The sequence below is a fragment of the Phacochoerus africanus genome, chromosome 10, assembly GCF_016906955.1.
Source record: "Phacochoerus africanus isolate WHEZ1 chromosome 10, ROS_Pafr_v1, whole genome shotgun sequence".
Lineage (NCBI taxonomy): Eukaryota > Metazoa > Chordata > Mammalia > Artiodactyla > Suidae > Phacochoerus > Phacochoerus africanus.
The window spans coordinates 133570210-134146925 of record NC_062553.1 but is presented as its reverse complement, the minus strand read 5'-3'; the positions used below and the strand labels follow the sequence as shown (position 1 = coordinate 134146925).

The 576716-nt window shown below is 43.4% G+C and overlaps 2 protein-coding genes and 1 pseudogene across 7 annotated transcripts; 2 read left to right on the top strand and 1 right to left on the bottom strand.

The window, feature by feature from the left end:
• The first annotated feature begins 64006 nt into the window (after window positions 1–64006).
• CDS1 (CDP-diacylglycerol synthase 1) lies at window positions 64007–142789 on the top strand. The gene is made up of 13 exons (XM_047798783.1): window positions 64007–65080; window positions 84369–84496; window positions 90284–90380; window positions 96674–96771; window positions 100463–100602; window positions 117896–117954; window positions 119931–120013; window positions 122084–122171; window positions 125822–125890; window positions 133247–133399; window positions 134432–134551; window positions 136738–136841; window positions 140263–142789. Exons 1-13 carry the CDS (start codon window positions 64964–64966, stop codon window positions 140390–140392), a joined length of 1386 nt encoding a protein of 461 aa, XP_047654739.1. The 5' UTR covers window positions 64007–64963; the 3' UTR covers window positions 140393–142789.
• Window positions 142790–165011: 22222 nt separating this feature from the next.
• Window positions 165012–407345, bottom strand: WDFY3 (WD repeat and FYVE domain containing 3). Of its 6 annotated transcripts, none has more exons than XM_047798488.1 (66): window positions 407232–407345; window positions 343897–344107; window positions 331045–331168; window positions 322434–322487; window positions 318613–318722; window positions 314115–314276; window positions 309583–309775; window positions 307716–307902; window positions 305837–306003; window positions 297546–298013; window positions 296597–296698; window positions 293516–293709; window positions 289813–290270; window positions 282759–282936; window positions 280965–281179; window positions 278521–278633; window positions 276524–276755; window positions 274234–274334; window positions 273854–274072; window positions 269636–269817; window positions 268396–268627; window positions 266098–266258; window positions 263910–264021; window positions 261488–261678; window positions 260023–260175; window positions 255204–255277; window positions 254958–255119; window positions 252536–252630; window positions 249742–249862; window positions 249308–249525; window positions 244436–244671; window positions 242179–242313; window positions 239670–239849; window positions 237241–237474; window positions 229896–229995; window positions 227869–228029; window positions 226641–226870; window positions 225247–225356; window positions 223688–223870; window positions 222438–222595; window positions 221612–221689; window positions 219467–219694; window positions 213061–213114; window positions 210682–210850; window positions 208065–208228; window positions 205045–205193; window positions 203072–203192; window positions 202200–202285; window positions 200390–200470; window positions 197290–197344; window positions 196901–197020; window positions 194882–194999; window positions 193882–193988; window positions 192297–192450; window positions 186492–186583; window positions 186059–186271; window positions 183384–183531; window positions 182249–182403; window positions 180965–181123; window positions 178134–178313; window positions 174798–174980; window positions 173560–173656; window positions 170655–170978; window positions 169967–170078; window positions 169440–169637; window positions 165012–165735 (listed from the first exon to the last, which is right to left on the bottom strand). In XM_047798488.1, the coding sequence occupies exons 2-66, from the start codon at window positions 344074–344076 to the stop codon at window positions 165612–165614; spliced, it is 10554 nt and encodes a 3517-aa protein (XP_047654444.1). In that variant the 5' UTR covers window positions 344077–344107; window positions 407232–407345; the 3' UTR covers window positions 165012–165611. The 6 variants fall into 6 exon arrangements, with proteins under 6 accessions (XP_047654444.1, XP_047654445.1, XP_047654448.1 ...); XM_047798489.1 differs by having other exon boundaries at window positions 244481–244671; XM_047798492.1 differs by lacking the exon at window positions 174798–174980.
• Window positions 407346–480842: 73497 nt separating this feature from the next.
• Window positions 480843–503075, top strand: LOC125137492 (acyl carrier protein, mitochondrial-like; annotated as a pseudogene).
• The last annotated feature ends 73641 nt before the right edge of the window (window positions 503076–576716 follow it).

Sequence of the window (576716 nt, the reverse complement as noted above, 5' to 3'; positions counted from 1 at the left end):
ATCACATTTCCCCAGGCTTCCTGTGCTCCCCACACCCCAGACGGCTCTGCTTCTTTCTTCTTCACGTCATCAATACGTGACGTGAAGAAGAGATCTAAGGCCCCTTGCCTCAGGGAGAGAGATCTAAGGCTAGCTCTCCTGTCTCCCTCCTTGGCTGCATTGCAAAGAGGTCCGCTCTTTATCAGTATTCAAGGACGAATGAAGACTTCACCATGAGAGAACAGGGGAGTATGAGCAATTCGGCCTTCTACACCTGAGATTCATAAAAGGTAAGCACACCTCCACCTAGTCTTGGGATTGTCTTGTGGGAAGCTGGTGGCAGATCTGAAGGGCAGATCTGATAAACCAAGGGAAATGTGCATTCCGTGTAGCAGTTTGAAGCAACAGGGCACCGTGTTTCTTGAAGGAGTGTATGACAAGAGGTCTGAGAAGCCCCTGATAAAATGTACATCTTACCTTAATTAAAAAAAAATCCATAAAAAATGTTTTTAAAATGCACATCTTCAGAGTTCCTGTCGTGGCTCAGTGGTTAACCAATCCGACTAGGAACCATGAGGTTGCAGGTTTGATCCCTGACCTTGCTCAGTGGGTTAAGGATCCAGGGTGGCCGTGAGCTGTGGTGTAGGTTGCAGATGTGGCTCAGATCCCGCGTGGCTGTGGCTGTGGTGTAGGCTGGCGGCTACAGCTCTGATTGGACCCCCTAGCCTGGGAACCTTCGTATACCTCGGGAGTGGCCCAAGAAATGGCAAAAAGACAAAAAAAAATGCACATCTTCAAGGACATCCTAATACATTTTTATGTTCAAACAAATGAATAGATGAGAAAGTACATATTGAGTTTTTAAGATAAACCACAGAACTTAAAAAAAAAAAAAACCTCACTGCTTTAGGTGCTTAAAGGTTGGTCTGCCACCATCCCTGGCAGATGGCATTTCCTTCCTTGGCCCTTACAGGCAAGTTTCGGATCGTTAGCAAAGCCAGCGGGGATATGCAATGACGTAGGCATTGTTGGTCCTTGGGTACTTTGTGCCTGCCTTTAAAAAAAAAAAAATCAACGCAGCATTTTAATATTTATGTTAGCTGCATTTCTTCCATTTCTTTTATGCGTATGAGGCCTTTCATGCAGAGATCAGGGATGTAGCCATGACCGACCCTCCCAGCTTGGTCCCCAGCAAGGGTCCTCCTGCCCAGGGTCCTTCCAGCCAATCGAACAAGACCAAGTTCAGTTCAGAAGCAAAGCAAAGCTTTACTCTGCAATCAAAGCTTGGAGGGGTTGGAGCTCGTAGTCTCCGCCCCCAGGCAGTGGGCGGGGCTGCTTTATAGGGGCTCCTGCGGGCAGGGGGGGGTTTCGCAGGGCAGGGGCAGCTGTGCCCCTCACGCTCCAGATCAAGGTGCTCATGCAGCGTTTCTGCACCGCGCGGCCTGAGCGGAGGTGTCGGCACAGTCCGCTCACACCAGGAATTCTGCTCTGAAGCGCTGAGTGCAAGGCCTCTGCACGCAGCCCATGTGAGCAAGTGAAACTAGATGGAGCACAAGGGAAGAGGAAAAAACGGTCAGATTTTCGGTTATTTTACCCTAATTCTTTTCTCATTTCCCAGGAATTGTTCATGGGCTTTGCGGGTAACCTCTCCTCTTTGTCTCTCTCCGTCCTCATCCTTGAGGGGCGTTGGGGGCGCAGGGCCGTCTTCTGCAACCGCTTCCTGCTGACGCGGGCGTCGTCCTAACCCCGGGTGGAGGAGCAGAGCGTGTCCCCAGCTGCCTGTAGGTGCTTCATTGTCCCCAGGTCTTGTCCCTGACGGTTCACCTCCCTGAGCGTCCGCCCTTTGTCTGATCTTTTGGAGAAAGGACACAGACCACTGAGCATGCATGGCCCCAATATCAGCAAGAGAACAATGGTCACGTGTAAAGCTTCCTAAAAAATGAAGGTACCCAGGTCTTCTGCCTACAGGGAAGTGTGCCCTGACGTGGAGGCTGGCCCAGGCCTGAGTCTCCATGGTTACACGTTGCTGTTTTTCGGAAGAGAAGCTCCAGGCCAGAGAGGGGTTCGCTGGAGCAGCCATGGGGTCCGTTGCCCCAGGTTGTCTCTTGGAGGCCGGGCCTTGGGGGCCTTCGTCACTGGAGTGTGACGTCCCTGCTGAGAGATGCCTGCAACGTCAGGAGAAATGCATGGTTGGGGTCCCTGAGTGGGATCCGTTCCCCTGAGGAGAGAGCGATCTCGCAGGCTTCTGGCCTTGCAGGTTTTTGCATTCCCCCACCTCCCGGCAGGAGCGAAGGGGTGGGGGGCCAGCTTGGTGGGTGTGGGCAGCCTGTGGTCACCACAGTCCCTGAGAGCTTTCCTGGTGTCTCCTACCCGGAGGGCACACTGACGTGTTCCATCCCGAGGGGTTAAGGTTGCCTTTGCTTGGGGAACGGGCGCCAGTGCTCTTTAACTTGTCCCTTGGGGCTCACTGCTGACAGAGCGGCAGCGCAATGAGACGCAGCTTAATCCAGTTTTCTTGAGGTTCCTGAGGAAGCTTGGCTGAGGCCCATCCCAAGTTCTGATTACTGATGATCAGGCTCTCCAGGCTGAGCAGAAGGTCCATTTTCTTCTCTGCAGTAGCACAGCTCTTTCCTTCCAAATAGCCCACATGCCTGTTCGGTGGCAGAGCCGTGCCAGAAATCTGGGTCAACAGTTGAGGTCTTCTCTGTCCCAAGGTCTAAGGCTCCGAGCTCCGGTGAGGGCTCTCGGCTCTGCCTTTTGGCAGGTCCCTGGGGTGGCCTTCGTGCCTCTATGACTTGGGTCTGGGAGGTCACTGCATTTCCCGCAGGCCTTCTTCCCCTCTCTCACAAAGTTGTTCCCATCTTGACCCCTTCCTCGTCCACGTTTGAAATTTCCTAGAGAGGGGTGACTGGAGTAGACCACGGCCATCAGTTCTATACACTTGGGCTCCAGGAGCCCCACTTCTGTGGGTGGTAAGGTGGCAGGTTTTTCTGGTAGTCACTGAGGTGTTTGAAGGCCTCGCTCGAACTTGAATCGACCTTCTGGGGGTATAACCATTTTGTTCCCTTAGAACTTACTAAACCTGGGGAGTTCCCTTGTGGGGCAGGTTAAGGATCCGACCTTGTCATGGCAGCGGTTTGGGTCACTGCTGTGGAGCGGGTTCAGTCCCTGGCTGGGAATTTTCCATTTACCACAAGCCTGGCCAAAACCAAAAAAACCAAAACCAAACAAACAAGCAAAACCCAAAGAATTTACTAAAGCCTGAACCTGGTGGCAGCCCATAGTGAGACTGGCTGACCAAACATTAGCTTTTCAGCCTCCCTTATCAGAGCGGTGGCAGCGCTGCCATCCTGGGTGAAGAGACCATCCCACAGCGGTTTGATCTAACTGCTCAGAGAAATGAGCAACACCTGAAGAGGGGTCCTGGTTTGGGAGTTAATATCCCAAAGGTGATACCTTCCCTCCTGCACAGAAAGGTCGAGGGCTCAGCTAAACCTGGGAGGGCTGGGCTGTGGGCCTGAAGTAACTGCTGTTTCTGTTCCCTTTTTTTCCTCTCTTTCTTCTAGGTCCCCACCTGTGGCATGTGGAGGTTCCCAGGCTAGGGCTTGAGTCAGAGCTACACCACAGCCACAGTAACACCAGATCTGACCTACACCACAGCTTACGGTAATGCTGGATCCTTAACCCACTGAGCGAGGCCAGGGATCAAACCCACATCCTCCTGGATACTAGGTGGGTTCGCTACTGCAAAGCCACAACGGGAACTCTGCTGTTTCAGTTCCTGGAAGGTCCTTGTGTGTTCCGAATTGCATTGCTTTCCTGTCAACTTTTCATATCGAGGCCTCATTATTAGACCACAGTCGGGGACCCAGATGCGGCAGAACCTGGCCATCTCCAGGAGCCCCCTAAGCTGTCTTCTGATTTTAGGAGAGGCAAGGCTAAAAACGGCTTCTTTCCCGAGGTGGCTTCTCGTACCTTCTGTGAGATTGCAGCCCAGAGAGGTCACCCTCGTTGGTGATATTTGAGACTTTTTCTCCGGAGCCTTATGTCCTTTACCGGCCGGGTGGTTGCAGCACTTTCTTCAGAGGCCTCCTTCCGTTCAGGCTGATGAGCAGAATGGGTTTTCCCCTCCAGATGGAGACCTTTTAGGTCTTTGGCTAAAGTTTCCCCAAAAATGGTGAGGGAGGTTTTGAACCTTGGGGGCAGGCCTGTCCCGCAGTGCTGTTTTTGTTGCTTGTTTGGGTCCAGCCACGTAAAAGCAAAAATTTCTCGGGACTCTGGGGCGATCGAATCCAGGAGGCGTCTTTGAACTCTAACACAGCGTATCCGGTCCTGGCGGAGGGCGGCGTGGCCGGCAAATTGTAGGGCTTAGGGACCCTTGGAGGTAGCTCCTGGCATCACTGATGGCCCTGAGGCCCTGTACCGTCCGGTAGTCCCGAGGGGGCTTCTTTAGGGGAGAACGAAGATATTCCAGGCTCACTGGCCCGGTCTAATAAGGCCCTGGTCAATTAGGCCTGTATAATGGGGCAATGCCCTCTAAGGCCTCCCAGTGGGGAGGGTACTGTTTCCTCTTGGGCCAAGTATGTCAGGTCTTAGATGGCCAATCACAGGACTGGCTCCTACGGTTCATCCCACCTGTCCCTGGGCCTAGACTTCAGGATTGAGTCCACGAAGGTCAGCGGGCTCTGTTGGGGGGAGTTTGTCCTTAGCCATGAACACGGTCGTCTTGTGCCTGTTGTCTAAGGGGCCACTGATCTCCAGTTTGTCTCCCATCAGCTGGATAGTGGCCCCCATTTATGTAAGAGGCCTCTTCCTAGTAGGGCTGCAGAGCCTTGGGGTCATACAGGAAGGATGCGCGAGTGTGTGTCTGTCCTGTTTACACTCTCAGGGCCTTATGAATGCCTGCACTCGGGCCTTCCCTGACACCCTCGTCCTTTTACAGCTCTCGTGACTGAGCTTGCCTGATCTTGTCTTCAAAACCAAGTAAGTAGAACCACTGTGGACTAAGGATTCAACAAACGTCCCCCCATGTCCAGTGTCACCCGGGGCTCCTCGGGGGTCAATTGCAGTGCCGGTTCAGGAGCCCCCAGCCTCCTCATTCTTCATCTATTAGACCCTCTGCCTTCTTCAAGGTCGTGGCTGGGATCTGTCATTTGCACCCCCTGGAGGGCCAGCAAGGGCCGTCTCTTTTCCAGGGTTGTTCTTGTTTACGTGGGGCGCATTGATTGGGCCCAGTTTCCTTGGCTTGTTATTCTTCACTGCACTGCCGAACAAGTGCCCTACCTAAACCACCTGCACTCGAGCCCTAGTCTCAGGCCCTGGGAGGAACCAGGCTGAAATCCCTTCCAACACTCACTGTCACAGAGAAAACTGGACCTGCCTGATGTTTTCATTTCTTCGTGGGTAACTGCTTTTTCTGAGTTCTCAGATTTCTTCTTTTATTGTTAAAGTTTTATCAGAATACATTCAGTTCTATCAGAATACATTCAATTATTTTTCTAATAATTGGCCTGGTACATGGTACTTGCTCTTGATTTTCAGATTGAGAACCTTTCTTTGCATCAAGAAAGTCAACTTCTAAAAATGAAGTATAAGCTTCAGTCACATCCTCTGATGACTGCTGCTGCCGTGATTCTGTCACCCTTTCTGAAATTCTTCTTCTTAAGAGGCTGGATTTCTTCCACCTGTCCCACTTGTAGCTCTCATAATTTTCATCACTTTGCCCTCTTCTCCTGAGTTGTGGACACCCTCTCAAGTTTATCTTCTGTTCAACTAACGAGATTTTTAGCAGTTTTCAGCCTCACGTCTGACTAGCCCTTTGGGGTAATGACATTGCTTAGGTGCCCTGCTCACTCCCGTAGCAGGTGTAGATGACATGCCATATCCTTTTGGACCTAGTGACTCACTTCTCTCCAGTGGAATGCTCTTCAGTGCCCAGGTCTTTGCTTGGAGGGGCCAAGCATCCTGTGAGCTTGCATCCTGGCAGGGTGCAAGGCTATTATTAGGAAAGAGGAAGCAGTAAGTCCCAGCTCAGAGCTCACTGCTCACATTCCCACAGGTTGCTCTCATTTCCAGGCCTCGGAGCTGATGATATTTAACTCACAGTGTGTTTGTAAAGGTTACAAAAATAATGGACATGAAAGCGACTCCTAAACATGAACCTGCCCTCGGTCTAGAATCATCCAGCAGTAAAACCACGAAAACCCTCCAGTTGTGGAGCTTTATGGAATAGCATTGTCATCTCCCCTTATCGATCTGGGAACTGGCAGATCGATTGGCTGAGAGAATTGGGAGCCGCAGTCCCTTTTCCAGGTAGTTTTCTGAATGTCTGGCTCCTTTGTAGGGAGCTGTGCTGAGGGTACCTCCTGCCTGTAACTGACTCAGCACTCTTGTCTCCTTTTTATTTGCACTGGCACTCAAAGTCCCACACATCCTCCTTATTACCAGTGGGCAAAACATAGGGGGGACTAACCCCATACCCATTCTAAGAAGGTATTTGACTCAGTGGAAGCCAATAAATGTGAATCTCTTTCTGCTGGGGTTGGTGACTTGGAGGACATAAACCTGGAGTTATTCACGGCCAGCTTTGCCACCAATGGAAAGACCCTGTCAGAGGACGGGATCAAAGCAGAAGAGCATGGAGTTCTCTGATGGCTCATTGGGTTACGGATCTGGTGTTGTCACTGCTGTGGCTTGGGTTCCTGCTATGGCTTGGATTTGATCTCTGGATCTGGAACTTCTGCATGCCACAGGTATGGCAAAAAAAAAAAAAAAAAAAAAAAGCAAGAGAGAGCAAAACTAAGACATATCAAAAGGCAGATTTCTGTCTAAGCCCTTGGATCCTGCAGCATCTTAGCATCCCTGCACCTTTAATGCCTAAACCTACAAATGCCCGTTTTGGCAAAGCGTATTTGAGTTCATCTTCTGTCATTTCCAAAAGGTCACTAATAGTAAAGGCTACATATAAACTTGGTCCTTGAAGTTTCAAGCTCTCTGCCACAGACAAGGTTGACGTGGTGCTATGGTCCAAATGTTTTTAATCCCCCCAAATTCATATATTGCAAACTAACCCCCAAGGTGATGGTGTTTGGAGGTAAGGCCTTTGGGAGGTGATTAGGTCTTGAAGATGGAATATGCTCATGAATGGGATTCTTGCCCTTAGGAGAGAGGGCCAGAGAAAGTGTTTGCCCTTTCTCCATGTAAGGATACAAGGAGAAATGCTGCAGTCCAGAGAAGGCCCTCCCCTGACCATGCCGGCCACCTCTGTCTCAGACCTCAGCCTCCAGAACGGTGAGACTAAATTTCTGCTGTTTATAAGTCACCCAGTCCAAGGTAGTTTTTTATAGTGGCTTAGACTAAGACACATTGGATACGTCACTTCTAAGCCTTACTCATCTTTAACATGGAAAAAGACCCTACTTACTTCACACATCTCTGCATACCTCAACTGTGGAATGTATTTGCAAGTGCTCTGCGAACTATAGAGCATCAGAAGCAAGTTATTGTTGTCAATTGTGTTATTTGAGCTTATTCGAAGGAAAGATGTGTTGCCTGTTGTTTTGTCATGAAAATTGGTGTTGACTGTTCCTCAAAGTCATTTTGTTTGACACTTTAAGCTTAATTTTTAGCTAAAAATGTCTTTAATTTCCCCCCCCATTGCTTCTAACTAAAATAACGGGAAATATTTATCATCAAAATATGTCCTGAAATAAATGGTGCCATATCTAAGACTGGCACCGTGGGGGAGTGCCAGGGTGATGAATAGAGGTATAGATGCAAGAAAATTGGCTGTGACTTGATAATAATTAAAGCTGGACAACTACATGTATGTTCCTTATTCTGTTTTCTCTGACGTTGTATATGCTTGAAATTTTCTACATAAAAATGTAAAAATTCCCTATAACTCTTAGGTGACAAATCCTTGAGTATACTTACAAACTTGCAGCTCTCTAACTCTTATCATGTGTAGTCACATGTTGAGCCTAGATTTTCTAGGTAAAATCATGCCACTCCGTTTACAGAAATATAGTCATGATAGATAAGCCAGAAAAATACCCTAGAAGAGAAAGGCAGGACCTGACAGTGGTCGTGATGATAAGTGTTTATCACAAATACCAACAGCGTCATCGCCATTATCACCACGGCTGGAATCCCAGTAACTCAGTAGACAGACCCTGCTTTTTAAAATGCTTTATTCCCTGTGTAGCGTTTAACTGTACCTCTTCCTTTTCCTTTTTCTTTTTGATTTTACTGGAGTGTAGTTGACTTACAATGTTGTATTAGTTTCAGGTGCACAGCAAAGGGAATCAGTTATAGATATAAATATATCCAGTCTTTTTTTCCCATATAGGCTATCACTATTGAGTACATCTTCCCTGTGCTACACAGCAAGTTCTCATCAGTCACCTATTTTATACAGAAGTGTGTATGTGTTATTCCCATGCTCCCAGTTCTTCCTCCCCCACATGGTTTCACCTATGGTAACCATAGGATTGGTTTTGAAATCTGTGAGTTTGTTTCTGTTTTAAACTTATTTAACTCAGTAAATAAGTTACTTTGTATCATTTTAATTAGAATTTATATCATATGATTTTTGTCTTTCTGTGACTTACTTCACTCAGTATGGAATATCTAAGTCCATCCATGTTCCTGCAAATGGCATTATTTTGTTCTTTTTATGGCTGAATAATACTCCCTTGTATACATGTGCCGTATCTTCTTTATCCATTCCTCTGTCTATGGACATGTAGGTTGCTTACATGTCTTGGCTATGGTAAAGAGTGCAGCAATGAACATTGGGGTGCATGTATCTTTTTGAATTATGGTTTTCTCCAGATAGATGCCCAGGAATGGGATTGCCGGCTCACGTGGAAGTTCTATAGTTTTTTAAGGAACTTCCATGCTGTCCTCCACAATGGTTGCACCAACTTACATTCTCACCAGTAGTGTAGAAGGGTTCTCTTTTCTCCACACCTCTCCAGTATTGTTTGTAGACTTTTTTTTTGATGATAGCCATTTTGACTGGTGTGAGGTGGTATCTCATTGGAGTCATTGCACTTCTCTAATAATTAGTGATGTTGAGCATCTTTTCATGTGCCTATCGGCCATCCATAGGTCTTCATTGGATAAATGTCTATTTAGATCTTCTGCTCATTTTTCAATTGGGTTGTTTTATGGTTGTTGTTGAATTGTATGAATTGTTTGCATATTTTGGAGCTGCATCATTTCTCCCATCCTGTGGGCTATCTTTTCAATTTTTTATGGTTTCCTTTGCTGTGCAAAAGCTTTTGAGTTTGATTAGATCGCATGTGTTTATTTTTGTTGTTACCATCATTATTCTAGGAAATGAATCACACAAGATATTGCTGTGATTTATGTCAAAGAACGTTCTGCCTGTGTTTTCCTCAGAGCGTTTTATAATATCCAGTCTTACATTTAGGTATTTAATCCATTTTGAGTTTATTTTTGTGTATAGTATTAGTGTTCCAATTTTATTCTTTTACATGTAGCTGTCTAATTTTCCCAGGATAACTTTTTGAAGAGTCTGTATTTCCTGCAATGTATGTTTTGCCGCTGTGTCATAGATCAGTTGACCATAGGTGCTTAGGTTTATTTCTGGGCTTCCTATCCTGTTCCACTGATCTATATTTCTGTTTTTGTGCCAGTACCATACTGTTTTTATTGCTGTAGCTTTGTAGTATAGTGTGAATTCAGGGAGGCTGATTCCTCCAGTTCCATTTTTCTTTTTCAATATTGCTTTGGCTGTTAGGGGTCTTTTGTGTTTCCATGTAATTTAAAAATATTTTGTTCTATTTCTATAAGGAATGTCTTTGGTAATTCAATACAGATTGCAATGAATCTGTAGATTGCCTTGGATAGTATAGTCATTTTGAAAATATTGATTCTTCCAATCCAATGTAGCTTTCCATCTGTTTGTGCCATCTTTGATTTCTTTCATCAGTGTCCTATAGTTTTCAGAGTACAGGTCTTTTGTCTCTTTAGAAAGGTTTATTCCTGGGTGTTTTATTCTTTTTGATCAAATAGTAAATGGGATAGTTTCCCTAATTTCTCTTTCTGAACTTTCACTGTTAGTATATGGAATGCAGTGGATTTCTGTATATTAATTTTGTATCCTGCAATTTTACCAAATTCATTGACGAGCTCTAACAGTTTCCTGGTAGTATCTTTTAGATTTTCTAGGTATAGTATCATGTCATCTACAAACAGTGATTAGTTTTATTTGTTCTTTTCCAATTAGATTCCTTTTATTTATTTTTATTCTCTGATTGCCATAGCCTAGTACTTCAAAAACTATGTTGAGTATTGGTGGTGAAAGTGAACATCCTCGCCTTGTTACTGATCTGAAAGCAGAAGTGCTTTCAGCTTTTCACCATTGAGAATGATGTTAGCTATGGGTTTGTCACATGCGGTTTTTATTATGTTGCGGTGGATTCCCACTAGGCCCATTTTTGGAAGAGTTTTCATCATACATGGGTGTTGGATTTTGTCAAAAGCTTTTTCTGGATCTGTTTAGATGATCATATGGTTTTTATTTTTCAATTGGTTGATGTGGTGTATCATATTGATTGATTTGCAGATATTGAAGAATTCTTGCATCCTTGGGATAAATCCCACTTGATCATGGTGTATGATCCTTTTAATATATACTTGGATTCTGTTTGCTAATATTTTGCGAATTATTTTTGCATCTATGTTCATTAGTGATATTGGCCTGTAATTTTCTTTGAAGTGGTATTTTTGTCCAGTTTTTGTGTCAGGGTGATGTTGACCTCATAGAATGAGCTTGGGAGTGTTCCTTCCTCTGCTCTTTTTTGGAAGAGTTTCAGAAGAATAGGTGTTAACTCTTAATGTTTGGTAGAATTCCCCTATGAAGTTATCTGGCCCTGGACTTGTGTTTTTTGGGAGGTTTTTTTTTTTGGATTTTTGCTATTTCTCAGGATGCTCCCATGGCATATGGAGGTTCCCAGGCTAGGGGTCGAATCAGAGCTGCAGCCACCAGTCTACGCCAGAGCCACAGCAACGCTGGATCCAATCTGCATCTGCAACCTACACCACAGCTCGTGGCAACACCAGATCCTTAACCCACTGAGCAAGGCCAGGGACCAAACCCGCAACCTCATGGTTCCTAGTTGGATTCATTAACCACTGAGCCACAACGGGAACTCCGTGTTTTTTGGAAGTTTTTAAATCACACTTTCAATTTCAGTACTTGTGATTGATCTATTCGTATTTTCTGTTTCTTTCTGGTTCACTCTTGGAAGGTTGTACCTTTGTAAGAGTTTGTCCGTTTCTTCTAGGTTGTCCATTTTATTGGCATGTAGTTGTTTATAGCAGTCTCTGAGGATCCTTTTGTTTCTAATTTCATTGAGTTGAGTCCTCTCCCTTCTTTGTCTTGATGAGTCTGAAATAAAGGTTTATCCATTTTGTTGATCTTTGCAAAGAACCAACTTTTGGTTTCATTAATCTTCTCTATTTGTCTCTGTTTCATTTATTTTTGTTCTGATCTTTATGATCCTTTCCTTTGGGCATTGTATTTTCTTCTCTAGTTGCTTTAGGCGTAAATTTAGGTGGTTTATTTGAGATTTTTCTTGTTTCCTGGGATAAGATTGTATTGCTATCAAAACTTCCCTCTCAGGACTACTTTTACTGTGTCAGACAGGTTTTGGATTGTCTTCATTGTCATTTTTGGACATTTGGACATATCTTCATTATCATTTTTCTCTAAGTATCCCTTGACTTCCTTTGCTATTTCTTCAGTGATCCATTAGTTGTTTAGTAACATGTTGTTTAGCTTCCAGGAGATTGGGGTTTTTTTGTTTGTTTTGTTTGTTTGTTTTGTCATTGATTTCTAGTATCATAGCATTATGGTTGGAGAAAATTACATTCTTGATATAATTTCAATTTTTTAAAAATTTATCAAGGCTTGATCTGTGGCCCAAGATGTGATCTAACCTGAAGAATGTTCCATGTGCACTTGAGAAGAATGTATGCTCTGATGCTTTGGGATGGAATGTTCTGTAAATATCAGTTATGTCTGTCTAGTTAGTCTAGGGTGTCCTTTAAGGTATGTGTTTCCTTGTTGATTTTCTGTCTGGATGATCTATCCATTGATGTAAATGGAGTGTTAAAGTCTCCCACTCATATTTTATTATTGTCAATTTCTCCTTTTATGGCTGTTAGCATTTGCCTTATATATTGAGGTCTTCCTATGTTGGGTGCATATATATTTATAATTATTATATCTTCTTGGACTGATCCTTTGATCATTATGTAGTGTCCTCCTTTGTCTCTTGTGACCTTCTTTATTTTAAAGTCTATTTTGTCTAATATGAGTATTACTACTCTAACCTTTTTTAAATTTCCATTTACATGCAATACATTTTTTTCATCCCCTCACTTTCAGTCTGTATGTGTTCTTAGGTCTGAAGTGGCTCTCTCGTAAACAGCATATACAGAGGTCTTATTTTTGTATCCATTCAGCCAGTCTGTGTCTTTTGGTTGGCACATTTAATCCATTTATATTTAATGTCATTATTGATATGTATGTACTTACGCCATTTTCTTACTTGTTTTGGATTTGTTATTTTAGGTCTTTTTTCTTCCTTTCCTCTCTTGTTCTCCTCTTCTGTGATTTGTTGATTATCTTTAGTGTTGTCTTTTGTTTGTTCTATTCTTAATTTTTTTATTACAGTATATTGACTTACAATGTTCTGTCAATTTCTGCTGTACAGCAAAGTAACCCAGTCATCCATATATATGCATTCTTTTTTCTCATATTATCTTCTGTCATGATCTATCACAAGAGGTTGGATATTGTTCCCTGTGCTCTACAGTAGGACCTCATTGCTTATCCATTCTAAATGTGATAGTTTGCATCTACTAACACCAAACTCCCAGTCCATCCCACTCCCTCCCCCTTGGAAACCACAAGTCTGTTCTCTATGTCTGTGAGTCAGTTTTTGTTCTATAGATAGGTTCATTTGTGTCATAGTTTAGTTTCCACACGAGTGATATGATATTTGTCTTTCTGATTTATCTCACTTAATAATATCTAGTTGCATCCATATTGCTGTAAATGACATTATTTTTATGGCTGAGTAGTATTCTATTATGTATATGTACCACACCTTCTTAATCCATTGACGTATTGGTGGACATTTAGGTTTTTTCCATGTGATAGCTATTGTGAATAGTGCAGGTATGAATATAAGGATGCATGTGTCTTTTAGAATTGCAGTTTTGTCCAGATATACACCCAGGAGTGGGATTGCTGGATCATATGGTAGTTCTATATTTGCTTTCTGAGGAGCCTCCATACTGTTTTCCATAGTGGTCATGCCAATATACATTCCCACCATCTGTGTAGGAGGGTTCCCTTTTCTCCACACCCTCTCCAGCATTTGTTATTTGTAGACGTATTAATGGCGGCCATTCTGAATGGTGTGAGGGGCTACCTCATTGCAGTTTTGGTTTGCATTTGTTTAATAATTAGTGATGTTTTCATGTGCCTGTTGGCCATCAGTGTGTCTTTGGAGAGATGTCTATTTAAGTCTTCTACCCATTTTTCAGTTGGGCTGTTTGTTTGTTGTTGTTGTTGTTGAGTTGTATGAGTTGTTTGTACATTTTGGAGATTCAGCACTTAGTTACATTGTTTACAACTATTTTTTCCCACTGTGTAGGTTGTCTTTTCAGGTTTTTTATTTTTTTCTTGCAGTGCAAAAGTCTTTTAGTTTTATTAGGTCCCATTTGTTTTTCATGTTTGTTTCTTTGTTTTTAAGGCCACACCTACAGCATACAGAAGTTCCTGGGCTAGGGGTTCAATTGGAGCTGCAGCTGCCAGTCTACACCACAGCCACAGAAATGCCATCCAAGCTGCATCTGCAACCTATAGCACAGCTTGCAGCAGTAATGGAAATCTAACCCTGCACAAGGCCAGGATCAAACCTGCATCATTGCAGACACTATGTCAGGTTCTTAACATGCTGAGCCACAATGGGAACTCCCCATTTGTTTATTTTTCTTCTAATTTCTCTTGCCTTGGGAAACTGACCTAAGAAAGCATTTGTATGGTTGATGTCAGAGAATGTTTTGTCTATGTTACCTTCTAGTTTTATGGTATCTTGTCTTATGTTTAAATCTTTAAGTCATTTTGAATTTATTTTTGTACATAGTGTAAGGGTGTGTTCTAGTTTCATTGATTTACATGCAGCTTTCCAGTTTTCCCCACACTGCTTGCTGAAGAGACTGGCTTTTTTTTTTTCTTTTTTCCCATTTTGTATTTTCTCCTCCTTAGTCAGAGATTAATTGACTATAGGTGTCTAGGTTTATTTATGGGTTCTCTATTCTGTTCCGTATCAAAATGACAACAAGTAAATACAGAGAAAAATATTCAAAGCCACAAGGAAGAAGGAACAAATAACATACAGGGGAATCCCATAGGGATAACAGCTGATTTTTCAGCAGGAACTGCAAGCCGGAAGGGAGTGGTAAGATATATTGAAGGTGCTGAGTTTGATTAGTGTGTGTCTTGGCATGTTCCTCTGTGGTTCTCTCCTGTGTGGGATTCGCTGTGTTTCCTTAACTTCAGCAGCGAGTGTTTCCCTTCCCAAACTAGGGGAGTTTTGGACTCATCTCTTGGCATGTTGTCTCTGGCACTCTCACTCTCTCTTCTCCTTCTGCGACCCCTATGATGCAAACGCTGGTGTGTTTACTGCTGTCCCGAGATCTCTTAGGTGCTCCGCAATTTTGTTCTTTCTTCTTTAGCCTTTTCAGTGGTAGTGATTTCCAACACTCCGTCTCCCACCTCATTGATTCATGCTTCTGCCTCCATTACCTTGCTGTTGATTTCTTCGAGGGTATTTTTCATTTCAGATATGGTATTATACATCCTTATTTGCTCGCTCTTCAAATCTTCTAGCTCTTTGTTAAACATCTGTAACTTCTCAATCTGTGTCTCCGTTCTTTTTCTGAGATCTTGGGCCACCCTTGCTATCATTCCTCTGGATTCTCTTTCTGGTACATTGGCCATCTCCTCTTCATTTAGTTGTTTTTGTGGGGTTTATCTGATTCCTTCATGTGAAGCATACTTTTCTGTCATCTCATTTTGTCCAACTTTCTGTTTGTGGTCTTTCCACAGGCTGCAGGATTGTAGCTCCTCTTGCTTCCAGTATCTGCCCCCTGGTGGGTGAAGCTGATCCAGGAGCCTGAATAGGCTTCCTGGTAGGAGAGGCTGGTGTCTGTTCACTGGTGGTTATAACTGAGCTTTGTCTCTCTGATGGTCAGGGCCAGGTCAAGGAGTGTGTTCAGAGGTGTTCAGGATGCCTCTAGGCTGTCTGTATGGGTATAATATTTTTTTGATGCAAGGGCTGTTTCGAATATGGACACCTGCCACCTCTTTCCTCAGTGTGTACTGGCCGTTACCCCCATGGTAGGAGGTGTGACGGATGTTGTCATGGCCAAAGCCTGCACTGGATATTGAGCAGGGTCTGCTTTTTGCTGTGGTTGTCACTATCCTGTCAGCGGGGCAGGATCGTCTCCTTAATTGTTGGCGTAGGAGCCGCTAGATCTGTTTTTGAGCTGTTTCTGCTCTGTGGTGCAAGGTAGGCAGGATTGGGGTGCTCCCACTGGGAGAGAGGCCCCTGCATATTCCTCCTCTAGGGCTATTCACCTGTGAGTGTGCTCTTTTGCATCCCTCTACACCCGCTGAGCAGGTTCTCAAAGTATGCTGTTATTGGCACTGCTATGCTGGCAATGGCCCTGGTTTCTCTCAGGCACTGTTTTCACCAGGGCATCAGTGAGATCCTAAGGGGTCAGGTCCCAGGACTGTGGTAGTCATGCCCTCGTGCCCGCTGTGGGAGCTATGGAGACAGCTTAGACGCTTGCCTGTGTCACCCTACACCTGTTACCTGGTCCAGCCCCCACGTATATGTGCCCACAGAACCCGCAGATGTTAATGCCAGCCCAGCTTAGCTGTGGGAGGACTTGTTGCCTATTGGGATGTTTCACAGGCACTAAATGTACAAAGTCAGCAGCAGAGGTGTGCACAGCAGGGAGGAGAGACTTCCCGGGGTGTGTGGGAACTTTTTCTCCCTCATAGCTCCCTCCCCCGGGGCATAGGACCCCTCCTGCTTCCTCCCCCTACCCCCTTTCCTATTTTTCCTTCCTTTTCCCCTATAGCCTACTTCGCCTTGTGGGGTTTCTTGTCTTTTCAGAAGACTACTGTCAGCATTCAGTAGATGTTCTGTGTGGATTGATCCACTCGTGGGTGTATTTTTGATGTTTTTGTGGGAGGAGGTGAGCTCTGCGTCCTACTCCTCCAACCTCTTCTCTCAGCCCCTTTGTTTCGTTTTTTATTTACCTCAAAATCACTAGTGAAGTCAAACATCTTTTACATTATTAGCTGTTTCCATTTCTTCTCATTGAAATACATATATATGCGTTTTACTCGTTTGCTATGCCTAATTTTTATCGTGGTAAAACATAGCCGAATGTACCGTTTCAGCCATTTCAAAGGGTACAGTTCAAGGGCATTAAGTACTTGCACACTTGGAGCCACATCACCACTGCCCATATTCAGAACCTTTTCATCTTCCCACGTTAAACCTCTGTCCCCTCATCCCTCCTACCCCAGCCCCTGGTGAGTAGCATTCTACTTTCTGCCTCTTTGGCTACTCTGTGTAGCTCCCATAACTAGAATCATAGAATATTTATCCTTTTGTGGCTGGCGTATTTCACTTAGCATAATGTCTTAAAGCTTCATCTATGTCGTAGCGTGTGTCAGAATGTCTTTCCTCTGTAAGGCCAGATGGTATGTCACTGCATGTTTGTCCCACATTTTGCTTATCCATTCAGCTATCAGTAGACACTTGCTGTGCTTCCACCTTTTGGCTATTGTGGATAATGCTGCTATGAACATGCGTGTTCAAATGTCTGTTTTTTTGTTTCTTTGTCTTTTTTGTTGTTGTTGTTGTTGTTGTTGCTATTTCTTGGGCCGCTCCCGCGGCATGTGGAGGTTCCCAGGCTAGGGGTTGAATAGGAGCTGTAGCCACCGGCCTACGCCAGAGCCACAGCAACGCGGGATCCGAGCCGCGTCTGCAACCTACACCACAGCTCACGGCCACGCCGGATCGTTAACCCACTGAGCAAGGCCAGGGACCGAACCCGCAACCTCATGGTTCCTAGTCGGATTCGTTAACCACTGCGCCACAACGGGAACTCCCAAATGTCTGTTTATTCTTTATTGGGGAAAAAAGAGAAATCCATGGAAAATAGTGGCAGGGGGCTAAAGAACATTCTTACAGACTATCAAGACCTCCCCCATCCCCTGCATCCCAAAAGGCCTGCATTCAGGGCCACACGGATGGTCATCCGGCCTGAAGAGTAGGGTGCCGGTAACCATGCAAGGTGAGGGTCATGCGAGAAACAGGAGAGAAGCTGGGATCTGGAGCTAAAAGTGATGGGCTCGACGGTCTGCTCACCTTTCCTGGCTCTTTTTCTCGGGCAAGTCACTTCACCTCCCCGAAGCCTATGCATCTTTCAAATGGAAGTGGCGGTCACCTCCACCTGTGAGGATGAGTGATGTGGCATGAAGAGACGAAAGAGCTTTGTAAGCCGTAGCAGTCTCTTTTTTGACAGTTGTTGCTGCTGCTATTATGATAAGAATATTTTTGTAGTAAAATAGTGAAATGTTTCAAAGTCATGGAATCCTCATGTTCAGAACATTTTTCTTAAAATTTACCCAAATTTCTCCTCTTAAAATTCACTGTTCTTAGTGGAAATGACTGGATCCATTCAACATCACTCACGGAGCATCCTGTCAAAGATCACAGATCCAGGAGTTCCCATTGTGGCTCAGTGGTAATGAACCTGACTGGTATCCATGAGAATGCAGGTTTGATCTCTGGCCCCACTCAGTGGGTTAAGGATCTGGTGTTGCAGGGAGCTGCAGTGTAGGTCGCAGATGTGGCTTAGATCTGACGTTGCTGTGGCTGTGGTGTATGCCAGCAGGAGCAGCTCCTATTTGACCCCTAGCCTGGAAACTTCATATTCGCAGGTGTGGCTCTGAAAAGACCAAAAAAAACAAAAAAACAAAAAAACAAAACCGTCATAGGTCCAATTTCCCTTACGCTGGAAGGGAACTTGCCAATCAGTCCAGCCTTCTTATTTCACACATAAGGAAACTGACACCCTTCAGTTGAGATCATACAGCTGCCTGAACTGAAATCTCAGTCTCTGGACTCCAGGTCAAGATCCACAACATTATACTGTGCAAAAAATACCGTAATCAAGACACCCTGTCTCTGCCTCTTATTGCTCATCATATTGTGATAAATCCTGTGGATCCCTTGGATTGGATATTTCTCCATATGTTAATGCATGTTATAAATAAGAGGGTTCCAGAGCTAAATTTATAACCTGTGGTCATTTTAAGTTAAGCAGGATTTTTACAGACACCTCAAAGCTTCGTACCGATAGACTATCCGATTATACACGAGAAGAGAGCAGAATTTCCCAAAAATATTTAGCCGTAGAACCCTTGTTTTAGCGCCCAGACTCCAGAGCCAGATGGCCTTTGTTCAAATGCTGTCTTTGGAATCTGTCATCTTGGACAAACTAAGCATTTTGTGCCTTTGGATTCTGCTTCTGAAAAGTTGAAATAATACAGGTAACTACTGCTCGGGTTGTTAGGAAGATTCAGAGAGTAACAAATGCAAAGCGTTTGTAACAATATCTGGCTCCTGATAAACACTAGGAAAGTGCCTGCCGTTGTTATACTGTCGTTGTGTTATTGCTGTTATTACTCCAGGGGCGCTTTTAGAGAACTGTGCAGTGATATCTCTGTGACCCAGGTTCCAGCTTTCGGTCAGTGGTTACCCAACACGATGGAAAGACCATACTGCCAGCCCTCCCACCTGAGATTCTGATGCAGTTGCTCTGTGACTGGGGACGAGGAATTCGCACCACTTTTAAAAGCTCTTCAGGTGATTCCGATGAGCCCTCAGATTCGGGCTCTGCTAATCGCAGCAATGCCACGTCTTCGCACTTCTCCCTGAGGGCCTGTATTTCAAAACTCTAGGACATGCCTTCCCCTGAGCTGGTCCAAACTCTGGAGACGTAAGGGGAGAAGGAGCGGCAGCCGAGAAACCGAGCATGTCTGGTGGGCTTGTCTGTGGCGCCACTGAGCCAACCCACCTAATTCACAAACCGCACAGGTTGTGTAGCGGTTTAAGGCACCGCGAAGGAGATGCAGGTGCGGCCTCTGCCGAAAGGGGTCAGTCCTCAAGGTACAGAGCGGCAGAGAGAAGGGCAAAAAAGAGACGACCGCCTTTCACGATTCGGGGATATGGGCAGTTTCCCTGCCAAACCCGTTAGAACGTTTTGCTGTCTGACAGCAGCGTGTCACAGCGCTGGTTTCCCAGCGTCTCACCCACAGGTGGTCAGACCTTGGGATCTTTGCCTGTCAAGGTGAAAGGCGGTGTGTCGGCCGAGTTTTAATTTGCATATTCTCTTCACGGGTATAGGGCCATATATATTTATTTTTCTATAAACTGTACAGCTTTTCATTATGTGTATCCCTTGCTTTTCAAAAGTTTTATGTGGCATTCCCACTGGTACCAAGGGCATCGCTGGAGCGCTAGGACGCAGGTTCAATTCCTGGCTCCGCACATAGGGTTAGGGATGCCAAGTTGCCACAGCTGTGGCATGGGTTGCAGCTGTGGCTCGGATCTGATTGCTGGCCTGGGAACTCCATATGCCATGCTGTGGTTCACGCCGAGAACAGCCGCCAGCCTTTCCTCATCAGTTAGACTGAAACATGGTGTTAAATGCCCTTGTTGGGAGAACTAGGAAATTTGGTCTCCACCTTCAGGAAGTCTCTGTTCTCTGTCATTCTCTTAATCTTAGGTAGAGACAAATAGATTGCCTTGAAAAGGTTATCTTTTTCCACATGTCCCCGAAGCAAAATGTCTAGGAGCTTCAAAAGATTGGTTTTACCCCATGAGAATATTCTATAGGAGTTCCCGTCGTGGTGCAGTGGTTAACGAATCCAACTAGGAACCATGAAGTTGCAGGTTCGATCCCTGGCCTCGCTCAGCGGATTAAGGATCCGGTGTTGGCGTGGCTGTGGCTGTGGTGTAGGCTGGCAGCTGTGGCTCTGATTTGATCCCTACTCTGGGAGCGTCCATATGCCGCAAGTGTGGCCCTAAAAAAAAAAAAGAATTTCCCTTGTTATTAATTATATTTTGTCATTATTTTGCTAATTACATTACCCAACAAAATTAGTACAGTTAAACTTTATGGAGGAGCTTATGTTATTTAAAGCATAACTGGAATTGAACCCAGTGTGGGAGAAGTCACTAGCTTCAGGTGATATATGAAATTATCCTCTCTGGAGCTTACCAACTAAAAAGCACTTGAAAATTATTATATTGATTGTCATGCCATAAATAACTGTATAATAATGGATTTTGTTCCTGAGCACACACATACTTTTTTCTCTTTTATTCCTAATGCACAGTAAGCAGAAAGGACACTTCCATCCCGCTAGTCTGTGTGGGCTTTTATCCAATAAAAGGGACATAGACACTAAAGAATGATCATACAAAACACTAAATATATCATTTCCCATTAGCACAGCACACATCCTATTCCTGGTAGTGGAAATTAGGCCATGCTAATGTGAGAGCCCAATAATGAGAGCATAAAAATTAATACCCAGCTCAAAGATGAGTTTCAAGTTTCCAAGAATCACCCTCATTCTCTTTTTTAATATGCTACCTGGTAGAAGAAGCCAGGAGGCTTTTGGTGAAAGAAGAAAAGTGTGGTGTTAATTTTATGTGTCAACTTGGCTGGTCCATGATACTCAGCTATCTGGTCAAATACTAATTCTGGATGTTTCTGTGAAGGTATTTTTTTAGAAGACATTAACATCTAAATCAGTAGACTTTGATTAAAGCAGATTACTCTCCTCTAATATGGATGGGCCTCATCCAGTCAATTGAAGGCCTTAATAAAAAGACTAACCTTCCCCAAAGTGGGAATTCTGCCAGCAGACCACTTTGGGGCTGGAACTGCTGCATCACCTCCCCAGGTCTCCAGCCAGCAGGCCAACCGCACGTATAATTGTGCTAGCCCCCACAATTACACGAGCCCGTTCCTTTAAGTAAATCTCTCTTTACCTCTCTCTGTACCTGCATATCTAGATCTATCTTATTGATTCTTTCTCTGGAGAACTCTTAACCCAAAGAGCTAGGGGTCTGCAGGTGACAAGTGGAAGCAGAAATGTGGGAGGAGGAAGGAAGGTGCTGAGAAGGAAGCGCTGGCTCACTAAGCAGCTACTGTGTCTGAAATGAGCTGGTCAGCCTCGAGCAGACTACTGAGGCACCCCCTGCCCGTGACACAGGCTTGCCGCTCAGACCAAAGCCCTCACCTACCACACAGCCTGCACACAGTAAGAGGGAGCTCAGGGTGACGCCGTCCTGTTCAAACAACAAAGGTTTGCACGCTCCCGGATGGTTCCTGCTTTGTTTCTAGAGTGCCTCCAAGCGTTGGGGAGGAAAAATAAGTTTCCCTCTACCTTACTAGGTTCTTGGCTGAGGTCTTTCTCCAGAGCTCCACAAAGGTACGAAATGACGAGCACAACAGGGAACGCCTGCCTTTTGGACAAACAATACACTTGTGATGAATTAACAAGACAAAGGCGTTTGGGCTGCGCAGGGGAGGTGGGGGGAAGTGAGATGGTGAAGAAATAACAAGGTTTGTTAGATAAACCTACAGAAGTCTTCTCGGCCCTGAATTCCCTGACTCTGGTGACAAGGGCGTCTTCTCCCCTCCTGGTTCCTTTCCTGTGGGAGATTTAACTCCTGCTGTCAGGGAGAAAAAGGAGGGCCAGAGTGGCCTTCTTGACTGGCTGTTTCTCAAGAACCTTTTATTTAAAATAATCAATATGCCAAAGGGGCATGTTGAGGGGTGACATGTTCTGAGCCCCGACCCAAGTCAGCCTCTGGCTCCATCCCTACCTGCCACCTGACTTCTCACCATCGCCATCATCCCTTCACCCGATGAGAGAACTGGCTTCTTCGGCTTCACCCTGGGCGGCCTTCCATGGATGTGACGCGACCTGTGATCTCTAGCTTTATCCATTCTTGACGTTTCTCCAAACGGGTCCCAACCTCTAGCCCGTAGCTTAGGAGGCTGACCATTCATTCAGGAGAGACTCATACCTGCTCACTTAATCTTAGCAGCAGAGTCTTTCTTCATTTTAGGCTGATGAGGCCCTCTCGGTCCTGGGCTCTCATTTTTTTCTTAAATAATATGTTTAAAGACATTGTAAAGGAAACAATAATATGACTTAGAAAGAGCTAAGCCAACAAGAGTATATTAATAACAACTTACCGGACAGCTAATGTGTATAAAACTAATGAAGTGTAACAGATACGACTATAGCTTATGCTCATTTTATGAGCAATAACACCGAGGCTCACTTTTCTCCAAGTCATTTGCCCACAGTCTCACAGCTGGGTTCTAATTCTGTATCAGCTACCAGATTCCAGAGCTGATATTCTTAACCACTACAGAAAACTCTTTCCTAAGACTCTATGGAAGAATAGGATACAAAAGCCAAGAAACAACTCCAGTTATGTTGGCGAGTTGAAGGAAATTGTTACCCTTATGAATCTTTACGAATGACTCATGAAAGATGTTGTTACCAAATGCATCAGGCCCTGCAGCTCTCCGCTTATAAAATCAAACTTATAAACCTGGGGAAAGGGGAAAGTTGCCTTTCATCACAATGCCGGCCATCTGGGGAGATGTGGGCTCAGTATCCCCAAAGAACCACCTCTGGAGATTCTGTTTGGCCATGACAGGTTTAAAGGGAACTGGAAATAACCTCAGTTAATCGTTGACATGGGGGGGTCCTCACAGGGGGTCTGAGTGCCCTCCCAACGGCTGGGTGCAGGCTTGTGGACTCCTCCTGATCTTCCTCTAGATGTTACTTTGTTCACACGGTTTGGTTACACAGTTTGTTCAAGAGATTACTGAAGGGGAGGCCAGGGAGGAGAGCTGCTCATTGTTAATTGCATATTCTTCTCCATTCCCACCACTTTGATCTACAGAAAGTATGCACAAGTTAGCAAGGTATTGTGTGATTAAGAGATTTGAAAGGTGTATTTGGGCCCGAGATCAGTAGAGCATGGGATTGCCTGGTTAAAAGTTACACTGTAGCTTTGCTGAAGTGACCAGGAAAGGGGCTTCCTGCTCAGGGTGGTTTCCTGCAAAGAGCTGGTTTCATTGTTCAGAATGTGTAAGGTATTTATTAGTAAAGGATAAGACCAGAAAAGCCAAAGGGAGTGCTTCTCTGCAAGGAACTGATGCTGATGATAAGTGTTTAAATGCATTCGGAGTCATGTGATGAGACTATGTGTATCATGTGATTTTGTGCGGTTATTTCCAAAAGTAGGTTCCCAGGAACAGCAATTCTGAGATTCCCCTTTCCAACAGAATTTGCAGGTTAAATACAGTTGGAAAATATTTCATATTCTTGGAGATTCACCATGCATTTCAGGATGCAAGTGATTTTAAGAAGTGTTGTCATAAAGACAGGTTTGTCACTGGTTAACCCAACATATCCCAAATTTATGTAACCATGAAGCACTTTTATAATACTTGTTAACAACCTTTAGGATTCATGTCCGTGAAATACCTTCTGCAAAAAGTCATTTTGGGAGTTCCCTGGTGGCTCAGCAGGTTAAGGACCCAGTATTGTCACTGCTGTGGCTTGGGTCACTGCTGTGGCACGGCCTCCCAAAAACAAAACAAACAAACCAAAAACAACCCAAAATCATTTTATACTAATGAAGGAAACGAAACAACACTCAATGAGCGCTGTTACTCATGTTACTCCATCCTCATAACAACGCCATGGCGGGTGTTACTGGGCTTTGGCCACGCATTTCTGTTTGAGATTTCATTCAACAACCTTAAAATTTTCAACTCATGTAATACATTCACCACGTGAGTGCTATACATCACACCAAAAAGAGCTGTTTATGAAAACATTTGCTTCAACTCCAGTTCTGGTCACTGAATTACCAAAAGGTTTGGAAACTCTGCAGGCAATTCAAAGAAGTTTTACGATGTCTTCAACCAAAGCTAAAGAACAGGAAGTGGAAAACTCAGAGGCTTGAGGTTGAGGTTGATGGGTTTTGTGGGTCATAACAAGTAGATTTTTTCCTTATTTTGTAGAGAGCCTTTGGCTTTCTCATTCTAACAACCCACATTAACCTTTTCTCCTGCAGCTCCAACTCAACCCCTCGCCCAGGAACTTCCATATGCCACAGTTGTGGTCCTAAAAAGAAGGAAAAAAAAAATTTAAAGCAGCTTTTCTCCCCTGGAAGCTTCTACTCTGCCTCCTTTCCTTCAAAATCAAATTTCTTTTTTTCTTTTTCATTTTTTAAAGTTTTATGGAGATGTAGTTGATTTATAGTGGTGTAATAATTTCTGCTGTACAAGGGGTTCACCGAATCAAACTTCTGAAAAAATAATCTTCACTCACTGTCCTTGTTTGGTTATCTTTCCTCCTCAACCCACTGCAGTCTGGCTTCTGCTCTAAAACTCTAGTAAACTTACTCTGAGAAATGTCACCCATAATCTCCCAAAGCATTTTACAGACATTTTAAAGCTTTTCCATGGGAGGAATTTCAAGCATGCATAAAAGAGATGAATTAGGATGGTGTGCTATTTGTCCCATGGACTCATCCCTTAGTTCCAGCAGATACCAGTTCACGGTCAAGGAGGCCTCATCTGTACCTCCATTGCCTCCCCCCTCTTAGAGTATTTTGAAGCAAATCCCAGGAATTAATGGTACTTCGTCCTTCAATAAGTCAGTATCTATTTCTAAAACACTCATAAAGGCGTTGCCACAACACCCATGGCCATTTTCTGTTTCTACTCTCGCTCAGCCTCTCGGCATCGTTTGAAAATACTAACATTTCTTTCTTGCTGAAAAGTGTCCCCCCTCGAATCTTCCTGGTCGGTTCTTTTCTCCTGGTGGTTTTATTTCTCCTGATGCTTCTCCTTCCTCACTAAGAACACTTTCTCTGCCACTGTCACTTCTTTTTCTCTGCCCAGCTTTTGAATAGTCACCTTCCTCTCTGAACACCAGTACTGTTCTGAACGCTTACCTTTAACCCCATGGTAGAATTTCACAAACTTAATGTGCATACAACTCACCTGGGCTCTGTTACTTCCATAGGTCTGTTTTTGAGTTCCCATCGTGGCGCAGCAGAAACAAAGCCGACTAGGAACCATGAGGCTGCGGGTTCGATCCCTGGCCTCGTTCAGTGGGTTAAGGATCTGGCATTGCCGTGAGCTGTGGTGTAGGTCTCAGTTGCGGCTCAGATCTGGTGTTGCTGTGGCTCTGGTGTAGGACAGCAGCTGCAGCTCCAATTAGATGCCTAGCCTGGGAACTTCCATGTGCCTCGGGTGCAGCCCTAAAAAGACAGAAAAAAAAAAAAAAAGTGCTGTGTAGAGACTGAGATTCTGCATTTCAGCAAAGCTTTCAGGTTCCAGCTTCGATGCTGATTGTATGAGGTATCTATGGCTGCATACACATCACTCCAACATGTAGCAGCTCAACACAGCAAACCTGTGACTTCACACAGTTTCTGAAAGGTCAGAAAACCTGGGAGCTGGATTGTTCTTGGCTCAGGGTCTCATGGGAGGCTGTAGGCAAAAGATTGGCAAGGGCTGGAGTCCTCTGAAGTTCAAGTGAGGAATCATTGGCTTCCAGGCTCGCTCACCCGCATGACTGCTGGAAGGAGGCCTCGGTCCCAATCGCTGGGTCATTTCCGTGTGCTCAGGACATTATGGCAGCTGACTTCCCACAGAACCAGTGATTCAAGAGACAGAAGAAAACCACAATAGCCTTTATGACCCAGCCTCAGAGGTCACACTGCCATTTATGTGACATCCTGCTAGTTGTACAAGTCAGCCTTATTCAGAGAGGGAAGGGACGGCCCAAGGTCATGCATCCCTGGAGTGGGGAGGGTGCTGGATGCCATCTTTCACGGGTCTGTGGACCATGCTCAGAGGAGCAAGATTTATGCAATGTCCTGGAATACAGCTTTGTCATCGTTATCCCATAGCATCGAGGGTGTTTATATATGAAGAAGCCCTAAATTTGTCTTTACCACCCTGGTTTTTGTTCCCTGAGTTTCATACCTATTTATCGAACCGCCAAATGGAGCATATGCTGCCATTTGAGAAGTATCTCAAAACTCAACATGATCCAAAATGAACTAATTTCTGGTGTCAGATACGCTCCTTCCTCTGAGTTCTCGTCCTCTCAGGGTGGGATGTGCAGAATCAGCACGTACATAGGTGTTCAAGAAAAGGAACTGAGAATCAGTGACTTCTGTGGCACTTGCATGTATCTAATTAGTTTTCCAAGCTCTGCATCGTTTGCCTTAGAAATATCACCTTTCCTTACTGCTCTCCGTAGAAACAAACCAACTGGCCTTAAAACAGCTTTCCTCGATCTAATTCAACTAATGTTCACATTTGTCTCCTAATCGCCTAAAATTCATTTGAAGCCTTCCATGATAGGCAAACATCAGCCCCTTTAAAGTATTTTCCCATACTTTCTGCACTTTTTTCTCTATTTCACCTGCCATTTAGGCTTGAGAATTTTTTAAAAACACATGTAGATTTAGATGTCCAAGGGCATTCTTCTAATCATTTTATATCATATTAATGCATTTTATGTGCAATATGATGTGAATCTCATTCCAAATATGAAAATAAATCCCCCTAAAACTGAGTTCCTTTACCGAGTTTATGATTAACCTCTCTATCCAAAACAGTATCGCCTTTCTTATCCAGTACCTCTTCCCCTCAAGACTGAGGGGTATCAAAGAAAAGGGGTTTAATCTATCTACTAGCCCCTTTGTCTCTGTCCTTTGAAGTAAAAGAGTTTTGCTGTAGTCTCCCAGGCTCCCCTGAATCTCAAAAGGCTGCCTCATGGAGTTCCCGTCATGGCGCAGTGGAAATGAATCCAACTAGGAACCATGAGGTTGCGGGTTCGATCCCTGGCCTTGCTCAGTGGGTTAAGGATCCCGTGTTGCCGTGGCTGTGGCGTAGGCCGGTGGCTACAGCTCCGATTCCCCTAGCCTGGGAACCTCCATATGCTGCGGGTGAGGCCCTAAAAGGACAAAAGCCAAAAAAAAAAAAGCTGCCACAAGAGTTGATGATTAGGAAATCGTGAAGATGGAGAAACAGCACTTGTTGGACCAGGAAACTGGGCACAATTGAGACTATATGCTAGGTGTATAGGAGAGTCACTAAACTTCCTTCTCCTGAGAGATTTGAGTCAAAGACGGTCGGACTCACATTCCTAAATTCTTTTTACAGCAAGCAGACCCCCAGCAATTGAAAACTGCTGACGGCAAATGCACAGGCCCCAGACAGGTTGAAACCAGAAAATTGCTGCTGTTCAAAACTTCTCCGTGATGCCAACCAATCCAAGAATTGCGCGTGGGCTGCTCATGCACCCTGCAGCTCCCCCCTCCCGACCCCCCCACAATACTACCTAGAAAACTTTTGTTTCCTAGCCGGTAACTTGGAGAATGGCCTTAGGACGTTAGTCCCCTGTCTCCCCGGGTTGCTGGCCTCAACACTCCTTTCATCAGCATTTTCTCTTGAGTATTGGTCTTTCAAGTGGCAAGCATTTGAACCTGGGTTCAGTACCAGCCTTATCCACGTACAGACTTTGGTGAGCCAGCTGGGAGTCATGCCCTTTGCAGTGTCTGGTCTCTGCCTGGCAATTCCCTGAAGTGGAAGAGCTACCTGATTGGTTTCCTAAAACTGTTAACAAAAAGCACTAGTTACACAGGACTGAGTGAAATGATAAATATGGTTATAAGTTTTTCTTTTTTTTAAAGAAGTTTTAAGTCTCTTTTATTTATTTAATGTGTGTGTGGGGGGGGGGGAGGGTTTGGAAGCACCTGGAGCATGTGGAAATTCCAGGGCCAGGGATCTAACCTGTGCCACAACAGGACCCAAGCAGCTGCAGGGACAATGCCGGATCCTTAACCCACTATGCCACCAGGGAACTCCTGGTTATAAGTTTTTAGTTTCTGTCTGAAATATGACTGGCTTTTCATCTGTATTTCCGAGGTATAATAAGGAGACCTCTCCTCTTAAGCTATTGTAACAATGTGGTAAATTATACCTTTGTAAGCAACATTGAAACATTTGTCTTTTCCTTCTACCTGATCCCTCCAGAAATTAGAAACTTATGTTCCTGGCAGTCTTACCAGGTAAATATGAAAGGCTGCCTCCTGGCAAATGGAGGAGTCTCAGTATTTGAGAGATCTCTAGAAGAGAGAAATCCACCCAGGCAGAATCTTATGACAAGCTCTTGGTGTCAGGTTCCTGGCCTTGGGAGGCCTTTTAAAATTTCAGCCTGAGATTCCCTTATGAAAAGGTCCAGCACAGTCAGTTTAAAAGAGCCCGTATGAAAACTCTGATCATACATAAGATTCTCCCTGTGTTTCCGTGGATAGAAAGCTATCCTAGTTTCAAACTCCCTTGTACATGGCAAATGAGAGTGAACTTAATTTTAATAAAAACAAGGAAAATCAAATAAATAAATAAATAAATAATAAAAGAGCCCATATGACCAATTAACCAGACTTATTTTGCAAGCTAGTTAGTCTTAATTTGGATATATTTGGAAAAATTGGGGTGGTTATAGAGAAAAAAGTATCATTTCAATGGATATTAAATTCTAAATCTGTTTTTCCTTGTTCTATTTTAAAAACTTCAAAGACTTTTAGCCATCCCATGATTCCTTCAAATTTTTCACGTAGTGCTTTGCTAAATATGTGATGCTTAAATCTAGTACGTAAAATGATTTCAATGTTCTTGCCTTTTTTAACCATTTTTTTCTGATTGTGTCTACTTTTGCTCACAAAATGGATTTATTTCATAAATTATCACATGCTCTATATTCATTCTTGATTATTTCAGCCTAAAATTCTGAAAGTAAGAGTAGAAAGATATGGATACATCCAGTACAGATTTAGTGTACTCTATTTTTCATACTATGTAAAATCACTGGATTCGGTACTAGACTTGAAAATCTTTATCAATATAAGCAACATCTTTTTTTTTTTTTTTTTCATTTTGGGCCACACCTGAGGCATATGGCAGGTCCCAGGCTAGGGATCGAATCAAGCTATGCTGCAGCTGCAGCGTTTCTGGATTCGTAACCCCCTGCAATAGGCCAGGGATCAAACCTGTGCCTCAGCAGCAACCTGAACCACCTAAGAAACGATACCAGGTCCTTAGCCTGCTGTGCCATAATGGGAACTGCAGAAACATCTTTTAACCTAGCTTTTAAACGAAATTTTCTTTTAAAAAAATAAAAGTAATACAGCTCATTTTTAATTTGAAAAATACAAGTTTTTAAGAATCGGACATAGAGTCAGATTATGAACATCAGAAGCTCTAAGCACTGAAAAGATTGCTTGTCAACTCCCAGTGTAATTCTTTTTTAACCACAAAACTCAAAACTTACATGTATGTGAACATTGAATAGGTTATTTCTAGATTTTTCCAAAGCACTATTTTAAAGCCAAACTTTTCTCCTTCCTCCTCACCCCTCCCTCCCTTCCTCCCTCTCTCTCTCTGACATTATGTGTCCTGTTTTGCTGCTGTCCTAGCTACAGGATCCCTTACCTACTGCAAAACCATCATTTTCCATGGCCCTACTCCTTCTCTTAACAAATACAAATTGAGGGGGATTCCCATCGTGGCTCAGCAGTAAGGAATCTGACTAATATCCATGAAGACGTAGATTCAATCCCTGGCCTCACTCAGTGGGTTAAGGATCCGGTGTTGCTGTGAGCGGCAGTGTAGGTCACAGACATGGCTCAGATCCCGCATTGCTGTGGCTGTGGTATAGACCGGCAACTATAGCTCCAATTTGACCCCTAGCCTGGGAACTTCCGTATGTGGCGGATGAGGTCCTAAAAAGACACACACACACACACACACAAAGATACTTATTGAGCATGTACTATGAGCCAGATGTTGTGTTAGGTGCTAGGAGTACAATGGTGAGCAAAAGAAAACCTGTGCCTGCTCCTGAAGTTTATAGTCAGGCATGGGAGTTAGTTGTCAAGAAAAAAAAAAAATCTATGAAAAAGTAGAAAGTTTCATACTGTGATAAAGGCCTTAAAGGAACAAGGTAGGGTGCATGAGAGTTGATGCCCCTCATTTAAGGGGCCAGGAATCTGTGCTCTCCTGAGAAGGAGACATTTTTGGGCAAAAGTCTGGATCTCAGGTAGGCGTTAACCAGGCAAAGGCAGCGACGGATCGCGGTCCAGCCCAAAGGAATGGTATGTGTGGCAGCTGGAGGCGGCAAAAGGCTTCTGCACCTGATGACCAGGAAGGAGGCTGGTGTGACTGGAGGACAAAGAGGAAGGCGGGCTGGAGAGGCAGGTGAGGCAGCTTTTATGTCTCCAGAAGGGTTTTGGTTTTTATCTTCAGGTAACAAATGAGAAAGCATTGAAGGAGTTTAAGGAGGGAAATAACAAGATTTGTGTTTTTAAAATGTGCCTTGGGGAGTTCCCACCATGGCACAGTGGGTTAAAAATCCGACTGTAGGAGTTTATTGTGGCACGGCGGAAACGAATCATGTAGTATCCATGAGGATGCAGGTTCGATCCCTGGCCTCGGTCAGTGGGTTAAGGATCCAGCATTGCCATGAACTGTGGTGTAGGTTGCAGATGTGGCTCAGATCTCATGTTGCTGTGGCTGTGGTGTAGGCCAGCAGCTGTAGCTCTGATTTGACCCCTACCCTGGGAACTTCCATATGCCACACGTGCAACCCTAAAAAGCAAAAAAAGAGGCATCCCACTGCTGTAGCTTGGGTCACTGCAGAGATGCCGGTTCGATTCCCAGTCCAGTGCCCATCATTACTGCAGCTGTGGTATAGGTCACAGTGGAAGCTCAGATTCAGTCCCTGGCCTGGGAACTTCCTATATATGTATGTGTGTGTGTGTGTGTGTGTGTATAATGTGCCTTGGGCTGCAATGTCACCACTGATTGAAGGGGAGCAAAAGTGAAGCAGAGGAACTGGTGAGGCCCAAACTGACCATATGCAAAGATCACTTGGGCTAGAATGGTGGCCCTGGAAAGGAAGCGTGGTACACTTACTGCATTTGCAGGAGCTACAGTAACACTGGACAGTGTCTCATTGCGTGTGGGGCCAGGAGGAAGGAGGCGTTGAGGCACAGAGTCGTGGCGTGGTCACCTGGAGAACAGAATCTGACAAAGAGTCTGTGTATGTAAACATGACGATAATTTGAGTGTCAAATGTGTGTGAAGCATTTTTCTCAAAACATTTTACAACTTTGAGAAGTATGTGTCATTATCTCGATTTCGTAAGAGAAGAAACAGATGCTCAAGAGTTTTTACGCTCCCAAGGATGGTAGCCGCTAGCCACGTGAAGCTCTTTATTTTCAAATTAAATAAGATAAGGCTAAAGATCAAGTTCTTCATTCCTACGAGTCCCACTGCAAGTGCTCAATCGTCCCGTGTGGACAGTAGCTCCTCTAGCAGATGCTGCCAAATTCCCGAACACCTGCATTACTGCAGAAGGGCCACTGGGCAGCCCGAGCTAAGCAACTCTACCTGATCCCGTTGCTGGTAAGTTACGGAGCAGTGTTTTGAGAGCAGATTTGTTTGACTGCAGAGTCTGCTTGTTCTACGAGCAGGCAAACGGGCACCAAGAATGCTGCTCGATTCTGAGTTAAAGGTGTCCTAGACAAAGGTTCACTGAGGCTGGCCTGACCTGGCCAGAACCGACCTGAGTATGCAAATGAATGAGCCTTAAGGAGCTAAGCAGGTGCTCTGATGCAAAGAGGAGCTGTTATTTTAGGAGGCAAGGAATGACTAATTTGCTGACTTGGTCCCCCCACAATAAGCATATAATTCACAGTCTGCTTCTGAGGGTGAAAGGGAGAGCTATTAACAATTACACAAGACAACGGGCAAAAAGCAGGACTGAACTGAGCATACCTGGTCACCCTGTCAATCAAACCCCATGTGTGGTACAAGCACATTGAAGTCATTTTAAATTTACCTTCCTTTTTTCAATTCTTTTTTTTTCTTTTTCTTTCTGTTACTGTTGATTTACAAGGTTATGTCAATTTCTGCTGCACCGCAAAGGGACTCAGTCATATATATATATATGTATGTATATATATAAATTCTTTTTATATGGTTTTCCATCCTAGTCTATCCCAGAGGATTGGATGTAGTTCCCTGTGCTATACAGTAGGATCTCATTGCTTACATTCTAAATGTAATAGTTTGCATCTGCTAAGTCCAAACCCCCAGTGCATCCCACTCCCTCCCCCTTGGCAACCACAAGTCTGTTCTACTTGTGAGTCTGTTTCTTTTCTGTAGATAGGCTTATTTGTGCCCTATTTTAGTTTGCACATATAAGTCAGAAAGAGAAGGACAAACACCACATGATATCACTTATATGTGGAACCTAAAATATGGCACATTTTTTCAATTCTTATGTAATTTTTCTTTTAGAATAAAGACCATAAGAAAATTGAAAACACACCAGTCCTTCATTGTTCAACAAACAGTGTAACTTTATAAGTCAAAGCTATAGCAAGGGTCTTTTTTTTTAATAATGATTTTTATTTTTCCATTATAGCTGGTTTACAGGGTTCTGTCAACTTTCTACTGCACAGAAAGGTGACCCAGTCACACATACATGTATACGTTCTATTTTCTCACATTATCATGCTCCATCACAAGTGACCAGACATAGTTCCCAGTGCTATACAGCAGGATCCCATTGCTTTTAGCAGGTGTCTTTTTAATATCATGAACCCAAACAAAAATGCCTTCATAAAGGGACCAAGAAAATATGCTGCTGATAGATGATACTAAAATGAGCAGAGAGCACAACTACGAGCTTTACTCAGCAATGCCCCTTGCTTGCTAAGTGTTCTTGGATAACACGCTCAACTTTTCAGTATGTCCGTTTCCTCATCTGTAAAATTAATTTCCTATTGCCGCATAACAAATTACCCTAAAACTTAGATGCAGTTTAGCTGGGTAGATCCGGCCCAGAGTTCCTCCTGAGGTTGCAGTCAAGGTGTCAGCTGCTGCCGTCATCTCAAGCTGAGCTGGGCTGGAGGATCTCTTTTAAGCAGGAGGCTTCAATTCCTCCCTCATGGACCTCTCCGCACGGTAGCTCCTGACATGGCAACGGGCTTCCCCCAGAGCAAGCCACCAAGATGAAAGCCACTGTGCCTTGTATAACCTAACCTGGGAAGTGAGCCACCTCAATCCTGCCAACAAAGGCCAGCTGGCACACTGTGGCAAGGAACCACATGAGAGTGTGAATACCATGAGGCAAGACTCGCGGGCTACCTTAATTTGAGACTGGCACATTTTTGTACTTGGCCTTTTGTTTTGCCCCTAAAGTGTAACAAAAGCAGGAGAATTACCAACTGGTTGACAAGATGATTTTAGATAGACATTTGCATTAGGAGCAAAGAATCCTAATGAATTATACATTGCATTATGCTTCAGAAATCCTAGCGAAAAAAGTCGTTACATGAGAACAAACTGTCCCTGCCACTCAGTCACGAGTCATCCTTGAAGGAACCATTCGAGGGGCAAGAATGAAAGAGGAAGTAAAGTCCTATTAATTGAAAAGGAAAAGAAAAGCGGTCTCCAAAAGAGCTTCATTCAAGGCTGGGCATCTCTTTGCAGTGCCTCCTTCTGAGGGAACACAGAGGCTCATATGATCTGAAAAATACTCTAGTGCTTGTCCCATCCTGTGCCTGAAGACCCAGGGAGTTTATTCAAGTTACAAAACTGGTTTATAGCAGAGGCAAGAGAAATGCATCATCTCCTAATTCCCAATGCAGAGTTTTTCCCCCTCTTAGCAGCAGGGCAGACTTGACACACTTTCTGTCGCTTCAGTGTTCACGTCTACCAAATGGAGACAGTATTAAAACCTACCTTGTCAGGGATGTTTTGAGAATGGAAGTAGCCAAGGCGTGTAAATTAACATTCAAAAAAACACTTCTTCTCATTCTCTTATCCACCACGGCAAATGCAAAATGAGAAAACACGGTCCTTCTTTAACAAGCAAGTATATTTCTGGCTCATTTCAAGGTCTGTCGTCTGCTCCTCTGTCGGGGTTGAGCCCGGCCATTATCTGGGATAGGCACGTAGAGTGGCGGCTTAAGGTCAAACCAGGAAAACAAGCCAATGCAAGTCTTCAGTTGAAAGGTGTCTAAAAGATTATCAGCAGGCCTCCTGGGAGACAAAGAGAAGAGAAGCAGATTCAAGTGGGCAAACATGAGAAAGATTTGTGCTCATCCCTGAGGGGGAATATTACTCTCTAGAACAGTTATTGCATATCCTGATTCATGCTTTTCTGGAAAAGCCAGGTTTTCCTTTTTTTTATTTTATGATTTTTATTTTTTCCATTATAATTGATTTACAATGTTCTGTCAAATGCTACTGTGCAGAAACGTGACCCAGTCATACACACACGCAAATATATTCTTTTTCTCATGTTACCCTCCATCATATTCCATCACAAGTGACTAGATATAGTTCCCAGGACTATACAGCAGGATCTCATTGTTTATCCATTCCAAGGGCAAGAGTTTGCATCTATTAACCCCTGACTCCCAGTCCATCCCACTCCCTCCCCCTCCCCCTTGGAAACCACAAGTCTATTCTCTAAGTCCATGAGTTTATTTTCTGTGGAAAGGTTCATTTGTGCCATATATTAGATTCCACATATCATATGGTTTTTGTCTTTCTCTTTCTGACTGACTTCACTCAGTATGAGAATCTCTAGCTCCATCTATGTTGCTGCAAATGGCATAATTTTGTTCTTTTTTATGGCTGAGTAATATTCCTTTGTGTATATATACCACATCTTCTTAATCCAATCATCTGTTGATGGACATTTGGGTTGTTTCCATGTCTTGGCTATTGTGAATAGTGCTGAAATGAACATGCGGGTGCATGTGTCTTTTTCAAGGAAAGTTTTGTCTGGATATACGCCCAAGAGTGGGATTGCTGGGTCATATGGTAGTTCTATGTATAGTTTTCTAAGGTACCTCCATACTGTTCTCCCTAGTGGCTGTACCAGTTTACATTCCCACCAACAGTGCAGAAGGGTTCCCTTTTCTCCACAGCCCCTCCAGCACTTGTTATTTGTGGACTTGTTAATGATGTGTGTGAGGTGGTACCTCATAGTAGTTTTGATTTGCATTTCTCTAATAATCGGTGATGTTGAGCATTTTTTCATGTGCTTGTTGGCCATCTGTATACCTTCTTTGGAGAAATATCTATTCAGGTTGGGTTTTTCAATTAGGTTGTTGGGTTTTTTGCTATTGAGTTGTATAAGTTGTTTATTTATTTTAGAGATTGAGCTCTTGTCAGTTGCATCATTTGAAACTATTTTCTCCCATTCTGCAAGTTGTCTTTTTTTTTTTTTTTTATGGTTTCCTTTGCTGTGCAAAATCTTGTCAGATTGATTAGGTCCCATTGGTTTATTTTTGCTTTTACTTCTGTTGCCTTGGGAGACCTGAGAAAATATTTGTAGGAGTTTGATGGTGTCTTGTCTTATGTTTAAGTCTTTAAGCTATTTTGGGTTTATCGTGTAATGGTGTGTTCCAGTTTCATTGATTTACATGTGACTGTCCAGTTTTCTCAGAACCACGTACCGAAAAGACTGTCTTTTTCCCATTTTATGTTCTTGCCTCCTTTTTCAAAGACTAATTGACCATAGGTGTCTGGGTTTATTTCTGGGTTCTCTATTCTCTTCCATTGGTCTGTATGTCTGTTTTGGTACCAGTACCACACTCTCTTGATTACTGTAGCTTTGTAATATTTCCTGAAGTCTGGGAGAGTTAGGCCTCCTGCAAGGATTTTGTTCCTCAGGATTGCTGTGGCAATTCTGGGTCTTTTATGGTTCCATGTAAAGTTTTGGGTTGTTTGTTCTAGTTCTGTGAAAAATTTCATGGGTAATTTGATAGGAATTGCATTGAATCTATAGATTGCTTTGGATAGTATGGATTTTTTTTTTTTTTTTTAGGGCCTCACCTGCAGCATAAGGAAGTTCCCAGGCTAGGGGTACAATCGGAGCTACAGCTGCTGGCCTACGCCAGAGCCATAGCAACACTGGATCCGAGCCACATCTGTGACCTATACCACAGCTTACAGAAACGCCTGATCCTTAACCCACTGAGCAAGGTCAGGGATCAAACCCACAACCTCAGGGTTCCAAGTCAGATTCGTTTCTGCCATGCCACGACAGGAACTCCATTTTTATGGTATTAACTTTCCAACCCAGGAGCATGGAATAGCTTTCCATTTCTTTGAATCCTCTTTAATTTCCTTGATTAGTGTTTTATAGTTTTCAGCATCTAAGTCTTTCACCTCCTTGGTCAGGTTTATTCCTTGGTATTTAATTTTGGGGCATGTGATTTTAAAAGGTATTTTCATATTCCTTTTCTAACATTTCATTGTTAGTATACAGAAATGTTAATCTTGTATCCTGCTACCTTGCTGAATTCGTTGATTAGTTCAAGCAGTTTTTGCATGGAGTCCTTAGGGTTTTTTTTATATATAGTATCATGTCATCTGCATACAGTGGCAATTTTACCTTTCTTCCAATTTGGATACCCTTTATTTATTTTGTTTGTCTGATTGCTGTGGCTAGAACTTCCAATACTATGTTGAATAAAAGTGGTGAGACTGGGCATCCTTGTCTTTTTCCATATTTTAGTGGGGAGGCTTTTGGCTCTTCTCCATTGAGTATTATATTGGCTGTGGGCTTGTCATAAATGGCTTTTATTATGTTAAGGTATGTTCCCTCTATGCCCACTTTGGTAAGAGTTTTTATCATGAATGGATGTTGGACTTTGTCAAATGCATCTTTTTCTGCATCTATTGAGATGGTCATGTGGTTTTTGACTTTTCATTTGTATGACATTGATTTGCATTATGTTGAACCATCCTTGTGAACCTGAGATGAATCCCACTTGGTTGTGGTATATGATCTTTTTTATATGTCGTTGGATTCAGTTGGCTAAAATTTTGTTGAGAATTTTTGTGTCTATATTCATCAAAGCTATTGGCCTACAATTTTCTGTTTTGGTGGTATCTTTGTCTGGTTTTGGTATTAGGGTGATGGTGGCTTCATAGAATGTCTTTGGGAGTGTTCCTTCTTGAACCTTTTGGAAAAGTTTAAGAAGGATGGGTATAAGTTCTTTGTATGTTTGGTAGAATTCGCCTGTGAAGCCATCTGGTCCTGGACTTTTGTTTGTAGGGAGTCTTTTTATTACATATTCAATTTCATTTCTGGTGTTCAGTCTGTTCAGTTGATCTACTTCTTTCTTCTTTTTTTTTTGTTTTTGTTTTTAAGGGCCACTGGTGCAGCATATGGAAGTTCCCAGGCTAAGGGTCGAATCAGAGCTACAGCTGCTGGCCGACACCACAGCCACAGCAACGCAAGATCTGAGCTGTGTCTACAACCTACACCACAGCTCACAGCCACAGCATATGCTTAACCCACTGATGGAGGCCAAGGATCAAACCCACAACCTCATGGTTCCTCATCAGATTCTTTTCCATTGTGACACAACAGGAACTCCGATCTATTTCTTCTTGATTCAGTTTTGGTGGGCTGTAAGTCTCCATTTCTTCTAGGTTGTCAAACTTGTTAGCATGTAATTGTTCATAGTGTTCTCTTATGGTTTTTTGTATTTCTGCAACCTCCATTGAGATTTCTCCCTTTCAATTCTTGTTTATTTGGTTATTTTTCTCTTCTCTCCTTGGTGAGTCTGGCCAGAGGTTTGTCAATTTTATTTATCCTTTCAAAGAACCAGCTCTTGGTTTTATTGATTTTTTTTTCTATTGTTTTTTTGAATCTCTGTTTTATTGATTTCCTCTCTGATCTTTATGATTTCTTTCCTTCTGCTGACTTTAGGTTTTGTTTTTTCTCTTTCTAAATCATTTAGGTGGTAGGTTAAGCTGTAGATTTGAGATTTTTCTTCTTTTTCAAGGAAGGCCTGTATCGCTGTGAACTTCCCTTTAAGCACTGCTTTTGTAATATCACATAGATTTTGAATGGTTGTGTCTTCATTATCATTTGTCTGGAGGTCTTTTTCTGGGTTTTTTTGTTTGTTTGTTTGTTTGTTTTTGTCTTTTTTGTCTTTTTGCCATTTCTTGGGCCGCTGCCACGGCATATGGAGGTGCCCAGGCTAGGGGTCTAATCGGAGCTGTAGCCACCGGCCTACACCACAGCCACAGTAACATGGGATCCAAGCCGTGTCTGCGACCCACACCACAGCTCATGGCAACGCCGGATCCTTAACCCACTGAGCAAGGCCAGGGATCGAACCTGAAACTTCATGGTTCCTAGTTGGATTCATTAACCACTGTGCCACAACGGGAACTCCTGGAGGTATTTTTCAATTTCATTTTTTATTTCCTCATTGATGCATTGTTTTTTTAGTAGCATGTTGTTTGGTCTCCATGTAGTCAGTTTTTTCCCGTTTATTTTCCTGTGGTTGATTTCTAGTTTCATGCCATTGCAGTCAGAGAAGATACTTGAAATAATTTCTATACTCTTAAATTTGTTGAGGTTAGTCTTGTTCCCCAATATGTGGTCAGTTCTTGAGAATGTTCCGTGTACACTCGAATGTATATCCTGATTTTTTTTTTTGATGCAGTATCCTGAAAATGTGAGTTAAGTCTAACTTTTCTATTGTGTCATGTAGGATCTCTTTTGCCTTATTGATTTTCTGTCTAGAGGATCTGTCCATTGATGTGAGATGGGTGTTAAAGTCTCCCACTATTATTGTGTTCCCATCAATTTCTCCTTTTATGTCTGTTAGTATTTGTCGTATGTACCTGGGTGCTCCTATATTAGGGACATATATATTGACAATTGTAATATCCTCTTCTTGAATGGATCCTTTTATCCTTTTCTTTATGATCTTCATTTTTAAGTCTATTTTGTCTGATATGAGTATTGCAACTCCTGCTTTCCTGTCTTGTCCATTGACTTGAAGTATCTTTTCCCATCCCCTCACTTTCAATTTATATGCATTCTTTGCCCTAAGGTGAGTCTCTTGTAGACAGCATATTGTAGGTTTTTGCTTTTTTATCCAATCTGCCACTCTGTGTTTTTGACTGGAGCATTCAGTCCATTGACATTTAAGGTGATTATGGATAGATATATATTTATTGCCATTTTAAACCTTGTTTTCCAGTTGATTCTATGTTTCTCCTTTATTCCTTTCTTTCTTTGAACGATTTCCTTTTATGCTCATGTCCTTTTCTTTTTAGTTTTGTGAATGTAATGTTTGCTTTTGATTTGTGGTTGCCCTGTTTTTCAAATATGTTAACCCCTTTCTACATCTGCTTGCTTTAGCCTGATAGCCATACAGGTTCAAACACCTTCTAAAAAGAAGAGTCTCCCTTGCTGTACAGTGGGAAAATAAAAAAAAAAAAATTCCATTGAGAAAAATAAATAAATAAATAAAAATAAAAAGAAGAGTCTAGATTTTCTTACGTTACTCCCGCACATTCTATGATTTTGAAGTCCTTTTTAACCTCTTCATGTTTGTCCTTTTGATGTTCCTTGTGTTTATCATCACTTTTGCAATAGTTTTTTTTTCCTTTTAGATCTGCATACTGGTTTATTTAAGTGATGACTTTCCAATTGTGATTTCCTCCATCCTATTTCTTCTTATGTCTTCTTTATTTAGAGAAACCCTCTCTGTATTTTTTTTAGAATAGGCTTAGTATTCCTTTTAGTTCTTCGTTGGAAAAATTCTTTTTTTTTTTTTTGTCTTTTTGCCATTTTCTTGGGCCGCTCTCGCGGCATGTGGAGGTTCCCAGGCTAGGGGTTGAGTCGGAGCTGTAGCCACCGGCCTACGCCAGAGCCACAGCAACGCGGAATCCGAGCCGCGTCTTCGACCTACACCACAGCTCACGGCCACGCCGGATCGTTAACCCACTGAGCAAGGGCAAGGATCGAACCCGCAACCTCATGGTTCCTAGTCGGGTTCGTTAACCACTGCGCCATGACAGGAACTCCTGGAAAAATTCTTTATTTCTCCTTCTATTTCAAATGATAGTCCTTCTGGGTAAAGTATTCTAGGCTGAAAGTTTTTCCCTTTTAGAACTTTGACTATGTCTTGCTGCTCTCTTCTGGCCTGTAGTGTTTCTGTAGAGAAATCAGCTGATAGCCTTATGGGGGTTCCTTCGTAGTTAACACTTTTTCTCTTGCTGCCTTTAGAATCCTCTCTTTGTCATTAAATTTGGCCATTTTTATTACAGTATGTCGTGGTGTGGGCCTGTTTGTGCTCAGCTTGTTTGGGGCCCTCTGTGCTTTCTGTATCTTGATATCTGTTTCCTTTAGATTTGGGAAGTTTTCAGACATAATTCCCTCAAATATATTTTCAATCCCCTTTTTTCTTCTCCTTCTGGAATCCCTATTCATAGATTGGCCTTCTTTGTATCATCCCATAGATCTCTTGTATTGCTTTCGTGTTTTTTTCATTTGGTTGTCTGTCTGCTGTCCTGATTGGGTGATTTCCATTCTTCTAAGTCACTAAGTCATTCCTCTGCATTATTCATTCTGCTCTTTGGTGCCTTTAACTCAGTTTGCATCTCTGCAAATGAATTTTCTAATTTTCCTTGGCTCCTCCTTATATTTTCTAGTTCCTTTCTAAAGTAATCTGATTACTGTTCCTATCTGCTCTTAATTCCTGCATATTCACCCTTAACTCCCTCAGTATTTTCATTATCTCCCTTTTGAACTCAGTGTCTATTAGACGGCAGAGATCTGTTTCACTGTTTGCTACTTCAGGGGAATTCTCCTGTTCTTTTAACTGGGAATGGTTCCTGAGCTTCTTTATTTCACTTATATTTTTCTTTTTCTCTGAGTCTAGGGAAACCAACTACTGTAGTCTTGGAAGGCTATTTCTATGCAAAAGCACCATTTTGTATTTTGTGGGGGGTTACTACTTCTTTTTGGCATGGGGGTTTGTGTATTTATTGTCTCTTCTTCAGTGTAAGCAGTATATCCCCGGTAGGGTGCTGAGTGTGTTTCCAGGGAGAAGGAAGCAGTGAGCAGGGCTAATAGTCAGTGCCTGGTTGCTGGGCTCTTGACAGTGGCAAGGACCTGCAGGAAGGTGGTGCAGGCTACTCCTAGTTGCAGGGCCCGGGGAAGTGGTAATGAGCCTCAGGCAGATTTAGGCAGTTCCCAGAGCATTTGGCAATGGCAGCGGCAGGGTGTGTGAGTTCCCAGGGTAGGGAGAGCAACAATAGGTGGTGTTTGGTCACAATGCCCTCCTCTGTGGTGCCCTCTGAGGTGATGGGGGCTGCAAATGGTGCCTGTTCACTGACCCCTAGTGGTGTGGGCCATGCCCACCTCTGGAGTCAGAGGTAACTACAGTAGTGTGTCCCCACCACATGTAGACCACACAAGAAGCACCCTGTCACACTTAGCCCACACAGTAGCTGCTGCACAGGCTGCTCCAAGTTGCAGGGTCCTGGGAAGTGACAGTGATCCAGCATGTGTGTGCCCTTGGCAGTGGCAGCAGCAGGGCGGGTGTGTTCCCAGGGGAGTGAGAGCATCTGCCAGTGGTGCTCCGATGCAGTGCCCTCTTTTTTTTTTTGCCTACCTGTGAGGTGACTGGGGCTGCAGGTGGAGCCTATTCACAGACCCCTAGGGGTGGCGGCCCATGCCCCCCTCTGGTTTCTGAGGTGACTGCTGCGCTTTGTCCCCACTGCCTGTAGATCAGGCAAAAGGTGCCACATCTCCCTTAGCCCCCCACTACCCTCAGCCTACCCAAGAGCGCCCACTCTCCCATAGCCCAAGCTAGTGGCCTCTTGCCACATGCAGCCTGCGCCAGAGGCGCCCCACCCTCTGAGAGCCCACAGGTGGGCAGAGAAAGAGATTCCTTTGGCAGTCCGCTCTCCTCCCCTCACCCTCCCCAGCAATGGTTCCTTGCTTCTCCTGAGGGCCCAGACCTCCTCCCGGGTACCCTCGGTTGTGGCATTCTGCTCCCCAACCCATGGCACACCGTCCCCTAGCCCCTCAGGCTGTCTCCACACAGCCGACCCTCGTCCTCTCCCTGGAACGGACCCCCGGAGCCTGAGTCTTAGCGCCCGGCCCCGCCCGAGCGGCTCAGGCTGCGGTGTCCAGTCCGTGGTGCAGGTGATCCGTGCGGCTCTCACTCTGCTTTGCCCTCCTCGGTCCAGCTGCTGACCTTTTCTCAGCAGCTTGGAGGTCCCTCTGTCTTCGCTGACCTCCGCGTTGGTGAGGGGGCTCCCCGGGGTGTGGGTTCCCTCCCCCTTTCACAGCTCCCTCTCAGAGGGCCAGCCCCATCTGGATGCCTTCTCTCTGCTTCTCTCTCTCTCTCTTTCTCTTGTCCTACCCAGGCACGTGGAGGGTGTCTTGCCCTTGTCGGAGGTGTAAGTTCTGCCAGCGTTCAGCGGATGTTCCGTGTGTGTCGCTCCGCAAGTAGCTGTGTGGGGTTTTGATGTGTTTGTGGGAGGAGGCGAGCGGGATGTCTGACTCCTCCACCGTCTTCATCCTCCTCACACATTTTAACATTCTTTTTACTTTACATACATGTCATGTGGCAAGATACTCTCTTACTTTCGAGTCCTGATTTGAAAAAGTGACTTGCAATTTCCAATCGTCCAATGTTCAACGTCAACGCTAGGAAGACGGTAAAAAGATCAGTGATTATCCGGGGTGTAATCGGTGGGGAAAGCCGTGAATGGGCAGAGCACGGAGTTATTTTTGTGGCACTAAATTACTCTGTGTGATATTATAATGGTGGATCTATGACACACGCTTGTTTAAATTCATAGACTGAACCCCAGTAGTGAACCCGAATGTGTGCTCTGAACTTTGGGTGATAATGCTCCGTCAGTGTGAGTCCGTGGGCTGTAACCACGCTGATGTGGGATGTGGGGATTGCAGGGAGGCTGGGCGAGGAGGAGGGGAGAAGGGGGTGCGTGGGAGCTCTCTGTACTTTCCACTCAACTTCACTGTACCTCCAAATGGCTCTAGAAAATGAGGTCTTTTTAAGTGACTTTTCTCCTTGTAAGATTTTATTATGAACTTTTTCAAAAATCCAGAAGCAGAAAGAATGAATCCACCAAGCCAGCCTCGGTAATTATAAACATGGCCATATCTTGTTTAATCTGTACGCCCCTCATTTCCCTCCACCCCCTTCACTGGGTTATTTTGCAACAAATCCCAGACATCAAACCATCTTATCAAGCCAGGCGAATTTCAAGGAGCTGAGAAAGACTGAATCAAGCATAACAGGGTCTCACTGTAACAGAAGATTTCAAAAGTCTTCTCATTATGCAATAATAGCTAAAAATGAGAATTTCAAAATACAATTCCTATTTAGTCACTTAATCTAATTAGGTGAACTAGTTCAAAATGAATTATTGTATTTTGCCTTTTTAAAAAAATTGAAGTGGGAGTTCCCATCGTGGTGCAGCGGAAACAAATCCGACTAGGAAATATGTGGTTATGGATTTGATCCCTGGCCTCGCTCAGTGGGTCAAGGATCCAGTGTTGCCGTGAGTTGTGGTGTAGGTCGCAGAGGTGGCTTGGATCCTGAGTTGCTGTGGCTTTGGTGTAGGCCAGCAGCTGTAGGTCCAATTGGACCCCTAGCCTGGGAACCTGCATGTGCTGCAGGTGCAGCCCTAAAAAGACAAAAAGACAAAAAAAATAAATTGAAGTGTATACATAGTTGAGTTACAGTATTTTATTTTCAGGTGTACTGTGTAGTGATTCAGTATTTTTATAGATTATACTCCATTATGACTTATTACAAGACAATGGTTATAATTCTCTAATTCTCTGTACTACATGAATACTTATCTACTAAAATAGATAAGTCTTGTTGCTTATCTATTTTATACATGGTAGTTTGTATCTATTAATACCTAACTCCTAATTTGGCCCTCCTTTCTTCTCTTTCCCCTTTGGTAACCACACGTTTATTTTCTGTATCTGTAAGTCTGTTTCTGTTTTGCATATATATTCATTTGTTTTATTTTTTGGATTCCAGATAAAAAATCGTAAGTGATATCAAACAGTATTTATCAGAGTGTTCTGCTTGTGTTTTCTCCTAGGACTTTTATGGTTTTGGGTATTACTTTTCGGTCTTAAAACCAGTTTGAGTTTATTTTGTATATGGTGTGAAGGAATGTTCTAATTTCATTCTTTTATGCGTGCGGCTGTTCAGTTTTCCCAGCACTGTTTGTTGAAGAATCTTTTCTCCATTGTATATTCTTGCCTCCTTTGTTATAGATTAACGGACTATAAGCATGTGGGTTTAGTTTTGGGCTATCTATTCTGCTTCGTTTATCTAAGTGTCTGTTTTTGTGCCAGTACTTTAGATGATTCCTTTTATATCTAAATATTTTTGGAGAGTTTTTCCTTAAATTCACAGTATCTCCATCTTTCCCAGTCTCCAAATTTAATTTTTTCCATACCCTCTGAACAGAATCTATTTTTAAAAATTGGAAAATATCGTGACCATCATGCTGACAAAGTGAATAATTGATACAAACTCTACAAGACAAAAAATAGGGGTTCCTGTCGTGGCTCGGCGGAAACAAATCTGACTAGTACCCATAAGGACACAGATTCAATCCCTGGCCTCGCTCAGTGGGTTAAGGACCCGACGTTGCCATGAGCTATGGTGTAGGTCACAGGTGCGCCTCGGATCTGGCATTGCTGTGGCTGTGGCTTAGGCCAGTGGCTACAGCTCCAATTTGACCCCTAGCCTGGGAACCTCCATGTGCCATGGGTGTGGCCCTAAAAAAGACAATAAGTAAATAAATAAATAAGACAAAAACACTGGAGAATAGTGTCTAAGTTTTCTTATGACCCTGTAATATCTTTTAAAAAGTAAAGAAAACCCATGCTTTCATTATTATGTTTTCTTTGGCACCAGGACATCACTTTATGGGCAGGGTTCTCTCTTACCACTTCAATAAGCTATTATGAGACTCAGCTTGGTCAACAGTCCTAGGATGCTTAAGTCAGTGACCTGAGCTTCCTTAGGGACTAGCCGAGTGACTTCAGTGGGACCACTGACAGCAATATCACTTGATGAGTCAGAATGGGACTGGAGATCTTTCCATAAATATTATTATAGGTCATATTGCAACCGGGACCTCCATTTAAATGTGGTATGTTTAATAGCGTGTTTGTCACCACTACCTATCTACCAAGACTCACTAAAGCTAGAGTAAGGGAATTAAAAAGATACAAAGCCAAAATAATAAATAAAAAAGAGAGATGAAAGAAATGAGGAAAGAGCAGATGAAATGTCAACATTTTAGAAACTAGAAAATAGTTAAGGGAGTTCCCGTTACGGCTCAGCATATTAAGAACCCAGCTAGTATCCATGCGGATGCAAGTTAGCTCCCTGGCCTCGCTCAGTGGGTTAAGGATCTGGCCTTGCCACAAGCTGCGGTTTAGGTCACAGATGCAACTCAATCCCAAGTTGCTGTGGCTGTGGCCCAGGTCGGCAGGTGCAGCTCCGATACCACCCTTTACCTAGGAACTTGCATATGCCGAAGGTGCAGCCCTAAAAAGAAAAAAGAAAAAAAAAAGTAGATAGATGATGACTAACTAATAGATGTAGCAAGCTGAAATTGAATTGTCACCAGGTGAAAAGCCAATAAAAACGAAGGTATTTCCCACGACAACGCACCTTCACTTCATACCTTCATATAAAGCAGACCTGTGTTCAAACCTTAGTTTTGGCAATCAATGGCCAGGAAACCATTGACAAATCTCTTATCCTAACCTTCTCTGAAGCTCGGTTTAGAAACCCATAAAATAATGGCACTATCTGGTGTTCTCACTGTAAACAGTGAAAGAGAAGGTAGGGAAAGCTCTGAGTATGGTGCCAGGCCAGGTACCAGCTCTCATTAATTGGTACCCATGTAGGTAGTGACAGCCCTCCCTCGTTTGCCACATGGATGGGAAACCCTAAACCCTAGTGTGGTTTGCCCTGGGGGGTAGGGTGTCTGAGGGAAGTGCAGAAAGGCTGGAATGGGCAGGGGGCTGGCTGGCTGTGCTGTCTCCAAGCAGAGTGTGGATCCCTGGCAGTTACACTCTGGACTGAGGAACCTGAGCATTTTGGAAAAAGAAACTTGGCTGGCACATCCATTTTCCCTTATTCCTAAGCACTCTGGCTACAGAAATGATGGACACCCTAGGAGTTCCCATGATGGCTCAGTGGTAACGAACCTGACTAGTGTCCATGAGGACGCAGGTTCAATCCCTGGCTTCCCTCAGTGGGTTAAGGATCCGGCATTGCCATGAGTTGCAGTGTAGATGGCAGATCCCACATTGCTGTGGCTGTGGTGTAGGCCAGCAGCTACAGCTCTGATTTGACCCCCAGCCTGGGAACTTCCATATGCCACAGTTGTGGCCCTAAAAAGCAGGCAAGCAAGCAAGCAAGCAAGAAAGAAAAGAAAAGAAAGAAAAAAGAAATGGACACCCTAACCAGTGGAGTGGGTAGGCATAGGTGACAGAGAGAGAACTCAATCACTAAGCCATCCAGGCTTGAGGTTGTGTGAGGCTAAGTACCACTTAGGATGGCAAATGCAGTGAATATGCTGGGAAACCAGCACGGAGCAGCACTGCCAGGCTCCGCAACCCAGCCACAGGTGTGACACTGACTGCCACGTCAAACCATCTGTTTGAGGGTCTGCTTCAGAGAGAGGTAGAATCAGGTGTAAAAACTCCCGTGCAATCCAGGCCTTAAAAGTTGTGCTTGGGGAAATGCTTTGGACTAAAACGCAGTGTGTGGAGATGGCTATGGATGTGTGTACACAGCCTTCCTTCAGTATCTCACAGGATGGATTCCAAGGCCCTCTGTGGATACTCACATCCACAGATGACAAGTCCCTTCTATAAAATGATGTGGCATTTGCATATAACCTGTGAACATCCTCCTGTATGCTTAAGTCATCTCCAGGTTACCTACAATATGTAACACAAGGTAGATGCTGTGTAAATAGTTGCCAGGCATGCAGCAAATTCAAGTTTTGCTTTTTGGAACTTTGGAACTTTCTGGAATTTTTTAAAAAATGTTTTCGATCTGTAGTTGTTGGAATTCTTGTATGCAAAACCTGCAGATGAGGGCTGAATATGTGTGTGTGACATAAACTCTCCAAAGAAGGTTGCGATTATGTATATATACGCTCCAAAGAAGACTAGAAAGGAATATGCCACAAAAAAGAGCAATCATTGAAATTTTAAAGCAGGATTTCAGAGGAATTCAAATCCTGGAAAAACAATATCACCATTTTAAAGGGTAAGCGTTAATACACCAACCCAAACTCATAAAATTCACTTCAGTTTTGGCCAAAAAAAAAAAAATCAAAATAATCACCCTAGCAACAATGAAGTACACAACAACCCTTAGGCTGCTGCTGCTCTTTTCCTCTTGGGGCTCAGGGGGCATAGTGATCTTGATGATTATTTCTGGGTGTGACCGAAGAAACCAGCAGTGCAGTGGAATTTGGAGCTCCAAAGCCCTACGATTCCTATTTTTCTTTCTCTGCACAGAAAGCTGATACTCTGGGTTCAGCCTCTTCCTTGAACTGCAGGGCTCCAGCAGGAGAAAACAAAACTTTGAGGATAAACATACTGAAATAAGCTTGGAGAAGTTAGGCTGTCATTAACGTCCTCCTGGAAGGAGACACTGTTGTGCTTAAGGATGTTTCAGAGACGCAAATCATTTTCAACATCGTGAGCAAAAACCTGTGGAAACAGGAATAACATGTCCTGTGATAACATCCCACTAGCTGTAATTAAAATACAAGTCCTTTTTCCTTGTCCCGCTGAGCCGGTGGTATTCAGTAACCAGAGGCCTGAGTAAAATGGCTAAATAGAACACGCACAAGTCTTCAAAACTGGTATAAATAGAACGTGTCATTATTTTATAGCTTTCATGCCAACCTCATGAGGTTTATGGTGTTATTTGTTCAGTTTTGCAGATGAGGAAACAGGCTGATGGAGATTAAATAGCTTGCCTACGGCCACCTGTTGGAAGGAAGAGCCAGCATTCCAAATTAGGGCAGCCTGCCTGGGAAGCCCAGGTTCCTACCCAACGGATGGCATGATCCTGCCATAAGCAACCACACAAGATGACCTAAACGGTCACATCACCCTCCTTCCCCTCTCTTCCTCTCCCAGTGCCCTCCGGTCACCACCTCCAACCACTGCCTGCTACAACCTGACACTGACTTTCCAAGACGAGTCTAGAGCTATTGAAAAGTTTGACTCTCCTGAGGTCAGAAGGCCTGAAGTCAGAAAATAATTTTCTTTAAATGAGGTGTATTTTAGAACAAGATTTTAAATACGCCAGGAAGAACTCGCTCTTTAAAGTTGTCAAAAAAAAAAAAAAAAACCCCTGAAAAGTTGAGACAAGTTTTATTTGGGGTGAAATCAGGACGCACGTAAGCCCTGAGAGACCGCTCCCAGGAGGCGAGGGGGGAGCAGCAAAGGGAAGGTAGGAGGAACAAAAGATAGAGAACCAGAGTCACCGAAGAAGATTCACAGAAAACCAGTTTCTAGGGGAAGACGTGAAGGCCTGGGCTTCCTGGCACCACTGCCGTGCCATGCACCTCAGCTGAGGTCCAGTCTTCTTCCTTTCTTTCCTAAAGTCCCCCAGGGCTCACTGGCGCACCCTTGGGACTGGCTGTCCTCATAAGTGACCGTGACATCTTTTGCTCTGCTCACTCAACTGCCCAGGAGGCAGTATTTTAAAGGATCTGAGGACATAGCCAGATAGAAGTCCTGAAGATGAAGGGGGAGGGCATGCGGCCAGGAACAGTTTTGCCGATGTTTCCTGCTGGTGGCGTGGTTATTACTGCTCGTCACAACCATCGGTTATCACTGAAAGACTCTAGTGTTTTTCTGGTGGATATGAGGAGAGGCCAGAACTGGGCTCATAAAGTCTTCTCCTAAAAATAGCTGACTCTCTGAAGACCCGCTATTCCAGTTTCCCCAGCGCCCAGAGGGCCTCACCCCTGGTCTCCACCCTGAGCCCTGCGCGGGGCTGCTGCACGTCGGCAGCGGCAGTGACTCATGTTTTACTCCGTGTAGAGGGTGATGGCAAGGGACAAGCTTGAGTCCCCAAAGTAGTACCATAAATAAATCATTTCTAAGGCAATAGTTGTGTGTGTGTGTGTGTGTGTGTGTGTGTGTGTGTGTGTGTGTGTGCGTGTGCATGTTTATTGGGACATTTTTGGATTTCCGGATATTCGGTTTGGATTGGTAACCAGAACACACGCCTACAAAATACATCCCAGTAATGAAGAATCAGCAAATACAGAATGAAAACAAGATCCAAGAACCACATTGGATTTATTATGAAATAGGGACTATTTTCTTTCGAAAGCGCGAGCAGGTGGTGAGGAGCAGAACTGATGATACGAAGCGTCAGCGGTCAAGTATATGCTTGGATGCGCCCGGCCCCGGAGGGCGAGAGTCTCCAACGCCTGCGTTGTTCAAGGGGCAGCTGCCTTTGCCTTTTATGAATCAGCGTTGGGTTAGGCACGTGGCGTGTGTGCATTATCGGGAAGGGGCACCGGGAGTCTGGTGAGCTCCGGTGGGGCAGAGCCCAAGGCCTGCTCTGCCCGCAGAGAAGCCGTACACATGAGGCGCCTCGACAGCCAACTGCTTGAGCGTCACCCTGCCCATGAAACGCTCTGGGAGTGTGACTTTGGGCGAGTTATTTCAGCTCTCCTGGCCTGCCAAGACGGGCGACTTTGTAGATGACCCATTTGTAAAAGGAGGAGTGATTATTGAAGAACCTACGCATGAGGAGGGCGATGGTTAAAGGACTGACGTGGCAGTTCCCGTCGTGCTCAGTGGAGACGAATCTGACCCATAACCATGAGAACAGCGTAGGTTTGATTCCTGGCCTCGCTCAGCAGGTTAAGGATCCGGCTTCGCCCCGCGCTGTGGTGTGGGTCACAGATGCGGCTCGGATCCGCGTTGCTGTGGCTGTGGTGTAGGCCGGCAGCTACAGCTCTGACTGGACCCCTAGCCTGGGAAGCTCCATACGCTGAGGGTGCGGCCCTAAAATAAAGACAAATACAATAAAAGACTGACTTGTAGTAAAGTACTTGGCACTGCGTGTGGCGCTGTTAAAAATGGGCTGTGGCTGTAGCCGCTGCTCCATCTCCAGCCAGGCTCAGGTGAACATCCGTTAACCGAATAAATGAATAACAAAGAATCGACTGCCTCTAGTCCCATTTTGGATTTGTCAGTGAGTATCAGCTATCTGGCAGTTCCATAGTACTGATGAACCAAGGCGTTAGATCTGTCAGAGGAAAAGGAGCCTAAATTAGAAAAATCCACATCAACACATAGTCTGTCCATCTTAACGGCCATCATACTTGTTTCTCTCTCTTTTTTAACATTCTGGAATGAGTAACTTTATTCATACCATCATATGTATGATGAGAAATTCAGATTTGTGGTCTCAAGTTTTAAATTCATTAACATGGCATCAGAATGACATTTTATCTCGTTTCGTGTAACTTTTTTTTTTTTTTGTCTTTTTGCCATCTCTTGGGCAGCTCCCACGGCATATGGAGGTTCTCAGGCTAGGGGTCGAATCGGAGCCATAGCCTGCAGCCTACACCACAGCCACAGCAACGCCGGATCCTTAACCCACTGAGCAAGGCCAGGGATTGAACCCGCAACCTCATGGTTCAGATTCGTTAAGCACTGAGCCACGATGGGAACGCCCCATTTATATTTTTAATGAGGTATAGTTGATTTACAATATTATGTTTCACCGTAAGCATAGCAGTTCACAATTTTAAAATTATAATCCATTTAGAGTTATATTAAATACTGATTATATTTTCTGTGCTGTACAATATATGCTTATTGCTTATTTATTTTATAAATAAATGGTACCTTCTACTTCTTGATTCTGTAGTCTTACGTTGCTCCTCTACTCCCTGTCCTCACTGGTAAGCACTAGTTTGTTTTCTATAACTGTGAGTCTTTCTTTTTTGTTGTATTCACTAGTTTTCTTTATTTTGTAGAATCCACGTATAATTGATAGCATGTAACATTTGTCTTTCTCTGTCTGACTTATTCCACTAAGGATTATACCCTCCAGGTCCATCCATGTTGTTGCACAAGGCAAAATTTCATTCTTTTTTCTATAGCTGAGTAGTATTCCATCGTGTGTATGTACCATATCTTTATCCATTCACCTGTTGGTGGACACAGATTGCTTCCATATCTTGGCTATTGTAAATATGCTGCTTTGACCATCAGGGCTCATAGACCTTTTCAAATTAATGTTTTCATCTTCTTCAGATATATACCCAGGGGTGAAATTGGTGGATCATATGGTAGTTCTCTTTTTAGTTTTTTTGGGAATTTCCATACCGTTTCCCCAGTGCCCACATCAATTTCCATTCCTACTGACAGTGTCTAAGTGTTCCCTTTTCTTCATATCCTTGCTAACAGTTGTTACTTGTGGTATTGCTGATGACCCTTCTGACAGGTATGAAGTGACACATTATTGTGGTTTTGATTTGCATTTCTGTCTTGATTAAGCATCCTTCATGTGCCTGCTGCCCGTCTGTAAGCCTTCGGAAAAATGTCTGTTCAGACCTCCTGCCTATTTTTTAATCAGGTTGTTTGTTTTTGCAATACTGAGCTGTGATCTGTTCATATATTTTTGATATTAATCCCTTATCAGTCATAACATTTGCAAATAGTATCTCCCATCCAGAATAAATGAAAGGTCTTTTCATTTTTTTAATGGTTTCCTTTGCTATGCCAAAGCATTTATTTATTTATTTATTTATTTATTTATTTTTAATTTACTTATTTTGGAGTATGGTTAACTTACAATGTTGTGTTAGTTTTGTGTGCGCAGCAAAGTGGCTCAACTATACATGTACACATATCCATTCTTTTTCAGATTCTTTTCCCATATAGGTTCTTAAAGAATATTGAGTATGGTTGCCCATGCTATACAGTAGATCCTTGTTAGTTATCTATTTTATATATCATAGTATGTATATATTAATCCCAAACTCTTAATTTATTCCCCCCCACCTGCACAAAAACTCTTCAGTTTAATTACATCCTATTTGTTTATTTTGCTTTTACATTTAAAGTAATTTAAATTATTGCCATTTTGTTAATTTTTGTTAGAGATCCTGGGGCTGGTGCCCACCCATCCTGGGGCTGGTACCAGCCCACTGGAGGACAGAGCCAGGTCTCGGCATCTGGCTGCAGGGCCCAGAGGTCCCAGACTTGGTGTTGGACCACTGGTGGGTGGTGCCAGTTCCTGGGTACAGGGTCCAGGGTGTCTTGAAACTTATGTTAGCTTGCTGGTTGGTGGGCTGGTCTGCAGACGGTAGGGCTGTTGTTCTGGGGCTGGTGTCTGTCTGCCTATTATGGGTTAGGCTGGTCATGAGGCTAGAACATGCTTGACAGTGGTTCGGACTTGGTATCTGGGAGCAGATACCTGCCCACTGGTGGGTGGAGCTGGGTCACAGGGTCTCTAGCTGCAGGGCCTTGGGGATCCTGGGTCTAGTGCCTATGCATTAGTGTGTGGGGCCAGGTCCTAGACCCTCTGGTGGGGGGCTATGTCCAGGGTCAGCTATGGGCTCAGGGAAATTTATGGCAGTCTGTTTTCTGGGGGGTGGGGAGAGAGCTTTGCACTCGCCTAGTTAGCTTCTTGGCCTGAGGTATCCCAGGACTGTCCCAGGGCCTACAAGCTGGTGGGTGGGAGCGCAGGGCTGGTTCCCAAGATCAATAAGCTAAAGGAAGGATTCCAGAATGCCTCTTGCCAGCAGCAAGCCCCACAGGGTAGAATGAGCTCCTCCAAATGGCTGCTACCAGTGTCCTTGTCTCCAAGGTGAGCTCCAGTTACTTCCTGCCTCTCTAGGAGACTTGCTGAGATCAGCAGGGTGGTCTGACCCAGGCTCTTTTCTAATTACTGCTTCTGCCCTGGGTCCTAGCGCATGTGAGATGTTGTGTGTAGCCTTCAAGAATGGAGCTTCTCTTTCCCACAGCCCTCTGACTCGCCTGAATGTTAGCCCACTGGCCTTCAGAGCCACATATTCTGGGGGCTCGTCCGCTCAGTTGCAGGACCCTCAGCTTGGGGAACTTGATGTGGGGCTAGCATGCCTCACCCCTTGGAGAGAATCTCTGCAGTTGTGACTTCTCCTCTGTTTGTGGGTCCCCCCCCCTGCCCCCGCCGGCAGTATGAGACTCGGCTCCACCCTGACTCCACCCCGCCTACCTGTCTTGTGTTTCCTCCTCTATAGCTTTACATGTAGATGATCTTTTCTGGTAGCTTTTGGTCTTTTTCATTGACGATTTTTATGTAAAGAAGTGTAATTTTGGTGTGCCTCTGAGAGGAGGTGAGCTCAGGGTCTTTCGCTCTGTGGCGACCCTCTCCAGTCACTTTTGTTTGTCATTAGACAGATGTAACAATTTCATCAACCAGAAAAAGGGCCCGGAGTTAGTAGAATATATAGAAAGTGAGAAAGTGGGTAACCCAATAGATAATTAGGTTACCTCAAGACTTAAACCAGATATTTAAAACTAAAAAGGAGAGACTTTGGAGGGATTTCAAATAGTTTCTTGAGGTGAATACATGTGAAAACTGCAGAATGTTCAATTAGATAGATTTAGCCAGTGAATGCTCAAGTTCACTGCGAAACCAGATAGCCACGAGTGACTCAGACCCAAATGACAGCACGAATCAAAGTTCATTCTGTGTTAACCATATCTCCATGCTCCTTTGCCTGGGCAACATGAGCGTCCTTGCCCACAGCGTCAGAGGCTTCAGGAGGCACTTTATAAATATCTCCAGGTGGGTTCAAATGGGACAGAGTCTCGGAGGCAACGTTCTGTACCATTTCTCATTTTGCACCATGAGTTACTGGGTTGAATTCATTTGTAATGCCAAGTCCATAAAAGATGATCTCCATTCATAGTCTGGTAGAGTTGCCCCCCAAAATACAGGATGCCTAATTAAGTTTCAATTGCAAATCTATAGCGAATATTTATTTTTACAATAAGTATGTTCCAAATACTGCATGGGACATACATATATAAAAATGTATTTGTTGTTTACCTGAATTTCAAATTCAAATGGGCATCCTGTAATTTTATTCTCTAAATCTGGCCACCCTACCTTCCACTCGTAATAAGCGCATAAAATTTCATTTTAACCTCTGCTCTCTATCCACTCATGGGTAATGAGAGGCGAGAATACTAGTCCAAGAGGTGGTGGAGAATATTTAATATTTGTCCTGGTTTTGATCAGAGAGGAAGAAAAAAAGAAAATAATCCCTACTACATAATTAACATTTTTGCCACATTAGGGCAGTCAGCTCTTAGCTTCTTGCAACTAAAATCTGCTCAGTTGAGGCTATGGGGCCCTTCAGAAACTTCTGCAAAAGCTGAAAAGAACAGAAAGGAGAAAAGGCAGTGGGACACCATGAAATGGATAATATGTTAGGGTTTTCTGAGAGGCTGAGCTACAAGGAGGATGCAGTGCAGAGAGAGAGGGAGTACAAGAGCCAGCTGACACAGGTTAAGACAGGGGCTTTCAAAGTTTTGTCCCATAGAACATATTTGCAAAGTGAGAAATGCCTTGGTGGGTTTTAACTGCTTAAGTGGAATAATAGCTCGCCCCCCACCTCTTAACCTTATTTTTTTTTGGTATAAACTCTGGAACAGACTTGAGTTCAAAGCCCAACTCCATTACTGAAAAACTATGTGGTTTGGGGTGAATTATGTAACACACCTCTATACTTTGTTTGGGGACAGCAGATATGAGTGTGTGAGAATTCAATAAATATATAAATACATGTAGCAGAGCCTGGCTAAAGAATTAACACGGAGGGAGTTCCTCTTGTGGCTCAGCAAAAACGAACCCGACTGGTACCCCTGAGGATGCAGGTTCAATCCCTGGCCTCCATTAATGGGTTAAGGATCTGGCGTTGTCGTGAGCTGTGGGGTAGGTTGCAGACGGGCTCAGATCTGGGGTTGCTCCGGCTGTGGGGTAAGCCAGCAGCTGTAGCTCTGATTTAACCCCGAGCCTGGGAACTTCCATATGCTGTGGGAGTGGCCCTAAACAAGATCCCCTCCCCCCCAAAAAAATTAGCATGGAAACTCTTGAATTCTCAAATATATCCTACAGAGTAGAGGGTAAGAACTTGGGTTTTTAGGGTCTGCTTACTCTTGATTTGATCACCAGCACTGTGACTTCAGACAAATTATATAAGCTTTGTAAGTCACTTTCTCATTAGTGAGAAGAGGTATGATAACAGTACTTCAATCATATGGTTATTGAGGATTTCAACTGAAATAATGCATGCCATTATTAAAAGCTCATAAATGTTAGCTATTGCTGTCGAATGCTTTTCTTGTTTGGCTTCCATAGTGCTGGAACATTCTGATTCTCTTCTTACCTCTCCATCCTTTGTTTGCTGTTGCTCTGGATTCTTTGCCTTTGCCCTGCCTTACTCACTCAGCCTTTTGCACACATTTTTTATTTTTATTTGTTTACAGCCACACCTATGGCACATGGAAGTTCCCGACCTTTGCCACAGCCACAGCAACACTAGATCTGAGCCACATCTGTGACCTACACCACAGCTCATGGCAACGCTGGATCCTTAACCCACTGAGCAAGGCCAGGGCTTGAACCTAATCCTCCCAGAGACACCTTCAGATCCTTAACCCCATAAGCCACAGCAGGAACACCTGTACACATTCTCGGGGGGCGGGGGGCAGGGGGGGGGGCCGCCTCTCCAGTCTCTCTGCTCTAGCCCCCACCTCCATGCTGGCAATTCCCAAGTCTTTTATCTTCAATCTTTGCTCCTCCACTTACACCACAGTCTTATGCAACTTGCACTAGCGCAACATTTTACTCCAGAGAATTACTATCATCGCAAAACATGCATGTCCAAAATAAAATTCTCAGCTCCCACCCGCTGCTGATTTCCACTGGGGTGGGGGAGGAAGCTTCTTCCGAGTTCTTGCTTTTGGCAAACACAGTCATTCTCTCGTCGTCCCCAGTGTCCAGACCTTGGAGGCATCCTTGACGTGTCCATTTCTAACATCCTTCGTGTCCATCCTTCCTTGCCATCAACCAAATGCCAAGAAAAGAGAAGTAGGAGTTCCCATCATGGCCCAGTGGTTAACGAATCCGACTAGGAACCATGAGGTTGTGGGTTCGATCCCTGGCCTCGCTCAGTGGGTTAAGGATCTGGTGTTGCTGTGAGCTGTGGTGTAGGTCACAGATGCGGCTCGGATCCCGCGTTGCTGTGGCTGTGGCATAGGCCGGCAGCTACAGCTCCAATTAGACCCCTAGCCTGGGAACCTCCATATGCCACGGGAGTGGCCCTAGAAAAGGCAAAAAGATTAAAAAAAAAAAAAAAGAAAGAAAGAAAAAAGAAGTAAAAATCCCTGAAAAACAAAACCAAAACTAACTCACGAAGACACATCTGATAGGAAGACAAAACTGTTATTTCAAATTACCCTCCTGCCCCATGCACACTCCAACCACTCTTCCCAGGAGCATCGACATTGGTTGGTAATTGTAGTATCTTTTGATTTTCATCTTCAGGATAAAGGTTTTTGCATATTTGAGATAGTAGGAGCAGGAAGCACAACTGAGACAGAGCTAAACTGTACTGCATAGGAGTTCCCATTGTGGCTCAGCGGTAACAAATCTGTCTAGTATCCATGACGACATGGGTTCGGTCCCCGGCCTTGCTTGGTGGGTTAAGGATCTGACATTGCTGTGAGCTGTGGTGTGGGTCACAGACGCAGCTTGGATCTGGCATTGCTGTGGCTGTGGGGTAGGCCAGTAGCTACAGCTCTGATTAGACCCCTAGCCTGGGAACCTCCATATGCCACAGGTGCGGCCCTAGAAAGACAAAAAGAAAAACAACAAAAAAAAACCAAATGGGATTTTGTCTTTAAATGATTCATGTTCTCTATCAGACAGAATTCACCTGCACTGCCACGAAGAACCATGTGCGTGATTATCAGTTTGCGAAGAATTACCTTTTATCCCTACAGAGTTTTCAAATAGCCCAACTGATCAAAGACAATTGCCACAGAGTCAATATTTGCATCCCCCCTCCCCCACAAATTCATATGTTGAAACCGTCCTCCCCAGTGTGATAGTATTAGGAGGTGAGGCCTTTGGGAGGTAATTAGGATGAGAAGAGGTCAGTCATGAGGGTGGAGTCCTCATGCATTGGATTAGTGACCTTGTAAGAGTCATGAAAGGAGTTCCCTGGTGGCTCAGCAGGTTAAGCCATGGAGTAGGTTTGATCCCTGGCCCAGGAACTTCTGCATACCAAGGGAACAGCCAAAAAAAAAAAAAGTCATGAGAAAGCTGGTTTCCTCTCTCTCCTCTCTACTCTGTGGGAAGACAGGGAGAAGTCAGGTGTAGACCCCTGAAAAGAGGGCCTCACACTAACTCAACTATCCTGACACCCTGACCTCGGACTTCCAGCCTGCACAACTGTAAGAGATAAATTGCTGTTGTCAACAAGTCATCTGGTCTATGGCATTTCTGTTATGGCACCTTGAGCTGACGAAGGCGACAGTCAAGATGCCTCCATCGTTGGTGTCAGCTCATCCCCGGCAGGACTGCCAGGTAACGCTGAATGCCCACTGCAGGGACAGCCAGGAACGCTTTTGCTCATTTCTGAAACTTGTCCATTTTCCTAACACTGCTGTGTTAGCAATCATTGCTTTCCTCGGTGTTTTGAAACACTTAGAAACCTCTTTCCTAATACATGTCGGTGGCGGCATAGTTGTGAGTCATTTCTTTCATCGTCCTCGATGCAGACTGAGAGTATTCACACAGCCTCAACCAGACTGCCAGCTGACAAGGTTGTCTCAATTCGCTTTGCAATCAAGAGAGTCGAAAGTTTTGCCTTAGAAAAACTTGAGTGTCCTTGCATAAAATGTTTTCCTTGCACCACTAATTTCTCCTCACATCTATACTGGAAATAACTTGGCAGAACTAGGTACTAAGTCTTTTTGGCAACTGTTCCCTAAACAGTTCCATATTTACAGTCTTGAGTGGTATGTTGCCAAAGCCAACTTTGCTGACAAAACCAAAAACATGCACTGCAGTATTAGTCCCTCCCCCCCGCCCCCGTCCCGGTCCGTCTAAAGATACGCTAATAGACTTCTTTCTAGCTGCAAGGAGGCCCAGGAGAGTCAACAGCTCCTTCCCAGTCTCATACCTCCACCCGTCCCAGTTAAACACAAGAAAATGCATCAGAGCCTAAATAATTAAGGCATAAATTATTGCTGAGCCAAGAGGATGGATGAGATTGCTTTAATCTCCATAATCATTTAGGAGAGTAGTATTAATTGGGGAAGCAAATCAATTAAATCTCTCAAAATATAATTACTTTTTTGTAAATCCAACTGTGAGAAAAGAGGGGTAACAGACGATAGGTATTACTAGAAGTACATATAATTTTAAAATCTTTTGTAATATGCAAGAATAAAATAGATTCACTAATGAAATCTTTTAAACATGCCTTATGATAATATTTTCCAAATTAAAAATTCAGCTTCCTATAGTCTAGCAAAAAGCATCTTTTGCTTTTGTTTTATGCTATAAGACTATAAAGACATGGAAACATTTTTTAGATTTTAAAAACGTGAATACCCTTTACTGAAAAAATAAAACAAAAAACATATAATTGGGACAATCTGGAAATAGCCAAGATATGTGATCTTCCCAACCAACAACAGTCTTTAAAGAGCTATACTTTTTTTTTCTTCTTTCTTTTTCTTTTTTTTTGTCTTTTTGCCTTTTCTAGGGCTGCTCCCAGATACTTCCAGATTTCAGCAATTTGTTGAACAGAGACAATTGATATAATTTAAAGCAAATCAGTGATTTGGCCCTTCTAAGGATGGTTACCAATCCCTTCCACTTCTCTAAATGACCATTTCCAAAAAGATAGAAATCCAGCCTTAGTCAACATTAAAAAAAGTTGAACTATGCAGTATCAAAAGCACACATATACCCATTCTTTTAGAATATAATTTACAAAGTTATAGAAGGAATATACTGCCTTTTTTTTTTTTTTTTTTGTCTTTATAGGGCCGCACCTGCAGCATATGGAAGTTCCCAGGCTAGGGGTCCAATTGGAGCTGTAGCCACTGGCCTACGCCACAGCCACAGCAACGCCAGATCCAAGCCTTATCTTCGACCTACACCACAGCTCATGGCAACGCTGGATCCTTAACCCACTGAGCAAGGCCAGGGATCGAATCCACAACCTCATGGTTCCTAGTTGGATTTGTTTCCACTGCGCCATGACAGGAACTCCATATACTGCCTATTTTAAAAAGGAATTAAATTGCCAAAATATAACTTGCTCAGAGTTACCGTGATTCAGTAGTAATTCAGGAGAATTTCGTAGTAATTTAGGAGAAGCTGGAAATGGAAGGGATTCTTCAGTCATCACCATATGCAAGCCACATAGCAGTAATTTATTCCAGTTAATAGAAAATGCCTATTTCATTAATCTTATTACTGCTGAAGGATAAAGCAAAACTTAATTAATTTGATAGACTAATGGTTTCTTTGGACTTATTTGCAGAGTTGCCCTACCCCATTTTATAATTTCTACCCACCTTTCCAAAGCACTGTCTTCATATCCCTTTTTAGTTCAAGGTCTCTTCTGGGGTGTTGCAGTTTCGTGAATTTAGAAGTTGAATATTGCTCTTGAGAAATGCGGCTTCTAACAATATAAATGATAACACTAGGTAACACCTATATAATGCTTAACTAGGACCAGGCACTGTTCTAAGTACTTCATGTGTATTAACCAATTTAATCTTCATAAGAATTCTAGGAGGAAAATATTTCACCCTTATCCTCACATATCGGGACCCTGAGGCACAGAGAAGTTACTTGACTGATGGCACAGACCAGTAGGTGGCAGAGCTAGGACTTGAACTTGGGCAGGTTGGCCTACGTATTCCTGGGCTTAATTGTTACAAGTTACTTGTTTCTGCTGCTACTTCACCTGCAGTACACAGTGGACCTGGCAAAATTTAAAGTACACACACCTAGGTTCCAACTCCAAATTTCCTCGGTAAACCTTGATAGTTTATATTTGGAACCTCAGGGGGGTTTTCCCTTGTACACTAGAAATAATGGAGTTCCCGCTGTGGCTCAGTGGAAGTGAACCTGACTAGTATCCATGAGGATGTGAGTTTCATCCCTGGCCTCGCTCAGTGGGTTAAGGATCCAGCATTGCTGTGTCTGTGGCATAGGCTGCCCACTGTAGTTCCGATTCAACCCCTAGCCTGGGAACTTCCATATGCCTCAGGTGCAGCCCTAAAAAAAAATAAAATAACATTTGTCCTGTCTACTTCATTGGTTGTTCAATAGAATCAATAATGTGTGTGGAAGCGCTTTATAAAGTGTTACGTTAACAGCTATCACTTAAACTTTGGGCATGTCCGTCAGGATGTACCTTCAGCTGGGTGTGCTGAAATGTCCCATAAAGGTAACCGGGTCACAGCTAAAGACGGCAGAGCGATGACTTGAACCCAGAGTTGGGCGTATATAAAACCGTGCTTCTAACTCCACGGCTGCACTTGGATCTGCTCTTCAGTCAGATGCAATGGATGGGGCACCATTGTTTTCCTGTGCCGTTTCATTGAAAATAAGAATGTAAACATCCACCGTCCTTCAGTAATTTACCACCAAATGTTTCTCTGGTTGGCCTAAATCATAAATTCCTATCCCTGACTTACAGACTGAACTGACGGAGGGCAGCAGAGAAAGACAGGTCCAGTGACAAAAGCTACAGCGCAGGTGTCTGAGCTACGGGAAACACTTGGCTGGGGAGGGTGTCTTCTTACCCTGGCAAGTGGGGACATTCCAGCCTGGCGCCTTTGAGCCTCTGATGTGGAGAGCAGCTCAAATTCCCACACGAGATGGGAAGGTTTATCAGTCTGGGAACATTCGGAGGGGCCTCAGGGAAGACAGGGATGAGGGGGTCTCTCCATCTCGTACCCTTAGTACTTTGGGCAAAGTCCCTCTGTCTTTGAGCAAAAGAGGTGATGAAAAAAAAAATCCAACTAAAATAAAGATCACATAAATAGTACTCTTAGCACTCTCTCTTTGCCCTCTAGCAAATGCTTCACTAAGAGTCATAAATCACTTCAATTTCACTAAAGTAGAAAATCTATAAATCTAGTAAGAAATGCTGGCCGAGTGTCTCCTGTGATCAGCCTGTACGTGTTCTTGGAGTTTACACAATGCCCTTCAGCAGATTACATTTTCATAAAACTAATAGGACAGGACTTAGAAACTCCTGCATGCCAGATTTTGTGTCCTCGAACATAAATGTAATAAACTTTGAGAATGTAAGCTCCCTCAATGAAGAAAATTGAAACAGAAAGGAAAAAAGTCACTGAGGAAGTCTGAGCCCATAGAGCCATCAAGGCCAGTTATGCTTGGCGATATTATAATACACCTTAAGTAAAATGTCCCAGTCATTAGTAGAACCTCCTTTCAATATATATTAAAATCAATCTTTCTTTTCTTCAAAAAGGAAAATGAAGCCACGTGAGTACCTTTCTAAGGCTAATACAGACCTTTTTATTAAAAAGAAAATGCAAATACTGCATCTCTTTCCCTGTTTATGCTCTACCTCTGCCATTCATTCACTTCTTCATCCGTTTCTTCAACAAAAGTGTTGGCTGCATGAGGCTGGAGGCCAGGGGCCACTCCTGTGGCAGGGATTGGATTGTGAAGACGTTTACAGAGCGGTTTCTGCTGTCTGGGTTCGGGGTAATCACTTGACAAGTGGCAATGACTACAATGAAGACAGAGAAATGAAATAGAGGAAGGAGGCAGAGCTTAAGGAAAGGAGAGGCGAAGGAGCAAACCACTGTTTGGCAGTCTGTCCCTCGGTCCCACGGTTCCCGGGGCTGGGAACACCGCTCCTTCTGGCACTCACTCTTGGCCTCTGTTGTTCCCTCCTTCTACTTCTCTCACTACCTTTTTTTTTTTTTTTCTCCTGCAGCAAAGGGAGAAGAAAGTCAGTGGAGCTCTTGGGTTGACCAAGGGCAGGGGTAGGGGGCAACAATTCTAGGGCCATGCATGCGATGCCAGGTCCCTTCCGTTTGGTTGGTTTTTTTTGTTGTTGTTGTTGTTGTTTTGCTATTTCTTGGGCCGCCCCTGCGGCATATGGAGGTTCCCAGGCTAGGGGTCCAATCGGAGCTGTAGCCGCCAGCCTATGCCAGAGCCACAGCAACACGGGATCCGAACCGCGTCTGCAACCTACACCACAGCTCACGGCAACGCCGGATCGTTAACCCACTGAGCAAGGGCAGGGACCGAACCCGCAACCTCATGATTCCTAGTCGGATTCGTTAACCACTGCGCCACAACAGGAACTCCTCCCCGTTTGGTTGATTTTGTTTTCAGGCGTGGGAGAAAGGAAGGACCGGATTTGGAAAAAGGGAGGCTTTAGCTGCAGAATCCTGTGTAAGCTGGAAGGGACCCCAGAGACAGCCCTCCTTACTATCCATTTTATAGTCGGCGACACTGAGGCAGAATGACTTACCCAAGGCCACACAGCCAATTCGTGCCATTGGTGGAACTAGAACTCAGGCATCTTAACCCTCAGGAGAGGTAGAATGGACCAGGGGAGCACTTCCTTTTTTTTTTTTTTCTCTTTGAGGGCTGAACCTGTAGCATATGGAGGTTCCCAGGCTAGGGATCAAACCAGAGCTGCAGCTGCTGGCCTACACCACAGCCACAGCAACGTGGGGTCCAAGCCGAGTCTGCAACCTACATCACAGCTCAAGGCAACAGGGATCGAACCCACATCCTCATAGATGCTAGTCGCGTTTGTGACCCCCTGAGCCACAGCGGGAACTCCCCAGTGGAGAGCTTCTAATGCCCCTTTTCCCTGGGCAGGGAGGGAGCCAGAGGTGGGAAACTCCACTACTGCCTGCAGCAGCCTCTTTGACCGCAGGCAGCCCTTCATCTGTGGTCCTCCAAAGAACCGAAGAGCAAATTGATTCGTCACCCCACAGTCTTCGTTCCTTAGGAAAAACCACACCACGACTGTGGCTCAAAGGACGTGCTTTCCTATCGTTTGTCTGTTTTTGTTACTCTTCCCATAAGGCTGAGTTTTCTCTCTATCCCTTTGAAAATATGGCGACCCACTCTGAACCCGGACTTTGAAGATTTGTTTGATGACGGGAAATGTCTTTGTGCTCTGCTTTTCAGTGCATATTCTACTTTGGCGTTTTGTTTGTGCTTGTTATTAAATTTTCACAACAATGTCACTCATTTTCAACGTGTCCGTAATGACCTTGAGAAATTTATATTGCAGATTTATTTCTGTAAGGCTGCTTGTAGAAATAACGTTGAACGTTGTCTTGTTTGTATCACGGCCTGTTTCCTTTCTTCCTCCCATTGATCAGCTTGTCAGTAATGACCAGGTGGTACGAACATGGTAAGAAAACTAATCACCGTCTAAAGGGATTTAGAACGGTATTACTGCGGCTCTCGCGCCCTTCCTGGTCCAGCTTTAGCAGCCCAAGGTCCATGACAGCTCAGAGATTAGCTGGTTGGCAGCTGCACCCCGTGGCACCTCAGCGTCCTCTCCAAACCCTACGCAGTGAATTTTGGGAGATTTACTGCACGCGATCCTTAGAGAGTTTCGGTGTGTGATTGAAACTGGCTGAACCCACCCCGGGACGCCCAGGGAGGCAAACGCATCTTCTCCTTTGAAGGTGACGACACTGGGCCAGAGTGCCAGGAAGTCATCGAGTCCGTCCCGCCAGACAAGTTTCTGCTTCGAGACAGCGCGGAACACCCCACGCGCCCTGGTGTGGCCAGCCGATGCCGCGGGGGAGCCATTTGAAGGGGTAGTGCTGAGAGCTGTCACTACGCACCAGGCGTCTTCGAGTAGTTCGTCCAGCTTCCCAGGGGCTCGCCGACGGGTCCTCGCCGCAACTTCGCGCTCCTCACCTCGGAGCTCGTCGCTCATCACTCGTCCCTGCTCCGCCTCCCTGCTTCTTCCCTAAGCTTCCGCCCGCAGGGCTCCCACCTTTTCTCACAGCCACCACCTGTGGGCTCCTAGAAACCCGGGCGGAGCCTCGGGTCGGGGCCCATGACGTCACCCTCCCGCGATGGAGGCGGGGCGGTGGGAACCGCAGTGCAGCGCAGAGGGGCGGGGCCGGCGGGGCGGGGCCTGCGGCGCGTGACCTGCTGCGGGAGGCAGGACCCCGCAGGAAGGTGTCGGGGGGGACCGGCCGACTCCTGCGTCCGGGGGCGGGGCGGGGAGGGGCAGGGCCCCGGCGGCGGGCGGCCGGCGGAGCGCGAAAGCGGGTCACGCTTCCTCTTTCCCTCCCTGTCCCTTCTCCTCCCACCTGGGCCTCTGCGTGGGGACGCGCACCTGGCAACTGGCGGCCGAGTTCCGCCGCGCCCTCGCCTTCCCCGCTCAGGCCGGGCGCCCCGCGCCTGTCCTGCACCCCGAGCCGGCCCCCTGCGCCCGCCCCTCGCCCGCGGCTGCAGCCGCGTTCGCTGGCGGCGGCCTCGAGCGTTCGCTCGTTGATGCCGTTTTGGGGGTGACCCCGCGTGGCGGTGGCGCGTCCGCGGTGGGGGCGGGTTAGTGGCCGCGGCTTTCCGGGACGTGGGGTGCGCGGCTGCGGGGCGGCAGGGTGGCCAGCTGGCGAGACCCCGCGCGCAGCTCGGGTTTCGGGACTCCGGAGGCGAGTGCCACGGCCGCGCGGGAGCGGGAGATGTGGGAGCTCAGGCACCGGGGAGGCTGCCCCAGCCCCGGGGGAGCGGTGGCGCCGCCACCCCGCGAGGGAGAGGCAGCAGGCGGCGACCACGAAACCGAGAGCACCAGTGACAAAGTAAGTAGAGCCGCGAGAGGCGCACGCCGACTCCCAGGCTGGGTCCTGGTTGGGGCCCGGGCACCTGGGAGCGAGGGTGGGGCCCGGCGGATGGGTGTCAGGTGAGGCCGCCGGCTGCGCAGCCCACGCAGCTGACTTTTATTTTCTCCTTTCACGAATGGTACCCGGCCCCCAGCCACGGCGCGTTTCCCAGGATGATCACAACCGCTTCCAGGATAGTCAAATACTCCACCTTGACTCCAGTTTCTGCTTGTCCCAGCCCCTCTCTCTCTGGGATCTGGACCGGACGCTAGCGTCGGGATGGAACCTGCCATCCTGAGAGCTGTACTTTTCCAGTAGCTGCCACCTCCCACCTCCCCTCGGTAGGGGAGCAAAGTTAGCAGGGACTCAACTTAAGACATGCACCTTCAGTCCTAACATGTCACTGGATCCTGACGCTGGAGGCTTGGCTGCTTGCACTCCATCAGCACTTTCGTTTCCTCTTTTTTTTTTTTCGCTAAAACAGATTTTGGAGGTTTGAGAGTCTCCTGCGCGTGACCCAATTGTAATTCTCTGTTGAGTCCATGGCAGATAGTGCCCTTCTGTCTCCCAGTAAATTTCACTTGACCTGACATGGTAATTCATGAGGACTTTTAAAACTCCCGTTTCGATAGATCACCCTTGCTTCACACTGAAGGATAAGTAGATGTAATACCACTGTTCTTTTTAAAGGTAGAAGAGAGTCAACGTTCAACGTATTCAGGAATACGGTGGTGTAAGTAGGAGTTTGGGGGCGGGGGACGCAGTTCTATGACCTTTTAGACTGGACTGTTTAGGAAACTGGGCCAGACAGTTGTTTGTTTTTATACAATCTTCTGTTTATAAAATTCCACTTTATTTGAGAACCTCAAAGCAATTAAGCTCTGCATAGAAGCATTCTTTTTGGAAGCAGGTATTGCAGTTTGAATTACAGAAGCGAAGTGGATTGCCCAAGGTCAAGTCAATGGCCTTTTGGAACTAGAACCTGTTTCCTGATTCCCTTTCTTCTGGTTTGTACTATTGCTGAGACTCACTCACGGTTCTGATATAGGGAGGGTTCCACCTGCAACTTGAGGAACTTGAGGTTACCCAGGTTATAAAGGAACATATCCCGCAACGACATGAAATAAGAAATTTAATAGTGATTTTAGGAAAGAAACTTTAGAATCAATGGCAAGACAGATCCTTTTTTTTTTTTTTTCCCCCTACCCTGGATAGGCAGGTGGAATAAAATGAGTCTGTGATAGAACATTTGTGTCAAGGAATTACACAAAGTGTAACAGTTTCCAGCTACTGAGGGTTGATGTTAGAAAGCTAAAAACAGTGGGCTGAGAATAGTTTTTGTGAAAACTGCCTTGGAAACTAGACCAAAAATAGAATTAATTAGGTTGGGATTTGTTTTGTTTTAGCCCTGGTATAGTTTAGAATCAAGGAAATACCAGCTTCCCCATGTTCACTGCCTTAACTGGGAGAAAGTACCAAGCTTTTAATAAGAAAAAAAACATGTTCCAGGAAGCCATCCATAAAGTAATTTTGAATTAATTTGTTTCTTAACACGCTAATATATTAAAAATGGAAACTACTTCTCTGGTTTGATTTGACTCATTAGAACTGTTGTCTCTATCTGTGACTGGGTCACCTCGCTGCTTGATTACTTATTTATATATGCTGCCTTGTTGGTTTTCATTAATGCCTACCCAGATGGATTTTGTTTTCTGAGAGTAGATACTGCCATGTGTAACCTGTTCTGCTACAATTTCTTTAGACAAGGATGAGCATTTTTCAAACTACGTCCAAAATGTGGCTTACTTTCAGAGTTTAATCGCAAGTTCCTTGAGTCATTGAACTCTATCCTGTCTGTCCTTTCTTATCAGGGTATATGTTTGAATGCACCTGTGTTTTCAGGTCAAGGGCTATTATAAAATCCAGTTTGCACATCGGAGGCTGGTTAATATTTGGTTTATTTAAACGCTTGTAAGTGCCTTCTCCGTTCAAGTGCAGTAAAGGCAAAACCCTTCTGGAATCAGTAAAAGAAGAGGTGAGGAAGCGTATTCTGCTCTTACAGTACATGCCACTTCGCAGTCTTTTGTAACAGTGTTACTGACCTTCTCATTGTTCAGGACCTGGAGACTTCGACTGAGAGAAGACTGTGCTCCAGAGTCTTAGCACGGGAAGACAGGCCTCTTCCCTACAGGAGGATGTTCCCAGCTGCTAAATGCTGGCGTAGTAATTGAAAGATAACGCGACCCCCACCTCCCCCGGCCAGGAGATGTGTATGAGATTTATTCCAGGTTTGAACCTGGCTGATTGTTAGCACAGAGGGCATAGCTGGACACTACGTGGAGACAATGGGAAAGGCTTTCAAGAGGAGACGAGGGTTGAGCTTGGAACTAAAAGATGTCTGGGAGGAGTTCCCGTCGCAGCACAGTAGAAGCGAATCCAACTAGGAGCCATGAGGTTGTGAGTTCGGTCCCAGGCCTTGCTCAGTGGGTTAAGGATCCGGCGTTGCCCTGAGCTGTGGTGTAAGTTGCAGACACGGCTCGGATCTGGTGTTGCTGGGGTGCAGGCCGGCAGCTGTAGCTCTGATTGGACCCCTAGCCTGGGAACCTCCATATGCCGCCGGCGCGGCCCTCAAAAAGACAAAAAGGCAGGGGGGGAAAAGAAGACGAGTCTGCTGGGAGACGCACTTTGATCCACAACTTAAGAGACTAGCAAAAAACGGGCAGGTTTGCAGATTTTTTGCAGGTTAGGGGTGAAGTGGATGATTTGGGATGAGCAGGTACGGCATTCTCTAACATCGAGAGGTGCTTCAAGGTGGGGAGGGGAACTGAAAGGAAAGGTCAGACCTGGAGACCTTCGATTAGGATGGAGAGGGGAGAGAATCGGAGGCAGCCCTGGGAGGGCCTCGTGTTTAGAGCAGGGCGGGAGATGTGAGGAGGCACTGGGAACATGAGGTCCTGGGAGCTAAAGGAGGAGGAATTGCCTAGAGGAGAGACCACCACTAGCATTTAGAAACGAGGAGGAGGCAGTGGGCATGGAATTTAGCAAAGGATCCTAGAATGCAGAAGCCAAGTCTTAGGTGGAGGAATGTGAGAGGTAAAATATCCGTGGTTACTCTCAGGAAGGGCCAGGGGAAGGGAGAGCGGGAGAGCAGCTGGAGGATCAAGGGAAGATGATACTTACAGAGAGAAGTCAGTTGCGGGTGAAGATGCTGGTGAGGAAAGCAGTCCCTAGAAAAAAAGCAAAGCAGACATGGAGTGCAGAGAACAGATGATTGCGGTATTCAGGGCGAGGAAAGAAGGAATCCAGGGAAGATACAGAGACATTTTGAAAAGCAGAAGAGGAAAGATGGAAGTGCTCGACTGATGCTTTCAATTTTCTTGCTGAAGTAGGGCCTCAGAACCACAGAGCTTCAAGGGATCTTGGAAACAGTTTCGTTCAACCACACTCACACTCATACATGCACATATGTGTGTGTGTGTTTTAAAAATAATAAATTTGCCCTAGAATGTGTGTGTTATTGCCCCAAATGACCTTGAGCAGGTGCAGAGGTAGAACTAGAGCCCGTCTCTGACTGTGCTACCTTTGGAATGTCATTTTAGAGAGCGCGACGCAGGCTGACCAAGAAGCAACTAGCAGAATCCTCAAACTCAGTGAGGATTTGCGTGAACTAAAATCACGCAAATTTGTCGTGTACCAAATTACTCAGTAGCAGTAATCGTCATAATATTTGATGCTCATGGAGTCATGTAGAGAGGACAGTAATTTTGCATCTTACTTTATTTGCTCCTCAGCTGTATGGGTTAGGAATAGCCCCTGTTTAATAGCTGAGAGAATAAGGAAGGCACCTTGCAGCCAGGAATGTCAGGTCCAGGATGCCAGGGGAATGAGCGAGCTGGGGCCCAGGATTGAACTGGCTGACCACAGTTACGATGAGCAGGGAAGGAGGCTGAAGCGCAAAGTGGCTCTTAAAGCTCTGGATGGATTGAGAGAGTTTAAGCAATTGGAAGTGAAGCAAAGACCTGAATGGACGGGAAGTAGGAGAGAAGGGGGTGACCAGCCGTGGCACAGGGGGTGGGGCAGGGAACAGTGTGCTGTCATCCAAGGTTCCCACGTGCTTGAACTTGGGGCTGCTGCTTTGATACAGATTTGGGTTTGTGAAGTTGAGAGTGAAGCAATCTGGAGGTCAGTTAACGTCTGTCCTTCCTCATTTGAGATGTGTTGTGAAAGATGTGTACGTACGGACTTTCGTGAATACTCTAATAGTTTTCAAACAAACTTTAAATTTTGAGACGTGTGTTTCCATAACTTTTTCATTTTGGCACACTTCACCATACGTTGTCCTAGTATCGCTGGCAGGTGTACTGAACATTTTCTGTATTTCTATATTTTTTTTCATCTAAATATGTCCATTAAATATGAATATTTAGATCTGGGCTTCCACAATAAAATGTAGGCTGATATTCCCTCAATTGTTGATCAATTGTTAGCTAATATAACCACCTAAATAATTTTCCATGTTGCCATTTGCAGCATATTCATTTTATTTAAAAGCGTTTTTTCCCCCAGAATTTTCCATTTAATATTTTTTTAAGTTACTCAATGAATTTATTACATTTATACTTGCACAATGATCATCACAACCCACTTTTATAGGATTTCCATCACACAACCCCAGCGCATCCCCCCACCCCCACCCCCCAAACTGTCCCCTTTGGAAACCGTAAGTTTTTCAAAGTCTATGAATCAGTATCTGTTCTGCAAAGAAGTTCATTGTGTCCTTTTTTCAGATTCCACATGTCAGTGAAAGCATGTGACGTTGGTGTCTCATTGTATGGCTGCCTTCACTTAGCATGATAATTTCTAGGTCCATCCATGTTGCTAAAAATGCTGGTATTTTGTTCCTTTTAATGGCTGAGTAATATTCCATTGTGTATATGTACCACATCTTCTTGCTCCACTCCTCTGTCGATGGACATTTAGGTTGTTTCCATGTCTTGGCTATTGAAAATAGTGCTGCAATGAACACTGGAGTACATGTGTCTTTTCGAGTCGTGGTTTTCTCTGGGTAGATGCCCAGGAGTGGGATTGCTGGATCCAATGGTAGTTCTATGTTTAGTTTTCTGAGGCATCTCCATACTGTTTTCCACAGTGGTTGCACCAGTTTACAACCCCACCAACAGTGTACTAGGGTTCCTTTTTCTCCACCCCCTCTCCAGCACTTATTGCTTGTAGACTTTTGGATGATGGCCGTTCTGGCTGGTGTAAGGTGGTACCTCATTGTGGTTTTGATTTGCATTTCTCTAACAATGAGTGATGTTGAACATCTTTTCATGTGTTTTTTGTCCATCTGTATTTATTCTTTGGAGAACTATCTGTTTAGATCTTCTACCCGTTTTTGGATGGGGTTGTTTGTTTTTTTGGTATGGAGCTGCAGAAGGTGTTTATAAATTTTGGAGATGAATCCCTTGTCAGTCCATTCATTTGCAAAGATTTTCTCCGACTCTGTGGGTTGTCTTTTTGTGTTGTTTAGGGTTTCCTTTGCTGTGCAGAAACTTTTAAGTTTAATTAGGTCCCATTTGTAAAAGCAGTTTTTGAATTCTGGCTTCCCAAGAATCACCACCCAGCCAGTTAATAAGACAAAGTTGAGTTTTTGGCGTCCTGCGGTGGGGAAGAACACCGCCTCCACACGGAGCTTTGGCAAAGCCTGGAGGGGGAAGGGCAAGTTGGATTTTATTGAGAATTGGAAGTTTGATTTAAGGCAGGTCTTTCAATGCTGGGCCTTGACGAGGATTGGGTAAGAATCCCAGTGTGACAGTTTGGGATTGGTGGCAACCACCAGGCAAGGGTTTAAAGTCTTAGGAGGAAACTTGTCGGTGCTTCCAGTTAAAGGGTGGAGTCGTTCAGGAGTTCTTGTGATGAGCAGTTAACTCCAGAGCAAGTATCTGGAATAGTAAAGTTACGGTAATGAAGACAGTCGGGTTGGAAGGTGGCGTTAATGGAGGCAGTAAGCTTTGTTGGGAGGGTGGGTGCCGGCTAGTTTCTTTCTTACATCTTTAAAATACAGAAACCACAGTTCCCATTGTCTTGGCTCAGTGGTTAGCAAACCTGACTAGCATCCATGAGGACATGGGTTCGATCCCTGGCCTTGCTCAGTGGGTTAAGGATCCCACGTTGCCATGACTGTTGCATAGGCCGGCGGCTACAGCTCCAATTTACCCCTAGCCTGGGAAACCTCCATATGCCACGGGTGTGGCCCTAAAACAAAACAAAACAAAACAAAACAAAAAAAACCCCCTCAAATACAGAAACCATGAAAAGACAGAGAAAATGGTGGAATCAGAAGAACTATTTAGCTTCAAGATTTTTAGAAGGCCTCCTTTAGGCACAGAGCTCTGTGTCACTTGTGAGTTTCTCTTTGCTCATTTGCAGTTTTCATTCTGTATTGAGCGCAGGGATCCGTGTGAACCTCAGGGGACCTGTAGTGGAGAAGCCGACCCTGGTTGTCCGACGCACTTTTCAGGGGACAAGGTGTAAAAAGGGTGGATGTTGCAGTTGATGTAATTTCTTATCCTTTGTTGCCTTCTGAAGTGCTGCTTCCTTCCTTTAGAGACTTTTCCTTGGAGCCGTCTTTTTTTTTTTTTTTTGAGCCATCATTTTGAATGGACTGGAGTCCACACCTCAGCCTCTTTCCCTGACCCCTGGACCCCTGGTTCCTGTGTGCTCTTCAGGAGTCACCATGAGCTCAGAGTGACATACTCAAAGTTGACCCTGCTTACAGAGTGCAGTTTGATAAGGCTGACATGAGCACGCACTCGTGAAGTTGGCACTGCAGCAAAGAAAACACACCCATCAACACTGAAAGTCTGCTCCTGCCCTTTTATGATTCCCCTCTGACCCCCAGATAATCATTCATCTGCTTTCTGGCACTGCAGCTGAGTGTACATGTTCTGGAATTTTATATAAATGGAATACTATATACACGTATGTGTATGCACATGTGCGTGTGTGTATGTATATATATGTACACACATACATATTCTAGATACCTTTTTCCCTGGCTCCTTTTCACTCAGCACAATTATTTTGACATTCATCCGTATCGTTGCTGCATCAGTAGTTCATCTTTGTTACTGACTAGTATTTCATGGTAAGGTTGTAGCCCGGTTTGTCCTTTTTGACATCTGAGTTGTTTTCGTTGTGAAATAAAATTCATATTTCATGGCAAGACAAGAAAAACTTAAACATGAGACAATTCTTCTCTGCCCTTTGGTTCCCCCTACACCGTGCATCTTCGCTATGCATCCATCAGACCTCCTCCACCGACGGGAATACCTGCTCCGCTGTAAAGAGCAACATTCTAGCATCAGTAAGACAACGCCTTAAAAAAGACAGTGTTCCTCCTTGAGCTTGCAAGGGGTCCCATGACCCACTACGATGCGCTTTAGGTCTGGATTATGTAAACTGTCAATAAAACATTTGATGTAGGAGTTCCCGTCGTGGCGCAGTGGTTAACGGATCCGACTAGGAACCATGAGGTTGTGGGTTTGATCCCTGCCCTTGCTCAGTGGGTTAACCATCCAGCGTTGCCGTGAGCTGTGGTGTGGGTTGCAGACTCGGCTCGGATCCCGCATTGCCGTGGCTCTGGCGTAGGCCGGTGGCTACAGCTCCGATTCTACCCCTAGCGTGGGAACCTCCATATGCCGCGGGAGCGGCCCTAGAAAAGACAAAAAAAAAAAAACATTTAATGTAGAGTCCTGTGTCGCAAAACCTTAAGCAACGGCGTCTTGACTTCTAACAGAACAGTTCTGAGTTTTCTGAGATGCTCTCATATTTGGGATTTCCCATCGTGGCTCAGCAGTAATGAACTCGACAAGTGTCCATAGGATTCGAGTTTGATCCCTGGCCTCACTCAGTGGGTTAAGGATTCTGTGTTGCCGTGAGCTGTGGTGTAGGTCGCAGATGCCGCTCGGATCTGGTGTGGCTGTGGCTGTGGCGTAGGCCAGCAGCTGCAGCTCTGATTCAGTCCCTAGCCTGGAAACTTTCAAATGCTGCAGGGGCGGCCTAAAATGCAGAAAGAAAAAAAAAAGTGAGGCCAATTGTATTTCTTCTTCTCAAAAAGTTTATGAACTACTGGAAAATATAGACAAGTAATAGACAATTTAAATTTAGACTAATAGGTAAACATTAGGAGAGTTACAGAAACACAGCTGAAGAGCAACTAACTGGAGCTAGGAGTCAGGGAAGACACTTTTTTTTCTTTTTAGGCCCACACCTGCAGCACATGGAGGTTCCCAGGCTGGGGGTCCAGTCAGAGCTACAGCCGCTGGCCTACACCACAGCCACAGCAACGCAGGATCTGTGACCTATGCTGCGGCTCACGGCAATGTTGGATCTTTAACCCACTGAGCAAGGCCAGGGATCAAACCCGCAACCTCATGGTTCCTAGTCGGATTCCTTTCTGCTGCACCATGACGGGAACTGCAAGGAAAGACATTTCTCCCATCCAAGTACTAACCAGGCCCGACCCTGTTTAGCTTCTGAGATCAGACGGAGATCGGGCGCGTTCAGGGTGGTATGGCCGTAGACAGGAAAGACATTTCTAAAGGACGTGACCTTGAAAGTGAGATCAGAGGGTGAGTGGGCAGTAGCCAGGTTGGGGAACAGGGAAGGAGGGTTAGAAGCAGGATGTGGGCAAGAGAGACAGTGCACTGTTTGTGCTTTGTACCTAGAACAAGGACCTGGATGCAAGGGAGACAGTGGCTCTGTGTGGAAACTGGGGAGTCATCAGAAGGGGCTGGAAGAGCAGGGTCCAATAATGAAAAAGAGTAACGGCACCATTAAGGTGGTTTGGCGCCGTCCGGGGTGTTTGGGCCTGGGGAGCACTAAGGTCAGCTTTGTGGTCCAGAAAGGTTCCTTCATGTGGACAGTGGGTGGGAGCGGGGGCAGGACGGAGGCAGGGGAAGTGGGCACTGAGAGAGGGTGAGGCTCGGCAAGGGTAGTGGCAGTGGGTGAGGGCGGTGGCGGGGGACTCGGGATTCATGGCAGGCTCGGTGCTGACTCCCTGGAGGTGCTGCTTCAAGGAGATGCACGGGTTAAGTTTCTGACCTTGCAGTTCTGGCGGGGGGGTCCCTCCCTGAGTAGGAAACACAGGAGGGGCGGCAGGTGGCTTCTGCTGAATTTCAGTTGTGGGGAGGAGCGCAGCCAAAGACGGCCTGCTGCTGGGAGTGGGGGATGCGGGCTTACGGGGGTCCCGAGTGTGGAGAGAGATGCGCAGGAGAACGGTGACCACAGTCACCTCGTGGTGTCGGGAGAACCGGGGGCAAGGATGGAAGGTGGGGGGTTGTCATCTTTAAATCATGAGCTTGGGAAGCAGCTCCTGAGTTGGTTCCCTTCATTCAGCACACAATGCCCTGTGGCTCTTGATCATTTAAGGACTGATCTTGTTTTCCTTGTCAGGTCTGGTGTCTTGGTAAGGAGGTCCACCCCAAACATACAGAAACACGAGCGTGTCTGCGACTCATTCCGAGAGTGTGGAGTCACATAGCTCTGAAATGCCGCCGTTTAGGAGTTATCTTTTATTATTCAGTTATTAGAATGAAACTCAATAACCTCGTTAAATCTTAAGTTTTTCATTTTGTGCTTCTCTAAGTTATATTAAAAAAAGAAATCAGGAACTTAAAAATAAAAGCAGGGCAGCTTTCTTGGGGTGTGGAGGGGGCAGGGTTGTGGCAAATCACCTGTTACTGAAGTGGACTTTGAGGTGGCTTGCTGAGAGCGCGAGTGTTTTGAGAAGCACAGTTTGAATCCTAGTTCCTAACTTTTAGAAGAAAGCCAAAGGCAGACTTTCTTTAGGGTTGACTTGCATTTTGTCATACTACTAGTTAGAGTAGAGGGAGAATTAGTGCAGTCAGCCCTCATATCCATGGGTTGCAGATCTGCAGATTTAACCAACTGTGGATCAAAATATTGAAAAGGAAAAGAAAGAAGATTCCAGAAAGTTCCGAAAAGCAAAACTTGAATTTGCTGCATACTCAAAACAGTTTAAATTGTATTTACATGGGGGTTCCTGTTGTGGTGCAGCAGAAAGTAGTATCCATGAAGACACAGGTTTAATCCCTGGCCTCGCTCAGTGGGTTAAGGATCCAGCATTGGTTTAGGTCGCAGACATGGCTCAGATCTGGCATGGCTGTGGCTGGGGCATAGGCCAGCAGCTATAGCTCTGATTCGAACCATAGCCAGGGAATTTCCACATACCCTGGTGTGGCCCTAAAAAGACAAAAAAAAAAAAATGTATTTACAAGTAGTCCCATCGCATTAGGTGTTATAAGTAATCTGGAGATGATTTAAAGTGTGTGGGGGAGGATGTAGGTAGGTTATGTACAAATACCACACCTTCTCTGATTTCGGTACCTGAGGGTGTCTTGGAAGCAATCCCTTGTGTAGACACTGAGTGATGACTGTACTTGCAAATCCTGACTCCTGGTCTGGTGCTCTTTCTGCAACCTGGTGATGTGCCTTTTGAGCCACTTCCCCCGCTACCACCTGCACTACCCCTCATGCCGTGCCTGTACCACTCTGGCTTTCTGATGGTGAAAAAAAAAAAAAAAAAAGAGTAGCAAAGCAGAGGAAAAAGAGTGATGTGTTCCTTTGTTGCGGGCACATCAGGCTAATAGCAGGGTCTCCGGTCTCGTCAGGTGTCCTGTCCGGGGGTTTGTTAACCAGCATCTCCCTTTGTTTAAGCTGCTCTGGGGCCACCTGCCTCTCAGTGTCACAGTGGGAAGGTGACATTTCTCTTTCGCTTGTCATTTTTGGTGAAGTGTCACACTGAATTTCATAGTTGTTTAATGAGAAACTTATAGTTAGTAGGCAAAGGCTTATTATTGCTTTACGAAAACTGATAATACGCCCCACCCCAAGGCCAGCGTTTTGTTTGGTGAGCCACTTACCGAGGAATTGGGTTCGGCAGTAATGACAGCCTTACTGCTTCCTTGACTTAACTGAGTCCTGGGCTTATAGTAAATGTTTCCATTTTGTGGTCAAGAAACAGAGGGGGTGATGTAATGTGCCAAACTGTCGGTGCTGGGAAAGGCTGAGTATGTGTGGAGATTCCCGAGCATTCTAAACACCTAGGCACTGCCATTCCTAGCCTCACTTCTGGGGCACCTTTCTGCTCGGGGCTCCTCTGCTCATGTTCACCTCTTATCCGTGTTCTCCTCCCTCTGACCCAGTGCAGCGCCTCCCCACCCTTGAGAGACCACTTTGCAAAGTAGGTGTACGCAGCGCACACTGCGGGCTGTGGGCTGCGGGCTGCTGGCAGGGTGGGTGTGCGTGGGGGGGGAGACAGATCAAACCCACATCCTCACGGACACTAGTCACTTTGTTTCCACTGCACCACAGTGGGAACTCCCCTGTCTATATACTCTTAGAAGTCAATTTAGATTTTAAATAACTGTAAAAAAGAATCACGCCACCAGAGTAAATGCTTTTGGTTCTAGTTTACCTGTCAGTGAAACAGTAATGATATGTTTGGCCTACTTTACTGGGATTGTCTATCTATACAAAAATTTTGTGTGTGTGTTCCCATCATGGCTCAGTGAAGGTGAATCTGACTAGTAACCATGAGGGAGCAGGTTCGATCCCTGACTTGCTCCATGGGTTAAGGATCCTGCGTTGCCATGAGCTGTGGTGTAGGTTGCAGACATGGCTCGGATCTGGTGTTGCTGTGGCTGTGGTGTAGACTGGCAGCTGCAGCTCTGATTTGACCCCTAGCCTGGGAACCTCCATATGCCGTGGATGTGGCCCTAAAAAGGCAAAAAAAATTTTTTCTGTACAGTATATGCTTGTACCAAATTTTATACGTCATAATTGGTATCTCCTTTTTTTTTTTTTTTTTTTAAGCTTTTTAGGGCTGCTCCTGTGGCATATGGAGGTTCCCAGGCTAGGGGTCAAATTGGAGCTACAGCTGCCAGCCTACACCACAGCCACAGCAACACCAGATGCGAGCCGCATCTTCAACCTACGCCACAGCTCACAGCAACACCAGATCCTTAACCCACTGAGCAAGGCCAGAGATCAAACCCGTGTCCTCATGGATGCCAGTTGGGTTCATGAACCACTGAGCCAAGATGGGAACTCCATAATTGGTACCTCTTAATCCTCTACTCCTATCGTGCCCTCCTTCCTTCCCCTCCTCACTGGTAGTCACTAGCGTCTTCTCTATATCTGAGTCTGTTTCTGTTTTATTGTATTCATTTGTCTTATTTTTTAGATTCCACATATAAATGAGAGCATACACTGTTTGTCTTTCTCTTAACTTATTTTACTAAGTGTAATACCCTCCAAGCCCACCCATGTTGTTGCAAAATAGCAAATTTTTTTTTAAACAGTATAGAATCATTTTTATTTAACTTTTTTTTTTTTTTGTCTTTTTAGGGCCACATCCACGGCATATGGAGGTTCCCAGGGGTCCAGTCGGAGGTGTAGCTGCCAGCCTACATCATAGCCACAGCAACGCAGGATCCGAGCCGTGGCTGCAACCTATACCTCAGCTTACAGCAATGCCAGATCCTTAACCCACTGAGTGAGGCCAGGGATTGAACCCAGGTCCTCATGGATGCTAGTCAGGTTTGTTAACCACTGAGCCACAACGGGAACTCCACATATCATAAATTTTATTCTTTTTTATGGCTGAGTAGTATTCCATTGAGTATATGTACCACAGCTTCTTTATCCATTCATCTGTTGATGAACACAGGTTGTTTTTGTGTCTTGATTATTGTAAATAATGTTGCTGTGAACATTGGGGTGCATTATTATTTTTAAATTACTGTTTTTATTTCCTTCAGATACATACTCAGAAGTAGAATTGCTGGAGTAGTTGGTAGTTCTATTTTTACTTTTTTCAGAAACCTCCATACTGTTTTCCACGATAGCTTCAGCAAGTAACATTTCCACCAACAGTGTACAGGGTCCTGTTTTCTCCCAAAATTTGTTATTTGTGGTCTTTTTTTTTTTCTTCTTCTTTATTCAAATGGCTGCACCAGTAGCATATGGAAGTTCCCATGCCAGAGATTGAAACCAAACTGCAGTTGCAAGCTATGCCACTGCAGTCAGATTCTTAATCCACTGCGGCACAGCAGGAGTTCTTTGTGGTCCTTTTGATGATAGCCTGTCTGACAGGTGTGAGGTGATATGTCATTGCAGGTTTGAGTTGCCTTTCTGTGATAATTAGCAGTGTTGAGCATCTTTTCATTTGTCTGTTGTCTGTCTATATGTCTTCTTTGGAAAAATGTCTATTCAGATCTTCTGATCATTTTTTTTTGATTGGGCTGTTTTTTTGATACTGAGTTTTATGAGCTACTTATATTTTTGGATATTAATTCCTTTTGGTCACATCATTTGCAAAGATTTCTCCTCATTCAGTAGGTTGTCTTTTCATTTTGTCTGTGGTTTCCATTGCTATGCAAAAGCTTTTAAGTTTAATTGGTTTATTTTTGCTTTTATTTCCTTTGCTTTAGGAGACTGACACCCCAAAATTTTGCTGTAATTTATGTCAAAGAGTGTTCTGCCTATGTTTTCATCTAAGAGTTTTATGGTTTCCAGTCTTACATTTAGGTCTTTAATCCATTTTTTTTTTTTTTATGGCTGCACTAGTGGCAAATGGATGTTCCTGGGCCAGGGGTCAAATTGGAACCACAGCTGGAGCCTACCCCACAGTTTGCAGCAATGCAGAATCCTTAATCCACTGAGGAAGTCAGGGATAGAACCCACATTCTCATGCGGACAACATTGGGTCCTTAACCCACTGAGCCACAGAGGGAACTCCAGTCTTTAATCCATGTTGAGTTTATTTTGTGCATAGTGTCAGAAAATATTACACCTTCATTCTTTTGCATGTAACTGTCCAGCTTTCCAACATTACTTATTGAAGAGACTGTCTTTCCTCCATTGTATGTTCTTGCCTCCTTTGTCATAAATTAGTTAACCAGGAGCACATGGGTTTATTTCTGGGCTCTCTATTATGTTTTATTGATCTATGTGTCTATTTTTGTGCCAGAACCCTACTGTTTTGATGGCTGTAGCTTTGTAGTATAGTCTCAGGTCAGGGAATGTGATAATTCCATTTCTCTACTTGAGATTTGTTTTGGCTGTTTGGAGCCTTTCATGATTCCATACAAATTTAAAAAATTTTTGTTCTAGTTTTGTGAAAAATGTTATTGGTATTTTGATAGGCATTGCATCAAGTCTATAGATGGCCTTAGGGTGTATGGACATTTTAATGATATTGATTCTCCTGGTCTATGAACATGGTGTATCTTTCCATCTGTTTATGTCATCTCCAGATTCCTTTATCAGTATCTTATGGTTTCCTGAATTTAGGTCTTTTACTTTGTTAGGAAAGTTTATTCCTAGGTATTTTATTCTTTTCAATGCAACTGTAAATGTGATAGTTTCCTTAATTTCCCTTCCTGATAGTTTGTTAGTGTACAGAAATGCAATAGATTCATGTATATTACTTTTGTATCCTCCAACTTTACCATCATTGATGAGCTCTAGCAGTCTTTTGTTGGTATCCTTAGGGTTTTCTATGTATACTATCATATCTGCAAAGAGTGACAATTTTTCTTTCCAATTTGGATACATTTTATTTCATTTCTTATTTTGTTGCTTTTGCTAGGATTTCCAGTACTGTGTTGAAGAAAAGTAGCAAGAGTGATCTTTCTCATCCTACTCCTGATTTTTCTTAGACAAAAGCTATCTTTGTGGGAGTTCCCATTGTGGCACAGCAGAAATGAATCCGGCAACCATGAGGTTGCAGGTTCTTTCCCTGGCCTCAGTGGGTTAAGGATCTGGTGTTGGCGTGAGCTGTGATGTAGGTCACAGATGCAACTCAGATCTGGCATTGCTATGGCTCTGGAGTAGGCCAGCAGCAGCAGCTCCGATTAACCCCCTACCCTGGGAACCTCCATATGCCACGGGTGTGGGGCTAAAAAACAAACAAAAAAAGTAATAATAATAATTGTCAGCTCTTCACTATTAAGTATCATGTTAACTGCGAGTTTATTGTATACTTATATCACTGTAAACTTCCCCTTAGACTGCTTTTGCTGTGTGGTTTAGATTTTGAATCATTGGTGTTTGGGGTTTTTTGGTTGGTTTGTTTGTTTTGTCTTTTTAGGGCCACATGCATGGTATATGGAGATTTCTAGGCTAGGGGTGAAATCTGTGCTACAGCTGCTGGCCTATACCACAGCCACAGCAATGTGGGATCCAAGCCATGTCTGTGACCTACACCATTGCTCTTGGCAGCACCAGATCCACAACCCACAAAGCGAGGCCAGGGATCAAACCTGCATCCCCATGGATCCTAGTCAGATTCGTTAACCGCTAAGTCATGAAGGGAACTCTGAATCATTGTGTTTTTATTTTCATTTTTCTCCAGGTATTTGTTTCCTCTGATTTCATCAGTGATTCATTGGTTGTTTAGTAGCATATTGTTTAGCCTCCACATGTTTGTAGTTTTTCTTTTTCTCCCTGCTTGTAATTGATTTCTGGTCTCATAGTATTGTCATTAGAAAAAAATACTTCATATAATTTCAGTTTTCTTAAATTTACCAAGACTTGTTTTGTGGCCTAGCATACATAACCTGTGATCTATTCTGGAGAATATTCCATGTGCACTTGAAAAGAATGTGTATTCTGCTGCTTTGAGATGGAATCTTCTATATCTTTTAGGTCCATCTGGCCTAATATGTCATTGAAGATTTTCTGTCTGGATGATCTGTACATTGATGTTAGTGGAGTGCTAAGGTCCCTACTATTACTGTTACTGTCAGTTTCTCCCCTCACGTCTGTTTATATTTGCTTTATGTATTTAGGTGCTCCCATGTTGACTGCCTATATATTTGTAATTATTATATCTTCTTCTTGGACTGATCTCTTGATTATCACCTGATTTACTACTTTGTTTCTTTTTATAGTCTTTATTTTAAAGTCTGAGAATAAGTATTGCCATCCCAGCTATCTTTTGATTTCCATTTGCATGGAGTGCTCTTTTCCATCTCCTCACTATCCGTCTGTGTGTGTCTTTAGATCTGAAGTGAGTCTCTTGGAGGCAGCATTATTTATGGCTCTTGTTTTTGTATTCATTTAGCTACTCTGTGTTTTTTGATTGGAGCATGTAGTCCATTTACATTGAAAGTAAGTATTGATATGTTTGTTCTTTTTTGCCATTTAGTTAATTGTTTGGGGCTTGTTTTTATAGCGCTTTTTTGTTCCTCCTGTTGTTTTCTTCTCTTGGGATTTGATGATTATCTTTAGTATTATGTTTGGATTCTTTTCTCTTTTTTGTGTTTGTGTCTATTGTATAATTTTGGTTTGTGGTTACCTTGTGTTTATATGTATCAGTCTGTATATGTACTTGATTGTCTTAAGTAAGCTGATTAATTTTCAGCTCTAATGTCTTCCAATATGTTCTCTCCCCCACCCCATTCCTTCTGGGACCCCTGTAATGCAAATATTGGTACACTTGATATTGAAGCGGAGTTCTCTTAAACTGTCCTCATTTATTTTATTTTATTTTTTTTTCTGTTTTCTGTTGAACTTCAGTGATTTCCATTACTTTGTCTTCCAGGTCACTGATCTTTTCCTCTGTATCATTTAATCTACTGTTGATTCCTTCTAGTGTATCTTTCATTTATTGTGTTCTTCATCTGTTTGGTTCTTCTTTTTATCTTCTAAGCCTTTGTTGCAAACTTCTAACTTTGGACTTCATTCATCCATTTCTTTGTCAACTTTATGAGCATTACCCTGAATTCTTCTTGGGAAGACTGCCTGTCTGCACTTCACTTAGTCTTCTTCCAGGTTTTTAGCTTGTTTCTTCATTTGGAACATGTCTTCTGTTGCCTCATTCTACCTAATATGCTGTTATAATATATATGTTTGCAGACCTTGGAGAAGTGGTTTTGTAGATGTCTTATGCATCCCAGCAGTGCACTCCTCTCTGGTCATCTGAGGTCTGTGCTGTAGGGTTGCCCTGTGTAGGCTGTGTGGGTCCTTCTCTCATGGAGGGCTGACTACTGTGGTTAGTCTGGTTGGTGCATCTGGCCCCTGGTCCAGTTGATTGCTGGGCTCTGCCTTGAGTAGAGACTGCCAGCCGTTGTTTGGTAGCGCCAGGTCATGAGGTCACTGGTTGTGGAACCCAGGGGGTCCCAGGGCTAGTGCTGTCCCATTGGTGGGCAAACTCAAGTTCTGGGGTGGTGGTTGCAGGCTCAGGCATAAGAGCTGGTGTCAGGCTACTAATTGGGTGGAACTGGTTCCTGACACAGCTGGCTGTGGGGCCCAGGGTGTCTGGAAGCTTGGGTTGACCCACTAGTGAATGGGGCCAGATATCGGGTTAGCTGGCTGAGGGGCCTAAGGTGTCTCCAGGCTGGTGTTGGTCTGCTGGTGTGCAGGGCTGTGGCATGGTTTGTCCTGTGGCTGGTCCCAAGCCTGGGGCGGGGGGGGGGGGGTGGCTCATGTGTGGGATGGGCCTGATCCCATGGGCTTTTGAAGCTGGTAGATGCCCACTGGTGAGTGCAGCTGGGTTCCAGAGTTTCTGGCTGCAGGGTCCTATGGGCTCCAGAGTTTAGTACCTGGGCATGAGGCTGGGTTCTAGGCCCTGTGGTGGACAGAGCCATGTCTGGGGCGCGGTGTGGGGGACTGTGGGCTCAGATTTTCTTAAGGTAGCCTGCCTGCTGGTGGGTGGGATGGAGTCCCTGCTTAGCTAGTTGCTTGCCCTGAGGTGTCCCAATACTGGTGCCTGCCAGCTACTGGGTGGAGAGTGGGTGGGGTCAGATCCCAAGGCTGATAAGCTGGAAGAAGAGTTCCAAAATGGCACTTGCCAGCATCCGTGTCTCTGGTAGAACAAGCTCCCCAAAATGGCCGCCACTGGTGTCTGTGGCCCTGGGGCGAGTCCCAGTTGCCTCCTGTTTCTACGAGAAACTTGGCGACATCAGTAGGTAGATCTGACCCAGGCTCCTTTCCAGTTACTGCTTTTGCCCTGAATCCTAGAGCATGGGAGATTTTCTGTGCACCCTTTAAGAGTGATGCCTACATTTCCCACCGCCTCCAGGTCTCCCAGAAGTAAGTCCCCTGGCTTTCTGAGCCAAATGTTCTAGGAGCTTGTTTTCCCCATGCAAGACCCCCAGGCTGGGACCCCGATGTGGAGCTCAGACCCTTCATTCTTAGGGGAGAACCTCAGTAATTATTCCGCCATCTGTAGGTTGCCCACCTACTTCTACCCCTCTTACTGTCTCCTTGTGTTTCCTCTTTTGTATCTTCAGTGGTAGAAGATCATTTCTGGTAGATTCTATCTGTTAATAGTTGTAAACTTGGGAGTTCCCGTCGTGGCGCAGTGGTTAACGAATCCGACTAGGAACCATGAGGTTGCGGGTTTGGTCCCTGCCCTTGCTCAGTGGGTTAACGATCCGGCGTTGCCGTGAGCTGTGGTGTAGGTTGCAGACGCGGCTCGGATCCCGCGTTGCTGTGGCTCTGGCGTAGGCTGGTGGCTACAGCTCCAATTGGACCCCTAGCCTGGGAACCTCCATATGCCGCGGAAGCGGCCCAAGAAATAGCAGCAACAACAACAACAACAAAAGACAAAAAAAAAATAGTTGTAAACTTGGTGTGCCCATGAGAGGATGTGAGTTTAAGGTCTTCACACTCTGCCATTTGGGCCAGGATTGTCTCTTGAGGGTCTAATAAGATGATGGTAGTTTAAATGCTTTAGAAAATTGTGTGTGTGTGTGTGTGTGTGTGTGTCTACCTACCTACCCACCTACCCATCTCCATCTATGTGTATATGAAGTGCTAGGTCAGTGTAAGATACTACTTTTGTTGCCGATGCCTTGATTGGAAGCAAAGAAAAAGGGACAGTGTGCAGTTAATCAGACTCTACATGGAGTTAACACCACGTTCTCTGATATGTAGAAAAATCATAAATATTCGATTCCGTGGTAGATTTCTGATTTAGATAATATAGGGGTTTTTGTCTCTTCTGTCTAAATCAGTCCTTTATATTGCTAGATTTTAGCAGAGGTAGTCAAACTTTGCTAACTGGGATGCACAGTGGTGCTTGGATGCTCAAGGTAAGGTATAGTTATTTCTTTGTTGTGAGTTACATGAACGAGAGTCGGCACACTGAACAATAAATAAATGCATCGGCAAGCATGCGGGGGTTTTTTTCTTTTATTTTGCAAAGTGACTTTCTTTTTTTCTTTAACTTTAGGAAACAGATATTGATGACAGATATGGAGATTTGGATTCCAGAACAGATTCTGATATTCCAGACATTCCACCATCCTCAGATAGAACCCCTGAGATCCTCAAGAGAGCTCTGTCTGGTTTGTCTTCAAGGTATGAGTTGTCGAAGATGAGTATATTGTGGGTACCCAAGACAAGCTGGATGCTTATCCTGGACCATGTCCGGTGTAATACATTTCCTTTTTTTAAAGTTTTGGAGTTAGAGAGCTTTACACTTTTTCGCTGTCTGTGTGGCACAATGTTAGATGCTTAGTTACATCCTTTCATTAATCCTTCAAATCTTGTTAGGTATGAGAAAACCAAGTTTGAGAGGCTACCTGGGGAAGGTTACGGAGCTAATAAGATGTGGCCCTGGCCTTCCTGCCCCAGTCTGTCAGGTTTCTGAAGCCAGTAATCCATTTGCCACATCAGGTTGCCTTTGCTGGCATTGGAACATCTAATACAGAAAATTCTATGTTCTCTGTTCTCTGTTTCTCAAATGCCGGACAGAAATAGGTATATATATATTTTTTTCTTTTAACTGAGTTTAAAAACCAGTGTCCAAAACTCCACAATCTTTTACCATTTTCCATTTGTGCTTTTCAATCTTTAATCACCACCTGATTTCAGCTAATTTTATATTGCTCTCCATTGTACACTTTGTGATATGAATCATAAAATTTAAGAAGCAAAATAAATATAAAATGTACTCCAGATTAATGTGAAATCTTAAATATTGGTACACATTTCAGCTTCGGTACTTACATATTGGTACAGCATTTTTCCAACTTTTTAATACTGTGACACACAGTAAAGGGTGCATTTTACACAATACCCCCAAGAGACACGAATGCATATTTTAACCGCTGTAAAAATGTTATGAAGCAGTTCTTACCATTCCTTTGTGTGTCATTCAGAACAAGATTTTTCCATAATAGTATATTTTTTCCTGAGGTAAAGTAGCAATAGGAAGTAATAGTAGCTAGTACTTACTGAGTGGTATAAATACTAGTATATATTTGCTAGGTGCTGCTCCAAGCCCTTTATATGTGTTGACTAACTTACTCACACGGCAATCCCGTAACACAGGTGTAGTTATATACCTGTGGTGTAAACGGGGAAGCTGAAGCTCAGAAATGTTATCTCTCAAGGGTCAGGTAGCTGCAGGTGGTAGAGCTACGTTCTGAACCTAGGCCTTGTGCTCTACTTGTGAAAGAATTGGCTTTAAAAACAGAACAGATAACATAGGAGTGTTCTCAGTCTTTTCAAGAAATTTCTCTGTAGGGAGTTCCTGTTGTGGCTCAGTGGGTTAAGAACCCGACTAGTATCCATGAGGACGCAGGTTTGATCCCTGGCCTTGCTCAGAGGGTTAAGGATCCAGAGTTGCCGTGAGCTGTGGTGTAGGTTGCAGACACAGCTTGGATCTGGCGTGGCTGTGGCTGTGGTGTAGGCTGGAAGCTGCGGTTCTGATTTGACCTCTACCCTGGGAATTTCCATATCCCATGGGTACGGCCCTAAAAAGACAAACAAACAAACAAACTGCAAGACATTTCTCTGTAAACACTATAAAGATTAAATGAATGTATCAAAAGCTGTATTTTATACATTTTAGCCTCTTTTTATTTAATACCCCAAATAGTCTGCCTTGCAAAGATTTTGAAGTTGTAGGTGCATAGGATTAAAAATGCTGATTACATAAGAAGTGTACATGGTTTGCAAAAGAAAATCACATAATCCTCTTACCAAGACATTCATATTTAAAAGATGGTGATTTTTATCTTTGAGACTTTTTTCTTTTGCATTGTGTACATGTGTGTGTCTGTGTGTGTAAAGTAAAAATAGTATTATACTGTTCTCTACACAGTTTTCATTTTTATTCCATAGCATTATGACAACATCCTTAAATATATATAAATATTTTAATGGCTGTATAGTATATTCCTTTGTGTGACTATAGTTCAACTTACTTCACTAAATAGGTATGCTGGTGTTGCTGACATTTAGCCGATTTCTAAATTTTCACAATTAAAACCAACTTTGCAGTAAACATATTCCTTTGCAGCTAATTTTTTTTTTTTTTTTTGCCATGTTTGCAGCATGTGCAGTTTCTTGGGCCAGGGATCAAACCTACACCATAGCAGCAACCCAAGCTGCTGCCATAACAATGCCAGATCCTCAACCCCCTGCACCATGAGAGAACTCCTCTTGCCAACTTTTGTTTAGCATCCATAATTATTTTCTTAGGATAAAAATTTTAAAATGAAATTGCTTGGTCAAGATTTATGTTCATTTTTAAGGCTCTAATATATGGCGCCAAAAAGAAATTGAAGGGAAGTTCCTTTTATGGCACAGTGGAAACAAGTCCTACTAGTATCCATGAGGATGTGGGTTCAGTCCCTGGCCTCACTCAGTGGATCAGGGATCCAGCATTGCCGTGGGCTGTGGTGTAGGTCGCAGACGCGGCTCGGATCTGTCCTTGCTGTGGCTGTGGTGTAGGCTGGCAGCTGTAGCTCCCATTCGATCCCTAGCCTGGGAACCTCCATATGCCACGGGTATGGCCCTTAAAAAAAAAAAAAAAAAGGAGAGACATTGAAGGGACCTGGAAAGGTCTTCAGTCACTTGGCAGGTTTTCCCAGTCTATTTCTTGAGCTGTATATAGGTGTGTGGAAATGAATATTCATTAGCCAGTGAAGTCTGGCTCTGCTCTTTAGTGAAGAGCTTCTTCAGCAGGGAGTCTAACTTAGGAGCTCCCTCCAGGGGCAGTGCACTGGGTTTTGTACCTTCCCCTACGCCCTGAACACTTGGCAACATCTGGAAACATTTTAGGTGGTCACAGTAAGGCAGGGTGCTGCTAGCGTCTAGTGGGTAGAGGCCAAGGAATACCCATTCGTAACACAGAACTGCTCTTTGCAACAAAATTATCTGGCCCAGATATTACTAGTGCCAGGTTGAAACACCATGAAAATATCCAGGCATAGCCTCACTGGTGCTCTGGTACAACAATGGTGCCGTCTTCCTTCTCTCTGGGAACTTGCACACTTCCGGTCCCCTCCCTCCCAGGGCTGCAGGTGGACTTTCTCAACACTCCTGCTCTTTGCTAGGCGGCCCACCAAGTTCCCGTTTATTCTTGAGACGTGCCTCTGTGTCCCTCCTTCTTGGCTCAGGTGAACCGCCTTGCCGACCCAGGTCTTTGACGACTCTTGATGCTCATGCCACTAGGAATAAAAATACTTATATTTGATTTTGTCATTACTTGTGACGTAAAAGCCAAGTAAGAGTTGTAGTAATGGTAGGACACGGTGCATCACGTAGCCGATTTGAGCAATAAGGGTGGAATTGCATCACATAATCACTTCTGAGGACACTGCTTACTTAAATACTCTGGAAATTTCATATCCAGCTCATATAGGTCCTGGAGACATGAGACTTGAGTGAAATTGCCCTTTCCTGATTTCGAGTTCCTTTATTTAAAACGATCTGTGAGGTGGTGACCTGGCCTCAAAATTATGGCTTTTCTCTAATGTGATCTCGGTGGCCTTTGGTAGAAGAAATGAGGAATTTCGAATTCAGAACCAGACCAGCCTCTAGTACGTATTTGCACATCCATCCATGCTTGGTTTTGAATTCCATGCTGCTCCTCTGGGAGAGAACTGTTGGTGCAGCTGTATCAATGGGTGTATCTATTCTGTTTAAATATGTGCTTAACATTGTACTGTCTTTTTGGGAGATCTAGGGAGTCATTTATTTTATTTATTTATTTTTTTCCCCACTGTACAGCATAGGGACCAAGTTACACCTACATGTATACATTTTTTTTCCTTGGGGAGTCATTTAAATTAAGGAAATTAAGTCTTTGATCTTGTTGGGGGAGGAGAATTTTCCGGGAAGAGTAGTGTCTATGTAATCCAAGAGAGTAGGTCTCTGTTTAAATCTCCGGTTCTCAGAGAAGGGTTCTCTGAAGTTCAGAGCCAGCCCTCCAACATTAGAGGTACCCATGGACCTTGCAACTCCCAAGAACGGGTTTCTGACACTTAGGCAATGCCCTTACCCTGGAACAGGCTCTCGGTAATTCTGAGTCTTCGGTTATGAAAGAGGGCTGAGTGCATCTCCGAGGTTGATGCAGACAGGACAGGATTATTATCAGGACGCTGGCTTCTGGTCCTTTGTTTACCTCTGACTAGCTTGGCAACCCAGCCATTCAATTCATCCTCAAAGTGTTTGCTCTATAAAACCAGATGGAACCCTTTCAGCCGTAGCGTTTTTGACTGCGCTCATTCCGTCTCAGCCCCAAAGCTTATGGTCTCATGAAAAATTTATGAGTCTGCATTGTGTGTAAAACAGTGGAGGGAAATAAACCCGGGTAAGTACAATTCAACCGCCTCATGAAAACCTCAGAAGCCAGTTAAAGGTGTTTGGACTTAATGTTCTTGACATTTTAGGGCTCGGGTGCAGAAAGGACAGGATCGAACAGGTCTCTGAGGAAGAGTAGTTAGCGGTGTCTGGACGCGGCGGGAGAGTGATCAGAAGCGGGAAGTGTAGTCAGTAGGTGATGGAATCAGCTAATGAGGACCTGTGCTTAGAGCACAGCGGGAGACGTTCCCCAGGGCTGGATCGCAGTTCTTCGCACATCGTTTAGATGCTGTCATTTGGATGAATAGAAGTCAGAAGATTCTTTAAAAACTTTTCCGTGAATGTCACGTAACAAGAATGAGTAAACCCGGAGGGCAGCCTTTTCAGACGGGCAGCACCCTCCTTCTAGGTGGTGTGACGGTACCCTGGGGGGTTGCGCACAGGGGCTGCTGACATTTTTCCCGACAGAGCCGTATGGAGAGGGCACGTGCTTGTGAGGTCCACGGCGGGTGAAGGCTGAGGCTCCTGTGTGGGGGCCCTTCCTGGCAGGTGAGGGTGGAGGGAGGTCAAGTCGCGGCCTCCCAGGTGTGGCAGCAGGGCAGCTCTGCCCCAAGAACCAGCAGAGACCCAAGGAGAAGAGATGGATTTTCGCGGAAGGCCCTGGCCCTCCTGGAGCAGGCAGCACACGCTGAGCCGCAGAAAGGCCTGGGCCTCTGTGACTGACCACCCCGCACCTTCCACAGGCCCCGAGGTCGCTGTGCTCCCCAGTTTCAGTTCTGTATTGACCTTTCTTTACTTTTTCTTTTCCTTTTTTTTTGGTCTTTTTAGGGCCGCATCCGTGGCATGTGGAAGTTCCCAAGGTAGGGGTCGCATGGGGGCTGTAGCTGCCAGCCTACCCCACAGCCACAGTCATGCAGAATCTGAGCCTCGACTGTGACCTACACCACAGCTCATGGAACGCCAGATCCTTAACCCACTGAGCCAGGCCAGGGATCGAACCCTCATCCTCGTGGATACTAGTCAGGTTCATTACCACTGAGTCCCGATGATCAGTCCTCCTTTTTTCTCCCCAAAAGGCTGTGTTCTCTGCTCTGCACCTCCTTGAAACCATTACTGGTTTGAATCACCCACCCTGAGGGCCAGACCTCCTCTGAGAGGGCCGTGTTCCCGGCTCTTCCTTCCCGCCTCAAAGATCCCACAGGTGGGATTTGCACACACCAGTGTGGGCCACCTCACTCCCCAGCCTCGTGATTCATCCTCAGTTATACGGAGGGAAAGCAAGTTTTTTCGCGTGAGTTAGCTTTTACATTTCACGCAGTTCTCAGTGGATGAACGAATGCCATTGGTTTGGTTGGCTGGTTTTTGTGGTTGTTACTGTACGAGGTTGGTACATCTTTTTGTCCCCCCAGTATTGTTGGTGTGGTACGAGGTAAAGTAGGAGATTCCTAAAGTAAAGGGAAATCCGTACGTCTGACAAGTCAGTTCTGAAACAACACACACAAAAATTTAAGAACACATTAAATGCTAACTTTACAAACATTTCCCTTGTAGGTGGAAAAACTGGTGGATTCGTGGAATTCTTACTCTAACTATGATTTCATTGTTTTTCCTGGTCATCTATATGGGATCCTTTATGCTGATGCTTCTTGTAAGTGTTTTACATTTGCCCGAGTGTCTTTTGCTTTGTTTTTCAGCATGGATGCGATTGAAGTAATTTGCGCATGTCATAAAAAAGAAGGTGGTTCAGACTTGGTAACAGCAAAATTGGGTCCTGTAAGCGTCCTCTGATACACGAAATGGCCTGGACCGATCTTTTCCATTTGCAAATGGACCACTGCCTGTGTTCATTCAGCCGAGACCAAATATACGCGGTAGATACACGGCTTTGTCACAGGCGTTGTGCCGAGCATGAGGTAGAAGAGAAACATACATACCTACACATGACTGTGAGCCAGACCCTGGGCTTCAAGGGGCTCAGTCTAGTGGCAGAGGCATGTGAGCATCCATATGAACAAGTGGTGCAGTGAATGCGTAGGATACGTCCCGTGATAGATCTTGTCAGAAGAGCACAGGAAAAAAAATTACCTCTTTCAGTCTGAGGGCGGGATGAGGGGAGAGTTTCAGAAAAGGTGATGCCAGCGTTGACTCCTAAAGAAGCACCATCCGGGGCAGGGGTATAGCAACGAGAGACTCTGGTCCACTGGGGGATTTTCGAGTTACCCATGTGGTGTGGGTCTAGCACCGAGACCAGGGAGGCAAGCAAAAGCCATTCTGGGACTTTGGGATTTCATTGTGTGGGGGAAGCCCAGCAGGTCATGAAGCCACACAAACAGTTTAAGCTTTGAATTCATTCATTTAGCAAATGCTTCTGGATACCTGAGATGCGCCAGGCAGTTCCATGTGCCAGGCAGTTCCCGGGGATAATGCAGTGGTGCTGAGAAAAAGCACCTGTGTCTGCCCGCAGGGAGCTTACTGTCTGCATGTTAAAGAATTCATCAGATATAGAGTCACAAACTGCAATAAGCATTTGAAAAAAAAAAAAAAGAATAGGATGCCATGAGCACAAAGGGGTACCACGAGTTTCCAGACGTCATCCAGTGTCCAGCATGTTCACTGCGATCTGAAGGCTGAATAGGAGTCATCGGGGTGAAGGAGAGACCTTGGGGGAAGAATCATCACAGCAGAGAATCCCCTGTATATAAAAGCCTTATTATCTAAAGAAGTGTCGACCATCTGAAGCCCACAGTGGTAGAAGTAAGAAGGAGAAATACATTTTGTTCAGCCAGTTCACGAAGCACTTCTGGGTGCTGAGTCTAGATTCGCTGTAGAGACTGAGGCTTGCTCTCAGGGATGCTCACCATGTCTCTCTCGTTTAGTTTCCTTCCTCCACGTCAGCTAGTTTGTTTGTTCGGTTGGTTCTGGTTTTGTTTTTGTCTTCTTGCCTTTTCTAGGGCCGCTCCCGCGGCATCTGGAGCTTCCCAGGCCAGGGGTCTAATCAAAGCTGCAGCCGCCGGCCTACACCACAGCCACAGCAACGCCAGATCTGAGCATCACCTGTGACCTACACCACAGCTCAGGGCAACGCCGGATCCTTAGCCCACTGAGCAAGGCCAGGGATCAGACCCACAACCTCATGGTTCCTGGTGGGATTCGTCAACCACTGCGTCACGACAGGAGCTCCCATCTCAGTTAGTTTGGCCTCTTCTTCTGTACTCGTGTCCCTGCTCTCCAGCTGCTCTGGAGCCCTTAGATGTATGTTTCCCTGTCTCACCAGAGTTCCCCACTCCAGGCTCCCTCCTAGTCACAGTCATAAGCCATGAGCAATATGATGGCTTTCCTTTTATTTTTATTAAAAAAGTAAGTTTTCAAGTAAAATTAGACACGATTGAAAAAAGAATTCCTTCAACTCCTGAAACTGCGGAAAGTAGCTCTTAGAAAGCACTGTGAGTCCTTTCACTTTTCTTTTCGTCCTGTCATTCATTTCGTACTTCTTCGGGTAATCAAGGGGAAAAATGAATGCGAAATTACTTTCTCCGCTCTGTTAATTCGCTGACATCCCAAAGGGCTTTTTCTTACAAAGGAAAAAGGGATAATGTGTAGGACCGACTTCATGTGAGGATGCAAAGCCAGCTAGACAGGTGCGAGCGCTGCCCAGGTGTGACACGAGGTCAGCCCAGCCAGTCTCCTAGTCTAAACCCACCGAGGGCTCTCCGTGCTGGCGGCCACCAGCAGCCTCGGGACTGAAACTTGCAGTTTCGGGAGCAAGTGTGCGCCAAGCCCTTCTCGGTGAGTGCTGTGCCTCGAGGGCCGAGCCGGGGGAGGAGGGGATTGGGTGAGAGCAGACAGGAGGAGAGCTTTGAGGGGACCTTGAGCTCCCGTCAGGGTGGTGTGAGTGCTTCGAGCAAAGGTCCCAGGGGCAGGCGTGGCAGGATAGGGCAGGTGAAACCTTTTCCTGGAACACGGCCCCTGACCGTGAAAATATCACTACGGATCAGATCCTGGAGAACCTTGCAATACGTGTGAAGTTTGGAATTGATTTGTGAAGCATCAAGGAGCCATTTAAAAATATTGGGGGAGTTCCCCTTGTGGCTTAGCAGGAGCCATCCTGACTTGTATACACGAGGACACGATCCCTGGCCCTGCTCAGTAGATTAAGGATCAGACCTTTCCGTGAGCTGCAGTGTAGATCTCAGACGAGGCTGGACTCCAGCGCTGCTGTGGCTTTGGCATAGGCCAGCAGCTGCCGGTCCGATACGACCCCTCGCCTGGGAACTTGCATGTGCTGCGGGTGTGGCCCTAAAAAGAAAGAAAATGTATATATTGGGGATCGTTTGAATTTTTATTTTCATTTGAATTGTTGTTACTGTTATTTTATTTGAATTATTATTATTCCTCGTTAGAAGGTAATCTTGTTCTAAGATGTTGCAAAACACCAGTGTCCTAGAGGCACTGAGTCAGGATCATGTGGTGGATTCCCTGTGAGTAAATTACATTGCTCTCTCAGAGTTCCCATCGTGACTCAGTGGTTAACGAATCCGACTAGGAACCATGAGGTTTTGGGTTCCATCCCTGGCCTCGCTCAGTGGTTTAAGGACCTGGCGTTGCTATGAGCTGTGGTGTAGGTCGCAGACGCAGCTCGGAACCCACATTGCTATGGCTGTGGTGTAGGCTGGCAGCTGTACCTCCGATGCAACCCCTAGCCTGGGAACCTCCAAATGCTGCGAATGCAGCCCTAAAAAGACAAAAAATAAAAATAAATAACCATGAGTGTAATTATAATGTGAGTAAAATTTTGTATCCTTTTCAAGCTAAACGTATCCTACCAAATGTTTTGGGCTCCTCCACAGTCTTTATAAGCATCAGCTTTAATACCTTCACCTACTCAACAAGATGGAGTGCATCGTAAGTTATTCAAACCAGTGCATTATTTTCAGACATTCGGGTGATAGTCTGGTTTTTCTTTATTGCGAAGCGCATTGTCCTGAACATGTTAGAAAGGAAAGCTTTTTCACATACAGGATTATTTTCTTCAAATAGATTCCCAAAGTGAAGGTGAGCACTCTTACTTAGATAACCCACAGATGCCGTTGTTCAAACTCAGCATCTCCAAATCTGAATTTCTAATGCCAGCCGTTCTGCACAAATCTGTCTGCTTTCCCAAGCCTTCCCTGGTGTTATTCTGTGTCTCCCCCCCCCCCCCCCCCCGTCTCCCTTCACCCCCAGTGTCCTCAGCCCCCAAATCCGGTCTCTTACTCCTTGCCCTCCCCGCTCCGCCGCGGCTCGTCCACACTCATCTGGATGGTGCTGTCTTGGCGGCCTGCCTGTCTCTACTCTTGCTGCCTCTCCAGTCAGTGCTTTGCACCTGTCTGGCCACATCCTTCCCTGGTCATCGCGGGCTCCTTTGTGCTGTTGCCTGTGATGCTGTGACCAGACTCCTCTCTCTCTGCTTCCCACCCGCAGCCTTGTGTTCCAGCAACTCTGAACTGCCTGTGGTTCCCTGAACATCTTGGTCCTCTGCCATGTACGTGACTCCTTTGTCCCAACTGGCCCGTGCCCGCCCCCACCACAGGTTTTTTGTCTGCCTGTGCTTATATCCGTGTCTTGTCGTTGTGTGTGTTCTTCCTGAAAGACTGTGCTTCTCTGGGAACAGAAACCCTGTATTATTTTTCTGACTCTTCAGGGACTAGCAGAGGAGGCGTTTATGTATCAGTTGTCTTGAACGCCAGCACGTGCACGGGGCCAACAGTCCTGCTCGTGCATTGCTGCCCGTAGTGATGGGGCAGAGTATCAGTTTCTGGGTGATCACCTAGCCCTGGATTCTTCCTCTGGTATTTTGAATCCTCTGCTTTCTGTTTTTTGAGGAGGTCCATGTGAATGCAGCTGGCAAGCTGCAAGTGGCAGTCATATAAATAATATGTGTGACCTTAAAAATACTTTTTTCTCCTCTCAGTGTAATACCGTACATCGTGCTAATGGTTGTTCTCGAACGAATACATTCATTGAAATTGCATCCGTACATTTGATATTTTAAAAGTCCTTGGTTTTATAAATAGCATGGCTTTGCCATTTTCTCATAACATGTAGCATTGCCCCCATTCTGTGATTATTTTTCTTTAAAAAAAAAATGACCTGATGTTATATCCTAAGGTTACTTGAAAGACAGGGTTTACATTTCCTCTTGTCTTTGTGTTATAGCACATTTATGACCTTTCTTAGAAGAATTATTCAAAGTAGTTTGGTGTAATATTTTCTTACTGTGTGGCTGAGGGGCCACGATTACTTTGTCAAGTATGTGCTTGGACATGTAATAGGTACAGTGGGGAAAACAGCTTAAGAATATCCTGAGCAGCAGGATTAGGAAAGCTAAGTTGCGGTGATCTTAAAAAGACGTCCCGAAGTGTATCCTTTGGCAGAGTTTGGTAGTTTTTTCTAAAAAGGACCAGATAGTAATAGATTAGATCTTAAAGAACCAACCACATGGGTCTCTGTTACATAATCTTTGTTATATGTTTTTTTTTTTAATATAAAATCCATTCTTAGCTTCAGGGCTATACAAAAACAAGGCCTTGGGTATATTCTCTAGAGGTTGAAAAAATTAATCCACTGCATTCATAAGGGCTTTAGAGTTCCCTGGTGGTCTAGTGGTTAGGATTTGGCACTTTCACTGCTCTGGCCCTGATTCAGTCCCTGGTCTGGGAACTGAGGTTCCACATCAAGCCACTGCACACCGCAGCCAACAAACAAACAAAAACCCCACCAAAACACAGGAAACAAACTAAAAACATGATGGTTTGAATCCTTAGTTCACGTTGATGAGTGTTCAACTTAACATTTGCTCTTTGAGTCTTGGAGGAACTGACTTAAGCCAAACACTGGATAAGGTGCTACATTCTCAGAAATTACCTTTACCCAGATTGGTGGATGGAGCCGTGTGAAGGCCTGCTACACTGACCATCAAAATGGGATTCATCAGTAGGAATCCATTTATTAGGCATGTATATTGGACACTGTGTAGACAGACTGAATAGACGCATTTGACTGGTCAGTGGAGCTGTGAGTATGGAAGGCGTCTTCTCATTTGTCAAGGACGCACTGCTTGGGTTGATGAGCTGGCTCTGGGAGAGCTGGCATGTTGGGAAGAATGAAGAGCTCGTGCCCAGATCCCTAGGTGACTGGGTCAAGATATTTTAGCCGTTTTTCCTGACAGTATTTTTTTTTCTTTTGTCTTTTTAGGGCCGTCACACCTGCAGCATATAGAGGTTCCCAGGCTAGGGGTCCAGTCGGAGCTGTAGCTACCTGATTACTCCACAGCCACAGCAACCTGGGATTTGAGCCAAGACTGCGACCTGCACCACAGTTCATGGCAGTGCCAGATCCTTGACCCACTGAGTGAGGCCAGGGATCGAACCCACAACTTCATCATTCCTAGTCAGATTCATTAACCACTGAGCCACGACGGGAACGCCTCCTGACAGTGTATTTATCCTTGACAGGAGTATGAGGTTGCATGGTTCTAAATAAGTATCTACAAGCACTTTCACATCTGATCATTTTCCCAGGATAACTCAAGAAACAAAATAGACAGAGATCATCCATCTTGAGATGGACAACCTCAAGAGATGAAGCAGTCATGAGGAATAAAGCCTAGTCAGCTCGGACCAACCAGACGATACCCCTCAAAGCCTAGGCTACAGTGCCACCTCCTATCCCGCCAAGGGTCTCTGAAACTTTGTGAATAATACATGGTTTTACTCACCCCTTTGGGGCATCACTTGACTTTAGACAAGTTGAATATTGAATTTTTGCTGCTGATATTTAGAATAACTAAAAGTGGGTAGGCTGCAGACTTTGTAAGTACATTTGATAAGCTATTTATTAAATGATGAAGCATAAATGTAAATATTGAAAAATGGATGTAAATTTTTTCCCCCTTGGTTTCAGGTTCTAGGCATCCAAGTGAAATGCTTCCATGAAATCATCACTATAGGTTACAGAGTCTACCGTTCTTATGACCTACCTTGGTTTAGAACACTCAGCTGGTAAGTGACATAAAACGGTTGCAGATATGGAAGTCTGATTCTTTTCTAAAAGTTTGTAAGGAAGCATCCTGATCAGTCAGTACCCATGCAGTTGACCTTGTAGAGTGCTTGTATAGATTGATTTTACAGAGAGATGAATAAAAAGAATGACGGGGGAAACCCAAGACCCAAGCTGAGTGTCTCTCTCCATCCTCCTCCCTTTTAATCCCTACCCCTGCAGGCTGGCCCACCCTCTCCAAAGTCCCCTTAGGCCCTGGGGGAGGGGGCAGGGCCCCAGGGATGACCCCACCCTCACCGATCCTGGTTTGGCCTCCAGGCCCTGACCCTGTGACTTGTCACAAGGAGGGCGGGTTGTCAGAGGGAAGAGGAGTGATGGGGACAGTGTGTGAGGCACTCTTGTCAACAGCATCAGCCCCTGAGATAGTGTACATATACAAATGCATGTAAAATTAGTAAAAAAAAAAAAAAAAAAATTTAAAGTTTTAGTTATGTTTTAAAATGTTTCAGGTTTCTTAGTTATCAGGACCTTGACCAGGAAGCATGATAATAATAATTAACCTAACCAGCCATACCTTTGAATGTAGTTGCTTGATTGGTATCAGCCAGAGGGACTAGTGCCCCCCCCTTTTTTTCCTTTTTATGGTCACACCTGTGGCATATGGAGGTTCCCAGGCTAGGCGTCCAATTGGAGCTGCAGCTGTGGTCTACACCACAGCCACTGGATCCAAGCTGCATCTGCAGCCTGCACTGCAACCCGTGGTGGTGCTGCATGCCAGATCCTTAACCCACTGAGTGAGGCCAGGGATGGAACCTCTATCCTCACAGACACTATGTCAGGTTCTTAACCTGCTGAGCCAATGGGAACCCCCACAGTGTCTTATTAAAACAAACGGTTCAGGGAGTTCCCACTGTGGGGCTGTGGGTTAAGGATCTGGAATGCCACAGCTGTGACATAGTTCACGACTGAGGCTAGGATTCAACTCCTGGCCTGGGTGGTGCAGCCAAAAAAAAAAAAAAAGCCAAATGGTTCACCTTTGCAGTTTACAGTAGTTAAAAAAATCGTTTCTTGGTTTTGGTAATAGCTAACTTTTCCTTCTGGAAAGTTTCTTTATGACTGGCAAAGTGGGAGTTCCTGTTGTGGCACAGTGGAAACAAATCCAACTAGTAACCATGGCTTAAGGATCTGTGGGTTAAAGATCTGGTATTGCCACGAGCTGTGGTGTAGGTCGCAGACGTGACTTTGATCTGGCATTGCTGTGGCTGTGGTGTAGGCTGGCAGCTGTAGCTCTGATTCAACCCTTAGCCTGGGAACCTCCATATGCCGTGGGTATGAACCTAAAAAGCAAAAGAAAAAAAATAAGTGAGACCGTTTATGGGTAATGTTAGGTAGATTAAGAAGTTGAATAATAATTAAAAGCTTGATTTTTTGGGATTGAATTTTAGGGTAGTGTAGGTCAGAATGGGCTCCGGTGATGGTAGAGGTTCCACGGAGAAGGTGAGAGAGAAACCATCACTTGGAATAAAGACAAACTGTGGATGGAGAAGAGCATTCGCGTTAGGGTTGCGTTGCTTTCTCGGTCTTGGTCTGCCCCAACGAAGAGCCTGCACGTTACAGGACGTTTATCAAAGCGCAGATGCATTCTCCAAGAAAGAGCGGGCTGCCCTGGGAGTACTGGGAGCAGGGACTGGCCCTGCCACTTGTGACTGGGTGTTCCTTATACCTGCATGCTGCAGACCTGAACGTGGGCCTCTTCCTCCAGCCCCGCCCATGGATTCGTCCCACCTGGCCCACTGCGCATGTGTAAGGGCTGAGCGTTGATTGGTCTCCGGCAGGATGCCTTATTTGCATGGGGACAGGTTGTAAGGAAATTCCCTGGAGAGTCCCCTGATGCTGCGTCTGCAGGCCCAGTTACTGAAGGCGGGGGAAGGGGCAGTACAACGATAAGGGTCTGGAAGTTCTTGTCTTGGCCAGAGGCTGTGGCTTTAATCTCCTTGAAAGGGACTTGGAGCCTAAGGTTCTGGGCTGGGGAAAGCAGCGCCCAGCACATCAAGTTCCAGATGTGGGATAGAAGAGGCATGTGCCACAGATGGTGACACATTCCTGGCCCTCTTGAGAGGAAGGTATATATATACTAAGGAATAGTGGCCAAAATGTTGGCACGGTGGCTAGAGGAAGCCTCGGGAACCTTACAGAGGACTGAACAGTCTCCACTGAAGGGGAAAGAAAAATGGCAATACAGCCGATAAAAAATGTGAAATACTTCCCATAACTTTGGGAACAGTGGGGTCTCATTCCATTCACGAGAACTGGAGGGGAGCCACCCCTCTCCTCCTGTACGGTCCTCCTGGCCCCCTAGGACTCCACCCTTCGAAGGAGGAGGCCCAGGGGAACCCTAAGGCACTGTTTCTCGGCCTATTTTCCTGACTCGCACTTGTGCCCATCATTAAACCCTCATGGCTTCAACCTGTCTCTGGGGGAAGGATATACCAGATCTGGAAGAAAGGGCAGTCCGTTTATGTAGTTTCCAAAAGCTCCTGGGCTTCGTGGCTTTATATCCAGCTGGATCCTGACAGCCTTTTATTAGTGCAACGTGTCCTTTCCTATCTTGAACGAAGCAGGAAGGCCTGAAGGTTGGGGTGGGGGAAGGGCTGAGAGGCAGTTCTGAGAGCCTGCAGCGTCTGCTATGTCTTCACTGTTCAGAACTTGCAACTAAAATATTGAAAGAAACTGATTTTGTGTATATATATATTTCTTTTATTATTATTATTATTTTTTTTGCCTTTTCTAGGGCCGTACCCGCGGCATATGGAGGTTCCCAGGCTAGGGGTCTAATCGCAGCTGTAGCCGCAGCCCTACACCACAGCCACGGCAACGCCGTGGGTCCTTAACCCACTGAGCGAGATCAGGGATCGAACCTGAAGCCTCATGGTTCCTAGTCGGATTCGTTAACCACTGAGCCACGACAGGAACTCCTAAAACTGATTTTAAATGCAAATTAAAGGGCAAATGTTTGCAAGCAGCTGGAACAAAAAAAAAAACCAAAAAAGTTTTATCTGCTGCCAGCTGCTTCACCCACTGCGCAACTAGAGTCCATCTGGAACCTGGAGAAGAGGGGGCAGGACCCCAGTGTGCGCAGGGCAGGGGGTTAGAGGTAGAATTACCTCTTCCTCTTTTTTCCTCTGTTGACCTTCCTTAGAGCAGGTGGCACTTAGGACTATGATCTTGACTGTTAACAAGCATCAGAGCTGTGAGTAATCGGGAGCGAATTTTCTCTATAAATTCAGTAGCACTCTGTGTGTGTGTGTGTGTGTGTGTGTAGTAGTTTCTACATTGTTTCCTAGTTACCTGTCTTTGATTTTTTTTTTTTTTTTTTAGATTTTGAGCCAAATAAGGGCGTGAACTATATTCAGTAAAATTTTGTTTTGTTTGTTAAGTTTGACATTAAGTTTAAAACAGGAAGAAAGCATTTGGTGCAATATAACCTCTCTGGTCCTCTGAACTTGCTTTTGATCTTTGTGTCATCATCAAAATATAGAAAATAGTTTTGGCTGAGTTCGAGGGGGGAAAGTATCAAATATAAAAAAGCTAATTGTTTTTATTTTTATTTTTAAAATTTTTAACATTTTTATTGAAATACAGCTGATTTACAAATGTGTTAATTTCTTCAAAGCGAATTGTTTTAAATTATAGGTATTTTCTACTGTGCGTAAACTACTTTTTCTATGGAGAGACTGTAGCTGATTACTTTGCTACATTTGTTCAAAGAGAAGAGCAGCTTCAGTTCCTCATTCGCTACCACAGATTTATATCCTTTGCCCTCTATCTGGCAGGTAAGTTAAGGAAAATATTCTGTGTTGATATGCAGCTAGTATATATTACATGCTTATTTATATTTAAATTCATAGCATCCTTTGTTTGTTACATTTTAATCCAGCTTCTCTTTTTAAAGGTCTCATGTATAAAGCTGTTTCTTTCATCACGGTCTCAAACAGCAGTTATTCCTAGTGATTTCAAAGAGGCAACAATGAGTGACCGCTTGAAGCGAGATCTTAATTCTCTGCTCAGGAATTGAACCGGGGCAGCCGGGATGAAAACCAGGAATCCTAGCCACTAGACTAGCTAGAGGCTGAAAGTAGAATTGCCTGCTTCTTGCCCCACCCCCACCCCGCAGTGAAAAGCAAGACCGTTTCAAGAGCTCAAAGACTGTGAAAACGGGCATAAAGTTTATTACTAGAGCCACAGTACAACATGTGGGAGAGCCTACAGAGAAGGAGCTTGTTCATTTAAGTCAGAAGCAAAGGAGTAGTGCAGACCCTAAAGAGGAGAGCAGGTGCGGGCGACCCCTGAGTGAGGGAGGGGCGCCCCAGAGGGGATTGAACTCGCTTGGAAAGGACACTTCCACCGGGTCTTTGTTTTCCTTTTGGCCGATTATCTTGTTTTATTTCTCACGCCTGACTGGACACAGGACCCTCCCGAGGACGCGTGCGCATCTTTTGGCGAAGGTGGACTCCAGAGCAGAGGGTGCCAGGACAGGGTCAGGGCTTACTATGGACTGGCTCCCCCTCCCTTTCTGACCCCTAGGAGCTTACTGCGCATGTGTGGTTGGGGAGCTCTCCTTGACCCCCGCAGTGACTGAGGTGGTATCTTCTCTTTCTCCTCCAGCAGAGCTCAGCTCCTGCAGTTAACTTCCTCCTTAAGGTGACAAAGAGAAGCGAGGCCCAATTTACTCAGCCTGAGAGGTCCCAGCCGTTCTCAGCCCAGGGGCCCATCTCCCTCCTCCCTCACCAGTGGTGGTTAAAAATACTTGTTTAATAGTCACTCCATATATTTGAAATTTTTCTTTGCAAGTTGCAGTAAAGGAACCTATAAGTATATGGATTATTTACCAAGTATAAATTAGAAATAGACATATGTATGTGTGTATAGCTTTAATTGTACCTAGGAAATAGTTTTCATACAGAAATAATCAGGGTACTTAGTTTTCCTGACATAGTTTATTGTATATTCATTTGTATATATAATAATGTATACCTTTTTATAGTAGGCTATGCCATAATGCCAAATGTTTTTATGATTTTCAGTTTTAAGAATTAGATACTTAGGATAACATTAGGATTAGCAGATTTGTTTTCTGTAAAAGTTTACTAATCATAAAAGAAATTTATTGCTAAGGAACTGTTTTAGAGATATACTTTTTAAAACTTTTTAAAATTTTTACTGAAGTACAATTGATCGACAATGTGTTAATTTCTGCTGTACGGCAGATGTACTCAGTTATACATACCCTTTTTTCATATTTTTTTCATTATGGGTTATCACAGGATATTGAATGTAATTTTCTGTGCTAAACAGGAGGGCCTTGTTCATCCATTCTGTATGGAGTAGTTTGTATGTGTTAATCCCAAACTCCAAATCCCTCCCTTCCCTGCCATCCCCATGGCAACCACAGGTCTGGTCTCTATATGTGTGGGTTGGTTTCTGTTCATAGATATGTTGATTTGTGCCGTATTTTAGATTCCACATAGAAGTGATATCATATGGTGTTTGTCTTTCTCTTTTTGGCTTACTTCACTTAGAATGAAAATCTCTAGGTCCATCCATGTTGCTGCAGATAGCATTATTTCATTCTTTTAACTGGCTGCATAATATTCCATTGTATATACATACCACATCTTCTTTATCCATTAATCTGTTGATGGACATTATGGCTGTTTCTATGTGTTGGCTACTGTAAACAGTGCTGCAGTGAACATTGGGGTGAGATATGTGCTTTTAAAAGCCAGAATGCCAATGTGGATCCTGGTTCTACCACTTATTAGATGTATAAACTTGAGGAAATTAATGTATCTTTGCCTCAGTTTCTTTGTAAAGCACTTACTACCTGGCACTCTTTATTTATTTATTTATTTTTTTGTCTTTTGTTGTTGTTGTTGTTGCTATTTCTTGGGCCGCTCCCTCAGCATATGGAGGTTCCCAGGCTAGGGGTCGAATCGGAGCTGTAGCCACCGGCCTACGCCAGAGCCACAGCAACGTGGAATCCGAGCCTTGTCTGCAAACTACACCACAGCTCACGGCAACGCCGGATCGTTAACCCACTGAGCAAGGGCAGGGACCGAACCCGCAACCTCATCGTTCCTAGTCGGATTGGTTAACCACTGCGCCACGACGGGAACTCCTTGGCACTCTTTAAATGCTTACTATCATATGAGTTCCTGTCACAGCGCAGCAGAAATGAATCCGACTAGGAACCATGTGGTTTTGGGTTCAATCCCTGGCCTTGCTCAGTGGGTTAAGGATCCCACGTTGCCGTGAGCTGTGGTGTAGGTCGCAGACATGGCTCAGATCTGGCGTGGCTGTGGCATGGGCTAGCAGCAACAGCTCTGATTAGATCCCTAGCCTGGGAATCTCCATATGCCGAGGGTGTGGCCCTAAAAAGGCAGTAAATAAGTAAATAAATAAATCTACATACATACATATATATCATTATTTTCACTTTTAAAAGGAGAAATGAAATGTATTTGTGAGTTTTCACTCTAACTCTTAATAGTTACTGTTTCCGCTCTGAAGAGTTTCTCATCAATAAATTCTTCTCTTGTTAAGGCAGTTTTGGAAAGTGAGTACAATGTAGATGATTCCCTTCCACTTTTCATTAAACAAAAATACACAGAGTGGGAAAATAAAAAAATTATAAAAAAAAATACACAGAGTGTGTGGAGAAGTCCAGTCCTTTGAAAGTATGTCATTTTATTCGGTAATTACGGTGTTCTTCTTTATGGTGCTCCTACTATAATAAATACCCCTTTAGGTCTTGGTCCTTATTTTTGATTCTGGAAAGCCAGAGACTGAAATACAATCTGACATGATCATAGTAATTTTTAAAGAATCATTTTTGGGGAAGGGGGACCTATATTTTCCAAAGAAATTTCCTGTTTTACATTCAGTTTTTTCGTTAAGTCCCGTTTTCTCAGTAAATTACTTGATTTTTTAAAAATTATAAATGATATATCTAAAATAGATTCTTGGACTAGATATTGAATGTAGCTATTGAGTGTAACTATCTTCATTCTTGGAAATAGATATTGAAAAGTATGCTTGTTCTTTCAAGGGCAAAAGAAGTTATTTTTTCTGAAGTAGTCATATCATTTAAAATTCTAATCAGTTTAGAAGAATCAGGATTATAGAGCGATTGTAACTGCTAGCAGCTAAAATTTGGGAGAATAATACACTTGACTGTATGTCCATTAAAGCATATGTGTGACCTTTTTTTTTTTTTTTGATACAAACTTTGGTTTCTCTCACTTATCAAACAAGTCTGATTTATTAAATGTAAGGTAGTCTCTTGGGTGGATTCTTTATACTGTTGCAGGAGAGAAGCCTATGGTACCTTCTCAGTGTATATTTAGACTGGCAAGACTTCTTTCCTGGCATTTTGAGTTTAAAATGTGCTGTTAGCAGAGTTCCCGTTGTGGTGCAGTGGAAATGAATCCCACTAGGAACCATGAGATTTTGGGTTCAATCCCTGGCCTCGCTCAGTGGGTTAAGGATCCGGCGTTGCCGTGGGCTGTGGTGTAGATCACAGACGCGGCTCGGATCCTGCCTTGCTGTGGCTGTGGCCGGCAGCTGTAGCTCCAATTAGACCCCTAGCCTGGGAACCTCCATATGCAGCAGGTGTGGCACTAAAAAGCAAAAAAAAAGAAAAAAGTGCTATTAGCAAGAAAAGTGTCTATAATAATTTCTGCTATTGAAAACAACAATTTTATTTCATATACAATATTATAATTACTTAAAATTATGATTAAAATACAAATCATTCATGTCGTTAATTAGTTTAAGAAATCTGATAACGTCAAGAGACTTACAATGTAAACTACAACTCTGCTCCCCAACACTTGCGGATTTTTTTCATTTTTATAACATTCCTATTTCTTAGTTTATTTTACGCATTATCGTTGACTTCCTGTAATAACCTCTCCCTCTTTTCCATACTCAGTTTTGTTTATGTTTAACATCAATATAAATTTAATAGGTGCCTAAAATATCACTTCCTGTAGAGCCAAATAGTATCTTTGATTACATTTCCATTCTTTTACAACTTTCTCATTTTCCTGAACTTAATAGATTCTCGTCACCTTTCTCTTTTTTGTCTTTTTAGGGCCCCACCTGTGGCATATGGAAGCTCCCAGGCTAGAGGTCGAATCAGAGCTGCAGCTGCTGGCCTGCGCCCCAGCCACAGCAACGCCAGATCCGAGGTGCATCATGGGACCTACGCTGAAGTTTGTGGCAACTCTGGACCCTTAACGCACTGAGCGAGGCCAGGGATCGAACCTGAATCCTTATGGATACTAGTCAGGTTTAACCCCCTGAGTCACAATGGGAGCTCCTCTTTGCCTATTCTCATCCATCCTTATGAATCTCTGTCTAGGAATCCTTGGTTTTCCTTGATTCTATAGCATGTCTGTTGGTTGTTTTTTGAGATGTTCACACAAATCAGAGAGTCGGTCAGCTCTCTTTTCTCCTGAACACCTCTGTCCCAGGAGCTCTGGGGGCCTGTTGCTGTTATCCTGGCTGCCTGTAGACCTGTTGCCTTGCTGTCCCCTCATGATTTGGCTTTTCCTGTGTCTTCCACTTTCTGGGGTAACACCCTCATCCTGCTGAAGTGCAGCCTCTAGTAGTTTCCTATGCAGAGTTCTTAAGAGGGTGGAAGCCCAGGCCTCATCCGTGTCTTCCAATGAGCCTGTCTTGTTCAGCGTTCTCGATGAGATATTTCTAGTTGCCCCTGATTTCTCAGGCCTGCTGAAAGTCATCAAATTGGTTTTCTAGCTTCCAAATTTTGTACCCATTTCCTTGACGTTTCTTCAAGTCCTCTTGCCCTGCAGGCTTTTGCCTTAATTTGTTTTAAAACAATTTAGTGGGCTGCCAGGACAGCATGGAAATAAATGTATGTGATCAAGCAGTCATTTTAAAAGAGAAATCCTCGACTAGTATTTTATTTCTTCCCCCTGGCTTAAAGGGACAATTCATTATTTCTTTCTCCTGATCCTGTGGATGGCCTGGGCTTCCCTGGGCAGTTCTGACCCAGGGCCTCTCCTGCAGTGGAGGTCAGACGGAGGTCGTGCTGGTCGTGTGCCTCCTGAGGGGGCTGGACGTCTGAGGTGGCTCATTGTCCCTGCCACAGGTAGTGGTGGCTGCTGACCTGAGCACTTGTGTGTGGCCTCTCCTTGGGTCCTGGATCTCTCAGAGCACCACGGCTGGCTTCTGAATAGGGACTGTGCCAACCAGCAAGCATTCCAAGAGTCATTGCCTAGGTTTTTTTTGTGTGTGTGTGTCTCTTTTTTTTTTTGCCATTTCTTGGACCCCTCTCTCGGCATATGGAGGTTCCCAGGCTAGGGGTCAAATCGGAGCTGTAGCCACCGGCCTACGCCAGAGCCACAGCAACACGGGATCCTTAACCCACTGAGCAAGGCCAGGGATTGAACCCGCAACCTCATGGTTCCTAGTTGGATTCGTTAACCGCTTTGCCATGATGGGAACTGTTACCTAGGTTTGTTTTTTGTTTTAGTTTTGTTGGTGTTGGTTTTTGCTTTTGTTTTTTTCCCCGAATCCATGGCACATGGAGTTCCCCAGCCAGGGATGGAATACAAGCTGCAGCTGCAACCTATACCACAGGTATGGCAACGCCAGATCCTTAACCTACTGTGCTGGGCCAAGGATCAAACCCATGCCACCACAGACACAATACCAGATCCTTAACCTTCTGTGCCATGGCAGAACTAGGATGGTTTTATAAAATTAATTTTTTTGGTCTTTTTTTTTTTTTAGGGCTGCATCTGCAGCATATGGAGGTTCCCAGGCTAGGGGTCAAATCGGAGCTACAGCTGCTGGCCTACACCACAGCCACAGCATGCCAGATCTGAGCCATGTCTGCGACCTACACCACAGCTCATGACAACAGCGGATCCTTAACCCACTGAGTGAGGCCAGGGATCGAACCTGCAACCTCATGGTTCCTGGTCAGATTCTTTTCTGCAGCGCCACAGCAGGAACTCCTAAAACGAATTTTTAAAAATGAAAACATCATACATTCCCACAGGAAAACTCCTCTCCTACTGAAAAGGAGTATTCCATGCTAGCTCCCTCCTACCTCCGAGCCTTAGTTACTGTCTCCAGGGCTTCCTACACTGTTCCAGACATTTTTTTGCGTATTCTTACATGTTTATATCCTCAAACTTACAAGTTTATATCCTCTTTCCCTCACATTTTTACAAAAATGAGAGCAGACTATTCTGTACCTGTGTGATTTTTCCCCCACCTAATAGAGCTTATAGATGGTTTTATATCAGCAGATCCCGACCTACCTCACCTTTTCCGTATCTGCAGTTACACCTGTACTGATGCACCTACAGCAACATCTGATGGGTAGAATGTCAGAAAACAAAGCGACTGCTTTTCCTTGGCTTCCTTTCCCTTTGCATCTGCTCCGATTTACACTTGAGAAGAACTTCTCAATTTGAAAGGGTAAAGACAATGTAATTTATTTTCTTTCTAGTTTCTTTTTATAACTTTGTATACGTGATAACCTCCCCAGCAACCCTTTTTAAGTCACTGTCTCTTCATCCTCTAAACTTTCTAACTCTCTTTTTATAAAATAAAATCAGGAGTCCTCCTTTTTTCTAACGGACTTCTACCTGTAGACACAGCTTACCTCCTGCTCTTTTATAGAATCACAGAAGCTCAGTGAAAGTCATCAGTGCCATTCTTTCAACAAACATTTGCCTACTTTCCACGTGCCAGTACTGTGCCCCGTGTTGACGGTACAAAGAGAAATAAGGCCAGTCGTGGGCCTTCCAGGGTCTTGCAGCTGCTGAGACATATGTCCGCTCGTTCATTGCCGGAAGGTGAACAGGGACCCCTACAGCATGAGGAAGGGGAAGGAGGGCCTTGCTTTGCTGGGGTGGGAAGACCATAGAAGGGCGTGGAGAAGGGATGACAGGTGTCATGAAAAGCAAAGAACAGGCAGGTGTTTGCCAGGTAGACAGTGGGAGAGGGCATTCCAGGTGGAGAGAACAGCTGTGCCGGCTTGGGAATGAGAGGGGCTGGCCAGTTCGGGACCAGTGGCAGGCACGGATGCTTGCCAAGGTAGGCAGGAACCGTACCTTGTGACGCTTGGTGTATTGTGGAAACGGTTTGGACTTTGCCCCTGGGAAACCATTGGAGGATTTTAAGCTAAGAGGCGATAGAAGCAGATTTACAATTAAACGAAGGATGAGTTGGAAGGTGTTCATAGATGACAAGACAGGAAACCACCGCTATAATTCATACTAAGTATAATGCGGGCCTGAGCCATTTAGGTTTGTATTTACTACTAAGAGGGTTATAAATGTTAAAAAAAAACATAAAATACTGTAAGCTGATCTTAGAAGCCAACTGCTGTTTATGACAGTCTGAAAAACTGCTTTCGTATCCCAAATTATTGTCTTAAAATGTACTTTTTTGTTGAGATAATTGTGTATTTACATGCAGTTGTTGGGAATTGTAGAGGTATCCTTTATACTCTTTGCCTAGTTTCCACCAATGCGACATTTGGTAAAATTGCAGTTCAGATGACGCTCACACCAGGATATGGACATTATTACAGTCTTAGAAATGTACTTTTAAAATGCACCTTTGTCATAAGCTAGTAGCTACTGGGTTAAGTGATGAAACTCCCAATATAAATCATGCATAATATTCTGTTTCTATTAGCATTTTCCATGTGTCCTAAATAGGGTCATATTTTTTTTTTTTGTCTCTCTTAATTGTTTTAATTTCCAGAACTGAGCACAGGGTCTGGCATTTAGGTTCCCAGTGTACGATACTGGATGAATGATCAGGAGCCTGAGAACATGCACGTCCCCACACAGTGCTTTTTATTTTTTTTATTTTAATTTTTTAATTTCTTTTTTCTTTTCTTTTCTAGGGCCTCATCTGCGGCACATAGCGGTTTCCAGGTTAGGGGTCCAATCGGAGCTGTAGCCACCAGCCCACACCACACCCACCGCAACGCGGGATCCAAGCCGCATCTGCAACCTACAACCATAGCTCACGGCAACGCCGGATCCTTAACCCACTGAGTGAGGCCAAGGATTGAACCCACATCCTCATGGATGCTAGTCTGGTTCAGTAACTGCTGAGCCATGATGGGACTCCACACAGTGATTTTTAGAGAGATTTTTTTCAGCATCATCGTTTTGGTTGCTGGGTCCTGAGGCTTTACTGGTGATCTTGAAGTGATAAGCAACATTCATGACTTTAGTCTAGCAAAAGGAGTCAGGTTTTAAAACAGACGTGGAGAAATTGAAAGTAAGTTCTGTTGAGATCTTTGGCCCTTTCTCTCAAGTCGTGCTGTGAATAAACTTTGAAATTCTTCTCATTAAACAACATTCCAAGGGTCCCGTCCACATTTTAGTTCTGCAGCAGTCAAATGAGTTGTTTAGATCTTAGCAGATTTAAAAAGTGGAGAGAGCACAAGCTCTTTCATTGACATTGAATTTCCATTTTGAGTTTATTTTTGTGTATGGTGTTAGGGAGTGTTCTAATCTCATTCTTTTCCATGTGGCTGTCTAGTTTTCCCAGCACCACTTAATGAACAAGCTGTCCTTTTTCCGTTGTATATTCTTGCCTCCTTTGTCATAGATGAGTTGGCTGTGGGTGCGTGGGTTTAATTCTGGGCTTTCTATCCTGTTCCACTGATCTGTATTTCTGGCTTTGTGCCAATACCATATAGTTTTGATGATTGTTGCTTTGTAGTATAGTCTGAAGTCTGGGAGCCTAATTCCTCCAGCTCCATTTTTCTTTTTCAGGATGTCTTTGGCTATGCTGGGTCTTTTGTGCTTCCAAACAAACTTTAAAATATTTTGTTTGAGTTCTGTGAAAAATGTCCTTGGTAATTTGATAGGGATTGCATTGAATCTGTAGATTGCCTTGGGTAGTATAGTCATTTTGATAATATTGACTCTTCCAATCCAAGAGCATGTATGTCTTTCCTTCTATTTGTGTCATTTTTGATTTCTTTCATCAGTGGCTTATAGTTTTCAGAGTACAGGTCTTTTGTCTCTTTAGGTAGGTTTACTCCTAGTATTTTATTCTTTTGCGATGGTAAACAGGATTGCTTCCCTAATGTCTCTTTCTGCTGATAACCTTATTGGGGTTCCCTTGTATGTTACTTGTTTCTTTTCCCTAGCTGCTTTCAAGATTTTCTCTTTGTCTTTAGTTTTGGTCAGTTTGATTAATATGTGTCTCAGTGTATTCCTCCTTTGGTCTATTTTATATGGTACTCAAGCTTCCTGGATTTGAGTGAGTGGTTCCTTTCCCATGTGAGGCAAGTTTTTGGCTATTATCTCTTGGAATATTTTTTCTGTCCCCTTCTGTCTCTCTCCTCCTTCTGGCACCCCTATAATACGGATGTTGGTGCTTTTCATGTTGTCCCAGAGTTCTCTGAGACTCTCTTCATTTCTTTTCAATCTTTTTTCTCTTTTCTGTTCCACATCCATAATTTCTCCTAATCTTTCCTCCACCTCGCTTATTCGTTCTTCTGCCTCCTGTATTCTGCTGTTAGCTGCTTCTAGTGAGTTTTTTATTTCAGTTATTGTATTTTGCATCTCTTCTTGTTTAAGTTTGGTATCTTGTATCTCCTTGGTCAGTGTTTCCTGTAAGTTATCCATCTTTGCCTCCAGTTTATTTCCAATGTCTTGCATCATCTTCAGCATCAACAATCTAAAGTCTTTTTCCTGGAGGCTGAGAATCTCCTAATCGCTTAGCTGATTTTCTGGGGTTTTTGCTTTCTCCCTCATCTGAGTTATAGTTCTCTGTCTTTTCATTTTTATAGGTTTTTGGTGTGATGACCTTCTTACAGATAGTAGAGTTGTAGCCTCTCTTATCTTCTGATGTCTGCCCCCTGTGGCTGAGGTCAGTATGGGGGCTTGGTGTAGGCTTCCTGATGGGAGGGACTGATGCCTGCCCCCTGTTAGGTGGAGCTGATTCTAATTCCTCTGTTGGGTGGGGCTTAGTCTCTGGATGGGATTAGAGGCAGCTGTGTGCCTGGGGGCCTTTAGGCAGCCTGTTTACTGAGGGGCAGGGCTATGATCCCACCTGGGCTGTTGTTTGCCCTGGGGCTTCTCAGCAGCTGACTAATGGGTGGGGCCAGATTTTCCCAAAATGGCCACCTCCAGAGAAAGGCAGCTGCTGAATATTCCTGAGAGTTTTGTCTTCAGTGTCCCTCCCTCCCAACAAGCCACATTCACCCCTGTTTTCCCAGGATGTCCTCCAAGAACTGCAGTCAGGTTTGACCCAGATTCCTATGGAGACATTGCTTTGCCCTGGGACCCAGTGCACATGAAAGTCGGTGTGCGCCTTTTAAGATTGGGGTTTCCGTTTCTCCTGGTCCCATGGGGCTCCTGTGCACAAGCCCCTCTGGCCTTCAATGCCAGCTGCTCCAGGGGCTCTTTCCCCCCAGTGCCAGATCCCCATACTTGGGAGTTTGATGTGGGGCTCAGAACTCTCACTCCTGTTGGTGAGTCTCTGTGAACCAGTTAGTTTCCAGTCTGTGGGGCTTCCCACCCAGGAGGTATGGGGCTGTTTATATTGTGAAATTGCCCCTCCTACCTCTTGATGTGGCCTCCTCTTTTTCTTCTGGAGTAGGGTATGTTTTTTAAGGTTTCCGGTCCATCTGGGTGAAGATTGCTCAGCCTTTAGTTGTGAATTTTGTTGATTTTAGGAGAGAAGTTGAGCTCCAGTCCTTCTATTCCGCCATCTTAATCCCATCTCCTTCTCACCGACATTGAATTTTACTAAAATAAAATGTAGGTATTCCCAGGTCTAACTGCTCCCAAGGCCCATCAGATTAAATAACTTGTTTAATATCATCCTAGATGACTTACTGACTAGAACCCAGAAGTAATCCTGACACTTAGATGATTTTTTTTTTAATTTTATTTTTTGTTTTTAGGACCACACCTGTGACACACAGAAGTTCCCAACCTTGGGGTTAAATAGGAGCTACAGCTGCCGGCCCACACCACAGCCACAGCAACTTGGGATCAGAGCTGTGTCTTCGACCAACACCACAGCTCACGGCGACATCAGATCCTTAACCCACTGAGAGAGGCCAGGGATCGAACCCGCATCCTCACAGATGCTAGTCAGATTCATTTCCACTGAGCCACAATGAGAACTCCCTGTTTTTTTGTATTAAGAACTGTTTGTGTTGAAGTGGTTAATCACCAGTAAGAAATTTTAAAACCTGATTATTGCTTTATGTTGTCTGTCTCTTCAACTTGATTTTGAGCTCCTTGAATGGAATGACTGTCTTATCCATTTTTTGTATCTTGTGTCTGGTGCATCTTAAGGGCTCAATAAATATTCTTCAGTCTTCATTTTTCTGAAATTCTCTCTACCCCATCTTTTGCACTTTACGGTGTCTCCTCCCCGCCTTTACTTCTTCTGACTCCTGTAAAAATCTCATTCATTTTGTTCTTTTTGAATACACCTCTCTGTAGTCTGTTGGGTAGCTGAATCTCCCTCACCACCTGGGGACTCCTTGCTCCTGGGCAGTAGTGTAGACGCATCTTTGCATGGACAGCACCGGGCAGAGTGCTGTGTATATAAAGAGTGGTCATATGTGTAACTAAATACAATGGTATGTTGGAGTTCCCATCGTGGCTCAGTAGTTAGCGAACCTGACTAGCATCCATGAGGATGAGGGTTCGATCCCTGGCCTCACTAAGTGGGTTAAGGATCCAGCGTTGCCATGAGCTGTGGTATAGGTCACAGACGAGGCTCAGATCCTTCGTTGCTGTGGCTGTGGCGTAGGCCAGGGGCTACAGTTTTGATTGGATCCCTAGCCTGGGAACCTCCATATGCTGTGGGTACAGCCCTAAAAAGAAAAAAAAAAGAAAAAAAAGTATATATATATATATATACACACACACATATATATGTATATAATCGTCAAGAACTGTTATGTTAGGAAGCTTTTTCAGTGAATACTTTTATTTCCAATACTGTAACAAATCCTATGATTTTAATAGAAAATATACCCATGCAAATGTTCTTTGTTAATTGGGGGAAACGTAAAACTGTGGGTCCAAATGTACAAAGTTATCCTTGCTGTAGATGTATTGAAATATAGCATGTATGTACTTCTACACATGTAAACATAAAATACACACCTAGTTAGATGCTTATGAATGAAAAATAGATTTATGTGTTTCTTTTTTGGATTTTTTTTCCTTTGACAAGAATATTTAACCTTAGATATGCTAGGAGACTCTTTACACCCTCCTTCCCCAGATTCAGAGAACTGCTTCATCTTCATGTATCTCGGAGTCAGGTAGTTATATCCTCTGTCAGTGCCCCTTAAAAAGCTGCGTGTTACTGGTTGATTTAACAGTAAAATTGAGTCAGGTAAAAATGAGTTGCCAAGACGGTTCCGGATAAATAATCAATAGGAAAATATTGAACACGTCTGCTGGTCATTTTTTTGAAGAAATGCTTAAGGGTGGCAGTATTATATAATTTGGAGAAAGAGAAAAATGGTGCCCGTTGGAGTGGCGTCTGCGATCCCCCTGTTGGAGGTGGGTCGCAGCTCAGGTGCTGAGCATCCTGAGGCTGTGCGGGGAGGACCACAGAGGCCCGTCAGGACCGAAGGGGGAGTCCAGCGGCATCTGTCTTGTCTCTGCTTGGCTCTTGCCTCATCAGCCTCCAAACCAGGTCCCGGCTACAGTCACCTTTATCCGTGGACCAAAGGCATAAAACAGCGTAGAAATGTTACTGTTCCTTGAGCCATAAAATTAATCTACCTGCTACTGAAGAAAAACTTAGAAGCAATGATTTTGAAAGAGGTCTTTTGTGCCACATTGGTACTCTAAATGCTGTGAATTCCATGTTTTAATCTCCCCACCCTGCTTCCTTTCCTTCTCAGGAAAGTGACTTATGCTGCTGGCTGCACCTCTACTCAGGAAATGTTTGCACTGTTTCTTTTGCAGTTCAGCCAGTCAGAGTCTATAGGTGACAAAGAGGAGGTGAGGTAGAATCAGGGAGCCTGTGTGCATTCCTTTTTTTTTTTTTTTAAATCATCCTTTACGTTGACATTTCAAGTCAGTCATCAAAAAATAGTTGAAGGCAGGAGTTCCCATCATGGTGCAGCAGAAAGGAATCTGATTAGGAACCATGAGGTTGCAGGTTCAATCCCTGGCCTCTCTCACTGGGTAAAGGATCTGGCATTGCCGTGAGCTATGGTGTAGTTTGCAGAAGTGGCTCAGATCTGGCGTTGCTGTGGCTCAGGGAACCTCCATATGCCGCTGGTCCGGCCCTAAAAAGACAAAAAGAAAAAAAAAAATAGTTGCAGGCAGCTGATGTTTGATTTTTCGTTCTGGTCAGAGGAGTATCAGCCTTGCTTACTCTAGTGGGTAGAATTGCCTTGGTAAGTACAACTTCGACATACAAAGTCTAGTATTTATTGAATGTGGGATGGGTTAGTGCAAGGTCACTTTCTATCTCAGAGAACTCGCTCTCTAAATATACTGCAGTACGGAATACATGGGTGGCTTATCTGAAATTAAACTTGGCTTTTGCATTTCCAAGTCTACTTTTGTAAAAAAAAAAAAAGATATATCTTTGGAACTTTACTGATACATTGAGCAAAAGGTACTTCATATTGCCTCCCATTATTTAGTGTAAAATTATTAAATTTCACTTAATTAGGTAGAATTTTTATTAAATAAAATTTTACTGTAATAATTTTATAGGATATATACAAACACAGATGTACATCTTGAAATTATTGAGCATTATATTTTACTGCAGTTATTATAAAATGGTTCTGAGATATGTCAAATCACTCTTTTTTTAAAAAAATTTTTTGAGTGTATAGTTGATTTACAGTGCTGTGCCAATTTCTGCTGTATCACAAAGCGACCCAGTCATACACTTATATACATTTCGTTTCTTATATTATCTTCAATCATGGTCTATCCCAAAGACTCAACAGAGTTCCTTGTGCTATACAGTAGGCCCTCATTGCTTATCCATTCAAAATGTAATAGTTTGCATCTATTAACTCCACACTCCCAGTCTATCCCATTCCCTCTCTCCTCCCCCTTGCCAACCACAAGTCTTTTCTCTTATGTCTGTGAGTCTGTTTCCTTTTTTGTAGATAGGTTCGTTTGTAGCATATTTTAGATTCCACATATAAGTGATATTATATGGTATTTGTCTTTCTCTTTCTGACTCACTTCACTTAGTATGAGAATTTCTAGTTGCATCCATGCTGCAGCAAATGGCATTATCTTGTCCTTTTTTTTTTACTTTTTAGGGCACATGGAGGTTCCCAGGCTAGGGGTCTAATCAGAGCTACAGCTGCTGGCCTTCACCACAGCCACAGCAATGCCAGATCCAAGGCGCGTCTGCAGCCTACACCACAGCTCATGGCAATGCCAGATCCTTTAACCCACTGAATGAGGCCAAGGATTGAACCTGCAACCTCATGGTTCCTAGTCAGATTCGTTTCCACTGTGCCACGACAAGAACTCCTATCTTGTCCTTTTTATGGCTGAGTAGTATTCCATTGTGTATATGTACCACATTTTGTAATTCATTCATCTGTCAATGGACATTTAAGTTGATTCCATCATCTTTGCTTTTGTAAACATACAGGTGGATGTATTTTTTTTTTTTTTTTGGTCTTTTTAGGGCTGCACCCATGGCCTATGGAGGTTCCCAGGCTAGGGGCATAGGGGTCAATTTGAAGCTGTAGCTGATGGCCTATGCCATAACCACAGGCACACCAGTTCTTAGCTGTGTCAGCAAGCTGCACCACAGCTCATGGCAACACCAGATCCTTAGCCCACTGAGTGAGGCCAGGGATCAAATCTGCATCCTCATGGATACTAGCCAGATTCGTTACAGCTGAGCTACAATGGGAACTTCAACATATATCTTATTCAATGAAAGTTTTGTCTGGATGTATGCCCAAGAGTGGGATTGCTGGATCATATGGTAGTTCTATATTTGGCTTTTTAAGGAACCTCCATACTGTTTTCCATAGTGGTTATACCAATTGACATTCCCACCAACAGTGTAGGAGTGTTCCCTTTTCTCCACACCCTCTCCAGTACTCGTTATTTGTAGACTAGTATGAGGTGACAGCTCATTGTAGCTTTGATTCGCATTTCTCTAATGATTAGTGTTGGTGAGCATTTTTTCACATGCCTGCTGATCATCCGTGTCTTCTCTGGAGAAACGTCAATTTAAGTCTTCTGCCCATTTTTTGATTGGGTCATTTGTGTTTTTATTGCTGAGTTGTATGAGTTGTTTATATATTTTTGAGATTAAGCCCTTGTCAATTGCATCCTTTGCAGCTGTTTTCTCCCATTCCATAGATTGTCTCTTTGTTTTCTTTAAGGTTTCTCTTTGTTGTGCAAAAGCTTGTTGGTTTGATTAGATCTCATTTGTTTACTTTTGTCTTTATTTCTCTTGCCTTGGGAGACCGACTTAAGAAAACATTTGTGTGGTTTATGTCAGCAAATGTTTTGCCTATGTTCTCTTCTAGGAGTTTTAAGGTGTTTTTTTTTTAATGGCCACACCTGCAGCATATGGAGGGGTGGAATTGAAGCTACAGCTGCCAGCCTACACCACAGCTGCAGCAACATGAGATCCAAGCCATGTCTGCTACCAACACCACAGTTCATGGAAACTCTGGATCCTTAATGCACTGAGCAAGGCCGGGTTCTTAACCCACTGAACCACAACAGGAATTCCATGTCTTATGTTTAAGTCTTTAAGCCATTGTGAGTTTATTTTGGCGTGTGGTGTGAGGGTGTGTTCTAGTTCCATTGATTTCCATGCAGCTGTCCAGTTTTTCCCCCACCACTTGCTGAAGAGACTGTCTTTTTCCTATTTTATACTCTTGCCTCCTTTGTTGAAGATTAATTGATTGTAGGTATTTGGGCTTATTTCTGGGCTCTCCGATCTATTCCATTGGTCTGTACGTCTGTTTTTTTTTTTACCACACTGTCTTGATTACTGTAGCTTTGTAATATTGTTTGAAGTCTGGGAGAGTTATGCCTCCTGCTTGTAGTTTTCCCTCAGGATTGCTTTGGCAATTCTGGGTCGTTTATGGTTCCACATACATTTTTGGATTATGTTCTAGTTCTGTGAAAAAATGTAATGGGTTATTTGGTAGGGACAGCATTAAATCTGTAGATTGCTTTGGGTAGTATGGCCATTTCAAATGATAGCAATTCTTCTAATCCAGGAGCATAGAGTATCTTTCCATTCTTTGAGTCCTCTTTACATTCCTTGAGGAACATTTTATAGTTCTCAGCATATAAGTCTTTCACTTCCTTGGTCAGATTTATTCCTAGGTATTTAATTTTGTGTGTATGCAGTTTTAAAAGGTGTTTTTTAAATATGCCTTTTCTAAGTCAATCCCTCTTTACCTGAGTCTTGCGATAAATGGTTTATGGAACCACATGATTCTTAAGGGTCAATAGGATATAAAGGTTTCAGTTCTTTAAGGTTTAACCTCTAGCACTGTGAGCCTCAGTAAATTAATAAAGCCCTTTGTGTATTTTTCTTCATCTGTAATAGATAATAACAGGTACTCACATCATAGGAATGTTGGGAGGAGTAGCTTAGTACATATAAAATGCTTACATGAGAGCTTGAAGTACAGGGTTCAATAGATGTTAGCTTCCATAATAATTATTAATTTTGTGTTATGTAGACATTGAAACATTCTATACATAATTTGACAGTTGATACAGTAAATAAAGTTTAGTGAACCGAAATTCAAGATCTGTTTTTCCATGTCCAAACATTAGCAGGGGACTAATTCACTTAAATAATGCAAGAGATGTTTATTGAATTTATGCCATGGAATATATTAGGTATTTTGGAGAATGCAGAACGCTTCCCTTGAGAAGCTTTTACCTAAAATGCTTAATATAAGAGTAGGAGAGATGGAATATGAGTGACTGGCTAACGTATAGCTAGATTTGGTACAGAAGTTTGGCTTATATGAGCTCAGTGAATCATAAACTTGGTAGCAAATTATATAACAAACATGTGCGTTTTGTTCTTGAACAGGTTTCTGCATGTTTGTGCTAAGCCTGGTGAAGAAACATTATCGCCTGCAGTTTTATATGGTATGTATTAACCATTATTCTGTAGTCACTATATATCATAAAAACTCTCACCTTTTTTTTTTCCCTGTAGTGTGAGAAGATATAACCAAATTTACTAGTTGCCCAAATGTGAGGAATATTTGAATTTAATTGTATACAGAAGGTTGAAGTTGAAACGTTTTTTGAAGATTTAAACATTTTAATGGATTCCAAAGTTTCCTAAAAACTTTCTCTTTGAATATTCAAAGGCTATAAAATTAAAACCAAGTGTTTGGATTTCCTAAATCTGGAGAAATTTGAAGTGTTTCCATAGTCTCCTGATAGTAAGTCTCAGAAATATCTACCGTATTTTCCTCTGGGAAGTAGCTGTGTTTACTTGCTCTTAGCCTGGGCATAAGGGGAACACAGGTTATATTTTCTTGGTCGCTATGGTGAGTCATACAGTCACCTGATTCTTTTTAGCCAGAGGTATTTCATTTAATGTGTCATTGAACAGAGTTCAGGGTTTTATGAAGTTTATCACTGCAGATGATACATTTTTCTTATTTCTTTAAAAAGCACTAAGTATAAGACTGTAAAGTGTAAAATGTAGCATTTAGATCTGTGGATTCATTGTAATGCCTTTTTTGGGTTTGGGAGGTACTTCCTGTTCATCACGCTTTTCCCCATTAAAACATCCTGCTAAGCACCAGTGCTGGGAAATTGTCATATTCTTATATTTCTAAGTTTGGGGGATTTTGAGAGGAAGGAATAAAAATTTGCTCAGTGGAAATCTCGAAACCATCAAGATGAATTAGAAATAATAGAATCTTGCTATGAAAAAAATTTTCTATTTGATTTATTTATTTATTTTGTCTTTTTAGAGCTGTACCTGCAGCTTATGGAAGTTCCCAGGCTAGGGGTCAAATCAGAGCAATAGCCACTGGCCTATCCCACAGCCATAGCATTGTGGGATCTGAGCCTCATCTGCAGCCTATACCACAGCTCATTCTAACGCTGGTTCCTTGAACCCACTTAGCAAGGCCAGGGATTGAACCCACATCCTCATGGCTGCAAGTTGGGTTCTTTAACGCTGAGCCACAACAGGAACTCCTGCTATGAAAATATGAATGGTATCTGTTGGAAAAAAAATCATTTGTACATTTCAAAGCAACCAGGATATGAAAGAATTGGATCCTTTCCAGCAGATGAAAATAAAACAAAACAACCAGTATCAAAGATTGTTTGCTGAAGTGGAAAACAGGTTTATTATGAATAAGTCAAACCCTAAGAATTTTGAAAAGTCGTTTTATAACTGCCAATAAAAATTATGAGACTAGTGAGTAGGAACATTAGCTTTTTTGGTTCACATTCTACTCATACTAATGATGCTGAAAGTCACTAAAGCGGCATCTCTCAGGCTGGATGGAATTGAGGGGCAAGAGGCCTCTGAAAATTTGAAATTGAATACTGTCATTGAGCAGAGCTCTGAAGATCACCTTTCAGGTATGAAAAGATTGAGTTTAAGGGCAGTTGATCCCTGCTGGTTTGAATCATTTGAAGTTAGAAAGAACTTTTTATGGTAAAATGTTCCCATGCTGAACTCAGAGAAGAATGGTTTTTAGCATTTCTGATAGCTAGAGAATGCAGCCAGAGTAAAATTTTAGTTCCTATCTAAATGTCATAGCAACACCGTAAACCTCTCATTATCATTTTAATCTCATGATTCACAATTATTTATTTTTTAGTATGTCTTTTTAAATTTAGTAGTGAATCTCAGTAATATTAGCATTCCATTTGTGTATAAATTAAGACTACTTTGTTTAATGTTTTCATGGTTTTAAAGCTTCAGCAGGTACCAAAATGATCATAATTTACTAACAGCATTTATTGTGTATGACCTTATGAAATTTGACCGATAATCAGCCTAGAAATTTGTGTTTCAAAATGGCTCTTGCTTCCTGGGCTTCGATGATCGGTTGTGTTCACTAATTGTTATATTGTTGGGCTATTAACAGTTCGCATGGACTCATGTCACTTTACTGATAACAGTTACCCAGTCCCATCTTGTCATCCAAAATCTGTTTGAAGGCATGATATGGTAAGCCGACAGTATTATGCAGCTTTATCCCTATGTCATAGCGCTCTTAAAGCTCTTTTACATTGGACACTGTCTTGCAGATTTCTACTAAAATGTTGTATGTATTGTTCCTCTAGTCCATTAAAATAGCTTAACTGAGTTTCCCTTGTTTACCACCTGACAATTGAAGATACTTTGTTATTATTCAGGTTTCAAATGAAATGTATAAAGTTCTCATAAAAGCTCCAGACAATTATGTTTTCAGGTGTTACTACGCCTTAATAGGACTTTTTTATAAAGAATTGATTTTAAAAAGTCCACATATTTACAAGGAATGCAAAAAGAAGGGGAAAGTTTGCTTGTCAGCAAGCAATGTTCTGGAAATGCATTTTCTTTAAGTGAAAGTTGGCTAAGTTCTCTGCCTTTATATAGCAGTAGGTGTCCAGATTTTGGATATTTGGAGTTACTTGGTATATAAGCAGAGGGTTACAGATTCGGAAAGCATTTTTACTAGTTGAAAATCATCTTAAGTTACAAAAATTATTATTAGTTAGAAATAATAGTGGAGGAAAACAGAAGATGTTAAGAAATCTGACCATACTTTTCCCACATTCTTTTAAAACTTATTAAAAAATCTTTCTCAATTGATGGTTTTAGTCAAGATAAAGTTATTCCCTTGACAGGTTTCTGTTTTTTTAACCAAGATACATAGGTGTGAGGAATTGCCATTGCGGCTCAGCAGGTTGAGAACCCAAAATACTGCCTGTGAGAAAGTGGGTTCGATCCCTGGCCCCACTCAAGTGGGTTAAGGATCTGGCGTTCCCGCCAGCTGTGGTGTAGGTCACAGCTGCGGCTTGGATCTGGCATTGCTGTGACTGTGGCATGGGTGGCACATGCAGCTTGGATCCTATATTGCTGTGGTTGTGGTGCAGGCCGGCAGCTGCACGTCCAATTCAACCCCCAGCCTGGAAACTTCCATACGCCACAGGCATGGGCTAAAAAAATAATAATACATTAATTAAAAATTAAAAATAAATTAAAAAGTTGTGTGTGTGTGAACAGTTGGAATCATTGTAAGATTGTCTTCCTTGTATGCACTTACTTGCTGGAGACAGTTACTGAAATGAATAGGTTCTGTATAGTTAGTGGGGTTCAATGCAACTGCAGCCGAAGACGGAATTAAAATGGATAATTTTCCCTGAGAGAATTTGTACTAAGGGCTTGGTATAGCTTTATCAGATTACACTCTGTTTAAACAAATGATTCATTTCCATTTGGAGGGGCTGCTTTGAAAGAATTCTTGATCCTATCGTAACTTGTTCCCATTAACTCAAAAAAAAATGCAGTGTGAGAATCATGAGTTAAGTTTTATTGAGAGCCAAGTGAGGCCCGTAGCCCGGAGGACAGCCTCGCAGAAGCTCTGAGGAATTGCTCCAAAGAGGCTGGGGCAAGGGGGTTGCCGGAGGTCAGCGTGCAGACCACTCGTGGTGCAACCAGGCACGTGTCCTGGCAGGTGGCTGCTGCTAGTCCCGAGGAGCAGCTGTCTGCACTGATGACTTTAGTGCTTTTCTAGATGTGAGAAGATGCAAGAGACTGGTTCATAAAATCTTGTCCTGAAAAATATCTCTCTGAAGACCTGTTGCACCAGTTTTTCCCAGAACACAAAATGCCTCCTTCCTAATCTCCACCCAGAACTCCTTTCAGGCTGGGTTGAAGGTTAGCCACTGCAGTGGCTAGGGACCTAATCCTTGTAGAGGCAGGTGGCGAGGGACCATTTTTAGTTGGCATTATTCCTGATCAAATTGAAATTTTAAAGTCTAGAGCTATAGAAATTGATTAACATTAAAGTGAAGTTGATTATTTAATATTTTTGTTCACGATATTTGTCTAGTGTGCCTGTAGCTTTTGCCCTGCCTAATTGCTAAATGGGCAGATTTGGTTGATATTTCCTTTTTCTGTTGATGTTTCAGCATATTTGTTGTGTGACTGGGCTGAGTGTAGGCCAAAGGGTTACTGCCCTGGTCTGTTATGAGTCATAAATATTTGCCACTTAATCATGTGGACTTTTTTTCTGCTCCTTTTTTTTTTAAGGTTCCTTGTTCCCATATCAAGTGTTATCTGCAATGACATAACTGCTTACCTTTTCGGATTTTTCTTTGGGAGAACGCCATTAATTAAGGTAACGGAGAAGGATCACAAGCCACCCCCCACCATCACCTGAAAGATGGGCCCCTGGAGAAAATCCCCAACACTTGGGTGCCCTTGCATGTTTTTAATTTCCCGGGTGCTGCGATTTTCCTTAGCTGCCCTGAGCAGCCACAGTGCAGGGGGCAGGGGGCCGCATTTCCCAGTGATTCGGTCCGGGTTCTTCATCAGATATTCCCTTGGCCCCTCAGTCAGTCATCTTCTCCAACGAAGGCTCAGGTCATCTTTCTGCTGGTTTCGTTCCCTTGGCTGCTGTGCTGGTCTTTGCTCCTCTCCCCCAAAACAGGCCTGTCTTTGGCTCTGCTTCCCTCTCGTGTATCTCCTCCTTTATCAGAGCGCTCGCGAGTATCCCTTTTGCCCTGTTCACATGCTGTTATAAGACCTTGACACCCAAGTTCCTGTAAAGCCAGTAAGACCCTGATGAGGTGATGATGAAAGGTGAAGATAAGGGCCAGGACGATGCATCCGAGACCATGTTTCACCTTAGATTTGGTTCTGTTTACGGTCAGCGGAGGCAAAGAAGGAAATGAAGAAAGTGACACAGCTCCCATCTTGGGAAGGAGAGAAACCAGTTCCTCATGGAAAAACAGACCTTTTTCAGAGTTCCCTTGTGGTGGTGTGTGCTAAGGATCTGATGTTGTCCCTGCAGTGGCTCGGGTTGCTGCTGTGGTGCACGTTTGATCCCTGGCCTGGAAATTTCCACATGCCATCGGCACAGCCAAAAGAAGGAAAAAAGAAAAACAAAAACAAAAACAAAAAACAGGAGTTCTCATTCTGGCTCAGTGGAAATGAATCTGACCAAGAACCATGAGGTTGCAGGTTCGATCCCTGGCCTTGCTCAGTGGGTTAAGGATCCGGCATTGCCGTGAGCTATGGTGTAGGTCGAAGACGTGCCTCGGATCCTGAGTTCCTATGGCTGTGGTGTAGGCCGGCAGCTATAGCTCTGATTCGACCCCTAGCCTGGGAACCTCCATGTGCCACAAGTGCGGCTCTGAAAACCAAAAAAAAAGAAAAAAACAGACCTTTGTCTAGAACTGATTTCTTTTTAAAAAAAGAGAGAGAGAAAGCAATAGCTTTTCATGTTGGGGCTTTATATAGGATTCACTCACTTCATATCCTGGGCAAAGGGTTTTATAACACTTGCATAAATATATTAATTGGCTAGGAGTTCCCATCAGGTCGCAGCAGAAATGAGTCTGACTAGAAACCATGAGGTCTCGGGTTCGACCCCTGGCCTTGCTCAGTGGGCGTTGCCGTGGGCTGTGGTGTAGGTCGCAGACGCGGCTCGGATCCCACGTTGCTGTGGCTGTGGTGTAGGCCGGCGGCTACAGCTCCGATGGGACCCCCAGCCTGGGAACCTCCATGCCACGGGTGAGGCCCTACAAAGCAAAAACATTAAAAAAAAAAATTAAATATATTAATTGGCTCTTTTGATGTTCTTATAAGGCATTTTTGGAGGGACCGAGATAGTTGTTCAGATGGAGACGTGTTTGTTGAGAGCAGTGTGAGGGCGGTTGACCACTCCCCAGAGACGGGCGGGGCCGGCCTCTCCTTCAAAAACACCTTCCTTAAATTCCTCCCCAGTGAGGAGTCGGCACACAGCGTCCGGCTGAGCTGAAGGGACACTGGCCCGGAAAATATATATATTTTTAAGTTTCGAGGGCTGCTTCAGCACCAGAGCAGGTGAGGAAGTAGTCATGGCCTTTCTCTCGGCTGAGATGATGTTGGCCTAGGAAGTCCTCAGATGCCGTAGAGGAATCTCACTGTCCGGTTTTGAATATCCATTTCTAATGAATGATCAGGCTGGGTGAGTTGTGTAAGGTACCCGGATGTAATCAAGCAACTTAACCCCCCAAATCATATGGGTCAATTTCATAAGCTATAATTATTTATTCATTAATTTTTTTTTTTTTTATATTTTGTCTTTTTAGGGCTGCACCCACGGCATACGGAGGTTCCCAGGCTAGGGGTCAAATCTGAGCTACAGCTGCCAGCCTACGCCACAGCCACAGCAACGCCAGATCTGAGCCAAATCTGCGACCTACGCTACAGCTCACAGCAATGCCAGCTCACAGCAATGCCAGATCCCTAGCCAGATCAAGGCCAGGGATTGAACCCAAAACCTCATGGTTCCTAGTCGGATTTGTTTCTGCTGTGCCATGATGGGAACTCCTCATAAACTATCTTTAATCAGCAGGCACTTTTGTTGTGAGCCACACAGGAAGTCCTATCAGCAGGCATTTTTTTTGTTTGTTTGTTTTTTTGTCTTTTTGCCTTTTTGCAATGCCGGATCCTCAATCCATTGAGCAAGGCCAGCGGTCAGATTCGTTAACCACTGCGCCACAACAGGCATTTTTGATTTGCATGAATGCCTACTTCATTACAATAGTACAGAATAATCCCATCAGTCCCTTCTCTAAGGACAGGAACTCCTGTAGTTGAGCTTATCACTTGTTTCTATCCGCAGAAACTCCCCTCTGATATTTATTTGGCTTTTGTCCCCACTGATCCACTGATGGGATTATCACAGAGGTTATCACAGTGATCTGATCACAAAAGGCCCCTACTGAGTCCTTATCTTACAGAGCATCTCGGGCATTTGCCCCAGCCACTCCTTTTTTTTTTTTTTTTGTCTTTTTGCCATTTCCTGGGCCACTCCCGCGGCATTTGGAGGTTCCCAGGCTAGGGGTCGAATCACAGCCACAGCAGTGCGGGATCCGAGCCGAGTCTGTGACCTACACCACAGCTCACGGCAACGCCGGCGGATCCTTAACCCGCTGAGCAATGTCAGGGATTGAACCTGCAACCTCATGGTTCCAGGTCGGATTCATTAACCACTGAGCCCTGATGGGAACTCCAGCACCAGCCACTCCTAAAGCTTTTCCTCCTGCCCCTATTTACACCAAGTTCTAGACTTGCCTCCAGATTTTTCTCCCCCGCCCCGCCCGTGCTCCATGGACGAATAAACAATAGCTGGACTCTGAGACAGACAGTATCTATTCTGAGAAGCACAGTGTGTTTCTTTCTTCATGGAGACAAACATGTATTGTGGTCAGAGGGAGTGCATGCTTGTGGGGCAAATATTGTACCTGGGGCTGTGGTGCATTTTGCCATTTCAGCAAGTGGCCTATTGCAAGCATGGCGCTTGGGAATACACGAAAAATCAGGCATGCTTCGGCGTCTGTGCTTCGTTATTTCTTCCACTCGGGTTTTGCTCACTAGCAGGTCGGCACAGACCATGTATGCTTAGGATGCACACACCTCATCCTGTTTCAAGAACTACACCGTTTGGGGGGGTTATATCAGCATGAACATCGTGGGACATAGAGCATTTCAACATGGAGTTTATAGTCCTTTGAGTGAAAAAGCAAATAAATTGGGCTGTTTACAGAAACAAACAGTGTGTCACATGTCTGAGGGCCTAATATATGTTAGACTCTGCTAGAGAGATTCATTCAAATAAATCAGGACCAGGAAGGAAGAAGAGGGCAAAACCCTTCCAACAAGGAAAGCAGTACGGAGAGACGTACAGGGTATTGTGGGAATTCACTGAATAGAATTTGCATGTGTGTGTGTATATTATGATTGCCGTAATGCATTCTAATTTTATTTGGCCTTTTTCAGTTGTCTCCTAAGAAGACTTGGGAAGGATTCATTGGCGGTTTCTTTTCCACAGTTGTGTTTGGATTCATTGTGAGTTTTGTGGGATTTTCATTTTATTTATATTTTGAAAAATTGAAGCAAGTTTATTAGTTAATTCTAACCCTCAAAGAATTAAAACACAAAATGGTACTAACGTAGTAAATGAAACCCACTAAGCAGAATCCACAGGCGCCCCGAGATACAGTGACTCTGGAACCAGGCCACCACCGTAGCGTGTGTGCTGTGATAAAGCACATGGCGCGAATGTTTAGGTTTCCCGGTGTGTATAAAAGTTGTTTACATTATACTGTGGTCTATTAAGCATGTAATAGCACTGTGTCGAAAAAGACCGTGTACATACCCAAATTTAAAAATACTTTATGGGAGTTCCCTGGTGGCCTAGCAGGTTAAGGATCCAGCAGTTGTCACTGTTGTGGCATGGGTTCGATCCCTGGCCTGGGAACTTCCGCATGCAATGGATGCAGTCAAGAAGTAAAAAATAAATAAATGTTTGTGGAGTTCCCATCATGGCACAACAGACACGAATCCAACTAGGAACCATGAGGTTGAGTGTTCCATTCCTGGCCTCACTCAGTGGGTTAAGGATCTGGTGTTGCTGTGAGCTGTGGTGTAGGTCGCAGATATGGCTTGGATCCCATGTGGCTGTGGCTGTGGTGTAGGCCGGCAGCTACAGCTCCGATTCAACCCTTAGCCTGGGAACCTCCATATGCCATGGGTGCAGCCCTGAAAAACAAGTAAATATTTTTAAAATAAAAAAAAGAATTAAAATATTTTATGACCAAAAAAATGCTGACATCCTTTGAGCCTTCAGTGCATCATGATCATTTTGTTGGTGAAGGGTCTTGCCTCAGTATTGATGCTGCTGGAGTTCCCACCGTGCCTCAGTGGTTAACGAACCTGCCTGGCATCCATGAGGATGCGGGTTTGATCCCTGGCCTCACTCAGTGGATTAAGGATCTGGCATTGCCATGAGCTGTGGTGTAGGTTGAAGACACATCTTGGATCCCGTGTGGCTGTGGCTGTGGCCTATGCCACAACCCCTAGCCTGGGAACCTCCTTATGCCACAGGTACAGCCCTAAAAGACAAAAAAAAAAAAAAATGTATTGATGCTGCTGACTGATCAAGGTGGCAGTTACTGAAACTTGGGGGAGCTGAAGAAAATTCTTAAAGTAAGACAGCAATGAAGTCGGCCACACTGACTCTTCCTTTCACAAGTGATTTCTCTGTAGCAATACTTTTTAAAAAGTATAATTGAATGACAACGTTGTGCAAATTTCTGCTCTACAGCAAAGTGACCCATTTATATATATATGTATAACACACACGCACACACACACATACACACACACACGTTCCTTTTCTTCTACTACCTTCCTTCATGGTCTGTCCCAAGTGCCTGGGTAGAGTTCCCTGTGCTACAGAGCCGGACCTCACGGCTTATCCATTCTAAATGCAATGGCTCGCATCCACTTACCCCAACCTCCCAGTGCATCCCATTCCTCCCCACCCCCTCGGCAACACAAGTCTGCTCTCTGTCTGTTTCTGTTTTGTAGATGGGTTCATTTGTGCCATATTTTAGGTGTCACATACAAGTGTAGCTGTACTTTTTGATGACATTTTACCTTTGGTAGAACTTTCAAATGGTCCTGATCTCAGACCTTGTCATTGCTTATTGACAAAGTTTATGTGATGTGCTAAATCCGTTGCTGTCATTCCAGCAGTCTTCACACCGTCTTCACCAGAGTAGAGTTTATCTCAGGAAACCACTTTCTTCGCTCATCCGTAGGAAGCAGTTCCTCATCTGTAGGAAGTAGTTCCTCATCTGTGAAAGTTTGACCCTCAGACGGTGGAAATGTACTCCCACCCTCGGGCTCCACTTCTGATTCGAGCTCTCTCGCTGTTTCCACCACATCTGTAGCTACTTCCTCCACTGAAGTCTTGAACCCCTGAGAGGCGTCCATGAGGGTCGGATCAGGTTCTTCCAGATTCCTGTTAATGTTGAAATTTTGACCTCTGCCCATGTATCCTGACAGTTCTTTATGGCATCTAGAATGGGGAATCCTTTCCAGACGTTTTTCAATTGGCTTTGTCCAGATCCATCAAAAGGATCACTGTCTATGGGAGTTCCCATCATGGCGCAGAGGAAGCGAATCTAACCAGGAACCATGGGGTTGAGGGTTCGATCCCTGGCCTCACTCAGTGGGTTAAGGATCTGGCGTTGCCGTGAGCTGTAGTGTAGGTCACAGACGTGGCTCGGATCTGGTGTTGCTGTGGCTGTGGTGTAGGCCGGCAGCTGTAGTTCTGATTTGACCCCTAGCCTAGGAACCTCCATGTGCCATGGGTGGAACCCACAAAAGCATAAAAAAAAAAAAATCACTCTCTTTGGCAGCTAGAGCCTTAGGAAATGGATTTCTTAATAAGACCGAAAAGTAGAAATAACTCCTACAGACGTGGGCTACAGATTGGATGTTGTGTTAGCTAAAGTTGTGGAAGCAGCATTAATCTCCTTTCTGCCTCTGTCAGTGCTCTTGTGTGACCAGGTGACATTGTCAGTGAGCAGTAATATTTTGAAAGGAATGTTTTTGAGCAGTAGGTCTTATCAGTGGGCTTAATATTGAGCAAACCTTGTACACAGACGTGCTGTCCTCCAGGCTTTGTTATCCTGTTTCTAGAGCCCAGGCAGAGCAGATTTAGCATCATTTCTAAAGGCCCTAGAATTTTCACACGAGCCCCTAAGAGGAGAGTCAGCCTGTCCTTTGAAGCTTTAAAGCCAGGAGCCGCCTCCTCCCCAGCTCTGAACGTCCGAAATGGCATCTTCTTGCAAGAGAGGGGTGTTTCATCCACACTGGAAGTCTGTTGTTTCGTGTGGCCACCTTCATCGGTGACCTTAGCCAGAGCTTCTGGAGAACTGGCCGCGGCGCCCACCTCAGGCCTTCGCCTTGGCCTTTCGTGTTGTGGCGCCGGCTTCTTCCTTTAAGCCTCACGAACCCACCTTTCTCAGCCTTCATAGGATTGAAGAGAGTTAGGGCCTTGCTCTGGATCAGGCTGTGTTTTACAGGAGAATCGGGGCTGGTTCCATCTTCTGTGTGGACCGCTAAGCCCGTCTCCGAGTCAGCGGTCAGAGGGTTGGGCTTTCTTGTTCTCCGCGTGTGCCCCGAGGGGCACACTTTTTAAATGCCGTCAAGAGCTTTTCCTTTGCACGCCCGCCTTGGCTTCGCGGGTGCAAGAGGCCTGGCTCCGGCCCGTCTCAGCTTTCAGCACACCTGCTCACTAAGCTGAATCGCGTCTACCTTCTGATTTAACGTGAGAGCCACTTAGAGGCCACTGCGGAATTCCTAACTGGCCCGATGTTTTGTGTCTCAGGGAAGAGGGAGGCCTGCGGAGGCGGGAGGGACGGGGCGCAGTCAGAACACACACGAGACGTATGGATCAAGCTTGCTGTCTTACCTGGGCGCGGTTCGTGGTTCCCAAACAATTGCATAGGTCAGTGCTCTCTGAGCATAGGTCACCGCAGCAAATAGAACAGTAATAATGAAAAAGACATTTGAGATAGTGGGAGCATTACCAAAATGTGACACTGACACAACATTATCCTGCTGTTGGGAAAATGGCACTAATTTTTTTGTTGTTGTTGTCTTTTTAGGGCCAAGGCATATGGAGTGTCCCAGGCTAGGGGCCCAATCAGAGCTGTAGTCACCAGTCTATGCCACAGCCACAGCAATGCAGGATCTGAGCCGCATCTGTGACCTACACCACAGCTCACAGCAATGCCGGATCCTTAACCCACTGAGCGAGGCCAGGGATCGAACCTCATGGATGCTAGTCAGGTTCATTAACTGCCAAGCCACAATGGGAACTCTAAAATGGCACTAATAGACTTGCTTGAGGCAGGGTTGCCACAAACTTTCAATTTGTTCAAAAAAAAAAAAAAAAGGGTATCTATGAAGCACCCTCAAGCAAGTGCAGTAAGTCGAGGTCTTCCTGTGATCCGTGCCCAGTACGCCCATCCTGGCGTCCTCAGAATCACCCGGGAGCGTATACATCATCTATGTCCCTGCGTCCAGAGCCTTTAACTCCCACAGCTGATTGTGTGTGTGTGTGTGTCTTTTTGTCTTTTTGCCTTTTCTAGGGCTGCACCCACGACATATGGGGGTTCCCAGGCCAGGGGTCGAATCGGAGCTGTAGCTGCCGGCCTACACCACAGCCACAGCAACACCAGATCTGAGCCATGTCTGCGACCTACACCACAGCTCACAGCAAGGCTGGATCCTTAACCCACTAAGCAAGGCCAGGGATCAAACCCACAACCTCATGGTTCCTAATCGGATTCGTTAACCACTGAGCCACAATGGGAACTCCACCCCACAGCTACTTCTACTGTACAGCTAGGCTTGAGACCCTCTGCCATGTGGTCCTGTTTTGGTAGTTTCTAACAGCTGTCTGCCTTGCGGGGGACACAGGTGCTGGGACAGGTGGTGGCTTTGTGTAGAAGCAGAGCATGCCAGTGATGTTGAGCCATTCTGCCCTATTAACACAACGCCAGCTCCTTGGCTTAGCAAGTGTTTACTACTGTGAACCCAACTTGCAGAAAAAGCTTGTTAAAAATAATGGATGTCTACTTTTAGGTGTGAATACGGGATATTGTTAATGTTTTAAAAATTAGTGTACAGTTATGGAACTTAGGTTTTTATTCAGAGGTATCTTATGAGATTCCAAACAGGTACTGGATGTAAGATAAATATGCCTCAAAAATTACTGTTGGGAAGTTTAATTGTTTAAGAGCCTAGTCCCTGACAGCTCTCCGAATCTATTCTGGAGCCAGATACACAGTAACTAATGAAAACATGGAGGTTTGAGAGGGAGCAAGTATACAAACACATGAAATTGAGCCAGGCTCCTGGATGGGAAGAGCCACCATAATTCCTCTGTTTATCAGTTTAGTTCATTCTCCATGAAAATTCTAATAGAATTTTAAAAATTATTCTGGTGTTTCATTGGTAGAATGCCGATGAGGTAATAGTTGATAGAATAATGAAAAGGGATCTGGTCCAGTCTGATGTTTATACATTTCGGAGCATGGATGATTAAAATATTATTAAGTTAATTCTACAAGAGTCTGGCATTATTAAAGACTAATTTAGAAATATCATAGAACAACCTTGTCATTGGAAGAAAATAAAGAGCTATCCTATAAGAATGTAGTACACCATGAAATAAGGAGGGAAATTATATTTTTTAAAAATAAGTGATTTTGGAGTTCCCGTCGTGGCACAGCAGAAATGAATCCAACTAGGAACCATGAGGTTGCAGGTTTGATCCCTGGCCTTGCTCAGTGGGTTAAGGATCCGGCGTTGCCCTGAGCTGTGGTGTAGGTCACAGACATGGCTCGGATCCCGAGTTGCTGTGGCTGTGGTGTAGGCTGGCAGCTACAGCTCTGATTGGACCCCTAGCCTGGGAACCTCCGTATGCTGTAGGTACGGCCCTAGAAAGCAAAAAAAAAAAAAAAAAAAAAAAAGTGATTTTGAGGAAACTGGTTGTTTGGAAGCAAATTTATATCCATTGCTGGTGTCATATCTGCACTTCTAGTAACCATTCTTGAGCAATGTAGTGGCATGGATATGTGTAAAAGAGAATAAAGTATTGTCTAGCAATTTAAATTTATAACAAGAGGTTTCATTTTATGTATCGTCTTCCATGGCCAAGGACAGCTAGTTTTAAAATTTGCAGTGATTTTCAGGGAAAGAATAATTCAGTCGATGTTTTCTGGGTTGGTTAAGAATAATGGTGTTTTTCACCTGTGGTCTTTTCTTAGTAATTTTGAATCACTTTTTTTTTTTTTGCCTTTTCTAGGGCCGCTCCCTCGGCATATGGAGGTTCCCAGGCTAGGGGGTCTAATTGGAGCTGCAGCCGCCGGCCTACACCAGAGCCACAGCAACGCGGGATCCGACCCTCCTCTGCAGCCTACACCACAGCTCAAGGCAATGCTGGATCCTTTACCCACTGAGCAAGGGCAGGGACCGAACCCACAACCTCATGGTTCCTAGTCGGATTCATTAACCACTGAGCCACAACGGGAACGCCCACTTTTGTTTTTTAATTGATGAAATTAATGTAACCTTTATGGGAGAAGCTTTAGTCCTTTACTCTTTCATGCCTTTATAACTCTTGGCTTCTGCTGGTATTAAATATGTATATTTAAAAAAAGAAAAACCTTGCAGTTCCCATCATGGTGCTGCGGAAAGGAATCCAACTAGGAACCATGAGGTTTCGGGTTCGATCCCTGGCCTCGCTTAGTAGGTTAAGGATCCAACGTTGCCGTGAGCTGTGGTGTGGATCAGACTTGGCTCCTATCTCACGTTGCTGTGGCTGTAGTGTAGGCCAGTGGCTACAGCTCCAATGGGACCCTTTGCCTGGGAACTTCCATATGCTGCAGGTGCGGCCCTAGAAGAGACAAAAAAAAAAAAGGGAAAGCTTGCTATAATGCTTATCTAAATGTTGAAATCAACTTCTTTTTCTCTCCCCTTCCCCCTTTTTATTGTGGTCATACAGAGATTATTTTTTTCAATGACTTTTATTTTTTCCATTATAGTTAGTTTACAGTGTTCTGTCAGTTTTCTCTTGTACAGCAAATCGACCCAGTCACACACACATATATACACACATTCTTTTTCTCACATTGTCTTCCATCGTGTCCCATCTCAGGGTGACTAGATACAGTTCCCAGTGCTACACAGCAGGATCTCATTGCTCGTCCATTGCAAAGGCAATCGTTTGCATCTCTTAGCCCCAGACTCCCAGTCCATCCCACTCCCTCCCCCTCAGCAGTCAGGAGTCTATTCTCCATGTCCGTGAGTTTCTTTGCCATACAGAGATTATAATCACACTGATTTCCAAGAACTTTTGTCTCCTAATGGCTTTTCAAAGTCTTATGGCTTCAGTTATGATTATTTCACTTTGAAAATACATAGCAGATTTGGTATTCTGTTTCTGGCCTCTCTGACATATAACACGTGTGTGTGTGTGTATATATATATTTTGTTTGTTTGTTTTTGTCTTTTTGCCTTTTCTAGGACCGCTCCTGCGGCATCCGGAGCTTCCCAGGCTAGGGGTCTAATCAGAGCTGTAGCCACTGGCCTACACCACAGCCACAGCAACGCCGGATCTGAGCAGCACCTGTGACCTACACCACAGCTCAGGGCAACGCCGGATCCTTAACCCACTGAGCAAGGCCAGGGATCGCACCCACAACCTCATGGTTCCTAGTCAGATTCGCTAACCACGGAGCCACGACAGGAACTCCATATAACATGTATCTATTTCTAAAGAAATTTATTTCTATGTGATTTTTCGTTCACTGTTTCATGAATGCTTGCTTTGCGATCTAGGCCGCCTACGTGTTATCCAAATACCAGTACTTTGTCTGCCCAGTGGAATATCGCAGTGACATCAACTCCTTCGTTACAGAATGTGAACCCTCAGAACTTTTCCAGCTTCAGAGCTACTCACTGCCTCCCTCGCTGAAGGCCGTGTTAAGACAGGTAAGATCCAGGGAAAGGAGCCTCCATCCCAGAGACGAAGCTTCATTTAAAAGTAAGACTTAAGATTTTTATGAGAAATTGATTTTTGCAGCATTGGTAACTCTATAAGGCAGAAGTGGTCTCTCTGCTTAGCATCAATCACATTTTCGTCCCCTTTTGATGTCCCTTTCTTAAGCATTAAAGGAATACCACTGTCACAAACCCCTTGTCTATTAGAAACTTACTTGCCTCATGGCTTGAATACTGGCAGGAATTTATCTTTGTCTTGAAAACATTTTTCAATAACCCATAGGTTTCGGCACATTGAATGAGTTATAATACGTTTCATGTCAAAGTGGTACCTATAAATTGACTCAATTTAAAATGATTAAAATTCACCAGCTCAAAAACTCCTTGATTTTTAGGGGACTTTTTGCTAGTACCAAAAGCTTTTTCTAAGAATCAGTTTCCAGAGTTCCTGTCGTGGTGCAAAAAAAAAAGATGAAGTAAGAACTAAGAATTTACAGAACAATTTGACTGCAGAATTCTCACTTTTTCTGAACCCCCCCCCCCCACACTTTTTTTGCTTTATAATCATCTTGCAGATGCTCATTTGGGTATTCTTTTAAAGCATTTTATCTTCCAGTGTTTCCATAGCATTTAACTTAATTTTAAGAGAAAGACCAATTCTCCCTCATTTTGTCATATAAAATTAAAGTGAAATATAAATACAAAATACATTACTTAATTCCCAAAAACAAAGTCCTACTGGTAAAAAAACAATTTCAGAAATCCACTCAGCTGATTCTTGGTAAGCCTACAACTCAAGTGGTGTGGAAGTTTCTAGAAGAACTCTCAGATTTTGGCATGCCAGGCGCTTTCAGTCTGTTTGCAGAGGGAATGGGGTTGCTGGCTCAATAAGCAGAGGTGTCTGAACATTTGAAATTAACAAAAATATGGCACATACTTTGACTTGTTTATATCGTGGTTCTTCGTGGGGCTGGCACGCAACCAGTTTCCATGCAGTTGACCCCCCCTTTTCTTCCTCTTCAGGAAGCTGTGAGCTTGTATCCTTTCCAGATACACAGCATCGCTCTTTCCACGTTTGCATCTTTGATTGGCCCATTTGGAGGCTTCTTTGCCAGCGGCTTCAAAAGAGCTTTCAAAATCAAGGTGTGTATTTAGAGTCTTTGTTACAGCACTGCGGAATGTAAATTACAGAATGGAGCTTAGCTGGAGTTTGGTTCCCTGTTGGTCTGCATTAAGCCTTTGGGCAAAAACTTTTCCATCCTATTTGTTTCAGCCTCACAGAAATGCTTCCTGGCTTATTTGAGTAGGTCCGTTCTTGTTAGGTTTTGGTTGTGCCATGTGATGACATTTTAAAGTGTTGTGCCAGCCTCTTTTCTAGAAATGGCATGTGCCACTGAACGTTGGGACAGATAGAGATTCTTGGTCCTCTAGGTGCTCCCTCAAGAAACCAGCCGGGACTTGTCTTCAGTTTAATGCCCTGTCACAGTCTCATATGGAGGGACGTGTAAGAGAGTCTTTGGGTGTGTAACTGTCCGTTCTACTAGATCAGGGCCAGGTCGTAGGTTAATAGCGGCAATATTGCCAACTACTCAGCCCCCGACTCTTCCACTGCAGTGTCAGAGCCCTGTGGACAATATGTCGGTGAATGGGTCTGGCTGGATTTGAATACAAGTTATAAAAAGCAGGCAGTGGGCTGGATCTGGTCTGTGGGACAACTATGACATATTTGCCCTGTTTCAGCTGTCCTCACGTGGCTTCAGCTAAGATTGAGTGCTGTGCCATTAGGAGTTACAGTGGCTTCCTAAGGTGGGTGATCAGGGCAGGCCTCCCTGAGGAGATGGCATTTGCACAGAGATCTGAGAAAAGGAGGAGAATGAGTCCTGCAGGGAAACTGAAGGAAGGGGGTTCTCGCAAGTGCAAAGGAGTAGAAGAGCTGAGCCAGTGGAAGCGGGACAGGACCAGCGCGGCTCCAGTAGAGAGTAGGAGATCAGACCCCAGAAGGTGTTGGGGCCGGATCATGAAGGGCCCCAGAGGCCAGGGAAGTAAATACACGAACTCAATGAGCCCTTGCCGTGGGGAAGATGCTGCCTTGGGTGGAGCACAGTAAACAGAAACTGTGGTCCCTGTTGTCAGGATGCCTGCCACCTGCCAGGAGAGAGAATACACATCCATCCACAGAGAGAGCTCTAGCCACGGCAAGAGCTGCGAGACGAGAGTCCTGTAAAGGCTGCCAACAGCAGAGCAGGATTCACTTACCAGGACTCTCGTGCTTGCGGGTTAGTAGGAAAGAGAAGGAAGGGAATGTGCTGGGAAAAGTTAAGCAAAGAACTTTTCGATCATTGTTTTAAACAGAGAAGTGTTGTGTTTATTTATTTATTTTTGCCTTTTCTAGGGCCTCACCCTTGGCACGTGGAAGTGTCCAGGCTAGGGGTCCATTCGGAGCTGCAGCCGCCAGCCTGTACCACAGCCACAGCCACGCGGGATCCTTAACCCACTGAGCGAGGCCAGGGATCGAACCCACATCCTCATGGATACTAGTCAGGTTCATTAGTCACCGAGCCATGCTGGGAACGCCGGAAGTGTTCTGTTTAGACTGGGATTTTCTTTCATGGTCTCCCCTCCAGGGTTTCTTGGTTAATGTGAAATTTCCTATCACGCTGAAGTGAAGGTATAACTGCTACAGCCTTTTAGAAATTGCCGGTTGCGGTGTAGACTAGACAAGCAACTAATCCTTTCCATTCCCTGGACACCAAACATGGGGGTCATCTGTACAGGGTCAGTGTGCAGGGGCTCCCTACCCATCCCCTCAGTTGGGCCATTCACTGGACTCCTGTGTCCCAGGTGCACTGTGGATGTTGATTTTCTTTTTCCCCCAAGACTAAAAACAGGAAATATTGATCATAGCAGTGAAATATTTATTTCAGAGTTAAGAACTATTAGGATGAGCATGAGCTAGAACCGGTTGTATGTCTGTCCCCAGCACTAGAAGAGCTCCCCCAAGAGTATCTGATTTAGACAGAAGGGCAGGCTATTCGATTAATAGTAGCTGATGGCATTTTTGATTCAGAAAAAGTTTCATTAACCAAAAGATTATAGGTAATATTTAATTCATGTTATTTCAGAGATGTGGGTCAGTTAATTCAGGAATCATTTACAGTCGTATTCTAAAGATGTGGTTTTAATCTATTGGTCTTATTCCAGTAAGTTTGTACTAAGTGGGAAAATCCAGTGGTAAGGCATTTTCCTTGGCATCCATGATGCCAAGTAGACACTGACAGATAGGAATTTTTTTTGGAAAACTTGCTACTGTGTGTGTTTTTTTCCTGAAGGATTTTGCGAACACCATTCCTGGCCATGGCGGAATAATGGACCGATTTGATTGTCAGTATTTGATGGCGACTTTTGTGCACGTGTACATCACAAGTTTTATACGGTACGTGTTCAGACTTTTAAAAAATGTTCCGTTCGATTTCTTTGAGTTCTCATTTCCATAGATACTAGTTTGAATTAGTTCCTTTTTCTGTCACTGGTCCTCTGTGAAATCCGGGGGAGTGGTGGCTCCTGCAGTTGTGTGGCAGAGGCCTTGAGCAATATGATTAAATGTTCATTAGCTGCCTTACATTTGAACAACTTAAAAAAATAGTATATGTCACAGTCCATGTTATATGTCATCGTCCCTAACAGGGCCGAGTCAAAATTCAGTTCATGTGAGTAATGAGAGGTGCTGGATTGGGGACATCAGGTGGTGTAACTTCTCAGCCGTGGACACTGTGGGGACAGTGAATCCTAAGAGTCCAAAAGGGGGAGGACGTGCTGATCCGCCCAGTCCACCCGTTACTGCTCGCATCCCTGTTACATGTCGGGGAATGTTCTGGGCACAGATAGAGCAGAGCAGAAAACAAACCAAGCCCCTGTCCTCGGAGCTTATGTTCTTACTGGGGAGTTGGAGGGAGAAGGGGCAGAGGTGGGCAATAAACCAAGAAGTATAGCCCGTTCAGTGGTGTAGGCGCCGCGGAGGAAAATGAAGCAGGTCAGGGATTCTGAGAGAGAGAGAGAGAGAGAGAGAGAGAGAGAGAGAGAGAGTGTGTGTGTGTGTGTGTGTGTGTGTGTGTGTGTGTTGGGGGCGGGGGTGGAGAGGTAGGTGCAGCGATGGGAGGGCATTGCTCTTTTACACAGATGGGTAGTCTCCGTATTAAACTCTAACGTTTGGATTTTCCCTAAAATGCCAGTTTGGGGTCTGAGAGTTGACCGCACGTTCCCTGTATTTGCCGTGGTCTCTGGGAGTGCCCGAGCCTAGAAAATATGTAGGTCCTTCCGAGTTATTTGGATTAAAACTCATATTTAAGGTCCCTGAGTATACATGTTGAATATTCACGGTAGAAATGTGAGGATTTTTGTATGGACTTTCATTTTCCTTGGGCAGTCTTGTTAGGGGAGTGTGTCTGTTTCACTTATCTGTTTCAAAGACTCACGTTCTGGCTTTGCTGACTTTCTCTGTTGTGTATTTGCTGCTTCACCGGTGTCCTCTCTCCTCTTTCACTCCTTTATCTTTCTTTAGGTTCGGTGTGCTGTTCCTTCTCGAGCGTTTTGAGATAAAGCTTAGATTATGATCTGCAGCCTTCTCGCCTCGTATATTTCACCTCACACTATACGTTTCCTTTTAACTACTGCTTTTTGAGGGTTCTTTTCAAATACTCTCACCCTACCTGTTTGTTATGTTTGTATTTTTATTATCCAATTACAAATATTTTCTGATTTTCCAGGATTATCCCATCTTGGACATGGGATTATTTGCTTCCAAACAAAGGGAGCTTTTCTCATTCTCCTTCCTCTCTTGATTTTTGTTCTAATTCCACTATGTCAGAAAACATACCCTTTATTATTTGGGTGTTTCATATATGTTGAGACTTGTGCCCCAGCGTATTATCTGTTTAAATGCACATTCTGTGTGCCCATAACACAAATAGATGTTGTGCGTTTCAGGACTGGTGGTGTTCTCTCAGTCAGGTGAAGGTTGGCTAAATTTTCGGTACTGATTTTTTTGGTGGGTGTTTTTCTGTCAGTTTTGAAGAGAGCTTTTTTCAGAATCTCCCACTATGATTTTGAATTCAGCTACTCCTGTTTTCGGTTCTGTCAGTTTTTGGTTGATATGTGTCGAGGCTGTACCAGGGTACACACTTAGGACTCTCGCGACTCCCCATTGAATCACTGCTAATGTCATTATATAATATTATATCATATAATCTTTATATGCCACTTGTTTAAAGCCTATTTTTTTAATGTAAGTATGGCTGTACCAATCTGATTTTGATTAGTATTTGCATCATATTTCTTTTGTCTCTTTTTTTTTTTGGCATTCCTTTTTCCTTATATTTAAAGTGTGCTTCTCTTTTCTCACAGGCATATAGCTAGATTTTGTTTTTTATTAACCCAATTGACAATCTTTGTGTTTTAATTATATATTATCTACTTACTGATATATTCGAATATTAGGAATTAGTGGTCAAATCCGCTTTTCTCTCCGTAGGGAAAAGTCCTGTTGAGCCATATTGTCCTCCATTTGAAAGCAAATATTCAGACTATTAGAAATACAGTGCCAGAGCCAGTGTGCACCTGGGAGCACCTGCTGACATACTTTTGCATTTAGCTGAACTTGCTAGAACAGCCTTTCTTTTCTCTGCGGGCCCCACTCTAGGTTTATATTATGAAGCTGCTGAAGAATCTTGTGATGAAATGTAAGTCAAGATGTGTCCTGACTTGGGTAGACTGTGCCTGTGAGAGACATATGGCTGCCTTTTTTTTGGCCAATGCCTTGAGCCACATGCATGAAGGTGACCCAGGGGATGGCTAATCCACGCTACTGTGCAGTTTTTTAAATCAGAGTTTTTCATTGTGATATCACTCTGTTGCAAACAGTTCTTTTTTTCTTTCTTTTTTTCCTGCCTCGTAGGGCTGCACCTGCGGCATGTGGAGGTTCCCAGGCTGAGGGTCAAATCAGAGCTACTGCTGCCAGCCTACACCACAGGGAGAGCTTCCTGACCCCGAGTGTGCTGTAAGAGGGCGCGGAGGGAAGGGCCTCCCCAGAGGGAGCCGCTAGAGGCCCTGCCCGGGCTGCCGGGACACCTGCTGAGCGCACTGCCACTGCCCAGTGGATGGCGGATACGCACCTGCCATCTGGGCTCTTGTCCTCCGCTCCACTGCTCTGTCCTCCCAAAGCTCGAGCAGAGCCACTTCTCTTCCATCTCCTCTGCTGGGGTTTACCTGAGACCTTCCTCCATCACGCTCTCCCACTGCAAGTCCCGGGTCCCGGCGACAGCGCTGGGCTCAGGACCTGTGTCCTGTCTCTGGCACAGAGGTCCCGAGGGTATTTCCTCAACACAGCCCCTACCATGGTCTGATGTTTCTTTGAAGCTAAAATCATGACATGTCCATGTTCTCCTTGGTTTATCCTCATCCCTGGGACTCTTGCTCCGGCTTGTACAGCATGGTTGTGCGTCTGGTCCCATCTCGGGATGTTACTGCTCCTCACCGCGGACTCAGGTTGCCCTTTGGAGAATTTCTGGGGACTCGGTCTGCACTCCCCACATTGCCTCGCGTTGTTCCTGTCTTCTGTGTTGGTGCATTCTTTCCACGTCTAGACCGCGCGCCTCCCAGCACAGACAATGTGATTTCTTTTCCCCTCCCTTTGCCATGAACACTGAGCATTAAAGTGAACGCTGAGCAAGAGCAGTTTCAGTTCTGTAAAGGTTGCTGCTCTGCACCTAAAGGCCTGGCTTAATTTAAATTACCAGCATATGCTTCCTTTAGCTCACTTCAAATAGTATCAACTTTTGTCTTTTCTGCTCTGTTATCAGGGGTCCAAATCCCAGCAAAGTGCTGCAGCAGTTGTTGGTGCTTCAGCCAGAACAGCAGTTAAATATATATAAAACGCTGAAGATTCATCTCATTGAGAAAGGAATCCTACAGCCAACCTTGAAGGTATAACTGGACCCAGAGAGAGAAGGACTGACAATAAAGAATTGCACAGAAAGGCACTGACAGATGACATTTTGTAGTTGTACAGAAACATGGTTGAAAATGCAATAGATTGAATTTTTACAGACATGAATGTTTCTTCTCTGAAATTACTGTGAATATTTAACACTTACTTGATCTAAGTTATGAAAATAAGTAGCAAATTGCCGGCAAAATATCCTGTACTTTTTCTAAAGTGTATTTTCCAATGTTAACTTCCTTCCCATTACTTGCTAGTTTTCACCACTTAAAAGACTTGTGTTTTAAAGAGTCAGACACTCTAAAGTGAGTACATCGAAGCCCTCTTGAGGCTGCACCTGGCAGGGTGCCCTTTGCACAAATATTTACTTTTATACTTGGAGCTGCTCTTCATTTCAACAAAATGTTTTATGTAAGGCACAACAGGAAGTTCGTTCTCCTGCACTTCCTCCTCTTGCAGGCTGGAGTCTTTTCTGAAGGACTGAGTTGGCTCCAAAAGAGAAAGATTATCCACTTTTTAAAAGAAAGAGGTAGTCCGTTGCCAGGGGAAAAACATTCCACTTTTGGTAGGTTTGAAATTCAAGAGCAAGAGGCAGAAATCTCTACCATCCTTGGTTTGGAGAAAGGGCAGACATCCGAGTCTTCTTTGGAAAAACATGACCTTCGCAGAAACTTTTCAAGAGAAAGGAGAATTCCGCCCCGAGGAACCTGATGGCCAGCCGCCCCCCCCCCCACCCCCGATGCTCTCAGGAGGCAGCGTTGGACGGTGACAGAAGCACAGCCACCTCCCCTCTCCATTGGCTTCTCTGCAGTTGTCTCGCTGTGAGCCGGTTCCCCTGAGTTCTGTGGCCGTGGACGTGTAAGATCAGCATCGAGGGTCGTGGGTACGGGTGGGGGGCAGGTGCTGAGCAAGAGCGCCCCATCCCTGGATGAGGCCCTGCCCGCCTGTGTCCCGGGCCCCTGCCTCCTGCTTCCCGCGCAGCCCTCTGGACAGTCACGGGGGAAGACGCAGGATCTGCCTGGAAGCAAAACCCCGGATGAAACCCATGGTAGCAGTTAATCGTCGTCACTCGCCTCTTTCACATCCTGTCCCCAAGCTGAAGCCGTCCGCTGATACGGCGTTTTTTTCTTCCAATGATGAAAATCAAGCAGAAGTGATTTCCACCAAGAACAAAAAGCACACAAATGCCAGACCTTTCCGTTGGTGGACTGGACCCTGTAACCAGATGAGAATAAATTCCTTGTCAGTGGTTATGAATGAGCTCCTGTTGCCCTGAGCTCTCTGCAGCCGTATTTATTGTACGGAACAGTCAGCCCGAAAACCTTCCAAAATCGCCCAGGGCTCCGTGACTAAATGTTTGGAGAGGAGAAACCGAGATATTTTAAGAATGATTTGCTAATGAAAGGAGTAAATATTTTCATTTAAATCCGAAACAGACTTCAGTTATTTCGTATTTCTGTTCTCCTACTCTATTTAAAATGACAGGATTGCAGCTGTGCCTGGTTCCCCAGATGTCGTCTGTAACCAGTAGCCTGATTGTGGTAGATACAGTGAAACTCCGTCCCAAGAGCCTGATTTCTCGGCTGGCGTAGTTCATCCCCGCTGGGTGTGTTCGGTCAGCGTTACTTCACACTATTCCAAAACCCAGAAGTGGCATTGGAGCTGTTACCACGGAAGGGAGTGATCGCTTTTAAAATCGCACTACATTCAAGTTAATTTTCAACCTCGCTCATTTTTACTCACCTCATTAAAAGCGCCACGTGTCAATCATAAAAGAATCTACTTACCAAAGTTTAAAAAGTAAAATGAAAATTTTCTAGCAGGAACTTATGTGGGAGACTTGGTGATTTGCACAATAAGAACTTCTCAGAGATGTGCAGTTCTCTCTGCATTTTTCTTTAAAGTGGTACAGTGAGGCACTGCAATATAGAATTATGAGAGCATTACTGAATACATGTATTATAAAATCAATAATATAAACAAAATTTGAAGCTAGAACTATTTGGGGCCACCGTAATAGCTATCCTCAAATACACTTTTAGAGTTGGGTGTACATTCTATGTGTAAAAAAGTAAATTCTTCGTTTTAACAGAACTCTGAAGATTGACCTTTTTAGTGTACTTTTATAGCATGTAAATTAAAATAGAATATATTTTGGCAAGAATATACTTTAGCAAAGATTGCCATAAACCCCTTTGATCACTTTTATATTTGCTCTGTGAAGAGGGCTTAAATTTCAGTGTAGCAAGGTGACGGCAGAGGAATGAAAGACTAGGGACTTCCTTTACAGTGACGGTTATTCGTAGTACACTTGTTTTCTCAGTGCTTTTCCCCTGGTGATGGTGTGTGTACATTTACTGTCTGAGAATAAAAAGACCACACCCACACGCTCTTTTGTTTTCATTTACAGTATCTCTTTGTTTATAATTTGGTTTGAACAAAGTATCACTTTGTTCATGGGAAAAGAAGAAGAGATTATAAAAGAAGAGACAGTGTATATATATATATATATATATATATATATATATATATATATATACACACACACACACACACACACACACTGTATGTGTCTAGGAGATGGCTTCTGATATGTGTCAATCAGTTCTCTGAGTCTGTTTCTGAAACTGAGACAGGAAAATAAAAGGGAAACAAATCACATTTCGACTTCGCTGTGTCATTTTCTCTTTGCAGAAGAAATGTTCATTCATTCAACTAGTGTTTACAAGATGATGACAAATACAGAAATATTGTATACTGTATATTCCATCACCAACCTGCAATGACGTCTTCAGGGCTGAGAATAAGTTCTGATGATTACTGAACATGTCTATCTGTCAAGAAGTGATGTCCTCTTGGGAGTTCCCTTGTGGCCCAGTGGGTTAAAGATCTGATGTCACTGCAGTGGCTTGGGTTGCTGCTGTGGTGCAGGTTCAGTCCCTGGCCCAGGACCTTCCATGTGCCAGAGGCACAATCAAAAAAAAAAAAAGAAAGAAAGAAAAAGAAGAAAAAAGAGGTGATATCCTCTTAATAGAATACTGAATCCCTCCAGGACCCTTCAGTTTACTTACTTTTGTGAATCTCTGATCCAGTCGTCACTAGCGCTTTAAGCTACACGGATATGCAGTGGTGTCTGTGTTGATTGGCTGTCATGGTCCCAGTGCCTGGCTCAGTCAGTGCCAGCACTCCCCAGGTCCTCAAACGTCTGAACAAATGAGTGAATGGTTTGGAGGCCGAAGGCTCAGCTGTGCACATTCTCATTCATGTGTTCTAGACAGCCCCTCCACAGTCATCCCAGGGTCCATGTTGTGTGGCTCTAAGATTTTGGTATTCTTAGTTCCTAGGGTTGTTTTAAGTGAAAACTCACATGAATGTCCCTTGAGTTGCGCCCAGCAGAGACGACCTGATTAGCAGAATCCTTCATTTCCTTCCTTATCCCTGTCTGCTCGTCTCCTCTCGCCCATCTCCTGTGGGAAGTAATGGTTTGGTAGGACGGAACAGAAGGGGAACCTCATCTCGGGTCACACTGGATTTAGGCAGCATTAATGGAAGTGTTCCTTGAATGGACACCACCACTCCCATCACCATGGAGGAGCCATCTGTCCTGCAGGGGACACAGCCAGAGCTTGCCACGGGCTCCTGAGACTTAGAGTTTAAAACTCACTCCTTGAGGGGCAGGTTCTCATTGGACACATGCATGTAGAGGCTGCAAATAAACAGATCTAGACAATTCAACCCAAATCAAAAGCCTGTCCTACCTTAATCCCACTGTCTTCTTTTTCCTGTGGAAAAGGGGAGAACATTCTTGAGTCATCAGATTACCAGGAGAGACATTTAGTAAGGGCTGATGAATGGACTGTTATCTGACGATGAAAAAGTAAGTTTCCAAAAGGAGCTGAGACACAGGATCAAGACGGCCGAGGAGTCAGAGTGGTGAGAGCATCGTCTCCCACACACATCAAAAAACAAAACAAATAACCCATCTACATGTAGAATGATTCACATAGAACATCTCCTGAACGCTGGCGAGGACCCTAACCCTCCAAAAAGGGCAAAAAACCTTCCGTATAACCGAGTAGAAGAACAAGAAAGGCATTGGGACAGGACCAGCACTCCTGAGGGGGAAGCTGCGAAAGAGAAGATGAACCCCTGCCCTGGGAAGCTGCCTGATGGGTAGATCAGCTGAGGCAGAGGGACCTCAACGCCTCGGAGAAAAGCACAGAAGCTGGACTGAGGAGGACAAAGCAGAGATCCGTTCAGACCAGCAGCACCACCTCCCAGGACAGCACCTCCTGAGACGTGCAGAAGGGGGCTGGGTGCTGAGACTCGGGCTCAGGAGGTCGGGTCCAGGCAGAGGACTAGGGCTGGCTGCGTGGAGACCGCCTGAGGGGCTCGGGAGTGGTGCCCCACGGCCAGCGGCAGCCAGGAGGAGGTCTGGGCCCCACAGGAGAAGCAAGTGGCCACTGTCAGGAAGGGCAGGAGGAGGGGTGGATCACCACGGCAATATCTTTCTCTCTGCACGTGTGGTCTCTCAGAAGGCAGGGCCAGGAGTTCCCGTCGTGGCTTGGTGGTTAACGAATCCGATTAGGAACCGTGAGGTTGCAGGTTCGATCCCTGGCCTTGCTCAGTGGGTTAAGGATCTGGCTTTGCCATGAGCTGTGGTGTAGGTTGCAGATGTGACTCGGATTTGGTGTTGCTGTGGCTGTGGTGTAGGCCTGTGGCTACAGCTCCAATTAGACCCCTAGCCTGGGAACCTCCATGTGCTGCAGAAGCAGCCTTAGAAATGGCAAAAAGACAAAAAGACAAAAAAAAAAAAGAAGACGAAGAAGAAGGCAGGGTCACAGGCCATGAGGCACCTCTTGCACCGGCTGTGGATGGCAGCACCCCTGGCATGTGCTAAGCACAATGGGATGCCTCTTGTATAGTCCACAGCCTGTGAAGGCAAACCCCCAGTTAGCGCTGACTCTAGAGGTGGGCAGGACCCCCCACCCCAAGGGGTCTGTGTTCAGGCAACACCTAAGGTCTCCGTCCCTCAGAGGGCACCACAGAGGAGGGCACTGCAACCAAGCACCACCCGTTGTTGCGCTCACTCCCCTAGGAATGCACACGCCCTGTCACTGCCACTGCCAGGTGCTCTGGGCACTGCCACTTCCCAGGGCCCTGCAACTAGGAGCAGCCTGCACCACCTTCCCACAGGTCCTTGTCACTGTCAAGGGCCAAGCACCCTGGCACTGGCTACTTTCACTGCCCTTCGCCTCCATCTACCTGGAAGCACACGGAGGACACTATCCAAGGGGATAACAGCCCACACACATTGAGGCATGCAGCAGCAAGCAGCCAGAAAGGCAGCCCTCACCCCCAAATAAGTAGTAAGCCCTCACAAAATACCCAGAGGTGCCCTCGCATTTAAACAGCGCCCCCCAAGACTGCAGTCGTTGTTTTCCCTAAACTCATAGCAGAAGAGAAATACAGGCCAAATGAAAATGCTCAGGAACCTTTCCTAGTTAAAAGGACAGAAGTATTCACCTGAAGGAGCAAACAATGAAACAGACCTCTGCCGTCTAACGGACACCGAGTTCAAAAAGGAGACAGTGGAAATACTGAGCAAATGCGAAGGAGCTAAGAGTGGATGCGAACAGTAAAGCCTATTACTTTAGAAAGGAACTAGAAAACATGAGGAGCCAAGAATAATTAGAAAATTCATTTGCAGAGATGTAAGCTGAGTTAAAGGCACTGAAGAGCAGAAGGAATCATGCAGAGGAAGAAATTAGTGACTTGGAAGGTAGAATAAGGGAAATCACCCAATCAGGACAGCAGGCAGAAAACGAAATGAAAAACTATGAAAACAATATAACAATATAAAGCAGGCTAATCTACGCATGATACGGATCCCAGAAGGAGAAGAAAAAGAAAAGGGGACTGAAAATTGAAGAAATTATATGACTGAAAACTTTACAAATCTAAGGAAGCAGATATCAAGATATAGAAGCACAGAGGGCCCCAAACAAGTTGCACACAAGAAGTGCATACCAAGACATATAATAAAGATGGCAAAAGTTAAAGAGGATTGTAAAGGCAGCAAGAGAAAAAGTGTGAATTATAAAGAAACCCCCATAAGGCTATCAGCTGATTTCTCTACAGCAACACTACAGGCCAGAAGAGGGTGGCAAGATATATTCAGAGTTCTAAAAGGGAAAAATTTGTAGCCTAGAATACTCCACCCAGCAAGAGTATCATTTAAAATATAAGAAATAAAGAATTTCTCCAACAAACAAAAATTAAAAGAGTACAGTAATACTAAACCCATTCCAAAATAAATACTAAAAGTGATCCAGTAAATAAAAAAGAAGAAGGAATAGGATGGAGGATATCACAATTGGAAAATAATCACTTAAATAAGCCAGTATACACATCTAAAAGGAAAGAACAACAGCAAACCCCCCCAAAAAAAAACCCCAACCCTATTGTAAAAGTGACAGTAAACACAACAGCAAAAGGCTAAACATAAAGATGGTTCAGTGGGTTAAGAACCCAGCTGGTATCCATGAGGATGCAAGTTTGATCCCTGACCTTGTTCAGTGGGTTAAGGATCCAGCCTTGCTGTGAGCTGTGGTGTAGGTCACAGATGTGGCTCAGATCTTGTGTTGCTATGGCTATGGTGTAGGCTGTCAGCTCCAATTTGACCCCTAGCTTGGGACCTTCCATATGCTTCATATGTGCTCCCCTCCCAAAAAAAGACATCAAAAATCATAAAATTTGGGGAAGGAAAGTAAGAAAATCTCGACTTTCTTTTTTTTTTTTTTTTTTTTTTTAGAATGTGTTTGAATCTGTATGTCTATCAGGCTAAAGCAAGCAGATATAAGAAGGGGTTAATATACTTGAAAAACTGGGCAACCACCAATCAAAACCAAACAATACATTCGTAAAAACTAAAAAGAGAACATAAAATAAAATGAAATCATCCAACCAAAAAAAGAAAAAAAGGAGAAACAGAATCAACTGGAAAATAAGGTTTAAAATTGTAATAAGTACATATTTATCAATCTTACCTTAAATATCAATGATCTGAAAGCTCCAATCAAAAGACATAGAGGGCATACCAGACAAAAACAAAAAAAAAACCAAAAAAAACAAGAGCTGACAATATGCTGCCTAAAAGAGACTCACCTTAGAGCAAAGGACACATATAAACTGAAAGTGAGGGATGGAAAAATACATTTCATGCCAATGGAAAAGATGGGAAAGCAGGAGTTGCAATACTCGTATCAGACAAAATAGACCTTAAAATGAAAGCCAAAAAGAAAGAAAAAGAGGGACACTATTTAATGATAAAAGGATTAATTTTACAAAGAGAATATTACAATTATTAATACATATGCCCCTAATATAGGAGCAACCAAATACATGAAGAAAATACTAACAGACATAAAAGGAGTTGATGGGAATACAATAATAGTGGGAGACTTTAACACCCCACTCATATCACTGGAAAAGTCCTCTAGACAGAAAATCAGTAAGGCAACCGAGATACTGAATAACACAATAGGAAAATTAGATTTAATTCACATTTTCAGGACATTCAATCTAAAAAAATTGAAAATAGACATTCTTTTCAAGTGTACCTGGAACATTCTCAAGAAGTGACCACATACTGGGGCACAAAAATAACTTCAACAAATTGAAGAGTATAGACACCACTTCCAGTATCTTCTCGGACCACAATGGCATGAAACTAGAAATCAACAACCACAGGAAAAGAAATGAAAAAAAAAATTTGCCTACATGGAAACTAAACAACGTGCTACTGAAAAAACAATGGGTCAGAAAGGAAATCAAAAGGGAAATTAAAAAATCCCTTGAGACAAATGTTAATGAAAACACAACCATTCAAAATCTAGGAGATGCCCCCAAAGCACTTCTTAGAGGGAAGTTCATAGCAACAGAGGCCTTCCTCAGAAAAGAAGAAAAATCTCAGATGAACAACCTAACCTGCCACCTAAAGGAATTAGAAGAAGAACAAACAAAATCTAAAGTCAGCAGAAGGAAAGAAATCATAAAAATCAGAGCGGAAATCAATAAAATAGAGATTCAAAAAACAATAGAAAAAAATAAGTAAAACCAATAGCTGGTTATTTGAAAAGGTAAACAAAACTGACCAACATCTGGCCAGACTCACCAAGGACAGGAGAGAAAACACCCAAATAAAATAGGAGATGAAAAAGGAAAAATCTCAACAGATACTGCAGAAATACAAAAAACCGTAAGAGAATACTATGAACAATTACATGCCGACAAATTTGATCACCTAGAAGAAACGGACAACTTTCTAGAGGCTTATAGCCTGCCAAAAACAGAATCAAGAAGAAACAGATCAACTGAACAGCCCAATCACTAGAAATGCAACTGAATATGTAATAAAAACCCTCCCTACAAATGTCCAGGACCAGATGGCTTCACATTCTACCAAACAGACAAAGAAGAACTTAAACCCATCCTTCTTAAACATTTCCAAAAGTTGAAGAAGGAATAATCCCAAAGACATTCTATGAAGCCACCATCACCCTAATACCAAAACCAGGCAGAGATACTACCCCCCCCAAAAAAAAAAAATTATAGGTCAATATCTTTGAGGAATATAGACACAATAATTCTCAACAAAATTTTAGCCAACCAAATCCAACAGCGTATCGGACAGGTTCCCAGGAGGATGGAGACAGACGGCCTCCCCCGCCGAATGCAGAGACCTGCTGGGGACAGTCCTCTCCAGGACTGTGGATGCTCCGACTGGGCAGCAAGAAGCAATGGCCTGCGGAAAACAACTGCCTGCGTAGATTAACCGTAAAGATCAACTGCCCTCTGTCGTGGGATTCAACCCCCTACCCCTCCCTCAACCTCCCTCCTCCTCCTTCATTGTTCAAGTTCCATGAACCCCATCCGGCCCCAGATCCCCGTCACAGACCCTTTACGAGCCTAGCGCCTTCTCACAGTCAAGGCTGGCACCATCGTGAGCTCAGCCCGTGCCCCTCTGACGCCTTAGTAAGTCTCTCTTGCTTTGCCAACTTGGCCTTGCCCTTTGCTCTCTCACAAACCCAACGTTTGATGCCGAAACCCAAGAAGGAATCGGTAGCCGGTCAGTGGTGCCCCAAACTCCTGGGTCTGCAACCCAGAGAGCAGCAGGCAGGGGCAGCTCATCCTGGGCTAACCTCTGATGCCACCCAGGTTAGGGTCCCTGATCTAGGCACCTCCCCGCCAATCCACCTGAGCCCAGCCAGGGAGGAAAGCCAAACTGGGAAATTCGCCTTCCCCTTACCCACTTCGCATCCAACACTGGCCTCCCAATTCTTGGGTGGGTAATTGCCCCTTTCCGGCTCGTCTGTCAGCAGGGCCACTGGGCCCTGGCTCCTCTGACACATGGGAGCTCGGCCCTCTCAGTCAAGCCCTAGCACTGGGTCAGAAGACCCCACGGCCCCTCAGCCCCGGTTCCTCTGATCTGGGGGATGCCCGCATCAGAGTGCATCCTCCCTCTGTCTGTCTGTCTGTCTGTCTGTCTCTCAGGTCCACTACTCAGACCTTGGGGACGCCCGGCCTGAGTGAAGGCGGTCCCTTCCTTACCTACCCTCTGTCCCCTCTTAGTCCCCTCTTTCCTCCTCATCGTGGGAACACGCCCCCCACTCCTGCAGGAACGCGCCTCTCCGCTGCCTTTTACAAACTTGAGATGCTCTTGGCCTAAGAGGAAATGTTAGGTCCACGCATTTTAAATTTGTAATGCAGCTTGGACGCAATTCTGATTGGATAGTGGCTCCCGATGGCCCCAGACAGCACGTTTGAGGGAACATCTTGCATGACCTCCTTCACCTTTGTCGGCATCACGCACGGCAAGTGGTCCAAGGTTCCCTGGGTTCGGGCCTTCTTTACCCTCCGCTCCCGAGCCGCCCTCTGTTCTTCTTGCTCCGCTTCCCTTCTTCATTCGGAAGAGTCGCAGCTCCCGGCTCTGGTTCCGATGTCTCGTCCTTTGACCTGCAGGGGGTCCTCCCCTCCCGGAGAACCGGCTCGCCCACCAGCTCACAATCCCCCTCTCCCCCGCCTCGGCTTCTTCAGTGTCTCCCAATCCTAATCTGGATCCTGACCCCTCCTTTCTCCCCTCCTCATACACGGTCGGGGACCCCACCTCCTGCCTCCAAAGACCCTCCCAAACGGCTCCTTCGCTCCCGGTAGGGGCTGTTGCGGGAGCGGAAGGGATTGTGCGGGTCCGGGTCCCTGTCCCTGTGTCTGACCCCTCTCAGCCTGGAAAGAGATCAGGCTCCTTCTCATCTGACCCTCCACCTACACGGGGCATTTGAAGAGCTCCCTCGGTCCTGTGACCTGACCTGGCACGAAGTCTAGGTCGTCTTACCCTCCGCCCTCTGCCCTGAGGACAAGGAAGGGGTCAGGTTAGGGGCTCAGGCCCACGCCCAGCCCCTCCACCGGCAAGATAACCACCAGCCGGTCAGGGCAGCAGCCACCCCCAGACAGGCTCCAGACGGGGACTATCAGGTCGGGTCCCCTGACCGCAGACACTGGAGCCACATGGGAACTTGCTTCACAGCAGGACTCGGCAACGCGGCTTACAGAGCTGTCACCTACAAAAAACTAAAAGAAATTAGCCAAGGTACTCATGTGACAGGGTGGAGTCCCTCACTTGCCAGTGAATACCTGCTGACCCATAAACATGCTTTCTTCTAACGTTACTCAAGCTCAATCAGACTCCAGCCAAGGGACATAACTTTGCCAAGTTCTAGTAATTTAAATGTGAAGGCTCCCTTGTGTTGGAACAATTAAACTACCCAGGAATCACCTCTAGCACCTTCTCGCGGTCAGGGCTGGTGCCATCCTGAGCTCAGCCCATGCCCTCCGTTGCCTTAGTAGGTCTCTCTTGCTTTGCCAACTTAGCCTTGCACGTTCCTCTGATCCTCCTTCAACCCACGGCACCAGGCTGGGGATTGAACCCTCACCTCCACAGTGACCCAAGCTGCTGCAGTGGATTCTTTCTTTTTTTTTTGCATTTTAGGGCCATACCTGCAGCATATGGAGGTTCCTGGGCTAGGGTCCTAATCGGAGCTATGGCTGCTGGCCTACACCACAGCCACAGCAATGCGGGATACGAGCCACGTCTTTGACCTGCATACACCACAGCTTACGGCAACGCTAGATCCTTAACCCCACTGAGCAAGGGAGGGCAGGGATCGAACCCAAAACCTCATGGTTCCTAGCTGGATTCGTTTCTGCTGTGCCACAATGGGAACTCCATCAGATTCTTAACCTTCTGTGCAGTAGTAGGAACTCCAAGAAAGTGTTTTTGTTTTGTTTTTGCTTTTTAATTTTTTTCTTTTTAAGGCCACAGCTGCAGCATATGGGCGTTCCCAGGCTAGATTAGAATTAGAGCTGCAGCTGCAGGCCTACACCACAGCCACGGCAGCACTGGATCCAAGCCACATCTGCGACCTACGCCTAAGCTTGCAGCAACACTGGATCCTTTACTCACTGAGTGGGGCTGGGGGTTCGGCCCTCATCCTCACAGAGACAATGTCAGGTCCTTCACCTGCTGAGCCACAATGGGAACACGAAGAAAGTGGTTTTTTGAGATAGAATCTGCTCTGGGTAAAGATGCTTTGTTGAAATGACAACAAAGGATTTAGCATACTACATAAACTTAGTTGGTAAAGCAACGGCACAGTGTGAGAAGACTGAGTCCAATTTTGAAAGAAATTCTGTGGGCAAGATGCTGTCCAACGGCACTGCCACGGGGAATGCGCCCGTGAAAGGAAAAGTCAATCAATGCGGCAAAATACCATGTTTTTTGTTGTTGTTGTTGCTTTTTTAGGGCCGCACGCATGGCATACGGAGGTTCCCAGCTAGGGGTCAAATCAGAGCTACAGATGCCGGCCTGCACCACAGCTCATGGCAATGCCTGATCCTAAACCCACTGAGCGAGGCCAGGGATCGAACCCGCATCCTCATAGACGCTAGTCGCATTTGTTAACTGCTGATCCACGACAGGAACTCCCCTTGTCGTTTTAAGGAATTGCCGCAAGCACCCAGCCTTTAGCAACTAACACCCTCATCTGTTAGTCAGCAGCCAGGAACACTGAGGCCAAAAGATTACAACTCACTGAAGGCTCGGGTAGTGTTTGTTCATCTAGTATTTGTAATTCCGATAAAGTATTTTTTTAGGCACAATGCTGTTGCATGCTTAATAGACTATAGTATAATACAAACACAACGTTTTATTTTTGCTTTTTAGGGCCACATGTGTGCACATGCAAGTCCCCAGGCTAGGGGTCAAATTGGATCTGTAGCTATTGGTCTATACCACAGTCACAGCAATGCAGGATCCGAGCAGCATCTGTGACCCACACCACAGCTCACAACAAAGGTGGCTCCTTAACCCACTGAGCGAGGCCAGGGATTGAACCCACATCCTCATGGGTATTAGTTGGGTTTGTTACCTCTGAGCCCACAACAGGAGCTCCCAAACATACACAAGGAAACAAAAAATTCATGTGACTCACTCTGTTGCCGTGTTTGCTTTATTGGGTGGAACGGAACACCAAGCATCTCCAAGTTATGTCTGTATTCATTTTACAGTTTTCCTCATAGAAATGTTACACATATTTTCTTTTTTTTCTTTTCTTTTTTTTTTTTTTGTTCTTTTTGTGTTTTTCTTGAGCCGCTCCCACAGCATATGGAGGTTCCCAGGCTAGGGGTCGAATCGGAGCCATAGCCACCAGCCTATGCCACAGCCTCAGCAACGCGAGATCCGAGCCAAGTCTACAACCTACACCACAGCTCACGGCAACGCCGGATCGTTAACCCACTGAGCAAGGGCAGGGACCGAACCCGCGACCTCATGGTTCCTAGTCGGATTCGTTAACCACTGAGCCACGACCCAGGAACTCCTACACATATTTTCTCAATTATACCCAAGTATTTTATTTTGGGGAGCGCTGACGTAAATGGCATTGTGTCTTTAATTTCAAATTCCACTTGTTCATTTGTGGCTGACTGTTTAATATTATCCCTCTATTCTGCAAACTTTCTCTAACTGCTTATTAGATCGAGGTGTTTTGGGTCAAATTTTTGGGAGGGGGTTTTCGACATATGAGCCTGTCATCTGCTAACAAAAACAGTTTTGTATTTTTTTGCCCAGCTGTTTCCTTCTCCTTTGCCTTGTCTTATCGCATGAGGCAGAAGTTCCAGTATGACGCGGAGGAGTCGTAAGAGACATCCTTGGTTTGTAGGTGATTTTAGTGGTAAAGCTTTGAGTTTCTCACCACTTAAAATTTTTGGAAAGTTGTCTTTTCATTTTCATTTAGCTCAAAATATTTTTAAATTTCTCCTCGGACTTCTTCTTTGGCAGATGTGTATACAAGTATGGCGTTATTTAGAAATCCCACGTATTGGGGGATTTCTGGTTTCTCTGTTGTCTGAGGGCAGACGTTATATGATTTCTTTTCTTTTAATTGAAGATAGATGTATTTTATGGCCCAGAATGTGGTCTCTTTTGCTGAATTCCGGTGGGACCCCGGGAAGAATATGTATTCTGCTGTCTTAGGTGTCTATGGATGTACGTTTCATCCCGCTGATTGATGGCGCTGTTGAGTTCAACTGTGTCCTTGCTGGATTTCTGTCTGTGGCATCTGTCCATTTCTGACAGGTGTCGAGAGCTCCAAGTATGAGGGTGTGTTCATGCTTGAAGCTGTATCTCGTCATTCAACCGCCTGTGCTGGTGCAGAGTGTTGGCTATCAGCTACTTCCTTCCTTGAAAAAGTATCTTGGAAATTGGCCTGTCTCTAAATCAAAGAGACATTTTCATGAAGGCGCGTAGGTGAAATAAAGAAGCAGGTAAGAGTTGGTTGGTGCTGTTCCCTGAGAATAAAAACCAGTGACGCATTGCTGGAGGGCATGTCACATGGTACAGCTGCTTGGAAGACATGTGGCAGCTCCTCGACCTCCAGAGAGTCACCGTCTGACGCAGCAGTTCCACTCTTGGGCACATACCCCGGAGACAGGGAAACGTCCATCCACAAGAGAGCCCGCACCTGAATGTCTACAGCAGTATCGCTTGCAAGAGTGAGAGGTGGAAGCAAAGGACGTGTCCATTCAGGGGCGAATGGACAGATATGCGCGGTATAGGCATAGGAAAGACCAAACTACTTGGCAACAAAAAGAAGAAAGTTCTAAGACACGCTACAATATGCCTTTTTTTGAGGAGGGGGGGCTCCACCCATGACATATGGAGGTTCCCAGGCTAGGGGTCCAATCAGAGCTATGGCTGCCTGCCTACACCACAGCCACAGCAACACCAGATCCGAGCCACGTCTGCAACCTACACCACAGCTCATGGCAATGTCAGATCCTTAACCCATGGAGTGAGGCAGGGATTGAACCCACAACCTCATGGTTCCTAGTTGGATTCCTTTCCACTATGCCACGACAGGAACTCCACATGCTACAATATGAATGAATTTCCAAGAGATTGTGTTCACTGAAATCTTAAGACTACATATTGTACAGTTTCATGATACCAAATGTCCAGAATGGCAAATCAATAAATGGAGAGTAGTTAGTGGCTGGCAGGGGGTGGGGATAAGAACAGGCAGTGACTGCAAACAGCGTGGTTTCTTTTGGGGGTGATGCTATGCTCCAGAATTACACCATGGTGATAGTTGCACAGTTTGACACGTACTAAAACCTACTGATGGGAGTTCCCATCGTGGCACAGTGGTTACCGAATCCGACTAGGAACCATGGGGTTGTGGGTTTGATCCCTGCCCTTGCTCAGTGAGTTAAGGACCCGGCGTTGCGGGTTGAAGACTCAGCTCGGATCCCACATTGCTGTGGCTGTACCTAGGCCTGCGGCTACAGTTCCAATTAAACCCCTAGCCTGCGAACCTCCATATGCCGTGGGAAGCGGCCCTAGAAAAGGCAAAAAACAAAAAACAAAACAAAACAAAACCTACTGATGAATTTTGTAGTATGTGAATTCTATCTGATAAAGTTGTTTATAAATTGGACTAGAGAATCTGTAATGATAGGGTCTATAGGAGAAAGTTTTCTGGGGCTGGGGAGGGGCAGGGAAGGGCTGCTGGCTGACCCCCCAATTTGTTCGGCTCCTCCTCCTTGCTGCCTGATGGGCAGTGTTGGGGGAGGGGGCTAAATACTGCAGGTGCTCAGGAGAGGCCTCCCTTGGAAGCAGGTGAGGGAGGGAGCAGAGCAGAGTGGGCACAGGGAAGAGGTGGGGAGCCCTGGAGGGGGTGAAGCAGGGCCCAACAGGACCTAGCATCTTAGCAGGCTCGCTGTTGTTGCTGAATTGAGAATGGATCACAGCAGGCAAAGGCAGACCTACAAAAATCCCACAGCCAGTCCCCAAAGGATGCTGAGAATTCACTCACACTATTTGTCAGCATAAATACAGAGTCTGGGCTGCAGTATCCACATTTAAAAGGAGGAAGATGCAAACAAATGCTGTGATACGTCTACCAAACAAAGGCAGGCAGGCAAGAAGACAGGAAGTATTCACAAAAGATCAAGAACCCTGTCTGGGCAGAAAACCACCCTAAAAGAAGAGAATTTTCTGGGGAGGCTTTGTATTATGCAATTTAGTGAAAATATAAATTCAATAAAGGATTAAGGAAGAGAAGATTGAATAACAGAATGAGATGAAAATGAAGACTGGGAGTTCCCATCATGGCTCAGTGGTTAATGAACCTGACTACTAACCGTGAGGTTGTGGGTTTGATCCCTGGCCTCGCTCAGTGGGTTAAGGATCCGGTGCTGCCATGAGCTGTGGTGTAGGTTGCAGATGCGGCTCGGATCTGGCCTGGCTGTGGCTGTGACTCTGGTGTAGGCTGGCAGCTACAGCTCCAATTTGACCCCTAACCTGGGAATTGCCACATGCTGCAGGTACGACCCTAAAAAGAAAAAAGACAAAAGAGAAAAAAAAAAAAAAGGAAAGTGCAGATTGCAGAGATAGGAAAACCAATTGTGACGAGTGTCATTCTTACTGAATTCGAAACAGTAAAAGTTGGAAAAGACTTACTGAAAATTCAATTACAGATACTATACCCACATGAAAGCAAGCCTCTCATTAAAAGGCTAGAAAGTGGTTTTTGTGGGTTTTTTTTATTTTTGTCTTTTGTCCTTTTTTAGGGCCACACCCGTGGTGTATGGTGGTTCCCAGGCTAGGGATGGAATTGGAGCCGTAGCCACCGGCCTACGCCAGGGCCACAGCAGCACCAGATCCGAGCCGTGTCTGGGACCTACAACACAGCTCACGGCAACGCTGGATCCTTCACCCACGGAGCGAGGCCAGGGATCGAACCTGCAACCTCATGGTTCCTAGTCGGATTCACTTCCGCTGCGTCACGACGGGAACTCCAAAGCTAAGAAAGTTGTTGAAGAAGGTAGCTGTGTCATTTTTCATTTTCCTCAAGGCCCCGTGGTGTATGTAGCCACATGGACATAGAAAATGCGTTAGGAGAAAGAAAAATAAACCTACGTGGGTGGGCCCCCCTTTGAAGGGCAAGCATATCCCTGCCAACACCGCCTGGGCAGAGCTTGATTTTCTTCCTCTTGGCCGAGTGGGTCGGCGGCCGACTGTGATGACCTCCTCCGTTTACGGTCGCAGGCTCCTTAGGTTGGCCTTCGCTCCATGTTTTTTCTCCCTCTCATCAGGGTGTGAAGGGGTGGCTTGCTTTTATGCGTAGAAAGGGTGCTTTGAGGGTACAGCTTTTGCTTGAAATGTGTAGCACTGCTTGAAGGCCAGATCCAGAAGGATTGTCTTCTTGGAGTTTCTGCTCTGGCACAGTGAGTTAAGGACCCAGAATCGCCCCAGCTGGGGCATAGATTGAAGCTGCAGCTCAGATTTCAATCCCCAGCCCAGCAATTTCCCTATGCCAAAAAAAGGATTTTTTTTTTTTTCTTTAAACAGCTGCCCTGTGCTCTGGAATGCGGGCTGCTCGCAGCTTTGTCTTTGTTGAGCAGGAAGTGTGACAGCTGGCGACTAACGCTGATGTTCCAGCCTCGACGAAGCAGAGCAGGATGGTGGGGACATCATGTCCCAAGTGCACTTTCATTGTAGTCAATGCCCCCCACGTCCCCCCGAAAACATGTAAAACAAGGGGACAATGGGGCCTGGGAGTTGGGAAGGTGAGGGGTAGAGCAGGGAATGAAACTTAAAAAGCAGCAGGGCTTTGGGAATGTCAGACATCGCCCTGAGTTCCTTCTTGGGCTAAACGGGGGCGGCGATGGCATGATTTCCAAGGGCTCTTGCTGCACGAACGTTCTGCCGGTGGGTACCTGACTGAAGACGCACGCCCCTTCACAGCTTTAAATATTCAGGCTTTAGCACATGTTGGAATGCACCGTCCTTCTGCGTTCCTATTTCCAAATTAATGCAACAGTCTACTGAGAATCTACTGCTCAAGCGTGATACGCCAGAGACGTATCATCTGATCTAAACCTTGTCACAGTTCTCTGGGGGCAACAAGCATCACAACACAAAATTGACTTCGGAGGAAGCTCGGATGTGGACAAGTGGCCCGATACCAAGGTGCCCTAGCAAGGGGTAGAAGAGAGCTTTAACCCTAGGCTGACTCTGGGTCACCAAGCTCCTGACCAGGGCACCACATGAGGTCGAACAGGAGCTAGTAGGAAAGGCTCTCGGTTTCTTTATCGATAGTTTGGAGTCTGGATTGGAAGGATGTGACTGAAAAAAAAGACCTCCCTAGAAATCCCCACATTTTCAGAGAGGTGCCTTTGGTTTGTGCCCTGAGGCATGGAGATGGTGTGCCACCAGATGGCTGCGGCCCCAACAGCGAGCCGGTGGGGCAGGGCCTGGTCTTGCACCTTGGCAGGTTTCCACGGGGGTCCGTTGAACATCCTGGGCCTACAATTAGGGACATTGTTCCCAAGTGAGATTCGGACCTGCTGCTCTACAATTTAGGGAGCATCTCAGGTCCTCTTCTCCTTGGAGCAGCGCTTCTCAAAGCCTCATTCCCAGACCCCCAGGAGACCTGAGGACCCTTTCATGGGGCCTGTAGATGAAGACATTTTCACGGCGATGCTGCAACGTTCCTTGTTGTGTTTCACTGCAGTGATACTTGTATCTAAGAACTAAGGCGCAAAAGCAGTGGTGAGTAAAACTGCTGGAATTGAGGCAGGAAAGCAGGTGGTGGCGCCAGCCTGTTACCAGTCGTGGGGTTCCTCACCAGGCACCCACAAGGAAAAGAAAGTACCTGCAAGCCCTTTAGTTGATCATGGTGGTTCACGGTTCCTGGCCTTTTCAAAATTGAGGAACCCTTTTAATTAAAAATTCCCAGGTAGTGTAAGTTAATTGTTTAGTCATAAACATTAATTGATGAGAAAAGCACAAAATGACAGCAAGCCCTAGAAATTTAATACTACTTTAATTTGCATCAAGAAAGCAAAATAAATTAAAAAAAAATTTTATGATAAACTTTTTTTAGGGCTGCACCTGTGGCATAGGGAAGCTCCCGGGCTAGGGGTCAAATCAGAGCTGCAGTTGCCAGCCTACGCCACAGGCATAGCAATGAGGGATCCGAGCCACATGTGACCTACATCACAGCTCATGGCAACACCGGATCCTTAACCCACTGAGCGAGGCCAGGAATTGAACCCACATCCTCATGGATACTAGTCAGCTTTTTAACCCACTGAGCCACAACAGGAACTCCTGTGATAAACTTTTATATGACTGTAGGGATATGCTATAAATTTTGAGGTTATTTCTTGTAATATTTTGTACATTGCACATTTTTAGTTTCTTTTTTTTTTTCTTTTTTTATGGAGAAAACTGTTAAATGACATTGACCTTTCCAGTTTGGAACATAACGTTGGGACATTGTATCTGATAAATACATTAGACCCTGACTTAAAAAAAAAAAAACTACATGGCAGTAAAACAGATGATTTCTTAATAAAACCATAGGTAGGATAATAGTCACCCAGAGAATTAAATATAATACAGCTCACATCTTTATGGGTTCAACTTAATGGTTACACCTCATTATTTTAGGGATCCAAAATGAAGCTATAGATTTGAAACTTAGCAGATATAAAAACATAACCTGTATGTGCACAGAGGTTGATATTTATAACCTCTCAAAGTTCATCGTACATAAACCAGTGAAAGACATCCCAATGAGTTATTATCAGTCAGGCAGGCCCTGTGACCCTGTCGAATTGGCTCAATCATATGAAATAAACTCCAATCTATTAAAAAAAAAAAGTTTCACTTAATAGTGTCCGTAGAGAAGCAGTAAAAGTTACTGCTGTAATTAAACCTGAACCTTAAGTGATATGACACAAAAGGAGAGGTACCCTTAAGGCACCTGCATCCTGAAGTACAACATTCATCTCCAAGAAAAGCACCTGTGCAGCGGAGCTGTGGCTGACGGCTCCTTTCCTCGCGGCCGCCACGCCGTTCCTACCTGAAAGAACAGCTGGCCAACCACGGTTCTTCGGCAGAAAAATCCTCGAAGTGAACAAGGTGAGTCTCTTGCTTCAAAGAAAACAGCAAACAGGGTTTATTGTCCATGAAAAAGTGTTAGGTTTTAAGCAAAAGGCCTAGTAATTTGGGAAAACTTGTGACAGTCATCACTGGGAGTTAGACTTTCCTAAGCCTGCTGGAGACACTTTGCTCTGGTGCGCTTTTGTGTATGTGTCATAGAATCAAGTATGTCTTGGAAGATGTCCACAGGCTACAGGAACAGTGACGTCATTCAAACAGCCACTGGGGGCTATGACACCGTTCACAGGCAAAAGATTCACAGTGCAAGACGGACTGATGGGTTTGGGGTGATAGAGTATGAAAAGTTGCTTGATGTAGTTTCAAATGCCACATGGTCATTGATCTTTAAGAAACTTAAAGCCATTCAGAAACAATGACCTGAATAGGCTATTAAAACACTTCCCCCATCCCTCTTTAACCACATACCTGTGTGAGGCTGGGTTTTCCTCCTATGCTTCAAAACAGAGTGTCACAAAAGACAACGTAGAAGCAGACACGAGACTCCACCTGTGTTCAGTTAAGCCAGACATTAAAGAGATTTGCAAAAAGTAAAACCATCTCACTCTTGTCACTAATTTTTTTTGGGGGGGTGGTATTTGTAAAAGTTTTTTTTTTCTTCTCCCTGTACAAGTGTGTAATTAACGTTAATACATAATAGTTTCATCATCGCTATTTTTCTTTTCTTAATGGCCGTACCTGTGGCATATGGCAGTTCCCAGGTCAGTGACTGAATCTGAGCCACAGCTTCGGTAACGCTGGCTTCTTTAACCCACTGTGCCGGCCCAGGGAGCAAACGTGTGACTCTACAATGATTCAAGCTGCTGCAGTTGGGTTAACTCACCGTGCCACAGTGGGAACTCCATCATTGCTATTTCTAAATAAATTAATATGCATATTTTAAAATCTCAGTTTTGCTAATTCAACGTCTACTAATAGATGCAGCTCATATAAAAGCAGTTGGGGTCCTTAATAGTTTTTAAGGACTATTTGAGGCAGTGCCGTCTTAGACTCACAATTAGTACTGACACAGGGATACCTGGTGCACCAAGAGGGCTTCAATGAGGGTTTTCAGAAACTCGCAAGCTGGGAAGCATGGCAGTCTCTGTCTCTTGAATCCTCCCAACACCACGCTACCCCTGAGCTTGGCAGCTTGGCATGGTGCCATATCCAGCACAAGTCCCAAGGGACAATAAATAATTAAAAAGGAGCTTTGCCATGGGTGGGGGGAAATGAGAACATTGATAAATAAAGCAAAAAAGACTAAGCTAATGCTAAAGCAATTCCACTGGCCTGCTTCTCCTTAGATGCTTTAAATGGGCCGCAATGAGGAAATTTTATGGAAGAGGAGAAACAAAAGGCAACAAAAGAGACTCACTGAAAACTGAGCTGCATGTTTGCCCTTTAAACCTTAATAGAATTTTTGCAAAAGTCCACTCTTGACAGCAGCTCTCGTTAGGGCATTAGAATTATGAGTAGCATTGCAGTAACACACCGAGAACTGCCCTCGGGTTTCTCTCTTACCACCGCTTAATCTGGAAGAAATAGCTCTTCTCTTAGAAGTCCTAGGTGTGCCTCTCTCTTCTGTCTCTAAAGCGGAGTTGCATCGGGGTGGAACTTCTAATAAGCACAATAGCCTCGAATTTGAGATTGCTGTTCATACTTAAAATGAACGAATTTTGTTGTTAGTATCTTTAGGAAAAAGTCACTAAAGCAGCCTAACTAAACTTGGAAAGTGTTTTCTCCACTTCCTGGGAAGTTAGTTTTAAAACCCAGTAAGTAAGTTAGTAACTGTACATGTGAGTTGCTAACACCCTCAGATCACAGACTGAAGTGGAAAGCCTAGCTAATGACCATGGGCGCTAACCTTCCAGAAAGGGGGCAGGACGCCAGAATATTCCCGCTGTGAATATGGTAAGGGTAGGCGATGGACGGATGTATGATTTACCGTTGCTTACTTTTCACAGCATGATGGATAGAGAAGAAGGCTCAGGGAAAAGGAGCCCAAACCATGCGACACAGTCCTTTTCCGCAGGTCCATTCAAGTCAGAGGGTCATGTATCCAAGAAGCCACCTGCCTTTCCCCGAGGCCATCTACACGGTCAGCCCTGGGAGTCCAGTGCAACTGAGAAGCTCCTAATGCAGAAGTCTGGTTTTTAATGATGGATCCAACTGGAACTTGAACCAGACCCTAAATAGCCAACATCTCTGCAAGGAGAGGCTTTGAGCAGGTGCTTCTGAAAGGTATAGTCACAACTAGAAAAGAACTACACAGTTTTATTAGACCTCAGTTTTGTTTTGTTTTTCCTTCCCTAAAGAACTGGCTTAAAAACATCTGGGGGTGGGGGGTCAATAGTAGGTATTTATTTGAAATGAAAAGAAAAAGTACCTGGACTACTGCATTTAATCATGTATTGTAATTGTGTTACTCTACCTTTTTGCATCAGAGACAGATATACAATGAACATTCAGTTATCACAGATTGCACACTAGATAGTAATTCTTCAGGCCTTTTACATTAACCACCAAAGAACAGGTATTGGATTCTGCAGTAAAGTACAAAAGTCCACAATCGATCCAGTCTTAGCCAGTGTCTTCAATTTACTTCTGTTGCTGTACAAATAATTGGCCATTACGAGGGCTTACAAGTTAATAACAGGACCAAAAAAATATACATTGCACTGACACAAAAAGTCAGCTGTGTTAAGAGTCATGCAACAAGTAACCAAACTTGCTGAAATTAAAAATACTCTCTAAAAACAGTTTTAATGGCATAAATATTTTATACACAGTCCATTTACCAAAACAAAATGTATTTAAATGATACAAAGCAAAAATAAGTTTCTACCCATTTTATACATAAGAAAGTGCAAAATAACTTATCTAGAGTGTTTGCTATTGTCCAGACGGATGGCTGCTACGGGCAGCTATTCTCTTCTTCGAAAGCATGACATGACAGCTGCACAGCACACACGCATGTTAGAAGACACGGGTGGATACATGGATGGATGGATGGATGGATGGATGGGCGGATGGGCGGACAGACAAACTACTACAGAGATCAGGCAGAAGCCCTGCGAGGTACTCTCAGAGAAAGGATGCGGACCACGCAAAGGTGGAGGTACACGCTGAGAATACACGCTGCTCGACAAATCTACACGGAACACAGGAAGACAGCCAGAGAACCATCAGTTTAGGTACGTGAGTGTATGTGTATGTGTGAGTTCCGCATTAGAAGCAAAAAGAAAAGAAACCCCACTGAACAAAACAGCTGCCCACAGCGCCAGCTGCCAGAGGAGATACTGTCGTGAGGGTTTTAGTTGCCACCTTCCAGCCACGGAAGTTGTGTCGGACGTTTAAAAGGGTTCATCCCAAATAACTTCACATCACGTGGAGGAGTAACCTCTAAGTAACTACATACAGACACGCACATATTCAAGTCTTTAAGGAACACCTCTGCCACTGGGCTGGGGGGGACCACGTTTCATGGACACGAGGAGGACGCCTCTTTTAAAAAGCGTAGAATAACACTGCTACGACTCATCCAGCGGGCCGGACAGGGGCAAAGCCCGAGACTACCACTGCGTGAGAGCACGATTCCTGCAACTGGTGAACATCCAGCCTTATTTATGAGAATTGACGGAAGGAGGGGAGGGCCCGGGGCGGGGGGTGGGGGGGCGGGGGGGGGGAGGAAGACACAGAAAGGAAAACAGAACACAACTTCTCTTCAAGTTGAAGTATTAATGCCAATAATCCTTTTATTAACAGGTATATTTGAACTTTTAGAAATGGAAGTGTCTTCATCAATTTTGATATGTAATCATCAACTGTAGGCTCCACCCTAGGTAAATAAAGGTTTAAATTTAGTAAGCATAAGGCACTAAAGCAGCCTTTATATTTTCTCTTGGAGACCTAGTTATCAGGAAGAACAAGTTTGTTCTTAAGCTGGTTTCAGCCCATTAGGTACAAGATTGCTATTGTACCAATGCCTGTTTTTTGAATGCATGTGCATCTTAGTGCATAAGTGTGCCTGTCACCAGGGCTGACGATGGAGAACCGGGAAAGCCAAAGCCGCTGCCCTTCCTGCGATGCTCCGTGAGGTGTGGAGGCCTGTCCTTCCTTTCTTGGGCCATAGATGCGTCTACACTTTTCAAATCACAGGGCTTTTAGAATTGTTCGTAATATTATCACTAAATATCTGAAAATGTTAAAATCTAGATTAATTGTTTCATTTGTTTTATATATATATACACATATATATGTACATAACACACAGTTTTAAAAAATCCCACCACCAAAGCCTTTTTTCTGTAAACTAAACTCTTCTCTTAGCCCCCACCAGCTTTAGTCTCCCTGGATTTGTGTGTTCTGTATCCAACTAGTAGAACAAATTAAATAACTAAATATTAAAATACTGTAATTATATTCATAGCAAAAACAAAAAAATAGACATCGATACAGTATAAATCTCACTGTTTTCAGGTAGATGGCCTTAAATGGTAAAGGTTAATCAGAAGCAGTTCCGACATGATCCAGTTTTACAACAAGGCTTATATGTTGATTCTGTACACTTTTTTTCTTTTTTAAACCCTTTTCTTGAAAATAAGCTACAGTCGAACATGAGTGTCACCAAAGACACACACTTCTTACGCTCTATGCAGGAGAAGCTAATTTGGGTTGCATGCAAATATACTTCCACCAGTGGATCGATGGCCCGGCCACCGCCCAGCAGCGCTAGGAAGGGTGCCCTGACCGGAGGACAGTCCAAAGAGAAGCTTACAAGGGGCCTTGGGACAGAAGAAGAACAACACTGAGGTGGTGCGCAGCCAGGTGCCAGGCGCCCCAGGATTCCGGGGGACGCCCCGCTGGGCTCTTCTTCTCCCACGCTGCTCCCTAAGGAAGGGCCGCGTCACCTCGTTTTGGTTATTAGCCTAAGTCCGGGGGAGGAACTGTGGGCGACTCGCAAAGAAGGACGCGGGGCACGGGGGCTGGGCTTGCAAAGGGGGTGGGGGTGGGGGGATAAAAAGACCACAGATGATGTCTTCGAGGATTTAAAAAAACATATTTATAATTAATTGGTGAGCGATGGCAGACAAACCATAGGAGTTCATTGAGTTAGTGGTGTAGTTTGCAGTCTCATGTTACAGGCAGTTAAGTCCTTATTTAGAAAAAAGGCCTTTGTACCTATTTACAATATACACAGTTACTTGCAAAGAAGTCAGATTTACAACCATTTTCTAAAAGCCTTTTTTTTTGTTTTTTTGTTTTTTTTGGGGGGAGGCGTTGGTTTTTCCAAATAAGGATGAGTAGCTCTACAGAAATGAGAGGTGCGGGCAGGACAGTTAACAGAGCGGATCCTCTGGGCGCCGGCGGCTGCAGAGGAACCGGGACCAGATCCGGACCTGGACCCGGACCGCCGCCTGGACCCCGCTCACGCTGTGCGCGCGCTGCTCACCCGGACGCCCCGGGGCTGCAGGCACGCCCGCTGGTTCACTGATCCCTCTGGATCCCAGACTTCAGACGCGGGCTGGGAAGAGCTGTGTAAACGGAGACGGGGTCGGTGCCCCCCGAGCCGCGAGCCGTGCGGGGGATGGGAGGGGGGGAGTTTACAGACCGTGGTCTCCAACCGGCTCGCGGAGTCTTCAACAGTTTCGAGGCGCATCTTCTGAACCCCTCTCGTGCTGCAAATTGTAGTAGCAGTTCTGACAAACGCGGACCGGGGATGAGATTTTCAAGCGTTTGATTTCGGACTGAAATCGGCTGCACCTGAAGCAAAGGCAAAAGCGAAGCAGTTAAGGGTCTTGTCCGTGTTGGACCACTCGGCGCAGAGACGGAGTTAAAAGCTGAAGGGAGGACTTCCCGGAGTGGCTCAGTGGCTAACGAATCCGAGTAGGAACCACGAGGCTGCCGGTTCAATCCCTGGCCTCACTCAGTGGGTTAGGGATCCCGGGTTGCCCTGAGCTGTGGTGTAGGTCACAGATGCAGCTCGGATCCCGTATGGCTGTGGCTGTGGTGTAGACCTGCCGCTACAGTTCCAATTAAACCCCTGGCCTGGGAACCTCCACATGCAAAGGAGGGGCCCTAAAACGACAAAAAAAAAAAGCTGACGGGAAAGCAGCATGCGCAGACCATGCTGTGCCAGGAGAGGCTGACGGCCGTGCTGCTCTGGGTGGTCTGGTTTGACCAAGGGCCAAAAGGAAAGCTGTCTTACTTGTTTCAGTCTATGAAGCAAAATACAAAGCAAGGCGAGCCATTTATATGACTGCAGAGGACTGAAACAAAAAACAAGATTTTCCTAGAGAATGAAGCTCTCCTGCTCTATTAACCTGCCAGGTGCGCCAGCATCTTTAGCTGGAGCCTAACTTTTTTTCTCTTGGCAAGAAAGGACTTATCACCCATCTTAAAAGACACTCTGGGCTTTTAGACACTGATTCACTCCTCGGTCATTTCTTAAACAGGCGTTGGGCTTTTCCGTCTGGTCCAAATGTTCTCATTTTCTGTTTATCTGGAGAGAGGTCCCTGAAGCAGACTATAGGTAGAGATGCTCACACTCTTTATAAAAAGTGTTCCTAGGAGTTCCTGTCATGGCGCAGCAGAAATGAATCCGACCAGGAACCACGAGGTTGCGGGTTCAATCTCTGGCCTCACTCAGTGGGTTCAGGATCCGGTGTTGCCATGAGCTGTGGTGTAGGTTGCAGATGAGGCTTGGATCCTGCGTTGCTGTGGCTGTGGCGTAGGCTGGCAGCTGTAGCTCCAATTAGACCCCTAGCCTGGGAACCTCCATATGCTGAGGGTATGGCCCTAAAAGGGACAAAAAGACAAAAAAAAAATTGCATTCCTATTCCTGACATAAAGCAGGTATGACCTTGGACGTGGCACTTGATCACCGTGAGCTTGGCTTTTCATGAGACTGACATAGAGAATTTTATTTCCTCCATTCATCTACCACAGTGTGCAGGGAATAAAGGAAGTGCTGCCAAGCCAAGGTGTTTAGAGGACTGGACTCTGAGGAGACCCCTAGGAATGCCGATGAGCTCCCTCAGCAGCCGAAGGGCACAGGCATCAGGGGCAGGGCAACGCCGGGGGCAGCTCTTCCTTCTGAACCTGCTCCATCAGAATCACTTGTTTGGTTGGTTTCTCCAATAAAGCCTCCATCTGACATTTGACAGCAATGGATAATTTAAAGACCTACCTACATTTAAACAATACTCCAAAGAACAGAAGTAGATGCCAACATACACACAGAGGTGCTGGCTATCAGAAATTACGAGATTGCTGGGCTTTATAGAGCAGGTCTCTCAGAGCACAGGACAGGAATCTTCTGCCACACCCTTAGAAATTCCCACAAGAAACAGGTGGCAGCAACAGTCTGGCTGCCTCATCGTGAATCAGACTTCCCAGGGGAAAAGGTTTAAGACATTTGAAAAAAAAATGAATAATCATCATAACACTTCTTACTGCACACCTATACTGCCAGACTTTGCACCTGGCGCTTTACAAAACCCACAGAGGATTTCACTTAATTTCCTCAACACCTCAAGGGGAGGTGTAATTATCCACAGCCTACAGATGAAGAAGCTCAGAGAGGGTCAGTAACATGCCTGAGATGACAGGATGGAGGGCAGCCCAGGGAGCCTTTGGTCCATGTAAATCCCCGACTACACCCTTTCCAATAAGCCAGTGCCCCTCGACCACTGGCCCAGAGGCAGTGACACAGCTTGTGTTTTCCATGAGAGCGTCTCTCTAGTAAGGCCATGTCAGCTCCAGAGGGCCTGCTCGTGGGATCTTTTCTGTGGCCTGTCATGGAAATAAGGACTGTTTATGCACACGTGGGACCCAGCATCTGGCAGGGATGACATCCAGATCGGTGGGGACGCTTCTTATGTGGAAAATATAAAAGATCCCCGTCCCACGGGGACCTTGGACCTGAAGACCTAAATGTAAAAAACAGAATTTGAGACTTGCGAAAGAAAATAAACAAGGCCATCTTTATGACCTCAGGACAGGGAAAGATCTTTTTTAAAACCAAAACAAGCAAAAAAAAAAATCATAAAATGCAATACATGTGACTATATGAAAATGAAAAAGTTGTGGGACAGAAAAACATACATAAAGTTACAACACAAAGGATGAGAGCCCAGCTTACATAAATGACTCCTCAAGAGGGGAAAAAGAAACAAAAACCGAAAAACAAGAAGAGCAAGCCCAAAAGGAAAATGGACCAAGTTACCAGAGAGGAAACTCAAGCTGGCAATGAGCACATGAAAACATGGTCAAGCTCAGAAGCACCGCAAGTTAAAAGAACAAAGTACTTACTGGCTATCAGATTGGCAGCAGTGGAAAAGTCTGGCAATACCACTTGTAAGAACTGGGAGAACTTGTATAACCTGCTGGAGGTAAACTAGCACTGCTGTTTTGGAGGGTAATTGGGCAATAACTAGCTAAGCTCCAGAGTATGTCTCTCTGTTTGTGATTCTATCCATTCCGTTTCTGGGGTGTCTCCTCTGGGGAAACTCCAGCCCGCGTGTCAGGAGGGCGTTCGTAAGGGTGTGTGCACTACAGCTCTGCAGTGTTGATACAGTGAAGGAAAACCCTTGAGAGCCCATCAAAAGGGGAGGAGATATATTCTATTTGTACAAAACAGTAGGTGACAGCAGTTAAAATGAAATTATTAGAATTGTCATGAGAATGGGTGTCAGCACCCAGCTAGTACCCACGAGGACGTGGGGCCAGTCCCTGGCCTCGCTCAGGAGGTCAAAGGACCTGGTGTTGCCACAGGTGCAGTGTAGGTCGTGAATGCGGCTTGGATCTGGAGTGGCTGTGGCGCAGGTCGACCCCTGGCCTGGGAACCTCCATGTGCCTCGGGAACAGCCCTAGAAAAGGCAAAAAGACCAAAAAAAAAAAAAAAAAAGCTAGTTACAGAGGGGTACAGACTGTATGCTCTATTTACGTAAAACGGAACACACAATAAATAACCATGTTGTCTAGGCACACAGCATACGCCGTGGAGTACAAGCACCTGGAGAAGAGGGAGTGCGGGGTGAGGGTGAAGGGACGACTTGAACCAGTTAAAAAAAAAAATCGGTTTTGGCTCCGCTGGCGGCCTGCAGGCGTTCCCAGGCCAGGGACTGAACTGAGCCACTGCAGCGACATCGCCGGGTCCTTCACCCACGAGGCCACCTGGGAACTCCCAGATCTGTACTGCTTTCTGTGCGGACATGATCAGACTTCGGTGCCTCCCACCCTGCGTCGGGGCGACCGCTACCTGTGAGGACTACTGCTGTGTTTTCCGACGTGACAGAAATACCCCACAGTGGTGATAAAGGACAGCGGGGGAAATGCAGGCTGGTTTCGACCATCACATGCGCGAGACGGGGGACAGCGGGCAGCTGAGAACCCAAGCGCTCGGCCCAAGGAACATCCTCAGAGCTCAACCCACAGAGACGCAGACAGCGCGTATCTCATCTTACTTCTGGCAGAAGAGCTGACCGCAGTTCCTGCAATGGTGCCGCCTCTCTGTGAGAGAGAACCGCACTGAGCAGCCCGAGCAGCTGTCCCCTCCTTCGTCCTTCACCCAATGGTCGGCGGCAGAGCGGCCCGGCTGGTCACTCACAGACCAGCTGAAGACCCGGCCTCGACTGTCACCCACGAGGATCCGACTGTGGTCCCTGCAGGAGACAGGACTCAGCGTCAGCTCTGGGCTGGGGGCTGTGTGTGCAAAGGAACCAAACCAGAACTGAGCCCGAATCTACTTCTGCCTCTACACGCCTTGCGGCAAAGCCGGCCGTGTCTCTGAAGAACAGAGAGGGCACAGCGTTTTGCTTTGTTCCATTTGGAAGTGAAATCCACACACTGGCAGCCTTCTTCTTTGGATCCACCTGTTGCAGCTGCACGGCCGAATGCAGTGACATCTGCGCTCCCTGAGACCACGGGGCGCCTGGCCGGGCCCAGCAAGCGAGCCCGTGGGGAAGGGCGGCCCGAGAGGCCTGGCACTTACTTGGAGACGCCCAGGGCGGTGATCTCGGCCGGGTGTGCATTGTCCTTCCGGTCAAAGGCCGTGTGCATGGTCAGCTTGCTCCTGAACACCAGCTGCCGTTCCCACCGGTACCCTGCGGAGAGGAAGCGCGGCGGGTGACTCACGAGACTGGGGGGCCCCACTCTGGGCCGGTGCACCCTGACTGGGGCCCTCAGAGGCCAGGTTACAGCCCCACACAGCTTTCTGGTTCCGGGTTCTGTGCCTCAGGTGAGGGCACAGCAGTCTAGGCTGACCCTGACGGTGGACCAGGCCAGAGGCTGCCTCCTTCCCAAAGACCCACACAGAGAGGGGACATCCTCAGTGCAAGACACCACTTCTCCAGCCGAGGGCTGCACCTTTACCTCTTCCTGGGCAAGGTTACCTGTGCATACAGCCCTGTCTGCAATCAATCACTTGCCTATTTTCAAAGGCTCTCATGAAATGTGAATGGATGAAATTTCTGGTTTTTCTTTAAAAAATGCCTAACATATTGCCAACGCCACTGGAGGATGGAATGTCAAAAGGCCTCTTAGGTTTGCTTCCCACAGAAAGAAACTGAGGCCCTCCCTGTGGGGACTTCAGTCGCAGGGATGGGGCCAGGGAGAGCTCAGCCCCCTGCCTCCGCCCCCCCGGCCCTCACGCCCCCCACAGACGCCAGACCTCAAGTTACCAGGCTTCAATCTGTTGTAGTTCCGCACTTCGGCAGGGCTGGGGTGGGGGTGGTTAAGGGGGGGCTGCAGATGGGCCCGGGCCCGGCCCTCCGAATAGTTCACAAGTATGAAGCCGTCCTTCTCATCGAGGCTCAGCTGGTCGGACCAGCGCCTGGAGTCGTCGGAGCCGCTGTCATTGCACCAGGGGGCCGTGGCTCGGCAGGAGGCCGCCCGGGGCCTGTGGCTGGTGCTGCTGGGCTGGCTGGGTGTGTCCTTGGGGTCCTGGCTGATGCTCTGCTCCTCCGCCTCGGAATCGCTGCTGTCCTCGTCCTGGGCTTCTTGCCCTGCGGCGACAGTGCATTGTGAGGGTCAGAGAGCAGGTGCGCGCGGTACCGTCAGACCCAGCTCTGTCCCACCGGGCTTTTACTTCTAGTAGGTAAGAAGCAACAGACCTGGTATTTTAAGGTCAGGATAAAAATCAAACGAACTGCCAGACTTTTCAGCCAGGTGCATGTAAGCAAACTGGTAGAACGTGAGTCCACAGGATGCGCCAGCCCAAATCCTCAGCGTGGCGCTCTCTCGTTCACAGCCTGGCCCAAACCTGCCTTTGCGATGCGTTTCCCACGCCCTGCCTCACGTCCCTACCACGGTTCGGCCGGATGGTGCCAATTCCGCTCGCCACTCGGCCCTGCGCCTGCTCAGCTAAGGCTGCACACGCGGCTGGCCCCACCCAGGCCCATCTTCCGATCCCCACGCGTTCCGACGTTCCTGTCTTTCCAGGCACAGCTCATATGCTTCCTTCTCTAAAATCTTACCTGGTTCCTGCAACACAAAGTAACTCTCTCTCCTCGACTCCTTTAACCGGAGTATGCCTCTCACTGTAGTTAAAATTCGTACCCCTAACTACTACCTTGGGACTTTTTTTTCCTACAGGACAGGGTCAGCTGGAGAGCAGTGGCTCCAAGCACAGTGCCCTCCGTGCAGCCGTCCATGTAAAGACGACAGACACGCACAAACGACTGATGACAGCTCTGATTCAGAATTGGGCTTTTCTTCTTCTTTCCATCATTACACTGCTTCTCTTCATCTCAACTCCCTTGCAATAAAGTCTACTGGAGGGAAAATTTCTGGCAAATAAATAGAGGTAACTGGAAAAAAGGAGAGAGCAAGAGCACATGTACCAGCACCAGCTCATTACACATATTTTTTAGCAAGACAAATAAATACGTCATTCGCCTCCTTTCTAGTGACATTCATAGTCTAGTTGATTAATTTCAGCGTTTTTTTCTTTTTGTTTTTTTTTGCCCAGTGGCTTATGGATCGTGAGTTTTAAGGTTTTTGAAACAGCTCTGATTTTCAGTGAACCACTAGTGTGTGTTGTCGTTCACCCAGGCCGCCAAGTCCCTGCCACCTGACACTGTCCCGTCACTCCTGCTTGTGGGCTGCCATCCCCCAACACTTCTACCAAATGCCATTCCCAGGAGGCATACGTAGGGAGGGTGAGGACACAGAGAAGTCTCTCCCCGCTGGATCTGACTCTGTCTTTCTTATTCATCTTCTGCTATTAGTCACTCGTGAGCTCTCTTAAAGGAAAGTGATCTACTTCTCACTGGGTCCTAAGCCAGTGACTGACACACAGCAGTTATCAACCCGCAAATACTGAACTGAACTCAGTTTGATGCCTCCAAACATCCAGAGGACTTTCTTAGTAAAGAAATCACTTTAATGCATGTACATAAAACTTTACACGCATTCCAGTAATAAAAGCATTAAAATATCCTGTCCATCGGTTCTGGCAAAGAAAGGAAAAACTACTTTCAGCTTATAAGGGGAGGCAAGGTGTGTTTTTCTGGGAAGAAGCCTTTTCCCTTAGCAACTCCCTCATGTTGTCACACTGAGTTCTCAGTGCACAAGAATTAACCACAGAGAGAGAATCGAAAGGTTGAATGGAAAACCCTGTCCCACCTGTGAAGTATCTTGCGCCGACCGTTCTGAATTGATGGGGGACCCTTCGTAGGAGAGTCAGTAACCCAAAGCACATCTTAGCCTGACTTTTGTGGCACTGTCCCCAGTCATCCTGCATAAAGACCATCTATCTCCAGAGTTGACTGGCAAAGTTTAAAGTGCTTCCCAAAGCGCAGACCTCAGGCACGGAGCACCAGGTTTCTGCTTAAACGAATGTCCTTCTTGAGCAGGGCCATGGCGCGGGCTTTGGTCTGCCTCAGTGAAGAGTTTACACACGTGATGCCACCCTGTCACTCGCCCCGAGCCATCCAAGCGGTGGGTGGGACAGATGTGGGACTGAGAAGTGGCACTTCGACCTGACCAACACTGCACCTTCTGGATCTGCTTTGTGTTTTTCAGAACTGAGAGCCGGGAGTCTGGTACTCCAGGAAGCTTGAACTGAATTTATCACAGGATATGGACGCTGACCACAAGACACTACCCCACGGGAGCCGCCTGGCGACCCAGAGGGAACTCTGTGCCTGCCCAGCTGCCTTGCCTTACACACTAGCTGGTGATCTTGCTTCTTTCCTTTTCTTATTTTTACTTTTATTTTTTTATGGATGCACCTGCAGCATATGGAAGTTCCCAGGCTAGGGGTCAAATGGGAGTTGCAGCTGCCAGCCTACGCCACAGCCATGGCAACACGGGATCTGAGCTACAACTGTGACCAACACCCCAGCTTGCAGCAACGCCGGATCCTTAACCCACAGAGCGAGGCCAGGGATCGAACCTGCGTCCTCACAGAGACAATGTTGGGTTCTTAACCCACTGAGCCACAATGGAACTCCTGATCCCACTTCATGAGAGCAACACCCAACCTCAGGCCCTTGCTTCTGTTGTTTGAGTTTGATCATAATAACTTTAAAAAAAAAAAAAAAAAGGAAACTGCGGAATAACTCTTTAGAAAGTATTGAATACCTATTTGTGCCTCTGGACAGTCTTCCTGCATTTCTAGCACTTCAACAGGCTCAGGAGCTGGTGTTTCAGGAACTTGCAAAAATTCCATTCTCCAAAACTGCATTTAAATAAGCATGAAAATTAAAAACACAACAACAGCAGTTGAACAGACCACAGAAACAATCTACTTGGTACCAGATGAAGATGGGGGTTTCAGGGTTTTAAAGAGATCACTTAATTTCTATTATTGCATAGAGTTAGATTTTTCCTGTATCTTGAAAAACGTGGCAGGGCCTGCCTGTGAACAAACGGTTCTTCCCAAACTATGTTTCATGAGAGGTTCATGGGTGTTTCACGGTGGGGAGAAGGGCTGGGGTCAAAGACATCTGAAACCTTGGCTCAACTACGAGTGCGTCTTTGTTTCCTATAACCTGCCCGCCCCCGCCCCTCACCAGCTGGGAACTTGCATACACCAATCTGTACTCTGGTCTTCCAGAAGGTATACAGGAAGCCAGATCCCCAGACACATTTGGCTACGGAGCGCGGCACAATGCCTCGCAGTCCCCCGACTGCGGGGTTCTCTGCCGCTGCTCTCAGGCAATGACTTAGGGGTGCGCCTGGCGTCTGAGGCGCAGAGCGTGGCCTGGGAGTGCCTGATGGCCTCACCGCTGCTGGGCATGTGACGGTGATGACAAGGCAGCGTGCAGTTAAAGAGGCAAGACCCACAGGAAAACCTCTGGAGAGAATAAAATCCCAGCATTAGAACCGAGCACAGAGGTGAAGATGCCGTGGCCTCCATCTCCGGCAGAGGCCCAGCACTCGGACGCCTGGGAAGGGGATAAGCCGTCTAGGATTCCGGTTGGAACCACCCAGGACCCTAGACAGGGGAAGAACGGATGGCCCGAGGCCCCTGGAAGCATTGGTGGCTTTGGGCTTCTCCAGTCCTGACAGTCCCTGATTTACCCGAGAAGCCATCTGACAGCCTGAGAGGCCACTGCTCATGCCGACGGTATTTGCAGCAATCCCAGCACGATGTGGAAACCGCGTCCACACGACCTCCTTGGGGCAAGCTGTCAGGGGCTCTAACAGATCTACTTCACGGGAAGAAAAGGGGTGGAGTCCCGGGTGTCCTCCATGTCGAGTACCACAGTCGCCAAGGTCTGCACGGCTCTGGGTGAGCGTCTGCCCAGCAGCACCACGGCCTCCGGGCATCCTCCAGCCGCGGCTGGACCCGGCGGCGGACACCCCGGCCGACTTACCCGGACCACTCCGTCCGAGTGCCCCGTGACGATGACGTTCTGTGTGTCCCACTCGTTCATCTCCGACACGCAGCAGCACACGATCTGCTGGCTCCGGCCCGTGAACGTGTTCACACTCACCACGGGGCTCCCGTTGATGCTCCACACGTGGACGTGCGTGCCGGCGCAGGACACGATGTCCCCCTGGGGGGAAGGCACGGAAACCCCGCTCACCTCGGGCGCGGGCTAAAGCCCTGGCTCCCGTGCGGGGACGCTCGCGGTCCTCCGACTAGGGACTGAGGAATTTGGAGGCAGCCTGGGATCCAGTGCTGGCTGGCTGAAAACAACACCCCGACGCAGGCCTCTCCAAGAACTTGGGGCTGCGTGGAGGCTGCCTGCAGCTCATGCCCCGCACACGGCTGGGCCCCGGCCAGAGCTACCTGCAATCCGAGGAGGGGCCGGACTACGCCTCTTCCTCCCGCTGTTCACAACTGCTATTTCTACCTTTCATTTAGAGGTAGGAGTCCAGCTGTTATAAAAAAAGCTCAATTACCCAGATCAAACTCTTTCAGCCCCTAAACAGCTGTATATGTAAAAAGATATCTTGGTAACTCTGTAACATCCTACTTAAAAACTGGTATTCATAAGAGGGGTTGGGCCACGAGGAAAAAGAAGAAAATGTGTATACAGGTCATTTCTTGGAAAACCGAATAAACCCTGAGACTCCCTAAGCTGGCACTCAAGTGTTCCTAAGTTTCAACGATGGGGGAAAAAACCAAAAAACCAACCCAGCTGTTCCTTCGAATTCTACCAGGACGGACTCTACCCAATCTGGTGAGAACACAACCCACTTCTGTTAAAAGAGTTAAGACGCTCCTGAGTCAGTGTGGTGGGCACCTCAGACACCCCAAAGCTGGTACCCCAGCCCATGCTCCCTCTCCATCCCCGAGTGAGCCTGCCCGGCACGAAGCCAGGGACTGCCTTCAGAAACAGTCTGGCCAATTTCGCTGCAGGCAGCGGGCACGTGAGCCACCCAGTCACTGGAAGGTGGACAGCAAGGGCAGAGGGGAGCCAGAAACAGACCCGCACTATCAGTGGAAGAAAGCAGGCCGGGGAGGCAGAGGTGGCATGCGAAGGGGGCCGGGAGCCTTTTCCAGCCACGTCTGCACTGGTCTTGCCACTGCTCTCTCACTCTCTCCCTCCCTCCTCTCCTCCCTCTGCTCTTAGGCTACCGAGGGGCCAGGAATCACATCAAACCCAAACAAAAATAATACTTAGCAAAGCACTGCTGCGTCAACCTCTGCATCAGACACTGAACCACCTCTGACAGTGCGTGTCAGCAGCCGAGATTTAATTAATGGCCTCGGCCTCTGCAGGAGACAGGAGGCAGCCGTTCCTGGCCGCGTGGGGCAGGACCCGCGTCAATTACCCCAGGGCACCTCAATGAGAGATGCATGAGCACCCTCTGTGGTTCTGAGAGCAACAAGAACTGAAGGGCAGCTGGCAAGGTAGCTTAGGTCCAAAAAGCAGACTGGACAGCTGCTGCAAAAACTGAAAAGAAACAGCAATCTTCTCATGAGTTACTAAAAGATTACAAAAGCACCTTAAAAGGGAAAAGTCAGACACTTCTGTAGTGTCGGCAGCAACTACTGCAACACAGGGGGTGTGTGCTGGCTCAAATAACAACTGTTAAGAAAATTCTCAGTGTTTAGGAGTTCCTGTCATGGCACAGTGGTTAACGAATCCAACTAGGAACCATGAGGTTGTGGGTTCGATCCCTGGCCTTGCTCAGTGGGTTAAGGATCCGGTGTTGCCGTGAGCTGTGGTGTAGGTCACAGACAGGGCTCGGATCCCGAGTAGCTGTGGCGGTGGTGTAGGCCAGTGGCTACAGCTCCGATTTGACCCCTAGCCTGGGAATCTCCATATGCCGTGGGAGCGGCCCTAGAAAAGGCAAAAAGACAAAAAAAAAAAAAAAGAAAAAAGAAAGAAAATTCTCAGTGTTTAAGTGAGGAGTCACCCCAAAACAGAGTGCCTGAAAGAGTACCATCAAGCGTCTGACTCAGAGCAACACGGCGGAGTTGAGAGCAGTTGTACTGCACTGGCGTTTCCATAAAACTCTTAGGTGTGCTTGCAGGACCAACCCAAGGTGCTGTCCTAAAAACACTTTAAGCCTTTCGAATATATCCAAACAAATCAGATGCCTCATCCCCACTCACTCCCACTCACTCCCAACTCATTACTCTTGCTCATATGAGAATCTAAGTGCCATTAACTAGAACGGAGTCACTTCCCTTTTCCTTTGACTAAATGCACAGTACTGAGTATTTTCTGGTAGAAATGAAAGACGCAGCCTCCCCGAAGAGGAGAGCTGCCCGTGGGTGATGCCATGACCTGGCTAGAACTACGCTGTGTGTCTTGTAGGGAGGCCCCGGGCGGGGCCAAGGTCACGGTGGGACTGGACGCGCAGAGCTGAGAGGTGCTGGCTCGGGGGCCTGGCTGGTTGGCACACAGCGGCTTCGCCATCATCCAGGTGTGCCGACATGGCCCTTGGATGCGGAGACCTCAGTCTTTCTAAACCTACCCTTGGCTCCTCTGTTTACCAACACACTCAGCCATGACTCCCCCTCCCCACCAGTCTAGGTGGGGGGCTCCGACGTCAGTGCACTTATTTGCTTTTGATCCACCGTATTTTTGAGGAGAGAGAATGTTCTGGGACGACTCTGGGATCTATTCACATAAACGGCTGTGCAAGAAGTTCTTCTCGTTTGGATACCCAAACGTTACTCTTTTCATTAAACATAATAAACACGTTGGGAGTTCCCGTTGTGGCGCAGCGGAGACGAATCCACCTAGGAACCATGAGATTGCAGGTTCGATCCCTGGCCTTGCTCAGTGGGTTAAGGATTGGGCATTGCCGTGAGATGTGGTGTAGGTCGCAGACCTGGCTGGGATCTGGCGTTGCTGTGGCTCTGGCGTAGGCCGGCGGCTATAGCTCCAATTCGACCCTTAGCCTGGGAAGCTCCATATGCCAAGGGTATGGCCGTCAAAAGATAAAAAGACAAAATAAATAAATAAATAAATAAATAAATACTTGTAATATATTTTATAAAAAATTCTATAGAATTTTAACTAATCCCACAAATTCCTTGCTTTTATTCTACAATGTTTTATTTTGAACCCAATCTTGCTCTTTAAAGTTTGCTGTACTGACTGGTTTTTAAGACATAACTGCTCTGTGGGTTACAACTTTCATATTCATTTGCTTTTTCAAGCAGTGCATTAATCAAATAAGCGGCTTTTATAAAATGAATGCTGGTCAGAGCTACCTGGTTTCCCACACATAGACCGACCACTTACTGTTAATTCATTGATACAAAGAGCAGAAACGGGAGCCCGGTGGCCTCGGAGCTGGGTCAGGAACGACAGTTTATTCAGATCCCAAATGATGCAGGTTCGGTCGCGGGATCCACTGACAATTATGTGATAGGCTAATGATGCGGTGGCACAGGTGACAGTATCCGTGTGGCCAAGCAAGGCCTAAAAGAAGAACAGATAAAACCGGGCTGACACAGCGGCGGGCTCCGACGTGACTCCAGATCTGCGCCACGGGGAGCTGACAGCGTGGGAGCTGGAAGCGAGTGCCCCGCACAGCAGTGCTGGCAAGTCTTCACTCTTGCTGTCCCCGTCCCCGCCACATCCCCCCCCGGGGAAGGTGGGAGGATCTGGAGGCTCTCATCTCCAGTTTTATGTTATCTCCTTGCCGACGCGGGCCTCTGTCTTAGGAGGAAGGAGAATGGCAACCGCACCCCAGCTCGGGTCTCTTCACACCGTCTCTCTGTGGAGATGTCCTGATGACAAGCCCCAAGTCCAGAACGTAAACCCGGAATCTTCTCCCTTATGCCAATCACTTCTGCTAAGTCCACGCTAAGGAACTGCGACTGGGTGGATTTTTAGGGTACAAACTCTGCAAAGCGCATGGCTGGAGTACGGGGTCCAAGAGGGACATAAGGACAACGTGGTCCTGCTGTGCCTGCTGAGCACCTGTCACTGAACTGGAGACACCCGGACATGCCCTGCGCCCGACAGGGACCCCTTCTTCCAAAGAGAATGAGAGCCTCTCTCTCTTGCTGGCGAGTGGAGAGAAACAGGATCCAGGAAGAGGGCAATGTGAGAAAACAAATATTTTGAAGAAAAAGATTCAGATTCCTGTTAGGGATTTCTGAGTAGTCACTGTGTCACCGCTGAGCTGGCATAAGCTTCTGGTCCCGCAGCCATCCTTCCTACATACACTTAGCAAAGCCCAGAGGCTGTTTTAAGTAAGAAGCAGGTCCTACCGAGGGGTTACAGGCACGCTATCTTCAAAGCCCATTTTCTAAAGTGAAAATACGGTGAGCAGGAGAGTCTGTATCAGCAAACTGCACTGTGGGCCTTGGATCTGCTCACGTCTCTTAGTGGCTCCCCTTCGGACTCAGCAACCAGGGACGTTTCTGGACTATATAGACAGTCGCTGGTCCAAGTGCCAGGGGCCGAATTCTTTCCAAACGTATTTTAAACACACTGTTTGTTTGAGTCTGGCTTTAAAACTGCTTTGGAGTCACATGGAACTGAGTTTGCATCCTGGCTTTATCACCAAGTGTGATGTGGGCAGGTCTCTTAACCTCTCTAAGGCGTGGGTTTTTTCAGGTGTAAACAGAGCTAGTGACCACCGCGTAGAATCGTCAGGATTGAAGTTTTACATTTTTTAAAAACCCTGGGAGTTCCCGTTGTGGCGCAGTGGTTAACGAATCCGACTAGGAACCACGAGGTTGTGGGTTCAGTCCCTGCCCTTGCTCAGTGGGTTAACGACCCGGCATTGCCGTGAGCTGTGGTGTAGGTGGCAGACTCAGCTCGGATCCCGAGTTGCTGTGGCTCTGGCGTAGGCTGGTGGCTACAGCTCCGATTGGACCCCTAGCCTAGGAACATCCCATATGCCGCGGGAGCAGCCCAAGAAATGGCAAAAAGACAAAAAAGACAAAAAAAAAAAGAAAAACCCTAACACAGTGCCCCCCACAGGGCAGGTGCTCGATTAATGGAAGATATTATTATGACACTCCTTTTCAATTTTGTATTATAAAAAAAAAATCTAGATTTATAAGTTCCATTAAAGAGAAAGTTAAATTCACTTAAAAATCAAATATAAAAAAATGGCTTAATTATGAAAGGATCTGTGCTCTAATTAAAAATTTATAATAGAATCAGTACATAACAAGTGATCGAAAATGCTTATTAATAAAGTCATTGATGGTTCTACTGAATACATTCATGAGTTTGTCATGTTCTTAAGAATATGATAAATGAGGAGTTCCCATTGTGGCTCAGGGGTTAAGGAATCTGACTAGCATCCACGAGGACGCAGGTTCACTCCCTGGCCCTGAGCTGTGGTTAGGTTGCAGATGCGGCTTGGATCCTGAGTTGCTGTGGCTGTCGTAGGCCGGCAGCAACAGCTCCAATTTGACCCCTAACCTGGTAACCTCCGTATGTCGTGGGTACGAAAGGGCAAAATAAAATAAAAAAGAATGCGATGAATGAAGAAGCAGAAAAACAAAAGGGGGAGTTCCTGTGTGGCGCAGCAGAAAGGAACCTGACTAGTATCCACGAGGACACAGGTTTGATCCCTGGCCTCGCTCAGTGGGTTAAGGATCCGGCGTTGCTGTGGCTGTGGCGTAGGTCAGTCCTACAGGTCTGATTTGACCCCTAGCCTGGGAACTTCCATAAGCGGCGAGTGCGGCCCTTAAAAAAAAAAAAGTAAAACAAAAGAATCAAAGATTTAATGGTCTAGATAAATAAAAGTCATCTGGAAAAGAAGTAATATGAATCAATAGCCAGTATAACTTGGTTTGCAAAAATTTATACCTAGATATAACTTCTGAGAAGCATTTATATTACTTAAATATGTTACACACAGTATCACCCAAAGACAGGCTGCTTCAGATTTTAAAAAAGTGCCAGCTTAGATCATTGTTAGAAACAGCATCTTCTGATTTCATTTCCTTTTTTAAAGCCTCATTTCCAGCACAAGAACACACACTTTCTTTTGGTCTTGGCCATCATATCCGAAGCACCTTGGGATCAAGGAAGTTTTTAAGTTTCCGAGCGCGTGGGCAGCTGAGATGGAACGGGCCGGGCCCCCCTTCTGCCCCTCCCGTTACCTGTTTGAGGGTGAGCGTCCTGGCCTTTTCCTTGGAGGTGCCCATCTCCCACACACACACGACTGTGCTTGTTCCGCCCGTGATGACCAGCTTGGGGTTGGGGCAGATGGCACAGAGGATCTGGCCCCACTCAGACAAACACTCATACACGGTCACTGCCTGCAAAACACAACAGATGGGAGACATGCAAACCAGCCAGCACCACGAACTTCTGAAACAGAACAAGCGGAGAAGAATCTCTGTAGGTCCCTCGCAGGCAAATACCCGAGGGAGGTGCTGGGCTGGTTTCAATCGATCCACAGCTCCAGGGAAGCTCTACTCTGAGCTCCTCCCACCGCCTCCTGACACCTGCTGCTATTGCAGACCGCAGGCAAAAGGACTCTGCTGGGAATGGGGGTCTCCAGGTTCCCCAGTCTGGGAAAGCCATGGTGAGACTGTGTGATGCTGTGTAAGAGGCAGGGGGTGAAAGGATGCTTCTGCTGCAGCCGGAGGGAAAAGCAAAGCACGAGCCTGCAGTTCAGTGGGTATGCGGACAGAACCGCGTTACACACCCTGGCCCTCGCACGTGTCCAGGAGAGGACTGTCAGAGGGTGAACACGGGGGCCCCGGGCACGACACCCCGCCTTTCCCAGAGACGCCTCTGGGACTCGGAACAGGAGCTATGGCTCCTTGAGGGGTGGGGGGGCAGCGGGGGCGGGGGGGCGGCGGAGGTTTTCTGCCAGCCCTTCAAGTGCTGAAATGGGAGTTCCTGCCATGGTTCAGCGGAAACAAATCTGACGAGCATTCATAAGGATGCAGGTTCGATCCCTGACCCCAGTGGGTTAAGGATCCCGCATTGCCATGAGCTGTGGTGTGGGCCATCCCCTACAGTTCTGATTTGACCCCTAGCCTGGGAACCTCCACATGCCTCGGGTGTGGCTCTAAAAAGCAAAAAAAAAAAAAAAAAAAAAAAGTGCTGAAATAGTAAGTCGGCCAGATACTGACTCAAAAGGAACCTTTCCTGGTTGGTAGAAATACTGAAGACCTGGTTGGCTGGGACCTCCTGGAGGAAAATCTCTGAGTCGGGGGGGAAACGGCTAGTCCCTGGTACACAGCTTTGCAAGAGAGGCTTTTCTGCAGAAAACATGACCTGTCCACTGGCTCCTGCACCCTAACCTGAGGCCATGAAGCTCTCCCTTCCTCTGGGCTGTGGAGCAGAGCTGAGAAGCTCCCCCTCCCCATTCAGCAGCATACCCAGACCACAGAAGAGTGAGATGAAATGAGTGAGCAAGAAACCAGGCAAACCTTGTCTGACTCGTATGTTCCCAGCCTGCAGCTGAGGTCTGCGTAGCCCCAGGCAAAAGTCTTGTTCCAAGTTGGTGGGATGAGAACCTTATTCTGCTCCACGGCAAGGATGCCTTTATCCGTACACACTATTTGTCCCACGGGCTCTTTGAGTTCTGTAGAGGACAAATCAGCCCCCGTTAGAACAGGGACAGGGAATGAACTTCGTTATCTCCTCGAGGATGGTAAACGGTCTCAAACATCATGCGAATCAAGCATCTTGACACCTGCATTAGGACCAAATGACCTTAGAAAGAGGCCTTGGTTTTGGAGTCTGCTGCTGACGTGCTGGGCGGATGCTGACCCTGGCTGGTGCTCTGCCGACTTCCCTCCGGGCTTCCTTTCTCTGCACATGTTCTCGGGGTTGGCTCCTAGCCTCAGGCCTGCCTTCTTGATCCCCAGGGCTGCCCCACTGATCTGGGCCGTGACCCCGAATGCCAGCAGACCTTTGACCAGGCTAGTAGCCCTCAGCGCCTCCCCGCCCAGGACTTCCTGAAAGACGACCCTGACATTCCCCGAGAAGCCTGGCTCTGCCAACCACACCAGCGCTCCAGAACCATCTCTGGGTGGTGGCCGGAGGTGGCAAAGGGCAGAGTCTGTGTAATGAGGCAAATGGCAGAGACTTTGATGCTCCCATCTTGGAATTTATGTGACAACTTTAAGGCTTGGCAAAACACTTTTTTCATTCTAAGGGAAAAGAATCTACTTGGGAGAGTAATTTTAAATAACATTAGATAAAAGAGGCTTTTAGTTGGCCCAGGGAAGACAGTCTCCTTCCTGCTATTTTTGATTTAGGAGGACATGTGTCAGTGAAGATGACACAAGGTTTTCTATACGCATAATATAAAGCTCAACTACGAGACTGGGTACATTAGAGTTTTCACTATCTTAGCAGAGAGAAGAAACCTTTTGGATTCTTTCCGATGCAAAACCCAACAGGCCAAAAGAAGAGAAGAGAAAAGGAAAAGGTATCTGACGAGGCAGCACTTCTTACAGACGGCATGTGGGCTGAAAAGCAAATCGCTTATTGCCAAACCAGGATGACTCAACAACCCCCCAGAATCCTGAACCGCCAGCCGGTTTCCTGTCATTTCACCTTTTACAGGTGTGAGAGAAGGCCTCAAGTTGTCTAGATGATGAAAAAAGATCTTGTCACTCGTACATCCTGGTGGGACCGAGATGCCCGCGTTGTCTCCGTTGAGTCGACTCCTCACGCGCTTGGGCGGATGAGGTTTTTTAAACAGCTGGTGTGAGAAAGAGGACACGTTTTATCGCGAAAGCTAACATTTTTTATGCCCCTTTATATGCCAGGTATTCTGCTGAGCTTTCACATACACGTCACGACAACCACTAGGCATCACATGACCACATGTTACGTTTGAGGAAAGAAAGGTAAGGGAGCTTGGGAGGGAGACAGCACTCGGGCCCCAGGCAGTGGGGCAGGACTAGGATCCCACAGCGTGGGTGGCCAGCAGGCTCTGCCACACTGAGTCCACGACAGCTTTTCAAAAGGAAATGAATCCACTCAAAGGACAGCGGCTGGACAATTCTCTTGCAGTGATGCTCAAAACGCAGCCGATGCTTCACAGCCCGGGGCCACCGAGGGCCGCCGCCCTTCTCTCTAAAAGCAGGCGGCTTCTGGCTCCCCGGCGGCTGGCAGTGTGGGGCTACTAATTCGCTGACCGTGCCCGCACGGCTGCCCTTCCTTCCCTTTGTGACGCTCGTAAGGGGTCTGCGGCATTTCCGCTCCGCGTTTCTACCAGACTGGGCGGTGACCACGTGCACCGAGGATGGTCATGCTTCAAATACCGCAGATCCTGGAAACGGGCAGACTCGTTTGTCGGGAGACGAGTCGTTGACAAAGCCATCCGGCAAACCCCACGTGAAACGAGATTCACGATGACTGCCACGCCCTCTCGCTGTGTGAATCTGACATTCTGCGCTTCCAGGAGGAAAAACAATATATATATATATAAAATACTTTGTATACAGGAAGATGTATATTTTAGGCTCCCAAACCTTTAGACACGTAATTTGTGCTTTATCTACAGGCAGGGCTTAGGATCAGGGTTCTGTTCACTTCCTATAAATGTTAATAATGAGACAAGACTCTGAAATCATACAAAAAGACCCACATACGTTTGAGCATGTTCATGAATGAACATTTACTGAAGAACTTTCTCTGAGGACCTGCGGACAGAACGAGCCAGGGCAGGGCACACAGAGACAGACCAATATGGCGAGCACACAGCTTAGATGCTTCTAGGGTGGGTGTAGCTGGAAGCACTTTCTCTTAGTTTCTGGAATGTCCTAGAAATATGTTAGTATCTAAACTCTATCGCCCAGACTGTTAGCCTCTTAAATGCAAAAGAGGGACAAGACTCCTAGAGCAGTGCCTGCGTTTTAATTTCTTCATTCAGAGCATTTGTTTCCCAGAGGATATGAAACATGCTCCCTGAACTTGTGACCCTCCGTAAAGGGAAAGACTCAGCTAGGGTTCTTTGGGAATGACCGGGGTTTATTAACAAGCAGTGCACTTTAAGAGTGAACGTGGTTCTTGCACTGGGGCCCAGGGGGGATGGAGTGGAGCGGCTACAGGCTGTCCCGCTGTGTCCACTGTGACTTTTCCCAATACAGACACTTACCGTGGTTGTGTTCCCCAGGTCAACCCTGGAAACCTCAAAGCTGGTTAACCTACAAAAAGGGAATCCAGGCGAGATGTCTGAAGCAGGACCAGAGGAGGAGAGCCAGGGCCATGGTGCAGAGGCCAGGGCTCCTGGGAGAAAGGCTGGGGGTCTGAACAGCTGGCAATGTGAGCCTTCTCCACAGTGCTGTGGCCTCCGCCGGTGGCCCAGCCCTCCCGTGTGCCCTAGACAACGGGGGTGGGGAAGCGAGCGAGTCCCTTGATGGAGGTCTGCTCATGGCCGAAGGTGAGAGGTCTACGCCTCTGGGTGCCGAGCTACAGCATCTGGGTGCTGAGAGGCTAAGCTCTGGGTCTTCCTCTTGTGGTTGCAGGTAGTGGCTGGAGCAGCTGGTGCAGGGCTGGGCCCGGGCCTTTCCGTGCCATGTCCTCTCACCCACAGCACTTGGCAGACCTACACTAATGATCAGATCCAAAGCACCACTATCTGTTCTCAGAGCCACTATGAGGCTTTCTGCTGCTCATCTGTCTTTTTTTTCTTAAGGGCCGCACTTATGGCATATGGAGGTTCCCAGGCTAGGGGCTGAGTCGGAGCTGTAGCAGCTGGCCTACACCACAGCCACAGCAATGTCAGATCCTAAACCCACTGAGCAAGGGCAGGGATCAAACCTGCATCCTCATGGACGCTGGTCAGATTCGTGTCTGCTGAGCCATGAAGGGAACTCCTCTGCTCCTCATTCGGTTCATTCTAAATATGACTTCATAGGACAATGTTTAAAGTCAGCATTGGTTCTCTACTGGCGTGGGGCGAACCCCACCTCTGTGTATACTGGGGCCCCCAAGGCCCCATCTGCTTCCCTGACCAAGATGTGCACAGGTACAGGAAAGCAGGCCCTGCGCTACTAGCCTGCAGGAGAAAATCCTCTTTGACCAAGAAACTCTCTTTATCTGGCCTGTACAAGGGAGGAAGGACGAATACTCTAGGAACCTACGGAAACTACTGAGTGACGCTCCTGGTTCGCCATTAAAAACTCAGTCTAAGCTCAATGATCCCATGGTCACCTACCTTCTGGAGAAATGTTGCAGAGCTTAAAAAAATGAAGCGGATGACACGAAAAAACCACCCATACCTGTTTAGGGATCTGGCCAAAGTTGTTGATGAAGCCTATGGTGGCCGTCTCCTTCAGCGGGTCATTTATGTTGTAGATGTCCACCTGCCCCTCGTAGAAAAGATGGTGGAAGACGTTGACAGCCTCCACGGCAGCGGGGCCTTGCTGCTTGTAGCCGAAGATGAGGTCGATCCACTCATGCAGATGGCCACTCACGTAATCACATTCCAGAGCCTGCAACGTCCAAACACAGCTCGGTCACCGGCTGACTTTGGTCGCGCCCTCAGAGGGTCAAAGGACTGGCCAGCGGTCGGCAGAAAGGAAGGTAACTAACAACCCCACAAATGACATTAGTGACTTAAACACACGGGGCTACACTGCTCGAGGTCCTCTCTTTGCACTGTGGTCAGTGACAACGACACCTCGGTTCAACCGCAAAGCGTCCTGCTGTTACCTCTCGGTGCACTCGGATGAACTCTCGTGGGTCCCCTTTCGCCCAGGGTGGAAGGATGACATCTCCAAGCTTGGTGCCATTCTGTTTACAGCCTGTGTGACCAGATACATGAAAAAGAAAAGGAAAGCGTGAGATAAAGAGTCACTTCACATTAAAGGATCGGAGAAACAGGGGGTTGGATCCATTACCAGAACTATCAAATTTTATGACCAGAGAGGCCCTCAGAGATCCTCCCCAAGTCCACTCATCCTCCTGCCAGGAGGGGCCCTCAGCGCATCATCCTCAGAGTCTGGTATTTCCCCAAGACTGCTCCCGAGAGCACTCCCGGGAGAGGCCCACCGCTGGCCAAGCTGAGGGGCCCTCGTGCTCAAGCGACTCCAGGAAAGGCTGAGCTACACCACACAAGTCCACTCAATCTCTTTCTTGACACTTCTCATTTGGGAGACCACTGACGATTTCCCTTAAACATTTGCTTAGGCTTTTCCAGAATGCTAGAAGCCTGGCGAGTCAACAGCAATGAACTAGTACTGAATTTCTTGTTGTTGACGTTGTGACAAAATTCTGCCATTCACACGGCAGAGGAACCCAGCTCCTCGGCCACTTTCAGTCTGAATGCTTCCTTGGCTTAAAAGGAAATACAAGTGCCTCAGTCTTCTAGAAATACCTGCAATACATGTGGTTTCTCACAGACCTGATTCTGAAATTCTTGATAGAATCCTGCAGAACTCACACGTATTTGCTGCAAGAATTCTCGTTTACAAAAAATAAAATCTGAAAAAGATCCCTTTTTGCTATTATATCATTTAACAGAGAAAACATCTGGAAAGAGTATGGGGCTCTCTGGCAGAAACAAAAACATCAGGTGGTGATAATTCATAACCAAATAGTACTTTGTCCACAAAAATGATTATTTACGTCCTAGCCACATAATGTCTAAAATAGTAAAAAAACTACTGCGGAATCCATGGACAACAAAACACATTATATGGGACTGACGCTTAAAAAAAAGTCAGGAAGTTAACATTCTCTTCCAGAGGTTTTCCAAGTACACACCAGACAATCATTGCAAAAAAATGATTCTATATATGATGTTAACTCATCAGCTTAACAGCAGCTGGTTAGATAAATAGCTGTATTAGAAATTTTCATAAAGAAGTATTATAATTGCCCAAATTTTGGAACACAAAGACAGTTCCGAGTAAGGGCCAATAAAAACGTTTCCCTTAGAAACAATCTTGTTTTCATCAATGTAGTTTGATGACTTCCTTATATTGACTTTTTTTTTTGTCTTTTGTCTTTTGTCTTTTTAAGGCCGTGTTCCGCAGCACACGGAGGTTCCCAGGCTAGGGGTCGAATCGGAGCTGAAGCCACCAGGCTACACCACAGCCACAGCAATACCAGATCCAAGCAGCGTCTGCAACTGACACCCCAGCACCATGGCAACACCAGATACTTAACCCACTGAGCGAGGCCAGGGATTGAACTCACGTCCTCACGGATGCTAGTCGGGTTGGTTAACTGCTGAGCCACAGAGGAACTCCTAGGCCTAATTTTTTGATATTAAGAAGCTAGTAATAACCCCCAGGCTACCTGAGAATATAATCTATTTTTCAAAATTTTGCCTATTTGCTGAATACCCTGTGATATAGTTTTATTTCCTCAGCACTACCTGCAGTTTTCAAATGTCATTTAAAGGGAACAGTCTGTAGAAAGCTCTTGGTCTGATTCTGCTGCACTGCAATTCCCCTGCATGTAGAGCCCAGGGTGTAAAGATAAGACCAGCGGTTGAAGGGAACTCATCCCAGAGTCAGAGAAAACAACCTACGTGCCCTTTCTTTTGCACCATTTACTATCTTTTCTGGGTGAAGAGACAGTATTGTTTGGTTTTCATTATTTTTATGTAAAATTCACACAACATAAAATTTATCATTTTAAAGTGAACAATTCAGTGCCATTTTGTGCATTAACAATATTGTGCAACTACAACCTCTATCTAGCTCCAAAATACTTTCATCACCCCCAAAAGAAATCTTAAACCCATTACGCAGCTGCTCCCCATTCCTCTCACCCCGACAGCCAATCCCCCAGCCACTGGCAACCACCCATCTGTGTTCTGTCTCTATGGAATTTCCTAGTCTGGACATTCCATGTACCTGAAATCACACACAGGACCTTTGGTGTCTGGCTTCTTTCACTTGGTATCAAGTGTTTGAGGTTCATCCATGTTGTAGCATTTATACATTTTCATGGTTGAATACTATGCCATTGTATGCATATTCCACCATTTGTTTATCCATTGATGGAAGGGGGGCTGGGCTCTTCCTACCATCTGGCTACAGTGAGTAATGCTGCTACAATGTGCACGTACAGGTCTTTGTTAAATCCCTGTTTTCAGTTCTTTTGGATAATTATAGGAGTGGAATTGCTTGGTCACGTGGCAATTCAACGTTTACCTTTTTGAGGCACCATCAACCTTGCTTCCCATAGTGCTGAACCATTCTGTTCAGCAACATGCGAAGCGTCTACCTTTCCCACATACTCATCAGTTTCCATTTATGTGGGTTTTTCACTGCAGCCACCCTCGTGGATGTGAAGTGGCTCTGACCTGCATCCCTGATGACTAGTGATGCAGATCACCTTCTCCTAAGCTTACTGGTCATCCGTGTGGCTTCTCTGGAGACATGTCTGTGCAGGCCCTCTGCTCCGTCACTTGGGGTGCTTATCTTATTACTGTTGAGTTGTAGTTCTTTACATTCTGATACTAGATCCTTACAAGACAGAACATTTGCAAATATGTTCTTCCCGTCGCTAAGGTTTTCTCGCCACTTTCTTCATAAAAACCTCGGAGGCAGATGTTTTAAAGTTTAATAAAATCCAATTTATCCTTTTTTGTTATTTTTGCTCGCTCTGTTCATTCACACCCAAGACCATGAAGATGACCCTGTGTTTTCTAGTTTTCCCGCTTTAGCTCCTACATGAAGTGTTTCTTAAGTGATTTCATGGAGGGGAGATGATTTGTTATGAAGGTGAGCATGAAAAAGATGCAAGACCTTTCTTTTATTTACTTATTTAAAAGAGGATAATTAGGTGAGGGTTGTAAGTGGTCTGGCTAGGACGTTTTTGCATCATAACTTATGATAACTGTCTCTGGAATACTGGAGGATTTCCGTCTTTTGGCACCTCTCTGTGTTTGTGTCTTTGAAAGCGGAGTCCCTGGGAAGGTGAATAGTAAGTGAACATAGTAAGAGATTAATGGGCATCCAGGTTCAAGTGCTGTGTACACATTCGTTGTTTTTCCCTTTTCACCATCACTCTCTTCCTCTGAGGAATCACCACTCCCTCCAAGTCCTAGAACAGGTGTTTTCGCTGCTCAAGGGTAAGCTTCAGGCCCAATCAGAGGTAATGAAACTCAATTTCAGGACTTTTGCTGGGGCTATTGACAGATTCCTATCCTTCGCATTGGATCTGGAGCTATAATTTCACAAGGTTTGAGATGCTAATGGAAAATTACATAAATAAAAATTATATTAAAAAAAAAATCGAGTTCCCGTTGTGGTGCCATGGAAACGAAGCCGACTAGTATCCACGAGGGTGAGGGTTTGATCCCTGAGTGGGTCGGGGACCAGAGGGTCAGGGATCTCACGCCGTGAGCTGGGGTGTAGGTCGCAGATGCAGCTCAGATCTTGCGTTGTTGTGGCAGTGGCCGGCAGCAGCAGCTCCAATTCGACCCCTACCCCAGGAACTTCCGTATGCCGCAGGTACAGCCCTAAAAAAGCAAAATAAAAAGAAAAAAAGAAAAATCACTCATCATATCCAATATATTGGATGTGAATATTCCCTGTGTTTTCTATTAAGTTTTTTGAGGTAGCAAAGCAATGGTTTATAATGTTGACTCTTAAATACGGTTGTGATACAAGGGCATGAAAAAAGTATGAAAAACAGAATACTATCTGGCACGAATAATCCGAAGTAGAAACAACGGCATTTTGATATGCTGTAAAATAAATATTCAGAAACAAATCAGCAAACTGTGTTCCAAGAAACTGTAGCCAGATTCAAATCTACTTCCTGCAACCACTGGACAATATAACGAGGGTGGAGTACTAAGGAAATTTCTTTTTATTGTAAATGTCGATTGGCTTCTGTTTTTCTAGAAAATAGTACCCTAACAGAATGCATAAAAGGGATCTACTTAAAGTTGTTCTGAAATTCTAAGTTTCAAAACTTACTAGCATATAAGCTGAGAGTGCCTCAGGCAATACCAAAGATTTAAACGATATGTGAAAAATCTGGATATGCCCCTCTTGGCTATTATAGTTTCAACCATATTAATTTTCAAATAAAACTTCACCTCACAATCGTTTTCAATGAACCGATGATACTCAGACCATTAGATATAATTTGTGCTTATTTTAATTTTATTTACTTATTTATTTATTTTTGTCTTTTTAGGGCCACAACACATGGCATATGGAGGTTCCCGGGCTAGGGGTCTAATCGGAGCTGCAGTAACAGCCTACGCCAGAGCCACAGCAACACGACATCCGAGTCGCGTCCGCAACTTACACCACAGCTCACGGCAGTGACAGATCCTTAACCCACTGAGCAAGACCAGGGACTGAACCTGCGTCCTCATGGATCCTAGGCAGATTTGCTAACCACTCAGCTACAATGGGAACTCCCTGTGTGTTAATTTTTAAAATTTCCCAAGACTCCAGGTTTCAAAGAGCTATTTGGACGCAATGAGTCTCTTTTTCTTTGCTGTGTTTACGCTCACACACCCAGCTGTAATTATCAGCCGCTGAAGCCACAAGGAAATAGAAACTGAGCAGGAACCTTCCCAAGGACAACCTCTCCCACCGCCAACCACACCCCGTGTCCCCTGCCTCTTATTTGTAGAAAGGCTTTTTTTGTCCCCTAGGCCTCCCCCAAGTTCCAAAGAGGAAATTTAATCAGAGAAGTGAGGAAATGCAGAAATAAAGGAAAATAGTCAGATAAGGCAAAATAATAATAGCTTAGCCATAAAACAAAGTTAAGGACCTAAGGAGTTCCCCTCGTGGCTCAGCGGAAAAGAATCTGACTAGCATCCATGAGGATGCAGGTTGGATCCCTGGCCTCGTTCAGTGGGTTAAGGATCAGGGTTGCCGTGAGCCGTGGTGCAGGTTGCAGAGGCGGCTCGGATCCCACGTTGCTGTGGCTGATTGGACCCCTAGCCTGGGAACCTCCATATGCCGCAGGTGCAGCCCTAAAAAGACAAAAGACAAAAAAAGAAAGAAAGAAAATTAAGGCACTTTAGTTTCTCCTCAAGGCGAGAGACAACACCCTGTAACACATCCTTGAGTTGTTTTACAGACAACTAAGACCCCCAGCAGGTGGGAGAAGGTAACTGCATGCTCTCACCACCAGACCCCCGACCAACTGGAACCAGAAGGCTGAGGGCCGAGATGCCTGAAATACCACCCTGGTACCTCCCCATCCGCCAGTCACAGACCCTGTGACCCTCTCCTCACACAGGCTTGTTTTTAAACCCCCTTCTCTGAAAGCCACCACGGCGCAGCCGGAGTCTTCTGAGCAGGAGCTGCCCAGCCCCCTGGTCGGCCCTACAGTCAACGCTGCACTTCCCTTCACCACGACGCAGTGTCAGCAGACTAGCTCTACTGCATCGGGGGAGCGGATCCACATTTGCTCTGGTAACGAGACCTTTTGTCGTCAGTATGTACTGCAGACAACGGTCAGAAGAGCGGCTTATTTCCACTGGGCTTCTCTGGGCCAGCGTTCTTAAGACAGTGCTGTGGTGCCACGTACCTAGATCAAAGTTGTTGGAATTGAACAGGAATTCTGGTAAGTAAAAAAATTCTGGGATCAGTTCCTTCACGTCTGCCATGTTGTGCTTGGATGCTGAGTACCAGGCCTCTCGGACACTGTGAAACATCCGGTCAGCCAGGTCAAAGTGGCCTCCCTGCGGGCAGAACGAGAAGGCACCTCTCTGTTAGACAACAGCACCCACCTCACAGCTTCCAGCTCAAAGGCTGGAACACCCTAAATAAATGTTTGGTGACAACTCAATGTCCCATCATCTACATCGAATACACAAAATTTTAAAGAATCACACAAAGAAAATTAGCTCTTTTCAGAGCACTCCTTACAAAGGGGGGGATCTTGTTTGGCATTAAAGTGAAATCCAGATACAAACGTTTTTAAAAAGCTATTTAAAAAAAAGATTAGTTTTTAGAGAGAGGGCAAGACTGTAGGGAAAGCAGCAGTTCTTCCATTGTCCTGAAACAAAGAACCTAACGTAGCCGCCTGCGGTTGGAACGACTTCAAGTGATGTATGTATTTGACTAATTCTCTAAATTAACATGACGTTTGCGTTCTCACACCAGTGAGAATCAGGTGGAGAACTAGCAAGGTGATCCAAAAGCTACAGGCCGATAAAACAAATGCAGACTGAAAAAGGACGTCCTTGGCTCACACGGTCTCACAGCGTCTCCACTCCCCTCCTCAGACCCTCGGCGGTGTGGGTGCTCACCGTGGGAAACGCCGAGGCCCCTGGCACCGGCTGCCCCTCAGCCCTCATCCCCCCGCATCACTTTCCCCCGCAGTCACGCGGCTCCAGACATACTGGCTTCCTCGCAGGTCCTCAAACATCAACCGGGCCCCTCCCCGCCTGGAACACAGGTCCTCCAGGCGTCTGCACGGGGAACTCCCTCCCCTCCTTCCAGATTCTGTCCAGACCTCACCGCTTCAAGGAGACCTGCGCACTGACCACTTTATTTAAAACTCTGCCGTGTGCTCCCCGCACGCCTGTGCCGCCCGTCCTCCTTCCATGCTCTAGATGTTTCTGCAGCATCTACCGCGTTCTAACGCATTTTACAGTATATTTATTGGTTATGTGTGTCTCCCTCAACCAAAACATCCAAGTTCTACACAGCAGGGCTTCGGTCTTTATCCACTGTGTCCTCTAAGCACACAGAGCACCGCCTGACCTAGAGCAGGTATTCCATCTACACGTGCTAATACATGAAAGACAATGTGGAGAAAAGCAATTACAGTAAGGAGGACAGCAGATGAGCTACTGCATGACTCTTCTTTTTAATGTTTGTTGAGTTCCACCAGTTAAGGCTGAGTTCCATGTACCCGGCTGGAAAGCACATGCTACTTGCTTATTTGACTAAAGAACCCCGACACTAGTTTACTGCGAACAACTTCTAGTTTATTTAGCAATTTCGGGTCAGTGAAATTCCACTTTTATTCTGTCTTGACTACTTTGGTGACTACGACGTCACAGGGCTTCTTGTAACGCAAGACAACAATATTAAAAAAAAAAGAGCAACAACTTTGAAAAGAAGCCTTGAATACCACGCAAACCTTCTAAACGCAAGAGTTTTACCTGGAGCCTTAGGAATATCTGTGTGAAGGGCTCCATCCGTACTAGGTACGAAGCCACAATCATGGCAGACGAATAGTGGGTCCCGTAGTGGTAGGCTGGAGTTTCTCCTGGCCAAGAAAATTAAAGCATGATTGAAAAAGAAAAGAGTAAATACGAACAAAAAAATTGGCACCAATCAATAGACTTGAAAATGCTACTGGCATCTGCGGCATAAAAAACTCTACAGTGACACCCAAATCCCTCACGTACATATTTGGCAGTCATCCACTTTGGTATAATTCTGAGCCTTTCCCCCAAACTGAGCACATGGAGCAATTCATGTTTTGAGGCTTCTTGAATAGATAACTTTTCATAATGAATGCCAAACAAAGCAGGATATTGACACATAGCGACCTTTTATTACGTCAGTGTACAGACTTCTCTACACTGTTGTCTATGAATATGAGCAACTTTTATTACAGGCATGGGGGAAAAAAGAGTTCCTGCAGGGAATACGGCTAAGCTTAGGCTTTGCTTTTTTCTCCTTGGTTTGCTTTGCCTCTTTGAAGGGGACACATGATAAACATTAAACATAATAAATCATAAGTAGAAAACTTATTATAGAAGGTAGTCAATCCTAATTTTTTTTTTTTAATGCAAAGGTGTTTTAAAAGTGCCTCAATAAAATTAAAAGAGAGCCAATAAAGGAAAGCACAGTTCCTGGTCTAAACATGATGAGAGAGAGAGGCATAATATGATGGGAAACTTCTACCCTGTACACACCAGACATACCTAGTTTTCTGTCAGTACCTGACAAACTGCTTAAAACACTCCTTCTAAGCATGACCATCAACTGACACACAAAGCCTGATTTTTCTACTCTGAAAGTGTATGCATGCATATGTAATACATATAATGATGCACAAGCAAAATGGGGAAAGACGCAAAGGTGTCCGACTCAAAAGGGTGGCCCCCTTTTGCAACTTGGATATGAAGTCCCAGGGCAAGAGACGCTACTTACCATTAGGATCTTCCCAGTCTTTATACCGCTTCTTATACTGAGCTAGTCGTTCATCTGTCTGTGCGCCCATTGGCTTTGCCAGGTTTCTAAATGTCTTGGGATTAGTAAGATCTACCTCCTAAAACACAAAATGAAACCCAATTCCAAATGACTATACACCCTCTATTCTCACCAACACAGACACAACGGCTAGGCGATGACGACTTAGGAACGTGCTCGTGTCGATGGAGTCACACGGGCAGAAACGGACGCCGAGACAACGCCGCCACGCGTCTGGTGGGGATCCGGTTATCCGTATTTTACACACAGGCGTGCGACAGGTTGTTGACTGACTCAATTTGAGGACAGCTGTGCTGGAAGCTCTGTGTTCACAGAAGAAGACCCTCAGGATCCAAGTTTGGAGACGAACAGGAGGGAAAGCCCTTCCCAGTCTTGGCCAGGGCACAGCAGGGACCGTGGACACGAAAGCTCCAAGTCATCTTCACCCTCCATCAGCCACATAACCGGAGGATAAAGTCTCCTTTCTGTTCTCTTCCCTGGCTCCCTCTTTCATTCCAACCTCACTTCTGAGCATCTTCTTCTCAGAGGTGAGCAGGAAGTGAAATAAACCAAAGTGCTCAAAAAACCGTTCAGCTCCAAAAGACATCATACCAGACCAAGTGACTTCCAGATGAGATGGGGTCCTTCAGTCTACCAGATGTTACTTTATTTTTTTTAATTAAAATTTTTTTATTGTAGTTGATTCACAATGTTCTGTCAATTTCCGCTGTACGGCAAAGTGACCCCGTCATATACAGGTATACATTCTTTTCTTCACATTACCTTCCATCATGTTCCATCACATTTTATCATTCCCCGTGCTACAGAGCAGGACCTCACTGCTTATCCACTCTAAATGCAAGAGTCTGTATCCATCAACCCCAAACGCCCAGTCCATCCACTCCCTCCCCATCCCCCTCGGTAAAATCTCAAGTCCCTTCTCTACACACATTATTTTAAAAGCTTATCTCTAGCTGACCTAATTCATATACTTAAAAAGAAGCCAAAATTTACCTCCTAAGGATTTTAAAAGTAGGAATTGGCAGTAAGGACCTGTGAGATACCTAATGTGTGTCCTTTTCATGGGGCATCGTGGCCCACCAATTTTGCCAACTTACATTCTAAAAGTCTTGGGTAGGAGAAACTGATCCGCATTTACCCATGTAAGTCAAGTTAGTACTTGTCCTCTGGAAATTTACATGCAAAATACTTCATTTCTACTTTTTGCTTATTTCAACAAAGGTGAAGAGTATATTAAGTACCAGGCATTGCTCTAGAGGTTGGGACCTGAGAGCTGCAGAGGCCAGTCTTTGCGTCCCAGGACCTCACAGGTGAGTGGGTCGGACAAAAACCACGACCACAACATACGCTGTAAAAGAAAGTGGCAAGAGACACAGCTACAGCCTGTGTGGGGCTGAGGGAGGAGGAGGAGACAAAAGACAGAGGGCTCCCTGCAGGTGTGCCTGAGTGTGTCCTCCAGGATGACATACAGCCGGCCGGAGGGACCCGCTGACCCGCTGACCCGCTGAGGAGAGGGAGGATGCGCGTGGGTGAGGAGAGTCCAGGCTGGGAGAGGAGCAGGTGCAGAGCTGCTGAGAGGTGGCGAGAGAGAGAGCGAATGGGGGAGCCCAGAAGAGCAGTGCTGGGAGTACAGCAGGGATGTACCAAGGTTGAGAAATTCTCTGTGTGACTCAACTGCACTTGTTTCTTCTGAAAGTGGCTGCTGCGTAGAGGACAGGGACATCCTCCAGCGGATACAAATTTACTAGCACTTTGGAAAATCGAACAGACCGCATGCATTTAATGTCTCAGAGGCTGGTCAAGCTTACAGACTGTACAAGCCCAAGTTAAGGCTCTGCTCATCTTGGGGTGTCTGTGAAAACGTTAAACTACGAAGCAAAGAAATCCTCTGAGCGACTGCAGTATCTCTTAGTTACTTTTGAAAACAGTTCCACTTACACAAAATGATTTGACATTTACCTCTGAGTCATAATCTGCAAGGATCCAGGGGAAGACAGGGTACTGCATGAGATCATTGTAGGATCTGCCGGCCAAAGTGTTCAAGTGCATCAAATACTGAAAGTTGCTGATTTCACCTCTCTTGGGAAAGATAAACAAAGATTCATTTTAAAGCAATCAATTATTTCTACGAGGTTTACATTTATAAAATTTATATGCAAAACGAGGTGAAGGACAGTTTCTTGCAGATTTCAAAAAACAAGAAAACATTTGTTTCCCTTAAAAATAACAAAACCAAAATATGTCTTCTATGGTAAATATTTTACAAATTATTAAAGTGCTTTTAACTGTACGACTTAGACCTTCTAACTATAAAGTGCAAAGGAAGCTCACATTTTCAATGAACTTACCTCCCATCTCTGAGTCACAGATTTCTCTCCAACCAGAGTGCTAAGCAATCCAGATCTAAAACCAATAAGTAATTAAATAAATTGTAGGCAATGTAATTTTAAATCTCAGTTATTACAAAGTTGAAAATTTTAATTTCAGTGGATCCAAGACCTTTCCAAACTATGGAGGACAACCTATTTGTGGGTCAGGAAATCTGTTTAGTGGGTTGTAATCAGCATTATTTGTGTGTGTGTGGCTGCGCCCATGGTATGTTAAGTTCCCAGGCTGGGGAACAAACCAGCACCCCAGCAGAGACCCAAGCCACTACAGGGGCTCTTTAATCTGCTGTGTCACAAGAGAACTCCTGTGATCAGCATTCCGAAGTATGAAGTAACAGAATCGAATGGAAGAACATAGAGAATGTCAGAAGGCATTGACACAGTAAGGAAAAGTATTTTCTGTGAATTTTAGTATTTATAAGCAAGTCTGTGTGTCTTGGGATGCAATGTAGTGTACTTTCTTTTTTACTATGGGTCATGACAAATGAGTCTAAAAAACTTTGATCTAGTTCAACTTTCTACCTTTTATAGCAAAATCTCTTTATAAACTGATTTAATGACACGAAATTGGAATAACTGATATAGGACATATTACTGTTGAAAAAGAGAATGAAAATTGAATAGTTTATGACTATTCAATTTTAGGAAGTCATTGCCAGTTAGAAAACTATTCACTTTTTTCTATAGCAGATTTTCCTAGAATGCTATAAAATCCTGAAGGCTTAACAGCTTTATAACACTGATAATTAATAATATGAAGACTGGAGTTCCCGTTGTGGCGCAGTGGTTAACGAATCTGACTAGGAACCATGAGGTTGCGGGTTCGGTCCCTGCCCTTGCTCAGTGGGTTAACGACCGATCCGGCGTTGCCGTGAGCTGTGGTGTAGGTTGCAGACGAGGCTCGGATCCCGCGTTGCTGTGGCTCTGGCGTGGGCCGGTGGCTACAGCTCCGATTCAACCCCTAGCCTGGGAACCTCCATATGCCGCGGGAGCGGCCCAAGAAATAGCAACAACAACAACAACAACAACAAAAAAGACAATAATAATAATAATAATAATAATAATATGAAGACTGCAAACTGGTCACTGAGTCAGTAGGAAAGCACATGAGTATTCATTTTATTGTCTGAAAGGAAATTAAGAGCTTTATAAACCTTAGTTTATAAGCATATCTAGCTCAAGAGTATAGGTTCTACTTTTCACTTCTAGATAAATTCTTCCCTTCAGGCAAATTGAATATATAGGATACTCTTCCCGGAAAAAGAGCTGTGATCATTCCTCAACGTTGTAAGAAAGGGGACAACTGCAAAGAAGACTGAGGTTGGAAATGCATTTCTGCTTCTTGCCTTTGAGCTTCGGACAGTTCTTTAAGAATGGCCAACGCAGCACAGAAAGTGGTAAGAGCAGTGAAATGGCAAGCGGACGATTACCTAGGCAGGCAGAAGTGCTAGCCATTTGCTTACAAGGAGAAAAAGGGCTCAATGCTTTAAGGGGGACTTTCACTTCCTGTATTTATCTTAACAAAAACACCAATGATTAGGAAGGAATAGAACATGTTTCTGAGATTAACAAAAGCATATGTGCAGCACTTGTATTTGCTAAATCTCAGCTAGCGAAAAATAAAAGCAGTAACTTAAAGAGAAATATACAAATTCAAGATATTTAGATGCATACAAGTAAGAATAAAATTTTATTTCCAAATTACAGAATCCCCAGTAAAGTTTTAAATTCTTTTCCTACATGCTGTAATAATTAATTTGTAGCCCCAAAGCACTGCTTCTTTATAAAGGGCTACCAGCTCCTGAGTGACTATAAATGAAGCTGGGTATATGGATTCTTGGAACAGCTGTATCATCTGAAAGATTAAAAGCAGTTGAAAGGAGCACAAAAGAACCACTGATAGATCTGAACAAACAAAAATAGAAGTTTAAATTTAAATGTAAAAAAAAAAAAAAGAAAAAAAAACGAACTTGAAAAAACATGGCAATGTGCACATGACAAGCAAAAGAGTAAAATGCTGTTACAGAAGAAAAGTCCCACACGCGATGATGATGAGAATCAGAGGGGATGTCAACTGGACGTACTGAGGTGGTCACGTCACAATACACACAAATACTGAATTATCACACTGTACACCTGAAACTAACACAATGTAAATTATTTCTCAAAAAAAAAAAAAAAACAACACCCAAACTATCACCACCACCACCAAGAAAGAACTTGGCGGAAAAAAAATGGGCAAACATTAAGTAATTCACAAATGATAACTTTAAATGGCTAAAAATACATATGCTTAACTCGATTACTAATATGAAAAGAAATGCAGATTAAAAATGAAGTGTTTCGTAACATCGGTAAAGATTACAAAGTAAATCTAACAAGCTGGCAAGCATCTATCGAGCTAAGCAAACTTATCCACTAACGGTGGAATGCAGATGTGTATACATCTTACAGAAATCTAGTTGGTCTTGCGTATTAAGAGTCTTAAAATTGGTACAATTTTACTAAGGGGATTTTATCCTACAAAATAGAGGGCCATACATGCATTATCATAACGAGGAAACCTGATAAAGATGAGTAAGAATGGTTTATGCATGTGATGAATGGCTGGCAAATAAAAGCAATGTTTCTAAAGAATTTTTTAAAAACGAGAGGAAACGTTGACATATAATACTGAATAGAAGACAGAGAAAAAAATTCTGTACTTGTTTATAGTATGGACTCGATTACACACAGGAATATATGCATGCGTAAACGATAAGAAAAGAATTGATCAAAATGCGAGCCCTGATTTGACATGAGGGATCACTGCATACATTTTCTTTTTTTCTTCTAGTTTCCAGTATTTAAAAACGTTTCTGCACACCACCAGGGGTAGGGTGAGGCAGAACACTCATTAAAAATAATATTGTCCTCTGTACGGTAGAAAAATATATATATATATATAAATAAATGATTAAAAAAACCCACAGTTTTTGATGGAAAAAAATTAATACTGTCCAGATATAAATGATTCTGACTTTACTACTAAACTGTAATGTACAAGAAGCAAACAACATACCCCTGTTCCACGCTTGTGTTTGGTCGTTGCCCAGATACAGACTCTGAACTGTCAGTTAGAGATGGCACTACAGCCAAAAACCTGGAAAATTTAAAAATAGCATTAAACTGGAGTTTCCGTTGTGGCTCTGCGGTAACAAACCTGACTAGTATCCATGAGGACGTGGGTTTGATCCCTGGTCTCGCTCAGTGGGTTAAGGATCTGGTGTTGCTGTCAGCTGTGGTGTAGGCCGGCAGCTGCAGCTCCAATTCAACCCCTAGTCTGGGAACTTCCAAATGCTGTGGGTGTGCCCTAACAAGCAAAAAAAAGAAAAAGCATTAAATTGGAAATGACCTTTCAGTCCAGATCTAATGGGAGGCCTTAATTGCAGCAGCATTTACTGCTCCACTACTTAGTAAATAGCAGGGAAAAGGAATATACAGTGAGGAGAATGCTCTGTTACAAAAAAGAGTAAGATGATGGTTTCCAAAGCCAAATATAAAGGTTTATAGCAAGGCTTCTGTCATTTTGGATTTTTATATATGTGGCCACATTCCTGGAAGAAAAAAAAGCCTCGCCACTCTGCTTCACAGGAATTCAGTCAACTTAATCATTTCCTAAGGAGTAATTAACAGCTAAATATTCACATGACAGCAAGTGGTGCTAACAGCTCAACACATGCCAGCACAAAGACACTGCTAACAAATGAAAATACATACAGGGTAAGAACCTTTATGTGACAGTGTTACAACTACTTTCAGAGTTGCTCATAATGTCAACACAATTTTTTTCTTAACCCAATTTTTTTTAAAGGCAAAAAAGAGCTGTGGGAAAATTCTCGGAATGAATGCAAACTCTGAACATGGCACACATACAGAGATGCCTCAGAGAAAGACTAACTCCTCTCCTTTTAACAGCTTGTCGTCAGGAAGAGCAGATAATTTACTAATATTGAACACAATATCGCCTTTAGAAATTAGTAAGAAAGACCAAAATTTCAGTCATTTGCTCGGCTCTTCCCAAACCTCTCCAGGCACTTCTGAGAAGACCCTCCCTCGTTTCTCACGTGCCCTCGGGTATTATTACTGAACCGCAACGACAAGCAAGGTTGTGTGGTCTTGGTCATTCCTCACGGAAGTCATTTGAAGAACAAGACTTCGCTAAAAGAGGGACTGCCGGCATGCATACTACTCTTCAAAGAATAAGGGGGCTCATGTGACACTGCGATCAGTTCCTAACAGCCTGTTGTTCGCACATCCAACAGAAGTGTTTTCAAGCTCCATGGACATACACTGGTTTTCTTTTCTACGATAAAATGCAAACAGATGTGACCAAAAATGAAATATGGTTGGATTACACCAAGTGCTTTGTTTGGCTATGCTGTTTTTTCAAGGATGAAGATATCCAACTTCCCTTCCAAGGTCAGAGAAAGTCTCACATAAATTCTCATAAACTCTAAGGGAATTCAGGCTCTGCATTCAACAGCAAAGTATGGCAGACACTGCCTTCGTTTTGGTAAATATGAAAGAAGCCTATTTTGAACATTTAGCATTATTTTTTAAAGCCACAGTTTCATCATCCCGTTACTCTTAGAGGCATGGGACTTAGTGATAAAAGTAGCCTCTGATGCTATCTACTCTAAGTTACCAGAAGGAAAAATGCTATTTCGAAATAGAACAGAATCAAAAGAATCTATTTCAAGAGGCTGGCAAAAGTGTAATGAACATTTCCTTCAAAAAAGTTAATTCATGGATCTAACAGAGTTTTAAAAACTAGCTTTAGCTCCCACTGCTGCACAAACAGCATATAAAGTATCCCCCATCAATAATACCTTTGATAGACTTTGTTTCTAATTCCTTTCTGAAATGCAAGGAGGTAATTCCGTCCATCTCCAGAGAAGACTTCCACAGCAATGGGCTGAAGTGATCGGAGAGAAAAAACATTAAGGAAATAAAAAAAGCAAATTAGGTTACAGGTTAACTTTTCCACTGCGAATTTCCACAATATTGAAGAAATTAACTTGTTCACTTAAGACATTTTTAGTCATGAACTTCCAGCAGCAAATTAAATTCCAAAATAAAGGAGTTCCTGTCATGGCTCAGCGGTTAACGAACCCAACTAGTAGCCATGAGGACGTGGGTTTGATCCCTGGCCTCACTCAGTGGGTTAAGGATCCAGCATTGCCGTGAGCAGACACGGCTCGGTGGCAGGTGCGGATCAGACCTGGTGTTGCTCTGGCTGTGGTGTAGGCCGGCAGCTAAAGCTCCGACTGGACCCCTAGCCTGGGAACCTCCATATGCCCTGGGTGTGGCCCTAAAAAGCCAAGAAAAAAAAAAAAAGAAAAGAAATTACAAAATAAACAGAGCCAATTTGTTCTGCTCAATTTGTTTCTAAAATCTTTAACAGGAAAATAGTAAAATAATTATAAAATCATAATTTTATACATTTACAGGAAGGATGCAATTTTTATATTAAAAGTATGATATAAATTTGAATAGCTATCGGGAAAGATGGATAACAAAGATTCCACTCAAAGTTTGAGGCTGCGATTTGAAAAAAAGGGAGAGATTATGTATCATATACACCAATGCATCCATGTGACACGAGTCTGCCTGGTATACACCCAATCTCAGGAGTACGCTAAGAAATACCGTCTGAATAAAGAAAGATGACAAAGCGCTGATCACTACTCAGCCAGCCCACCTGCAGCAGATAACGCCGCTTATGCACTTCTTTGATGTCTTCATACGCAAAAATGCTGCACGTTCTCTTGAGCTGACTGGGGCCCTGCCTGGCTCCTCTGGGGATGATCGGCTCATGCATACTACAGGCAGCAGAGAGAGAAAGGAGACAACAAAACACAGCAAGAGCTAAATCACTGTTCAACCGAAACATCTGTTATTTTCACAGGTGATATGGAACAATATATCAGGAAACTTCGTTCAAAAAAAAAAAAATCTTCATGAGAATAATTTGTTTGCTACTCAACATACTAGAAACCCTCTCTGGTGACTATAACTTAAAAAGCAATATTCTTGCGGTCAGGGCTAATCTGTCAGGCACAGGTCTATATACTATCAGTGCCTAGGCCTACATACTTTTAGGGGTCTAAGAAATTTTTTTTTTTTTCCTTAGGGCCTCACCTGCAGCATATACAAATTCCCAGGCTAGGGGTCGAATCAGAGCTGCAGCTTGTGGCCTACACCACAGCCAAAGCAATTCAGGACTGAGCCGTATCTGTAACCTACATCACAGCTCACGGCAATGCCAGGACCCTGACCCACTGAATGAGGACAGGGATCAAACCCCACATCCTCATGGATGCTAGTTGGATTTGCTACTGCTGTGCCATAACGGGAACTCCCAGGGGCCAGGAAAATGTTTTAATACATCATATGGATATATTCATCTTTAAACCAACACAGTCACAAAACATAGCTTAAATTTTTTTTTGGTGGAGGAAGAAGCCCACAGAAGTCATAGTACGGCCCTGGCTGCTGCTGAAAGTAATTATCTGAAATATCTCCTAGGAGTCCCGTGGAGGCTCAGTGGTTAATGAGTGTGACTAGTATCCATGAGGATGCAGGTTCCATTCCGGGCCTTGCTCAGTGGGTTAAGGGTGTGGGGTTGCCCTGAGCTGTGGTGTAGGTGGCAGGTGCGGATCAGACCTGGTGTTGCTCTGGCTGTGGTGGAGGCTGGCAGCTGCAGCTCCAACCGGACCCCTAGCCTGGGAACCTCCATGTGCCTCAGGGGCAGCCCTAGAAAAGACAAAAAAGAATTCCCTCCTAGGAATGCACTACAGAGACCATGTCCACATTCAAACTGTACGGTAGATTTTCAAAATGCTAAAGGGAGAAAAGAGCAGGCTGATTTTCTGAGCCTTGAGCTTTTCATCTTCCTTTGAGCTTTGTCTGCCTCTGGGCTTTCCTTTACCCACTATCATGTCCGCCACGAGACTGGCAGAAGCCAAGGCAGGCGGATAAACTCAGTTAATTCCTGCCTGAGCTTCAGTCACGGCGCTTCTGGGGCACTCAGAGGATGTGGTCACTGACATGTGATATTGTACAGCTGCCTGCATTTCTCTACAACTGTGTTTGTACTGAAATTGGAAAAAAGTAAACAATAATTCAGAATAACTTCATAAAGATTATAAAACAAAGAACTTGAGGTCTAGTGCTATGAATGCATAGCAGTAAATTTTATTTAACTTTCATTTTGATAAATAAGGTAGATTTTCCCCTTACACCTTGAAATAACTATTACTCTTGTGACTAGCTAATGATGGATACACCCAAACTGGGCGATAACCTTAATGAAAACACAATTTTTGCATTTAAGAAAAAATTACATAAGTACATTGTTTTCTAAAAATAGCTGTATTGGAGTTCCTGTTGTGGCTCAGCGGAAACGAATCTGACTAGTATCCATGAGGACACAGCTTCGATCCCTGGCATCATTCAGTGGGTTAAGGATCCAGCATTGCCATGAGCTGTGGTGTAGGTTGCAGATGCGGCTCAGATCCTGAGTTGCTGTGGCTGTGGTGTAGGCCAGGGGCTACAGTTCTGATTCAACCCCTAGCCTGGGAACCTCCATATGCCATAGGTGTGGCCCTAAAAAGACAAAAAATAAAAAAATAAAAATAGCTGTATTCTGAGTCTCTTCATTTATTTACTTACTTTGGAGGTAAGGTTTCAATATCTCTTATTTCCCTGGTTGCCGTCATTGTAAATCCATCGATCACATAAAAATGCTCTTTACCAAACAGAAGCAGCCCCTCACTGGTATCCAGGCCCTGGACTCGAGCACAGCGGTACATGTGTTGGATCTGTAAAGAAAACCATAAACATTTACTAATATCATTTTAAAAATGGCAAGCAATTTTTTATATAAATGAAGCAAAATGTTTTTCAACATGGATTTTATGGGCAAATAAGATTTTACCAAGGTGTCAGCCTGTGATGGCATCCCTTGAGCAAAGCATATTAAAAAGAATAGCCAAGAGAGTTCCCGTTGTGGCTCAGGGGGTTAAGAACCCGACATAGTGTCCATGAGGATGCGGGTTCAATCCCTGGCCTCACTCAGTGGGTTAAGGATCAGGCGTTGCTGCAAACTGTGTCACAGGTCACAGCTGTGGCTCAAATCCTGTGTTGCTGTGGTTGCGGCATAGGCTGGCAGCTATAGCTCCAATTTGACCCCTGCCCGAGGAACTTCCATATGCCGCAGGGGCGGCCATAAAAAGAAAAAAAAAAAAAAAAAGAATAGCCCAGATTCCATTCTGATTTGAAGTTGACTTCAGAAAAAGGAAGCAACTCATATCCATCCACCCCATCCATTTCTCCTAGTAGTCACTGAGTACTCAGTCTGGGCCAGGCATGTGTGTACTGGGCTCTACAGTCAATGAACAAGTTAGATAGGGAAACAGACAGACAAACAAGCTTTGCAGGAAAGGGAGCTGAGGCACGCCTGAGGAGTGTGCCCTTGGCCAGGCGGGGCGGTACGGAGTGCAAAGGGACTGCAGAGCCTGACAGTCCTGAGTGAATTCTCAGCTCTGTCACTTAACTAGAGACCTGGTCACATTTCTTAATGGCTCTGGGCTCCCATGGCTTCATGTAAATTTCAAATCTACTTCATTGGCTTATTGTGAGAATGCGTGATATCGTGAGAATAATGTACAAAATCAGGTTAGGAACTGCTGGCTGTCTTCTCTTGCACATGGCTTACTTTCTTCTTTTTCCATAACAACCTCTGGAAACTGGAGCTGGGGACTTTGTCTCTATTCCCTGCCTGCTGGATCCTGCCTGCCCAGCAGACTGCTGTGCCACTGTAAAAAGCCAAACTTGGCAGAGGTTGTGTTTTCCTCATACACGGAAGGAGTCGCTAAATCGCTCAATGTCAGCACTGTTTTCTTTCCAACAGGCAGGAGGCTAGTTCTTAGTAAAAATTCTTTCTTGCTTACACTCGGTTCAACATGAGTCAAGGAAAAAATATCAGCAACTAGATCAGAGTCAAACAAAATGTCAAATAAATGTCAGTCTCAATACATTTCCTGCACTATTCAAACTTAGAGCAATTAGAGGAAAAACTGTACTCATGAAATTAAAAGTTTAAAAAAGGACAGCATTAGAAAATGAATTGTCTAAAATATGCATAGATAAGTGAATTTTCATCACATCTGAACTACTTCAATAATAAAAATGTAACTATAATGGAAAAGACAAAAATCATAAAATAAAAAAATAATGAAAATGTAGACTGTTACATACTTTTAAAATAACTCTATTTTAAGTATAATTTACATACAGAAAAAAACTTTGTAAGTGCACAGCTTGATGAATTTTCAAATGCTTAAAATTGATGCAACCAGCACTCAGATCAAGAAACGGGACAATCCTAACACCCCAGAAGCCTCTCTTTTACTTCCTTCATATCTAATGTACTTTTAATAGTTATACGATTTTTTAACGTTTTTATTCAAGATTAGACAGGCCACATATTTGAACAAACTGAAAAAACCTAAACCCCAGGAGTTCCCATCGTGGCTCAGCAGTAACGAATCCAACTAGCATCCATGACGATGTGGGTTTGATCCCTGGCCTCACTCAGTGGGTTAAGGATCCGGTGTTGCCGTGAGCTGTGGTGTAGGTCACAGATGCGGCTCGGATCCCGAGTTGCTGTGGCTGTGGTGTAGGCCGGCGGTTGCAGCTCGGATTAGACCCCTGGCCTGGGAATCTCCACATGCTGCAGGTGTGGCCCTAAAAGGAACCACCACCACAAAATGAAACCCTAATTTCTAGTTACTATTTCTTAGTGGGTAAGATTTCAAGGGCTACACCAAGATCTAATATGAGGCAAAAACAACCTTTAGCAAAGTGACACTCACGACGCGTTCAATGCCTTCATTCCTTTATCCCTTTATTTATTCAACTAGTCACGCCTTCATTTGAGATTTACTGGGTGGCTGAAACTGTGTAAGGCCCTGAGACCGGAACAAGAAACAGTGCCTGCCTATGAAAGCTCCCCGGGAGAAGAGACAGACACGGGAATAAATAATTATAACATGATAAAATGAGTGATCACGTAAGGCTTTACGAACATCCGTCCAGAGGAGGGTTCTAGCTAAGTCTGAGCTGGCAAGACAGCGAAGGAGGCCCTGTGTGTGAGTGCGGAGGCCAGCCAGACACATGAGGCTGTGGGTGGGCATCGCGGGGACAGACGTCAGGCCAAGGAGGGAGAGAGGAGCATCTGGGCAGAGACACCCTGAGGGCGGCGCGGAGGGAGTGGCAGGCAGGGCGCACAGGGCTGCGGGGGCGCGGGTCGGGAAAGAGGGAGGAGAGGCCGCAGAGGGCGGTGCAGCCCCGGCGGAGGCCGCTCGGGCCAGTCCGGGAATGACGGAGGCGGAGCGAGAAGCACAAGCGCACCGGCCTGCACGGGCTCTGGACACGGGTTTGGAACAGAAATAGGACAAGAGCGGCAGCCGGACAAAGGGCGCCGACGGCTCGTGCAGGATCCGACGGACGCTCACGCTGTTCAGCGCGCTCAGAGGGCAGGAAGCGCTGCCCACAAGGGACCCGAGCACGGACCCCGCAGGCACCGGGCTCCAGCACTTACCTCTGGCCATCGGAGGAGCACCCTTCGTCCAGTCTCGTAAAAGGGCAACCAAGCCCTTCGCCCAACCCTCCCGCCCGCAGGCCCGCACCTTCTCCCCGTCCTCGAGCAGGCGCAGCAGCGTGGCGTTGTCCGTCTTCTCCTCCTCCTCTATGGAGCTGCCCTCGGCCACCTGGTCCTGGAGCTGCTCCTGCGTCTCCTCGTCGCCCCCGTCAGGCGCAGAGCGAGACCGTTTGAGAGGCGGCTTCACCAGTCCTGCAGGGGAGGAGCCAAGAGGGCCATGCGGTTTCGTGGGAGCCTTTGGGGGACCAGGTTCCCCTCCAATGAAGGCCTGAGGAGGCAGCACAGGCTCCAGAGGACCAGCCGCGACCCCGGAGTATTACTGCTGCCTCTGAACCTCGTTTCTTACCTAGGAAACCGGGACAAGGACACGACCGACCTGGGTAGAGGGGAAGATTGCTGGAGGACTAAATGAGGGCACTCATGTAGAGTGCTTAGCATCACGCATAATGATTCTGATTTCTCAGTCGGTGTCGAGATGATGATGAATAAATGGAGAGCTCAGCAGAATGAATGGTAAGGGGGGTTGGTGCCGATGGACAGGGGTCCTTGAGGGGATACCGTGGACACAAGGTCCATCATTATCAGCAACAAACATAAGGACAGCAAGTTACACACATGGTTCTAAGAGATCTCACTTGCCTGGAGGCCCACCAGGACTTGCCAAGACTCATTTTACAAATGGCATATGAATGAATTTGATTAAAGTATCAGGTCATAAAGAATGAGAACACAATTCTTTTTAATACAGGGCCAGGCAATTTAATTTGCCAAATAAGTTAACATTTTATTGCCTATGTTTTGATAATTTTATTACTAAACAAAGAAGGCGAAATGAAAATCAGCTGATGAGAGTAACCACTGACATCCCAAAGTGTAGGAAGCACTCCCAAGAAACTCCAACACTCCCATGTGCTGTAACAGTCTTCACTGGCACCCACAAAGTATTGCCACAGCTACCATACAGTTGCTCTAGGAGTTTTGGGAAAAACTTTTAGTCACCTTGTTAGGACCCTATCCTTTGAACACAAGTTATCAAAGGGTCTGCTTTGCCTTGGGAAGGACCTCATTTTGCCCTGTGAAAGAGTATACTAAATAAGCAAGAAAAATCAAGTCTTGCTGAGAACAACCACAAGGGAAGGGCTTATAGCTACTTTATTTTTAGTGCGATGAACCAAAGCCTCCAACTCTCCATCTAGCCTAACACCTTGTATATCAGAGCAGTAACACCAGTATTTGTGGTTTTAGCTCTGTTAGAGAGGAGGAACATGAGGCCAGGAAAAGTCAAATGCCCGTGACCCAAACACAACTCATCACAAACTCTGTGAACTGTGTACCTTGGTTATAGCCGGTAAACACAGCTTTGGACCCATGTCCATAACTCTGCTGGTGCAGGGTCAAGAAATGAGAAGCGTGAAAACTCTTTTCTATTACTAAACATCTCAGGAATTCTATGAACACGTCAGATCGATTATGAAGTGTTTCGTCATTCATAGTCGTCGCGAGAGGGAACAGGGGTGATGGCAGAAACTGATCAAACTCGTAGAGGAGTGTTTTTGTTGACATGGTCACACACTATTAGGTTTTCAGTCACAGGATCTGAAAATAATCTTTAATTTACACTTCTTAATTTACATTCTAGGGCTTTATCTATGGAATAGGGCCAAGACTTCTGAATTTGTGGTAAGTTAGAGGCTTAAAAAATTAAAACAATGGATTGATTTACTTATTCAATAGTGAATGAATCCTCATTTTGTGCTAGGCATGTGCCAAAATCTATAAAGGGAGAAGAGAAATCATCTCTGCCTCTGAGAAACTTAGAATTTAAGGGGGAAAAATGCAGTGAAAGGAATCACTGAACTGCTGTAAGAGACATAAGCCAAGTGCTATTGGTGGACAGGGGAGCTGGACAAGGCCTCAGAGGACTGTCTGGTATCTTCAAGACTGGGCAGCTCCAGATCATGGAGAAACTGGAGGAAGGGGGCTGAGGGAATACACAGGGAGCAAGGGAACAAAAATTGGAATTTGCGTCCAATTCGCCATCGTAAGCATGTTTCACTAAGCTCCTAGCGTACAGCTTTGGGCCAATCTGTCTTAACTCACAAGAAGAAAGACCATTATTTCTTAGTGATGTTATCCATCGATAACATGCACTAATGACACATTTAACGGGTCTTTTAATTTTGCAAATATTTATCAGAAAGGACCTTAACTTAAAATCTAAGGCGCCCCTCAGAATCCTGCAAGATACAGTTAAAAAACCATCAAGCCAATGGGCGCATTACACTCTGCTGTGTAAAGGAATGAAAGAAAAGCCAGTCTCTTTAGTTCTGATATAGAATCAACCTCTAAGAAGGTAAGATGGTAAATATGCCTGGTTTCTTTTAAGGTTGATTCTTACAGTTGCTAATCTTTCCATATAAATTCAAGTTGAAGGACTACTCCTAATGGTTTTTATCTTTTTAATTTTAATTTTTAAAAAATTTAAACTTTTACTTAGGGCTGCACCTATGGTATATGGAAGTTCCTTGGGCCAGGAGTTGAACTGGAGCTGCAGCTGAGGCCTACGCCACAGCCACAGCAACGCTGGATCTGAGGTGCATCCGCGACGGATGGTTTTTTCATTAAACTCAGAGAGGAAGGCTGACCTTTGACTTTGGCAATCGTATCTTCGCCATGCTCTGGTTCTTGCTGGGTAGCTTCACCTTCGGAACTCTCGACAATGGCATCTTGGACAATGGCTGGGTTGCCGGAGGCTAGTCGCATGTAGTATTCTTTACTGTCATAACTTATGGCTCTTCTGTACCGAGCAGGTTTCTAAGAAACAGCAAAAGCAAAGAATTCAGATACTTTTAACTTCAAGAACTCATAGACTGTACTTACACACAGTTAAGTCCACAGAGTTTGGGGTTAAGCTTCTCTACTTTTAAACTGCACTGATTTTTAAAAGACATATATAAAACAACAATATTAGCGGTTTTGTTCTTCCTGAAAAAAGAAGTAAACCACCTTTAGTCAACATTTTCGTGTTAGTACCGTAGAGCGTCACTGGTGTAAGAGGACAGTAGAGAGAACGCGCAGGGTCAGAAAGCATCAAGTTGCAAGGCGCTGTCTAGTTTGGGAAGAGCCTGGAACTCTGCTCCTGCCTCAAGGAAAGTAAACAGGTGTCTCGTTTGGGAAGAGCCTGGAACTCTGCTCCTCTCCCAAAGGGCCATCCATCCAGGTGGAATTACCCATGCGAGTTATTTGGAAGCAGAGACCCAGAACGGCCCTGTTCCTGCCCATATTCCCGGGCCTCCCTGGAACTCTGGAAATGGCCTAAACCTTTGAGTCCTGATCCAACACGGAATCAACCAGCTTCAGGCCAGATAACACTGTTGGGCAGGCCTGCTACTCCGAGCTGGTGTTTCTGACTGGCTATAACATATTCTTGTTATTTGTTGTGTAAACGAATATGACCTAAAAACTTACTGAGGATATAGAGAACATATATATAAGCCCATTTTGAAGAAGAAATTAATTACCTAGAAATATTAGAAGAGACTTAACTTCATGGTCTACAAAAGCATTTCCTTTTTAGAATAATTAATATTTACCCTAAAACCAGGTTGATTCTCCAAAGGACTCAAACCCTTTTCTTCTTAAAACCATAGACAATGAAAAATTAAGGTCTAAAATTTCCTACAAAAATGTAAAACACCACAGGGAAAAGTTTCTACGTATACAAGTCCCTTGACAAGAATTAGATCCAGACCTTGAATTAACAATTAGAAAAAGACAAGTGCCTGAAACACTTTAAAGCCTTCCCTTTCTAAACATTATCTTAACTCTCCTTTCTTGTGAATAACGATATCTAATTGAAAATACTCCATCAGCCTAACCTAAGAAGTTAATATGTTTTGTCTACAATAATGCTTATTTTGAATAAGATTTAAAAAAAATATTTTTCAACTAAAGTGGAAACAAGTGTCCAACTGGTTGAAATGTTTAAACCAAAATACTGAACCAATTTTGAGATGAAAAGATGCCTAACTCAAGCCAACATTACCCCTCCTTTAACTTTCGGTACAGAGTCAGGGAGTGAAGAATGATGTGCAGCAGAAGAAACAGACTGTACAACCTAGAGATGGGCTGAAATGACGTAGAATGATGTTACAGTTACGAAAGGGCCAGTCTGATGGGCACATACCGATACTGCGATACGTTTGAAATGAAAGCAAGGTAGTAACTTTTGTATTGTAACAAGTCTCCCCATGAGGTATAAAAATGATCAACTCAAGATTGTTCATTTTTTAAAAACATGAAAGCATGGTTAGTGATGGGCAAGACGATAATTAATAGATGTGGACCAACATCTACTGCTGATTGTGCAACCAACTTAAATTTGGAACTGTGGGCATTTTCCCTTGAACATTTTGAGGTATAGGGCTGTGTTCTAGAGAACCACATTTTTAAACTGAATTATGTACTGAATCTTTCTGGGAAAAGTAAACAATCACAACAACTTAAACTAATTAAAATAAATTACAGTTGTGTTTTAAAAAGTGATGATACACTCACTCTCAGTTTCCATTTAGCGCCTTCTGATTGGAAAAAGTAATTTTAAAAGAGGACATGTTTGCATTCGCCAAATATACCGACTGTCTAGAGGAGTCAAAGGAGTAATTGAAAAACACGTTCATGATGTCTGGCTGCCCATTACCAGCATGCCTTGGGACTTGTTAGTTTGCGTGTGAAGCGGTGTGCTTTCCTGGGAGAGTGAACCCTCAGCCTGTTAGTGAGCAGCATACAGGTGCCAGACAGACGGCTATCAGAACCAAGCTGAGACTAGGGCGGCTCTCAGCGTGAAGGCGACTAACCTTTCAACTCTAAGGACTTACACAAACAACAAATTCAACGTCCATCCTTTGGGTTAGTCTAGCCTACCATGCACTAAAACCAAACCAAGACAAAACAAACAAACAAAAAATTTTAAAAAAACATAACTGCAAGTATTTGGCATTCTGTTACGGTAATTTGTGTTTTACCTTTTGAGGAATGATATCATCGGGTGTCTCAGGCTGTTTACTTGGGACCTCAGACTGAAAACAGGGTATTAAGTATAGACACATCAGAAAAAAAACAACAAACAACACAAAAATAAAATATTCTTGAGGACTGTATGAAATATGGAGAATTCACACTACTTGAAATCATCACCTAGCATCCTGGGATTATTTTCTCAATGATCAAAAGTAGTTTTCAAGTAAAATTTAACTACACTAAAATTGTCAAGGCTACCAGGCAGGACGAACTTAAAAATCAGACAGAATTTCAGCCCAGGCTGCCAGTGGCATGGATGATTTACAGGCGTCTCTCTATACAGATTCGAAATACAAAAACAAAAACAAAAAACCAGAAAAGCGGCTAGAAGCTAAGGCTAGCTGTTATAGTCCACCTACCTTTTACTGTATTTATCCCTAGATCTGGTTTGTAACAGAAGCAACTGGTTTAAGCGATTACCTACAATATCCCCCACTGCTGAAATCACTAAGGGCTGGTCAGTGAAAAGGCATCTTCCCCTAAAAGCCCAAGGACCCATCTCCTTTGCCGCCTTCACAGCTATGACCCTTGAGAGGCTAAAAGCAGAAGGGAGCCTGGACCGTCAGCCTCCAAACCCAAAGTTTTTGGAAAAAAGTCCTTTCAAAGTATTAGGTAGTGGCTCTCTGTTTTATTTTCAGAATAAAACCTGATTAACAAGAAGGCAGTTTCTGCTGAGCAGGACGGTGGGGCTTATGCATGTAAACACACAGACGGCTAGAGAGAGGCTACAGTAGACGCAAGAGGCGTTCCAATTTTCCTCCTTCTAATGGTTCATACCTGGAGATGACTTCTGGTCCTCTTCCCCTACACCAAACGTGCGCAGGCAAAATGCCTTCACACATGTTCGCTTCCTCTGGCAAGACTAACGCTGAACGACTGGGCATACTTTCACATGCTTCCCATGGTCTTAGTAAACCTCCCCCCTTAAAAGATGCTTTTAAGAGCATACTTGGTGTACTGAAAGATAATCTGGAAAATATACAACCATGTTCTCAATCTTGGTAAAGGTTTGGATTACACGAGTATATGTTACATGTGGGGTTGAAGCTCACTGAATGGTACATTTCAGATCTATATATTTCAACGCACGTAACATTTACAACAAGAGAGAATTATGAACAGGTATGTTTAGGGGTGAACGGTCTGGATTCTGCAACTTACTCTGAAATTAATTAAAAAAACAAGATGGATCACTGGGTAGAAATGTGATAAACCAATAAGGCAGATGGATCAAATACTGTTTTCAAACCCAATTCTGCTATGCACCATGCACCCCCGTGAGAATGGGGGTGGGGTGACAGGCACATGCTTGCGGTTTCCTTGTGGCATCTGGCATCAGCGCTGGTTTAATACATGTTTGCTCACTGAGCCACTGACTGACTGAGGTTCTTATTTTATTAAAAGGCACAGCATTCAATAGCAAAGATAAATGTTATACTAATAATTTTAGTACTGTCACAGCTCTCTCTAAAAACTTTTATAACTGAATTATTATAATGTTTATAGAGAAGTTTAAAAATTTTCAAAGTCAGAATTTCTAGAAAATAATTTTATAGTTCCTTTACTACCAATTTTTCTATACTGCTGGCAGTGGAATTTCCTGAATTATATAAAAATATATGTGGAGGCAGCCACATTGGACTTCCTTAACTAGAAAAGGAATTTCATGTTAAGCTGTTGACCCTTCTGCCCCAAGCAGCTCAACATTAACAGGGAAACAGCGAGGTTTTTACAATGATATTTGCAAAGAACAGTAAATATGTTTGAGATTATGATTTTGTGAAAATAAGGGGATTACAGAATGAAAACCTAGTGTTAGTACTTAAATGTCATTTTTTAAAAGGAGAAATACGGAATTTTATTGTCTTTCCTAAGAATCAGAGTAGTGCGTCAACTGCTTAAAAACGATTAGACTTTGTATTTTCATCATATTCCAGGTTCACATCTTAATATGTGTAATTCATATCACCACATAAAATACAGAATTACGGTGCAATGCAGTAGAGCTATTCTAGCTTTGAAAATTATCTGCCAAGGAAAGTCATTGTGCAAAAAGGATACATTATTTTTATGTGGGAAGAGAGAATTTTCCACATATGCACAACTTTTCTTGAGACAAAAATAATTACTACTGTTATTCTCATTCAAATACTTTTTTTTTTTTCGTCTTTTGTCTTTTTTGTTGCTGTTGTTATTGTTGCTATTTCTTGGGCCGCTCCCACGGCATATGGAGGTTCCCAGGCTAGGGGTTGAATTGGAGCTGTAGCCACCAGCCTACGCCAGAGCCACAGCAACGCAGGATCCGAGCCGCTTCTGCAACCTACACCACAGCTCACGGCAACGCCGGATCGTTAACCCACTGAGCAAGGGCAGGGACCGAACCCGCAACCTCATGGTTCCTAGTCGGATTCGTTAACCACTGCGCCACAATGGGAACTCCTCATTCAAATACTTTTAGCTGATAAACTTTCAAAGTTTTTAAGTCTGTGACAAGTGAACACTTAAGTATGTTCTACATTTTACAGACATCTAATTTAAAAATCCAAAAATAAAGTTCAAAGCATAATAATAGGTAAGTTACTTTTTGATACAGTACGCAGCTTTATCCAGGTTTAAGAAACAAAACTTTAATGACCAAAGAAATAATCACTTGCTTCATTTCTAATACATCAAAGATTTTAAATAAGAAAAAAAAAAAGAAAAATATATATATTTTGTCATTTCTAGGGCCACTCCCTCGGCATATGGAGGTTCCCAGGCTAGGGGTCCAATCGGAGCTATAGCCGCCAGCCTACGCCAGAGCCACAGCAGTGCGGGATCCGAGCCGCGTCTGCAACCTACACCACAGCTCACGGCAACGCTGGATCCTTGACCCACGGAGCAAGACCAGTGATCGAACCCGCAACCTCAAGGTTCCTAGTCGGATTTGTTAACCACTGCACCACGATGGGAACTCCAAGAAAATAATTTTTAAATCATCACTGTATTTGTTCAGCTCAAGGAACTGGACTAAAAATTTAAATGTTACTTAAAACAATAATTGTTCTTAATAAGGCAAAGGTCAAATCGTTTGTCTCTACTCGGGGAAAACCTGTTTTACCTTTCAAGAGACTTCAAATGCAATTTGTAGGTTGCACCTGTTAAACCTGACGTGCCAGTTATATCACAGAAAGTACTGTGCACATGGGTGGGTTTATGGAGCTGAATGGGAGGTTCGGACTCTAACTCTGGGAGGCAATATTTAATACAGTTCAAAGCAGAGGAGGGTTTACTGTGCAGTTAATGAAACTTACGGCTCAATACCCTCACCTCCCATCCTTTTAAAAGCTTGGCAGAGGGGCCCTAGTAATCTTGTATTCATAATTTTATATTCTTTTTCGTACAGAGTCTTCTTCAAGTTATATACACTTCACGCCCTATAAAACAAGACTCTGGTTCTTTTAGGTAGAAAAATAACTAGGAACATTTGGTAAGAATGCTGAAGGAGAGGCACTGGATAACCTCTAACGTAGGAAGAAAAGTATTGGAACGTCCATTTGGTCAACATTCATTAAGTTCTAGATACTCTTTAACCTTAGAGAGACAAAACCTGGTATATTGCTTTCTGTCTGGAAGAATTTCAGTTTATGGAAAATGTCTCCAAACTACCAGAGATGGAAGCCTTTTCTTTTGCAAGAGTCTGAGGAGCTGTCAGCCTAAACTCATTGTATCTCACTCCACCAGCTGTGACCTCAAAGGGCTTCCTTAACTTTTCTAGGCTTCTATGCCTCATCTGTGAAACGGGGAAAATGATAAAATTACGCTTCAGAGGGCTGGTGTGAGGCATGAGCGAAACTGCAAGGAAACAGCTCTGCAGAGCACCGAGCTCACTGTGCTTTATGAGGATCTGTTCTTCTTTTTAAATATCCAAACAGAAGTTAGAGGGACGGCAGTAGCTTCTCCTCTTTGGAATTTTCTTGGCTGTCAACATTGCCAGCCTGCATATTTCATAAAATAAAAGTGGACGTTTAGTGGCATTTCAAATTTTCCAAAGATTTTGAGCTAGAACACCAAAATCATTATTCATTCAGAAAACGTCCATTACTCCCTGACTTCTGTGTGAACTAAGCAGCATGAATTCTACAATGTGCACCTGTCTCCCCTTCCCACATGCTTTTTCCTTTTTTGTAAAGGTATCTCCAACGTTTCTTGACTGCCTTGTATTTCCCAATATGCAACCCATCTGGTACATACTTCCATATGGTGCAGACTTATTTCTGAGACTATCTGTTTAGATTTCACAGGCTGGTGAACTCCTTTGCTCAGGTAAAATGCCAGTGATACTAAGGTAGTAAGTGTGAACTCCAAATAGGTTATTTTGTTTTTATCTGTTACAGAACTTCAAATATACTTTGTAAAACAAGCGACACTGTTACAAAGAAGGAAAGGAGTAAATACCATGAAAAAAAATACTATGGTTATGTAACTCAAAAAGTATATGCCTTAGTTAAAAATAGTGAATGGTCACATATCCAGGAGGGCATATTCATTTTTTTTTTCCATATTTTTTGAAGGGATTCATTTTGAATGAGCATTGACTCAATAAGAAATAGTTTACCAAACTGCTACAGGCTTAAATTCTCATTTAGTTATTTATTTGGGGAAAACAGATGAAGAATTAGAGATTGCTGGTTTGTGCTAACAAGCACAGGTGCTATTAAAAGGCTTAAAAATACAAGCAGATTTTTTTCCCCCACATTGTGTGCTAGTATTAGAAATTATAGCGCTTTAAGTTACAACTTTACCAAATATGGCATTCTATTTTTTTCTTTTTTCTTTTTATGACCACACCTGTAGCATATGGAAGTTCCCAGGCTAGGGCTTGAATCAGAGCTGCAGCTGCCCGCCTACACCACAGCCATGGCAACACCAGGTCCAAGCTGCATCTGTGACCTATGCCATAAATGCGGCATCGATGGATCCTTAAGCCACTGAGTGAGGCCAGGGATCGAACCCACATCCTCACACAGACAATGCCGGGTCCTTAATCTGCTGAGCCACAACAGGAACTCCAAACATGGCATTCTTAACAGAATGGAATAGCTTTGAGAAATGCAAGCTTTAGGAAGCTCTCTTTAAAAATCTTAAATGACTATCTATTAGCATATCTAAGATCTGTATTCTAAGTAGCATCGGGACAAATGTGGAGTCAGTTAGAAATGTGGAGCCAGGGTTCTGGCAGAGAGAAAAAGAGGCACTGGAACAGTTCACACTGTCTCATGTTATATGATCTGAACTACTTATGAGAAGACCCAAGGGCCACGTCTTCTTTTCAAATCTATCTACAATTGTCGAGGGAGTCATCCTGAAGACAAGAATGTGAAAGCATCTGAACCATAAAGAGCTTCCCTTCTTAAATCTGTAATGACTTTATTGAGGAAAACTGTATTTTCTCAAATGTAAAAAACATGATTCCTGGAGTTCCCGTCAAGGCGCAGTGGAAACGAATCCGACTAGGAACCATGAGGTTGCGGGTTCGATCCTTGGCCTCGCTCACTGGGTTAAGGATCCAGCGTTGCCACAAGCTGTGGGGTAGGTCGCAGACGCGGCTCGGATCCTGCGTTGCTGTGGCTCTGGCGTCGGCTGGTGGCCACAGCTACGAGTCGACCCCTAGCCTGGGAAGCTCCATATGCTGCAGGTGCGGCCCTAAAAAGACAAAAGACAAACAAACAAACAAACAAAACCTGATTCCTGGATTAGTATCAGCTTAGACAAAATTTTCCTGGTCATGTGCAAAAATCTGAATGCAGGCTCTGGGAATAAAAAGGAACTTAAGGGCATTTGTTTTTTTTTTAAACCCATGGGACCAGGGATGGAGTTTCTCCACAAAGTTGGGACGACCCGGACCCTCAGCCTGTGATTCTTACTTCTCTTTAGCCGGGCTCTCTATCTCTTTCTCTATCTCTTCAAAGAATATGCGGGGGGCGAATATTTTACGTACACAGTATTTATTTTGTGCCAGACACTACTAATTTTAATTCATCCTCCTGCTAGCTTCGGAGAGGGGACTGTTCTCTTCTCCGTTTTAGTCATAAAGGAACCCGGACCTGAAGAAGTTCCAGTGGCCGTGCTGGGGAAGGGGCCGGGGAAGCTTTCGAACCTGGCAGCCTGGCCCCGGGGAGGGGATCTAAACCACTTCCCTACGACGCCTCCCTGCGGCAGCTCCTCACTCCGCCGCCCCTACCTGGACATCATCCGCTTGACACAGTTCACGGAATCTTCTCAATCGCAACTGACCTGATAAAAGGGAACCCACAAAAAAGAAGGGCACCTTGGCAGCGCCGTGACAAACACGAAGTTTTGGGCACTCACCGCCACGTTGGTCTCCTGCTCCGTTTCTGGCACGTAAGGGTAATGGTTATAAAACATGTCATTTCGCACCATTTTCTTCCTCATTCTGCAGGGCCCTTCTGTCATCTCCAACATCCATTTGTCCAGATGCGAACCGATGGGGGGGCCCCACAAGCCCCGCTCCCGCAGCAGCTCATACTCGATCTGGCACCACTCCTCCGTCACGTACTTCAGGGCGTTTTGCTGACGCTAAGGGGAGGGGGGCCAGGGTGGTTTTCAAGCAAAAGCAGGAGCCACGGTTAAAAGTCCACAAAAAACTTAAAACTACGTTAATATTTGGAAAGAAAAACCAGTCTGTATCATTTCAATCCATCTTATAAAAGCAAAATTATACTTATTTGTGGTTAAAGTAAGCTGCTGATTTTGTGAGAAGGTGGGGCTTCAGTGATGGCCCAAGGGGATTATTTTAGCACCAAGTACATGGAAGATGTGTACAGACCGGAGCGTTGAGAGAACCTATAACGCAGACTTAGGAAGGAGGGCACTATTTCTCATGAAAATACACTGAAATGATCACTCTGGTGTGAGCTAATAAACAGAGTAGCTTAAGGATGACCCCACCCCCCGAAACTGTACAACAGCTACTAGAACATGCATAAAAGAAGACCTAGAAAGCCAGATCAAGAAATACTGCCAGCACACTAGATTCCTGGTAATCTTTGTAATCTTCCAATAATTTTAGGTAAAGAACATAAACATGAAGCTCTGATAGGAAACTCAACATTCATATGCAAATAAAAATCATTTTTAATCGGCTGCCAGGAGACATCTAAACCACTTTACTTCAACGGAAATTTATGACTTGGAATAACTTGCTTTGTCAAATGTCAAAATATGTAACATTCAATAGTAGATGCTTATAAGTAGCTTATCTAATGATTCATAGAATACAAATATACAAGGGTTTTCTTATGTCTTTTTAGGGCTGCGCTGGCAGCATATGGAGGTTCCCAGGCTAGGGGTCAAATCGGAGCTACAGCTGCCAGCCTACACCACAGCCACAGCAACCGGGTATCCAAGCCGTGTCTGCGACCTACACCACAGCTCAAGGCAATGCTGGATCCTTAACCCACTGAGCAAGGCCAGGGATCGAACCCACATCCTCATGGATACTGGCTGGGCCGCAATGGGAACGTCGCAAATAGAGAATGTAAGTCTAAGAAAAAAGATCTCTTTATGCAACGAACACTAATGACTACTGAAGCAGTAATCTTGCTATTAACATGATACCATAATAATAGCACATCTGTGTTCCTGGAGGATGGAATTCCCTGTCACAACTAAGTATCTAGTATTATGCCATAAATATCAGCAGCTGATCCTTCAGCAATCTTTAATAGAGCTAACCCAGCTGCCCTGGAAATAAAATATCTAGGATAAATTGTTGAGTAATCATGAATTCACCAAGGGGATTCTACGGAATTTATTTCTTAGTGACAAAATCACCAAGTACTTGTAATAAATAATAACTTTATCTTTCAATTTTTTAGAATTTTAAGAGACTTCTTAAGACTTTTCACAGCCTCCTTGTTAAGTCTGAGAAGGCGCTTCCTGATAGTTTGATTTTTATTGACAGTGAAAGTCACGAGGTTCAGTGGTGCTGCTCTCTGGTCCGTCACCTTTTTTTTGTCTTTTCTAGGGCCTCTAGGAAAGTCTCATTTTTCTACCTTAAAACCAAGGGCCAAAGTAGCTGCCAGCAGGGATAATTAAGAACATCCCCTGACGCTGAACGCAGCTCAGCCCCTGGTCCTTTTGTCTTTTTGCTATTTCTTTGGGCCGCTCCCACGGCATATCGAGGTTCCCAGGCTAGGGGTCCAATCGGAGCTGTAGCCACCAGCCTACGCCAGAGCCACAGCCATGCTGGATCCGAGCCGCTTCTGCAACCTACACCACAGCTCACGGCAACGCCGGACCGTTAACCCACTGAGCAAGGGCAGGGACCGAACCCGCAACCTCATGGTTCCTAGTCGGATTCGTTAACCACTGCGCCACGACGGGAACTCCAGCCCCTGGTCCTTAAAAGCGGAAGGAAGACAGACAGCGGGGAAAGTGGCTTTTCTTACTCAGGAATGCAACACAAACCGTCACTATGGTTATGAGTCTTACCTCCTGATATTCCTTATACTGTGTGTCTACTAAGTCACGAACAACTGCGATGTGTGTAAACATCCACTGAGAAATCTCCTAACAATGGGTGGAAAAAGAGGCTTAATATTTCATGGATTCCCTGGAAAAAACGTTAACTAGCCTTAAAATAATGCCCAACCGTTAGTTAAAATTCTACTAAAGGCATCACGACAATGACCAAAAAAACAAACACCCTGCATTACACGCTGCATCTGATGGGGCTTATGTGATGGACAGAGATCCATATACCCCCTCCCCTGGGGCCCACTTCGAGGAAGGGCTCACTGCCACAGCTGCCGGGGTGCTGTTCGCACTATGGGACCACCTCGGTGGCAGAGAGCTGCCGGGCACCACGTACCCCACACCACATGGGGCACGAGCAGACTCAGGCACTGCGCCTTGGAAAAGGTCAACTCTGGTGGGTCATTTTAGCCCTGAAGCTCCACTTGGGCCAGCTGGGCCTGTCGCGAGGCCTGCACTGTAGCCTGACCCTTGCCCGGGACCAGTCCTACTTCCTTCGTCTCTGTCCACAAATGTCAAGGGCACCCCTCAAAAACACGCTCAGAGGGTGCTTCCTGGAGACCTGGCCCAGGAACGACTCATACCCATGGTTCTCTCCCAGACCCTCTGCTGCCACTAAGATTCTGGGAGGACAAAGACAGCATGAAGAGGAAGATTAATGCTGGAGGCAGACGAGTTAAAAAAAAAAAAAAAAAATCAGTCACAGGTATAGATGACAAAAAAACAAAAGCCATGTTGTCTGCTATTGCTTTAAAATTTATACATATATATATATTCAACGCACCTGGGTGGAAAGGCTGTGCTTGTGAAGCCCACTTTCCTTCCGATTCCTTCTTGATCCGGTTAACTTGGAAAGACCAAAGCCACTGCTGACACGGGACAATTTGGACTGTGTGGTAGGCGCTAAAGCTTCTCCTCGACTTATACATTTCTTCTCATGGGCTACAAAGTTAAAATTAGAGTCTTTCATGATTTCTCTGTTTTTATCAGTCCTGCTTTTAATACGTTTGCATCATGGTGACAAACCACAGTTCTGGAGTTATCAAAAGCAGCTTACATTACAGGTGCAGATGCTCTTTCAGACCCGGCCTGTACTTCCCGGTGACCCTGTCTAAGGACAGCTGCTTGGAATTAACTAGTTGAACTTACGTTTGCTTGAAACCTCGCAGCTCAGCCATAATAGGCAAATTTATTTGAACTGTGATCAGTTTCTCGGTTAATAATAATTCATACTCCCTCTCCTGAAAATCTCTGGTGTTCTGGGTACTTTGCAATTTAGAATGTATTAAATTTTAAAAAGGTGATATGGCAGATACTGCATAGAATACCACCAGGGGTTGAGGGCAATAAACCATTATTATTAATATGATAATTCATATTTCTGCAGCAAAATGGGTGAATTTTCTTTTGTTTTGTTTCGCTTTTTAGGGTTGCGCCTGTGGCATATGGAAGCTCCCAGGTTAGGGGTCTAACCAGAGCTGCAGCTGCCGGGCTACACCACAGCCACAGCAACGCCAGATCCGAGCCACGTCTGCGACCTGCACCACAGCTCACGGCAACACCAGATCCAGGTATTGAACCCACATCCTCATGGATACTTCAGGTACATAACAGCTGTGCCACAAAGGGAGCTCCCTGAATATTCATACCTAGTAGAATAAATGAAAGTAGGTTACGTTTTGCTGCCAAACACCACCTTGGCTTTTCGGGGCTTTTTGAATTTTCTAATTACAGAAAAGGGGCATGGACTCATGGCCAAGATGGTGACCCTACTAAAACTGTGCGCAATGTAATATTTTCCAAGCTCATGGATGCAGGATGTGTAAGACAACTGATATTGTTTCTTTATAAATCTAAGAAAGAAGCCCAGTCTCAGCGTAACTGTTCTAGAATGGGCTATAGGATATTGATTTTCATGTCTACTGCTATCACACCATCCTTTGGGGAGAGTTTTAACTTCCGGTCTAAAGTGCACCCACATATGACAGCCACGTGTACATCTCTCGGCCACGTGATCTCTACAGACTTTCTTACCCAGATGATTCTGCCAGCACTTCAGACTAGCTTCTTCAATGAGCGGCCTTGCTATAGCTATGTCCACATGGCCTCTCTCGTTCACAGGGAGAGTGACTTTGAAAAGCTCCTCCAAGACTTGCTTCTTACTATGAATCAATTCAGTCCAAACTCTGTTGACAGCTTTTATGAGAAGTTGACGCCCTAGGAAATGAAAAAAAAAAAAGCAGCCAAGCAAAAAGGATATAAAGGTAGTTAGCACTGTTTTTTCCTATTTTACATCTAAGAATTTCAATTCAGATAGTACTTAATTGTCCAAAAAATGCTTCATCTCATATCCAGCTCAGTTAAGACAAAAAAAGCATTATTCAGATAACTAAAAATGTGGTTGGCAAATTTAAAAATCTTTACTTTCAAGCAAGAAGACTGCATCTTTATAAAACCGGAAGTTACATACACATTCCATTGTCTACCTTCTTCTATGTGAGGGAAGACCTTACTCCACATGTAAAAGCAAATCTTAGACCTAAATATCTAGGGTAGCATCACCTGATCTTAGCCAAAAGTCCGAGAGGAGATTTGAGGCTACATTCACCCTTAAGTTGGTTGTTGCCGAATAATAATAATAATGATGTGCCAAAAGGAAAGAAAGAAGTATTTTTAGAGTTTTTACTGTTAAATTCCATCTTGCTTTGGACTCCTTGAGAATTTTCCTGACTCCTGCTCTAGACCAGTCCATCTTTAGCAAACATTAGAATAACAGATTGCTGGACTTGACCGCTGCCCCCTCCCACCGAGGGTCGGAGTGGGTCTGAGGGGGCCAGAGAATCTGCCCTTCTAACAAGTTTCCCAATGATGCTGATGTTACTAGTCTGAGCACCTCACTTTGAGAACCGAAATTTTAGACTGTTCGTTCTTCAGGGGCTGAAAATAATCACTGTGTCCTCAATGTCTGGAGTTCAGGAAGTGTTAGAGAAAAGAGAGAGCAAATTAACACTTAAATGAATGAAAGGACAAGTGCTGGACCTATGAAGGATAAAGTCCTATGCAAAACTACTCTACTACACTGCTGGAGAGACAAACCTTACTGCAGTGATCAAATATCTTCTACTGAATAATGATGGAAACGAGAAGTCCATCCGCTCAAAGACTTTACTGCACAACACTTACAAAATTAGTGGGAAAACTAGACTGAAGAAGAAGAAAAGAGAGTAAAATGGCAGCGCCGACACCCTGTCTCCAGCGCTACCTGCCTCTGCTGTGACTGGCCTACCCCGACCAAGAGGCAGCTCTTTCCTGCACTCCTGCTCCTCGCACAAAGTGTCATCGAGCCTCCTGGTGTTTCGTTGTGAGGTCGCATCGAGGGCAAGCACTGTCCGTGGCGAGGGGGTTTACCCATCCCGACACGGGGGATGTACGGCTAGCACATCGGCATATACTGCTGGGCACACTGGTCGTGAGGTGTGCCCGACAGGGCGATGGGTCGCTCAACTCTGGCACTTTCTGAAGTCAGTTTTTTTGGCTGTATCGTAAAAAGCGGAAACGAGGGGGGCGAAAGGGGACCACGTGGACCTAAGTACCTTCGCTGACGTCCTGGCTGTAGGCGCCGTCCGGCTCGATGTCGGAGGGGATCATGATGTGCCAGGTGGTCATGCGGGCTTCTGCTTCCAGGCCAAACCCATCCACGTTGCTGAAAAATCCCAGTCAGTTTTAAGCGACAGGAAGGAAATGACTGCCGCTGAAAACCGCGAGGACTAGGTAGGGGCTACGCTGCCGACACCAGGGAGTGCTGGCTCTACCGGAAAGTTCCAAGAGTGGCAGGCAGGCATTTGGCAGCCGCACAAAACAGACCTTCTAATTTATCAGGACAATGCCGTTCTAAGGGGTGATTCCACAAACCCACTTGGCGAAATGTAATTAAACTCAACCACAGCCTTAGGATGAGCATCTTACTCTTTAAAACGCTTTTTGAGCGCAATCAACATTCTCACTTAAAAAACAGAAAAGGTCCATTGACGAACGTTTTCTTCCTGTGCCTGTGCCCCTCCCCGCTTCTCTCCACCCTCTGCTCCGCTGCAGTGAAACACTTGCTTGTCCCATGTGTGCCACACTCCTTGGGCCCTCTGGGCAGCCGCGAGGAGGACCCTTCCTTCCCCCTTTCTCTTTGGAGGATTAGCCTCCTCCTTGGCCAGGGCCAAGGCACCGTGTTTCTGGCCAAGCGCTTAGCAGCCCCGACTGGGCTTGGCTTCGCTGCAGGCCCTCCCTGAGATGGCTTGTTCTGAGACTTGCCACCGGGTCTTTCCTGCTCAGTCCCCCCCAGTCCCTAATTCAATGCCTGGCCCCCGGCAGACACCAAAGGCATACGTGGCAAAGCAATCCATGGAAAAATACTGAGTCTACCCACGTGACATATACCGTTGCATTTTATTTATCACACTCTTATCTTTTTACCCCCTTAACCTCTAACGATGTGTACTGAATTTACTTTTGAAGAAATTCTCTTTTTAAAATTATAGATGTGACATGTGATTAACAAAAATTTGGAGTCCCCGTTGCGGCGCAGCAGGACCAAATCTGACTAGGAACCTGAGGTTGTGGGTTTGATCCCTGGCCTCATTCAGTGGGTTAGAGATGTGGCATTGCCGTGAGCTGTGGTATAGGTCCCAGAGGCGGCTCGGATCCTGCGTGGCTATGGCTGTGGCACAGGCTGCAGCTGTAGCTCCAATGTGACCCCTAGCCTGGAAACTTCCATCTGCCGTGGATGCAGCCCTAAGAAGCAAAACATTTTAAAGACAGAGAAAAGCAAAGGAAAAATCATTATTATACTGCTAAAACGTCCTTCACCTTCTCATGACGTTTTAAACAGAACTGAGATGAAAGGAAAAAGAAAGGGTACAACTAAAAAAAGTAGAATAAAGAGAAAAAAAATCTTAAAGACAAATTCAAGGTGGCACGTTGAACCTGAAAGCGTTACCTTCCAACGTGCAGGTTAATGAGGCAGTGAGCCAGACAGCTAATGAACTCCTGGTCGTGGTTCCCCGGGCCCAGGATCAAGTTCCGGTTTACAGTCAGGACCCTGAGCGAGTCCAGGAGGGCTACTTGCTGTGGCACGGTTTTGTGTGCCCGCGAGAACTGGTACAGGATGGTCCTGTTGAGGCAGTGATACACCGCGTCCAGTGACAGTCCCTGCGATCTTCTTTTTGACTAGAGACACGAGAGACACTTTGTTTAGGAAAATGGACCAAGGAGAAGAAAAGAGATCTGCCTGTCGTTCACACATGACCATTTATTAGTTTCACTAGGCAGCAGAGGCCACGCTAAGCACCGAGGTGCTCAGTTGAAACACGAAGCTCTTGCTCCTGTGAGGTTCCGAACCCAAGAGACACCTACATGTCGAGCAAGGGCAGGGGCAGAGCAGCCCCCCGAGAACACGAGCAAGGCCACCAGGGTGGGCCCCGCCCCCGCGAGTTTCGCTCGGGTGTTGGTCCCTGCTCACAAGTGCGTCCAAAGACCTACCCAAAATGCTCTAAACAAAACAAACAAAAAACTCCTGACATTCTTGCTTCGTCTCCTCACTTGAGAACTTTTCTCTTTGGCTTAAATACAAATTTAGCCTTAAAACATTCTTGGGTAACACGAAAGAGCCTCTGTACCATATGCTAACTACACGCAGTAGCGAGCTTCCTATTTCTACTTCGTGTTAAGATGAATCACTTGCGCCAAACCAGGCAAAGGTACCACAAACATGCACTGAGATGACATCTTCAAAGGAACGAGAACTACCATGACTTGGTAAGGACGCAAGGACGAGACGAGGCCATTCTTGGGATATCTGTTCTTCATGCTCTGCAAACCTTTACACGCGGGTGCCTGGTACCGAAAACCCTGTCGACACCTAGGAACTTAAGGTCTTTAAGCCAAAAGGAAGCACTGCAGCTATGTGGGCAGCAAAGAGCAGTACCAGTGGGCAGGGCCGTGAGCGCCCACAGCCAGAATGGGGAGCTTTCTGCGCTGGACACCCTGGCAGAGGCACGGGTGAGGCTGCAGGCCTACACGTCTTACTTCTCACGCAGTGAGCTTTGTATTAAAGGTCAACACTCATTTTCGTTTTAGTTACACTTATTTCCAATAATTTGGACACCTCAGGCAACGTTTTTCAACAGGAAAACATGTACGCTACAACCAATAAGACAATGGATTACCTGTGCGATTAGTTGAATTATAAAATCTATAAGAAGTTTAGATTCTTTGTTGAACATGCCTTGCCAAAGCTTGTCCACCACGCGTTGCGTGAAATAAAACACATTGTTCACCAGTACCTGGTAGCTTCCTCCACTGGTGATGGGCAGAGAGGCATCTTCCCCTAAATTCCAGCAGGAAAAAAAGTATCTAAGAAAACTGACAGCAACCAGCCCAAGACCAGGCCCAGGCAAAATGAACACAATTTCTACAATTAGAAATAAGAGCATTAGCTCTTAGGTGCCACTTTAAGCCAAATGCTGTCTATGGCCAGAGGTCTTGATTCATGTTGGAAGAAATCATTTCTGAAGCACAACAGTGTTAGGGATTGAGACTGTGCAGTCTCTTGTTGACTTAAGATAGTCAGTATGAGCAAACAGTTCTTCGGCTTTAACTGTCACTGACAGATGATGTCCCTTTGACAAGAGAAATGAAGTCAGTTTATTAGCTGTAAACTGATTCTGTGTAACGGATAAAGGGCAAAACAAACCATCAAGCAAAAGTCTCTATTTTGGAGCACCATGAATAGTTAACTGTCTATTTAAGAACAACGAATACAGGCAGAAGAAGGGTTCGGAAGAACTGTGAAAAATAAAGTACAATCGGGGTGGTGGTCCCAAGGGGGACCTCTTGCCTCCCATGAGCCCCGTTTCTCTTCCGCCCGCTGCCCCAGCGTCTTGGGCGAGCCTGCGCCGTATCCTCTGCCCCAAGACTGATCCTCCTGGCTCCTCCTCCAACGGAGGAGGCCGCCTCTGAGCCCCTCCTTTCTGGAAGTCAGAGGCTGTCACTGCTTCGAATTATCAGTCCCACCTAACTATAAATCACTCCATGAAGCAAAACCCTTCACTCTGCGTCTTTATATGTAGTTAAGACGGATACTATGTAAAATTCCCGAGGGAAAAACAAATACAAAATTTGACTTGACACCATGCTTTGAGAGTTGCATGCAATCAAGCTATTAGTTGCAGTAACAGTTTCTTGGCAAATTTATTTTATGATTACCAGGAATTCAAGTAGCAAATATGATAAATCATTACTTTCCCTTCTTCTTTAAATGTTATCATTGTTTTGCCTATAATTCTAGCTCCACAGTAAGTGTATCAATTTTTGTACTTTCATTGTAACTAGATACATACAGAAGAAAACATTTTAATGTGCTTGAGTTTGTGTCCTGGAAGCCTTTCTAAAGAATAACATATGCTCAACAGGTGTGTACAGCTATTACACATGTAGGTGGCCCATATGAATAGCAGCTTCATTTGTCTGCATCTAAAAACTGCCAAATGTTCATCTACAGCAAAACGGATAAATTTATATATTCACATAATAGGACACGGCATAGAGGTGAAAATAAATGGACTCCTAGTACCTGCAACAATGTGGATCAATCTCACAAATAAAATGTTGAGTGTAAAAAGCTAGACTAAAAACAATATATAGAAGAATATACTGTATGCAAGGTTCAAAAGCAGGCGAAATGAATCTGCTTTTCTAGAGGCTGAGACAGTGTGGCTCAATGAGTAACTGGGTCTGAGCACGAGGGGAGTTTGTAAGGGCGCTGGTTAAGCCCGTCCATCTGAGCGGTCTTAGGCACGTTGTCTGGGTGCGAATTCATGGAGCGCTAGACTCATAATGTGCTTATTTGTAAGTAGGTCATAGCAAGTTAATTTTTCTTTAAAACATTAGATAATTCATTAAAATACAGCCTGTTGCTACAATGTGGTCATAAAAACATTTTTTTTTTCTCTTTCCTTGTCCTCTTCTTGCCACCTCCACATGTGCAAATGCGGACAAGCAGCTTAAGTGCTCCCTGTGGTTGATCCTTTAGGGAGATTCAAAGAAAAGAGCTGGGTGGGTCTTTTCCTCATTACAGAAAAATAACAATGGGGGGGGGGGAGAACGCACAGAAAAGAAGGAAAAAGATGACGGGAGAAAAGAGGCATATTTGGGGTTTAGATAGAGATGGAGCGAAAGCAAAACACAGCATTACCCAATAGAACGTCGGCTGCCAGCAAATGATCCATCACACTATCCAAAATGTAAGTCTGAAATTCTTTTTGCTGAGTTCTTGTCGATCTTTCAGGGGAAGCCTAATCAATACAATTTAGAATTAGAACCAAAGAAACAATGATAAAGCTTAACCACAGTTACATTCCCATAGTTATACAGTCACATTAAAAACAAACAAACAAACAAACCCTACTGGTAAGTAATAAAATATGTCCTGATGGATGGTATGTATTTTCTGCTCACAGATTTTTAAAAGAGTTTGAAGGTGAAACAACAGTTTTGTTGGAATCCATTCCTCCAAAAATAATATTTTAAACATTAAGTATTTAATATGTACCCAATATCTATTCTTATACCTCACTTCAGAAAGAGATACAGCAGTTTCAAAGGAAATACACATAAAATAAAGCACAGAGTTATTAAAAACACACACACACACACACACACACACACAAAAGCTTAGGAGTCTAGTAACCAAGACGGTAAAGCCAATGGGGAAGGGGGTATTTCTCACAAAGAATTAATTAAGCACACAATTTAGCTTTGAGATTCCTCAGGTCAAGAAGGAGAAAAAGAAAGATAATATGGTTTACAATGCTTTTTATTATCTATAAAAGGAAGCATACTAGAAAGTCACCAAGGATGTTTTACTAAAGTTGTTCTGAGAAGAACGTCCCCTGGGCGTTTTTATAGAGGACAATGAACAGCCCAATAGGCGACAGACACCTTTGGCAGTGGTTTTAGCGCACAGATGGAGGACTTTTAACTTTGTCATGAATAGTCACTTAGGGCACAAATTTAAGCTATGGTCCTGGGGCGGCATTTCTTTTGGTAATTAGGGTGATATAATCCAGGTGCTTAACTTTCAAGGCTCTAACCTGAGGGATGGCAAAGCACTGGGAACCCAGGGATGAAAGGCAGGAAAGACACTTTTGCCATCCTCCTCAGATGCCAGTCATGTTAGCTGGCTTGGGCTAGGAGCTGATATCGAGCAATTCAATAAACGGACACAAAGTCGTTTCTTAAAAAGAGATCTGGATGCTGTACCAATCGTACTGACAGCAGGGTACTGATGCTTTGCAAGTGAAATTAAAGAATCTATTTCTTCTCGCCCAGACTGGTCCAGGACTATGTTTCCTTATGACACAAGTGGGCTGATCAACACTGTTCTGCTTTATGCATTTATAGTTAAAATCCAGGAGTTCCCGTCGTGGTGCAGCGGAAACAAATCTGACCAGGAACCATGAGGTTGCAGGTTTGACCCCTGGCCTTGCTCAGTGGGTTCAGGATTCGGCATTGCCGTGAGCTGTGGTGCAGGTTGAAGACATGGCTTGGATCTGTCATTGCTGTGGCTGTGGCGTAGGCTGGCAGCTGTAGCTCTGATTAGACCCCTGGCCTGGGAACCTCCATATGCCGCAGGTGCAGCCCTAAAAAGCAAAATAAATAAATACATAAATAAAATCTACTGGGGAAAACCATTTCTTTCTATCCTGATTTTCAAGGTGGTACTGATAAAGGTTTTTAAAAAGCATTTAAAATGGAAATTTATATTCAGATCAAAGACACTAATTCTAATATTAATTCAAAAACCACAACAGTCATAATGAACTTTTCTCTGTTTTGCTGCTAAGGCATTTGTTTTGTTTTAAAATGATAAAATACGGGCCTAGTAACAGTTGAAGAATGTATCAGTGCTTAGGAGTCTGGTTTGGCATCAGAGTAATTTGGGGAAAAGTGAAGGCCATGCCATGTGGTTTTCATCTGCATACATTTTCCGGTGCAGCCGAAGAGGTTAACGCAATGGTCAGCAAGAGAGCTGCAGCCTCGGCCTGCCGATTCCTCATGCTGACTGCCCGGGAGGGACAGCGAAGACGTCTAAGTGACAAGCAGCAGACTGACTTCCTTGTCATCAGAGCAGAGACCATTTTATCAGAGAGCTTGAGGGAGCAGAATCTGCTAAGGAGTTAGGCTCTGCTCACAGGAGGATGCAGCACCACAGCCAACTCAACGGGACTGACGGCACACGTAACAACTAGGACGCTTTTTCAAATCTGAACTAGACAAAGTTTTGGAGTCTGTAAAACAGGGAACACAGAACTTAGATCCTCTGATGCCTCTCACTGAGGCCGTTCCTTGAATGATCCTGACCCAGAATTAAGTTTGTTACTGGCTCTAACTGCCAAGTTCAAATGTTCTTGCTGAGCTTTTTAACAGACTAACTTTTAAAGGACTTAAGACTTTACGCATGCATGCATATCTGTTTCTGGTGTTTTTTAAAAAACAATTCACTGCATTACAATTATGTACCAGACAGACGCAATGCTTAGTTCTCTACATTATCTAATTCTCTAAAATATCCCTTTCAGGCAGATGCTAACATCTCCACTGCAGAGAAATGGTAATTGAGACTGAGAGAGCTTGAGACTCTCGGTCAAGTCACAACTCGGATTCAAACCTCTCTCTTTTTTTTTCTTTTTAGGACTGTACCTGCGAGGCATCTGGAAGTTCCCCGTCTAGGGGTTGAGTCAGAGCTGCAGCTGCTAGGCTACACCGCAGCCACAGCATTGCCAGATCCAAGTCACACTGTGACCTAGGCTGCAGCTTGCAGCAACACCGGTTCCTGAACCCGCTGAGCGAGGCCAGGGATGGAACCTGCAACCTCAAGGATACTAGTCAGGTTCTTAACCAGCTGAGCTGTGACAAGAACTGCCCCAACCTCACTTTCTTTGAAGCCAAAGTTTACTGTCTCACCTACCAACCGACAGTCTGCCAGCCCTAAAATCTCCGTCTCAAAGTTTAAAAATGCACAAGAGCAATTCTGCCACAAACTCATTACCTTTTAGAAAAACCTGGTTGGTCCACCAGACAACCAGGGTGAATCCAGGGCAGTGGCCTCTGGCTGTCAGATCTGCCTTCCCAGAGAAGACAGTGAAGTCAGCTGACATCGGTCATCAGACAGTCAAAGCCTCCTCTTTGAGGCCTGGGGACCCCCTGCAGAACCTTGGTGTGCACAGGCCAGACGGCCCACATGCGTCTGCTGCCCTGGCTGAGAGCGCCGTGGCTTGGGGGGAGGCGGTGTCAGCAGTCAGCGGTCTCTACAACCAGCTACAGCCTTTATTTATTTTTACCTTTTTTTTTTTGCCATTTCTTGGGCCGCTCCCATGGCATATGGAGGTTCCCAGGCTAGGGGTCTAATTGGAGCTGTAGCCACCGGCCTACACCACAGCCACAGCAACGCGGGATCTGAGCCCTGTCTGCAACCTATACCACAGTTCATGGCAACGCCAGATCCTGAACCCACCGAGCAAGGTCAGGGATCGAACCTGCAACCTCATGGTTCCTAGTCGGATTCGTTAACCACTGCGCCACGACGGGAACTCCAGCTACAGCCTTTAAAGAAGAGGCCCTGGAGCTCTGCCCCGCTGGCTGCGGAATTCCTCCTGACTGGGTCTTTCCTCTCTGTTGTCTCACAGCGCGCTCTCTGCCCACTTTGGCCACTTTATCGGTTGGTTGCTCTGCAGTCACGGGGCGGGGGGCGGCGGGGGGGCATGCTGATGTGCATGGGGAGGTCCTGAGAAGACGGCTGGGGTAGAAGGCAGGGAACTCGGACGACGCGAAACAGCATCAGATGAGCACCCTCTCCCCGGCAGCCTTAGTTTCATCATATATACCAACACGTTCGGATCTGTTCTCAGGTGCTTTCCTTCCGGTCGAGATGCCTGGTGGTGACACTGAGGGAGGGGGGCCGGGGGGAGAGTCACGGGATGCTCTTGTAGAAGCCAACACAGGCCGCTTAACTTTTGAGAAAGTCTGATGTGCCAGGCATGTGTTATAAATCTGAAGTGCAGTATCTTATTTAATTCTCACAGCCCTCAGAGACAGGCTCTATTCTTCTACCATTTTAAAGACGGGCAACCTGTACGGGGGGAAGAGAACTGAGCGGGCCAAGTCACACAGCTGGGAGCCGCGCACGTCTAATTTCTCAAGAGTTTTGCTGGGTGATGGACAGACATTTAACTCTCACCACAATCGTGCAGGGGGGCAAAACGGAACATCACTCTCCAGAGAGCGAATCTCGCGCAGTTGAGATTAAAAAGCTTACACAGGGGTCCCTGTCGCGGTTAGTAAATCCGACTAGGGACCATGAGGTTGCGGGTTCGGTCCCTGCCCTTGCTCAGTGGGTTAAGGATCCCGTGTTGCCGTGAGCTGTGGTGTAGGTTGCAGACGCGGCTCGGATCCCGCGTTGCTGTGGCTGTGGCGTAGGCCGGCGGCTCCAGCTCCGATTCGACCCCTAGCCTGGGAACCTCCATATGGCGTGGGTGCGGCCCTAGAAAAGGCAAAAGGACCAAAAAAAAGCTTATGCAATAAACAACAGGGACAGACTTCAAAACCAGGTCTTGCTATGACACCACACTGCCTCCCTTGTATTTGGCCTGCCTCGCACTCAAGCCAGTTTATATTAATGGGGATCTTTTATTTTTATGGATCACGAAGAAAGATCACTTCACATGTCGTGTTGCAGATATAACCAAGTAAGCCATCCATCCTAAGACTGAAAATGGCCTGGCTTGAGCATGTCAGACTGAAAATCAGTGGGTTCAAATCCCTTTCTTCATGTAGGCAAATGGCAAATTATTTTCTTGAATTTCTTCAGAGATAAAGACTTCATAACATTCACAGTCATGCTCTGGTGAATTATGTTTTTATACCACAGGGAGACATGAAGTGCAGCAGCACTTTCCCCAAGTCTTTTTGGTATGTGTGCTCTGTGAGTGATAAGATTTGAAGTTCCTCAAAGCATTACTTTTTTTTTTTTTTTTGTCTTTTTGCCATTTCTAGGGCTGCTCCCGCGGCATGTGGAGGTTCCCAAGCTAAGGGTCTAATCGAAGCTGTAGCCACCAGCCTACACCAGAGCCACGGCAACGCTGGATCCTCAACCCACTGAGCAAGGCCAGGGATGGAACCCGCAACCTCATGGTTCCTAGTCGGATTCGTTAACCCCTGCGCCACGACGGGAACTCCTCAAAGCATTACTTTTTTAAGCTAATTTATATCTTACTGTTTGGGAACTGCCAAGGATGGAGTTATAGTTAAATGCTTCAAAAAAAACTTTAAGAACACACCGAGGCACTGAGTTAATTTTATGAGAGATAAAGGGGCCCACGGAAGTTGGTCTCTAACTGGAAGGCGTTAACAATCGACTTAGGGAACTCAATCTTGGTATTTCCTGGTTCTTCCTTTTTTTGGGCCACAGAGTGCAGTGGCTTGATGTGGATCTCAGTTCCCAGACCAGAGACTGAGCCCGGACCTCAGCAGTGAAAGCCCTGAGTCCTAATCCCTAGACCACGAGGAACTCCTCCCTCATTTTTCCTAAAAAAAAAAAAAAAAATCACCCTACCATCCTTGACTCCCTAGGACAATCAGATACAATTTCACTGTAGGGTAAATTAGTGTCCCCAATAATATGCATGCTACCTCAAGGTTAATTCATATCATATCAAACTATCTCTGCTGAAAAATACAGAAAATGAAAATAAGACATGATTATATAATTTACCCACTGCCAGTTAATTAGCTATGTGGACACCTACAAGACTGAATCGTATCAGTCTTCACCTCATTTCTCCTACATATGTGTATTTAATTTTTTGGCTCAGTTACACTAACATACATCTCTTCTGAACTTTATTAATTCTCTGAAAACTATTTTATTTGGCATAGAATGCTTCAAATTCTGACTCCATGCACTAAAATACTAGTTACTTCTCTTCTTATTTTTAAAATTTCCAGAGAGGACAAGCTCTACTAGGCATACTTTTAAATTCTACCTAGGAATTTACCCAAGAAATCTATGACTTACTGAAAAAAATCAATTATTTTCCTGCCAACATTAAACACTGTGGTCCTGGTTAAAATGTTTAGCACGATCAGTGATTTCTTCTAATTGATCTAACTTAGATCTTTTCACATGAATAAGATGAAACATCCACTGGGGTTTTATGGTTTCAAATAAAAAGTTAACTGTTTCAGCCACTAGAGGGAGCAGAGAAAGTGCAGGTTTAGTTGTCAAACTGCTAAGCAGCTTGTAGGAACTTCCTCAGAGAGAAGAGCAATTCGTCTTTTGCTAACTTTGCTAACAGTATTTTCAGAGCGTTGGCACCTACTCCTTGACCCTATTTCTATGAACTGGCCAAAAGAGTGAAGTATATATCAGACGCATTTCTGCGATCTTTTACTTTTTCTTGAGATTTTGGTAGAGCTAGCAGAGTGGCCACTTAGGGTTTGTTTCTGATGCACCAGGTGATTCTCACCACTTATCGGGAGAATGAGCAAGTGCAAGTGACTAAATGTTTTTGTCCTTTTTCCAAAATTCCTAAGTTAAGCCCTAGCCCTCGATGTGAGGCTATTAAAAGGTGGAGCTTTCTGGAGGGCATTCAGTTTGGAGGAGGTCATGAGGGGAAGCCCCCAGGAGGCGATTCACACTCTTACAAGAAGAGGAAGGACCACCCAAGCTCTCTGCCATGCGGGGGCAAGGCAGCCATCCGTAAGCCAGGATGAGAGGCCTTGCCAGATCCAGACCGAGCTGGCCTCCCGACGCCAGACTTCTCAGCCTCCAGAACTGTGAGAAATTGTCTGCTACTGAAGCCCCCCTGTGGATTTTGCGACAGCGGCCGGAGCGAAGACACCAAGCAATCTACAAGTTTGCTGCCTTGGGGAGGATTCTGTAAGGGCCTCCTGAGCAGCCCCTATGTGCAAGGCACCAGGTCTCTGGCCCCAAGGACGCTGGAAATGATCCTAAGGGGACTGAGGTCGGGCGCTATAAGCTGAGGGGACACTGCTGCTACAGGTGACAGTGGAAGGAGTTGGGACACCTTCGCCCACGGGCCAGATCCTGCCCAGGTCTGTTTTTGTAAATAACGTGTTACTGGAACACACCCACTCGTTTACGTATTGTTCGTGGCTGCTTCCTAACCACGGCTGCAGCGTGGCGTCGTCGTGAGAGGCGGTACAGCCCACAAAGCCTAAAATATTCACTATTTGGCCCTTTATAGACAAAGGTTGCCAATTCCTGCCCTAGGGAAAGGGCGATAAAGGACTGAATTCAGGACATGACAAGAGGAGGAGAAAGAAGAGAAACACATCGACGGGGCATGTATTAGCACACTGGGGGTGAAAAAACTGCCCAGAGCCCAGGAGATGTTCGGCCTTTCTACCCCAAAGAGTTAGAAACCTGAAAGGCACTTGGCATAAAACCTGCTGGCTTATTACTGTTCTGGCTAGAGAAACAATTTAAAAGAGCTGTCAGTGCATTTCGTCGTCTCTACCTCCAACAGAAGATCGATGAGTGGAGTCTGCTTGCTGGCAGGTGTAAGGCAGAGGTTGTCTATGATCAGGACTCGCATGAAGTCAAAAACGAACTTCTTAGCTGGGTGATTGGTCAGATACGTCTTGACCCCTACGTTGCAGTACTCTGACTGGCTCCTGTTCATGCCTGTGTCTGCTGCAAATGCTTTAAATTCTTCCGCAGGAGATCCCACTTCATCATCGAGATCAGTCACCTAACAAAACCAAGTGGACACACATGCTAGTCACATTCAATTTTATTTGATAGTTTTACTCCCATGTTGCCTAAAAAGCAAATTATAAAATATGGAACTACCATACGACCCAGCAATCCCACTCTGGGGCATATATCTGGTCAAAACTTCCCTTGAAAAAGGCACATGCACCCGTATGTTCCCTGCAGCACTATTCGCAATAGCCAAGACATGGAAACAACCTAAATGTCCATCAACAGAAGATTGGATTAAGAAGATGTGGTACGTATACACAATGGAATACTACTTAGCCATAAAAAAGAACAAAACAACGCCACTTGCAGCAACAGGGATGGAACTAGAGACTCTCATACTAAGTGAAGTAAGTCAGAAAAAAACAAATACTATATGATAGCACTTATATCCAGAATCTAATGTACGGCACAAATCTTTCCACAGGAAAGAAACTCCTGGACTTGGAGAACAGACTAGTGGTTGCCAACGGGGAGGGGGAGGGAGTGGGATGGACGGGGAGTCTGGGGCTAAGAGATGCAAACTATTGCCTTTGCAATGGACGAGCAATGAGATCCTGCTGTGTGGCACGGGGAGCCACATCTAGTCACTTGTGGTGGAGCGTGAGGAGGACAACGTGAGACAAAGAATGTACACGTGTATGAGGGACCGTGTCGCTCTGCCGTGCAGGAGAAAACTGACAGAACACTGTGAGCCAACTATGAGGGAGAGAATGAAAATCATTAAAAAAAACTATGGCAGCAACAGTATTTTCCCTCAACCGTTAGCTCCTATTAAGCTTTACAAGGTGCAGTTCGCTTTGCTTCGCTTCCGCCCTCCCTTTTCAGGGTGCTAACCGGGCACCAAGCGTCACGATTCCTCAACACGTGCACTTTCTAACATTAACCTACTGACTGGCTCCGAGTCATATAAATGCTTTATGTTGATTTTGTTTTTGTCTTGGCCACACCCACGGTATACAGAAGTTCCTGGGCCAGGGATCAAGCCTGAGCTACAGCAGGGACCCAAGCCACGGAAGTGTAAATGCCGAGTCCTTAACTGCTAGGCCATTAGGGAACTCAGAGATGACTGCACTTGAAATAAATAAATAACAAAATGAGAAGGACTGTACTTGCATGTTTCAAACATACCCCTTGAAGTCAAGTGTCATAGGATTTCACATAAAGATCAGGCATAATGGTTGCACCTAAGGGCTGATCCATTTTTGTATATTTAAAGAGAAAAAAGCCCAACTAAATAATCAAAACAAAACAACAAAACTAGTGCCAATTTTGAGCCAGTAGAGAAACGAAAGAAGGACGGGAAGACAGATTCCAAGATACTGACAAGGAAAAAACAGAGATATTACTAAAAGCCTATTATTACCAAAAATGTGGATTTTGCAATTATAAATAACCCATGGTATTAAGGTCATGTGCTATACGTGTCTTTCTCCTAAAGGTCCCCACAACTGTAGAATGTGTATTTTACCTTCGAACATGAGGAAAAATTAGGAGGAAGAACGTACTTTATTCTAGGCTCTAGAGGAAGTGGTAGAAATAAGAAGAAACATAATGAAATTCTGAAGTACTACAGAGGAATAACTGGCCTTGGGTCTGTTTCAAAGGACGAAAGATGTATCTATACCATATATGATTACAATCTAGTAACTTCTTAATTAAGTTGGCACAAAATATGAAAAATACCAGCTGAACAAAATACAAAAAACTAAATAGGACAAATATACATTTCATGCCTTATAAAGATAACCAGTCCTGTAATTAACTTATAAAGGCTCAATCCAGGACCTGGCTCATTGCTGGGACAAATGAAGCGTAAATCAATTCGGTCTAACTTGATTTCTGTAACCAAGCCGCGTAACTGCATAGCTTTCATCACACATCGTAAGAACCGGATCAGCAACTACATGGGGAGGGAAGTCACCAACGAGGGACTCAGAAGAGGGCAGTAAATGAAAACAGGAAACCGAACGAGTTCACTGTTATTTCGGGGACAGCAGAGGGAGAGTGTGGGGAGTCAGACACCAGATAATGGTGTAAGGGGTGAAGCAGAAAGCTATGAACCTGTAACTTGGTCAGAAGCTTAAAAGATGGGCCACACAAAACAAAACAAAACAAAACAAAATCTGCTAACCCTCAGCGCGGACTAATTCCAGTTTTGACACCTTCCTCCCCGTTTCCTACCATCTCTGAGTAAGGGCGGATGTTGGAGGGGAAGACGGTGGCCGCTAATGCACACAGGAAGTCTGGACTCATCCACATGGAGGCCAGGTCTGGGACGTTGTGATACAAGTATCTGAAGAACTGCATCAGGGTCACGGGGTATTCTCGCAGCCAAGATCCCTCCTCTTCTGACTGCCAAGGCTGCGCGGGGACAAGGGGGAAATGACGCGTTAGAGAAGCGGACACGGCTGCCAGGTACCCACTGCTCTCCTACACCAGACACGATGCTGGTCCAGAGCGCTCACAGGCCACACGCGGGAGCAAACACGCGGGCCAGCAAATTTAGGAGGAAGCTAAAACAAAGGCGATGCCCCAGAAACTGAGAGGAAGTTTGTCTAGCACCTCGAGTGCTCGCAGCTCAGGAACTGGAGGGAGTGGTTTTGATGACGCATCATTATCCACAAGAACAGGGCTGGTGCCAGCAGGGGCTGTCTTACCCTCAAAGCTCCCCCACTGCTCATGGTGCCAGAGAGTAAGGAGTAAAATAAAAACGGGGAAATTACTTCCCCTTGCTGAACCTCACACGGTAATACGCAGAATGATGAGAAAAATACTCTTACTAGCTATGCAACTGTGATGCTGCGACTCCCAATGAGGAACATATATTTAAGCCTCTGTCCCATTGCTGGCACAGAGGGCCTAAAACCTCTGGCATTTCCTAAGCGGTAAGAGCCGCGAATGTCTCTTTGCTGATCGTAACAAGGGCCTTTCAACCACACCTGAGTTTATGTTGACGAGGTGACTTCTGAAAAGTATCTAAGAATGGAGACTGGCTGGGGGAACCAATCCTGGGGCCAGAAGGTTGGCAGTTAACCTCACCTGCTCGCCCACAAGCTCCAGGGAGGAAAGAGTTCAATCACCAGTGACCAAGGATTTCATCGGTCATGCCTCGGGCGTGAAGCCGCCGTAAAAATCAGAGCACAGGGTTGAGAGGGCTTCTGGACTGGTGGACACGTGGCCGTGCTGGGAGGTTGGCGGGACAGGGTGGGCATGGAAGCCCCAGGCCCCTTCTCACCCTGCCCTCTGCCTCTCTCCCATCTGGCTGTTCCTGAGCAACATCCTTTTATAATAAACTGGTCATCTAGGAAGTAAAACCTCTTCCTGAGTCACAGGAACCTCCAGTTTATAACTGAAGGATCCGAACCTCAGGTGACCACGTGGACTTGTGACTGACATCTGAAGGCAGGGTGGCGGGTTGGGGGGTGGTTTGTGTGACTGAGCCCTTAATCTATGGAAGGAGATGCCATTTCCAGGTAGACAGCGGCAGAACTGAATTGAATTTGGAACACCCAGCTACTGTGCCAAAACCTCCCACATACGTGGTGACCAGAAGTGTCAGAAGTAGGGCAGTGTTACAGTAGAATATTGAATAAAGGAGACACACAGGAGCTGTGTTTCCTTAAAAACAATTCAGGGAGTTCCCATCGTGGCGCAGTGGAAACAAATCTGACTAGAATCCATGAGAATCCAGGTTCGATCCCTGGCCTCGCTCAGTGGGTTTAAGGATCTGCAGCTGCCGTGAGCTGTGGTGTAAGTCGCAGATGAGGCTTAGATCCTGATTTGCTGTGGCTGTGGCGTAGGCCAGTGGCTTCAGCTCGGATTAGACCCCTAGCCTGGGAACCTCCATATGCCACAGGTCCAGCCAAAAAGATAAAAACGAAAACAAAAAAACAAAACAAACAAACCCCAATTCAATAACGATGATAAAACAAGTAAGAAAAAAAAAAAATGTATATATATATCTGAACAGTACTTGCTCAGAAAAAGAGAGTGGCTTTTCTTCAGCTTAGATTTTTATAATTATTTATGAATAAAAAGCAAAAAAAAATTTCTAGAGCATTCTAAATCAATACATGTAATAGTCACGCTCTTTTCTTAGACGGCATACCAACAGCTGGGAGTAAATCGTACTTGTCAGGTACTCGTAAGCCAAAGAATCTAGTTAATGATTCCTCTTACAATGTGATCCTAAATTGCGTGACCAGACTAAGCCATTATTCATGGTATTCCTGTAAGAGAGAATACCCTTTCAATTTTTCCTATCTAAGTTAGAAATAATTAACATAGAAAACAAAGAAACAAATACAAAATAAAACTTCCACAGATAACATCTGAAACCTCGAGATCCACTTACTCTATACCAGGCACTATTGTTAAGTGCTTTGTGTCTATACCAATGCATGAATCTGGACCACAGTCCTAAGAGATACATTCTATTTATTATCCCCCGCAGTTTATACATGAGAACACTGAGGCCCACGGAGATTCTCATGTCTGAAGTACCAGGGCTGGGACCTGCACCCAACTCCCGAGACCAGGGTCCCAAGAAGGGCTCGGTCTCTGCCCTCACACAACAGGTGACAGAACAGCGGCGGAGGCTCCAGGCAGAGGGCGGTAAACAGACTTGCGTTACCAAAGGGACCAAAGGACCCCTCCGTCCCAGGCGGGAGGACGAACGGAGGACACTCACTGAGTGCAGCATGCTGCGGAGCATCCCCAGCAGTAGAAAGGCAGCTTCTGTGCAGACGCTGTGGATGGACGAGACCACGGTGCCACTGGAGGCGGGAACTCCAAAGATAAACGTCCAAATGGAATCTAAGTCGAACTGCAGGGGGTGGAAAGGAAAGATGAGCCATGGGCCACTGTTTTCAGGAGAGAAGCTCCTAAGGGCTAACAGGCTAACTTTTCTTTGAAACTGATTTGTTTTTTTCAAAGTGAGCAACGACGAAGAGAGACCCAGCGCTCGCCCCGCCTACGTTTTAAAACTCATTTTTACGTTTGTAAGAAAAAATAAATGTTAGGGTTCACTCTATTTTAGGTACCTATGTTAAACACATCATTTTCTTTTTTCCTCTAAAGACAACACAAGTAAAACACATGCTAATTAGCCAGGTGATGAAATTAAAGGGCTGATGATTTCAAGCAGGACCTTTTCAAAAAGCACGCTGAACTTACTTTTTCTCCCGACTCTCTCAGCAATGTTTTAGATTACATACAGATTAAGATTTGACAAAATAAAAACCAGTTTGAGGAGATTTATTCATAACTGTTTTATACAATACTTTATGACTGCAGTGTCACGCTTATTTTGCAACTCATATCAAACCAAACTCTGCTAAGAAGGAATCTGGATCTTGATATTTAATGTAAGGGTATGGACGTAGTGTTTTCCATTTAACAGGCTGTCAATTACTAGAGCTGATCTGAATAGCATTTTGGCATTACTGTGGAAGTGTAACGGAGCCTAAAGTAACTTCCTCCGTCTTTGCAGTGCTGGAAACATAAGTGAAATAGAGATATCCACGACACTCTCAGATGACTAGGAATCAGGTAAAAAAGTCTTACTGTTTTCCTAACGTGGATACTGTCACTAAGAATTAAAAAAACATTTTTCTGGGAATTCCTGCTGTGGCACAATGAGATCGGTGGCATCTTGGGAGTGCTGGGACACAGGTTCAATCCCGGGCCCAGCATAGTGAGTTAGGAATCCGGCATTGTCGCAGCTGAGGCTTAGGTAGCGACTGTGGCTCAGATCTGATCCCTGGCCTGGGAACTCCACATGCGGTTGGGTGGCCGAAAAAGGAAAAAAAAGAAAAGAAAAGAAAGAAGAAAAATTTTAATGGAATGATTGGCCAATGGGGACCTGCTGTACAGCAGAGAACTCTACCCGGCATTCTCTGATCATCTATGTGGAAAAAGAATCTGAGAGAGAATGGCTGTGTGTATATGTATGACCGGGTCACTTTGTTGTACAGCAGAAATTATCACAGCCTCGTAAACTAACCATACTCTGCAAGGTTCCATTGTGGCTCGGCGGTAACGAACCTGACTAGTACCCAACAGGATGTGGGTTCGATCCCTGGCCTCGCTCAGTGGGTTAAGGATCCGGCATTGCCGGGAGCTGTGGTGTAGGTTGAAGATGCGGCTTGGATCCCATGTTGCTGTGGCTGTAGTATAGGCCGACCGCTACAGATCTAATGCAACCCCTGGCCTGGGAACTTCCATATGCCTTGGGTGTGGCCCTAAAAAGACCAAAAAAAAAAAAAAAAATCTATACTTCAATAAGACTTAAAAAAAAATTTAAAAACATTTTTCTAATCAGAACTTGTGTTAAGAATCCTTGCTTACCCACCCAATTAATTTATGGTACATAAATTCTTTTTTTTTTTTTTAATGGCTGCACCTGCAGCATATGGAAGTTCCTAACCTAGGGTTCAAATTGGAGCTGCAGCTGCTGGCCTACACCACAGCCACAGCAACACCGGATCCGAGGTGCATCTGCAACCTAAGCCTCAGCTTGGGGCAATGCTGGATCCTTAATCTACTGAGTGAAGCTAGGGATTGAACCTGCATCCTTACGAACACTATATGTTCTTAATCTGCTGAGCCACAATGGGGACTCTTACTCCCCTCGTTTTTAATTCTACAGAAACGAAATTAGACTGCTAGATAAAATTAACATTGCTCAAAAGAATTCTTTCGATAACTATTAAAATATTATCCAAAGTCTTCACATAGAGTAACCAAAATGAGAAAAAGACCAAACAGGGACAAAGGACTTCCTTGGGGGAAAATTTTTGATGCTATTTTCCGACTTATATGTTCCAAACCAAATCCCAAATGTGATAAAGGGGGAGAACCAGGTGGTTTTACTGTGATTAACCCCTCCCCCTCTGGTGACTTTTTGGCAAGCGTAATTGAGCTTCCACCTACTAGATAATTCCTACCTGGAAACCCTGCTTACATCGGCTGCTGATGACAGGCACACTGACCTGCAGGTTCTCGGGCAGCTCACTAACGGGCTGCTGCAGAAACAAGGCCATGAGGAGGAAATAGAGGGCAGGGACATTAGTGTGTTTAGGAAGGAATGACTGAAGAACCGGAAAACCAGGAAAATGACAGGCATCCCGGTTAATCTCCCTGACCGTAGATCGCCCGCCGGCACTCCTGCCCACGTTGAAACCTAAGGGAAGAGGAAACACAACGATCAGGACGGAAGTAGCAACTGGTGACCACGCTGCACTGATACAGAAAGGAGCGACTCAGTGTATGTGACACTGCCTCCTGGAACATTCATGTTAACACAGGCAATTAACCACTCAACTGGTGAAACACTCTTTCAGTCACAAGTCTTACTTTCCTGTCTCTGTGACTTTGGCAAGCCCATCTATTGGGACCCAGGTCTTGAAACACAGCTGAGGCAACAAGATCCCGGAGGTAACATGAATTCTACTCATTAAAAGAATGAGCTTTAACATTCCCTAAGGGGAGAGTAAGATTCAAAACACAGCCAGAATTTAGGATGCTACAAGAAATGTAACTTAAAAATATGATTTCCATAATATAGTTAATACATTTCATTTTCCCTGAAAACCATGATACACTAATTAACCTTAAATAATCTATGAATTGAGATATAAGACAAAATGAATATGCAAAATAATCTTTCCTCACAGCTTGAACTGTAATTCTGTTGGAGAGCTGTCTGGCCATGGGATAGCAACTCTGAGTTCACGGTGCCTGGGTATCTGAATATCCAAAGTCTGTTCTAGGAATTCCCGTCATGGCTCAGCAGAAATGAATCTGACTAGTAACTTTGAGGACGCAGGTTCGATCCCTGGCCTCACTCTGTGGGTTAAGGATTCAGCGTTGCTGTGAGCTGTGGTACAGATTGCAGACACAGCTTGGATCTGGCTGTGGCCGGGGCTGTGGTGCAGGCCAGTGGCTACAGCTCCAATTTGACCCCTAGCCTGGAAACCTCCACATGCCACAGGTACGGTAGGAAGACAAAAAACAAAGTCCGTTCTAGAACCAGAGTTCTCCCAGGAGACGATCACTGCTTACTGATGCAGCTTATGGTAACTAATTTTGGGACACAACACAAACATTTCATTCTTTTGCCACCCCAAATCTAGTGCAGTGCTCAGTATAGCAGGAATGGCAGTGAGAATACCAACGGAAAACTTTTGCAAACAGCACCTAAAAGATGAAAGGTTGATTTTTTTTTTTTTGGTCTTTTATCTTTTTAGGGCCTCACCCATGGCACATGGAGGTTCCCAGGCTAGGGGCCGAACTGGAGCTACAGCTGCCGGCCTACACCACAGCCACAGCAACTCGGGATCCCGAGCCACGCCTGCGACCTACACCACAGCTCACGGCAACGCCGGATCCTTAACCCGCCGAGCGAGGCCAGGGATCGAACCTGAAACCTCATGGTTCCTAGTCGGATTCGTTTCTGCTGCGTCACAACGGGAACTCCAAGATTGACTTTTTTACTCTGAAATGATTTTTATTTCGAAGGAATGTTCACAATTTTTTCCAACTTCTTTTCTCTAGGATGAAGTAAAGCATGTCCTTGCTACTACTTAAGGTAATAACATAAGAGAAATCCGTATCTAGGTGGCTTTTTAAATAGTTCATCCAAATCAGCTGCTCAGTATGATATGAATTAATCATCTGAAGTATGCTCTTCTAATTAACTGAAAATTGTACAGCAATTTACCAACCTTTTATATAACACCTCATTTCTTAAATACAATACGCGTGTGAGTTAGAAATAGCTATTATCCTTTTTATAAGGTAGAAAATACGCAGTTTGTTCAAAGCCATGAAGTGAATGACAATGATAACATCTATGAGGCGCCAGGGCTTGGAGCCTGATGTCCCGTCTTCCAGCCTGTGAAGTTACGCCGCCTCCCCCGGCCTTCCTAATGACATGACCACCATTTCTGGAAAACTGGCTGCAACAGAACACTGGGTAATTCTTGTCGACAATAAATTCTAAATGAAATCATGAATATAAAAGAACGGATGGACTTCTCATCGTTACAAACCCAACCAGTATCCATGAAGATGCAGGTTCGATCCCTGGCCTTGCTCAGTGGGTTAAGGATCTGGCGTTGACTGCCGTGAGCTGTATTGTAGGTTGCAGTCATGGTTCAGATCTGGTGCTGCTGTGGCTGTGGTGTAGGCTGACAGCTACAGCTCTGATTTTACCCCTCGCCTGGGAACTTTCATATCCCGTGGGTATGGCCCTTAGAATAAAAAAAAAAAAAGACTGAGCCTCAAGAAATCAAAAAACATAAAGTGGTATTTAATACATTAAGACAATGAATTTTGAATAAACCATGGGTCCTATGTGAAAATCAATACTAGCATTCATTTTCCTTTCAAAATTCTCACATGCTATTTCTCCCTAGAATTAATCTTAAGGAATAATTAACATACTATTAGCAATTAAGCATTAATTTAGATTCTAGTTATAGAGCTACACGGAAGGTATTTTTATACAGAAGAATTTGATAAAAACAAAAAAAATGAATATTTAGTTCTGCAAACCAAAGTGCTAGGTGAAACTCAGGTGTTAATTTTGGTCTTCAATGAGAAGGAGTGCTGTCAACTAGCACTTGAAACTTACATTCTACAGAACTCATACTGAATTGGGCCTTTCATTGTTTATTCTCTCAGGAGCTGCTATTAAGGCCAATGAGCTAAATTTCTTCCTACCAAACTATTAATAATATTTGTACGCTATATCTTTCCCCCAGGGTCAATGCAAAATATAGTGACCGAATTTTCAGATGATAAAATGATGGAGATATATATATATAATATATTGACAATGACAACATTTATGTGCATATTCTACAAGAAGAGCAATTTAAATGCACACTTCAAAGTGGACAAATTTCTTGAGAAATCATTTCACAGCGAGTTTCTGCATCACATACAAAGTTTCTTCAGATATTCTGTACATGTGAAATCACAATAAAATAACCTTATGGTATAAGCTCTGTCTTCCTACCATTTGCCTTAATATTTGACAAAGCAGGGCAGGTTGTACCTAGGTATTAACACTTTAACATTTTTTTGGCAGATATATTACACTTTAAGTTATGATCCGTAATTGTTCCATCTTACAAGTGGTAAATAGTTATTCTTTTTCTTTCTCTCTCTCTTTTTTACATCTTTTTAGGGCCGCACCCACACCACATGGAGGTCCCCAGGCTAGGGGTCGTATCAGAGCGGCAGCTGCCGGCCTGTGCCACAGACACAGCAAGACAGGGACCGAGCAGAGTCTGCAACGTACACCACAGCTCACGGCAACACCGGATCCTTAACCCACTGAGCGAGGCCAGGGATCAAACCCATGTCCTTGTGGATATTAGTCCAGTTCGTTACCACTAAGCCATGACAGAAACTCACATAAACAGTTATTCTTAATGCTTACTACAAGATACAATTATATATGATTTTAAAATATGATGTTATAAAGATAAATGTATTTTTAAAATACATTAAGAACTGAATGACTATAATTTTCAATAAAAGCATTACATTAAATATGTATTTTTCCCAAATAAGATAACTAACATAAATAAAAACATACACCAGTCCAAATGAATCTAACATAGTAAAGTGTAATTTTCTAGTATTATTTAAATGTTCAGTTCTGTGTTGAAAACAGCACAGAACTAGTGAGCAGAAAATAAGGAACTTTGAAACTTCGATGAGCTTACATCCTTGAGTGGTAAATATATCATAATTTTTAAAAGCATGGGCTTTAGGGAATTCCCACTGTGGCTCAGCGGTTAGCGAACCCGACTAGAAACCATGAGTTCGTGGGTTCGATCCCGGGCCTCGCTCAGTGGGTTAAGGATCCGTAGTTGCCGAGAGCTGTGGTGTAGGTTGAAGATGTGGCTCGGGATCCCACATTGCTGTGGCTGTGGTGTAGGCCGGTGGCTGCGGCTCCAATTAGACCCCTAGCCTGGGAACCTCCATATGCCACGGGAGCGGCCCTAAAAGACAAAAACAAAGAAATAAATAAGAGCATGGGCTTTAGATGAGTGACTTGGATCCAAATTTTCACACCTCCTAGCTGAAACATTACTTCACCCCATACCTTGACTTCTCATCTGTGAAATGGCTTATGAAAATATTTATACCTCAAAGGGTTATTGGTGAAAATAAAATAGGTTATTGTGTGGGAGTTCCTGTCACTGCACAGTGGTTAACGAATCCGACTAGGAACCATGGGGTTGCAGGTTCGATCCCTGGCCTTGCTAAGTGGGTTAAGGACCCGGCGTTGCTATGAGCTGTGGTGTAGGTCGCAGACGCGGCTCGGATCCTGCGTTGCTGTGGTTCTGGTGCAGGCCTCGGCTTACAGCTCCGATTCAACCCCTAGCCAGGGAACCTCCATATGCTGCGGGATTGGCCCACGAAATTGCAAAAAGACAAAAAATAAAAATAAAAAATGAAATAGGTTATTGTGAAAATAAAGTGCTTGTAGCTGGTCCTAGAATAAACACTCAAAATATCTATTATTACTTCAGTTCTGATACTTTGCAAATTATTCACTTATAGATCTGAAAGGGAACTAGCCAACAAAAAGAAATTGTAAGAAATTTGAGTTTTCATATCCTAATACCCTAGCTCTGACTTCAGTTGGATTTGCAAATAAAGATGCTAAATTTGCAAGTTTAATTAATGATAAAAAGCATAAAAATGAGTGATGGCTGTTAGATAAGCTTACCTAAGACTGAGACACAAGACAAAACGCAACAGCTGGTTTCCAAGCAGCTGACTGGAAAAGCCCATACCTAACACGGTTCCGATCTTGTTGGTTAAGACGGAGTCCGTCTGCTCCAGCCAGCCCCCGCCACTGAGGCCTTCTTTAAACTTGACGAGGATGGACGGACTGCTCAGCAGGGCCACCAGGATCCTCAGGGCCGCGGTGACGGTGCTGGGGTGCAGGTGCTCCTCCATAAACATCACCACCCAGTCAAAGCCCAGCGTCCTGACCAGCTCCTCACAGGCTCTGTGCAAAGACAGACGGGCGCACAACACAAAACCGCTCAGGGATCGGAGCTTCGAATTAAAGGGAAAACGAGACTTGGTTGTGCTCCTTAGGCTACTCTAACTTTCAGAGTCTTTAAACATCGATTAAAAGTCAGCAGCAAGTCTTTCTTTCACCTGCTAGGAGGTAACTAGTAACAGCAACTATTAGCAGCAATTCTAGAAAGATTTTACGTACTGCAAATTAATGCTTGTCTTTTCTTTAGAGGTGTAAATCAGTTTTAGTAAGATATCTAGGAGTCTGTTCCTCAAAAGTATAAGATTCGCAGATACCAGTCCACCAAAGTCGTCTTCAGTTCCTACAACGGAAAGAAATCCATGAGATTGTCCTAGGGAAAAACCAGGATAAAATATCCACCGCTTCTAGAAAACTTCACTCAAACAAATCTTCCAGAAAACATTTTCTCTGGGAGTACGTGCCACTAAAGTGAACAAAAACTGTCCACCTAGACTTCGGACACTATCTAAACAAGTGACAATAAAGGCCGTGACCCCTTTGTAAGGTTAACACTTCCTTCTCCGACCAATAGGTAATCAAGGGAGGACCACACCCAGAAAAACAACGTCAATCTTTAGTTTCTAGTTTCTTTTTGAAGGACGTAGTTATGTTTTCTTGATGTAAAAATGAAAAGAGGAAGCATAAACCACTTCAACTCTAATCCATAGAGGAAAGTTGGAACTAAAAGGCACGGGTGAGCGGGAAGGCACAGCCACGCACAGGAGAGGTTGGCAGAGAAAGGGAGGAAGACACAAAGCTTATGGTTCTCAATAGCTCACCCTGGAAGCTCAGGGCACGGGGGTCAGGGGCCCCGTGTCCTGGGGCCAGCTCTGCCCGATGAGTCACAAGCCACTTGCTTGCTTTCCTTTATTGCAGAATTGAAGCTCAGGCTCAAATATAATGATCATGGCTATACGCTTTTATTTGTTTGGGCAAAAGACTGTTTTTACCTTTAAACACTGTCTTTGAAAATGCAAAGTGAGTGCCTTAATCATTGGGAAAGGCGCGTCAAGCTTACCACGGGGAACTCAAGATGCCTCCCCCTTCTAACAGGCATAGGACCAGTAATTTACAGGCGGCTTTGGTGAAGGCACACCATCCAACTTAAACTGACAGAGGAATTGCTTCCTTTCAATAAAATGACAATCCACAGAGAAGCTAAGAATGCTCCTTAATTTTATTCCTAGTTTTATCATTGCCAGTTATGATTCCCAAATTCTCAAATATAGTTTAAAACAGTGAACTGTGAGAGAAATTTCCAGGTTAACGTCTCCCCACTCAAAGTCATGCTTTACTGCACACTTTCATGCTTTTTATCTTGCAGTAATGATTATATCACTGTTCGGCATTATTCATGCCATTTTCATTTGGCAGGTACATCCTGAACACTGTGTAAATGACTTGAAAGAAAAATCTCCTGGTTTTAATTTTTCGGAATGTCATATTATGTTTAGTCCAGTCCATAAACAATAAACGTCATATATTAAACAACACCGGCAAGGTGCTTCTGCCTTTCTCTATGCTTTCCAATGGCAAAGAACCGATGAGTTCAAATGCAGCGGTTATGATCTCAGGTAAGTCTCTTTTACTTAATCTTTCTGGGCCTCAGCCTCCTCCCTTTTTGTAAAACTGTGAGAACAACAGGACCCATTTCAGGGGGTTGTTACAAGAATAGACAGAGTGCTTGACCAGGGCCTGGCAAATATTAAGCACTAAATAGGAGTTATCCACAGATTTGATCTTTATGCTGTAGCCACTGCTAATTTCCTTCACCAATGAAATGTCACCGTTGTTTCAAATGAGGAGGACGTTCAGTGGTCACCAGACTGAAGTTCTGCTCTATGATCTGCAGGAAATGAGTCTCACAAATCCATTTCTCCATTGAAAAACCTAAGTACAGGACTTCCTTTTCTTATTCATGAAGCCCTGGAGAGGCTGTGCTCTGAATGATGCAGCCAACATGGGAGAGAACGCCCAGAGAGACAGGGCTGGAAGAGTTTTAAAGGAAATCATTTGTGTGACATGATTTTGGGATAATGTAACAGGATAATAATGTAAATAATGCTGAACAAATATAAAATATTGCGAATTTAATGATCAGTTCATCTAAAGGGTCCCTTCAATGCTTTGCAAGCAAATCTCTGGATCTAAAATATACAACAGGAAAAATACATTTGAACAGCAGGAGAAATACATGCTTCAAAGGAAAAACGTAGTAAAAAAAAGTGATTGTCATGGGCCTAGGAACTACAATTTAAAAACATTTGATTCTGCATTTACATAAAATGATTCTAGTAAATGTTCTTTAACTTCAATGACTTAAATACTTAATGGGGACAGAAAGTTACAATAATATAGATACGATTGACTTTACCAAGAATCTGCGCTTCTGAGGAAATGCATATAAATTTAAAAAAATGACAAATAATGTTCAAAAATTACCCTGGGAGCGTTTACTATCTAAAGGAACATTGCTATGCGTCCTCTAAAAATAGGAAAGATGTTATTTTTATTTTTTTTCATTTTTTACTTTATTTTTTTTTGTCTTTTGTCTTTTTAAGGCCACACTCTCGGCATATGGAGGTTCCCAGGCTAGGGGTCTAATTGGAGCTGTAGCCGCCGGCCTACACCTCAGCTCATAGCAACACCGGATCCTTCAGCCACTGAGCAAGGCCAGGGATCGAACCTGAGACCTCATGGATGCTAGTCAGATTCGCTAACCACTGAGCCACGACAGGAACTCCAGGAAAGATGTTATTTTTAAAGTTTAACGCACACCCTATTAAATCTGTAGGTAACCCTGTGCTTCTGCGTATTGTAGAGGCTGGTTCTAAGACAAATCCATCTGCGCAAGACCAGAAAAAGGAATGTGAGGAGCAAAGTGATACGGCAGGATCCTCTAGAATTCAGGCCTAACTTGTGCCAGGAGAGAATGGGCAAAGTACTCAGGTTCCAAGCTCCAGAAATGACTCACCAGTGTCAGGCTTCTCTTCGTGGTTTATTTCCATAACTACAAATTTCTCACACACGGCAAAGGTTGGTAAAGTAGAAGAAATAAACTGGCCAAACCTTTAAATACAAGAAAAAAGAGGTTATCGATTTTATTTTCCTCCTCTCTTCAAAACAAACAACAAATACTGAGAAACATAAAACAAAGAAATGAAAACCAAGATACCACTTTTTATTTTAACTAACCTTTACAGCTCTCATGGGGTATATTTCATTTGCTTCCCCTAGAACTGTAACAATTAACATTATGTGCTGTAAAGTTTTAAAACAAAGGGAAAAATACACTTTACCAGAAATATGAGTCCTTTAATGCAATAATTCAAATGATTTCAAAAAACAAAGCATGATCTAAATTAAAATGTTAATTATCTACATGGAGCCACTGCCGCCTAGCAGTTAAGCACTTGGATTTTGGAAACAGGTAAGATTAAAATCCTAGTTCTATCAGTTTTTAGTGGTGTTATCAAGAAGCTTAACTTCTCTGGGATTTAATTACTTCCTCCCTCCCTCCTTCCCTCCCTCCTCTCCCTCTCTCTCCAAAGAAGTTCCTAGGCTAGGGGTTGGATTGGAGCTACAGCTGCTGGCCTACACCACAGCCACAGCAATGCTGGATCCAAGGTGCACTGGTAACCTACACTGCAGCTTGTGTCAATGCTGGATCCTTAATCCACTGAGTGAGGCCTCACTCAACAGAGTGGGACTGAACCCGAATCTTCATGGACACTATGTTGGGTTCTTAACCTGCTGAGCCACAGGGGAAACGCCAGGATTTAATTTCTTAATTTGTAATGTAGAGAAAAATAAAGACCTTAAAAGAGGAGTTCCCTTCGTGGCTCAGTGGTTAACAAACCCAACTAGGATCCATGAGGATGTGGGTTCGATCCCTGGCCTCGCTCAGTGGGTTAAGAATCCGGTGTTGCTGTGAGCTGTGGTAATAGGTTGCAGACGTGTCTGGGATCCCGCATTGCTTTGGCTGTGGTATAGAACGGCAGCTATAGCTTGGATTGGGCCCCCAGCCTGGGAACCTCCACGTGCTGCAGGAGAGGCTTGAAAAAGCAAAAATAAGGAGTTCCCGTCGTGGCGCAGTGGTTAACGAATCCAACTAAGAACCATGAGGTTGTGGGTTTGGTCCCTGGCCTTGTTCAGTGGGTTAAGGATCTGGCGTTACCATGAGCTGTGGTGTAGGTCACAGACACACGCGGCTCAGATCCTGGGTTGCTGTGGCTGTGGTGTAGACCGGCAGCTACAGCTCTGATTAGACCCCTCCCCAGCCTGAGAACCTCCATATGAAACGGGAGCAGCCCTAGAAAGGCAAAAAGACAAAAAAAAAAAGACCTTAAAAGGTTTCAATGGTAACTTCTGCAAAGTGATCATCACAGAACCAGGATAAGAACCAAACAAATGTTGCCAATAATAATAATCTCCAAAATAATTTTTAAACTCAATTTTTTTTAAAAATTTCAATTTTAATTTTTTTTTGCTTTTAGGGCAACACCCATGGCATATGGATTTAGAAACACATAGAATTACACTGGATCCTCAACCCACTGAGCAAGGCCAGGGATCAAACGGCAACCTCATGGTTACTAGTTGGATTCGTTTCCGCTGCACCACAACCGGAACTCCAAAACTCCAATTTTAAATCTGTCACCAAGTTACAAAAAAAAAACGCTTTTAGGATAACTGCATATAAAATGAGTGATGACATGCTATATCAATTAGAGATTAGTTTACTAGGATTACTCTAATAATCACATATGATTTCACCTGCGATACCTGAGAAATAACATGACAGATGGTGATTGTCTAGCTGAAGCAATTCTCGAGTTGAAAAATACCTTAGGTAGCCTTTTCCTTCCATTTTCAGTCAAGATAAGAATTATCGTGAGCCTATTAGCATAGTCCTACAGACACTGCATAAATATGCCTTGTCATATTTCACACTGGCAGCAAAATAATACTCATGTCAGAGAAAAGGTCTGGATATACAAAATAAAATACGATCATCAGTTTGGGCAGCGGAGAACAAACATAAAAGACATGACACGTCTGCTACGGCTACACATGCACGTGAGCAGGTGCTGCTGCACATACACTCGAGAAGTAGCAAGACTTGGGGACCAAGAGTTCCTACACTGAACTTTTACTTCCAGGCTAATCTGGCTCACTGGCCTAATTCTAACACTTTTCCTCGCCAAAATGCTATCATTGGCCAGGGGCAAAAATTGGCTTTGTAAGACACAAAGCAGGTTTTCTCTAACTTACAAATGTCTTGGATAGTATGAACTTCTCAGTGCTCTTCAGGCATAGGAACCAACTGCATTCATCTCAAGCATCTGAACCTCAGTGGTTCGTTTGGTTAACAGACAGAGAGACGTTTCCACTACCTGAGGAGGTCATTGCTGTTGGGAAAGCCCTGCAGTAAGAAGCTCAGCACGTTACTAATGGCAGCAATGGTAGGTTGGGATAAAGACATGTCTCGAAGAGTCAGGAGCAGCTTCGGGATCAGCTGGAACTCCCTCATTAACTTGGCGTTCTTTGAAGCTTCACTATAAGAGAAAAAAGGTTTCACACGCAGTTAGTGGCATCCCTTCTCTAACCGAACAACTAATTTTTTAGGTACTAACAAATACCTGGACTCTGTGAGCAGTTCAATAAAGTGCTCAAACAAGGAAAGATGAAGTTCATATGGGGCGTGGAGCCAGACCTACAAGAAAAAGAGAGAAGAGTTGTATATTTAGGGTTAAAAGATACTCAAAATCCCAACCCAACAGACACAAATGCAGCACATACAACTTTCATTCTTTAGTTAAATGAATATAACCACTTTATTAATTTTTATTTGTTGTAGCCCTACCTAATTGTATATAGGACTTATGGTTCTGTTCATAAAGGGTAACTGCTATGGAAGTTACCCTTCTAGCGTAAACAACCAGAAAGGCAAGATCTACAGGAAACTTCTCTGAAATCCATGCCTGAACACTCTTACTGAATATTGAACACAATATACTGAATAGAATGAATACCGAATGCTACGTACCGAACATAAAAACTGGATAACAGGAATCTTGGGTAGGTCCAAAACTGGAAATAATCACTGCCAAGGAGGACAACAAACTATTCCTAAAACTCACAGAGGATGAGACTAGTTTGCACACTCACTAACCAGTTTGAGACATCGTGATACATGTGACGATCGGAATAGAGGTCTCAGAAGTGTGATACCGTAGCAGTGCAGCTACAAAAGATTAATCAAGTCCACCCTAACGAGGCTTAAAAACATGTCTCAAAAGAATCAAGATAACTGCAACAAGGTAAGAGCAAAGTTTAATACTCTTTAAAAGAATTTAAAAAATAATTAGCACTCAACAAGGTAAAATTTAACATCCAATCAAAAATTACCAAGTCGAGGGAGTTCCCGATGTGGTGCAGCAGAAACGAACCCGATTAGTAACCATGAGAACGCAGGTGTGACCCCTGGCCTCGCTCAGTGGGTGGAGGATCCCTGCCGTGAGCTGTCGCGTAGGTCGCAGACGCGGCTTGGATCCTGCGTGGCTGTGGCTGTGGCTGTGGCCAGTAGCTGTAGATCCAATTTGACCCCTAGCCTGGGAACTTCCATATGCCATGGTTTTGGCCTAATAAAAAAGAAAACAAAAACAAAAACAAAAACCAAGTATACGAAAAAAGGAAGGGAAAATATGAGCCATAAGTAGAAAAAAAACTAATCATCCGGTTGGTTATAAATAATAAGCCCTTAAATGACAGAGATGATAGAATTATTGAGACCTTAAAAAAGCTATTACATATGCCCCATATGCCACAGAATGGGAGAGAAATTATGAAAGTGATGAGAAGAGAAATAGAAGAGAACCAAGATCCAAAACGAACTTCTGTAGATGAGAAATAAAACACCCCAAATTAAAAAAATACACTGCATGGGAAAAGCAGAGGATTAGACACAGCCGAAAAAAAATTCAGTAAACTTAAAGACGTAATAGAAACTTTTCAAAAATGAAGTATGAGGGGGAAAAAATACTAGATGGAAATAGCTAGATAGAGCATAAGTGACTTGTGGGACAATATCAAACAGTCTAACTGGAGCTCCCCAAAAAACCAGGGAAAACAGTTGAAGAAATACTGGCTAAAATTTTTCCATTTTGATGAGAATGACAAACTCACAAACTTAAAAAAGTCAACAAACCCCAGGCAGAAGAAACATAAAGACAACAGGTTCTTGAAAGTATGCAAAGGATAAAAATCATCAACTAGAATTCCAATGTTATGCAAAGATAACCCCCCCCAAAAAAGGAAAAATAAATACTTTTTCAAACAGGAGAATTTAGCCTCAGCAGACCTGCACTACAAGAAATGTCAGAGCAAGCTTTGCAGGCAGACGCATTACTCCCTCCACGATGGAGATCGGGATGCACACGAAGGCACAAAGACTGCCATAAATTCTACGGATGTGGGAAAATATAATTTTTAATGCCTTAAAAAGGAAATAGACTATTTAAGGGCAAAACCATGCCAAGCACTGCGGGGATGAGAAACACACAGAAGTGAAATGTATGACAACAACAGCACGAAGGACAGGAAGGGCGAAAGGGAGGGTGCTGGCGCAGGGTTTTCCACGACAGGTGACGTGCTACGACGTACTCTGAAGACAGAATTAATTGTTACATGTGTACACGGCAAATCCCAGAACAGCCACTAAAAAAGAAAACGCTTGGATGCTATTACAATTGTTTTACTTATGCTTGCCAATGGCTGTGGCAGAAACAGGGTAAATGAAGTATGCCCTGACTACCACGGCTTGAGGTTATTAGGAACGCTGTATGAGGCCATAAAGCGGGCAGGGTATTACAAAAGGAAAGCGCAATTTGTGGAGCAAGTACATTTCTGATGTTGGCATACTGAATTTTAGCCAGATCTACAGCCAGACCACCCTGAACCGGCCCGATTTCATCTGAATTTTAGCAGAAGTCTGAAATTAAAGATAAGGTGTCAATTACCAGAGGAAAACAAAGCTAGGGTTACTAAGTAGGTCTCCCTAGTACTCTCACAATTCTTTCTGCACACCTTTACCTCTTTTTCATAAGGTCTATTTTCATACTGTCTAGTTGCTTTTCTCATCGAATGCCCTTTTCTTCATACTATTTTTCTTCATTCTATTTGCTTTTCTCGTCTAAGGCAATAAATGCCTGAGGCATGAAGTCTCTTTTATTTTCACATCCTCAGCTCTTAATACAGTGCTTGGCTCAAACATATTCACTAATTATTTTCTAAAGGAATGCGAGGTTTATGTCTTAGAACTTTGACTATCAGGTTAAGAAATGTGTACTCTATTGTGTAGGCAAGAGAAATCAAAGTTTGTAAGTAAGTGATAGGACTGTGTCTTGGGATGAGATGAAAAAATATATAGACTCAACCAAGGCAAGGGAGAAACAAGTGTTTGACTGTCACCTTCCTAAGTCGGAGGAGAATCGATGAGGGCTTGGGCCAGATACAGCAGGAGAAATAGGAAACAGACGACGTGGAATGTGGAAGCAGAATCTAAACGACTGCAGATGACTGTCTAAAAACGGTGAGGCAGGAGGAACAGGGGAACGGTGGTGTTAGCAGGAACCGAAGTTAAAAGGAAGAACTCACTGGGGAAAGGATGTGAGGTTCAGTTTACGTGTCGCGGGGACATGTAAATGGAAATGCTGAGGAAGAAGTTAGAAATGAGTCTGGAATTCAGATGTCAAGCCAAAGATTTAGATGTGAGAGTCACCTGTGTCCAGGTGAGGCTGTGGGCCTGGGTGAAAATCTAGAGCAAACAACAGATAAAGGAAAAGACAAAGAAAGGAAGACAGACACTTTGACATCAAGTCATGAAAATTCCAGAACCAGAAAATCATGGGGAAAGAAAATGTGAAATAGTGAGCTGGAGCCAGGAATAGAGAAAGCCTGTGATAAATGTCAATGCTCGGCTCGGGCCTGAATTCACTGTCTTGTTTATTCACTCCATCCCGTGTGTGTGTGTGTGTGTGTGTGTGTGTGTGTGTGTGTGAGATATTTTATTTATTTTACTCAGAGTTTTTAACTCAATGAATTTTATTACAGCTGTAGCTGTACAAGGATCATCCCAAATTCACTGTCTTGTTTATTCACTCCATCCCGTGTGTGTTTGTGTGTGTGTGTGTGTGTGTGATGTTTTATTTATTTTACTCGGAGTTTTTAACTCAATGAATTTTATTACAGCTGTAGCTGTACAAGGATCATCCCAACCCACTTTTACAGCATTTCCATCCCCCACCCCCAACCAACCTGGCTCCTTGGGAAACCCTAAGTTTTTCCAAGCCTGTGAAACGCCATCTCACTCTTGATGCAGTTTTAAAACACATCCCTAAACTCTTTAACACCCTTCCCATTGTTGGAGGAATCTGTTTTCTCAGCCCTTGAATCCGGGCAAGGCTGTGCCTACTTTGACCAACATAACATGCTCTGTGACTTCCAAAGCTAGGTCATTTAAAAAAAAAAAGTAGTGAGAAAGATACAAGAACCACGAGCGATACCTGAAAGCCAGTAAAATAACTCGGAGAGACAAGAAGAGGGAAACAGACCGCATCGAGTGGTACTGAGAGCTGGGGGTACTGAGAACTGAGTAGAAGCCATGGATTTTTATTGGGAAGAGGACTGCTAATAAGCTTTCGAATAAAGTTTCAGCAAGGTACTTAGGGCACACAGTCTGTTCGTTAGGGATTAAAAACAACTGACAAGACAGAGCAGAGCAAACTGCTAAGGAAGGAGCGTTAGGGCCAGACACCAGAGCAAACCTGAGGGCTGGGCCCCATTCCGGCTGGAGGAATACAAGGAGGGAGGGAGAGAAAGACGGGACCTCTGCTCACAGAGCCTCCGGTCTCAAACGGGAGAACTGACATCGGGACGAGTGTGCAAAGTGCTGCGAACGAGAAATTCAAGGAAGAAAGGATGTGCAAGATCAAGTGGTGCCTTGAGAGGACGGAGTGGAGGCTGTTACGGTACTAAGACGGCAGAAGTAAAAACCCTGCGATTTTGGTGAAAGCATATTTAACTATGCTGCTACTGTAACCAAGATTTCAGGTCCAGCTCATATTCATGGAGGAAAAGTTTCTATCAGAACTATTTCATGAAAATATGCTTGCCTCTCTTATGCAGTGCCAAATGACAGCAAATATGCTATAGTTAGGTATATGGACCGTACACGCTCACTTTTGTATTATTTGCAAAATGGACTACCTTTGGGAAAAAAGAATCCATCACTCCCCTATTTCGTCTTATTTACTAATGACATTTACATGAGCATAATAAAAACACAGAACATACACAAATCCTCGAGACAAAACTGTTTAGTAGTTAACTCGGCCAATATACAGAATACGAAACTGGTTTGTTGATTATGGAGTGTCAGCTCAGTGTTTGTGTACATACATCAAAATCACAAAGCAGGTCCTGGAAAGCAGCTGAGTTTGGAATAATGGACGTCTCGTGTCCACTGTCAACCGTTCCCACCAAGGAAAATGTGAGATGCAGGATGTGGCTGTTAAGAAGGGAGCGTTTCTTCTTAAGCAGCATCGCCAGCAACTGAAAGAAAGCAACACCGAATGCCGGCTGATCATCACATACACCCCCCCACGAACCCTGGAGAGCCCTTCGGAGCAACTCCCGAGACGTCTGCACTGTGATGCTTTTATCACAACAATACGGTATTAAAGAAAACCTGAGAAGCAGGGAAATCCCATCATTCTATCATGAAAAATACCCACTTTTATGTAAATTCTATTCGCACGTAAATTTTTAAATTGACGTTGCTCTCATGGGCATACGGTTTTCTACTCTTTTTCTCTACATAACCATTTTATCAGAAGGATGTTTTTCTTTTGCAACAGTCTCCACAATTACACTTTTTAAACGGTTGAATGATATATGAAATGGTTATAGGATTATTAGCCATTCTCCTACTACTGGAACAGTTAGACTATTCCTATTTTTTCGTGATCAACTTTTCAAATAATCATTTTGAAAAGTTTCCGAAACAAGACATCCAAATAGTGTAATTAAATCTACAGAAAACACTCCATAGTAAGCGGTTTATCTACCAATGAACTATCTGCTGGAGTTAGAGAAGGCATTTATATATACTGCATCCAGTCTAGAGGAATTTCATTGTGCTCCAAATGCTTGTTTCTCTTCTGACAAGTAACTTTCAAGCTAAACCTGGTGGAGACGGTAGGTGCATGAGCACTGCCTATTTTTAATGCCCATGCGTGTTTAGGACTAGCAATGGCCCACAGAATACGCAGCAGCTCTGACAACCTCCAGGTAAGTAAGGGGGTTCAAAGCTGACTGGGTGTGGAGGGAGAGACAAGGAAAACGGGGAGAACACGGAATCCATCACTGACTTGGCAGTCTCCAGAAGAGAACTGTGGCCTTATTTTATTTCATTCCTATTTCCATAGAGCAAAGTAACTCCAAACTGACAACAGCTCATATTCTCACTTGAAATACATTAGTTTTAATAATTACTTCCAATGTTTAAAGTTGACCTAGACAACAGAATTCTTTGAGAGTTTGAAAAAATACGGTTAATAATGAAAACTAAAGGTTTTTTTTTTTTTTTCTTTTTAGGGCTCCCCCCATGGCATATGGAAGTGGAATCAGAGCTGCAGCTACCAGCCTACGCCACAGTCACAGCAACACCAGATCCAAGCCGTATCTGCAACCTACACTGCAGCTCACAGTTACACCGGATCCTTAACCCACTGCCAGGGAGCAAACCCCCATCCTCACAGACACTATGTCAGGTTCCTAACCTGCTGAGCCACAATGGGAACTCTGAAAATTAGAATATTTTTGATGCAAAATCAAGTGAAGACCAAGCTTTCTGGTTACAAACCTGGTAGCCCTTGATTCTTTCCATTTCTTTGCTGGCTAGTGGGTTGCTCTTGACCACACAAACCAGGGCCTTGACCGCTGCATACAGCCCTTCCACATCAGAAGCCATGGCCACCAGGCCCAGGATGGCTGCAGCTCCACCAATGTACTGCAAAGTAGTGGCAACAGGCTTAGGGACAAATGTTCTTACTCCTGATTAAAAGACAGTGAAAAATAATTACAATAAATTCCCGCTATAAATAAGAACTCAATATATCATCTTAAGAAATACAGATAAATTACAAATTACACTTCAAAACAAAAAACCCTCCTATCCTAAAATAAAACTTCTCAAAAAACACAAGGGAGAATTTGTGAGGAGACAATAAATGCTGATGTATGTACTTTCAGAGAGGAGCTGGGAGGGAGGGAGGGAGGGAGGAGGGCCGGGTTTGAGAGCGAGTGCAAATGTCGCCACCAAGCAGTGTCGGGCAAGATGAAGGCGCAGAAGCACCAAGGCCCGGGGAACGTATTTCGGAGATAAGGAATGATGCCTTACGAGGTGCTGTTGGAGAAGAACCCTACGGACAGCAAAAGCCCTTCAGCTCTCTGAACGGGCGAACGGGATGGAGAAGGATGAAGTAGTCCTACAGAAAAGCCAAACAAAGCAGACTCCTGACCGCTGCCCAGAGATCCTCTTGGTTCTGTAACCTGAGTAACAGGACGTCAGTGACCCTGGAAGAGCACACGTATGTGGAAACAGTACTGGAACTACCTCTGTTGTTCAAAAAAAATTTTTTTTTCTGCATCTACACTCCTAACCTGTTTTTTTTTTTTTCCCTTGGTCTTTTTTGCCATTTCTTGGGCCACTCCCGCAGCACATGGAGGTTCCCAGGCTAGGGGTCCAATCGGAGCTGTAGCCACCGGCCCACACCAGAGCCACAACAACGCGGGATCTGAGCTGTGACTGCGACCTACACCACAGCTCACGGCAACGCTGGATCCCTAACCCACTGAGCAAGGGCAGGGACCGAACCCACAACCTCATGGTTCCTAGTCGGATTCATCAACCACTGAATCTCAAGGGGAGCTCCCTAACCTGGTTTTTTTTTAAAAAGGCATTGTTTGACCATCACTTGGCTGCTGATCAAGACTGAGTTTGCTAAAAATAAAGCTAATATGCATTGTCTATATCCACGTGCCGGGCAGAATTCACAATACTTCGGTATATACGACTGCACCGGATTTTGAAAACTACTTTCTAAGGTCCTTAGGACCAGTATTACCAACCTACAGATGAGAATACTGGCATCCACGGAGTTCAAAAGCCTGGCCTAAGTCCCCGTGGTGGCAGAACAGGGATTAGAATCTAAAGCTCTGAACTCTTCACTGACTGCGCTTTCTGCTGTGACCACAGTGCTGCTGTATCTCTAAATGTTCGGTATATGTCTGCAAATAAAGAAACACTACCATATGCCTTAGGCTAAAGGAGCCATTTATCAATGCAATATGCCCCCCCCCCCCAAAAAAGAAAAGAAAAACAGAATTAAGAGATATACATTTCCCTGGGACAATAAAAACTGCCAAGGACCTGTAAACATGCAGGGTGCTGACCAGCACAACACCTTCTGCCAATTTTAAAAGGAACCAATACTGGAGTTCCCGTCGTGGCGCAGTGGAATCGAATCCAACTAGGAACCATGAGGGTGTGGGTTCGATCCCTGGCCTCGCACAGTGGGTTAAGAATCTGGCATGAGTTGTGGTGCAGCTCGGATCTGGCATTGCTGTGGCTTTGGTGTAGGCCGGCAGCAATGGCTATGATTGGACCCCCAACCTGGGAACCTCCATATGCCACAGGGGCAGCAAAAAAAAAGGGAACCAATATCATGTACTGACTCACACACTAAAACGCATACTGTTAGTTTTGGATTTTAGATGGGCAGATCGGGTTATGTCTCAAAATTCTATCTATCCCAAACAGTTTTTTTTAAAGCAGGCATGAGGTTTGAGGCTCTCAAGTTCTGACTTACAGTTGGGTTCACAGGGCTCAGACTCTGAGGTTCTTATTTTCTAGCTCATTTCCAAATAACAGAAGCATCAAGAGTGTCACCCCTGCAGCACCAAACCATGTAACCATATCAATCACCAATATTCCTGAGTCTTTACATTTGTATCTAAATGAAACTTACCTTGAAATTATACAGAGGTATACAGTCAGTGCTCATCAGTGCTGACCAACAAGGGGCAAGGTAATCATTTTGTAAAAGGTTATAATTTTTAATGTTGGCTGGAGTTTGGGGTTGACATTGCTCGCTACCCAGTTTAAGAACATTACAGGTCAGCACTGCAGAACGTGAACTTACATCGCCCTCGAGGGGAGAAAGTGAATACAGACTTGAAGGCAAAGAAAGCAGTTTTAAAAGGACAAAGACAACCTGACTCACCCAAGTATCCAATCAGAGTCGCCCCGATTGTCCGTGCGGGTCCGTTAAGATGTCCTGCTGAGTTGTGTACCAGCTTCACAGGCGTGGCATTCTCGTGGGAGGAAATGCCTAACTGAAGAACAGCAAAGGGAAGGAATGTAACTACGGAGGAACGGGCCTGGACGTTTTGACGGGAAAACAAAGAAAGAATGTGATGGACATGTCTTTCCGCTCTCTTCCTAGAAGAATGATAGAAACACGCATACTTGTTTTTTCTTAAAAGTCCCAATTAATTTCAGGAGTGCCCGTCATGGCGCAGTGGAATCGAATCCGACTAGGAACCATGAGGTTGCGGGTCTGATCCCTGGCCTTGCTCAGGGGGTTAAGGATCCGGCGTTGCCGTGAGCTGTGGTGTAGGCCAGCAGCTGCAGCTCTGATTCGATCCCTAGCCTGGGAACCTCCATATGCCGCCAATGCAGCCCTAAAAAGACTAAAGATGAAAAAAATAAAACATAAAATTAGATCAAATTTTAAAAAGTCCCAATAATTTCAAAGACATGGAAGCTCATAGCAAGCAGGTTAAATACAGTCTACGGAGAGAAAGATGGCAAGGGGTCTTGGGAGGCAGCTTCAGGCGTCCTCCTGCAGGAAACTGCGGTGGTTCAAAGGGCTTCGTCCCGCACTGCCTCCCTGTGTTCCTGATCCGTGAACTGCTGGCTTTACTCCAGATTCAAGTACATGTCATGCACATTATCCCAGGTCATGGATGAATCATGCCTCCATAAAAGGAACGTTAAATTTTGCGCGCGCACACACACATACACAATGGGCTTTAAAACAAACAGAATTCACAGACTTTAATTCTGTTATTAGCTGCAGACTCCGTTTATATAGTTTGCGCTCCTTAGAAGGTGATATATACTCAAGGACCCACCGCTGCACAAGAACGTGTCCATCCTGCACTGTTTCCCAATGACGTTCCTTCCAGCCTCTTGACGTCCTTCCCCTCGGCGGCTGCCCCGGCCCCACCAGCCAAAGCGGCTCGGCCGGCTCACGGATGCCGTCCACCCGCCTAAGCACACGGGCAGTGCTCAGCCTTCGCCTGTCTCGGCCGCCCCCACACGGCCGCCACGGAGCACCCGTGATTTCTGGGACGCCAGACGCTCCTAGACGGTCCCCTTTCCCTTCCTGAGTCGTCTCTGCAGTTTCTTCATCTCCCAACCGCACAAGCCTGCCGGGCTCCAGCTCCGTCCGGGACCCTCCCTTCTTCTCCATCCGCGCGGCGCTGCGGTCAGGGCACCTCGGCCGGCGGCTTTAAACGCCACCCATGAACGGCCGTGACATTCACAGCTCCCCTGGCCCGCCCGACGCAGATTTCCCCCCACTGGCTTTGACGTCGCCCCGAAGAGGTCTGATCTGCATCTGAAATGTTTCCAAAACATCATCGAAACTCCTCCCCGGCCCCCGACTAACTCTTCTTAGGGTTTTCTTCAAGTGGGGGAGAGGGACTCCATCTGCGTCCGGCCTCCGCCCAGGCTCTCGGGTTCTGTTCCAGCCACGCGCCTCTGGGGCAGGCACGCACCGGTTGGGCCTCAGCACCTGCTTCCCGGGATGCCACCCCAGCCCCACCCCACACACGCGGCCGTCGCCGCGACCTCACGGTTCTCTGCCTCATCTCGCACCTTCCCAGCCAGGCCTCCCGTGACCATCTGCTTCTCTAGCCCCTTTGCTGTTTCTCCGTGGCATTCTTCCCCTTCCAACATACTCGACCATCAGGTTCCTTCTGGCGTTATTACTGTCTGTCTCTTCCACTACGACGTCAGACCCTTCGTAACGTCGGGAGTTGTCCCCTTACCTACTGCAGGGACCACAGTGGTGCCCGGCACTTAGTAGGTTCTCCAGAAAAAAGTTAAGGCACAACCTTAAAAGGAGCGATTGTCTTCTTTCGTTTCCAAAAGTTCATTTCTTAATTGCCAATCAAAATCTAACAATTAATATAAACCATGCCTTTGGAAGGAAATGCGCACTCCAAATTAAACTCAATATCTAAATACGTTTTGGCTTACATTCAAACCGAAATAAACCGAAACAATGTGTGAAAGGCACTGTTTTCAGCCACCACTCATACTTGGGTGGTGCCCCAAAGAAAGCGAAGGGACATGCTTCCGGTGAGAATCAGCACAGCCTGCGGGGAAATCATTGCGCTCACCTGCTTAGCGATGGCTTTGCTGTCCAACTTGTTGCACACCTTCCGGATTCTTGCCACCGTGAGGGCGGACACGGACAGCGCATAGAGGCCAAAGGACACCTTTTCCTCAGGTACTAGTGACACAGGAGATGGGACCACACCTTCAGATTTTGCATCTTTACCTTCAAAAGAATAATCACCTTCTATAAAATCCAGTTGTTCTCCTCTTCGTAACACAACTTTTTAACTCATTATCATTTTTCTTCCTTTTCTTTCTTTTTTTTCTTTTCACAGCGGCAGCTGTGGCATGTGGAAGTTCCCAGCCAGGGGTCGAAATGGAGCTGCAGCTGCAGCCTATGCCATAGCCACGGCAACACCAGATTTAAGCCACAACTGCAAACTATGTCACATCTTGTGGCAACGCTGGACCGTTAACCCACTGAGCAAGGCCAGGAGTTAACCCACATCCTCACAATATCGGGTCCTTAACCCACTGAGCCATAATGGGAACTCCCTGATTATTATTTTTATTGATTGATTGATTTTGCATTTCAGGGCCAAACCTGCAGCATATGGAGGTTCCCAGGCTAGTTGAATGAGAGCTGTAGCTGCTGGCCTGCGCCAGAGCCACAGCAACACAGGATCTAAGCAGCGTCTGTGACCTACGCCACAGCTCATGGCAACACCGGATCCTTAACCCACTGAGCAAGGCCAGGGATTGAACCTGCAACCTCATGGTTACCAGTCAGATTTGTTTCTGCTGCGCCACAGAGGGAACTCTTGATTATTATTTTTAAATGGTAGACTTGAAAATCTTTTAAAGTGGAATGAGGGAGCTAAGTTTAAAAACTGTTTAATTTTCAGTTCTTCATTTAATTAGAAAATAAGGACAATTATTGTCATAAAGCTTTTGCATTCTAAGTTTTACTCTTAAAATATGCTTAATATACAACCTAATGTAAAGAAAAAGGAAGAGCTTTAACTGTTAGCAAGCAAATCACAAAACACTTCCCCTTGGTTGCAAGGAACAAGGGACTGCAAATAAGTGGAAAGCCTGTGAGCTCCGCAGCCCTAGGTCTCCTCCCCAGCGACAGCCCCCACGTGCACCTCTCTTTAGGCTAGACAACAGGGCGGAGGAGTTCTCAAGTAAGATGGCCTGAGTCTGGACCTCTGCTTGGTCACTCAAAAGCTGTGCGCCCTATACCTGTCTGTCTCCTCGTCTGGAAAACGGGGGTGATGACAACAGTCTCCAAGCCCAACATTTTGAGGAGATGACAGTCCTTGTGAAGGGCTCGGATCGGCCATGTCCTTCCCGGGTGTTAACGTCCCCAGCCCACGATGGGCACCCCATCGGCATCAGCCATTCTTAGACACTATCCAGATCAAGAACCTGAGTGAAAGAGCGATTACCTAGCCCTGAGATTCCCACCACTTACAACACACCTTTCCCAGCTCTCCCTAGAACTTTGGGAGAATGAGAACGAGCGAGTGGGAGGCATCATGTGGAGAGAGTTTGACAAAGGAGCTGGAGCTTAGTGCCAACTCTCTGACTCTAAATTCCTCTTGAGAGCAAGGACAACAAGAGGGGGCTGCGGGAATAAAGAGAGGAGGAAAACTGAGGTTACTGGTCTCCCCTAAAGAAAACATATGGGTGTTTTCTAGACTCATCCTTCTTTCCTTGAACCAGAGTAGATACACTTTCAACTGCTTCAAGAGGGAGTTCTCTTGAACTGTCGTGGCGCAGTGGAAATGAATCCGACTCGTATCCACAAGGATTCAGGTTCGATCCCTGGCCCTGCTCAGTGGGTCGGGGATCCGGCGTTGCCGTGAGCTGTGGTATAGGTCACAGATGCGGCTCGGATCTGGTGTTGCTGTGGCTCTGGCGTAGGCCGGCAGCTGTAGCTCCGATTGGACCCCTAGCCTGAGAACCTCCATATGCGGTGGGATCGGCCCTAAAAAGCAAATTAATAAATAGATAGATAAATAAATAAACTGCTTCATGTAAAAGGAGAAAGGAGAGAGAGAAGAAGGTAGGGGTTAGACTGGTAGACAGTGCATGCCTACCACGTGGAACCAACAAGAGAAGCTGGCAAACTCGTGACCAGGAATAAAGACAAGAAACAAGAGGGGTCAGCCGCATGGGTGGCGGAGAGCGTCTTGCACAGGAGCGCGTGGTCAAGAGTATGCTGCAGAAAAGCCGGGAAAGCTCTTCTTGTAGATAAAGTGTGCGACCTTGTCTGCACACACGTACCCATTTGTGCATCCACCCCGCGAAAGGTAAGTTTTAGACAACTTGAAGAACAAAGAATAAGTACTCACATGGCAGGCACACGGCTTGAAAGCTTCCAACATAATTTGGTCCTAGTTCAAAAATGGTAGTTACATTTGCAGGAGGTAAAACTTCTTCCAGGAAGTGCGTGGGTCCCAGGCGCCAAACCAGGGAAGCGATTTGGCGCTGGGCAGGTGGAGTGCCCATGTATGCATAGACGGTGCTAACCACCGGCGGATTGGCAGAGCCCGAGCCCCCGGGAGTACTGTGAACGTAGTGAAGCTACGAAGAAAACAAGGCAAACGTGAGAGATTCTACCCCAGCCACTTTCACCAGGAAAGTAGCTCCTTGTGTGTGTTCATCATCTCAAGGCCGTGCAACTTTATGAATGTACAGAGGCGGTTAAGCTGAGAAACAGGAGGGCAGGCCAAGATTCTAGAACCTGATGTGCATTTTGGAAATTAGCAATCAGCTCTGCAACACAGGTAAACTCTCTAATGCTAGGAAGGGCAACTGTCAAATACAGGGACACTGCAACTGTCTGGGTGGTCTGTATACTAAATTGACAATGTGGTATGAAATTTTCAGGTTGATAAGAAGACAGAGTTTTCCAACTCTGGTATTCAGCTAGTCCTGAAATTAGTTTTGTTACCTTCAGTGTGAGTTTGTTAGATAAAATTATACATGGAAAGTGTTTTATAATGGATAAGGGCTATAAAAATACTGGACAAATGAAGAGTCTATTATATGCTATAATTTACACATATACACTTTAAGTGACAAATATATCCTCAGATTTGAAATTGCACTACTGTTTACTGACAAGATGCTTAAATTATCATTCAGTTCATTACAGTAAATGTATAATTAGCGTTTAAGAGGTAAGGAGATCAAGTGGCTTCCTGTGACGTAGGCAGCTGTCATCACTCGACGGAGTGAGGAGCATTTCGGCGGCTTGTTCTGTCGTAACCTCGTCCCAGTTTATTCCACATATTAAAGAGCAACGTTTTAATGATGCTCATGACCGGAGCAGGAAGACCAACACATGGCCTAAAGCTGGTCTCAGCACCGTGACTGCTCACACGCAGTCATGACAGCAATGTAAAATGGATCGATAATAAACCTCCCAGCTCACAAACCCAGAAGCTGGAGAACACCATACACAAAAATAAAACGCAAATGGATTCAAGACCTCAACATAGGACACCGCTGCAAACACACACACGGCCACCCCCACCCCTGCGCTACCTTGCCCGGCGGGTTGAGACCTGCAGGCACGCGTATGCTCACCTTCACGGTGCTGACGAGCTGCCCATCGATGTAGAGCGCCGCGGTGCTGTTCTTCAGCATCCCTTTGCTCATCACCAGGACCAGGTGATGCCACTGGCCCTCCACTATCAGTTCTCCACATCGGAAGCGAGCACAGCATGGCAGAATCTCGTAAAAAGAGGACTCCTCACTGAAATCGTCAACTAAAATGAAGAGGGGAAGCCACTTCAAACCCAGCAGCATCCTCACTCTAACAACTATTCCCGTCCAGACGTTGGCGCTAGGTTCAAATGGCATGACAATGCTGCAAATGAAAACACCCTATTCCTTCAATAAGCTCATCTGCAGTAAAAAGTGAAATCTGGGGTATGTATTGCTTTGTTCTGCCCAAGACACATATAGTTATAATCAAATAACGTTGTAATAACCAATGAAATAAAAAATAAACATAACAGAAAGGAAAATAAAATTAGGATAGACAATGAAAAGAGACTAGCTGATTACTACCTGTCATTGCTCTGTTATACAAAGTATTTCAAAATTCTAGGTTGACACTCATTTGACTATAGCACTGGTTAGAAAAAGAACCAATTGAAAAGACAATTTAAAATTTTACTCTTGCCTCTTGGCTTCATGCACTGGTCAATGACCCAAGGGGGCAACTATTTCTCAGTTTGTGGCCGGAATGCCCTGATCCTTTTCTGACAATAGCTGGTAGCAAGGAAGCGATTTATGGAGTGGAAAGGTATTTGTTGATCCAAGTTTCCTGCTTCACCTGACAACTATGACGATTTGCTAACATTCTGCAGCCACTTCTTGTCTCTGTCTACTTTCTGCTACCCAGTATGTTGCCAAATCATGCTAGGAAATAATGGATGAGGTATTAATTTAATCTTAGTGTTAAGATAGCTGGAAATTAATTTACCTTTTGTATGTATTAAAGGGGAGGTGGGACAGCAGCAGAAAGGTTAAACACCTGTTCCTCTCCCTAGCCCAAGAAAAACTTTAAAAAAAGAGATCCCCTTACCTAGGTAACTTAAAGCAGACCCACTATTTTTCAGTACGAGCACATATCATACACTGAAAGTTAGAAGTTCAACTTATTTGAAGACAGAACTACAAATAAAACATTCTACTTCTGGAATCTGAAACTATTTGTGTGTACTAAAATGCCAAGGAGTTCCCGTCGTGGCGCAGCGGTTAACGAATCCGACTAGGAACCATGAGGTTGCGGGTTTGGTCCCTGCCCTTGCTCAGTGGGTTAAGGATCAGGTGTTGCCATGAGCTGTGGTGTAGGTTGCAGACGAGGCTCGGATCCCGAGTTGCTGTGGCTCTGGCGTAGGCCGGTGGTTACAGCTCCGATTCAACCCCTAGCCTGGGAATCTCCATATGCCGCGGGAGCGGCCCAAGAAATAGCAACAACAACAACAAAAGACCAAAAAAAAAAAAAAAAAAAATGCCAAGACTGTATTTTTAAACGGAAATGCAGAACACACACCTCCTGATGAGTGAAGATCCCTCAAGGGCAGTACCTGATCCACAGGTGATGTAATTAGGAAGAGACCTGAATAAACTCGGCCAAAAGCAGGGTAAGACAGCTTTGAAAGGTCTAGGGTTATGGACCAAGGGATGCGAAAGAAGAGATAAAAGGTGTAAGTGAAACCAAGAACTGTTGTCTTTCCCTTCCCTGGTTAATAGACTGAATCTTCTCGAGACCTGGAGAGGGCATCCCCTATAAACATTTCTGAGCGTTTCACACTCTGACTCAGGCTTCATCTAAGATGTAGCCAGCATTCGGCGGTGTGTCAGGAGAAGCGACGTGGTGGGCCAGCTGCACTCTGACAGCTCGCATCATCCAGGCATCGTAACGGACTACAGCTGCTCCGAGGATGGATTCCCGCAGCAGCAATGCCGTTTACATCAGCAATTAGATGTTACCATCATTTCTAATGATACATGGACTCCAGTAGTCCTGCAATTACATTTTGTGAAAATGAGAGTTTAGAAAACATTTTTTTCTTTCTTTCTTTTCAGGGCCACACCTGCAGCACATGGAGGTTCCCAGACTAGGGGTCCAATCGGAGCTACAGCTGCCGGCCAACACCACAACCACAGCAACACAGGATCTGAGCCGCATCTACGACCTACACCACAGCTCACGGCAATGCTAGATCCTTAACACACTGAGCGAGCCGAGGGATCAAACCCAAAACCTCATGGTTCCCAGTCAGATTCATTTCCGCCGAACCATGATGGGAACGCCTAGAAAACATTTTTTACTCAAATATCCCTAGATCTAATCCTTAATTTTCCAATTAAATTCTATCCTCTTTCCAAATTCTCCACCACTATTCACTTTTCTCATTGTTTTCAAGTCATCTATATTTCTTTTATCTTTCCTTCTCACTCATTTATATTCTTAAATATTTGTGGGCCTAATATACACTAGACACTGTTTTAGGTGACAGGGTTGCCTAGGTTACAAAGCTAATAACATCGTGTATGGGAACTGAGGAGTGCTACTAATGCAGACACAAAACAAAATAAAGAACTAAAATCTATGAAGTACAGAGAAGGGACAAAGAATGCTAAGCAAAGGCTATGGCAATGGCCATCGGGAGGAAGGGAAGATTCAGGATATATTAAGGAGGCATAACACAGTGAGACTTAGGAGAAAGGGCGGAATTTTCAAGGAGGACGTGAGGTTTCTACAAGGACTAACTGCTAGTGAGGGTGTCATTTACCAAGACAGGAAAATGGAAGGAGATGCAGGTTTGAGGGACAAACATTACAGGCTGAGTTCTTTACAGGAAGATTATTTATATTAGGATGTCTAATATACTCGGTGGAAATATCAGGACAATGCCTGGGACACAGACAAATTTTTTAACTTCAGAGTCACTGGAGGTAAAAAGACCTACTGCTAACAGAAACCGATGAGCAGCTTGAGTGCAAGGATTAAACGTAAAAGCGTGAGGAATACTAATCTTCAGGGGAAGATGGGAGAGAGAGCTGTTGCAGGAAATTGAGAGAGAGGGCAAAGAAACGGTGGAAGAACAGAGAGTGGGCGTCTCAAATCGCAAGATTGGAGACATTTTTAGTCAGGAAGAAAACATCAATAAATAGGGTGAACACATCAAATGCCACAAAAGGGGCAAATGAGGTGTCCTAACTAGGATTTTATTTTATTTTTTTGCTTTTCTTCTAGAGCTGCTCCTGCAGCATATGGAGCTTCCCAGGCTAGGGGTCTAACCGGAGCTACAGCCACTGGCCTACACCACAGCCACAGCAACTTGGGATCCAAGCTGCATCTGCGACCTACACCGAGTCTTAAGCCTCTGAGGGAGGCCAGGGATCGAACCCGCAACCTCATGGTTCCCAGTCAGATTCATTTCCACTGCGCCATGATGGGAACTCCCTAACTAGGATTTTAAAGCACAATATACTGATACCTAACTCTGTGCTGATCATGATAAAGATTCCTACATAAGACAAGAAGCCTTCCCATCTAAACGAGGAGCTGACACTCATAGTCGATGAATGCATGAATACCAACGACGAGTGAAGCAACATGTGCCACTATTTTATATAATCAGGTAGAAGACAAAATTAGACGATAAAAGAGGTATATTTATATACAAATACTTATATTCAGAGCAAAGAAAACTCGGTAAACTGAGACTGATGTCTTGTTATTTACGTCCTTGAGGAAGAGCCTCATGAATGCCTTGAGTTTGAAGTTCTGCTGTAAAGCAACGTAACATTACGGCCTATTAGAGGGAATCAGGCAACCAGGATTATTAAACGGGATGTGTAAGTCTTGAAGGTAAGCGATGAATAAAGCAATTAAAATGTTATTGTGTCTAGCACAGAGGGGCACATATGGCAGGCAGGAGCTCAATGAATATTCCTTCGTTAAGCAGAATTCACAGCCAATGAAAATCCTTACTAAAATACATTAAACAAGCAACCTGCTTTCCTAGCAAAAGCTGTAATTTCTTGGCAAGGAGAGAGAAACCCTTCTTTGAGGAATTCTCGCCACTGTTTTCTAAGTCTCTTCTGAAAGTGCCTTAAATGTCACTGGTGAACAGTATTAAAGATTTCATATAACCTGTTCTATTCTATTAACAGTTTAAATTAGAAAAGAGTTATCAGTTGGACCTTAAAACTGACCATTAAAATGAAGTTTATTCCTTTAATATTAAATCACAAGGAGCAAAGGGAAAGCCAGGCACTGACCATAGTTTTGCAGTAGCTCCTCCTTGGTGGAAACAATCAGAGACCGGTCTTTTGCTGACAGAACGACGGCAAGGCACACGTAGTGCTGCTCAGAAGAACTTGCTCGACGCACAATAGTAAGGAGCCTGACAGGGTGATTATTCGGAGGAGAACTAAAATGTTCAATGCAGAACCAGCTCGAGTAGCTTAAGCCCGACGGAGGGGGGAAGAATCGTTCACCTAAAGTTAAAAGGGAAAAATAATAATGAGTTTTTATTGACTCGTTTTTATATTTTTAAAAGACCCCCCCCCAAAACCAAATCTCCAAAGAAAATATAATTTACTGAAACGGGGGGCGGGGGGGGGGGGGGAATCTCACGAGCAGAGAAAGCAATATTTACCGGAACCAATGCCGCTGACCACGGCTCCATCAGTAAGACCTGTGGTGACAGCGTTGTTTGTGGGGGCATTGTGAGGGGCCAAACTGGGCAGGAACAGGCATCTATTAAAGGGAGGACAACGCACACATTAGAGATGAACTCCTCTCTGCTCTTACTACTGTGTACTTATCATGGAGAAATAAACGACCGTTATTTAAGGGTCACTAGAAATATGAGATCATCAGATAAACCTGAATGCCTAACAGACGCCTTCTCTTCTTTTAATTGGGTGAGAATATCAAAAGATAAATTTTTAAAAATTGAGAAAGAATCGTAGTATAATTTGCATTCAGTAAAACGCACCAATGTTTAACCCTGTCCAGGACATTGGAGCAATCTCATCGCCACAGAAAATTCCCTGTGCCCCTTTCTAGTGAGTTGTGCTCCTCGGCTACCACCCTTCCCATCGGTTTTGCCTAATCCCAAACATGTGGGGGTTTTTTCTGTCTTTTTAGGGCCACACCCGCGGCACATGCAGGTTCCCAGGTTAGGGGTCTAATCAGAGCTGTAGCCACCAGCCTACACCACAGCCACAGCAACCCCAGATCCGAGCCGTGTCTGTGACCTACACCACAGCTCACAGCAATGCTGGATCCTGAGCGAGGCCAGGGATCGAACCTGCAACCTCACGGTTCCTAGTCATGCTCGTTAACCACTTCGCGACAACAGGAACTCCCCCAGATATGTTTGAATTCATTGTTTGATAATAACCCACAACAATGTTGTTGAAATACAATTTATAGTTTTAGATCAATGTATACGAATTCCACAAACTAGTACAGACATAGATTTGTATTAGCATTTGTGTCCATTCTGAGGCTGATGGATTTTATACTCTTCCAGATTCTCCAAAGATTCTTTCCTGTTACTTCTGCGACTGTAGCTTTTTCTGCCATTTGAAAGTATTTACTCATGTAAAGTGATAATACTTACAATGTATAAGAATACTTAAAATGTGGAGTTCCCGCTGTGGCACACCAGAAATGAATCTAACTAGTACCCATGAGGATGCGGGTTGGATCCCTGGCCTCCTCAGTAGTCAGGGATCTGGTGTTGCCATAAGCTATGGTATAGGTTGCAGATGTGGCTCGGACCCTGAATTGCTGTAGCTGTGGTATATAGGTCAGCAGCTGCAGCTCCGATTTGACCCCTACCCTAGGAACTTTCATGTGCCATGAGTGCAGCCCTAAAAAGAAAGAAAGAAAGAAAAAAAAAAAATACTTATAATGTGTGAGATCCTAAGCTAGGAAATTCCCACTGTGGCTCAGTGGGTTAAGAACCCAACCTGTGTCCATAAGGATGCAGGTTTGAGCCCTGGCCTCACTCAGTGTATTAAGGATCTGGCATTGCCACGAGCTGTGGTGTAGGTTGCAGACATGGCTCAGATCTGGTGTTGCTGTGGCTGTGAAGTAGGCCAGCAGCTGTAGCTCCAATTTGACCCCTAGCCTGGGAGCCTTCATATGCCACAAGCATAGCCCTAAAAAGACAGAGGAAAAAAAAAAAAAGTTACTAAGCTAGGTAATTTGAGGGGGGAAAAAATGATGATTAAAAACCCAAAGGGGAAAAAAAAAAAACCCAAAGAGCTTTTAACCTAATTTTAATTTGCATATTATCTGTAAATTTATTTTACAAAATCAGTGGTTGGCAAATATTTTCTAGAGAAGACCAGAGTATAAATATTTCATGCTTTGCAGACCAGATCGTCTTTATTATGAATTCTCAACTTGGCCACTCTAGCATGAAAGCAGTCAGAGACAACACATACATACATGAATATGGTTGTGTTACAATGAAACTTTATGTTTCAATGTTGTGTTGTATTACAATGAAACTTCGTTTACGAAAAAAAATTACAAAACCTCAGATTTGGACTTAAGATTGCTGACTCCTAAACCATGTCAATTTATTTAGTATAATACATAATTTAAAATAATTAAATCCAAAAATCTTAAGATAAAAAGGAACTCAATCAATTGAAAATACACAGCATATACTATATTTTATTTAGTTATTTTAGTAGTTTTTTGGCCATGATATACAGTGGCTTGCTGTGGGATCTCAGCTTCCAGACCAAGGATAAGTCTGGGTTATGGTGGCGAAAGTGCCAAATCCTAACCACTAGGCCACCAGGGAACTCCTGCATATACTATATTTTAATCAAGTAGATTCAAAACCAAAGATCTATTTCTTAAAGCCAAGACTGAAGCATAAAATAACATAACAAGGTTTGGCTACCTTGCAAATTCCTTACCCAAACCCTTCAAGGGACGTGTCGAATTCAACAAAGGCTGGAGTAACTGATGACCCGTGAAGTCTGATGTCATGCGGGGTTGTCATGGAGACCAGACACTTCACCCTGGTTAGGGGTACAGTACTTCCTTCTGCTGATTTCACTAGGCTCTTGCTTATCCGGTAATGGTTATCTTCATGCAAGCTGAAAACATTATCAGAACCCAGACCTTCCATGGATGTGATCATACTACCTGCAAGTCAAAGGAAATCTCTTGGGAAAAACGCCATACAGATTTCTAAAGTAATGACTTTAACAAGGCTGTTTTATTTTTAAAGACTACTCTTCAGTTTCAATATATTCAGTAATTTTATTTTTAAACCCCAACATTATTATCCAGTTTTTACATAATTTACATTCATTTTAAAACTTAGTGGTTTTTTTTTTTTTTCACTTATTACTGAAGTAATAAATGCACTGCAGAAGTGTTGGAAACTTCAAAGTACAAGCAAGGATCAAACAGAAAAAGAATAAAAATCATCGATAACCACTATCCGGAGTTCCCGTCATGGCTAAGCAGAAATGAATCTGACTAGCATCCGTGAGGACGCAGGTTCACTTCCTGGCCTCGCTCAGTAGGTTAAGGATCCAGTGTTGCCGTGAGCCGTGATGTAGATTGCAGATGCGGCTCGGATCTGGTGTTGCTGTGGCTGTGGGGTAGGCTGACATCTGTAGCTCCAGTTCCAGCCCTAGCCTGGAACCTCCATATGCCTCGGGTATGGCCCTAAAAAGACAAACAAAATCCCCCAAAACCCCCACTATCCAAGCCACTCTTACAGTATAATCTAATTATAAACTACAATTAATGATGTTTATAAAAACCAGATTATACTTTTATTTTACAAAGTTATTTATTATTTCTCCTTGAGAAGAAAATAAAATACTTGAGAAGTATTAAAATGGAAAAAAACAGGTCATCTTTCATACCAGAAAAACCCCCCAAAAACAGAGATAAATAGTTGAAACTTGCTTCTCCACCACCTATTCTCGCTGTCATTTCACTGTCACCTCTTCTCTGCACTAACTCTTGCCAGTGAACTGGGCATGCCAAGGTCCACACGGACAACCCACCCCGCTCTTCAGGCGCCTCTGTGACTACTTTTCCTCCAAAGAGCATCGTCTCTACTTCATTCCAGAGCCACAGGTTGGGCTTTGCTTGTCTTGTCTTTCTTTGCTTGTCTCCCTGCTGGAATTAATTTTTTTTTTTTTTTTTTTTTTTTTTTTGCCAAGTTCATAGCACGTGGACGTTTACGGGCCAGGGATGGAATCCTTGCCACAGCAGTGACAATGCTGGATCCTTAACCCAATGGGCCACCAGGGAACTCCACACTGCTCCAGTTTTGACTGCCATTATCCAACCTCACTCCTCCAGTTCTCCCATTCTGTTCTCTCGCCTCGTTCGCGTTTTTGGCCTAGCCACTCTTCTCCAGCCCAGGGAGCCATCCCTCTCTCCCAGCCTGCCCCCAGCTGCCTCACTTCCTCCTCTCTCCACCCTAGACTCCTTGGCATATCTCTCCAACTACTTGTATTCGTATTTAGATGTCCTGCCCTCCATGTCCTCCCTACAGCAGCTGCCCTGCTACTTGCCAGCCTGCTAATAATCCAGTCACCTGCTCTTCAGGCCAAGCAGCAAACACTACCTAAAAAAGCAAGGAGATTATGGATCCTCTGAGAAAGGTTTTTCCCGCTTCTAAGCCAAGGACTCTGCTGCATAGTTCTTGTCTCCCCAGGATCTTGCTTCTATTACAGATTCTTTCCCCATCCCCATCTGCCCGCTTCTTAAGTCAATCGAGATCTTACGTTTCTCCCTTTAAAAAAACAGTAAGTGAAAAAAACAACACACGCTTCTCTTTCATTTCTTTCACAGTTGAACGGCTAAATAATATTCACCCTGCCCCCCCACAGGATTTTCATTTATAAGGTAAACCAAAAAAGGGAACTTTTACAGGTCAACTTACTTCGCATCTCTGGCTCATAACTCAGTGAACTTGGTTTGTGGACCCTATATTGTTTTAGTAGTTTTTTGTCCCAGGCACCACAATTTAATGGACTTGCCAAACGTAAAAACTCCCTAAAGCAGAGACAAAGCAAAGTTTTTCCTTGAATGAGAACATTAATATAATTCATAAACTAAACACATGAAAATGTGATTTGATGAATTGTAACAGATGAATTAAAATATTAAAGAGCAATCCAGTTATGATAATATACAATGTTAACTTCATATTTTAATCACCAGGCACTGGCAAGAACACTGAATATTGTGAAAAGTTAGACAATGAAATCTGAGGAGCATATTCTCCTGGAATATGATTGGCAGAAATACTATAAATTGTCAAGAGGTTACACAGAGAGGAGACCTTTATATCCAGTCATTTATGGCATCACGTAAAAGGAAACAAATAAAGAAAACTCTGAACTTTTGATTCCCTACAGTGGGAAAAAAAAAATAGTAAAATTCGGGTACCTTTTGCCAGTTTTTCACATTAGGTATGATATACGATTAGCTTACCACCTATGGCTTATCGAAGCTTAACCTATGGCTTAACCAAGCTTAATCTTTGGCTTAGGTGCTTGTACAATCTCGGGACTTTTTCTCCTCCTTCATTGTGAAAACTGAGCATGTCCAAATGGCTGGTTTCTAGGGCTTACTATTTATCTAAGTCGGCAGTCTAAGTTAATTAACAAAATACACGTATTAGGTCTGAGACATTATCGCAGTCTCCCTCCCTCCCTCTGCTTTTCAAATAGCAGATTACTTAAAAGGACTGGGGAAAATCTCCATGCTGTTTTCAAGACTTGAGGTCTCTGAATACACCTGTAACATGATGGTCAATGAGCAGCGACCGCCTCATTCATCTTGGTATTACCAAGGGCGAGCACACCGCACAGAGGTTTTTCTTAATCCACCTTTACTTTGGAATCAATTAAGAAACAGAAATTACAGGAGTTCCTGTCATGGCTCAGCAGAAACAAATCTGACTAGTATCTGTGAGGATGCAGGTTCGATTCCTAGTCTCGCTCAGTGAGTTAAGGATCCAGTGTTGCCGTGAGCTGTGGTGTAGGTCATAGACGCGGCTTGGATCCTGTGTTGCTGTGGCTGTCGTACAGACCACAAGCTACAGGTCCGATTGGACCCCTAGCCCGTGAACCTCCAAATGTTGCAGATGAGAAGAGATATATGTATCTGTTTACACACACACACACACACACACACACACACACATATATATAATTACAAATGGAGTCCTTCCATGTTTAAGAAACCTCCAAAAGTTTTATGAATAAGGAGTACTTTAACAGCAGAAAAAAATTATAAAGAGAGCAGCTGAAATTCTGAAAGTGACAAGACATGAGAGTGTATTTTTTTTTAGAAGAGAGACCAGATGATTTAGACACTAAATTTGTCTGGCTAGGTAATTTCAAGGAAAATATCTTTTTTAAGGTTCTTTTGTCCCTAAAACCCAAAGCACTGTTTCTCTTGGATTGAAGAAAAAAAAAAAAAAAAAGGTTATTCAAATATACCTATTTCTTGAATGGCTAAGGTATATCCATAGCATGGAATACAATTCAGCAAGAGAAACACATTCTTGATGTGTAACAATTAAGATGCATCTCAAAGGTACTAATGTTAAGTGAAAGGAAAATAAAAAAAAACTCATCACTAAAGGTCATATACTGTATGATTTAATTTATATAACATTTTCCAAGTGACAAAATTACAGAGATGAAGAACAGAGAGGTGGTTTCTAGGGGTTAAGGATGGTGGGGTTAGGGAAGTGAAGGTGACAATCAAGGGTGGCACTGGGGAGATCTTTGTGCCATCTCATCAGTGTGATGCTTACATCAACCTGACACAAGGATACACAACAGGGAGCTACAGCACCATGGATACATTGTACCCACGCCAGTCTCCTGGTTTTGATGTTGTACTGCGGTGACGGTGACGCAAGATGTAACCTTCGGAGGAAAGTGTGGGAGGAGGACACAGAACCCCTCTGATCCATCTTTACACCTTCCTCTGAATCGCTAATTATTTTAAAATTGGAAGGCTAAAAAAGCGTTTCTTGAAAACAGTTCTTGCCCATAAAATGTCCTTAAACGTAAAGGAGACGCACGGCACGTCAGTGACACACGCGACTGTTTTGAAAGGAACGTGAGGGCCTGCCGGGCGCAAGGAGGAGAGGTGACCCAGAGGTGAAACAGCCTCTGTTCACCAGCAACTGGCCTTCTCGGTCTCCCAGCGCTGCGCCTTGAGCATTGCGCCCATTGGGGGTGCTCTGGCTTCACCCACAGATAGCCGGATGTATCTTACTAAGGCAAGAACTCTTGATGGACAGATTCTAGAAACGGCCCTGACTGGCCGCGGCTTGTGCGCCTGGGCAGGCGGCAACGTACTGACCTCAGCACCATGGGCTCCAGGGCCTGAGAGGCTAGTCGCTCGAACATCCGCTGGAGGGGCGGGTGCAGCGCGTGGTCCTCGTCGGCCAGGGCGGCGCTGCACCGCTGCAGCAGTCGTGCATGGAGGCCAGCTTCACACATGACTTGCTGGTTTCTTTCTGTGTGCACCAGTGATTGTAAAATATTGGCCACGGCAAGTTGAAGGTCCAAAGCATGCTGAAGTTAAAGAAACCCACGCCACCAGGGCACTCTTAGTAAGACAGGTGAGAGTTCTCTCCTTTCAAAGGTGAAGCACACCTTTTCACATGAGGTCTCTACACGCCCCCAATTACATTCAGAGGAATTAAGGAGCTGGCTTAGAGGGACAGGGCAACGCCAGGACAGGGCTGGGGGAATATTTCTTGTCTTCATCTCACTCAGCTGGACTCCATCCTCTCCCAGGTCTTTTGTATACATGACTACATATAACTAACCGGATTTTTATAGAAAGAGTAGGTATGAAGTCTTTGTCATGGTAGGCAAATAATCAGTTTAAAGGAAATCCCATGGGTAACATTTGTGACATTTCAGGCTTTAGAGGCCATATAACATTTTAACAAAGTCACCCAAACTCCAGTTCACTCAAACTCTTGGTTGCTGCAAGTGAAAATAAGTAGCCTCAGCAATGAGATCCTGCTGTGTAGCACGGAGACCCATGTCCAGTCACTTACGACGGAGCATGATAACGGGAGAAAAAAGAATGTATACATGTATGTGTAACTGGGTCCCCATGCTCCACAGTAGAAAAAAACTGTATTGGGGAAATAACAATAAAGAAGAAATTACCAACCTAAAAATAGATAAATAAATTTTTGCCAAGAGAAGAAAAAGAAAAACAAATAGCCTCACAGTAGTATCTTCATTTTTCTTTCTGTATTATTTGTTAACAATTTCCTGGAGTTCCTGTGGCTCAGTGGTTAATGAACCCGACCAGCATCCATGAGGATGCGGGTTCAATCCCTGGTCTCGCTCAGTGGGTTAAGGATCCAGAGTTGCCATGAGCTGTGGTGTAGGTGGCAGACAAGGATTGGATCCCACGTTGCTGTGGCTGTGGTGTAGGCTGGCGGCTACAGCTCCGATTCGACCCCTAGCCTGGGAACCTCCATATGATGCGGGAGTGGCCCTAAAAAGACAAAAGACAAAAAAAACAAAACAAAACAAAACAAAAAAAACCAATTTCCCACTGCTAAGTGGAATTTAGAAGGAGAAACAGAATGATTTTGGCACCAGAAGTAACTGTCTTGGTTGCATTTTAACAAATGAGTTGCATTCTAAAACATATGTTTCTATTGTTCATTAAGCAAGTAAAGGCTCAGGGGCAGGAGGCGGGAGTGGGGTGGTTGGGAGCCTGGGGTTAAACAGATGCAGGCTATTGCCTTTGGACTGGATTAGCAATGAGATCCTGCTGTGTAGCACTGGGAACTATGTCTAGTCACTTATGATGGAGCCTGATAATGTGAGAAAAAAGAATGTGTACATGTATGTGTAACTGGGTCACCATGCTGTATACAGTAGGAAAAGAAACTATATTGACGAAATAACAATTAAAATAAATAAATAAATAAATTATAATCATGTTTCCCAAAAAAAAGAAAGTAAAGGCTCAAACAGAAAGAAATCCTATTTTTTCCTTCACTTACTTCAGTATGGGACATAGAAAGTTCCATATGGCTCTCTCGGCCCCACTCCCTTGCTCACTGCAACCCACACCTTTCACTCACTAAAGACGGGAAGGAACTAATATACCCAAGCTTACTTCTGGCTGTGTCACTGACCCAACAGAGGCCAGGAGGTCCAGCATAGCAAGCATGGCTCCTGGATGGATGATGACGGCATCAGAACTCTGGAGAGATGAAGCTGCCACATGCAGTTTCAGGTCAGCAACATTTTTAGGAGGGTAAATGGGGGGAGTCGAAACCGAATGATATGCATGTCTATAAAAAAGAAAGAAAGGTAATTTGGTATTTAAATTCAATCACATTCTTTTTTCATTTTCTTCCGTCTTCTGTTACCCTTCTCCACTGATAAACAAAAAGCCTTATAATACGGGGTTGGGTTATGACACACGTTAAAGTGGGAAAATTAAAAAAAAAAAACAAACTTCAAATTCCTAATGACTCACATATAGACAATTTAACTGGCAATTCTTCTAGGCTGTTATGTGTGCCTTTTTTTTTTTTTTTTTTTTTTACCATTTACTATCTGGATTGTTTCATTAAAGAATAATAGCACATGGTGACTAGTTAACACTGCTCTCTGTATATTCGAAAGCTTTTAAAGAGTAGATCCCAAACGTTCTCAGCACAAGGAATAAAAACATTTCTTCCTTTTTTCCCCTTGAATCTATATAAGATGATGGAAGTTTCCTAAACTTACTGGGTAGTCACTTTGCAATAACATGTACGTTAAGTCGTCATAACTTTCACTTTAAACTTATACAGTGAAGTATGTCAATTGCATCTCTGTAAAACTGAAAGAAAGGAAAAAGAATGGCAACCGAACCAGATGGTATAAAGAAAAGGTGAAATTATAATGATGGAAAGATTATGACGGTTCTGATCATTTCTGATGAAAGTAAAAGTTACTTAAATCCCTCCCCTGAGCAGTTCACTGGTGGCACAGCGGGCTAAGGATCGCGCTGTCACTGCAGGGGCTTGGGTCACGGCTGTGACACGGGTTTGACCCCTGACCCGGGAACGTCCACATGCAGTGGGTGTGGCCAAAAAGAAAAGACAAAATCCCTCACTGAGATTGTGCCCTTCTGAAATTACCTATGTGTTTTTTAGCTTTTCCTTACGCCACGGGTGACATCATCAAGAACTGACAAGATCAGAGTGGCCTCCTCTGTAACCGGTTCAACTGAATCAGAGTTGGCTTGGAATCCTAGCCAATCAACAATAAATGCTATGAAGCATCAAGGAAGTTCTCCTTTAGTTTTATCTGGAACTACATTCACCCTCTTTGGCATTAGCCTCCCTACAACTGAGACCGTTCATCGCAATTTTTTTTTTTAAATTTCAAGGGGGGATATTTTATATAACGAGGTCTCATGAGTTAGGAGGCCGAGGTATGTGTGCTAAACACGTCACATTTCTTCTCACCAATGAGCTCCACTTTCTACTTCATATCCTTCTACATTTCATGACGTTTGCACATTCTGTATCTCGGCACAAGGAAACAGATGCTTGTGGCTGCAACCTATGGGGGCTCTTTGTTCCAATGAATCGGTTTCAGCAAGATCTGTCTAATGCTGAGCTCTGTCACAGAGCAGTTCAGTTCCAGCTCCCTGGCACAAGAGCAGCTTGGGAAACAGATGCTTCAAGTCACTGACTTAGTAGCAAAGAACTGGCACTGCCATACACACATATATATTTTTTTCAAGTAGCATTCTCTTTTTAACCGAGATTCTAGGAAAGTAGTCAGCTTCACTTACAAAAACACCCACATGTGCTCTCCTAGTTTATTTAAAGCCAGCATATCTCCCACCTACTCATTTTTTCACTCGCTGTTTTTCTTTTCTGTTTTTGTGCACAAAAATTTAAGTTCTAAACTTGCTAAGATATATTTCTAAATGCTTATTGCCAATAGGTATCCTCCTTTCTTACTCTTTAAAATATTTTGACCTTTTTAGGAAAAAAAAAAAAGATTCATAATTCCTCTATAGAATTAACAGGAACTCCAAACCATTAAAAAATTTCACAAAAATTATTTTCATTACTCACAAAAAGTAACTCAACATTGAGAAAAAAAAAACTGATTCTAATTCTAGTTACAGGCCTTCTCAAATTACTTCTGACTTGCCAGATTTAATATAAATTTGAAATTAAATTATTGATATATATGTCCAGGAAGAAGTCCTTTGTGTCTTTGGAAACTGAAGTCTCTACCAGTATGTAAATATTATAGTAGTAAAGTTTTAAATCTCACATAAAAATATTCTAACGTAGGAATTACATTTATTCTTCTCAAATTAGGAAAATACTGCCAACACTGTAGAAATCTAAAACATGGTATTTATTAAATAAAATTTGGTCTATTTTAACAGATATTATAACCACACTAATTCTTACGAAGTCACTGAGGTAGTACCACGGGTAGTGCCGCTTTTCAAATTGAGAGACTGCAGTAAGATTTTAAATGAACAATTACCAAGCAACACCTACCCATTTGCAAAGATAGAATAAAATGATATTGCAAAATTTATTTTTAAGTTGCAGATACTTTTAAAGCTTACAGAAATTGCTACCTAATATGTCCATCTAAATTCTCATATATACTTAAGACCTAGCTACCTCTTTGGGGACTATACACTTAAATTGTGAGTTGCATTAGCTCAATCATCATCAAGTGTACAGGCACTAAGTAAGTAACAGAGACCACGTCTGAGTGATAACTAGAACTCACCACCTTTTTTGCTATTATAGATACATTCTGAGGGGTTTGGTTACTATTTCGTATTTTGTTTTCACTTCTAGCTCTGACTGAATATTGTTCAGCTCTGTTTCTGTGCCATTCTTCCTTCTGAATAAGGAAAAAATTGTAAGTTTTAGTTTTCTGAAGTAAAGTTCCCTAGGGAGTTCTCTTGTGGTTTAGCTGGTTAAGAATCTGGCATTGTCAGTGCAGTGGGCTTGTGCTGCTACTGTGGCATGGGCTCAGTCCCTGGTCTGAGAACTGCCACATGCTGTGGGGGCGGCCAAAAATTTTTTTGAAAAAAATTAATAAGTAAATAAGGTTTCTGAGTTTTTTCCCCTCCAATTCTTCAACTACAGAAAAATCTCCAAGATTTTAAGGCCAAGCAAGTACCACAAGTTCAAAATTTCTTTAATATCTTAATCTCCACAAGCGATAAAACTAACACAGTGGTGGTTTCTCCTTTTGCCAAAAAAGCCACGCTACGCCACAGCGAAAAGATGCTCATAAGCCGACATAACCTGAGATGTTCTTGAGATAGTCTATGTTCGGAAGATACTCTAGCTTCAAGTTACTACACTGAGCAATAAACACACTGTTTTCTTTATTAGCTTATGGCTCTTATCACTGAGCAAAATATATATAACCTGACCAGAATGGCAACTTGAAAATGTCAACGCTGACATAACTGTATGAATAGCTTCAGCAGATCCCTTGGGGCACGTCAACTTGTAAATCTAGTAAGAACTCCCACGGATAAGATACACTCAACCAAACTGTTGATTCAGTGAGCTTCCCCTTAGGTCAGACATGTAGCATCCTTACATGGAGCTATGCTGCAAAGGATGACAAAATATTTTTTATCTAAGCCTTAAATAATTCTATGCCATGGAATAAAATGCTGTTTTCCCCCTGTCGAATTACTATTTAAATAAATAGTAAGTTCTGATAGATTTTAAAATATATCTTCCTTTAATCTGTGCATTTCTATTGAAAAGTATTTTGCAGTTTTTGGTTAATACTTAATGAGTTAAATGTATTTAAACATAGCAATTTTAAAGCCTTTAACATGTATGATAGAATCATAAGTGTGATTTTTTAGAAATACTTAAAACTATTTAGTCAACTGAAATTTTTTGTCATATCCAGTAGTTCTCTGGGATAGTGAGGACACATGAATCTTCCAACACAAAGTATACCTTATTCATTTTAGCAACAGAAACGTATACAAGGTCAACTAAAATTGATTTTACAATTTCTTTTCTTTTCTTTTTTGGCCACCTGTGGCATACAGAATTCCTGGGCCAGGAATGGATCCAAGCCACAGTTGTGACCTATGCCGGATCTTAACTCACTGTGCCAGGCCACCAATCCCACTGTGCCACAGCAGGAACTCTGATTTTTTAATTTCTTGAATCAGGAACTGCTTGTAAAAAAACAAAAAAGAAATAGTAGTTTTTAACTACAAATACATTGAAAAACACTAAATTTGCTTAAGACTATTCTGAACTATGTGATCATTTACTAGAAGAAAATGAGTTGTAAGTCCCAGTGTAAATTTAAGAGAAAAAGGAAAATATAACCCCTATACCTAATGAATATTACTATTGAAATGTACTGAAATACTGAATTTGTAACAAATACTCTAACTTTAATACTAAATTAACTCCAACTAGATTCAAGTTTCAAAATCTGAACAACAGAAATAAAGTTAGGGAGTTCCCGTGGTGGAGCAGTGGACACAATCTGACTAGGAACCATGAGGCTTTGGGTTCCATCCCTGACCTCATTCAGTGGGCTGAGGATCCGGCGTTGCCCTGAGCTGTGGTGTAGGTCACAGACATGGCTCGGATCCTGCGTTGCTGTGGCTGCGGCTGTGGCTGGCGCTACAGGTCTGATTCGACCCCTGGCCTGGGAACCTACATATGCCACAGGTATGGCCCTAAAAAGCAAAAAAAAAAGAAGGAAAGAAAGAAAGAAAGAGAGTTAAACAAGAACATAGCAGAACCTCAGCATTCATTTTAAAAAGCCACAATGGAATAATATCAATACATGACTTAAAGCTTGTACTTGACTCAGAGGAAAGCGGGAAGGAAGAGTATTTGGTGCCAAGTGCACAGACTGTGATCACTCTAAGTACACGTTGCAAGTGGAATCTCAAATGGGTCTTAATTATACTCTTGTCAATCAACGGCTGGTTCTTTATATTCATTCATAAGCTTTACACATGAAGTAGTCTAGATCCAATTTCAAAGGGGTTTACACACAACTGATGAAAGCAAAGAGCTAGGGTAGGTTGCCTTTTTTTTTTTTCCCCTTCACTTTTTCAAAGGTTAGCATGCAAAGTCTTGTAACAGAATCACATTTCAACTGGTTGAACCTGACTGAAAAAACAGACCTTTCCTTAGCCAATGCTGGGGTGCTTATTTTGGAGTAATACGAAAAACCAAGGAATGACCCCAAGCACAGCTAAAAGAAAAAGAAAAAACTGGAAAGTACTCTACTTAAAAAGGCATTACGTCCTCATTTCTGCATTACTTTTCATAAACTATGTGCCTGCTCGAATATGCTGGAGAACAAAAATTCTACCAGTGCTTCCTATCTTCATAGCACCAACACAGTTGACTTTCAGAAATACACTCAGTAGACACTGACCGTTTAAAAAACAAAATCAAATCAAATAGAAAGCAAAACAAAAACAAAAGCCTCACGTTACAAAGCACAAAAGCCACGTTAACACATAACTGAGCCCAGAAGAAACGACCCACGCAAATACAGATTGACTTCTGAGATGGGACCAGTACCTTTTCCTGGACAAAGCTGGTGTGCCCCAAGGAGAGGGGAGAGAAGATTCACTTGTCAGGCAAGGAGGGATCTGTTCTGCACGACTACAGACAACAAAACAGACAGGGCGGTGCGAGGAGGTTAGAAGAGAACACAGGTGGGCAGCTGGTTAGTTGCACAAAGAGCTACCGGTACAAGTTCAAAAGGGAGGGAGGCCCTCCAAACTCAGCAGGAACAAGGAGCGAGGCCGCAGCCCACGCGCCCGGGGAGGCAGACGGCGTGTGTACGGCAGAGCCTCGTTCGACATCGTTAACGGTTACCACATTTGCTCAACACAGTGCTGGAGGCCTCGTTTTCTGACAAAGCAAACTAAAAATAAGGTGAACTAACTAGGTTCAGTCAGAAAACAGGCGGACAAGATTGAATCCACATACGCGGGTTTTAATTTTAAAAAACATCTTACTCCCAGAGCACTACACCAACCCGTCTGTCCTCTAAGTTAACACACGTGCAATTTGATTTTCAAGACGGAAAATGTCTGAAAACTTAGTTTGATGTTCCCTGTATTTTCTTATCTAAATACTAAGGCCTAAGAAATAGTAAGAAACAGGGCCCACCCATCTCCGTAGGTATTTCAAAGCTGTAGGAAATACCTAGGATAGCTGTAGGATTATTCTACAGTTAAGGGTATAAAAGCTATTCGCTCTACCCGACAGAGCTACTTGCTGTCCTTACAGGGACATTATAGAAACAATTCATTGCTTTTATGAAGTAAAACTACGGAAGCTGGAAAAGTGATGATGCTTTTGGGGCAAATGAGCAGCATGATCACCCTTAGCATTACTTTCAGAGTGAAACCTTAACTGAAAAAACATGCGTCCGCAAGGAAGTAATCTGGGTACAGCAACGGAGCTGTGGAGCAGAGTTCAAGGGTCTTGGAACTCTGGATCGCCCTCATCATGTGTTTTACCGTGATATACTGGAACCGCTTTTTTTAAAAAGCGTCTGTATTTACGGTAAAGGATGGCCATGGTCAAAGCAGCCTAGGGCTGAGCTCAACGCGCAGTGCCCGGCGCCATGACGTGGCACATGCACAGGTCTCTGGAGGAAGGAAGGGTTCCAAGGAAGGAGTGAGCAAATTAATCTGCTGGACTCCTGAACCACCAGTGACTCCCGGGGGGCTCCACCATTTTTTGAAGCCTGTACAATGTGGAGGTGACCGTGAGTGTTGAGACGGCATCATCCGTCTGAAAATACACATAATCATAACCATGTTTTCCTGAGGACAACTAGTATCAAGCACCCAAATTCCCCAGGAAAAAGGAGGAAAAAAAGAGCACGAGGAAGTAAACAGGAAAGTAAACTGCGTAGACCTTCTTCCCTCAGGGGCATCAAAAGCTTAACTCTAACCCTGGTTTTAGAAGTAACATGCAGACGTCCATGCTGCAAAACTTCGCATCAAAGGAAGAGGAACATTCACCAATAAAGTGAGAGATGAGGGAAGAAGAGAGATTCCTTCAGTCCCATTTTCCTTTAGGTTGTAACTAGAATTCGAGCCGTCATGCGGAGGCACACCCAGCATGCTCTCTAACTCAGAGCACAGAACAGAGCCGTACCTGTCAAAAGAATCGGTGGCTACTTTGTAGAGATAAATAAAGAGTTTGCTGCAGTGCCGCAAAGTGGGCGACACGGCGTCCAGCAGGGCCGCGTCTTCCTCCAGAAGTCTTTGAAACGGCTGTGTATTTGAGGGGAAGACATTCACGGGGCTTATTTTTCTCAGGTCTGAGAAGCAGCCAAGAAATCGAACGGCGTCTGCCAACTTCTCATACTGAATCTCCGTTTTGAAGAAATGGGAGTTGGCGGGCTCATAGCGCATCGCGGCCGTCAGGGTGCAGAACACCGTGTGGAGCAGTTCAAACACTTGGTGCTGGTTCACTTTCTCCCAGCCGTTCTTGGGTGGCGAGCTCAAGGATCGCTCCATGGCAACAAGCAAGGACGTGATGTACACAAACCCTCCAACCTTCCGAAAGACTGTTCTTGAACGGTGGCTCTCTCGAAGGACGGACAAGAGGGCCTACGGGAAAAAGACACGAACAAAGCCAAACTTCAGATTCAAACTAAAAAATAACTGCAAATGAATGTCACAGGGGACTATCATTCTGTGAAGATCTGACGAGAGCACTTTGGTCGTTTCCTCAACAAGCAGTCCTAGGAAGCAGGTCGACCGTTTTGCTGGCTAAAACATGGCACATTAAAAGCAGAAGATACTTTCCGGAGACATCATCACACATTTCTTTTGATAGAATAAGGGTTATATCCAAATCCTGGCTGAAAAGCTTCTCCTATCTATTTGATGGATAATGACATCAAGGAAGTGACTGATTTTTTACAAAGTAATTTTATTAAATAAGTAAAGTACACATTCCAGTGTAAGTTTACACAATCATGAAAACTTAAAGGTGTGCATGTGTACGAAATGATTTACTCTAGAAAGGATTAGAGAGGTGGTCAGGGCAGCCAAGTCCTGAAGTATTTCGATTCACATAAAGTGGCTACAGCCTGATGCGTTGGAAAGAGAAGTCCCTTGAGGGGACTCAACACATGCTCTCTCTTGCAAAGTGAACGGAAGGCTGAAAGCTCTTTCCCAGAATGGCTCTAAGCACTAAGAAATAAAATCTGAAGGCCAAACAGGTAAAACAATGTTTTATGGCTATCAGTTATTTTTTGAAGGGCCATCGTTTTAACGTAGCTATTAAAAATAACACATTATAAATTTACCTAACATTTTCTGGGGCACTTACTACGTACCAGGTACTTCTTTCAGTGCTTTATTATTACCTTATTTAATCCTCTCAATAATCCTATGCCTTGGGCACTTCTATTATTTGCACTATATAGATGAAAAATTGAGGCTCCGTATGACTAAATAATTTGCCAAGACTGTACAGCTTATAACGATGGCAAACCTAGGATTTAAACCCAGGAGGTCTGATTCCCCTACTCATGTACTTAATCATGAAACTATACTGCCCCAAACAGCAATCCGAAACCTGTTTGCAAATACACAGGCTCCTCTCCCATTTCAGCAGCTGAAATCCTGTGAGAACCTAACATTCCCTAAGACCCAATGTGCAGCCTTCCCAGTCACTACATTTGAAAAGGGCATTTTATTAAAATGTCACACACATTTCTAATGGTATTTGAGAAGGGAAAGGCTAAATATTAACATGTATATTTATTACCTTTTTGAAATACACGACTTTAGAAATTATGAAGATCACTGTACATACCTATGGTTTAATTTAGTATTTTAAAAGTCAGGAAACACGCAATCTATAAATAAAATTTAGAAATACAGGGTATTCCTTCAATTATTCTGCACCCAATACATTTCCATTTTGTTTCTATGTCTTCTCAAATTTAATGAAGAGTACTTACACTTGTAATATAATTACATTAACACAAGACTTCTAACGTTTGGATTTTTAAGCATCTTATAACCTAGCCTGTAGGTTAAATGCAAGGGCTAGAGTCAGAACATGTGGGTGGTAATTCTGACTCCAACATTAAACGACGGTCAGATTCTTAACCTTTCCGCGCCAGAGTTTCACCTCTTATGTAAAAAAGCCGAAGAAAACAATAGTAAGTGACTTCACAGGGAATACATGTCAAGCTCTTAGCAAGGCACCCAGCCTAGAAGCCCTTCACCATCATCGCCTTGCAAACACACCGGAGAAAAAGAGGACAAGTAGTATTTTAAATCTGTGGAAGGGCAAGGAAAGAGCTAAATGTGCACAAGAACACACTGCTGGTTAGAACGAGGAAAAGGGTTAGAAGAACAGTGCTTATTGGTCCGAAAGTACTCTACAGTGTGCGCTGCTGGATAAGCCCACTTCCTACTGCCTCGACACTGGTGCTCTAGGAGTTCCCTTGTGGAGCAGTGAGTTAAGGGCCCAGTATTGTCACTGCTGTGACTTGGGTCGCTGCTGTGGCACAGGTTCAATCCCTGGCCCAGGAACTGTCACATGCTGCGGGCAAGGCCAAAAAACAAACAAATGAAAAAAACCGGCACTTGGTTGGCACTTTGGCATTATCTCAGCATAATCTTAAAACTAAATAAACTATTTTAAAAACAAAGGCAGCACGTACTCAAAACTCATTACTTAGTTATTTTCTGTATTTTACGACTATTTGTGCTCTTGAGATACTGGACCCTGGGATGCTACTGTACCTCTCTTCCCAATCCGCATTCAGTGACACATCAGCTGCCTGAAGCAGGTCACCGTGGGAGCACGGACCCCATGGAAATCAGGAAATGCAACCATCAGACTCCCCTCTTGCCTCTTCCAGTCTGAGAGTTGGTTCCTGCCATTTACCAGAACAACGCTGCCTTAAAATCACCAGGTGCCCAACTGCCTCTTGTTGGCTACATCTACCAAAGATTTTACAAGTCCAATTACAAAAGTACCAAGAAAGAAGTATGATGTACGTTTATCTTATTTATTTATTTGCCTTTTTTTTTAGGGCCACACCTGCGGCATGTGGAGGTTCCCAGGCTAGGGGTCGTATCAGACCTGTAGCTGCCAGGCTACACCAGAGCCACAGCCATGCTGGATGCCAGCCACATCTGCGACCCACACCACAGCTCACGGCAATGCTGGATCCTTAACCCACTGAGCGAGGTCAGGGATTGAACCTGTGTCCTCATGGATACTAGTCAGATTCGTTTCCACCGAGCCACAATGGGAACTCCAGATACATCTTTTAAAAGTTGGCCACCTTAACAGCTTTTGAAGGCACTTGTTTTTTCCCTGACAATTCCTGCAAATATACAAGTGTCCCCCAATATTGATATGCATGTAGATTTCCTTCTTGTCTAAGAGATAAACTGTGGTCAGAGTAATCTTGTTTTTAAATTAACATGCATATTCAAAACTGTCACTATACTCAAAACAGGAGAAATATACAGTAGCCTAAGGAAAAAAAAATGCAAACTTCTCATTGATGAGAAATGAACCTGAATAAAGCAAAAGTAAACAAAAGAAATATGCAATTCAGAAGGCAGCTCTACTTCCCGTCATGTCTGTGGCAAGAATGGGGTGAGGGTCCTGGGAGGGGGAGTCAGAGGGAAAAGAGACGGCAGGCATCAGGTGGGCCCCTGGAGGCCAGGTTAAAGACACTGGCTTTCCTTCAGCTGTTTTTATTTTGACATAAATTTTAGACTTGAAGAAAATCTGCAAGAATAGTTCATAATAGTTTTAAGTCATTCAAAAATAGCCACAGGTTTTACTAGTAAGAATAACAACTTATCAAACTTACTCTTAGAATGTCAGTCTTCAGCTGTAACTCTGTGGGTGGGGCTGAATGCATCAGCCCCAGGAGAGTGCCCATGTCATCGTCCCCATTGGGAGAGAGCACCAGCTGCTGGATAATCATCAGGGCGTGCTGCCGGCACTGCGGGTACCTCACTATATTATGGGCACACCTGGCACCTCCAAATTCTCGAAAAATTCCTTGAAGGGGGGAGAAAAAAATACCATGGGCTCACTTAAAACAGTCTAAGCTAGATGAATTAAAATCTGATCTTTCTGTAGAAAGAGTCATTCAAAAGAATGCACATAAAACCTACCCGACTATTTCACCTTTTAAGTTACCATAGGAAATCACCCTTTAAATTTACAATCACAATACAAGACAACAGAAAACTGTAGCGGCAAATGCATACACAAATTTTCTCTAGAATTCCTTAATGTGATAGTGTCCTGGTATGTTCAACACGTCCAACTTCTCCAAATCCAGAGCATGCAGAAACTTCATAGGTAGACCTCAAAGACACCAACTTTATTTATTTATTTGTCTTCTGAGGGCCACACCTGCAGCTGCAGGCCTATGCCGCAGCCACGGCAACGGTTAATCCTTAACCCGCTGAGCAAGGCCAGGGATCTAACCTGTATCCTCACGGACACTATGTTAAGTTCTTGACCTGCTGAGCCAGAGTGGGAACTCCAAGGCCAACATTTTTATGTAGAAGCTTTACTGAACAATACCTGAAATCAGTTTAATAAGAGGGTTTTAGAACAATATCCCAAATCAATGAGATTTAAACTGAACAAAGCTTCCAAAATAACAGCAAGCAAAGAATGGAATGAGGTATTCTATAATGAGAAAAATTACAAGGAACCAAATGTTTAGTTGACAGAGTACACGAACAGAAAAAGACAAACTGTGATAGAAAAGCAGGAGTCACTGCACTGCCTCACGGGCTCTATGCAGAGTGACTGATTCCACCCTCACCCCCGGCTGTACAGCACACGAGACAAGCAGAGGTCGAGGAACGCGGCCAGTGTCGGTCGGACAGCCGTCAAGCAGGATTCATGCCTCTACAGCCCTGTGCTCTAGCCTGTGCTCCTGACCATGAAAGATACTCTTCGTATACTAAATACCACCTTCGAGTATAAAAACATGGACCAAGTGATCTCAATCACCCCCCAGCACTCCCTCCAAAGTAATCCTTCCACCCTTTATGCTTTTAGAGTACCCTGTATATGGCACTACTGTAATCGTTTAAAGCAAAGAGTCTCAGGGTTATTTGCTTATATGCTTAGTTCCCCATTAAAATTTGACTTCCTTCTGGTTTGTGTTTCAATAAACGTTTCCTGAATGAATAAATGTCAGTGTATTCTGTGGCAGTGGCCACTGTCCTCTTGATTCAGTGACTTTCCATTTGCTAACTTTCTGAGAATTATATAATCTTGAAGTAAGCATAAGCCACGTGTTGAGACCTAGCACGTGGAAGGCCATGCGGACACACTTCCTGGTTGCCAGGCAGTGCCCATTAGATAATTATAAGGGCTAGTACTTGTTGAATCCTTGATCTGAACAAAACACTATCTGCAGTGCCCGAGATCACACAGCTAGAAACATCTTTCCTACCCAGGAAAAGAGATCACTGATAAGCACGTGGTGAAAACGGCTGGCATTCTGGGAGACGGATGAAGCGACTTTTGTTCTTATAGAGTTGAAGCCCTCCGTTCCCCTTCGTTAACAGAGCTGTTCGTCCTCTTCCTGTGTCATCCTGGTCATGGCAACAAAAGCTGATTTTTCGAATAAATTTTTATAAGTGTATCTTTATTATGTTTCTGACTATCTCAGCCAACTAAAACTAGCTAGTGGAAATAAGGAGATTATGATACCGTAGACAAACTGTTAGTATTGTACCCATTAAACCTCATTATACTTACTGTTTGAATTATCCACTAAATTTATTCAACTCTACATTGGCATTTGCCAAAACTGTATTTAAATAATTACTTACACAACTATGTGTTTACATCTTTCTTCATCAGGTTGTAATTCCTTTGGGGCAAGAATTATCTTATTTTTGCATCTTGAACACCTACCAAGTATGTTGCATACTGAGTTTCTCGGCATTCAGGCAAATATGCAGGCATTTGTGCATTTCATTTATTCGTTCATTTATTCATTCACGGCTTCCTATAACACTTAAAATATAATTCAAGTTCCTCAGCATGGCCTAAAAAGCTCCGTGTGATCTGGGACCAGCCCACTCATCCGAACTCGCCTCATCGCTTACTCCCGTCTGGTAGTACTGAACTGCTGCTTGACACGTTTTTGACATTGGCTAAAATTTTAAGCAATCTCTTCTAAAAGCAAGAGTGATATTTCATAAATATAGTTGAACCATTTATTAATAACCAGTAGGGAAAGACTGAAGGAAAGTTGAGATCAAAGATAAAGAAAAGATGGACTAAATCCATTTTAACCTGGGAGAGGCAAGTTTTATTAGACAAGCATTTTTTAGCATTTCCCTAAGGTTGTAACATTATGATACTCTAACCTGAATTGCTAAATCATCAAAAAAAATCACCATGTAAAGCAGATGTTTCAGAAAACGTTTAGGTAAGCAAACTTATTTGAGAAAGAGTCTGTACTAAATAAGCAAAAAAAAAAACCACCCCAAAACCAGAAAAAGAGAGTTCTCTGGTGGCTCAGCAGGTTAAGGATCCAACATTGTCACCGTTGTGGCTTGAGGAACTGCTGTGGTATGGGTTGGATCCCTGGCCTGGGCACTTCCACATGCTGCAGGTACAACCAAAAAAGAAAGAAAGAAAGAATACTTCAAACACAAAGCATACTAGAAAAAGTAATAAAACGAAGTAATAATACTGTTATACATTGTGTCATTCATGAACTTAGAAAAGTGAAAAATATTCCATTCCTAGAGATACGACAGTACCATCACTGAATCAATAGTTTTTTTTTTTTTTCTCTAAGTAACAGGAACATTTCAGCAACAAGAATCATTAGAGAAGACATAAGCAGAGGTAATGCTAGAAAATGCTTTCTTCTAAAGCATCTGTGGGACGCTTTCCTAATTACCTGCATTTGTGTTTGACCCTTGAAGAAGCACTGTCAAGGTCTCCATGACCAACAAAGCCAGGTGCTTTTGATCTTCAAATGAACTATTATTTCTTGCATCCCCTAGGAAAAAGAGTCAAAGGTCCAAATCATAAAAGCGATGTGTTTACTTTTGCTAGATTCAGTTTTGTTTTAAAAATTTAAAAAACCATTCTTAACACTCTTACCACTAACACAACTGATACAACACAACCTTTCCAAATGATACCCGTCTACCAGCCACCAAACATAAAGTCAAAATCATTTACAGATTTTATTTTGGTGTGGCCGCAAAGCTATAATTATCGAGCAAATATTAAAGAGGAAAATGCCCATCAAAGCAAAAGGTATTCTTCTCTCAGGGGCTTTCCTGATCAAGGAGATCAACAGAAGAATGCTAGACTTTAATGCACCAAAGAGAAAGAAAAGTTTACGAATAACGCTGTCTGTTCAACTTGTATTAATCTTTCAACACATTTAATCCTAGGGGCCAGATACTACTATGCTTTTTATCAGATTTACCAGAAAAACATCAAATTTACGGTAGCTAATGATAAAACATGTGTATACATAATATCACTAAGAAGATATACTTATTTGCTCTCTATAATAAAAGCAATCTGAGGCACCTAACATCCCAACTGTTTCTAGAAGCTTTTACTGTCTCTTAGGAAAAGAAAACAGGAGACAATGTTGTGCAGATCGAATATGCCTTCCTCAGCTTTTACCTTCCACTCTCTTCCACCACGACCTATTTCTGCCCTAACCCTTGTCTTCTGCCTCCTCCCAATTCCCTAACAGAGGCGGAAGGCTGTCCCAATAACGCACCTTGGGAATTCCAATCAATAAGCAAATGAAAGGAAAAACATGAAAAAACACCCTGCCCAAAGCCCTCTGTCAAATAAAAACAAAATTAGGGAAAATGCTTTACCTTGTTCATTTAATGCCTGAGTTGGATCCTTCAAAAGGGCAGCATATTTGTGCAAAAGGTTTACCATGACTTCCAGAAGGCCCACCTCCCTGAACACATCTTTAAATATATAGTCATGTCGTGTAAACTTAAGAAGTGTCTTCATTGCGATAATGCTACAGTGGTAAGAAGAGCTAGATTTTAAGAGGATGCTAACACTAATAAGTTCTTTACAAGGGATATAATTTAAGCTAAAAACGACAAATTCCAGCATCTCGAAGTATTTGTTTTGAACTTCTGGGAGTTTAGAAATCTTTTCTGCAAACTGTGACAGTGTGTGCTGTGACTCTAGGATGAAATAATTGGCATTGTCAGCCATGTAAATGTTTGTGATGGCATCAAGAATGATTTGGGCAAGGAAGTTCGTTTTTGCTTTTAAAAATGCGTTTTGAAGAACTGCAAAGGCCTGGATGTTTCTTACACTGTGACCTAAAACAGAAAACAAGAACACAAAAGTAGGTACGATGTGATATTTTCACGACGGCAAATTAGTCTTGAAACATATCATGAATTGCATCATTTATCAATTATTCATGAAGAATATATCCTGTTTTCACAAAAGGTCTTATTTTTCTTCATCAGGTCCAGTCATTGAATTAAAAAGAAATACAAATACTGATTAAGCTTTTAATGCAACATTATGAATATTGTTTCCAGAACAGTATATATATTAAATATTAGAATGTTTTAGAAAGAATAAAGCAAACTATATAGGTCTTGGCTTCAAAGTTTAGAAATGTGCAGAAGTGTCACTTTTTATTATCTGCAAGATTGACTGTAACAATTACCTCTCAATCTGAAAAGACTTTCAGGCTGAAGAGGTAACAGGCATGAGAACAGCAAGAATGGAAGCAGGAAAACAGGAGGAGAAAAACATTTCTCCAAGTTCTAGTTTTCCATTTTTAATTACAATACCAAAACATTCATGAAATTTAGAAATTTGTTTTCAAGGTAGAAGTGCATTATCAATTGTCATCATAAAGGAGTTAAAAAGAGCTGAATTTATGGAGTTCCCGTCGTGGCGCAGTGGTTAACGAATCCGACTAGGAACCGTGAGGTTGCAGGTTCCATCTCTGCCCTTGCTCAGTGGGTTAATGATCCGGTATTGCTGTGAGCTATGGTGTAGGTTGCAGACGTGGCTCGGATCTGGCATTGCTGTGGCTCTGGCGTAGGCTGGTGGCTGCAGCTCTAATCAGACCCCTAGCCTGGGAACCTCCATATACTGTGGGAGCGGCTCAAGAAATGGCAAAAAAAAAAAAAAAAAAAAAAAAGAGCTGACTTTAGGGTAATATGGGAAAATCTGGATTTTTCCAAGTTTCTTTTTTTTTTTTTCCTTTCTTTTAAGGACTGCACCTGGGACATACGGAAGTTCCCAGGCTGAGAGTCAAATTCGGAGCTGCTGCTCTCGGCCTACATCACAGCCACAGGAATGCTGGATCCGAGCTGAGTGAAACCTACACCACAACTCATGGCAAGGCCGGATTCTGAACCCACTGAGCAAGGCCAGGGACTGAACCTGCGTCCTCATGGATACTAGTCAGGTGGGTCACTGCTGAGCCACAAGGGAACTCCCCCAAGTTTGAGTCTCGTTATCTGGTTTTAAGTGATGTCAGTGACAAAAGATGAGCATGTCAATAACCAAGCCCAAGAACAAACCACCCACCACAAAGAGCCGAACTGAACGAAATGTGTGCAAAGACACACAAGTTAAAGTCAAATGCAAAACGTGGTAATCCCTGCACACAAGGACAACACTAGAGGAGTTTCCATTGTGGCTCAGGGGGTTAAGAATCAGATGAGCAACCGTTAGGAGGAGAGTTTGATCCTGGCCTTGCTCAGTGAAAGGACCTGGCACTGCCCCAAAAGCTGTGGCCTGGACCTACGATTGCTGTGGCTGTGGTGCAGGCCGGCAGCTGTAGCTCTGATTAGACCCCTAGCCTGGGGACCTCCATATGCCGCAGGTGCAGCCCTAAAAAGCAAAAAAAAAAAAAAAAAAAGGATAACACTAGAAATGTGGTAGTCAACGGAACATTTAGCTCTTTATAATTTGTTTTTACTTACAGTAATTAATCTGCTTTGATTCATCCTTAATCCCCCTTACTATTCAATTCACCCAGGGGCCATGGTGAGTATTTAAAATAGGCTGATCACAGTAAATGACTAAGAAACACAAAACACTAACTGGTCTCCAAGACTAGCTTCAGAGCAGACACTTTACTCTGGTGAATAACCAATCAGTCTTACACTACATGTAAAACTAAATCATTCCTATGACTAATCCAGAAAAAGATTTTGGATTATTTCCAAATTTAGTACATCTTATATACAATAAAACTCAACAGAATCTAATAATTTGGCTTTCTATCAGGCAAAAGTATCTAAAGGAATGGCTGAATTTTATTTTATTTTTGCCTTTTAGGGCTGCACCTGTGGCATATAAGTTCTTAGGCTGGGGATCGAATCAGAGCTACAGCTGCCAGCCTGTGCCATAGCCATAGCAATGCCAAATCCGAGGCGAGTCTGTGACCTACACCACAGTTCACGGTGATTGAAACCACTGAGTGAGGCCAGGGATCGAACCCACTTCCTCATGGGTCCTAGTCGGGTTAGTAACCTGCTGAGCCACAACAGGAACTCCAGGAATGGCTGAATTTTAGTATCAAAATTAGTGACATACATATTTGAAGTGTACTTTAAACACTGATGTTGTCAGGAGCAGTTAGAACTATCATAGCCCTTAAATTACTGCAATATTCAACTGGCAAGGAGAATAATAATTGAATCTAAAAAAATAATTAAAAGATTGTTTTATATGAGGCAGGAATATCCCTTAATGTTGACACATAAATGCTCTAATATTTTAACTAATCAGATGTATCCTACAAAGTTTCAAAATTTGCATTAACTGACGTTATTCTGTTTAGCACACAAATAACTAAAAGAAGTAAAAGTGAGAAAATCATTCTAAAAGATGATAATTATCACCTCATTACTGTCAGCCCTATATAAGCAGAAACAAAAGAATTATTCTAAGGTTCAGAAGAAGAAGTACACATCCCATAAAGAACGGAGCTTGTGGAATTCCGGTTGTGGCTCAGTGGAAATGAATCCGACTAGGAGCCATGAGGTTGTGGGTTCAATCCCTGGTCTCGCTCAGTAGGTTAAGGATCCGGCGTTGCCGTGAGCTGTGGTGTAGGTCGCAGGTGCAGCTCCGATCTGGCGTTGCTGTGGCTGTAGTGTAGGCCAGCAGCTGTAGCTCCGACTCAACCCCTAGCTTGGGAACCTCCATGTGCCATGGGTTTGGCCCTAAAAATCAAAAAAGAAAAGAAAAGAGCTTTCCTACTTTCAGAATCTAATGAAAAATATAAGTTAATGTTTGAAAAAAGAGCTTAAATGATACAAACATTAGTAAAACTTAAAATAAGAATAAAGGAGTGCCCACTGCAGCTCAATAGGATGAGGGGTGTCTCTGCAACACGGGGATGCACGTTTGATCCCAGGCTGGGCACAGCATGTTAAAAAAGATCTGGTGTTGCCACAGCTGTGGCACAGGTGCAACTGTGTGGCTCGGATCTGATCCCCTGGTCTGGGAACTCCACATGCCATGGGATGGCCAAAAAAGAAAAAAAAAAAGAAAGAAAGAAAGAAGAATAAAGGTGTAAGTAAAGAAATGCACAAGCGCTCATTCAGTAAATAGAGAGTGAATGCTATGTGGCTTTGTTTATTTATTTATTCTGTCTTTTTAGGGCTGCACCCATGGCACATGGAGGTTCCCAGGCTAGGGGGCAAATTGGAGCTACAGCTGCCAGCCTACACCACAGCCACAGCAACGGGGATCCGAGCCGTGTCTGCAACCTACACCACAGCGCACAGCAACGCCGGATCCTTAACCCACTGAGTGAGGCCAGGGATCGAGCCCACATCCTCATGGACACTAGTCGGGTTCGTTACTGCCGAGCCACAATGGGAACTCCTGTTTTGTTTCTGTTTTTCTAGACTCTAAGTCACCAGAGTTAGATTCCAGGCAACACTGCAGAGAATGGTTCTCTGGCGTAGAGACGAACTTCTGTGAATTGCTAATAATGCAGGTGCATGATCTACAGAGCCTCAATTAAGGTAGTGGCTGTAGGGCTGGTAAAGAAGGGAGGAAATCAATAAGTGTCTAGGAAGTCTAAGACAGAAAATAACACACAAATCACACAGCAGTTCCCAGTCAGAATGGAGGCTGGCTAGAAACAATCTGCAGGTTACGCTCCGGGCCACACTTGCGTCCAGAACAAAGTGAACCAGAATGGATACGATGCTCTTCAAAGAAACCCATGATGAACAGAGCAAGGCGCTTTGGTTACTAGAGTGAACTAAAATACGAAAATGGAAAAATACATCATTCTTTTATGTTGGTTAACATGTTATGAGTATTAACGCGTTATGAGAAAACATTTCAAAAGTTAAAGACACAGAAGAGTTCTGAAAAAGACAGGTGTGGTCTTTTTTAACGAGGAGATGTGTTCTCTATTAAAAATACATTAAAGGGAGTTCCCGTCGTGGCGCAGTGGTTAACGAATCCGACTAGGAACCATGAGGTTGCGGGTTCGGTCCCTGCCCTTGCTCAGTGGGTTGACGATCCGGCGTTGCCGTGAGCTGTGGTGTAGGTTGCAGACGCGGCTCGGATCCCGCGTTGCTGTGGCTCTGGCATAGGCTGGTGGCTACAGCTCCGATTTGACCCCTAGCCTGGGAACCTCCATATGCCGCGGGAGCGGCCCAAGAAATAGCAACAACAACAACAAAAAATACATTAAAAAACACTGGCTGTGTTTAGGGAACAAATCTGGAGGCTATGGAGAGCTATGAATTATAGAGGACAACGCTGCAAAGATGTGTCTAGAATAGTTAAGATTAAAAAAACCCACCATGGAACTATTATTACCCAGAAGGACTGCTACAGTTTTCTTTCATTTCCTTCTTTAGAAAGGTCTCTGCTGGTGAGGACACAAAGTTGTGTAAGAGCTCTGGCCACACCACACACAGAAACAGAGGTCATTTTCCAGCTTCAACACACGCAAACATACGAAACCACGGCACTAGTAAGCCAGTTTACCTTTTCTTTTAAATTTTCTTTTTCTGCTGTTTCACTTGATCTAAAATCAGCAATAAAAATAAAGTAGGCAAACTACGTATAGAGCAACCAAAGTGGATATATTCATGCTTTCCCTTTTCCATGTAACTACCAATGAATGGGTAAAAATTCCTTGGAAACAGATGATGAAAGGAAAATGAGTGAAATCAAAGAAAATATTCCCTCAAGTACCCCGAACAAATAACTGACCAATCGGAGTTCCCGTCGTGGCGCAGTGGTTAACGAATCCGACTAGGAACCATGAGGTTGCGGGTTCGATCCCTGGCCTTGCTCAGTGGGTTAAGGAGCTGGCGTTGCCATGAGCTGTGGTGTAGGTTGCAGATGTGCCTTGGATCTGTCGTTGCTGTGGCTCTGGCATAGGCTGGAGGCTATAGCTGCGATTCAACCCCTAGCCTGGGAACCTCCATATGCCGTGGGAGCGGCCCAAAAAATGGCAAAAAAAAAAAAAAAAAAAGATACTGCAATCAAGGACCACGTAGTATTGGCTTAAGGATAGACACACTAATTAAAGGAGGAGAACTGAGAAAGAGCCCCAGATGTATGGTTATATATGGTCTTTTCAACAAAGGGTCCTAGCACGTGTAGATATCCATAAAGGGGAGAAAAACCCCAAACAAACCTTCATTTCTACCATAAACAAAAATTAACTTTAAATGCTTCATAGACCTTAATGTAGAATTGAAATAGGAAATTCCCAGGAGAAAACAGAACATCTTAGGGAATTTGGGTTAAATGAGATTTCTTCAATACGAGGCAAAAAACACAAAATATTTTAAAAGTGATAAATTGGGCTTCATCAAAATTAAAAACTTCCGTTCTTCAAGAGATACTACCAAGAAAAGTAAAGGCATGTCAAGACTAGGAGAATAAACTCACGAAATGTATATATCTTATAAAAGACTTATCTAATATATCTAAAAAACTCTTAAAATCCCAATAAAACAAACAATCCTACCAAACATTGGACATGGAGATCTGAAGCAAAGGAGAGATACAGAAGGCAAATAAACTCTTGAAAAGATGCCTGAAATAATTTAGAAAAAGGCAAAAAAAAACAAAACAAAACCCAATAATTAGATACAATTACACACTCATATGAATTATCTAAAATTAAGATGAACACCACCAACTGTTGCTGAGAATGTAAAGCAAACTTTCATAAGTTAAACATACATTTACCATATGATTCCACTGCTTGGAATTTACCACAAAGAAGTGAAAACATACATCCACACAAAAACTTGTTTTACATGAAAGTTCCTAGTAACTTTATTCATGAGACTTAAAAAAATGCCATCAACTGGAGAATGGATAAACTAATTGCAAGATATATTAACTTATCCCAAAGTAAGCCATGGGAAATAGATAATTTTGAGTTATAAATGAAACTCAAAATGATCTAGCTTGATTCATTCATTTCACAGAATATTACATTAATATTTTTGAAGAAGACACTGCTATTTAGAAAGGTTAGGTCACTCATGGTCACCTGAGTTCTGACTCTTAGGGCAATGTCCTTGAACTTTGCTTTCCTAGACTTTATGTCACCGGCGTCTCAAAATAACCACTGGAGGTGCTAGGGAATATATGTACTTCCTCTGTTACAGAAGAGACAAAAGCAGGCAGACATAGGAGGAAGCTTAATTTAGCTGGATTAATTCTCTCATTACAAAATTACATGACCGTTAACTAAATATTATGCCAGTGTCATAATCAGATTGATTAATCAAATAAAACAATGAAATCTAAAATAGGAAGTATACTGCTGAGCTATTCTTAGATGAATAAATAGAGTTAATTGAGGAAATATTCAAGCTAGAGCCTATTAAATTAGAAGAGTTAGTTTAACATTTTCCCTTAATATTAAATAAAACAATGCCTTGAACTACTCAGTAAGACATTCCTGGATTTTACTTACTTAAAAAGGTCTGTATAACCTATAACCGAGGGTACGTCTTAAGGAAGGAAGTAAGTTTGACAACTTTAATCTAAGTCATGAACTTCCAGTATAATTTTCTCTACTAAATTAAATTTAGGATATTCTTGTCTATCTATTCTCACTGACTTAAAAACTTGTAACTGCTGACATCTATGTCATAAAATACATTATGTACTGTGAAATTTAAGTAACTAGACATTACTTTTTCTGGCTAGTTAAATTTTACATGCAAATATCATAACTGCATTGAATATTTAGTAACAATAATGTGAAAGAAACTATTAGAGGGCTCTGGGCTCAGAGTCTTTCAGAATGGTTATTATGCATTTAAAAGAATTAAATAAAGAGTAAAACCAGGAGTTCCTGTCATGACGCAGCAAAAACAAATCTGACTAGGAACCATGAGGTTGGGGGTTCGATCCCTGACCTCGCTCAGTGAGTTAGGGATCCAGTGTTGCCATGAGCTGTGGTGTAGGCCCCAGATGCAGCTCGGATCCCAAGTTGCTGTGGCTGTCCCGTAGGCCAGCAGCTACAGCTCCGATTGGACCCCTAGCCGAGGAACCTCCATATGCCACAGGTGCAGCCAAAAAGACAAAAGAAAAAACACCATAAAACCAGCTTGTGCTCTTATAGAGTTAAGTGTTACTAGTTACACAGTAAGTTTTCTTAGCAAAAGATCACTAAAGGAAGAGCCAAAGTTAGAAAATCTGAACTATAAACTTTATTCTCTGACTCGAAAGTATGTGACATCTCTATACCTAGGTGTGTTTAGTCTTAAATAAAACATAAGCATTTGCACCTGTGCTTCCTATAAACGTCTCAGTCAGAGACACGCATCGAGATCAGAGTGTGAATCAAGTTCCAGCCACATACAGTGTGTGAGGTGCCAACATTCCAAGGAGGCATGTTTGGATTCTTGAACCGTCTGATTATTGACATGAAATACTAAGTCATAAATTTCACTGTTTGAGCTTATGATATTTTCACATTATTTTCAAATATTTGATTTGTTAAAGACTGTCACTTAAGAAATTACCCCATAAAAGCACCAATTTTAGTAAAAAAGTGTACTGCCTTTATACAAATAACATAAATAAAGAATAATCGAAGTCAGACTGATTCATTCCTCTCTCCTTGAGTGGCTGAGAATGGGAAAAAAAGAGAAAAAAGCCTCACCTTTGCCTGCAGGCTGAGGTACTGCAAATCCAGGCAGTAAAAAGGGCGCTCCTGTGCTAACACCAGCTGGTTTTAGGTCACTGACACCATATGTCGTCAGGGAAGTTATCAGATTAACCAGATCTTTCAAAGCATCTTTGGATTCTGCCTCTTTTGCTTGTTCCAATCTAGGAAAAATATGATTTAGCAAATATGTTTTCTCTTGTGTTGCATCTTCAAATTTAATACAGAAAGAAAATACCAATTTTATATGCAATAAATAAATGTATGGAGTATAACAGGAAGCTGCTGCTCGCAGTCTTTCTATACAAAAACATAACACTTTTATAAATCCACAAATTTTACGACACCGTGTATTTGAAAGAAATTATACCAATAGTCAGAAGACCTGATAAATGTTTATTTTGCCACTAACAGTGTCATTTTATATGATTCACTAATCTTCCGTAGACAACCTCTGTAATATAAAAGGATTAGCTTATCTCTCCTTAGGTTCCCTAAGGCTCTGATGTTATGTAAGTTTTACTGTTTACAACCCAAACTCGTATTAACCATTTCTTTACTAAGGAATTCTCTCAGTTGATAATTTTAAAAAGTGAATTCCCTGGGAAGACCTGTAAGACTTCAGTCTGTATTTTATTAGTTCAGATACTGACTAGAGTACATGTAGATTTCCAAAGGTTTTCTTCCCATTTTTGAAAACCTTAATTTCTTTAAACTTGTCTTCTTTTAATGTGAAAAATTTTGTTTTAATACTAGTTATTTTCATACCATATACAGCATGTCGTAGCCTATGTTTTTTCCATTTTCGAGTGTTACGCCCTTGCCTCTCCACAGACATGATTCTCACGGCCATGGACAGCCGACCACAGAGCCGGCAACTGGAGAGCAGGTCAGCTCGTCGAAATCAGAACACAGGAGCACTAATACACACACAACTTTGTCTCCCTCTGGAGTTGTTATATCTTCACAATAAATAATTCTAAGTAAAATTATTGTGCCAAAGAGTATCAGCGTCTTTAAGGCTTTTGATGACATCCAGTCAAGCCTGCACTGCAAAGGCCTGTACCAGCGAGTACTGTAACATGGCTCTTTCTTCAACGTTCACAGGTCCTCATTTATAAATCAGGATAGACAGGCGAAGCTATACTCTTGCGGGTTGCCTCGTATTAAGTAATGGCAACGAAGTCAAACTGGTGTCAGAGCAAGACGTTTAAAACATAATGCTTGTTCACAGCAGATCAAATGATTTTAAAATAACTAATGGCCCAGGAACAAATAGTGAGACACAAGTATCTTCTTCTGAAATAAACTCACTAACCAGCCATTTTCCCCACGTAAGTACAAAACACGTGGGATGAAAAAGAAGGCTAGTAAAAGAGTTTGGGATGGGCTAATTCGTTTTACATATACATTTATAAGGTTTCATTCAATCTCCACAATTATTCTTGCTATCAACTACACCAATAATAACACTAGAATGGAGACCAAAAATGTAATTAACCCAGAAGAGTTTAAGGAAGATGCTAATTAGTTCATTTAAACTCTTCACCCTTAGCTACGAGTGAAGAGCAGATTTATTCTTCATATCTAACCACTGGCTCCACGTTTGCAGCCTGCCTTTTCTAATCTAACTCTAAATTCACCCTCCATACTTTCTTGACAGAACAGGAACAAAAAGACATGATTAAAGCTAAGAGGATAGAGTATGCATTAACTAAGTAATGCATGAATTCAGATCCCCTGATTAGAGTACATTTAGAGTTCTTTTGTTTCTTCGCGAATTTATCTTTTCCTATAACCCCAAACTACATTGTTTCTTTTGATGAGAAGATGAAATAGACATTTAAAACTATATGCTTCAATTGCGCTGTTTTACCTAAGCAAGAGATCACAAAGGAAGTTATATCCCTGCCATATCCGAAAATCATCCAAAAGAGTCTGGGAAACGTCACTGGAATCCTTGAGGAAACAAGAAAGCCCGGCAAACATTTCGACAATTTCTAGGGGAGACAGGTCATCTGATTGCTGCATATTCTGAACACACGTAGATAAACATTCTTTTTCTGTAAAAATAAAGAATTAAATAAGCGTATATATGCCATTTATATCAAATGCTTAAGAAAATTTTCCTCATTCTTAACTGGTGTTTAAAGAAGCATTAAAGTTTAATGTATTTTTACTGCAACATAAATGCTATAGATTCTAAAAGTAAATACAGATTCAAATTCACTGAGAAAGTTCTGCCTCTAAGTAGTAAACACAGGATAGTAGAGGAAGTGTTCGAAGCTAGTTGACATTCTAATTTTTACATTATACTTACACGTTTTATTATTAAACAAAATGACTGCCACTGCCACATGATATTTTTTATCTTTTTATTAATATAGTAGAGGGAAAAAACCCAAACAACTGCCTTCTAGGTTTAAGAAAAAACTACTAATTAGTTAAAAGTTCAAATTAGAATAAAATATAGACTATGAGACACAGAAATACTTCAGTAAATGAAATCTGAAAAATTATGTTTGTACTCCATATTACTAGTTTAAAATACAGTTACACGCCACACTAAATTTGGGGACTGGAGGCATTTCAAAGAAGACTGTTTCTTATTTTTAATAAAATGTGTCTGAAGAAACCCAGTGTCATATAACCAAAGCTAAGAAGATTTAAGACAGGGACAGAGGCAAGAAACATTTAATGACTGACTTTGTTCAGGTAAGCGAACAAAGAGTGGTATTAAACCTTATTCTGAGGAGTTCCTTCCCTGGTGGCACAGCGATTAAGGATCCCTTGTCGTCACTGCTGTGGCTTATGTAGCAGCTGTAGCATGGTTTTGATCCCTGGTCCAGGAACTTCCACATGCTGCAGGCATAGCCCACAAAAATTATTTGGAAAGACTTCCTTGCCTCATTTATATATACATGTGCACACACACCCTATTTGAGATGCTACAACTGTCTCCTATTTAGACATTGTAAGGGATAGTTGAGCCTTATATATGAGCTAAGAAAATGGACAATTTTTCCCTCAAGGCTGACTTTTTTTTTTTTTTGGTCTTTTTGCCTTTTCTAGGGCCGCTCCCCCGGAATGTGGAGGTTCCCAGGCTAGAGGTCTAATTACGGAGCTGTAGCTGCCAGCCTACACCACAGCCAAAGCAATTCGGAATCCGAGACGCGTCTGTGACCTACACCACAGCTCACGGCAACACCGGATCCTTAACCTGCTGAGCAAGGCCAGGGATCGAACCCGAAACCCCATGGTTCCTCTTCAGTTTTGTTAACCACTGTGCCACGACGGGAACTCTAAGGCTGACAATTAATCCCCCTAATTTAATGTATGCTGCATCAGATAGATTATTATCTGTCTAAAAAAATAATTTTTTTTCATAGAGACTTTTAACTAGAGCACCTCAAAAAAAAAAACTTCTCTCATTTTTTTTCAGTAAGAGGAGGGAAGCATGGGCTATGACATAGAACGTACATTACAGTCTGATTAGTAATTCACAGAACGATGCCATTATTTTAACTCCTGTAGACAGTCATCATTTTGAACATGAGAATGTCTTACCTTTGAAATGCCTCACCAATACAACAGAAAATTTTTTCTCCTGGCAAATATGTGTTTTAATTTAAAAGAGAATCTTTGGAGAATGGAGAGGTGAAGACAGATCCGCCATCACACGAGGCAGGGAAAAGGGGAAGCAGCTCCGAGCAGGGAAAATGAACAGGCTAAGAGAGACTCGCCGTGAATATACTTCACCACGTTGACGCTGAGGCCGTGGCGAGAGATGGTCATGAGGACTTCTCCAGCACTCTTCCTCCAGAGCAGGTTGTAGGGGGGGCACCAAGAGGTTATTGCACTGAATAAAAGCTGGAGATCGTCCTTCTGGGCCAGCTCCTCAGCTGGAGAGACAAAACTGCACAGTTTCACTAAGATCTGAAAGACAGACAAGCAGAACGTGCATACAAATAAATGAACGGCTAGGAAAAGGAAGGAGCTGGGAAAGGACTAGATCTGATGATTAAAAACGCTGACCGTTCAGGGTTAGCCCGGACTGCGATCACAAAGCCACAATGATGAGGCTCTAACTTAGGCAGCAATAAAAAGGCATCTATAATTTAGAAGTGTGTTATGGTGAGACAGTTAACCACCCCTGCTTTTATCGGCTTCCCCCCTCCCCGCGCCCCACCAAAAAAAACCATTGCGTGTTTACAATCCTCTCTTCACCATGGCATTTTGCACACCCTACCCTGAAATGGAACGAATCAACAGGAACGTTCGTGACCAACATTTTAGTTTTCTAATTTGGTTCTTCAATTCTGAGACTGTCATAGGTGGAAGGTAATTTTATTTTCTAAAAAAGACAGTTTTAGGGGTTCCCGTCGTGGCTCAGTGGTTAGCGAATCCGTGGTTAGGAACCATGAGGTTGCAGGTTCGATCCCTGGCCTCGCTCAGTGGGTTAAGGATCTGCCATTGCCGTGAGCTGTGGTGTAGGTTGCAGACGTGTCTCGGAGTCCGAGTTGCTGTGGCTCTGGCGTAGGCCAGTGTCTACACCTCTGATTCGACCCCCTAGCCTGGGAATCTCCATATGCCGCAGGAGCGGCCCTAGAAAAGATTAAAAAAATAAAATAAAATAAAATAAAATAAAATGGACAGTTTTAGGGAGACAAAGTAAAAACAGGTCTTTAAAAGTTAAAAGTAATTTGTTCTAAATTTTATAAAACTAGAAGGAAAAATTACAATAAAAAAATCTAAATTCAGAAGTGTCTTTTAATTACGTCCAATAATCAAAATTCTTCTAAAGAATGACTTTCAAAGAAGATGCAATGTTCCTTAAACTCTGGCATGAGAACTTATTCCTTACCTGAGATTTGCAAAATACACACTACACAAGTGTTTATAGGACTAAGGGCCTTTTACGTGGGGAATTCAGCTGCTCGCAATGCGGTTTTTTCTTCTAATCTCAATTCAATGTCAAGAAAACTCTGTGCTAAATTTTCTCATCCAAATATTTTTAGAAATATATAAAATGAATAAAATAGCAATAATTTATGAAATCACTTTATTCTCTTGAAAGAAAAGTGTTTCATGAAATTTCATGAGTATTTTAAAATCTGTGGAGAAATTGCTAGATAAAAAAAAGTATTTGGGGAGCTCCTTGTGGTGCAGCACGTTAAGGAACCAGCGCTGTCACTGCAGTGGCTTGGGTCACTGCTGTGGTGCAGGTTCAATCCCTGACTCAGGAACTTCTGCATGTTGCATGTGTGGCAAAAAAAAAGAAAAGGTATTTGGAATGTCATGTTTTGTCTGAGAAAGTTAGGTCTTGCTTTTTCTGTTTCCTTCAACACAAAAGTTTATTTAAATATAAGAAAGAAATTTATAACTCATACATGCCAAATACCAGAAAAGATTAAGAATTCAGAGAAACAACAAAATGTTTATTAAATCAGTAAGTCCAGGCATTTCCCCCAACAACAACAATAACAAATGCCTGGAGAAACTGTTGGATACCAAATTTCCACTAGTGCATACAATGTGTATATCTTTTCTCTTATGTGTCAAATGCAACAAAAAAGACATATGAATAAAGGATGGTCAATTAGAGCAAAAAAATACCTGCTCAGAAGGGTGTACTGCTGAGTATAGTTTTTTGTGGTTTTTTTTTTTTTTTTTTGCCATTTCTTGAGCCGCTCCCGCAGTATATGGAGGTTCCAAGACTAGGGGTCTGATTGGAGCTGCAGCCACCAGCCTACGCCAGAGCCACAGCAACGCAGGATCCGAGCCGCGTCTGCAGCCTACACCACAGCTCACGGCAACGCCGGATCGTTAACCCACTGAGCAAGGGCAGGGACCGAACCCGCAACCTCATGGTTCCTAGTCGGACTCGTCAACCACTGCGCCACGACGGGAACTCCTGAGTATAGTTTTTGTTGGCTCTCATGCTGCCCTTACGTGACTAGAGGGACAGATGCCATTCCTCTTATTTGCAGCATAAAAACAAACCTGAAGAAAAAAATTTTTTCGCCAAAGCAAATCTTTGTCCTGAAAAATAAGCTGGATTTAATTCCTTGATGTCGACTTTTGAGAAAACTAGCTCTTCCCCTCCAAAGGCGAAAGGATGACACCTAATCCAGTACAGTCCTTCCACGTTAGGAATAGAAAACTGAAGATGTCCACATCGCATCCCTCTCCTGCCCCTACACGAACCACTTCTATTTGTGGGGATTCTGTTACAAAATCCAGCCAAGTGTCATAGGGCAGAAACTGGCCACATCAACACAAATGACCAAACTAAGTAAATAGATGCCTACATGAAGCCGTACCAACTGCCAAGACCCCAGGAAGCCATCTGTCACAGAATATAAACATACGGCTTTCACCTACCATCAACACTGTGTTCTGAAACCAGTGAATAAGTTTGTCTCCACTGGCTGTTCTACACAAACTGAGGAAAACAACGCTCAGACTGTGATGAGGAGCCAAAAAAGGTTAAGGGCTGCAGTAAAGGAGCTCGGGACTAGGAGGTGGCAAAGCTGAGAGCAAATAACTGCCACGCCTGTGCTGTGGGTTACAGCCACGACCAGCAGTTGCCACAATGTAAATGAAGAGTTCCATTTAAATTCTCCGTGACAAAGAAAAAGGAGTTCCTGTTGTGGCAGCAGCAGAAACGAATCTGACGAGGAACCATGAGGTTTCAGGTTTGATCCCTGGCCTCGCTCAGCGGATTAAGGATCCTGGCATTGCCTGAGCTGTGGTGTAGGTCACAGACGTGGCTCGGATCCCGCGTTGCTGTGGCTCTGGTGTAGGCTGACAGCTATGCTCCGATCAGACCCCTCGCCTGGGAATTTCCATATGCTGCAGGAACAGCCCTAGAAAAGACAAAAAGACACACACATTAATTAATTAATAAATAAATAAATATTTGTATTTCATTTCTACTACGTCTGAAGCAGAGAACCATAGCTTTGGGTATTATGTCTTTTAATCTTTCCCTAAATCCTTCGGCTAGGTATCATTATTTTCATTTTAGCGATGAGAAATCTGGGTCTTACTTCAGTGAGATGGATTCAAACAGATATGGGTTTTTTACGCTTTACATTTTTTTGTGGGGGGGGGGTTTCAAATGGAGGCATAAAAACACATACCCGAAAATTTAACCATCTTAGGAAATCATTTCTAAGTACAGAGTACAGTCGTGTTAACTCCACGCCCACTGCTGTGCAACACATCTCTAGAACATTTTCATCTTTCAAAACTGAAACTCTGGCAGTTCTGGCTGTAGCTCAGCGGTAACGAACCCGACTAGCATCCATGAGGATGAGGGTTTGAGCCCTGGCCTCGCTCCGTGGGTCAGGGATCCGGCGCTGCCGTGAGCTGTGGTGTAGGTCGCAGACGTGGCTCGGATCCCGTGTTGCTGTGGCTGTGGCGCAGGCCGGCAGCTGCAGCTCCGATTCAACACCTAGCCTGGGAACCTCCATATGCCGATTGTGTGGCCCTAAAAAGCAAAACAAAACAAAAACACCTGAAGCTCTGTACCTACTGAACAACAACTGCCTTTTCCGCACCCTTCAGCCCCTGGCAACCAATACTCTACTCTTACAAGTTTGACTGCTTTAATTGAAACCATGCAGTATTTATCTTTATGTGTCAAACACTTATTTTTAAATACTGTATTTCCCGTGGGCAGATTAGACTCTAAATGTTTGTAGTTTGCTTGTTTTGAAATTTTTCTCCCAAAAAAAGATATCAAAATGATGGAATATTTCCAGACGAGCTACCAAAGGTTTATTTCATCCGCTAATGCTCTTAAAAGAAGAGCAGAAACAGTGGGAAAGAAGGGCTTTATAGGCAGGGAGCAGAAGCGGTAGCATCAGCCAGTAAAATAAATGGTCTTTTTCTAAGCTAAATATTTACAGGCGAAGGACTTTCTGTATATAGAAAACAGGCAAACAGAGTATCTTGACATTAGAAGAAATCTTACCCCAAACTTAGGAGGACTGTCAAGAAAGGTTTTCCTTGCTTATTAGTTCACTTTAGTGGCGTTTTTGCTCTATCAAAGGTAACTTTAATGATTAGATCGGTTTCGGGAAACAAACTCATTAATCCTTCACTCAAAGAGTCCCCAAAGGACACAGACAGATTGAAGAAATAGGACAGAGAAGATAAAAGTGAATTTACAGCAAACCCCATGAAATGCTACAGAAAACCGAATAGGCATCTACTTAAGGAGTGTCCCTCTTGGTACAAACGGCCAGGCAAGCAGCACCCTCCATACCTGCACAAAAACTTTCTGGAGTAGTCCACGACGTTCTGCTAGAGGTAGCTCATTCTGGGCACCCCCAACTGCCTCAGGCACATGCGGGAGGTCAAAAAACAGATATAAGCATTTAACCAGGGTGGAAGGCACTGACATCGTTGTCATGCAGTCCACGGTTTTCTGGAAAACAAACCAGTAAATAAGTGAATAGACAGACACACAGACAGACATACCTGTACTTGGTACAGCTAAGTGAGCTCATGAGTTTAAGCCAGAAGATTATACATCAAAATAACTTTTTTTTTTTTTGGTCTTTTTTTTAGGGCTGCCCCACAACATATGTAAGTTCCCAGGCTAGGGGTTGAAATGGAGCTGTTGCTTCCCCACAGCCAAAGCAGATCTAAGCCACATCTGTGACCTACACCACAGCTCATGGCAACACGGGATCCTTAACCCACTGAATAAGGCCAGGGATTGAACCCGCATTCTCATGGATACTAGTTAAGTTCTTAACACACTGAGCCACAATAGCAACTACTCAAAATAACTTTTCAAATGCCTGAAAAAAATTAAAACTACTCCATGCTGAAAAATACTCATTTCCTATTTGGACAAATTTGGTTTAATTGGCTATTGAGAAGTTTGTTCCTTATTAAGGTATTTATTAAGTTGACTATTATGAGGAAACATGTTTCAAAGAACATAAGCTTTAGGATTTGGGGGAAAAAAAAGAATTTAGCCATGAACTTGGGCAAACTCATCTTGCTAGACCTCACCTTTTTCTCCTATAAAATGGATGTAAGGATAGATATCTCTTACGGTTAATATGAGGGCTAGATAACAAATGCAAAGACATAAGTATTAAACTATACATTAGCAGTTGTTTTACTATCACTTTTATTTTATTCTCATTGTAGATTCTTAGAGTTGAAAGGGCATTTGAAGGATATAGCCCATCACTGACACACAAAAAATTTCTACGTTATTTTCAAAGAAAACTAAAGGAAAAAAATCTCAGATATTTTTATGACAAACATTTCAGTATTGCTAAGAAGTATGTTTTATTAGCTATGAAAATATTCCTATGGCACAGTCTGGAATAAAAAGTTTCTCCCTGCTAGAGACCAACAGGCTGGAATCATCTGCTGACTCGTTTTTCGGTTTTCCGGGATCATCTCTTGAGTGCCTAGGGGATGGCAGTCAGTGTGCTGGGAGCCGGGCATGCAGTGACGCGGGCTCCCTGCCCTGCAGGAGATGGCGATCTACCAGCAGAAGAGGGCGTCGATAACTGGGACTGACTCTCCTGAGTGTGACAAGGGCGGAAGGTTCAGGCGAACACAACGGGCACTGATGGACACCGCCAGGAGTGGAATGGAATGTGCGGGGCTTAGGATGGGCGGGGACGGTCACCTGGCAGACACACAGGAGGTTAGGCCATATGGTACAGTGTGTTCCAGGAACCCGAGTCCAGAACGGAGGATGCCTGAAGAGCCACAATAATAATGTCTCACCTTTAAAGGGGGGGTAGTGCATACAGGCACAAGGGTAAGCGCCTTAAATACACGCTCTCATCTATTGCTCAAGTCAGCCCGACAAGGAGGAACATATGACTGTATGTTCCTCACTTTACAAAGGAAGCAACTGAGGTTCATCACTTATATACCTTGCCTTGGGTCAGAGAGCTGGTCAAGCGGTCCGCAGGTGTATATATGCACACGTGTGTTTACATATACGTGTGTGTGTACACACTCAGGTGTATACACGCGTGTGTGTATACATATACGTGTGTGTGTGTACACACACTCAAGTGTATATATGCAGGTGTGTGTATACATATACATGTGTATGTGTGTATATACACACTCAGGTGTATACATGCACGTGTGTGTATACATATACATATACGTGTGTGTGTGTGTATACACACCCGCATCCATACATATATACTCAATGCCCCTGCATGTGGTCTCCCACCGTAGCTTTACTTTTATTTTGCTGGCACTGGAGACCCAGTGACGTGTAAACCACAGAGGAAAAAAGCCCTATTTCAGAAGATTAGCTGGTGGAAGCACAGAACACAGACTCCAGAACAGGAAGGCTGGAGCAATCAGGAAGCTAGTAGGGAAAACCCTGAGAGAGATGGGCCGTGGCCAGGGCCGGAAGGAGAGGGAGCCGAAGCAAGAACCCTTCCCGACATGCGGCCCCTTTCCACACACGCACTGTCAGGTCCCTCCTGTGACACTCAGAAGCCCCCTGCAGTTCTCACCGATGACCTACATCCAGACACCCCCTGTCTCCACCTAACTCTCAGTTTAAACGTCTGTTCACACCTGAAACTTAATTCCTCAGCTTTCCTCCTACTCTCACCTCCCACATGTTGATACCGCCTACACTCCTCTCTCCACAGTGTTACATACAGCTCGTTGCTGCATTTGGTAGTATGAGCTCCATCTCTGTCGCCTGCATGCTGACCACGTGTCAATCACCTCTGTATCTTACTGCTGCCGACAGACAACAGCACACAAACAACAGAGTCGGCTCAAAACCTAACCCTGAATTTTCTTTTTCCCGTTAGATTATTACCAGCTGTCCCTTCCGCTTAAGCAAAGTGACATGATTTTTCACTTCCATCTTAGTAACTGAGAGATTAAAAGCACAACTTGGTATCCACACTGGCAACTGGCAACATTCGTAATTTTTAAGTGATTCTTTTCTCCTGGTTCTTTGTGACACTTTTAAATTGGTCTGTCCATTTGTGCACATTTAAGTTAATACACAGTTACTGGCTTTCTACCATGTGTTAGGTGTTAGGGTAAGACAGTATCAAATCACAATTGAGAAAGAAAAAGTGCTTCTACAGAAAATATGAATAAAACAGAAATATTCCAATCAAACATTATTGTTTTACATGTTACTCTAAACCAAACCAAATTTTGGTACCATATGTGGGCATTTATAGCTACTAGCAGCAGCAGGCAGAACTGGTATTTAGATAGTCACCTGATGTGGTCACAGATATCTGAAAACAGTGGTCCAATTTAGGACTCTTATGTGAAAGTTACTCAATACTTGGGGTGAATAAACATCCTTATGTGCCCAGAACTAGGGCATTTCTGGGAGGTGGAAATGCTAAAACTTAGAGAGTCCCAGGTAAATCAAGTTGGTCTGATTTCTTCTCTGATTTATTTATTTATACCTTTTCTCTCCCCCCCCCCCCTTTTTTTTAGGGCTGCACTTGCAGCATATACAAGTTCCCAGGCTAAGGGGTCAAATCGGAGCTGCAGCTGCCAGTCTACACCACAGCCACAGCAATGCCAGATCCAAGCTGTGTCTGGGACCTACATCTCAGCTCACAGCAACGTTGAATCCTTGACCCACTGAGGAAGGCCAGGGATCGAACCCACATCCTCATGGATACTGGTCGGATTCTTGACCTGCTGAGCCACAACAGGAACTCCCTCTCCTCTGATTTAAAAAACAAACAAACAAAAGCAAAAAAATAAAAAAGGCCATTCTAAAGAAAAAAATTTCAAGTGCTGTTTACTTTGGGTAGTAACTGGTTTCAGGAGAAACATACATTGTTTCTGCTGTGGCCTGTCTGGCAGCACGATGGGCGTCACAGTTACTTTTGTAAATTCTGTGAGGTGTGTGGAAGCCCATTATAATTTACACAATAGCCATTCTCAAGACTGGTATGGACTTTGATAGGTAATTCTCCTCTGGATTTTAGAAGGTTGAATAAATTTTCTTCATTCCCAAAACATCGCAGGTCAAAAATCAGGTATTCAAATAGCCCAGGAGTGACTACATGCAATATGTTACATGACACATGCTTAAAGCTGATTTAAAGAGGGAAAAAAGCAATCTCCAGAATAAGTCATGTAGGAAGGTAATATATATTATTCTGAAAATGACAATATTTCCTTGTTTTCCATAAAAATTAGAACAATTTTCAAGTATTTGTCCATGTTCTTCCTTTTTTTTTTTTTTTTTTTTGGCCACAGCACTCAGAAATTCCCAGCCAGGGATGGAATCTGCGCCAGAGCAGTGACAGCACCAGAACCAGAATCTGCCAGACCACAGGAGGACTCCATCCATGCCGTTCACTCTGTATTAGCTAAATGGCCTTAGATAAATCTTAGATCATTTTTCTAGGCCAAAGTTTCCCTAACAAGGGGTCAGAAGTGCTGGGCCAGTTCCTGGGCCACATTCCTCTAGCCACAGGCAGCCCATCATTTTGCCCAGCATGCCCTACAAAGAAACTATGCTCTATGTGCATTACGGTGTGAAAAAGATGAAAAACTGTTGCAAGTTAGGCATTTCCTCATGTGCAAAGTGGAAACACCAACCTCCTGACAGAGGTGTTGTGATAGGCATGAAATAACGTTTAAGAAGAATTAGAAGAATATAGTGTTTATCATAAAAGCTTCTTTGGATATGATAATAAATTTAACTTCACGAAATCCCAAGAGGATTAAAATAAAAGAAGTTTCACAAATGAAAACCAAGGACTCACCTGACCAGAAGATGCTAACAAGTTAATTGTTGTCAGAAGCATCCACCCTCTACTGGCTTCTTCACTCTGATGAATTTCCAAGAACTGGACGATGGCCCGACTTGCAGCCTCTACGAAATCAGAGGCAAGTTATCAGGAGGAAAGAAATCACATACAAAAATTCAAGAAAGCAATAATTTAGTGAGATCTCTATCTATCTATTATCTATATATAGATGTATATATATCATCATATCAGCACAGAAATGAAAAAGCCAACCTACATATCTCAGGAAAAGGCATGTCATAAACTAGTCAAAAAAGAGTTCTGGAAGAGGGGAAACTGAAGCTAAACCTGCCTGGAAAACAAGTATATGTCTGTCCACAACGTGGGAGGCAGGGAAACAGAGCGATTAAGAATATACTGTATTTAAAAAAGCATGGCTAGAGGAATGAGCTCAATATGTACATACAGATCAAGATGAGAACTGTAACAACACAGGGTTCATAGTCTAGAAGAGCTGATGTTGAGAATTAGAGTCTAATATATCAATGGGGATGATTTAAAAAAAAATGCCTGGTTATGAAGGAAAGTAAGCTAAGGGCATCTGTATTTGACTCTTTGGGCAAGAAGAAGCAAATGCAGTTTCCTGAGCAAAGGAGAGAATGACAGGATTATTTTTAAGATTACTAACTTAGAGTGACGTGTATGACAAACTGCAGGGGCAAAGAGACTGATGGGGGAACAATGAGGAGGTTGGCTCAGTGACAACATGGGGGGGTGTGTGTGAGCAGCTGACGTTAGGAAAGGGGAAACAGTGAGAGTCACTCTGAGAAGTCGAGTATCTCTGAATCTTTGAAAGGCATTTTAATTGATTATGTTTTTAAAGATAAGGGAAAATGGAGAAATCCTTAACCACGCACTTAATTCTATCAGCACAGAGTTCATCAACTTTTATATTGAAACAGGAGATGAATTAAAGTCAGAAAATAAGCCCAATCTGTTCACCTTAAACAAACACGTTACGTTACCAATAGAACCAATACAATTTAGTAACTTATAGAGGTACATTTTTCTTCCGTCTAAAACAATCAAGATAAAAGTGTTGTGTTCAGTAAGTGAATGATGCTGTGCGGGGCATGTTTCGTCTTTATAAACTTCCATTTGAAGGAACATTTTAATGGGACAAACACTTGAGATATAGCTTATTTTTACTGAACCTTAGCTGTATAACAAATGCTGCTGTAAGTGCTGGTAGACGTAACTCGTTTAATCTTTCTAAGAGCTCTATGACTTAGTTTCTAGCCTTACACCGCTAACAGAAATTGAGAAACAGAGAGGGTAAGTCATTTGCCTAGAGACAGGGACGGGACTTCTATTCAAATCCAGGCTGTCTAGCCGATTAGAGACTAAGATAATGATAAAAAATTTTTACTGGAAAAGAGAGAAGTCAATATACGCAGTATCTTGTAAGTGCTGAAATGACTGTACTCATATCCTCCCGGATTTATCCTCTCGCACACCCCTCTAGAAAATAAACACCCTGGGAGCAGACTCCTGGTCTGCCTTGTTCAGTGTGGAGCACATCACTGGCACTACGTGGATGCTTACCAAACACCTGTTACATGAATGAATAAATCAACCCAGGGAGGACACGCTGAACTCAGCTTCTCCTGAACATCATGTGGTCTGGATTTATTACGGATAACAGAGAGCCTTGAGAGTTTAAAAGGGAGTCATATAAAGAAAGCAATGCTTAAAGCTGATTAAATAGAGGAAGGAAAAAAATAAAATAATACCACTGAGAAACCATCTTTTAGCAATCACGGTTTAAGATCATTGGTAGAAAATAACCTGCATTTGCTACCTAACATGAGCTATTGATAGGAATTAAATGCTCATGTAAGCAAGACAGCTCCTGCCCAGTTGGCTAAATTTTCAATCAAAGGCTGACATGCTATGCTTTCGTTTCCTAGGCTTCTTCATAACTACGCAACTTTGGTTTTAAGTTGTGCATTTTCAATTTCTTAACATCTTGAAAAACAATACGTACAGTCTTCAAATTGGTTTATTTGACAATTAAACCAATGTAATAAAGTTCTACTTGATTTAAAAAAAAAAAAACCCCGAAACATACCGACTGGTAAATTAACTAGTCAGTATCTCCTACGCCTTTCACAGAGGGGGAAAAAGATTTAAGAACTACATCTACTTCATAAAAGAAATAAAGTTATCTTCCTGGTACAGAATCTATAAACATATAGAAAAGACGTATTTTGAGTGACTCTGGATGTTACCCTTATTACTTAACATTATTAACTTTTAAAGAAGATTGGACAATCAATAAACTGTCAGTTATGAACAATGAATGTCATGCTTCTTTTGAGAAGCAAAGCACCAAAAATGTACTCTTAGTTTGAAACAGTTCTGGTTATACATTCAATGGCATTTATCTGAGTGTGTGGTTTCTTCTGTTTTAGCTGAAAGTGAACATTAAGATATTCCTCAAGGTAAGAAAAGACACTGTATTTTTGAAATATTCCATTTGCTATTAAACAGTGCAACAGTTCAGTAGGCTGCTGAGCTAATTGAGATAATACATGTGAAAATAAACCTTGAAAAGGATCAAGACAGTATAATTATTTACTTACAGTGTCCCTTTAACAATTTTTTCCCAACTTAATACTTAAATCCTCTGTTTGAGAAGAAGGTGGAGAAGACCTCAGTTACAGGAGTAATAACGTACAATACAAAATGAATCTATTCAGAAAAACTGTTTCATTTTCACCTACTACCTTCGGTATGCTGCCATACAAAACATCTTTTTTTTTTTGCTTTTTCAGGGCTGCACCTGTGGCATATGGAAGTTCCCAGGCTAGGGGTCGAATCGGAACTACAGCTGCCGGCCTACACCACAGCCACAGAAGCGCTGGATCCGAGCAGCATCTGCGACCTGCACCACAGCTCAGGGCAATGCCAGATCGCCCACCCACTGAGGGAGGCCAGGGATCGAACCCGCATCCTCATGGCTACTAGTCAGATTCGTTTTCCACTGCTCCACCATGGGAACTCTGGCCCATCTTTTATTTTGAACGAGTCAAGAAGCTCATAATACAAGTACATAACATTTACTGCCGTTTTTAAAAAAACTGCAGAGACTAGCTAGAATGTAATTTTAAATTAAATCTTAATAACCACAGAATTTCTTAAAACTTTAAAAGAAAAACACTCCTGGTCAATAAAAACTTGCATTACGATTTTTTATTGTCACTGATTTTTAACAAACATAAATTTAAACGATGACTTAAGATTATAAGAGTTAATGAAAGGAACATATTAATATTAGCCCATCTCAAGAGTTGCTAATCATTTGATTTAAGCTTTAGTTTTCATGCTGCAGTTCGATACATATTATTAGGCTAAAAAAATATAGATACAGAGTTAGTAGAGCTTGTTATTAGACATTAAATAAGAACAGAATGTGGACAGTTTTAAAAGAAATGTAAGTTCCCCGTCTCCACTGTAAAAGTAAATTCAGTTAGGCAACATTCAAACAAACAAAACACAAAACCTGTTAGTAAGTGTAACACGACAATTTTTCTTTGGCAAAAGTCTATTTAATGCGCAGCCACTTTCAAACTTATGCTTCAGAATAACGTGAGACATATCAGTAGTACTATTACACTTACTAATGAAGAAAACATGCCCTAAATACTCTTTCCCATTCCCTTCTCCCCAAATAAATTACTTCTACGTTAGTCAAAAAAACAGTATTAGAACTCAAAGCTTCCATGCTTCTTTCCACTTGATACTACATAACCACACCTTGGGAATGAAATTACCTGAAGGTGTTGTGGCTTTGAAATCCTTGGAGGACACCGGGGCACACTGTTTTTCTGTTTAAAAAAAAAGGCTGGGTTGTCTAATTGGGGATGCACTCTGTTACGCTAATCCCGCCACAAGATGCTGCATGCGATGCCAGCTGTGGCCAGCATCACCTGGCTTCTCCAGCACAGGCCGCTGCCCAGTGGGGATTGCACCACTGGGCTTAGCAATGGCAATGAGCATGCAGCAAAGTCATTAATAATAAACCGAAGGTACTATTTTTACACAGGTGGGAATTTTCTGTTTCAATGACGTGAATCAACCATGTGCCCTTAGAATGCACAGTGCACGGCTGAACTTAACAAATAACTAGACGAGATGGAGAACAGGCTTACGCCATATCCTGCACACAATATGGCCAGGAAATTACATATTTTCTCAAATTAGCTGAGAGTCACTACATAATTTTAATAAAACCACCGGAGGCAAGAACCAAAACAGAATAAAGGGAGACAGAGCTAAGGTGTTACCAATCAGTCCCTGCACTCATTCGGCATGTTGGTCTACCTAAAACTTCCTATTTTTATTAACTACTGGTGGATAGATTTAAACAACAGAACTGCAGATAAGCGGGTTTCCTCATTTCCTACTGAGGTGTCTACACTACATATCAGAAGAGATCTGGTAAAAGACTTAATGTGTGACTGGTGATTAGGTAACAAACAAGTTAACAAGTTCTTCACACCAAATTCAGAGGAATCCTGGAAAACTTATCTTGCTCTGATGTGCAACAAAGCCAATTTTCAAACGACTAATAGAGAGCTCATTCCACATGTTTTTTGGGGGGAGCAGAAAAATTATGTCCATATAAATTATAACAAATTACTTTCAGTGATAACTTCCTGTAAAAAAGGTAATGTCAGGAGTTCCGGTGGTGGCCCAGCAGAAACGAATCTGACCAGAAACCATGAGGTTGCGGGTTTGATCCCTGGCCTTGCTCAGTGGGTTAAAGATTCGGCGTTACTATGACTGTGGTGTAGGTCGAAGACGCGGCTTGGATCTGGCATTGCTGTGGCTGTGGTGTAGGCTGGCAGCTGTAGCTCCGATTCGACCCCTAGCCTGAGAACCTCCATATGCCACGGGTGCAGCCCTCAAAAGACAAAAAAAAAAAAAAGGTAATGTGAGGTATCGAAAGCAGCCAGACTCATAGAAGCACAAAGTAGAATAGTGGTTGCCAAGGGCTGGGACGATGAAGAAATGGTTAGCTATTAATAAGTGTGTGTGAAGTTACAGTTACGCAAAATGAAAAAGTTCTAGAGACCCGCTGTACAACACTGTACTTACAATTTACTGTACACACAAAAATTTGTTAAGAGAGCAGCTCTCACATTATGTGTTTTTATCACAACGAAAATCAGCTGATCAATCAGAAAATCAGAATGCAATCATGCAAGAAGAAAGATGATTCAGGATGTACCTAGATCCTCAAAATCTAGAATTTTTTACTAGGAAAATCAAAAGATACAAAAAATCTCCAAGAGGAGTTTCCTGGTAGCCTAGTGGTTAAAGAGGATGCAGTGTTGTCACTACTGTGTCCCAGGTTTGATCCCTGGCTTGGCAGTTTTGCGTGATGTGGACACGGTAAAAAAAACAAAAAACAAAAAACAAAACAAAAAAAAACCCTCCATGAAGTACCATGAAGTACTTTTCATAACAACATTAACTAAAAGAAATTTCCAATATTCAAGACTAAGAATGAGAGAACAGGATGCCAAAAGCCAGAGTTCTTGAAGGCCTGGCTGAGGAGATGCTCTAAAACCATACTTTTTTCTCTTCAACACCAGGAATGTGGCTTTTCTAACATTCTTCCAATTCTCGAAGCATTATGGGGGGAAGAGGGGGTTGAGGAGACAGAGAAATCCTACGTGAAAATCAGTAAGAAAAAAAAAGTACTGAGCTCCTAGTCTGAGACAGGCATTCCTTCGGGTGAGACAGGGGTGAGCACGACAGACAATGAAATTAAATAAGTAAAGAAACAAGATGCTTTCAGAAGATGACAAAGCTCTAAAGACAGTACTTAAGGTAACTGAATAAATACTAACTGGGGTTGGAGGATAAAATTCCATCAAGTGGAGACAGAGGATAAAGATCTATTTGAGGCAGGGCGACTAGAAAAGGTTTCTCTTGTGCAGGTAAAACCTATACAAGTTGAACTGAATCTCACTGGATTCTAAAGTTAATGAATTTCAAAAATGTGAAACCAAAACTTACATGGAATCGTACGATGTGAGACAATGTCCCTAAAGTACCTGGCAGACAAGGTGTCATCAATGGAGGACGGTGGATCAAGGAAGGGCACAAGGGGATCTAGGCACAGGGCTGCAGCTTCCTGTGCCTGCAGGACTATTTCAAGACAGAAACTTCAACACAAAACAAAATGAACCGTGTAACTGCTCCTGCTGTAATTAACCATGAGACACCGTCTCCATTTAAGATACTTCTCATTATTCCTCCAAAATTGTCCTATGGATATGAAATTGTGAAGATATTTTAGAAAACAAAGCTCCAATGTAGAAAAATGTTTTTCTACGACATGCAGATTTGGTATTCATAAAGACAGCAACAGAGAGGAGATTACAAATGAGATTTGGAATTTTTTTCTTTTTTAATCTAGAGATATCACTCAAGAAGAAAATGCAATGCCAGGAGTCCGAACATGACAAAGAACTCTCCCTTCACACCACCTACAAGGCATAAAGCACAGAAGATGACCGTTTAAGACGAACTTCTCACGTCCATAGGAGTAAGTGAAATCAATATAGATAAAAAGGATGCAATCCCGTTTTGAGTGGAGAAGGGAAACGATGGTTAAACGATTTTAACTACCTTTCACTGGACTTGCTTCATACTGAAAATATAATCAAAACGTTAAAAACATCTCTCTTTAAAATCCAAACATCAGTTGATACTGCTTCTGATTAAGAGATTTTGTACTCAACCGAAAAATTCTTTAACGGCTGCCACTCCAAAGACTCCATGACGGGCCCCCATTAAAGATGGAGGCTGGAGTTCCCATCGTAGCTCAGTGGAAACGAATCTGACTGGCATCCATGAGGATGCAGGTTCGATCCCCAGCATTGCTGTGAGCTGTGGTAAAGGTTGCAGACACGGCCTGGCTACCATGTTGCTGTGGCTGTGGTGTAGGCTGGTGGCTACAGCTCCGATTCAACCCCTAGCCTGGGAGCCTCCATATGCCATGGGTGCAGCTCCAAAAAGAAAAAAAGAAAAAAAATATGGAGGCTGAACACATGCATTGATCTTGTCTCTCTCCTGAAATCTCACTGCTGCAAAATGAGATGTGCCCCCCCCCCAGAATTCATATTTGAAGCTTTAACCTCTAATATGTTGGTATGTGGAGATGGAGCCCTTGGGAGGTAACTGGGTTTGGACGAGGTTATAGCGTGGGGCTCTCATGTGGGATGAATGCCTGTATAAGACACTAGAGAGCTCTCTTTCTCTCCTCTAGTTGAGGCCCCATTGAGAAGGCGCCGTCTGCAAGCAGGGAAGAGAGATTTCACCAGAAACCAATCGTGCTGGCACCCTGATCCTGGACTTTCAGCCTCCAGAACTGTGAAGGAAAATTTCTGTAGTTTAAGCCACTGGTCCATGGTATTTTGTTATGACAGCCGAAGCAGACTAATACACCCACTAAAACTGTTGTTTAAAAGGGTTTTTAAAAAAGCATAAACCCATAAGAACAAAGAAAATAGGCAAGGTGAACGCAACAACATTTTGGATACTAAAACAGCAGAGAAGTTAGTGGTCACTGATTTAGCGGACTCTAGAATATTAATTTAAAGCATTTCAAGGAAAAATGGAAAAGCAACAAACTACAATAAACTCTCCAGGAGGCGCAGGAAGCCATGGCCCTTGGTTCCTCTGGAAGCAGACGTACCTGTGGGACCGGACACAGAAGGACCGGTGAAGCACACGCCCACTACCATGTGGCTAGACCCTCAGATGCCCACTACTATGTGGCTACTAGACTGGAGGTGTGGTCTCTAAAACAGGAGAGAGAGATTCGGATGGGGGTGGAGGGGGGACAATGACAACACACCAGGCACAGCTGCGGGCTCGGCATGAAGATAAAGCAGAAGTTCACACACTAAATGCGGAGGGTCCTCAGACCTTTCTCCTACTTGGCTTCTAAAAGGTGCTGTCCAAGCGAAGGCCAGCCGTTCTTCTGTGGGCACTCCGTCTAGTTCAAGGAAATATGGGCAACAGAGTGGCCAGCGAGATGACCCTGGGCTGCAAGCTCCAGCCACAATGACACAGCCACCCAGCAGCTTCCCGAGGTTCTGTTCTTACATAGCAGCAGAGGTTGGGACATTGGGGACATTCGCTCGCGTAAAAGACAGACACAACAACAACTTAACAAATAAGACAACCTGAAAGAAACCAACGTCTCAGGGAGGTAAAGATCTGAGAGAGGGGAAAAATGAAAAAACGAAAACAAACAAAAAGAACTTCAGAAAGTTAAGACAAGCCATTAAAAAAAAAAAAAAAAGAACTCTTACAAATTAAAATTATAATGCAAATGAAAAAAAAACAGAAGGGATAATGGTAAAACTGAAAGGCTCTCTTAGCACGCAGAGTTTAAAAAAAACAAAGAAAACAGAGAGGAAAGATAGGAAAACGAGAGGGACAGTCTTAAGAGGTACATTTGAGGAGAAAGAGGAAACGGGGGAGGATATTATATATAAACAGTTCATAAAATTTTCTCAAAATTAAAGGATATGAATTCCTAGACTAAGCAGGTCCAATGAGTACTTGGTATAAAGTATAAAAACAGGTCCCCTTGAAAGCGTATTTATCATGAAATTTTAGAACAGCAAGGCCAAGGAGAGAATTTTAAATGCCTCTACTAACAAAACAAAACAAACAAAGGACACAGGGAAAGAAGCAAGAACCTAGGTAGCTGCAGATTTCTAAACAGCAATACATTACTCTAGAATATGACGGGAAAAGTGTTTCTGAATTCTGAGATAGAATGATTTCCAATCCAGAATGTGACACCCACTGAACGGAGGATAGATGCAGAGCAAGCAGTGAGATTCTCCACGATGGCCCTGAGCGCTCACCCTGCACTGCCTGGACAAGGACGAGCTAGGATGCCCACCAGACTCTGTCCCTAGAAGGGCTGCATCCAAGTTCAAAGTCCTAGGACACCTACAGCTCCCACTCCCGGTAGGAGGGCCAGTTAACTTCCCTTGGACCTTAACCTTAAATCTCTGGAACTAAAGAGCACGCATTCCTTTTTTTTTTTCTTTTTGTCTTTTTAGGGCCTTACAGCAGCATAGAAGGTTCCCAGGCTAGGGGTCGAATCGGAGCTGTAGCTGCCGGCCTATGCCACAGCCACAGCAACACCAGATCTGAGCCGTCTGTGACCTACACCACAACTCACTGAAATGCTGGATCCTTAACCCACAGAGCAAGGCCAGGGATCGAACCCACATCCTCATGGATGCTAGTCGGGTTTGTTAACTGCTGAGCCACGACGGGAACTCCAACAGCAGGCGTACTTAAGTAACTTTCATAAACATCCAATAAGAACTCAGATCTAATAATCAAAGAGCTGAGATCACGAGCAGACAGTTTGCGTTTCTTCATTGTAAGAGTGCATTCGGGGGCAGGGGCAACAGGCCAAGCACACTTCTCTGGGAGATGATGAGGGTGGTGGACCTGCGCTTTCTCTTCTCTTATGGAAACCTGGCTTTATACGTGTCCCCTTTTGGAATAAAGTTATCCCCTACGACATGGAGTCTGTTCTAAGCCCTCCCACTGGAAAGCTTGACAGCCTAAATGTCTCACCTTTGTGGTTTAAGGGGCAGGAACTTAATTTACATAACAAAGAGTCAAAGAAAGGAATTTCTTTTTTCCTTTTTCTCACAGCCACACACAAAGCATAAGGAAGTTCCTGGGCTAGGAGTTGAATTGGAGTTGCAGCTGCCAGCTCACACAATAGCCACAGCACCACAGCAACACGGGATCTGAGCCGCATCTGTGATCTACACCATAGCTGGCGACAGCAGTGGATCCTTAACCCACCAAGTGACGCCAGAGATTGAATCTGCATTCTCACGGAGACAACGCTGGGTCCTTAACCCACTGAGCCACAATGAGAACTGCCATCACTCAAGGGAGTTCTAAAAATAATAACAAAACCCAAAAACCAAAAATGATAACTCCCCTGTATCCCTCCTCAGGAAGCTTCTGGAAAAGATAGTAAAAAAGAGAGAGAAAAGGAGTTCCCGTTGTGGCACAGTGGTTAATGAATCTGACTAGGAACCATGAGGTTGCAGTTTCGATCCCGGGCCTTGCTCAGTGGCTTAAGGATCTGGCGTTGCCTTGAGCTGTGGTGTAGGTCGCAGACACAGCTTGGATCCAGAGTTGCTGTGGTTGTGGCTGGTGGCTGCAACTCTGATTCAACTCCTAGCCTGGGAACCTCCATACGCCTCGGGTGTGGCCCTAGAAAAGGCAAAAAGACAAAAACAAAAAAACAAAAAAAAAAGGAAAGATATTTTACCGAACGGAGCAAGTTAGTTTGAGAAAACACAACGATGTGAGATTCAGGAAACAGAGGTTTTATCCCTAAGAAGTAGAAAGGCATCCCAGGATAACACAAGCGAAGATGGAAAAACGGCAGCTGTCCAGCTGGTCTCAAGCGCAACCACTGCAGATGAAAGCGTGCCAGGAAGAAGAGCTATTTGCAAGATGAAACTGATGGAGGAATATCGGGTGGCTTCAGACATAGGAAGGGAAGATTCAGAAAAACAGAGGCGTGTGGGAAGAAGGTTATGATGAAAATGTAAAAAACTAGTTTTTTTGTTTTTTTTTTAAAGGCAATTATTAATTCTGAGAGAGATGGAGAAAATTTCAAGGAAGGAAGAGTAACCAGAGAATACTGTATGGCTTATCTTCATATAGTGTTTTCAATTACAGTATAATAAATACTGATCTAACCAAATGATGACAGCATGATACAGGGGCTACAGAAGGGTACATCTGTGGAGCAGCAGTGGTGAGCTTAAGAGAGTAAAGTCTCTCTTTCTGTCGAGGGAGGTCTGAAGATGCTATGTATGAAAAATCAAGGGCACACACTATAACTGCATCAGCTGGGCACACAGAGATAAACACCAAAAAAAAAAAAAAGAGATAAAAAGTGAAGAATGGGGATGAACCGAGATGGTGGAAGGGAAATGCTGGGGGTTTTTTGTCTTTTTTTTTGTCTTTTCAGAGCCACCCCCGCAGCACATGGAAGTTCCCAGGGTAGGGGTCGAATCGGAGCTGCAGCTGCTGACCAACACCACAACCACAGATGCGCTGGATCTGAGCCACAGCTGCAATCTACACCACAGCTCACGGCAATGCCGGATCCTTAGCTCACTGAGCAAGGCCAGGGACTGAACCTGCATCCTCCTGGATACTAGTGAGATTCATTTCTGCTGAGCCACAACGGGAATGCTGGGAAATGCTGTTTTTAATAAACCTTTTAATTATTTGATCCTTAAAACCATGTGCCTAAATATTTTTAAAACTAAAAACTAAATAAAAAATAAGATTATATGACAAAGGTATTACTTTTACTATTGGAAAAATAATAAATTAATGAATGGAAAAGAGAAGTGATTTTCCAAAGCGACAAGAGAAACAAAACTTAAGTTAGTGATTTCTTGGTCTAATGAATCAATAAGAAAGGTATCACTCCAACAATCATTACAAAACCAAAACAACAAGATACAAATTAATGTAAAAGCCCTCAAACCTACTGCTAATTTAGAAAATGACTAACGGTCATGAAAATCAAAAAAGCTTATTTTAATCTTGATTAAAAAGGGATGATACTTTAGGAAGGTTCAAATTAGCTAATTATGAGGAAGAACAGTCATTTGGGCAGCATTTTAAAAAGGCCTCCTGCGTAAAGCACCGTGGGAAAGACCAGGTTATAGAAAGACCCGTCAACGGTGTACGGTCTAGGACGACGACACAAAACCATCTGTGAGGCTGAGCAGTTAAGAGGAGAACATTTTTTTCCTTGATGAAAGGAATCAAAAAACATTCTATCTAGGACGTGTGACTTAATCCAAACTGAGAGGATTTAGACGTATTGAGATGGGGAAAGAGTTTCCCTGGGTGAAGCATCACGAGTAAAGGGCAGAAAAACGAGCAGACATTTTTGGGACTCGGTTTCACTGAAACATAGAAAAAGGAAATAATAAAGAAGTAATAAAGGGCAGGCAAAAAGTACGTGTGTGTACAGATACATATAGTTCCAAATCCGAAGTCTGTGTTGACTGTCACGCTAGGAATTTGGATTCTCTTTGGAAGGAAACAGCTGTTAGGCAGGGATGTCAGGGGCCCAAGGCAAGCGGCCTTGACTAGAGCTGTTCAACCCGACAGCAGAAGGTGCTGACACCAGAGAAGACTGTGGCCTGCGACCGTAAGAACGGGGATGGGGGCTGGCGCTGAAAGCCATGAGCTTGGAAGCGGGTCCATGCTCTGCTCAATGTCAACAGCATTTCTGCCAAACTCTCCATTCAAATAAATTGCTGGTTCCTGTAAAAATACCTGTGGATTTGTTGGATGCTCGCCTTCGGATTTCTGTCACCATCAGTCGTGAGACTTGCGTTGTGAACTGCAGAAGATCGGAAAATTTTTCTGTCATTGTATTCGGCGGAGCATTTCCAAAGACCTGCGGATGAGAAGAAAAACACTTTTAATAACGCCACTGTCGACTTTTCGGTTTAGTACTTTTCAAAGCGTGGTATACTTGAAAATCAAGTAAAAGAAGTGTATTTGCATGGTTACTTCGGACCTGAAGAAGTTTAAAATGCAATTCTTTCACTAAGTCACACCTAGCCACATTTCCTTATACATGCAAAATAGTCTGCTGAATGAATAATTAAATAAATGCAATCTAAAAGTCAAAGACCAATTATCTGTAAAAATTAAATCAATCTTATTAATAAACCTTTAAAATGTTTCCCCAAAGAAATCTAAATGAAGAATTTAGAGAAAAGTGTTAAGTCCCTTTGATGATGAAAAGACACATTAGATGTTAAAAAGCAGGGATTTATCTATTGCTAAGTCCTAGGCTGAACACAGAATTCATTAAACTCATGATCCAGAATTTCTAAATTCTAACCACAATTATTCCCAAAACAAGACTGTTAGCAAAAGATCAGAATAAAGAAAATGAATGAGAAGGTCATGAAATATACTTGTTTTCACAAAAATCTAAAATAAATGAATTTTAGAATAAATAATTCTTAGACCGGTGTGAGTTCAACAGCAAATTGAACAAGAAAGGCGTTGACTTCATGGCACAGCGGAAATGAATCCGACTAGTATCCATGAGGATGTGGGTTCAATCCCTGGCTTCACTCAGTGGGTCAGGATCCGGCGTTGCCATGAGCTGTGGTATAGATTGCAGACGAAGCTTGGATCCTGCGTGGCTGTGGCTGTGGTGTAGGCCGGCAGCTGTAGCTCTGATCCCTGGCCTGCGAACTTCCACATGCCATAGGTGAGGCCTTTTACAGCCAAAAAAAAAAAAGAGAAAGAGAAAGAACAAGAAAATAAAACTTAGATTGACTGTCATAGAAAAATAAATAGTATTACATTAGCTATATACCTGGATGCATCCTGGAATATTGTTTAAAAAATGTTCTTTGTGACTAAAAGGAAATTCTGTGTCTCCTAAAACTACTGTGGCAGCTCCTCTAAAATAACACCCATTAGGCCATATTTTGTATTCTTATTATCTGTTCAAATATCACCACAAAGAGAGGAAACATCTGACTCGTCATGGTAAGCTAGCACCCTGCTTTTTAGAGGGACGTTCCCTAAATACGGTCGTTCGTTTATGTGCTGCCTGTCCCACCACCAAATTCTAGAAAATGTTTAGGGAGCATGCATGGAAGGAAAGACAAGCTGTAAAATGAGAATATACACAAAGTGCAACAAAGAAAAGAAAAACAAACAAATACAAAACTAAAGTTAGGCAGATAGAGTGGAAGAAAGACCTGTACATTTGCCAGATTTTAGTCATGAATTTTGGCTCAAACATAGAGGAGAGAAAACCTAGTCAATGACATGATTCGCAATGTCCTCAGGTAAGAAAAACACGTATTTAAGGAAGTAATCCATTCTTCATGCTAAAATACAAAAATTTTCTTCCAAAGATCCTAAAACAAGGATATAACTTAGAATATCCTGCGATAGAAATGTCTCTTACATTCTACTAAGAGCCACTATGTTAAGTTGCGCTAAAAGCAGAGTTCTCTTGTGGTGTGGCACTGTCACTGCAGTGGCTTGGGTTGCTGCTATGGCCAGGTTCGATGCCTGGCCTGGGAACTTCCACGTGCCATGGGCACGCCAAGAAAAAAACAAACAAACAAAAAAAACCTGAACTGAACATGCTGAACAAACATTAATTCAATTCTACAGGGTACACTTTTGTCCAGGTCTAAGTCTGTTTGTTAATTTGACACAGGAATGATTTTAAATTATCTCAACGAACAAATAAACTGTTCTTTTCAGAAGCTCAACAGATTGCTTTTTTTCTGCTGAGATTGTGATAAATATGTGCTTATAGTTAACCTGTGTCGCTAGTTAAGTCAGACCCATCTTCTTTAACAAATTGGAGACAGATTAGAACCTGAGTCACCCAACAATGCCACGTGCTTCAACACATCCTACCTTTCCCTAAGGAAGCCGTTCCTGAAACAACTGTCTGTTTTGCTCAGGAAATTATTAAGCCTTTTGTCAAACTGATTTAGATTTAAAGCAGGTAAGTGTTCCTGTTATTCAGAATAAACTGATGTCAATTTTGCTCCTAAGAATGATTACGCACTATTTTATTCCTAGGGGTAAGACAACTTCACAAAGCAAATAGCTCATTTCTTGGACAGCATAAGCATACGGTTATTCAAGCAGTTTTCATGCTGGGTGTTAACGCAACTAACTTTTCATACAAATCCTGATATTTACGGCTTTATTTCCATAGGGACATTTTTTTCAAAAGGTACGTCTTGCTTGAATTGACCAAGCTGAGGCAATGTTACAGAAAAGGACTCTGTCCGATTTGCTAATCTGAAAGGAACGCTTGCTTCTGTGACATAGAAAGTCTTTAGTGAGCCAACACTGCTGACTGATTTGCTTTCATTTATTCGCTTATAAATATTTATTGGTCTCCTATATATGTCAGGTAATATTTGGGGTCATGAATACAAGATGAATAAAGAATTGGGAATATAAAGGCAAATAAAGCAAATATGATTCCGGTGTTCACGGAATGCTCATTGATACTGGAGACAAATGTTAAGTCAATTTAAAAATGAAAATCATGGAGTTCACACCATGGCTCAGCAGAAACGAATCTGACTAGCATCCATGAGGGCGGAGGTTCGATTCCTGGCTTCACTCAGTGGCTTAAGGATCCAGCGTTGCGTGAGCTGTGGTGTAGGCTGCAGTCATGGCTTGGATCCTTAGTGGCTGTGGCTCTGGTGTGGGCTGGAGGCTACAGGTCTGATTGGACCCCTAGCCTGGGAATGCCCATATGCCATGAGCGCGGCCCTAAAAAGACAAAAAAATAAATGATATTGGATAATGATGTGCTATAAAGGAAGTAAAGAGCATAACTGAAAGGGAAGCCTGGAGTTGGAAAGAGCTCCCAGAAAACTCTGAGACGACACTGACATGGCAGGATGACGCCAAATAATGAACAAAGGGCACGATTCAAAGAGCCGAGGAAAGAAGGCGCTGGGCAGTGAGAAGAGCCGCACTAAGACCCCCGTGCGGGTAGGAGGCTGGGCAGGCGAGGAACAAGAGGTGATGGAGCTGGAGTGTTTCAAACGGGAGGAAGCAGCAGCAGAGCAGGCTGGCGAAGCACAGGGTTAGGTGGAAACCGGGTTCTGACATGTGAGATTACTGGCTGTGTCAGGTAGCAAAGCAAAGAGGTTTCCTGGGACTGACTGCAACAATCCGTGTAACACTCTCAGGTAAGGGGTTTCCGCTGTGGCTCAGCAGGTGAAGGACCCAGAGTTGTCTCCTTGCGGATGTGAGTTCATCCTGGGCCGCACTCACCGGCTTAAGGATTCGGTTGCCATAAGCTGCAGCATAGGTGGAAGATGTGGCTGGGATCCACGTTGCCGGGGCCGTGGCGTAGGCCTCAGCTGCCACTTCAATTCAGCCCCTGGCCCAGGAACTTCCATATGCCACAGGTATGGCTGTAAAAATAAAAAATTAAAATATTAGGTACGTATTCCCTACAAATAGTAGGAAAGAGACAATTCTTTAATCATGCACTTAAATGTATGCCACATAGGATGGAGCCCAGAGCTGTGGGTCAGGAAGCTTGGATTCTCGTCCTCACCCTCAGGGATCTTGATCAAAATTTTCTGGATCATAGTTTCCTCGTCTGTCAAAGGGAGAGTTGAGTAAGAGAACCGGTTGATAATACATTCGACTCAGAGGGATGTTTCTATAAAAGGCACAGGGCATCCATAACCCTGATTAACAAAAACCATACTGAGGAATAAAAAGCCTCCCAGCAAACAATAAAAGCAATAATTATTATATATTACATGAGTGTTTACACACTGCCTACCAGTATTTAAATACTTGACATGTACTGTCATTCAAATCTCATTAGATCCTAAACATTACCCCCATTTCACAGGTAAGGAAATTAAGGGTTACGGAAGGTGAACACTGGGAGGTGGTGGACAGTAAAGCAAAACTCGGTCTGTCTGCTTCCAGGCTGTGCTCTCCGACACTCGGTGCTGTACTGTCTCAATTAAACATCGCACGAACCCTATCACTCTAACTTCGCACAGGATTCACCTACAGGGGAATTAGCATGGTTTGACTTGTTTTTAGAAGCATCACTTTTTTTTTTTTTTTTCCTGGCTTTTTAGGGCCAAACCCTCAACATATGGAGGTTCCCAGGCTAGAGGTCTAATTGGAGCTGCAGCTGCTGGCCTACATCACAACCACAGCAATGCAGGATCTGAGCCTCATCTGCGACCTACACCACCGCTTACGGCAATGCTGGATCCTTAATCCACTGAGCGGGGCCAGGGATCGAACCCGTAACCTCATGGTTACTAGTTGGATTTGTTTTCTGCTGCGCCACAATGGGAACTCCAGAACTGTCACTTTTAATATCCATCTAAATAAATTTTAGAAAATTCCCAGCCGTCCCTCAACTAAGTATTTTCAGTATACTCTGGGAATGAATGGTGTCATATAATGGCATATGCAGAAAGCAGAGGCTCAGCATACATGTGTTACAGAATGAAGCTATTCTTTACAATATTATTACATATTCATAAATGAGGCTGGAATTTTTACAAATATTTCCAAAATGGCATCTTTCTTTTTTTTTTTTTTTTGCTACAGCTTGCAGCATCTTTTTTTTTTTTTTTTGTCTTTTTGCTATTTCTTGGGCCGCTCCCTCAGCATATGGAGGTTCCCAGGCTAGGGGTCGAATCAGAGCTGTAGCTGCCGGCCTATGCCAGAGCCACAGCAACACGGGGTCCGAGCCACGTCTGCAACCTACACTGCAGCTCGCGGCAATGCTGGATCCTTAACCCACTGAGCAAGGGCAGAGACCGAACCCGCAACCTGATGGTTCCTAGTCAGATTCGTTCACCACTGCGCCACAACGGGAACTCCCCAAAATGGTATCTTTCTTCCCCTAAACCTAAACCTAAGTTACAGAGTACTGACCATCATTAGTTCTTAAACCATCTGCTCTATAGAACAGATTTCAAAAACTGACAACGAAGACGTAACTGCATTACTGCGTGCTGTAAATGACTTCGATTTCTTATCAATTAACATAAATCATTAGGTTAACACAGTGATTTATATTCAATCTTCGAAGGACCACCAGCGGACAGGAGCAGAAGATGAGAAGGTGGAAGTCAGTCTCTCTCTCCTTCCAGGCCATGCCTGTCGCAAGAGAGCAGCCACTCTCATCTGCTCTGGGTGGCTTGTCCAGTTTTGCCCAGTGAACTTAACCAAACTGGGGTGAAATCAGCAAGTCCTTTGTTGCACAGACCTAAGGTCCATTCTCCCATATCAACAGCACTGGTATTATGTAATAAGCAATAAGGCTACGTATTTGTAAATATAAGCTGCACATAAGTAAATAGTTCATCTGTTTGACTTTTTCTTTTTGGGGGGGAGGGGGGCATGCCCACAGCATGTGGAAGTTCCAGGGCCCCACCACAGCTGTAACTAGAGCCACAGCAATGACAACGCCAGTTCCTTAACTGGCTGAGCCACCTGACATCTTTTTACCTGTCTGACTCCATCCATCTCTCATTTAGTTCTCAACTTGAGAACCCTTCCTCCAAAGCCAATAATTTGAAAAGTAAAAGCCCACTGTAAATCAACTATATTCCGTTATGAAATAAAAATAAAACTAAAAAAAAAAAAAAAACCAAATGTTCCCTTATGAGGGATATAAAAAGATACTGGATTCGACCTAGATATTTCCTGAATATACATTAGAAGTAAATTAAAAGAATAAAAGAAGTTTTGAAAAGAAGGTCTGGTTAGTAAAGATTATATTTTAATATACACAATGCAGTATGATAACACTGAGCAAAGTAATTAACAATGACAGTTAATTTTTTAGCTGCCTAAAATGCTAAGCTTAGCATTTTTGAATACGTTTAAACCACGTATTTTCTCTGTAAGCTTTTTCTTTTGGGGAATAAAGGTTAACGTTATTTTTAAGAATGCTGGTTAAACATTGTCCAGCTATTCTCGGGCTGCACCATAATCCTTCAGTTCGAGACAGTCAGTGAGGGGAGGATACAGCAGTGTCCTTGCAGGACTGTGATGACGACGGCAGGAGGCAGCTGAGGAGCCCAGCACGAGCCCTGGCCCAGAAAAAGGACTCAACACATGCCATTTCTCAACCTGCGTGTATCTTCAAAGGCCAAAATCACACACTCAAATGACACTATGGCGCACACTTTAAAAATGATTCCGTAGGAGTTCCCGTCGTGGCGCAGTGGTTAACGAATCCGACTAGGAACCATGAGGTTGCGGGTTCGGTCCCTGCCCTTGCTCAGTGGGTTAACGATCCGGCGTTGCCGTGAGCTGTGGTGTAGGTTGCAGACGCGGCTCGGATCCCACGTTGCTGTGGCTCTGGCGTAGGCCGGTGGCTACAGCTCCGATTTGACCCCTAGCCTGGGAACCTCCATATGCCGAGGGAGCGGCCCAAGAAATAGCAAAAAGACAAAAAAACAAAAATAAAAATAAAAAATAAAAATGATTCCGTAGATAGATGTCCATGTCTAACAGTAATCTGGTTTATCTGCCATTTAGCATGACTCAAGCAATGCCTCAAAAATCAAGAGTACAGTTCATTTTTGGCAATTGTGGCAGGAAGTCTGGAGCCCTCCTGAGGCTACTCATTCATCCAGGCTATATCTTACTAGTGGAAAATGTCCATGCATAAATTGTCAAACATTAAATAAATATGGCTATCTATTTCAAAATGTAAAGGATGTGATGTCTTATCTAAGGACAATTTTAGTTTGTTAATGATAAGCCAATGAATTAAAATTTATACATTTTCAAAACTAGTCACAAAGGTACAGAAATAACTTTCTATCTTTCACTAGTTAAAAGCTGAATTAACCTTTATGATATTTAAATTGTTCATTGTATTAGAAGTTTATGGCAAGGCATATATATATACACGCTTTTTTTTTTTTTTTTTTTTGCTTTTTAGGGCCACACCTGCAGTATATGGAAGTTCCTAGGCTAGGGGGTGAATCGGAGCTGTAACTGCCGGCCTACCCCACAGCCACAGCAATGCCAGATCTAAGCTGCATCTGCAACCTACACCACAGCTCATGGCTACAGTGGATCCTTAACCCACTGAGTGAGGCCAGGGATTGAACTCGCGTCCTTATGGATACTGGTTGGGTTCGTTATCGCTGAGCCACAATGGGAACTCCTATATGTGCTTTTAATCAGCCAACTAAAAACTTCTGACTTGAAAGAATAGAGACTCTGTGGCAACGGAGAACATAAGGCAAGTCAGTCGAACAGTCTAAATAAGCAACAGAGAATAATCACTAAAGCATCTCGAATCTACTTTAAAAAAAACCAAAAAACCTCAAGTATTTCTTTGATTCTTCTAGCCTGTTAAGATCCACTTGAGTTGACTGTGGAAGCCTAACTTATGAAATACACGGGACACATGCAGGATATTACTTATTAACTTATGTTAATAGCTGAGAATAATAATTTCCCTAATTACCCTTTACATTATCGTCGCCTGGTTGATGTTTACACGTCTGAGAAGGAAATTACCTCAACTCCTTAGCAGCCAGCAGTACCTTGTGACACTGAAGTAAAACAAATACAAACACATAAAAAGAAACACAACAAAAAAAAGCCAACTTCCCAGAACCGGTTCCAATAAAAATGAATGATTCTTACCTCAACAGAGTTTGAAAAAATGGCTTGTCCATAAGCAGTTCTGTTTCCCATTCTCCAAATCGCTGTCTTACACCTTTCCCCCCCTTATACTCCGGCTCCACCACCCCCTTCCTCCATCACTCTCAGCCCCCAACGTCACAGACGGAGAACGTCCTCCGAATGTGTTCCTGCCTCCATCCTCTGCTCCTCTTCTATCCCACTGGACCCCCCGGCGGATACGCGATCCAGTCTTTCGCTTCCTATGCCCTGTCCTTCTAATCCGGTCCTGCCTTAACCGCCCAGCAAAACCTCAGTCAGTCCCAAGAGAACACACCTACCGGCCCCTCTCTACGTCCACACACACTGCTTTGCGACTGCAGGAGAAAAGTCCCACCCCTGCGTGCCTGAATTCACTATCACAGTATAAATTCACAGTATAAATTCCAGTATAAACACGATTACAGTATAAATTACAGTATACATGTACCACTGCCAACCTTCATCGGGCGCTCAAGACTCTCTGAAGTCTTTCCTTGTCTCTTTTCAACTGTCCTTTTCAATTCCGTTTCGTTAATATTCCAAACCATCACAACTCCCTAGGTCCCCTTCTGTCGCTACTCACTCAACCCTCTTAACAGAACACATCTGCACTGAGAGCTGCAGGAACGGAGGTCACCAGGCGAGGTCTTATTTGACTTTCCACTACGGTCACAACAGACCTGTCCACACCCACACAACATGCTCTCGTGCAGGACGCCGGGTGTCTCTGGGCGGGGCTCACCCACCCACCTGTGATGTGACTCTCTGTTCTCTTCCCTCCGTTTCACGCTCCTAGAAATTTCCAAATTTCCCCCTGCTGGTTTCCTCCTTGCTCTTCATGAGCATGCCCAACTCTCTCCCACTTTAAAAGCAAAGCAAAACGCTGTACATATACAAATACACAGCCTCCTATAGCCGAGGTCGCCTCCGTCCATCTCTCTTGTCCTGTCCTCACTCCGTTTCCGCAAAGGCTGAGTCCACACTGTCTCTTCGCACGCCCATCACCGTTCAACTCACTGCTCTCTGGTGCCACTGTTCCAGGAACTTTCAAACTGGCGAACCTCAGGGCATCTTTCAGTCTCCGTCTTCCTGGGTCCCTTTGTTACAGGACAGCGTGCACTGCTCTCCTCCTCCTCGCACCTTTTCTCTCTTGAGCTCCATCATCAGCGGCTCCTGATCCTCTCCGTGCTGCTACCGACCCGTTCCTGTCCTGCATCCTTTCGGGGTTCCTCTTCTTCCATTAAACATTCATATTCTCCGTGGTTCATTCTCAGCGTGTGGCTCAGGTGGCAGGAGGAGCCACCAGTATCTCTGACTCCCTCCGAGGGCCCCAGCGAACACATCTCTGCAGCAGTCCTCCAAAGATGCACCCAGAAACTTCCCCCACCGGAGCCTCCAACTGCCTACGGGGCAGCTCCACCCAAGAAGCTCACTCATAGTTTAGACCAACACCCCAGACGGAATCCATCCTCTACATGTCCCTTCCTCAGCGACTAGGAAGCACCTCCACCAAGTTTCCCAAATTGGCGAGCGAGGAGTCGGCCTTGCTTTGGCCCCTTCTCCTCTCCGACCCCAGCGCCTGGAGCGCGTCACGGGTGCGGCAGGCCTCCAAGAAAAAGGAGGAGCTCTTCCTAGGACAGAAAACCCGTCACGATGTGCCTCTTACGCATCTTGAGTCTTATCTACTTTTTTGCCCCTCTCTGATATAAACTCATACTCTTGAACTATCTATAGACACTTGTACACATCAAAATGTTTGTGGCTTTTATGGTGACCCATGCTTTAATTTCATTTTTTTAAAAAGATGTATTTTCCTTTATTTATTTATTTGTTGGCTGCACCCATGGCATGAGGAAATTCCTGGATCAGGGATGGAACCCAAGCCACAGCAATGATAACACTGAATCCTTAATCAACCGTTAGGCCAGCAGGAAACTCCTCATGGCTTAACTTCTCACTCTAACTAACTACCTCCTTGGTTAATTTAGCTCAGTTAGTTCCCATCTGGCTATTTACCTTTGAAGGACTCAAGAATCACATCACATTGTCAAGGGACACTTCCCTTCCCTGATCCCCACATACCCTTTTTTTTTTTCCCCTCCTTTTTAGGGCCGCACCCTCAGCATATGGAGGGTCCCAGGCTAGGGGTCGAATCGGAGCTACAGCTGCGGGCCTACGCCAGAGCCACAGCAACGCGGGATCTGAGCCGCGTCTGCAACCTACACCACAGCTCACGGCAACGCCGGATCCTTAACCCACTGAGCAAGGCCAGGGATCGAACCCGAAACCTCGTGGTTCCTAGTCAGATTCGTTTCCACTGCACCACGACGGGAACTCCAAGTTCCCCACACACTTAGACAACTCTATTTTCATGGGGCCATAAAACCCTCCTGTGTCTCTAATATTCCATTTCTTTGGTATTACACTATCTGTCCATGTATTTGATGTTTCTCCATCAGAATTACATGTTTATCTTCCTCCTGACGCTTCTGATTCACAGGGCTGGACTGTATCTTATCTCAGAAACACCAACGTACAGTACAATGTATAGCACAATGCCTATTTATTTGACCCAAACTGACTGAATGAGTCAGGAGTGCACAATCAGAGAATAAATGAAGGGACAAGCCAACAAACACAGACTATACTGGGGGGGGGGGGCCCTGCCGACTGTCCAATTAGCCTTTAGCTTGGTGTGAATTAACACATAAACAATGTAATTCAGCACATACTCAACATGAAATTATTTCAGCATAAATGGTTTATAATCTTTGCTTTATCTTGCCATGTCTTTATTTTTAATGCACTAACAACAATAAGAGACACAAAATTCCCTAGGAAAAACAATCGCTAAGCACTTTATCTTACTTATTACTCTTCACACCAGCTCCACATGGATATTCTCAGTTTACAGCCCAGAAATTGAAGGTGACTATCCCTCTCAAGGGCAACAGCCACCTAGAGGTCTAACCTCCTACCTAAGAACAACACACTGAGAAGTGCAAGCTGGCGAAGAAGTGCACGGCCACCTCCTGCACATGAGACATCGGCCTTGGTTCTCAACTGAGCGTTAAGAAAATACCACGAGATGTATACGCTCCAGGCAAGAGACTGGAAAATAGCCCCTCCTAGAATAACAACACAGCCTTGGCGGAAAGGTCTCTCCACTTTGTTCAGCCAGGTCAGCTTACCACTGGAAAAGACTCACACAGAATTCCCAGGCAGTGTTTCAGTACCTCATTCTTAAATAGCAGTGTAGAGATAAGTATCACCAGACATCTGACGACTACTACGCTGATATGAAAGAAAAGAATAGAAACAGTAATTTGGAGCAGATAACAGTGAAAGAAGCCTAAGAAAATTTGAACAAAGTTTAATTTAATATTTTTAGAGGGATGAGGAGATACTGCACAAGAAAGAATTCAAGGAAATTAAAAATATGACAGCACAAAGTTAACCAGACAAATTAATATCTGATAGACAGAGATGCAGAAAAAGGGAATATATAAAACAAAGGGGACAATATTAACAAATAAATATTTCAAAATATTTTCCCAGAATTGAAAAACACAAATTTACAAATCGGGAAGGTTCATCACGAAGCCTTAGGAAGCTTTCAAAATTTTACTGACGAGAAAAAAAAGAACCTAGAAAACTTCAGACAGAGACAGACTGACAGAGACCAAACAACAAAAAGATCTAGTGCGTTTGGGAGGGAGACAGTGCGTCACAGATGCAGGGGAAAGAGAAAAGCCCAGGACCCGGAGAAACGGGAGAAGAGAAAGGGGGGAGAGAGACCGAGAGAGAGGAAGAGGGACAAGGAGAGAGAGATGGGGGACAGTGGGGGGGAGAGAGAGAGAGAGAGAGAGAGAGAGAGAGAGAGAGAGAGGAAGGGAAGGGGAAAGAGAGAAGAAGAGAGATAGGTCAAGGCAGAGAGAGCGGGATGGGGGGGTGGAAAGGAGGAGACACAAGGAAAGGCAGAAACTGAGATGTTTACGTTACAAAGTCTGGGGAAAAGGGGGTTCTAGACAAGAATGGGAAAATGGTGGCGGTTTACCCTAAGGCTCGTCTATGGATAATATTTACACCAGGGTCAGAAGAGTGTAAGCACTGACTCCTGTTTGAACAAATGCTGTGTTTCTATGAAAGGATGAAGAAGAGGGCAGCATGGATGAGTGAATCTTCGAACGCTGGGTTTGGAGGGATGGGGAATAATTCTCCCACTTCTCAGAAAAAAGTCAATTAAAATCGCATCATCAAGAAACAGCAGGAAAAGTATGTTCCATGAAAGCTGAAGAGCTAAGTGGCAGCACCAATTAGCAGTGCAGAGCAGTAGGGCACCTCTAAGCCCACGGAACTACTTACCTTTCTAAACTAGGTACATGCACATCTTCCATAAAAATTTAAAAACTATTTTTTAAAATCCCCACAAAGATTGCTACACGTAATCAATTCGACAAGATGCATTAAAACATTAACTCTATTTTGACTCTCTAGAGCCTACAATTATCCTCCTGCAAGGCCTCTTACAGAAAATCCACCAGACAACAAAGCGAGCTGGGATGATTCTTCTAAATGTACAGGGCACTTGGGCAATTCCACCATCTGCTGCCAGAAACCATCACTTCCAAGGATAACAGAAATAACCTCAGCGGTCACTTACAATCTCTCCTCCTTCCAAGTATCAGCCATCAGAGGAACATTTTACAAAAGGCTCAGCATCTTCCTTCCATCTGTCAGAACGAAGGGGAGTTCATTCTGTCTGGATCACCCATCAAGTCACACGAGAGCAAATTGAAAGGGGGGAATGAAAAACATCAAGCTGCTTAAACACTGACTTATCATTTTCTCCTGACCGGGGACTTCTGACAACCTCGAGGTTCCCGCAGCACCAGCCGGTCCCAGGAGGCAGGTGCTGGCAGCCGGACTCACCCTGTTAAACACTGGCAGCATCATGTACAGCTTCTCCTCCTGCTCCTTCTGAGTCATGTGCCGGGGAGGGTGGCACAACTCGGTGAAGAGACGGCGCAGGTGCATCAGGCCCAGGGCGTTGTCTTGCGGGCTGCACTCCTCCTGCCGCGGCCGCCCCATGATCCTCTTCACCATGTTCATCTTGGCTGGTTGGGGATAAACACGCCGACTCCTGCAGGAAGACCACAGACAGGCAGGATGTCATCGTCTTGACCAGGTCGAGGATGCCTGGGAGAACTTATTAAGAGTCTGAAAAGTAAAAAATTCTGTCTACACTATTTTCTCTACTTCTTTCAACAGAAAAGGTAGAAAGGCAAAGCTAATTTTGATAAATCACCTTACATGACAAATGGTGACTATGCCACTCAATGTTCCTACTACCTCTGCCACAATTTGTATAAAATATAAAACATTAAATGTAAAAAATTAACTAGACAAGCAACAAGCATTTTTAATTAAGTTGGGTATCAACTTCAATAAAGGGATCACAAACCTTATAATTAATATGCTGCTTAACAGTGGACCAGATGTAAAAAGAAAAAAAAAAAGAATAGAAAGTTCACCTTTACCTCAAAACGTCCAAAACAATGGGAAACAAAACCCCACAAAGCTTTCTATTTTTTAGTAGTAGTAGTATTTATTTATTTATTTATTTATTTATTTATTATTATATTTTTTTAGGGCCACACCTGCAGCATATGCAAGTTCCCAGGCTAGGGTTGAATCGGAGCTACAGCTGCCAGCCTGCACCACGGCCACAGCAATGCCAGACCCTAGCCACATCTGTGACCTACACCACAGCTCTCGGTAACGCCAGATCCCCAACCCACAGAGTGAGGCCAGGGATTAAACCCACATCTTCATGGACACTAGTTGGATTCATTTCCACTGCACCACAATGGGAACTCCCTACTTTTAATTATTTAACTTTTCTGTAGATGGAGGATTACAGTTGGGGTACCTGCTGAAGCGCTTATGTTATAGTTTGAAACATACAAATTAAATGATACACCCAATACATTGTAAATCATACGAAAAAAATGAAAATTATGTAACTGAAGACCATTTTTTCAAACTATAGTTTGAAACCCTTTGGCAGGTCATGCTAACTCATTTAGTAGATTGTGACAAGCAATTAAAAATAAAAATAAATAGACTATAATATCATAAATCAACTATATTTCAATAAAAATGTTTTAAATAAAATAGAAGATACTGGAATACATGTAATAAGGGTAATTATTATTTCATGAAACTTACTTTAGCTAAGAGTATATTTGTGTATTGAATCACGATGTAAATGTATCCCTGGCTAGAGCTGCAGTTAAGAAATAAACAAACCAACCACTGGGTTAGAACATACACCAGAATCAATAACACTAAGCTTTCAGAGAGCATCGCCAGCCCTTTTCAACTGCCACTAACGGTGCCAGCAATTAGCTAATTTCAGACACAAAAGCAGGATATCGCACACAAGGAACCAGGAAGGCTGGGCGGACAATATGGATACACAGAACGTGGGTAAAAGGCAATTTGCTTTTTAATCTATAGAAAAGCAGGAATAACCTGAAGATTAATTTTTAATTTTGCAACATAAGCCCAGTAATGCCATTTCTAAAGAAATGAGACTATTGCAAGGCTAGAGCTTTATTTACTAAACATGTGTCTACTGATGTTTTAAAAACCATAAGAAGAACCAGCATCTTAAACATGCTTGTCCTTGAGAATTTGGAGTGGATTCCCCGTTTGGCTGCAGGCGTATTTTATGCATTCATTCCACCTGTGCCTCACCGCAGGTGAGGGTCGGGAAGACACACTCTGCCTGGGGCTCTGCCGGTGGCTGCTCGGTGCCACGTGATGACCTGTTTAAGGAGCACTCGATACCTCGAAGGTATCCAGTCACAGGAAGAGGGCTCAGACCGCAGGCAGGGGCAGGCAGAGCCTCTGAACTACAAGAGGCAAGCAGCGAACATCGGTCTGGTTCAAAGTTGTTTACTAAATTCATTTTTTAAAAATATATTTCATTCTTTTAAAATGTGTAAGTTCTCCAAGTATATAAAGAAAACGATTTCAACAAACCCATTTCAACAGCCTACTATGTGCTGGCATATTTCGTCCTGGAAGCCTCCAGGACAAAAGTAAAATTTGAAGTGAACTATAAAACTTGTGTAAATGTGCCATCATTTTAGATTAAGCACAGACTCTCTTTGTCCTTAACTTATAGCTTCAGTTCAAAAACCTAAAGTGTGTGGATATGAGTTATGGAATTCAGGATCCCCTCACACTTCAAAAAACGTTTTCAAGAGATCGCCAGCCTTCAGAAGGGTCTATGTCACTAAAACGTCAAACATCATTCATTATTCAGAGAGCTTCAGAGCATTTTCAGACCATTTATTCCTTTGCTTCTCATTCCAACATAAGCAAGTAGGCCAAGGAGAGGATTAATTCTACCTTGAAGCGAGGCCTAAGCCAGAACAACTTGCCCAAAATCTCATAATGAAAAAGAACTGAATGAGAATCTAGCAATCCCATCTTCTGGTCCTGTCCTTCCTGCTCACTCATATTCATAGGACTTTTGTAAATTACAGAATTTTTGGCAACTGTGGCTCTAGAATATTTCTTCAGCATCAAGCAGCAATTAGAAAGCAAAAGAAACCTTTTTCTGAAGCTATACTAATCAACTTTTGTATCAGTAACCACACAGACACATAATCACACAATGAAATATAATTAAACTATTGTACCATCATTATTTAATATTTATCAGATACAAAGAGATATATATATCAATCACCTAAATGGATTTACTGGTATTTTTCAATTACTCAGTCTCAGAGATGGAAGAAAAAAAAAAATCAGATTCTTCCTTTTCTTCTAATTTACCAAAAACACTTATGCATATCAGATGGCTGGCTCACTGCATTGTCTGCATGTCAATGTTTATAATTTAAAGTACAATTCAGACCAAGAATGTTTAAATTACTTTTCAGCAGTGAAAAAGCAGAAAAGAATAGGCATTTTTGGTCAAATATGTACCAACACGACCACATAAAACAGGTCATTTTAGGGGAAAGGTTCTAAATTCCCTCCAATCTTGGGTTTCTCGCACCTGTAAAATCTTTCCTCAAAGTCTTTTTTGGGGCAGGGGGGTTGGTCTTTTTTTGCCATTTTTTTAAGAGCCACTCCCTCGGCATATGGAGGTTCCCAGGCTAGGGGTCAAATCTGAGCCGGAGCCACCAGCCCTCACCAGAGCCACAGCAACGAGGGATCCGAGCCTCGTCTGCAACCCACACCACAGCTCATGGCAACGCTGGATCTCAACCCACTGAGCAAGGTCAGGGATTGAACCCACAACCTCATGATTCATAGTTGGATTCGTTAACCGCTCAGCCACGACAGGAACTCCCCCTCAAAGTCCTTTTGTAATGCACACATAAAACAAAGTCACTTCTGTAAAGCGCTAAGCACATTATTATCAGTAAATTTTTAAAATTACTTTTCTTCCATCAGCTTGATCATGAAACAATACTTTTACATCGACAATTTTAGTTATTTAAGCAAGTAAGGAAAGGAAACAGCCATAGACCCTTACAAAATTATGTTTTAGAGACATACAAAACAATAAGCAAAAAATGAAGGCAACATGTCTTTCTTAGTTAGATGCTCAGTAAGAGGTTTAAAGAGCAATACAGAAGAGATAGGCAAAATACAGCAACCCGAAGGACAAATCACAGAATGACTGTTTTGGCGTAATATTATTAGGGGTTTTCAAAATATTTACAAAGATGATTGTGCATAAGAACTAGTTTTCTAATACAAACTCTATTTTGTTTCACAAGAGAAAAGTGTTTGCACTGCCAACAGGGGGTTATTTAAATAGCGATGAGATAATTACCGCAATGAGCCCAGACAGTATTTCTTATTCTAATCTCATGTGTTCATGCTTGAAAATCCTTTGGAAATGCCTGAAAAACTGTTTTAATCCTTTAAATAGTTTGTCATTATTTAAATTATAGAAGGGTATAGAATAAGTAAATAGCCTAAATTTGTAAAAATATATTTGTCAAGTAATTAATGGCCTTTGAGTAGCTCAGCTCAAAACCTGAAGTAGCTTTTCTAAGTAACTCCTTAATTCCACAAAAAATAAACTTCTCACATGACCGGGAAAATCTTACAGTTTCATCAAAGAATCAGAAGTCATTCTTCAGGTTTTTAATTTTTTCTTCACCTTTCTGGGGGGAAATCTTGTTTTTTTCTTACAGTGTGAAGAACCAAGGCAAAACTTCTTACATTTTTGAAGAGTGAAGGCGAAACGGAGAGGCTCCCAACGACTGTGTCTATAACCCAGCGATCCAACCCACAGGTTGAAAAAGAACTGTAAATGCAGTCCCGAATGAGCACTTAAAATTTCTACCTGCTGCGACATTAAGCTGTTCGCCTTCAGGAACAGTCCCATCAGATGTCAGCCCACCTGTGAGACACTCTAAGATCAGAGCAGCCACCCCAGTTACATGGCAAAGACCTTTTCCCAACATCCCCGCATCATCATCTCCTACCCATATACTGCACTGGACCATTTCTCAAAACAGCTTGTCTTCTTCTTTTTTTTTTTGGGGGGAGGCTTTTTAGGGCCACACCAGCAGCACAACGTGGGATCCGAGCCACGTCTGCGACCTACACCGCAGCTCACGGCAACGCCGGATCCTTAACCCGCTGAGCAAAGCCAGGGATCAAACCCATATCCTCATGGATCCTCGTCAGGTTCCACTGAGCCACGACGGGAACTTCCCAAAACACCTTTTCAATGTGCTTGATTTTCTCTCCTCATAGACAAAAGGATATTCCAAAGCCCAGAGCAACCGGCCTCCGTTTAAGGAGACCGCTTCACTTGGGCGATTTTCAGTTCTGAGCAGCCACTGCTGACATCTCCCTGACACTTTATTGAACCCCTCCTGCCAGGACGCCCGCTGCTGTTTCGGGAGCCCCAGAGGCACATTTACCCCAAGAGTTAAGCGACAGTTAAGTTATCTGATAGGATTAATACAGTATAATTAAATCATATTATAGAGTAAACTTTGCAGGCTGGCGTGAGATTCCCCAGCATTCTCTGGAAGTATATCTTTATAAGGAAATGTATGCAAAATTTGTATAAAAGAGCTGTCAAAGAATTTTTGTGGCACAATGCCTCTGTGCATTGTGACTGATTAGTACCAACATATTTTGCATTAAATGTATTTCCCTATCGTAGCTCCGCATCTCCACTAACCTCCAGCTCGAGTCATTGTGCTCTGGGATCAGGGATCAGTGGATGGACGGCACAGGGCAGGGGGACTGGCCTCAGGAGTGAGGTGCACGTTGGTCGGCCTAAACCTTGCCAAGGCCCGGCACCAACAGGGGTTTCTCCGTTGTGGAAATTCCAAGTTCAGAAGTCTTACCCTGAGGTTGTCACTTTCAGCCCACCCACCTTGCTCACTCCCTAAATCTGTGGTCTTCTCTGGAAATGCTCATTCTTCTTGACTCTGCTCAGTTCTCCTATCCTTCAGCAGAGACCAGACCACACGTCCTCTCTTTGAGGGCCTTCACAACTGTACCTTCAGCTCTCTTGGGCTCCCAGCCGCTACACACTTCCGTCCATGCTGGATGGATTCAACCACACAATTCCTTCGTTTCTAACTGTGGCTTGCTGGATACTGTGGAGAAAATTCTTAAATCTGCAGATTGCTTACAACATAAACTTATGATTTTCTAAAATTATTATTTACATAAATAAAGATGAATAATTCCAGAGTTCCTGTCGTGGCTCATCAGTAACGAACCCAACCAGTGTCCCTGATGACACGGGTCTGATCCCTGGCCTCGCTCAGTGGGTTAAGGATCCAGCGTTGCGTGCGCTGTAGTGTAGGTTGCAGATGCAGCTCGAATCCTGCATTGCTGTGGCTGTGGTGTAGGCCAGCAGCTATAGGTCTGATTCAACCCCTAGCCTGGGAACTTTCATATTCCTCGAGTGAGGTCCTAAGAAGACAAAAATAATAATAATAATAATTACTAATTCCAAATGGATTAAAGATCTAAACAAATAAAATATTGGAAGCAAATCTAAAAGGAAATACTTATAACAGGGTAAAAACTCTTCTCAAAACGGAAAAAAGATTTATACCTAAAAATACCACAAAGTTAAGAAAACAAGCAACAAAAAGGCAAAAATAATAGCAAGCCTATAACAAAGTATTGTCCAATAATAACTAGACTCTCCATGGAACTTCTAAAATCAACAACCCAATAACAAAATAAGAATGGACTAGAATTAGACTAGCTGCAGTAAAAATACTATGCATATGAAATGTGATACAACAGACACATGAAAGGACACTTAAAATCACTAATAACCAGAGAAATGCAAATCAAAACAAGTACCACTGTTTGCTCAGTGAGGCAAAAACAGGATTTACAAAAGACATACATAGTAAGAATAGAAAAAATGGAAGTGTATACCTTGTCGACCGAGAATATAAACTAGCAACATTTTTAGGGCAATCTCACAGTATCAACACACCTACTCTTTCATGTAGTAATATCTTTTCAAGGAAGCTGTCCTAGCACAACTGATTATAATACAAAAAGTCAGAAAGAGCCTAGTCCTTTACTGGATGAACAGGGAACTCATGGAACATCGGCATTATGCAAGAGTACAGTTCATAAACATTAGGAGGAAAAAAAGAAGCCAAATTATAAACAATCAGAGTTTTAGCACCAGAATGTAAGGAGCTTAGAAGTCATTGCTCCTGTACTTACACAAGAAACAGCTGAATAAACTGGAAACCAAGGACTTTTCTGGAACCCTCAGAGAACTGCGGATACAGAGCCAAGTAATCCCTGAAATCTGGAGCGACAAGCCAAACCAGAAAGTCACAGAAGATATATGCTTATCTGGAACAGCAATCCTGGAGCCAGAAACGGTGGGAAGATTTAAATGCGAAGTGTGAGAACTGCTGCAGGTTAAAGACGGGCGACACTGAGAGGGAGAAACTCCTTGGGGCCACACCTTTCAGGCCCCCAACGCAACTCTCCCTGGGGTGCAATTCTGGGAACCCTACCAGATTCTTTTTCCGCAGAGAAGACCTGGGAAAGATCCCCTCCTGGCTCTGGCAGAAGAGCAATCACCGTGAAGTTCCCAGAGCGGACTCCACGCATAGGCCTGCTCTCCAGAGGCAAAGACCGCATCTTGGCCTGGTCTCACTTTAGGGCAGGGCGCGGCTCGCCCCCCACCCCCCCCGCAAGCCCTCCGGTCTCACTTAGGGCAGGTGGAGGGTAGCTCAAGGAAGAAAGCGCCCAGGGGAAATACTTGCGAAGGTCACAGCCCAGAGGCACAGGCCCATGAAAGCGGGGAAAATTAATCATAGGATTATAGAACTGTTCCCGCTTTCCACACTTTACAACCACGGACTATGCTCTATGAAAGAATCAAAAGGAAAGGCTAGAAATCAAAAGTATTGTCACAGGATTTTCTGCTCTGGAGCAGCAGCTTATGGATCTGGCTTTGTCTCTGCAGCGGCTCAGGTTGCTGCTATGGCACAGGTTTGATCCCTGGCCCAGCGCAGAGGGTTAAGGATCTGGCATTGCCCCAGTTGCAGTGGTAAGTTACAGCTATGGCTCAGACTCAAGCCCTGGCCTGAGAACTCCCATATCTCGCAGGTGCGGCCAAAAAAAAAAAAAAAAAAAGTACTATAACAGACATGAAGAATGCTTTGATGACCTCAAAGGATATGGTCAAGGAAAGAAACAGTGACTCTGGAAATAAATCCATAGAAGCTTCCAGAAGGAGAAAAATAAAGAAGGGAGGTAACAGTATATTTGAAACAATAATGTCTAAGAACTTGGCAACATTAGTGACAGATACAAGCTACAGATAAAGAAAGCTCAGAGAATATCAAGCCAGATTCAACACCTAAAAGGACCACATTTAGGCACATGGTATTCAAACTACAGAAGGTCAAAGATAAGGAGAGAAGCCTGAAGGGAGGGGGGGGGCAGGGAGAGTAGGAACACTACCTGTAAAAGAGCAAGAGGGGACAATGCAATGGGCTTCTCAGCCAAAGCATGCAAAAGCAAGAGGAGAAAGGAGGGAAAGAGTGACAGTGTGGGAAGAAAAACCTACCAGCTTAGAATTCTAAAGCCAACGAAATTATCCTTCAAACGTGGAGGAAAAGAATTTCTAAGACAATCAAAATGCGAAATTTACTGTGAGGGGACCTGTCATGCTAGAAATTGTAAGTTTTTCAGGGAGGAAAAAAAATGCTGTAGGTCAGAAAACTGTATAGGAACACGCTGTGTTTTCCTGTGCTTCACAGGTTGTAGGTATGTATTTTTCACAAACTGAAGGTCTGTGGCAACCCTGTGGTGTCAGATGATAGTCAGCATCTTTTAGGAATAAAATATGTCTTTATTAAGGCAGGCACGTTATTTTTTTAGATACGCTATTACTGCACATTTGACAGACCGTGGTAAAGTGTGAACACAACTATGCTGTGCACTAGGGGCCCCCAAAATTGGCCTGACTTGCTGTATTGTGACAGCGATGGTCCCTTTGTTGAGGCGGTCTGGAATATCTCCAGGGGATGCCTTCTTTACATAACAGAAGGCTGTCAGAGAAGGAATAAATGAAAGGAATTTTTTTTTACTATCCTTAACTGATCTAAACGATTGTTTTTAAATAATAGCAATAATGAACGGGGTGATTATAGTTTATGAATTAATGAGACGAATAACGGCAATGCCAGAAGGAATTGGGAATACCTTCATAAGATACTCATACTATATCTCAGTAATAAAGTGTTATTTGAAGGCAGATGAATATAAGGAAAAAAATGAACCCTCTAGGGCAACCACTAGAATTTTTTTTTTTAAGGTTTAATTGAAACACAAAGGGAGGAGATACAAGGAAATCATGTAAAATGCTCAGTTAAAATCAGAGAAGACAGAGGGAAATAGAAGGAATCAAATAATAAATCCAACAAATAGGAAAGTTATAAAGAGGACAGACGTCAATCCAACCATATCAATAATCACTTTAAATGTGAACGGTTCCTTTGCGCCCTATTTTAGATTTCACGTATAAGTGATCTCCTATGGTACTGGTCTTTCTGACTACCTAAAATAAGGCGCAGATGAACCTATCTACGAAACAGAAAGAGATTCACAGACGTGGCGAACAGACTTGTGGTTGCCAAGAGGGAGTGGGATGGAGTGGGAGTCTGGGGTTAGTGGACGGAAACAATCAGTGAGACTGGAGAAGCAGTGAGGTCCTGCCGTCCAGCGCAGGGAACTATATCCAGTCTCTGGGGATAGACCACGATGCAAGAGAATATAAGAAAGGGAATGTGTGTGTGTGTGTGTGTGTGTGTGTGTGTGTGTGTGTGTGTGTGTGTGTGTGTGTGTGTGTGTGTGTATGACCAGGTCACTTTGCTGTGGAGCAGAAATTGGCACAACATTGTAAATCAACTATAATTTTTGAAAAAGAGAAAAATGTGAACAGTCTAAATCTACCAATTAAAAGACAGAATGTCAGAATGGATTAAAAAAACACATCACAACTATACATATGGCACCTACAAGAAAGCCACCTTAAGCATAAATCATCAGATAGGTTGAGAGTAAAGAGACAGAGGAAGCGACACTACGCTAACTCCAGAAAAGGAAAGCAAGCTGCAGTAGCTCTATTACTTTCAGACGGTGCCTTCTTTAGAACAGGGGGAAATCAGGGATAGCTAAAGGTATTACATGCTGACAAAGGGGTCAATTCTCTAAGAGGACTTAACCATCCTTAATGTGTATAAACCGAACATGAAAATTCGACATGAATTATTTACGTATTTATTTATTTATTTTTGCTTTTCAGGGCTACACCCATGCTATATGGAAGTTCCCAGACTAGGGGTCAAATCGGAGCTACAACTACCGGCCTTCACCGCAGCAATGTGGGATCCAAGCCGTGTCTGCGATTTACACCACAGCTCACAGCAACGCCGGATCCTTAACCCACGGAGCAAGGCCAGAAATCGAACCTGTGTCCTCATGGATACCACTGAGCCATGACGGGAACGCCCGAAAATTCCACATGAATAGAACTGATTGAAGGGAGAAAAAAAAAGTCCACTATGGGAACTGGAGACATCAACAGCCCTCACGCAATAATTGATAGATCAAGTGTGCTGGAAATCAGTACAGAGTTTACTGTACTGTCAATCAGCTAGAACGACAGTGATGTCTACAAAACATTCCATCCAACGACAGCAGAATACACATTCTTCTTAAACTCATATGGAACACTCACCAAGACAGATCACACACTTAACACTCTCCAACAAATTCAAAAGAAATCATGAAAAATATGCTCTCAGATCACAATGGAATTAAAGAGAAGATTAGTAACAAGATAGCTGGAAAAGCCCCAAAGATTTGGAAATTCAACAACATGCATCTAAATAATATGAGTCAAATAAGAGTCAAGAGGAATCTTAAAACAGCTTATTTATTCATTAACAAAAATTCTTTTTTTCTTTCTACATCCATACCTGCATCACATGGAAGTTCTCGTGCCAGGGGTCAAATGGGAGCTGCAGCTACAGGCCTATGCCACGGCCACAGCAATGCCGGGTCCAAGCAGCATCTATGACCTAATACTACAGCTTACAGCAATGCCAGATCCTTAATCCACTGAGTGAGGCTAGGGATTGAACCCAGATCCCCTTGGACACTATGTCAGGACCTTAACCTGCTGAGCCACAAGGGGGACTGCCAAAATATTTTCAACTAAATGAAAATATAACTTATCAAAATATATAAAATGCAGTGAACGATGCTTTTAGAGGGAAATTTGTAGCACTAAACACATATATTACAAAAGAATAAAGACATAAAAATAGCCTAATCTTCTACCTGAGGAAACTGGAAAAATCAGAGCAATTTAAGCTTAAATGAAGCAAAAGGAAAGAAATGACAAATTAAGGCAACAAATCAACCAAGGTGAAAACACGAGAAGAGAGAAAAACCAAGAAAACCAAAGCCAGGTTCTTGAAAGGATGGATTAGTCAGTCACACTACATATGTCTTGAGTGCGTTTTCCCTAGAGCTCATCAGTTTTCTTTAGAAAAACAAAGCAGATACCACTTCTCTGATTTAAAACCTCTGCGGATTCACTATTGCCTGAGAATAAACCAAAGCACCTTAATCGAGCATCTAAATTCTTAGACACTCTGGCCCCTTTTATATTTCTAGCCTCCTCTCTCACTCAGCCACCTGCCCGCAATTCTGCTGCACTGAAAGCATCTCCCAGCCTCAGTGGGTTCTTTAGCCCTCTGTGTATCCGTGTGGGGTGTTCTCTCTGCCAAGGACCCCCCTCTTCCACTTCTCCTCGCAGCTAAGGTCTAAGGTCCTGTTTTCAGAGACGTCTTTCCCAAACCTCCAGGCAGAATCTATTGCTTTCTCTGACCATGGTCCTTTACCGGCATAAAATATTCATCAGTGAGACAGACAATACAGCAGAGTGGTTACACAGGCGCTTCGATTAATTGCCCGGATTCAAATCGAAGCTGTCCCAGCTGTGTCACTTGATCAGAGCAGTCCTCATCCTTGTGCACCAAATTCCTCACATGGGAGAAGCGTACCGAACAGAACCCACCCCAGAGCGGCTTGCAGCATAGTTCACCACATGGGCACCACACAGAAAGCCCTTCAGGGTTACGTCTGGCACGAGTGCTCGGTGACCGACAGCTACTACGACTGCTATCCTAGTAAAAAACATACACCAACTAGTGGCTATTTCCTCCCGTAAACGTGTAATTTCTTCAGTGGTGGGAACCAAATCTTATTTAACGTTGTATCCCTAGTTTTTAGTTGGTGGTGGGTGAATAAATGTTAAAAGACTTACCCAGGGTCATACACCCAGGATATGCTACCATCCCATTCATGGGCAGACATTCTGAATTCCGGATGTGGCAGTTTTACTATTCCTCACAAAAAATTACATTACACATACAACTTTTAAAAGCTTACACTTTGTATATCCTAGTTCTCACTGTAAGGAAATTCTTCAGAGCTAATTAACACTGACATTCTGGAACATCTCCAGAAAAAAATTACATTTACAGGGAGTTCCTGTCATGGCTCAGGGGAAATGAAGCTGACTAGCATCCATGAGAACACAGGTTTGATCCCTGGCCTCGCTCAGCAGGTTAAGGATCTGGCGTTGCCATGAGCTGTGGCGTAGGTCACAGACGTGGCATGGATCCTGCGTTGCTGTGGCTGCAGTGCGGGCCGGCAGCTGCAGCTCTGATTGGACCCCTCGCCTGGGAACCTCCATATGCTGCAGGTGCGGCCCTAAGAAAAAAAATAATTTAATTAACAACCATTTACCCTTCATTGAAAAGTTATCAAATTGCTTAAATAAAGATCAGTTTGGAGTTCCTGTCGTGGCTCAGTGCTTAACGAATCCAAATGGGAACCATGAGGTTGTGGGCTCGATCCCTGGCCTCGCTCAGTGGCTTAAGGATCTGGCGTTGCCGTGAGCTGTGGTGTAGGTTGCAGACGTGGCTCAGATCCTGTGTTGCTGTGGCTGTGGTGTAGGCCACCAGCTGTAGCTCCAATTAGGCCCCAGCCTGGGAGCCTCCATATGCCGCAGTTGCAGCTCTAGAAAAGACAAAAGACCAAAAAAAAAAAAAAAAAATTCTCTCTGCTTAATTATCAATACCTCTCATTAAATTATGAATTCCCTGAAAGCAGCTGTACTCTCCAAATCCTTGACAACTAGCCGAGGACTTAGCACAAAGTAGAAATGAACACGTGAACGTGGCAGCAACTCCCACGGCTCCAAGGCCAAGTCCACCCTTCAGAGCTCTTCACCAGCTGTTCCCTCCTCCTCCCACTCACACTGGTCTCCTGCAGGTCTCCTTGCTGTGCCTCCAGAGTTCCGTCCCCACACATACCCTGCACCCTCTCTCGGGGACAGGGGATCCCCCTCAGCTCGTCTACATTCAGCTAATTACTAATCCTCCTTCAAATCTCGGCTCCGCTGTCCCAGCCTCTCTCTTCTGAGAAGCAATTCCTGATCCCTCAATTTGATAAAGACGGTTCCTTCTTTGTTCCCATACTATCCTGCCCAAATCGTTGTCATTGCACAGTTAAAGACATGTCTTTAACAAATGAGTACAAAGTGATCAAAAAAATTTAGATAATACATGAATAAGTTAAGGTTAATAACAAGCCAGTGAGAAGAAGAATTTTCTCTAAATTCCTTACATTTATTTTAAAACTAGAAGGCTTAGAAGACAACTTTGTTCTTTTTGGCTCCAGTTCAATTGTGTTACTTGAAAAAAATAATAAGCTATTACTACATGACCATTTTTGTTGAGGGGTATTAAGTATCCCATAGCGTATTTTTTAAAAGTACTCAGGGAAAACTGGTGTACATTCAGAAAGTAAGAACCAGGAATGTGAATGCAGGGCCAGAAACAGACAAAATCACTACTAATAGTTAGGTTTGGTTGGTAAGCAGACGATGACAAAACAAAAGGCAATAAGCGGACTCCTCCACAGGGAATTGGTGCATCAAGCACAAACTGAGAATGAGGAATATCCAGAAGACGGCGGCTCCAAGGACCAATATCACATCATCAGTGAGTGAGCTGCAGTGGCTGCTGCGGTCTGAAAGCAAGGCAAGGAAAACGACAAGTGGAAACGACGGCGCAGATGCGTATCAGTAAAACCCCACAGATGAAGAGGGAACAAAACAAGATCAACAAAAACAGCAATGGTAAATACTCGCTCCTGCACAGACCCATTATACAGTCGCAGGGTTTAAACTATGAATTCCTACACTTTCATTTTTCTAAAAACATCAACATTGATACATGCAGGTAAGTTTGGCCCTACCAATTAGTTATCTTAGAAGGCTACGTCCACATCGTAAGGCTGACATGGCTTAAAGTACTCTAGACATTGCTTTCAAGGCATTTTACAAGCTAAAAATCAATGTCATCATACACCATGTTTTGCCAAAATAGAATTAACCTACCTTACTCACTTGCCTTAGTTTCCAAACTTCCCCCAAATAACTTTTGCAGATTACTGAATATCAAATCCTTTCAAAAAGATTGAAAATTCACCACTCATAAAGTAAATACATTACAGACTCTGCGGCTGATTGGGGAGGGGGGGATTCTATATAGCTTCCGAGCAACAGCTTTGTTGAAATTTCATTTCAGTGTCTCCCTTCCAAATGCAAGTCACTGTGGGAGTACCAACTCCAGTTTTTACCCCCTCCGGGGTGTAGCTACATTTTTTCTAAAATTCCAAATACATCAGCATACAACCTTCCTTAAAAGTGACACGACTGCCTGCAATGAGATGATTAAAACCCTTTGCAAGCTATGAAAATCAAAACCTATTGTGTACCTAATTCTGAAGCTTTCTTCTTCTTTTTTTTTTTTTTTTTTGTCTTTTTGCTATTTCTTTGGGCCGCTCCCGCGGCATATGCAGGTTCCCAGGCTAGGGGTCTAATTGGAGCTGCAGCCACCGGCCTACGCCAGAGCCACAGCAACTCGGGATCCGAGCCGCGTCTGCAACCTACACCACAGCTCACAGCAATGCCAGATTGTTAACCCACTGAGCAAGTCCAGGGATTGAACCCGCAACCTCATGGTTCCTAGTCGGATTCGTTAACCACTGCGCCACGACGGGAACTCCTGAAGCTCTCTTCTGCAATAACTCACCTCTCAGTCTCTGCTCACGTCGCATCACCTAACTCCTGTCCCCTGAATAAGCCACACAAGTTTAAACTCTTGATGCTTTTCCCACCTGGTCTTCCCTTTCCCTGAAATGACTTTCTCAGATTTTTTTTTTTTTTAACTGCCTGGCAACCTATCATGGACAGTTCATGACCTTACTTAATCCCCAAACAGTTTAAACCTAACTCCATAGTAACAACCTGACCACTGATTCAGAGAAATCATTATCAAGGCACTCCCACTCCACCTGAATCTCGCTGCTCCAGCTCCTTAGCTCTGCCTTCAGTAATGTATATTCACCATGTCCTTGTCATCAAGGCAATTAAGACCTTAATTTGAAAAACAGATCTTTAAAAAATATTCAGATGAAAATATCTTTATAACCTCAGGGTAAGGAAGAATGTCTTAAAAAAAAAAAAAACGACACACACACACAAACACTTGATCTTCTCAAAACTGAAAAACTTTTGTATATGAAAAATCAATAGAAAACACAATCCACAAATTGGGAACAAAATATTTGAAATACCAATAAGAACAAAAGAACATTAGATCCAAAATATGTAAAGAATGGCTATAAATCAATGAAGCAAACCACTCCCTAACAGAAAAATGGACAAAAGACAAATAGGCATTTCTCAAAAAAGAAAACATGTGACCACAAATCTATCGAAGGATGCATAATCTTATCAGTAATAAAGAAACAGAGATTAATACATAGTTTTCTGTCTGTCCTTTGCTCCTTGTTGTAAGAATGCTTGTTCATTTACCCTGTGTGTGTGTCTGTGCCATTCCTATCATCCATCTACCCCAAATCCACAAATACTCATTCACCTAGAAAAGCAGGCATTCAGCGTCCACATCAAGCCTCTCCATGAGGGTTGCACTAACAGTCAGTAGCTGATAGCCCAGTCGGATCCCATCTGAGGCTTTTCCTCAACCCACCCCACCCAGGTAGAGTACAACTACCTTAGGAGTTATGAGGGGTGTCCACCGCATTCCCTGAAATGAACCGAGTGTGAGATGTAGTGCTTGCCGCAGTACCTGAAGCATCGAAGATAACTAATAAATGTATTATGGATGGTTGAATGAAGAGCTGGATGGATGGGGTGAGGCAGGAGATCTTCCTGCTGATACCTTACTTATTAACTTTTCCATAAAATCCTCTATCAAAGCTATTTTAAATACTCTTTATTCACTTAATAGAGGTATATGAATGAAAACAATTAGGAGACTTATGAAGTCCTTAGAGAAGTATACTTTAAAATATCAAAGGTGGTACTTCTGTAAGTCTTCAGGACAAAAAAAATTACTCTTTACTGGATAAAGCTCTTTGCTAATCAGAGCACTGCTGTTTCCCTATAATTTTGGCAATAGACCTTCACTAAGTGAAACACAAAAATGTCTCCTGGATGAGGGTACAGGCACATTCTCACTAAACGGGTTGAGGGACAGGGGTTGAAGAGTGAAGGGGTTGAAAAGAGGGGAAAATAATGAGAAAGCTACATTTTTCTATTCTCCCACCAGAGCAAAACATAAGAACGATTACTACAAATAGCCATGTCCTAATTAACATCATTTCACTGTTGATCACATGTAGCCTATTTTTAAAAGTGCCTTTGGGGAAGAATGAGAGGAGAAATTCTATTCCTACCAGTTTGCTATTTAACGCATTTTATAATTCCATCTGAAATACTAACACCAATATTTAGAATATACTGCCTCTTATCTCTGGGAAGTTAACTAAAGTGAAATACTCTGCAGAGGGCAATCCAGTTTACCATATTTTTCTTAGAGCAGTCTCATCCTCCTCTTAGAGGAAACGCCATGTAGAGAAATCCATAAAATACGACCTTGAATAAACTGACCCCCTGACACTGGGCAGCCAGCTATTTACCAGGTCTATTTATTTATTTTAAACATTCCGTAATAAAGCCTGACTCTCATTATTTTGTGGAACAGGCTTAAAAAGCACTCATTTTTATTTCAGGACGGGAGAATCAAGCACATCGAGGAGCTATTATTCTCATGCTGCTACTTTTGCATTTTATAATTAACCTCTCAACTAGAGCTGGGGGACAACAGGAAAGGAAGGCCCTACAACTAAAATCTCCCAGAGCAATTATTTGTTACTAGAATAGCATGGTTAAATAAAGTTAAATAAAAACCTAGTTATCTTATCTCAAATGTCTAAGCTTATGAATTCAATCGCTTAAATAGAAAATATAAGCTATACAAAATAAAATTTTCTATAAATGAAGGGTATAAAGTTTCTTTTTGTTAACTGCCTTCCCCCTACAAGTTCCGAGGAGTATTACGCACAGTTTTCTAGGCAGAGAACAGCATCATGCGAAGATGTGGGATTCAAGAAAAGGGCGATTATTGTTCAGCTTTATTTTTTGTTTTGAAATTATATTCAGGAAAGTTATTGTATGGTCAGAACTGAGTGATTCCAAGATGTTTCACTGAATTTTGGTTTATGCATATATGTGTTCCTAGTAGTACAGAAAGTCATTCGAAAACACTAAGAGTGACACCAGTTTTGATTACTTGAACTATCTGGACTGGTTTTTCAAAGTAACTATTCCTACAATGAAACTTGCTGTTACTTATCCAGGTTTTTAAAAAACTAAGCTTACCTTTTTAATTTTTGAATAATTAATGCTACTTAATATACTCTCAAACTTCAGACAAAACAACTCATTTAATTTCAAATCCAAATTTCTCCTAAAAAGCAAAATTTAACACTTTAAACAAAATGGAGACACACGAAACAATTTTATTTAACCACATTTTTAAATGGGTTTCAACTTAGCTTTTTTATTCTTCTGACATTAAAAAATTCTCCTGAAGGAAACTTGATATGCACCATAAGTAACAAAAAAACAAAAACAAACTTGTAACAGTAGGAGCATTTGGCTGAAAGCTTTTTTTCTTAAACATGTGTGACTGTTAGAGCGACAAACAAGCAGAGTGCGGACAGACAGCTTCATCCTCTTGAAGAGGAGGGACGACTCCGCCCGAGAGGAGACCTACCGCGTGGAACGAACTGTGAGGAAACGGCACCTGGCTCAGAGAGTGAAGCGCCAAGCCAGTCAGCTTTGGGTTCCAGGATCGGAGGGAAAAGGGGAAATAAAGCAGGGTTCTTCACTATGTCAGTAAATAATTGTGCAGCTTTTAATAACAAAGTAAATCCGAGCTTCTTCCCATCCTCTGACAAGCCTACCTGCGGTCTCCATCAGCAGAAAATCACACTGGAAATACTACGATGGTTCTGTAGTATTCAGGAGGTTAGAGTTGGCTTTAATAAAAGAGAGCAATTTTCAATGAGTATTTTGGAGTTATTACAACCCTGATATCATGTACCATTCCTTCCATGGAATTATGGTTCAGGATGATGACTTTTGCACTATAATATTCAATTTTTTCTTCTTTTGCTTTTTTAGGGCCGCCCCCGTGGCATATGGAAGTTCCCAGGCTAGGGGTCGAACTGGAGCTGCAGCTGCCAGCCTACACCACAGCCACAGCCACAGCCACAGCAATGGGAGATCCGAACAGCATTTGCAACCTAACGCCGCACCTTGCAGCAACGCCAAACTCTTAACCCACCGAGCGGGGCCAGGGATCAAACCCACATCCTCATGGACACTAGTCAGGCTCTTAACCTGCTGAGCCACAATGGGAACTCCATATATAATATTCGGAATCAAGGCTAAATTATGAAAAGAAGAAAAGTACATTATAAAACTGTCAGCCACTGTTGTTCTAGGTGGATCCTTGGGATACAGTGGTGAACGCCAGCAACAACGAGCACGTGTGGCATTTGTTAGGAAGTGACAGTTCTTTCAGGAGATGTGATTTCGTGGCGCTTAGAGTCTGCGATGATACAGGGGTTGCATGCTATACCACGGAAGCACAAGACTCTGGGGAAAAGCACAGCAGAGAAACCTAATCCAGCTGCAGGGGGCAGGGCTGTGGGGAGGAGCAGTGTCAGGAAAGATTGCGGACAAGATTTTTCAACAACAGAAGACAACACATGGGCTTCAATGGCCCATCCACAGGCGATTCTAGCCCGTCAGGTTTTTGTAGCTTTGTTTTCTGCATGTTCATTCTTCACACACGAACCCTCTGCACATGGTTTGTAATCAGTTTTTCCAAGTGGAAAACACCAGCCGTTCTGCCCTTGAATCACTTTAAGAGTCTAAAGGGACAGGACCAGCAATTAGCAGCCAGGGCTGGAGTTGATCCCTAAGGAACTCCTGTTTCCTGCCTCTGCGTCAGTTTTTGTCTGGGAAATAACAGCTGAGCTCCATAACAAAGTACGATGCTGGGCATTTTCACAGAAATGTGTTCACCGATTTCTCACCGCAAGTGGTACAATGTCTACTTTACCGGTAAAGAAACCGCAGTTCACAGAGCTTAAAGCAACCTGACTTGCCCAGAAGACCCAATAACTAACATCAGGTGAAATGTGAATTTGAGACACTTGACTCCAAGACCAGGGCTCTTCCTACAAGGTGGAAGGTGTCTCTTCATCTTTACGAAATATTTATATATGTGAAAGCATCTGTGACTTGATTTTCTACTAACAAATGATAGTACTATTTGTTCTTCTCTAAAAACATTTGGGCAAAATTATCCCAAGTATTTTTGTCCCCGAGAAGTTACAAAAACACACAAAACCCATGTTTACTCTGCGTATCTTCCACCAAGGGCGTAACCAGACTGGCAGCAACAAACAGGATTCATGAGTAATGTCTTGGCTGAGAGTTCCAGCATCTTGAACTAAGCGTCTAACATCTGACGGAGCAGGGAAATGTCACACACAGCGAAGGACGCTTTCTTGGCCTTGAGTTTCCTGCCCCTTTGGTGCAGGTCTCCCCCCATCCGTACACCACGGACTCAACCCAAATACGGACTAGTGTTCGGAACATTAAGGAGATCACTTCCTGGCAGAATTCATTGAAGTAAATTACAAATAAAAACATGACTAGAAATTAAATACCGTAAGGCATTATGTAATGTAACATGTTCTGAGCAATTTTTTGATTACAGAAAAATGAGATAATAACCTTAGAAAAAATTTACCCCAACATCACAAGAAACTATTCATCGTCGTCTTCTGTGGATAAAATAATACGCTTTTATACAATTTTTGCAAAATGATTACTTTCTGATTTAAAGGAAAATTCAGGTTTCATGGACTATTTCCCCTGTATTTTCACGATAAATGTACATGCCAACTATTTCTGCCCTGTCTAGGGTTCCTTACTTTGTTCTCAGGCTAAGCCAAGGGGTAACGGTAGGTTCATTTCACACCGGCTCATGAGAGCTGGTTGTCAAATTATTGACAGCCTGAAACCAGCCACGGCGAGAACATTTACACCAAAGAAATCAACAAATACAAAAAAAAAAAAAAAAGGAAAAAAACCTATGGCAGTAAGCTGGGTTTCCCCCCCTAAGAGCCTGTTGTTAAACATCCGTCAGCAAAGCACCGTGCTCTGGCCCCGCCAGCACTTTAGAAGCTCACCTTTTGTTGACTTCATTGTGTCTCTTCTTTTTCTCTTTCAACTCTGATTTTGTGCTTTTACTTATTTTTTCCCCAAAGCCTACCCTTGAAAATATTGAGACTTAACTTCAAAGAGTTACAGTATCATGACTAAGGATCTAAAGTAAACACATTCTTCCACCAAAATATTCTCACAGGAAACGTCTCCCTGCTTTCTCATCCGAATGGTCTGCTTTAGCACATGCTCTGCGACTTTCCAAGCAGGCTCTTCCTTGTGCGGCTGCTGAGGGTAGATTTTTAGTCCCCGATACGAATATTTTGCTTGAAGCTTGTACATGTGTTCCTCATAAAACATTAATGTATGTAATAGCAATAGAAAAATGTCCAGTCTATGGCCCTAAGAAAGTAATAAATTATACAGTGTTATGTACCACAGACCTTCTGCATCAAGTAGGGATCAACATTACACACGTAAGAAAGACGACAAAGTCTATCAGTGCGCTTTTACTGAAGAAGAGACACAGGGAAGAGACTGGAACTTCTGTAAAGGCACCGAGAACTCAATTAGGCAGAAGGTTTTCTTCCAAGAGCAGGGTTTCCACAGACTCCTAGGCAAATAAAACAGGCTCTTGCTGCAGTTTAGGTTCAGCCAATCACACCTACTTGCCCGAGTTCCGAAAGGCAGAAGTGAAGCAGGAACCACACTCTTGCTGACATGCATGGTTTCAAGCTAGTGTTAGCAGAGGCTTCCGTATCCAGTAATTACCCTCCGGGTTGCTGGGAGATGGGCAGTGACACACACATCTAGCTGGCCACACCACCGTGTGTGTTCTAGAGCAACTTAAAGGAAAAGTTGGCAAACTTTTCCTTCAAGGGCTAGACAATAAATACCATGTGGTTTCTGCTGTCATTGTCATGTGAAAGTTAACGACAGATGAGAAGTCAGTTGAAACCTATGGCTGTATGCTGAGGAAACCTTACGTATGGGTACTGAAGTTTGAAATTCATAAAATGTGTAGGTGCCACAAAACAGTATTCAACCCTTTGCACTGCTGGTGGGAATATAAGTTGGTGTAACCACCACGGAAAACAGTACAGGGGTTCCTCAGAATATTAAAAATAGAACTGCCACACGAATCAGCCATTTCACTCCTGGATATTTACTGAAGAAAATTAAAACACTAACTTGAAAAGATAATGGACCCCCACGTTCACTGCAGCACTATATACAGCAGCCAGTATATCAAAACACCCTGAGTGAGTGTCTGCTGACAAATGAACGGACGCAGTGGGAGATTACTCAGCCAAAAAAGAAGGAAATCTTGCCATTTGTGACAACACAGGTGGGCTTTAAGGACATGTGCTAAGTCAAATAAGTCAGACAGAGATAAACGTTATATGATAAATAAATCAGACAAAGACAAATGTTACATGATGTTATATGCTCTCACCCATATGCAGAATCTTCAAAAAAAAAAAATCAGGAGTTCCCATCGTGGCTCAGTGGTTAACAAATCTGACTAGGAACCATGAGGTTGCGGGTTTGATCCCTGGCCTCGCTCAGTGGGTTAAGGATCCGGCCTTGCCGCAAGCTGTGGTGTAGGTCGCAGATGCGGCTCAGATCTGGTGTTGCTGTGACCGTGGTGTAGGCCAGAGGCTACAGCTCCGACTGAACCCCCAGCCTGGGAACCTCCATATACCATGGGTGTGACCTTAGAAAAGACAAAAAATAATAAGAAAAAAAAAATCAAGCCTAAGGGTACAGAACAGACTGGTGGCTGCCAGGGGCCGGGGGTAGGGAATGGGCCAATGGGTGAAGGGCGTCAAAAGGTACAAACCTCCAGTTGGAAAATGAGGACGTCCGGGGGTGTGACACCCAGCATGGTAAGTACAGTTAATGATACCACAGTATGTATGTGAAAGCGGCTAGGAAAGTCAAATCTTTAAAGTTCTCATAACGAGGAAAGCAGCATAGTTATACGTGCGGCGACGGACATTAAGGAAACCACCGTGGTCGTCGAGGGCGTGATCGAAGTCCCCCAGGACTCACTCCTTTTTCAACTGGAGGTGTTTACCTAAAATAACGTTTAAAAAAAAAAGGCAAAAACCAGAGTTCCCGCTCTGCTGCAGTGGGTTAAGAATCCAACTGCCACAGCTCAGGTCGCTGCAATGGTGCAGGTTCAATCCCCAGCCCAGTGCAGTGGGTTGAAGAATCCAGTGTTGCTGCAGCTGTGGAGTAGGTTGCAGCTGTGGCTCAGATGCAATCCCCAGCCCAGGAAATTCCAAACACTGTAGGTACAACCATAAAAAATAGATTAAAAAATAAAATTGCAAAAATCATTTTTAACTGGAGAGACACATAAATCATTTAAGCCAGATTTTGCCTGATGGCTATAGCTTGCTAACTCCTATAACCGTATCCTGATCCACAGAGAAAGTAGGAACTCCTTTTTTTTTTTCTCCCCTTTCCCAGCCACACCCATGCCATATGGAAGTTGCCTGGCCAGGGATATATCATCTGAGCCACAACTGTGACTTACACCACAGCTGTGGCCACACCGGATCCTTAACCAACTGCACCAGGCCAGGGACTGAACCAGCAATACCACAGAGTCAAGCCGGATCTTTCACCCACTGCGCCACAGTGGGAACTCCAGCAGCAGCTCCTCTGAGGGCCTAACTCCGTAGTACAGCCCTAGGAGATGTTTGCAGAAGGTCAACCGTGAGCCTCAAATCTGCTTCTTCCGCCCTGTCTATCCTTCCATAAGCCACAAATACCCTGTAGCAAGTAGCTTCCTGCTAAAATGGCTGGAACGGAGTCTGCTCTCTGCCACTAAATCCTGACCAATTCATAGTGCTACTATATAGTCTTTAAAATCAAACAGCCAGTGTTTAAACATTCGATTGTGTTATAAATGTCATTATTACAGAGTTATTTTATAGGAATTAGGATCAAACGAATAAGGGCCGATTACTGTGACTGGCTGACGATGCCCCTCAGGCTCTCGACACGGATTTCTCAGTCTGTACAGGGTACGTGCTGTTGCCTACGGCAAGGCCTGTGCATCCGCTATGCCGCCTCTAGGTTCCAAGCAGTGTTCCAAGTGCCTGGGGGAACAGAGGCCTACTGTTAAGTATGTGTCCTGTGGGAGCTCAGATTCTAGGGAAGGAGAGAAAAAAAAAAAATCAATATATAAGTCTGGTGGTGCTGGCTGTGAAGAAAAATTAAGTAAGCCTTGAAAACAGAAAGTTCCAGGTTGCTGTTTTGAGTCTGCACAGTCAAGGAAGGCTTTTCTAAAGGAGTTGACACTAGAACAGAAAGCTGAATGAATGAGGGGATAATCCCTAAGAATTCCTAGGGGAAGAATTTTTCCAGGCTGTGCGACAAGCAAAATCAAAGGCTGGAGGAAGGCCGTGCTTAGCGTGGCTGAAGCATCGTGATGAAGGCTGGCGCAGGGGAGGGTGTTAAGCTGCCCATTGTCTGCGCTGTGGTTCAGTGTTCACTTCTCTTTGGCTGCTTTGAATCAACTGATACCAAGGCGACAGCTCCGCACGCTCCCCCTCCACTCGGCTTCTTGCCAGTGTCTTCTGCCTAAAAAGTGCATCTGGGTCTATTCCTGCAGCCTCACCTGCCCTGCCACTCCTACAGTCCCTGTGGCACCTACACGGGAGAGCTCCGTGCCCTGTGGCAGACTTCCTAAAGCTCTAACGTGTGCAGCCTGCTGGCAGTCTGAGGCAGGGCACTGTGGCTTTCTCATCTCCCTGAAATTAAAAGATTTCTTCCCTGTTCGTCACAAAGGTATGTCCAGTGAGCATTAGGAAGAAGAACAGAATACAAATGCTTTTAGTCAGTTATCTTTAAATGGAAATCCTGGATCTTACCTAAATTTACCCATTAAGAGCAGTACATCTACAGATGAGTAGAACTTAAATTTCTCAATCCATACATTGTCTTTCAAAAAGATTTTCCTCTTTGAAATTGTGAGAAACTATAAAGCACTGACATCTATAAACTAATAACACCTACTTTAAAAAAATTAGTACAGAATCAGTTTTAAATCTATATTAAAATACCTAAAAGGAATATAAAATTGTGAACTACAGTAAATTTCTACCACGATACTTTTATTCAAGTTAAGAAGCTATAAAATGCAAATAAATGAGTATTAATATCCAAATGGATACGCCGTGAAGAGAGAAAAAGGAAACATCCAAACAATGTGTTGGGTAAATTTGACTTTATTACTTTGAAGAACATAAGCTCTGGTTATGTTAATAGAGACTCCCTTTGGTTTCTGATTAAATAATTGTCAAAATGTCTTATACTTACCATAAACTGATTTGCACAAAAAGTGCAAGTATTCTTCTGAATCATCTAAAGGTAGTTTTAAAATGTCAGCTCTTTTAAATAGTAAATATCTTTCTCAATCTCAGTTATACAACTTAGAAAATAAATCCTTTCTTCATAAATGTAAGGTTTACCTCTTACTAAATTATCAAAACCACTGAATTAATGAGTTCAAGTGATTATAAAGAGTACACAATTTTGTATGCATTAACATTTATTTCTTTGCCCATTTCTTCTTTTTTTTTTTTTGTCTTTTCTAGGGTCGCACCCATGGCATATGGAGATTCCCAGGCTAGGGGTCCAATTGGAGCTACAGCTGCCAGTCTATGTCAGAGTCACAGCAACTTGGTATCTGAGCCATGTCCGTGACCTACACCACAGCTCATGGCAACAAGGGATCCTTAACCCACTGAGTGAGGCCAGGGATCGAACCTGCAAGCTTGTGGCTCCTAGTCCAATTTGTTAACCACTGCACCATGACGGGAACTCCTGTTTTGCCCATTTCTAATACTTCTTACATCCAGTATTCTAAGTGTTACTAATAGAAAGATCACGTTCTACCACCCAGGGACTCACAGTTAAACTAAAGGATATTACAGAAGAAATGTGATAAGGGCTATAATAAACAATAAAGAAGCAAACAAGATGCTATGAGAACACAAAGGAAGAAGCACTTAACAGTCAGGAGAGAAGACGACATTTGAACTAAGTCTTGGAAGCTGAATAGGAGTTCATCCAGGTGATAAATTTTAGGCCCAACCTTATTTCTAGCTAACAAACCGCCCACATGCTTCTGAAGGGAAGGCAAACGACCTGCTTCTGTGTCCGTCCAGCAGGACAGCAGAGTCGGAGCACAGGGTAACATGGGCGAAAGCTGGAGATGAGGTTTGCACAGACTACACAGACATGAGCAGGTCAGAAAAGGCCTCTCATCCAAGGATAATAATAAATACCTATTATGCAGGAGAGCAATACATGCTGAGAAAGTATTTCTAAGTAGTATGAAGTATGAAATGGGTATTTTAATGATCCCTCAGTGAGCAGAGCAGGACCAGCGGAGGCAGCTTAAGAAGCAACATATGGGAAAATGTCACCAACACAGGATTAACAACATGGGAAGGAGGTGTCTCTCAGGATTAAAGGGAAGAGATGAAAAAGAAAAAGATTTCCAGCCAGGACTGGAAGAATAGTGTGTCATTACCTAAATTAGGAAACAGAGTAAAGGAATAAGAATAGGAACGATTAAGAATTCATCGTCTCTTTTCAGAGACTGGAGTTCCCGTAGCGACTCAGTGGTAACAAATCTGACTGGTATCCATGAGGACTCAGGTTCGATCCCAGGCCTCGCTCAGTGGGTTAAGGATTCGGCGTGGAGGTGAGCGTGTAGGTCGCAGACGCATCTTGGATCCCGAGTCCCCGAGTCGCTGTGGCTCTGGCGGAGGCTGGCGGCTACAGCTCCAATTTGACCCCAAGCCTGGGAACTTTCCATATGCTGTGGCTGCGGCCCTAAAAGACCAAAAAAACAAAAACAACAACAAAAGAAAACAAAAAACTAGGGGGAGACAAATTTGGCTATGGTGAGAGACAAGAGCCATGAGAAAATGTAAAGCAAAATAAAAACCCAGGACATGGGCTCAGGAGAGAAAAACAGTTTATTTACCTAAAAAACACATCTGAAACAGAGGTAATGTACCAAATTATAAGGAGAGATCTTTAATTTCTATGATTGTGATATTATTTTCTATTTTCCAAATATAAGCATATTTGCAAAACACTAAAAAATTTTTAGCTATTGAAAAGGATTTTTTGAAATCTGATATATGAGCAGTGTTTAAAAAAAATACTGCCAAGAAGATATGGGAAAAGTAACTATCGCACCACTGGGCCCCCAGCTGGCCTTCCCGGGGTCAATCACTGTTTTTAATTTCTTGAATATCTTTGCAAAGCTACGTTATATGTGTATGAGCATAAAAAAGTACGTATAATATGCATGCTCCTTTACACAGCCTATCAAAAAAAATAATAATATGAGAAGAAACATTTGTATTTCCTAAACATATCATAGTCATCAAATTTATAATGGCAGCACTAAAAATCTTGTCAATTAAAAAAGGCACTTCTACTCACATGTAATGTGCATCTTAATTTAGCAATAAACTTAATAGTAGTAAAAATTAGAAACAGAACCCCACTAATTTCTCTTCCCACACACTGACCTTTAGGGGATTCCTTGAATGGGTGAGCACAGTAGGGCCCCCTCCCCTGACAGTGCTTTTACTTAAGACATGAGTATAAAATCTGGGCTCCAACAAGAAAGAGGGGAGGGGAAATACAATGAATTAGTCTTCAGTTCAGAATATTTTACTGAATGTGGCTAGCCTGGGTCCACTAATTGCCCACACATGAGGGATTTTCAACCCTGACTGGACATCACAATCGACTAGAGGCCTTGAAAAAGAGTCTGGTGCCCAGGACCCACCCACTCAAATCAAAATCTCTGGGACTGGAACCCAGGCATTGCTCTCACAGGCTCCCCAGTTGATTCTGCAGTGTAACCAGGGTTGAGAACCACTGCCATATAACCTTAAGGTCAAATTTTACAGAGTGCATCCTTAACCTTTTTACCTTGCTATTAAATAATGTCCAATATGGGAAATGTACTTTCAACACTCTTGGGCGACGGGGACAAAGTGACAAGGCAAATCTCAGGGAGCAGCACTCAGGGGAGCTTCACCTCTGGATAAGCCTCCCCCAGGACAAGCCTGCTCCGGATAACTGCATCATGTAAGAAACAGCATCAAGGGGTGAAAATGCTTTTAAATCTCGCTGATTCACAAAGAAGTTCACATTTAGAGACAACGGAACTTGTATTAAAATTTCCTAACTGAACAGCCAGAGAGAATGACTCCTGCCTGACTGCAAAGAAATCAGAAGCAAAGAGAACAAATTAAACTTCCAAGAAGCGGCATCCTCAACAGCTCCCCGCCCCATCTTTTTTTGGCTGCCCCCGGCATTTGGAGTTCCTGGGCCAGGCATCAGATCCGAGCTGCAGGCTCGACCTAGCCCGCAGGTGCAGCAACACTGGATCCTTAACCCACTATGTCCGGCAGGGGACTGAACCCATGTCCCAGCTGCCAGTCCCATGGCCCCATAGCAGAAACTCCCTCAACAGCTCTTTTATAGGGCTTCCAACCCAGGGAACATGGAAGAACTTCAGCCGGTGATGTCTGATACGGCGACCACCAGCTGTACTTTATAATCAGTACCTCCTACAAACAGCATTATACAAACAGCAGCGCTTCCCACCCACAGACGTGACCTCTCAACCATCGCAGAAGACACGTAGGACTACGATTAGTACAAAATGTTCTTCCACCTGCTTGATGTTGCCATGGTCCTGGGGCTTCACTGCTTTTTCAGAAAAGCATAACTAACTGTAAACCATAACCAGAAAGATACATTTCCTTTCTTTGTTCACTGTCTCCAATTTCAAGATTTCTTTGCCTTCTTTTTAATGCCCCACCCCTGCTTCTGTGGCAATGGGAACCACAACAAAATACTAATGGAAACACAATTCTGCATCCCACAAACAAAGAGAAGTAACAGCGGTCCAGCAGCAACTACAGAATGCTGCTCCTTAGAAAAACCCCAAGAACATGACTACAAATCTAAGATTTAACCCCTAACTTGTCGTCAGGAACATATGAACATAAAATCAGTGATCTCCCAGATGAGCTCCCACTATGGAGAAACAGTTTAGGTTTGATATTGAAAAAATGAACAATACACATTTCTAAAGAGACCCTCATGGTGAGACGGCTGCCTATCCAGTCACACTCAACCTCTAGGGAAAAAAATCAACTGTTTGATTGATTTGAGAATCTAGCTGCTCTCACTGTGATTCTCTGGTGTTAATATATGGCTGGTGGGGCTGACGGAGGGGAACCTCCCTGAAATGTCCCATCATATCTTAAGTCAAATAAAAATTATTGAAATTAGAGTATGTACTTTATCTGGGGAAAAAAGATCCACCCAGGCAAAAGATGTGACACAAATACGAGTAAGAGAAGGTAAAATAGATAGAGCCTCAGTGTAAGACGAGACCAAAGCCTGTCTTACCATGTGTTATGTAGACCTGACATGTAAACTATAAGGTCTGAGTGCATTAAAATTCCATATTTCAATAATTTAAACTAAGTATTTAAAAAAATCAATAAGCTGGCAATTTTTGATCAAGTTAAATATATTTAACTGGCAAACCTGTTCTTAGACATTTACCATAGAACGGGGGTTAGAAAAGTAAGGCCATGTGCTATACCTGGCCTGTCTAGTTCCTCACAGAAAAAGTCTGCTGATGTGTATACTAGAGAAATGATAACTTTTTTTTTGTCTTTTTGCCTTTTCTAGGGCTGCTTCCTGCGGCATATGGAGGTTCCCAGGCTAGGGGTCGAATCGGAGCTGTAGCCGCCGGCCTTCGCCAGAGCCACAGCAACATGGGATCTGAGCTGCGGCTGTGACCTACACCACAGCTCACAGCAACACTGGATCCTTAACCCACTGAGCAAGGCCAGGGATCAAACCTGCAACCTCATGGTTCCTAGTCGGATTCGTTAACCACTGCGCCACGACGGGAACTCCGAGAAATGATAACTTTTGATCACCCAAAACCTACACATAAAATTTAAAGCAGCTCTATTCATTAAGGCCAGAGAACGGAAATAATACAAACAGCCTACAAGGAGTTAATGGATATATACAATCTGACATACATAACAACAACAGTAAAGGTAAATAAACACTTGACACACAGGATAACGTGGATGATTCTCAAAAGCATTTTGATGAATGAAAGAAAACAGTCTCAAAAGGTTACACATTGTATGTTTCCATTTATAGCGCATTCTTTTTTGTTTGTTTTTGTCCATGTTTGTGATTTGCGGCAGTGTCTGCATCACAGCAGTGACAATGCCAGATCCTGAACCTGCTGAGCCACCAGCAGCTCCTTGAGGACGTTCTTAAAAAGTAAACACTATCCTGATGGAAGACAGATTAGTGGTTTCCAGGGACTGGAGGTGGAGAGAAAGTGTTTAAGGGGATGATGGGCCCAGAGTTTTAGAGGTGATGAAACTGTTCTGGGTCCATATTGTGGTGGAGCTTACACTAAGCTGTGTATCTATTAAAGTTCATAGAGCTGCATACCAAAGGAAGATAAATTTTATTCTGTAATAATTGGAAAAAATAAAATTTTATGAAACAGTATGGTAGGTTAAAAATAAACAATAAACTAATAAATTAGCAGTCTCAAGATAAATTTTATTCTGTAATAATTGGAAAAAATAAAATTTTATGAAACAGTATGGTAGGTTAAAAATAAACAATAAACTAATAAATTAGCAGTCTCCAAAAAGTCAAGCCAAAGAATGAGTGTTTTCCAAGGAAGATCAGATCAGAAAGTGCAGCCTATTAGGTGACTATACGCTTGGGATTTTTTTTTTTTTTTTTTGGCCGCCCTGCAGCATATGGAGTTCCCAGGCCAGGGATCAGATCTGAGCCATAGCTGTGACCAGAGCTGCGGTGACACCAGATCCTTTAACCCTCTGTGCCCAGCCAGGGATCAGAACCTGCATCCTGGTGCTGCAGAGACACCACCAATCCTGTTGCACCACAGTGGGAACTTCTACTCTTGGATTTTTTTTGGGGGGGGGGGGTCTGATTTTTATCACTGATATTCACTATAAGGCATTAAATCACAGAGAGCATTTCTCTGTGATTTTTGTGCACACAGTTTGACAGATGATATCCAAGGGTGAACATAAAACCCTCAATGCAAGAGTCTTCCTGTCGAATATGACATACCACATGAAGAATCCTGCAATCCAAGCTATCTCAGAATAGCCCCATTCTGCTCTCCAGATTAGCCACGTATATAAACATACGGGTACGGTTTCTATCATAGTTGTCAGCCACTTTCCACACTTAACACCTCCAAACTGTCTAGAAATTCTGGAAATCTTACTCCAAATACCCATGGAGATCTTAATTCTGTACGAGGTCTCTAATTTTCTTTTCGATAGTCAGACCTGCAGCCATGCGACCTGAGCAGCATGGTGTGTCACCGAGATTTAATCAAAAGATTAACTTGGCAAATACAAAATACTTTTCAAGGAAAACAGGAAGTACGGTAATTAGTTCTTTCACAGGCTCAATGATTAAAAACAACCTATAATTTAGTGATATATTTTATAAATCCAATAAGACAGGTTAAAAAAAAAACAAACACAAAGTTCCCTGGTGGCTCAGCGGGTTCAGGATCTGGGGTTGTCACTGCTGTGGCTCAGGTTTAATCCCTGGCCCAGGAACTTCCACTTGCAGCAGGCACAGCAAAAAAATAAATAAGTAATAAAAAAAATAAAAAATCAAACACTAAAAACTGGGAGATTTAGATCCTCGTACCAGTAAGAATATTCAGACTAATCGCTTCCATTGTTTATAATAAATCAACCATGTCTCAAGTTAAAATCTGGAAGACATCAAAAAGAAGAAAAAAAAATTTTTTTTTTTGGTCTTTTTGCTATTTCTTGGGCCGCACCCGCGGCATATGGAGGTTCCCAGGCTAGGGGTCGAATCAGAGCTGTAGCCACCAGCCTACGCCAGAGCCACAGCAACGCGGGATCCGAGCCGCGTCTGCAACCTACACCACAGCTCAAGGCAACGCCGGATCGTTAACCCACTGAGCAAGGGCAGGGACCGAACCCGCAACCTCATGGTTCCTAGTCGGATTCGTTCACCACTGCGCCAAGACAGGAACTCCAGAAGAAAAAAATTTTAAGGGCAAAATAAATTTTTCATGTTACAGAAAATCTCCAAGTCTCGAGCTATTTGTGGTGACTTTAAAACGTGAACAGGAGTTCCCATCCTGGCATGGCGAAAACAAATCCGACTAGGAACCATGAGGAGGCAGGTTCGATCCCTGGCCTTGCTTAGTGGATTAAGGATCCACTAAGCATGGTAGTAGATTGCAGACATGGCTCGGATCCGACGTTGCTGTGGCTGTGGTGTAGGCCAGTGGCTACAGCTCCGATTCGACCCTTAGCCTGGGAACCTCCATATGCCGCGGGAGCAGCCCTAGAAAAGGCAAAAAGACAAAAAAATATATAAAATAAAATAAAGGTGAAAAAAGTGTAGTATGTTATTAAGTGAATGAAAGACACCAATTGCTGAAATCAAATGGAACCACAAGAAAATAAGATTTTAGAAAAAAAAATCTTGCTTTCTACTAGGCGGAATCAAACAAAACACCACTTTTGTCAGGTCAGAAAGGGTAGCGTGTCAGCAATTTTGTTAAACCTAGTGAAGTTATGAAAGGATGCGTAGGTGAGCAGAGAACCTTATGGAAGAGGCATGTTCTTATTACTAAAAACTGAAATAAATGTGTATCTCACAAATTATGGCAGGATAGGAAACACTGAGGCCAAGGCTGATACACAATGAACTACTCAGTTTCTTTCACAGCCATTTTAACACGTCAGTTATTAACCCAGCCTATTCTGAGATCAAACCAAAGTTAAATATACATGTACATAGTCACAGCACTCTCTTTGAGAAGTAGCACTCAGAAACCTCACAATTGAGGTAAATAATGGCTTACAAAAATGCCTCAAGAACAATTCACAGATCATTTTAGTTTATGGTGAAATATAAAACGTTTTTCAATGAGCAATAGATTACTTTCTCCAAATCAGATGAAAGATGGTCTTACAAAAGTTAGGAAAATACCTAGAAAATTAGCACTTTGAATCAAAAATACACATTCCCTGGAGATCCTGCTGTGGCGTGACAAGAATCAGCAGCCTCTCTGGAGCACTGGGACGCTGATTCAATCCCTGGCCGAGCATATGGGGTTAAGGTTCCAGCGTTGCCACAGCTGCAGCATAGGTCACAAGTGCAGTCTGGATTTGATGCCTGGCCATTCACATGCCTCGGGGGCAGTGAAAAAAGAAAAAAAAAAGAAAAAGGAAAAACCAGAAAACAAAAAACAAATTCCCATTCAACTAAATTGACATTCACCAAGAATCAGAATTCCATTCTGGCACAGAAGGTTAAAGATCTGGTGTTGTCACTGCAGGGCCCCAGGTCCCTGCCATGGCGTGGGTTTGTTCCCTGGCCTGGGAACCTTCCACATGTCATGGGTACGAGCAAAAACACAAATAAATAACTTTTTTAAAAAACTGACATTCAGGAGTTCCCTTCGTGGCGCAGTGGTTAACGAATCCGACTAGGAACCATGAGGTTGCGGGTTCGGTCCCTGCCCTTGCTCAGGGGGTTAACGACCTGGCGTTGCCGTGAGCTGTGGTGTAGGTTGCAGACGCGGCTCGGATCCCGCGTTGCTGTGGCTCTGGCGTAGGCCGGCGGCTACAGCTCCAATTCAACCCCTAGCCTGGGAACCTCCATATGTCACGGGAGCGGCCCAAGAAATACCAACAACAACAACAACAACAACAACAAAAGACAAAAGACAAAAAAAAAAAAACTGACATTCACTGAGAACCAGATACGGATGTTGCCGAGGGGTAAACACGGAGAAAACACTAGCAGCTTGACTGTGTCCAAGGTGGAGCTCCCACTGCGGTGCAGTGGAGACGAATTCTCCTAGTAACCCTGGCCACACTCAGCGAGTGGGTGAACGATCCGGCATTGCCGTGGACTGGGTTACAGGCTGCAGAGGCGGCTGGATCCTGCCGTTGCTGAGGCTGCGGTGTAGGCCGGCAGCTACAGCTCCCATTCGACCCCTCGCCTGGGCACCTCCATATGCCCCAGGTGCGGCCCTAAAAAGCCAACAATAAACAAACAAACAAACAAATAAATATGTCCAAGGTACAAAGCAGAAAATGCGACTCATCAAGAGCTTCCTTTTCTTTATCGTGGCAACTATTCGAACTTTAACAGCAATGGAATTATTCCTAAATATCACTTATCTTGCACTTGAAATCCTATTTGTACTTATTTATGATCCTGAAGACAAGTGCAAAGCACTCAATTAGTATTCAAAACAACCCTATGAGAGAAGTACTATTATTATCCACATTTTACAGAAGAGGAAATTTGAGGCATAGAGAGTTTACATAACTAGCCCAAGGTCACAAGACTAGTAGGTGGTAGAGTCTAGATTTAATCCAGCTGTCTGGCTCCGGGGTTAGCGCTCTTAATGGCTTCATTACGCTGCCTCTCCATGTTCAACTTCATTATGTTATATCTCTCCCACTCACTTTTATTAGCTCAACCATCCAAATGCAGCCAAATTTCTGGTGCCAACTCCATCAATCAAGGCAAAGAAGTGAATTAAAGTAAACAAACTATTATTCTCAGGCACAGTACTTAAAAATCTATGACATTAGTCTATTAATAACTATGCACTGATCTAGCTTATCTATGGAGTAACAAACCAACTATCAACTGACAAATCATTTGTTTGTTAATCTGAACCAAACATCATTTCCATGGAGAAAGACAAAGTATCGACGGGTTCATGAAATTAAGTATGATGACGTTGAGTCATGCATGCACAGATCAAGCAACTGACAGAAACAAAAACAAAATTTTAAGGATGGAATACATAGACAATGCGGAGTTCCCATTGTGGCGTGGCGGAAACAAATCCTAGTAACCATGAGGTTTCAGGTTTGATCCCTGGCCTCGCTCAGTGGGTTAAGGATCCAAGCGTTGCTGTGGTGGTGGTGTAGGCTGGCAGCTGTAGCTCTGATTAGACCCTTCGCCTGGGAACCTCCATATGCCACGGGTGCAGCCCTAAAAAGAAAAAAAAAAAAAGAATACATAAGCAATGGCTCAAAGGTGATGCAGAATAAGTACTCTGGGAATGAATGTTTGAGAAGTGACTGTGATCATTAGAATACTCTACTACGGACTGGCAAACTATAGCTCATGGGCCAAATTTGGCCTGCAGCCTGTTTTTGTAAATAAAGTCTTATGAGAACAAAACTATGCTCATTTTGTATTTTCTAAGACTGCTTTTCTTGAAAAGCAGAGTTGAATAGCTGCACCAGAAATTGTTTGGCCCACAAAGCCTAATATATTACCTTGCTGACCTCTGTCACACCTACCACCACCAAGTAGAAGACAAACGGAAAACCCATAGTCTGATCTTGAAAAACTGACTCTCACTTTACATAAGCATTAACTAATGCCAAATGTACTCTCTGGCGAGAGATGTGCAGGTGAAGGGCCACCAAATTTCATCAAATCCAAGTGACCATCAATTGTAAGACCATTATTATTTTAGGTATCACCAAGAAAAAAACCACTGCCAATTACAAAAATAACACCTAACTTCCTATTATACCTACTGCAAGATGATTTTAGTTTCGAAATTCTGCAAATGAGAAAGAAGCCTTAGAACTGATGAAAACATACTATATCATTTCATTATACAATGATACAAATTCCTAAGTGAAATGTAATAGGTTATGACAAATCTGCTAAATGGGATTTTCTACTGGATCACAAGGTACCTGAAGGGACAAGGAGCTTTTCTGTAATACTTTGCCAATATTTATAAGAATCAAGAAATATGGGAGTTCCCATTGTGGCGCAGTGGTTAACGAATCTGACTAGGAACCATGAGGTCACAGGGTCAATCCCTGGCCCTGCTCAGTGGGTTAAGGGTCCGGCATTGCCATGAGCTGTGGTGTAGGTCGCAGATGTGGCTCGGATCTGGTGTTGCTGTGGCTGAGGTGTAGGCCAGCAGCTACAGCTCCGATTTGACCCCTAGCCTGGGAACCACCATATGCCTCGGGAGCGGCCCTAAAAAAGGCAAAAAGACAAAAAATAAAATAAAATAGAATCAAGAAATATGTTTAGAGGAGAAGACAGAGGTCTTGCAGGCTATCCCACATGTAAGGCACTAGCTAAGGAGGCAAACTCTAAGCCCCACTGTACAAGGCCTGACAGTCTTTCCAAAGCACTGGTAGATGCACTGGGTACGTTTATGCGACAGAAAAGTGAAGTAATACACATGGAATAAAGGTTTTCCCTTAGCTGTTAAACATATGATCACACATTTCAAAGTAATGGAACACCTGTAGAGCATCTTTCCACAGCACAGCATTCGTGAAGAGAGTTTGTCAGAGTCGCTGCTTTTATTTGGAGGGAGGGAGGAAGAGAAAGGGAAGAAAGGGGGGAGGAAAGGAGAGGACCAGTTAGAAGGAGACCGCGTAGATTCAGACTGAACACTGTGTCTTTGCCTCCAAAGTATCAGACGTTCCAATTTTAATCGAACAAGGAACAATTTAATATACAATTGAGAATTCTGTAGTAATAATTACAAAGCTTTAATACGTAAGAGTAGAAATTTTATAATACTGTTTTCATTCATTTTCCTACTCATTCGACTTCAAACATATTTCAAAACAAATCTTTATCTTAGTGTTTCATTATTTAGAGATAATCTTTTTTTCTTTTCTTTTTTTTAGGGTCGCACCCATGGCACATGGAGGTTCCCAGGCTAGGGGTCGGATTGGAGCAGTAGCTGCTGGCCTGCACCACAGCCACAGCAACATGGGATCAGAGCTCATGGCAATGCCAGATCCTTAAGCCACTGAGCAGGGCCAGAGATCAAACTCGAGTCCTCAGGGATACTAGGTGGGGGTTCGTTACTGCTGAGCCACAATAGGAACTCCCTTAATAACCTTCTTTGAAGGCAGCAGAGTTATGACAGTCTTAGAAAAGCAGGGCAAAACAATGTATGAACATTTAGCAAAGAATAGTTTCTAGATTTTAAGAAACTATGCTACACATTCATATATTTCTATGTTACATGCCTGTATCTCTCTCTATCTTTCTAATGCTGATGAGAACGGGGGCATAGCATGAAGTTGAACACCTGTTTGGGAGTGGCTCTCCTGCTCACAGGCATACATATAAATAAAGAGCAAGGAAAGGGAAATAAAAGATTACTGATCATTCACTATGTACCAGACACTGCCCTAGGCCCTTCAGCTAAATTAATTTATTTACGTCTTCAAACAGCTTTCCTCTCACTCCTTTTAGCAGAGAAGGAAACTGAAGCTCAGAGAGGTAAAATTCCAAAGTCACACAGCTAGTAAGTGGCTCAGTTATTCACTAAGCAAGCGGCGCTGGAGATTTAAACTTCTTTCTCATACACCACACTATCATCAAATTGAGAAGAAAAAAGCATACATGTCTTTAATACATATCAGATAGAAATAAACAAAATTTTCTGTGCGGCAGGGCTTTGTTTGTTCGTTTTTGCTTTTTAGAGCTGCGCTTGTGGCTTATGGAAGTTCTCAGGCTAGGGGTCAGATCGGAGCTGCAGCTGCTGGCCTGCACCACAGCCACAGCAACGCAGGCACTGAGCTTCATCTACAACATACACTACAACTCATGGCAACGCAGGATCCTTAACCCACTGAGCAGGGCCAGGGATCGAACCTGCATTCTCATGGATGCTAGTCAGATTCGTTTCAGCTGAGCCACAATGGGAACTCCCCTGCTGCAGTTTTGTTTTGTTTTGTCTTTTTTTCCACAAAGTAAAGCAAGAAAGTTGTGCACACAGGTAAATTCTAAAAGCTGGAGTTCCTAAGACACTCCCTCTCTAGAAAGGATCCCATCCATTCTACAACTTTAAATTCCCTCTGTGTATCTCCTCTTAAATCTCTGAGCTCCAGGATTGCCTAACGGGCATGTGACATGTCCACTAAATGACTTGCAGACAGCACACAATTAACATTGTCAAAAATAAACTTGATTCCCCTTCTCACTGAGCTCTCATCTCATCTAAAGATATTCCCATTCACTGTTCTGCTCAGGCCAGAAATCTGAGTATTGTCCTAACTCTCCTTCTCTCTCACACTTCATGCTAAGTCCCATTGGTTCTACCTACAAACTACACCTGCAATCCATCCTGTTCCCTCCCATCATTCTAGAACAAGGCTCCATCACTGTTCATGTGAACTACTAAAATCACCTCCTTACCATTTTCCCTTGCAGGCAAAACGTTTTTTATTTTTTATATTTGTCTTTTTGGGGCTGCACCCACGGCATATGGAGGTTCCCAGGCTAGGGGTCCAATCGGAGCTGTAGCCACCGGGCTGCACCACAGCCACAGCAACACCAGATCTGAGCCACTCTTCGACTTACACCACAGCTCACGGCAAAGCCGGATCCTTAACCCACTGAGCGAGGCTAGGAATGGAACCTGTGTCCTCAAGGATGCTAGTCAGATTCGTTTCCAAGGAGCCACAACAGGCACACCCCGTTTTTTTGTTGTTGTTGTTGTTAGTACAAATTTTAACTTCAAAATCCTTCAATGGTTTTCAACACGCTGAATAAAATCCATTCTTCGTATCATGGCCTCTAATCGAGACAATATGACCTCTTTCTGCCTCTCAAACTTCACTGCACTCTCCCCCTGGACTTCGCCAGGCATCCTTTCAAGTCCTCATATACCAACTGCTCACACTGCAGGGCGTTCCCTCTTCCTGTAAGCCCCTGGCAGGGATGACGCCTTCGGCTTTCAGCTTCAAGGTCACCTCCCCTGAGGAGCATTTTCTAACCTTTTTCTAACAATGTGCAAGTTTATCTGTCTTCCCAAGGTCCTCTGTCGCTTCACTTTCTTCATTTCCTCCCGATATATTTATCTTTCTGTGTGTCATCTGCTCTCCATTAGACAAACTCCAAGTTGCAAACATATGCCTAATCTATTCACCAACACATAACCAGCCTGTAACATCTGACCTGGTAAAATGCCTGGCACGTACCAGGGATTCCGGTTTTCCTTGAATGAGCAAGTTACATAAAGGGCTAAAAACACTCATTTTTGTACAATTAAACTGTTCTAGGAGTTCCCGTCGTGGCGCAGTGGTTAACGAATCCGACTGGGAACCATGAGGTTGCGGGTTCGGTCCCTGCCCTTGCTCAGTGGGTTGACGATCCGGCGTTGCCGTGAGCTGTGGTGTAGGTTGCAGACGCGGCTCGGATCCCGAGTTGCTGTGGCTCTGGCGTAGGCTGGTGGCTGCAGCTCCGATTGGACCCCTAGCCTGGGAACCTCCATATGCCGCAGGAGCGGCCCAAGAAATGGCAAAAAGACAAAAAAAAAAAACTGTTCTAAGCTACAAGTTTACAAGATGACCATCTTCTCTTAAAAATATGTAAATCCAGCTCACAGATAAGAACTGTTTAATTTTTTGTAGACCTGCAATAAGCCTAAAAGCAGTAAATTCTGTGTCACATTCATTTGACAGACCATACAAAACTTAAATTATTTTCTTCTCCCTTTTTTGCTGTCTGCCCCACAGCGTGTAGGGTTCCCGGGCCACGGATCAGAAAATGCCCGTCAAAACCACCGTGAGATACTACTTCCCATCCACTAGGGTGGTTCCAGAGTTGGCAAAGGGGGAGAAACTGGGAACTTGGCACAGTGCTGGTGACACTGTGCAAAGGTGCAGTCCCCGTGGGAAACACCACGGCAGTTCCTCAAAAAGGTGACCAGAGAGCTGCCGCACGACTCAGAAATTCCACATCCAGAAGAATTAAAAGCAGAGACTCTAAGAGGTACCTGTACCTCGATGTTCACAGCAGCAGATTCCATAGCAGCAAACATTAGAAATAACCAAAGTATCAACAGATTAATGAATACACAAAATGTGGAATATGCATACAGTCGAATATTAAGCCATAAGAGAAATAAAGTTCTGGAGTTCCCACTGTGGCGCAGTGGAAACAAATCTGACTAGTATCCATGAGGACACGGGTTCGATCCCTAGCCTCGCTCAGTGGGTTGAGGATTCGGCGTTGCCTCGAGCTGTGGAATATAGCAAACGTGGCTCAGAGCTGGTGTTGCTGTGGCTGTGGTGTAGACCGGCAGCTGTAGCTCTGATCCAACCCCTAGCCTAGGAACTTCCATATGCCATGGGTACAGCACTAAAAAGAAAAAAAGAAAAAAGAAAAAAAAAAGGAATAAAGTTCTGACATACCCTATAACATGGATGGAACCTTGAAAACATACCATGTGAAATTAGTCAGACACAAAAGGACGAATCTTACATGATCCCATATACATGAAATACCTAGACTAGGAGCAATTACAGAGACAGAAACAGAGGTTTTCAGGGGCCAGGAGGAAAGGAGAATGGAAAATGATTGCTTAATGGGTACAGAGTTTCTGTTTAGGCTGATGAAAAACTTCTAGAAATAGACAGTGGTGATGGTTACACAACATTTGGAATATATATAATGTCACTGAATTATACACTTAAAATGGTAACTTTTAACCACAATTTTAAAAAATAAAAGCATTTAGGATTCAATATTATTCCTGAAACATAGAATCTAATTAGGCATAAAGCCTACTGAAATAAAAATATCAAAATAATACAGATTTATACGGTGCTACCTACCTTCAAGGTACACAGCCAACATTAATATCAAGCATCCAACCCCACTGGCCATACTTAAAAAAGAAGCTTATAAATTAACCCAAATGAAAGTATTTTTGTCTTTGTAGAAGGAACTTGGCATTCAAGACAAGCTAAACTCAGAAAGAGTGCATGGAAATAGGAGCCAAGTTCATTGCAGGCTTGAAGTCTTTAGTTGTCTATTTTTACTTTGTCTCTATTTCCATATCTAGAACTGTCTCTTTGAACTTGTTTAAAAATGGAACTCCCAAGAAAAAATAAGTGCCTTTATATTTTTAATTATCAAATCTGTAGAACTTCTTGGTAGTAGAAACTTTAAGTGTGCAAACCTCAATGAACAGAAACCAGGAGGAAAGGGCTTACACACTTCTGGCAAGCGGCACAGAGCCAGTCACTTACCATGCTGTTTTCTAATCAGGAATGCTATTTTCCAAAAACTCTACTTCATAATAAAGAATCTTTGTTTTATAATAAACTTAATCTTGAAATTACACTTGATGTTTTTAATTCACAAAAGCAGATCTTTGGGGTAAGATTTATCATCATACTGTGTAAGAAAAATCATCTTTTTGTGAACAAGCTCTAATTTTAGAAGAGGAATGAATATCATAAACTAAAGCGAAACAGAAAGACACAAAAACGACATAGTCAAGAAACGCAAAATACAAGCAGAAGATAACACTTAGTCCAGGGAGGCACGTTCACAAAGACGGGCAGAGAAAAACAGTGAGCACAGGGCTACACGGCAACAACTCCCTGTGGTCAACCCAGCCCTTTGCATCCACTTGCCACCAGCACGACCAGCTATCCTCAGTGAAAAAAAGAAACCAAATGTTTACTTATACACGTTATTTATAATCATTAGATGAAGAATTCACCGATTTTCCTTCTTTCCTCTGTTAAAATGTTTTGAAAAGAATACTGATATTCCCATTATACGGTTACTGGTAAGTGACTGCTTGGCTTTCACCTGAGGAGGAGGGAGAGCTATTCTAAAACTCGAATAATGTACCTCAGCTGGGAACGGGGTTTCAATACATCAAGGACACTTTTCCAAATAGAATACAGGCCCTTAAAATAAAATAAAATGAAGACATCCCAGAGTTTTTGTGATCTCTAGTCATTCTTTCAAACTAATCATAGCCCCTTGATAAAGTGAAAATACTGAATTAATAAAACAATTTCCATGGAGGCTATCAAATGAAAGCAGTCTAATTTCAGTTTTAAATAACTGCTGTACAAATAAAATTCCATTGAGCAAATCAGAATTAGTAAATAGTAGGGGGGAGGGGTTGGCTACACCCACGGCAACTGGAAATTCCCTGGCCAGGGACCAAACCCACACCACAACAGCAACCCCAGCCACTGCGGCGACAACGTCAGATCCTTGATCCACCGAACCACAAGAGAATGCTCAGGAAATGGTGCTTTCTACTTCAGCCTAAAATAAGAGATAGGCCTTAATGCTTCAATCAACCAGATCTCTTCGAAGTCGCTTCACTGGTCATCACTCTCTGACCTGCTACCTTTCTCATCTTTCTTCTATCTCTTTCAGATTTGCGGAGATGGTCGAGTTACAGAAACCTGAAAGAGGTCAAGTCTGGTGTCAAGATCATTGAAAAAAGGCCAGCGAGCTGGGGAGGCCAGCTGGCCAAAGCCGACTAGGCTGGTCCTAACTTTGCTCTTTACAAAGAAAATGCGCAATAACTGAAAAATCTGTAAATCTAGGTCACTTGGCACAGTGGCTTTAAAACCTACACTGAAGCTCTGTGATAGGTATGTGAGTGTTCATTTTATGGATATTTGAAATTTTCTGTAACAGAAAGTTAAAAGTGAACACACAGATGGGCATTTTCTACGTATGAAATAGCAGATGATTACAGTTTAGGCGTTAAAATGTAAAACTGTGGGTCAGGGAGAAAGCGCACAGAACCATCTCCACTTCTCTCCTCTAGACGACTCGCTCCCCCCTTCACCGCTCAATGCAGCACATTCAGTTCGAAGGCATTGTTCTCTGTCATTCAAAATGCTACGGTAATAACAGAAATTAATAAATTTGAGTACATAAAATTTTAAAAATCTTTGGATGGCAAAAAAATCATGAGCAAAGTTAAAAGATAAATGAAAACATTGGGAGAATATATTCCAGGTATATATTTCAGATAAAGAGCTAATATTCCTAATACACAAAGACCTTAGTGACTGAAGGGGAAAAAAGACCAAAAATCCTAGAGAAAAATGAAAAAGACATGTACAGATATCCCCACCAATCCACCACACACACACACACACACCCCCCTATATGTATGGCTCTTAAAGATCTGAAAGACACTAACTCAACTCACAGGAAAGAGAGACATTACACTACACTGAGATACTACTTCTTTGCTCATCAGACTGGCAAAAACTCTGAAGTCTGACTCTATACTCTCCTGGAAGGCTATGGAAAAACTGACACGCTTATACTTCGCTGCTGGGAATACAAAACACTACAGCACCAGTGAAAGGGAGTGTGGGGACATCCAGCAAACCCAGCAAACCGACACAGCCATTTACCCTCTGACCCAGCAGGCCCACTCCTACAGAAAATCTGAAAGACACACCTCCAAGAGCAGAAAAAGACACAGGCACAGGGTCATTCCCGGCAGCTCTCTGAAACCGCCACGTGTCACCTGGACGACACTCAAAGGTGGACACACACACACGAAGAACGACGGCAAAATCCCCACGAACGGACAGGGATGATTTCCACAGTATATTTTTCACTGAAAATGGCCAAGTGTCCCAAGTCCTTACACAGACAGTCTGCTAACTTTTATGTTAGAAAAAAGTAAAGAAAGCATACATACACCGCTCATCACAACAAAAAGAAAAGTCAGAAGGATAAACAAGAGACCGACGATGCCAGTTATCTACAAAACTGGGCTGTTGTTTTGCTTTCGTATTTTGTTTGCCTGCCTTTTCTAGGGCCGAACCTGCAGCATATGGAGGTTCCCAGGCTAGGGGTCGAATCGGAGCTGTAGCCGCCGGCCTACACCACAGCCACAGCAACGCAGGATCCAAGCCACGTCTGCGACCTGTTGCACGGCTCATGGTAATGCTGGATCCTTAACCCAATGAGCGAGGCCAGGGATCGAACCCGCAACCTCATGGTTCCTAGTCAGATTCGCTAACCACCGAGCTACGACGGGAACTCCTGTTTTGCTTTTGTTTTTGTAGTGGTTCAGATGAAGCAATTCTGCAACTATTTTAGCTGATACACATTTATAGCCAATGAGTAAGAATGTTGGTAGCATTAGCTCACGTTTTCACTACAGACAAAAAAAGAATTAGAGAAATCAGTGTGACCTCATATTCTAAAATATACATTCAGGTTCAAACATAATTAATGTTACATGAGCATATACATGCAAAAATATACATATATGTGTACATATAAAGACACATCGGTTTTCTAGCTTTGTCTCCTCATGGGGCTCAGAAGAAAAGAGACCAAGATCCTGTCTCTACCATCATTCCTCCCTCGCCTGGGTGCCTAGGAGAAACGACGACTCTGTCTGGGCAGAGAGGGTCGCCATGAGTTTTATGACAAAAAATGAAAATAGGAGTTCCCGTCCTGGTGCAGCAAATGAATCCGACTAGGAGCCACAAGGTTTCAGGTTCGATCCCTAGCCTCACTCAGTGGGTTAAGGAGCCGTGGTGCAGGTCGCAGACATGGCTCGGATCTGGTATGGCTATGGCTGTGGTGTAGACCGGCGGCTACAGATCCAATTAGACCCGCTAGCTTGGGAACTTCCATGTGCTGCAGGTGCGGCCCCCAAAAAAGAAAATAATAAAATGCTTTTAAAAAAGTAATGGGGGCATGAAAAAGGATCCAGAAGCCAGCATGAAGGAAAAGGATCCCATTGGTAAGATCTGAGACAATTTGCGGATGGAAATGTTTAAGAACAGGTATGAACTGTTAATCATCAGGGAAAAAATGGAAATCCATGAGTTTAATAATCAATAAAACAACGGGAGTTCCCGTCGTGGCGCAGTGGTTAACGAATCCGACTAGGAACCATGAGATTGCGGGTTTGATCCCTGGCCTCACTCAGTGGGTTAAGGATCCAGTGTTGCCATGAGCTGTGGTGTAGGTCGCAGACGCGGCTCAGATCTGGCGTTGCTCTGGCTGTGGTGTAGGCAGATGGCTACAGCTCTGATTAGACCCCTAGCCTGGGAACCTCCATATGCCTCGGGAGCAGCCCAAGAAATGGCAAAAATACAGAAGAATTTTAAAATAAATAAATAAATAAATAAAACAATATTTATAGGTAGATAAATAAAAGGACTCCTATTACAGTAGAATGGATGATGATTGGCAAAAGTAGAAGGAATGCTGGTGCTAGGAAAAAAAATCATTTTAGAACCGTAACAGTAAAGACTGGTTCAAGCAAGCTGTCATCTACAGATCCTACATAAAGAGAGTGAAATTTTGATGAAAAGCAGGATATTTCATTTGTCTTAAAAGTATTTCCTCATAGAGTGTTTATTAGCTGTAAAGGGAGGACAGGAACTACACAGTGGAGAAATCAGACAAGGAAAGAGGTGGTCAGAATTTGTATCACGAAGGAAGAGCAGGTGGATACCATGCGCCTCCAGATAAGCTCTGCTTTAGGTAATATTCCATCTTGGAAGGCGCAACTTGAATCTTATCAAGAGGAAACATCAGGTAGACCAAAGATAAGCAATACACTGTTAAAAAAGAGAGGAAGAAAAGGAATGATTGTATCTTTTCCTATGCCAGTGTCATAAATGACGGAGAAGGGCTGAAGAACCAGTCTCGATTAAAAGATACGAAAGACATGACATTTAAATGTAAATAGGATCACAGACTAAACTCTGTGTATTACATCAATCTGTGTATTACAGAACTAGAAAATGACCAACAGATAAAAGATAAAAGTAACGTAATCATGTTAAATCTACTGAGGTTTTTAGGTTTTCATGTAAGAGCTTAGACTTAGTCTTGGGGAAATCACACTTAGATGTTTAGGACTAAAGGGCTATGATATATATATAATTCTTAAATAGTCCAACAAGAAGAATACACATATATGTGCATATGTGGATTTATAAAAATATACACAGAAACATTCATTTGCAAAGAGAATAATAAAGTATTTGGGGACAAATGGTTAATAAAAGGTGAATCTGGAGAGAGGGTACATGGAGGTTCTTACATTATTATTGCAACTTTTCTGCTAGTTTGAAATTATTTCCCCCAAAAATCATTACATTCGAAATCCAGTACATTATTTTTCTCCCTAAATTCTATTTTTCTGCTATAATATAGCTGAACGGAACCAGTGTCAGTCAACCAGTCATCCAGCTAGAAACTTGGCGGTTAACCTAGACTCCCCAAAGGTTTCAACTCATTTTCGTCCTTTCTTTCAACACTCACAGCCAAAGGGACAAATCCTAAAGGAATGTCTTATGTATTTACCCTATTTTCTCCAGTCGTACCAAATGGGTTCAGAACCTAATCATTTGGCATCTCTCGCCATCTCCTAAGGACCACCCTTCCTGCAGCCTTGGCTCTATAACCCTCTCTATCCTCTGCTGTGGAGCGCCCATCCCCAAATGAAGTCTGATCACATCACTCTGTTTCTCAACTGGCCCTGAAGAACGGGAGGAAAAAACATACTGGATGAACTCAAAAATCCCAATACTGGTAAACTATATTGCTTTGGATCTTGAGACGCAAATAAGCAAAAAAGTGTTAACCAAACCTAGAAGAGCTAGTCTAGCCTAACCGTAAACTTAGTCATGGAGCAACATCAAAAGCCTTCTTGGACCCAACTGTAAAGCTACTGCTACTGAGCAATATACTGAGTGCCTCTTACACAAATAACATGGGATGGGACCTTTTGAAAAAGAGGTCCTTAAAAGGGAGGAATGGAAGGAAAAGTTAGGGAGGAAGGAGAGAGTACTGAAAAGTAAGGAGTAAAGAAGCAGAGAAGGGAAGAAAACCAAGCCTATTCTCCAGGATCTTATCCAGGATCTCTGGATAAGACAGAGATCTGTCTTGGAGTAAAACATCAGCCTTTTGAGAATTAACCAGCCCTTGTAATTGCTCCTAATGGAACAATCCCTTTATTAAATTCTATGTTCTTTGGACATTTTATCAGCAGTTACTTGAGAAAAGCATTATTTATAATCAAAGTATATTCTATGAATATGGAAAAGTATATGCAAGCATGGAATCATGTTTCTACTGCCTTCATTCTGTAGACTCTCTTTTCATTTCTCAGTTCAAAGCATCAATATAGGTTTTGTATATTATATAAAACTACAAGGCGTTCCCTTGGTGGCGCAGTGGAAACAAATCCCGCTAGGAACTATGAGGACGTGGGTTCAATTCCTGGCCTTGCTCAGTGGGTTAAGGATCCAGCATTGCCATGAGCTGTGGTGTAGGCCGGCAGCTGTAGCTCTGATTATACCTCTAGCCTAGGAACCTCCATATGCCACAGGTACGCCCTAAAAAAAGACAAAAGACAAACAAAAAAACCTACATACATACAACATATACATATATAAGAAGCTATAAAATATATACTTTCGTGCCCATATTGTAGATTTTAGATATTAGTAATAGATTCAAGTAACTTTCATGTTACACTTTAAGTGGCAAAATAAATACAGCATTTTATTTTCTAAACATAAATATTTCTTGATATTTTGTACGAAGAATATAAAATACAACAAATTAAGGAGTTCACTAAATAATTTAGTTCCTCAGGGCAAAAAACTTACTTCTTATAGCTCTTTTCCAATTTATAGAAATTATCATCCTTTTTTTTTTGGCTTTTTGGTTTTTTGGGGCCACATATGTGGCATATGGAGGTTCCCAGGCTAGGGGTCTAATCGGAGCTGTAGCTGCCGGCCTACACCACAGCCACAGCAACGCGGGATCCGAGCCGCGACTGCGACCTACACCACAGCTCATGGCAACGCCGGATCCTCAACCCACTGAGTGAGGCCAGGGATCGAACCCGCAACCTCACGGTTCCTAGTGGATTCATTTCCACTGCGCCACAACGGGAACTCCAGAACTGAAAATTTCTATGACCCTGTTCTTTTAGGCAGTAAAAACAAAATTAAGATGGAAGAAAACAAACTAAACAGTAGTACTGAAGACTAAATAAGTCTCAGCATGGTCTGTTCTCCCCACAAAAGGTTTTGTTTTCATCACCAAATTTAGTCTTTTTATATCAGGGAACATTTGTCCTTCAACCTTTAATAAAATCTCACCCCTGTCTGTGGGGGTGCGTGTGAGGGAGACAGAAGGCGGCTGTGCGGGAAGAGAGTATCCGAGATCAAGGCAGGTTACAGGGGGGCTCTTGCTGGATCTCTCTAGGTCCGGGCGTGTCACCCAGGGCCGACGGCACACTGAGAACTTTTACAGGCGGCGCGGTTCCTCTCCATACATGCTGCCCATACATGCTGCCCATACATGCCCGTACATGCTACCGAAAGAATTAAATGATAGCCGAACATGGAAGTGCTGGACTTCTACTCCCCTGGGAAACGTGCTCAGAGATCGCTCGGCTTAAAAAGGCAGTTTGTGGAGTTCCCGTCATGGCGCAGTGGTTATCGAATCCGGGGTTAGGAACCATGAGGTTGCGGGTTCAATCCCTGGCCTTGCTCAGTGGATTAAGGATCTGGCGTTGCTGTGAGCTGTGGTGTAGGTTGCAGACAGAGCTCAGATCCCGCGTTGCTGTGGCTGTGGCGTAGGCCGGCGGCTGCAGCTCCGATTAGACCCCTAGCCTGGGAACTTCCATATGCCCCAGGAGCAGCCCTAGAAAAAGGCAAAAAGACAAAATAAATAAATAAATAAGTAAAAAATAAAAATAAAAAAACAAAAAGGCAGTTTGTGCACCGCTTCAGATTTTATAAATAATGGGGCAAGGGAAAAATCGGCTTAGCCTTTTGGGGAAAAGATAATCAGATTCTTAGTGAAGTCCTTACCAATCTGTAATGCTAATGATAGACATTCTTAGTGGTTGATTCTATAAACCATTCCCCAATCTATCAAAAAAAAAATCCAATTGGGTAACAGATTAATATCCCTTTAACTCTATGAGTCAGATATTTTTCCTACTGTCAAACTGTTTAATCAGCTTATTTTTGCTCTTTTATTAAAAAAATCTTTTTTTAATAAAGCAAATTCCTACAAGCTACATCAAAACCAAAAGCATTTAGGCTATACTCACCTAACCCCATTCTTTTTAACTCAGAGCTCTGAGCAATCAGCAAATCGTTTTACAATATACACAAGCATAAATTTTTACACTTACTCAATTTACTTAAAAAGCAGACTCCTTTACTGTTATAACATTTACAGAATATTTCCTAGGAAAACCAGCATCACAGAGACTTCTTCACTGTAAAATAAATGGAAATAACTCAATGCCATATCCTATTCTATTTCCTAGCACTAAGTGCCCTGTATAGGACTTAATTCTGCACAAAAGAATTGCTATTTATCTGACCGTTAAACAGGATCCTCACAATAACCCCGTGGGAAGAAAAGCAACGTGTATCAATACTTAGCATATGCCAGGCTCTACATTCAGCATTTTACATGAATTATCTATTTAATTCTAACAACACACATATGAAATTGATATTATTAATCCCATTTCTACAGAAGAGAACCCGGAGAATAAGAGAAATAGCCCAAGGTCACATGCTAATAACTGGAAGAACTCGGCTGCTTGAGATACAGGTCTGCCCAGCTCCAAAGGCTCTGTTCTTTCCTTTACATTATTATGCTGCTTCATCATCGCAAAGGAGGAAACAATACCTGGGAGTAAACCTGACCAAGGAGGTGAAAGACTTACATGCTGAGAACTATGAAACATTCATCAAGGAAATTAAAGAGGATGCAAAGAAATGGAAAGATAATCATGCTCCTAGGTTGGAAAAATTAATATCGTAAAAATGGCCATACTACCCAAAGCAATCTACAGATTCAATGCAATCCCTATCAAATTACCCAGAACATTTTTCACTGAACTAGAACAAACAACCCAAAAATTTATATGGAACCACAAAAAACCCAGAATTGCCAAAGCAATCCTGAGGAACAAAAACCAAGCAGGAGGTCTAACTCTCCCAGACTTCAGGCAATGTTACAAAGCCACAGTCATTAGGCAGTGGTACTGGTACCAAAACAGACAGACCAACGGAACAGAATAGAGAACCCAGAAACAAACCCTGACACCTACAGTCAATTAATCTTTGACAAAAGAAGGCAAGAATAGGAGTTCCCGTAGTGGCACAGTGGTAACGAATCTGACTAAGAATCATGAGGTTGCAGGTTTGATCTCTGGCCTTACTCAGGTGGTTAAGGATCTGGCATTTCTGTGAGTTGTGGTGTAGATCGCAGACGCAGCTCGGATCCCACATTGCTGTGGCTGTGGTGTAGGCCAGTGGCTACAGCTTTGATTAGACCCCTAGCCTGGGAACCTCCATATGCGGCTGGAGAGGCCCTAGAAAAGGCAGAAAGACAAAAAAAAAAAAAAAAAGCCAAGAATATATAATGGGAAAAAGACATTCTTTTCAGCAAGTATTGCTGGGAAAACTGGACAGCCACATGTAAATCAATGAAACAGGAACCCACCTTCACACCAGGCACAAAAATAAACTCAAAATGGCTTAAAGACTTCAACGTAAGACAAGACACCATCAAATTCCTAGAACAGAATATAGGCAAAACATTCTCTGACATCAACCCTACAAATGTTTTCTTAGGCCAGGCTCCCAAGGAAACAGAAATAAAAGCAAAAATAAACCAATGGGACCTAATCAAACTGACAAGCTTTTGCACAGCAAAGGAAAACATAAAAAAAAACACAAAAAGACAACTTACAGAATGGGAGAAATTAGTTTCAAATGATGTAACGGACAAGGGCTTAATCTCTAAAATATACAAATAACTTATACAACTCAAAAGCAAAAGAAAAAAAAAAACAACCCAATTGAAAAATGGGCAAAAGACCTGAATAGACATTTCTCCAAGAAAGATACAAGGATGGCCAACAAGCACATGAAGAAATGCTCAACATCTATAAGAGACATGCAAATCAAAACTGCCACAAGATACCACCTCACACAAGTCAGAATGTCCATCATTAAATAAGTCCACAAATAACAAATGCTGGACGGGGTGTGGAGAAAAGGGTATCCTACTGCACTGTTGATGGGAATGTAAATTGGCATAAGCACTATGGAAAACAGTATAGAGGTACCTCAGAAATCTAAATATAGAACTACCATATGACCCAGCAATCCCACTCTTGGGCATCTATCCAGACAAAACTTTCCTTGAAAAAGATACATGCACCCGTATGTTCATTGCAGCACTATTCACAATAGCCAAAACATGGAAACAACCTAAATGCCCATTGACAGATGAATGGATTAAGAAGATGTGGTATATACACACGATAGAATACTACTCAGCCATAAAAAAGAAGAAAATAATGAATGCCATTTGCAGCAACTAGAGACCCTCATAATATTAAGTGAAGAAAGTCAGAAAGAGAAAGACAAATACCATATGATATCACTCATATCTGGAATCTAACATGTGGCACAAAATGAACCTTTCCACAGAAAAGAAACTCATGGACTTGGAGAACAGACTTGTGGTTGCCAAGGGGGCGGGGGATGGAGTGGGATGGACTGCGAATCAAGGGTTAATAGATGCAAACTGGTGCATTTGGAATGGATAAGCAAAGAGATCCTGCGGTAGAGCACAGGGAACTATATACAATTGCTTGTGATGGAACACGATGGAGGATAATGTGAGAAAAAGAATGTATGTATGTATATATATATATATATATATATGTGTGTATGTATGGGTGACTGGGTCACTTTGTGTACAGTAGAAAATTGACCAACTATAATGGAAAAAAATCAAAATCATTAAAAAACAAAAACAAAGGAGGAAGCAGTCAGAGGCTAAGGTACGCCAACAAGACAGCTTAGCTAGTATGGGGCAAAAACAAGAGTTCAACCTAGGATTTCTGATTCTGAAACGCTTCCCACTGCAGTACCTATACAGTCATGCCAATGCACAGAGATACAGCCAGAGGGGGAAATCAAGGCTCCAAAGTTTCCGCTGAGAATCTGCAGAGAAGCCGCATGCGTTAACACGACACCTGCACTCCCACAGAAAACCTTCTCACGTACTGGAAGTCTACGGCACCCAACCGTGCTTGCTGCTCCAATAGCAGTCAAGCTCCCCTGGGCTCACGGTGTCTCCCTCCAGTCAGTGCAGGGAATTCAAAGACGTCTTCATTTGTCCAGCCACTCAACCCAGAACTGAAGGCCTAGGCCTCTCCTCCCCAAGCCGCTCCTCCCGTTAGCAAGTTGCCCTGATACCATCTGTCACCCCAGTGTCCCAGGCACTCCTTTAACATCTTTCTTCTCCCAACTCTGGCTCCACTGACCTGAAGGAAATCTTTCCCAATTAATCTCATTTGTTAACCTCAACCCAGTAATAACGATGTCCAGTCCCTATTTAATTTCCCCGCAAATTTTTCTTCCGTATCTCACGCAGCTTCCTGCTCCTGGGACACAAACTATTTTCCAATGTCACTGGGCACGTCCAAGGAGAAACAAATGCAGAACATGGATTTCTGTAGGAACTTTGTTCTGGACTCTCTTCAAAAGGTCATTATCATTTAAAAAGAATTTAAAAAAAAAAAACAGAAAAAGAGGAAAAGGTTAGGAGAAATTAATACAGATGTTGAAAGAATAAAGAGACACAAGCACATGTAATGCATAGACCTTAACGAGGCTGTTGTTTGCAAAAAGCTACAAAAGACCCTTGGGGACAACTGGAGAATTTGGATATGTCCCAGATTTAACACTGACAGTATGGAATTAGTATTATTTTCTAGTATATGGTAATGATAGAGTAGTCACAGAGGAGAATGTCCCTATTTCTAGGAGGTGCCTGTTGAAGTGCTTACAAGGGAAGTGTCACAGTGGCTCAAATTTCCTTCGAATGATTCAGCAATGCCACACCTCCTCCCTGAAATGTCTACAGACACAATGAAAATGCACACAGCAAAACATGAGTAACTGTTGAATCAAAGCTGAAGGTATTTGGATGTACACTGTATTATTCAGTAAGCTTTTCTGCACGTTTGAAATTTTCAAAATGCAAAGTTTGGCTTAAAAGGAGGGGGGGGGGTAAAATCAATTGGGCAGTCCCCACTTGTTTTTAGGTTTCTAGCATTTTTTGTTAGAGCAGAAATAAGAAACTTCCCACTGGTCTGCAAGGGGCTAATAGCTTAATCTGAGAATGGGCTACTGCTCTAGCCAGGCTGTATGTAAGTGAGGAGGATACACAAAATTACAACTCTTTTTCCTCTAAAAATGTATTTTATATCACAATACTTTACACATAAGACCATGTATTTTTCCTTTGTTACCAAAAAGGAAACTGTATGGTTATATGGCTCAAATCTGTCCTTAAACCATGGAGTTTACAGGCTCCATTAGAATGTCTATCTTATTCCGAGGTAAACAAACACAAGTTTCATAAAACCTGTGAGTTATTTACACACACCTTACACAATCTCATAGATGTTCTTCTCCTTTCTGTTAATTCTGAGACAGACAATCTTTTATTGCTAAAAGGCCCAACCACTCTCAGAGGTCCAGCTCTCAGGCAAATCATGCAGAAAGGAGTCTAACAGGCATAAAGCAAATGTATAATGAATGACTAATGCCAACACTTTTTTTGTGTGTGCTGGAATACAGGTCACAGAGAACACTGTTTAAAAAATGTTTTAAAGACCTATGCTTCTTCAGAATTCAGTTTTATGACTGAAAATGCATTCGTTTCATTAACATGACCACTTTGCACTATTAAACTTAAAATTCCCCATTCCAGACCCATAAAATGTGAGCTGGGGAAACTAAGTTTGCCACAAAATCCCTACACTTAACAAAGGTAAGAAAAAGCCAACAGTGTATCAGAACTTAAAATCTCAAAAAAAATTTTTCCATGGATAATGGTTTGCTTCAGTTACGATACAAAAAGATAGTTATTTTCTTCCTACACACAAGTTCTTAGAGAATGTGCCCTTTCCCCACTCAGCGAAAGGCAACAGTCTTGCGAACACATAACTGGGTCCTTCCCACAACCACTGACGGGCAGTACCGACGGGCTTCATAACTTGAGACCGTTGGATCCCCTCACCTAGCAAGTCGGAATCTGGAGTATGATAACCAAGGTTATTAGCTCTGGGGAAACCACAACCAACCACTGTGCACTGATTCAGAAAGCAGAGAAAACCATCTGGCAAAAGAAACAGAAACAAGAATATGAGCAACTCCAGAAAAAGAAATAGAGAATAAACACCTAAAAACACTCAGTTCCCTGGAAGCTTAGCTGTACTTCCTGGACTTGAGGTCTATGATATCTGGTACTAGGATAACAGTTCTCAAAACAATTTTTTTAGGAAAGGTAAATATAGACCTCTATGTAGGTACAGAACTTCCAAAGGAAATAAACGAGTTAAATGAGCATACTAAATATCACAAATATGGTTAGAGCATACCAAAGTCTAGGATTCAATTACTAACAAATCAATAGATTCTATTTTCTTCCACAAAATAGAATATTAACTTTATACAAGGGAAGAGGATATAAATCACTCTGCTCCAAACATTTTTTTCTCAGTATGTATTTTCTTACTTTTCTCAGCAATAGAATAAAATATTTGAGGCCCCCGTTTGATATAACAGACACCCACAGGCTACTGTCCTCCAATACAAATTTAAATATAGTATGAATGCTCCACATTCTTTTAGGAAAAAGAAATGGGTGATGTCTTCCTTCATGCCTAAGAGAGGCAGGATGGCAGAGCAGGTAAGTACTTGAGCCCTGGAGCCAGACTCCTGCTTCTGCTTCGGAGCTTTGCCTTTGCCTAATCCTGTGACTCTGGGCAAGTCACTTCTTCTGCCTGTTTCAACCATACAAAATTGGGATTATAAGAACAGAACCAGTCTCATAGGATTGCTATGAAGAATAAATAATGCAACACATGCAAAAAACCTAAGAAAGAGTAAATGTTCATATTAATTTATTTTTATTATTATTCAGGGAAGGGGAGTATTTCACAAATCTGTGACGTATAAAGCTGAATTCCTTGAACAAGGCCATGCTTTAGCATGAAGGAAATGAAAAGCAGAGAAATGGATGATTCAAAAAACAGGGGAGATAAAGATAACTCCCCCCCCTTTTTTTTTGCTTTTTAGGGCCACACCTGCACCACATGGAGGTTCCCAGGCTAGGGGTCAAATCGGAGCTGCAGCTGCCGGCCTACACCATAGCCACAGCCTCAGCCACCGCAACTCCGGATCTGAGCTGCATCTGCGACCTACACCACAGATCATGGCAACACGGATCCTTAACCCACTGAGCAGGGCCCGCTATCAAACCTGCATCCTCATGGATTTCATTCGGATTCATTTCTGCTGCACCACAACGGGAACTCCAAGCCCACATTTTTCAAAACCCTATGATCTCTTGAGCAGGGCCTCTGCAACAATAAACTAGGTTATTCTTCCAGGAGGGACAGAGCTCGCCTTCTGATAAAATTTCATGAAAGCTTTCCCTCAACAACTTCTGACCCTAACAGGAAGCCCTTTTTCCTAAACACCCACTTAGATATAGCGAAGCACAGGATAAAAATCTTTAACAAATCTTTTTTAATTGTGAAGGATTTTAAAAAATAAGCCAAATTTGAACTCTGATCTCATAAAGCATGAATTTTCATTGGTTCATATGTAACCGCAAAAATTCATTCCTAATGGGGGTTTTTGGATGAAGCAATTACACAGTTAAGAAGGAGCTAGGGACACCACAAGGAAAAAAACCCAATTCTTGCATCATGAACACACAATGCATGATTTGCTCTCTACAAAACATGCAGTAAGACCAAATGTAAAAGAGCCGACTGAAAGGTCAAACAGCCCACGGACAGAAACAAGGAAGGGAAGGGAGAGCAGGTGGGAGACAGAGCAAGAGAAGACTTACAAATAATGTCAGCTATCTGGAAGCGCAAAGAACCCAAACATCCTAACGTGTATTTAAAAAACAAAATGATTAGGCAAAAAATTAAAGCTCAAAAAATGAAATAAAAACAAACTGTATTTCCTTCCCTATACATGTGGAAATGAAATAATTCTTGAACTCACATTCTACTTCATCATAGAGGCATATTCACAACAATCCTTCATTCAGTTAAGAAACAGCCAATCTTTACTTTCAAAAGACGATTCTAGGTTAGGCTTTTTAAAGTTCCTCCAGTGCTACACAAAAAGAAGATAATAAAACAGCTTGAGAGCTTACATTTCAGACACCCCTCCCACCCCTCTCCTCCTATATATCATTTATGCTGTGGAACACTTGCAATTTATAAGCTCTGAAGGGGAGCAGCAGCCTTCTGAGTTGTCATTTATATAAAGCACACACACACACACACACACACACACAAAATGTGCTCAGGCAAAGGTACAGCTAATGCATGACCAAATTAGGAGCAAGCGTACCTGAGCAGGAGACTTCTTCCTAAATTCCTTATTTCCCCCAACTTAGGCAAATATCCTTTTCCTAAATGGGAGGTTCGCTTTCTTAGGATGCTAAGTGTCCACAGTCATCTCACACCCGGATGAAGACACTTAAAGATGCCTTTTAGGGCATTCTCTTGTGGTGTGGCCAGGTAAAAATCCACCATTGTCACTGTAGCAGGGTGCTTCACTGCTGTGGTGGGGGTTCGATCCCTGGCCTGGGAACTTCCAGATGCAGTGGGCCCAGAGACTCCGCCGCCGCCCCCCCCACCCCCAAATTGTCTGATTCTTCTAAATTTAAAAAAAGAAAAGATGCTTTTTATGTCTCCATTTAACAGAGGCATAAGGGGCATTCCTATCATGGAGAACGCAAGATCAAGAGGATATGTCCTTTGTAAGACAAGAAAGACAACAAGTATAGATTTGCCCACTCCTTTCCACATCAACACAAAACAAAAAACAGAACAGAGTGGCTAGCACTTTAAGTGTAAAAAGAAAATGAAAATGTAAAGTTGATATCCTTGTGTTCCCAACTTTAAAAAAAAAAAAAATGTATTTAGTGATTACAAAATCTCTCCTTAGCTCGACAGCAAAAACGGCATCTCCTTCATTCCTTTTTCCTCCCCTTTCTAAGTCAATAATTTCAATGACAGCTCTAAACTCATAACCTTTTATTTACACTCTATTCCACTTTTCAAAAATAAAGTCTATGTGCTAATAAAATATGTAGCCAATCAACGGAATACTAAGAGTTATATATTATCATTAACAGGACATCATTTTGCATGTGTGCTAAGTGTCAACAGCAGAAGTAAAAATGACTTAAAGCCGATACTTGTAACAAGAAACGGGAGCTAATGAGAATTTAGCTTGCACTTGCTATGTGCCAGGCAGTGTTACACACTTTCCAAGCATCTTCTCATTTAATCCTGAGGAACCTCCACTAAATACTATTAACAAGCCCATTTTACAGATGAGGAAACAAGAGAAATTAAGAAATTTATGCTAGGGCAAATAGCTTTAAGCAATGACACCATGCTTTAGAATATAAGACTAAGTTTGGGACATTGATATACACTGCACACTGCAGTTTTCCATTCTCATATCAGCTCTGTGTAAAATGATGCATAATTTGACCTCAAAACAAGAGCCAAAGGATATTCAGAGTCAAAATCAACTCAATGAAATAGTCTTCGAAACCTCAAGCTCTAGTCAATAAGCCAAAAGTGTATAGAAAAAAAAAAGTTTTACAACACAGGTTAAAGTGTGATTGAAATCACTTGCATTTCTAAGTCCCAAACTTTATTTTTTTTTAATTTTTATTTTATTATTATTTATTTTATTTTATTTTGTCTTTTTGCCATTTCTAGGGCCGCTCCCTCGGCATATGGAGGTTCCCAGGCTAGGGGTCTAATCGGAGCTGTAGCCTCCCGCCTACGCTAGAGTCACAGCAACGCGGGATCCGAGCCGCATCTGCAACCTACACCACAGCTCACGGCAACGCCGGATCGTTAACCCACTGAGCAAGGGCAGGGATCAAATCCGCAACCTCATGGTTCCTAGTCGGATTCGTTAACCGCTGCGCCACGACGGGAACTCCTAAGTCCCAAACTTTAAGTATTAGTCCTTAAAATAAAGAAAAAGTGAATTAAACTTCTAAATCCCAACACACTAATTCACGACTTCACTTTTCAACTTACTTTTTCCAATTATAAAAACCTTTTAAATCTTATAATTTGTTTGACATTAAGTATATTTGCACTTTTTTCTTTTTTAACTTTATGGCTACACCTGTGGCATATGTAAGTTCCCTGGCCAAGGATCAAATCCAAGCCACAGCTGTGACCTACACCGCAGCTGCAGCAACGCAGATTCTTTAATCCACTGCACCAGGCTGGGCATCAAACCTGCACCTTGCGTCATCCGAATGACCCAAGCCTCTGCAGTCAGCCTCTTAACCCACTGTGCTGCAGCAGGAACTCCCACTTGCACTTTTTATATTGCACTGAGTTCCCCTCCTTGAACTTTTAAACTTCTCAATATATGTGTCTAGAAAGGATACATTCCACAGACTCTCATTTTTGGATAATGCTTTTTTAAACCATAAACCACACAACACTATTTTCCTCATAGAGTCTAAAGCCCCAAATCTGGCCATAAATCTATCCCCAGAAGTTTTCAAAATAAAAAAGTGGCAAATTAGAAACAAAACTTAGTTCAATATCATCATACTGCAGAATCCTAAAGCTTAAGTTTAAAACTTCCTCTTGGTCATAATCAATGCAACAAAACTTTTTTTCCTAAGAAAAAACATTACCATTTGTTCAAATATAAGAATGCATCCATCGGAGTTCCCATCGTGGCTCAGTGGTTAACGGATCCGACTAGGAACCATGAGGTTGCGGGTTTGATCCCTCGCCTGGCTCAGTGGGTTAAGGATCCGGCGTTGCCGTGAGCTGTGGTGTAGATCACAGGTGTGGCTCGGATCCCGCGTTGCTGTGGCTCTGGCGTAGGCCAGTGGCTACAGCTCCGATTCGACCCCCAGCCTGGGAACCTCCATATGCCAAGGGGCGGCCCTAGAAATGGCAAAAAGACAAAAAAAAAAAAAAGAATGCATCCACCAGTCCACTTTATGCATATGAAAACAAAGTTTTACATTGAAAAATTTGTATGTTTTCTATTAAACTACATCTTGCTAACAAGGAAAAAGGGATATCACACAGAAATCCTATTGAATTCATATTCTTTACAGTATGACTTCAACCTCCAAACCTACTGAGACTTAAATATCTCATCATTTCTAATAACTAAAATGTATGATCCATATTTATAGTAATTCACAAATAATTACAATTAAATAACTCGTAAAATTCAGTCACGTAAAGTCAGATGCTTTAGAAGGACATGCTCAAACTACTCTAAGGGAGTTAAGACAGGCTTTTCTCAATAAATGTGAGATTTTCTTAGACTAAGTTTATTAAAGCAATGTCACTCCATGTACACAATCACACCCACACACACACCCACACCCCCCACACTCCTGCTCCAGATTAACTCATATAGATAATGCCAACTAGGTCAAATCTTGCTTCCACAAACTCAATTATACTGCCTTCCAAAGCAAAGATTACGAAAATGAGCCAATAATAACACTTTCCAATTATTTCTCCATCAGTATAAATAATGAGAACCGCTAGCTGGTATCTGCAGTATATATGACTATGTCACTACATTCTGTGAAAGTAACTGTAATTGGGCATTTCCCTTAGCAACTGGCTATATTAAATAGTCTCACAAATATCTGATAATTTCTCCCACTTTATAACTTAATTGTAGAAAGTAGCCACAGAAAAGCTGATAAAATTAAAGTAATCTTAATAACCTATGACCTTTTACTCTTAAATATTTTAGGGAAATGAGGGTAGGCCTCTGGGTATTTTATGAGAAATAGCAGGCTAATAACAACTCAGCAAAGTGAAAAAAGCCAGGTCCCACTTGAATTCTACATAGTACCAAAAAATAACAAATTTGATGAAAGGAAACAAAATTAACTCCTCTTTGCTTTTAAAAAAAAAAAAAAGGAAATGATAAAAGTTACATTTCTCCTTTTTTTTTTAGGAGATAAGGGAGTATTTTCTGATTACAAAGCTACATGGCACAGAAGTGATACATTTCTGCTTAGAGTTTAAGACGAACGCTTCTTGAATAATATTAAATAATTTACATATTTTTCCATTTAGCTCTTTTCTTCGCTCTTAGATACTGTGGGGAGGACCCAAACGGCTTCCAAGGACGCCAGCCCCTGGGACACACAGCAGGCAAAAGTGATGGGGTGCCGTTTCCAGGATTTTATGACAAAAACAAAAGGCTCACATGGGAAGAACTAAAGTAGGCTGCTGGCCGAGAGCCAACATGAGGAACTGAGACCTTTGGCCCAAGAACCCTGAGGAAGTGCTGCCAAGAACCACGTGAGTGAAGTGGAGGCAGGGTCTCCCCTAGGACTTTTGGGTGAGACCGCAGCGCTGGTGGACATGTCGGGGTGCAGTTTGGTAGGATAAGAGGCCCTGAGCCAGAGGAACCGCTCGGATTCTTGATTACAAAACTTCTGAAATAAGGGTTTTGTTTGACGTCACTAAGTTTTGGGATAAACTGTGCGGCAGTGCTACGGCTTCAACTGTGTTCTCCTCCCAATTCCTATGTTGAAGTCCTAACCCCCAGCCCCGCAGAATGTGCCCTTATTTGGAGACATGCTCTTTACAGAGGTAATCGAGTTATTGGGGGGGAGGGGAGATGTTGTCTTTTTAGGGCCACCCCCACAGCATACCAAAGTTCCCAGGCTAGGGGTTGAAATGTAGCTGCTGGCCTACACCACAGCCACAGCAAGGCCAGATTCTTAACCCACCGGAAAGGCCAGGGATCGAACCTGTGTCCTCAGGGATACTAGTCAGGTTCATTTCCGCTAAGCCACAATGGGAACCACCAGAGGTAATCAAGTTAAACTGAGGTGATTAGGTTGCACCCTAATCCAGTATGGCTGGTACCTTTACAAAACGGGGAAATGTGAACAAAGAGACAGACACAGAGGGACGGCGACAAGAAGAGCCACGGAGGACAGACGGCCATGCACAGCCAAGTGGCCTGGGCAGATCCTCCTCACAGATCCCAGGAGCAACCAATCCTGCAGACACCTCAGCTTCCGACTTCGGACCTGCAGGCTCTGAGACAATAAATTTCTGTTGTCTAAGCCACTCAGTCTGTGGTAATCTGTTAGGGCCCCCTTGACAAATCAACACACGTAGCAACAGAGAACTAATACATACATTGAACTCAAAATAAGTTTTATTGGCAGTACCAAAATTAGCCTCGATGCAGGAGAGCAGATGGTCACAGCTTTACGACTTCATTCTGAAAAAATGTTCATATCAGAAAATCTTAGACCACAGAGCCACAGATTTTTTTTTTTAAGTAAGCTGGGACTCTTCCACTCATATAACCTAATAGGCGCATTTCGAAAATTGGTGCAGCTGCTGATGTGCCACGGACTGTTCTGAACAGACTAAACATGTTAATTCCTCACCAGAAATCTCTGAGCTACCACTATCAACTCCTCTTTGAAGATGAAGAAGCGGATGTCCCGGAGTTAAGGTCCTGCAGCTGGTAAGCAGACAGGATTCAGCGAATTGAGGTCCACAGAAAGTGACTTACCCAAAATCATGGTTAGAAGCTGAGATGGGACCAAATCGAATGGCTCTTTCTCCTACCTTCAAATCTTTTCTCAAAAGTTAAGTAGAAAGGCTTTTCTTTTACTTGCTAGAGTCAATCTCTGTAACACTTCCAACTATATATTGCCCTCCTCCTCTAACTACACAAACGGTTACTCACTTCCTTCCACTCCCTGCCTTTTAATTCCTACTGCTTTTCTTGCATCTATGTGCATCATTTTTACATACTGGAACACAAGATTTCACTACGGCACAGTTTGGAAATACAGCTTTAGCTTAACAATTGATCCAATTAAAATACAGATACACCGGGATGGAGTCGTTCTATTATTAGCTGCCCGCATTCTAACGGGAATAAGTCAGATCCTTTTCAGGGATAGGCTTTGAAACAGAGGGCAAGATGGCCAATGCCAGGTTTTAGGATGATCTTGTCCTAAGCTGCAGCTCGTCCAGGGAATCAGAGTCTTTTCAGGAATACTGGGGATTCGGTACCTAGGAGTAAGCCTCTCTCTAGGAGTCTGAATTACTCGGTATCAAGTGTGGGTGATGGTGGCCACCTTGCTTCCCAAAACAAAAAATGGAACCGTGACGAGAGCCAAGCCCAGAGAGTGAGGCAGATGTGCAGGAGAGGCTGAGAGAAAGCTGACCGCGTTTGGTTCCTGGGCTCTCCTGGCACAGCCCAGCTGCATTTCTGTCCCTTGGATCCTTAGGTGTGCCCGAGGCACACCCAAAAGTCTGATAACTTCCCCTTTCTGTTTAAGCTAATGTGCACTGAATCACATGCAATCAACAGAGAAAGAGGGTCAAAAAGGTGCCTGCTCTAACGCTAAGGAACATTATGCAAAGACTAGTAACCTCACGTAAAAAAAATTTTAAAAAAAACGAGGCAAACAGATCAGTCCACGTAGTACTACGACTACAAATAAAAGAACTGGTTGGCAGAAGCCAAGCTTTAAACAGCTACTAGGAAGATTTTCCAGATAGTGGTGGAATAGGAAAAAATTGCAATTTGAAAAGACTGTACCCTTTATCTTCCATGTGGGATTTTTTTTAGTTCTCCTAGTTAAAAATATCTCATCAGGAGTTCCCGTCGTGGCGCAGTGGTTAACGAATCCGACTAGGAACCATGAGGTTGAGGGTTCGGTCCCTGCCCTTGCTCAGTGGGTTAACGATCCGGCGTTGCCGTGAGCTGTGGTGTAGGTTGCAGACGCGGCTCGGATCCCGCGTTGCTGTGGCTCTGGCGTAGGCCGGTGGCTACAGCTCCGATTCAACCCCTAGCCTGGGAACCTCCATATGCCCGCGGGAGCGGCCCAAGAAATAGCAACAACAACAACAACAACAACAAAGACAAAAAAGACAAAAAAAAAATCTCATCAGCTATACACTTGTTAATGGGTATGATGTAAATTCTTACAACCACTTCGGAGATCAATTTGGAAATACCTAGAAAAGGTGCAGTTGCAGATTTCATACCGTCTAGAAATTTTACCACGAGGTGGCTATTATGGACCAAATTATGTCTCCCCAGAGTTCACGGTTGAAGCCTTGAGCCCTAATATGACTGTATCTGCAGTCAGGGTCTTTAGTAGGTAATTAAGGTTAAATGAGGTCATAACAGGGAGGCCCTAAAATGATAAGAAGAGGTAAAGAGCTATTTCTCTCTCTGTCTTCTCTCTCTCCTGTCTGTCTTGTGAGTCCATAGCTAGAAGGTGACCATCTACAGGTCAGGAACAGAGCTTGCACCAGAATCCAACCACAATGACACCCTGTCTTGGGCTTCCAGCCTCTAGAACAGTGAGAAAATAAATTTTTGTTGTGTACAAAAAATAAAATTAAAAAATAAACTTTTCAGTAACAGTACAGCAAAGTAAACCACTAAAACCAAGGCCCCCCAGGTACTGATAGTATTCTCAAATGCCTCGCAATGTAGTTCACATTCAAACTAGTCCCTCCAAGTAACTACAATATAATAAAAGTTCCAAAGAAAAGGCTTGCAACTAGATTTTTCCAGGGAAAAAGTATACAGATGTTTTAAAAACATGATTTTCACTCTATGTAGGTATTTACAATAAAAGTATAATGCTTTATGGCCAGAAGTGAAGTCAAATATAATTTATTCCAATCTCTCTCTCTCTCTCTTTTTTTTTTGGGGGGGGGGTGCAAAAAAGTAAAGACATCCGGGAAACAAGACTTGCCTGAGTGGACTCAGCCAACAGTGGTAAAGAAGCACCCAGCCCTTTCGAGTCACAGTCCAGTGCTCTTGCTGCACTGCAGTGATGTGGCAAAGACTACTCTGATTCTGCTCCTGGCTCCCTGTTCAGCAGATGAAACACGCCTAGAATTTACCTGATTCTGCGTTCTGGGCTGGCATGAACCTGCGTAGAAACAATAAGAGTAGCAGGCACTTTCTTCCTGAAGCAGATGTGGAGAAGTATTACACCTGTGATGAAAGAAAGAAAAAGAAAGTATAGTTTATTTTCAGAATGTCTTATCACGACGAGCTCTCTTCCTCCTGATGCCCTATGGCGTTATTGCTCGCCAGTGATTACTACTGAAACACCTGATGCATTTCATTTAAGACAGATAAAACTTGCTGTTCAAAATCCAAAGAATAGAGTCACTTAAAGCTGGTCTCTATGGATCAGCTCCTTCAGCTTCTTCATTTTACTGGTGAGAAAACCTAAGACCTGGAAAAGTTATGCAAAGAATCAGTGACAACACAGTTACTTAGTGGCTGAGCCAGGTCCTGAATCTAATTCTTCCCACTTCAGTCCAATATTCATGTGCACATCACGAATCACTCTGTCTCTTTCCGGAGGACCAAATGTGAGCAAAGAAAACAACAACAACAAAACAAAAACCTATGTTATTCCTCATTTTTGAATAAAGGGCTTTGGAACTGAATATCTGTCGACACGTGAAGATAAATGTGGTGAACCGAGCTGAACTGATATGTTCTAAATTAAAATTAAAAAACATTGCTTCCTCACTCAATGGTTATACCCCAAGCTTGAGTTATTTAGCACGCCTCCTAAAGGATATTTAAATGTTTCTTTTCTTTGCCATTCAATATTTCAATACAAAAACACTCGCATGTGAATGGTGAGTCTGGGTCCTGGGCTTTCTGATCTTTGTTCTCACCAAGTTCTACAATCTTAATCAATTACTTCGTAAATTCCAAAGCCCTTTATTCAAAAACGAGGAGCTTAGATTAATTCCTACGGGCCTTCTAAACTCTAAAAAGTTATGCCGGAGTTCCCGTCGTGGCGCAGTGGTTAACGAATCCAACTAGGAACCATGGGGTTCAGTCCCTGCCCTTGCTCAGGGGGTTAACGATCAGGCGTTGCTGTGAGCTGTGGTATAGGTTGCAGACGAGGCTCGGATCCCATATGCCGCGGGAGCGGCCCAAAGAAATAGCAAAAAGACAAAAAAATTAAAAATAAAAATAAAAAGTTATGCCTAAGGATAGCTTTATCTTTTCACAACGGTCCGCTGTTTTACTTGCTTTGGCCGTACACTCATTTGTGAATCTCCTTGATCACACTAGTGCAAGAGTTTAAACATCAGCAACAGTGCCCTCAAACACCCAGCTCGTCATCATCGAAGATCTTACTTAACAGTCGCCTAGGGTTGCTATTTCACTTAGTTGATAGGAACCCAGCTAAAAGGGGAAGAAAAAGCCGTTTTAAACATCTACTTCGGTGGTTTCTAAGAAAAATCCTTAATTATTTTCCCAAATTATTCACATAGTCATTCATCCAAGTTGTTACCCAGTGGCTTGCCAAACAGCAGACACAGGTTTCATCAGAAGACTTTACAACAAGATGCCTCTAGTGAAATACTGAGTGACGTCAGGGATTCAAGCAGGCAGCAGCGGTGACACGTCTCCTAAACCGTCATGCCAGAATGTGCCTTTACTGGGTTGTTGGTTTTTTTAAAATATATTAATTACCCCCTTACATCAAATGTGTTACATGTAACACGCTTTAAGTTGAAAAGCAAAATAATAGAATGAACACCCAGGTACTTGCCACCCAGTAAGTTGCTGGTAATGTTTTACTGATTTGCTCCTGGGTGTCCCGGCCCCGTGTCTCTCACCCCTTCAGTCCGGGAAGGGGTGTCCCACACTTTGTGTTAATCACGCCTCTGCTTTTTAGAAAGCGCATCCCATGCGTACATGTCCCTCAACAACGCTGTGCTTCGTTTTCTCATTCAACCTTTTTTTTGAAGATGATTCACGACGCTGCCTGTAGTTGCAGTTCACCCGTTTCAAGGCAGGATAATTCTACGTCGTGTGCATCACACCAGGACGTCTGATTTTCTCTCCAGAGTTTGCTTTTTTTCCCTCTCATGAACATTACTGTTATGAAAGTTCTCACACGTCTGTTCGACATGTGCCAAAGTTTCTCTTAAGTATTTGCCTCGGAGGAAAGGAATGCGCGTGTTTTCAACTTTTCACGAGGTTGGTAATTTCTATTTTCCCTGTGTTTTGAGCAGCGTATAAATCTCATCAGCACCAGGCAGTTCCCACTGATCCACACGCTCTCCAACATTCAGCAATGACACCTTCTTAATCTGAGGCGTGTAAAACCGAACTGTGGCCTTAACTTGCATTTCCTTGTTGATTAATGATACTGAGCGTTTTCTTCAGGGTTACTGGCTAAGTTACGGTTCCTCTTTTACGAAATGCCTATTTATTTATTTATTTTATTTTGCTTTTTAGGCCCGCACCCGAGGCATATGGAGCTTCCCAGGCTAGGGGTCGAATTGGAGCTGTAGCCGCCGGCCTACACCACAATCATAGCAAGGCGGGATCTGAGCCATATCTGCAACCTACACCACAGCTCAAGGCAACACAGGATCCTTAACTCGCTGAGCAAGGCCAGGGATCGAACCTGCATCCACATGGATCCTAGTTGGGTTTGTTAACCACTGAATCAGGAAGGGAACTCCTGAAATGCCTATTTATTTCTACTGCCCACTTCCTCCTCAGTTTTTGCCCTTTATTTGTGTGTTTTGGGGTTTTTTTGACCCACCCATGGCATGTGGAAGTTCCTGGGCCAGGGATCAAACCTGTGCTCAGAAATGACCCAAGCAGAGTTCCCATCGTGGCGCAGTGGAAACGAATCCAACTAAGAACCATCAGGCTGAGGGTACAATCCCTGGCTTCGCTCAGTGGGTTGAGGATCCAGTGTTGCCGTGAGCTGTGGTGTAGGTCGTAGACACAGCTCAGATCTGGTGTTGCTGCGGCTGTGGTGTAGGCTGGCAACTACAGCTCCGGTTAGACCCCGAGCCTGGGAACTTCCATATGCTGAGGGTGCAGCCCTAGAAAAGACAAAAAAAAAAAAAAAGAAAGAAAGAAATGACCCAGGCCACTGCACTGACAATGCCAGATACTTAACTCACTGAGCCACATGGGAACTCCTGTCCTTTATTATTTCATAGCAATTATGTACGTATTTTGGATGCTGATTATTTGGTTTTGCCCTTTTTGAATTACTGGGTACAGGTAAGCTCTGAGATAAAGAAGTAGAAACAGCAGGAGACTAGACAGAACTGGAAATAGTAAGCTAGAGTATCAATGCTTTTCTCAACACATTTTTCTATTTTTTTCTTCTTTTTATGGCCAACCAGCAGCATATGGAAGCTCTAAGGTCAGGGATCAAATCGGAGCTGCAGCTGCCAGCCTACACCACAACCAGAGCAATGCCAGATCCGATCCACATCTGTGACCTACGCCACAGCTTGCAGCAATGCCGGATCCATAACCCACCAAGTGAGGCCAGGGATCAAACCCACACGCTCACGGGTACTAGTCAGGTTCTTAACCCACTGAGCCACAGTGGGAACGCCACATTTTTGTACGTTGATGTAGTCTACAGATGTCTTCAAGTATCAGATGTCTAAAATGGTGGGTAATCTTTTTTAATAGCTTTTATTTTTATTTATTTTTGCTTTCTAGGGCCACACCCATGGAATAAGGATGTTCCCAGGCTAGGGCGTGGAACTGGAGCTGCAGCTGCCAGCCTACACCACAGCTCACAGCAACACCAGATCCTTAACCCACTGAGCGAGGCCAGGGATGGAACCTGCATCCTCATGGATGCTAGGTGGATTCATTTCCACTGTGCCACAACCGGAACTGTCTGTTTTATAACATTTCGATATAAATTCAGCCAAGGGCAAATGCTTTGATGTGATTTCAGTGCATTCTAATTACAATATGCAATCTAATTCAGGTATCCACTTTACACACAGCACAATTTAAATCACATTTTAGGCAGAGTTCTCATGTTGATCTGGACATTTTAAGTGTTTTTATTTCATGCTTTGGTTACCTCCAATTTAGAACAAGTTAGTTACACTGTAAAGGGTTGAGTTTAAATGTATATGCACATACGTAAAAAAAAAATTCAATTTTGGAAGTTCCCTGTGGCACAGCAAGTTAAAAATCCAGTGTTGCCACAGCTGTGGCAGGGGCCACAACTGCGAGGCAAGCCACAACAGGGAGTTCCTGCTGTGGCGCAGTGGAAACCAATCCAACTAGTATCCATGAGGACGCAGGTTCGATCCCTGGCCTCACTCAGTGAGTTAAGGACCCAGCGTTGCCGTGAGCTGTGGTGTAGGGTCGCAGATGCGGCTCTGACACCATGCTGCTGTGGCTCTGGTGTAGGCCGGCAGCTGCAGCTCTGATTTGACCCCTAGCCTGGCAACTTTTTAGGGTGGGTGTGGCCCTAAAAAAGCAAAAACAAAAAAAACAAAACTAAATTACATTAACTAGAACACCAGAGACCTATATACCAGACACAGCTAGACAAGTAGCTGTACCTCCTTGGCCTTTAAGTTGGTTTTCTCATACCTAATGTGAAAATTGTGCTGGTAAATTCCAAGGACCTTTGAATCATCATCTTTGGCTTGAAGATCAATGAGAAAAAATTTTCTCCAGATAGCCCCAAATGAGTTTTGGGAATCTCTTCCCAGGTGTGAAATAAACTGGACAGAGTAGCAAAAAGCTAAGTATCCGAAAAAAATTTTTAACAAGCAGGGCCAGAGCCCTCCTAAGGCCTCCCAGGACTCCTGGCAGATCACCTGACGATGGGCAGCAGCATACCGGAAAACAAGCAAAAGCCACATACGATCCCAATCGCTCTGCCGGGCTGCCCTTGCGTCCTACATAGCGACCCGCAGGGAACTGCCGGAACCACATCCCCCACATGCCTGCATCTGAACTGCGCTTGAACTTCCCGAAGCCACATCAGGTCTCACTCTTCCATTCTGATACTAGACGTTATGCCTCTACTATTCAAGGACATTGCTTCAGTAAGTCCGACTTCTCTTTCTTACATCATCAATTTCTTAATTTCCTGTTCCTAATCCAGTAAAGCAAAACTCTCTCTCTCTCTCTCCAGTCACCAGAAAACAAACATCAGCAGCAAACCTCTGGACCCGACATACCCCTCTAGGTTATGGCCAATTTCTTTGATTCTCTTTCTAGTGAAAGGTCAGGAAAGAGTTGTCCTTAACTCTCTCTGGCTTCAAGTATCTTTGGGTATTTTTTTTTCCCTTTCAGGGCTGCACATGGAACCTATGGCAGTTGCCAGGCTAGGGGTCGAATCAGAGTTACGGCTGCTGGCCTACACCACAGCCGCAGCCAATCCCAGCCACATCTGTGACCTACCCCCCAGCTTGCGGCAATGCCTGCCCCCTAACTCACCGAGCGAGGCCAGGGACTGGACCCACATCCTCATGAAGACCAGTCAGATTCTCGACCTGCTGAGCCACAACAGGAACTCCTTAATTCACCCTGAACACACTCGAAGACTCTTCTTCCCAACACACCACTGAAACTCTGAAGTCGCCAGTTACATGTACATGGTAAGATGCAAAAGCCAGGCACATGTCCTCTCTCCCGACCCATCTACAGCAACCGGCGTGACGCATCAAGCCCTGGCACATTTCTTCACCTGCTGGCCTCCGAAGCCTCTCCTAGTTTCTCCTGGTGGCGTCCCACCTCAAGGGCCAGGCCTCACCTCCTTCGCTTATTTCTCCTTTTCTCCAGGATCACGGACGTTCAAGTTCCTACTCTCTCTCTCAGCCGTCCGCAAATACCACCGGCTCTATCCACCCAACATACCCAGAATCTGAGCACTTCTCCTCACCTACATAGAGACTTAGTGTAGTAGTAGCTCTCATTTCTCAGATTTTTTCCATAGTTTAGTAACTGGCCGCCCAACTTCTACCCCTGCCCTGTGTCCTTTTTCGTCAAAGCAGCCAGGGTGATCCCGATCATCTTCACGCAGATCAGACAACGCAACATCTGTGGCCCCAACGTCCCGATAGCTTCTCATCTCAGAGTAAACGCCAAAACTCTTCAAAACAGCAAAAAAGAACCTACACAATTTAGCCCCCATTACCTCTGACCTCCTTTCCGACCGACCCCTTGCCACTCCTGACACAGGCTTGGCATCCTCCTGCCGCAGGGCCTTTACCCTGGCTGTTCTCTCTACCTCAGTGCTGTTCCCAGAGATAATTACCTCTACATGCCTCACTCCCTGGCTACTTTCAGATCTTTGCTCAAATGTCTCCTGGGTTAACGCTTTCCTATTCATTTAAAACTAACAATTCCGCTCTCCGCACCCACACACCTCCCTCCTGGGTTAACTCTTTCCTATTCATTTATTTAAAACTAACAATTCCGGAGTTCCCGTCGTGGTGCAGTGGTTAACGAATCCGACTAGGAACCATGAGGTTGCGGGTTCGGTCCCTACCCTTGCTCAGTGGGTTAACGATCCGGCGTTGTCGTGAGCTGTGGTGTAGGCTGCAGACGCGGCTTGGATCCCACGTTGCTGTGGCTCTGGCGTAGGCCGGTGGCTACAGCTCCTATTCAACCCCTAGCCTGGGAACCTCCATATGCCGCGGGAGCGGCCCAAGAAATAGCAACAACAACAACAACAAAGACAAAAAACAAAAACAAAAACAAAAACAAAAAACTAACAATTCCGCTCTCTGCACCCACACACTTCCCTCCTGGGTTAACTCTTTCCTATTCATTTATTTAAAACTAACAACTCCGCTCTCCGCACCCACACACTTCCCTGATGTATTCTCTGCCACTGTCACTAACGTTCATTTCACTCCTGTGGCTGCGTGTGTATATCCCCCCACAAACAGCAAGTGCATGAGGGCAAGAGCTTTGTTCTGTTTGGTGCTCCATCTTTAATGCCTGGGAAGGGGTCTGGCACATAGTAGGGATTCAGTTAACATTTTCTGAATGAAGAAATGCATAATTACCCTCTTAGGCTAACCACGACAATCTTGCTGAGATTATAAAACAGAACACTCTAAATGATCAGGGGGCAACAGCTAGATTCTGAGGTAAAGGAATTAGTCTAATGTTTCTTCCACAGAGAAGGGATAACAATAACTCAAGGACTTCAGGAGATGCTGTATCTGTTACTTCCATAAACTTTAACCAATACAGTAGAGTCCCCCTTCCCCCCCCGCCCCCAAACAAGGCTGTAGACTCTGGCTGTCCACAGGGGGACATTTATTTCCCACTCGCTGCCATCATATTCAACAATGGTTAGTCTGCAGAGCCACAACACCAACACATAGGAAAATATTATAAAAATGTTCCTTCCAAACTTGTTCCAGACAAAGAACTGAGCTCTTTATAAATAAGGAAATTCTAAAAATAAAGGACAGATATTTTTAAGTGTGTTAAGTATTTTGTTTGGAAATAATTTCAAACTTAACAGAACAGTTGCAAATATAAGAATACAAAAAGCACCCTTATACTCGTCATAAAATGTTAATGCTACCTTCTTTGCAGTGACATTTGTGCCCATAAATTTCTTGCATTTTCTTTCCCTCCACTTAGACATACACACTTGAGCTGGCTTTTTCCCCCCCAAACCAACGGAAGATAAATCATAGATATCACGGCCCTTTGCGCCTTTGCTTCAGAGCACACTTCCTACCAAGCGAGATGCTCTCTTCCGGGACCACAGTACAGTTACTGGCAACAATGTGACCACCGCGACGGTGTTTGTGTTCAGGAGCCATACTCCACCTAATTGCAACGGAGCCAATGACAGATACCCCCCTCTCCCCACCCAGTACAGGATCCAGTCTAGGATCAGCTATTACAGTTAGTGCTTCTCTCTCTTAAGCCTCCTGCAGTGTGGAACACCTCCACCTTTGTCTTTTATGACACTGGGTTTTTTTTTGAAGGACACAACCTCATCCCCTTCTTACCAACTAGAGTAGCCTCACCTGGGGCTTGTCTAATATTTCCTGCAGATCCAGATTATGCAGTCCTGGCCAGAATATGGCATAAATGGCCATGGGTCCCCTGGCGGCATCATAGTGAGAGCCACACAGTGTCCACCTACCCCACGTTGCTGTTGGATCTCACCAACGCACAATCCCTATTTGATACCTTGCAAATACACGCAGTCTGTGGGGAGACATCACACTGCAGAAATACCCTGTTCCTCAGCAATATTTCCTCCCTTGATTTTGCTATGATTCTTGCCTGATCTTACCTTTACTGTAAGGGCTGCAAAATGATGATCTCCCAATTCTAAAACTCAGAATTCTTCTCTAAGCAAGAGACCTCCCTTCCCTATTTATTCACTTATCAGTTTATTACCGTTATGGGTAATGAATTCCCGTTTTTAATAGTTCATAATTCATTAGTATACATGTTTCACGAACAGGCTGCTGATGTCCAACTGACAGGACCCCGGACAAGTTTATCACATGTTCCCACTTTTTTCAAAAACATTTTCTTATTTTCCAGCATTGAAAGAAAAAGAAAGAAAGAAAGATACAGATTGATCTGGTAAGTACCCTGCCCAGACGTGCAATGAGCCGTTTCTCTAAGGAACGCCAGTTCTTTTGAGTTGGGCATAGTGTTAAGACACCAAGATTTGGTAATTGGTGTGCCGACCACTCTTTGCCTTTTTCTTGGACAGAACGACTAGGAAATACATGCATGCAAATACACAGTTGCATATAAATGTATGCACGTATACGTTTGTTTATACATACATTTACACATGCTTTCAGAAATAATGAATTCACACAGACACCTTCAATTCCAGCCCATCCCCACAAGACTCATTCTTCCCTTCTCCCATGCCACACGGGATGTCCTTCCTTCCTCAGGCTGCGGCTTCAACAACCGGAAAACTTCTAGCCAATCCACGCTATGCCTATAAATGACCTGGGGCTCTCTGTCCAAATCACTACAAAAAAATGTATATCCTAGAGGAAAGAGTTCAGAATTTGTTTGCAACCCTCTCTCTTACCTCCACCCAAGCTGAGGGTAAACAATCAACAAATTATTATGTTAAAAAATTACTTAGATTCACTCTTTTTTCCCCTTCAATGTAAATGTAGTACTGATTTAAAATATAATAGGACTTATTCGTTTTTTTGGTGGTTTAAGATTTTCCCCATTCCCATCTTTATTCTCCCTATGGACAATAACAGGCTTTGAAAAGTCAAAACTACCTAAAAAGGTTTATTAGGAAGTGTCATTCCCTCCCATAAACCTTGGTTCTAGCTATCTCTACCGCCCCTACTTTTGCAAAGTGAAGCAGATACCAGTGTGTTTTATCCCTCTACCTGCCCCACCCCGTGTCTTTACACAAAAGATAGCAAACTAAATCTGTGTGTTTACACTAAATATGTGTTTACTCAGTCCAGACCGGAGGAAGCTCGTCCCAAAGAAATTATATAAGACCAGCAAAATCTTAATACCAAAACTAGACATGGACATGAAAGAAAATAACACAAGAAATTCAGTCTCTTCTGGGTTCGCAGATGCAAAATTTTTTAACAAAACATTAGTAATATGTCAAAGGGATATTACATCACAACCAAGTGGAGTTTATCCTGGAAATATGACAGTTCAACACTTGAAAATTAAACCATATAATTCACTATATCACAGAATAAAGAAGAATCATATGATCATCTCAAGAGACAGAAATAGCACTTTGCAAAACTCAACATTCATTCATGATTGTAAAAAGTCTTAGTAGACAAGGACTAGAATGGGACTTAAGCTTATAAATGGCATCTTTAAAACAAATGCAACTAATACTATACGTAATGGTGAAAGGCTGAGTACTTTCTGACTTTAATATCATGATGGAAGTCCTAGCCAAGGTTATATGGTATGAAAAGGAAATAAAAAGTATACACTACAACAGAAGAAATGACTGTCTTTACTCCCAGCAACATGACTGTATATATAGAGAGAAAATCCCTAAAATCTAACAAAAACCAAAAAACAAACAAAAAAAGAAAAAACCCGACAGAAACTACGAGGTATAATAAAGGAATTTAGCAAGGTTGTAGTACACAAAGTTTAATATACAAAGATCAGTCATGTTTCCACATATCAACAATGAAACCACTGAAAATTACATATTTATATACTGCCCATTTATAACAGCATCCAAAAAACATGAAACGCTTAGGGATAAATCTAACAAAAAATATGCAAAATTTGTATTCAGAAAACTATAAAACACTAATGAGGTAAATCAAAGATGAGTAAATGAGGAGATACACCATATTCAAGGATTGGGAGACTCAACATAGGTAAGATATCACTACCGGCCAAACTACAGACTCAATATAATCCCAATCAAAATTCTAGTGGATTTGGGGGTGGTGTGCTATCAGAGTGATTCTAAAATTTACACAGAAAAGCCAGGAGACGAGAAGAGTCACAACAATTTCAAAACCAAACAAAACTGTAACATTCATAGTAAATGACCGCAGGTTTTATTACAAAGTCACGGTAAACATGACGGTATGGCAGTGGTGAGAGGAGAGAAACCCACATCAGTGGAAAGAATAGAGCTTTCAGAAATAGACGCAGATATCCATGATCTAGTGGTGTTTGATAAGCGGTCAAACAACTGAATGAAAACAGGACAAACTTTTCACCACCTGGTGCCAGAGCAAACGACATCCACATGCAAACATCTGAAACAAAAGAATCTCAATCAACTCACGCACCACATCACATCCAGTGTTTACCCAAAATGGATCACAGACCTAAATGTAAAACCTTAAATTATAAAACTTCTAGACTAACACAGTGCTAAATAATTGAGACTCTGACTTAGGCAAAAAATTCTGATAGATATGAAGTATAAACGGTTTAAAGAAAAAAACTGACAAACTGGATTTCATCACAATTAACTTCTGCTCTTCAAAAGACACTTTTAAAAATGAAGTCATAAACTGAGAGAAAGTATCTGTAAGACAAATACAAGATAAAAGACAGGTATTTTTCAAAATACATAAAGAATTCTTATAACTCAATAAAAATAAAATAAGCAGCCTAGTTATTTTTCTTTTTCTTTTTAAGGCCACACCTGTGACATATGGAAGTTCTCAGGCCAGGGGATGAATTGGAGCTGCAGCTGCAAGCCTACACCACAGCCATAGCAATGCCAGATCTACACCACAGCTGCGGCAATGCTGGATCCTTAACCCACTGAACAAGGCCAGGGATTGAATGAACCTACATCCTCATGGATACCAGTTGGGTTCTTAACCCGCTGAGCCACAATGGCAATGCCAGCCTAATTTTTAAAAGAGCCAAAAATGTCAATACTACTTTAAAAAAGAGAGAGAGAGAGAGAAAAGACAAGAAAGAAAAGAGATAGCAAACAAGCACATGAAAGGATGTAATGTCACAAATTATGTGTGAAAAGCAAAAGCACTGAAAAATGTTGCTATAAACATTAATTTTTTTTGTAGACATAGGCTTTCACTTCTCTTGGATTATACCTAGAGATGGAACTTACAGCTCATAGGGAATAGGTTTAACTTTATAAGAAACTGGCCAACTATTTGCTCAAGTGGCTCCATCATTTTACCAGCAACTCGTACGAGAAGAAACCTCTGGTGGTACCATCGTCACACTTGATTCTTAACCATGCTGGTGCATGTGCAGTGGTTTCACCACATGGTTTTAATTCACATTTCCTTGATGAGCAGGGATGCTGAGAATCTCCTATGTACTCGCACCTTTCTATGTCGCATTTATTGGCCATTCATATACTATGGTCAATATCTGCACAAATCCTTTAACCATTTTTTCGACAGGGTTCCTTGTCTTATTATTATGAGAGTTCTTAAGATATTCTGGTTCAAATCCTTTGCTGGATATATGTTTTGCAAATATTTTCCCCAACCTTTGGCTGGCCTCTTCATTTTCATTTCTTTTCTCCCAATGGCAGAGCATGTTCATTTAAAGAAAACCCATGGCGTTCCCGTCGTGGCGCAGAAGTTAACGAGTCCGACTAGGAACCATGAGGTTGTGGGTTCGATCACTGGCCTTGCTCAGTGGGTTAAGGATCTGGCGTTGCCATGAGCTGTGGTGTAGCAGATACGGCTCGGATCCCGCGTTGCTGTGGCTCTAGTGTAGGCTGGTAGCTACAGCTCCAATTCAACCCCTAGCCTGGGAACCTCCATATACTGCGAGAGCATCCCAAGAAATGGCAAATAGACAAAAAAATAAAATAAAATAAGGAAAACTCATTACAATCTACACTTAAATTTTTTCATTGTTCTTTACATGTATACTTAAAGGAATAGGTTTATTTAAAAACAGAGGGGGGAGTTCCTGTTGTGGCTCAGGGGGTAACGAACCTGACTAGTATCCATGAGGATGTGGGTTCTATCGCTGGCCTCACCTAGTGGGTTAAGGGTCCACAGTGCTGTGGCTGTGGTATAGGCCAGCAGCTGCAGCTCTGATTCGACCCCTGGCCATATGCCGCAGAGGCAGCCCTAAAAAAAGAGAGAGAGAAAGAGAGAATGGTTGGCTCTTTGGAAGGTGACAAAATTACTGTCAACTGGTACACAGTCTGAAGATTATGCAACCTGGCCTGCACATACTACAAACTGGGAAATACATATCCACATACTCTGGTTGGGCGCCCTTCATGACCTTAAGGTCCCGTCAGAGGCGCAGACACGGAACCTAAAAGAGCGAAGGAGGACAGCATGTGCTGAAGGCCGCTCTCCCGTGATTCCTTATTACAGCTCGACCCCTGAATTCTAGATTCAGATGAGGATACTAAGTGGAAACTTTATGTTGACAGGAAAAGCAGAGAGATCAAACTTTAGCGTAATTACAGCAAAAACTAACCCATGCAATGACTTTCAGTTAACATCTGTCAAATACACATGCTAAAAATTTTTTTCAGAGGTCCCGTCGTGGTGCAGCAGAAATGAATCCGACTATGAACCATGAGGTTGCGGGTTCGATCCCTGGCCTCGAACAGTGGGTTAAAGATCCGGTGTGAGCTGCGGTGCAGGTCGCAGATGCGGCTCAGATCTGGCGTTGCTGTGGCTGTGGTGCAGGCCAGCGGCTACAGCTCCGATTAGACCCCAGCCTGGGAACCTCCATATGCTGAGGGTGTGGCCCTAAAAAGACAAACAAATACCCAAAACCATATGCTGGCATTTTTCATATGCTGAACATACATACTTAGGAGAATATAAAATGTCAAGCAGAACATATTTTTTGGAAGCAAAACAATATAACTGCCCTGCTTTCCACTGCAACACAAACTCTTCCTCTCTTGCCCTAGCCCACCCCCCAAAGATACTCATTAACAGTCTGGTATGCACCTTGCAGACATTTTCTCGTCTCAAATGAGTACAGGGGCACGCGTGCACACACACACACACACACACACACACTCACGCCTTCCCAAACACAAGACATGGGGCATTTTAGAATCCTGTTAACCAAAATTTTAAAAAGTGTTTAAATGAGGCCTTTATGACCGAGGAACCGTAAAACATGAAATCAAAAGGGAAAGATCTGAGTCAGGTAAGAGAAAAGAAAGCCAAAACTTAAATACAGTCATTGCACGTGACTAGAAATCTTCAGCCTTGAGACTTGCAGAATTATTATTTCCATTGTCAACACTTCTTATAGTGGCTGGGAGCCTACAATCCTTCCCTTTCTCTGCCATAATCAATGGCCTTGAAGAAAAATATCAGACAAAAAACTAACAGGGAGATTTAGGGAATGGCCATTTGAGAAACAATAGGGCCACAGCCTAAAAAAAATTCCTCACCAGAATCCTGCCTTTGCCAAAGCAAACACATCAAAATATAAAGCCTCTTAAGGAGTTCCCTTTGCCGCAGCGGAAAGCGATCCGACTAGGAAGCATGAGGTTTCCGGTTCGATCCCAGGCCTCGCTCAGTGGGTTAAAGACCTGGTGTTGCCGTGAGCTGTGGTGCAGGCCGCAGATGCAGCTTAGATCCCCCATCACTGTGGCTCTGGCGTAGGCCAGCAGCTACAGCTCCAATTCGACCCCTGGCCTGGGAACTTCTGTATGCCGCAGGTGAGGCTCTAAAGGGACAAAACAAAACAACAAAAACCCCTCTTAATAACTGAGTAGATAAGATGACCCCCACATATGCCAAGTCAAACTCCCTCTCCAGCCAGCCTCGTCCTTGCTCAGTGGTTTCATGAAAAGGAGTCAGTTACTGACCCAAAAGGCTGACCTCACTGCCACAGGGGTGGAGAAGCCATTTGCCTGAGGTCCCCCACAGGCACTACCTCTTAGCAGACGAATTACATCAAGCCCCTTGGGTTACAGAAATGGTGATGGCCAATCCTTGCTGTACCAGACACCCGTTCTCCATGTGCCTCTGCCAGAACCACGAGGCAGGACGAACTGAGGGCTTCCTATAAGTCACGTACCCTCGGATCCAGGAACTCACTTCAAATGGCAACTGCTGACGCCTCATTCGTCTTAGGGAACCGACTCTTATGCAGACACAGCTGTCCCCATGTCAGGAGGCAATGACTACACCTTGAAACTGAATAGCAGCGTTGCTGCCACAGCTAAAAACTTCTCAATTTGGGGGGCTGTCCTGAGGGATGCAAACTGGGCTCTGAACCATGAACCAGTGCAGACTGCCTCCCATCTCTGAATATACTGGATAAGAGAACCAGACGGAAATGGTGAAGTGGTGTCTTTTCTCCTCTCAAAAGTTTTGCTTCTTGTCTCGTGAACTCTGGAATCTGCTGATCTAGATGTTTTAGTACCAAAAAAAGAAATACTTCTACCGGGAGACGAAATAACTGTTTCACTCTCCTGAAAGCTGGGCTTATGTTCAGTTTGATTTTCTCATGACAGTAGAAAAACAAGCAAAAATGGAGCTCCAGAGTGGGTTGAGAGTGACCGCCCAGGACTATCAAGGGGAGGAGAGGTTGCGGCTCTGCCTCTGGGGGCTAGAAGACCAGGAGAGGAACCCGGGGAATGCAGGGGAGCATGCTCTGGCCGTGGTGCAGAGTGTTCAGTGCGAGCCCATCACAACCCCACACAGTTCCAACTATCAGGAGATCAGACCCTCTCGGGAACAGAGGCCTGGGTCTGCCTGTAAGGAGCAGAACCCTGGGAAGCCAGGATGCTAGCAGAGGTAAGAAATCTGACGTGAAACAGGCCAGGGTGTGTGCACGGATGCAATACTAAGGATTGTAGCCATGCTTAATTTCCTTACCCGTCACTGGTGTGTGCTAAGAAACCCCATCTTTCCCTTTCAATACAATTCCTTTTTATTTCCTTTTCCTGTCCCCCACTCGTGCAGACAGCACGTTAGCAGGAATGGAATCTTACTTGTAAAACATCCAGAAAGAATGACAATGGAACCAGGGGCCGCACCATATCCCCCAGAACCAGCAGCACTGTGGCACTGCCTCTGGATGTGGCGCTTCGGCTTTGCCTTTGGACCTGCTCCCGCTAGAAGAGTGGCCTCAACAGATGGGATGTAGCAGGGTTATATCTCCATCGTCGTGCCGGTGGGGAAAGAAGAGAAGGGAAGGAAACCCCCACAGGGGGAGACGGTCTAGACGCCCCCCAGCAGGGCTGTCCAGCTTGGGACTTCCCCTCTGGTGGGGACGGCCCCCAGCACACAGGGCAGACTCCCGGGGCTCTGATTATGCTTCACATCCCGGGGCCTCCTCTGGGAAACTGATACCTCATCTGAATAGGGGCAATCTAACCCTTTCTTGTTGAAATACAAAAATCGAAAAGGCATGACAGAGACTAAATCTTACAGCGAAGACACATTAACAGCAGGGGTCTGGAAAGAAGGTATAAAAACCCTGGCTGATGAGCTCCCGAGAGCTCCTCTGGTTTCCTCTGTTGAAGCCTCAATCAATTCATCATTCAATTTCCAGCATGGGTTCCAAAAATGCCTTTTGTTTCCCCTTAAGCGGGTAAGTATCAGCTGATTGCAACCCAAAAGTGCTTCTAGGACTTCTTCTAGGAAGCAAAAAGGTGCGGAAGGTTCTCATTTTAACGTCAAATGATCACAATCACACATCTTCCTGGCTTCCTCTTACCCGGCTCAAAACTCAACCAGCATAGTGCACTTTTGCCTTCAGAACTGTGGCATCAGAACGCTCATGCCTAGCATGCTTTTTCATATCCTCCTATTTTGCAAGAAAGCACATTTACCCCAAAGCTCCAGTCTGTTCATTGTAGCACCAGTTCCCTGTTAAGACATCACTCGGAAGTGTCAGCAGTTCTCTGCATCTCGTGATCCCACACCAGTGCCAACGAAGCAAAGTGAATGATTACTGATTAACAATGGAAATGCATTCTGTCCTTAAAAGACAATAGTACATAAAATAATTTCAAGACTGGCCTGTTTCGGCTCCCCATGTGCCTGGATCCTCGTGTCACTTAAATCTTAGATCACCAATATGGGCTTCTGACAGGAGATGCTGAAGCAGTTCCAGCCCTCGTCTCCGATGGTGGATCAAGACACCATTGAGATTGATTCCCTCTGCTTTTACACCCCAGCCGAGAGGACTAGGGCTCCCAGCTTGTCCTGACACCCACTGTATCTGCTCTCACCCTCTCTGCTCTTCTAGCCTTGTTTATACCTCAGTTATTGTGCCTAGGCTTCTGTTCTGATCCTTCTGGAGGCTCCCAGTCTGGTCCCTGCCTCATCGTCTCTTCCTATGATGGGGACGCCTACTTGCGACTACCAGTCCCAAGCCCGAGGACCGGTATCAGGCCATTCATTATCTAGAGCCCAGTACCCACAGACAGAATTCTCTGGCCGGCATTCATAAATAAATGTACACATGTATGAACTCATTCATTCTCCCCCCTTCTCCCTCCCCTCTCCCTTCCCCGCCCCCTCCACGATTCCATGTGCTTCTTCATCCTGAATTCCCACTCACAGCAGGTTGTGTAGGTTTGCTCTCAGGCTGTTCTATGCTGACATGGGGTACCAGAGAACCTTTTCTGCCACCTGTAGTTTAGGTGAGATTGGCTCTAATACGCAGCACCATTTCATGTGTGGACTCATTTTAGCCTGTTCCATATAACAGCAGAGAGTTCAGCCCTACTCTAAAACTTGGCGATGCTCTGTCACATCTCAAATACACAAAACTCTACCAAATCTTGAGATATGACAAAAGTATACAAACTTAACGGAATTTAGAAACAAAGCAAATAAGCAGATAAACAAAAGGAAAATTTTCTAAATGGTATGAATTGGAATCTATGTCATACAATGCTATTAAAATAACATAATATGATTCCTGGATATTTACATGCCAAATCTTTATTATTATTATTTTTTAATAGTTATTCCCCCAATACAATTCTTTTTCTACTGTACCGCATGGTGACCCGGTTACACATAGATGTACATATTCTATTTTCTCCCATTATCAGGCTCAACGTAAGTGACTAGATATAGTTCCCAGTGCTACACAGCAGGACCTCATTGCTCATCCATTCCAAAGGCAATAGTTTGAATCTATGAACCCCAAGCTCCCCAACCACCCCACTCCCTCTGAAATTCTTTTAAATCACTAGATTATAATTTTTAAAAGCAGAGAAAAAAACAACTTTAAAAATATATTCGACTATAGCATATAGGAATGGCCATTTCATTCTCTAGAGTTCAAAAAATAATTTCTTGACACTAAATAGACAATGGACATCAAAGCATTAAAACACTGTGTCTATATGTAGTCAAATACATCAGTATCTCTTTTGATCAATGCTGAATTCTTGAAGAAACATAATTAAATTTCTAACTCCATTTAGTGCCCAAAACATGGGGTTCCCATCACCGTCTCCGAAGTCTAGCTGGTATTAATACTATGCCCTCGTTAGAGTTGCTTCTTCTCCTGACTCTCTCTACCTTGGTTCTAACTCAGGATCAAGTCCTGAGTGGGATCACCAAGGACATAAGGGAAAACGGCAGCATAGCCCAAGATGCAAGGGAAAAAAAAAAAGGATAAGCCAAGAGAGCTGCAGTAAGAACGAATGCGATGGGCAACGAGGGCCTCCAAACACCGCGGCCGGGAAGGAGAGCCAGGACAACCGCAAAGCCCACGCGGCCACCGCATTCTTCAGCAGTTGCCTGGTCATGAACCAAACTAGTTTACTAGCTCTCTGTATGGAGCAACAGTACCTTATCCTCTTCATACGTTCAGTACACAGTTGCTGTCGAGCAGATAGCTAATAAACTCTTACTGAAGGAAAAAAGGGGGAAAAAAAAAAAACCCCAACAAAACAAACCAAGGACTCGAATGGCCAGTAAAAGAGGGTCAAATGTACTTATAGCGCCATTCAGTCTCTGTGGGATGACAACTGCCAGGCAGGACCTTACTCTAAGAAAACCACCTCTGGGAGTTCCCGTCGTGGTGCTGTGGTTAACGAATCCGACTAGGAACCATGAGGTTTTGGGTTCGATCCCTGGCCTTGCTCCATGGATGAAGGATCTGGCGTTGCCGTGAGCTATGCTATAGGTTGCAGACAGGGCTCAGATCCCGCATTGCTGTGGCTGTGGTGTAGGCCGGTGGCTACAGCTCCGATTGGACCCCTAGCCTGGGAATCTCCATACGCCACGGAGAGAAAGGCAAAAAGACAAAAGAAAAAAAAAAAAGAAAAGAAAACCTACTCTGACATGGGTCCTAAGTCCAATCTCCCCCAAACTGCACCCCCGCCCCCAGCTAAATGGCAAGGCAACACACACCTCACATGATGGCTTAATTTCATTTGCTCTTAACCTTTCACCAGGCAATTCCTCCCTGCATGCTAGCTTTACATCCCCACAACCCTTCCCTCAGTCTAACACTATGCTTAATACTTATCTTTTAAAAACTCACTTTGCCGCTTGTGTGGGTCAGTAGGACTTCACTATTTCAGGCATCTGGCCAATTTATTTATCTTCCAAATTACTGTTCAGACATTTCATAATGAGTTCAAGTCCCACGAGGAAAATAATAATGAAATTTCGTTTTAGCTGTCACTCCAATAAGCCATAGTCATCTCTTTGCCCTCTTCAAATCTGTTTTTATAAAAACAGGACTTTTTAAAATTGATCTCTTCATGATAACAGATGACAAAATGCAAACGTATAACTTGAAAGCTGTGCATGGTACCCACGTTTGCCATTCCGAAAAATGAGACAAAACTCTTTACATACAAGTCAATGTCACCACTGCGCTGCATCAGAGCATTTCTCAACTTTAACGACATGCAGAAAGGCACACCCAGATGTGCTCACTGTCCACAATGCACGCTCGCTGCTAGCACCAAGACCAAAGTAGCAATTAAGTGCTGGAATGCACCCGGTCCTCCTCCAGTAAAACAGCACCTGCTGAACACCACTGGGCTGGAATGATGCTCCGTCACATGACATTAGGATACGCAATCAACTCCGCACTGGAGTGGGTGTCAACAAGCAGGGCGGGAAGAAGGCAGGCTAGAAATGAGCATCCTTTTAAAGATTTCTCAACACTGGCAAGCAGCAGTCCGGTAATGGCTCAAGTCTGATGAATGTATTTGTCAGGCTGGGAAGAATCAATGCGAACGAAAATCCATAAAGAGAAAAGAAAGAATAAGCTTTCTAAGAAAGATATCCCACTCCTATAGCTCTGAACAGCGATCGCCAGTGCTGTCCACATCTCACAAAGGCTCTACTCAACACATTTTCCTCCTGCCCTGTTCCGACCCCACAAGTGCCATGTTAGTGGCTCCTGGTGGCCTTTTCCGCAGCTGCCATGTCTTGTCAGGCTTCCCCATGCCCTGCGGAAAGTCTCGCCGCCATGCCCATGCATGGGGTGGTTATGCAACCTGACACGAGCCGGGAAGCGTGGAACACCCACTCCGGTGACTCAGACTGAAATCTAGGTCTCTGGAAAAGGAGGTGGGGGCAACGCGAAGGCAGGTTACGACAGCATTTGTCCTTAATATTTACTGTATAACGAAAGCAAATTCAACATCGACATTTTCTGCTCTTGTCTAAGTCTGACGGAGAAAACCAGCTTTCAGAAACGCTCTGGGTTTGACCAGGTACAGGTCCGCATCGGCTGGACTGCAGGACCCGAGGCAGAGCAAGTCCCCTCTCCAGGCAGCTCGTCATTCTCATTCATTCATTCTCATTCTCATTCTCTCTCTCTCTCTCTCTCTCTCTCTCTCTCTCTCTCTCTCTCTCTCTCTTTCTCTCTCTCTCCACCCCCCCTCTCTCCCTCTCTCCCTCTCTCTCTCCCCCTCCCCTCTCTCCTCCTCTCTCGCCCTGGTCCCTCGTGGTGCCCTGGTCCCTCGTGGTGTCCCCGCTCTGCCACACCGCCCTCTCTCCCTCCCTCCTCCAGACCTTCCGTGAAGGCCGCCCCCAGGAGCTGCCGCTCAGCAATGCTGAACTTGACAATGTCAGCCTCAGACGTTCAGGGCTATTTTGCGCCAAGATAATAGAAATACTTGAACACTGGTCAGACTTTAGAAATAATAAAAGAGCAATAAATCAGTTTTCATCTTGACCAAAGAGATAACTCATCTAATTTATTTCTGGACTTAGCAAGTGACATGAAATATATAAAGCACATCTGTCATCAATCCAACAGGTCAAATTATCTTTAAAAAGAAGACATGCTAGGGAAGTCAGAGTTGGCGCAACTTTCTTGCTGACCTAGTTGTAAAATGCTTCAGCATCGAAACGAATGTCTTCATGCGAAAAATACATTTTCTTCTAAGTGTTTTCCTTTATTTCTAATCCTCATCCTCATTACTTAAATGATGAACTCAGACCTGTTTTTTACCCAAGACCTTATCTGATTCATTGACGGTAAAATCAATTGACTTTAGAAGTTTCTATAATTCTGATATAAGTCAATCCCATAGTTTTCACCCAGGAAATTCTACCAATCCCTCTGGTACTCAGATCAAACCTCATCTTAGGGTGACCCTAATCTCTTCAACTAAAAATAATCTTCTCCTCACTATGTGTCCATAGAACTTCTGTTCTTCTCAGAGAGACTAATCACATAACGCTCAATTATTTATGCATCTATCTTCTCTTCACTGCATTATAGTTATTTAGAGCAGAACTATTCATGTCTTAAGTACTCATGTCGCTTCCAGAGAACCACGACAGCAAGCAGTAAGACATACGATAAAGAATAAGGGAAAAATTACAGAATTATTGAAATAGACTACACCGTTACCTGAGAATCTATTTACAGTGTATTATCATTTCGGGAAATAAAAACTTGTTCCCGGAGCAAGCTGAGTTCCTTATATTTGGTCTAATTTAGACATAAGTCATTACACAAATAAATCAGGTTAACTAGAAAAGTATTAGGCAATCGATACAGCGTGATATTTCTAAAAATAACCGACAGTCTATTTTCATTTCATACTTGTTTACTTAACGGTGGCATTTATCATCTAAATCACCTAATACTGTGTTTTAATGACCGGTGTGCCAGAGGAAAAGAACTTGGGTGTTAAGAGTCAGAGGGCCTCAGGCTTTCATCCAGGAGATCTGATTATGCGGGGTTCCCACTGTGGCTCAGTGGTAATGAACTCAACTAGTATCCATGAGGATGTGGGTCTGGTCTCTGGCACCACCCATGGGCTCAGGATCCAGGGCTGCCATGAGCGGTGGTGTAGGTTGCAGATGCAGCTCGCTTCTGGTGTGGCTGTGGCTGTGGCAGGAGGTCACTGGCTGCATCTCTGATTTGACCCCGGGCCTGGGAACGTCCCCCAAAAAGATCAGATTTATGACAATTACGAATTTACTGAGGGATTTCTAGGACACAGAATCAAACAGATTATCATTCTTCCCCTTGGTACTGAACAGCCTTAGACTCCTAGGAGCGACGGTAAGCATCTCTCTTTCCTCGCGCTGGCGTGGCTTCCTCCCAACATGCGTGTTAGCTACGACCGCAGTCCCCCCCGCGGTGCTCGCTGAAGGCCAACCCCAGGCCTCTGTGAGCGGATCCGGACAGAGCGTGAGAGGTGCTGAAATGTCTCACCCAACCCGCAGTCGAGGTCCGCAGCTGCTGATCCCGAGACACCACCACCCGCCTCTGCTCCTCTGAGGCCTCCGCCACACCCACGGCGCCGCGGCGGGTCCCGGGTCAACGCCCTCCCCTGACGCTCCGCCGTGTCTCCTTCTTCACACCCTGCTCCGCGTTAAGAAGCAGCAAACCTCGCAGTGACTAAATAGAAGAGCCCCGGAAAAAGGCAACCAAGCAGAACGCCAGGTGACTGAGTTGTACCGGACTAGTGCAGGGCTGTAAATACCCAACCTGGGAGAAAAGAGGCACCTGCTTGGTTGCCTGGTGCCCTTTTTATAGGAGATGCAGGGAAGAAACAGACCCTTGGTCTGCTGCCCATGGAAACAGAGCATAGAATCTACCCTCTTCACCCTCTGAGAAGAACAAAAACATCCACGTTCCTGTATTCGTCGATATTTTTCAGAATGAACAAGATCTTTACGTTTTTTAGTAATAAAATGCCAATCAGCGCTGAAGTACAGTCCTACGAGATGTTACCCCTGGCGAAGAGTCCCAGGCGAAGGGTACGTGAGACGATGTTATTTTTGCAACTTCCTCCTGAGTTTATAATTTCTTCAAAATTTTAAAAAACATCTCAGTAAGGTAATGCTGTTTGAATAAATGTTAGGGAAACTGAAACAAATAAATACGTTGCTTTTCTAAACTCAAACACTCAAAATGTACTAAGAGATTTGGATATCTTGAGAAGACACTTTTGGGTTCTTTTTAAAGTGTTGAGACCTATTTACAACGTAATAATTATAAGTTATATAATTTATAAAGCAAAACTTATGTGTGGATGCTTTACTTAGAGTAAGGCAATAAACCCACAAGATTCTGTGCAGATCAACACAGAATTAGAGGTCCACCTTGAAGAAAACAAGAGCAAGTAATAATACAAAAATAATTTTGGCCTGACTTTCTAATATCTGTGTATCAGATTCCTCTTTTTCTTAGGCTAATATGAAATTAATTGGCCTCCCTGAAGTCCATACTGGCTGGAGAACAGAGGCATACAGGCTAGGACAAAACACTATACAGGAAGAGGAAGCTGCACCTGGCAGAGATTCATCCAGTGTTGAAGACAGACCTACTACACTTGGCAAAAACCAAGCTGTAGCATGGTACTTCTCACAGCATAGGTCCCAAGGGCTTAAGAAACGGAGGAAAGTTAAAAGAATACTTTAAAGGGATTAAGCCACACACAAAAGAAGCAAACAACAATCATTAGCTGATTTTTTAAAAAAATGCTCATTCAGTAATCTTTTAAACTTTACTAGAGAAATAAAACCAAGGCCTTACACACACATACCCATTAAAAGAGCCACAAAAAAGTCTGAACCCAGAACAAACCCTTGGCACTTAGTGAAATCACAGTGAAGTTGTCAAAATACAAATAGTATCCACACTAAGTGGGCTAAGATATACAAAGTCTCTCACGTACCAAAAAACTGCAGGGCAGATCACCCCGGCCTTGTCACGACACTCTGGACGTCGGTCACCCAGTACTTGGGGTCTACTATCCACAAGACAATCTACTACGCACAGTGCTTTCCCCTTAAAAACGGAGGAGCAGTGAGTCGCATCACTAAAGACACTGCTTTAAAACATTCTGCCTCCAGCCTTCCAGCTTCTCTGGACACAATACTTAGCTAGCATTTCCCAATGTCCTTCTCCTGCAGGTTCAAACACCTGCAGGTACTGGGGGAGCAGAGAGAGAGCGAGGAAAAAGCCTGAGGTCTAAGGACAGAGGGCAGGGATTGGGAGCTACTGTTAACAATTCCAGGAGTTCCCGTCGTGGCGCAGTGGCTAACGAATCCGACTAGGAACCATGAGGTTGCGGGTTCGATCCCGGGCCTTGCTCAGTGGGTTAAGGATCCAGCCTTGCTGTGAGCTGTGGTGTAAGTTGCAGACGCAGCTCGGATCCCGAGTTGCTGTGGCTGTGGTGTAGGCCCGCGGCTACAGCTCCTATTCGACCCCTAGCCTGGGAACCTCCATATGCCGAGAGAGAGTGGCCCAAGAAATTGCAAAAAGACAAAAACACAAAAACAATTCCAGGCTTAAGATAATAATCCAGATGTTCAGGGTTGAGGGTGTCTGTGCTGGAGCCTGACATTTCTATAAACTCAGTGACGAGCGCAAAACTCCGAAGCTCTGCACCCACAGAGTCGGGTAAATACAGCAAATGTAACTGCCATTCAACCAAATAAAAAACACTACAAAATATCAACTTGATTTCTGGTACTGGACTTTTCACACTCTGCACGGCTCCTGCTTCAGTTGTTTACAGAAGTGATATCCTAGCCCTATTAGTGTCTTGTTTATTAAAGATTCAGGGGCCTGGTAATAAAATAATCTCAAAAAATTCCCACTAAACTGGGAACTGTGTCTAGTCACTTACAATGGAGCCTGATAATGTGCGAAAATAGAATGTGTACATGTATGTGTAACTGGGTCACCATGCTGTACAGTAGGAAAAAAAATTGTATTGGGGAAACAACTATTTAAAAAATAAGAAGAAAAAAAAATTCCCACTAAAGAAAGGAAAAGAGATGTGCCAGTGAATCAAGACATTGTGCAATGAAGCCAATCTGTTCAGCTTGGGAGGAAATTATCTACATTTCTTCTTCATTACATTTGTTTAGAATGAACGAGTGAGTGAATTTCCCAAGTATTTGACATTTCTGGAGCATGCGGTTAGGAGGAGGATAAGGCCGTAGGGAAACAGGTTAAGGGGGTCGGGGGAAGCTTGTCCTTGGGTTCAAGGGAAGCAGAGGAAGGGTGAGCAGAGGCCGGGGCGTGGATGTGCACCCAGTCACTCACCAAGTATTTATCGAGCACCTAGTGTGCCCAGCTCACTGCCCCAGCACTAAAAGTACAGTGGGCAGCAAAAGAGACGGAATCCACATCCACCTGGGCAATAGCTGTGCATCTCCTACCCAGCTTTCAATGATTCACCTCGTTTGCAGCAATGCCATAATTCAACCGATTTTCATTCAGTGAAATAGGAATTCAGAGGATTAAAAGGGAATCTAGGACCTGCATCTGGGGGCAGGAGACAGAAAGATAAACAGCTGTTATGTAGAGATATGACAAAGATGCCAGGGGAACACAGGGGAAGAACCATCGAACACGATCCCCGGTAGAAGGACAGGCTTATGGGGAGGGCGGTGTACTTCAGCAGCTTCAAGTAGGAGACAGTAGTTGAGTCTGTGCAGAGGACACACTCCAGCCTCAAACTCACTGAGAGCAGAAGTCAAAGTCCCCCTGATGGCCTGCGGCATCTGCAGGCCTCCAGCACCCCGACCTCAGATCTCACCTCCGTCCAGCCAACCTCTTGCGCATCTCTAGAGACTTCAAGCGCCCTGCTGCTGCAGGGCCTCAGCACCTGCTCCACTCAGGTCTAGAGTTCGCACTCCCTTAAATGCTTCAAGTCTCTGCTCAAACGTCACGGTAACGGAGGGGAACATGTGTCATAATATTACATGAAAATCAGCTTGCTTTCTTTTTGTCTTTTCTGGCTGTACCCGAGGCATGTGGAAGCTCTCAGGGTAGGGGTCCCATCAGAGCTGCAGCCACAAGACTACACCACAGCCACAGCAACGCCAGATCTGAGTCGCATCTGCAACATACACCACAGCTCACAGCAAGGCCGGATCCTTAACCCATTGAGTGGGGGCCAGGGATCGAATCCTCATTCTCACGGACACTAAGTTTGTTACTACTGAGCCACAATGGGAACTCCAAAAATTTAGCTTTCTTAATATTGAAAAGTAATGCTACAATCATGTACAGATTACTGCGCCTTATAAGATCCCGGAGGACTCAAAGACCATACGAATGAGTTACTTCAATTCATTAGTTTCCCCTTTAAGCCCAAGTAAAAACTGAAGAAATGCTTTATAATTTTTGAAAATTTTTTTCTCTTTAGGGCCACACCTGTGGCATATGGAAGTTCCCAGGCCAGGGGTCAAATCAGAGCTGCAGCTCCAGGTGAATATCACAGCCACAGCAATGCCAGATCCTTAACCCACAGAGTGAGGCCAGGGAATGAATCTGCATCCTCATGAATACTAGCTGCACTTGTAACCTGCTGAGCCACGATAGGAACTCCTGAAAATTTTTTTAATTCTAAATTGTTCTTAAACAAATAAAACTTTGGAGTTCCCACTGTGGCGCAGCAGAAACGAATCCGACAAGGAACCATGAGGTTGTGGGTTCGATCCCTGGCCTTGCTCAGTCGGTTAAGGATCTGGCATTGCTGTGAGCTGTGATGTAGGTCGAAGATGTGGCTTGGATCCCACGTTGCTGTGGCTGTGGCACAGGCCAGCAGCAGTAGCTCCGATTTGAGCCCTAGCCTGGGAACCTCCATATGCCACGGGTACGGCCCTAGAAAAAGACCAAAAAAAAAGAAAGAAAACTTTTCCTAGCTTTTTAAAAATCCACATTTAAAAATAAAAGTTAAGTATTAGAATTCTCTAATGATGATTTCTTTCATAAAAACAATGCTAATAACATGAAAGCCAACTGCACAATAAAAAAACTCAAAGCAACATCCTTTAGGTGCTATTGCCTTCATATTGAGATCATGACTCAAGATCAAGACAAAAAAGATTATTTAGCAATAAATAAACATCACAAACATGCTATGTTGGTTCAAACACTACTGAAAAGAAGAATGAGAAGTCAAAAACATCAAAGAAGACCGCTACCCAAGTAACAGCTAAAATTTTATAACTGACAATCCTAAGTGCTTACAAGGATACAGAGCAACCGATATTCTGCAGATAAGAATGCAAGATGGTAGAGTCATTTTGGAAAACAGTCTGGCAGTTCAATATAAAGTTACTGATATTGACAAACATATACTTTTCACAGGACCCAATAATCCCACTCGTAGGTACCACTCAAGAAAACTGAAAACATTACGTCCTGCATGTGGACCTGTACAGAACTGTTTACAGCATATAACTGTCCCTGGGAACAACTCAAACGCCCAATTCATGAATGAATGAACAAACCGTGGTACCCTGGCATAATGGAATGCTACTCAACAAGGCAAAGGAACACACTCCGTGGTGTGCTAGGGATGACAGGGACAGCGTAGGAGGCCCACCGTTAAATTTGCAGGAGTTTTGCAAGATGGTTTAGGGAGCTTAATTTGGGTCATGATGACAGTATTTACCATGCAAGTAAGTAGCAGATGCTACCCATCAGGGATTTTTTTTTCCTTTGGAGAGCAGGTTGTTACAATGTTTATCTGCATGCCACCCAACAAACTATCCACACGTGCAATAACTTAATGGATAGCAAAAGCATTATGATCAGTGAAAAAAAGACACTGCAGACTACATACCCTATGATTTCCTTTATGTGATATTCTAGAGAGACTAAACAATGGGGACATTAATTAGATTAACAGTTGGTGGGGGCGGGAGGTACAGGGAGCAAAACCACTGCAAAGGGCCATGGGAGACCTTTTTGGAGTGACAGACATATTTCAAACGTTGGCTGTGGTGGTGATTAACCAATTATATACATTTTTTAAAACAAATTATAGTCAATAAACCTGACAACAACAAAAAATTATAGAGGAGGAGTCATTTATCTCAATTGTTTTATGGATGACAAATGCATCATACACACAAAAGGGGAACTGGAATTTATCAGTGGAAATATCCAGAAGGCAGATTTTAACTCACATAAATAGAAAAAGATTAAACTTGTAAAAACAAAAAAAGTACTTACAAGAAGCATAAAAAACAGGGGCTGGATAACCGGCCAAGGATGCTGTAGAAAGGGCCCTACTTTGAGTGTCATTTCAGACTAGTATCATGAAGAGAAGTTAGTATCACTAAAAATCTCTTCCTACTCAGAGTCAGTGGCTCTAAAATCTCAGTATCTTGTGTATAATGTCAGATCCACTTTTGAATTGTATCAAAACATCAATTACTCATTGTAGCATCAAGCAAATGCTATCCTGACTTAGAGCCCAGTGCAGCCTCGTTGTTAGGTGCGCTGGCTCTGGCTTTAGTCATTCTGGGCTCAAATGTTGGCCCACCAATGGCTGCGTGCCTTTGAACAAATATCTCTATTTCCCCATCTATAAAATGGGATTAACATTTTCCTGAGGTTTCAAGAATGCATGAAAAATGATTTCTATGTGCTAGACGTTTCCTAGACAGAATTGGAAGTGACAGAAATTATCGAAATCTAATCCTAAGAATTTTAATTTTCCAAATAATCCTATAGATTTTGAATTTTCCAAATAATATATGGATTTATTCTCTTATATATCCAATGGTTCATAATTTTCTGCAGAGCCAGATCTTTTTGAGAATATGATGACTCCATGGGCTCTTTACCCAGAAAAAAATGCAAATATATGCTGCATTCTGCATATGATTTCCAAGGATTCAAACACCTTCTGAAGCACATGCATAAAATTTAAAAATGCCTGATATATACACTCTTAAAATTGCAAAGTTGAGCAGTGGAATTTAAGAATCGTCAAAGTTGGAGTTCCCGTTGTGGTGCAGCGGTTAACGAATCCGACTAGGAACCATGAGGTTGCGGGTTCGGTCCCTGGCCTTGCTCAGTGGGTTAAGGATCTGGCGTTGCCGTGAGCTGTGGTGTGGGTCACAGATGTGGCTTAGATCTCGCATAGCTGTGGCTCTGGTGTAGGTTGGTGGCTAGGTGGCTACAGCTTCGATTCGACCCCTAGCCTGGGAAACTCCATACGCCATGGGAGCGGCCCAAGAAATGGCAAAAAGATAAAAAAAAAAAAAAGAAAGAATCGTCAAAGTAGAGAATCCAAGTAATATTGCAATTATTACCCTGCCATTTACTCCTTTTAAAAACAGATTTTGCAAGTAGGACCAGAATCATGTTTCTAACTCATATCTCCTTTTCGCACAAATTTTAAATTAGAAACATTTTTTTACATGAATTGATTTCAACTCTGAAAAACACACTCCTAGGAGAAAACTATATTTCTACCAACCTGAGAATGAAGGTTCAGGGTGTAACATGCACCACTAATGCTCAAATATCATAAGAGTCTTCAAGTAGCTCCAGCGCAATATGTATTTTTAAATATATTTTTAAAAAAAAACATACCAAACTAATTCCTATGCTTAGAGTTTATTAAAGTTTTATTTTTCTTTTTAAGCAAGACATATTTTTCTAAACCTATGCACTACTACCATATCTAGTTGCTGGGTTTTTTTTAATCAACATATTACCGGTTCTGTCTTGTGTTATTACACCGTCTGATGGTGGAAACTGTTCCAAACCTGCTATCAAAGAATTCCAACCTGCAAATATTCTGCTATCTAAACGCAAAATGTTTTCTCTATTTTAATTGTTTGGTTTTCAGACTACAATAACCACTCGGCACTAACCAACTCAAGCCGTTACGGAAAAAAAAAAACACAAAACAGTTTTTTGTAAAAGCATTAACACCATTTTCCCACAGGAAACAATCATTTTTTAAGGCACTGGAAGTCGAAGCAAGGGTTCCCATACAAAGTAAACATCCTTTCAATTGGTTTTATCAGATAATTTCCGTGAAAGGGAGACCTTATGAGAAATCTCACAATTCGATAGTAAAAAAAAAAAAAAATCAAGAAGCGCTACACCTGAGGATCAAACCCCGGACCGAATGGCTTTTGGTCGGAAAGGTCACATCTGCTGTTTACACCCCCCCCCCCCCGTAACCGTGAATGCTTGCGAGGCCACCACATCCTCGTGCAACGGAATAAAAGAGCAAACACTCTCCGCAGGAGCATCTCCGGGTTGCTTCCACAAACCCAGGTTTCCAGCACAGGGCGTGGGGCGGGGGGGGGGGGGCGGGAAGCAGGGCTCAGGAATCAGCCAGGGGAGGCCCGCAGCCGCGGAGACAGCGCCCGAGGGATGGAGGCCTCGCTCGGCTGCGCCGCGGGCGGGGGGCTCTGGGACCCGAGACCCCGCGGGGTCTGGCGGAGGGGCCCGCACGGGACCCTGATGCCCGGATCGCCTGGTTACGCCCCCCCACTGCTCGCAGCAGGAGGGAGCGTCCGACCCTCCGCTCCCCCACCCCGCTTAACACCCCAGCGTCGCTCCCCATCGCCCGCAGCCCTTGACCCTGACCCCGACCCGACCGCGACAGCGCCCTCTCCAGGCCGCGGTGGAGGACACAGGCCAGGCCGCCCTCCCCGGAGGCGGCGGCGGCTCCCGGGCAGCGCGGTCCCGGGGGAGGACGGCAGCTGGGCCTCGGCCTGTCCCCAGGGGCAGCGGGGCGCAGGGCCGCGAGTGGGCAGCGCCTCCGCCCTGCCCGAACAAAGCGGCCGCGGCGCGCCGGGCGCGGGGCTGGCCGGGGGGGGGCCGGGGACCGGGGCGCGCGGGCCGGGGGCACTCACCGGAGGGCGGGGGGGCGCGGGCGGGCCTGGCCGGGAGGGCGGACCGCGGCCGGCCGGGCTCCACGCCGGGGGCGCGCTGGCCTCGGGGAGGGGGCGGCGGGCGCGGCGTCCACGGCGGGGCCCGGGAGCCCCGCTGCGGGGGCCCGGGCTTCGGGCCGGGGTCGATGCTGCGGCCGCGGGGTGCGGGAGCCGGTCGGCCGGGGCCCGGCCGCGGCGCTAGGCGGCCGGAGCAGCGACGCCGCCGCCTCTCCCTTCTCCGGCCCGGCTCCCTGCTCGCCCGCGTCCTCCTCCTCGCTGGGTCCCCGCCGCCGCCGCCGCCGCCTCAGCCTCGGCGCTGCTCGGGCCTCTGCTCTCCATCAAGGCCGGGCCGCCCCGCGGGCAGCATCCCGGCCAGTGCGGGGCTGCCGCCGTCTCCCGCAGCTGTCGGTGGCCATCTTTAATCCTCCTCCTGCTCCGGCTGCTGCTGCTCCTCCCGCTTTCTCCTCCTCCCGCGGGCTGCCTGACTGACTGGCTCTGGATCCTCCTCTTTCCCCGCCTGCTCCTCCTACCGCGCCGGCCGCAGAAATTGCAGCCGCTCTTCCTCTTAACCCTCCGGCCTTTCCTTCCTCTTTCCCGACTTCCTTCCCTGCCCTCGGCTTCCCGCTTTCCCCTCCGTCCTACCAGCCGGTTCACCCCCTTTTGCAGGCAGCGGGCGCTCGATCCTCTGAGCCAGAGGCGAGCCCCCCGCGCCCTCTGGTCCCTGGCCCGCTTCCCTGCCCGAGGCACACGCCCCGGCTTCCTTCCTTCTGCTGGTCCTGCCCTCAGCTGCTCCCGTTTTCCTCTCGTCCCGCGGTGCTGGGTTCCACTGTCTCCGAAGACTCAGCTGGGAGAGGACACCTGCGTTCCGCCCTCCTTAACCCGCGCCCATTTGCGGGAGGGTCAGACCGCGGTGGAGGGAGCAGGGCTGCTTCAAGTTGCTCCTCCGGCTGGTACAGAAGGACTGTACCAGCTCGCGGTTGTGCTGCGCACCTTTGAAACTCCTGGATGGTGTCGCGTTTGGCTCTGACCCGACAAAGAACCGAGGGGTTGAAGAGCCCAGTCTCGCTTGCCTTCTCTCCGTGACCTTGAACTGGCCGCTTTTTTTTTTTTCCTCCTTCATGTAAATGGCATTATTTATACCTTGGCAGTCCTAACTCACACAGTATCTAGACCCAGTTAGCACGCTTTGGTAACCTAGAACTGCTCAGTGATCCCCAGTTTGCCCCTCTGGTGTTCGTTCCTAATCAACCCAGCGGACAATCGGGAGCATGCTTTTAGTTCTGGCAATGGAGGCAAACTGAGTCAGCAGTTACGAGGTGGACTCCCTTAAACAGGCTTAGAGTGGGGAAGTGGTAATATCATCATTCTAATGACAAACATGTTTTCCCTAACGCTGCAATCTACAGAGGTCTGTGGATTTCCTCTAATAAAGATGAAGCAAGCTAGACTTGTTGTTTGCTCCTTTTTAGCCACTTGGTCTTTGGCAAAGGGACCCATTTGTAAGGATTCGCTCATGGAGTGTTTCAAGAGTCAATACACAGGGCACATTATATGTGATCACTTTGGGGGAAGGATCACAGTTTCCGCCCCTTTGGCACAGTGGCTATTAAAAAAAAAGGCACCTTGTCCTTTCAGAATAAGATGGCTAGATGTGTTCAATGGTTATTCCTTTCAATAGGCCAAATCTGGGGAGAAATGTCTTAAAATGTAGTTTTATACTCTACTTCAGAGTGAGTAATTTTTTTAAGTTCAAATGTAAAATTAGGTTATAAAAATGTAACGGTTTCAAGTTGTTTGAAAAGAATATGTCAAAGCAAACCTAAAGTATATTTTAATAAAAAAAAAATACTGGTATGCTTTAGGGGGCAGGGAGGTAGGGTTCTAATCTTTCTCTTTGATCCTCACACAGTAACCTGTACCCAGTTAGGTTCCAGATTTGAGTTCCCGTCTTTCAATACCAGTAGTTCTTGCCTTTGAAATCAACAACCTGTATCAACATCTAAAACTCTTTTAAACCCAAATAAAGTCTTTGAGATAGCTTTGTATAATACATTTTAGAATGCATTATGGAAAACAAAGAACCTACAAGGTATGAGGGTGTGTGTGTTTGTATCTGCATGTGTCCGCCTGTGTGCTGGTTTTCTTTTCTGCCTCTTTGGTGTTTAGCCTTTACTTAGATTTTGTGTTTTCCAGTCTATTATTAGAAGAAATTGCCACAAAATTCTTGATTCTTAAGTATTTCTTTATAAAAGTGAATATTTGCAGAGAAAATAAAATTGGATAACATGAATACAGAGTAAGAAAATTAGTGAGAAGCACTAAGGCTGGTGTGCATTTTAAAAGAAGGGTTTTCAGTTAAATATGAAGTTTCAGGAAACATCACTCTGATGTAACTTACACTGAAGATAGAAGAGTTCTACATCTTAAAATCCATTAATACTTTAAAGATTTTTCTGTTAAAGAAAATATACTACAATAAAGTGCATGGATAGATCTGTACACAAATGCAGCCCTTTCCTGTTAGTGACTTACAAACTAAAAATCTCTCAAAGGTTTTTCAGTGATAGAAAATAAATATTGACCAACGACAAAGTATCGATTTTAAAAAGTGATAAAACTGTAGCAAGGCTTTCCTTGTTCCCTGCAGCTAGAGACACATAAGCACTGTTGCAGGGGACAGTGCCCAGAAAACTCAGACCCTTCCCAATTGCTTTTTCGCAGCTCTGCTTCAGATCTGTCATCCTTACAATCCTTACTTTTAGTCTTTGTTGCTGGCTAAGTGTAGGTTCTCTGTCATCTTAGGGTTTGGGAATTTTTTAAAAAGAAGGTCAGATCAGATTCTCCTGCAACATGGTTATTGTTTCATACGTATTCACTCTCAGATAAACTCAAGGTCTTCTATAAAACAAAGCATTGTGTTAAAGTCAGGGAAATGCTTTGTGCAGAGGCCAGATGGAAAAGGATCAGGGCATGTGCCGCAAACTCCTCTGGGAATAGAGAGGCAAACATGAAGGGCTAATTTCTAAGCAGAGCCTGGTCCCCAACTTACAACTCATGAATAAGGTGATTGTGGAGAATAACAATCCGGAGGATATCTGTGACAATACACAAAACCCATATTTGTTTTTAACATGATTGAAAATTCTGCGACATGGATAAGCAGAGCATAACTTTAAATGATGGAAGGTGGAGATAAAAGGCTCATGCAAAACATCGAAAAGTCAGAGGAAGAAAATTAAAAAATGGTAGAAAGTAGCAATTTTCGAAAAATTTTTATGATATGACTTATACTGACAATTTGCTATTTAAACAATTACTTTAATTTACATTTAAAACCACATAAGCATTCATTTAGACTTGAGCAGGTAGAATTATCCCAGAGATAAGCATCTGTAAATTATAGATTTTGATATTTATTACCAGAATACAGAACGCTAAATTATGCTGGAACACAAAAGAAATTGAAGCTTCAATCAACATATTTTTAAATTACAGAAGTACTGTTTTAAAAATATGTATCCATGTTCCCAGGCTATTAGGAACAACAATAGAAATGCCATATTGTTTTCCCTTGTTTGACAGAGCCAGATGGAAAATAAACTGGGCAAGCAAATGAAAGTCCCTGGGGATCATGGGAACTGAATGACTATAAAAAACATACTCCAGACAAGAATATAGTCTTGGGTAAATGTTCAGTTTTATTCTCATAATCTCTGTTCCTTTAGAAAAGACATTTAATAATATTTCTACTTCCCTCTTCCTCTTTAGATGGACTGTCTAAAATATCAAGTGAATAATGACAAGCCATATTTATCTCCACTGATTGAGATTTAGTATCATTCTTCACTCCTCAATTTAGAGAACTCCTTATAATTAACTGATGAGCTGTCCTCGAGACAGTGCCATTTAGAGTCATTATTGCACTGTAATTGGGGAGCAATGCTTTTAGAAAGTTCTAATTAGAGACTTTTTCTGTTCTTATAAATACATTCAAAGGAGGTACTAAAGCATTTGTTGTGTGTGTATGTGTGTTGAGCGGGGGTTAGCTTGTAGCCTGGTGTATTGCTTTTGCGTTTTAAGTAATCCAAGGTAAAACTTCTTTAAATTTTGAAAGATAACACGACCACTTAAGGAAACTGAAGAGTAACAGTTTTTGCTTTTGCTTATCATAATGATCATGATTCTAATAGAAATAAGGTTTTTCGAACACTTCATTATTAATGAATCCTATTTCTGCTTAAAGTTTGAAGGCATTCTTGATTTTTAATTCCTTATATTTATAAAAAGTTTAGGCTTTTAAAACAATATCTTGACAATGTTTTTACAAGTTAAATATAATACTATGTAGACCAGATTTATTTCATTCACTAAAAAAAAAAAATTGGCAAAAATTCAAATGGCTTATTATAGGTCATTCAGTGTATATTTGGTGGCACTCTGAATAAAACCAAGATCTCCTGACTCATTCTCAAGTTAAAAAACTGCAGAGTTGAAAAGACTAATCTTACAGGTGAAGCCCAATGGAAATTTTAACTGTTACATTATTTAGTTTAAATGTGATTAAAAATATATAATTTAAAGTTTAATATAATTTAAACTTTATTTGCAGAAGTACTGTTCAATATTGACCTTTCTCAGAAATAAAGCCAAAGACCAAAATAAAATAAACTGAGTTTTCCTGCTGTTTACAAAAATGAGAACAATTACTTGGAATACACCAAGTGAAAAACAAAAAATTTAAGAAAGTTCAAGTAGACTAAAAAAATGTGAATTATTTTTTTATCCAACCCATCCTCATCATATAATATTTATTTTTAGATTAAGAAGGATAAAGTTAACTCTCAAAAATACTGTGTAATGTAATAGGTTGAGCCTAAATTGTAAGTCTTACAGACTCAGGAAGGAGAGACACCTCTATTAGCTAAATAAAGTAAAATAGTGCCATCTGCTGGCCAGAATGAAAAACACCATTGTAAAAAATAGGAGTTCTAGAAATCGCTATTAATTTTTTCCACATTTTTTAATCATGCTAAAAAGTACTATGTGGTGAGGTAAAATTAATCAGCCTCCTACACAGAAATTTCAGATTATATTCTATACTAGCTCGTGATTGTTGTTATTATTATTACTGAAAGCCAGCCAATAGCTAAATTTGATCATCTCGGTAATGTGGCCACATTTGGCTAAAACCACATTTTGTTTTATGGATAAAGTGCAAATGAGTAAATGAAGTTATTAAATTGTAATTTTTAATTCGGTAAATTTTGTATAAATATTTTTATTCCTAAGTGTATAATCACACTAACAATAATTTTGAAAATAGAAAATTTTAAAGTTTGATTCTTGACCTAATTATTTCATTTTGCAAATGTTGTGAGGGACTCCAAGACCAGAAGCTTAATTGCCTGCAGGAGATAGAAATAAGACCTAGAATATGCCCTTGGGTAGTTAATAGTCTGCTGAAGGAGAAATTACAATGTCCTAAGAACTGCAACAGAGCATATACAGGTTGGTACGGAAGCACCTCATTCTGCTCCAGTGGGGCACTCACACTATTGTTACCAATTTGTATACATTGAAGTCTGATAAGCATTTGCTCCTCTCCCCAACTGCTAAGTATAATCCTTGGATGTGTGCAAGAACTGTCATTTTAAAACTCTCTCCGAGTGGTGTTTTTGATCAATTGCTCTACTCGGAAACCTCAAAAGGCAACATCCTTAGAACGTAAATTTCTCTCATTTTTGCATCAAGTCTACTGCCAGGTACTGGCAGTTTTACTCCCTAAGTATCTCTCAAACATTAACCTTTTTTCCATTTTCTCTGACACTACCCTAGTCTCACTTGCACAACTGCAATAACCTCTTATCTGGAAAACCCATATTAACTTGGATCCTTTCCAATCCATTGATCGCACTTAAAATTTTCAGTGCCTCTCAGGACCCGGCATGGTGGTTCACCACACACCTCTCTACCATCAGCTCATACCATGATTTCTTGCACTTTTTCATGATGATGCTGTCATCCTGGCCTGCTTTGAGTTCCTGTCTCGGTATGTTCCTTTGGCCACAGGGCGTTTGAACAGTCTGTTCCTTATTTCCCCCCCCCCCCCCCTGCCCTGTTCTTCACTTACCTTATTTTATTTTTATTTTTTTTGCCTTTTCTAGGGTGGCTCCCATGGCATATGAAGGTTCCCAGGCTAGGGGTCGAATTGGAGCCGTAGCCACCAGCCTACGCCAGAGCCACAGCAACGTGGGATCCGAGCCATGTCTGCGACCTACACCACAGCCCACAGCAACGCCGGATCCTTAACCCACTAAGCAAGGCCAGGGATCGAACCCTCAACCTCATGGTTTCTAGTCAGATTCATTAACCACTGCGCCAGGACGGGAACTCCCTTCACTTACCATAAATAAGCCTTCACTGAACAACCCAAGTCACAAAATCCCACCATTAAAAACATTCATGGAATCCACCTGCCTTCATAGCACTCATCATAGATGCAATTTTACAGTTTCATATCTTATTAGTGACTTATGCTTCTAAATTCAATGAAGACAATGACTGTTCTGGTTCTTTATTGTTCCAATTTTAGCAACATAATTTTTCTTTCTTCCTTTTTTTTTTTTTTTTGGTCTTTTTGGGGCCACACCCGCAGCACATGGACGTCCCCAGACTAGGGGTCAAATACAAATGCAATTGCCAACCTAGGCCACAGTCATGGCAACTCGGGATCCGAGCCATGTCTGTGACCTACACCGTAGCTCAGGGCAACACCAGGTCCTTAACCCACTGAGTGGAGCCAAGAACCAAATTTGAGTCCTCATGGGTACTAGTTGGGTTCGTTACCACTGAGCCACAACAGAAACTCCACAACTTCATTACAAAAAGTTTCCAATTCATATAGAAAAGTTTTGAATCAAGCAGTTAAGAACTATCATAACTTAATAAAGTATACTAATAAAAAGATGAATAAAGTAATCTGATTATTGATGATTCTAAGCACACACTATTTTCTCTTATTGAAACACTAATTTATTATTTTTTCCTGCTTCTTTCCTATATGTCACAATAAGACGAGAAAATATATTTGTTTTAAGATTGCCTACTGAGTTTAATTATCTCAGTCAAAATGCTTGCTTATTTGGGGGTGCACTCTCTTCAAGACAATATTATATTTGGGGAGGAACTACAAATAGTTAAGCCTGGACCTAATTTTTTTTCTAGATCTTACCCATCACTGAAATGTTTTGTGCTTCCTCTTTTGTCCTGACATTTCTGCCATCACTATGTGCCTTTAAAAATCAAGTTCCTTTTTTACTGTACTTTTGAAATTGCCAGCCAATGGGATGTGAGGAGAAGGATGCAATAACAAACAAATGAACCAAAACGCAACCCACAGCTTCTTTGTTTTATTTTTTAAAATTTCTCAATAGCTTAGATTTTCAGATAGAACTGGTCACTAATAAGTAGATTTCTATTTTTTTTCCTTGTCAAGAAGTTAAACCATTCTGAATTCAGACATATTATATAAGATCAATTGCATTATACATGCAATGAGAAATATTAATTTTTTCTTGAAGTTAACTGAAATTAATTTAAGGACATACTGATGGCTGATTTTATGTGTCAACTTGACTGGACCACGGGGTACCCAGATATTTGGGTAAACATGCTTGGTGTGTCTGTGAGGCTGTTTCTGGATGTTATTCTGATGACACTTGAATAGGTAGGCTGAGTAAAGCAGAGCGCCCTCCCCCATGCAGGTGAGCCTCATCCCACCTGCAGAAGACCTGAAAAGAATTAAAAGGTAGAGTAAGGGAGGATTTGCTGTCTGTGTGACTGTCTTCAAGCTGAGACCTTGGTCTTCTCTTGCCTTTGGACTTGAACTTGTACCATTGTCTCTCCTGGGTCTCCAGCTTGCTGACTGAAAATGGTGGGACTTCTCAGCCTCTATAACTGTGTGAATCAATCCCTTATAATGAATCTCTTCATTCTTATCTATAGATTATATTTATACATATCCTATTGGTCTTGTTAGTATAGCCTGGAAGACGCTTACTAATATACATACCATGGCGTTTAAGACTGACCATAGGTTCATGGGTTTTGTACATTTTTTTTTTCTGTTTTTACAGTCACACCTGTGGCATATGGAAGTTCCCTGGCTAGGGGTTGAACTGGAGCTACAGATGCAGGCCTACGCCACAACAAGGGATCCGAGCCGCATCTGCAACCTGTGCTGCGGTAGAACCTTAACCCACTGAGCAAGACCACATCCTCACAGACACCACGTCAAGTTCTTACCCTCGGAGTTCCCGTCGTGGCGCAGTGGTTAACGAATCCGACTAGGAACCATGAGGTTGCAGGTTCGGTCCCTGCCCTTGCTCAGTGGGTTAAGGATCCGGCGTTGCCGTGAGCTGTGGTGTAGGTTGCAGACGCGGCTCAGATCCCGCGTTGCTGTGGCTCTGGCGTAGGCCGGTGGCTACAGCTCCGATTCGACCCCTGGCCTGGGAACCTCCATATGCCGCGGAAGCGGCCCAAGAAATAGCAACAACAACAACAAAAGACAAAAGACAAAAAAATAAATAAATAAATAAAGTTATGTTAATTGATTTTCACTTTAAATTCTATGCAATTTTGGAGTTGCCACTGTGGCTTAGTAGGTTAAAAACCTGACATAGTTCCAGGAGGATGCAGGTCTGATCCCTGGCTTCACTCAGTGGATTAAGGATGCCCTGCAAGCTGTGGAGCAGTCGCAGATGCAGCTCGGATCCCACATTGCCGTGGCTGTGGTATAGGCTGTCAGCTGAAGCTCCTATTTGACCGCTAGCCTGGGAGCTTCTGTATGCCACAGCTGTGGCCCTAAAAGTGTAAAATAAAATAAATTCTATGTAATTTTATCTTGCATATCCATGTATTTATGAGACCGAATACACACACACACACACACACACACACACACAGGATCCTTCATCCTTTAAACCCTTCCTAGTCTCTTCATTGTTCAAATGGGGGTAGGGGAGAAATCTGCCAATCTCCTTTTTTTCCCCTTCAAATTTTTCAAAAGAGTAGCCTATTTATATTCCCTTTATACTCAATTTCTCCATTCAAATCCCTAATAGTCATTCAATTGCCTGTTACTTTACACTCTGTTGGAAATGTTCTCTCCAAAATCACCAGTGATCTCCTAATGCAACATTGAATGATTTCCTTTTTTTTTTTTTTTGCTTTTTGGGGCCGCACCCATGGCATAAGGAGGTTCCCAGGCTAGGGGTTGAATCGGAGCTACTGCTGTTGGCCTGCACCACAGCCACAGCAGCTTGGGATCCGAACCACATCTACGATCTACACCACAACTCACAGCAATGTCAGATCCTTAACCCACTGAGCGAGGCCAGGCATCGAACCTGCGTCCTCATGGATGATAGTCAGATTGGTTAACGGCTAAGTCATGATGGGAACTTCTGATTTCCATTTTAAACTAGAGGTCTCTAGCCTTATTTTGAAAATGCTGATACTTTCTCTCCCTGATACTCTCTTCCTTTGTTTACATGACACAGCTTCTTCTGAGTTCCTTGAAAATTATCTACCCACTTTCTGTTTCCTTTACCTAATCTGTTTCTTCTGCGTAATCCTTACAGTTATGGCTTTCCAAGGTGACACTACCATTCCACTGCTCCTTTCAGTAATTCCTATGAGTTTAATTCCTTACATTGATTACCTAACTTGATATCCCCAACCTAGACCAAGCTCCCATACTTTTAGCCTCATATCCAGCCTCTTGTTGGATACTTTATACTCAGTGTCTAAAACTGAAATTATCTTCCCCTAAACCTATTTCTGTCCCTATTTCCTACATCTCAGTTGGAATAGTCTTCATTTGACCTTTAAAAAAAAATGAAAATGCCAGCCTAGTGGAGCAATATCTGCGACATACGTAGCATATAGTAAATTGCATGATTGTTTACAAGTATTTGGTGCCCCTGTGGGACATTTGTACTTTCTTGTCTTATTGACAGTAGATTTGATCATGTGACTCGCTCTGGCCAATAAAATACAAGCCTAATGACTGTGTCATTTCCCAGCAGATGCTTAAAAACCAAACATAGCCATGCTCTTTTCACCCTGTGCAAGGACAAGCCACAACATTCTAGATGCTTCATCAGCTTAAGTGCTGGCATGAAGGGGAAGTCATACTGGCATGACTGAGAATAAAGTTTGAAGATTCTAGTCACTGAAATTTGGGGTCATTTGTTAACATAATACATCCTAACCTACACTGATCATTCTAGGACTGGATAAATTTTAACCAATGAATTTTATAGTCATTCATGTAATTAAAAATGTATAAAAGCAACAGAAAGATGTTCTCAGATATGTAAGTCCTAACAGATATGATTTTTAAGAATAAGTGCATTAAATATTTCTCTAACTGAAATATGAAGCAAAATTATGATCCAATGGGAAATGAGGATTTGAGGTGACTGAAAGCAATGAAACGAGGTAAAAGAGTGGTATCTGAAAGAAATGGTTGCAAATCTGTTTATAAATTGAATACAAACATCATAAATAATTCTTAAAAAGAAAGAGATATAAAATATTAAGATAGTAACACCTTGGATCTAAACTCCATATTTTATCAACAAAGACTGATAAGTTGAAAGAGAGAAAATTTTACTAAATTCATTGTATTAAAAAGAGATTATTAAAATATATTATTTTAGGAGTTCCTGTTGTGGCACAGCAGAAACGAATCCAACTAGTAACCATAAGGTTGTGGGTTCGATCTCTGGCCTTGCTCAGTGGTTAAGGATCCAGTGTTGCCATGAAGTGTGGTGTAGGTCGCAGACACAGCTCGGATCCTGCATTGCTGTGGCTACAGCCTGTGGTGTAGACCAGTGGTTACAGCTCCGACTTGACCCCTAGCCTGGGAACCTCCATATGCTGTGGGTTCAGCCCTGAAAAAAAAGCAAAAAAATAAAATAAAATAAAATAAAATAAAGAAAATATATTATTTTACTCTGAACTCTGAATATTAAGGTTAAATCATTATGTTAAAATTCTTAAAGATAATTTAGTAGAAGCTTTTAGCTAAAGATAGCAAAATAAAGCCATTTTTATTTCATTCTCCTCCTTGATATCTGCTAACAAGCAAAAAAAAAAGCTGACAAAAAACACAGCAGGAGAAAACATCCCTCATTTTCAATGAAACAAGGAAACGACACAACCCTAATTACAAAATAGGAAGCACGTTTACCAAGAAATGAAGTGAAATGAGGGGAGAGAGAGGCCAAGTGCTGAGAACCAAAGCAGGCCTTCTCTGAGCTTGAGCAGAAAGCGGAATTCTCCCCAAGCAAGAGGCTCAGTCCTGAAGGGCTGACCTGAATAGCAAGATCTGGGCCTGGAGGAGCCTCGGGGAAGGTGGCATGTCTAGTCGAAGGGGTGGTGGAACTAAAGCAGACACCAGGCCGCATGCCACCTTTGCAGCCTGCAGCCTGTTCTCTGAACCAAGACAACTGCGGGAGCTAAAGCAGAAGGAGGAAAGCAGGAGGGGAGTCAGCCATCTCATATCACGCCCCACCTCTACACAGAGCTTTGCCAGCAACTCACTGACGAGTACTGTGTGTCCTGGCAACCACTAGCTCTAAGGAGGGCAGGGAAACACACAACGATTACTGCGTCTCTGGCAGAGACAGGCAAGGGAGAAGGTGCGCAGCAGGTCTGCAATGCCTGCCAGGGCAACCAAAAAAAAGAAGGAAGAAAGAAAAAGAGAGAACCAGGGTGGAACACAGAAATAAGAAAACTGAAAAGAAGATAAATGAACTACGAAAGAGAGGGAGAGACAGCTGGGGAGGGAGGAAGGGAGAGAGAAAGCAAATAGTACAAGAAAAGTTACCTAAGAGCTACACCAATATGAAAATATATATTTCTTCATAGTCTCTGTAGTGGGTTGAATAGTGTTCCCCCCAACCCACCCAAATTCATGTCTATATGGAACCTCAGAATGTGACCTTGTTAGGGAATAAGTTTCTGCAGATGTAATTAGTTCAGATGAGGTCATGCTGGATTAGAGTAAGCCCTCAATCAAATGGCTGATATCCTTATAGTGACAGAAGAGGACAAAGCGGAAAGAAGGTCGCGTGACAGCAGAGGCAGAGGTTGGAGGGATGACCTAGAAGAATGCCAAGAATTTCAGGGAGCCACCAGAAGGTAAGAGGAGGCCAGGAAGGATTTCTAGATCCTTCAGAGGGCGCATAGCCCTGCTGACACTTTGTTTTCAGACTTTGGCCTCTAAAGTAGGAATCCAGACATTTCTGTTGCTTCGGGCCATCCAGTTTGTGGTACTTTGTTATGGCAGCCCTAGGAAGCGGATCCACTCGCTAGGAAATTGCGTACAGCCCGAGTGTGGTGGACAGACTCCGGAGTGGCCCTCACGATTTCTGCCTCTTGGTGTTTCTGCCCTCAGTTGGGGCTGCTGCCTCATCTGAAGCTTGACTGGCGCTTGCTTCTCTCCTGGAGTGAAAGTAGGACCTATGATTTGCTTCTAACCAACTGAATTCGGTAAATGGGAAAGGACATTCAGGATGATGATATTACATCACATCACATCCCACTGTAAACCATCTTGTCAGGAGACTGTCTTTTGTGGGCTTTAAATACAATTTTTTTTATTAAAGTATAGTTGATTTACAATGGTGTGTCCATTTCTGCTGTATAGCAAAGTGACCAGCCATGTGTATATATGAGAACTATAGACAGATACATATTATATACATATATTCTTTTTCTCAAATCATGTTCCATCAGGAGAGATTGGATACAGTTTCCGATGCCACACAGCAGTCTTCGCAGGCTTTGAAAAAGCAAGATACCATGTTATGAGCTCCATGTCACATGGGAAGAGCCACCAGACAGAGTTCTTCTCGTGGCTCGGCGCATTAAGAACCCAATTAGCATCCGTGAGGGTGGGCGTTCGATCCTGGCCTTGCTCAGTGGGTTAAGGATTGCTATGAGCTGTGGTGTAGGTCGAAGGCTTAGCTTGGATCTGGCGTTTCTGTGGTGGTGTAGGCCAGCAGCTGCAGCTCCAATTCGACTCCTATCCTGGGAACTTCCATATGCTGCTAGTGCAGCCCTAAAAAGCAAGAGCCACAGAACAACGAAGTAGGAGTACATTAGCAAGACAGTGAGGTCCTCAGTCCAGCAGCCGGCAAGAAACTGAATTCTGCAAACAACCGTGTTGAATGGGAAAGCCTCATCTGCAGCCTGACTAGAAAAGCGACATTACGCTAACTCAAGCGTAGTGGTAGCTATTTGGGGGCAATAAGATTTGGGATCAATCCTGCATATTTTCTTTGCATTTTTGTGAATTGCTTATTTAGACTATTAAAATGACAAACATGCATCACTTCTATAAAACTAGCTTTTCTTTTTTCATTTTTAAAGTTCTCTTGAAGTGTAGTTGACTTACAATGTTCTGATAATTTCTGCTGTATAACAAAGTGATTCAGTTATACATGCACACATATCCATTCTTTCTCAGATCCTTCTCCCACATAGGTTATAACAGAACATTGACTGGGGTCCCCTGTGCGCCACCTGCCCCATTTGGTAACTATAAGCTTATTTTCAGTCTGTGAGTCTGTTTCTGCTTTGTAAATCAGTTCATTTATATCTTTTTTTTTTTTTTTTTTTTTTAGGGCTGCACCTGTGGCATATGGAGGTTCCCAGGCTAGGGGCCGAATTGGAGCTGTAGCCGCCAGCCTACACCACAGCCACAGCAATGTGGGATCCCAGCCGTGTCTGCAACCTACACCACAGATCATGGCAATGCCAGATCCTTATCCACTGAGGAAGGCCAGGAATCAAACCTTCATCCTTATATGGATGCTAGTAAGATTTGTTTCCACTGAGCCATGATGGGAACTCCCTATATCATTTTTTAGATTCTAAATATAAGTGATGTCATATGCTGTTTGTCTTTCTCTGACTTACTTTGCTTAGTATGATAATCTACTAAACAAAGTTTAGTGGTGGCTATTTTAGGGCAACAAGGTTTGGGATCAATCTTGCATATTTTGTGAATTGCTTATTTACATTAGTAAAGTGATAAATATGCATCACTTCTATAAAACTAGCTTTTCTTATAAATAAATCTTTTTTATTACTAACAGTTAAAAGCATAATACAGATACCAAATAAAAAGAGTATACAAGTAACGATGGAATAAAAGTCTACATTGAAAATTCATGTTTATACTGTGTATGAAGAAATACATATGGAACGAAATGAGGTAATAAGTCTCTAGAATACTGTGTAACAGAATACTAAGCAAATACAAGTCATAAGACAGCATAATTACTATAAGAAATGAATACATTGGAGAAAAAAAAGTCATCCACATTAAACTAAATTTATTTTTCAAAAAAGAGACAATTCACGGAGTTCCCACTGTGGGGCAGCAGAAGTGAAACTGACTAGGAACCATGACAAGGAGGGTTCGATTCCTGGCTTCGCTCAGTGGGTTAAGGATCCAGCATTGCCGTGAGCTGTAGTGTAGGTCACAGATGAGGCTTGGATATCGTGTTGCTGTGGCTGTGGCGTAGGCTGACAGCTACAGCTCTGATTCAACCCCTATCCTGGGAACTTCCATATGATGCTGGTGTGGCCCTAAAAAGCAAAAAAAAAAAAGAAAGAAAAAAGGGACAATTCACAATGAAAATGTAACTTAATGACACTTCACATATATTATGTTCGGTAAAAGCTCTTTGAATAAAAGAAGACACTGGCAGAAATACAAATGAGAGAATTTAATTTAGAGTAGGAAAAAAGAGTTTAAAATATACAAAATATATTAAGATTAATTTGTACCCTACAAAGATTGTCATTTTTCAGTGCAAAGAACATCTATAAAATTTGATTGTATATTAAGTGAAAAATATTTACTGAATTCTGAAATTTACAGTTTCTGAAAGATAGAGGGCCATATTCACTGACCATATTTCAATAACACTAGACAGAAAATAAGTAGCAAAAAAAAAAAAGGGAGTGGGGGGAGAAAAAGAAAGAAAGAGGGACAAGTCAATTCTTGTAAATAATATTTTGGTGAAAAGTGGAAATGAAACTTGCAATTGTGTATTAGTTAGATATTAACAATAGTATGACATATCAAAATACGGGTTGAACGCAAAGCTGTTCTCAGAGAAAAATGTATACCGTTTAATGTGTTTACTTTAAAAAAAAAAAGAAATAAAGGAAGAAAATAAGAAAGGGGAGTTCCCGTCGTGGCGCAGAGGTTGCGGGTTCGGTCCCTGCACTTGCTCAGTGGGTTAACGATCCGGCGTTGCCGTGAGCTGTGGTGTAGGTCACAGATGCGGCTCGGATCCCAAGTTGCTGTGGCTCTGGTCTAGGCCGGTGGCTACAGCTCCGATTCGACCCCTAGCCTGGGAACCTCCATATGCCGCGGGAGCGGCCCAAAGAAATAGCAAAAAAAAAAAAAAAAAAAAAAAAGAAAGCATTGAGCGAGACAGGGAGGGAGGAAGGGAAAGAAAGAAATATATCTAAGAACCAAGAAAAACCACAATAGACAACTAAACAGGGAACTGGAATGAGTAAAGATAACCAGATATTAATGAATTAGAAAATAGTAGGACTATTAGCAATAATTACATTTAGGAAATAGAAACCCCTCTCTCTTCAGTAGAAATTTAATACAGTAAATTTGGCACTTGCCACATAATTGGTAGGGCTGGAGGACCAAGCTTTCATCTGGGCTTCCAGGGATTGCTGAAAAAGATTGCTGAAGGGCACTGCCAATTTCAACCTCGCCACATCAAGAAGATGGATATTGAGGAGGCTACAACTGGAATGACTGAATGCAAGAACCTGCTATCTGAGATTTCATACAGGAATTGGGAATCTTGGTTCAGAAGCGACCCCTGCTATCTCTGTGGTTTCTTCTTTGCTATTCATAACTGAGTTTGGGCTCTTGCAGAAAAACCCAGTATCTCTACGATCGGGACAGGCAGCAGCAGCACCTAGATCTGATGGGACCTCATTTTTACCCAGATGTCTGCCTCAAATAGATCTGGAGACTGTGGTTTTCAGATACTACAGTACTGAATGTGACATGTGAAATAGGTTGGAATGGGTGCTGGATACCAGTTTCTCGTATCTCTCACACTTGCTGTTATTTCCTGAGCAGTCATGCCAGGGACTCTTCTAAGCGTTATACATATATGAATTGATTTAGTCGACATGATATCCCTATAAGTTTGGTACAGCTATTAACCTCTAGTCTACAGGCAAAAAAAAAAAAAAAGCATGTACAAATCAAGTAACTCACTCCAGGTCTCATGATAAGGGACTGAGCCGGGATTTAGATACAGTTGGTCTCTGGCTCTGGAACTTGCACTTCGCGACAATCACTATCTGTTCTTCTGTTCTTTTTAAAATAAAGATCAATATTTAAAACTTTCATCAAAGTTAATGGAGGAGAAAATAGTAAGAAAAGGAACGTATACCATTAGGAATGAGAGATTCTACCACTGAGCAGAGGAGATGACAGATGTCCCACAGTGGTGCCAGTGACACACTGACGGTGATACATTTGTCAATCGCCATGAAATGGATATCTCTAAGAAAACATAATAGTCCAAAACGGATGCATAAATGAATCTGGAAACTGGACTGTACAATAACCATGGTGGAAGATAGCCGCCTCCCCCCAAAAGCATAAGACTTGCTTCAAGAAACCCCTACCGCAAAATCCTCGAAGGAGCAGGTAAGTCTATACCATGGCATTTGCAAAATATTTGAGCCATGTTATCAGGACGAGGGGAAACATTACACTGTTTTTCTGTAGTTTAACTTAACCACATTATTTCAGGGCCCCCATTACAGTGGAAATTTTCAAGTAGACCTAACTCCCTTCACTGTTTCCCTTCCTCTCCCTCTCCCTGGCACAGCATTTCCCTCCACAGGCCTTACGTATGGTCCCAGTAGGGCAGTGTGAGCTGTCTCCAGTCCCCAGGTTGGCATCTGCCTGAGGGTTTAATGCCCAGTTGTGGCAGTCTCTCCTTTTGTCATCTGCTGGGTCCTGCTTGGCCTTGTCTGGTTTCCTGTCACATAATTCTATTACTGTCTTCTGCCCAATTCCCTCTCTCACCTGTGAGACCTCTCCCGTCTCTACGGCATTCAAACTACCAGGAAGAAAGACATTTGGCTGCTCTCTTCTTCCTTCTTGGGGTAGAAAGTGCTCAGGCCTCCTAGACATTGGGCAGAGGTCTTACCCGACTATCTCATACTGTGTCCTAAGAGGAACCTTTGTGCTCAGCGTCTTTCAGGTGCAACGTGACTGAAGCTGAGCACAGATTTCTTGTGGTCTCAAATCCCCAATCTTTCCTGGGAGATTTTCATTATCCCCTCTGTCCATTAGGAACTTAAGGGTAAGGGGTGGGGGGCCCGCCTGGAAGGGAGTATTTGGCTCTTTCTCGGAGGTCGTACCCCTGGCTACACCTTGTTCCCCCTATCTGTGTAAAAGACAGAGAGAGGATGGGGAGAGGCTTTGCCCTGATGGGAAACTACTCAGAAGCTTGGAGCCAGGAACGTGGTGGTAGGCAGACTCATTGTGCTTATTACATATATGCCCTGTCAAAATATTTCTTTCTTAAACCTAGACTTGGACTTTCCGCCTTCAAAACTGAAAACCTGGAGTTCCCATTGTGGCTCAGCAGGTTAAGAACCTGACCAGGATCCGTGAGGATGTGGATTCCATCCCTGGCCTTGCTCCGTGGGTTAAGGAGCCAGCAATGCCATGAGCTGTGGTGCAGGTCGCAAGCGCAGCTCAGATCTGGCGTTGCCTTGAGCTGTGGTGCAGGCCAGCAGCTGTCACTCCGATTTGACCCCTGGCCCAGAAACTTCCACATGCCATAGGTGCAGCCCTAAAAAAAACGCAAAACAACAACGACAACAAAAAACAAAACTAAAAACCTAATGCTCTTGATTTTCTGCTTCCACTGTGATAGGAAACTGAGAAGGGAAGGTGTTTGCCTCACTTGAAGGTTAATAACCACCATCAACACAATTTCAACTTTTCTAGAAAATAAAAACGAAAAATTGGAAAGTTCCATTTTTACCAGTTTGTCATTATCATGAATACAGATAATACGCAAAAAAATCTAAAAAAAATAGTAGCATATCTCTCCTGATAATTTATTTATCTATCCTGATAAAAGTAACAGACCAGGTTGTATTCTAGGAATGCAAGATACATATTTGTGACTTGCCTATATTTTTGTGTAATTTTTTCTGTATTTAGCAAGAAAATAACGGTCAAGCCACTTTGTGAGGGGATGTGGTACCTAAAATAGTGTTACATGACACATGTGGCACAGATCTCAAGGATCTTAAAATTTGGTTGGAGAGTCACATGGGGCTAATTCATCGTATGTATAAGAAATACTTCAAAATAGTACATTCGTTTTTTTCAATGACTTATATAAATACGCTCGAGGTGTTCATAGAATGTCAGATGACTGTAGAGTAGTAGGGGAGAAATTTACAAAGAGGGGTAATAGGATTTCAGTTTTGAAAGATAAGGTGGGCTTGTATGGAGCGAGGATATTTTAGGCAGGCAATACAACAGGTAAAATTATGAAGGAAGGAAAGCTCATATACATGTTCGGTATCGAGGGAGTGAAATTTCTGCTAAAGGTTTAGAGACACTGTGAGTTAAATTTTACTCCTAAGGTTATTCCTGATTTAAAAGACACGTTGGGTGTTCTTCTGCTTACTCAGCTGGTGAAACGCTGTGGAGTAGCTCAGTGCTCATCAGGAGCGCTCCTGTCGTGTGTGACTAGCAGGATGTATTGATGGCTCGGTGCCCCCTTCCTTCACAGGCTTGCCACCCAAGTGCCGCTTAAGCTCCCAACTTGCTTTCTCTCACGTGTGTCTCCCTCAAGACTTGGCGTCAACAGATGTCAGCTCTCCTGCTATCCGCTTTACCTCCACATTCTATGCCAGTCCCTGGATTCTTTTTTTTGTTGTTGTTATTCTCATCAGATAGGATCCTCATCATTCAATCGAAAATGCAGATGGAATTGTGACTAAAATTTTTCAGAGGTAAAGATATTAAAACTTTCATACAATGAACTTGAAACAGAGGAAGAACAACGGTGCTGCATTGAAAGATTTTTTTTGCTGTTGACTTCTCACCTGAGTATGAGCAGTTTTTCTGCCTGGGCTGTGGATTCCTTGGGACTCAAAGACTAAATATTCACAGTTCTTTGTGTGCACTGTATGGTTAATGGGAGCTCGGACCACATCTCTAGAGACAGTTACTAAGCTGGTTTAGATGGAAACACAGAGCAACTTTATTTCTCTACACAGGGGCTAGTGACGACACCTACGTTCAGAATGTGCTGGCCACACTCCTCACCTTGCACCTCTCTCTCCTGCTGCCACGTGGTTGTATATTCTTCCCTCTGCTTTTGATCCTGCGACGTCTCTGTTCCAACTGCACTCACCTCTCACTTACACAGATCTGTGTCTAGCTCTTGAATCCAAACCGAGCTTGCCTTTTCAAGGTCCGCTCCACTTTGCCTCCCGAGGCCGAGGCCGTTGTAAAAACATCTGCTCCTCCTCTGCCTCTCCTTCACCTCTCTCATCCTTTCCTCATCTCCAATTTCCGCCTTTGTTGTTATTCCCAACATACTGCACTTACTCTCTAAATATGTGTCGATTGATTGGTTGGTTCTGCATAATACAAAAGGGTTACTGACTCTATTTAAAAAATAATGAGAATTGTGACTTCCCGCAAGCAAGCCTGAGGAAGGAACAGATAAACTCTTGCAGGACAAATTGAGAAAATAAATACTTTATCTTATTAGATTGCTTCCACTGAGATGCAAATGAAGCAAGTGATAGATCCTACCATCACTAAATTACAAACACTGCTTGGGTTTACAACCATTATTATATCTGCAATCCATCTTGTTTGTTTTAAAGAATTAGTATCTTGTAGTTCCCGTTGTGGCTCAGCAGTAACGAACCCAGTTAGTATCCATGAAGATTAGGGTTCGATCCCTGGCCTCACTCAGTGAGTTAAAGACCTGGCATTGCTGGGACCTGTGGTGTAGGTTACAGATGCAGCTCGAATCTGGCATTGCTGTGGCTGTGATGTAGGCCGGCAACTGCAGTTCCGATTTGATCCCTAGCCTGGGAACTTCCATATAGCTCAGATGTGGCCCTAAAAAGAAGAAAAAAATTAGTATCTCGGTCAAAGTAAGCATGAAAAAGCGTTGGGCCAACAATGTGTTCTTTTAACCTGAACCCAACTCCTAACAGTGGTTGCAAATATGTTAGAGGTTGGTCAGTGCAGGGCTCCCATGAGGGCACAAGGGGTCAAGGCCAGCATAAAGAGTAACAGTCACAACATAGCTGCCCTGTCTTGTATCCCATTTGCTCTTCCATTAGCAGATAGGCAATGGACTCTCAAATATTTGAAACGTGAAGATCTAGATTTTGTACTAATTTTAATCATTTAGTTTTTTTTTAAGCTATGGTAGACTGACTTCACTTATTCCCTTCCTCAGTTATATTTCCCATCCTTACATGGCTTCATGGAGGGTAAAGTGGACTCCCACCTTAAAAATCTGAAGCTTTCCACTCAAATTGCAGAATTAGAATGAAATGGACTGGGTAGCTAATTTTATCTGAGTATCATTCATTTGTCTATACCTTCATTGTAGGATTATTACGTTAGATTAAAAAGTGAGGGACCATGGCTTGTTCGCCCCTTACATAGTCTGGAACACTGGTGATGCTCAGGACATATGTGATTAATTTAATGAATAAATGAGGTCCTATGGATGGAAAAACTGGGCACAGAGGATGAGAAAAGGCATTTTCATCAGTTTAAGTGTGACAAAAGAGAGGCAGGAAAAAGCAACATATATATATATATATATATATATATATATATATATGTATATATATATATATATTTTTTTTTTTTTGTCTTTTGCTATTTCTTGGGCCACTCCCACGGCATATGGAGATTCCCAGGCTAGGGGTCGAATCGGAGCTGTAGCCACCAGCCTACGCCAGAGCCACAGCAACATGGGATCCGAGCCGCGTCTGCAACCTACACCATAGCTCACGGCAACGCCGGATCGTTAACCCACTGAGCAAGGGCAGGGACCGAACCCGCAACCTCATGGTTCCTAGTCGGATTCGTTAACCACTGTGCCACGAAGAGAACTCCAGCAATATATATTTAGAATAAAGATGTTTCTTCCATTTGAGAGTTGTAATAGTTATATTAGGAAAGGTTGACTGTGGTCCAATTTGAATCCCAGACTGAATGCCAGATTTAGGGGGTTGGGTCTTTATTTTACACATAGGAGGAAGTGAGAACCATTTGTAACAGAAGGATGATACGGAGGAAACAGTTCTTTCGGAGGATTCATCTATCTGCAGAATGCAAGAAGGACTGTGTTGGGGAGGGGCTGCAGTGTGGGAGGTGAGTGAAGATGCTTCAACGTAAAGGAAATTGAGGCCTGCCCTGGAGTAGTAGCCACAGAATAGCAAGGTAGGGATGATAGAAGACAAGTTTTAAAGCAAAAATCCTCAGGAGTTTTGTTACATTTGCATTTGGAGAACAAAAGAGAACTATGTGAAAGAGGATTTTTTTTTAATTTATTTTTTATTACTCAATGAATTTATCAATCTGTAGTTGTATAATGATCATCACAATCCAATTTTATAGGATTTCCATCCCACAACCCCAGCGCATTCCCCCCACCCCGCATACTGTCTCCTTTGGAAACTGTAAGTTTTTCAAAGTCTGTGAGTCAGTTATCTGTTCTGAAAGAAGTTCCATCTGTCCTTTTTTCAGATTCCACGTGTCAGTGAAAGCATTGGATGTTGGTGTCTCATTGTCTGACTGACTTCACTTAGCATGATGGTTTCTAGGTCCATCCATGTTGCTAAAAATGCCGGTATTTCTTTCCTTTTAACGGCCGAGTAATATTCCATTGTGTATATGTACCACATCTTCTGGATCCACTCCTCTGTCGATGGACATTCAGGTTGTTTCCATGTCTTGGCTATTGAAAATAGTGCTGCAATGAACATCGGAGTACATGTGTCTTTGCAAGTCATGGTTTTCTCTGGATAGATGCCCAGGAGTGGGATTGCTGGATCAAATGGTAATTCTATTTTGAGTTTTCTGAGGCATCTCCATACTGTTTTCCACAGTGGCTGCACCCATTTACAATCCCACCAACAGTGTAATAGGGTTCCTTTTTCTCCACGCCCTCTCTCGCACTTACTGTTTGTAGACTTTTGGATGATGGCCATTCTGGCTGGTGTCAGGTGGTCCCTCATAGTGGTTTTGATTTGCATGTCTCTAATAATGAGTGATGTTGAACATCTTTTCATGTGTTTTTTGGCCATCTGTATGTCTTCTTTAGAGATTTGTCTGTTTAGATCTTCTGCCCATTTTTCGATGGGGTTGTTTGTTTGTTTTTTTTTTGGTAGAAAGAGGATTTTTTTTGATTCAGGGTCAGGATAATAAAACACCATCAGTTCCATTGCTAATAACAGAGGAGTCTCATGCCAACTGGGAGGAAGAAGGCATTGGAAAGCGAGTTTAGAAACTTTAATTTTAGGAGGATGGGAAATATAAATATCCCACACACAGTTTAAAATCAGGGAGTAAAATTCTGAAAAGAAAACTGCATCAAAAAATATACATTTGGGAGTTCCCGTCGTGGTGCAGTGGTTGACGAATCTGACTAGGAACCATGAGGTTGCGGGTTCGGTCCCTGCCCTTGCTCAGTGGGTTAACGATCCGGCGTTGCCGTGAGCTGTGGTGTAGGTCACAGACGCGGCTCGGATCCCATGTTGCTGTGGCTCTGGCGTAGGCCGGTGGCTGCAGCTCCGATTCAACCCCTAGCCTGGGAACCTCCATATGCTGCAGGAAGTGGCCCTAGAAAAGGCAAAAAACAAACAAACAAAAAATAGACATTTGACAGAGTGCCCTGGTGGTTCAGTGGGTTAAGGACCCCACGTTCTCACTGCGGTGGTGTGGATTTGATCCCTGTCTGGGGAACTGCCACATGCCATGGCAGGGCCAAAAAGAAACAAAAACTTTGGGATCATGTATGTTAAATTTGTTTCTTTGGGGCAATGCATATGGAAAAATAGATGATCAAATTACTGTTTACAATGATTTCCCACATTACCACACAATAAATTTTGTTGAAACTTTATTTGGTTGATTGGTTTGCTATTTACGTTTTTTTTTTAATATTATAGTAGAGGTACAGTGTTGTGTCGATTTCTGCTGTAAAGCAAAGCGACCCGGTCATACCTTTTTTTTTTTTTTGTCTTTTTGCCATTTCTTGGGCCGCTCCTGTGGCATATGGGAGGTTCCCAGGCTAGGGGTCTAATCGGAGCCGTAGCCACCAGCCTACACACACCACAGCCACAGCAACGCGGGATCCGACCACAGCTCACGGCAACGCCGGATCATCAACCCACTGAGCAAGGGCAGGGACCGAACCCGCAACCTCATGGTTCCTAGTCGGATTCATTAACCACTGTGCCACGACAGGAACTCCCGGTCATACCTTAAGACACACTCTCTTCTTCTCCCATTATCTTCCAGCGTGGTCCATCACAAGTCATTGGATAGCGTTCCCTGTGCTACACAGCAGGACCTCACTGCTTACCCACTCTAAATGTCATAGTTTCCATCTATTAACCCCAGACTCCCAGTCCATCCCCTTGGTGTGTTATGTTATTGAGTTATAATTACAGAGAGTAGTGTTTTTTTTCAGAAGTATAATATAGTAATTTGATATTTTATAAGTTAAAATTATCACAGTAAGTCTAGTTACTGTCGGTCACCAAAGCTGCTAAAATATTATTGACTGTAGGCCATATATGTGCATTACATCTCAGCAACTTATTTATATTATAGCTGGAAGATTGTACCTCAACCCACTCCATCCTATTTGTCTCCCACTCCCCACCAAGATTGCTCTGGCACTTGGGGTCTTTTGTGGTTTCCAAAAATTCTAGGATTATTTGTCCTAGTTCCGTGAAAAACTGCCACCGGTATTTTGATAGAGGTTGCGTTGAATCTGTAGATTGGTTTGGATGGTATGGACACCTTAGTGGTGGATGAGTCTTCCGATCCATAAACACAGTGTGTCTTTCCATTTATTTGTGTCATCTTCAGTTTGTTTCCTCAGTGTCTTACAGTGTTCAGAAACACAAATCTTTCACCTTCTTGGTTAAATTTATTCCTAGGTATTTTATTCTTTTCGTGGGATGGTTTTCTTCATTTCTCGTTCTGGTAGTTCATTATTAGTGTATAGAAATGCAACAGATTTCTGTATATTGATTTTATGTTCTGCAACTTTGGTGAATTTATTATTTATAACAGGTTTTGGGTGGACTATTTGGGATTTTCTATGTATAGTATTATGTCATCTGCAAATAGTCATAGTTTTACTTCTTCCTTTCCAGTTTGGATGTCTTTTGTTTCTTTTTCTTGCCTATTTGCTGTGGCTAGGACTTCCAATACTGTGCTGAATAAAAGCGGTGGAGGGGGCATCCTTGTCTTAATTCTGATCTTAGAAGAAAAGCTTTCAAGTTTTCACCATGGAGTATGGTGTTAGTCGTGGGTTTATCGTACATGGCCTTTGTCATGTTGAGGGATGTTCTCCACACATCCACTCTCTCGAGAGGCGTCCTTCCTTCCTTCCTTCCTTTCTTTCTCGTATCTTCCTATGCTTCAGCGGGAATGAAGGGGAGGGAGGGCGGGAGGGAGAGGAGGGAGGGATGGAGGGAAGGGAGGGAGGGAGGGAGGGAGGGAGTGAGGGAGGGAGGGGAGGAAGGACGTACGGAAGGAAGGGAAGGCATTGACGGAAGGGAGAGAGAGGTAAAGAGAGTACGGGATGCCCTTAGCGGTCGTTCCGTTCCATCTAGGGGAGGTGCTGTGGATTGAGGTATGGCGTGGCTGGCGGTAGGTCGGACTGAGGACGGCCGGCGGAAGGAAGGAAGGAAGGAAGGGAGAGATAGGTGCCTCGAGTGCTTTCTTTCCCTAGCTGTCTTTCCCTCTCTGTCTTTTCTTTCTTTCTTTCTTCTTCTTTTTTTTCCTTCCTTCCTTCCTTCTTACTTCTTCCTTCCTTCTTCTTTCTCTTCCTGTCTTATTCTGTCCCTCTCTCCTTTCTTTCTTTTCCTTCCGTTTCTTTCTTTGTAAGGCAATTATTTATTTATTTATTTATTTATTTATTTAGGTCCTTTTGCCCCTTCTTGAGCCGCTCCCAAGGCAAATGGAGGTTCCCAGGCTAGGGGTCAAATTAGAGCTGTAGCCGCTGGCCTACACCACAGCCACAGCAACGTGGGATCCGAGCTGCATCTTCAACCCACACCGCAGCTCACGGCAATGCCAGATCCTTAACCCACTGAGCAAGGCCAGGGATCGAACCCGTAACCCCATGGTCCCTAGTTGGATTCGTTAACCACTGCGCCACGACAGGAACTCCCTAAGGTAATTTTTCAAAATCCTTAAAAAAAAAATTGAAGCATAGTAAATTTGCAATGTCGTGTTGGCCTCAGGTGTACTTTGTTAAGAATTTTTAAACATAAATGGATGTTGAATTTTGTCAAATGCTTTTCCTGCACCTATTAAGATAATATGTGATTTTTATCTTTAATTTTGTTGATATGGTGTATCACATAGATTGATTTACAAATGTTAAACCATCTTTGCATTCCTGGAATGCCATGGTAATGGTATACTATTCTTTTAATGCATTATTTGATTTGAGTCTGCTAATATTTTGCTGGGAATTATTCAGTCTATGTTCATCAGAGATACTGGCCTATCATTTTCTCTTTTTTTGTGTGTGTGATATCTTTGGTTTTGATATCAGGGTAATGCTGGCCTAATAAGATAGTCAAGAAGTTTTCTCCCAAGAAACAGCAAAAAGACAAAAAAAAAACAAACAAAAAAAACGGAAGTTTTCCTTCCTCTTCATTTTGGGTGAATAATTTGAGAAGAATAAGTATTCTCTTTAGATGTTTGGTATAAGTAACCTGTGAAGCCATTTGGAACTGGACTTTTGTTTTCCAGGAGTTTTTTGACTACTGAGTCAATTTTGTTATTACTAATTGGTCTATTCAGGTTTTCTATTTCTCCTGATTCAGTCTCGTAAGACTGTGCACTTCTAGAACGTATTCATTTCTTCTAGGTAGTCTAGTTTGTTGGCGTATAATTATTCTTAGTGTTCTCCTATGCCCCTTTGTGTTTCTGTAGTGTCAGTTGTAATTTCTCCTCTCTCATTTCTGACATCGTTTATTTGGGGCGCTCTCTTTTTTCTTGATGAGTCTGACAAAAGGTTTGTCATTCTGTTTTTTTTTCCACAGAACCAACTCTTAGGAGTTCCCTGATAGCTTACTGGTCAAAGATATAGCATTGTCATTGCTGTGGCTTGGGTTTGATCCTTGGCCCGGGAACTATGCATGCTGCAGGGGTAGCAAAAAAAAAAAAAGAACCAACTCTTAGTTTAATTAATATTTTCTATTATTCTTTTAATGTCTGTTTTGTTTCTTTACACTCTGATATTTATTATTTACTTCTTTTACTAACTTTGGGTTTCTTCTTTTTCTTCTTCCTTTAAATACATATTTAGTTTTTGTTGTCTTTTTAGTCCCACACCTGAGGCATATGGAAGTTCTCAGGCTTGGGGTATTATCGGAGCCACAGTAACACCAGGTCCGAACTGTCTGCAACCTATACCACAGCTCACAGTAATGCTGGATCCTAACCCACTGAGCGAGGCCAGGAATCAAACCCGTGTCCTCATGGATATTAGTTGGATTCATTATCGCCGACCCACAATGGGAACTTGTGGACTGTTTTTTTGAGATTTTTCTTGTTTTTTGAGGTAGGAGTGTATCCTATGAATGTCCTTCTTAGAACTACTTTTGCTGCATCCCATATATTTTGGACAGTTGTATTTCCATTTTCATTCATCTCCAGGTATTTTTAAAAAATTTCCTCTTTGATTCATTCATTGACTCAATAATAATAAATTGATTGTTTAGCAGCATGTTGTTTAGTCTCCACATGTTTGTACTTTTTCCAGCTTTCTTCTTGTAGTTGATTTCTAGTTTAATACCATTGTACTCAGAGATGTTGCCAGATATGATTTCAGTCTTTTTAAATTTCTTGAGACTAGTTTTGTAGCTTAACAGGTGATTGATCCCAGAGAATATTCCATGTGCACTTGAGAAGAATGTGTATTCTACTGTTTTTTAGGTGGAATGTTCTCTATATATCTATTAAGTCTATCTGGTCTAAAATGTCATTTAAGGGGTGTCTCCATATTTATTTTCTTACCTGGTGATCTATCTATGGATGCAAGTGGCTTATTAAAGTCCCCTACTATTAATGTGTTGTGGTCTGTTTCTCCCTCTATTTCTGTTAATATCTGTTTTACATATTTGGATGCTCCTATATTAGGTACATAAATGTCTACAAATGTTGTATCCTTTGTTGAACTGACCTTTTTATCATTATGTAATGCCCTTCTTTTCTTTTGTTACAGTCTTTGTTTTAAAGTCTATTTTGTGTGATCTGAATATTGCTACCCAGCTTTCTTTCCTTTTCCTCTTGCAATGAATATAATTTTCCATTCTTTCTCTCTCGGTCTACGTGTCTTTAGATCTGAGGTGAGACCTTGTAGGAGACATATAGCTGGATCTTCTTCTTCTTCTTTTCAAATCCATTCAACCACCCTATGCCTTTTGTAGCATTTAGTCCATTTACATTTAAAGTAATTTATTGATAATATGTATTTATTGCCATTTTGTTAATTGTTTTCTGGTTGTTGTTGTAGTTCCCTTTTCTGTCTTTTTCTCTTGTTTTTTTCCTCTTGTGTTTTGATGCATTCTTTCAGTGTTTTGTTTAGATTCTTTATTTTCTGTGTGTTTTTGGAGGTTTTTAATTTTAGATTATCATGGGGTTCACATATATTGACCTGTATACATAGTCATCTGTTTTAAGCCGATGGTCATGTAGGTTTGAAGACATTCTGAAAGCACTCCATTCACTCTATCCACCCCATTTTATGCTTTTGTTGTTATATTTTATATCTTTTCATTTTTTGCATTCCTTAAATTCTTATTGTAGTTATAGTTGATTGCTTCCTGCTTTTGTCTTTTAACTTTCATCCTAGCTTTTTAAGTGGCTGATTCACTGCCTTCATTATATATTTGTCTTTACCAATGAGATTCTTTTCTTTCATATATATTTTTTTATTTCCAGTTGTAACTTTTATTTTTTACTTAAAGAAGACTCTTTTTTTTCTTTTCGGTCTTTTTAGGGCCACACCCGCAGCATATGGAGTTCCCAGGCTAGGGGTGGAATCAGAGCTGTAGCCTCGGGCCTGCATCACAGCCATAGCAACACAGGATCTGAGCTGCATCTGCAACCTATACCACAACTCATGGCAATGCCGGATCCTTAACCCACTGAGCAGGCCGGGGATTGAACCTGTGTCCTCATCGATGCTAGTCGGGTTCATTAACTGCTGAGCCATGACAGGAACTCCAAAAGAAGACTCTTTAACATTTCTTGTAAACCTGGTTTAGAGTTGATGAACTCCTTTAGTTTTTGCTCTCTGGGAAACTCTTTACCTCTCCTTCAATTCTGAAAGGTAACCTTGCTGGATTGAGTATTCTCAATTTTAAGTTTTTTCCTTTCAGTACTTTAATTTTATTGTGCCACTCCTGTCTGGCCTTAAAGTTTCTGCTGAGATATTAGTTGTTAATCTTATGTGGTTTCCCTTTTATGTGGTTAGTTGTTTTTGCCTTGCTGCCTCTAAGAGTCTCTCTTTATCTTTAACTTTTGCCATTTTAAGTATAATATATTTTGATGTGAATATCTTTGGGTCCCTCTTGTTTGGGATTTTCTGTGCCTCATGAACTTAAATGTTTATTCTTTTCCCCAGGTTTGGGAAATTTTTAGTCACTATTTTTTCTAATGAATTTTCTGCCTTTACCTTTCTCTTCTCCCTCTGGAACCCCTAAAATGTCAATGTTAGTACATCTGATACTGCCTGAGAGGTCCTTTAAGCTCTCTTCATTAAAAAAATTTTTTTTTCTATTCTGATTGGGTTATTTCCTCCTATCGTCCAGATTGCTTGTCCATTCTTCTGTATTATCTAAAATGTTCTTGATTCTTTTTAGTTTTTTTTTTTTGTCTTTTTGTCTTTTTGCCATTTTCTTGGGCCGCTCTTGCGGCATATGGAGGTTCCCAGGCTAGGGATCGAATAGGAGCTGTAGCCGCTGGCCTACGCCACAGCCACAGCAACGCGGATCCAAGCCGCATCTGCAACCTACACCACAGCTCATGGCCACGCCAGATCCTTAACCCACTGAGCAAGGCCAGGGATCGAACCCGCAACCTCATGGTTCCTAGTCAGATTCGTCAACCACTGCGCCACGACGGGAACTCCCAGTGTATTTTTTTTTTAATTCGGTTCCTGTATTCTTCAACTCTGACTGATTCTCTTTTATGTTCTCTAAATCTGTGTTGACATTAAACTGAATTCTTCTCTCCTTCTCCTGAGTTTGTTGAGCATCCTTACGACCCTTTCTTTGAACACTTCATCAGGTAAATTACTTATCTCCATTTCATTAGGGTTTGTTTTCGGGGTTTTATTTTGTTCTTTTGTTGGGAACATGTTTGTTTCAGTTTCCTCATTTTATTAGATTTTTATATCTTTTTATTATTATATTTCCCCAATACAATTTTTTTCTACTGTACAGCATGGTGATCCAGTTACACATACATGTATACATTCTTTTTTCTCACATGATCAGGCTCCATCATAAGTGACTAGACATAGTTCCCAGTGCTACACAGCAGGATCTCATTGCTCATCCATTCCAAAGGCAATAGTCTGTGTCTATTAACCCCAAGCTCCCCATCCATCTCACTTCCTCCCTCTTGGCAACTACAGGTCTATTCTCCAAGTCCATGATTTTCTTTTCTGTGGAAAAGTTCATTTTTATTGTATATTAGATTCCAGATATAAGTGATATCATATGGTATTTGGCTTTCTCTTTCTGACTTACTTCACTCAGTATGAGAGCCTCTAGTTCCATCCATGTTGCTGCAAATGGCATGATTTTGTTCTTTTTTCTGGCTGAGTAGTATTCCATTGTGTATCTACACCACATCTTCCTAATCCAGTCGTCTGTTGATGGACATTTGGGTTGTTTCCATGTCTTGGCTGTTGTGAATAGAGCTGCAGTGAACATGTGGTGCATGTGAGGATCTTTGTGTTTGGTTTCCATGAACTAGGTGAAACAGTTACTTCTCCTGGTCTTGAAAAAGTGGCCTTGTGAGAGAGTGTCCCCTAAGTAGATCACTTATACCTGGCAACTATGGCAGGTTGGCTGAAGAAAGTGTGGGCTGGGGGCCATCCCTGAGGCCACACTGGCAGGATGGCTGGAGCAGGCATGGGCCTGGTGGGGGGGGTCCTTGTGGGAGGTCAAGCAATGGTGTTTGCTAGCACCTCTTACCCTGGAGACCCTGCCAGCAGCTCCCTGCCCATTTGGCAGAAAATACAGTGTTAATAAATGGATTTCCTTCCCATCTTGTCTAGGTGCCCTTTAAACTGCTGCTCCCCCCCCCCACCCCGTCCCAGGTGTCTCTGTCCTGGGCCCCTCAGCATAATCCTCCCTGCTGCAGGTCACCATGAGGAGTGGTGTTCACATGGATACTGTGTTTCTCTCTTTCCCACCTGCTGCCGTGTGGTCCTTCCATGTGCAGTCGTTATTCCAGCAGCCCTCAGGTCTTCTTCAGGAAGAATGGCTCTGTATGTGTAGATTCAGTGTGTCTATAGGAGGACTTCCTATGTCACCATCCTGCACTCCTCATAACCTCTTGAAATAAATGTCTTAAATTGACTTACGGTAAACTGATGAAACTTAGGAAGATTGAAGGCACTTCATCCATCCTTCACAGCTTTCCAAGGGGGAGATATTTTGAATCTTAGAGATAGATGGTATTATTATTTATCATTTAATTCTATTCCTATGCATATCTTTTATATGAGAAGTTTTATACATATTTTCTTAGAGAAGATTTACTATTTGCCAGTTCTTGGCATTCTGTGATATTATAATATCACAACATCTTTTTGCTTCTAGTTTTATTGCAGTAATAGGACACCTTAATGTCAATTTTCAAAAAGTCTTAGAAATAGTTAAATTTTTATACAAATAACTTATGTAAATTGTCTCATGTAATTCTTGTACTCATCTTCTGTTTCAACACCCTGTGGGCTTCTACCTCCCACTGAAATATTTATTTGTATAAACTAATGGTTATACAATGTTTCAAAATGGACTTTTATATAATATTCACTTTGATGTTCACAGAAAATCTCTCGGAGTGTTATTATTATTGTTACCATCTTAAAGATGAATAAGATGAAGCTTGTGAGGTTAACGGGCTCCAGCAGTCTCTAATCCATGGAACCAAGGCGTGCACAACGTGCGCAAAAACAATCCACAATGATCACTTCTATATTTTACATCTAAACTAGGATAGAAGTTAAATGTTACTGGAGTCACTCTGTGGCTTAGCAGGGTAAGGGTCTGGTGTTGTTCCTGTGGCGGCTTGGGTGCTTGCTGAGGCACAGGTTCAAGTCTCTGGCTCAGGAATGTCTACGTGCCATGGGCACCCCTCCCCCCCAAAAAAGTTAAATCTTACTGATATTTTATATACAGACTCTCATGTCAAACAGTCTGTATGTCAGGTGGTCATGCTCCCTGCCTCTGGGTCCTGGGGGTGTCCAGGGGTAAGTGTAGGAGCTCTGGACGAGCACTTCACAGAGGGCTGTTTCCTTGTTTGCTCACTCAGTGTATCATGTCACAGAGCAGCTTGGCTGTGTCCAGTTGAGAAGATTCACGGATTATCTGACCCATTTTGGGCTAATCTCATCTTCATAAAATGCGGAAATAACATACAGAGATTGCTATAGAGAAAATACCAGTTGGAAGACTAACAATGCTTAAGCAAACAAATAAGAAAATGACAAATGCCACTTCTCTTACTCCTAATGTGAGATTTTAATAAGCCACATTATAAGATAAAATAATGATCTGAAGAACAGTTGGCTAAAACTTTTTGAAAACAATCAAGAATACTATTGAAAATATGGATTTATATCCACTCTCATTATTCATGAATATCACATGAGGTGTGTATTTCTCCTTGAGGCATTGAGACATTGGATAATGGTTAGTATAACTTACTAACTTGTTTGTTTGCTTTTGGCTTCACCTGTGGCACATGCAAGTTCCAGGTCTAGGAGCTGAACTGGAGCTGCAGCTGTTGGCTTTCACCACAGTCACAGCAACAGTGGATCTGTGCCACATCTGTGACTGATGCTACAGCTTATGGCAATGCCAGATCCTTAACCTACTGAGCAAGGCCTGGGATAGAACCCAAATCCTCATGGACATTGTGTTGGGTTCTTAACCCACTGAGCTGCAACGGGAACTCCAGCAAGTCATTTTAACACTAAATATCTAAAACATGAACACAGATTCTATAACTCTTCAGTAAAGTTTGAAGTTACACTCATTCCAGAACTTTATAAAATTTTGCTAAAAGTTAATAAAAATATTGAGAGCCTCCTTTAAAATTTCTTATTTAATTGCAAAGGCAATAAGCAGTTGTTCACTCTGTTATAGCAAAATGCCTGAAATAATACACCAAACCAACAGGCACTCCTTTTATAGCAGAGAGTTATCAGAAGATGCATAGTGAACATTGCCGAGGATATGAAAAATGTTACTCGTAACAAATTTCACAGTAAAGGAGGACATGATATATAGTAGAGTACTACTGATGTTTTTCCAAAATTTAAGCTTGTGGTATTTGCTAGATTCTATTTCAAAAAGTAAGCCCACAAAAAAAGCTCTACTTTTTGTGTAAGTCGCTAAAGAATATGAACCAGAAAAGATCTTTCTCAATGGTAACTTCTCAATAGCAACTGTTTTCTACAAACTTTATGTATATAACCAAGCTTCACTGCCTGGAATTGTAAAAAGTATTCCTAGGTTACAGATGAGTTTCAGAGATGGCAAATTCAGTCCCTCTATCATTCACAAACACTTAAAGTGAAATTAAAGTCACACATGCACAGTGGGTGTTATCAACATGATTAATTTAATACAAATAAATTTAAACCTATAATAAAAGCTCTAAACATTACAATCACAGGCAGCATGATTATGGAAGTTTTTTGTACTACAGTGAGATGGGTCGGTTATCTTGTACTAAAGACTTTAAGAGAGTTGAACTTATAGATGAGTATACATTTTTCTTTTTTTTTGTCTTTTTTTAGGGCTGCACCCGTGGCATATAGAGGTTCCCAGGCTAGGGGTCTAATCAGAGCTGTAGCCTCTGGCCTATGCCACAGCGACAGCAATGCCAGATCCAAGCCTCACGACAATGCTGGATCCTTAACCCACCACTGAGTGAGGCCAGGGATCGAACCTGTATCCTCATGGATGATAGTCGGGTTTGTTAACTGCTGAGTCATGATGGGAACTCCTGTTTTTTTTTTTTATCATTTTTCTTAAAAAAATGTAAAAACGCCTTTTCTGATATGACAAGCATGGCTATTACTACACTATTTCACTACCTGCTACCTAGCAGGTGAAAATAATTTTAGAATTTCACTTAATCTGCCCCTTCTAGGTAAATGTGACATTTTAACAAGAAAGGAAAGTAGTATTTTTTTTTTTTTTGGAAGGAAGGAAGTTGTATTATGAACAGAACACTTAGAAATAACGGATGTTTGGAAACAGTTCTATCTTCTGCGATGTAGGCACATGGGAGATACTGAGATGAGATCCAAGAAGGAGCTGCCGCCCAGCTGTGAGGATGGAGGTCAGCCGACTGTCTCCTGCTGAGCTGCCTTAAGGCCAGCCTGGGCCACAGGCCACCCCTCCTGGGGCACGTGATGACTGGATGATGTGGGAGTTTAAAGCCTCCGCCTTTTTTTTTTTTCTGCAAAGGTGCAGGACACACTTGTTCCGGACTTTCGTGTTAAAAAGATAGTCTAGGCATTGTCGGCTCCATGGACGTTCTACTTCTTTCTCTGCCTCATTGAGCTCTTTCCCTGCCTCTCTTCTCTATACATGTTTTGGTCTCTGAAAAACATCTTGTTTTCTTTTCTTTTTTTTTTTATTTTAATCTTTTCTATTGTTATTTCCCCCAACACATTTTTTCCCCACTGTATAGCATCCGGACCCAGTTACACATACATGTATACATATTTTTTTCTCCTATTGTTGTATTCCGTTGTAAGTATCTAGACATAGTTCTCAGTGCTACACAGCAGGATCGCATTGCTAATCCATTCCAAAAGCAATAGTTTGCATCTATTAACCCCAAGCTCCCAATCCATCCCATTCGCTCCTCCTATCCCTGGGAAACCACAAGTCTGTTCTCCAAGTTCATGAGTTTCTTTTCTGTGGAAAGGTTCATTTGTGCCATATATTAAGTTCCAGATATGTGATATCATATGGTATTTGGCTTTCTCTTTCTGACTTACTTCACGTAGTATGTGAGTCTCTAGTTCCATCCATATTGCTGCAAATGGCATGATTTCATTCTTTTTTTATGGCTGAGTAGAATTCCATTGTGTATATATACCACATCTTCCTAATCCAATCATCTGTCGATGGACATTTGGGTTGTTTCCATGTTTTGGCTATTGTGAATAGTGCTGCAATGAACATGCGGGTGCCTGTGTCTTTTTTTTTAAGGAAAGTTTTGTCCGGATATATGCCCAAGAGTGGGATTGCTGGGTCATATGGTAGTTCTACGTATAGTTTTCTAAGGTACCTCCATACTGATCTCCATAGTGGTTGTACCAGCTTACATTCCCATCAACAGTGAAGGAGGGTTCCTTTTTCTCCACACCCCCTCCATCATTTGTTATTTGTGGACTTATTAATGATGGCCATTCTGACTGGTGTGAGGTGGTACCCCATGGTAACAGTGTGCTTTCTGAGAACCTAAACTGCAACATGTATCACCTGGTTAACCCTTTATGTACACCTGAAAATTTGGAAACAGATTTTCTCAACCTGTTTAAAAATCTTCCATATGAAGAGCTCTAATGGTTTTGAACCTATTAACTAAAAATACAAAAGTCAGCTTAATGGATTTTGTAAGATGTTATTTATTGAAATCATGGAAGATCAAAATTTACCCTTCAAATTTACCCTTCAAACTATTTGCTGGAATGCCTGTTGTGGCTCAGTGAGTTAAGAACCTGTCACAGTGTCCCTGAGGATGTGGGCTTTATTCCTGGGGTCGCTCAGTGGGTTAAGGTGCAGCTGCAGCTCTGATTCGACCCCTAGCCTGGGAACTTCCACATGCTGCAGGTGTGGCCCTAAAAAGAAAAAAAAAGAAAAAAGAAAAATAAATAAAACTTTGCCTAATCAGTAGACTGAATAAAAAAATTATTTTTTATTTCTGTGTGTCAACTTTCCCGGGCTAAGGGATACCCAGATATTTGGTCAACCATTTTTCTAGGCGTCTGTGAGTTGTTTCTGGATGAGACCAGCATCTGAATCAGTAGGCTGCAGTAAAGCAGATTACCCTCCCTAATATGGTTGGACTTCTTTGCATCAGTTGAAGACCTGAATAGAAAAAAGAGGCTGAGTAAGGGGGAACTTGGTTGAGCTGCAACATAGGTCTTCTGCCCTTGAACTGAAACACGTACCATCAGCTCTCATGGGTTTCCAGCTTGCTGCTCATAGATCTTGGAACTTCTCAGCCTCCATAATCACGTGAGCAAATTTCTTATAATATCTATCTATCTATCTATCTACATCGACTTATCTATAGTGGAGATTGTCTATAATTAGATGGGTAGATAATTATTCTGTCTTCATAATTATTCTGTCTTCCTCCACTACTCTCTTTTCACAACACTCTAACCTCTGCAGGATAAAGCATAAGGAAGTGGAGGGAAATTTTCCACATGAGGTTGAACTCTTTGCTCTTTGGCCGGAGAGGCCTTTAATTCTACACTCTTGGAAATTCTTGGCATTGAAAATACTTTAACACCCACCCTTATTTAGTGGGGAATTGAGATATACTGGGCACCTTATTACCTATATCAAACTTCAACAGACTCAATTTAAGTATCAGAAAAGGAAAAAAGAATGTACACTTTTCCAAGTTATTCTAAAGTGGAGCAAGTTGGAGAATGAACCATATTTCCATTGCCAGACTGAATAATTATCAATAATTGCCATCCTTGTTTTAGCTATCAGTTTGTTTTTTCCTTCCTTGTTCTTTTTTTTTCTGCGTTACGTTTAAGATTAATTCCTGACACCAGGTAATTTTATCCATAAATCCTGTAATATATACCACTAAAAAATAAGGATGTGTTTATGACATAAATACACCGCTAACATCATGTTAAATTTAATTAAATGACATAAACACACTGCTAACATCATATTAAATTTAATTAACACATTTTCTTAATATCATATAATGTCTAGTCCATATTTAGGTTTCCCCAATTGCATCAAAAATCTCTTTTCAGGAGTTCCCATTGCGGTGCAGCAGAAACGAATCCAACTAGGAAGCATGAGGTTGCGGGTTCAATCCCTGGCCTCACTCAGTGGGTTAAGGATCTGGTGTGAGCTGTGGTGAAGGTCACAGATATGGCTTGGATCCCGTGTTACTGTGGCTGTGGTGTAGGCTGGCAGCTACAGCTCCGATTCAACCCCTAGCCTGGGAACCTCCATATGCTGAAAGTGCAGCCCTAAAAAACAAACAAACAAAAAAAGCAAAAAAAAAAAAAACTCTTCATGATTTATTTATTTATTTATTTATTTATTTATTTATTTTGTCTTTTTTAGGGCCGCACCTGTGGCATATGGAGGTTCCTAGGCTTAGGGTCAAATCGGAACTATAGCCACAGCTACAGCAACGCCAGATCTGAGCTGAGTCTGTGATCTGTGCCACAGCTCACTGCAATGCCGCATCCTTAACCCACTGAGCAAGGCCAGGGATCGAGCCTGTGCCCTCATGGATACCAGTCAGATTCATTTCAGCTGAGCCACGACAGGAACTCCATGGTTGATTTATTTGATTCAAAAGCACATAAGATCCCAGTTTTATCACACTTACTGTATTATTTGCTCCATTTTAAACTAGAACTGTCTCACCTTTTTTCCGTCCTCTCTATTGATTTATTGGAAAAACTGGGTTATTTGTCTTCAGTCTTAAGGAATGATTAGCATTCTGCATTTGTCTGCTTATTTCCTAGTGGTATTGCTTCCTTGTGATATTGTTCAACTTGTCGCTATCGCCTACATTTCTTAAACTAGAAGTTGGATTGAAATCATGAATTAGATTCAGATTGAATTTTTTTGTCCTGTGTACTCCATATTGCATCATACCCAAGCCTCATGGTAAGTGGTTGCCCAGCTTTTAATGATGTGTAAGTTTGACCACTGGTTTTTCTGGTGGCAGATTGATCCTCCCATTGTTAACGTTTCCCATCAGTTTCTTCTCCTAAAAGGCTTTTCTCATTCTGTCATTTCTTTTCTATCTACGCACTGTAATTTTTATCTAAGTAAGTTTCCTTCATCAGCTAGGTCTATTTTAAATATATTACGCAGGATTGATGGGGTAAAAACGTCTTTCTTTCTTTTTAATTGCCATTTTCAAACTAAGAAGTCAGTGCTCTAACTCAAGGGATTTCTGATGAGTTCTTGCTAATTTTTTTGTTTTTGCTCAGTTCTTGTTAATTGTTTGTTTTTGGTCAAAAATGTCATTATAATCCATACATTTTTATAAAATTATTTTCAGTGAATTGAAGTTATTGTTTTTATGCTCAAATTATTCCTTCTTTGACCAAGCTCACTCTTATGTCCTCTTGACAGAAGAGTTGGGTGGCTTTGTTTTTTGCCACAAGATCTAGGGCTCATCTTATAAATTTCATGACCCGAACTTGAATCTGGCCATTTCTATAAGAACCTCTAGTTTTTGTATTGGTTAATGATTTTTAGAGCTCACATTCTGACAGTGGGTGTTGTCACTGATTTTAGACCTTTTCAGTAGACAGAGCTAACTTTTTATCAAAGAAAAATTAAACATTCTGAAAAGCTAAGAGAGTAGCATGATAAATCCCTCATGTGCCATCATCCTGTTTCAACAGAGATTGGTATTTGCTCATTTGTTTTATCTAGTTCACACACATTCCATAAAAAGCTCTTGAACATCTATGATAGAAAAATGACCAAGGGACAGAAAGTAGAACTCTATAAATGAAGACCACAAATGGGAATCAAAAATAAACAATGGGACTACCTCAAACTAAAAAGCTTTGGAAGACTATAATTTCTGGGATTATTTCTGTAGTTTGTTACCAGAGAAGTTTCTCTGAACATCTAAAAAGCTTTTGTACAGCAAAGGAAATCATCAACAAAATGAAAAGGCAACCTATTGAATGGGAGAAGATGTGTGTAAATGGTATATCCAATAAGGGATTAATATCCAAATTATATAAATAACTCATACAACTCAATATTAAAAAAACCAATCTGATTAAAAATTGGGCAGAGAAACTGAACAGACACTTCTCCAGAGAAGACATTCACGTGGTCTGCAGACACACGAAAAGATGCTCAGCATCACTAATCATCGGGTAAATGCATCTCAAAACCACAGTGAGATACTGCTGCATACGTGTCAGAGCGGCTGTCATCAAAGAGACCACCAATAACAAGTGCTGGTGAAAATGTGGAGAGCAGGGAACCCTCGTGCTCTACTGGAAAACGGTATGGAGGTTCCTTAGAAACTTAAAAATAGAACCGCTACATGATGCCATGATACAGCAATTCTAGTTCTAGGCATTTTCCAAAAGAAAACAGATACTCGTTCAGAAAGATATATGCACCTTTATGTTCATTGCAGTACTACTTACAACAGCCAAGATATGAAAGCAACCTAAGTGTACTTCATCAGATAAATGGATAAAGTGGATATGAAGTATGTGTGTGTGTGTGTATAAAAGTGTATGTATACATACACACACACACACACATATATAAAGGAAGATAGACATTCTATTGTTTGTGGAATATGTACATACACACACACACATACATACAACGTATATTGTAACATTCCATTCTATATTCCATATACAATGGAATATTATTCAACCATAAAAAAGAATGAAATCTTGCTATTTGGGACAACACAGATGGACCTAGAAGGTATTATGCTAAGTGAAATAAGTCAGACAGAGAAAGACAAATACTACATAATTTCAGTTATATGTGGAATCTAAAAAATAAACTAAATGGGAGTTCCCATCGTTCGCTCAGTGGAAATGAACCTCACTAGTACCCAAGAGGATGCAGGTTTGATTCCTGGCCTCACTCAGTGGCTAAGGATCTGGCATTGCCATGAGCTGCGCGTAGGTCACTGATGCGGCTCAGATCTGGCAGTGAGTGCTGTGGCTGTGGTGTAGGCCGGCAGCAACAGCTCTGATTTGACCCCTAGCCTGAGAACCTCCATATGCGGTGGGTACAGCCCCCCAAAAATAAATAAATAAAGCAAGTGAACAAACAAAACAGAACAGTAATAGATGCAGAGAGCAAACTGGTGACTACCAGGGTTGGGGGGTGGGTAGGGTTTGAGTGAGGGGATGAGAGGTACAAACTTCCAGTTATAAAATAATTTATGGGACCCACAGAATGGGAGACAATCTTTGCAAATGAATCAGCCGATAAGGGATTAATCTCCAAAATTTATAAACACCTTCTGCAGCTCTATACCAAAAAACCAAACAACTCCATCAAAAAACGGGAGAAGATCTAAACAGACAATTCTCCAAAGAAGACATACAGATGGCCAAAAAACACATGAAAAGATGTTCAACATCACTCATTATTAGAGAAATGAGAATCAAAACCACTATGAGGAACCACCTGACACCAGCCAGAATGGCCATCATCCAAAAGTCTACAAACAGTAAGTGCGAGAGAGGGCGTGGAGAAAAAGGAACCCTATTACACTGTTGGTGGGATTGTAAATGGGTGCAGCCACTGTGGAAAACAGTATGGAGATGCCTCAGAAAAATGAAAAATAGAATTACCATTTGATCCAACAATCCCACTCCTGGGCATCTATCCAGAGAAAACCATGACTCCCAACGACACATACACTCCAATGTTCATTGCAGCACTATTTGCAATAGCCAAGACATGGAAACAACCTGAATGTCCATTGACAGAGGAGTGGATCCAGAAGATGTGGTACATATACACAATGGAATATTACTCGGCCGTTAAAAGGAAAGAAATACCGGCATTTTTAGCAACATGGATGGACCTAGAAACCATCATGCTAAGTGAAGTCAGTCAGACAATGAGACACCAACATCCAATGCTTTCACTGACATGTGGAATCTGAAAAAAGGACAGACGGAACTTCTTTGCAGAACAGATAACTGACTCACAGACTTTGAAAAACTTACGGTTTCCAAAGGAGACAGTTTGCAGGGTGGGGGGGATGTGCTTGGGTTATGTGATGGAAATCCTGTAAAATTGGATTGTGATGATCATTATACAACTACAGATGTGATAAATTCATCGAATAATAATAAAATAAAATAATTTATGGGGAAATAACTATTAAAAACAATAATAAAATATGAAAAAAATAATTTAGTCACAGGGATGTAATACACAGCATAAGGGACATAGTCAATAATGCTGTAATAATTTTGTATGATGACATGGTTATTAGATATACTGGTGATCACTTTGTAATGTATTTCAATGTTGAGTAACTACGTTGAACACCTGAAAGTAACATAATATCGTACATCAGCTACACCTGGATAAAAGAGAGGATGCATTACCATATAGGAAATTATAGGCTCTGTATTTTATGGATTTATTGGAAACATTAATATATTGGTTATAAATTTTAATCTAATTTGTTTTTATAACCCTGAGTGTGAGATTCAGGAATAAGGAGAATTGGATAAAATGTGCGATTGGTGTTGAAATCATTCATCAAGTTAGCATTTGTGCTTCTAATACATACAGGGGAAAATTCTCAAAGAGTGAGACTTGTCATGAGAAGGCTTCAAACCTGATTACCATATGCACAAAACGCACACATTGTTTTGCCTAATCTGCATGAAACTTCCAACAATGGTAATTATAGGAGCCTCTCAATTGAAATGGCATGTTATATTTTTGGCAAAGAAACAGTAAGACTGAAAAAAAAAATCAATTAGAATAAGAATTATGATATAGAAAAGCCACTTTAAAAATAGCCATAACATTTTGCAATTTCAGTAGCAATTCTGCTTGTGATACAATATAAATCATGTATTAGACTTTCAGCCTCTGCAGTGAATTCTTTATCAGCATCACAAATTTAGAAAATATAAAAATATCAGCACAATTATCCCACGTTACCACTTCATGACTGTGGTTCTGTAAAAACACCAGAACAAATTAACAATGTTGTTTAATAGAAAACTTTATGAAAGTTTAAAATATATTTTGTTAGAGAATAATAATCTGTTTGCAGACTTTCAATTTGGGATGGCCCAATTTGTCTAAAATCACCTTCCCTTACTATTTCCTTTTGTCATTGTCATTTTCCTCTTTCTATTATTTAGGTTTAACATATCTACACCATCTCTGATTTGTTCCAGTGGTTTTATTTATTATTTATTTATTATTTTTTTTGGTCTTTTTTCCTTTTAGGGCCACACCCATGACATATGGAGTTTCCCAGGCTAGGGGTCTAATTGGAGCTGTTGCTGCTTGCCTGAACCACAGCCACAGCGACGCCAGATCCGAGCCGCGTCTGCGACCTACACCACAGCTCACGGCAATGCTGGATCCTTAACCCACTGAGCAAAGCCAGGGATCGAACCCACAACCTCAGGGTTCCTAGTCGGTTTCATTTCCACTGAGCCACGACGGAAACTCCTGTTCCAGTGTTTTTAAATGTCTACAATTTGCAGGGTTTTGGCTAGGCAATGGAAGAGATACAGATAAGATATTTTTCTGCCCTCAAGGGGTTTGTAATGTAGATACAGAACAATTGCCAAAATGTAAGTAACTAAAACTTTTGGAAACAATGTAACTGACTAATCATTTAGAAATTATCCATCAACATTTTTCTAGTTCATTAGATTTGTAATTTTAATGTAAATGTTGAGACTTTACCCTTGTCATGATGTAAAAGCATGTTCTCTTACTCTAATCTCTAGAAAAAGCATCACAAATTATTCATTATAAGACAAATCCGTGATAGTTGAATAAAACGTTTAAAGTTTATTAACTTTTTAAATGAAATCAAAATTATAATTCAATGAGCTTTGGAAAGCACTAACTCTTGTTTGATTTGTTATTTAACTTAATTTCATTTATGTAATTAATTAATTTATTTTTGGATGCACCTGCTGCATGTGAATGTTCCCAGAGCTGGGGGTGGAACCGTGCCTCAGCAATGACCCAAGCCACTGCAGTGACAACACCAGATCCTTAACCCTCTATGACACAAGAGAACTCCTGATTCGTTATTTTAATTGAGAATCTACAGCAACCATTGCACTTTTGTATTCGAAATTCATAGCCATTCTCTCACGACACACCGTAGAAGCACAGAGACTGTTCCTCAACATCTTTTGCAGAAACCATGACCCTGCTAATTCCAAAGGGCGAGACTGGTAATGACCAGCGGGCAGAGGTGCAGGAAGTCAGACTGCCCTCTAGGTGAACAGCCCCTCTCCTCTGACCATTGTACTGTGTTCCGTGGTGGGGGAGGAGGTCAGCAGGAGGACGTGACTGCCAGTTGACCCGGGCACTGGACCCGGGCAGTCAGAGGCGCCTCGACCGCTCCCCTTGAGATGAGCTTTCTGCCCACCGTTCCCCCAATGGGTGCAAATTTCAAGCTCTGTAGCCTTGTGAGAGCAAGGTGCTGCTGAGACCTGAACAGAGTAAGCAACTGAACCCTGGGAAGGCCGCTATATAAGCTCTTTAGATTCTGGCGGGATGTACTGGTCTTGCAGCCGCCCAGGACAGGCCTCGTATGGAATTCCCTTGCTTATTAAGCCTGCCACCTACCTGCCACCTACCTGGTGTGGCTGCCTCTTTCTTCCGCCTATCTGTCCCCCACCTGACTTCCGAGTTCCTGGCCAGTTCAGAATTTCACCTGGGAGAAGCCCTGAGGTTGTGAACCAGCACACGGTAAGTCAGTTTTGTTCTGCTTTGTTTCTTTTTCTTTTTTGTCTTTTGAGGGCTGCACCCTCGGTATATGGAGGTTCCCAGGCTAGGGGTCTAATCGGAGCTGTAGCTGCCCGCCTACATCACAGCCACAGCCACACAGGATCTGAGCTGTGTCTGGGACCTACACTACAGCTCATGGCAACGCCGGATCCTTAACCCACTGAGCGAGGCCAGGGATCGAACCAGCAACCTCATGGTTCCTAGTCACATTCCTTAACCACTGAGCCATGATGGAAACTCCTGTTTCTTTCTTTTTTAACTGCGATGTTTTATCCTAAAGCAGCATAAAATTGCAAGGTGGGAGTTTTACTTATAGTTGAATTTGCTCCTGTGTTTCTCAGAAGAGTGATGAAGCTGCGTTCTAAGACCTGTTCTCACCCTGATTCCCTTTGCTCTCCTCTCACTGTCTCCTGCCCTCAGTCCCCTCATCAAGTACGCCCCTTTCTTGGGTCCTGAGCACTCCCTGGGGAGACTCCAACTCTGTCCATAGAATGGGAGAATCTTAAGGGCATCCTGGTCCCAGGACTTTTCATGTCTCTTATTAGCTCCTGGGTGGCACACTTCAGTTTCCAAGAGCCTTACTTCTGCTGAGAGTCTCCTGGCCTGAGGGGTAGAAGGGCTCTGCTCTTCAGAGCTGGAGTGAGTTGGTGGATGTTTGCCTTTGCGTCATTCTCTCTACTCTTTTCTTCCAGAATTTATCTAAGTTCAAACATACCTTCTGTATCTCAGTTTTCTCCTGAAATTGGATTCTGTTTTTGTCTTTTTAGGGCTGCACCTGCAGCACATGGAAGTTCCCAGGCTGGGGGCTGAATTGGAGCTGCAGCTGCCAGCTTATACCACAGCCACAGCAACACCAGATCTGAGCTGCATCTGCGACCTACACCACAACTTACAGCAAAGCTGGATCCTAGTCTTTTTTTTTTTAATGGGCCTCACCCATAGCACATGGAAGTTCCCAGCCTAGGGGTCGAATCAGAGCCATAGCTGCCGGCCTTTACCACAGCCACAGCAACACAGGATCAGAACCATGTCTGTGACCTACACCAAAGCTCAGGGCAGCACTGGAATCTTAACCCACTGAGCGACACCAGGGATCAAACCCACATCTTCATGGATACTATTCAGGTTCTTAGCTGCTGAGCCACAAGAGGAACATGCAATTTATTCTTAATGTGAAGAATTTAGATTCTTCCTATTAATACTAAGATTTAGGAGGGAGTTGTGTTAAGTAATTAACGAGGAGGCCATGAGACCAAGGTGGCTCCAATGTCTGGGCAGCCTGTGCAAACACCAAACCAAAACCTAGGCCAGGGTCAATTCCTGCAAATGCCTCAGTCAAGGTCGAGAAACAGAATCCTGAGGACAACCAATCACAAGGAGCCAACGAGGCTTTCCCAAATAAGACAGCCACCTAAGCCATAACCAATCAAATAATTTCCTTGCATTGTCTCTTCATCTGTTCTATAAAAGCCTTTTTTTCTGGTTCCTTCTGGGGAGCATCCCTAGTCATTTTCAGTTTGGTACTGCCCAGTTTAAATCACTGTATGTGCAAATAATCTTTTCAAAATTATAATCTACCTTATTTTATGTTTTACCAGTTGTGTATTATTATTACTAATTGTGTGCTATTATTATTGCGCTAAGGGAACACAAAGATGATGTGTTATTTACGTAGGTATTTAATAATGTTGGATTAGGTCAGCAATAACACGAATGCTTTAAGCCTGGATGCAGTTTTCCACCCCGTAACATGTGATGCATTTCAGTTCGTCTTGCCCCCAAAATATTAACCTCATGCAACACATACGATATGTTCCCAAGATAGAAACCTGGGAGTCAAGGCACTCTCTTCTTGTCAAGTCTAATTTGCTATCATGCCCGGTTAATCCTATTGCATGGTTATCTCTTGCCTCTGTTTTCTTTTTCCCAACCCCTTTTTTTCACTAAAGGACCTACAGGATAAATTCTAAACGTTGTGGTACTTAAAAAACAAGGCACTTTATCATCTGACTCTTGCCTTTCTACTTTGCACCTCATTTGTAGCTTCTCCCCATTTGTGGTGTGAAAATGCAGCACTCAAGTTACCTCTTGCAGGAAGCATAATGGACTGATGGCCAGGTGCTGTCCTTCTAGATTCACTTTTGTGTTCACATAAAGGCTGTGTTTACTGCAAGCTTCTCTCAGCCAAAGTCGGAGTAGCACTATGATTCATTCTAATGCAGGCTCATTCTTAGGCATTACAGGATTCCTTGGTGCCTTTGGCTGGAGGACTCCCCTGACTCTGCCTGGCTGAGACTTTCTTAGAACTGTGCCACATTTGAGACCTTTCCCATACAATCCTCCTCCATCCTTGGCTCTCTCACAGCGGGCATATCTGCATCACGGTCTGAAGGCTTTCCTCACCTCCTCCGGCTCCTCCTCCTCCTTCAAAGGAGATTCCCCCAATAAATCTTTTGCACGTCTCATCACACATCTTGGCGTTTTCTTTGTGGAGGACTCAAACTAACAAAAGTGGTGCAAGGGATGATTTGAAGAAACAATAGGAACGATTGGGGATTTATAGCCAAGGATCAGGGCGGGGTTCAGTGTATGGAAAATTACTAAGAAGAAACATCAGGGTTAAGGGAGGATGCTGGCCAAAGTGACTTGCCAGGATTCTTGTTGAAGACAGGCTAGGCTGATGAGATACCATCTGGAGGACGGTAAGAAATGAGGGATTTGATCCGATACAGAGGGTGGGAGATTCTCTCTAAACTGATGTAGTGGATTCTTGCTGAACTGGGCAATGCAGGCCCAGCCAGGATGGACACTGAAGCCCAAGGTCAAAGCCTAATTGAGGAGTTCCTGTCGTGGCGCAGTGGTTAATGAATCTGACTAGGAACCATGAGGTTGCGAGTTCATCCCTGCCCTTGCTCAGTGGGTTAACGATCCGGCATTGCTGTGAGCTGTGGTGTAGGTTGCAGACGCGGCTCGGATCCTGCGTTGCTGTGGCTCTGGCGTAGGCTGGCAGCTATAGCTCCGATTGGATCCCTAGCCTGGGAACCTCCATATGCCGCGGGAGTGGCCCAAGAAATGGCAAAAAGACAGACAAAAAAAAAAAAAAAGCCTAATTGAGAAGAGGGCTTAGAGGAGCCTGGCTAAAGTTTGGCTTAATAGTTATTGTCAAACAGGAAGAAACAATCACATAAGCACTGCTACCTTTTTGCTGCTTACATGAGTAGGAAGTATTTATCTTGTGCTGACTGCAGTGCCCAGGGAAAATCACACTATGATTTTATTCAGAGGCAATAGCATTAAGTGGATATAAAGAGCCATCTTAAGGGGAAAAGAAAATGTTACAGGAAATCCACAGGCGTTTTTTCAAAGGAGGTATAAAAAGGAAAAGCAATAAACCAGTTATATCTTCAATATAACTGGTTTGTCGTTTTGCCATTTCTTGGGCCGCTCCCGTGGCACATGGAGGTTCCCAGGCTAGGGGTCAAATCGGAGCTGTAGCTGCCAGCCTACGCCAGAGCCACAGCAACGCGGAATCCGAGCTGCGTCTGTGACCTACACCACAGCTCACGGCAACGCCAGATTGTTAACCCACTGAGCAAGGGCAGGGATGAACTCACAACCTCATGGTTCCTAGTCGGATTCGATAACCACTGCGCCACGACGGGAACTCCACATATCTTCAATACCTTAATGACCAGGGAAGCAGTGGATAAGTATTTTCAGAACAGGTGAAAACCACTCCATTTTATTCTAGGAGAATGAATTAGGGTGTATTCACAACCCTTGCACAACTCTATCCATGTCCCCTCACCCCCATGTCCATAGTGTATGTGAAAAAGATGAGCCAAAACAGTCATATTTTATACCATCTGACCTACCCCCTTGGCTCTAGGTATGGGTTAGGAGCACTTGATCTAATGGCAGCCAGTGCACAGATCTGTCTATAACTTATGACAGGCATGCCTTAGCATGAAATGATCTGGGCCAATCATACCCTTACTCCCATTTACATGACTGAGAAAAGAGATAATTAGGCAGTTAACAGTGGGTTTGAAACCAAAGATGCATAGGAAGAAGCCCTTGAGATAGACTTGGAGCTAAATATGAGGGTCTAGGAAAAACCAGGACATGCTGAGTTATAAGCATAAGCTATCAGTTGGAGAAAAGTTCCAGAATACAGAGAGAAAAAAATAGGCTAGTGGATATAGTAGATTAAAGATGGTTGCAAATTCTTTGACTCTTTGTCAAAGGTAGGACAGTCTTCCTTTTTTTTTTTTTTTTTTTGCTATTTCTTGGGCCGCTCCCACGGCATATGGAGGTTCCCAGGCTAGGGGTCGAATCGGAGCTGTAGCCACCAGCCTACGCCAGAGCCACAGCAACGCGGGATCCGAGCCGTGTCTGCGACCCACACCACAGCTCACGGCAACGCCGGATCGTTTAACCCACTGAGCAAGGCCAGGGACCGAACCCGCAACCTCATGGTTCCTAGTCGGATTCGTTAACCACTGCGCCACGATGGGAACTCCCCTTTTTTTTTTTTTTTTTTGACTGCTTGACCTATGCTTAAAATACAGTAGGAGTGATCCTGTGCCATGTTGGACTCATTAGCTTCCAATTCCCATTTCTTCCAAAGCTTACTCTAGGTATTAAGGAACATGCTATGCCACCAAAAGGACCATGGAGAAACCCATGTGGAGAACCAAAGCCCCTGGTCAATAGCCGGGGGTGTGCTCCCAGCCAACAGCAGCACCAATTTGCCCGGTGTGTGAGTAAGCTGTCATGGTAGTGGATCCTCCAGATGTAGTAGAGCTGCCCCTGCTGACATCACAAGGAACCGGTAGAGCCATCCCCAACCAGGTCTGCTCAGGTTGTGGATTCATGAGGAAATTAAATGACTGATGTTGGTATTTTTACTTTTTATTATTTCTATATCTGGTGAAATACACATTATATAAAAATTATCATCTTAATCATTTTTAAGCATACAACTCCATGCCATGACATATATTCATATTGTTGTGCAACCATAATCACCACTCATCTGCAGAACTCTCTTCACTTTGCAGAACCGAAACACAATATACTCACTGAGCAACAACTCCCCATTCTTCTCTGCCCCAAGCCATGGCCACCACCATTCTGCTTTCTCGCTCTATTCATTTGACTGCCCTCATATAAGTGGAATCACACAGTATCTGTCTTTTTGTGACTGGCTTATTTTACTTAGCATAATGTCCACCAGGTTCATCTATGTTGTAGCAAGTGTTAGAATTTCCTTCATTTTAAATGCTGTATAATATTCCATTGCATATTTATAACACATTTTTTTTTCATTCATCTGTTGATAGACACTTGGATTGATTTCACCTTCACCTATTTGAGCCTCTGCTTTCATTTACTTTAGATATATACTCAGAAGTGGAATTGTTCACTGCCATTTTGTTTCTGAAAAGTGAGAATAAATTTAATTAAGGTATACCATTCTACTTGTTATGAGTGAATAAAACAGTTCAAAAGAAAGGAATCCTTTTAGTATAGGATGCATAGCAAAGGAATCACTAAACATACAAATAAAAATTTTCTAGATAAAAAATTTGACAAGGTATGGCAAATTAAATATTTTTATGGGATATTATCATGCCTTGTTGCATAAATTAAAGTTCTTATTCAATAAGTGTGGTCAAAATAAGACAACTGTTTCCAAAGTCATTCAAAATTTACTGAATGCCTACAAGTACAGAGGTTCCAGAGCTTTATAACACATGCTAACAATGAGTTTATTTTTAGATCATTTACCACTTAAAGAGACACACTTTATTTTGTCTCTGACTTGTATTAGCCTTTGGATTTTTATGTTATTGTCCTAAGAGTCACAGGTTAATAGAATCATTGATTTCAACCTTTAGCTTCAAGCTCCTTTTTTTATCCAACCTCTCATCAATAGTAAAATCTGCTACCTCTCATTTGCCTATATCCTACATCGATAAACTCTCTGAAAGGGGAAATGAAGAACATTGAAAAAACTAGAAGATAGAGAAGATCTCCAGCATTAAGACAGAAATTGTCTTACAGTGGTATATTACTCAGCCATAAAAAGGAATGAAATAATGCCATTTGCAACCACATGGATGGACTTAGAGATTATTATACTAAGTCAGTCAGGCAGAGAAGGACAAATACCATATAACATCACTTTTATATGGAATCTAAAATATTAACACAAATGATGTATTTACAAAACAGAAACGGACTCACAAACTTGGAAAACAAACTTACAGTTAGCAAAAGGGAAAGGGGTGGGGAGGGATGAAGTAGGAATTTGGGACTGGCGTATGCACACTACTGTAGACACAACGGATGATCACTGGGGACTTGCTGTAGAGCACAGGGAACTCTACTCAATATTCTGTGATAACCTATATGGAAAAAGAATCTGAAAAAGAGTGAACATGTGTGTATGCATAACTGGATCACTTTGCTGTACAGCAGAAATTAACAGAACACTGTAAATCAACTACACTTCAATAAATTTTAAAAAATGAAAAAAAGATAGAAAATAGTCGTAGCTGACCATTTCCTAAATATCTGAGTTGGAAAAGTGGAAGACTATGAAAGTGCTGCTTGTGAAGGGGTTTAACGTGCCTGGATGTTATATGCGTTTTTGTGCATCACCTAGACTGCTCAAGCCCAGAGCGGTAGTTCTTGACCTCAGCTGGGGAGAACCTGGGGAGTTCGCCTCACCTGGGGATATTTTAAGAAGTCCCACCCCAGGAGCTCCTGCTGTGGCTCAGCAGGTTAAGAACCCAACTAGTATCCATGAGGATGTGGGTTCGATCCCTGGCTTTGTTCAGTGGGTTAAGGATCTGGCGTTGCCGTGAGCTGTAGTGTAGGTCGCAGATGTGGCACAGATCCCGCGGTGCTGTGGTTGTGGTGTAGGCCAGCAACTGCATCTCTGATTCGACCTCTAGCCTGGGAGCCTCCATATGTCACAGATGCGCCTCTTAAAAAAGAAAGAAAGAAAGGAAGGATGGAAGGAAGAGTGCCTCCCCCGAAGCACCACGTCAGACTATCTGGGGGTGGGATTTTATCAAGATATTTTTTGAAGTTCTCTAGATGATTCTAACGAGCACGCAGAGTAGAGAATCAGCGGACGTGAGAGTGGAAACTATGTGTGTGCATCTTGGACACTTTGCCCAAGGCCAACCACACTTTGAGTGCTCACGGAGCATTAAGGATTTCTCTACTGGACGAGGTCTTTTCGTAACAGATGAGGCTTCACTTAGAGAGCTAGCCACTCTATTCTATAGTGCTTTTAGTTTTCAAGTTCACACAGATAAGATGAACAGTATCCATGACAACAGCAGATGTGATTCATCCATTCCCTAGCTTTCTATTTCCTTCGGGACATTCTGTTCCCTCAGATGACATCTGGGGCAGCTCATAGACTCTAACAGCCATCTGGCATAGCTGGTGATTTGAATGCTTCCCCATCGATATCTTTTTAATTGTATAATCCTAAGGCTAGGTCTAACATATGATGTCAGTTCACATGTGCTTTAAAAAATGCCACCGTATTTTCACGTTATGCTCCAGGATACTGATTGATTAATGTGTATTCTTGAAGCATTTTCTGAAGACGCATCTTACGGTCCATACTTAGAGGTCGATCCTTACCCTCGAGAATCTTATATTCGAAGGGATGATGTTGGTGCTGTATTTCCCACCATCGAATCGATTTTATGATTTAGGGTCTCAAACTTGTATATGGTACTGTATTAATCAAGGTTCTCCAGGGAAACAGAGCCAACACGATGTGCATATATAACGAGATTCATTATCAGGAACGGGTGCACAGGATTATAGAAGCTAGCCGGTCAAAATCTGCAGTGTGGACCAGCCGGCAGAGACCCAGGAGAGCTGATGGTGCAGGGGAAGTCTAACATCTAAATCTGGAGAATTCCTGGTTGCTCGGGGAGGCAGGCCTTCGTCGGATTGAATGTAGTCTAATTGGAGGGCAATCCGTTTACTCGAAGTTCACGGATCTAAAAGCTGGTATTCTTCAAAACCACCCTCCTAATGGACACATAAAATCAGCCATCACATGTGCTTGGAGCTGGTGATAATGGTGGTGGTGGGTGCACTATATTGAGGGCGTAGCATGTGCCAGGCACCGTGCTACTCAGGGTACACCCTTTAATCCTCGCCTCAACCCTCTGAGGGGTTTCTGCTACTGCTGTCATCGTGCAGATGAGGAAAAGGAGACGTATGATAGGTAAATGATTTGCCCAAGCCACACTCTGTAAGGCTTGGTTCTCTAATTTAATCTCCCTGATTCACAGCCCTTGCCCTTCACGACCACAAAGCTTCACCAAGACCTGATCGGAAGTTTCCTTTTTTCTATCCTCCAGAGTATACTGTTAAGGAGGAATGACATTTCGCTGTACCTTACAGGGTTTTTCATTATTTGCCAAGTTTTGTTCAATCCTAACTTGAAATACCACAGGCAAAGCATTCTAATGTGTCAAATTCAGAGTGAAGACCTACCACTTGCCACTGGAAAATTTTGATTACAATTAAGTGTGCCTCTGCTTCTTGCTATTAAAATGGAGAGGGCGTACTTCCCACTCAAGGTTTATAAAGTGCCACGAGATTGTCAAGTGTGAAATACTTTGAGGGGAGGTGTTGCTATGCTGAGTTCAATAATTGCGTCAATTAACTTCATTTCCTCTGATCAATGTAAAATGTTAATACAGCTTCTTGGCTCCTCTGATTTAATTGCATAAGTCATATTATGAGCTTAAAAGTAATGTCAGGAGAGGCGTACTGAAAATATGTTAGAATGGGAATCATGATTTTACCCTTCATAAGAATGGAGAAAATTAGTTGAGTCACACAAATTATCCATCGGTTTAGTATCTTTCATGTCCCTGGTTCACACAGCATTGATTTTACCTAATTCTTTAGTTAACTAAACAATTATTCTTTAGTTAACTAATAATTATGCCTTCAAAAAACTTTTATTAAGTGCTTCTAATGCAACTGGTGGCTAACATCTATTGAGACCTTATAAAACAGCTTTTCACACGTCTTGTTTTTCCATGCCCCGTTCCAAGATAGAGAATATTAGTTCTTTTCCCTAGGTACTTATTAGGCTTACCATATTTCTACTCCTTTTTAAAAGTTAATTTTGTTTTAATACAATTTTACTGAAGCTGAAGATCTAGGCTCCCTTCAGAGACAAGTTTATAAATTGCTCATGTCTAAAGTGCATGGTTGGAGTTCTCCTCGTGCTCAGTAGAAACGAATTCGACTAGCATCCATGAGGAGGCGGGTTCGATCCCTGGCCTCGCTCAGTGTGTTAAGGATCTGGCTTTGCCATGAGCTGTGGTGCAGGTTGCAGACGTGGCTCGGACCCCGAGTTGCTGTGGCTCTGGCGTAGGCTGGCAGCTGTAGCTCTGATTAGACCCCTAGCCTGGGAACCTCCATATGCGGTGGGTGCGGCCCTAAAAGCCACCCCCCCAAAAAAGGTGCTTGGTTTTCACTGAAATCTTCCTGCTTGGCCTTCCTATTTCAGTTAGTTTTTACCATCTGTAATTCTTTTTTTTTTCCTTTTTTCTTTCTTTTTGGCCACATCCACGGCACATGGAATTTCCCATGTCAGGGAACAAACCCATGCCACAGCAGTGACCTGAGCTATTGCAGTGACAATGCCAGATCTTTAACCTGCTGAGCCACCAGGCAACTCCTATCTATAATTCCTTAGTTGAAAGAATCAATAGTATATTTGTTTTTGTCATTTCTTTCAGAAAGTATCAATTATCAGATCCAAGGGTCAAATTTTTGGAATACTATTTTTGAGAAAATGCTATGTGATGAGAAGAAAAACCTTATTAAGCTTTAAGTTGGTATTTAAATGAAGTGTTAGACATAAGAAGATCATATTGTAAAGGCATGTGAGAGCAGTTGGAAAAGGAATTAAAATCTGACTAGTCAATGCTTGCCTAGTCTGGGCCCAGTGTGTTGCAAAAATAATGGTAGCTGGGGAGTTCTTGTCGTGGCTCAGTGGCTAACGAACCCAATTAGTATGCATGAGGACGCGGGTTTGATCTCTGGCCTCGATCTGTGGGTTAAGGATCTGGTGTTGCAATGAGCTGTGGCATAGGTCGCAGACTCGGCTTGGATCCCGCATTGCCGTGGCTGTGGTGTAGGCTGGCGGCTACAGCTCTGATTCAACTCCTAGCCTGGGAACCTCCATATGCTGTGGGCGCAGCCCTCAAAAGACAAAAAGACAAGAAAAAAATAAATAAAGGTAGCTGGAAATGTCTATGATAGGTATAATGCCCCTTTCTGAACTGGCTTTTCCTCTCTTTATTTTATTTATTTATTTATTTATTTATTTATTTATTTATTTATTTATTTTCTTTTTAGGGCCGCACCCACAGCATATGGAGGTTCCTGGGCTAGGGGTCCAATCAGAGCTGTAGCCACTGGCCTATGGCACAGCTACAACAATGCTGGATCCGAGCCGTGTTTGCTCATGGCAAGGATGGGTGCTTAATCCACTGAGCGAGGCCAGGGACCGAACCTGCGTCCTCATGGTTGCTGGTTGGGTTTGCTAAATGCTGAGCCATGACGGGAACTCCTCCTGTCCTCTTTAAAAATAAATATTATAATCCCCTTTCCCACCAACCATACTATGCTTTGCTTTGGAAAAGGCTGTCAGTTTACTGTGGAATCACTTCTAACATGCTGGACTATGGATTACGCATTAGCAGTCATGTGGTGGTTACAGCAATGGATATAGAAAGTGTGCAGTTAGTTCTGCTCTCTAGTAAGATGACCGCATTTTTATGGATACTTAACATCAACGTTCCTGGAGCCCTGAGTTTCGCTGTCTGTTTTAGGATATATAGAGATATTTGTCTTTCCATATTTTTCTGGCAAATGCAATGGTCATAAGCACATGAAAACTAATTCACATGAGCTAAAGGCTTGCAGATCCTTATAGTTTTATTTTATTAAACACTTTAAAGTTAATGAGGTGAGTGCTGGTTGTGGCTCGGCGGTAAGAAACCTGACTAGTATCCATGAGGATGCAGTTTCAATCCCTGGCCTCGCTCAGTGGGTTAAGCATCCCGCATTGCCATGAGCTGTGGTGTAGGTTGAAGATGAGGCTCCAATCTGGCATTGCTGTGGCTGTGGCGTAGGCCAGCCGTTACAGTTCCAATTTGACCCCTAGCCTGGGAACTTCCATATGCCGCACGTGTGGCCGCAAAAATAAGAAATAAGAAATAAATAAATAAGTTAATGAGAAAACCTCTTGCTGACCTTTTGGGGAAATTTGATATTTCCCCCAGTTCCCACCTGCCTCCCTGCTCTACTCTGCTCCGATGAGGGAGGGTTGCGTGGGATTCATTGAAACATTACCGAAGCCACAGGCCTAGAGTGGAGCCTAAGCAGGCGGGGTGTGAGTGGATGGCACGCTACTGTCTTCCTCTCCTCAGCTTTCTGTATAAAACTGACAACACAGGCTCTGCGACTTGAACTTGGCTTTGGAGTGGGGCACAGCTTTCTCTGGAGTGTTGTGCTCCAGAACCAGCCTTCCGATTTGCTAGCTATTCTGCCTCTTTTATATACACATGTCAGTATGGTGTAATTTTTCTAGTTTAAGTATCTGGTTCTGTTGTGAAAATGTTGTTATGCTGGTCAAATGCCCTCCCAAAGACTGGCATTCCAATTACATGCTATCCATTAGGATTCTTTGTAAGTATGGTACTATTTAGATGCAAACTATTGTGAAAAATAATTAAAATTCTTTTTTTTTCCCTACTGAGAAAAAAATCTCTATGGTTTTCCTACATAAATGTCTGTACAAAACTATCATTCTCTGTGATTTCTCTGTATATTTTTTTCCCTGGAGTACACAGTAATTCTCAGATATTAGCATTTTATTTAATTTAAATCAGAAATAGAACCAATCTTGAATATAAGATCTCGTTATCTTTAGAGCTTGAATATGAGATTAAAGCTTAAAGTCTTTCATTAACTCAATTTGGAAAATAGTTCTCTATGGCTGGAATAGAGAGCCCAAGAGTGTGTATAGAAATAAAGCTGTGGCTGAAAAGGTAGATGGGGCCCGTTGTAATATGGCCCCCATGCAAGTGTCATTGGAATAGTGTTGCTTTCAGCTGTTGGAACACCCCACACTTGGGAATTAGTTTGCACTAGGCACAGTACCTGGCACATAGTAGGTGCTCATTAACCTTCGAAGGGAAACCAACCCTGGCAGGACAGCACAGTCTTTTTTTTTTCCAGTTGCAATTGCGGCATATGGAAGTTCCCAGGTCAGGGATTGAATCTGAACCAGAGCTGCGACGTATGCCATAGCTGCAGCAACGCTGGATCCTTAACCACTGTGCCAGGTAGGGGACAGAACCTCCACAGAGACAAGCTGAATCATTAACCCACTGTACCACAGAGGGAACTCCTTTATTTTTATTTTTTATTTTTTTTTTTGCCTAGCATAGTCTTAATAGAACCTAATTAACAATCACAGCTGGATTAATGTCTTTTTTTTTTTTTTTTTGGCTGCACTTATAGCATGCAGAAGTTCCTGGGCTAGGGATCAAAACTTTGCCATAGGAGTGACCTGAGCCAAAGCAGTGACAATGCTGGATAGATCAGTGTCTCAATATTCTTATTTTTAGTGGCAAAACTAGTTTGGGGAAGAGAACATAAAGGAGATTGGAGAATGACTACCTTTAAATTAGATAATACTATGAGGAAGAACAAGATTTCTGGAGTAACATTTAATGCCATGCCTACTGCACAGGGAGAGGCTCGAGAAATACTGAATAATTAATGAAAGACTGAATACAAAGTATAGTGTGTGTGTGTGTGTGTGTGTGTGTGTGTGTATGCATGCAGGCTCACCAATCATACTAGCAAATGATAAATAGATTTCAAAAAATGAAAGTTTAATGTATTCAAATATATTCATCTAAAACTCAAAGTTCAACTTTGGAAAAACCAAATGGGAAGCCACATTCAAGAAAGCTTATTTTCTATTTTTATCCATTGCTGTTAAGCCTTTTTACAGCTTCCTTAAAATCTCAAGTTCCCCAGTGTAATACTATAATAATTTAGAAAAGAAAATCTGATGTCAGAGAATCATTAGCATTTAACTGTCTGTGAATGTAGGCATGAGACAACATCCCAGGCATAGCAGATAGGAGAGAGACTTAACGAAGAAGAGAAAAGCAATGATGAACAAAACAACAAAAGACACCAGTTTTCAGACTTCAGGTTCTAATGGCTTTGAAAAACCACTGAAGGTTTCAGTAACAGAGTGGCTTGTAGGATACCGGAACACTGCTGCTTAATTGGTTTGGTTTTGAGAAATTTAAAAGGAATCATGCATCTACAGAGCAAGTGTGGCCTTGTAAACAGTAATTTTAAACCATTCCATCCTGCCTCTCCTTCCTTCATGGTCACAGGATCTCATTCTATCTGAATTCCTCCCTACGTGTGCGTCTCAAGCCAGTCAACGTTAGAGGCTGAGTCTAAAGTTGAATCTCAAATGGGTAGAATTTTGTAGAGTCATTAGGAGCATGTCAGAGTTTGCTTTTGTTTGAAAACTAAAATGGGAGTTCTCTTGTAGCGCTGTGGGTTAAGGATCTGGTGTCGTCACTGGGGAGACTTGGGTCACCGCTGTGGTGTGGGTTTCAGCCCTGGCTTGAAAAGTTCCCTGTGCTGCAGGCGACCACCCCCCAAGCAAGAAAATTAAAAAAAAGAGAGAAGGAAACAAAACAAAACAAAAAGAAGGCAACATTTTAATTTTGCTAAGTCATTGATCTAGTTTAAAAATGACACCATCTTTGGTTGGGTGGGGATACACAAAATTCTAATCTCCAGCTTTGATCTTTTGTGAATATTCCAGGGCCATAACTTTTGCATCTACACCTGACTTTTCTTTCTTTCTTTCTTTCTTTCTTTCTTTCTTTCTTTCTTTCTTTCTTTCTTTCTTTCTTTCTTTCTTTTCTTTCTTTCTTTCTTTCTTTCTTTCTCTTCCTTTCTTTCTTTCCTTCTTTCTTTCTTTTGTCTTCTGTCTTTTTAGGACCACACCTGCGGCGTATGGAGGTTCCCAGGCTAGGGGTCCAATCGGAGGCTGTTGCCACTGGCCTTCACCAGAGCCATAGCAATGCCAGATCTGAACCGTGTCTGCGACCTACACCACAGCTCAGAGCAACACCAGATCCTTAATCCACTGAGTAAGGCCAGGGATCGAACTGGCAACCTCACGGTTCCTAGTCGGATTCGTTTCCGCTTTGCCATGATGGGAACTCCAAAATTTAATATTTAAATACATCCACTCATTGCTGTAGTCTGAATTGACCTCACTAATTAATTATTTATACAAAATAGTCTTAAGGAAAATGAAAGTAATAACAGGTTATTGCAAATGTTAAATGAAATAATGTATGCAGGTGTATGCAGCAGAGAGTAGATTCTTAGAAATGACATTTACTAATATGTTTTCCTGTTCAAAATTTTCATTGTTTCCTTGCCTCCAGGATAAAATCTAGAAATTCAGACTGCTATTCAAGATCATGAACGTTTGGCTCTAACTACCTGTATCAAATTATTTTCCAGGAATCTCTAATTATTTTTTAATTACACAAATCTCTCTATGCCACAACAGGCCCTATGCATTTCAACATCTCTGTCAACATTTCTGTTCTTTATTCTTGGCGAAGAAGCATATGTTTCTCGTTCATCTTCTTTAATCATATGCTCCTAGTATCAGCTCCAGTTTTGCCACATCTACAGAACTTCCTTTAACTGTTCTAGGTGTAGAGGATACAGAACAAAGTAGACAGTATCTCTGCCCTCACGAAGCTTACAGTCTAGCAGAGGAACAGAGAGCCAGAGCCATGAACAAAATGCAGCATATACGTACAATGAAATATCACTCAGCCTTACCAAGGAAAGAAATTCTGCAATACGCCACAGTGTGGATAAACCTTGATAACATTATGCGAAGGAAAATAAGTTAATTAAACACAAAAAGACAACTGCTGTCTGATTCCACTTATACCAGCTACCTAAAGGTGTTGAATTCATAGAAATAGAAAATAGAAGGGTGGTTTCCAGGGGCTGGGGGATGGAGAAGAAGGAAGCTGTTGTTCAGTGGGTCTAGAGCCTCCGTTCCTCAAGGTGAAACTCGCTTTCTCACTGATGGGCTGGACAACAATGTGCACGGAGTTAACATGACTACTGAGCACTTGGAAATGGCTAAGACGGTAAACTTTACGCTTTGTATTTCTTACCACAGTATGAAAGAGAAGTGATTGAGATAATCACAGCAAATTATAAGTATTATTAAGAAAATAAAGCAGGATCCCAGGCTAGAGCGTTCCTGAGACTGTAGAAAGCCACTGGGAGGGAGTGCCTTTTGGGCTGAGCCCTGAGTGATGGCACACGCCAGCCACGAGCCTCAGAAAGAGTGGTAAGTGCCAAGGTCAGGAGGCCAAAACAGACTTGCCCTATTCCAGGAAGAGGAGGAAGGCAGCATTCAGAGTGCATGCAGTGAATCTGTTGAGGAAGGCAGATGCTAGATTCTCTGGGGACTGTGGGCTGTGCAGGGAAGATCAAATCTCATGTAAATGCAATAGAAATTCATTGGAGAGTTTTGAGCAGAGGATGATACGGTCTGACTTACAATTTTTAAGAAGCCAGCTAGCTGTAGTGAGGAAACAGACTCATAGAGGTAAATATAGAAGCTGGAACACCGGTGAGAATGCACTTACCCTGGCATACAGATGACAACGCCTTGGACTAGAGCTGAGAAGGAACGGCGTCTTCAGAACTGGGGTCTGTTTTGAGGGGAGGGCAACTGGACTTGTGGCTGGACTGGATGTGGGGACACATGAAGAAGAATCAAGGAGGACGCCTATGCCTTAGCTTGGACACCTAGGGGAAAACCGTGAGAGAAATAGGTTTGGGTTGGAGGGAGTAAGCAGTGAAGTGTTCAGTTTTAACCCTAAGGTCTCTTTCAACAACAACTTACTGAGATATAATTCACATTTCCATATAATTCACACATTTGAAGTGCACAATTCAAGGACTTTTTGGCATATTCTTAGAGCCATGCAACCATCATCACGATCTAAGTTTAAACATTTTATCACTTCCAAAAAAACACTGTACCTATTCTCCTGCCCCCAGGCAACCACTAACCTACTTTCTGTCTTTAGAGATTTCTCCAATCTTGGCATTTCATATTAAAGAATGCTTCACTATGGGCGCCTTTTACAACAGTTTTTTGTTGTTTTTTTTTGTCTTTTTTTGTCTTACTAGGGCCACACCTGCAGCATATAGAGGTTCCCGGGCTAGGGGTCTAATCAGAGCTGTAGCTGCCGGCCTACAACAGAGCCACAGCGATGTCAGATCCGAGCCGCATCTGACCTACAGCACAGCTCCCAGCAATGCCGGATCCTTAACTCACTGAGCGAGGCCAGAGATCGAACCCGCATCCTCATGGATGCTAGTCCGGTTCGTTAACCGCTGAGCCATGACGGGAACTCCACAACTGGATTTTTTCCATTTAACTTAATGTTTTCAAGGTTGGTCCATGCTGTCGCAAGTATCAATCAATCAGTACTTCCGTCCTTTTTGTGGCTGAGTAATATTCTATCCTAGAGATGGACTAAATTTGATTTACCTCTGCAGTTTTTGGACATCTGTGTCTCTGCTTTGAGGTTACTATGAATAATGCTGCAATGAATGTTCGTGTACAAGTTTTTTTGTTTGACATACGATGTCATTTCTCTTCAGTAAATAATTGAGAGTGGAGTTGCTAGGTTATGTAGTAACTTTATGATTGGTACTTTGAGAAACTGCCAAACTATTTTCTAAAGTGTCTGCACTATTTTTCATTCCCACCAAGAAGGAATAAGTGTCCTAATTCCTCCACATTCTTGCCAACACTTGTCATTGTCTGTATTTTTCATTGTAACCAACCTAGCGGGTACGAAGTAGTATGTTACTGTGGTTTTGATTTGCATCTCCCTAATTACTCATGATGCTGAGTATTTTTTCACATGCTTATTGGCCATTTGTGTGTCTTCTTTTGAGTAAATATGTATTCAAATCCTTTGTGCATTTTAAAATTGAGGGTTTTTTTTTTAAATTGGTGAATTGTATACATTCATTACATATTCTGGATCCAAGCCTCTTGTCAGACATGATTTGCAAATATTTTCTCCTGTTATTTGGGTTGGATTTTCATTTTTATGGTGGTATTGTTTGCAGCATAAATTTTAAAATTTTAGTGTAGTCTAATTTATCTAATTTTTCTTTTGTCATTTTTGCTGTTAGTGTCATACCTAAGAAATGGCTAGGTTACATTTTAGTTACACATGAGATATCCAAATGGAGATTGTAAACAGGCAGTTGCAAATGAGTCTGGACTTCAAAGGAGAGGTCAGTTGGATGGAGACTGGGGAGCAATTAGTGTACAGATAGTATTTGAAATCCTTAGACTTTATGGAACCACAGAGAGAGCGAGCGAGCGAGCAGAAGTAGACAAGTCTGGAAGGATCCACTTTATAATCATTGCACGTAGCATGGTTCAGTGTGTGCCCAGAGTTCTGGGGTAAACACTAACAGCGAGGAGAATCTAAGGTCTGAGTGAACAGTAAGACTGCTCAGGTAGAGGTATGCAGCTATCTCCCTGGAAGGGTTTACGAAGTGGTTTATACTTTGTGGCCACTAGAGTAAAACTGCCTTTTCTAAATAAACCCGATTACTTTCCCACATGTTCTTAACTTTCCAAAAACCCGACCAACCCCCTGTATAAGATGTCCAGACTGGTCAACACGGCAGATGGAATCCATTCCTGCTTGTGTACACCAACGAAGAATTTTGTAGAGAACATCCGATAGCTCAAAGAATCCTCGGCAGGGCTGAAGAAATGGGTACCAGGTCTAATTCCCAGCAGCCTCGTCCAGAACCAATCACACAGGGGCCAGATGAGCGTATTGTTGCACCTGCCTCTGACCCCTAGGAACACAGCTCAGAACTTCCACAGTCGATGCTACCGTGGCCCACACTCTAGATGCCAGGAACTCAGCGTCTCTCAAGTGGCTACAGATATCTCTAAAACTGCTTTGGATGCGAGGTCCTCAACTGTATTGCAGCTTCTACTGCTACCCTTTAAGGCAAGCTACTCAGCTGCCACCAGCATTAGGGAGTCTATTCCAACATTTAGCTTATTTCCTCTTGTTACCAACTGAAACTTCCTGTGGGTGACCCTGGTTGGTGGAACCCGGGTCATCTTCTTGCATCCTAGATCCCTAGGGTAGTGGAAAAATAGGTTTTCTGAATTTTATCTTGGGAAGGCAAAACTCACAATAAAGAGGCTATTACAAAGACGATGGGAGGCCATGTGTGGGACGTCTCTGCTCTAATGTGTCACATACTCGTACCAATTAACAGCTCACTGTTACCTGCAGGCATTCTTAGGCAGATATCATCTAACTGATAAAGCTCACTGTTAAAGTTCCTCCATTTAGAAGTGGCAATTTCTCCATCTAAATATAACCTAAGGTGAACTATATTTGTGAATTCACAAGTTTATCAGCTATTTGCTTTTCTTTTATAATAGACCTCAGAACTGGATGGTAAGTTATTATACACATGGAATATTATACACATTTTAATATATATGGGGAACTCAGTGATCTTACATTATTGAACATTAATAATTTCATAAAGAAATTTTATGGTATAAAAGTCACCATAAAGATACAAAACTCATGGAGCTCCTGTGGTGGCTCAGCAGAAACGAATCCGACTAGGAACCATGAGGTTGCAGGCCTCGCTCAGTGGGTTAAGGCTCTGGCCTTGCCGTGAGCTGTGGTGTAGGTCACAGGCGTGGCGCAGATCCCACGTTGCTGTGACTGTGGTGTAGGCCGGCAGCTGTAGCTCCAATTAGACCCCTAGCCTGGGAACCTCCACATAACGAGGGTGTGGACCTAACAATGACAAAAAAAAATATAGAACTCACCATTAATTTATCATAAAAATCTTCAAAAAAGCAATTTAATGGGGCTTGACTAAAATAAGAATTTTGCTTGGCTTAGTCACTGACTTTTTTGTACTCAATTTCATTGAGGTACAATTTACATAAAAATAAACCCTGTTTCAAGTGTGATAAATTTTGATAAATATAACCACCCCAATAATCATCAGCTACAATCAAAGTACAGAACCTTTCGAGAACCTCCCCAAATTCCTTTACACTCGTGTGCATCAGCCTCATGAAAACACCACTCTAGCTTCTGCCGTTACTGATATTAATTTTTCTTCAAATTACTGAGGCATAATTTACATCCACGTATTCATTTTGAGTGTGTAGTTGGCTATAGCCATTGATTCTTAGTAAAATCCCTCTCTTTAGGAGTTCTTTTGCGGGGCAGCAGGTTAAGGATCTGGCATTGTCACTGTAGCATGTTGGGTCACTGCTGTGGCGGGGGTTTGATCCTTGGCCTGGGAGCACTTTCAGAGGCCAAGGGTACAGCCAAAAAAAAATTACTCTGGCGTTCTTGAATTGACAACTGTCCTTATTAAATTTAAAAAAATACCAATCATTTGGTTATATAGGAAAGCATGAAATGAGTGCTTTGTTTTCTCCACGTGCAGACTCACATAGAGTACCTCCATGTCCCGCACACACGCCGAGGGATCTCACAATATCCTTGATCCATAAACTCTTCCTGAAAATTGCCAGTGAAAGCAGACATAAAACTAAGCTACTGATTTTTTGGTTTGTTTGTTTTTGTTTTTGTCTCTTTGCCTTTTCTAGGGCCGCTCTCGTGGCACTGGCATATGGAGGTTCCCAGGCTCGGGGTCTAATCAGAGCTGTAGCTGCCAGCCTACGCCAGAGCCACACTAAGCTACTGATTTTAAACCAAGCTACTATTAGCTACTGCCTCACACCCATGAGTCATAAGGTCCCTGAAATGTGGATATTAATGGTATCCCTAGCTAATCAATCCTATAGAGTTATGCTAAGGAAGGTAGAGTATAAATCTTAAGTAAACAAATGAATAAATAAACATACGTAGTTGGTGATTTAACGTCTGATGTGTGTGGGGAGGATGGACAGAGTACTTGTTATTCAGTGACGTCCACTAATGGCATAATCCTGAAAAAGCTTATTTGAAGCTATTAGCATGTTTTATGAGGTGTTGATTTCTAAATGTCTTCTTCCCAGTTTAACAAGAGAATCAGATCTTAGAGGACCATACCAGCTAATATTTTTTTTATCAGGTAGGCTGCAAAATGGTTTAAGGGTAACCCAGCTCCCTGAATGTGCAATGAATAGAATGAGTTCCCAGAGTGGTATCCCAATTTACTTGCGAGTCACCGTAAGAATTGCTGGGAGCAGATTATTATAACCTAGAAATTTGGAGCCCCTGAGAAAATTTTGAAAGAAGGGGCACCTGAACCAATGAAAATTCACAAAATAAAGAAGAATAACACTCATATACTCAGTCAAGAGCTACTGTACAATTAACCTATCATTTCTTAACAGACATGTATGGCGAATGTATTATACATGAAATACCGCTTACGGCCATAGTGATACACAAATGAAGGAGGGCCTCTGCTCTCAGGTTCCCACTTTATTTTTTTTTAATTTTTTAAAATTAAATTTTTTTTTGTCTTTTTGCCTTTTCTAGGGCCGCTCCCGCGGCATATGGAGGTTCCCAGGCTAGGGGTCTAATCAGAGCCGTAGCCACCGGTCTACGCCAGAGCCACAGCAACGCGGGATCTGAGCTGTGTCTGTGACCTACACCACAGCTCACGGCAACACTGGATCCTTGACCCACGGAGCAAGGCCAGGGATCGAACCTGCAACCTCATGGTTCCTAGTCAGATTCGTTAACCTCTGCACCACCATGGGAACTCCAGGTTCCCGCTTTAAATAGGCAGGAGAGAAAGGACATCAAATTAACAACTGCCGCATAGAGTGCCCGGTTCACTTAGACACGTGCCCAGGGTGTGGTGGGAGCAGGGATGGAGAACACTGGACTTGGGCCAAGAGAATAGGAGAAGAGCTTGCTAAAGGTGATGATGTTTTTGCTAAGTCAAGGAGGACCAGCCGAAATTAGGCAGAGAGAGACAGTAGAGTCTGGCTGCCTTTCTAAGAAGCCTCTTGTCATTAAAAGTCACATTATAATTCCAATGCAAAAAGATAAGTAAGACGCTGGAGAACTTCAAGACTGTAACAGTAATTTTTTTTCTCCTGCAGAAATTTCAATAATAAAGGTATCTCCCTTGTTATGAGGGTAATTTTATATCATAAGAAACAACAATACCTCAAAATGGGCAAAATCAAAACTAAATTTCTATTTACTCTTTGGTCTCTGCGGCCTCCAATCCTTTCCTGACTTCGGACGTCACAGTTGTGCTTGCTCCTTTTATCACAGCCGCCAACTTAAGGACAGGAACCTGCTCGGTAGAGCCGTGGCGGCTGGTGTCCTTTGCGCCGGTGGCTGCCACCTGCCCGCGGCCTGCGTGCCGCCGCCCAGGCTTCCCGCGCCGGCAGCCGCCGGGCCACTCAGCATCACCCTGTTCTCTACGGGGGCCCAGTCGAGGCCTGGGGCTCGGCAGCCGGGCTCGGTGCTCGCGCTGGTTCCAGGCGGGGTTACACAGCTGTGTAGCCAGCATAGCGACGCGTCCACTTGTACATCAGAGAGCATCGCGGACCGAGCTCTTTATGTCTTGAAACTTGGACAAGATGCACCCAGAAAAGCTCTCGGTAAATTCTCGTTTTATGAAAGACCTGGGCTGAGGCAGTTTTGACCAAGGGGAGACGATCATGGCCACAGGGGACGAATTCGGGTTTGAAAGTCCTAACATGAATGCGGAGAAGTTAATGTGCCCACAAGAAATTTGAGTTACACTGCAGATAAGAGGGATGTATATGAATAAAATATCAGACCCCTTTTCTTCAGTGAGGGAAGCCTCAGAAGATGCTGGTAAGTGCCTGGAAGTGAGAATGCATCCTGCATCACTGCTGACGTTGACAGAGTAACTGCTTAGACGTGTATTTGAATTGTCTTAAATATTTTTGTCCTTTGCAAATAAACCTATAAAACCAAAAAAAGAAAAAAAAAAAGAAAAAAAAAAGAACTCAAGAAGAGAAGTCCACAGAAAGACGGTGGTGGTCGAGCATCTGGCCCTGCGATCGAAGCAGTCCTGTGTTTCCATGCATTGCCTGCTCGTGTCTCCTCCCTCCCCCAGTGGTGAGCTATTCATGCCCAATAAAGATGGACTTACAATCAATAGTAATTTACACAATACAAAGTAGTTTCATAATTTGTTGATTGCATCATATCTCATGCCCATTATAACAGCTTGTTCTGTTGGAGACATGCCTGAAGTTTGGGCTGACTGGAGCGTAGTCTCTCTGGGGGTAGTTACTTGCAACAGCGAGGCTGGACAAGTAGCTAGACCTGGAGGCCTTTGTGTGCCAAGCTAAGGAATTTGAATTTTATTCTGAAAGCAATAGAGGTGATTGATTGAGACATTTCAGGGAGGGTTGGGAGAGAGCATAAGATTTGAATTTAGAAAAAGCCCCCTGGCAGCAGTGTAAAATATAGATTTGTGTGTTGGGGTTGGTGAGAGAGACCATTAAGAAGCTATTAGGACAATGAGGACCTCAAGTCAGGAGGTAGGAAAGCAAGGGAGGGAATAATTGAAAGAGATAAGGACACCAAATGATTTTCCTTAGTGACAAACTAGATGTAGGGGTGTGTAGGGGGGCAATGCTTGTGACTGTGTAGACGGAGTTTAACCCTGTCTTTCTGTCTTGGGGCTACCAGGTAAGAGAAGAAAGACAGGAGGAGAATCAGAACAGGATTTTTGGAGGGAAGTATGGAAGAGGGGGGGCTCATTCATAAACTGAGGTTATACATGAAATCTAAGGGAAATAGTCGAAGGGTAGGTCTCAAAGTCACGTTACAGATAAACAGCGTTTGAGAAAAGAAGATGCTACTTGAAATTTTTGTCAAAATAAAATGTACATGTACTTAAAAGCATCCAATTATCAGCAGTGGCTTAAAAAGAAAAACTGCTATGATTACAGCATGGTAGTTACGGACTTAGTGCCTGTCAGCTCCCAATCCATGCCCCATTGCCTGCTCTGGACCCTGGTAGCATTTCCCCTTTGCAGCAAGTGCAGTGTTAAGCTTTCACAGCAGAGGACACTGGAAGGACCCTGGAAGAGGAAGGAATTTCTCTTGCTGATTCCTGATGTTTCTTCAGTCAACAACTACTGCATGGATGGGCTTTTTCAGGATGCCGCACCAGAAGCACGGTGACCTCCTGCGGGTCTGGGCTCTGGCAGTGTGCACCGCTTCTCCAGCGCACAGGGGCCAGCAGCTTCCCTGGACCTCCTCTGGCAGCTCTGTAGCAAGTTCGGAGGTGTAGCACCTCCCTGTAAAGGGCTTTGCAATGAATGCCCTCCTCTGGCGCCCCCCTCAGGGACTTTCCTTGAGCTCCCTAGCTTAGCTGGAGGTGTAGGGGCTGCTCTTTTTTTTTTTTTTTTTTATTGGCTATTTCAATAGTCTTCAGCATCCTCTTCAGTTCTTCCTAGTAAATCTTCTCTTACTTCAATCCTGTTAGATTTAGTAGCACTTTGTATGCAACATTCCACCCTCAGATTTCTGAGATGTTTCTTCTGATTGGACCTTAACTAACACCGTCATCTTTTCTACGCTACCATTCAGAGGCAGTAACTTTTTACCACGGTTTGTTTTTTTTCCCCACGGTTTCTCATTTTAGTTTTCCCGACGGTTTCCTTGAAGATAATGAGGGTGTGGGGTACTTCCACACCACCCACCACCTCCATCCCTTTCTCTCACCCCACCGCTCCCTCTTCTGCTTGGCACAAATATCACCTTTCTCAGTTCCCCTGCTTGTCACTCTGCCAAGTCAAACTACATACCCAACCCCCACTTCTGATTCTACTGCCTGAAGAAAGTATATGTTTTGGTTTTTTTTCCTACTAATCTCGTAATGCAGGAACATTGTTATTTTTTGCTTTGCTCCCTCTTTCGGCTCCCTTTACTTTCCATGGATGTTATCAGCTCTGTGTGTCCTTTCTTAAGCACTGTAAAACTTTGATAGAATTTAATGTGGAAAAATTAAAAACAGGGAATCATATATAGGTAAATTCTTAACAGGGAAGGCCAACACACAGCGTTGGGTCTTTCAACTGTTAAAAACAAATTGCAGAGGACAAGACGGCGGAGGAGTAGGGGGCCACGCTCGCCCTCTCCCACAAACACAACAAAAAAAAGCACATCTACAGAATAAATGACTCGCACAGAACAGCAACCAATCGCTGGCAGAGGAACCTAAACTCCAATAACGGCAAGAAGTTCGTGACATTACGGGGCAGAACGGGAGAAGGAGGAGAGTGAGAGAAGGTAAATCCGAGCGGGACGGGCGCTCCCGAAAGGGAACTGCGGAGGAGAAAGGGATCCCGCACCCTGGAAAGTCACCTACACGGGGGAAAGATCAAACGAACCGGAGGAATCTCCACATGCAGAGAAGGGTGTAGCAGTAAGTTGGAGTATGGAAAAGCCGATCAAGAACCGAACGGACCATCTGAACTACGGGCACAGTCACCAAAAATTGAGACACCTGGGTAGGGGCTGGGCACCGAATCCTCGGCTCCAGAGGTTAGTCCCCTGAGAACGGGCTGGGGGGGCGGGGTGGAGGGGAAACTGCTTGGGAGGTCTAGAAACCATTTGACGGGGCAAAGACTGCCTGGGAGACTAGAAAACAAAGCTGTCGCAGAGGAAGGGAGCAATACTCTAGGGGCGGGGAAGTGGAAAGCCGCATCAGAGGGAACCTGGGAGATGAGCCTGGTCTGCGCCCGTGCTGGGGAGGGGAGAGAAGAAGGGGTGGGTCCCCATAGAATACCCCCCACGCCACAGCAAGCTTACAGGCCCGCTAGCCAGCTGAAAGCGGTGCTTCCCAGTGCATCCCCTCCGCCCCCCCCCCCCCCCCCCCCCCCCCCGCCACCCCCTACGCCCTCGCCGAACCTGGGGCTGCCTGCCATCCAGGAGGGCTGGCCTCAACAATTGCCTGAAGCCTACCACCGCAGGGGCTGTCCCTGCACAGGCCTGCTTGCCCTTTGGAGGGGCTACACTTCCGCAGAGCAGCACCAAACACCACCAGCCCCCGAGAAAAGGCCTGCAGCCCAGAAAAGCTAGAACAAGCCTAGCCAGGCCGTGAATAGATCTGCCTAATTCTCGGATGGTTTTTCTGAGTCAGGCTGCCCTGGGGAGGAGCCTCTTGGGTTTCCAGTGGCCCTGCTACCCGCCCAAGCCCCCAGGGGGTGCCCCATTCCTGTGGAATAGCTGCTCAGAACCACCAGCCCCCTGGAGGAGCCCCTGCAGCCCAGAAAAGCTGCAACAAGCTTGGCCAGACTGTGAAAAGATCCACCTACATTCGCAGGCTGTCCTTCTGAGTTGGGCTGCCCTAGGGAAGAGCCTCTTAGGTTCTCAGTGACCCAGATAGCTGCTCCAGCCCCCAGGGGGTGCTGCACTCCTGAGGAACAGCTGCCCAACACCGCCAACCCCCTGCAAGAACCCCACAGCCTAAAAACACCAGAGCAAGATCTGCATGACCAAGTGAAATCTGCTACCATCGTGGTGTGGACCTCCCAGTCCTGTCTGCCCTCAGGAAGCCCTCCTTTGCTTCAAAGAAACACTGTTAGCCCCATCAACACTCCAGAAAAGCCACACTGCCTCAAAAAAGATTGACCAACAACGCCAGCCCTCAGGAAATATTCCACGGCAGTGACAAGGCAAACACTGCCCGATAACGGAGAGTACAACTCCCTCAGGAGAAAGAAAACAACAAGCAAGATGAAGAAGCAGAGAAACCACTCCCAGTCAAACCAACAGGAGAACTCACCTAAAACAGTCAACAATGAAACAGATCTCTGCAGTCTGACAGACCTGGAGTTCAAAAGAGAAATAGTGAAAATACTGAAGGAATTAAGAGAAGATATGAACAGGAGTTCCCGTCGTGGCGCAGTGGTTAACGAATCCGACTAGGAACCATGAGGTTGCGGGTTCGGTCCCTGCCCTTGCTCAGTGGGTTAACGATCCGGCGTTGCCGTGAGCTGTGGTGTAGGTTGCAGACTCGGCTCGGATCCCGTGTTGCTGTGGCCCTGGCGTAGGCCAGTGGCTACAGCTCCGATTCAACCCCTAGCCTGGGAACCTCCATATGCCACAGGATTGGCCCAAGAAATAGCAACAACAACAACAAAAAAAGACCAAAAAAAAAAAGAAGATATGAACAGTAACGCAGATACCCTCAGAAAGGAACTAGAAAATATAAGGAGGAGCCAAGAAAAGCTAGAAATTTGCAGAGATGCAAACTGAACTAAGGGCAGTAAAAACCAGAATGAATAATGCAGAAGAACGAATCAGTGATATGGAAGATAGAATAATGGAAATCACTCAATCCGGTCAACAGACAGAAAACCGAATCAAAAAACAGGAAAGCAATATAAGAGACCTATGGGATAATATAAAGTGGGCCAATCTATGCATAATAGGAATTCCAGAAGGAGTAGAAAAAGATAAGGGGATGGAAAATATATTTGAAGAAATTATCGCTGGAAACTTCCCAAATCTAAAGGATACTGGGTTCAAGATACAAGAAGCACAGAGGGCCCCAAACAAACTGAACCCAAATAGACCCACAGCAAGACACACCATAATAAAAATGGCAAAAGTTAGTGATAAAGAGAGGATCCTAAAAGCAGCAAGAGAAAAACAGAATGTTACCTACAAGGGAACCCCCATAAGAATATCAGCTGACTTCTCTACAGAAACACTACAGGCCAGGAGGGAATGGCAAGAGATATTTAAAGTGCTAAGAGGAAAAAATATGCAACCTAGAATGCTCTATCCAGCAAGAATATCATTTAAAATAGAAGGGGAAATAAAAATTTTTTCCAACAAACAAAAACTTAAAGAATATAGCAACACAAAACCCAGGTTAAAGGAAATATTGAAAGGGCTTCTCTAAACCAAAAAAGAAAGGAAGGAAAGGGAAGAAAAAAGAAAAGAAAAAAAAAAAAGAAGAAGAGGAAGAAGTAGGACTGAGGAAACTGCAATCAGAGAGCAGTCACTCAAATAAGCCAGCATACAGATTTAATCATGAACATGCTTCAAACAAAATAAAATTAAAAAGAAAAAATTAAAAAAGAGTCATCAAAACCATAAAATGTGGGCAAGGGATGTTAGGAAGTAAATAACCCTTTTTGTTTGTTTGTATGTATGTATTAATTTTAATATAGTAATGAAGTGTTTGAACTTACAGGACTATCAGGCTAAAACACACAATTATGGGAAGGGGTTAGCATACTTAAAAAACAGGGCAACCACAAGCCAAAACCAAATATTGCATTTGCAAAAAATGAAAAAAAAATACACTCAAGCAGATAATAACAGGAGACCATCCAACCAAAAAAAAAAAAAAAGAAAGGAAGAATGGAGAACCATAGAATCAACTGGAACACGAGGTTCAAGTGGCAATAAATAATCATCTATCAATTATCACCTTAAATGTCAATGGACTGAATGCCCCAATCAAAAGACACAGAGTGGCTGAGTGGATAAAAAGGCAAAAACCTTCAATATGCTGCCTACAAGAAACTCACCTTAGGACAAAAGATACATATAGATTGAAAGTGAAAGGGTGGGGAAAAATATTTCACGCCAATAGACATGACAGAAAAGCAGGAGTCGCAACGCTCATATCAGACAAGATAGACTTTAAAACAAAAGACATAAAGAAAGACAAAGAAGGACACTACTTAATGATTAAGGGATCCATCCAAGGAGAGGATGTTACTATCGTCAACATATATGCCCCAAATATAGTAGCACCCAGATACATACAACAAATATTAACAGACATAAAGGGAGATATTGATGAGAATACAATCATAGTAGGAGACCTTAATACGCCCCTCACATCAATGGACAGATCCTCTAGACAGAAAACCAATAAAGCAACAGAGATCCTAAAGGAAACAATAGAAAAGTTAGACTTAATTGATATCTTCAGGACACTACATCCAAAAAAATCAGAATACACATTCTTCTGAAATGCTCATGGAATATTCTCAAGAATCGACCACATATTGGGACACAAAGCTAACCTCAATAAATTTAGGAGCATAGAAATTATCTCGAGTATCTTCTCTGACCACAATGCCATGAAATTAGAAATCAACCATGGGAAAAGGAAAGAGAAAAAAACCTACTGCATGGAGACTAAACAACATGCTACTAAAAAACCAATGGGTCAATGAGGAAATCAAGAAGGAAATTAAAAACTACCTTGAAACAAATGATAATGAAGACACAACCGCTCAAAATCTATGGGAGGCTGCGAAAGCAGTGCTCAGAGGGAAGTTTATAGCAATACAGGCCTTTCTCAAAAAAGAAGAAAGATCCCAAATTGACAACTTAACCCTCCACCTAAATTAATTAGAAAAAGAAGAACAAAAAAGTCCTCAAGTCAGCAGAAGGAAGGAAATTATAAAGATCAAAGAAGAAATCAATAAAATAGAGACTCAAAAAACAATAGAGAAAATTAATAAAACCACGAGCTGGTTCTTTGAAAAGATAAACAAAATTGACAAACCCCTGGCCAGACTCACTAAAAAGAGGAGAGAAAGAACCCAAATAACCAAAATTATAAATGAAAAAGGAGAAATCACAACGGATACAGCAGAAATACAAAAAACCATAAGAGAATACTATGAACAACTATACGGCAACAAGTTTGACAATCTGGAAGAAATGGACAATTTTCTAGAATCTTACAGCCTGCCAAAACTGAATCAAGTAGAAACAGACCAACTGAACAGACCGATCACTAGAAATGAAATTGAAGAGGTCATAAAATCACTCCCTACAAATAAAAGTCCAGGACCAGATGGCTTCACAGGTGAATTTTATCAAACATATAAAGAGGAATTGGTGCCCATCCTCCTGAAACTCTTTCAAAAGGTTGAAGAAGAAGGAATACTCCCAAAGACATTCTATGATGCCACCATCACCCTCATTCCAAAACCAGGCAGAGATACCACCAAAAAAGAAAACTATCGCCCAATATCATTGATGAATATAGATGCAAAAATTCTCAACAAAATCTTAGCCAACCGAATCCAACAACATATCAAAAAAATTATACACCATGACCAGGTTGGATTCATCCCAGGTTCACAAGGATGGTTCAACATATGCAAATCAATCAGCATCATACACCACATTAACAAAAAAAAAGTCAAAAATCATATGATCATCTCCATAGATGCAGAAAAAGCATTTGACAAAATCCAACATCCATTCATGATCAAGACCCTCACCAAAGTGGGTACAGAGGGAACATTCCTGAATATAATCAAAGCCATTTATGATAAACCCACAGCAAATATAATACTCAATGGGGAAAAACTGAAAGCCTTCTCACTCAAATCTGGAACAGGACAGGGGTGCCCACTGTCACCACTGCTCTTCAACATAGTGTTGGAAGTCCTAGCCACAGCAATTAGGCAAACAAAAGAAATAAAAGGCATCCATATAGGAAGAGAAGAGATAAAACTGTCACTGTATGCAGAAAACATGATACTATACATAGAAAACCCCAAGGACTCAACCCCAAAACTACTTGAACTGATTAATAAATTCAGCAAAGTAGCAGGATATAAGATTAACATTCAGAAGTCAGTTGCATTTCTGTATACCAGCAATGAAATATTAGAAAAGGAATACAAAAATACGATACCTTTTAAAATTGCACCTCACAAAATCAAATACCTCAGAATACACCTGACCAAGGAGGTAAAGGACCTATATGCCGAGAACTATAAAACTTTAATCAAAGAAATCAAAGAAGATGTAAAGAAATGGAAAGACATTCCATGTTCCTGGATTGGGAAAATCAATATTGTAAAAATGGCCATACTACCCAAAGCAATCTACAGATTCAATGCAATCCCTATCAAATTACCCAGGATATTTTTCACAGAACTAGAACAAACAATCCAAACATTTAGATGGAACCACAAAAGACCCAGAATCGCCAAAGCAATCCTGAGAAACAAAAACCAAGCAGGAGGCATAACTCTCCCAGACTTCAAGAAATACTACAAAGCCACAGTCATCAGAACAGTGTGGTACTGGTATCAAAACAGACAGACAGACCAATGGAACAGAATAGAGAATCCGGAAATAAACCTGACACCTATGGTCAATTAATCTTTGACAAGGGAGGCAAGAACATCAAATGGGAAAAAGAAAGTCTATTCAGCAAGCATTGCTGGGAAACCTGGACAGCTGCATGCAAAGCAAAGAAACTAGAACACACCCCCACACCATGCACAAAAATAAACTCAACATGGCTGAAAGACTTAAATATACGACAGGACACCATCAAACTCCTAGAAGAAAACATAGGCAAAACACTCTCTGACATCAACATCATGAATATTTTCTCAGGTCAGTCTCCCAAAGCAATAGAAATTAGAGCAAAAATAAACCCATGGGACCTCATCAAACTGAAAAGCTTTTGCACAGCAAAGGAAACCCAAAAGAAAACAAAAAGACAACTCTCAGAATGGGAGAAAACAGTTTCAAATGATGCAACTGACAAGGGTTTAATCTCTAGAATATATAAACAACTTCTACAACCCAACAGCAAAAAAGCCAATCAATCAATGGAAAAATGGGCAAAAGACCTGAATAGACATTTCTCCAAAGAAGATATACAGATGGCCAACAAACACATGAAAAAATGCTCAACATCGCTGGTTATAAGAGAAATGCAAATCAAAACTACCAGGAGATACCACCTTACACCAGTCAGAATGGCCATCATTAATAAATCCACAAATAACAAGTGCTGGAGGGGCTGTGGAGAAAAGGGAACCCTCCTGCTCTGTTGGTGGCAATGTAAACTGGTACAGCCACTAGGGAGAACAGTTTGGAGATTCCTTAGAAATCTATACATAGAACTTCCCTATGACCCCGCAATCCCACTCTTGGGCATCTATCCGGACAAAACTCTACTTAAAAGAGACACGTGCACCCGCATGTTCATTGCAGCACTATTCACAATAGCCAAGACATGGAAACAACCCAAATGTCCATCGACAGAGGATTGGATTCGGAAGAGGTGGTATATATACACAATGGAATACTACTCAGCCATAAAAAAGAATGACATCATGCCATTTGCAGCAACATGGATGGAACTAGAGACTCTCATCCTGAGTGAAATGAGCCAGAAAGACAAAGACAAATACCATATGATATTACTTATAACTGGAATCTAATATCCAGCACAAATGAACATCTCCTCAGAAAAGAAAATCATGGACTTGGAGAAAAGACTTGCGGCTGCCTGATGGGAGGGGGAGGGAGTGGGAGTGATCAGGAGCTTGGGCTTATCAGACACAACTTAGAATAGATTTACAAGGAGATCCTGCTGAATAGCATTGAGAACTTTGTCTAGATACTCATGTTGCAACAGAAGAAAGGCTGGGGGAAAAATGTAATTGTAATGTATGCATGTAAGGATAACCTGACCCCCTTGATGTACAGTGGGAAAATAAAAAAAATTATATAAAAAAATCTCACTGCCCAGGTAAAATCACTTTTATGTTTAATAAAATCCTATATTTCAAAAAAAAAAAAAATTGCTCCCTGAGCCAAGTGAGGCACTGGGATGATACTTCCTTCTCTAAGTGTACAAAGTCAGGACCCAGTGTTAGCAAACAGAGAACACACCTAGTATCAAGTTGAAGATTTTTTTTTTTTTGCCATTTCTTCAAACTCATGTCATGTTTTAGTTTCCTGCAAATTTAAGCTGCCTTTTTTTTTATAGCTTTTCTCTTTCTGTTTGTTGATTTATCTCTCTCTCTCAATATATATATTTTTGTCTTTTTAGGGCCACACCCGCAGCATATGGAGGTTCCCAGGCTGGGGGTCCAATCGGAGCTGTAGCTGCCTGCCTACACCACAGCTACAGCAACACCAGATTCAAGCCGCGCCTGTGACCCATGCCACAGCTCACAGCAACACTGGATCCTTAACCCACTGAATAAAGCCAGGGATCAAACCTGCCTCCTCATGGATACTAGTCGGGTTTGTTAACCACTGAGCCACGACAGGAACTCCTCCGTTCTTCACTTAATGCGCGGAGTCTCGAGTTTTTGTCAAGCCCTCATCCGTGAATTCTCTCCCATCTCTTTTTCATTCCAAGGCCCCTCTGGTAGATCTCTCCCCTCTCCTTTCTCCTTCCTCTCCTTCTTCTTCTTTTTTGCTTTTTAGGGCCACACCTATGGCATATGGAAGTTCCCAGGCTAGGGGTCAAATTAGAGCGGCAGCTACCAGCCTACACCACAGCTCACAGCAACACTGGATCCTTAACCCACTGACAGTGGCCAGGGATTGAACCTGCATCCTTGGGAGTACTAGTCGGATTCACTTCTGCTGCGCTGCAAGGGGAACTCCCACAATTTCTTCTTTTGTCATGGTTTACTTCCCTGTTTCATTGAAGCACATCCTCAGACAACTTCCTTAAAAATGATTTAGTGTATATAAATTTTCAGAGTTCTCACGTGTTTGAAAATGTCCATATTTTGTCCCCACATTTTATTTGGCTAGGCTCAGTACACTAGATTAAAATATTTTTAATGGCACGGTGGGTGGGTTAAAAGATCTGGCAGTGCCATAGCTGCAGCTTGGAGTCCATCCCTGGCCAGGACCTTCCAGGTGCCTCAGGTGTGGCCATAAAGTAAAGTGAAGAAATTTTTTTCTCTTGAGAACTTTGAAGACATGGCACTGTTATGTTCTGACACCCAGCACTGCTCACAAGAAGCCTACGTCTATAAACTCTTAGGATTTTCCTTTTATTCTTGGTCTCAGGAACATTCATGATGACGCACCATCGGTTGAAGCAGGGGAAAGGTGATATCACTTTTTAACTCATTCTTCTTAAGACTCAGATGGCCTTTTTATTCCTTGCTGCTTCACCATCGACACTCTTCATCTGTGTTCCGGCTCCTGTCCCTTTGTTGAAACAGAGCACGTGCTGGCCCCGAGTTGGATACCTTCCATTTGTCTCCCCTTCCTCGTCCAGCTGCCTGCCCCAGGGGAGTGGTTTTTATGGGGGGCCCAACAAGCGTTTTTGCTCCCTGGCTTTCGGACGTCGGGTCTGGACAAGGGGAAGCATCAGCAGGGTATTGGGATACGGGAAGAAGGCAAAGTTGATGCATTTATTCCTATGGAAACCTCCCTGCTGTGCCACGTGTGGGCAGAGGTTGAGCTTCTTTACAGAGGATCGCAGTTCTTGTGAGGCTTAATAAGCATTAACAAGGTGTAACAAGTGGGTTCTTGGAGCTGCTCCTTCTTCTTGCCCCTTCAGATGAGGGATGGTGGTTGCCTTCCACTGTTGCTGGACTCAGGGAGCCTCATTATTCTGAACTGGCTTCCCCCTTCCCTGACCACTTTTTTTTTTTGGGGGGTCTGTTTAGGGCTGCACTCATGGCATATGGAAGTTCCCAGTTTAGGGGGCACATCAGAGCTACAGTTGTGGGCCTACGCCACAGCCACAGCAATGCCAGATCCGAGCCGAACCTGTGACCTACACCACAGCTCACGGTAGCACTGGATCCTTAACCCGCTGAGCGAGGCCAGGGATTGAATGGTGGCCTCATGGATGCTAGACAAGTTTGTTACCGCTGAGCCATGACGGGAACTCCCCTGGCCACACTTTTGTAAATTAGCTCTGTTTCAAGCTCTCTTCAATATCCATTTTGGGGGTGCTGTTTGGCATCTATGAATAATTCGACTGATACAGTTTCCCAAGTTATTTTCTACTTGGTAGATGAATGTATACGTTGAGAAGAGATCAATACTTCTGCTTTATGTCTCATTATGATTGTTATTTGCAAATATGACTGAATCGGCATCAGAATATAGATAATAGTTGAGGTTGGAGAAAGGTAAGCTTACCCAAAATCATGTTTTACAGCGCAAGTTGCATTTTCACCTATTTCGTCAGTGCCTGTATTAGTAATTTATCTTTAAAAAGTTAACCAGCTGAATGTCAGCGAATTTAGTTTGGCTGAGACTGAGTATTATAGGAAATATTTTTTAGTAACTTATTGGCCTTGTTTAAAGCTAGGTAAAATCAGTTGTTCCTTGGTATCTGCAGTTGCTGAAGTCCCTTCTATAAAATGACATGTTACAGTTGGACTTCTGTATCTGTGGGTGCAGAACCTGTTGCTATGGAGGGTTGACTGTAATTCATTAATTTAGAAGATTTTTGATTCATAGTAGGTGAATTTTCTTTTTGGAGATTTTTGGTTGCTCTCATATCAGCTTTTTGTACCTTCAATGTTTGTTGTGACTATGTATAAAAGTAGAAAATAATTTCATTTACATTGAAAATTTTAAACGGAAGTTATTATTGCTTCAGCTGCAATTAACAATATCTATATACATTTTAAGGGACTAGAAACATTTTGGAATTGTATTCTTATGGTTATTTTCAGAAAAGTAAGAGTGGAATTCATGTGTCTGGGGAAAAATGCAAGAGATCCCAGGAACTTCACAAAGCAGGAGAAGTCAGAGTTTATCCCACTAGAGAGTATGTGCACAGTCGCAGGAGACTGAGGGGTACACAAGCCGGTTTCCTTTGGTCTAAGCTTTTATCCTTTCTGATCTGCCATGGCATCACCTTCTATTCTAATTTCCTCGAAATTCTCTTTGAGCCATTTCTTTGGTGAGATCATGAAGTATAGGAAGGGGAGACAAGAGAACAGGCACCGTTTGGTGTGGTAACTGGCTATGCCAAAAATCCCTAAGTTCATCCATAGGGGTTGAAATGATCATACGTGCTTAAGATAAAACTGCCCCTCCCCAACAGAGGCTACGACAGAAAAGATGAATTTCTTTCTTTCTCTTTCTTTTTTCTTTCTTTCTTTCCTTCCTTCCTTCCTTCCTTCCTTCTTTCTTTCTTTCTTTCTTTTCTTTTTCTTTTTTTTTTGTTTGTTTGCTTTTTAAGGCCACACCTGTGACATATGGAAGTGCCCAGGCTAGGGGTCAAATTAGAGCTATAGCTGCCAACCTTCACCACAGCCACAGCAATGCCAGGTCCAAGCTGTGTCTGCGACCTACACCAGAGCTCACGGCAATGCCAGATCCTTAAGCCACTAAGGGAGGCCGGCATCCTCATGGATACTAGCCGGGTTTGTTACCACCAAGCCACGAGGGGAACTCAACTCCAAAAAGGTGCACTTCTTATGATCATTTTACCTCTAGCCTTCTATCCTCATTGTCAGGAGGTCCTAGGAATCCATCTTTTCCTACTCATAACCTAAGAGCATCAGTATTGTATCTACTGGGAGTACTCCTTGTTCCCTTTATGCCTATTTATGGCCGTCACCAAAGAGCCCCCAGACTTCCAGGTGGCCTCTCCTCTCTCACACTCTAATTCCCTTTGAGTTCCATGTACTGTTCTTCTGTTATCTTTCCACATCCTTCTCCAGCTCCTCAAATTCTTCCACGGTGCCCTCTGGAATTCCAGTTCCAGCAGAAGTAAAATCTCCTGTATCCTCAGCCTATTCTCTGAGTGGTCCTTTCACGGTGCGGTTGTACGAAAGCTGGCCCTCTCCTTCAGTTCCGGCTTCCCCGACAGCTGTCTCAAGGGACGGCCGTTTTTCTCCCTCAGCTCTCCCACGGCTGGGCTGACGGTGGCGAAGGTCCGCTTGTACCTCACTGCCGCGTGCACACCCTTCCCCTTCCTCCTCCTACAGCCTTGCAACATTGCATCTCCTGCCCTCAGACTACGTCCTTCACTACCCCTAAGGCGGCCTTCATCTCCTGAGTCTCCAGCCTCCTCCTCTTCCCTTTTACTGTCTTACTCATTCCGCTGTCTCTACGACCCCCACAATTCCTGCTAATTTCAGTACCGACGGGAGGAATCTTTCCACCACCCTGGCACGTCACCTCCTTGGGCTCTTCTTCAACGAACCTGTCTCTGCCTTAGTACATTGCTCACTCTCTTGGTTATATGCTAGGCCTCGTGACTACCGATAAATGCAAACCTTTCATGATCTCAACATTCTTGTGCCCAACTCTCTAACCAACACCTGCCCCAGCTCACATCCAACCATCCTTAGACCCCCTGCCCCCACTGAGACCTTCGGTTCCTTAGCCTAAACTGTCCCTTCCCTTGTGACATCTCCATTACCCTTCGTACCCAGATGGGCAATCACAATAATCTCTCACGGTCACTCTTGACTCCCGTGTCCCATCTCTCCCGTCATTGTACTCTTCCATGAAACTACAGTTGGGCGAAATCCTTCCCCTCTGGGCCATGCTGCTGAGTATTGCCGGAGCAAAACTTGCAGCTGTAATGACAAGTCTCACTTTAAATTCAGTATACAAACCTTAATGCTACCAGGCAATCGTATTGACCCAATCACTCTCCCATTTTCTTAGGCAACTACTTCACATTTTCTCCTCTCCTCTCAAAACCATAACCCCTTCTTTCCACCATCACTCTCAAATGCATCACTATGAAAACTGAAGCAACAGAACAGTAACTTCCATGGAATGTCCACCGCCACACCCCCCAGTACCTAAACCCTCCTACTTTGCCCTTCCTCCCCCCCTTCTTCTCTCCTTCCTTTCTTCTTTTCTGCCTGCATTTCTCCCTCCCTCTTCTCCTTCCTCTTTGATATATTTATATGTATGTATTTACCGAATGCCTACTAAAAGGTCATGCACTGTTTCTTATGCTGGCGATACATCGAGTGGTGGACACAAGAGAGCAAGTCCCTGCTTTCATGAGATTTACATCTTAATAAGCTCATAACAAGTAAACCACTGTAATACCAGGAGATGACAGAGCTATGGAGATAAATCGGGCTAAAGTAGTAACACAGATTCAGGGGGCTGTTAGTGATAGGGTGGCCAGGGAAGGTCTCTGCGATAAGGTGAGATGTGTGCAGACCCGAATCAAGGCAGACACTAAACCATGTGACTATGGGGAAGAGCATCACAGTTGAGGTTAGAGCAAGTGCAAAGGGCCTGAGGCATGATTGCCTGGGGTATATGAGGAATAATGCTGCTGTCGGGATGGCTGGAGCAGAGAGAAGGCTATGGAAGTGCATTTGGAGAGGTAGCCAGTGGCCAAATCACTTAAGTCTTTATGTTACTGATTCTCCCAAGTTGGCTGCAGCAGGGGTCTTTCTGCCGGGTGTTATTCAAACCAATAGAACCCAAAGAGGTCATCTCACCCATCCCTGGGCTCAGACCTTGGCTCCAGGAAGGCAGACTTGCTCCGTCAGGGGAGACCCCAATCTCATTTGTCAAGAGGATAGCAGCTCCCAATTTATGTAAAGATACCTCTTTCTAGTAGAGGTACTGGGCACTGGGGGACACGCAGGAAGGAATGGGTGTGTTCATCTGATTTACGTTCTGGTGGCTCTATGGATGCCCACTCTTGGGCCTTCCCTGACGCTCATGTAATTTTACAACTTTTGTGACTGAGTTTGCCTGATCTTGTGTGTTCAGAACCATTAAGTGGCACCGAGGTTGATTAAGAGTGCTAGGCGCTTTCCCCCTTTGTCCAGTGTCTGCTGGGGCTCCTTGGGGGTCAAATGGAGTGCCAGCTTAGGAGCCCCCCGGCCCCATCACCCTTCACTATTGGGACCACCTGCTTTCGAGGGTAGTGGCTGGGACCTGCCATGTCCCCCCTGGCCCCCCGCCCCTTTCTCCACTTACCAAAGGTGCGAGTTTCTCCATGGGCGCTTTGTCCAGGTTCCTCTGCCAAGGGTTGATGTTGGTGGGCAAGAGCCAGTGGGTGGGCTTGCCTCTGGGCCTTTTATCCTCTGACTTTTCCTCCTCTCTATCCCAGGTATTAAACACCCCACAGGCAACCTCAGTCAGGTGAGAGGCAGGGGTAGCTGGGTTTATTTCCAGCTTCTGAAGTTTATGCCCGATGTCAGAGGCAATCCCTGAGGTGCTCTAGGAATGGTGAAGCCTTCTCCGTTGGCTCCTGATTGATTTCCTTTATCATATTCCAATCGACAGGTTTCTTTCCTATTGCCTGGACTTCCGTGAGGATCACATTTTAATAAGGGGTCAGCCACGGTCTTCCACCCCTTCTGCCTCGTCTCGGTGGTCCCAGTTGGGGTGGTTGTCTGGGACTGCTGGATGCCTCGGGCTGAGATAGGATGACCTGCATTGTTTCTGGTCTCTGTCTACTTCCTCTCTGGCTTTTGAAAAGCCTGTGGCCTTGTCTTCCCCGACAGGAGTACTTTGAGGAGGCTCTGGCTGGTGAGGTTTCCCACCCCAAGTGGGGTCATGGGTCTGAAGATTCAGGAACCCCTCTGGATCTTCCCTCAGCCTCTTACTATGACGTTTTCCAGCTACCGAGGGGGTGGCTGGAGTGATTTGCTGGCATGCAAGTGCCACAGGATTTGACCCAAGTGAGATTTCCAGTGTGAGAAATTTGGATCAGCATGAAACTGTTCATGGATTCTCCTCAGAGACCCAAATAGGCATGGGCTCCGGCACAGTTGGGGGTTTCCTTGAATTCACAGTGTTTTTGTTTGAGTCCGTCCCTCCTCAGAATGTCCCACAGGAGGTTAGACAAGGGCATGTATCCCTGCCAGAGCAGCTTAGCTGAGTTGGTGGTGGGGTCTTGACTTTTCTGCCTTTGGTCAAAAAGGAAGAGTCCTCAGACTTTCTGCTGAGTGAGAGCTAAAAATCACAGGGGTTCCCATGGGATGCTCACCACATCACCGGGGCAGCTGGGGTCCTGTGCTGACAGAGGGAGGAGAGCCTGTGCAAGCTCAGTTGATAAAGGATCACCCAAGGGTCACCTCACAAGCTGACGGGGGTGAGGCGGGGAGGGGGGGGGAGCTGGGTGATCCTGTTCTCCCTGTAGCCCACAGGGTGTCCTGACAGTGGGGGTCCTGGGCTTGCAAGCAGCTCTCAGGGCACCCCTGCCCCACATGTCAGAGAAACCAGTGCTCACCAGAGGAGGTCAGGTGGCCGGTCCTGTGCCCATCTCGGGACCCCTGCCACTTGGGCATCCCGGGGGCCTTTCCCGGGCCCGACCCCGCTTGTCAGCTGGTCCTTGTTCCTGAGCCTCTCCCGGCCTCACCTCTTGGCTCATGGGCTGGCCCCCTCCCTTCACCAAACTGGAGGGACCAAGGAGGATGCTCGCCCTGACCCTGGAGGGCGGCAAGGAGGGCAGCAGCTTGGCACAGGGGCCGAGAACAGCACTGCCCGTGAGACAGTGGGCAAGACTGCAGCGGCTCCCTCTGGTCCACAGGTCTGCCCGGTCCCCGCGCGGCCAGGGCCGCGGGAAGGCCAGCCAGGGACAGCGACAGATATGCATGAGTTTCGGTCTCCCATCCCCAGGGATGTCGCCGGTGAGTCCCCTCAAGGGGCTGTGGTCCAGGCTGCTCAGGGGGCCGCCGTGTGCTCACTCTATAGCCAGAGCATCAGGTTGCTGAGCAGAGTTGCTCTGAGCTCGGTGTGACTCAGAGATGAGGGTCACTCATCCTCAGTGAACCTCCCAAAGCCTCCGACAGCCCGGAGCTGCGGCGAGCCTGGAGCCGAGCGGTGCAGGCGAAAAGGCCAGTGTCCTTCCCACCAGAGTCATGAAAATGTGTCACTGACCCTCCGGAGTTGGCTCCAACAAGAATCCTCCCGCCCAGGGTCCTTTGAGCTCATAGGACCAGACCGAGTTCGGGTCAGAAGCAAAGGAAAGCTTTCTTCTTCTTTTTTAGGGCTGCACCCGCGGCATTTGGAGGTTCCCAGGCTAGGGGTCGAATCGGAGCTGTATACACTGGCCTACACCAGAGCCGCAGCAACGTGGCACCAGCGCCGCCTCCGTGACCTACACCACAGCTCACAGCTACGCAGGATCCTGACCCACGAAGCGAGGCCAGGGATCCAACCCGCATCCTCAGGGATGCTAGTCCGGTTTGCTACCGCGGAGCCACGACGGGAGCTCTGCTTTCTCCTCATTCCCTGATCAGAGGGCGCAGAGGCACGAAGTCTCCCGTCCAGCCGTCCAGCCGGCCGTGGGTGGGGCTTGGCAGGAAATCTCGTCAGGGGGAGGGGGCTGAGTTCTCGCGGGGCTGCACCCCCGCGGCTGGCGGCAGCTCGCGAGGCCGGGAGACGCGTGCCTGCTCGGCCTGCTCCAGCGCCTTCAGTGCGGGTGTCCAGCTCCCGCTTCCGCATACTGTCCGCAAAGCTGCTGTGCCGGGCGCACTCATCCTGTGCCAGGGGTGCAAGGTCTCTGCACACCGCCCCCTCTAGGCAAGTGAACCTCGAGTAGCGCCCTAAAGAAGATGTTAGACTTTACCACTTCGATTCTGTCTTGTGCCCCAGCCCCCTCCCCGGGACCGCAGTGGCTTTGCCAGTGACGTTTTCGGGTCATGGAATGGACTTTGCAGTTCATTCTACGTGTTACGGGGAGCTCTTGGAGAGTTTTAAGTAAAGGAGTGAGATCTGTGATTTACACTTTCAAAAGTGTCCCCTAGTGGCTTCATGGAGAAAAGCATGAAAGTGGCGTCCAGGCAAGCTTGGCAGCAAGGACAAGGCTTGGGAACTGTCTTCTACGCTCTTAATGCTTTCGTCTTACCCAGAGTTCTCGGTTGAGAATCTGCAGGGATTAGGGGTCAAAGGAGAAGGGAATGGAGTTGGCAGAAGTGGTGCGGGCCAGGAGAGGCAGGAAACATGGAGGCAGAAACCACTCAGAAAAATTCAGAAGGTTCCATCAGGGTTAGCTTTAATCGCTGTTATCGTCTTTTGCCTCTAATAAATCTGAATGTTCACCGTGAATAAAGCTGTCACAAGTAGAGATTTCTTCTGAAATTCTGGGACTAGAGAGAAGGTCCTGGGGCTGCACAGCAACTAGAGGGTACAAAAATCCAGTAGGAGACAAAGATGCTGGAAGGAGGGTGAAAAGGTTGAGCAAACCAGGGTCTTGAGATGAGCACAATTTTGCCACCTGAATCTGCATTTTCTGCTCCACCTGCTAAACCTTGCTACTGCCAGCCGCTGAGCACAGGTGAGTGTACTGAGAGCATTGCCAGTTTCATGCTTGTAACTGATTCTCCTCCAACATGGCAAAGATAAATGATGGAAATCCGTGTTCTCATTTCTGACCTCTCTATCAGGCTTCCTCACTTTCTGTTTTCTCTGGGGATGCAAAGAGCTCAGGTGCTTTTTGAGACAATGGAAAGATCGGAGGCATCTTTTGATATCTGAAGTTGTGAGAGCAATATTTCAATGCATATTTCATCTTGATAACTCTTCTGCCCCGTGGCTGCACTGCATGGGAAGGGACTGTTGCTTTGGTAATGATTAATCAGTAACTGACTGACTGTAATTGGAAAAGCAGTACAAGCCTGAGAATGATAATGCAGCCTCAAAGCCCTTTGTTTATGAAGTGTTTTATTATGATTTAAAAAATCGACTTGTTTTCACATAAACCTACGAGGCAGGTTATTGTCGCAGCCTGTCTAAATATAGGAATATGGAGCTTGGGTAACTCCTCCCAGGTCATAAGAGACGTTATTGGCTTAGTGAGGATGAGAACTCACAGTCCTTGCTTCACCAGATTATTGCCCTTCAGGTCACATAATTATAGTGACAAATGGAATGACCATTTGTCATGCTAGGAAGTGAGACAAGTGTGAAAGTCTATTGATACAAAAAGCTGGAAGGCAAAAGGGGCCTCTCTTCATGCAACAAACATAACCTGTGCTATGCGTTTAAGCCAGTAAGGACAAGTGAAATAAGGTTATTTCTGTTTTCTTTCTTCATTGTTGTTGCTCTTTGTGCCCTCTTACCTGAATACTTGCTCTTAGGTTTGTCAAGTGACTCCACTGTGGCTTTTTATCACTGGTCGAAGCCATCAAAGAGAGCTTGATGTTTCCATGTTTCCTGCTCCAAGGGCAAAAGGTGAGTGCCAATTAACAAGATAGATCTGATCAAAATGCAGTAGCAATTTTGACAGTCTCATGCTGCCTTTCCTTTCTTCGAATCTTAAGAGATACATTGCTCTGTTGAGAGAGAAAGATGTTGAAGGTGAGAACCAAAGAGAAGGGTCTGTTGTTTTCCTCAATTTCTTGATAGGGTAATTAATAAAGGGAAGTCTTTACACATTAGGTATGTGAGTCACAGCCAAACCTGAAGTGGGGTCACAAGAAAAGATCAGGCTTTATGGCCCAGAGAAAGGAATTATTTTTATTCCCATCTGATGCCGAAGATTTAAAAGGAATGACCTTATTGTTCCATTTCAATTGCCATCCAATCCAGGGGTGATAGGTGGGGGCAAGGACAAGCTGCGTGGCGACAGCTCTAAACAAAATAGACTGAAGGGTGGCCTCTGAATGCTGACAATAGCACAGCCTGTGGACCGACACAGGTGGGATGAACCTATAACAGAATAACAGAGTAGGAAACCATTTCTGACCACTGCACATCAAGAGTAAGAACACCTCTCAGCAGGGGAAGGAATGAGTGCAGTGTGAAAATAGGCGTGGGAATGCCACGTCAAGCCAGGTGCCACAAGGGAAAGTTGTTTAGGCTGCCCTCCTCCCCTTGGGGAGAGGATCACCTATGAGATGCTCAAGTACAGCAGGTGACTGTTGGTGGAATTTTCCCTGCACTTTAGGGCAGTTCGTACCTGCACATTGAGGGGAAGCCAGGTTAGGTCCCTTCTGTTGTTTCCTCAGGGTATCTTGTACCTTCTACGAAACTGCGCTCACAATTTGTGCTTGTCTGCGTTCTCATCTGTATCCCTGCACAGATGCAGGCTCTCTGAGGGCAGGGTCCTGTCTGACTTGTTCAGTGTGGTGTTTCAGCGCCTGGCATACTGTGGTGAGCACTCAATACATTCCGTGGTTATTGGTTGTCCAAAGGAGTGAATGGTGGATCAAGAAAAGGGAGTGTACAGAGAGGAGAAAAAGTGAATTTTTTCCCCCTAAATCTAATCCTCTTGGTACTCTTTTTAAGAGATATATAGTGTATAATTAAGAACCAAGCTGCCAGGGTTCCAAATCCGGCTTTGTCATCTCTGAGCTCTGTCATCAAGGTTGTTTCTTAACCTTATCTGTGAATGGGGTCAATGATGCCTACTTAGGTCAGTGGATATGTCAGCAATTTAAGTTTGGCTGCTCGTATGGAAAACCCAAATAAGAGAAGTTAAAATAGGGTACAGGTTTATCTTTTGTTACCTAGTAATAAGTCAGTTGGAAGAAAGATAGTCCAGGGCTACATGGCAGATCTGCAATGAAAATCAGGACCTAAGCCCTTTTCACGCTTTCTTTTAGCCAGGCTTGGCATGTGCCTTTGACAGTGGTCCTGTGGTGGCTGCTGGAACTCCAGTTACTGCGTCTGCTTTCCAGGCAGGAAAAAGGATGAACAAAAGTGAACTCCACGTGGTGGTAAGTTGCCTCCCTTTAGAGAGCTTTCTCAGAAGTCTCACCCGAAACTTTCTTTTATATCTCATTGGTCAAAACTGTGTCATGTGATTGATCCCAGGTGTCTGGGAAACGTGTTTTCTGTCTCTTAGCTGGGCATATTGCTGCTCCTAAAATAAAAAGGATCATGTTGGTAAGGAAAAAATAGAGACTGAGTATTGGATAGGTGACGAATAGTGTTGGAACAGGTGAAGTGGGCAGTCAGGAAATGCGTTGTACTCACATTTAAATTTGGCTTGTGATTGTAATTGAAAATGTATGACATGTATAGAAATGGTGGATGTTTCCTGAATATTGGATTGACAGGATGCACCTTTTTTTTTTGTCTTTTTAGGGCTGCACCCTCTGCATTTGGAGATTCCCAGATACTAGGGGTCCAATCAGAGCTGTAGCTGCCGGCCTACCCCACAGCCACAGCACCGCCAGATCCGAGCTAAGTCTGCGACCTACACCACAGCTCACGGCAACGCAGGATCCTTAACCCACTGAGTGGGGCTAGGGATTGGACCTGTGTCCTCATGGATGCTAGTTGGGTTGGTTAACCACTGAGCCATGACGGGCATTCCAGGATGTACCTTTGAGTAGCTTCCCAACTCACGGGCAATGATTAGCAATGACTGCATTTACTGTGAACCTGAATCTTTATGCATAATCACTCCTTTAATCCTTAGCCACAACTCTGAGAAGTGGCTATGGATATCGTTTCACTTTGCGGATGACAAATACTGCGAGTTAAGTAAGACCCTACTGCAAGCATCCAATGGTAGAGCTAGGGAAGATTTCCACGTAGACAATCTGCTTTTAATCACCAATGTGAGAGAATGTCTTCCAATAAAAATGAATTTGAAAAACCTCATTTCCTTCCTCTAAAAATTTTTTCAGCTCTCTGGCTGGAATAAGTGAACTATGAAATCTTACAAATTCATTTAAATTTGTTGTGGCTCTTTGATGCCATGTTCGAAATAAAGAGAATAAATAGCAGATGGTGATATCTGTTAGAATATAAACCCAATAAGGGAAAAGACTGCCATTTTTCTGGCTGCAGGAAATGCCTAATTTAGTGTCTCAAATATTATGAAAGTGCTTGGCAAATCAAATTTGTTAGTGAAGCCCACACTTCGCCTTTCCCAGCTACTGAGCCTCCCCACATAAATATGCTGCAATTTAAGAGCCTCCTTTACAGATGGAACTAAAATTCTCATCTTTTGTCAAAAGGAAAATATATGGTTTATAAAAATATTTAAAGCTGAATGATCACCAACCAACAGCCTGCAAGGAAAGGCACATGTAATCAGATGGCATGCATGTGTGAATATACTCATATGCCTATGTGCGTATTTTGCATGTATATATTATAAGCACTTATGCTTATAAAAGAAAACGATAGCCTGCTTATTCTTTGAAACATCTGTTGGGAGAAAAGGATGTTACCCAGGCACCCTTCAAGGATGACACAGATGGTAGATAGTGACTGATTATGAAGAAGTGTGTGTTATCTGTACAATGTCAGGTGAAACAAAGCTGTGAGCTGTTTCAGTGTTAGGATGAAAGCAATTGCAGTGCAAACGTGAGAGAGGAGGAGGAGGTAGCAATTACTGTGGGTGGAATTGCTGGTGACCAAATGATATCAGTATTAACCTCGTCGGCAAAGGCAGGAGAGGGGAGTGGCACTTAGCTGCTTTTCGCTTTCTCTTGCCAACCTGCAAGGATCCGTGGTGGGGTGAATGGCTTCTGATTGGCCGCTTTCACATCCTGTGAAAGGAGAAGGAAGGGGAATCAGCAGGTGGGTTTACAGGAAGAGTTTCATAAGCTGGAGACAGGATGCTATTTCTATAATAATTAACCCCAGGGGGCTGCTTTTTCTTTGGATTTTGCTAGTTAATATCCAAAAAATGTTGACCCTTCATTCTGCCCTCAAGGAAGCTCTTCTGCCAGGGCTGGTGGCTACAGCTTTCAGCCACACACACTCAGAAATCAGTAAGTATTTCTTGGACTAGTTTGCTTCTTTTCTCGTGGGCTTCCTTGTTTTGGTGGGGGTTCTGTTCTTCATGTTTGGACATCTGCTGTCGTAAAAGTGGCTACGGGGCAAATGAAAGCTGCCAATTCTACTCGCACCCCCTGTGATACTTGTTGCCAGGTTCATAAACTGCCATTGTTTTCAAGTGATCAGGGGATCATTTGCTGCACTTGGGGTGGGGGAATCCCTGTAATGAAACATTTCCATAAAGAATATCACCTCTTGTAACATGTTATTAATGTTGTTACTGTTGAAATTATTAGAACAACAATCTTAGCTAGACAAAAATCACTGAAGTATAGGGAATCAACCCCCTTGTGATTTTAGTAAAGGAGAAAAACTTTTTTTATCTTGTTATCTTGTCATTGCTTTGTAGTTTTTGAAAGTGTGTGTAATATCCACGAACATGCATATTTCCCTAAGGCTAGTGGAGATGAATGAGTAATAAGATGACAGTGACACTTTCTCTTAGTAGAAGTTTTACTTGGTTATGCTTTATTAAAAACTTTGTAAAAGATATACATTGATGTTTGGAATTTAAAAAAATCTATTTTTTAAACACTGTAAAATTATTTTCGTGTATTAGGGTTTTTTTTGCCATTTTTTGCCTGTTTATTTATTTTTATTTTTTTATTGTTATTTCCCCCAACACAATTTTTTTTTTCCCTACTGTACAGCATGGGGACCTTGTGTGAGACTATTCAAATATATTTCCATGGTAACAGGGTAAGAAATATTGAATAGGTTAGTTAACTCTGATTATTCTAATTATTAAAAGAAAATAACTACTTAGGTATTTGGGGGCTTTACAGTTCTTAGTATCTCTTTTTCCATTAAAAGCCCTCATACCTCATTAACTTGGATGGTATTAATTAGCAGATGTCATAGTTTAGGCTGGGTGAAATTTTTCTAACAAGACCTTAAATCAGTGGTAGAGTAAATAGGTTGAGAAAACAAAATTGTAAAAGGAATGGTTCAAAGAGGAATGAGAATACACTGTTTTTAACTATTCACTCATTCTGTACCCAGAAATAATTTTGAAGCATATTTGCATAACAACTTAGTGGTTATAGGATTTCTACTTTACCTCCTGATGAGTGACACTTAGTTCCAAAAATATGTATTGAAAATCTGTCTTGTCCCAGGAACTGTGCTAAGCACTAGAGACAGCAGAATGAATCAGAGCGATCTCTGCTTTGGGAGTTCAAAGTCGAGTGACAGGATAGGTAGAAATTAAATGAATCACAATAAGAGAAGTTAATGTTCTTGCATGCGTATGAACAAATTGTGTAGGTTAAAAAGGCATAAGGAATCACCTAGCAGGTGGCATTTAAGATGGGTTTTGAGAGGAGGAGAAAGAGGTTTTGGGATCATGAAGAAGCAAATAGTACCCTGAGCAGAAGGAGTAAGAAGGTCAGAAGCCCAGAGCTGTGAGGTGACCTACGTACGTATGGACCCGGGGTGTCTCTTGAATGGTCTTGAGAGTCTGGTGTGTTGACCTGGTGTGTCCTTGTGGGAGGTAAACTAGACTGTGTGGGGGTGGGATACAGGTGTTGGTGATGGAGGAGCAGCAAGAAACAAGGCTGGAAAGGTAGGTCGGGACCCTGGACCTCTGCCCTCAGGGGCACTGTAGGGGTTAAGTTGAGAAGCAGCAGACCCACGGAGAGAGCACTGAACTTTCATCATTTCTGAAGCTTTCTGAGCTAGGATATACAAAATGGTATAATAATACCTGCCTTTCAGAACTCATGGGAAAATAAATTTAGGAAAAACATGAAAAGTACCTAAAAACCTAATGGTTTATAGTTAACTTGAGTACTCTCCCTCTTAAAAGCCTATTTATTTATTTAATTTTTTGGTCTTTTTTGCCATTTCTTGGGCCTATCCCTCAGCGTGTGGAGGTTCCCAGGCTAGGGGTCCAATCGGAGCTGTAGCTGCCGTCCTACACCACAGCCACAGCAACGCGGGATCTGAGCCGTGTCCACAACCTACACCACAGCTCACGGCAACGCCGGATGCAGAACCCACTGAGCAAGGCCAGGGATCGAACCCGCAACCTCATGGTTCCTAGTCGAATTCGTTAATCACTGAGCCACAACGGAAACTCCTTAAAAGGCTATTTATAGGCATCCTCCAGGAACCGTTTTTTTTTAAGTGAATAAACCCTATATGAATCTTTTTGTTTGTTTCTTTTGTAGATGGGACTCATGGCCTGGATTATTCATAAATTAGAATAAGCTTCCAAATTTCTTTGATTATACAGAAACATGAATACAGAATCTAGAAATTAGATTTGGATCTTTAGGCTGCGTTAGGTCCATCATTCTCATGCTGACTGGATTTAAACTCACACAAAGTTTTTGCAGAATTTCTTTCCCTTAGTCTTTTTGTCGAGAAGTAGAAATGATATATTTCCAAGCTAGTTCATGTGGAAATCTTTGAAGGCTACATTAAATAATGTTAGTAAAAGTGATTTTAAGAAATCCATACAGAGTAATAATAACAATGCCTTACAAAATCTTTAATTAGGTAAATGTGAGTTATTTTAATTCTTAATAACTTAATACATTTCGGTAACCTCTTGGGATTGAAATTTCTGGATGAAAATGCAAGTGTCTAAAAGTTTTGACTATTTCCTTAAAGAAGATAAATGCTCAATTCCAAACCTAGTTTAGGATTATTCTTTGTCATTCGGTATAGTTATGCTGTGTGGTAGAACCAGGGTAATGCTTTTCATATTTATTTTATTAAATCCCAGGACTCTTTTGTATGTTGGCCAAGATTCATCAGGCCGTTCGATAGTGTATTCTGTCGTGTGACAGCTATTTTCAAAATAGTCCTAAATTTTTAGAGAATTGTGTTAATTGATTATCATCACACACAAAGTTAATTTTTGATTTGTAATCTTAACATAATAATGAGGCTTGGTAAGTTCCACGGTTACCGAGACAGAGCTTTTTCTTATGTTACACATGGTTCTTACCAGTTGCTCTGTCTCACTTGGTTTCATGAGTAGCTAATGTTTACTTTCTGGTTGTGATTTTAGTGTCCTTCATTGCTACCATACATACATCTGCTAGCCTCATGAAATTGCTTGTGTTGCTGTAAGTTAGGCTATAACCAGAGCATTTTAGGTTATAAACTGTACTTATGTGCAGTGATCAGTTTACAGAGGTAGTAATCACCCAGGTTTATGCTTTGACAGCTGTGTGAATGGCTCATATGCAGGATTCTTTTTTTTTTTTTTTCATGTGATCTACAGACTATTTTAGTTGTGATGTTTAGATGTTGCAGAAGACACGTTGCTATTATTACCTGGCGTCTGTACCTTTTAGAATTCCCTTGAAACTTTTATAATGTCGTAAAACGGTATTATGGTTTATGTATTGCTTTAATTTCACTGCTTTAACTGAGAGATTTTAATATTATCTCCATAGGAAAACAATATTTTTCAACAAAATGATAATAATATTGGGAGCATTAGTATTAACAGTCATCATGGTTTTTGCAAAAGGAGTTTAGGGCAAACCCTGGCCAACTAATGTAGCATATTTTGTTGTAACATAGGAGAGAAACTATGGGGAAAAACATCTCAATAAATTGTATGCAATATATTTCTTTTACTTTTCACCTCTGAGAGATTTTGTAATTTCTTTTGTAATTTGTAATTTGACCTCTGTGGTAGCTATAAAAGGTTAAAACAAAACAAGATCATAAGAATGTTACCTAAGGAAAAACATAATTTTAGAATTAATTTTCATGTATATGTTATTATAATAGAATAAGAAAAATCCAGAGTTCCCATCATGGTGCAGTGGAAATGAATCCGACTAGAAACCATGAGGTTGCTGGTTCGATCCCTGGCCTTGCTCAGTGGGTTAAGGATCCAGCGTTGCTGTGAGCTATGGTGTAGGCCTGCAGCTGTAGCTCTGATTAGACCCCTAGCCTGGGAACCTCCATATGCCACAGATGTGGTCCTAAAAAGACAAAAAAAAAAAAAAAGAAAAAGAAAAATCTCCCTATTAGGCTGATGACTTCAAATGGTAATTATAAATCATTATGAATTATTGTTAGAAGTTGATTAAATCTTGGATTTAACCTAAATTTTTCCACTTTATGGGTTTTTTTTTTCCATTTTATGTCCTTAAATGAAAACAATTGTCACTTTATTTTATTTCATGTCTTTTGTCCTTTTTGGGCCGCACCCTTGGCATATGGAAGTTCCCAGGCTAGGGGTCCAATTGGAGCTGTAGCCGCTGGCCTACACCACAGCCACAGCAACGTGGGATCTGAGCCTCGTCTGCGATGTACACCACAGCTCATGGCAATGCTAGATCCTTAACCCACTGAGCGAGGCCAGGGATCAAACCCGCAACCTCATGGTTCCTAGTCAGACTCCTTAACCACTGAGCCACATCGGGAACTCCACAACTGTCACTTTAAAGGATGCTATTCTGTCTCTATATGATGGTGATAGAACTTCCTAAAAGGAAAATAAAAATTTCCTAACAGGAAATTGATTGCTAAATATATATAGCAGTCAATTATTCAGTAACATTGAATACCTACTTTTTTAGTCCTTGACAAGTAATGAATGCATGAATATTAATTGTCTGTAGCCTCGCCCCTGTTCTAGGCATGGAGAATGTAGCAGTAAACAAAGCAAAGTTGCTGCTTGTACGAGCTTATGTTCTGTAGCTGAATGGCCTACTGTCTAACACTTGCCAAAACTCCAGCTGATGGAAGGATCATTTAAGCTACCCTGATGAGCATCTGTTTTCCAGGGGAAAACTCTGACCAATGGTTGAGTTCCGATTCCTGCATTTTTAATGACGTGCACGTTGTATTCAGATCACAACCCTGTGATCACACTGGAGAGGCTCCACGGGCCCCTTTGGAGTGAGAGATGCTCATCAAAGCTCTAGCTGGTCTACGTCCGTGGTGCTTAAACTTTAGAATCATTTGACCCAACTCTGGAACTTGTCAAATCCAGATACCCCTTGGAGAAATTCAGTTTTTTAGATTTTGAGAGGTGTTTAGGAATCCGCACTTTAAACAGGCAACAGGTGGTTGTGATGATGGCGGTATCACAATCATATTTATATGTGGCACTTACCAATATTATACACTTAATCTAATTATTACTAGTTATTACTAAAATTACAAACTTATCGATGATCTTAGCTGTTCATTGGTGTAGATGAGTTATACAACCCACGTGAGACATTAATTTTAGCATGAGATGTAGGAAACGTTGACTTTCCCTGGGGAATTAGAGTATTTTATCATAGTAGATAATGTCAAAACTGTAACTGAAGGGGGCAGTCCCGTCGTGGCGCAGTGGTTCACGAATCCGACTAGGAACCATGGGGTTGCGGGTTTGATCCCTGGCCCTGCTCAGTGGGTTAAGGATCTCGTGTTGCTCTGGCTGTGGTGTAGGCTGGCAGCTACAGCTCCAATTGGACCCCTAGCCTAGGAACCTCCATATGCCTCAGGAGTGGCCCAAGAAATGGCAAAAAGACAAAAAAAAAAATGTAACTGACCGTGCTTATTACTTCTCCATTTTGGCATTCACGTAGCTTTGTATTAAACTGATAACTGAAAAATAGTCATAAACTTGATCACCATAGATTTCTAATTTCTCCACCTCACCGGCCCTTCGCACCCCCGAAATCTCTAATTTTCTTCTCCAAATTATATTTCTTTTGGTTCTTATGATAAATATTTATTCATATTTTGTACTTACACTCCTACAAACAGCCCCAGATACTCTGTGGAATGAGATATAAGTAAAACACCCCATAATTCAGATTTTTATTAATATAGACAATTATTTCCTCCCGTTTGGTCTAATTTAGGTATTACTAGGCCAGAGAGAAAAGCTTGTTTCCTCATTTCGCAGTAGTCTTATTTTTGAAATTTGTATTTATTTAGGAAATACTGAGAATGTGGTTAATAAATATTAGCATATTCATAATAACCTTCATCCCTGAGAATACTTGGTTATGCAAATGTGATATGAAGCAGGCAGTGTGCTGAAGTGGAGCGTGCTGGACCAAGAAGCAGGAGCTTGCGGTTTGGTCCTAGCTCGGTTTATTTTAATGACATGAAAGATGCATTTGAAATGAGATCATACCCATGTGGTCATGCTGATTAAATAGTCGTGTAATCACCTTGTTACTCTGGAAAAATTGCAACCTCTGCTTTTCTCACCATGAAATCCTACAGTTTTGAGTAAATAATCTCTGGGCTTGTCTAAGGCTTATTAACAGATTACTATACATTCCTTAAGATTTATATGATATAAATTATTTTAAAGTATGGATTTAAAAGAAACAGGTAAGTGCATACTTTTTTTCTTTTCCTTTTCTAGGGCCGCTCCCTCGGCATATGGAGGTTCCCAGGCTAGGGGTCTAGTTGCAGCTGTAGCCACCAGCCTATACCACAGCCACAGCAACGCGGGATCCAAGCCGCATCTGTGACCTACACCACAGCTTGTGGCAATGCCAGATCCTTAACCCACCGAGCAAGGCCAGGGATCGAACCTGTAACCTTATGGTTCCTAGTCGGATTCGTTAACCGCTGCGCCATGACGGGAACTCCAGTAAGTGCATACTCTGTAAAATGGTATATTTTTTAAGTTGGAAAACACTTGTGAATCCCTATGAATTGATCCTGATTTTAAGAAATGGGCTAGACTCAGTTTTGAGTAAGATGCTTCTTATACATGAGGCTGCAAAGCACAGATAAAGTGTTGGTGACACCCTCTTCTCCTGTGTGTGTCGTAGTAACTGCACAGGAGGATATGGGTATGTGTCCATACACTGTCAAGAAAATTAAATGATATTCAGACACATGTAAAGTTTTCATCTCCAAGTAAGTCTCAAAACCATTCTGCCCTCTTGGGCTGTATCCCGTGTACTTTTCACAGACTTCGTTTGCTCACTTAGGTGATTCTTCAGGACAGACCTCAGGTGAAGATGACGAGGTACAGACATGTGACTTTCTAATGCTAACTTCTGTGAAACTAAAATCAGACTAGGGAATATTTCTTTCTCTCATAACTGCTGTTAAAAGATTAGGCTTATAAGAACATTTTTGGATGACTAAAAAATACACTTCTATTGTGCAGTGTCATAGCCTTGATGAGAACTTCAAAGTATTGTGAAATTCAAGGCCGCTTGACAGAATTTGCTAAAACTGACAATGCAATTTTGTTGGCGAAACAAAGCATTTTCTGCACTCACAGTGGCTGAAGCACCTTTTTTTTCGTTTGTTTCTACTGTGATAAACCTGCAGCAAGTTGAAGTTGTCAGCATATGCCCAGAAGCAGCACAGTTTTTAGACATCTGGTTAGTAAAAAATATCTCCAAATCGAGAGCACACAAACCAGAACCAGCACTGATTAGTCTTTTTTTTTTTTTTTTTTAAATTGTCCGGGGACAACAGGAATTAACATCAAGAAGAATGGCCATCAGATATTTTATTAACATGTGCTTGTTCTTTGTCAAGCTTATAGTTCTCTATAAATGTTTGTCTCAAATAGTATAGTTCTAGAGACATGTTAGCAGAGTGCAGATAATTGTGGCTGAAATTCAGAGCCCATTTATTTTTTCCATGTTGACATTCCATAAAACATATTCATTAAATTTTCCTTGAAGACTCTCACCAGTTGCCTTTTAGCAGACTAGCTGGGGCAGCAGCAACTTCGATTCAAAAAATTATTTTGGGGGAGTTCTTGTCGTGGCGCAGCGGAAACAAACCTGATTAAGACTCATGAGGTTGCGGGTTCCATCCCTGGCCTCGCTTAGTGGGTGAAGGATCCTGCGTTGCTGTGGCTGTGGTGGAGGCCGGCAGCTACAGCTCTGATTAGACTCCTAGCCTGGGATCTTCCGTATGCCGTGGGCGCGGCCCTAAAAAGACAAAAGGGAAAAAAACATATTTTGGGGGGAGTTCCCGTCGTGGCTCAGTGGAAACGAATCTGACTAGTATCCATGAGGGCATAGGTTCAATCCCTGTCTTCACTCAGTGGGTTAAGGATCCTGTGTTGCCGTGAGCTGTGGTGTATGTCGAAGAAGCAGTTCGGATCCCACGTTGCTGTGGCTGTGGCTGTGGTGTAGGCCAGCAGCAACAGCTGCGATTAGACCCCTAGCCTGGGAACCTCCATATGCTGTGGGTGCAGCCCTAAAAAGACAAAAAAAATTATTTTGGGGTCAGTGTATCTGCCCCTGCTACTATGTACAGAGATTTTAAACACGTGGTCTCTGCACTTAGGGAACTGAGAAGACAAGGCATCAGTTCATAAAAGTGTGACTAATTTGTGAGGAAAAAACCCAAGGTGATATCTTCAACAAAGGCGGTGTAGGAAGTGCTGAAGGACTGAGTTAGAGAATAAATCCTGAGTGTCCGTGCTGATGAATTGCTGTGGGTAGGAGAAATCAGGGAGGGCGTTACGGGGAAGGCGAACTTCAGCTCCTTGTGATTTTATGGCCCTTGAAGAAGGGGGGTGACATTTCATAAAGGCGAGGTGTTTGCACAGCAGCAAAGGGAGGGCAAAGTGGAAATCTAGGGAAAAGATCGGACCCACTTACAGACTCGGGTTTGGTTGTATAGAGGGATTCTGGGAGACAGCTTTGGAGACAGACTGATGGCAGAGAATGGTATCGCCTTTAAAAGCTGGCTTAGCGTTTGGAGTTCTGAGACACAGGTCATGGAGAACAATACGGCAGGAAGAAGGTACTCATTTGGGAAAACCTAACTGCAAGATGCAGCAAGACTAAAGCAGCGGTTCTCAAAGAGACACCTGGACATCTCCCAGGTTTTTTTAAGGATCTGTGAAGTCAAAACTGTGTTCATAATACACTAAAATACGATTTCATCTTTCACTACTTTGACATTGGTACTGACGATACAAAGCAGTGATGGGTAAGGCAGTGGTAGGTGGCATCTTTGCATGAACTCAGGGCAGTGACACCAAATGTGCCGATAGTCGTTCGATTCTTTGTCATCACTCACTTGCGGTGCCAGTTTTGCTTAGAATGTTCCTGATGAAGCTACAGACAATAGTTTTATTAAGTCTCACTCTTGAGTATGCATCTTGTTAGTGTTCTTTATGACAAAATGGAAAGTATGCACTTCGCTGCATCCTGAAATATGGCAGTTTTCTTAGGAAATGCACTGGTTTTGAGGTAAGCTGATCAGGCCACTTTATAAAACAATGAAACATTATTTTCACTTGAGATAAAGGCAGACTATGATTATTCAGATGAAGTATGTAATAGACATATTCTCAGAAACAAAATCATTCTGGACATCTAATGTACAGCATGGGGACTACAGTTAATAAAATTGAACTTTGGGGAGCTCCTGTAGTGCCTCAGTGAATAATGAACCCGTCTAGTAACCATGAGGTTTCGGGTTCGATCCCTGGCCTCACGAAGTAGGTTAAGGACCCGGCGTTGCTGTGAGCTGTGGTGTAGGTCGCAGATGCGGCTTGGATCCCATGTTGCTATGGCTGTGGTGTAGGCCAGCAGCTGTAGCTCCGATTGGACCCCTAGCCTGGGAACCTCCAAATGCCATGGGTGTGGCCCTTTTTTGACAAAAAGACAAAAAAAAAAGGACTTTGCCAAGAGAGTAAATCTTAAGTAGTCCCATTAAATATATAAAAACAGTAAATATGTGAGGTGATGATAGGTTAGTTAGCTTGATTGGGAGAATCATTTCACACTGTATTTATATGTACATCAAAATATCCTGTTGCATACCTTAAATATATACCCTATTTATTTGTCATTCTTGTCTCAATAAAGCTGGAGGTAACAGGGTAAAAACAAAGAGAGCCTGACATTTCAAGGAGAACAGCTTACACTATTTGTGCCAATAACAAAATTTGAGCTTTAAGGTGAAAAGTCGGATTTGGAGAACTTTCATCTGCCACAGTGAAGTGGACAGCTTCCCAGAACTTAGCCATGTTTCTGATGAGATCAGTATTGATATTAACCAATGTAATTTGTTGTGTATAATTTATCAATATTCATAAGATCTGTATAACTCATTGAAGTTTCTACGTGGCGAAAGCAAAATATTACAAAATAATGTATGGGGTAAAAAAGTGTATTTAAAGTTCAAGACAAACCAATGAAAATTAGTGTATTCAAGTTCAAAAAGTTGACTGATATGATTTCGGATTCCACATTGCAACTAACCTTGAAGAAATGGCCACTTGTTGCATTTTGCTGGCAGTGTTAAGGTTGTATCCACGATTGTCTGAAGAGGCTGTTCAAATACTCCTCCTTTTTCACCTGCTTTTCTGCGGGAGGCTGCATTTCCTCCATATGTTCAACCACAACAGCACACTGCAACACACTGAATGCAGATGCAGATGGGGGATACACCTCTCTTTTCTTGTCTTTCTCTCTAGAGATTGGCAAAGATATAAAACTGTAACAGCACTCGTCTTCTTTCATATTTGTTTGTTTGGAAAATGTCACTATTTTCATAAAGGTATAATTTGTATTTATATATAATAGATTTATCATTTTTCAAATGAGTTAAACATTTTTATTTTGAAATGAAAACTTTATAAATTTGTTTTAATTTCTAAGACAATAAATATCCATCACATCACCTAAATGATAGGACTTTACCCCAACGTGTTACTGTAAGGGTTAAATGAGTGGATACGCGTAAAACCTTTAGAAAATGGTGGTGCATAGTAAAGACTTGATGAGTGTTTTAAATTATTGTTGTATCTCTTTTTGTACTTGATGAGCTCCGTAAGAAGTGGGTGATTTGGGAGTTCCCGTGGTGGCGCAGCAGAAACAAATCCGCCTAGGAACCATGAGGTGTGGATTCTATCCCTGGCCTTGCTCAGTGGGTTAAGGATCCGGCGTTGCCGTGAGCAGTAGTATGGGTGGCAGATGTGGCTCGGATCTGGTGTTGCTGTGGCTGTGGTGTAGGCCGGCAGCAACAGCTCCGATTAGACCCCTGGCCTGGGAACCTCCATATGCCGTGGGTGCGGCCCTAAAAAGCCAAAAAAAAAAAAAAAAAGTGGGTGATTTGCAGAGAAACTCTTAAGTGATTCATCTTTTCATGCTCATGTATTGGTCCACATGGGCAATGCAGCAAAACAGTTGCTTCTGTTTCTTTGTTCTGAGTCTCATGTGAGTCCCCTCCCTGGTAGGATATAACCCAGAACCACGCCAGCAAGGGATTCTGGGAAACGCTGTGCCTTGGCTTTCAGTCCCTGTTGTGTAGGATGCTGAGGAATGATGCTGACGCACAAGGGCTAACAAAATTAAAACACAATTAGAAAAAATTAATTTTGGATTTCTTAGTGTCTTCGCTAAAGCTCCAAAGAAGATTAGCTAATGTTTTCCAAACATATTTGACACAGAGCTTTTTTTCTCCAGATTATTATTATTTTTTTCCATGGAGCCCTTGGGCGGGGACAAATCCGCTATTTTCTCTGAACATTCTGGGATCAGTTAAGTGTTATGACACATATTGGCATTGATGAAATAGTCATTAAAGGTCAAATGTCATAGATCAGTGCTTTAATTCTTGTGATGCCATCAGTTTCCTAGGAACATAGGACATTTCAACTCTCAGAACATTGGGAAACTCTGCCAGCATTTGTAAATAACCTCCCATCCCCTGAAGTTTCTCAACTCCAATCTGCTTTGTTCATCTTTGGTTTATCGTGGGTAAAGTTTAGAATGGTCGATAATAATATAGAAATAAATGAGAGTCAACTGACATAACTTTCATAAAATATGTTCCTGCAATTGTGATGCTGTACTGTAGGTGAATTTTAAATAGTCAGACGTAGGTTATCTAATTAGAGAGTTACCAGTATGAGTAAGTATCTTCTTCATCGTTCACTCCTTAGTTGGTGTAATAAATACATACATGTTTGTATGTATGTATGTGTGTACATAGACAGAGTCCAGGCATGATGTTAGACATGGAAATATCACGATGGTAATAAAGACTTTGTCCTTGGAGTTCCCGTCGTGGCGCAGTGGTTAACAATCCGACTAGGAACCATGAGGTTGCGGGTTCGGTCCCTGGCCTTGCTCAGTGGGTTAACAATCTGGCGTTGCCGTGAGCTGCAGTGTAGGTTGCAGATGTGGCTCGGATCCCGCATTGCTGTGGCTGTGGTGTAGGCTGGTGGCTACAGCTCCGATTCCACCCCTAGCCTGGGAACCTCCATATGCCGCGGGAGCGGCCCAAGAAATAGCAAAAAAAAAAAAGACTTTCTCCTTCTCTCAAGGACTGTACGGTAAAGTTTAGTGGACTTCTTTTTTTTTTCTTTAAAACTTTTTTTTTATTGACTGATTTAAAATGCTGTGTTAGTTACTGGTATACAGAAAAGTGATTCAGTTATATGTGTGAATGTATATACATAAAAATATACACATCTTCTTTTTCGTATTCTTTTCCATATGTTATTACATAATATTCAATGTAGTTTCCTGTGCTATACAGTAGGACCTTATTGTTTATCTATTTTATGTATAGTAGGTTGTTACCTGCTAATCACAAACTCCAAATTTATCCCTCTTCTGCCCCCTTGCCCCTTTGGTAACCATAAATTTGTTTTCTCTCTCTGTGTATCTCTGTTTGTAAATAAGTTCATTTGTATCATGTTTTAGATTCCACTATAAGTGATATCATATGATGTTTGTCTTTCACTGTCTGGCTGACTTCACTCAGTATGATAATCTCTAGGTCAATCCGTGTTGCTGCAAATCGCATTACTTCATTCTTTTTTAGGAATGAGTAATATTCCACTGTATCTATTTGTACATATGTGTGTACATAGAGAGACAGACAGAGATGGACAGATAGATGCATCTCGCATCTTCTTTCTCCAGGCCTCTGTTGACGGACATTTACATTTGCTTCCATGTCTTGGCTGCCGTCCACAGTGCTGCTGTTAACATTGGCGTGAATGCGTCTTTTCAGATTAGAGTTTTCCCTGGATGTATGCCCAGGAGTGGGATTTCTGGACCATAGGGTGCCTATTTTTAAGGAACCTCCATCCTGTTTTCTATAATGACTGCAGCAATTTACATTCTCACTAACAATGTAGGAGAGTTTCCTTTTCTTCCCACCCGCTCTAGCATTTATTGTTTGTAGACTTTTCGAGGATGGCCATTCTGATCAGTGTGAGGTGATAGTTCTTTGCAGTTTTGGCTTGTATTTCTGTAATAATTAACAAGGTTGAACATCTTTTCATGCGCCTATTAGCCATCTATATGTCTTCTTTAGAGAAAGTCTGTTTAGGTCTTCTTCGCATTTTTTGATTGGTTTGTTTAGTTTTTTTGTTATTGAGTTGTTTGATCTGTTTGTATGTTTTAGAAATTAACCCTTTGTCTGTCACAGCATTTACGAGTGTTCTCCTAGTCCATGGGTTGTATTTTCATTTTATTTATGGTTTCCTTTGCTGTGCAAAAGCTTCCAAGTTTTGTTAGATCCCATTTGTTTATTTTTGCTTTTATTTCTATTGCCTTGAGAGACTGATCTAAGAAACCATTGCTATGATTTATGTCTGAGAATGTTTTGCCTAGGTTCCCTTCAAGGAGTTTTATGGTGTCATGCCTGTAGATTTCTTTTTCTTTCATACACTGTTCATTTTCCATTTTGTCGTTTATAGAAAGTTTAATGGGTGAACCAGAGAATGCTCAAGATGTGACTGAAGTACGCTTCCTTATAACTTTTTTTTATAGTTTTATTGGAAAGATTAGCCATTTTCCTTAAAGAGATGTAGAAATCCATGGGGGGATGATATAAAATTATTGAATGAAATAAATTATTTTGCTTACTTGTTATATCACTTATCTCTTGTCTCCTTTTCTTGTCTGCTGTTGTAGCTGGTCGAATTTCATTATCTAAAGAGTCCAACAGGTGTCTTTTCAACATATATACATTAAAATCACTGTTGTGCATTAGTGCATCTGTGACAGCATGATAAATTCTGTTGTTGTGTGTATCAGTAAACTTTAAACCTCTGCTCCATGGGTTATATTACTCCTGCACCTATATCTCCAAAGGACTACATGTGTGCACATCTGTAAGAAAATTGTATGTATCCGTCAATGTGGCTGCTATGCATTGACTTGTTTCCTCTCAGAATCCACATATTGAGGCCTTAACCTCCAATACGGCTGAATTTGTAATATGGAGGCCCTCTTCCTGTGCTCTCAGGTCAAAGGAGCAGCCCCACCTTCAAAACCTCATTTAACCTTAATCTCTTCTCTATTCCAAATACAACCACATTAGCGGTTCAGACTTCAACACATGAGTATGGGAGTGTGCAATTCAATGCAGACTATCAGCCCTGGCCCTCCAGCATTCACTTTCTTATCATATGCAAAATACGTCCATTTTATCTTAACAACCCTAAAAGGCTTAACTTATTCCTGCACTAACTCTAAAGTCTACAGCCCAAAATCTCATCAAATATTATCTAAACCAGGGATGAGAGAGATTTGAGATACTGTTCGCTCTGAGGCAAAATTCTCTCCAGCTACGAACTTGTGAAACCAGACAGGTTATGTGCTTCCAAAACGCCACGGTGGGACAGGCGTGGGATGGACATCCGCATTCTAAAAGAGAGATTCAGGAAAGAAAGGACGACAAGTCCCAACGAAATTCAAAACCCAGCAAAGCATGTTCCATTAGATCTTAAGGCTTAAGAATCATCCTCTTTGGCTCGATACCCTGACTTCCAGTCCTACTGAGGTGGCAGCATCACCCCGCCCCCAGTTTACTGGGGCAGCACCACCCCTTTGATTCAAAAGGGTTCCACCCATGCAGCTCTGCCAGAGCCCGGTCCTCTGAAACTAAGGAGGAAGGCCTCCCCCGGGTCTTTGGTGGGAGTGGCGGCCCGGATGGGCTCCAAAAAGTCTTTAGCGTCATTTTCCCCCCCTTTTTTTTTGTCTTTTTGCTATTTCTTTGTGCCGCTCCCGTGGCATATGCCAGAGCCACAGCAACTCGGGATCCGAGCCACGTCTGCTCGGACGTATAATGTATAATGATTACCTGTCAATACCAGGATGATTAAACCGTTGAAGGTATAGAGGACTTTTAAAATAAACACAGAGAAGAAGCTGCAAAGAAATGTATGTAATGGCACAACTGACCCAAATCAATTGTACATCAGTTCATTGTCATATAATTCATTTGAACTTTTATTTATTTATTTATTTATTTATTTATTCTGTTTTTTTCTAGGGCCGCACTGCGGGTATGGAGGTTCCCAGGCTAGGGGTCGAATCAGAGCTGTAGCCACCGGCTTACGCCAGAGCCACAGCAACTTGGGATCTGAGCCGAGCCCACGACCTACACCACAGCTCACGGCAATGCTGGATCCTTAACCCACTGAGCTAGGCCAGGGATCGAACCGGCAACCTCATGGTTCCTAGTCAGATTCTTTTCCGCTGTGCCATGGTGGGAACTCCTCCCACACACTTCTTAAAAGAATATTTTCTCGGAGTTCCCGTCGTGGCGCAGTGGTTAACGAATCCGACTAGGAACCATGAGGTTGCGGGTTCGGTCCCTGCCCCTGCTCAGTGGGTTAACGATCCGGCGTTGCCGTGAGCTGTGGTGTAGGTTGCAGATGCGGCTCGGATCCCGCGTTGCTGTGGCTCTGGCATAGGCCGGTGGCTACAGCTCTGATTCAACCCCTAGCCTGGGAACCTCCATATGCCGCGGGAGCGGCCCAAGAAATAGCAACAACAACAACAACAAAAAAAAAGACAAAAGACAAAAAAAAAAAAAATATTTTCTCACTTAATGACTGAGAATGTAGGTGCTTTTAAGTATGAATTCCCTCATAGTCTCTATTTTTTTAAACCTTAAATTGTAATTAATTCTTGTTTAAACTTCTTTTCTTCTTACAGCAGAGAAAGAAGGCTCCAATCCCTTTCCCAAGTTGAAGCTTTCTTAATCCTTCTTTTAACTTTCTTTCCTGCCATCTCATGTCCACAGCTCTTTCTCTTGAGGTCAAATGTGTTAACCAACCTTGCTTGTACCAAGGGTTGTCTGGTTTCTTTTAAATTACTGTCACGACTCACCTTCCTCATACCCATTCCTGCCCAATCTTTTGAAGAAATCAGCACTTTTAGACTTTGTCATTTCATATTTCTACATCTTTCACTTTCTCTTTCTACTGGTTTATAATATCTACAACTTTTGTCTCAAAGTCAACTGTTATTTTCTAAATATCAAATCCAATCATTTCTTCATCTTCATACCTTATGACCTTACTCCGACCTTTGATGTGCTGACTCATCCTGTATCCATCTCACAACCCATCTCATTTTTGGAGCTTTCTTCAGCATCATTGTTTCTCTTACACATGTTTGGTTGTCACATGTAGTTTATTTCATTGGTTCTTGTTTTTCATATACAACAAAAAGTGAGTGTCACCTGAGGTTCTATGCTCAGTTATTAGTGATTGAAACCCAACTCAGATCAGTCTAAGCAACAACAGAGAATGCAGAGGTGGGCCTGATTCAGGGACTCTAAGATTTTTTTTTTTCTTTCTTTCTTTAAAATGCCACACCCAGCATTTGGCCGTTCTCAGGCCAGGAATTCAATCTGAGCTGCAGCTGCAGCAACACTGGAACCTTTAACCCATTGTGCCCGGCTGGGGATGGAACCTTTGCTTCCACATCAAAGCCACTGCAGTCGGATTCCTTTTTTTTTTTTTTTTTTTTTTTGCTTTTTTAGGGCCACACCTGCAGCATATGGAAATTCCCAGGCTAGGGGTTGAATCATCAAAGCTGCTGCTGGCCTACACCACAGTCATAGCCACGTGGGATCCAAGCCACATCTGGGCCCTACACCAGAGCTCATGTCAACGCTGGATCCTTAACCCACTGAGCGAGGCCAGGGATCGAACCCGCATCCTCATGGATATTAGTCAGGTTCGTAACCCACCGAGCCACCATGGGACTCCCTGTAGTCGGATCCTTAACCCACTGTACCACAGTGGGAACTCTCGTGGGCTCTGATATTGTCAGCGGAATAGTTCTCTGTGTTCCTCCACGCTGGGGCTCTGTGTGGTGGTACAGTTAACCACCGACATTTCTAGGCTTATGCTGTTCTTAGAACTGACAATCCTGGGGAAAAGAGAGGGGCCCTTTTCTGATAATTTCATAGGTGTCTAAGAGAGGATACATATGGCCTAGCTTGGGGTCTTGGAGCAGCCCTGACTCAGTCACCAGGGTCAAGGGAAGGGAGAAACGGAATTACCTGACCTAGATCACATACTCCTGGAATTGAGATTTTGGTCTTATTTCTCTGAAGCACATGGGCTGAGAATGGAAGCCAGGTGGACGCCCAAAGAAGAGAATGGAAGCCAGGTGGAGGCCCAAAGAAACACCGAGCATCTTCTCTTGCTACACTTTACACTGTGTCTCTGTACTGTCAGGCCACTGTTGTAACTTCTGTTATCATTTTTATACAGATACTTTGCCAATCTCATCATTCAAATGAGCCTTTCCTGGAAAGCTATTGAAAAACTCCGTGGAGCTGGAGTTACTGCTATAAATGCAATGGCTTGTCCTGAGAAGGGAATCTCAAGGCACACTGTCCCAAATTAATGCCATAGTCATGCATGGTTTGTAAAATATTGCTACCTGGATTGAGAAAATTATTTAAATAACTGAGTAGGTAGGAATTAATAAAATCCAGGTAGACATGTAGGACTTATTTCCAGTCTCATCATGAAGCCCACCTAAGGCAGGTATAAAGCAGCATCTGACCCAGTGTCTGGGGGAATCTGGCAGGAACCAGATGGGGCTTCAGGGCCCAACTCAGGCTGGCTGGTTTTCAGTATTAGACCCTCGTTCTGGGGGCAGACTAGAAAAGTGTATAGATTCACTAGGAAGAGTTAGGATGGTGGCAAACGGGAGTCCACTGTGGATGGGACAAGTACAAGGTAGGATGGGACAGGAAAAGAGTGCCTTGGGGTCTACACCCGGGGCTTATCCTTGTCTAAAGTGCAAGACTGGCGGAAATATAACTTTGCTGTAAAGCTAACGTATTGCGAATACTCAGAGACAGGCTTTCATGTACTTCGGATCCTACCCGTTGCACTTGTATTTTCCTCTTTGTAAATAATGAATAACCAGCGAAACAACTAGGTTGATGGATTTATCTTAAGGGCTCTTCACAGCTATGCAAGGCAATAATTCTAAGAGTATTTCACTTAATAACCGAAGTAAAAGCAGAAATTTTGTCGTTTTTTTCCCCATAAACTCATTAACCTAGAGCAGCACCTTGCACAAAATAAATATTTGTTGAGTTTGAAAGAATGTTGTACATAGAAGAAATGAAATGTGGGCCGTTGCTTTCAATTGTATCTCAGAATTTAAAAATGTTAGTTTTTTTTCAGTATATGACATAAAAGGGGGATAATAACAATTTGACTGGAAACCTGGAGAGTTCATCACTATGACAAGAAAACTGTAACAGAGAGAGGTTAATTCCTAATGCTAATTTTCAAACAGGCTTGCTTTCAGTTAACCTGAATAGCTCTTGGACTTATCTTAAAGAAAGGAAGTAGATAGATTCATAAAACAAAATGTTTGTGTTTTAATATTTATTTTTAGTTAGCTTTAATTCTAAAAAAACCCCCAGACCTTCATCCAGTACCGTTATGTGGAAGACTTTTACCAGATAATGACATAAAGTGAAAAATTTTCTAAGAATCATTAAGTAGGAAAGTAAGAATTTCAAGTTATTTTTGTTCAGAGCTGGCATCATTATGGTTGGTCTTGTCAAGTTGTAAGGCCAAATTACAACACTAGGTGGCATGAGTTGCAAGTTGAAAGTCTGCAGTGTTCCCAGAGAGGAATTCTAACAGCTGATACATACCAGCATCCTAGTTTGTTTTTGTACGTAGGTATATTAATCTTGGAAACTCTCACCAGGGAGAATAGAAATTTTGTTTGGCTCTTTATTTATGAACTACATATAATAAAACAGAAAGCAGGCATTCAGTTCCTAGTTTAAGAACAATTAAAGAAAGAAAAGAGCTATTAATTGTAGTCATTCAACATTGGGTTAAAAAAACTGGAGGGCATTATGGAGTAAGTAAAGTTATCCCCAGGCAAAACTGCAGCGTGGCGGATGAATCCTTCTCTTCGCATCATGTAGCAATCAAAACAGGTCGTTCCCTCTTTACCCCGGTGGCTTTTGGGAAGTCCCTCCTCCCAGCTGCTGCTCTTCCTCTTGTCCCCCAGCTGCGCCGTCTTCACCACCGTGGGCACCCAGCAGCTCCTTCTCCTTGAACGCTCACCGAAACATGCCTGTTCGATGTCTCATCCTCTCGGAGTCAGAACTCTGAGTTCTTTTCAGACGTTGGCTCATCAAGAAAAGACACCCCATGCCCACGTGCCAGTGGGGATGAGGTTTAATAGGGGAACGAGCTCAGCTTTGGGTCATTCTCCTCTCTTATTTCGCTTGTGTTTTCATGGAGGTTCTAGTGGTCAGGATTTGGACAGGAAACAGCAAGCACACTCACTGGCGCAAGTGCAGAGAAGGACAAGCAGTGGCAGAGACCCACCCTGGGACTCCGTACAGAGCTGAAACTCTTACTTTGCCAGGGAGTAGGAACCTTGTGCAAGGCGCTTCGGGCATACGTAGAAGAAGGTGCCCACCATAAACCTGAGGCCCCAGGCTGCTGCTGCTGCTCGAGGGTGTAGGGAATGGCGAGGATTAAATATTAGGGTTTTTCTTTCCTGTCATAGCCTGGTTCTCCCGCTGGTGAGATCTTAACCAGAGGCCGGAGGGTCGGGGAGCCTGCGAATGTGGTTCCTCGGAATCAGCCTCTCGGGTCACAGAATGGGGCAGAGACATGGGACAGCGAATGTGGAGGGCAAAGGAAAGCCTCCAGCGGAGGGGACTTCTCAAGAACGGTACCTTTCTTCTGGGAAGGGCCTCCACGTCGGCCCTTTCGACTCAACAGCTCGTTGGCAAATGGGGCCTTAATTATCACTCAAGTGCCAGTGTCCTGGCAGGTCACTGTTCCACAAATATGCCCTCTTTGGGTTTTGAGCTACACTTGATAAATATCGCATAGCTAATATCTATCTATTTATTTATTTATTTGGTCTTTTCTAGGCCCGCATCCTCTGCATGTGGAGGGTCCCAGGCTAGGGGTCCAATTGGAGCCGTAGCCACCAGCCTACGCCAGAGCCACAGCAACGCGGGATCCGAGCCGCGTCTGCAACCTACACCACAGCTCACGGCAACGCCGGATCGTTAACCCACCGAGCGAGGCCAGGGACCGAACCTGCAAGGGCAGGGATCGAACCCGCAACCTCATGGTTCCTAGTCGGATTCATTAACCACTGCGCCATGATGGGAACTCTTCCATTTATTTTTAATTCTCTTTGTATATCAACAAATAGCCAGGTAATTTACCAGGATATTTGATTCCCAAAGGAGATCTCTTTGGTTGGGCTTTCCTCCACCATCGCTAGCGGTTCTTATTATATCAAAGAACATAATGCCATGTACTCCTGTCTTCTAAAAAACAGGCTTGAGAATGCAAATATAAGCTTAAGCATGTATTTTTTTACTGCAAAAATGTTACAATTCTGATTTTTAGACAATACGACCCAAACTTTTTAAAAAATAAATAAACCTCTAGGCCAGAATATATTTTATATATGCATTGATCCTGTGCTAACTCAAGCTTGCTCAGGTGGCTGAGCTGTAGTTGGAAGCCCCTGCTATGTGGGTTCTTTTTTCTCTCCAGGCAAAATCATTCCGCACGTTTATAAGGAGGAAATCCCATGGGCCATGAGAGGGACTGAGGCAGGGTGGGACTTGCCCTGGACGTCGCTCGGGACTGGGTTAGAAGATTCCACAAAGGACTGAGCATGGTTCAGTATTCTGCATACCATAGGCAGTTCTGCTCTACTGGGCCTTAAATAAAAATAATTAAAACACAAAGTGGATTTTCTTGCTCTTTTTCCCCTGGACTAGTTTGTTTTCTATGAGAAAAGATTAGCATGCCTCCAGAGAATCTGGTAGCTAAGATTTAGAAATGCTTCACCACCCCAGACTGCTTCCTAGTTTACTGAGGAGAAACTTTACAAATAATTAAGATTTTGGTTACCCTCTGATTAGATTTTTAGATTCTCCTGGTACTCAGCACCAGGTTGCTAGGCATCTGAGGTAACTAGGAGATCCTTGGCACTCTTTTTTGTTTGTTTGTTTGTTTTTGTCTTTTTAGGGATGAGCCCATGGCATATGGAGGTTCCCAGGCTGGGGGTTGAATCGGAACTACAGCTGCCAGTCAACACCACAGCCACAGCAACGAGGGATCTCAGCTGCATCTGTGACCTACACCACAGCTTGTGGCAATGCTAGATCCTTAACCCACTGAGTGAGGTCGGGGATTGAACCTGTGTCCTCATGGATACAAGTTAGATTTGTGTCCAACTCATTCCTCGGCACTCTTATTTTTTACTTTAACCTTTCTCCTGGCAAATTTCTTTAAGCCCATTGCCTCGGCCAGTGTACACAAGTGATTCTCCTCGGATTCAAACGCACCTGCTTCGCAAGCTACTTTTCTAGCCTCCTTTTCAGATGACGCCCCTGCGATCTACCTGTGCGTTCCTCTGCCTGCCCCTCCTTCCTTCCTCCTCCGAGAGTCGTGAACGTCACTGGCTTTCTCGGTTCTGCTGGAACTCTCTGTCCTCTCTCTGCTCTTTGCCACTGCCCCAGGTCAGATGATCCTTCCCCCACATGGCTCCTGTGCTCCGGTCGGTACTAGGGGATTAGGGCTCTTCTCCAAACGAGCCGTAGACCTTCATGCCTTTGCATTGGCTTTTCAGGAGCCTCATTTTAACGGCTTTCATTAATTAGCGCAAGAATCAGTTCCTCTGTGATGAGGAAGCTTCTTTCTCTTGGTTCGTGTAGTACTTTGCACATATTTCTAATATGTTATAGCAATCGTTATTGCACCGTCCTTGCTTATTTCTGATATAAGTTTTCTCAAACTCTTTGAGAAATAGGACTTTGTCTTAATATCTAAGTATGTCTAATAATCAAAATCAGCATTGAACAACTGTGAACTGAATAAATGATTGTATGAAACACTGCATTATATTGGTGAGATCTGGTCAAATGGCCTTACTTCACGTAAGGAAGGCTGAAAGATATAGTCCAACTGTAGTCCTGTCTATGTGTATATATATGTATATACACACACACACATGTATATATACATGTCATGTATCATGTATCTCATACACACACACACACACGTATATTAATTTCTGGACATGCTTTTCTGTTCCATTGATCATCTATGTGTCTGCCTCTGCAACATAACTAAACATTTAAATATTTACTCTAGCTTTATAATAAAAGTTACTGTCTTGTGGTAAAGGTGGGTTTCTTTCTAACCCATTCCATGTAGCCTTGACATGTAAGGCTCTAGGTTCCAGGAGTCAGCAAGTACCCTCAAGGCCAGAAGTCACCTGAGTACCAATTTATCACACTGTATTCCTGCTTATTCCTCATTCTGTGCCCTCGGAGAGTTTCCTTTCCTTTTTGGATTCTTAGCTCTGTATTTAAAAGAATCTTTATTGCAGGTCATCTCACACTGGTGTTTTGTCTGGAAGGATATCTTGTTCTTTATATTGCCAGAGGCCAAAGCCGCCTCCATTTGGCAAGGAGAAGCAACCTGCTTTAAAGAGTATTTCCAAATGTGAAGAGGAAGTATTGCCCTAAAATTTTTGTTTGAGTGTGCGCAGGGAGAGGAGAGGAGGATGGAGGAGAGAAGTTCAGCTTTATGACTTATCCCCACCGCCAGGCAGTCAGTTATTCTCAGGTTGTTCATAAGCTCTCTGAACTAAACTATTACGTCTAGCATGGAATGTTTTCATAGGGAAATTCAGTAGCCTAATAGGACTCTTTTTCTCTATAATAAGTATTTAGTAAATTCTTCTTGGTTGATTGATGGTGGTGTCTCAGGAAACAACTTTTTAAAAACAAATATTTGTATAATCCTTACCATGTGCCAGTGTTTTAAATGGTTTATAAATATTAGCTCATTTAACACCCATACAACTCAGTGAAGTAGGTAGTGTTATAACAGATGGATTAACTAAGACATGGGGTAATTAATTAGGTTGCCTAACGTCAGCAGCTGGTAAGCGGTGGAGCAGGGATTTGAATCCAGACAGCCTGGCTCCACAGTCAGCACTTTTAACCACAACGCTATGTATAATTCAGCTCTTGTTTCTAGGGCGTTTGTTCTTTCACAAGTGACAGAAGTCTTAATGATAAAACATGACAGTGAACTCTGAAGAGGGAAATAAAAAATCATCTAAAGTTATTTCACTACCCATATTTGTCATGATTTATGATAATTTGTCAATGAAATGTCACATGTAAGCAGGACTTAGAAATGGACTGTAGCATGCCCACATTATATTTTATTCATTCAACACTTTTGAGCACCAATTGTGTGGTAAGTATTCCACTATATGTGAGGTTAAAAATATGAATAAGTGATGCCCTTCCTCCTTCAATTCCCCCTCCTAGAATCGAGCAGAAATTTCTTCGGAAGGGCTGAAGTGAATTCCAGTGACCAGAGGTACAACTCTGTAGGAACTTTCTTGGATACGTACAGTTGGGCCTGGGGCATCTAAGAGAAAGAAAATAAATATATGTAAAAAAAGAAATATATAAACAGAAGCCATCAGGAAGACGGATTTTTATGATCATGTGCTGTTGTGTTCCCATTTTACCTATACTAACGGTCTATTTCTGTGTTCCTGGGCCAGTGCCCGAGGAGTTTTCTCCCTCTGCTTTGACCACTGCGCACATAAGATACGGATGTGATAGGTGATTTTGAGCATGTTCGTTCTCTTCCTTCTTGGCGGGGAAGGGAAAAGATGACACATCTCGGAATTCACTCATTGTCATTTTTCCTGGGATGTGAAACAGGGAGAGTGAAATTATCTTGCTATAGCACAAGATGATGTGCGGTGCGAGTGTGGCTGCTGCGACGCCTCATTGCAGCTGCGTGGTCACCTCGCATATGGCATCTTGAACAATCTGCGCTTGGGCGTTTTTCATGACCTACTTCTCAGAGTGAAAGCGACACCGAAAGGAAGTCCAAGTGTCAGACACCAAAGCTGATAATTAATGGTAGTCTCTCTGAGTTGTTAAGTTATGGTTTAGCTGCACATTTGGGGGTTTTGTGTTGCTTTGTGAACACTTTCAAGTCAGGTAACTACTTGCAGAAAAACCCACACGATGCGCTTGTCAGACGGAGCTGGCTGTCCTCGCCTACCGTCAGGGATGCAGTTTCTTGGGTCTCTCTCCCTGTGGGGACAGTTCCACACTCCTCTTCCCCTTAGTTTCCTTTCTCCTGGCTCCTTCCCCTTCGTGACACACATGGAGAAGACCATTTCGGTGGTATTGTGGAGAGAGAAAACGTTTGTATAAACTGATTTAGTTAAAAGAACGTAATTACTTTATTGATTTTCATACTAAAGAAAATGTGTTTGTCATTGAATTTGTTATGTGTCATATTAGAAACCGTGTAGAAAACTTCTAGAAAAATGAAGAAAAGAATTAGGCCCAAGCTTTCAAAGAAATATATATTAAAACAGCATTTCTCAAGGGGAAATTCATAACAAGATGTATGGGTGATGAAACAAAAAGCAATCTGTAGCATCTTAATCAGAGCAGCGAAAGGGACTCAGGTACACATCCTTATAAAAGCATTTCAAAGGGTTGGGAAGCTATCCCCCTCAGAGCTTTGGGCGTGATTTCGAACCTTATGTGGCAAGAATGGTAGCAAAGCATCCATACAGACAGCCACGTTGATAAAAGATCTTCGGTCATAGCTCTTTGTGGAGCTGAAAAAAATGAGGTCAGTGTTCATTGTTGAGAGGGAAATGAAAGGTGAACATGACTAATGCAGATAAAGTTTGGAGTACAAAAAAGTCTGTAAAAGGAAACTCTTTAAGGATATAATTGTTCAAAAGCAAGAGGGCATGAAATAGAACAAAGAAGGGACTGACATTTAAAAAATGTTATGAAGAGAGTGCAGTTCAGATGTGGACGGAATGGCCAAAGGGCCACAGAATTTTCTATTGTTGGAGAAGGAATTTATTAGACAGGTGTAAGTAAATCCTGGAACAAATTGGAGGATGTTGCAGGTATGACTTGGATGTTCTTTGATGAAAAAATTTTATGTCTTGGAATATAACAGTTTGCTCAGAGGAAAAAGAGCAATCTATTGGGCTGTTGATAGTATGTACTGCATTTAATTCATTGCAGACAGTTGATTATTGTATATATGAAATTATACTTTGATGTTCTTATTTAGAATCACCTTTATACGCTGGTAGACAAACCTGTCTGTGCAGAAAGCTCTGTCTTACTAATTGGATGATGACTAGGAAGGCAGGCATATGGGCTGCTCAGGTAGATCTGGGAGGAGAATGGGGTCAACTTATTCCCATTCAGTAATACGGCAGGTCATGAAACTTGTGTTTTCCTGGGTTACTCCAGCTTAAGGGTAAAAAATGTACTTATATTAATTACTGAAATTATACTTTTTCTCTGGATTTTTTTTTGTTTGTTTTTTTTGTTAGGGCTGCACCTGCATCATATGGAAGTTCCCAGGCTAGGGGCTGAAGCAGACCTGCAGCTACTGGCCTACACCACAGCCACAGCAATGCAAGATCCGAGCTGCATCTGTGACCTACACCACAGCTCACGGCAATGCCGAATTCTTAACCCACTGAGCGAGGCCAGGGATCGAACTTGCATCCTCATGGATGCTAGTCGGATTCATTAACTACTGAGCCACAAAAGGAACTCCTGGATTTTTTTTTTTACTATTCATTATTTCATTATTTCCATTTTCCCCTCATGCCTATATGTTTCTGGGTCATCAGCGGGCATCTCTTGTGATCTCACAAAGATTCCTTTTTAACTATTGTGACCTATGTAAAGGCATTTTGGTGGCTGCTTCTGGTGTCCACAGGCTCCTACTTGGCACGGCCACTGGGCACCCCCACCAGGTGCCAGTGCTGTGCTGGGATGTCCTAAGGCAGCCCCTGATATGTGAGACTGCCCTGAAATATGGGACCTTCAGCCACACTCAGCTTTCTCTCCACCAAGGTGGGAGGGTATCTCTCTTCCATGTTGTGTTTGTTTTGACATGTGGGCATCAACCTGGTGGTGCCTTGGTCTGGGTGCTATAGAGGCTTTAGGGCACAGATCGCACATTAACTTAAACATAGCTGGGATCGAGTTAGGGGGTCAGGGCAAAGGACTTGTGATACACACTTGGCTTTCTCTTTGCCAGGGACTACGGTTTTCTTATTGGGTCAGATCATCTATGTTCTTTGAACATATTTCTTCCCAAGGGGCTTGCCTCTCAGTCCTGAATGCAACTGGATGTCTGTATTTCCCTCCTTCTCCATCTCCCCGAGTCTGTCAGAGTGTTGAGACGTGTCTGAAACCTAGAACTCAACCACTCAGCTAAGAGCTGGGGGATGGAGTTGAATGAGGAATCTTAAAAACAAACAAAGCAAACGAACAAACAAAAAATGAGGAGGAGGAGACGTACAGACGTAGGAGAAGGAGAAAAGGGCAAAAAAGAAAAAAAATTAAGAAAGTAAAGATTAAGAGCAAACGATAAACCGGTCTCACATTCTGCTTTCCTCCCTTGCGTCATGCCTGGTCTGTTACGCGTGCTCTGATTCGGATGTTCCCTGGTTTAACATTTCCCTTGATAGCATCATCTGAGATTGCTTGTCAGGTGCGATCAATTGGACCCCACCCAAATCTTTACATCTTACGCTTTATATAGTAGGTGTCATTTCACGGTTCAGATGAAATTCAGTTTTAGCAGTGACTACCTTACAGTCATCCAGCTCGACTCTGTTTTTATTTCTGAGAGGATGCCAGAAGTGCACCCCTTTGGTTACTGAAGAGAAAGAAATTCTCTTTCATAGCTCTTTCCGATTCTCACTACCCTCTGCTTCATGCCGTGATATTTTGGTTGGTGGCTGGCTGCATCTTTAAAATGTAATTTTCCATGGCATAAAACTTTTGTTCCCTTGGAGCAAAGTTTCCATTTCAACCTAGTAGAGCAGATGATTTTCACAGATGTTTCGGTAACAACAGCAAAGCTGTGAGCCACCCAGCACTGGCAGGGCCTGCTGTGTGAACTTCGGGTCTTTTGATCTCTGGGAAGGAGAGCCGCACAACCTTGCAGGCAAGGTGACACGAGCCTCTAATGCAAGGACACAGGCAATTTCTAAGGCTCAAATCGCTTTCTGTTCTCAAAGACTAGAAGCCTGTCGTGTTCATGGACTGATGACCTTAGCTGCAGAGTCAAGATTGACTGTAAGCAGCAACACTAAGAAGGGGATGGCAAGTTCCTTTAGCATTATTAAAACCTGCTAGATTATTTAAGGCAGTCCAGTTTTAAAAATAAGATAATCTTAGGAGTTCCCGTCGTGGTGCAGTGGTTAATGAGTCTGACTAGGAACCATGAGGTTGCGGGTTCAATCCCTGGCCTCGCTCAGTGGGCTAAGGATCCAGCATTGCCGTGAGCTGTGGTGTAGGTCGCAGACGGCTCGGATCCTGCGTTGCTGTGGCCGTGGCATAGCCCGGCGGCGACAGCTCCGATTGGACCCCTAGCCTGGGAACCTCCCTATGCCACGAGAGTGGCCCAAGAAATGGCAAAAAGACAAAAAATGAAAATAAAAATGAGATGATTTTTTAATAATTGGCATGCAGTTGTAGTGGATAACACAGAGTGGTGTCTTGTACATGTGCCTGTTCCCCGTGCTCACAGCTGTGGTGTTCTGACAACCAGGATGTTGACGTGCATACAATCCAGCCGCCTCTGGCAGACGTCCCCAGGTGCACTTAGACTTGCACACGCCCTGTGTGTCTTGCACACTTAGATCAAATGAGTGTGTGTCTATTGATGTCTCTATAGTTTTCTCATCTTGTAGGTTCAAGATCCACCACCACAGTCAAGAGCCCGCGCAGTTGCAACACCGCAAAAATCCCTCGTGTTGTCCTCGTGTAACTGCACGCACCTCCCTCCTGCCCCATAGCCTCCTTAAACAACCACGCCTCTGGTCCTTATTTCTGTATTTTGTCATTTAAATACCATCGTATGAGTGGAAGCATACACTACTGGCCTTTAAAGAAATAGACTTTATCTTTTAGAGCCGTTTTAGGTTCACGGCAAAATGGAGCAGAAAATACAGAGTTTCTGTGTAGCCCCTGCCCCAACGCATGCACAGTCTCTCCCACTGTCACCATCCCCGCCACAGGGGCACGTGTGTTATAATCAGTGAGACGATGGGAACACATCATCGCGCAGAGTCTATCGTTTGTATCCAGGTCCACAGTTTTTATATTTTTACAGAGAAATCACTTTTGGTGGTGTACTTTCTACGGATTTGGACAGATGCATAGGGATATATGTCTACCTTTATAGCATCAGGCACAATAGTTCATGGTCCTGAAAATCCTCTGTGCTCTGTCTGTTCATCCTTTCCTTTCCCCAACTTCTGCAGCCACAGATTTTTTTTTTAATAGTCTCTATAGTTCTGTTTTTTCCCAGAATGTTATATAGTTGGAATCATGCATTATATCATAGTTGGATTTTGTCGTTGGCTTTTCTTCTGACAGTAAATTCTCTGGAGACTCATCCGCGTTGTTGTTTGTGTGCATCGTTTCTTTCTTTATTGCTGGTAGTCTCCCACAATTTATTTAGCTATTCATCTGTTGAAGGACATCTGGGCTGATGCCATTTTTTGGCTCTTATGAATACAGCTGCAGGTAATTCATGCACAGGTTTTTGTGTGAATGTAAATTTCCTTTCTCTAGGATAAGGGCCTAGGAGAACACTGATGGTCGAGTGTTTAGTTTTACAGAAGCTGCCAAATTGTTCTCCAGAGTGACTGTGTCATTTTACAGTCCCACCAGCTATGGGCAAATGATCCAGTTTCGGAAGGTAGCCTTGCTACCTTTGGTGTTGTCACTCTTTTATTTCAGCCTTTGTGATAGGTGTGTAGTGAAATTACGTTCTAAGAACTTTTTTCTCCTGTATGCTTCTTACTCTTCTTCTTTTTTTTTTTTTTTTTTGTCTTTTTGCCATTTCTTGGGCCGCTCCCACAGCATACGGAGGTTCCCAGGCTAGGGGTCTAATTGGAGCTGTAGCTGCCAGCCTACGCCAGAGCCACTGCAACACGGGATCAGAGCCACGTCTGTAACCTACACCACAGCTCACGGCAACGCTGGATTATTAACCCATTGAGCAAGGGCAGGGATCGAACCCGAAACCTCGTGGTTCCTAGTCGGGATTCTTCGACCACTGCGCCACGGCGGGAACTTCTTCTTCTTTTTTTTTTTTAAATTGGCCTTGCCTGCAGCATGTGAAAGTTGCTGGGCCAGGGATCAGACCTGCACCACAGCAGCAACCCAAACTGCTATACAGACGGCTCTGGATCCTCAACCTGTTGTGCCATAGCAGGAACTTCAGATGCTTCTTCTTTTTTTTTTTTTTAAATTGATGTATAGTTGATTTACAGTGTTGTATTAGTTTTAGATGTATAGCAAAGTGATTTTAAAAAGAATCTGAAAAAGAATATATATAAAGAAGGTTTTTTCCACTGTGGATTATTGGTTTTTACAAGATGTCGAATATAGTTCCTTACGCTATACGGTAGGTTCTTATTGTTTTGTATGTGGTCGTGTGTGTCTGCTAACCCCGAGCTCTAAATTTAGTTTTAATTTGTATTTCTCTAATGGCTGACGATGTTAACACGTTTGTCATGTGCTTATTTGCCAGCTGTGTTTGCTCTTCCCATGAGCTTTCATAGAGCAAACTCTTACATTTTGACGATGTCTAGTTTATCAGTTTTTCTTTTTAGGGATTGTGTTTTGGCGACAATTATAAGAACTCTGCCCACCTCTCAATTCCAAAGAATTTCTGTGTTTTTTTTTTTTTTTTTTACAGTTTCTGGTATTATATTTAAGCCTATAATCCACTTTAAGTTAATTTTTCTATACTATGATGATAGATTTTGAGTTATTTGTTATATTGGTATAAAATGTAAATCAAGGTTTATTTTTCTTTGCCTGTGGACGCCCAATTGCTACATGAACTTTTTTTTTTTTTCATCTTTTTCGGGCCACACCCACGACATATGAAGTTCCCAGGCTAGGGGTCAAATTGGAGCGGCAGCTGTTGGCCTATACCACTGCCACTGCAACTTCAGATTCAAGCTGGTCTGAGTCCTACACCACAGCTCATAGCAACATTGGATCCATAACCTACTGAGTGAGGCCAGGGATCAAACTAGTTTCATGAATACCAGCTGGATTCGTTACCTCTGAGCCACAATGGGAACTCCTGCATAATCATTTGCTAAAAAGGCTATCCGTTGAATTGCTTTTGTAGCGTTGTCAAAAATCAGTTAAGCATTTTTATGTGGGCCCATTTTGGGGTCTTCTATTTTGTTTCATTGATCTATGTGTTTACTAAAGTAGTCTATTTTTTTTTTTATTTCCCCAATACTTTATTTTTTTTTCTACTGTACAGCATGGTGACCCAGTTACACATACATGTATACATTCTTTTTTTCTCACATTATCAGGCACCATCATAAGTGACTAGGCATAGTTCCCAGTGCTACACAGCAAGATCTCATTGCTAATTCATTCCAAAGGTAATAGTTTGTATCTATTAACCCCAAGCTCCCAATCCATCCCACTCCCTCCCCTTCCCCCTTGGCAACCACAAGTCTATTCTCTGAGTCCATGATTTTCTTTTCTGTGGAAAGGCTCCTTTGTGCCATATATTAGATTCCAGATATAAGTGATCTCATATGGTATTTGTTTTTCTCTTTGTGACTTACTTCACTCAGGATGAGAGTCTCTAGTTCCATCCATGTTGCTGCAAATGGCATTATTTTGTTCTTTTTTAAGGCTGAGTAGTATTCCATTGTGTATATATACACCACATCTTCCTAATCCAGTCATCTGTTGATGGACATCTGGGTTGTATTTTTTTGATCTATTTTGATGAGTGCATGCACTTTAGATGAATTCATTTTGATGTATTTTAAGATCAATAGTTTATGGTCATTTCAGGTTTTTCACATTTTTAAAAACTAAACTGATGAATCCAGAAAATGAAAATAACTAAAATTCATTGGGAGCATATTATTTTCCAGGAACTATTCTAAGTAACTTTGTATTATTTAAGTTGCACAACAACCCTAAGCTGTAGGTACTAACCTTAGTTTATATGAAGAAACCGAAGCACAGAGGAATTAAAAGTGACACAGCGCTTATGTCAGAATGTCCTGTCACTCTGGAGATAGGACTGTTGTTCACAGTACTTGACAGGTTCTTACAGAGCACATACCTGTGTACCTTTGAGGAGCCGAGGCCATGTTCATGAATTCGGTCTTTGAATGCTGTTAGGAAGGGCTGCACCTATAATTTTGCCAACAAGCTGACCCATCATAAGAGTAAGGATGTAGCATTTCCCTGGTGGCCCAGTGGGTTAGGGATTCAGTGTTGTCACTGCTGTGATGCAGATTTGATCCCTGGCCTGGAGCTTCTGCATACTTCAAGCCCAGGAACCAAAAAAAAAAAAAAAAAAAGGAGGTGTAATTTAAACACGAAATGTGACTGTCTAATTTTTTGAAAGACGTCTTTGAATATTTTAAAAACTTTTACTTTCCCACCCTACTCAGTGACATTTACTTTGATGACATGCATCTATTTTTGTATTAATTATAATCAAAAGGCATAAAAATGTTATTAACTTTAGGACTGTAGACAGTGTATTGACCTACTGTGACTTTCCCATGGATTAATTTAAATTATACCTGATATACATAAAATTGTTATATTAATCTTTTTGTAAGTGAGGTTAGATTTTTTTTTTATATAATTTTTTTAATTTTCCCACTGTACAGCAAGGGGGTCAGGTTATCCTTACATGTATACATTACAATTACATTTTTCCCCCAGCCTTTCTTCTGTTGCAACATGAGTATCTAGACAAAGTTCTCAATGCTACTCAGCAGGATCTCCTTGTAAATCTATTCTAAGTTGTGTCTGATAAGCCCAAGCTCCCCATCCCTCCCACTCCCTCCCCCTCCCAAGATTTTTTTTTAATAGAGGAAAAATGACTTTTCAATGAGCTGTCCCCACTTGGGTGTGTAATGGAGAATTTACGAAGCTTTTTAAATGTATTCAATGAAAAGCCCTTATCGAGGCGAAGGTATTGTTATTTTAAGAAAGAACTTTTAATGACTGTTTTTGGTACTTCTTGGTACTGTAGTATTTTCTTTCACGTTCATGGTGATATTCACATATGGCATATCTCTGTTACTATATACGAGAGGTTATGGCAGGCCAGGTAATGGCCCCACCCAAGATATCCAGGTCCTAATCCCTGGAACCTGTGACTGGTACCTTATGTGGCCAGAGGGACTTTGCAGATGTGATTAAGATGAGGGTCTGGAGACGGGGAGAGGATCCTGGAATCATGGCGTAGGCCCCCAGTGTAGGCACAAGCGACCTCATAAAAAGAAGTTGGAGGGAGTTTGGGGAAGTAACTGTGAGCAAGGAAGCAAGAGATTAAAGTGATTCAGGGGGGAGGGGTCACGAGCCAGAGAACGCCGAGGGCCTCCAGGAACGGAGAGACAACAAGAAAATGCATTCTGGGAGTTCCCGTCGTGGCTCAGTGGTTAATGAATCCGATTAGTATCCAGGAGTTTGTAGGTTTGATCCCTGGCCTTGCTCAGTGGGTTAAGGATCCGGCGTTGCCGTGAGCTGTGGTGTAGGTCGCAGACACAGCTTGGATCCTGCGTTGCTGTGGCTGTGGTGTAGGCCGGCGGCGACAGCTTCGATTCGACCCCTAGCCTGGGAACTTCCATATGCTGCGGGAGCGGCCCAAGAAATGGCAAAAAGACCAAAAAAAAAAAAAAAAAAAAAGAAAGAAAACCAAAACAAAAGAAAATGCATTCTGCCTGGAGCCTGCAGGAGTCAGCCCTGACAACATCTTGACTTCAGCCTGTGAAACTGACTCCAGACTTCTTGTCTCCAGCACTGTAAGAGAATAAATTTATGTTGTTATAAGATATCAAATTTGTGGTTATGGCAACTTCATAAAGCTATAGTCATCTCATACACAGGTAGTGTGATGGAGTATTGCAATCATAGTCTGACTGGAAACGTGTCTTGAAGCCAGAAATTTCTGAAATTTCGCTTCAGGTGTTGGGTGATTGCGCTGTTATTTCCCTTTTGACATGGATATCTTGAAAAAGGCGGTCTGCTCCACCTCTGATGCCCGGAGAAGCAGTAAGAGGAGAACCTGGGAGATAATATCCAAGCTAAAAGGTGGCCTGGCAGGGATCGGGACACGCCGGGAAGGAACTTTCAAGGTGCAGTGTAGGGAAGAGTTCTTGCTTGACGAGTCATCCTTTTGAGGAGGACAAAGCCGAAGGGCAAGGGGAAGATGGAAGAGAAAAACAACAATCGTGTAGCAGAGGGTCGGAGGAGGGAGGAGCTGCACTGGGCGAGGTTGTGAAAGTTGCTGTTAATTCAAGACGCGCCGAGACCGTGATGAAAGTGGCTCAAGGTGCGTTCACTTTGACCAGCAAAGCACCGTGTGAAGTATGTCCATCGGAAAAGCACACAGGAAGTGAATGCATTTGATAACCTGATGCCTACCTTGCTCCTTCAGGAGCTGCAGCCTGCATCCTGTGATCAGGGCTGCAGGTGGGGCATTTAAAACCACCAGTTCAGGGGAGATGAGAAACCGCAGGCCCTTCTCTGCCTTTTAAACACTTAGGGGTGGGGACATGACACACCAGTGGGCCACTTACTGCCAGCACAGGTGTTCCTAAGTGTGCCTCACTCACATATGTCTGTGTTCTGTTTTTGCTGTGGTTTGGGCCTCTAGCAGACCTGGACATGATATGCCGCATAGGATTTCCTAGTGTTAAGGAATAATAGTAAATAAATTTCCATTTCACATTCTTATTTTCTTAGCAATTGGGTTTATGTTGTTGTATCTTTCCTCCCTTGTTTATCCAATAAGGGGAATAGGATCTACTTATTTTTGAACTTGTCTCCAAGGGTTCTTGTCAGATAAAAAAGGAACGTTGAAACCCTTCCGTTAGGGGTTGAGAGGGAGAGGAGGAGGGAACAAGGGGTAAAACAAGGGTGTTTTGTTTCTTCCTTCCCAGACTGTTTACTAGGAAACTCTGAAGCCCCTTTTCACATTCTGCCTGGTATTAAATTGACACGACACTGGCATAGAGGGGAAGGAGACCTGGTTAGGGAGGGCATTGTGGGTCTGATGATGGACCACACTCAAGTGTGATACTGCGAGAGCAGCCTGAGGTTATTCCATGGGGAATCAGGAGGTCTCCTGTAGCCTAGAAGAGCCCCGTGGTTGAGGCAAAGAAGAGGCAGTGGGGGACCTAGAGATGATGGGGTGCTCTAGAAAAGCAGCCAGATTTTATCAGATACCTGGACAGTAGACGTAGGGTATCATGTGAAATGAGGGAGACCGGAAAAGCACAAACAAGAGTATATCAAGCACCCCGTGTGCTGCTGCCACAATGATAAGTAAGGTCCCTAAGATTTGGATCAGGTAGAAAAAGGAGGACCTAAACAAGGGAAACCTGAGATACTCCCCTAAAGGTTAATCTGAAAGACTCTAGGTTATTCTTAGACTTAAATACCTTAAATGGACAAATGAATGTTTTTGTTTTGTTTTGTTTTGCTGCTGTGTAAGAACAGTGGATCAACACAGAATGACATTAGTTCTAAAAAAAATGAACTTTTTTTGGCATATTTGAGCAGGAGGGTGCAAGCTTTGACCCTTATGACTCAAGGTTAATCTTTTAATTTGTGGTCTTAAATCTGCTTTCTCCATCTGCTCCAGGACTGTATGCTTACTCTCTGTCTTCTTACCTATAAGCTCTAAGTACTTCTTAGTGACCTTAAGATTAGTCATCTTTGACTTCATACTTGCCAAACCTAATGTTTTCTCTATGGCCCTTTTCTGTCTGGTTTCTGTGCTGATTCTGGGACTCTCTGCCCTCAGATTCCTTCTCCTTCATGCCTTGGTCTGTGTTGTAAGCAGAGGTCTGAGCCCGGTAGGCTATTTCCTGGTCTCCCACATGACTCACTTCTGGCTGGGTTGAGACAGGGGCAGTGATGGCCGAACACTGAAAGGGCATCTTTGTGTAACTGCAAGATCTGAATTATCCCTGGGTCAGCTTTGTTTGCTGTTGTTGTTTTATACCTTGATTTTCAGACACCTTTTTTTGTTTTTTCAAAGGTCTGTACATGTTGATTATTGTATTATGTTCCAATGGACTTTTCATTATCTTCCTTATCCCAAACTGAAACTTATGTAAGTTTTTAAATGATTGCACAGTATTTCACTTGTAGAAAACAGACGTTGAAGGTTAACTGGCTAAATGAATAGGTAGAAGTATGGGGTGAAATGATGATCGGAAGCAACTTTTTGCCAAGATTCTGATATCCTGCCGAGAATCACTCTCTCCAGTGTTACTCACGCAAGAGTGTCTTTTCTCAAGGTGGATGCATGCAGAAAAAGGTGAGAAGCATTGCTCTGTGGAAAAGACAGCTTCCTGTACAGATCTGCTTCTTGACTCATTGGAAAGAAATAGAAGTGGGCTGAAAATTAAATAGAAGCCCAGATAGTGCAAATGTGGAGACAGTGCTTCTCCAAAGTATCCACCAGGGCAGAGGAAGGTAAAGATATACTTCTGGACCCGTGGTGTGGGCCAGGAAACCAGTCTGCCCTAAAGGGAGAGTTAAGTTGAAAGTAGGTTCTGCTCTGCTTGTGTGTTCATTTTCATAGGAAAGTCTTTTACTTTGAATCAAGTTGACTTTCTCAATGCAGGGCATGAGTTTTACTTGGCGACTTGGTGTATTTACAGCCACGTTGTTCCCCAGTAGCTCCTCCCTATTCCTCCTGCTGCTTCTTTGAAAAGCACAACTCTAGGGTGCAGAGAGATAACTCCCAGGCAGCAGGTCTCCTTCCCAGAGGAGGTTTTGTTAGAGAAAGAGGGGTGGAGGCTGTCAGATGCTTGTCATGGGGATGAGAGGGGTCACTGAAAGGTTAGGGCGGCTTCCCTTTGGACTTTTTTCTTAGCCTTGTCCCAGTGCCTCAGGATTTAGGGTAAGACTGGTTTTGACTCACGTGAGCAACAGCATTTCCCTTCCATGTTCTAAATGAGTCCATCGTCCTCTTGTGAAACTGCCTATAAGAGAAAATCCCATCTTGCTGGATCACTTGTGTGTCCGGCTGCAAACTACAAATCTAGTTGCATCTTCCCCATCTGCTGAAACATTGTTATCAGGGTCCCAGAAGACAACAGAGAGTCATATATATGTTCATTTTATGGAGGCGGACATTCCTTGCTGTGCACTTCAGCTTTGCTCTTCCCAGACAGCTGTAATCTCACTCAGGAGAGAAGTGTTGCAATGGTGGGACTAGAAGCTTTGAATACACTGTAAATCTGATATGCAAATTTGATCACAGTTGCGTTATTTGCTAAAGTTCATTCTGAGGCACTCTGGGATGGGATTAACTTTAAGGGCAATACAGGATGTAGTCTACTGAATTTAGAGGGCCTCTGGTATAATTGAACCTCCCTGTTTTCTTTTTACCAAGGGAATTTTTCATATAAAATGAAAGCATAACCGTTAGAGTAGAACACTGCAATGTCTTATTTTTACTGGGGCTTAGACTATACCTGGAGATGAGTTATAGGATAAATGGGCCTATTGAAGCATAGGTCAAGCTAATAAAATAAAAATATGTTAAATTTTGTCTATTTATACTCTTCTGTGCATTGCAAGAGTGCCTTGTACTTTTTGGAGAAAAGCTTCTTTTATCTATATCTACCTACCTACCTGTCTTTTCAAACTCTTTCAGATTTTTCCCAGCCATAATTTATCATTTCCTTATCAAAATTTATGTTCTGTAAATCTGCAACAATCATTTGGCAATTGGTCTTATAATATGCTCTTTTAAAATTGATGTTTAGATTATGTATTATTGCACAACAAGTATCTTTTTTTTCCTAACTGGATTATAAGCCTTCAGAGAACGGGGACTCTGATTTCCTTTTTGTATTACCCAAAAGTCCTAATGTAGTTCTCAATGAATATTTTATTGAGTTTCCGTTATAGGTGCACCTTGTTTTATTGTGCTTTGCTTTATTGCACTTCACAGATATTGCATTTTTAAAAATCGAAGGTTTTTGCCAACCTTGCATCAAGTAAGCCTATCAGGGCTCTTTTTTCAAAAGCATTTTCTCATTCCACGTCCCCGTGTCACATTTTGGTAATTCTTGAAATATTTCAGATGTTTCACCAGTAACAAGATTATAGCTTTCCGAAGGCTCAGCTGGTGATGATCATTTCTTAGCAGTAAAGTGTTTTTTAAATTAAGGTATGTACATTTTTTTTTTAGACACGAGGCTATTGCACAATTGATGGACTGCAGTGTAGTGTAACATGCTTTTATATGCACTGGGAAACCAAAACATGGATGACTTATTTTTCTGTGATATTTGCTTTATTGTGCTGGTCTGGAAGTGCACCCGCAACATCTAAGAGGTTTGTCTGTATATTGGCACATTTGTTAAACCCATAAAATAAAACCGAGCCTCCGAATATTTTGCAGTTACTCAGGAGCCAGGTGTATGAAGTCAGATTATTTTTCTCTTCATGGAAAACTACCCATGCCAATTTATTTCATGAATATTGCTGAGAGTTTAGCTTTTAAGCAATGTTATGTATGGTCATTTTTTTTTTCAGTTCATGAAATTATTTTATTTTTACTCTGGGTGCACAAGAAGACATATTTTCCATTATCCCCTTGACTCTAGGGACTCCGTCACTAAGCTCCTCCAATGGAAAGTGAGTGGGAACGATAGATGCCAGTTCCAGGCCTAAATGTAAACGTCCCCGTGCAATCTTCCTCCATTTTTCTTCCTAACCACACAGTAGAAAGGAAGGCTTTTGAGATGGTGGAAACCAGAGTGGAAACAGTCCGCATCCTGAGTCACCGCTTAGAGGAGCTACTCAGGAGATCTCCCGGACAGACGCTTTAGCTCTGGGTTTTATAGGAGCAAGAATATTGTGTTGTTATGTACAGCTCTTGAGACATGAGGGTTGGCTGTCACAAGTTAATGCTGAATAATACATGTAGGGATTGAAGGGTGAAGAGCAAGAATTAGAGGAAAGCAAATGAAAGGAGGGCGGCAGGGAGATTGGGATCAAATAATATGGTCTTCAGTTGGGCTCCATGGAGGCATGATCAGAAATAAGCCATCGCTGGAGTTCCTGTGCGGCTCAGCAGGTTACCAGCCTGACTAGTATTCATGATTTCGGGTTCAATCCTTGGCTTTGCTTAGTGGGTTGAGGATCCAGCGTTGCTGTGAGCCGTGGTGTGGGTCACAGAAGTGGCTCCGATCCCGCTATTGCTGTGGCTGAGGTGTAGGCCTGAGCTGCAGCTCTGATTCGACCCCTGACCCAGCGAACGGTCATATATCGCAGGTACAGCCTTAAAAAGAAAAAAGAAGACGTTGCTGGAAGTGTTAATGGGTGTGGGGACTTGAACTTCAATGGGGGCCAAATATTTAGTTTAAATGTTTTTAGACAGCAACACATGATACATATAAGAGAATATATAGTAATGTTTAATTTTTGAAGTGTAATAAGAGAATGAACACCTGTGGACCCATCACCAAGCCTAAGAATCAAAACGTTATCACTATTGTTGAAGCTGCCACTGTTATGGATACATTTTAGAAATATGAAGGAAAAAAAGCAAGTCTCAGGGAGTTCCCCTTGTGGCTTAGTGGAAATGAACCCTGCTAGTATCCATGAGGGCATGGGTTCGATCCCCGGTCTCACCCAGTGGGTTCAGGATCTGGTGTTGCCTTGAGCTGTGGTGGAGGTCACCGATGTGGCTTGGATCCCACGTTGCTGTGGCTGTGGTGTGGCCGGCAGCAAAACTCTGATTCAACTCCTAGCCTGGGAACCTCCACATGCCGCGGGTGTAGCCCTAAAAAAAAAAAAAGTCTCAGAAGATTATATACTAGATGATAAAATTTTTTATAAAGCTCAAAAAAGCATAGCAGAATAATGAGATATGTAGGGATACATACATACCTAATTTTTTTTTTTTTGTCTTTTTGCCATTTCTTGGGCCGCTCCTGCGGCATATGGAAGTTCCCAGGCTAGGGGTCCAATCGGAGCTGAAGCCGCTGGCCTACACCAGAGCCACAGCAACGCGGGATCCGAGCCGCGTCTGCAACCTACACCACAGCTCACGGCAACGCCGGATCCTTAACCCACTGAGCAAGGGCAGGGATTGAACCCGCAACCTCATGGTTCCTAGTCGGATTCGTTAACCACTGAGCCACGACGGGAACTCCATACATGCCTAATTTTTAAGTTGTTATGCTGTCATAGTTTGCCCTAAACCTTCAGTAAAATATCTGTGGTTTTTTTTTTTTTTTAATTTTGTGGTACATTGGGAGGACATGTGTGGAATTTAATGAGGGAAGAGAGATACATAAACATCTGCCGATGGTCTTGCTTCTCCATGTGCGTTCTGTGGACCTGCAGCCTGGGCCTAACGTTGAATCTTACTAGAAATGGAGACTCTCAGTGCCAATGAGACCCACTGAATCAGAACCCGCATTTTCACCAGATCCTGGGTTTTTTGTGTGCACAAGAAGCTGTGGACTACAACACATTCTCCGGAATCTGCATGCTCTTCCTTCTGAACTGGCTCCATATATGGCGTTCATCAGATAGCCCCACAGGGGGACAAAAGAATGGGGCAGGGAGCTAATGTCTATTGAGCACCCCCCTAGGAAACAGACTTCCTCTTCTGCCACTCCCTGATGCTCTGTTATAATCAGGCTTATGTTAGCAGGAGTCACTGACTCATAGAAATCCCTAAATCGCTGTAACTGCCATTTGGCCATATGTCAGTGGCATGCCTACTTGGAGGAAAATAGCAGTCGGGGCACCTGTTATTAGCTGTACTCCCACCTAATGCCATCCTCCTGAAGAAGATCATGTGTTACAGCTGCGTTGGGGTGCAGGCGTGATGAGGAGGAGGCACTAGCGTGTTCCCTTCTCACGTGGCGCCTCTGTCTCTTTGAAACGCTGGGTGTATTTCCCCTGTTAATGAATGACCTTACTGGCCACTAATGCATGCCAGAAAGCAAGAGTCTGATCCCGTTTTTACCATGTGCTGATGGATCCTGAAAGGAGTAGGGCGAAAAGATGAGGTTAGACGTTTCTTTAACTAGATTTAAAAAAAGGACCGTCTCTTTAGTTCCGTAAAATGAGTTGACACGTGGCATTAAATTCATGGCTGTTATCAGTCATAGCCTTTTGGGAAGAATAACGCATGCTAAACTTTATTAGAACTATAGCTCAATTTTAATATCACAAAAGTGTTGGTAGACCAGAAGGAATGTAATTGTTTTATCAGAATGACTTTGGTTCGTGGAAATATAATTAATGGGAAGGACATCTTATGCCATCTGAATTTCCCATTTAGGTTTTAAAGATCTAACAAAAGCCTAACAGTGAAATATACTGAAAATAAATCACACTTCAGAATATAAAAGAGATTGAAGTGTAAATGAGGCAACTTCCTTATTAAGCATAGTAGATAGCATATATGCATTCACTGCCACCTCCACTGAGAAGTCTGTAGAGATTTGAAAAAAAGAAAAAAGTCCTCTAAGTCCCAAGGACAAAAAGACCAGAACAAAGGAAAATGCAGCATAGTTTGGAAGGGGAAAGCAGCTTGCTCTCGTCATCTATGGCTGCATAATTAGCTCTCTGAAAACCTAAAGCATTAAAACAACTATTTGATTGTACTTCACAGTTGTCTATGGCCAAAACTTTGGGCAGAGTTCAGTTAGGTGACTCTTCCATTTCATATAGCATGACTGTGATCCCTCAGGGGTCTCTATCTGGCAGCAGGGCTAATTTGGACTATCCGAGATCCTTTACTTGTGCACCTGAGCAGATGCAGCTGGGAGCCTGGGCTCGGCTGGATCTCTTTCCTCCCCGTGAAGGCTCAGTCGGGGCCTTGCATGCCGCCTCTCCTGCCTGGTGGCAGGATGGTTTACCTGGCAGCTCAGTGCACCTACGATGAGTGTCGGAGAGACAGGATATGGAGGTGTCCCTCGGCGAAGCCCTGTGTCTGACAGCTGGCCCAGCTCCATTTCTGCCATATTTTATGAGTCAAAGTGGGCGTCTCAATAAAACAAATGAGGCAGAAATTTATGATCATCTTCAGTCTGTTTACATATATGAACAATAACAGACTTGGAAGACAAGAGAATTCTGAAACCCAGGCCAAGAGGGAAGGAACAACAGAGGTCATCTGAGTCTGCCGCAGAGCCCTAGAAAGACTTAGGAGTCTCAGGTCCTTCTGAAAGAGGGAGGGGGTACAGGAAGGGCTGAAAATATCAGGAGTGATGAAAAGTCCGCCTAAAAAGGGTTAGATACCCCTGAACGAAGGATGAGGCAGGGATCTGAGTTATGGTCCGTTATTATGAAATTTCAGAAAACTGGAAACAAAGGGAAAGTCCTGAAAGCTCCTGTGGAGGAAAAAAATTGACCAGCGTTCAGAATCGCACACGGCTTCTCATCAGCCACCCTGGGTGCCAGGCAGCAATGGAGTGACATGAGCAGTGCATCGGTGGGGCGGCAAAAAGCCGAATGCTTTCAGCAGGTTAAAATGTGGTAGAATGGATTCAGATTCCTGAAAGCCAAGGGTGATCATTTCTCTTTAGTGTACATTTCCATTCTCTATTAGATGCTAAGGTTCCCAAGGGATAGGATCTTAATTTTTTAATTTGTCCCGCATAAGGCAGGCATTTATGAGCAGTAGGTATGAATACATGGACTCGGCTCTACTTTAAACCATGGTTATGTGAAATGCGGAATATCATAGTATTGCTTTGCCATGTAAAAAGTAACTTATTTCCGTAGTTGCCACTTCTTGATATCGCATCTGTTATCATTATTTTGTGTGTGTTTTTTTAGGGCTGCATCCATGGCATATGGAAGTTCCCAGGCTAGGGGTCGAATTGGAGCTGCAGCCGCCAGCCTACACCACAGCCATAGCAGTGCCAGATCCGAACCACGTCAGTGATCTTCACCACAGCTCATGGTAATGCCAGATCCTTCACCCACTAAGCGAGGAAGAAAAACTGACCAGAAAGGCCAGGGATCGAAGCCCATTCCTCATGGATACTGGTGAGGTTCGTTACTGCTGAGCCATGAGAGAACTCCCTCGTCTCTATTATTTAGTCTCAGATTTTTTTATGACCTGTAAAAAAGAGATCTTTTGCCTTTTTATTCTCTCATTTGGTCCAGTAGTTTAAAGGATTTTGTTGCTTGAATGTTCAGGAAGAAGAGTCAAATGTGATGCTCACGTTTGTCAAAACAAAGTACTTTTCAGAGCCGTATATGTTGATCTTGACCTGAAAACACTGAGTACCAATGAATTAAGGACAAAATATGAATTTTTCTCATGTAATTACTCTCCAGACTAGTAAAATCAGGTGTTCAATCACTCCCAGCATTAGTGTTGGTATGTATACCAATAGGAATGTATGTAATCAGTAGAAATTGGAGCTGGTAGTGAATAAAGGATGAAGCCGACTGGTTTATACAGTGGGGAAAAATGACTCTGCACCCTGGGATACTGGCTCAGAGAGACCTTGGGGATGTGTATGAGGCTCTGGAAACCGGAAAAGACTTTGGCTCGAAGTGTCAAAAAAGCGAGATCCAGAGGGACAGGAAAGGGAAATGCAGCTTGGGTCAGATGTAGAAATATTTTGGGTTTTGAGAGACTGCAGACTTCGGATAGTAGGAAGAAAAACGGACCTCAGGTGGCAGATTAGAAATATTCAGAATCAGGAGTTCCCGTCGTGGCGCAGTGGTTAACGAATCCGACTAGGAACCATGAGGTTGCGGGTTCGGTCCCTGCCCTTGCTCAGTGGGTTAAGGATCCGGCGTTGCCGTGAGCTGTGGTGTAGGTTGCAGATGCGGCTCGGATCCTGCATTGCTGTGGCTCTGGCGTAGGCCGGTGGCTACGGCTCCGATTCGACCCCTAGCCTGGGAACCTCCATATGCCGCGGGAGCGGCCCAAGAAATAGCAAAAAGACAAAAAGAAAAAGAAATATTCAGAATCAAAGAACATAGAAAGTCACTCACTCGCCAATGCATACCCATCTGCTTTTATTCTACATACAGATAATGGTGAGATTTCTTCTTTTTGTGGTTGTTATTATTACGATTTTTTTGCTTTTAAGAAGCCTGACTTATGAATGTGGGATACTTGCTTCCCATTGGTGCAATTATAGGGGATGTGGCCAGAATTTGATGCCACTACCGAGAGTCCAAAAGAGAACCTTCTGTGACCTCACGCATGCTAATTAACAAGCCATGGTATGGTAGAGTGTTTTATGACTTCCTCTCCCAAGGCGATGCCACTGTGTGTTCACCCCAAGCTAATCTCTGGCTCGTGCCGTGGTGCTGCTGGGAGCTGTCCAAGTGCAAAGACTGGGACGTGTAGGACCGTGAAGAATGAGTGCCTTTGTGGTGGAGAGGCCCGTCATCCTTGCCCTACACTGGCCCTCTCCTTCGGGAATCTGCTGGGAACCCAGTCCCTGGAAGGGGCAGCCTTTCCTACGATGTGACCTCATCCTCCATGCTGTGGTTGACGGGGCCCCAGATGGACGTCTGCCCCAGGCTCAGCCTGGAACTTGGAGTTGGGAAACAGAACTTGGTTCAAATAGACCGTGCTGGGCCCTGGACCCAGGAGGTCATGTAAAGTGGGACCTGTGGCCTTGTTGGCTGCATGCAGTTGTGGAGAGGGAGGGAGCGGAGGAAAGAGGTTAAGACTAAGCAAGCTAAGGTTTGCATGACTGCTGCCTGCAGGAGTGTGGGATAGTGAGTGACTGGCTTTTCAAGTCATAGGAGTCCTGACTTCCTTAGATACGCAAAATATCCCCCTCGCCCCACAGCTGGAGTGGGATCTGCCCTTTCAACGGTCAACGCATTCACATTCATTCTCCCATTCAATTTGATGAGCTCAGAGATAAGGCGGACCCACTGCCGACCAGTTAACGTGTTTAGACAATGTCCAGTTAATTTTAATCTCATAATTTCGTAATTACTTGGGTTTTATATCTCCTTTAGAACATTGTGAACTTTTTGAATTTTTAAGCAAGGAATCTCCCCCAGTTTATTCCTATAATAGGTGGGTAGTTGCTTTTTGAACTTGGATATTGCCTGGCTGTGAGAAATGTGCTTGACTTCATGGTCTAAGAGAGCAGTATTCCAAGCACTGTTGATGTGTTTTCTTTTTTATTTATTTTTTTTGTCTTTTTGTCTTTTTCTAGGGCCGCACCCTCAGCATATGGAGGTTCCCAGGCCAGGGGTCGAATCGGAGCTGTAGCCACCGGCCTACGCCAGAGCCACAGCAACGCAGGATCCGAGCCGCATCTGCAACCTACACCACAGCTCACGGCAACGCCGGATCGTTAACCCACTGAGCAGGGGCAGGGACCGAACCTCCAACCTCATGGTTGCTGGTCAGATTCATTTCCACTGTGCCACAATGGGAACTCCTGTTGATGTGTTTTCAATACATTCCCTTTAAAGTTTTACTTATAGGAAAAATGAGGGTTGTGTGTGTGTGTGTTACAGTGTGAGCATCCTCTGGCCCGAACTGCTGACTGTATTAAGGCTATCAGGTCCTTTTTGACTTAAGGAGGAGTCAGTTCTAGGGTCATCAGCCTGGCTCTCAGCAGTGGTAATGGGGAGGTGAGCCTGGCAGTGTGCGGCTAGAAGCCTTTGGCTATGGTGATTCCCAAATAGCCATTCCGATTGCAGATGGTGAGTAGGGCAGATGGTGGCTTCTCTGGCTTACGAACATTTGGATGAGCAGGTATCACTAAAAATATAATTATTTGGTGATTGTTGAGTAAAATCTTATTTAGAAAATAAACTGTCTTTAGAGCTAGTTTTTCCATTTCTAAATTAAAAAAAAAAATGCCTCAACAGTAACACAAGTGTAATATCATTTAATTAGGCTGCCTCTTTGACTTTCCCCAGAGAATTCTTTCTGGCTTTTTCTGTAATATGTTATAAGATTACCGTAATGGGGCTTTCTTATTTATTTTCCACATGCATTGCTCTGATAATTGGAAAAAGCCAGAAAATTCAGCTATTGAAATGAGTGACCTTTATATTTGGAAAATTGATTTGTTCAATATAAATATAGGAGCTCTCATCATATCATTTAAAACACATAGAATTAAAGGTCAATTTAATTTTTTAGGAAAGGAAGTGATTTACCTAAAATATGCGTACCTCATCTTTCTCTGTTTTCTTTCTGTCACTCATTCTATTCTTTTGCTTTCTCCTTCCCAAGTTTAACACGTTTTTTATTTTTGCATTCGAGATTGTAATTTTTGCATCTAAGATTTTTAGATATGAGCAGTAATCAATGTGCAGGAAATTGGCAGCAAATGGGTCTTGATGGGCACAGGCTAGAGAGAAAATGTGGTTTACTCATCTTCTAGCCCAAGTCCCTTCCAGGCTTACTGTTGGAGAAGAACAGCCTAGGGCTTTAGGAGGCTTGTTCTTTCCTACTTTTTTTTCCTCTTAAATTGAAAATTACATCAATTTGTACATTTAGAAAGAAGGAGTGTTCTAGAGTTTATTCTTAAGTATTTCATTACTTCTATTTCAGCCTCTCAGGCCTGAGGTTATTGCCTTATTTAGTTTTCAGCCTGGTCTGTGGCCCTTTTGATGAGGGGAAGACAGCATTTATCTACAAAAGGACAGCCAGGATCTGAAGACATACTTCAGCCTCTGCAGCTGTGAGCTGGAACCACTGAGTGCTCCTAGAAGCCAAGATCTCTTCCCATAGACGTGAGTCTAGGTCTCCCAAGAGTCCCAGGACCAGTTCCAACAGGCCTCACAGCCCCGCTTACATTCAAGGCTGAGGCCTCCCAGATGATCCATTGATTCAAACTAGTTCTCTTCTGTCTCAGGACATACCCATGTCTGATGCCCCCGCCTGCCTCTCCTTGTCCATCCAAACACTTCACTGTGCCCTCAGGAACCCAGGATCTGTAATCCGGAAATTGCTCAACATTCTCCAGGCCTTGCCTAAGTGTTCCCATCACATTCTTATGCAAGTGACACCAGCTTGTACTGATACCACTTCCTCTGCGGTCACTCTAGGGGCAGCTGTGTTTTCTCTCATACTCAGTGGGAACTTTGGGGCCTGTGGTGAATACGTAGTCTCTTATGCTTCTTTGCTCCTCTCTTTCTCCTTTCGAAATCCTGGTTATTTTTTAGCTCACGACTTCCGATTTTCCTGTTACCCTCCTAACAGCTGCTTCCTCTCACTCCAGGATGAACACACCCATGGCTGACTCCTTCTTCTCTTCCACTCGTCGCTCTGCTCAGTTGCTTTTGCCTTTCTAAGCTCCAGGGATGTCTCCCTCCTCTCCAGCTTCCGGACTGGTGCTTATAGTTATGGCCACAGCAGGTGTCACTCCTAATCGTACCACCTCCGACACCCCATTTTCCCCTCTGACTTTGCCTCCCAGCCTGCTGGCTCCCAACTCTTGTACTCCCACTTTGGTAATTCTACCTCTTAAAGACATCTTATCAACTGACGCGCCACATTTTTGCTATTTGTCACCCCTTAATATCCCCCCTCCCTTTTTCTCCGACTTAGATTGTATGTTTTGACACCATAGCCATTCATTCCCTTGCTGACATCCTTGACCTTCTTGACTTCCTCACCCACCCCATTGCATGCACCCAATCAAACGTGAGCCCTTCTTAAGCCTGGTTATCTGCGCATCCTAGCCCTATACCAGAGCAGCTGAATATTTCGATACCAATCTCACTGCGATGCTGGCCCACCTTGCTTCAGAGTTATGACCCCAGGTCTCTAAAGCCCTTAACGCTGTCAGAAAATCCCATTTTTCTTTTCTGGTCAATCCACCTTCATCCTCCTTACACGACTGCTTGATGCCTTCTTTTCTCTCTTTCCACCTCAAAATAGTGATTATTCTGTCTTCCTCTCAATTGATGAGTTTGCCGTCTCGTTACTAGAGGAAGTAGATGTGATCAGCAGGAATTGCCTACTTTTTCTACCACGTGCCTATCTTTATAGCCACACAGTCTGCCTTTAGTGTTCAGTCTGCCTTCCTCCTCTTTTGGTCTAGACTTGCGTTTCTTGATTACTTTGCTTTCTGAAATTGTTCTTAAGTTTGTCCTCTTCTTACCTTTAGCAGATGTCTAAATGTCTGAGTGCCTCCGAGTTCGTTTCTTCAGCCTCCGATATTCTCTGCCCACATGTTTCTCAGGAGAGCCTGTTTATTCCCATGGCTTTAAATACCATCTAGGTGTTCAGGGCTCTCAAATATTCAGTTCCACCTCGACCTCTGTCTTGAACATCTCACGGCTGACTCAACATTTTCACTTGGTGTGTCTTCTTGGCTTCTCTAACCTAATATGGTCAATAAAGAACAGTTAGTTAGGTTTAGAGTTAGTTTCTCAAAAGGAAAAAAAAAAATCTATATTCTTTCAATCCTTCCGTATATCAGTAAATGGTACCATCATCTACCCAGTGGTTGTTCAGGCCAACATGGAAATTATTCTTAAATCTTCTTTTCCCCTCCCTGTCCACATTGAATCTATGAGCAAGTCCAGTTGCCAAGTTATGTACTGAATCTGACTGCATCTCATCATTTTTAGTGTTACAAACCTACACCAAATTGTCACTGTTTACTCAGCACACTTAAAAGTTCCTGAATCTGGAGTTCCCTGTGACACGGTGGGTTAAAGATCTGTCATTGTTGCTGCAGCAGCTCTGGTTGCTGCTATGGCATGGGCTCATTCCCTGGCCTGGGGAACTTCCTCATGCTATGGGGCTGGCCAAAAGAAAAAAAAAAAGTTCCTGAAGTTATCGTAATTAATTTTTCTAGGTTTACTGCCTGCTTCTCCACATTAGAATGTAAACTCTTCAAGGACGGGGACTTCGTCTTGTTCACTGTTGTGTCTCTAGTACTTTGGCACACAGTCAGGGCTCAATAAATGTTTTCTCCTGATTGATTTTTCCGTTTATGGAATCTTTCAGAGGAAGTATTGAACTGCATGGGATTTATTAAAATTTTGTATTCCTAAAATCCCAAATTGTCAAGTTCTCTGCTTCAGATTTTAAAAAACGAATCAATCATTCTAGCTCTCAGCTACAAACTGTTCATAAGACATAACTGTAAAGAGATTATTTAAAATGTATACCTTTGTGTATGTATATAGTCTATATAAATACACACACAATATGTATCTGTATCATATATGTGTGTACATATATATGCTTATATTTTATATAAACAGGGTCATATTGTAGATTCAGTTTTTTCTTTTTTCTTTTCTGTTTGCCTCTATCTTCTCTTCTTGACTCTCTACCAAACAGTTCTCCCAACCCCAGTGTAATAATCTACCGTGTTTTCTTCTGTATGTTATTATAATTATAAAAACATATGATAGATATGCATTGTATTTATTCAAATGCATTATTACAGAGAAACACTTTGTCATGGATTGTTTTACAAAATGGGATTACATTATGCTTAGTCGTTTGGATTTTACTACATAAAAAATGCTTTTAGCAATTTGTCTTGAATCCTTTCTCTACAAATTGCAAGGTGCCTATTCTTTCCATAAAAAAAAAAAAAGAAGAGTCAATTAATGGAGTTCTTGTCGTGGCTCAGTGGTTAATGAACCCAACTAGTATCCATGAGGATGCCAGTTTGATCCCTGACCTTGCTCAGTGGGTTAAGGATCTGGTGTGGCCATGAGCTGTGGTTTAGGTTGCAGACGTGGCTCAGATCTTTCGTTGCTGTGGCTGTGGTATAGGCTGGCAGCTACAGCTCCAATTCAACCCCTGGCTTGGGAACCTCCATATGCCACAGGTACAGCCCTAAAAAGCAAAAAAAAAAAAAAAACCACACAAAAAGTCAATTAAAAATATTCCTGTGACAATTGTGTCACATAAATGAGGAGAGAGGGCTGAAGAATTACACACCACTTTTGAATATTCCTTGGTCAGTATCTCAGCAAAGAAGAACCCAAAGTTTAACAGTGCAGTTTGTACCTACTTTCAGACCAATTGCAGGGAAAGAGAGCCTTCATCGCTGTGTGTTTAAGTCTGGGGGCCTCTGCAGTGTTGTTAATAGTAGTAGAGCCTTGATCCAGGAGCAGAATGGCCCAGATTTTAGCTCCTACTCTACAGCTGACATGTTGCCTAGCCTTTGGCAAGTCATTCAGTCGCTGAGGCAGCCTCATTTGTGGGTAGAAGGAAATTTGGGTTCAGTTTATTGCTAGGATTGTGAGCCTCATTTAGGAAGATGCTAAGTTGTTATGTTCTCTCACTTGTCAGCAAGGGGTACCGTTTGTCACCTCGACACCGTGCATTATTGTTTTGGATCCTAGGATAGTACAGTCCTTTGACTGTGATGTGATCTACAGAAGTTAGTTGTCCTTATTTTTGTTCTCTCACACATCAATTGAAGGATGCAACAGACATATTTGAGTGACAGTTCAGCTCCACACTGTGTAACATAGTGGCTGCGGGCCACATGTAGTCATTCAGCACTTGCAGTGTGGCCAGTCCAAATCGATAGGGGCTGTGGGTGTAAACACACACGGGATTTTTAAGACAGTATGAAAAAATGTAAAATGTCTTATTAATTGTTAATATCAATTGTACATTTAAATGACACTTTTTGGATATATAAAGTTAAATAAA

Bases quoted from the DNA above. Each gene is read 5' to 3' on its own strand.
- WDFY3 (XM_047798488.1), bottom strand. From the start codon at position 344,076: ATGAACATGGTGAAGAGGATCATGGGGCGGCCGCGGCAGGAGGAGTGC. The intron at 186,584-192,296 runs GTACGTGGCACC...CTGGTCACACAG, and splicing joins TTCCAACAACTTTGATCTAG to GCTGTAAACAGAATGGCACC. The intron at 173,657-174,797 runs GTAAGTCGGCCG...ATTTAAATGCAG, and splicing joins ACTCGGACGGAGTGGTCCGG to TTTTGGAGAATGGAATTTTT.
- CDS1 (XM_047798783.1), top strand. From the start codon at position 64,964: ATGTGGGAGCTCAGGCACCGGGGAGGCTGCCCCAGCCCCGGGGGAGCG. The intron at 96,772-100,462 runs GTAAGTGACATA...TTTAAATTATAG, and splicing joins TGGTTTAGAACACTCAGCTG to GTATTTTCTACTGTGCGTAA. The intron at 136,842-140,262 runs GTACGTGTTCAG...CTCTGTTATCAG, and splicing joins TACATCACAAGTTTTATACG to GGGTCCAAATCCCAGCAAAG.